This window comes from Eupeodes corollae, chromosome 2 (genome assembly GCF_945859685.1).
Source record: "Eupeodes corollae chromosome 2, idEupCoro1.1, whole genome shotgun sequence".
In the NCBI taxonomy this organism is placed as follows: Eukaryota; Metazoa; Arthropoda; class Insecta; order Diptera; family Syrphidae; genus Eupeodes; species Eupeodes corollae.
In genome coordinates this window covers 20,049,335-20,536,921 of record NC_079148.1, presented here as the reverse complement: position 1 = coordinate 20,536,921, position 487,587 = coordinate 20,049,335, and the positions used below count along the sequence as shown (strand labels likewise).

Sequence of the window (487,587 nt, the reverse complement as noted above, 5' to 3'; positions counted from 1 at the left end):
TGACTACTGCACTCCTACTTTGAGCCTTAGTAAGGGTTTTAAGGTTATTTTCCCATCCAGAGAAGATTGCGAGGATGACATCGTGTGGATAGGTTTCGACACAACCATCTTTACTGACGGCTCAAAGATGGAGTGCGGAGTTGGTTCTGGGATCTTTTCTGAGTCCCTAAATGTAGCCAAATCCTTTAGGCTTCCTGACTTTGCTATCGTTTTTCAGGCTGATCTGCTGGCAATAAGGCAGGCATGTAAGATACTTAAACAAAACCCAAACCAAAACCGAAATGTGGCTATCTTTACAGACAGTCAGGCAGCTGTCAAAGCCATTAACTTGGCCATATCCTCATCTAAATTGGTCTAGCAATGTCGCGATGAGCTTGCGAGACTGAATATTAACCTCGGTGTCACCCTGATCTGGGTTCCGGGCCATAGTGGTATCGTGGGAAATGAACGGGCTGACGAGCTAGCCAGGCAAGGTTCGGCCCTTCATAGCTCACTTGCGGAAATGGTTAACATTCCTCTTGGTGCTATGAAGGGTAAAATCTTTTCTATCTACCAAACTGAATCAAACCGAAGGTGGAGCAATTTACCCAACTGCATTATATCGAGGAAGATATGGCCCAACTATATTAAAACCCGTACAAACGATCTTCTATGCAAGCCAAGGCTAGACATAGCCAGGATTCTTCCGGTTTGTACCGGACATTGGCCTATAGGAGTTCATGCTGAAAAGTTGGGTATCTCTTACAACACCTTTTGCCGTAGTTGTAGTGACCAAAGAGAAAGTAAAACGATAATCCATTTCCTCTGCAAATGTCCTGCTTTGGCAAACACTACAATAAAATACTTTGGAAAAGCATTCTTTCACGAACTTGATGAGCTATCTGAGACAAAGATTAGAGACCTAATCTTTTTTCTCAATGCGACAAAATGGCTCTAACATAATCGCTATGAAGCTTCTCTATAAATGTATCCCTTTCAATCAAAGGTCAAACTAGTTTTTGGTATCAAAACGGCGCACCACAGCGCTAATTGGATCTCAGGCTAGGTTGCCTTGAGATCGCCATTACCTACCAACATATATTTACATTACCGGTCAAGAAATTGCTTATGACAGATAGTGTCGAGACTTTTGAGTTTTAGTTATACTTACTTACTTACTTAAGGTGGCGCTACAGTCCGGGCGGAGCTGGACTCAACCAACATGCGTCTCCAGCCAGCTCGGTCCCTAGCTAGCTGTCTCCAGTTTCGCACGCTAAGTTGGTTGAGGTCCTCTCCCACCTGGGTGCGCCACCTGAGTCGCGGTCTTCCTCCACTGCGCCGCACCGTCCCTCGGGATTGGATTCGAAGACCTTCCGGGCAGTTTTAGTTATAGAAAAATAAAATTTAAAACGAATACGCACTTGAAAACAAATAATAATGAGGCTTTTTTTAAATGTTAAAATTTTTGGAACAAGAAAGTCGAGTAGCTATGATTGTTTTTTTTTTCGAACTGGATCAGTAGTTTTCCAATAAGAATTTACATTTTGATATTAGAAAAAGAGTATCAGTTTTTAAGAAAAAGCTATGGATATGTATTTCTCTATAAATAGATAGGTACCCCCATTATTAATGGAATAGAATATCGGCCAAATGGCCATCACCAAGATCAACTCTCATATTTGCAGTTGTAATCTCTTGATAACATCCCGAATTCAATATTCTTATTCTAATATCTTGACGGTACTGGAGCATTAGTACCGACCTTTTTCTTCTACTTGGCTTCAAAGAAAAATAAATCTAAAGATAATAAATTACAAGATTTCGTTGGTCAATTGTGATCACATCTTGAAGAAAGTCAGGAAAGTTTTTTTGTGAAAATTCGATGGTTTCATTACTGGGGTTGATTTTTTGCAAATTGAAACTGCTAAAATGAGAGAATAGTAAGAAATGGTTTCTTCGGAAACATTTCTGATAAAAGAAATTCAAATTAGTCCACAGTATTAAAATTCTATGGCTATGGCTTTATGAATAATGTCTCAATAAGATGTTTACACTTAAATATCATGTTGCACTAGAAATGATTATTTGACTTTACTCCTAAATGGCTGAAATTACATGTTTCACGGGGCAAAAATATTCAGATTCCTTTATTTATGTCACTTCAACAAATGAATTAGGTGGTGCAACCATCCGTTTAGAACAAGGGCCTAGTGACTTAAAACTCTCAACCATTCCTGTGGTGCGAGTAATGTTGCCAGGGATGGAGGGGACCTACAGTTTTAATTCGAATTCGAACGGCTGATTCGAGAAAGCACTTTTAGATTTTTATTTGATCATATTTCAAAAATTTAACAATATTAGTTCTGTTACCCACGAAGCTTTTGCTTATCTGTAGGTGGTTGAAGTTACAGCTCTTGAAAAATTTGTCAATTCCTCCCTAGAAACAGTACCCGTGAAAATAAACTTTAGATGGCATAGGTAGGATTGAACCCAATACCTCTGGCACTTAAAGTTTTGAAAATTTGGCGGTTTATCAAAACATTAATTAGAAACATAAGCTTCAATATTTTCTTGAAAAAGATTTTCAGATTGCGATATTTAGAAATGCATAGATTTTTTGGAAAAAGATATAAGAGTCGTTTTTAATCCAGAAATTAAAATGTCCATATGTAAATTGTAGATATAAACGTAAATAGTTTTAAAAAAAACTCTCCCCCATTTTTACAAACCGAGTTCGAAGTAAATCAATACATTTTTAATTGCTAAAGAAACAATAAAAATACGAATTTCTAAAAATATACAATACAATAATATTAACTTCTATAGCACAACTTTATTGAAACTAGATATTGAAGTAATAAACTCAACAATTCCACGTGTGTCTTTAGTGTCAATATAAAAACAGATAATAATTATGATTATATGACATAAAAATCCAGACCTATCCTAACAAGTTTCTAGTAACGACTGTTTTCTGAATGAATTTTAAGAGCTTCATTCATACTATAAAACTGGCACGTTGATTTCTAACCCTTATCTTTTTTTTGTACAATTGCACAAAATGATTTTTATTATCAACGATATAATAAAAGAAAGTATACAAAATTTGTGACTTTTGTTTATTTAACAAATATACTCACGAGCATAGTAAAGAACGTTATAAAAACATTTGAAAAAAATGAAAATGTATACAATTAATAAATAAAAATCTCTTAAATCAAACTAGAAAACTCAGCATTTTATCTATATTCAGTATTTTATCTTATTATTATTGTGATTTACAATCACACTTCATAATAATATTTATTTAATAAACTTTCCATGATGAGTGTTATAAAAGATGCAAAAGTGAGTTTTAACGTTTTGACAAAAGAAAAAAAATATTATTTAGAGTCGAGTTGGGTGATTCTCATTATTTCTTAACAACATCCTTTCTGCACATCCTCCAGGTAAAAAGACTTAAAAGTATAAAAGTGGTTAACATTTTTCGTAAATTATAAAGTTCGTTCTAACCTGCAGAGATAAATAACAATCTGTTTTGAAGTATTTTTATTTATATTTAACGAGACGAGACGAAACAAAATAAAAATTAGTTTAAAATTACCCCATTTTACCCTACCTATTGCTATTTTATTTCAAAAACAAGACTTAAAAATAAATCTGTAAATATGGGCGTATGAATATACAAATAGAATTGTTGTAGACGTCATACACGTGCCTATGTTTTTTTTTTTTTTTTTGAAAAATTTGTAAGTAGAAAAATAAAATAATGCTTTGTAAACTAAAACAACACATAAATCTTTATCTTTATCACTTTAGTTATTAAAAAAAAAACATCGTTATAAAATGAAGCGCGTAACAAAACTGACGTACTGAAAATATGTTGTTTAAGAGGATATACTAAATTTGTAATCTTAAGGTGGGTGTCCATTTGAGGCTAAACGTGCTGCGAGTCGCTCTCAAGCTGCTCTCGAAACCGATCTCGCAAGTGGACATAGTCTGGAGAGTAGCTCGTGGAGAGTTGACTAATTACTCTCGACATTCGATCTTTTTGAAAGTCATTCGCAAGTGGACACATGTGTTTACCACTATCCGATATAAGCCCGTGGAATACCAACACAGTTCGTATTTTGCGAGTAGCTGTCGAGAGTAAACATGGCAAGCAGTGGACATTCGAGAAAACCAATCATACCTTACCGGATGCTAAAAATCTAAGTGTTACCAGTATACGCTCGCGTACTGGTATGGCATCCCTTCATTGGGTAAAAAATAAATTGGGTGGCGCAACAGTCCGTTTCAGAACTAGGGCCTAGTGACTGACAACTGTTGCCAGGGATCGAAGGGAACTAGTTTTAAGCCGAATCCGAACGGCAAATTTTGAGAAAGCACTTTTCATGACAAGAATTACTCATGGAGAATTTGTTAATTCCTCGCAAGAGGCAATACCCGTGAAAAAACTTTTAATGGCATAGGCAGGGATCGAACCCAAGACCTCTCGCATGACAGTCCAACGCACTAACCATTATCATTGGGTATATTTTCAAAAATTAAGGGTCCAACGTTTTGTATCAAAAATTCAATTTCAATAACTGACAAACGCCAAAAATTTCGAATTTGTTGAGGATCTTCGATTTGAAGCGCACCTTAATTGGGTACGACGATGAGAGTACCCTCAGCAAGAAAACTCTCCATATTCTAGCAGAAAGCAGGAGATAGCAAAATTTCTAAAATTTGGCTCTCAAATGGACAATCTACCGAGAGCTGCTCTCGAGAGTTAACTGGCAGAAGTATTCTCAAATGGACACGCACCTTTAGTTATAGTTTAGAAAATATCGTCTCAAAGATGATAACTCTCTTAAATAAGAATTCTCAGCACAACAAGGGTAAATGATCGATATCCTTCGACACAGCATAATTTTGTACTGACAAATATTTCTAGTCTCGACATATGTATTTACTTAAGGTGGCGATACACTCTAGGGAGGACCTGGGCTTAAACCAACATGCGTATCCAGCTTGTTCGGCCCATAGCTAGTTGTCTCCAGTTTGGAAAACCATGATAGTTGATGTCCTCTCCCACCTGCGTGCACCATCTGAGTCGCGGTCTTCCAAGATCTCAGGATTAGATTCGAAGTGACATTAGTTTGCTCTACATGGTCAACCATCTAAGTCGTTGGACTTTTATTCTTTTGACTAGATCAGTGTCGCTGTACAGCCCGTATTCGTCATTGTATCTGCTCCTCCACTCTCCATCTATCCAGACGGCACCAAAAATCCTCCAAGAATTTTTCTCACAAATCATCTTAAGACGTTCTCATCTTCCTTTTACAATGTCCAATCCTCAGCACCATATACATATAAGAGCCGGGATGTTAAGTGTCTTACAGACGGTTACTTTGGTTGCTTTAAAAAGCACTTTCCTAGTGAATGCAGCGATTTATTCATGTCTTTAAAACGTTGCCTTGGTAGACAAAGTCCACAACTATTTCAAAGTTATAGCTGTCCATGGCAACATTTTTTCTAAGACGTCGTCGTTCAATGTCCTTTTTGTTGATGGGAGTATAAGCATGGTCTTAACTTCATTGACCAGTAAACCCTTCTTCTCCGCTTCCGACGTAATGCTAACGCACCACTGACATCACAGTTTGATCTTCCAATTATATCAATATCAACTGCGAATCCGAGTAATTGCACGGACCTTTGGAAGATTGTGCCTCTAGTGTTGACGATTATGTATTTCCCAATTATTTCCAGAACAATCTTGAAGAAGTCACATGAAAGTGCAACGCCTTGTCTAAAACCTTTTTTTACACAAAAGCATCCATCCGACCTTGATAGAGCAGCTTGCATTGCATGTCCGTTCATTTGCTCATCTTCATGCTTGTCATGTTTAACAAAATCGTATGTCCACTCTCAGGAAAGAAGTTATTAAGCTTTTCTTTTTTAAAGCATCTCCCCCAAAATTAAAAAAAAAAAGAAGAAGACACCTACCAGGTACAATTATTACTAATGATGATTGGACCAAGTGAATTCGGTTGTCCACCACCCCCTGGAACTGCTTTAGACTGATGCTTTGACTACAACGAGGTAGTGGTCCGAGTCAATGTTGCCCAATATATACTGGAAAAGTGTCGTGCGTCGATCGCAACATGGTCAATCTGGTCGACAATTACCATGTCGGAGGTGGTATCGTGCAGGCTGTATCTCCCGATTGTGCCACCAAAGATGTCTTATCTTCCTTGCGTTAAAATCTCTAACACAATTTTAATGTCATAACCAGGGCACTGCATTGTTTTGTCAAGAGCTCGTAGAATATGCCTTCGGTGTTTTCATCTTCTTCATCTGTCAAGGCAAATTTTGCCTTGATGGGATTATCGTGATGAGTTCGCTCACACTGTTAAAACTGGAGATTGTTTGCCTGCGTCTAGTTCCAACAACAAATCCAAACCCAAATAGCCGCTGCTTTAGTTCTTGGTAGCAGTCGCCGTAGAATACATCGCAGTCTTTTAATTTCCCTCTATCCGATCCATTCCATCGCAATTCAATAGTATTAAATCTGCTTTCACAAATTTTTCGGCTGCACGTGCTCTATTAAGGGACCTCAAAGTCTAGGTCCAGATCCAAAATTCGTTGACTTGAAATCGTTTTAGTCCGTCATCAGTAAATCGGTTCGTATCCGAAGCTTGTTGGTGCTCGCAACGAAATATTTGTACGTGTCGTCGGGAAGCCACCAGAAGTTTACTCAAAACAAAAAAATGTTTTGTTTTATGAAAAAATAACCGTTATTTAAATATTTATAATAATATAACTTTAATTACTCTGTAATACAAAAATTCTACGTTGACAAAAGTATATTCGGTTCGATTGCATGTAAAATACTAAAACCGTTATGTAAAATGCATACTTTCTCCACTCCGCACTCCACGAAAAATTTAGAAAACTGAAAAAAAGAGAATAAACTTTTATAAATGCAAATCCAAGAAAATACTTCTCAAATCATTTTTTTTACCAAAACAGCATTTTCATGAATTGTGCTGACCACAACAACAATTTTACCCTCCAGCATTGCTTCCAAATTAACAATATTCAATGACTCCAATCGTGTATCGCCCAATTGCACTGAGGTAAATGGAATATTTATGCTATTTTCGATGCGTACTCTTGAATATTCTATCACCCCACGCAAATCAATTGTAGCCAATTCGTCTGGCTTATTTAGGAGAAGGTGGGAATAGTCGTTGGCACTGATGCGTGGGCACATTTCGGATTGTAGTTCAATTAATGTAAGTCCAGAGATATCCTAATAAATGAAAAATGAAACAACAAAAAGAACATAGACAAACTCACAACCTAAAACCCAAAGGGAAGACATACAAACTCATGAAGTTTTCCTTCTCTGATCACATGTTGTCGGTGGGTTACGCTCTTTGGCGTTGTTTCATACATTTTTTGTGACTCCACAACACAGTTTTCCATTACGATGTCAGGTAAGTCAGAAAACAGCAGTATACATTCGTTGAATCCAGAACTGAGAAGCGTGCTCTTGAGTTGCTTCAAGATGGAGATACCAATGAAAAGCGGATATGAGTTATCACCTAGCATCAGCTTATCCCAAAGATGCAGGATCTTATGCAATGGAAATACATCTGAGGCAAATATCAAATCAATTATAATAAAAACACAGAAATCAAGGTAATATACGTGAAAACATGGTGAGAAACCAAGGAATTGCAAAGAGCTCTGGAATGAAATTGATAGCACTGAGATGTTTGGCCAGCAGTGGTTCATGAAATGCCGTCAATTGAGAGAATTTACTCAGATACTCTTTTATGATGGCCGAATTATCCTTTAAAAAGAACCATTGCAGGTATTTTGGGATGAATTTGTAAAGGCTTAGGAATGCGAGCTCTGAAAAATTATTACAACTTAAACACGGAAACAAACTAGATTGGTCTAGATTCTAACCTTCTTGATTATAATTGAGATACAAAAACGGAGCTGTAAGCGAATCAAGTCCCTGCCAATAGACATATTGTGGATGGGAGGTAACCCAAGCTTTTAGAAGTCGCTTAAGTTTACTATGACCTTCGGGAGATGATAGAAGTTCGTCGTACTGGTGGCAGCGAGGTATATCCACTTCGATCTAGGAGATGAAAAATGTTTCTTTAAAAAAAAACAAATACAAAAAATCTTCTCTAGAAACTTACCTGTCTATCGGTGGAAGTGGGCGTTACTTTATCGATCTTGTCATAGCTTCCATTGGGAATAACTCCAAGGAGACAAGCCCAAATTGGACCGCGCAGCAGTGGTGGAATATCTACGGCTGCTTCTTTCTCAATCAAATCGGCAGTGAACGGATAGCCCTTTAGAAGTCTTGAAAATAACATAACTCGATAGAACTGGTATTCGGTGTCGCGTTCACGAATTATTAATGGCAGTTGCTCCATTCCGGAACCATAGTTGAAGACGAACTTTGGCGAATGTATCAATGGATAGTAGGCCATAGCAGGAATGCCCTTCAACCGCTCAATCAAGTTATTCAGCTTTAAGATCACCACCCGATCTTCCATGAGATGGCTTTGGCTCCTTTGTGGTCCCACAATTGCTCCGCTCAAACAAACAACTCGTGGAAGTCCCAGAATTGGCGCTTCACTACGAATTAATCCTTCACTTTTCAATTCAGATTGAACATCGCCTCCGGCCAATTGCCACAGATAGTAAATCTGATCGAGAGGGCAACGCAACAGAAGAAGCTTGGGTTTTTCGGGAATTTTAACAGAACAAAGCTCGAGATTCGATTTGAATATGTTGTCTTTTACGAGATCATCGGGAAGAGGGCGATTTCCCACCGTAACAGAGAGGCATTTTTCAACCAACAGCCTAATATCTTTGTCGAGGGCTAAGTATTTGTCGTAGCAGTTGTGCTCGCGGGAAATTTTTTCAAAGACACTATTCGTCTTACAGAATGAGAGTATTTTTCGACTGATATGAGATATCTTCAGATTCGCCCACAGCTGGCATTCTAGCAAGAGTTCAGCAATAATGATTCCTAAACCCCAAATGTCACTTTTAATGTTGTGTTTGGCACCAGCAATGCGCTCCGGAGCCATGTAACGAATGTTTCTAAAATAAAAAAGAACATGTTTTGAAATGAGACCAATATCAAAGCATCTCATTTCTACTCTAAACTAAAGGCCTTGTGTTACTTTATAGTTTTTTTTTTTAAATTGTGATGAGAAATTTTGACCTACCCAATTGGGAATGGGACGTATTCCCCTCCATTTGTCATATCAAACAATCCATAATTGAACAGCTTGACATTGTCCAACTCATCCAGGAGCACATTCTTTGGTTCCAAATTGTGAATCGCAAACTTATTTCGATGGACCTCAGCTATTCCACATGCAATTTGATAGAAAACTCTTAATACTTGTTTGGAATTAAAGGAAACCCGCGATTTGTGTTCCAATGTATCACCAGAGTACTCAGAAACAACAATTGTACGTTCTGCAATAGAAAAACCATTCACCCATGACATTGTTAGCATTTAAAGTAGTTCTATTTGTCCTTTTACCATGTTTGCCTCGGATTATATCCAAGTACTGACACAGATTTGGGTGTTTAATAACTTTTAATCTTTGCGCTCGGCCGAGAATTGCAATTGAATTCGGGGTCAATGGCAGACCGTTGCTGCCACAAACATCTCCGGGATGGGTTTTTGCAAAGAATGTTATTGCACCTAGATGGGTATTTACTTTCGATGAAATACACGGTGACATATTTTGTTGTCTGTTTTTGTTTTTTACTGAGATTTCATATTTCTTTTAATTTTTTAAAAACTATGTACTTTTCTTAAGTGGGAGGATACTCGTCACAAAAACAAAACAAAAGTGCAATATCTCGGTCTGCAAAGTGCAACTGTCAAAGTTTGCAGTTTGGAGAATAAGTGCTGCCAGTCTCCATTTTTGGCTTTTTCAAATAAATTTAAACTTGAGAATCCAATTTCAGGTCGATTTTCTTAAATGAGCCAAATTTATTTATAAGGTTATAACTGACTATCAAAATGTTCACTGTCAAATATGTTTATGATCGAGCTTTTCATCTGTTTAAAGTGGAGTTCACATTTTACAAATATTTGTTCTTGTGAAGGCTTTATCGCAGGGTTTGTCGAAAACAGGCGAAGGATATCAAAATATTTTGATATTTTGCAGGTTTGACAATGATATTTGAGTATATCGTAAGAAAAGAAATAATTTTGAATATTTTAGAAGGACCCATGTCTATGGAGCATTTTTGAGATTATTTATGTTTTCCTGTAGTATTGAAAAATACAAATATGTGGTATATAATTTCTTTATTAAAATATAACTCTTATTTAAAGACTACAAATCTAATTCGACTGGCTTGGGCGCGTCCGTTGAATAGAATAGACGTTAGAATACAAATTTTTATGAGAGCGAGCCAAACAACCTTTTGTCTCGCTTCTATGTCTCAGGTTTCAGAGTTTCGCGCTCAGCGTGCGACATCTAGCTACGAAACTCTGAAACCTAAACATAAGGGGAATTACACATTATTAATGATAGTTGCCTTAATTTTATACTACAACTCGGCCAATCTGACAATTTGATCGCCCACGATTAAATTAAACAAACAAGTCTTAAGTTATAATCATGAGATGGTAGGTGTCGCCCTTAATCAACCGAACCTTCAGAGTCTCGATTCTTCCAAAGTCGAATATTTCGAGACTCGACAATGCCATCATATGGCAGCTGTGTGATTTGACAACCTTCGATATCGCGTATTACGTATCTATCATTAGGTAGAATTTTGTAAACAACGTATGGGCCTCTGAACTTTGGAACCAATTTCTTATTTACACCGGTTGTTGTATCTACATTTTTTATTACTACATAATCACCCTCATCGTATATACGTGCCGGGTTATTATGCTCATTAAAATATTTAATATTATATTCCTGAATCTTAGTGATTGCTTCTGAAGCCTTTTCTCTTGACAATTCAAGATTTCTTTCCAGTTGACTTAATTGTTTATCATCAAGAAATTCTGTTAATTTGTCGATTACTACTCCCCTTTGGTTAATACCAAATAACAATTGACTTGGTGTATTTTGAATAGCGCGATGTATAGTGTTATTTAGTCCGAATTCTATTTGTGTTAAAGTAACAACCCAATCTGAGTGCTCGATTGGTTCCGAAAGCTTAGCAAGCATGCCAGTTAATACCCTATTGACTCGCTCTACTTGACCATTGGCCTGTGGCGAATGAACTGCCACCTTAACATGATCTATATTCTGGTCTATAACAAATGAACTAAACTCTAGTGATGTAAAGCAGGTTCCCCTATCAGTAATTACTCTTGATGGCCTACTGTAATACTCAAAATATTTTCTTAGTGCTGCACATACTTCTTTTGAGCTTGTAGATACAACTGGGTATAATTTAGTGAACTTTGTAAATGCATCTATTACCACTAATATATGTTTTCTCTTTGACTTTATTGAAGGGAGAGGACCAAGATGATCCAAGTGTATTGTATGGAATGGAATGGGCTCCTTAGGAATATTGAACAAATTGCGTATATTAGATCGAACTGGTGCTGAGTGCATTATGCAACGGATACAATTTTTAATGTATTTTTCAACTTTTTCCTGAACATTCGGAAACCAATAGTGACGGCCAATTTGATCAGAGCTTTTTGTTACACCTAAATGCCCAATTTTCTCATGGATCATTCTTATAACATTAGTTTCCATTTCAGATGGGACATAGAATCGAAGTTTACCATTTTTATTTTTTTTGAAGACAATACCATCCTGAACTAAAAACGAATTATTATCTTTTAAATATAGTTTGTTTTTCATTTCCAAAATCTTTACATCTCGATTTTGGGCTGCTCTGAGTTGGAAATCAACATCCTCAGAGTCAATAACGGATATAACATTACATCTGCTTAAGGCATCAACATGATTCATATTGGCACCACTACGATGTTTGACCTTATAATCATAATCCTCCAGCTCTAAGGCCCATCGAGCAATTCTATGATTAACATTCTTTTTGTTCAGTGTCATTGTTAAAGAACTGCAATCAGTTACGATTGTAAAAGGAATACCTTGCAAATAAACACGGAACCGACGTAAAGCTGAAATTATGGCTAAAGTTTCCAATTCAAAACTATGGTATTTGGCCTCTTGATCAGTGGTGCTTTTAGAGAAGAATGCTACCGGATGTAATTTATCATCTTCTTGTCGTTGGAGTAGAACTGCACCATACCCTAATGAACTTGCATCGCAATGCAGTTCTGTTTCTTTCCTTGGACTATAGATTGCCAATACAGGTGGAGATGTTAACCGTTCCTTTAAAGTCTGAAAAACATCTTCGCATTCGGAAGTAAATCTAAAAGGAGTTTCAGCTTTTAATAAATTATAAAGAGGTCTTGCTATTCTTGAAAAGGATTCGACAAACCTGCGAAAGTATGAACAAAGTCCTAAAAATGAATGCAATTTCTTTCTGTCTTTAGGCACAGGATATTGAGCAATCGCTCGAATATGGGAATCACTAGGTTGGATGCCATGTTCCGTTACTTTAAACCCTAAGTAATCAAGTTTCGAATATGCAAAGCGACATTTTGACAAGTTGAGCTCCAACCCATTCTTCGCTACACAACATAAAATTTTAGTAAGTATCTCAAAATGTTCAGTAATAGTTTTACTAGCAATTAATATATCATCTAGGTAGACAACTATATCTCCTCTGTCTATAAATTCACGAAAAATTTGAATTATGAATCTCTGAAAAACACTGGGCGCATTCTTAAGGCCGAAAGGCATTTTAAGAAATTCCCATTGACCGTTCGGGGTTACGAAAGATGTTAATTGTGTTGAATCTGCTGCTACCTTTACCTGGTAAAACCCACTCTTAAGGTCTAATAAGGTCATAACCTTCTTCCCCTCCAGGTATTCAATGCAATCGTCTATCAATGGTATTGGATGAGGATCTCTTACTGTACGTTTGTTCAATGCTCGATAGTCTATACACATTCTGGTTTCACCAGATTTTTTCTTAACTAAAACTATTGGTGCAGCATACGGAGAACTACTTGGCTGAATAATTCGTTTTTCCAATAGGTCTTTTATTATTTCACTCACAGTACCTTTTTCTGAGACTGATAGCCTTCGCGGAGCAAAACAAACAGGAATATCAGATGTAAGTCTAATGTGCATCTCAAAATCCTTTGGTGAAACCATAGTTTTATCAAAATTCAAATAATTTTGAGATACTATATTTTTAATAGTTTTTGAAATGTCTAAACTAAGATTTGAATCAATGTCTATATAATCTTTTCTATCCCATATAATCTCAAAAGCATGGCAGCCAAATAAATCACTATCTACCTCAACATTATTGTATTCTCTCTTCACATCAAGATCGTCTTTAAGCTTAATCCGATCATGATCAAATGTATTCAACTTGTCTTTGAAGCAATCACTAAGTTCTTTAGGTTGTATCTTTAATTCACCGGCTAATACGCTGCTCCCAAAAACATCATTTATGTTGTTCTTATAATGACTACACTCTGAAGGTTCGGTTTTTTCATCAGAATAAGTGCACATATACAATTGGTTAGAAAGAAAAACTTTATTCGAACAAATTTCATTTTGACACTGCTCAGAAGTTATATTAACTTTATTACAGTTCATGTTAAGTTTTATATTAAAGATTTCAAGGAGATCACGACCAATAAGTAAAGGTATAGGAGTTACTTCATCTGGAATAACCATAAGGGAAACAAGATTTAAATTATCTTTTATATTAATATAACAATTAATCGTACCGTACGTAAAGAGTTTAATGTTTCCTAATCCTTTAAATCTTGAATACGTTAATGATTCTTGAACGTTAATTTCTTCAGGCAGAACAGACTTTCGTATGAAACTAATCGGACTACCGGTATCCAAAAGAGAACAACAATCGATAAATTTTGTGCACTTATTCTTATTTGTCATAAAGGCGACACTCACCATCTGAACAGCATCCAAACTCTGAGTCAGCTCCTTGGTGTCATCATGTAGGGCATCCCGGTTCACGGCTCCAACTCTGGTCTTCACAATATAAGGGCAGTTTTTGTAAGTGTGCCCCTCGTCAGCACATTTGAAACAGGATCCAGCTGGTCGTTGCTCCTTTGGACATTTTGCTGCGATGTGCCCATACTTTGAGCAATTAAAACATCTCTTGGACTGCTCGTTGTTTGATGCTGAAGTTGAGGGAACCATATTTCCTCCAGAAGTTGTTGCCCTAGCAACCATAGTCCTCGGAACTCTTCTTTTTTCGTATCGTGGCAAGAGGTTTTTGAGCTCTACTATAGTTTTGGCGGCAAAAAGAATAGAGACATTTGCTGGTGAATCCCTCAAACCATCGATAATGAATTCGATCAACTCTGCCTCATCGATTTCAGCATGTGACCCAAGTTCTTGCATACATATGACATATCGAAGAAGTGGCTCGCCCTGACGACGTACTCTCTCACTCAGTTGACGATAGACCTGCTGTCTGCTCATCTTATGGTCGAATTCTTTGATAAGTATTTGCTTCAAAGAATCCCAGTTGTCAACGTAGACCGTGCGTAACAGCATTTTCGCAGTTCCCTGCATGAGACGGCGTGCAGACAAGTACTTGCATCGGTCATCGCATCCCAGCGAGTCGGTCACATCTTCGTAGTCAACTATCCATTTAGTGATGCTGTATGGATCGTCACCGTTGAATGCAGGAACAGCATTTTCGATGTCTGAGAAGTCCACTGCACGCCATGGTGCAACCGAAGATGTTGTGGGCGCTTCCATCTGGTCCAATTCTTTCCTTAGCTCAAGGATTTTTTTCCGACGCTCAAGTCTGGCCAGCTCTTGTTCTTCTTCCAAGTCTTGGACATCAGAAGCTGTATTACTGTGCCTGTTATCAGAAGCGGCCAGTGTTTCGGAAGTATTCTCTCCATTCGGAGATGCAGAAGGTGGAGTTTCCTCGGTTAGCTCAGCAGAAGGTGGAGTTTTCTCAGTTAACTCACCAGAAGGTTGTTGGGGTGCCACTGTAACTGTACTTTCATACAATGCCCGAAGTTGAGCTAGAGAAGCCGTGTCTGGCACATCTACTCCAGCGCTCTGAAGTGCTTCAACCAATTGTGCTTTGTTGAGTTTTGTCATAGCTGGCTTTAAATCCGCAAAAAGAGGTAATATACACAATAATTTAGTTTTCTTTTGGTGTATTACCCCACATCTGACGTTGTGGTATATAATTTCTTTATTAAAATATAACTCTTATTTAAAGACTACAAATCTAATTCGACTGGCTTGGGCGCGTCCGTTGAATAGAATAGACGTTAGAATACAAATTTTTATGAGAGCGAGCCAAACAACCTTTTGTCTCGCTTCTATGTCTCAGGTTTCAGAGTTTCGCGCTCAGCGTGCGACATCTAGCTACGAAACTCTGAAACCTAAACATAAGGGGAATTACACATTATTAATGATAGTTGCCTTAATTTTATACTACAAATATAAGAATTTGAACTTATTTTAAAATTCCATTGATTTTCGAGCAGGACCTCGTCAGTATAATTTAACTGGAAAGTGTTGTTTGACAGCATGTTAGGTGAAAGTTAACGCAGATCGTTTTAATTCTTTAAATATTCATTAAACCATTTTGGTCAAACATATTTGAGAATGAAAACTCCCCTTAAAATGATTCAACTCAATTAAATTCAATTTATCAATTTTTAATAGCTGTGTTGTGTTCACTGACGCTGTGCTGGACTGTTCTAGACAGAAAAGTACAACTTTTCGCTGTTCATTGAGGTTTTTTCTGTGCTGAACTGTTCTACTTTCCTGTTCATTGACAAACATAGAACAGTTTAAAACATTTCTGTTCTTTCTTTTGAGTCAGATCAGGTTGAACAGACTAGTGAGAAATGTCAAAATCGAAGTTATCATTTTTTTTTACGTTTTGATTTGGCTGTGCTTTGTGTTTTTTTTCCCGTGATTTAAAAAAATTAAAACAAAGTTATTTTGCCAATTTGTTTAATTAAATAATTATACAATAAATTGAAAAAAATGCATCAAGTTAAATTGACATCCGAGGAAGGAAAGACTGTGGTTGTGCAGTGTTCACCAAATACGCGGTTGAATATCGAAAGAGGTTAAAATGAAACAAAATATTTCTATTGTATTAAAATTAATAAGATGTTATAATTTATAGATGAAAATTTTCGAAGCCAGGTGTTTCAAAACTCATTAATAGGTGAGCGAGATTTCGTGCCCATACCGCCAGTCGTTCCCCAAGACAATGATGTTAGAGAGCAGTCAACATCTATGCATGCTTCAGAGGAGCGACAGAGCCAGAAGGCCGTTTGGCTGGATGGAGACTGTCTGCTCCTTATTTCACTTTACAGGGAATTGTACAATGTAAAGGTAATAACATACGTCACACTTTCATTCCAATCATCTGCAGAGGAATCCGACGAAAAATCACTATCGGTTTCTGAACCACCAACATTTTCATTTAGTATTATCTTAGCAATCACTTGATTTTCCATTTCAATATTTTTTAATAATATTTTTCACAGTAAAAACACAAAAAAAAGAAAAAAATAAGCGAGAAACGAAAAACTCACACAATTTGCAATTTGTTTCGTTTTTTGTTGACAACTGACCTTTAACTGACTGTTCTAACTTGATCTGACGTTTCTTACGAAACTGTGCTGTCCTGTGCTGTTCTGATCTAGACAAAACCTCGGTAAACACAACTAATAAGAATCGTAGAAATAATAGTTGTCATAGTGAAATTTTCAATTTTTCAACAATCCATCGACCCATCTGGCCTCATCTGACTCAGATTTTGGATATAAATAATTAAATATCACCTTATCTGGTTCCAGCTCAGATAAATAATTAAATTAAGTTTTTCGTGGAGAATCATTCACGTTTGCCAAATTCAGTCCTATTGTACATGACATATGTCAAGAAATTAGCACTACAAAATTTTCAGTTGCGTGTCTACTCGGCCTTAATAAATAAATTTCGCTCACTGAATTCAAATTCACCTGGCAGCACTAAAATCAAAACTTCCGCCATTTTCGAGTTCGAAATTCCCTTTCCGAAAAATGGCCGTTTTTTGAAGGAAGTTCATGAATTTTTGTTCATCTTCTCGTTCATTCGGTTTTTACCTTTCACCGATATAACTTCATAACAGGTAAGCACTAAACGTATTTTGTTTAAAATTTAAATAAATTGCATTATTAAACAAATAAATTTGTGAAAAAAATTAAGAAATTAAATGTTTAAACTTGAATTTTATGAAATCTGTGAACAAAATTAAAAATTTAAAACTTAAATTCTGTGACCACGTGGACAGATTATTAATTTTCAATTTCAAAATGGCGTCTTCATAGCGTTGGTTCTTCATCTTTTTCACATTTTTATTTCAGTTTTTCATTTAAATGATGAATGTTTTACTTTCCTTTTGCGGTTTCCTCCAGAGGGAATTCTTCATTGAATTCCTAAGGATGGTCAAAGATGTCTGATTCTCTATTAAATTCAATAACTTCCCTTTGCTCGATTAAGTGAGGAATTCGACTTACATTTTCTTGTATTATTGCCTTTTTAGAATGGCGGACGCAGCTCCAGCCCGTGGTGGATTCCGTGGAGGATTTGGTTCTCGTGGTGGTGGTGGCCGTGGACGCGGTCGTGGTCGTGGTCGCGGCAGAGGTCGTGGACGCGGAGGCAAGGAAGATTCCAAGGAATGGGTTCCAGTCACCAAATTGGGACGTTTGGTTCGTGATGCTAAAATTCACAGCCTCGAAGAGATCTACCTCTACTCGTTGCCAATCAAAGAGTTCGAGATCATCGATTTCTTCTTGGGCTCCGCCCTTAAGGATGAAGTTTTGAAGATCATGCCTGTCCAGAAACAAACTCGTGCTGGTCAACGTACCCGTTTCAAGGCCTTCGTCGCTATCGGTGACAACAACGGTCACATTGGTTTGGGAGTTAAGTGCAGCAAGGAAGTTGCCACCGCTATTCGTGGTGCCATCATCTTGGCTAAATTGTCTGTTGTTCCAGTTCGTCGTGGTTACTGGGGTAACAAGATCGGTAAACCCCATACCGTTCCATGCAAGGTAAGTCTTCGAAAAACTTCGTTTTCGTATAAGGAAAATAGAAGAAAATTGTTTTAAAATGATGACACTATTTGTCTTTCCTTTTGCGGTTTCCACCGGAAGCATTGCGCTAGTGACGGTCAAGATGGTCTGATTTTTTTTTTAAACAATAAAATTTTCAGAAACCAAACACTGGGAACTGACTTAACAATGATTTTTCTTTATTTTTAGGTCACCGGAAAGTGTGGTTCAGTATCTGTGCGTCTGATTCCAGCTCCACGTGGTACTGGTATCGTTTCGGCTCCAGTTCCAAAGAAGCTCTTGACCATGGCTGGTATTGAGGATTGTTACACCTCAGCTCGTGGTTCCACCGGAACCTTGGGTAACTTCGCCAAGGCCACTTATGCTGCCATCGCCAAGACCTACGCCTACTTGACCCCAGACTTGTGGAAGGACATGCCACTCGGTGTCAACCCATACCAAGAGTTCGCTGATTTCTTGGCCGACAAACCCGGTGTCAGACACGTGGAGGCTTAAGAAAATTTTCTTACGGTTGAAAATAACAATAAAAAAAACGTTTAATTGGCTCAAAACCAAACAATAACTAAGTTATGAGTTTCTTTATTTTGTTGTTCCTTTAAGTGGTTTCTAAAATTTAGTTGGGAAGTCATCTCTGAGACTGATTTAAAATGGGGAATGAAGTGGTTGGGTTCTTCAAAATTACACAGAAATTGTTTTTAAGCCAAAGAAATTACGGAAGGGAGGATTGCGTACCGAAAGTATTAGATTAGGTTTATGTGGCTGATGGCCAGAAGGAGCCATCGCTTGACCAATAGTTGGTCCCTTCTGAGGTAATAAATGTCGGGACCACTTCGATTTCTTTTATTATAACAGTAGAAGTCTCCTTTAGGTGGAGTCTTTCTGATTGTGTTAAGTTAGGAGCATAAGAAGTGCAAAGCTTTTTATTCCTCAACAATTGTTTTATTTGCAAGAGCAGCATGCCTACTTATTGAGCAGGGTCCTGCTCCTGTGTAGACTCCAATAATGGAGCTAATGTGCAATCCAACAACAAAAACTAGATAAGTTGACAGGCAAGTGGCGGTATTGGTTCAACTGTGGGTTTTTTTTCTTTGGCATGAGCTTTCTAATCCAACTGTGGTTCGATGTTAGATTTGCTCCAAAATAAATTCAGTGACATTTTATCATCATGTGCATACCTACAAAATTAAAATTAAATCCAATATCCAAAAGGAGTTATTACATCAATGTTCTTAAACACAGTGCGAACTTTAGGAAAAATAGGGAAGGAGTTAAAAAGAGATACCGGTGCATATTGTTCTTAAAGTTTTCAGTATCAAATAGGAATGGAAAAACAGAGTTGAATATTCTTGATGTGCAGTTAAGAAAAGAATCTCCAAACATGGCAAACATGAATAAAATTATGAGCATTTCTGAAAGTGCGAGGAGGTATTACGGCTGAGTTTTTGAAGGGGTGAAACGCAATTGGCTAATTCGGCGGAACATTGTTTGTAAAAATATCTATAAAACAACGAAAGGCATGATCTGTCTCTGTAGCATCTATCTATGGCGGGATGGATTACCAAGCCAAAGATGTGGACTAAATCCCTGCCTGTGTTATTTAAAAGTTTTTTTTTCACTGTCTTAAATAAGCCGTTCTTGATATGGCATAATAACTGTAGGTCATCTCCATCCCTGACATTACTCGCACCGAGAAATGGCTGAGTGTTCTAAGCCACTGAGACTTAGCACAAGTTTTTAACTTCACTGTAGAGCGACCAAATTATATTTTTTTTAAGGGTTCTTATAAGTTTTCGATTACGATAGAATTCGCAATTGGGGTGAACAACCAAAAAGAAGTTTTATCTTAACTTAAACTTGTCCAGCATCAATCAAGTGGACCTTTCACTTACCTGCTACCGATAACCAACAAGAACTTAGGTATCTTTTAATTGAAAACCAAGAAAAACTCATGTCCTTTTTCATTCTCTTTTCTTTTATTTGTAAAGGATTAAAAATACTTCTAAAAAAAATATCTCCAATAAAGTCTTATATAGGTGGTCTGGTGTCGAGAGTTCGGTTTTTAGGGTGAACTGGAAATATCATCGCTAGATGACGAGGTCGAAGAAGAAGTTGTGGAATGCCTCTTTTTCTTTCGAGGTAATTTCTTGGTTTTTTTGTGAATCTTTTTCGTCTTGATCTTTTTTTGGGACGACGAAGAACCAGTTTTTTTCTTTTTCTTATCATCGGCAGCAGCGGCGGACGATGATGATGTTGAGTATTCGTCTTCACTGGAATCGGATGAAGATGAATTTGATGGTGACGAGGATGACGACGACGATGATGATGATGAAGAGGAGCTGCTGCTGCTTGAACTCGATTGTTTCTTTCTTTTTTTCTTATCCTTATCCTTTTCCTTGTTGTTGTGTTTTTTCTTCGATTTCTTAGCGACCGATTTGTGTTCTTCCTTTTTGCGTTTTTTCAAAAGTTCCTTTTCCTGTTCTTCTTTGAGTTCTTGCATTCTTAATTCAGTTAAAGGTGTAAGGTAATCAGTTTCAGAATCACTGCTAGTGCTTTCCACATCCAGGAGAATCTCTTTGTTAGGGTCGACCTAAAATATGTAAAGGCGCACATAATAAAATTTGATTTTCTTGTTATTAGTTTTATTTAGGGTTGTTAGGCTTATAATCGGTGGGAGGGGGTGGTTGTTTTAATCGATCATCAAAAAATAAAATAAAAACAAAACTTACTTTAAGAAAATTGCGACATTGATAGGTGAGATGTCCGGCATAGCCGCATTTCTTACATGCTGCTCGTGAGGATTCTTTACCTTGATTATTGAATTCAAAGTTCATTTTAGAATTGTGTTTTTGGGGAACTACTATAAATTGTTTCTTTTTATTATTTTCAAATTTGATTGCAAATGTTTGATAGGAAAAATAGGGATAATACGCTAATTAAAAAAACACCACAAAAGAGGGCATCAAAAAATTTGTTCTTTTGCCATATTATCCCAGTTATGTCATATTTTGTGAAGTCTGTCAAACGAATGCGTTTCAGGTTGAAACAAAAAGTATGAATGGACAAAATATTGAGGATATACGTATAAGACGGTGTTCACATTGGACTAATTTGAGGTTACTTATTTTGACGTCCCATAATTGTAATCCTTTCCCCTGAGGAACAAATTTTTATTTTAAAATAAGTTAAAGCATGATGAAATGATACTCAAATGTAGTCCAATGTGACCACCGTGAGAAACTGGAGCTGACCACTTACAACCGAACCATTTTTAGAAAACACAAAAGCAATACAAAAAGTGGACTTTTCGATTTATTTTTTAACTATGGTAGAAATCAAGGCACATCAAGGCGATCTCAAGGCACATAGTCTGAGATCCAATTAGTGCTGTAGTGCGCCGTTTTGATATTTCTTAAACTACAAAAATTTCCGAAAAATTTGGAGCTCAGTTTATTCTTTTTGAAAAGTACATAACATCGTAAGAAATAAACAAAAAGAAAATGAGTCAGAACTAAATGCTTGTGAATAAATCGTATTTTTATTGGAGCTTTAGCTTATAAAACACATTTTTAGATAGTTTTTAAGAAAGCAGAGTAAAATAACGATAAAAATCAAAGCTATCCAACAATTTCTGCTATATGTGGCTATCTGACAGAACAGGTTGCACGTATGTTGTTTTCCAATAAGGACACGGTAACGCTTGCAGCACTGAATAGTTTTCATAAATTATTGTACCTCCAATTCACACATGTGCTGCTAAATGTCTTTAAACAGGTGTTGATCCATCACGAATCATTAACATATCATCATATTTCATGCGTCCTTAAAGTACAAAACACTAAGCAAACATTGTGACCACCTTTTCGAGAAACAAAATTGCCAGAAATAATTTCTTGCAAAACTGTGAATGCTAATTTTTCACATTTTAACTTCAATTTTTGTGATTTTTTTTAGTTGTTATATGTCATAATATGACAGCTTCCAAACCGACAGCTGCTCAAATAGAGTGTCGCTGTACAGCACGTACAATTAATCGTTATATCTTCTCCTCCATTCTCCATCTATGCGTACGGGACCAAAACTCTCTCGAAGCATCCTAAGACGCTCTCATCTTTCTTTGACAGGGTCCAGGCCTCAGCGCCATAAATGAGAACCGGGATGATGAGTGTCTTATAGATGCTCGAGGGAGGACTTTACTTCTCAATTGCCTTCTAAGTCAAAAGAAGCAGCGATTTGCAAGAGTTATTCTTCGTTTGATTTCAGCGCTGATGTCGTTTTCTGTGTTAATAGCGGTGCCTAGGTAGACAAAGTCCTTAACTACCTCGAGGTTATAGCTGTCCATGGTGACGTTTTGTCCAAGACGTCGTCGTTCAGTGTCCTTTTTTGATGACAGCATATACTTGGTCTTGCCCTCATTGACCACTAAACACATCTTCTTCGCTTCCGTCGCAATGCTCAAAAAACGCTCCACTGACATCACGCTTTGATCTTCCAATTATGTCAATATCATCCGCGTATCCGAGTAGTTGGGTGGACCTTTGGAAGATTGTGCCTCTAGTGTTGACGGTTGAGTTTTGCACAAATCTATTCAGAACGATATTAAAGAAGTCGCATGACAGTGTATCGCCTTGTCTAAAACCTTTTTTGACATCAAATGCATCGATAAGATCATTTCCGACCTTGATAGAGCAGCGTGCATTCTCCATCGTCATTCTGCACAAACGGATAAGTTTGACAGGGATGCCAAAACTAGACATTGCTCTGTAGAGCTCTTCTTTATGGATGTTGTCATACGCGGCTTTAAAATCCATAAAGAGATGGTGGGTATCGATTTAAAGTTGCTGTTTTTTTTTTTAAAGATCTTCCTTAGTGTGAGTATTTGGTCGATAGTGGACTTTCCTGGTCTGAAGCTACACTGATAAGAACCTATCAGGTTGTTGACGAATGGCTTCAGACGTTCACATAATACGGCAGAGAGGATCTTATACGCAATGATAAGAAGACTGATGGCTCTGTAGTTGGGGCAATTTAGAGGGTCTCCTTCTTTATGTATCGGACAAACTATGCTGAAATTCCTCTTATTTGACATGCTTTCTTCCAACCCTATTTTGCAGTTGAGTTGGTGCATGCTCCCTACCAAGTCATTGAGTACTTCTTCAAATAGTTCGGCAGTGATGCCGTCAGCTCCAACAGCTTTGTTTGACTTCAGTTAAGATATAGCTATCTTAACTTCGTCTAGGTTACAGCGGAATTCGGTTCGTTATATAATTTGGAGAAGTGGTCTTTCCATATTCTCAACATCGACCACGGTTCTACTACGGTGTTCCCCTGATCGTCTTTACAGGCTTCGGTTCGTGGCTTGGGAGTTTTTTACCTTTGCGAACCTCATTCCTGTTGTGACATCCCTCTATCTCCTCGATCGCGAGCTTCTCATGCTCTCTTTATTTTCCATCTAAGAAGCCGGTGTTCCTCTCTCCTCTTCTGGTCGTAGAGCTCACGAGCAGCTCAGTCCTTCTGTGCAGCGCCGTTTTGTATGCCTGTTGTTTCCTTGTTTTGGCTTGGACCGGTATATCCGTAGACGTACCTTGGCTACGATGAGATAGTGGTCCGAGTCAATGTTACCCCTCGGAAAGTTTCGATATCCTGTATACTGGAGAAGTGTCGTGCGTAGATCGCAATGTCAATCTAGTTAACAGGTGATTGATCAGGAGATTTCCATATCCCCTTGTGGATGTTAAGATGTGTGAACTCCCGTATTAGCTACCATAACGTTGTCGGAGACCAAAGATGTCTTTTCTTCCTAGCTTGGCGTTTAAATCTCTTAAGATAATTTTAATGTCATAGCCAGGGCACTGCTCATAAGCCTTGTCCAAGAGCTCGAAGAATATGTCTTTGGTGTCTTCATCTTTCTCCCCTGTTGGGGCATGCACGCATATTTGGCTTATGTTGGCAAATTTAGCCTTGATGCGGATTGTCGTGATGCGCTCGCTCACACTGTTGAAGCTCAAGACTTTTTGCCTGAGCCTAGTTCCAACAACAAATCCACACCCAAATAGACGCTGTCTTTGTTCTTGGTAGCAGTCTCCGTAGTATACATCGCAGTCTTTTAGTTTTTGTTGCCCGGTCCATCCCATCGCACTTCTTGGATGGTGGTAATATCTGCCTTGCAACAGTTTACAGCTTCCGCTAATTGTTCGGCTGCACGTGGTCCACGTACAGATCCGAAGTTCGTTGTTCTTATTTCGTTTGCTTGGGTTGTCCACAGTGAATCCGTCCGTATCCGAGGCTTGTTGATGCTTCGCAACTAACGTATTTTTTACGTGGTCAGGAAGTCACCCCGACGGCACAACCCCCAACCTGCAGGGCCAGATCCTAAGTATAACTTCAAGGATGGGGAGCCATATAATCCGCTCCTTATAGTCCTGGGCTCCGAATAAGTCGTAGAAGCCCTATAAGGTGTTCACTAAGTAGTTCAACCTTACTGGAGCTGTAGGCGCCACCGTTGCTTCCATCTCTAGATTTCGTCCGCTGCCGTCTGGATAAGGTGACGTGCCTTATAAAATGTCAAAATGAGTTACCTCAAAAGAGTCCAATGGCTGCGTTCAATCTCCAAAGACTGGATATCTGGATTCTTAGACACCTTATTGAACTATAGGTAGTTGGATTCCTAAATAGAGATAATATAACAATTTCAATGGATAACTTTAATAATTCAATGGACTTTGCACGAACATACAAATTTGAAATGAATTGTCGGGTTCCTTCAAAATTAACCATATGTTGAATTAGCTATTCTGTCAGATACCCAAATATACATATCTACATCGTTACCAGAAAATCTTGGTTTACTTTTTTGAAATCCCAGTTGTTTTAGATCAGCTGCTCCCTTACACATAAAACACTAACAAAATGATATCCGTATAATCTTTCTGCCTTGGATAGATGTACACACAACCCACCAGTGTGATGTGATGACATTTTAGCTCTTCAGAAGAAATGTCATTGGGCAGGTACAGACAACATAGGGTACTTCATTTGCAGCCAAATTCATTCTTTGAACGTAAATTTTGACTAAGGCAACTATAGTTAATTTTTCAAGTGTTATGAATTTCATATTCAGAACTTTACTTACTGCAAATCAATAAAAATGTATCAACGTAGAAAGCGAAATAATTTCCATGTCCATAAAATACAACCTCAAATTATTGAAAATAAACTTTCCACTTTTGAACCTAATCAAAACTCAACGAAATAAAACAATATCTCTTTAATATACAATGAGTTTTCGGTTTTATTATTGACCATTCACATTTCTTCATTTTTTTCTTCTACACATTAACACGATTTACATAATATATCGAACCAAAAACAAAAATTTTTAAAATACAATTATTTATATAAAATATCATTTTTATCGAATATTATTAAATATACATAACTTCAATTTGTAGCTACATTAAAAAAAAAATATCTTTTGCAGCTCCCACTTCCCATAATATTTATGATTGCAAACAAAATATTTCAACAATATTATAATTAAAGTAAAAAATAAAGAAAATAAAATCTGTGCAAAAAATATACAAGTGTTTAAAAATTAAAGTAAAAAAATAATTAACATATGTATAATTAAGTAAACTGTTGATATTTAAATTTAAAAAATCTTACACAAATTATATATGTACTATATTTTAGTTTTTTGTTGTTTTTTTTTCTTATTTTCTTTTCTTTGCATTTAGAATATTGTTTATTTGTAATTACACTAAACGGTTTTTTGTGTTGTATCCGTTTTTGTTTTTTCAAAAATGCTTAGTTTCTTGATAATAATTTATTAATTCTATGATATTTTTTCGTTTGTTGTTAATTATAATTTATTTTATTATTTATATATATATATATAGCTGTGTGTTTCTTTTCTCGATATTTTCCTTAGTTTTTGTTTGTTATTTGTTAACACATCTTAGCACATATGGAAGGAACAAGAAAACTATTTGTTTATGTTTTTAGAGAAATTATTTCTTAGACGAAATAAAGTTTGTTGTTGTTGTTGTTTTTGTTCAAAGGTATAGTTTAGTTTATATCATATATTTTTATGTTTTTGTAAATGTTTTTTTCCTGTTTACAATTTGGCATTATTTTGAATAAAAGTTACGGACTTACATATGAGTAATTAAAAATAGAATTATGTTGAGCTGAAGATGTTATTAATATAAAAAGGTATAAGGAAGGGAAAAACCTGTAGGTGGAAGGTTAATTAATTTATTTTATACCAGTTTAACTGATGTTTTGTGTTTATATAAACATAATCATATTTTTTTTGAAAAATGTATACCAGCTATATAATGCAAAGTATTAAACATTTTAAACATTTAAAAATTGTGCAAGTTATTTCTTTTGTTTTCTTTTTTTTGTTTTATTAAATTTGTTTAATTTTGCAATTTATAAATTTCGCATAAAAATTGGTATAATTAATTTATAGTGGTACAAAATGTTTGTATAAAAAAGATATTTAGGTAGGTATGGTTATAAACGAGTGTATAAGTTTGTTTTTTTGTTTTTAATTTTTGTGATTGATTGGAAGTAATTTAGTTCAAACAAAATGTGGTTGAAGACTTTGAGAAATTTCTCATAAAGGCCTGGTAAAATATGAGATATTTGAATTTATTAAATTGTAAATTTAAAATGTAAAAACAAAATTGCTTACAGTGACATTTGTATTTATATCCACCAACATTGTCCTATAAAATGACGCAATAGTAAAACAGCCATCTACTGGTGAAGGTACTTAACAGTATAAATACAATGAGGGCAGCCATCTACTGGTGAAGGTACTTAACAGTTTAAATACAATAAAGGAATTTAAAATACCATTAAGTTTTATTGGGTTGAAATAATTAAAAATTCAAAAGCAGTAAGCCCTTGAATAGGATTTTATTATAATTCTCCATGTTCTGCAAAGAACATAAAAGTGTCAAATTCTTAACGTCAAAAACGTACATGACTGGATATACGAGTAGGTAAACTTAAAGGTGTTTCCGGATTGTTTTTTAGTCTTCGGAACTTCTTTTCTACTCAAAATCTGTCAGTTTTACAAACATTTTATTGTGGTTCACAGTATAATTATGCGATTATGACGTTTAAGTAAAACAAAATTTAAGTCGGACACACATTCAGAACGAAAAGGTGTTTTACTTTTGTAGGTCTGAACAAATTAAGAAACTGTCAAAAAAAAGAACACGTTTACATCGGAGCTAGGATCGGAAATGCTCGAGTAAATTACTAAGTGAGGACACCTTCTTCTATTTTTTAAGCGATAGAACAAAATAACTGTTCGTTCAAGTGTGCTTCATAATTAAATCAGGTTACTCGGAAGTGATTTCCTTAAAACCAAACAAATTATAAATATGGCTAAATAGAGCCAAACGACTTAGTTCGTTGGAAATAATTTAATTCTAAACTAATTGAAAATCCAAACTTCCCCAAGTGACTCAATAAAGTCAGATAAAAGCTGTCAGATTGGTTCGGTGAGCTATTTGGCTCATTTAGAATGATAATGGGTCAATGAAACAAATTTGTACATAAGAACTTTAAAAAATTTAATACTTTAATGCAAAAAAGCAAAAGTAAACAAAATAATATGTTTTTAGACAGATTTCAGTTAACATTGGACTCTTTGACTTTTCATCCTGATAATTTTAATGTTTATTTCTTTTTAACCAGCATTTAAGAGCGAGATAAAAAGATTTAATGGGAAACTAAGTCCCCTCTCAAAGATTCCTATTTGAACACCATGTTTAAAATAAAATATAAGTACCGGCAATAACAGAATTTCCAAAAACGTTAAATTAAAACATTTCTTTTTCCAACGTCATTTGTAAAATTACAGAGCGAGTTGTTCTAAAAGATTAGCATCCATCAGAATATTAACCAATTTTTTACCAACCATGTAAACAGGGGTGAAATCGGCCAAGGTGATGGTTTATAAATGACAATCAAAATGATCGAATTTGATCTACATAAGGTGATAGTCAAATTGATACCTAAAAAGCTGTCACAAAAAATGTGATAGTCGTTTTCAAAACAAATATGTTTTTTCCGAATAGAGTTATCAAATGCTTACAAAAACGACTGGAAAATTTGTTTAGTTCACTTTGTTTCTTTAAAAAAACACATTCCTGTGGCCGACAAAGCTTACGAAATTCGAAAAAAGCAAAAAAATAAAGAATTTTATTCAAAATCAGCCAATTTGAAATTTTTATTTAGATGTTTTATAAAAATCAATTTGAAATTTCACCAAGCCAACAACATTTCAGATTCAAATTTTGACAATTTAAATCTAAAATTGTTCAATCGAGTTGAATTGAGTATAGCATCTTACACAGACGGAATGAAAATGATAGTCAATTTGAGTCAAGTATCCCCTTAGCCGATTCCACCTCAGAAATTTTAACGTCATCTGTCAATTTTGACAGATACAGAATTGGCAGCCAATCATCGGCCCAGATAGGCAGGCTTCGTTTGAACTCGTCGAAACAACCAATTAATTGGGCTAATGTCCACTATTTGTATATTGGACAATGTTCATGTGAGATGTAGGCTACGCCATTGAGTTGGCCGTCAACTAGTGTCTCATCTTCTAGAAGTTCTTTTAGCCTATTCTGTTTTAAGAAACAAACAAATTTGATATATTTGTAATGTCAATGAAAAGAATTGAGTTCCATAACACACTTCGCCCATTCATTGAAAGAACTCATCAATCAGCTGTTAGCTTGTGGGAAAATCAAGATGGCTACTGAGTGTTTATATCTTCATATAAAATGTTTTTAATAACCATAAAGTCTAAACTAAAATATGGAAAACAAAATTTAATTTTGAATCTAATGCTATCATAAAATTAAATTAATTTGTTAAGAGCCTTGCACATGAGAGCGAACAACGAATGAACGAATGGCCTACAAAGTAATTTTATACATTTCAAAAAGTCAATTTCAAACAAAAACACATTTTAATTATCAGAAACCAGTTCACACTTACGTTATAATGATAAAATTTGCATTTTGTTCTCTATAATAAGACAATTAAAAACAATTTGGTAGTAACGAATTGGTAGTAACGAATTCAGTGTGTTTTCTATGAACTGTCAAACTCTATTCGTGTTCCACATACCATCCACACTGCAACGAATAAATTGTTCGCGCTCAACTTAACCTCAAAATTATACCACTCTTGTTTTGTTTGTTAAAAGGGTAATTACAAATCGTCACGGTCTGCGAATAGAAATAAAGCTCATGTGAAAGAAAAGTCAAAATATACAAACATCCACAGTTCGCAATTCGCAGTTCGTAGCTCATGTGCAAGATGCTTTAAAGCACTATTCACATGAGCACGACCAACGAATGAACGAATATTCGTCGATTTTGACGTTTCTTTCAAAAGAGAGTTTTTAATTCGTCGCGAACGAAGTTTGACAAGGAGCCACAGCCAAATACCATTAACCACCGAAACCAAAACAAGAATGATTTGTTTAGGTTAAGTACGCACGATTATTTAATTCGTTGCGAGTGTGGATAATGTGGAACGCGAATAAAGTTTGATATTTCGTATCAACTACAATTTATTTCGCGACGAATAAATTTGTTTTCTTAAATTTATTAATTAATTTTATTTATTAATTATTTAGCATTTATGTCGAAAAAGTGCTGATTTTTAATGGTTGGGCATTTCGAACTTCAATCTCAAATATTTCGGATCTCCCAAGAGTTATCGACAAAATATTTTTGCAGATATATCCGGCTTAGAACAACCTTTAATTTGATACCAAATTCATTGGTGTACACTCCGGTCCGGATGTCCTTTATAAAATGAGCAATCCTCTTTATTAATATATGATATTGAAAAGTAAAAGTATACATCATAAATCAAAAAGAAACTGTATTGCTATCGTTTTTTTAAGAATTTGTGTGAAAATATGTCTTCAAACGTATATAAACCCACATTTTGTAAATCATTCGTCATTCGTTGGTCGCGCTCATGTGAACACTACTTAACACCTTTAGAGTCAAGTGTGCTCACTCCCTAATGCCTTGTGCTTACGCCTTAGGTTTGTTAAAACAAATTAAATTTGCAAAATATTCAAATCAAAAAACAAATATTTATTTCTAAAGACAACACATCATCATTTTGAACAAATAATTACTTCCGTATAATATTCACAATATAATATGAGCAATTAAATTGAATTATTTTATTTTGTTCTTGGCATTGTTTTTGTTTTTTCTTTATAAAATAATTATTTTTTGTTGCTTATTAGGATTCTAAAATGTACATGTTATTTATTATAATTCTTTTGTTTACATAGTAACGAGTACTATATTGTTTTTTTTTTGTGTAGTAAAATTATTTCGTATTTATTATTTATTATATTAATTTTTTATTTTGTTTCTTTTGCTATTTATACAGATAATTTATATAATTTTATAATTAGTAAAATACACAAGTAATTAATATTTTTTCTTTTTATTTTATAAATTATTACATATACAATTATGATTTTTGTTTTCGTTTAATTTAATTTATATTTAACATACAGTCATAATGTGTTTTAATTTTATACTTAAAATTTATCTATAATATAGGTTTTCATGGCTACAAAAAAAAAAATAATAATAAAACATTAAAATAAAAAAACAAACAAAATTTTAATCAAAACAAAACAGAGATTAGATATAGAAAAATAATATCGACAAGAATTTAAAAAAATTGTGTATAAAATATATATATTATTTATTTATATATCAATATAGTTATAATAATAAAATTAATTAAACAATTTCTTTTTGATTTCGGTTTCTTAGAAGATTTCGATTGTGTGTGTTTATTGTTGTTATTTTTTTTTTCGTTTTTATTTGTTAATATTTTTTTGTTGCTTATTTTCGTATTTTAAAATCAGTGGAATGTTGTTTGGTCAAGAGAGAGAGTGAGAGAGATATATGTATGTATTGTCAAATCACGGATATTTTGTCTATTGCACGTCTGTTTTTAATTTGTATCTGAAGACTAACGGTATAGTGTGTGTATAAATTAAACAAATTATTTAGTATAATTGTTTTGTTTTTGTTGTATAAAGATTTGTTTTATAATGTAAACTGCTTTGTATTATAATTTATTTTACTGTTTTTTGTTTTGTACGTAAATTATGTAATTTTATTACATACAGAAATTTATGTTTTTATATCTATTTTGTATTTATATAGTTTCTCTTAAAATTTTTGAAGGAATTATTTTTTTATTTATTTGTAATTTTTGTCAGTTGTATTATATTATTTATTGTGTTCTTTTTTTAATTTAGTTATATTTTTACATCCCCGATTCCGCAATACCTTCATCATCTGGAAAAATAGAATTCAAAACAGTGTCAAGATTAATTAAAATATTTTTGAAAGAGCAAAGAAAAGAAGCATTGCAAACATTTTTTTTTAGTTATTTACAGAAATGAAAAAAAATAAGTTTTGTTCATTTTTAAATTTCCATAATGTTTAGAGTTAATGTCCCTGATGGCGTTTTCTATTGGTATATTCAGATTTTGATTTTAAATTTAAATTTTTGCACTGCTGAGTGAGATTTTGTTTTTCATTTTTGGGGATATCGTTTTTTGATTATTTTGTGGCGTATGAGCTTTGATCGAAAATTAAAAATTGTTAAGCAAATCAATCAATAAGATCGAAACAAATCAAAGATTGTATTTTTTTTAACCCATTTCCGTCTAATGTTGCGAAAACGCAACGTCTCACGTTTGGTCTCCAGGGACTTAATTGGTACAATTTTTATAGCGTTTTAAAACTAATATTGGACGTTTATTAACTTCCCATAGGAAGTTATTGTAATGGGTCCGATTTGTCAAATTGAAAATTTTGACTTTTCTCGACGTTTCAAGGTCCCTAGAGTCGAAATAAAAGATTTTTAGAAAGATGTCTGTGCGTGCGTGTGTACGGACGTTTGTACGAAGAGATATTGACTTCAAATAAATTTTGTTATATAGATAATAAGGCAGAAAGATGCAGAAAGGGCTCTCAAGAAATTGCGTTTGTGGTTTTATTACCATAGCAGTTTGAAAAAAAGGTGAAAATTTTGGTTTACCCTAAATATCTTACGAATCAAAAACGCTATAGACTTGAGTTAAATTTTATATAATATATTGTAACGTGATATCAAAGAAGTATATTTTTTGAAAAAAATCCATTTAGCTGTTTTTTTTTTATAAATCAAAAAAACTGGAAAAAAAATTTGTCACCTCCAAAATTTTATGACTTAAATATGAGCTCATTTCAAAAACAATTTTGTACAACGAAGAATAATGTTTTGACATCTGATTAAATTTTGAGATAAATCGAATTGAGAGTTTTTTTTATAAAAAATGAAAATCTTAAAAAAACATTACTCAAAGTTAGTAAAAATTGAATATCGACTCAAATATCTTTTCAAAAACTTGAAATTTAGGCTTCAAAATTATTTTAACTTATAAGAAATATTGTTTTTAACATTTTGAAAAATCTTGAGAAAAATCGAATTGACAGTTTTTCTTACAAAAAATAAAAACCTAGAAAAAAATGAATAAAAGTTGGCAAAAATCGATTTTCGACTCAAATATCTTTTTAAAACTTTGAGATATTGGCTTTAATTAACTTTTATCTTTCAAAAAATATTGTTGTCAACATTCAGTAACATTTTGAAAAAAATCGAATTGACAGTTTTTTTACAAAAAATTGAAGCCCGAAAAAAAATAACGAAAGTTGGTAAAAAATGATTTTCAACTCAATTATCTTTTCAAAAAATGTATATAATAGCTTCTGACTAATTTTAACTTATAAGAAATATTGTTTTCAACATTAGGACAAATTTTGAGAAATATCCAATTGACAGTTTTTTACAAAAAATAAAAACCTAAAAAAAAATATATAAAAGTTGGTAAAAATTGATTTTCGACTCAAATATCTCTTCAAAAATTGTAGATATTGGCTTCATTCAGTAATTTTTATATAAAAATCCAAAAGTTCGTTTTTTCATAAAAAAAATAAATCTACATAAAATAGTACGCAAAGTTGGTAAACATTGATACGAGTACATATAGACAAACTTTTAAGCAAGACAAATCGACAGACGGGATGGGAAGTTATCAGTGTGGGTCGCATCCCAGCCTATTTTTAAATCATCTAATCGACTTATTTTTGGATTACAAAAAATTGTCTCTAGAGTTTTTAATATCTTCCAAATTTGAAATTTTGAAAATTTTTAGGTAAACAAGTGTTTTTATAAAAATATCTGTGTTTTAAAGTTTAAAAAACTATTTTGTACCACCAGAGGTTCTTGTCGGTTAAAGAACTAGAATTAATGAATCCTAGTTCAGACGAAGATGATAAATTGAACCAGAAATTAGATAAAGCTATTGAAACAAACTTGATGTTTTTGCCTCCAAAAAATGATGCTTTGAGTGACCATACAAAAATTGATGATAACGTCCAATTATTGGAATTAGAGCTGGAATGCCTATTAGACGATCTACAGTGTGAGCCAAATGATTCAGAAAATGCATGAACATCACAAAATATTGCATCAACTTCTAAAAAGGAATCAATCAATATAAATTACCAAAGTGGTCGAAGAGCCGTCGAGTTGGCTTTCCAAATACTCCAAAAGACGTATCAAGTTAAAAGATTCAAGCGATCTATAACAAAATAGGTAAGTTTAAAATAAAAATCACTCCTAAGTTGAATCCAATCCTTTTTTCTTGTAGGCAGTTTCAACCCTCTTCAAATATTCGAATTATTTCTTGATTATAAGACTATCAATTTCATTGTTGGAAGCACCAAAACGTATGGTAATGCGGATAGAAATAATTCAACATTCAAGACAAATTTCAATAAAATCCGTACATTTATTGGAATAGTGTATTTTTTTTATATCAATTTATTCCGTATGGTGGTGCAAGTGCTGATAATTCCCCTGGATTTGGCTTAAGGGAAAATGTTGTTCTGGGACTTCTTTCTAATATCCATGTTCCAGACCAATACACAATTACTTTTGACAATTTTTTCACGTCGCACAAACTGATTTGTCGTCTTTCAGAATTGGGTTACTTCGCAACAGGTAATTTTAACTTTTCATTTATCTATACTAAAAAACATTTTCTTTTATACCAATCTGCAGGCACTGTTCGTGGAAATAGAACTGGTAAAGCAAAGTTGACAGAACCCAAACAAATGAAGAAACAAAAGAATTGCCACAGTTCGTTGTAACGATAACTCCATTGTGACAGTTCTTTCAAATTATTTGATGAACCAACCAATCACTCAAGCAAAACGGTTTGATCGAAAAAAAGGAAACACGTCAACATTTCCATGCCAAATGCAATCCATAAATATAATTCCACGATGGGAGGAATGGACTTGTTGGATAATGCTATCAGCAATTACCGGATACGGATTCGAGAAAAGAAGTGGTACTGACCACTTTTATCAAATGCATTGGATGCAGCATTGGCAAATGCATGTGAAATTCACGGCATCTGCAAAACGTTTGCAAAGTAAACCCAATGCCACAACTTGAATTTAAGACATATGTTGTAGACTCCTGCTGCGATCATCAAATATTCCGCCAACACATCAAAGGGAAGGAAATCCCAACAAAATGGTTCGATTTGATGTCACAAAACATACAATAATAAAAATGGAAAAGCGTCTTCGATGTCGAAAATGTTCCAGTCAAACAATTTTTTCTTGCAAGAAGTGTAAGATCCCAATTCATCCGAAATGTTTTGATCATTCTTCATAATAATATGTACCATTCTGCTACCCCTTTCGGCTAATGTTACGAAAACGCAACCCGAATTTTCCAGAAAACTAGAAGGTTTTAAACTTTTTTTTCAAGTTTTTAATTTCAGATATAAATAGAAGTATAAGAAATGTCAAGCTTCTAGCTCACCTGGAACTAGAAGCCGCCGGAAATGGGTTAAACTACTGAATCTTTGAAAATATTCCAAATCCAATTGAAGGTACTAGTTAAAGCTATATTTGGTTTTCATCATTGAAACCAACCCTTGGAATTTAGTTAACAAGTTGATTATATGAGTCGCTTTCACTGGAAATTTTTGTCATTGGTTAAATATTTCGTAGCAGTTATACCTATCATTGAAAAAGAAATACGAAACAAATTTTGAATGAATATTTGACTGTGTTGACTTTTTGTTCAACGCTTAAATTATGTACTGATCGATCGGAAATCACTCAAAGATTGATTTCTTCTGTGTCCAAAAGTGAAACGAAGTGTTCCACTGAATTGTAATCCAATTTCGAAAAATTGCAATGACAGATTTCTGTCGGAAAAAAGTGATTACTACCACTTTAAAAAATTTCAATGATTGGTTTCAAAACTGGTCCTCAGAATCTAACATTTGAGATTAGAGTTGATCTTTTAAAGGAAGGGGTTAGTTATAGATATCATTGAAATCAATCCAGACGTTTTTTTGAATGGATGTTTGAGCGTGTTTTCTTTTGAAAAGAAATGAAAATTATATACAGATCGATCGGAAGTCACGCAAAGAATTTGTTTGAGGAAATCAAAGTTAAATTGTGTTATTTTTTATTATTTTTATTTAAAAATGTATTTTTCTATTTTCCGCAATAAAATTATTTTCCTGAACAGCTGATACTTTTTCAACTCAAACAAATCCAATGGCAAATATCTGTCAGTAAATTTTTTTCGGTGGATTTTAATAACGGTCTTTTTTCAAATAATGACATTTTTAATGATCGCTATAAACGACCTGCCAAAAAATTCAAATTATTGGTTTCAATGATGAAAACCAATGAGACCTATAATTGGCCACTAAAACTGACAGGTGTGAATACAAAGAATGAAACGCTTTCAATGGAAAGATTATGTTCCGAAATTTGAAATCAACAATCATTTGTGCATAAAAAAGATTTCATCATTAAGGAAGTTAAAGAAAGGGTTAAATATTTTATTTTCCTTGTAGAAAAATCGAAAGCTTCAAACGCACACTTAACATAACAAATTTGACTTTTTTATTTGTGTTTAAATCTCGAAATTAAATGTTTAATGATAAAAACCAAAGAATAACAATTTAGCCAATAAACGAAAATTCAAATTTCAAACCAATGGAAACTCACATTTATACCTCCAATATAAATTTTTTAAACTACGGGCTGGTTTAAAATCTCTTAGTAAAACCAAAAAAGATCTGCTGAAAAGTTAAGATCTTCTAATTTTATCCAATTTTTCATCGGTTTTTTAATTAAGTTCCTTAATATTTACATAATTGGTGTTTCGATAGAAGGGAATAAAATGAATTGATATTTTTACCAATAGATAGTCCTATTATATCTTCTACAGTTTGCTAAACTTGTTTAACTTAAACAAAGTAAAAGCTAAAGTAATTTGTTTAGAAAAATTCAAATATTTTCGTTGAGAATCAAAAAACATGAAAATATTATTAAGTCAAATCTTTTTAAAATGGCTATTTTAGGAGTTTTCCATTGGATAAATCAATCAATTTATTTTTGATTTTTTTTTCTGGCAAATTTTTTTAATTCTGTCAAAATGCTTATTTTCAACTTTATTGAAATTAAAAGGTTTGGCCTCACAAAACACTCTAATCCTAGTCAGTAGGACTAAAGTGGAAATTGCGCCAAAAATATTTTAATTTGAATTCAAATTTGACAGCTGCATCCACAAAAAATCTATTTCCACCATTTGACAGGAAAAATGCATATTTTTCATAAAAGTTCAATGTTTTTAATTTTAAATCTAAAACATTTGTTCACTAAAATTGTATGCTTTTAAAACTAAAATAAGAATACAAAATATTCTTTGGAGAGTTAAAGAACATTTTTTAAAACCGTGACATTTATTCAAAAACTCTTTTAATTAAGTTAAAAAATGTTTGCAATTTGAAAACCTTAATAAATACGCATTAAAACTGAAAATTAAAATGTTTGTTTGTTAAAAAAAAACAGTTTCTTTTTATTATTCTAAAAACTGTGCAAAAAACTACAAGAAATGTGAAAGAAAACAAAAAATAAACAAAATAAAACAAAAAAAAGGAACTTTGAAAATCAAAGTTTAAAAATTAGATATTAGCTACAAACCCAAAAAAGGATTAGCGTATATGATCCCTTCACCAGTGCTACTGCCATTTTTTATCCTAATGACACCTTCATCCCCAATTATTGTACAATCATCGTCATTCCTTGTCCCCAGCAATTGATCATAACAACTAACATCCGTGCTAATAACATCGATATCCTCCTCATCATCATCGTCGTCATCGTCCTTTTCCAAACTATTCCTATTCGATCCGCCCGAACTCGATTGTATTAAATTCGAATCTTCATAGCTTCCACCACCGCTGTCATCGTTGGCATTATTCACTTCCTCTAAATTAGTCTCGAAGAAATCTTCGTCTTCTTCGTTGTGCGATGAGGATCTTCTGCGCAGGATATCATCTTCGTTAGTACTATTATTCTCCGCTTCCTCTTCGGTGTACGATTTTCGAGGAGCATTATTTGTGATTATATTTCCAACTCCTCCACCTCCCTTACCGAAGGTACTATTCATTAGGACTATTTCGTGACTTAGACTATTCTTGATATCACATGCCGACGAGCTGAACGTTATCATTTGTGACTTCCTGCGCTCGGGCTGCTGTAGCTGATGCTGCTGCTGTTGATGATGCAGCGTTTCCTTGCTGCAAATCATCGAACTAGGCTTATCATCAACCAGAACGATAACCACACTATTGTTGTTATCGTTCTGGTTGAGCTTATGTCATCTGTCCAGGGTTGCCGCTTTCCAATGGCTTGGTGGTGATGGAGCTGAATTATTGATCTCTTGATCGCTGGCAGTGAGTGGTTGATGCTCATCGTGATAAATTATGGCATCGTTTGCAGTGTCAATGTCATCCGCATCGCGTTCGTGGTCAATATGTCCTTCGGCAGTGACAATAATCTCATCACCATTTCCTTCATCTTCGTCGTCCATGTTTTGTTGTTCTATGGATGGTTGATGATTTATGTTTTGTGTTAAGGTGTCGATGGGGTTCATTTTGAAGTAGTGTACCAAAGTGTTCCAAAGGCCGCAGGATAAGGAGAAAAGAAAATATGATGACATGGGGTTAGTTACAATGTAGGCCCAGCACCTTGGTTAAGTTTATGTTTTTTCGGGACTAACAATAAGTTAAATTAAGAATGTTAAGCACATGATAATGAAAGGATAGAAGAAAGGAAATAAGGTATTTTTTTAAAGTCATCATAAGAGAAGCTCAAGTTTGATAGCTCAAAAACGTTTGTTTGCTTATTTTTGTCTTTGAAGAATAAGTTCTTGTAATTAAATTTAGATTTAAAAATTTAAGCTTTACTTTTTCAAGCTTAATTTGTATAAAAAGCTTATAAGAAGGAACTAAGCTAAGGTGATATTTTTTCGAAAAAGACGTGAGACAATGACATCTTAAGCGTGCTTCCAACTTTTCCTTTTGCTAAGTTTCAAGCCCTGGATTGTTGACTCTTTTTTTACGGGTTTCCTTAAAGGTGCTCATCATTTCCATCATTTAAATGCATGCAAACAAACGTTTTTGAAAGCATTTAGATTCCTGTAACATCACCCAACACCAAACATAATTTAAAAAATAAAACCCATAAGATTAGAGAAAACAGTTATACCAAAAAAGTTCTTCAGTAGTTTTTTAAAAACACAAAAACATAATTGGAACTGCAAAAACTCACCCTCATAACCTTCGTTATCATGAATTTCACGAGCCGGTCCAATGATATTCTCCTTACCCTCGAGCACAGCCAAAAGACACTGATGAATGCAAATGTATTGTTGTTCCGTTTGCACCATCCAGACACGTTCTAAAATTCATAGATTTAAATTAAAAAACTTTTCAATTTTAATCATATTTTAGAAAAGTCTTACCTTTTCTCATTGCAAAAACTATTCCAAAGATATCAACATGATCCGAAGTATTGATCTGTTGAAGAATTCTATCTAAAGTTATGAAAGTTCCCGATCGACCAACTCCAGCACTACAATGGACCACAATTGGTCGTTGCTCACTGCCAATACGATCACGGAACGCTCTGACAAACCGTACCAAAGTTTGTGGTGGATTTGGCACTCCAAAATCGGGCCATGTGGTGAAGTGGAAATGACGAAGAATTCGCTGTTCAGCTCCCTGAACAAAGATCAAAAAGTTAAAAAGAAGGCCAAAGTGAATTCATTTATTAGACTTACTCGACAAAGCATGAATTCTGTCATCACCCAATCCGCATAATGGCTGTCGTTCAAAATTTGAACTTTGATATCCCCATAGAACACAGGGACCGTGTCATGTGGCCAATATTGATCACACTTTTCACGACCTTTTTCGAAACACCTCGTCAACATAACTATCGCTCTCGAATTGCTCTCCCAGCACATGCGCCAGAAATCATCTCGCGTCGAATGCAACGGACCCTGAGTGACTATGAACTCCCTTGGGGAATTGTGACCAGGCACATAATTGGCATTGATGTAATCTGATCCTTCATCATCGTCGACGGGCTGAAGCTTAAAGCGGGAATGATCATAGGGAAGAATATTGGTGAATCGATTCTTTGGCCGATTACAAGGCAGATCGGCAAAGGTACAAGGTTGATCTCTGCCGACGTGTTTGAGCTCTTCGAATTCCTCACTAAATCGGAAATCGGAATCGGCTGACATCAACCGGTAGTGTTCGGCAAAGTTTTTAATCAAAATCGGACGGTTGGTTTCGATTACACTGTCCTGCAGTGACATATTGTCATGGGCTCGAGATTCTTTCGTTGTTTTTCGACCACTGCTACGGCGTTTCTTGAAAAAGACTAGGGTTACCAAGAGGATCAAAATGATTGTCATTGGTACTGTGATTGCAACGATCAGCGACGTGTTATCTTGATCTAGAATAAAATTTCATTTAAAAACAACTCACCAAAGAAAACGAAAATAAATGTTTTTTTAAAAAAAAAGGTTAGAAGATTCTTACCCGATGTCAGGAGGCCTTAAAAGTTTACAAAAAAAGCAAGACATAGTTTTTGGGGGGTAAATGAGAGAACAATTAAAGCAAAATGCAGATTTGAAAAAAAACTATTTTTGTTTTGTATTTGAGGGGGAGAAGAGAAAAATCCTGGGGCAACATCAAAAGCTCAAGAACTTACCTTTCAAATCCTTTGAGTGGGCAGACATGCGATGGGAAAGTTAAGGAGGTAGAAGAAATATTGCTTACCTGTTTGAATTGGGAAGCTATAGGCGGTATCTGTGAATTTATCAGGTGCCGTAAAAGCTCTAACTTTAACTCGATAAGTCGTTCCTGACTTTAGAGGACCATTACAGTAGCCACCTTGACGAATGTCACAGTTCTCAGCTCCGATAGTGAAATCTTCTATTGAGCTGTTCTTGAATGGAAAATATGGTTCGATGGCCTGATATGGAAGCCACACGCTGTACGATTGCACGTCCCGCCAACTGGGCATTTCGAGACCAGAAGCATTCTTTGTATCGTCTTCCGCAACAATGATCGTGTACATTATAACCTGAAAAAATAAGACTCGTTAGATTCCAAGGGAAAAGAATTACCTCTTGTCTTTTTACTTACCGCTCCATTTTGATCGGAGAAATAATTCTTCCTAAAGCGAATCTGTATTGTCGAGGAACTTCGATAGACCTCCGTAGGAACAACTTGTGTAGCCGGTTTTGGTGGAGCTAGAATTGGCATTCGCTGTTTCCATTCTTTCTCTGGCCCAAAGCCGATTGAGGTTTTTGCTTGAATTTTGAAGACATACGTCTTTCCAGGGAGAAGATTCTTGATCGTTCCTCTTGTTTCATCGGCTTCGAAATCTTTGGTTTGAGTTTGGGTTGAGCCCTCAAGTCCATAGGCGACTGAGAATTGAGTTATCACCCCGTTGGCTTCGCTTGTTGGAAGTGACCAATCGAAGACTACTTCACTTGGCTGGACATCTATTGGTTCGAATTTCTCAACTCGACCTGGAACTGCCTCGTTTGTGGTAAAACTAGCCGACACAGGTGAACTACTTCGGAGAACCGATGATTCTGTACCACTTCGCACTACAACGGTGAAGGTGTAATTTCGATGCGGTCTCAAATCAGCTATCGTGATCGTGTCCTGAGTGGTCAAGTTTGAGACGTAATTTGAATCAGCGTTTAGATATTGAACTTCGAAGGCGTTATATTCACCCTTCGGGTGATCCCATTTCAGGGAAATTTCAGTATCAGTGATATGAGTTGCATTGATCTGCGTGATGGGTTCGGGATACAGGCGATCTTGTCGCTGAATTGGCAAGCTAGCTACTCCTCCACTGACAGTCCAGACAGTGATGTTATAGAGACGTCCAGGGATCAGGCCGGTGAAAGTGACTTTGCGGTCGGTGTCGTTGGCGAGCTTTTCTTTATTTTCAATAGAAATATCACCCAATGAAAACCGGTAGATGTCAAACTTGGAAGACGATTGAGGGGTTGGTGTATAGGCTAAGGTGATTGTATCGCGTTCCAGAACAATGTTATTATTCACCACAACTACCTCTGACTGAATCAAAGGCATGGTTCGGGTTGACAGATGATTCGTATCACTTGTCAGCCCATAAGAGATGGTATAAATGTCAAACTTGTATTGGGCGCCAGGCATAAGGTCTCCAATTAAGACACGAACTGTTTCCGGATCATCTAGAAGAAAAGATTATTGAATCAATCACATGCAATATTGAAGTATGCTTAAACTTACCACGACTGTCTTCGGAAACGTTCTTTGTGTAGATTTTACTCGGACTATCCGATGGCCACCACTTGAGAACATACTCCTCAATTCTGCCCTCAGGGCGTGGCCATTCCAATGTAATGTTAGTGGAGTCGACTAGAGGAATTATCTCTGAGACAGGATTTGGCCGAACTGTTTGATTAATTTGCAGAGGTGTCGAACTCTCCACACCATAGCTCACTGTGTTGACTTGAATGGTATACCGCTCACCAGGTGTCATTTCAGTGAGATCGGCTTCAGTGCCCTTGACACTAGGCAAACGAGACCACTGCTTGTCGTTGTCTGTCTTATAACGGACAGAGTACTCGGTGAATTCACTGCGCTCTGGAGGTTGCCAACGAATGAAAATCGAGTTGCTTGTTACCTTTTCTATTGTAAGATTTCGTGGAGGATTGGGAACTGCAATAAAAAAGAGATTGAATATTTTTGCCTTTATATGTCTGGGCAGATAACTTACAAACTGCTTGAAAATAGGCATGCGGCTCACTTTTCAACCCATGACTATCGGCGAAAACTTTGACTTGATAACCAGCTCCAGGATAGAGATTCTTAATAACCAACCTAGACTCGGTTGTAAAAACTGTACGAACTTCTGATGTGCCATTTCTTGAATAAAGAACTTCGTATTTCTCCTGACGGGAGTTGACATCACTCTTCCAACTTATATTCAATCCCTCTTTGATACTCTTCAAGTCTTCTATGATCGGAGAGGAGGGTCGGGTCACATCATAAATCGTAGTCTCATTGGACTCCATTTTCTTCGACACTGCTTGAACGGTCAGGGAGTAATTTCTTCCCGGTAGCAGACTCTCCAAATTATACCTAGTTTTATCAGTGAACATTGTGCTGGCATCGCCATTAAAAGTCTCCACTTCATGATAACTGATTCTATACTCCTCCTGTGTACTCTGTGGATCTGGTTCCCAAGTAAGAATCATGTCGTTTGTCTTTTCATCATTATAAGACTTTAAATTCCTCACTGGAAGAGGCCTCAGAGTAACATCGCCCGTTGCAGGCCATGATGTCACTTTTCCCGACACAGTCTTGACTATCACATTGTACGTTTTTCCCGGTTCCAAATTGTCCCGGAATTCTAATGACGCAATTGCATCATTACTTCGCGGCACCATCGATTGTCGCCTCGAAGCAGACAATGATACCTGATACTTGTCAAATTCGCTAACACCCTTCGGTGATTCCCACAAGACTTTAAAAGCATTCGAAGTTATAAAGTCTTTATCGAACGTTACATTTAACGGTCTTAACGGAACAGTACGGTATTGAGCTGTTGTTGGCAAAGAGATTTCATCTTCTGACATTGTTTGAACTGATATGTTATAAGCCCGTCCTGGTACGAGACCTTTGAAGGCAGCTTGAGCTGGACCCGGTGGTTCACCTTCTTTTTCAACATACAGAACACTCTCCAATGCATCCGGTGGTTCGATGGAGACTTTGTAATGTGTGTAAATACCGGCAGGATATGGGGGCTGCCATAGGACCAAAAGAGTAGTTTCATTACGAAACCAAACGATAAATTTCCCGGGAGTATTGGGTTCTAAGCATGTAAAAAAATGTCATCATGTTAATAAGGTTATAAATTTTTTCAAAATAAGGAGATGTGTAAATGTACATAGTTTGACATGCAGAGGGTTAGTAATTTTATGAAATAAATGACATTATTATATTTAATTATTTACACATGCATATTAATAAATGTGATTAACCAAAACTTTGAAGTTTCTACTACTTTATGAATGTAGGAACTTTATAAAATTTATTAGTAAACCGATTCTAAGTTTTATTTAATTTCTTCAAATACTTACCGTTTACATAAGACACTTTCAACAAACCAAAACCTGTTATTAAAGGTTATTGGTAAGCTAACGAAATCAGTTAATAAGTGCGACAAGTGGTCTACACTATCGAACTTGTGTGTCTAACTATTTATATAATAAGAAAATCGGAGTCAGTTAATCAAAAAGTATAGTTATTTGACGGATGGTTCACATGTTGCATAAATTGTGACTGGTTGTCACAATGACATTATTGTGATGTGTCATTTTGATCCATTATTACTGACTCACACTTTTTGTTAAGAGCTATACAAAATAATCTATTGTAGAGTTTATTCTACAGCAGGATACCTATATGACACATTCTTTAGTTAAAATAGTTAAATTATCATAATCAAGTTTTTGAGCACACATAAAAGACAGAACTGTTTTCGGAAATGTGCTTCATTATTTTTGTTTTTAACTATGGTTAGGTTGTAGTAATATCTAGTTTGACAGAAGGACTTGCTTTTTCATTTTATTTTGAGCACTTTTTAATTATCGGTTAAATAAGCGTACCTTAGTTCGACAGTATCAGGCACATGGGACTAAAAACAGGGTGGCAAATTGTACCGCTGCTAATTATCACATGAATAATTGGTATGACAGAGATAGAAAACATATTTTTGACAGAAAGAAAACCATTTTAAACTAAGATTGAAATAAATTTATTTTTTTAAACTGAAAAAAAAGGAAATACTTTTTGTCCAATTAACCGCGAAAAAGTGCGTTTTGAATGATAAATTTCAAAAAACAAATGGACTTTTTACGAATCAAAAAAGTCGTCATTTTAATTTAGAGGAATTTTCGTATTGACTACGTCTTATTTTTTATTCTGTGCTCTTGGAAGAAACCAAAATGCTGCTATGTAATGGTGGAAATTTTTATCATTTTATCTTTTTACACAATTTATTTTTTTTTTATTTATAGAAAGTCTTTTGAATTTTTCACGTGTTTAAATCCAAATGATATTTCTGAAACGTATGTTTTTAAGAAGTTTTAGTATTGGAGCTGTACATATTTGAACTGCGATTGCGAACGCCCCCTAAAAGTAATGGCTAAGCTGTTAATTTCACCAATTTAGTTAAAACAAAATAATTTACTGTTTTTCCTCAAATTCCAAGTAAGTAACGACAGTTAAAAGATCGTGATTGTACAAAACAAAAACAAAAGAATCTAAGTATGAATTCATTTTTAAATTTTTTTGTTTGTTTCAATCTAGTTTTCCAATAGAGACGGGTGGACTTTGACAGCTAATGGCGGCCATATTGTTTCTTTACTTTTTTTTCAAGATATGAGTAACTGAAAACAAGTTACAGTATTGGCCAACACGTGCATAAAACTATATAATTAAATGTCGTCATTCCAAGTCGACTTTGGACCGTTTGGTGTCCAAATTCGAGTCTACCACTACATGGTGAATTTTTCGTCGTGATTTGGGACTGCATCCATAAAAATTCTAACCAACAACAAGGAGCACTTGGTTGATCAAAATTTTGGAAGAAAAATCATTTTTGGAGGTGTGGCTCATTTTTGTATGAAAGGGTACGTGAATAAGCAAAATTGCCGGATTTGGGACGACACCAATCTACGCGAGATTTAGGAGATGCCAATGCATCTAAAAGAAGTAACTGTTTGTGGATTTTAAACAGAATGAGTGATCGGTCCGTACTTCTTCGAAAACGATGATGATCAGGCCACCAGGCGATTGCTGTAAGTCGATGCTCACTAACTTCTACAAATTCATGGCATGGTTATTTCGCGCCGAAACGATTTAAATTCTTGTACGGCTTTCTTAAGTCGCAGATTTGCAAATACGCCGCAAATAACAACATATTCGTTGTAATATCGTTAAAATTTAGACTGACGTATGCACCTGGGACCTTACGAATGCGCGCCACCCAGCAAAGCCTCGACGGCCTTTTAATCGATATTATATTTCACAGATAATGTTATCTATAGGGCCCTAAAAGAAAGATAAGATTTGATATCTCATAGATAAATTATTTTATTCAATTTTGAATTTCGTCCTTAATGCAAGAATCCTTAAGTATGACAAAAAATTGATTTTTATCCATTTTAATAAAATTCCTGACATTAGTTATTTGAAAAAAAAAATGACTCCTTTACATTAAATTTCTTTAAAATTCAGACCTTTTATCCTCAAAGCGCGGAAGGTTTATGAATTGTACACATATATTTTTAACTTCCCATAGAAAGCTATCGCCTATATAATCTTATCTGCCGTAATATGTGAACGTCTAAAGCCCATCGTCAACAACCTGATAGGTCCTTATCAGTGTGGTTTTAGACCAGGAAAGTCCACAGTTGATCAAATATTCACATTACGGCAGATCCTGGAAAAAAACTCAAGAACACCAAATCGACACCCACCATCTTTTCATCGATTTCAAGGCCGCATATGACAGCATCTACAGGGACGAGCTGTATAGAGCCATGTCTAGTTTTGGCATCCCTGCCAAACTCATCCCTTTGTGCAGGATGACCATGGAGAATTCACGCTGCTCCATAAAGGTTGGAAACAACTTAACAGAACCTTTTGATGTCAAAAAAGGCTTTAGACAAGGTGATGCGCTGTCATGCGATTTTTTTAACATCGTGCTTGAAAGAATAGTGCAGAGCTCACACGTCAACACTAGAAGCACTATCTTTCAAAAGTCTGTCCAATTACTGGCATATGCTGAAGACATTGACATAATCGGAAGAACCCATCGTGATGTCAATGGGGCTTTTGTGAGTATTAAGGCAGAAGCGGCAAAAATGGGTTTAACGGTTTATGAGGGCAAAACAAAGTACATGCTGTCGTCTAGAAAGGACATACAACACCGACGTTTTGGTCAAAACGTCACATTCGACAGACGTAACTTTGAGGTAGTCAAGGACTTCGTCTACCTAGGCTCCGCTGTAAACGCAGAAAACAACACCAGCGCTGAGATCAAACGCAGAATAACTCTTGCTAACCGCTGTTTCTTTGGACTAAGAAAGCAATTGAGTGGTAAAGTCCTCTCTCGAGGGACCAAAGTGTTGCTATATAAGACCCTTATCATCCCCGTCCTGCTATACGGTGCAGAAGCATGGACCATGACCAAAGCGGATGAAAGCACCTTGGGTCGCTTCGAGAGAAAAGTTCTTCGTGTGATCTACGGTCCCGTATGCATCGAAGGGGAGTGGAGGAGAAGATGGAACGACGAACTGTACGGGCTGTACAGCTACGTAGACTTAGCAAGAAGGGTAAAAGTCCAACGACTAAGATGGCTGGGTCACGTAGAGCGCATAGAAACCAATGCTCCGGCCCGGAAAGTCTTCGAATCCGCACCCACAGGACAGCGCAGTAGAGGAAGACCGCGGATCAGGTGGCGCGCACAAGTGGAAGGTGACCTCACCCAACTTGGAGTGCGAAACTGGAGACATCTAGCTAGGGACCGAGCTAGATGGAGAAGTTTGTTGGGTGAGGCCCTAGTTCACACAGGACTGTAGCGCCACCTTAAGTAAGTAAGTAAGAAAGCTATTGTAATGAGTCCTATTTGTCAAATCGAAAATTTTGACATTTTTCGACGGTTTACGGTCCCTAGAATCGAAATAAAAGATTTTTAAAAAAGATGTCTGTGCGACGTTTTTTTTGTCGTCTATAGCTCAAGAACCAGAAAAGATATTGACTTCAAAAAAATTATGCTATAAATTATGTTTCATAATAACGCAAAAGGATGCAGAAAGGGCTCTCAAGAAAATTGCGTGGGTGGTTTTTTTTATAACAGCAGTTTAACAAAAAGGTGAACATTTTGGTTAAACTTAAATATCTTACGAGCCAAAAATGCTGGAGACTTGAATTAAATTTTATATAATACATTGTAACGTGATACCACATAAGTATATTTTTTGAAAAAAAATCCAACTAACTGTTATTTTTATAAATCAAAAGAACTGAACAAAAAATTTGTCACCTTGAAAATTTTACGAATACAAGATGATTTAATCTCCAAAACAATTTTGTGAAGCGAAAAATAAGGTTTTAAACATTTGGTAAAATTTTTAGAAAAATCTAATCGACAGTTTTTCTTACAAAAAATAAAAACTAAACAAAAAACTTAATAAAAGTTGGTAAAAATTCATTTTCCAAACAAATATCTTTTCAAAACTTTGAGATGTTGGCTTTAAACTACTTTTTTCTTTTAAAAAATAGTGTTGTTAACATTTAGTAAAATTTTGAGAAAACTCGAATTGACAGTTTTTTTTTACAAAAATTAAAAACCTTAACAAACAAATTATTAAAAGGTGGTAAAAATTGATTTTCGACTCAAATATCTTTTCAAAACTTTGATTACTTTAAAGTAATTTTACTTTTTTTAAAAATATTGTTTTCAACATTCGATAAAAGTTTTAGAAAATTCGAATTGACTTTTCACAAAAAATAAAAACTTAAAAAAATATTAACAAAAGTTGGTAAAAAGTTATTTTGGACTCAAATATCTTTTCAAAACTTTGAGGTATTGGCTTGAAACTAATTTTATCTTATGAGAAATATTGTTGTCAACATTTGGTTAAATTTTGAGAAAAATCGAATGTACAGTTTTTTTTTTACAAAAAAAACAATACTAAAACTTGGTAAAAATTCACTGACTACTCAAATAGTTTTTCAAAAATTAAAAGTATTGTCTTTAAACTTTTTGTATTTCACAGAAAATATTGTTTTTGATTTTCAGTTGATTTTGGATAACAGTCCGTTTTTTCATAAAAAAAAAATAAAATCTAAAAAAAATAGTACGCAAATTTGTTAAAAATTGATATTCGGTTATTGATTCCTCTCAAATTAATTTCATTCATAAAATTTGTCAAAATTTAAGAAATGCTACTAAAATTGGTAAACATTTGTTTTCGACTGGAAATCTATTTAAAAAAAACTAGATTTTCAAACTAAACTATTTCTTTATATGAAAAATATTGTTGGTAATTTTAAAATTTGTAAGAATTATTCAACTAAAAACTTTTTTAACCCAACACGAAAACCTAAAAACTTTTAAGCAAGACAAATCAACAGACGGGATATGAAGTTATCAGTGTGGGTCGCATCCCAGCCTCTTTTTTTTTCAAAAGTATTTGCAGCGAATTCCTATCACATAACAATTTTAGTAGTCCTTAAAGAATTATATTAAATAAAAATTATAAAGCAAAAAAGCATAATTACACAAGCGTCAGACTTATTTTGGAAAAGTGTAACTTTTGTAATATTTATGTAAAAATTCATGCAAATTAAAAAGCACTCAAAAAACACACACAAATTCCTTCATATTTATATCGATTTTATAAAAATTATTATAGAAAAATACACCTTAAAACATGGTTTACCTCTAAGTATTTTAATATCCAATAACTCCTTGTGACGTGTCCTTCTACCTTTTTTGTGTAATTTTTGTTTAAAGGTTAAGCAAAAAAATCATTTTTGTTTTGTTAATTGCATGAAATTTGAGACGATATTATTAATAACAAAAAATCAAAATATTGACGAAGGGTTTGACAAAAAATAAAGTGAAGCGACAAAAATAAAATAACACAAAGTTAGTCTTTTTCTCCACCAACAAAAATAATAAAAACGAAAATTAAAACAATTACAAAAAAATTAAAATAAACCAAAATTATGATAAACCCAACTATCAAATCAATAAAATAAATGTTTATAAGATTTACGTATGATAATAGTTCTTACTTGTTGTAAAATTACGACTTGTATAAGCAACAGATTCCTTATTGTCATAAATTGTATAAGCTTGCACTTGATATGTTGCTCCGGGCGTCAAGTCTCTTATATGATATTGGAATGCATTGTCATCAATTAAAATCGTACGATTCGTATCGTACGCATCCGAGAGTCCTAAGACCTTAATTTTAAAGGACGAATAGTTTCCCTGGAGCGGTGGACTCCATGTTATAGTTGCAGTCTTCCCACTGCGTACAGCTACCGATAGGTTTGAGGGTGGATCAGGAGCTGAAATAAAACGAAAAGGGAGAAAACAAAATTGAGTAAATTGAATCCTTGTTTTTGATGAAGAAGGAGAAAACAAGAAACATGAAAAAGGAAGGATCGATTACCGAAGAACAGGGATTAATTAATTAGTTCCGTCTTAGAGTTGGCAAATTTTTATAGAAAAAGTTGTTTTCTTATGGACTTTATTTAATCCACCCCTATAGAGTATTTCAAAACTCACTGCACAGACCTCACCTCACACTTACCGACATAATTATGGTTTTTCAAGTATATTTTGCTAATGACCATGCAATGATTTACTCGACTCTAAAACTTCTTCTGTTTGTTTTGGGGGATGGGGATTAAGAAAAATGGACATTTCTGTCTGTTCAATCAATTCCCTTTAGGTTTTGTTGCATTTCAGCCACAGGATACTTCGTAATTAGACTCAAACATAAGAAACACAAACTATATAGGAAGTTGTATATAATGTCCTGTGGCATGAAGATGACGTTTTTTTGTTTTGTTATTCGTCCGTTGGTCGGTCATCCTCAATTAGACCCCCAAAATAAATAAATAAAAACCAAGTAAGATTACATTTTCGAGTGGAGAATAAGAGAGGATAGTAAGACTATTGCGCTTGAGGCATTAAAGACTTAGACTTTCGTCCTTGCATAGAGGAGATTTTTGTATTCTGTCGGCCGGCAGTTGTTGTTGTTTTCGTGATTTTCTGCTTCCTTATCCATCTCCTAAAAATAAAAAAATACTCCACTTGTATTTTAATAAAAATCCATTTCCTTAAAGCCCAAGTAGCAATGCTAAATATGTATGTACTTGCATATATATGAATGTAAATGTGTAAAGTAAGGAAAGGACTTAATAAAGTAAAAAAGAAAAAGCTAGAGTGAGTTTCTGGTGTGATGGTAAATAAATCCTTGAATACTTTTTTTCAGCACATTGTTAAGTCGGCTTTTCGTATATAAACGAGTGGAGTATGTATAGTTTCAATTTTGTATTTTTAAGGATTTTATTTTTTATTTTTTAACTGAAGTTTATTTTTATCCTGCAAGACTCAAGTGTCCTTAGGTTTTTATTTTTCTTACTTCTATTCTGCATATAGAAATGGAATTGTGAGCAGAATGTATCCAAACTTTTAAGAGTCACAGTAAAATAGTATATGTATGTATGTGTACATGGTGTTATATGCGTTAGCATAGCGTTTGGTAATTAATTTTAGAAAATGAAACAGAGTCCTTGGCAGGACATTCAAGAAAAAAAGGATATGGTGCTTAGTCAGAAGGATTAAATAAATAGAGTATGATAATGAAAATATATTGATCGAGAGTGCTTCTTCTGCTTTTCTCAAGACGAGAAAGGACGGAATAAGACGAAAGTGGTGTACATTACATACATATGTTGTGTATTATAGGATAAAGGGACATAAATAGCTTTTATTTATGCTCAGTAAGTTGCTATTGTTTTATGTTTATTTTTAGATTTTGTTTTAAGGAATTGAAATATCAAATTGAATTTGACACAAGTGAAAATGTCTCTTTCCAAAATCTGGAGTGAATATTCTAAAAATTAAATATACACTGCCAATCACTAGGATGAGGCCACATATTTTTCAACCGATTTTCGGTCCGATACCTGTTGGAATTTGTTTAACCCGGAAAATTTTACTACATGAGAGTAGGTACATATTTTCATAAAACAAAGTGATACAATTATAGGGTTAATTAGAAAAGACCGTTGGAATTTCCCTACATTAATGAATGAGCTACCTAAAAAGGATATAAAAAAGTGAGTCACTAGGGTGAGGCCATTGCGAATATTTCGTTGTAGAAGTTCAGATCAGCAATTTTTTTCAAAATTTGGGTTACAATATTTAAGAACGTTTTACAAATAACTATTTTTATTAAATTTCAACTACAAATGGGTTCCGGAAAGACGTTGACAGTAGCAGAAAGAGGACAAATCGATGCTTTCAAGGAAATGGGACTCTCAAGCCGAGAAATAGCAAGGAAGCTGAACAGAAGTAAGACAGTTGTAAACAACTATCTTGCTGATCCTCAAAACTATGGAAAAAACCAAAAAGGACGCACAGCCCAAGCAACAACATCCCGAGAAAAGCGGTTAATTTTAAGTATTGCTTCAAATTCTACTCAATCAGCTACTAAAATAAGGTCCAAAAGCGGAGTACCAGCCAGTATTTCGACAGTCCGAAGGATAATAAGAAAAGATGGTACTATCCAGAGAAGAAAACTCAAAAAGAAACCTGTTCTAAAGCAAGTACACAAGGAGCTGCGAATGAACTTTGCAAAAGAAACATGTCTCTTGGAGCAGTCAATGGAAACGCGTCGTCTTTTCGGATGAAAAATGTTTAGCCTTGACGGCCCCGATGGTTACAACTTTTATTTCCATGATTTAAGAAAAGAGGAACTAATTTTGGGAAGACATCACAGCCGTACATCAGGTGTTATGGTGTGGGGAGCTATCACCTACTATGGCAAAATCGAATTGGAGTTTCTTTCTCCAACAATGAACGGAAACAGCTACAAATACTTGTTGGAACGCTCATTTCAGAAGATGAAAAATATTTTTGGACCTCTGCCTTGGATTTTCCAACAAGACAATGCCCCCATCCACACTTCCAGGGTTGTCAAAAGCTGGATTTTATCAGAAAACGTAGAGCTTTTGCCATGGCCACCCTATTCACCGGACTTGAACATAATCGAAAACGTATGGGCATGGCTATCTCGAAAAGTTTATGAAGGCGGTAGACAATTTGAAGACAAGGACTCCTTAATTGAAGCTATCCGTGATGCCTGGGACGAGATTTCACTTGACTATTTAAAAAAACTTTATGATTCCATTCCAAACCGTCTAATAGAGGTCATATCGAAAAATGGGGGCATACTCATTATTAATTGAGAAAAACCTAATAAATAAATATTTGAAAACCAAAAACTGTAAACATTTATTTCATTTTTTTGATATTTTATAAGATTTTTCATGTGGCCTCATCCAAGTGACGCACTTTTTCATACTGTTTTTAAGTAGCTCTTTAATTAATGTAGGGAAATTCCAACTGTTTTTTCTATTTAACCCCTTAATTTTATTACTTTTTTTAAAGAAAATATCTACCTACTCAAATGTAGTAAATTTTTATTGGTACGAAATTTCCAGCAGGTATAAAGAACGAAAATCGGTTGAAAAATATGTGGCCTCATCCTAGTGATTGGCAGTGTATTTTAAATTCTTAACTCTTAAATTAAAAGTTTTTAAGAGCCCTACATTGTATTTATTTAAGTTGTTTTTTTCCAATTTCTAATGTTGAATAGAAGATGCGTTAGGTTTTATTTTTGTAAGAAATAAAAAGTATAAATTGCATCGGCCGGGAATCGAACCCGGGCCGCCCGCGTGGCAGGCGAGCATTCTACCACTGAACCACCGATGCTCATAAATTTTCATCGGTTTGAAACTATTATTATTCAATGAGAAAATTCATGAAACTTTGAATTGAATTTGTTATAAAAGTAACAATTTCAGGGCAGCTAAAAGATTATTATGTATAACGCATAATTTATGAAATATGTTACTTGGTTATAAAAAACCTGCTTTAAAATACACACAAATTAAAGGAATCAAATTGTTTAAAATTCAATAAAATACAAACAAATTAAGTATACGCCTAAGTGTACCATTATGCTGCTTTGTACTTGCTTGACTTCCTGTCCGTCCTGATCTCTACATTCTAAGCTATTTGGTCGATTAAGTTAAAAGTTAGAAACTAACGTTTTAAACAGATTTGCTTTAGGCGTTCAATTATTATTTTAAAATCAAACATAAACGGACATTTTTAACTTCCCATTGGAAGTTATTGTAATGGGTCCGATTTTTCAAATTGAAAATTTTGACATTTCTCAACGTTTCAAGGTCCCTAGAGTCGAAATAAAAGATTTTTAGAAAGATGTCTGTGCGTGCGTGTGTACGTACTTCTGTACGTTCGCGGTGTTTTTCCGTCGTCCATTGCTCAAGAACCAGAAGAGATATCGACTTCAAATAAATTTTGTTATACAGATAATAAGGCAGAAAGATGCAGAAAGGACTCTCGAGAAAATTGCGTTGGTGGTTTTTTTTACCATAGCAGTTAAAAAAAGTTGAACATTTTAGTTAACCCTTAATATCTCGTGAACCAAAAACGCTAGAGACTTGAACTAAATTTTATATATTGTAACGTTATAAAAAACAAGTACATTTTTTGAAAAAAAATCCAGTTCACAGTTTTTTTATAAATCAAAAAAACTGAAAACAAAATTTGTCACCTCAAAAATTTTAAGAATACAAAAGATTTTGTCTCCAAAACAATTTTGTGCAACGAAAAATAAAGTTTTTAACACCTGATAAGATTTTGAGAAAAATGGAATCAACAATTTTTTTATAAAAAATAAAAACCATTAAAAAACGTTACTCAAAGTTGGTAAAAATTGATTTTTGGCTCAAATATCTTTTCAAAACTTTGAGATACTGGCTTGAAACTACTTTTTTCTTTTAAAAACTATTGTTGTCAACACTTAATTAATTTTTGAGTAAAATCTAAATAACAGCTGTTTTAACAAAAAATAAAAACCTATATTCAAATTGTTAGAATTGTACATTCAAGAGGACACAAGCATCCACAAGTTTTTTCTCAAAACCCACCTCTGTCTAGCAACTCCTACTCTCACCTCCCCGTGGTGAAGACTGGGTTCCAACCCCAGTGGAAAGTTGTTAGGGGCAACAAACGAGAGAGGGGGGAGAGGTGTTTCCACTAAGGCACCTCTCCTTATAGAGACGGTAGCGGAGGAATTCCCGAGATGGAATCAACGGTGGCGTCTACAGTTCCAGTAAGGTTGAACAACTTATTGAAGACTTTATAGGGCTTCTACGACTTATTCGGAGCCTAGGCGTATCGAGGTGACTTCCTGGCCATGCAAAAATCTCATAGTTGCGAAGCACCAACAAGCCTCGGATACGGACGGATTTACTGATGACAACCTAGCCAAACGAATTAAGGACAACGAACTTCGGATATGCATGTGGAATGTTAGGTCCCTTAACAGACCACTTGCGGCCAAAGAATTAGCGGAGGCCCTAGACTGCTATAAAAAGACATCACCGACATCCGGGGAATGCGATGGGATGGCCCGGGCAAAAAGAGGATGAAAAACTGCGATATTTACTATGGTGACTGCTACCGTGAAAACCAGCAGCGCTTATTTGGATGCTTTGTAAATGGAACCAGACTTAGGCAAGAAGTGTTGAGCTATAGGTGCATCAATGAGCGCCTCATACGTATCAATAGTAAATTTGCAACATTAGCCTGATATGTGCGCACGCCCCCACAGAAGAGAAAGATGACAACACCAAAGATATGTTTTTCAAGCTCTTAGACAAAACATATGAGCAGTGTCCTAGCTACGATATTAAAACTGTCTTGGCCGATTTTAATGCAAAGGCTAGGAAGGGAAGACATCTTTGGTGCAATAATCGGGAAAAACAGCCTGCGCTACAATACTTCCGACAACGGATTCAGGCTCATAGATTTTGCTGCTGGGCGAAACGTCATGGTAGCCAGTACGCGATTTCCACACCTCCACCTCCACCATTCACAAAGAACTTGGAATTCTTCAGATCAATCTACCGTCAACCAGATTGAATATATTGCAATCGACGCCAGACACGCTTCCAGCATCATCGATGTCTGAACTTTCCGAGGAGCTAACATCGACTCGGACCACTACCTCGTTGTAGCCATGGTAGCGCTTCGGATTTCCAGATCCTAGGCAAAACAAGGAGGTGCTGGGAGAAGGTACAACGTTGAACGGATACAATCGCCAGATATCGCAAAATCCTTTTCCGACTGAGTTACAAGTAACCTCTCTCGAAGTTCTCTGCTGCCAACACAAGTATCAAAAACCAAGATGCCAAGATGCAATCAGAGAAGTCGCCTCTGATGTGCTGGGTTTGAAACAGCCACCAACAAGGAACCCCTGGTTTGATGAGGAATGTCGGCAGGCAAATGCAGCCAAACAACAGGCACGCAAAGTGGCGCTGCATAAAAGGACGAGAGCTGCTCATGAGCTCTATGAGCAGAAGAGGCGAGATGAACACCGGCTTCTCAGAAGGAAAAAGAGAGGGCATGAGAAGTGTGCGGTCGAAGATATTGAGAGGTTTAAAAGCAGGAATGAGGTTCGAAAGTTTTATGAACAGGTGAAACGAAATTCACAGGTACATAAACCTAGAACCGAATGCTGCAAAGACGAAAGTGGAAAAATCATAGTAGAACCGCAGTCAATGCTGAGAATATGGAAGGCCCACTTCTGCAGACTTTATAACGGCGACGACGAACCGAATTCCGTTGTCAGGCAGGATGATCCATTTAACATAGACGACGAAAGCCAACAATCCCCTCCCGACTTAGACGAAGTAAAGGTGGCCATATCTAGCTGAAGTCTAATAAAGCCGCTGTAGCAGATGGCTTGAATGCCGAGTTCTTTAAAGCAGCCGAAGATAAGTTGGTTGGGAGCATGCAGCAACTTATCTGTAAGATATGGTCGGAAGAAAGCATGCCCGATGAATGGAACCTCAGTATTGTTTGCCCGATCCTGAAAAAAGGAGACCCTCTAAACTGCACCAACTATAGAGGAATCAGTCTACTTAACATAGCCTATAAAATATTCTGTGCCGTAATATATGAACGTCTAAGCCCATTGTAAACAACCTGATGGGTCCTTATCAGTGTAGTTTTAGACCAGGAAAATCCACAGTCGATCAAATATTCACATTACGGCAGATCCTGGAAAAAACCCAAGAACACCAAATCGACACCCACCATCTTTTCATCGATTTCAAGGCCGCATATAACAGCATCCACAGAGACGAGCTGTATAGAGCCATGTCTAGTTTTGGCATCCCTGCCAAACTCGTCCGTTTGTTCAGGATGACCATGGAGAATTCACGCTGCTCCATAAAGGTTGGAAACAACTTAACAGAACCTTTCGATGTCAAAAAGGTGATGCACTGCCACATTAATTTTTTTACGGGACCGAATTGGTAGGGTGAAGCAGGACAACCAGTTTTGGTGGCTTCAATCGGCACTTGATAGTGGGTAGTCGAGATGGGGTTTTAAGTCTTGGCCAGCTTACATACTTGTTTTATAGTCTTAGGGTTTAATTTCAAGTAGAATGGGCATGGTGGCACAAAAAAAAAAAATGGGTGGGTCTTGGTGTTGCGTTATAAATGAACGCAACAAGTTCTTTCCACATTTAATTTTAATTAAAAAAAAAATGATGCATTTTGCATCCACTTCCTCACTTGTGTTTTGTTTACAATGTTCGATTTGACAACTGTCATATTCCTTCCACACGAGGATGAGAGAGAGAGGGACGGCCATAGTCCTCCAAGTCTTGTTTCAGGTATCAAAAGAAGGATGGTTTCCATGGAAGTGAAACCAAACCAGATGGACGGTCTGGTCGATACGTAAAGTTTCATGAGAAGTCACTCCAAATGGAGAATTGCCTACGGCCCAACTTTAACTCTTAAGAAAACTTTTTTTTTGTAAATTTATATTCTTTTGTAATTATTTTGTTCATGTTGTTAATCATTTCTAACGTCAAGTACATATATTAAAAAAAAGGAAAGTAAGATTGTAATACGTAAAAGAAGATTTCATAAACTTATGGACGATTAAGTTTCGGGAAACTTAGTTTGGGGTTTAATGAACAGATACCAATTTGTAATTATCTTTTTTTTCCTTTCGCGCGGTTGTTTTAAAGTTAAAGTTAAATTTAAAGTTAAAGTAAAGATTTTTCTCGATCTTGAATTTCGTAGTCGTTGTTCGATATCAAGGTAGAAAGTGAAGCTGGCTGAATGTAGCACCTGGAATCGTCGTGACCTGGAAGTGAATCCAGCGGCGGCGAATTCCAGGATGACTTGCATTTAGCTGTGAGAGAAGAGCGAGTAAGCGGGATCGCGAGAATTTCATCACAAGTTGAGATCAATAAGGCGATCTCCGATTGTCTGTTGATGATGTGATTGAAATCCGCCACTCCATATTGGCTGAAAGCTAAAATGGCGGGAGAGGTAAAGAAGAGATAGGACAGATCTTGAGATCTGGCCGTCAATTCTTGGCAAACTATCAAGGTGTGAAGATTAAAAGAAAAATTTTGATAATTTCGAACAAAGATTTAGAAAAAAAAGATTGAGAAAAATTATAAAAAGTGTCGTGATTGAAGAAAAATAAGGAAGAAAAAAAGAAAGAAATTAGTTGGAAAAAGTGCTAGTTGGGGATTTTCAGAAAAAAAAGATAAGTACAATTTTATTGGTTCTGTGTAAAATCGTTTTGGTAATTCATTTTTTGTATCCCCAATTTATTGATGGGAATTAAAGCCTTAACGGTCCATAGTTTATGAAATCTTTTGCTTAATTGTTGGAAAAGATCTTGAGTTTTCATCCTGCTTTTTGCAAGGTTTCTCAGGCATATTTAAATTAATAAATAATATCTTAAAAGGTATCCATTTTGTTCTTTCTTTTTATTTCTATAGTGGTTTTATTTTTGTGTTGGTGTTTCTTCTTACGTTTGCAATTTCCTTTTTTTTATTTCAGAAAAAAAAATTGCTGGCGCCCTTTTCTTACTTAACGTAAGTACGCCCCTGTGGCAATTTTTCAATCAAAACAATATTTTTGATATCAACGTGATATCATATTTACACGAAACTTAATCAATTCATTTTTTGATTCATCGATTGATTGTTAATTGCTCGAGCTCGTCGTGGTGGCAGCACTTAAATTGCTACCTGTTGCAATTTTTGCCTCGTCGCCTATTCGCCGCTGTTGTTTGACAGTTCGGCTTAATTTACTTTACTTCGTGCAATTGAATATTTCGCGCGCGTGATTTGTTTAATTTGAATTCCTTTTCTTTAACAAACCTAACTTTTTTCACTGGTACTGAAATCGCAAGCGAGAAATTGACAAATCCTCCAAGAGTAATTCTTGTCATGAAGAGTGCTTTCTCAAATAAGCCGTTCGGATATGGCATATAAACTGTAGGTCCCTTCCATCTCTGGTTGAGAGTTGTAAATTACTAGGCCCTGGTTCTCCATGGACAGTTGCGCCACCTAATTTTGTTTATAAAGCCCGCTTAAGATATGTGCAAAGAGAAAAAAATTACTTAAACGGAAACGGAAGTCGCTTTATTGCTGAAAATGAAAAATAAAGAAGTCGATAATTTCGAAATGAAGATATTTGTTTGAGCTTCTTTTGAACATCCTTAAAAGTCATTTCACAATATCATTTTCATAAATGGCTTAGCAAAACAAGGACGAAAAACATTAATTTGTATTTCTATATAACAGATAATAAGTTCTACATTGTAACACTTTCTTCAAAGCTTATCACCTCTTAATCTTTAAGCCATTAGGAGAAAGTTCATCGAACTTTTAAACTTTAAATAACCCCTAAAGTTTGTTAAGTGTGAAAAATGTCGAAACTTTGAATGAAATTAAAGATTTATGATTTGTTAAATTTTTGAGATAAATTAACCTTTTTTCAAGAATTTAATATCTATACGCATAGTAAGTTCCTTTTTCATTGATCCCTACTCCCTATTCCATATTATAACTGCTTCTTGTGATTATCCCTTAAACCAGGAAACTCTATCAAATCAATTTATTTTCCTCAAGAGGTAAATCACAAGCTTAAGGTATCCCCTATTATTCCACTCTAAATATCTACATATATAAAACGAAGTAGGTCGCTGTGGGTTTTTCAGCTAAAGAAGAATCAAGAGCTATAAGATCTAAGAGTTACCTTTAGCTATATTATAGCTTGACTCTATATAGAGGTATACTACACCTAAAGAAAAGGAAATTCTCACTGAAGTGGATTCTTGTCAAGATTTCGTATAATAATTACAATCATCGTCATCATTATTTCTTTTGAAGGACTTTTCCAGTCCTTCAGCGTCGTCGTCATCGTTGACGATAAAGGTTGGGTGGTTGGTTGTTGGGAAAAAAGGCTAAATTTTATTATAGCTTAACATCAATCCTAATCCTTCGCAATAAACGAAACATTATAGAAATATCGTTGGTATAAAGATTGACAAACCCATCAACTGAACCTAACCGAACCGACTCAAGTCTATATTGTTTACTTCTCTCGGCTCTAATGAAAGGTTAAAGAATGTTCATTGTTATACTCAGTCGTAACACGACATCAACTATTTATGAAAATTTCATTAGGGAGCTTCTTATAAGGAGCCTCACTTCTTCCGACTAACTATGTTTTCCTTATAGTTCGTTTGTTGTTGTTAATTTTGATGTTGTTTTAAGGACAAAGAGCGAAAAAAAGTGTCCTGAATTCTTGGAGGCAGAACTGCAGGACGACAACGCACATATTCCAGAAGATTATGCATGTTTAGTATACGACAACAAGACGAGTATGTTAATTTTTGAACAAGCTCTATATGGAGCTGGAAATTACAACATATGTACATAAACTTATATACTATATATGCATACATACTTATAATTATTCCCTATGTGGTATAAGAAATTATAATACGACTACTTTGCTTGCCTGATGGCTGTGGCTTTGGCTTTTGCTGCTTCTGAAAAACTCTCCCTGGGGAGGATTATTCAATTAGAGAGTGTTTTAAATGTAAACGTTCTGGAATGAAGGGCTCTTCGTCCTTTCATGTGGGTAAATATATAAAATTTAAAACAAGAAGGTATTTCCTGTTAGTTGCGAAGGAGGTCAACTATACACACATAAAATATATTGAGGTTTTGTTGTATATTCATAGTTGTTTGTTCTTCGTTTTTGACGGCAATTAGCATCGTTTAAGGGATAAACGCGTAATTTTAAGACGTGATAGTTGGCTTGTTGGTTAAGGCGGAAATAGAGATGATTTTAGATTTTAAAATTGGGACCAATTCGTAACATTAGATAAAGGAAATAGTATAGTATAGTTCAATTTATTATTTCAAGTTGGTAGCTCTGGCATTTGACACCTGTCAAACTCAGCTGTTATTTGAAGTTTCATGACATTTGACAATGTTTTCTATTTACGCTAATGGATCGCCTTTCAATCGATGGTAATGTTATCAAAACTTACTGATGTTGTAATACCTGTTGAAAATATTGAAATGCTACTGATGATCCAACATTAACTCAGGTCTTACAACTGACGATAGAAGACCATGACTTGGACGATATGGGGTTAAAATAAGACGGGACAAGAAGCTATTTATCAGGTCACGTTAGTTTACGTTTTGGCGACGTCAATTGGTCTCTAAGATCATTCAATTTGACACCGTATTCATTACATTATTCAAAATATGGCGACACAAAAACGGATAATTTTTTAGATTTTAGAAAACAATGTTGTAACAAATTTCTATCACATTTTTACTGAACAGTGGGATATTTTACATGGAAATCCGCAAAAAAATATATAGAAACTTATGTACCCAACAAATAAACAATACAAATAAACTCTGCCTACTTCCACGCCCATTTTAATCTTTTTAACTTCCCATAGGAAGTTATTGTAATGGGTCTGATTTGTCAAATTGAAAATGTTGACATTTCTCAACGTTTTAAGGTCCCTAGAGTCAAAATAAAAGATTTTAAGAAAGTGTGTACGTACGTTCGTACGTCCGTACGTTAGCGAGGTTTTTCTATCGCTATCTGTATTTATTTAATCCGTTAATTATCTAATAATATAAACTTATAGCTATTTACATAATTTTTAATTTAAAATTTTAATTAATATAGAAATAAATAAATACTATAACAAATTCAAAAAACTTTCTTTAAATTGTTTACTTTTAACATTGTCATTAACAGATGAAATTAAATTATAAAATTTATTGAAGGCTGAAATCAATTGATTTAAAGGGCTATTCATATAATAGTTAGTTCTGCTAAAGATCGGACATAAAGGTATCTGTCTTCTTATGCTAGTTTGGCTATAGCTAACATTTAGACGATTTAGAGCTGTTGCGGATATAATAGAACCATTAATTAATTTTAAAATAAAACAAAATTGGAGATATTGTCTATGTTGTGAAAGTGTAGGGAGGTTTATTAGCAAAAGTCTCTGAGAATAAGGAGGTGGTGTAAATATTTGGGAAAACGGAAGAAAACGAAGACAAAAACGCATAAATCTTTTTTGGATAGTCTCAAGTCTGTCAATATGGACTGAATAGTATGGTGCCCATATAACACAGCCGTATTCAAGTATTGGCCTTACAAATGATACATAAAGAAGTTTTAAGACGTATGGGTCACGAAAGTCACGAGAAAAACGTTTAATAAAACCTAGAATTTTGTTAGCTTTTTTAATTATAAAGTTATAATGGTCACAGAACGTTAATTTACTGTGCCCAAATAAGGTCAAGAGAACCAATTCGGCTAAACGGCAGGCCAACAAAAAAAAAATGGAGAAGAGGGAAGGTATCACCACGGAGAGTGAATTCTCAGACTACGCCGAGTCTGAGAAAACTGAATATATGTCAGAAGGTGGAGAGGGGCTCTTCAGGTCTCCGAATAAGGATTTAATCCTATCGGAGCCAGAGTCAGTCCCGCAGAAAAGCAAGGCTTCGGAAGTAGCGGCGGACCTCCAAGATGAAAGAGAACTGGTGCAGACCCTGCAAGAAAAACAGGCAGCAATCAGCCAGATCGAGCAAAGCCTCAGTAAGCTCAAGGAGGAAATTAAGCCCCTCCGCAGTCAGCTAAAGCTGAAACAAGAGGCGCGCCGAAAACAAGAGGCAGCCCAAAAACTACAGCAGCAAGTACAACAGCAGCAAAAACAACAGCAACAGCAGCAAAACCAGCCACAACCCAAGCCCGCTCCCAAAAACACAGGAGCGGAGCAAAATAAAAAGAGGCCATCAGTAGTGAAGGGCCCAATGTCCGAGGGCCCATCGACTTCCGCTGAGGCCAAGCAACAGCTACAACCAAGGCAGCAGGAGCAGCAGCAGCAACATAAACAGCAACAACAGCAACAGAAGCAGCAACAGCAGCAGAAACAGCAGCAGCAACACCAGAAACAACCACAGGCCAAGAAAGAAAAAATACCACCAATAAGGACCCATAGAGTTGACCTGGACGACATAAAACAGGTATGTAAGTCGGCCACTAAGGGCAATTTTTTAATTAAACTCTTAAGCGAAAAAGAAAAGAATTATTCGGTCCAGTGCTTCTCACTGGCCGAATACAAGTTAGTAAAAGGGTTGCTAAAAGAGGCCACAGCTGAGTTCTTCAGCTACACACCTAAATGTGAGAAATTTAAGACGGTCCTTCTGAAGGGCATAAGTTCCTGCACGGAACCGGAGCAGCTCATTTACCGACGGAAGCAATTGACATTTACACCACGCTCTTCAACAATGCACTGAATAATGCATATTATCCAGTGCATTGGAAGACCGCTGTGGTTCATCCTCTCCCGAAAAAGGGAAAGGACAACTCCAACCCGTCAAATCTTCGGTCGATAAGTCTTCTTCCGAGCATAAGCAAAGTTTTCGAAAAAATCATTAATAGGGCTCTGACTAAGTGGGCTGCGGACAACATTCCGGATAATCAGTTCGGGTTCAAGGCGGGTCATGACACAATTCATGCTGCGTCTAAACTCGTTTCTGATATCCAATGGAACAAATCAAAACAACAATGCACAGGTGCTGTCCTGGTTGATTTGAAAAGGCCTTTGACACCGTATGGTTAGAGGGTATTTACCTAAAATTGAGCAAGCTTGGCACTAGCAAGCCATTGTTGTATATACTTTATGATATGCTTAACGGTAGAAAGTTTGTTGTCAAAAGTGGCAATGTAACTTCTACCACAACATTCTCAATTAAAAACGGTCTTCAACAGGGAGCGGTGAATTCGCCGATTCTTTTCAGCATTTACACCAGCGATCTGATAGGTAGTCTTACAAAGGCAATTGCGTACGCCGACGATCTAATTGCGTACAGAATGGCCGGAAAGGTTGAGGTTATTAGAATTCTCTTGCAGCGTGATTTCGACAAGATTCAGCGATATTGCGACGACTGGTAACTGAAAATAAATGTCCAGAAGTCAGAGACAATTCTGTTCCGGACTCCGTTGGCTGGGGCCACGAGGGATACGTGTGAGAGTTGGCGCAAGATGGTCATCGTTGATCTTCACGGGCAGCCATTGGCGAACAAAAGTGTAGTGAAGTACCTCGGTATCTGGTTAGATCAGTATTTATATTTCGACAGACATATAAATGCTGCTCTGACCAGGGCCAGAGGAGCCTTCGCTCTGACGAAACGACTGTTTTTTAGCAGTCGGCTTGACCCCAGAGTGAAGGTAATTTGCTACATGGCTCTCATACGGCCAATGATCGTTTATGGTTGTCCTGTGTGGTTCAACGTTGCTTCTTCCCAGATGGAGAAGTTTCGGGTGTTCGAGCGGCAGTGTTTACGAGGCTGTCCCGGCTTATATCGAACAGCCGAGTCTTCTTATGTGCATTATTTTTCCAACGAGGTCCTATACAACGGGGCTCGAATCAACAGAATTGACAATTTCGTGATAAAACTCGTTCGAGGTCACATTGTAAGAGCTATGTCTTGGACCAACAATTTAATTTTCGGGGCGTTCTATCCGAACGACGAGTATTTTGAAAGTGCACGCTTGAGCGGCTTCATTCCACCAGAGGCATTTCTCTTTTAGACAAATGCGGTCTGATACAGGATAGATTGGCAGTCCCGTTAATCTACCACGTCAGACGAAGAACCGTGGATAGGCGACTCCCGTACAATCGGGACGTCATGGCACAAGGTGGAGCAGAGCTCTTTGGTTCGGTAGGGCTGTGTCCGAGCGGGACCGAACTGATAGGGTGAAGCAGGAGAACCAGTTTTGGTGGCTTCAATCGGCACTTGATAGTGGGTAGTCGGGATGGGGTTTTAAGCCTTGGCCAGCTTACATACTTGTTTTATAGTCTTAGGGGTTAGTTTTAAGTAGAATAGGCATAGTGGCACACTAACAAAATACAAAAAAAAAATTAAAATTAAAAAACAGAAACAAAAAAAAACATGTATATAAAAAAAATATAAAAAAAATATAATAAAAAAAAACATAAAAAAGACAATAAAATATAAAAACAAAAAACGTTAGATTTGCTGCTGTGGTTGTTCTAGTTTTAAGTAGTTTATAGGTAGAATAGGTAGTTTAAGTTAGCTTTAAGTTTTATATTAAGGACCTTATTTTAAGTAATTTTTAAGTAAAAATAAAAAAGGACCTTGATATTAGTTTTTTCTCATAATTTTCTAATAAATACAAAATAAATAAAATTGAATTGAAGTTAAAATAGATCTTAAGGCATTAGTAGTCAGTGTTATAGTTTAACTTAGAGTGTCCGTATGGGACCATTAAGTTAGTTGTAAGTTATGGATAATTAGGCTAGTTTTATGAATTTTTGTCTAGCTTTAAGATAGGTTTAAGAATGAATTAATAAAAATTAATAATAAAAAAAAAACACCCGTCCAAGATCCAACTGATCCAGGATCTCAACGTTCATGACCATAGAAAAATCATTTTTAGTGACGGTTCGTATTTTAGGATGAATGGCTGTGTTGACAAGCAAAATGTGTTGACACCAACCCACGCGAGGTTCATCTGGTGATAATGGATCCTCAAAAATTTACCGTTTGGTGTGGATTTTGAGCCGGCGGTAATTGGTCCGTACTTTTTTAAAAACGACGTTAGTGTCAACAGCAAGCGCTATATAAGAATGATAACAAATTTCTTATGGCCCAAATAGAACCATATGGACCTAGACGACATGAGGTTCTGGCAGGTCGGCGGCGCTACGTGCCACACAGCAAACGGCACTATTGAAATTTTGCCCATCTACTCACTCTTATGGAAAAACCCTTTACAACAATAAATTCAATTTAGCAATTTGATTACTTCCAAAGTGGTAACTTTTATGAGGAAAAGCTTGAAGATATTTTGATCGAGGAATGTTTAAGCTTTAAACGAGTTCCTGATATTTTGTCTATAAAAGTTATAGTTCGGAAAAAAGGCTACATTTTTAAAAATATTTCGGGGCTTTTGAACCCCTAGGAAATTGTTTGAAGAGGAATTTTAAGTTTCTGTTCGTTTTTACAGTTTCTTAATTTTCAACTGTATAGCCTTGAAGAAAATAGATAAAAATTCCTAAAAAGCGTTTCGGGGGTCTGTGAACCCCTTAAAAATTGTTACAAGAGATATTTTCAGTTTTTTGGTTTTTGGCAGTTCTTAAAATTTTAACTGTTAAAATCTCTATTAAGTAAAAGAATAAAATTTTTTAAAAGCGTTTCAGGGGTCTTTAAACCCCTAGAAAATGAGTCCATGAGGAATTTCCATAGCCTCTCTAGATATTATTTCTTTTTTTTAAAGAAATTCTAGCAATCAGCCTATTTTCACGTCATTTATCATATGGTTGTCCCCCTTCTTTGGAAGGAATAAAAATCTAGTTTTACACGTTTTCCCTCCTTTTTCATCAAAAGATTTCTGCTTCCGCCTATGGTGACATTTTGTTTTTTGACATATTTTTATGCTGTCAACATTTAATAAATTCTGAAAATATTAAAAAAGTATTTAATTTGTAAATCCCATGGAAATGACGTTATTTCTTGATACTTAAAAGATATGGAGCGGCTTTACATTCTGGATTTCATTTAATTTAAGCATACAAAAACTCCATCACACTCAATTTCCCAATCAATCCCTGTTTGATAAGTTAAAAAAAATAGCATACATACTAAAAGTACTTAATAGCTTTTGATCTTTTAAACGCCAAATATTTGCCATACTCAATCCATCCAATTTACTTCTTTTTTTTTGGAAATTCAACAAGAATAATTAAATGTTAAATCATTCTTTCATGTTTCGTTTTATCGTGTTTTTTTTTTTTTAATAAATTAAAAATGTAACTAAAAGAAAAACTTACCCGTTGTATTGGTCACTGTCCACGTTAGCCAATCGTGATGCGTTGAATTTGTATAGTATAACCAAAAGTTATACGTTGTACCGGGAAGCCCATGGGAAAATTGTATCTCATCGCCAACATCCCTTGATGCGATTGTCGTATTTGCTTCGGGATAGCCAAAGGGAGGACTATAGTCCAAACGGTAGAAAGAGTCCTCCTGTCCCAAATTGCCTGGAATCTCAATCACTAAATCAGCAGCTCGTGCAGTCTGTACGAAAAAAAAAAATGAGAAATCCAATCATACGAAGTTCTGGACAAATCAGGAAGTTAAAAATGGAAACAAAAAATACAAAATAAAAATGAAAAACAGGAAAAAACCATCAACGAGATATCGATTCAAGGATATTATACTGTTTTTTCTTAATTCCAACTATAGCAGTTCCATCTATTGGCAGAAATTCAATGCTACGTCAACGACGACGATGTCGTTTGTCTATATAAAAACTTTACAGACAACGATGACACTTACTTCTCTTTATTTCCTCACTATACCAGCCTTAAAGCCCACCAGCCCCTCCCACTTTTTTGCTACTTCCATTTCCGAACGTTTATTTCATACAGATGCAAAACGAACGCCTCGATAGAGAGGATACACGTCGATTTGAATATCATGAAATATTCATTTTACATTAAGAGACATGCCAAGAGGGGATGGTTTTTCAACAGAGAAATTGTACGGAGGGGGGTTTGAGAAGAAGAGGGGGAGATTGAAGAATTGAAGTAGTAGTTTTATAGGTTTAATGCACACACTCCTTTGCTTTACTTAACTCCAAGAGTGCGAGATCTCTACAGGAGCATCAGAAACCCTTATAAATGGATGGCGCCCAATGCGAGGCACGAAGGAGACTTTAGTAATGGAGTGGATTTTCTTAAAATGATGTGCTTAAGTTTGTATGAAAGATGAGTGCGGCAGCAGTCTGGCAAGCAGGGCATGAGCTAAAAGAAGACTTAGACAGCTAAATGGGTTTTCAATTACCCATGTAGCTTAAAGTGTAATTTTAGTTTTAGTAAGTTTGTAACAAAGTTTAACAAAGTTAACCCCCATCGAATGCCACAAGGACAGCTAATTAAAATAAACAAACTAACCTAACCTGAGAAATATAGAACACTACACCTAAGAGGAAGTGTTAGGTACATATACAAACGTGTGTATACTCGTACCTGTCCTTGTTTTATAATAACGTAAAACAAACTTGTAATCCAATAGCTTTCCTGGTAAATTCCCATTTTCATTCCTCTATTCTGATGACAAAGAGTTCGCGTATATAGTGCAGCGCGTTATTTCGTGACTTGGCATCAGATGACATTTTAGTACGAACTTCACTGCTATCAAATTAATTGCACTTTTCCAGATGACGATGACGGGACGCGATGAAGGGAAACATTATGCGAAATAATAAACAAAAAGGGCATAAAAAAGCAAACAAAAAAGAACGCCTTTAAAAAGCTTTTATTGCATATCGTTTTATGCGCTCTTAAAAAAGTTAAACTTCTTTTTGAATTTTTGCACATTGACTCTGGTGCTGGAATTGGTGATGATGATGGTAATGGTTAAAGGTGGAGGCAGATGGATAACAACGCGATGACGCGAGTGATTTGAATTGGTAAGCGGATTGAATACCCCTACAATATTTACTTGCAGTGCTCTACGCCTATGCCTATAGACAAATCGAATGCAAAAGTCATTTCTACTAATGAATGCAATTAGCATGACAGTTGATTTGTTTTCCTGGACGAGTTGTATGAATGCCAAATGAGTGTATAGCCTTAGTCAGGGACAAGGCAGGTATATAAGGTATACGATGCGGCTACAAATAGGTGGTAGATTTATAGACGGTAAAGTGGGTGTTGAGTTGGTTATACGTTGAAAACAGTATATGATAGGCATATTAAAATATACCCAAGGATGAATATAAACTGAGAGGAGGGAGAGGAGAGGGAGAATACACGGATATACAATTTCCTGAGTCCATTGGCAAAGATATTTCCGTTTGAATTAAAATTTATTAATGATGTTGATGATGATGCAAAAGAGTTGATGTAGGAAGTTTCTTTTGAAAGGTGAGTTAATGGTTAAAACATTAATAATTTGTGTATTTTATTTGAAGATAGAAAACTCTTTTGATGTTTTCAAAACGGAGATGAACGGAACGGAAAAACTGTGAGATCATGCATGAACGTCATACTTGCTTTAAGAAGAAATGTCAACCTTGCAGTTAAGTGTGTTACAATTTAAAGAATTTAAGGCAGTTCCAATAAACATACTGTGGCAACTCCATCAGTGTCGCAAACATTACCAACACATCAACAAGCCACATAAGTAGCAGCGCCAAAAATAAGAAAGAGAAAACAGATTCTGTTGCCGCGACAAATTTATTAGCTCAGTTCAGTGTGCGCCTTCGTAAAGTTTATATTACTTTTCCTTTTAGTAATTTAATAAAAGATATATTATTTATTAGTCTTCGACTAAATCCTAATTGTTTTATTGGTGTAATAGTCATTACACTAAAATACATAAGGTTCGTTTAAAACAAAACAAATAGTTTTTGTTTAAAAAGGAGTGGATGTGCACACACCTTAAATAAATCATTCATACGCAAAGACCAATGTTATCTATTAAAATCTTAAGCTCAAATTTAAGAAAACGATGTAAAAACACAGAATGCGGACATTTTGCATTTCCGCTTTTCTCTCGTCCATTTCTATTACGTCTTTCATCCGAGTCGGTACTAGAAGAATAGGACACAAAGAAACTAACCATTTGTGCTGGTGCAATAAATAACTCCGACCAAAATAATTTGTTGAATAAAGTTTTTTGTATTTTTTTTAAATAAAAAGTTAGTTCTTTTATTGTTATTCGAAGAATTACATTCGAAAAACTACAAACTGTCAAATGTATGTATAGATTTAGCTAATTCATAGAAAAGATGATTAATTCTGAAGCCACATTTACATCATATAAAACTATTCTTCTATTTTAAGTTAACCATTCACGAACAAGGCTTATTTTCTTGTGTGATGACTATTACTACTCCTTTCCGCGTTATTCATTACCTAACTAGTTAAGAAAAGCTTGGCTTAACAAAACCAATTAGAAAAAATCTTGTACCGCACTTCTTAAAAGATTCAAATTTTTGACAGAAAAACATTGTATTTTGACAGGTTTTGTTACGTAAATGTCAAATTTTGATTTTATTTTTTGTTTTACTTTTTATCGACTTTTGTGTAAAAAGTTATGTAATCTTGATATTTCTTGAAATTAACATTCATTGCTAGAAAAAAAAACAATTAATTATTTACTTTCAATTTGTCTATTAGAAACTCCCATTTAACATTGAATTGAATTATAACCAAAAGGGTGTGTTCCATGAAAGTGTTTTTCTTTTATAGTCTTTTATAACCTTTAATTGAAGTAAAGTAAGTTAATAGTAAAAAGATCGTTTTTGTTTAATGTTGTTAAGTTTTTTTCTTTCTTTTATTATGAGTCATTCAAACTCGAATTGAGTTGGAAGTCAATTTTTTTTGCTATCGTAACCAAATGATGGTGCAAACAAAGAGATGAGTCAGTTTTTAAACTAACTTTACTATTTCACATTTAAACAATCAAAACCTTACAAATAAATAAAAAAAGTGTATCTTTTCTGGTTTATTGTTTTAAGAGGTCACACAAACAAACACACAAACTGACAGCTGACAGTTAAGTTTTTAACACATTCTCTAAAAGAATCTAAAACGTTGCATTAAGTATGATTGCATTTTGAGACGACAGCAGAGGTTAAGTGTCGTTTTTATTTTAAGAGTCATTCAAGTGTGTGGTATTACTTTTTGCTGACAGTTGTTAATGTGTCACAAACATTGAAAGTTAAATTTCAAAACCAAAAAGAGAACGATAACAAAAAAGATAGACTGATGAGAAAATATATTGGCTTGATATCATTATACGATTATACAAAAAAGAATTAAATTAATTTGAATTGACAGCAGCGGCATCGTTTTGAGTGTTGCAGCATCAACCCAGTTCCCAATTATTTTGCAGTCTATTTCTACTTAAACGTTTTTGTTTGTGAACTAGCCTATATGTCATGTGACGTACATTTTTATTTTGTTGTTATACCTTTATTGTTGTTATTGCCTGAATGTCGCCATTATGTCTCCGCGTACGGAAACTCACTCATGGTTGATTAACTAAATTGAAAAGAGCTGCTCACACTGGTTTTGTGAAATGATGCGACCAACAACGACTACGACTACGACGTCGACGATGACGACGACGATGGATGATGGGTCTAATGGTGGAAACAAAATGGAAGGTGTGGTGGGGACAGAGAAATACAATATGTCAAACATTAACTTTCACTTAAAAAGAGATAACATGCACACTGCATAGCACATTTATCCAAACAGTGTACAGACATTGCTACTGCACATATTAAGCACTTGTGGTTAAACCCCCATCCACAAGCACTATATGAGTATATACATATGTAGAACATCGAAAATGAGAGAGTGCGGAGAGTGGTTTGGAGAATACTCGTTGATTTTTGAAATTTCAAGTCGATTGGGTCTGGCCTGTCATGTGGAAGAATGAATATTGAATTTAAAAATGTGCTCTGCAAAATGTGAAGTGCCAAGAGTTTTTCTTTTTTAATTTTGTAGTTGATTTTTTCCTCAATTTTATTTTTGTGTTGAATTGTAAACGAAATTAAATTAAACATTCATGTCTGTGGGCTATAAGCACTGATGATGGGTTGCGGGCCGGTGTTTGGTATTTTGAATATGGGTGCGTTCTTTTTCATGTGGAGTGCTGCCACCGCCACCGCGGGTTTGTGCATTTTAGTAGTGCATTCACCCCATTTTCTCTAAATTAAATTAAAAAAAAAATGTTTTGTTTTGATATTGTGTAGTGAGCTCACAGGTGAAAGGCAAAGATAAACAAATATACATGTCTTTTTAGAAAAATAAGGAAACATAGTGTGTTGTTTACTTAAGATGGAAGCAATGCAAATGTGTTCTAGAAAAGAAATATTTTCCGTGTTTTTCAAAAGTGTTTACATTAGAAAATTGATTACAAAATAGTTTTAAGAAAAATGTTGTATTACAAACAAAAAAATTATACGCTAAGCAGATAAGTGTAAACTGGGTGTCATCATAATATAGAATTAAGTAGACCATATATGTAGGGCAACTGTCATAGTAGACGATCATAGCTTGATTCTTATGACCTAATGACATACGAATTTGATTTGACAGCTGACTGCGTTCCAATAAAGTTGTTATTTAAAAGTCTTGGAAGATCTTAAATATTGACATAAGCTTTTGTTCTGACAGATGAATGCATTCACTCAATTTTGAAATATAAACACTTAATTAGAACTCAAAGGACAAAATGGCATCATACACTGATGACAATTATGAACATTTGTTTGGAAGTAACTTGTCTTCAGGTATGACATAGAACGCTAACTCATTTTTTGAAACTCAATTTCGCACTCAATCAATTTAAACATTTGATAACTTAAATAGAGCTTTATGCAAGCTGTTGGCAGGATAAGTTGATTTAAAATGCAGATAAATGTAGATCCTAGTAAAGACATAAAAGGTTTTGATAAATCCTTTACAATGCGCTTGTTTTGACAGTTAAACACGTTTACTAAATTTGAATATAAAGGGTGATTTTTAAAAAGCAATAGAAAAGTTTTTTTTTAAACTAAATAAAATTCAGTAAAATGCGTGAAATCTTTATGTGAATCGATAGCAAGGTCCATATAATTTGATGTTTGAAGATTATTTCATGAAAATGTTGACCTTGACTGCGCCTCAAATCATCTATCCGCTTATTCCAATTTTGGCATACTCTTTCCAACATTTCGGCCAGTATCTCACGAATAGATGCTTCAATGTCGTCTTCCACAAAAAATAGTCTAAATGCGTTATATCGCACGATTTAGGCGGCCATTTGACCGGCACCAAACTCGCCTCTCAATAAGTCCATTGTTGAGCGTGCTGTGTGGCATACGGCACCGTCCTGTTGAAATCACATGTCATGCGAGTCAAGTTCTTGCATTTTGGCAAAAAAAAGTTGGATATCATCTCTTCATCTTTGAAGAAGTAGGGTCCAATGTTGCCACCAGCAAATAAACCGCACCAAACTGTGACTTTTTCTGGATACATTGGTAGCTCTTCCAATGCTTCTGGTTGATATTCACTCCAAACTCGACAATTCTGCTTATTTACGTACCCAATGAGCCAAAAATTAGCTTCGTCGCTAAACACAATTTTTCGGAAAAGAGCGCGATGAACTTTCTTAACAGAGCACGCATTTTGATAATGAAATGCAAGCGTTGTTCGTTTATAAGACGATTCATGGTTAAATTATAAACCAAACTGAATTATTGACAGTAAAACAAAACACGAATCGTACGTCAGCTGTATAAACCAGTGTTACCAAAAAGATAATTCGTCCTATCACAAATTCCATCGTAATAATTCCCCGTACGGACAGCTCCTCCCCGATCTACGACAAACTGCCTTCACAAAATCCGAGTGGATTCAAAACAAGTACTTCCGAGTTGAACGCTTTCATTTTGATTTTTGAAATCAGCTGTTTTTTGTCAAAATGAAATGAAACAAATTACAAATTGAATTCAATTCTTATTACAAAACCGTCTCTATTTTGATTTTCAATAAAGGTAACAAATATATGGTGCTAAAACTCAAAACAAACTTTTTTAGTATATAAATTAACGTAAACTTGATCATATTTCTAACAAAATGGATTCATTGGCATTTGCAATTATTGCTATCACTCAAGAAGTTACATACATTAAGAAAGAAAAAACTAAAAGTTCAAAGAAAAATTTTTAGAGATGCTTGTAATCCATTTGAGTTAAACAATCAAATGTAAGTCAAATATGTGAACCTATTTCAAAGTCAAATTTGAATACCTTACAGATTTCAAAGAAATGTTCGTCTAAATACTAGTAAAGCAGCATTCAAGTATGTTTTGGATCTGTTGAAACAGGAGTATGAACCTGGGGTTTTCTCTTCGTCAATATCCCTGATTTTTCGGCTTGTAGCTGTCCTAAAATTCTTGGGAGTAGGTGGATATCAACTTGGTGTTGGAAATGATTACGAAATTGGTAGGTATGGCACAGTCCATTTTTCTTCATTTGTGGATTTAGTTTGAGATGACCGAGACAGAAAAGCGACAAGCAAAAAGGGAATTATTTTCCAGGGCAAGTTTTTCGGGTGTGATTATGTGTGTTGATGGGACCCAAATCAATATAACCGTAAAGGTCAATTTAGTATAAATGCTATTTTGGTAAACTATTCTAAACAAAGAAAATTGTATACATAGGTTAAGGTATTCCTTTGGTATGTTTTAGATTTGTGACAACAATTTGAAAATAAGGTGCGTTGGCGCGAGGGTTACAATTCGTCCCCATTTTGGGGGATTGCTCCCCTTTAAGACCTAAGGATATGTTTTGTCCCTCAAAACATAAAACGTGGCAGGGGGACATAATGTCCCCCTTTTTTAAACATCGGCAAATTATTTTTATTTTCAAGCAATATTTTTCTATCACAAAAACTTTTTCCACTTTTTTTATTCTTAAATTGAAAAAAAAGTGATTGCTTCCATCATAGTTATTTAAATTTTCACAGCTGAACGCATCCATTCTTTTAACAAAACGTTACCAACTTCACTCGCAAAAAGTTGTTTTCCATCTGTCACTTCGTTTTTCATTTCAAAACAGTTCTATTATTTGTGTTTAAATAAAATTAAATTTGTTAAAATGTCGGACTCAAATGTAATAAGGACTTACTAATGTATTAAACTTAGGTACCTTTAAATTACTGAATGTTAATATGGAAACAACAATACCTGTACTTTATGTTCCTTTTTATTAATTATTTTATTTCGTTTTTATTTCATGTCTAAACATATGGATGTATTTATATATTTTAGATGTTAAAAAAAAACAATAATTGGTTTTGGTTGCTGAATGGAAAAGAGAACAATTTAATGTCTAACTTTTTGTAACCATTGGATTTAAAATTCCGCCCCCGACCCCAAATTAATCAAAATGTTAATCAAATAGTTGACGCTCGATATCCAGGATCAAACCACGATTCCCACAAATGGAATTTGAGCAGCGTAAAACATATTTCCAAGGAAAATATCAGGAATGCAATAGGAATTCTAGGTTTCTTCTAGGTATTTATTTAATTATTTCAAGGTTTCACAAAACCTAAAGCTAAAATTGTAAGTGCTATACTAGGGTGATGCTGGGTACCCTGGAACCTTGGCTCATGACGCCATATGGGTCTGCCGAAGCAGTAAGTGCTAAAAGCAATTACAACCCAAGACACAGCAAAACTCGCAACGCTGTAGAAAGGACTATTGGAGTTTTAAAAAATAGATTTAGGTACATACATCCTGGGTGCACGTCAACTTCATTATAGTCCAAGCAAAGCTGCGCAGATTATAAACGTTGTTTGTGCGTTACATAACATTTGCATTATAAAAAGATTAATCTACCTGAGTACAAACGGAGAAGATACAAATACTCGCCGGAATACAGCACAAATGCTGTAACATTAGTACCCGTGACGTTAGTGCGTTGGACTGTCATGCGAGAGGTTTTGGGTTCGAACCCAACAAAAAAAAAAAAACAGTTCAAAAATCGAATTCAATTACATAAGTAATTTACGCAAATAACAATAAATGAATAGAACTTTTCTTAAACATATTTTTTGCGTGTTTTTTTTGTCAAAATCATTTAGGTTGATACCGAATTTTTGCTCAAGGAGCTTTTCTTGCACTTTATTGTGTCTGATTGTTTCGGCAACTTGTCTCTTTTTGACATCAGAAAACTTATTCATCCTCTGCCAATTTTGATTGGTTTCATAAAACTTTTTAGAAGTTCAATCCGCTGCCTCAAAAGATTTGCCGAATCCTCAACTTTTCGAGGAACGTTTTTCCGATGTACTCCTCCATCGGATGTCATAGAAATATCTATGATCTCGGCCGTATTATCAGGTGTCTCAGGACTTTGCTTCTCTGTTTGTGTATTGGTTTCAACCTCGGGACACTGGCGAGTGATTTCAGCTCCAAAAGAATGAGTGTTCTTGATTCGTACTGTTGACGCTTTTAGTCCCGTGAGCTCTATAACAGCTTCTTCAAGTTTTGAGATGGAATGCTGCCTATACTCCCCACCACCAGATGCTTTTATTTCTTTTTTACGTTATACGTTTTCTTTCAGCGTCCGACACAAATTATTTAACGGGGAAAAAGTTGTTTTCATTCCATTATATTCCATTCCATTCGAATTCAGTGATGCCAATTTATACAAACTACGAAAATCGTAAATGATTTTTTACTACGATAGAATTTGTGATACTTCAATCGGGAAACGTAGCATATTATTTTTGAATTTCAAAAGCTTTTACAAAGTTGGAAAATCCTCAAAATTTGTATGTAGCTGAGTGATCTCGCTGTAAACGTAAATACCTAGGACTCCAAGCTATATGTGTGTTACTAAAAGCACTCAATTAATTGCGCAGTGTCAACTATTTGCTATCCATTATATTATTAATTTAACCACTCAGCCAATTACAATCGTACGTATTTCATGAACCAAACAAAAAAACAGAATTATGATTCCACATATACATATGTCATTTATAATTCAACTATAACTCATTTCGAATATGAAACCACAACTTCCTACACCGCATCCATACTGCAGCTTCATATGCGACCATATATGGAAACCTAATTTTTAGCAGTTCAATATATCCATGTAGATAGTGTCTCTTGGAAAACTCCTTCATCATAACACACAGCATAGAACAAACGGAACTCGATATGTCATTTCCTGTTTTGCGCTCCCTCTGGTGGTGGTCTCTGATCGTCGTCATTGCTGCATATCTATCAAATGCTTGCCGCGAATCCTGACAAAATGTGAACCATGATGGATGATCCAATTATTGTTCGACTGCAGGCACACTGCACTCAAGCCTTCATATTCATGCACTTTTCCATCAACCATCAACCCAATGGGTAAATTGAGGTAGGGAGGGGGTTTGGTTGGTGCCGCAAAATAATAATAATAGTCTGGCCAACCCCCGAAATGTGGTACAATGTCCTTGCTTGCTCGCTTCTACTTCTAGGATATAAAATGAGGGAGAAGCCATAGTAGTACATAAACTTTTGTTGCTCCATAACAGATTAATTGAACGAAATAACTGGATCTATAGAGTTGTGCCGATGAAGCGGGAAAGATGAGATGAGCCACGGCAGAGCAGCGGCGGCGCGGCGGGGCGGGTTGGAATGAAAAATAGCACTAGTAGGTATTTGTAGATTGTTGCTACTTTCCCCATGGAATATTCGAAGGCACTGTGGGGATGTGGATTTATTTTCGTTTTTTAATATTTTTTTTTTTTATTAAAATTGAAAATTTTCCATTCAACTGTAAGAGGACGAGAAGCTTTACTGTATCATCTCTTTTACCCCGGTGTTCAGTCTTTTTTTTTTAACTTTTTATTAAAGCTGAAAGGGGCTCTGTGGCTATAATTTAAATTTAAAAAACATAGTAATGTAATTTACGGCGGCGGCGACACACAATATAAAAGAACAAAGAGGCGCATAATTTTAGTACCATAGCAAAGGAAACTATTCTCTGCTGCACTGGTTTAAAATGTAATAGAATTATAGCCCATAGAGACTCTATGTTATACCTACACTACTTATGTAATGAAAGAAAGAAAGAGAGAAAACGAGCTTTGTGTAATAGCTGTTAAATTGTTGAAGTTCAAAAAGGAGGCTATATAATATTGTTGCCTAGGTTTCGGTTCAGAAATATATAGTTATGCTAAAAAGGGATTGGATTTTGGCGGCGGAAGTCCTTAATGCAGCAAAATGAATTGAAGTTTTATGTTTGGAAAAGTTTTGTGTTGTTTTTCAACAGAAGCATGCTGGGCTATGGGTTGTTTGGTTGGCCGGAGAAGTTTTAGTGAAACTGTATAAATTTATTATTATAAAATTTTGCACAATGTGCTTAGTAAGTTTTATGAAATTTTAACGGTTGTGCTTATGAAATTAATGTGCTTTTTGGTATAGGAATGTAAACGAAGGTGTTGTGGGCAATATTTTAAGCCTTGGACAACTTTGTAAGTGGTTTTGGAAATCGTGAAGTTTTACCTATGGTTTGATTAAAGAGGCTGTGCGTGTAGTAGAGGAGTGAAAATCTATGATTTAATGGACTTTTAAACTTCGACAATAGCCCTTATGTAAAAGGGTGTTTTAAAAAAGACTCTATACCATTTTTAAAGCTGTATGTTAAAAAGCAAAGTTAAAAAATAGCAGGAATTACTACCAAAAAGCCAAAGCATAACAATATACAGCTAATAGTTAATGGTTAGTTGTAAATTAATGTTTCATATTTAAAATTTGGCCAAATTTAAAAACCTAAAGCCTTGTTGGAAAATTGATCTAATTTCTACTGCAGTGAAAAATTCAGCCTACAGTGCATCACTATGTTTGCGATAATCCAGTAACATCGCACTTAAGTCAATGTTTTTTAATCTTGAATAGATTTTGGAGCACCCTTTGTTAGATCTAACTGATAGCTGTCATTTGAATTTAAAAATTCTTTCAAATAAGGGTTTTTTGAATGTTGAAATATGGAGCAAAATATAAGTGAAACACAAATTTGAAAATACTGTCAAATGTTGGTGAGTTGTCAAACGTTAAAATTTTCAATTACCAAGTTTGAAAAATATGAAAATCTGTATTAAATTAGATTTATAGATCAGTTTTTTGTTTCTATCCCATCTGTTATTGGTTGCTCTTGCAATACGGCCGGAATTTTATAATTGTTAAAGCTACTGATGACAGCAAGCTGTCAAACTGTTCGACATATGATTGTTGAGCGGAGAAACAGAACGGCACCACTGGTGGCATCTAGTCTTTAATTTGTTTGTTTATATAACATTAATTGTAAATGTCAAGTTCAAATTTGATAGTCATGATTGATTTTTAGTTGTTGCACTCATCATTATAATATGTGTCAATAATATCCAAGAAAAATAAACACTATTCTTTATAACGTTGAACAAAAAATTTCGATTTTTTATTGTAACTTATCGGCGAAAGATTTGGTCCTTCGAGCCAGATTTGCAGATTTTCCATGTAGAGGCAGACAACAGATTAATGCTTGGCGGAGACAGTGGCCCGTGTTAGCATTTGCGAGTCAGGGATGCGGGTTCATGAGGGATTGGATTAGATACCCCTCTAGAATGACAATGAGAAATATTTGTGCACTAAAATATTCATACATTTTTTGGGTGACAAATTATCTTTTCATGATGAAGGTGCAGTTGAGTACTTTGTTCACGTCGGATAGGAATGTTGAGCTGAGAAACAGAACGCCACTCCTAATGCCAAATATTCTTTAATATGTTTGTTTATTTAATGTTAATCATAAATGTCAAGTTTGGAATTCACTCCCACGAAGTTTTTTCCACAGTCACTGTAGATTTCTGTGCAAACGTATAAGTATCATTTTTATAAATTTGAACTCACTAATGGAGTTATAAGGTCCAGCTAAAGCAATCATTGGTTTTCAAAATTTGATTTTTTTTGTCCAGACCTAAAAGTGGTTAAGAAAGTCAAGTTATTTTACAGAGGAATTCCCGAGATGGAATTAACGGTGGCGTCTACAGTTTCAGTAAGGTTGAACTACTTAGTGAACACCTTAAAGGGCTTCTACGAATTATTCGGAGCCGAGGCCTATAATTAGTGGTTCTATCCGGCTCCCCGTCCTTGGAGTTATACTAAGGATCTGCCCCTCCAGGTTGGGGGCTGTGCCGTCGGGATGACTTCCTGGCCAAAAAAAACTGTGATATTTACTATGATGACTGCTACAGCGAAACCCAACAGCGCTTATTTGGATGCGGCTTTGCCATTGGAGCCAGACTTAAGGAAGAAGTCTTGAACTATAGGTGCATCAATGAGCACCTCATGACCATACGCATCAAGGCTAAATTCGGCAACATTAGCCTGATATGCGCGCATGCTCCCACGGAAGAGAAAGACGACAACACCAAAGATATGTTCTTCGAGATCTTAGGCAAACAGATTAACCGTATTGCGATCGACGCCAGACACGCTTCCAGCATCATGGATGTATGAACTTTCCGAGGAGCTAACATCAACTCGTACCACTACCTCGTTATAGCCAAGGTAGCACTTCGGATTTCCAGACCCAAGGCAAAACAGGGAGTTGCTGGGAGAAGGTACAACGTCGAACGGCTACAATCGCCAGAGATTGTCAAATCCTTTTCCGACCGAGTTACAAATAACCTCTCTCGAAGTTCTCTGCCACCAACACAATGTATCGAAAACCAGTGGCAAAATTGCCAAGGTGCAATCAGAGAAGCCGCCTCTGATGTGCTGGTGTTCAAGCCGCCACTAACAAGGAACCCCTTGTTTGATGAGGAATGTCGGCAGGCAAATGCAGCCAAATAACAGGCACGCAAAGCGGCGCTGCATAAGAAGACGAGAGCTCATGAGCTCATGAGCTCTATGAGCATAAGAGGTGGGAGAAACGCCGACTTCTCAGAAGGAAAAAGAGAGGGCATGAGAAGCGTGCTGTCGAAGATGTTGAGACGCTCGAAAGTTTTATGAACAGATGAAACGAAATTCACAGGTACTTTAACTTAGACCCAAAGGCTGCAAAGACGAAAGTGGAAAGATCATAGCTGAACAGCAGTCAATGCTGAGGATATGGAAGGACCACTTCTGCAGACTGTATAACGGCAACGACGAACTGAATTCCGCTGTCATTCAGGATGATCCATTTAACATAGACGACGGAAGCCAACAATCCAGTTCTCCCAACTTACATGAAGTAAAGATTGCCATATCTAAGCTGAAGTCTAATAAAGCCGCTGGAGCGGATGGCTTGTATGCCAAGCTCTTTAAAGCAGTGGGCTATAAGTTGGTTAGGAGCATGCACCAACTTATCTGTAAGATATGGTCGGAAGAAAACATGCCCGATGAATGGAACCTCAGTATTGTTTGCCCGATCCTGAAATAAAACCCTCTAAACTGCATCAACTATAGAGGAATCAGTCTACTTAACAAAGCCTATGAAATCTTCTCTGCTGTAATATGTGAACGTCTGAAGCCTATCGTCAACAACCTGATAGGTCCTTATCAGTATGGTTTAAGACCAGGAAAATCCACAGTCGATCAAATATTAACATTACGGCAGATCCTGGAAAAACCCAAGAACACCAAATTGACACCCACCGCATATGACAGCATCTACAGGGACGAGCTGTATAGAGTCAATCTAGTTTTGGCATCCCTGCCAAACTCGTTCGTTTGTGCAGGTTGACCATAGAGAATTCACGCTGCTCCATAAAGGTTGGAAACAACTTAACAGAACCTTTCGATGTAAAAAAAGGTTTTAGACAAGGTGATGCGCTGTAATGCGATTTTTTCAACATCGTACTTGAAACAATAGTGCAGAGCTCACACGTCAACACTAGAGGCACTATCTTTCAAAAGTCTGTCCAATTACGAGCATATGCTGATGACATTCACATAATCGGAAGAACTCAGCGTGATGTCAATGGGGCTTTTGTGAGTATTGAGGCAGAGGCGACAAAATTGGGTTTAACGGTTACTGGGGGCAAAACGAAGAACATGCTGTCGTCAAGAAAGGACATACAACACCGACGTCTTGGTCAAAACGTCACTAGCGACAGACGTAACTTTGAGGTAGTCAAGGACTTCGCTCAGCTGTAAACACAAAAAAGAACACCAGCGCTGAGATCAAACGCAGAATAACTCTAAAGTCCTCACTCGAAGGACCAAAGTGTTGCTATATAAGACCCTTATCGTACCCAACTTGGAGCGCGAAACTGGAGACATCTAGCTAGGGACCGAGTAAGATGGAGAAGCTTGTTGGTTGAGGCCCTAGTACACACAGGACTGTAGCGCCACCTTAAGTAAGTAAGTAAGTAATTCCAGACAAAATTGGTCCACTGAAATCGTTCTTTTTTCATTGTTTTCAATCCTGTCAGTGGAACTTTCAATGATTTACTCTTATTTCAATTGCTTGATTTCGGTCAGAAAATGACTGATTCGAATCAGAATTGTTTAAATGACAGAAACGTTTAATGAACCTGTCAGAAAAATTCAATGGTTGTTTTCAATAATAATAAAAACCAATGAATATGAATAGTTTCCAATTAACCTTAACAGAGAGGAAAGAAGGGAACGATTTGAGAAGAAAAATTGGTGCACTTTGGTCTTAAAGTTTTGAATATCAAAATATGACTACAAATTTGGCAAAATCATACAACATTCATAATGTGTCTCAAAAAAATAACTCAGTACTTGACAATACGTCCGGAATTAAAGTTAAGGTTAAAACTAATGGGCGTTCCTAGAACTGCGAGTATTACGAAAAAATTGTTTGAGGGTTGGAATTCAACAATGGTGTTTAAAAACTATATTAAATTCTTTCGTTTGCTATAATAGAGATCTAGAAAGTGGCAATTGAAATAAAATATGACTCAACATTGTTCTGCTTATTTGAAGTAACTGTTTGTTCAGAAATGTTGCATCAGTTATCTTTCCTTTTTCTATCGTTGGCACTTTGTTGAATGATTTGGAATTTCGTTCTATAAAAAAAGATGTTTCTGATAAGGTCATCATTTCTAAAATTTTTAAGATACTTAAGTTGCAAAAATATAACAAGTTCAGAAACCCCCATATAAAAGTGCTCACTAAAATAATTTTCTTTTAAAAGATAAGTGCCACAATTTCATTTATTAAAATCATATTCCTACCTAAGCTGTCATCCTAAAGATAAGAAAAAACTCATCAAAATATTTTATTATGATTATTCTATTTCTGAACAATGTCAAAATGTCGATGCCACGTTAAGTGAGCACGAAGAAAGAAAAATAAAATATGAATTGTACTCGTTTATAAGAGCACCTCTAAAATATTTCCTATTTATGTATAAAAATATGCATTCATAAAGTTTCATTGGCAGTCCTCAAAAAGTCCCTGACTCCACTTTTAATTCTACCACAAACGTTGCTGTTAAAAAAACACCTTCTATTTTAATATCTCAATTATATTCTTGTTTTGTATTCAAATGAAATCATCTCTACAAACGGTCCTTGAGACTTGGAAAGGACAAGAAGAAATCATAATAAAAACATTCATTAAGGGGAACATGGAAATAAAACATAAAAACAAAATGGAAGAAAAAGTCGAAAACGTCGAAATAAAGTGTCCACAGAAACTATTTTAAACTGAAATGAAATGACCATTCCCTCAAGTTCTGTTCGTTATATAATAATAATTGTCCTGTACATAATTACCCATAAAGGATATACCGAGGGAAAATATATAAGGACACCAGCATCAAGCGTACGAGTAGAGGTAAGGTACAAACAAAAATGAAAGAAGAACAAGGATAAAGAAGAAAGAAAACCAGAAAAAATGTTTAATTTCATTTTGACTGCACCGCCAGCTTCCGCACTATCTCTGGGGAAATAAAACAAGGACATCGAGGACGATGACAACGCCGAAGTCGAGGCGTGAAAATATATTAATTTTAAGTTGAAACAAAGACAGTTGTTGGTTGAGTTGAGGTAGAAAAAAAAATGAAAATAATTCTCTTTTCTCTCATTAGGGAAATCCTTTAATATTATTCGAAAGTATTTGTACAAGTTTCTCCTTTTTTTAAATTTGTCTTTAGTTTAAAAAATGTATAGCTTCGTGTTTTAAATGTTTATCAGTTAATTAAAACAGAACAATACAAAAAAAGGATACAAATCACCACAAAGCCATTTCATGAAATTCCTTTATTCACTTTAACTAAGCGGTCAACTAAATTCAAGTCCAAAATGTCTTATTTGTCAAAAGGACTATCATTTTACATATTTAATGTGAGACCACTTAATTCCGACAAGAATAAAAATAAAAAAACCGCAAAATATCAGGCGATGTTTCGTGTTGGAAATTGTTTTCCATCAGTTTTTGAAATGTTCAGGAAATGTTACATCCACAAGAGAAAACAAAAAAAATAGCAATCCTTTACTTTATTTTTTTTCGTCTTGATGTCCTTTCATTGTTTTTGTTGTTATTTGAAGTTAATTGAATTTGACGTCAGAATATATAAAGAGAGAGAGAGAAAAAAAATGTAAAAACTTTATTTGAAGTCCACTAACTCGTTGGTAGCTGTTTAAGTGAAAAGTATAATAATGGCTTCTGTGGCGTATACGTAACTTTTTTTTCTACGAATTTTTTGATAGTGAAGGGATAAAGCAATAAAACACGAAAAGTAAATTGAGATCTTATTGTTAGAGTTTATTATAGCGGAAAATTGAACGTGCAATTATAGTGAACAGATTAGCGAATAATAAGGGAAGTTAAGGTACCTATAAAAATATAAAGTTAAGCGAACTTTGAATAAGTTTTTGCGTGTGCTTTGTCAAGGATAAATTACTTATTTTTTGTGTACTGAAATTTCTGGGTAATCAAAACAATTAGCCATTTAATAACATCATGTAAAAAGATATGTTGGTATTTGGTGTAGGTTAACTCAAATTTTAGGTAAAAGGTTGGTGTTTTGTTTGACATTTGTCATTTTGAAATCTGTTAAAAGAAATTTTACTGACATAACTTTCAACAGTTTTCAATTAAAACAAAAATTACTCCTTTAAGTTATTTAAACTGTTTTTTTTTATTTGTGTCAAATGAAGGTTCATTCAAAAATGTGAAAACATTATTTAGACTTTTTAAACACCTAGGAAAAGAAACTTTGAATTGATTCATCGAAAAGTACGCATTTATTAGAAACTCTCAAAAGAAGTGATAAGGACCTACATTTGGACACTCAAAAAAAGAAATGGTTACATTTAACATACTTGAATCCTTCGAGCTTCTTATTTACTAAAAGTTAAAGTGCTTATGAGTTGAGCTTGAATCACGATTGTAAAATATTGAAAACTTATCCCAAAGTGAGTGTTTTTTTAGAAGTTTTGAAATAAATTCTTGGTTAGCTATTCGACAACACTCACGGTTTCCGTCCCAGTTTTGTGCACATTTAACGAGAATGAGGCTACTCCTACCAATTTTGAGATTGTGAGACTCAATTAAGGATCTTCACCATCGATCTTATAAACGCTCAATACTTTTTGAACAAACTTAAAAAGAGTAAAAGTAACTGGGTAATTGGTGCATTTTTATTTCGGCTGCTACGTTAATTGGAACGTTCCGGTAAAGGGTGGTGGCGGCGGAGGCGTTACAATGCCATATTAACCAACTTTTTAAGTTCTTATAGGAAGTTTTTCTAATGGGTCAGATTTGTCAAGTTGAAAATTTTGACATTTCTGGGCGTTTCAACTTTTAAGGTCACTAGAGTCAAAATAAAAGATTTTCAGAGAAATGTCTGTACGTGCATGTGTACTATGTATGTACGTACCTTTGTACGTTCTCGAGGTTTTTTCGTTGTCCATAGCTCAAGAACCAGAAGAGATATCGACATCAAATAAATTTTGCTAAGAAGATAATAATGCAGAAAGATGTAGAAAGGAATCTCAAAAAAATTAGTGTGTATTTTTTTTTACCATAACAATTTATAAAAAAAGGTTAAAATTTTGGATAACCCTAAATATCTCACGAACTAATAACGCTGAAAGCTTGAATTAAAATTAAAATATATATTGTAAAGTGATACCAAACAGATATATTTTTGAAAAAATCCACCTGGAAAATTTTATAAAAAAATGATTTTATCTCCAAAAAAATTTTGTGCAACGAGGAATAAGGTTTTTGACTTTCGGTAAATTTTTGACAATAATCAAACTTTCAATTTTTAAAAAAAAATTAAAAACCTAAACGAATATTACCAAAAGTTGGTAAAAATTGATTTTCGACAACTTACTTTTATCTACTAAAAAATATTGTTCTCAACATTCAATAAAATTTTGAGAAAAATCGGATTGAAAGTTTTTTAATAAAAAAATAAAAACCTAAAAAGAACGTTACTCAAAGTTGGTAAAAATTGAATTTCAGTTCAAATATCTTTTCAAAAATTTGAGATTATGGCTTCTAGCTTATTTTATTTTATAAGAAATATTCTTTTCAACATTTGAAAAATTTTGAGAAAAATCGAATTGACAGTTTTTTTTACAACAAATAAAAATCTAAACAAAAAAATTAATAAAAGTTGGTAAGAACTGATTTTCGACTCAAATATCTTTTCAAAAACTTGAGACTTTGGCTTTAAACTAATTTTAACTTATAGGAAATATTGTTTTAAAGATTTTGAAAGGTTTTGAAAAAAAATCGAATTGATAGTTTTTTTACAAAAAAATAAAAACCTAAACAAGAAAATTATTAAAAGTTGGTAAAAATTGATTTTCGACTTAAATATCTTTTCAAAACGTTGCGATAGTGGATTTAAACTACTTTTATCTTTTAAAAAATATTGTTTTCAACATTCAGTAAGGTTTTGAGAAAAATCAAATTGATAGCTTTTTTTTAGAAAAAGTAAAAATTAAAAGAAAATTCAACAAAAGTTGGTTTAAAGTCATTTCGACTCAAATATCGTTTCAAAAACTTAGGACTTTGGCTTCCAACTAAGTTTATCTTATAAGAAATATTGTTTTCAATACTTGGAAAAATTTTGAGAAAAATCGAATTGACAGTTTTTTTTACAAAAAATAAAACCTAAAGAAGGAAATTAATAAAAGTCGGTAAACTTGATTTTGGACTCAAACATCTTTTCAAAAATTTGAGATATTACCTTTAAACTTCTTTTATCTATTAAAAAATATTATTGTCAATATTAAGTAAAATTTTGAAAAAAATCGAATTGACAGTTTTCTTACTAAAAATAGAAACTTAAAATTTAACAAAAGTTGGTAAAAATTGATTTTTGACCCAAATATCTTTTCAAAAACTTGGAACTTTGCCTTCCAACTAAATTTTGCTGATAAAAAATATTGTTTTCAATATTTGGTGAAATTTTGAGAAAAATCGAATTGACAGTTTTTTTTACAAAAAATAAAAATTTAAAAGAAAATTTAACAAAAGTTGGTAAAAATTGATTTTTAACTCAAATATCTTTTGAAAACATTGAGCTTTTGGCTTTAAACTAATTTTTTTCTTTTAAAACAAATATTTTTGTCAATATTAAATACAATTTTGAGAAAAATCGAATTAACAGTTTTTTTACAGTAAATAAAAATTTAACAAAAGTTGGTAAAAATTGATTTTCGACTCAAATATCTTTTTAAAACTTTGAGAATTTAGCTTTAGACTAGTTTTATCCTTTAAAAAAATATTGTTGTCAACATTCAGTACAATTTTTAAGAACAATCGAATTGACAGTTTTCTTAAAAAAAAAACTGAATAGAAAAATTAACAAAAGTTGGTAAAAATTGATTTTCGAATCAAATATCTTTTCAAAACTATAAGATTATGGCTTGCACTTAATTTTAAGTTACAAAGAAATTTTGTTTTCAACATTCGGAAAAATTTTGAGAAAAATCGAATTGAAAGTTTTTTTTAAAAAATTAAAACCTAACAAAAAAAAATTAATAAAAGTTGATAAAAACTGATTTTCGACTCAAATATCGTTTCAAAACTTTAAGATATTGGCTTTTAACTTTTTTTATCTTTTAAAAAATATTGTTTTCAACGCTCAGTAAAATTTTGAGGAAAATCTATTTTTTTTACAAAAAATAAAAACCTAACAGAAAACGATACTAAAACTTGGTAAGAAAGCTTTTAAAAATTAAAAATACTGTCTTCACAGAAAATATTGTTTTCGATATTTAGTAGTTTTTTTTTTATAAAATCTAACAGTCCATTTTTCATAAAAAAAAATAAAATTTTAAAAAATAGTAGGTACGCAAATTTGGTAAAAATTGATGTTCTGTTATTGATATCTCTCAAATTAATTCCAATCTAAAAGTTTGTCAAAATTTAAGAAATTTTACTAAAATTGGTAAAAATTTGTTTTCGACTGGAAATCTATTTCAAAAACTAAATTTTCAAACTAAACTATTTCTTTATATGAAAAATATTGTTGGTAATTTTAAAATTTGTAAGAATAATTCAATTGACAACTTTTTTAACCCAACACGAAAACCTACAAACTTTAAGCAAGACGAATAGACGGACGGGATGGGAAGTTAACAGTGTGGGTCGCATCCCAGCCTCTTTTTTTTGTTATTGAAATCGAAGATCTGGATTTGAAAGAAATTTGGTTTGGTTTTTTGGTCTATCTATTGCTAATAAAAGTCCTAAATCATCCTATCATACTGGAGCTCCAATGTCTCTTTTGGATTTTTGTTCTGATGAATCCAACAGTCCGACTAAAAACAATTCAAGCGCTTAAGTCCAATATCATCCAAGCAATGCTTGAGCTATAGCCCAAAAGCATCAATAAAGTCTTGGGATATTGGAGTCATAAAATGCGCTACTACAAAAACAGTTACTTGAATATCGTTGTGCGCCAATAATTTATTAATATGAATGTTGGCTGGTTGTCATTTTATTTATTATTATTTATTTTGGCCCACCCTTTATATATATACGAGAATATGTATTTCAACTTAACATAATTATTTGAGATAATATCAAACAAATTATTATTGTTAATAGGAAGATCATAAATTTAATACTTTAAATAATTAAATTTTATTTTTTATGAGTAGTAAGTAAAATAATTTGTATAACAAAAATATGCATAGCTACAAACTAATTGGCAAAATTTCATGCTTTGCATCTGGTCATGCTTCAGTTATTTAAAATTTCAACAATATTAAAATAATAATGAAAATAAACAAAAAAAAACAATATTGATTCAAATTTATTATTTTAATATTTGTTTTTTATTTGCGTAAATGACGTACAAATAAAATACTCACAAAAAACCTGAAATTGAAATTCAAACTAATGATGAAGTTAAATATACAAAATAAACTTGAATTTATGCTAAAACAATTTGAATTATAGCCAAGGAAATCATATTGCAAACAGACACATTTAAATGTTCAAAATATTCAATGTACAAATATTGATTTGGCAAGTTGTCAAAATTCAAAATGCCAGATATTAAAAACGGCTGCTTAAGTGACCCCATGTTTTTGCAGTGTGACAGTTGACTAAAGAATAAAAATAGATATTACAATATGACATCAATGAGTCATTTTTCGATCTTTTGTATTTATCATTAAAAAACTCAAATAAAAGAAACCGAAGCCGGAATCAAAATGATAGACACTGATATTATCTTAAAGATCATAAAAAAGTTCAGGAGCACTTTTTTCATACAAAGCCAAACTATTTTTAAGAATATGTCATTTGAGGGAAAAGGACAACACGATTTCTTGTGAAGTTTTTAATTCTCAGATTGACATTTAACCGAACTGTGCAGTGGTGTTAAAAGAAATTTCTGAAACCGAATGACAGACTCTCTAAAATGTCATTTTATGAAAGGAACTGTCAAATTTAAATACGATTAATTTTTGTATTGGTATAAGTCTTTTCGTTAATTTAATCTATGTACCGAAATTTCAACGCCAACTCTCTGACTATAACCTTAACACTGCTGTAGCCATGAGCCCACCCTTCTGTGTGTGCGGAGTCTGGACCGGAATTCCCTATTATCATCGCACCCCACCCATTCAGACAGAATTAAACTGAATTTTCCTTTATCAGTATCATGGCACACGAAGCCATGAACGTAAGGGCTCGGTCATACCATTGCCAATGCCAAGGCAGGTGACAGTTTCCGCTTTGATTTAATTTTTATTTCTCTCTGTCATAAATTCTTATCAAGGCATAGTAACCGGCGACGACACAGCGATGCACGAAGGCGGCATTAAGGGGTCTGTTTGAGTATGAATTGTTTGTAGGAATGTCTGGATTTCTGAAGATCGACCAATTATGGTAAAGACATAAAATAATGTATTTTTTTCTTGTTAAGATTTACTGGTTATTAGATATTTTGTATTTAATGGTTTAGGAGTTTGAGAGTTTATCGAAGCAATTTGACAGTAAACAAGACATTAAAAGCAAGCACTAGTTCAATGGTGACAGTTTAGCTGAACTATAAATTGAGATAGACAATATCAATTAGTAGAAGTGTGATGTGTGAGTTGACAGATGTCACTTAAACAATAGAAGGCACTTTAACAATTTATGTATCATAAATATAAATTTACTTAATTTTGAGTGACATTAGTTACTATATATCAATATGAGATACTAAGTGTCAAAATTCAATAAATATTATTGGTTTAAAGTTTATTTGTTGTTTAATAAAAAGAGTGAAAGAAAAATCTTAATAAATTATAGTAGAGCCGAAAATAAGTGGATCGATAACATAGATGTCACTGTATCACAGCCTTTGACAGCAGATGTCAATAAATGATCAAACAAAAAGCAGACATATCACTGAACATAATGGACGAGTTATTGTTAGCAGATAACACCAAATCAAAATCTGACAATTCAAGTCAAATTTAGCAAAACTCTTCACTTAATGACAATCAGCAAACCAATGGCATTAACAGATGACAGTCACAGTCAAGACGTGTGTGTACTGGGAAATAATAGAAACCAAACATATTTATGCATTTTTGATGAAGATGAAGATTTTTGTAAGAACCGACAGAAAAAAATATTATTATGTCAAATCGTATGATCTTGGTGGTCAATAGACGTAATAGTTAGTTGCTTTTAGTTTTTGATTACTGCATGATCAATTTATCGTAAATTGCAAACATTCAACTAATATTATTACATTTAAGTTTGACAGGTGTCAAATGCCAGTGATACCAACCTGAATTACCCTATTGTACTAACATGCAGTCAAAACGTGATTGGACTTCAGTCTAAATCTAAGAACCCAATTTCGCTGTCAAACCAGGATGATCCATACGATATTTTACGGATACGTTGATGCATGCTATTAAACTAATTATCTGTAGCTGCTTTGAAAAGCTCTGCATTAAGGCCGTCTGCTCCAACTTCATACTATACTTAGATACGGCAATATTTACTTTGTCTACGTCAGGAAGACTTACTTTTTAAGCTTTTCAAAGCAGCCGCATATAATTTGCTTAAGAGTATGCATTAACTTATCTGTCAAATATGGTCGGAAAAAAGAATACCCTGTGAATTGAAGCTCAGTCTTTGGCCGATATTGAAAAAGAAGGCCCTCTTAACTGCACAACTATAGGCAATTAAGTCTCTTCAATATCGCTTACAAAATTTTCCCTGCCGTAATATGTGAATGTCTTAAGTCAATCTTCATCAACCTGAAAAATCCTTATCAGTGTTGCTTTTAGCTTCGATCAAATATTCATATTACGACAGATCCTGAGAAATAAAATACCAAGAACATAAAATGAGCATCCACCATCTTTTTATCGATTTAAATTGAATTTTGTATTCATGGGTAAAGCTTGGTGCCTCTATTCTTTTCCCTACATCGGCTCGACATATACATTAGGAATGATGTTGCTCATCAGCTCTTACCACAATATGGTCTTCGCACCAATTCCTTTTTTTATCATATGTGGTTTAAATTCTCCGTAAATAAGCAAATCATTCACTACTGCTTCCTTTACCGAAGAACTAATTTAGACAGTGTACTAACTTCTCGTGAATTTGATGCTTCGTCTGATTCCATCCAAAGAATTGTTTCGTTCTATCCTCACACTGAAATCGTTGTTACGAGCGATTTTAAATTACACAATTCTTCATGGCTTCAACAATCAGGCCAGACAACACCCGATGGAGTGTGTGCAAAAATCTTTGCTGTGTTAAACCACCTAACTTAGCTGGTCAACGAGCCCACCCGAAATAGGACCCGGACATGGAAGGTCGAGCAGAAAACATTTCTGAATTGTTTCTTACCTCTGACCCTGATAAGTACACTGTTATCAACAAATTTCTCGTGTCAAAACTGTCCAGTTAAAGAAAGAGCTCCTAAGAGAACCGTTTGGCAATACGAGAAAGCCAACTGGGACGGTCTCAATAATTACTTCAGGATCTTTAACTGGTCACTATGCTTCCTCGATAGTGACGTTGACGCCAGCGCTGATATGATCACAAGTTTTATTCTCCTGGGAATGAGAACTTTTATACCGAACAGGGTTAAAAAAATATTGCAATTTCCCAAAGGCAGTACAAATGTTTGGTCATTTGTAAAAAATGAGGAATTCATCCTTTTCCTCGGTTCCTACGCTCATTGTCAAAGGCACTCCTTTTGTAAACTAAAGTTTGCCGCCAATTCAACGCTGCCAGTGAGTGTTGTGACTCCCCCTGTACTTGAGCGAATTAGTGATTTTATGGGAACAATCTTTTTTCGCACTCGTACTGTGGCAAGAGTTTTTAGAGATCTAAAGACTTGTTTAGATTTAAAACGGCGAATCTTCCTCACCTCCGAATTATTGACCGATTGCAGTTACGTCCCTTCTTTCTAAGGTCATGGAAACGCTGATTAATTTTATCAGCTTAAGAAATACCTTGAGGAACGAAAGCTTCTTAATGACCTGCAATACGGCTTTCGTAGCAATAGGTCCACTGGTTCTCATGGTTCATCTCACCGAACAGTGGAACAAATCTTTACATAGTTTTGGAAAAAGTAAGATTATAGCACTTGAAATTTCAAAAGCATTTGATAGGGTTTGGCATCAGGCTCTCTTATCGAAAATGCGTGCTATCGGTTTTCTTGAATCTCTGCTTCATTGGATTAGTAATTACCTCTCGAATTGTTCGATACAAGTAGTATTCGATTAATTCAAGTCTGAAAACCACAAAATAAATGCTGATGTGCCCCAGGGCTCTCTACTATCTCCAACACTCTTTCTCATTTTTATTAATGATCTCCTACCTGCAACATCTAATCCAATACACTGTTTCACTGAGGATAGTACTCTTAGCTTTTCGTATTCGTTTTCAGACTCACATCCCTCTTCTTCGGATGTGGAACTGCAACGACAAAATATAATAAGCTCATCATTAAATTCCGACCTTAGTATCATTTTTCACCCTGTTAACGATGATAACTAAAGGTTGATGATCACCAGCACATATTGTGATATGATATGGACACCGAATACATATGGTTTCAAGCAAATGGCGCTATGTACCACAAAGCTCAAGACACAATCACGTGAGCGATTTCATGGCATGGTTGCTTATCTCGCGCCAAAGCGACGTATGAGTTTACCCCCTTAGACTTTTTCTTGTAGAAATTTTTTAAGTGGCAGGTCAAAGACAACAAAATCGATGCCATCGATAAAATTAAGCCTAATTTATGTGCCTTAGCCTTCGAAAACTAGACCTTTTGATTGCTGCACTAATGTCATTAATAGGGCTTTCAAATGAAGATACAAATTTATTGATATCTCATGTATAACTTGTTTTATTCAATTTTAAAATTGCCTTTAATGCAAAACCCTTTTATAAGAAAACTTTTCATCTTTTAGTATCTTGTCCTATATTTTTATAAATATAAAAAAAGCTTGACCAGATCATTTAATCATCAATAATGGGTTGTTTTTTAAAAAGTGCACAATTATTTTGTCACTTGTCAAGTGATTTATAAAGGGTAATTCTTTAAAGGCTATAGGAAAGTTTTTCAAAAAAAAAAAAACCCATACATTTCATTAAATGCATGAAATCTTTATTTGAATCGATAGTACGGTCCATATTACTTAATGTTTGAAGATTATTTCATGCAAATGTTAGCCTTGACTGCGCCTTTAATGGTCCATTCGGTTAGTCCAATTTTGTAAACTCTTTCCATTTCGGCCGGTATCTCACGAATTAATGCTTCAAATGCCCCACAAAAAATAGTCTAAAGGCGTTTAATTGGACGATCTAGGCGGCTGAACGTAAAATAGGAAGTTTACCGAAGTCATCTCTCAAGAAGTCCATTGTTGCGCGCACTGTATGGCATGTGAAACTGTCTTGTGAAAACCACATGTCATTCAAGTCAAGCTCTTTCATTTTGGGAAAAATTGTTGAATATCTTACGGTAGCGCTCACCATTCACAGTTACATTACGATTAGCATCATCTTTGAAGAAGTACGATCCCATGATTCCATAAAACTGTTACTTTGTATGGACGCATTTGTAGCTCTTGCAATGCCTCTGGCAGATATTTACTCCAAAATCAACAATTCTGCTTATTAACGCCCCCAATGAGCTTCGTCGCTGGAAACAATTTTTCGGAAGAAGCACGCCATGAACTTTCTTAACAGAGCACGCATTTTGATATTAAAATGGAATAATTTCAAGCGTTGTTCGTTTGTAAGACGATTCATAATTAAATTATAGACCAAACTGAAGATGTTTGACAATAAAACAAAACACGAAACGTTCATCTGTTTAAACCAGTGTTTCCAAAAAAATTAAGAGCTACAAAAATCACACTTTATTAAGTCACAAAATGCAATTTTCTTGATTGACTTTCACAAAAAATACGCTAAAAGTTTGAATTAAAATAGGAGCAGAGCAACACAAAATTTTCGGTAAATATTTTTTAAATGTCGTACTTTAAGATTTCGTCGAAAACGAAAAATCGATTATTTTGAAAATTCTGACTACTTGATAATGAAGTTACGGACAAAGAACCTTTCCAAAACTTTAAAAGTCGTATGATTTTTCTAAACGCTACCGGTTCTAGTAGTGTTTAAAATCAAATTGACCGATGATGAGGCACAAGGTTTCAAGCTGGAAAAAAACTTCGAAAAAGACATGAAAACATTTGTTTTTATTCTCAAGACTCCATCTTCCATTTCGGTTACATCAATCAACTGTCACAATGCAAATCGCACTTTAACAAAAAAAAAAAAAATAAAAGGCAAATCTCTCTTTTTACAAACATCCCATATGCATCAGGTAAACAACTTCCCTCTATATGATGAAGCACAAAGGATATCCAAACTACAATGCACTATACGTTGCACTCCTGCACATCAGGAGCTCTGTGATTTACGGGTGCAAACAGAACTATGTGTAACTTTACCTACCCATACTACACATAAGCTCCTTTGATACATTTCCTTCACAATAAAACCTCATTTTGTCAAAGCAGCAAATGCACACATCCTTTTCTGAGGGTAACACGTCAATTGCATCAGCACAATGAACTGCTACTGCCAGCTTCAGGTAACAGGTTCCTTCGATATGTGTACAACAAAAAAAGTCGTACACCTTTGAGGTGACATTTTATATAGAACGTCGTCGCTTGTCGTCGTAGACGTTCGAAGGATTTTCATTATGTTTCCTGATGCACATAGAGAAAACTGATGGGTAGGTTTATTGTTGCAAGTTGCAAATACATATAAAAAAAAGTCCTAAGGTGTCAGATGCATACGTTTTTGCAGCAGCACCTGTGGCTATAACTTAAACATTTTCCAAATTCTATTCATCTTGCAAACGGATACGGATACGAAACACAGGCAGGATAAAAGTTTACAACCGACAAACTCTAAGTGCAACGATGGCAATGCCGATGACAGACAAACTAGTTAGAAATTCTTTTTGTACAAGAAACTTTTTCACACTACTTGCGGCGCTTCACTGCTACAGTCACGCCATCTATAAGGAAAATTCAATTCAAATGTGAAAAGTGTGAATTATTGGTCCATGTTGCCGAACGATGGTGTTTTTATTTTGTTTATTTCTGCTTAGAAATTTCAAACCATTTGCCGCAACATCAGTGTCATCTTTTCTGGGGGCTTTTGTAAAATGTGAACATGTACGCAAAAGTTAATATTCCGTCGGCGGCGAGCGACAAGGCGTTATAAATTTTGTATTCAACATAAATTTCTATCAATATGTAAAAGTCGGTAGTTGGTTTTTGTGAGTTTCTTTTATATGCATTTAAAAACAAAACAAACCGAATAAATGGTATTGCAGAGGAATTCCATTTAAAACAAAAGACGCACGTGATTAAAATACTGAATTTTCCAACAATGCAAAACAAACTGACTCTTAAAAATAAAATGTAAACAAACAAAAATAAACTTTTTTTAAATTCCTTAACGGATGTGGAAAAGTACCGATATTATAAGTTTAAAAATAAAATTTTAAATACCTGTGGGAAAAAACGCCTTCAAAATTCTAAGTATGATACAATTAGAATTAATTTATTTAGACGCATGTCAGTTAAAGCTACGATTAAGTGACATTTTATACCTTAGATGGAAGTTCAATCACATTTAACCTGTATGTAAGTTGAATAGGGAAATTCATTTCGTTCTTTCAAGTTGGTAATGCTGGCATTAGACACCTGTCAAACTTAGCTGTCATTTACTTACTTAAGGTGGCGCTTCTCTATCTTACGTTCCTCTACTGCGCTGTACTGTGCGAGTAGATTAGACCCAACCATTTCAGGTGTTTTACTTTTGGTTGAATGTACTTTGCTGTACAGTCCGTTCAGCTCGTCGTTCTATCTTCTACAACACTCACCTTCCATAAGTACGCGACCGAAAATAAGGTGAAGAACTGTTTCCAAACTTTATGGAGCAGCGCGAATTCTCCATGGTCATGCTACACAAACGGGACGAGTTTGAAAGAGTTGCCAAAACAAAACTTATTATGCAGAGGTACAGTGTGAGCACTAGGAAGAGGAGAGAGGGTTTAAAAAGAGATGTCGGTATACATTGGTTTTGAACTCCTGAATATTGCAATGACTAGGAAAGACAGAGTGTGGTAAGGTATTCCACATTCACGTAGTGCGGCTAAAGAACGAATCTCTGTATTTGACAGTACGACCAAAGTTGGGGTCGAGGGTATACTGATGAGCATTTCTAGAAGACCGTTAAAATAACGGTAGAAAAGGTTGAGATAAAAAACATTACGACGATATTCAAGCGAAGAAAATAAAGTTATTATGATATTATCACCTATCAATTTAAATGCTCTACGTTCAATACTATCCAAGAGGCTTAAATAAGTTGGAGAAGCACCAGCCCAGAGATGGTATTGTAGACAACAGGTAGGTCAGAAGGTGTGAAACATTTCTTGCATCGCCTAAGGAAACCTAAACACCATTGGAGACATCGCGTATGTGATCGTTCCACAGAAGGTGATTGGTGATACACATACCGAGAATATCGAGATGTTCAATCTCCTCAAGTGCAAGTGCCATCCATGGGTAATGGCAAGGGGTGTATATCTCGCTTTAACGATACAAGACAGCATTTGTTTTTCGAAGAATTAAATTAAACGCGGTTTTTTAATCCCCATTGTACAATGCTGTTTAAGTCGGAATTTAATGAGCTTATCATATTTTGTTGTTGCAGTTCCACATGCGAAGAAGAGAAATGTGAGTCTGAAAATGAATATGAAAAGCTAAGAGTTTTGGATTAGAAGTTGCAGGTAGGAGATCATTAATAAAAATGAGAAAGAGTGTTGGAGATAGTAGAGAGCCCTGGGGCACACCAGCATTTATTTTGTGGTTTTCAGACTTGAATCCATCCAATACTACTTGTATCGAACAAATCGAGAGGTAATTACTAATCCAATGAAGCATTGATTCAAGAAAACCAAAAGCACGCATTTTCGATAAGAGAGCTTGATGCCAAACCCTATCAAATGCTTTTGAAATACCAAGTGCAATAATCTTACTTTCTCCAAAACTATGTAAAGATTTGTTCCACTGTTCGGTGAGATGGACCATGAGATCAACCTATTGCTACAAAAGCCGTATTGTCGGTCATTTAGAAGCTTTCGATCTTCGAGATATTTCTTGAGCTGATAATTAATCAGCGTTTCCATGACCTTAGAAAGAAGGGATGTTAGTGCAATTGGTCGATAATTAGAGGGTGAGGAAGATTCACCTTTTTTTGGAATGGGCTGGACAAATGCGGTTTTTCATCCTCTTGGAACTAGACCTGTAGAGTAGGATAGATGAAAAAGCTTACGCAGTGGTTTGGCAGCGTTGAAAAACACGTCTTCAGCCCTATTCTCTGAGGACTCTTGCTACTTTAAGAGTGCGAAAAAAGATTGGTTCCATAGAATCACTAACTCGCTCAAGTATATTCAGAGTCACAACACTCACTGGCAGCGATGAATTGACGGCGAACTGCCTAGCTTTCTCTAAAGAGGCCTTTCTGGCTTGTTTGAACTTTTTCCGGCTTTCCTCAGTGCGGTTGGCTTTATAGCAACGGAATACCTCTTTTGCCACTATATCCTTCTTACAGCTAGGATCAAACCATGCGTTTTCCTTAGGTTTGATGCTTTTAAATCTATTCGGGATAAAAGTTCTCATTCCAAGGAGAATCAAACTTGTGATCATATCAGCGCTGGCGTCAACGTCACTATTGACAAAGCATAGTGATCATTTTAAGATCCTATAGTAATTATTGAGACCGTCCCAGTTGGCTTTCTCGTATTGCCCAAACGGTTTTCTTAGGAGCTCTTTCTTTAACTGGACCGTTTTTACACGAGAAATTTGCTGATATAACGCAATGGTTAGAGAGATAATGAGAGATAGAATACTAAAAGTGTACTTATCAGGGTCAGAGGTAAGAAACAAGTCAAGAGTGTTTTCTGCTCGACCTTCCACGTCCGATATTCGGGTGGGCTCGTTGACCACCTGAGTTAGATGGTTCAACTCAGCGAAGACTTCAGCATACACTCCATCGAGGGTTATCTGGTCTGAGGCATCAAATTCACGAGAAGTTGATACTCTGTCTAAATTAGCTCTATGATAAAGGAAGCAAAAGTGAATGATTTAATTATTTACCGAAAAAAGGAAATGAAAACACCAAATAATTGAATTTCATTTTATGATTAAAGTAATATTCGTTAATAATAATTCTATTGATTTTCAATAGAGCGTAAAATTTGTATGAAACGTGCAAAATGTTATTAGGTATTGTGTAACTTCTTAAAGGAAATTAATCGAAAGAAAACAAATTATTATTATTTTTATCATCAATCGCACCTTGATGATGATGACATAATCGACAAAGTAACTAACTATTGGTATATAACATATGAATTGTGTGAAAATCTGATTGATTATTATTTTCATTTTCCATTGAATTAACTATAATTATAGTTTGGGGTTTTCTATTACGAAAAGCCACATTTTCAATTATAATTATAATACGAGTCTATAGAATTGAAGATAGTTATAAAGTTTATTTTATAAAGTTTATTGTTATTAATATGATATTTCAAAAACTCATAAATTCATATTCAATTTAATTAAACAAACAAAAGCCGTCTGGAAAATCATTCTATAGATCCGACAGGTCAGACTTGTGTACATATGAATAAAAAAGGATAAAGGATTGAATGAAAACACTCTATGGGCGGTATTGGCATCCTTTGTCGGGGGTGGGCAAAAAAAAAATAGAATGGTGTAACAAAGTTAACGAGCTGTCAGTGAGCTTAGTTATATAAAGTGTGAAAACATCACAAATATGATGGGAAGGTATAATGAAACATGAAAACGATTTAACACCCCCATCAAACTTAACTAAGTTACAAGCATTTTAACATATTAAAGGTTTAGGTATACATCAGAATTTACTAAGTAAATAAATTCCATTTTTTTTGTGTTAAAACTAAATGCAAAAAAATATGATGAAAAAATGGTACTTTTTTCATGTTCAATTCGTCAGAGTAATATTATTTTAGACGGCTCGCAGGCTACAACATATTTGAAGAGATTGATGTACTATGTTATGTTAAATTCAAATACTTCAGCAGATTGTTATTTTGAATCAGACAGAAAAACACACAAAACTACACATGTAAACATTGTTGTAGATTGTGTTTTTCATATAAAAACCTGGTTGATGATGACTTTTTTCCTTTAATTTTTTTTAAATACATTTTTTGAAACATCGAAAGTGTTAACGTACCTGCAATGAAAAAGAAAGAAAAAAAGGACTTTAATAAGTTTGTACAGTTAAGTTTTTAATATTTAAATTATAATGTAAACATTTTATAAACATTTAATTTACAAAGTGGTTAAGCAAGTCATATATTATAGCTTTGAATGTCAAAATACTTAGTCATAAAAGATAACCTAAAGGCAGCTGGTTCCTAACGTTTATTTACATCTGTAAAATTTTGCACCTCTATTCCATAAAACCTCAATAGAAACAGAAAATGAAAACATTGGTATGCTACACCCAGGCGTATACGCATTTTTTTATTTGGGGAATTTGTACACATGTTTCTATCAGTGGCGAGGCGTGACTTATTTCTAAAGGTAAGTCGGAGAAAAATGAGGGACTTGAAAAAATATCAGAAATGTACTTACTGAAATGTACTTGCTGAAAAAGATGTTATTATAATGGGTCCAATTTGTCAAATTGAAAATGTTGACATTTCTCGACTTTTCAAGGTCCCTAGAGTCGAAATAAAAGATTTTTAAAAAGATGTCTGTGCGTTCGTGTGATCGTACGGTCGTACGTCCGCGACGTTTTTTCGTTGTCAATAGGTCATGAACCAGAAGTGATATCAACTTCAACTGAATTTTGTAATGCAGATAATAATGCAGAAAGATGCAGAAAGGACTCTCAAGAAAATTGCGTGGGTGGTTTTTTTACCATAGCAGTTTTAAAAAATAGTGACCATTTTGGTTAATCTTAAAAATTACTTAACAGACTTGAATTTAATTTTATATTATATATTGTAACGTGTAACAATAGAAATATATTTTTGAAAAAAAATCCAATTAACGTTTTTTTATAATGAAAAAAACTGAAAAAAAATATTTTTCGCCTCGAAAATATAAGAAACAAAAACTTATTTTATTTCTAAAAAAATGTGTTCAACGAAGAATAACGTTTTTAACATCTGATAAAATTTTGAAAAAAATCGAACAAATTTTTCCTCCCTCGACCTTTCCAGTCACACACACATTCATCCAACACAAACATTCGTTTTCGTGATTGTCGGTCACAGCATCACGGCTTCCTGAAAGCTTAACGCTCATCAGGAAAGCCACCGTTGTTGACTCTCAGCGAGACTTTACTTTCTCACACACAATCACGGTTTCGACAAGTTGTTGGATGAGCTTCCCAAACTTGCGCAAATGTAATGGCGAGTTCAGACCCCTTCCCAACTATTCTTATTTTTCGAGAAAGTTCAAAGAAAAACAAAAATCGAGAAGAAGTCTTTTCTAGGCATGTTCCTATTACTACTAATTACGCGCGAGGTTCGAGGTGTGAATTTTGTACCAACCATTACGTTAAATTAAGCGACTTAAAAAACGCGGCATTAAAAACCTGAAAACTGAAATAGCTTTTCAAATATTAAAAATATTGTCTTTAAACTTTTTTTATTTCACAAAAAATATTGTTTTCGATATTCAGTAGTTTTTTTTATAAAAATCCAACAGTCCGTTTTTTTGTAAAAAATAAAATCTACAAAAAATAGTACGCAAATTTGGTAAAAATTGATGTTCGGTTCCTTATATCTCTCAAATCCAATTTGTAAAAATTTAAGAAATGCTACTAAAATTGGTAAAACATTTGTTTTCGCCAAAAATCAATTTAACAAAACTATATTTTTAAACTAAACTTCATATGAAAAAATATTGTTGGTAATTTTAAAATTTTTAAGAATAATTCAACTGACAACTTATTTAACCCATACCGAAAACCTACAAATTTTTAAGCTAGACAAATCGACAGAGAGGATGGGAAGTTATCAGTGTGGGTCGCAGCCAGCCTCATTTTTTGAATACAATTGAAAAAAACACCAAGTTTTGCAAAAAATTCGGAGATAATTATGAGAAAAAAACAAACATCATTGACTATTTTTCTTTAATAAATTGTGTTTCTCAATGTTATTACTTTCATCTAATAGAAAATCTGTCAAACAGCAATCTATTACTATAAGAGCCATTGTGACTTTTGAGTAACTGAAATTTATACAAAAAGCAACCACTTTTCAAAAATCACTTCCAATTCAAACTTTAATTAACTTTTTATCTTTAATTAATAATTTGTTTGTTCACACTTTTATTTATATACCTTGCACTGCAATCTGCTTGTAAACTCTATTTTAGAACAAAATCTTATTTGCCTGGTTAATTTTGTGCGTACTAAAATACAGTAGCTCTTGCCAAAAATTATTCCACTATACAATTTTCTTTAATCGGCAACCCCAACTTCTTAAACTTCATTCGCCGAGAATGAAGCAAAATATCCAATAAGTCCCTAAGAGACGGGTTACGTTTGCCTTTTATCCTATACAGAATGGTTCAATTTTTGTTTACTCTATGAAAATGAATAACAAGTCTAGTGCGTCAACGTACTGCTCTGCTTTGCTTAGACTCAACCTGACATGCGCAATGCGTATTTCTCCCTTAAAACTCAGATACATACAAATTCATCGCATGAAAGTCGGTGATCATCGGGTTATTTCTATGCTTAAGAAAGCGTTGGTTGAATAAAGAAGCACGCGCCTAGCGAGTAGTAGAAGAGGAAACAGGAGAGAAAACAAATTTTGTTCTATTCAGTGAGAAAATAATAACCCGGCATACCTTTAAAGAAGAATATACATGTTGATTGAATATTTGTAAAGTAATGTCGATGTCACACGCGTTGCTGTTGTATGATTTGTTTCTATACATGTTGCGTGAAGTTTTTTTTGTTGATATTGAGATTTACAAAAGGTAAGTCGATGGGAATCGACTTATATGGTGCCTTCGCCACTGGTTTCTATGTATTTTGTTTATTAGACCACCTACCTACTTGAATGTGAAATATAATTAAAATAATTATATTCAAGTGAATGCATATTTATATATTCCATCACCATAACCAGTGATCAAACATTTGAGCATGAATCGAATTAATTAAAATTTTAGTTGATTTACTAAAAGGTGTGTTCGTTGTTTAAATAAGCTGTTTTCATAGTTGTTTTTTTTCATAATGTTTGAAGTTTGTAGACAAGTGGCCTAGATTTTACATAACATGTGTATTCAAGCAAGAATTTTAAAAATTCATTCAATCTTTTCATTTCAAGTCGTATGTTAAAGATATTGTCAATAGGATTAAACTATTTTAAAAACAAAAACCTTGTTTTAAATTTTGATATATTTTTTTGATAATTAGCGAACACTAAAAGGATTTTGTATACCTTTAATATGCCAAAGATACAGTGTGAGCATTGTTTTGAATTCCTGAAAATTGCAATAATAGAGAAATATAGAGCGTGGCAAGGCGTTACACATTCGCGTAGTACGGCTAAAAAATGAATCCCTGCACTTTATAGTGAGGCCGGAGTTGGGAGCAAGGGTAAACTGATGGGCATGGAGGAATACAACTGGCTATTTCACTAGAGCATAGTCCGTTTAAATAACGGTAAAAAAGGGTGAGACAAGAAACCTTGCGTCGATGTTCAAGTGACGTAAACGAGTTGATGATGTTAATGTCACCAATCATTTTTAAAGCTCTTTTTTTAAAAATGCTGTCCAAGAATATTAAATAAGTTACTGGAGCACCAGCCCAGAGATGAGAGTTATATTCAAGTTTCGGACGTACATAGGTTTTGTAGATTGTAACCAGATCAGACGGAGAGAAAAATTTCTTGCAACGTATCAAAAAACCTAGACATCTTGCGGCATTTTTGACAACATCGCTTATGTGATCGCTCCACAAAAGATAGTTGCTGATGCACATTCCAATAATGTAAAGATTTTCCGTTTCGTTGATGCAAGTGCCACCCATAGATAGTGGCAAAGAGGGTTTATCCCGCTTTAACGATACAAAACAGCATTGGGTTTTCGAAGCATTAAAATGCAGTGTAGGTTGGAATTTGATGAGCTAATCATATTTTGCCCCTGCAGCTCCACATCCGAAGAGGAGGATTGTGAGTCTGGAAACGAATATGAAAAGCTTAGAGTGATATCGTCAGCGAAACAATGTATTGGAATAGAAGTAACAGACAGGAGATCATTTAAAAAAATGAGGAAGAGTGTCGGAGACAAAACGGAGCCCTGGGGCACACCAGCATTTATTTTATGAGTTTCAGACTCGAACGGTTCGAAAGAAAATTTTCTAATTAAACGAAGAAGAGATTCTTTGATAACGAAAGCAAGCATTTTCGATAAGAGAGCAAGATGCCAGTTTTAAATCGCTATATTGCAATGTGTTTACAAACTTAACGTTTTAAAGGTAGTCACTTTACTCCTTTTGTGTGCTTTAAATGTTGAAGAAATGTTGAGAAAAGAATCCCTTGGGAGTTAGTTACAAATCGGTTTTGACAATTTCAAATTTTCATTTTCAACTTTTCTCTAACTTTTTCATTCTCTTAACAAAAATTAATATATGAATCTGTGCGGATTTTTTTACCGGGCTGAACGATGCGTTGGAGCCACATCAATTTCCACTACCTTTACCGGAAGAAATTCTTGTAACGTTGCAGGGAGGTAAATATTCTGCAACCATTGATCTGTCAGATGCATACTTACAGGTTAAAGTGAGTGAAGATTCACAACAGCTGTTGACAGTCAATACTCACCAAGGTTTGCTGCAGCACCAGAGACTACCTCTGGGAGTAAAGACCGGACCAGGTACGTTTCGACAAATAACAAGCACAATGTTGACTGGATTGAAGGGTGTAGTGTCATTTATTGATGACATCATCATAGCTGCAGAGTGGGGATTCAAATTGAATTACGAAAAATGTCAATTTTTCCAACCACAGGTGAGGTTTGTGATTGATAACAGCGGACGAAGGTCCGACCGAAAGCGTATATCAGCAATTGCAGACATGCCGGAGCCCAAGGAAACTACAGATCTACGTTCATTTTTGGAAATGCTCAACTTTTATTTGCAGTTCATTGCAAATGTGTGTGAAATACGTGCCCCAATGGATAACCTGCTCAAGAAGGATGTAAAGTTCCGTTGGTCTGATGAATGTCATGCTGCGTTCAACAAAGTTAAAGAAGCGCTTCAATCAGGTTTGGTTTTAGTCCACTTTGATCCAGCAAAGGAAATTATAGTTGCTGGGGATACATCGAAAGACGGCATTGGTGGAGTTATGCTTCATAGATTTCCAGACGGTTCCAAACAGCCAGTGGTACATGTTTCAAGGGCTTTAACTAAAACGGAGCAAAACTATAGCCAGTCCTAAAAAGAAGCACTGGCACTAGTGTTTTGTGTTAAGAAGTTTCACAGATGGATTTATGGGAGGAATTTTTCCTTCAGACGGATCATCAATCGCTCTTGGCTGTTTTTGGATCGAAGAAAGGAGTTCTAGTATACACTGCACATCGATTACAGAGATGGACTCTTACGCTGCTATTGTATGACTTTGAATACCGATGCGTTATTGCGATTGATAAATCGTCAAGCTGTTAAAAAGGAAGAAGATTTCGTAATTGCTGCAATTCAAATTGAAGATGAAGTCAACAAAGTCTTATCAGTTTCAGTCCAAAATTTACCAGTCAAGTTTAATATTCTTCAAAAAGAGACGGATGTAAGCCTATTTTTGTTTTATTTCCATCGGGAAGCTTTAAGCCAAGCAAAAGGTTGTATATTATTACAATATAACATTGTTGTTCCCATTTTATTGCAGAAGCAAGTACTAAAGCAGTTGCATACTGGGCACCCCGGAATTGTTCGCATGAAGGCACTCGCACATAGATAAAGACATCATGCAAATGGTTAAGGAATGTTCTTCATGTGCAAAGGCAGCACCCGCACCTATCAATGACCCATTATCTTCGTGGCCAGTGGGAGCCAAAACGTGGTCACGAATTCATCTTGATTATGCTGGGCCCTTTTAGAATTCCATGTTTCCGATTATTGTGGATTCCTACTCGAAGTGACCGGAAGTTTTTCATATGCAGTCGACTACAACCTATTAGAGTGCTCCGGGAAGGTTTTGCTAGGTTTGGACTTCCCGACATCGTTGTTTCAGACAATGGCACGCAGTTTTCGTCTGGAAGTTTTGTAGAATTTTGCGACAGTGGTGGTATACAGCACATCAGAACGGCACCATTTCACCCGCAGTCAAATGGGCAGGCGGAAAAGTTCGTCGACACATTCAAGCGGACGATGAAAAAGCTCGAAGGGAGCTCAGCTCTCCAGACTTTTCTTCAAAGATATAGGTCTACACCAAACGGTCAACTTCCGAACAATGTCACACCAGCTGAAATTATGCTAGGACGCAAGATGAAAATACAACTCGACCTACTCAAGCTATCGTCTTTTGAAGCTGATTAAAGAAATCACAAGATGGAAAAGCAGTTTAACTTAAAACATCGAGTAAAGTGAAAGGAGTTTCAACCAAACGAATTAATCTTTGCCAAAAACTACGACAAACACCAAAATTCATGGTCACCAGGTGTTATACTTACAAGGATTGGAACAGTTATGTATGCAGTCCAAGTAGGAACAAAAACCTGGAGACGTCATTTGAACCAATTAAAGTCTAGACATTCGGTAATTGAGAAATCTAATTCTAACTTTCTTTTTAATTTTCAGGAATGTGAAAACAAGGCTTCTCAACAAAACCCATTACCAGGAGAAGATAGCTCAAATATTCCTTCTTCAACAACATTAGAGTTAACAAGGCGAAAACATCAAGCCAAGCAGTCCTTCATTTCAGCCCTCACGTACTGAAAAAGATCTAACAACCATTAATGATTTTTTTTTTTTTATTTTTTTATTTTATTATTAATTAACATATAATAAATTACATATTAACTTAATTATTATAAAGCCATAGCCACCAGGCTTTCAGCTAGTTTAAAAAAAAATTAAATAAATGTATCTAGTTGAAGAGAAGTTAGTAGGTTATATATATGTTTAATGTTTAACTCTGAAGGAGATGATAGTATATCACATAAGTTAGTGTCATTGAAAAAGGTTGTTGAAGTTTGTTTAATTTTTGGGCAATCATAAATAAAATGTTGAATTGTAAAAGGCGAGTTATTATGGCAAAATTTGCAGTTCGGTTGGGTTTCTTTACTAATTAGATAGCTGTTTGTAGCCAGAGTGTGTCCAAGTCTGAGTCGAAGAAAGCATTTCACCATTCGGTTTGATACAGTTGTTGGATATATGATGCGTGCACCTCTTGGATTAATTTTTGAATAATGATGAGTATATCCACTCCATTCAACTTCAACTTTATTTCGATGAATGTTTTGTATCCTTCTCTTGATGTCTTCTTTGTTGTTGACTGAGAAAGTAAGAAGAGGTTCGCTTGACGCGATTCGTGCTGCTTTGTCTGCAAATTCATTACCTGGGATTTTTGCGTGCCCAGGAACCCAAACTAGTTTGAGGGTTCTTCTGTTGGCTATATGCTTGTCCCGTATAATTTGTATGGTTGCGTTTTTATTGTCGATGTTTTGAATGGCATTGATTGTGGAAAGGCTATCCGTACAAATGAGAGTTTTTTTACCTTGATGTTGGTTTGCAGCTTGTAAGATTGCTACAGCTTCGGCTCTGTATACAGATGCAAATTCAGGTAATAACCCTTTGGCTTGAATGTCTCCCTTATCATTAACGACAGCAAATGATGTTCCTTTTTCGCTTTTTGATCCATCTGTGTAGATAAAGTTCCAGTGGAAGTAGTCTTCTTGGATTTTCTTGAATATGTGTCTATAAACAGTTGGATTTGTTGTGCTTTTCGGAAATGAAGCGAGTTCAGTGATAATTGATTCTTGTGGTATCAACCATGGAGGAAATTTTATTGATCGTAATCCTTGCCCATTGATTGAAAGTGATATATTCATTTTTTGAGAGGCGGTGACAGCATTTGATAACGTTGAAGGTAGTTTGCTCGTTTTTCTACGGGATAAAATTTTGTTCACATCTAATACTATGGGTGAATTTTGTGATGTTGCAACCTTAGCTATTAAAAGTGACGTCAAATATTCAAACCGATGGGTGATAGCTGGCAGGCCACTTTCTGTGAGGATGTTCTTGATGGGTGTTGTTCTGAACGCCTTAAGACTAATTCTGGCGGCTGCGTGATATGGTGATAAGACTGCTTGCATATTTGACTTAGAACATTTGCCATACACAACTAATCCGTAATCGATTTTGGATAAGATAATAGATCTAGTTACATTTATAAGCGAGTTTATATGACAAAAGCTATTTTTAGATGATAGTACTTTTATAATATTTAATCTGGTGACTAGGTTTTTCATAAGTTCTAGACAATGCGTTTTAAAACTATAATTTGAGTCAAAATACAGACCAAGGATCTTAAGATACTTATTATTAGTTATGTTAGTATTGTTAAAATTAAGATCAATATTTTTTGTACAACTGGTTTTTTTACAAATATGTAATATTGTACTTTTCCCTGAAGAGATCTTAGCACCTGAAGTATTGCACCAAGTGTGTATTTTTTCGAGAACATTTAAGAATAATGTTTTTACTATTTCTAGGTCCTTACATTTAGTGAAAAGTACAAGATCATCAGCTTATAGCGAGTATTTTACAGAATTCATGTTTTTTAAGATATCAGAGATGTCGTTGAAAGCTACATTAAACAATATAACCGATAAAGGGGATACTTGGTTAATTCCGTTTTTCAGTTGTTTGACATTTGAAATAACTCCATTTGCTCTTATTCGAAATTGCCGGTTGCTTAGAAATGATTTTATAGTTTTAAACATGTTAGGACCGATTTTCCATTTTGCCAGCTTATTTAAAATGATATGGATACCTATCCGGTCGAAAGCTTTTTCAAAATCTATTGAAAGAATCGAGATATGGTTTTTGCTTGATAAAGCTGTTGTAACATATTCGTCGATATGCAGCAATGCGTCCATGGTATCTTTATTGTGTTTAAAAGCCACTTGGTTAACATCAAGAACATTTTTCTTTTCTAGGAACCAGGAAAGTCTTTTTGCAATTATTTTTTCAAGAATTTTTCCAGTGCAGGGCAGAAGGGATATTGGACGGTATCCTTGTGTTGAGGTGGGGTCTTTTTTCGGTTTAGGAATTGGAACAACTGTGGCTGTCTTCCAGATTTGAGGTATGATTCCTTTAGTGAAAACTTCATTAAAACAATTTAAAAGCCTTTCTTTAAAAGAAAGTGAAGTATTTTTTAGCATCTGGTAGTTGATTCTGTCAAATCCAGGTGTGTTTCCTTTTGTTGAGCCTAAACTAGAGTTCAGTTCAATCATATTGATGGGAAGGTCAATGCTTTCAGTTATGGAATCTGGAATTTGCAGTGAGTAGTTTGTCTCAGTAGCAGTATTAGTTTTGTTGATTAAAAAATTAGGATGGAATTCAGAGTCGTTTGAATAATCTGACCAAGTTTTGGCAAAATGTTCTGCGATTTGATAAGGACAGGTTAAAATCTGCAAGCCTTCCGATATAGTTTTAATTGTGTGGGGTGTAAAGTTCCCCGTCAATGTTTTTATATCGCCCCAGAGCTTTTTAGTGGAAGTGCTCGGGTTTATGTTGGACGTGAACAGTTCAAAGCATTTTTGCTTTTCGATTCTAGCTGTTCTACGGAAAAGAGCGTTAAGTTTTCGATATGAAATAAGATTTATATCGGTTGGATGTCTTTTAAAGAGGTGAAAAGCTGTTTGTTTCTTGGTTCGAAGTTTTTGAAGTTCTTTAGTCCACGACGGGACTACGGCTTTGTGTTGTGCATTTTTTGTTTGAGGAATACACATATGAGCTGCATATCTTATCGACTTTGTGATTAATGCAGCTTCCTTATTAATATTATTGGATATTGGATGTGAAGTTAAAAATTCATCGTTTTCTTTTTAAATAATTCCCAATTCGCATTGTTGGTTTTAAATTTGGGTTGAAGTTTAATAGGTTTGTGTCTGATATCTATTGGTATTTTTATCATAATTGGAAAATGATTGCTTCCGTGTAAGTTAGGAAGGGTTTCCCAGCAAGCGTTTAATGTAATTTGGGAGGTAAGAAAGGATAGGTCTATATGTGTAAATGTTCGATGTGTAGAAAAATGTGTCGGGGAGCCGTTGTTTTAAATAGACAAATTTGATGTAGATAGGAAATTAATGAATCTTAACGTCCAATGCGAAACCGGGTTCCTCCAAAAAAAAACTTGGACTCGCAAACTAAACATATGTTTAGACATCTTAAAAACGGGAGATGTTGGATATTCACCGCTATCAGGAATATGGACACAGCGTATACAGCTGTCACTTTTTAAACAGATAGCATAGACAATCTGTAAACTATAGAAAATCTGTAAACGGGTCTCTCTTGATTTAGCAGCCAACGAATAAAGACATATATTGAGATTATACGGTTGTTTTCTTTGCTTTTGGATACACAATAGTTTTCAAAACACCATTTAAAGGTAAATTGCTTCGAAACTTCGTTTATTAGCTGTTAAATAGTTGTAAAAGATTGATTTTTACCAAGTTCCGAGCGATTACAAAATGCATTGAAAAACATTCAATTGACATGACTAATGAATAAATTAATGAATTTTTTGTTTAAAATGAAAGTTTAAAAATCGATACAACGAACTTCATCGAATTTTAAGAAAAACATGGAATTGACAAAAGTATTGAAAGTATTTTAAGGAAAAATAAATAAATACTTCCTTTATAATTTTTTTTTTGAAACTCATTCATATGCACTCAAATGAAATCCTTTACAAAAGAAAAACACACTAGAAACGAACAACGTTTTTCGGTTCTAAGTTGAAAGCTGTTTGCTTTTTTTTTGTTAAGAATGATTCAAAAAAATTGCTTCATGAAGTTTGAATTCTTAGAGTAGGTAATATGGGAAATAATTTGCCAGCAAAATGGCTGCCAAATAAAATAAGAAGAAAACTCTTATCAGCATACATTTTTCTTTTTTATCTTTTTTTAAATTGAAGCAACAAATCGTCAAGAAGAGGACACAAAAAAAAAAGGATTGAAAGGATGTTTTTTTCTTTTTTTATATCAATCAAGTTAAAAGGAAGGTATTCTGCAAATAAGTCCTTTTTTATGAAGAAAGCAGGAAAAAGGACAAGAAAATGACCTAAATTGAGACAAAAAATAAATATTTTTTTTTACTTTTATCACATTTCTTTATTTTGGATAAAAATAAAAACCCCTTTAATGTACACTTTCAGACAATTTTGATTGGTATAATATATTTTTCACTTGAAAAAATTATGATTTAGAAAGGTACGAGAGTGAGAGTCCTTGCTGTGAAAATAACATCCCATATTCCCATGTCTGGGTTCATGATATGAAAAATATAAACGAAAGAAAATTAAATTGGCGTTCATATGAAAGGACATAAAGGCAATTTATTAAAAAGAAAAAAGGTACATTTTTTGCACTCAGTTTGCTGTCTAGGAGTAAAATATCCCTTAACTGGCGACAACTTACATATTATATGGCTGTCAAGAAGTATACTTCCTTCCTATATAGCAGCATACATGTATTTATAGGTACGTTTTTGTACTTGTATAAAATATTTCATGTACATTTCTATGCATTGCTATATCCTTGCCAGAGTATACAATACAAAATAAAAGGAAGAATTTTAAGGACTTTATGGAGTTCAGCCAATATGTACTCAGTCGGCAGGTTATTGAAAGAATTTTATATGATTTCATTTCATTATAGGTTTAGGTAGTCGAAGTACGTTACAGAGCTCAAGCTCAAGGAGTGAGAAAAGATGACAACGATAGGAGATTGCAAAGATACCTTTTTTCAACACTGTATGAATGTATATGACTACATAGGAATACGTTCACTGAAGTGACGAGTCCTTATTCTGTCATCCTTTTATTTTCTATATTTCTGCAATGTGCTTGTATTTTGAACATCCTGTGTTGATATTGTAAATAATTTAGAGCAAACTTCTCAAGAATGTTAAGACACTCAGACTCAAAGGACTTTTCTCTGTCTTCAAGTATAGTGATCCTTGAGTATCCTATATTATATTCTATTTTTCCTTTCTTAATTATATAGATATACAAATAGTATATAAGAAAAAGAAGACGCATTTTCTAAAGTGGGATTGTAAAAGTTGTTTCCTTTGAAATTGTTGCTTTTATTTATAGTTCCTTAAGAAACAGAGAGACAGAATTTCTAAGGTTACACGTCCTTATGTTTTAGAACAAATTATTATTAACTCTTTTTCTAAGTATGCACGAAGAGGTGACTTTTTATACGATTCTAAGACATTTGTAAGAAGTTCCTTTGTACACTACACATATTGTATATTGTAGCCAAGCATTTCAATTCTTTGACTTGAAGCTTAACATACGTTGATCCTTTTTCCTACTCAAAATGTTTAAGAATTTTCTATGTGTATTTATTATTTCGTGTCGTTTTATGAGTATTTATTTAAAATTTTGTAGGAAAACCAGAAATTTCGAAATGAAAATTGTGCAATAAATTTTAATCAAGATCATCAAGAAAATTGTTTCATCAGAACCCACGTTAAGTAAAAGCTTCTGTTTCTAGATAATAGATATGACAGTTCGGGACTTATAGAAAATTTAAGTGGGCAGAAAATAAAAGACATTTTAAGCTACCCACAAACAATTCAATTCGAAATAATGCTCACGAAATTGAACTAGAAACAATCATAGTTATTGGAAAATTATGCATCACTACTTGTATCTATTTGAAATTCAGTTGATGAGAGAGGTTCGTTCCTGGAAAAACTTTCATAAAAGTTTTGGCTTGCTTCAAAATTATAGCACTGATTTTCATGAAATATTCATAAGCAGTGTTGTAAGTTGTTAATGTTAATTTTTATATGTTCTGAAATTATATTCAACAGTATTGCGATAGATAAAACAAAAATAGTCAGATGTGGGCTTTAGCAATTTCTTTAATCCATTATTATTCATTATTCATTATTCTGTTGTGCATGTTTGAAATAATAATAATTACTGAACTACGATTACATTCACTAGAATTACATTCACAGGTTTAAAGCCAATGATAAAATGTTCCTAGATAAAACAGATGTCAATTAAATACATAAAAACAAACAATTCCAAAGAATGCAATCAATTGAATGGGACAAAAGATTTCATTCTTTAATTGTCAAACGATTGGGAAATGTCCAGATTAAAGTTCAATTCAAACGAGAATTCTGTTAAATTTAATTATTAAATTCAATTTAAACATTTCAATTGTTAAATTTTAAAGATTCAACAACTGTGTTTCTAAAAAAATTTGGGAACGTGAAAATTCAATTTGTGAAAAATTTCAGTAGTCTAAAAAGAGATTTTTCATTAAAATGTTTGCACCAATTTAATTAAGTTTTTTAAAACTAAAGGGGTTTTCCAAATGTACGGGAAGATGTTGTATGGATTAAGACAAGCTGTGTTTGAGGTATTAACAAAATAATTAGTTTCATTCAAAAGACGCATGTATGTCTCTCGGCTTCTTACGGGAGCGTGGATTCAAGTGGTCCAATTTTCAATGACTCTTCCGCATAGATACGGCTGAATTTGAGCAATAGCCTGGTGATATGTTCACCTTTAGGGCATCGGTTGATTGTGGTGTGTGGTAACCAGAGAGGAAAAAGTCTAGCGGGTCAAATCGCAAGACCTTGGTGGCCCATTCACATCACCTCTGCGAGAGAACCTAACCCTCAAACCATTTATGGAAAATGTCAACCTTGCCGTTTGCTGTGAGGCATATAGCGGCGAGCGTCCTGTTGGAATTACATATCATCTAGGTCCATATGGGAAGGACTAATTTTCACACCAAACGGCAAATTTAGACACCAAACATTGAAGAGTCGACTGTGAAGGGCCACCACATCTATTGTAAAATGGAAGCAACGCGCTCAACGTTTGCGTGAACGAACACTCATTTTGATATTAAAGTTGTATCATTTAAACGTGCTGTTCAATCGTGTGATTGATGATTTGGCATAAACAACTGTAAAACAAACAAAAGATTTGACAGATGTCCCCAAAACAAAATGGCAGCCACGGTGCGCCAAAATCTACCTGAGCCAAATGAAAAGCCATTTATTAATTTCCCATAGGAAGTTATTGTAATGGGTCCGATTTGTCAAATTGAAAATTTTGACATTTCTTGACGTTTCAAGGTCCCTAGAGTCGAAATAAAAGATTTTTAGAAAGATGTCTGTGCGTGCGTGTGTACGTACGTTTGTACGTCCGTACGTCCATACTTTCGCGACGTTTTTTTCGTCCTCCATAGCTCAAGAACCAAAAGAGATATCAACTTCAAATAAATTTTGTTATACAACATTAAATATCTTTTGAAAAGCTATTTGAGTCGAAAGTAAAATTTTACCAACTTTTATACATTTTTTCTTAGGTTTTTATTTTTTATAAAAAAACTGTCCATTAGATTTTTCTCAAAATTTTGTCTAATGTCAAAAAACATTATTCTTCGTTGCACAAAATTGTTTTAGAGATAAAATCATATTTCAGTCGTAAAATTTTGGAGGTGACAAATTTTTTTTTCAGTTTTATTGACTTTTAAAAAAAACCGTTATTTTAATTTTTTTTTTAAAAATATATTTGTTTGGTATCATGTTACAATATAGTATATAAAATTTAGGGTTAACCAAAATTTTCACCTTTTTTTCAAACTGCTATGGTAAAAAAACTACCCAAGCAATTTTCTTGAGAGCCCTTCTGCATCTTTCTGCCTTATTATTTGTATAACAAAATTTATTTGAAGTCGATGTCTCTTCTGGTGCTTGAGCTATGGACTACGAAAAAAACGTCGCGAAAGTATGGACGGTACGTACACACGCACGCACAGACATCTTTCTAAAAATCTTTTATTTCAACTCTAGGGACCTTGAAACGTCGAGAAATGTCAAAATTGTCAATTTGACAAATCGGACCCATTACAATAACTTCCTATGGGAAGTTAAAAAATAGTACGCAAATTTGGTAAAAATTTATGTTCGGTTCCTGATATCTCTCAAATTAATTTCATTCATCCAGTTTGTAAAAATTTAGAATTGCTGCTAGAATTTGTAAAAATTTGTTTTTGACTAAAAATCTATTTAACAAAACGGGATTTTCAAACTAAACTATTTCTTTATATGAAAAATATTGTTGGTAATTTAAAAATTTTTAAGAATAATTCAACTAACAACTTTTTTAACCCAATACGAAAACCTACAAATTTTTAAGCAAGACAAATCGACAGATGGGATGGGAAGCATCGTTTTTTGACTTGATATCCTGTAGACTTTGGAGTCAAATACAAGTTCTATGGAAATGTTTCGCAATCGATTTCAGACAATTTGGGAATGAAATTCGTCAAGTTATCAGGGATATCAGTCACAAATGTGAAAACAAAAATTTCATGAAAAGAACTGATCGAACAGAAGATGGCAACATTATTAAAGATTCGTTGACAGTTTTGAAAGTTGTGTTAACAGTTTTGACATAAAACATTGTTGGAAACACATAATTTAGTAACTAAGGAGTTTCTAAAACCTCTATTTTGGTTTAGAATTCAACAAGGTTGAATCTTCTGACAGGAATATAATTGTAAATAAAGTTGAAGACATTTAAACACATAATTGATTACATTTGATGATAGTAAGGTTCTTCTAAACAATTTGTATAATTTTAGCCCTGGAATTGTTTTGAATTCATAACATTAAAACATATACACAATATTTTGTATTTTAACATAATTCTAATTTCCAAAATTTCTTCACATGCTCGTGCATAACATGAAACCGTTGTGTGCTTCAAAACTTTTTCTTCTTTCTTTAAGAAATATAAAATCCCCTATAAAGACCGCACTCAAAACTTTACCCTTTTAAATAATTAATTATACTTCAACCACCATTGCCTCATTCCCACAGGTAAAATTTTCGACCCCCTTTTATGTAACAGATCTATACTAAATTTGTTTACCCTGCCGTACCGCATATTTAACCAAAACAAAAACCGAAACATATACCTATATGTAACCCCACACCGAATTAACTATTCAACACATGACGAAATCCAATGTGTATCCTGTATTCCTGTGAATATCCTCCCGCAGGAGTGTGTTTGCAATTACAAAGGATTCTCACTCCAATCCATCCGTGCACCAGAAACAAACATAAAATCTTTATTTTAACGCCTGTGTCTATGCATATGTAGGAAAGGGTACTCCCCCCATAAATTCAGAAACTGAAATAAAGATGAGCGACTGTCAAAAAATCTGGAAAGTTTGATATTTTCGTTCATTTTACTTCTTTTTTGGTTTTTGGCAACTCATCTCCCTTTCTCTTTTGTTTGGGGTGTAAATGTGGCAAGATAAATTTCCGACAGACTTATGGACTTTGGGGGAGTGGCAGAGCTCTCATGCTCATATGTACCCCTTTTTGAGAACACGTATGTATAACTGACGTATGTCACTTTCATATGGTTTCTGGCTACAAAAGGTGTATGACTTTGAAGCCCCGCGTCAACACCTGTATGAAGAGTTGATGAATTTCACACGAAGTGCAAAAGTTCATTTAGAAGGGTATTCATATACATTTATATGACATGACATCATCACCCAGGAAAATGTTGCCATGACTTAAGTCTAGATAAGTTCAGTTCGTTCTCCAAAAAACTCTTATAGAATTTCATTATGCACTCGTACACCTGTACAAAAGTGACTTTAGTTTTAGGAACGTGTCTTTCTATATCTTCCTACATGGGACTGATGTGTGCACAGGTTTTAAATTGCATTGTTAAACTCATTTGTATATTTCAATTTTTGTTACCTGGCTTATCTTAAGTTTTAGAGACAAGACCTCTAGAGATATGGGAATGTTTTTGCAAAAATCATTTGGTCATAGAATGAGTTTTCAATTTAATTAAAAGCTTATTTTACTTATTTTTAAATGCAAAGTTTATGAATTTAAAGAATTTGTGCATAAGGCGGGCCGTAGACACTCGAAAACGGCGCGTGTAAACTTAGTTCCAGTAAACCTTGCAAATTGTTAGACCAATTTGCTTGAACTGGAATTTTGTATATACATACTTCATCATAACTGCGCTTCACACTACATAAAGGTTCTAAAACTAAAGTGAGAGAGAGTAATAGTAAACAACTTCGAATAAACTGGAATCAGCCTTCAAACTTCAGAAAATATCAAAATTTATTTGATACTGCTAAAATCAAAAGATTGATTAGAACTATCTACAAAGTTGGTCCTTAAACAAGATCGCTGAAATGGAAACAAATTTTGCGCACCAAGCTTACTCGCGCCATTTTCGGGCGTCAACGGCCAGCTTAAGACGTTGGTGTTCACAATGGAATTTTTTGGACTATTCGTTTCGAAGTTTCATCATATTATCCACTGATACATATTTAATAAACATTTTATTGCATAAAGAAGTTTAGACTTAGCCATGTTAAAATAATCATTTAAATTGATGCCTAAAAGATATTTACAGCATGCGATTATTTTGAGGCATTTTTGAGCCACTTTTTCGTACATTTCAGTTGATATCTCAGCCGTAATTTAAGTAATGTGTGATTTTTAATGCGCCAGACCTCCAGGCGTAGCCAAAAAGAGTATGGGCACTACTTTTTTATTAGGTTTATAGTTTAAAATCAACGGTGTCCAATTGCATGACTTTGGTGACCAACTGACGTCTCCAAACACTGAAATGAGGAAACCACGCAATAAATCCTTGGGTAGGTAGAAATAGAAAGGCAACCTATCCTGAGATCCAATTAGCTCCATTTTGATACTAAAAACTCATTTTACCTTTGATTGAAAGGTATAGATTGATAGAGAAGCTTCATAGCGATTATGTTAGAGCCATTTTGTCGCATTGGGAAAAAGATTAGGTCTCTAATCTTTGTCTCAGATAGTTCATCAAGTTCGTGAAAGAATGCTTTTCCAAAGTATTTCATTCTAATGTTTGCCAAAGCAGGACATTTGCAGTGGAAATGGATTATGGTTTCACTTTCTTTTTGGTTACTACAACTACGGCAAAAGGTGTTGTAGGAGATACCCAACTTCTCTGCATGAGCTCCTATAGGCCAATGTCTGGTACAAACCGCAACAATCCTGGCTATGTCTTGCCTTGGCCTGCATAGAAGATCGTTTGTACGGGTTTTATTATAGGTGGGCCATATCTTTCTAGATATAATGCAGTTGGATAAATTGCTCCACCTTCGGTTTGATTCAGTTTGGTAGATAGAAAAGATTTAACCCTTCATAGCACTAAGAGGAATGTTAAACATTTCCGCAAGTGAGCCATGAAGGGCCGATCTAGCTCGTCAGCCCGTTCATTTCCCACGATACCACCTATGGCGCAGAACAAAGATCAGGGTTACATCGAGGTTAATATTCAGGCTCGCAAGCTAATCGCGACATTGCTGGATGAATTTAGATGGAGATGTGGCCGAATTAATAGCTTTACAGATGCCTGACTGTCTGTAAAGATAGCCGTATTTTGGTTTTGGTTTGGGCTTTGTTAAAGTATCTTACATGAATCCCTTATTGCCAGCAGTTCAGCCTGAAAAACGCTGGAAAAGTCAGGAAGCCTAAAGGATTTGCCTACATTTAGAGATTTAGAAAAGATCCCACAGCCAACTCCGCACTCAATCTTTGAGCCGTCAGTAAAGATGGTTGTGTCGAAACCTATCGACACGATGTCATCCTCCCTATCTTCTCTGGATGGGAAAATAACCTTAAAACCCTTACTAAGGCTCAAAGTTGGAGAGCAGTAGTCGGTCACTAATCACAGAGGTGTACTTTCTTGACACCAATAGCACAAAATCATCCGCATAGGCTACCGCCTTCACTCCACATCTCTCTAATTTAACGAGAATTGTATAAATGACTAGAAGCCATAGAAGAGGTGAAAGGACACCACCCTGGGGTGTTCCCCAACTCACGTATTTTGTTGCGATTGTATTGCCTAGAGTGGCTCGAATCTTCCTACCACTGAGCATGGAAATAACAAATTCTCGAATGAAGTCTTCTACACCAAACTTAACGAGCGATTCTTCTATGGGTTCGGTAAGGACGTTGTTAAAAGCATCTTCTATGTCTAGAAAGGTAATAAGAGTAAATTCTTTATAATTGATTGTTTGTTCTACAGTACACACTACCTCATGGAGGGCAGTCTCCGTAGATTTGCCCTTAAGATAAGCATGCTGAGATCTTTCGAGAGGCCGTCCAAGAAGGATTTCTCTAATATGGTAATCAAGAAAGCGCTATAATGTTTTAAGCACAAAAGATGTTAACCTTATTTTTTCTGAATTTTTTCGGGGAATTCGTGACCTCGCCTACTGACTTTCGGGATAAAAACTACTTTGACCTGTCTCCACGACATGGGCACATGTTTGAGAAGGAGGCATTCTTTGAAAATTTGTTCCAGCCATGGAGCTGCCACATCATACCACCTTTGAAGCATAACTGGCAGTATGCCATCCATGGAATGGGATTTATATGGAGAAAAAGTATTGATGGCCCACAAAATATTTTCTCTGGTTATAACGGAATTGACTTGCCCCACATGAGCTACGTTTAGCTCTGTGGTTTCAAGCGGTTCGGGGTTATTACTCTCGCAACCCGGATAGTGCATCGTCATCAGTAGCTCAAGAAATTCGGCTGGAGAGGCTGTCTAGGTTCCATTAGGCTTTTTTAGAAATAAAGGATTACAATGTTCCTTCCATAAAACTTTGCTGAGTCTTGCGGAGTCCTTTATGTCTTCGATTGATTGACAGTATTCTCTACAGCCTTGTCTTTTGGCTGATGACATGGCTTGCTTGTAAATTTTAAGAGAGTCTTTATACGGTTCTTAAAACTTATGTCTGTGGCAGATATTGAAAGTTGTTCTCGTCATTTTCCTAAGACTGGACAGTTCTTCATTCCACAGAGAAGTAAGGGTTTTACGGCTATATTTAACTGGACAAGAGACTCTAAAAGCTTTACTTATAGAAGTTTCAAAGGTTTTCACCTTTGATTCAAGGTCTCCTATCGATTCAGTGAGATTCGGTAAGTTGCTAAGTTTGAAATTAGCAATTTTATTTCTTCCAGTTAGTTCTTTTGGGATTTCTATAAAGCGAAGGGTTTTTTGACTCGAAATTTATTTGAAAAAGAATCCATTTGTGATCCGAAAACGAATTCAAAGGGGAAACTCTCCAATTCTCCACTAAGAAATTACGGTTATTTACTAAAGTAACATCAAGCACATCCTCCTATCCATCATAATTTTCCGAGCTCGGAAAGACTCTGTTAAAAATGGTCATATTATTTTCAATAATAAAATCAAAAAGTGACTCACCTCGTTCGTTGATCTCCGAACTTCCCCAAAGGGTATGCCGAGGATTTGCGTCGCCTCCGATCAGAAGGCTTGCCTTTTAGATTTTAGCTTCGGTTACGACTTTGCACACCTCCTCTGGAGATGCAATAAATCCTTAAACCGATGATTTTTTATTATAGGAGCTCTTGGAAGAAATTATTTCTACAGAGCGGCCATATGATAGAAAGGCCTTACGACATCGGTATTCAATAACGCCTACACTCCTTTCGATTTCTTCACAATTTGTCGAATGCTTACGTCAAAGTGTCTTTATATGAATCAACATTTTGGTAGTGTTGTTATAATATTAAAGAATCTATTTTTAATAATGGGAAACATTCAACTTACATCATATCACCTTAAAAAATGCTGAGTTTGACAGGTATCTAATGCCAGTGATACCAACATGAAATGAAATCAACACTTTTGTATTGTTTTTGCATTATTAAACAATCCATTATTGAAAATGGAAACAATTCAACCTAAGACATGACACTATACAAAGAAAGTTTGGTTTGACAGGTGTCAAATCAATAACTACCAACTTGAAAACACGAGAAAATGTGAACAGCATCTTAGAAACAAACTGATCTTTGCGGATCTGTTTGTAATTTGATATCAATATCACTTACAAACAGGCTTTAATATATTTCACTCAGCTGTCAAACTTGAATCTAAAGATGAATAGAAAACAAATCAATTTTAAGATTAAAAAAACCAAAGGCAAAACGTTAATATTGACAACAGTAGATTTGAAATAAGAAATTCACATAATTCACTTTGTGAGAAATTTATGGGGAGATTACACTAGGAAAAAAATCGAAACGCAGAGAACTACCGAGTCTGCGAAAAAACTTTATAAGTCAAAACTAATATTGTGAACTGTTTTCTCTTTTTATTTTTAAGTCGAATTGAACATGAATATCTATGTACAGTACATAGTTATTTTTTGAATTAATCTAGAAAATCAATTTGTCAGCATTAAATTCCTGCATTATTGTCTGTCAATTGTGCGCCTCCAATTCAAATTAAAGTCTGATACCATTTTGATTTCATCTCCGCTTTGATGAAGCACATCATATCCTTCGTCGTCATAGTCGTTATCATCGTCATCACCCAGGATGATCAAATAATAACAACCATTCGGGTTCAATTATATCATCAGAGCATCAGAAAGCACTCCTATACAATAATTCCATTCCAGAGCCTAGTCTGGTTCTGCTTCTGGATCTGGATTAGGATATCGTGTTCATGATGTAGTTGTATACTATGAGAAGTAGAATCCTCATTTTCCAAACACTTCCCTTTCTGACTTTATAAATTGTTGATTCCTATTGAACGCCCAGCCATAATGGAGCAATCAACCGCTAGTGGCAATGGTATGTGTGGTTTGCACAGAACCAAAGCGGAATGGAGCAAAGCGGTGCGGTGTGGTTCGGCTTTATATGAGCTTTTATTGTGAATGAAAAGACGACACAGTGGATTTATTTTGTCGCACTAGTGTTTGCTGCTGTTGCTGGAATTTTCCGCAGGGAAAATAATTCCCTTCTTCTTCACCATCTCCACGATCATAGGTACGTCGCTCGTGCAACCACATCCGCCCACTATAATCTATCTAGGAGTACTGTGTCTCATTGTTGTCGCACTCTGTAAAGGGTTCAGGCAACATTCAGAACCGCACAAGCGAAGAAACCTATTATACGACCGACGACGACGTCTGACGCTGCGGAATCCAATTCCAGGACTTGAACAACACGACACCAACTGCAACAACAGAACTGCAGCAGAATACAGTCAATAGACTCGACTGTGCCTACCGGTAATTTATCTAGCTGCCACCAAAGAGTGACGCACTAGAAAAGATGTCTACGACGACGACGACGTTTAATTCATGAAGAGTCAGAGTTAAGCATAAGGGGCGCGAAGGCGGCAAGAGAAGAGTGACAAGAAGGGAGGTAAGCCAAAGACGATATGTTGCATGCAATAGTTTATGCACTATACCCACATAAGCACCTTCTTCGCTTACAAACTCAAGCCAGCCACTGGAAGGTAGTGCAGTGTTGAAGTGTCACCTCGTATTTAATAGGAAACATTTGAGGATACACCAACTATCCAGTGACAGAATACTAATGACGAAGCAGTAGAGTTCTGGTTTGGCGTATGGCACAGAAGACAGAGGTGCAGACGGAGATGGAGACGGAGACGGATACGGAGACAGCGAAAGCGAAGGCGTCAGCAGTGTCAAGTGGCCGGAGACTTGTTGGACTAGTTGTTATGCATGCAGATTTTCGTTCTTATTAATAGCTTTCGATTTGTCTTTAAGCTTGAGTTTTTTCTTTACAAGATTATGCTAACATAGTCGAGTAAGCACACACTTAGCATGCTTCACTGATTTTTGCTTTGGGCAAAACTTCTTCACTTATGAAAAAAAAAAAAAGTTTAAATTGAAGAAGTGAATTAGGAACAACTGCTTTTTCAATAAAGTGAAGACATTTATTGTGAGTTTTTGAAAATTGACATTCATAACTGTTTATCAAATTTTAAGTTTTGTGGACTGAAAATAAGATAAAAAAGACGTGTGATTAAAAATATGAAAACACTTTTTTCGGGGCGTTGGGTCTTTTCAGCCAAAACCATGACCCAGATGCAAAAGGTCATTGCGCCCAAAACCATTTTATGAATCTTTCTTGGGTTTTATGAAATCCCGAATAAAAATATCTTTTCGGCGTTATTGGTCAATTAAATAATGCTGAGATATCAAAAATGTCATATCACGCAAAATGTCATATCGCGCAAAAACTTTTTCAGGAGTAAACAGAACAAACCCCATAATCGACGACATGTTGCCCAAATCAATTTTAAAATACCATAACGTGCAAATTACTATCATTTATCATATCACCCAAGAGATGTCATGTGTTTCGAGTCGTTCTTTGACTTTCAAAGAGAAAACAGGTGTCAATAAGTGGATAGTAAATAATTTTATATTAAAAGTGCATTTGTAGGGCTTTACAATGAAGAAGGCAGTAAGCCACAGAATTAAATTAGTAGTAAATCGGAGCCAGAGCCAGTCCTGCCGCCAAACTAGGCTTTGGAGGTAGAGGCGGACATCCAAGATGAAAGAGAACTGGTGCAGGCCCTGCAAGCCAAACAGGCAACCATCAGCTAGTTAGAGCAAAGCCTCGATAAGCTCAAGGAGGTAATAGAGCCCCTCCTCAGTCAGCTCAAGCTGAAACAAGAGTCGCGCCGAAAGCAGCAAAAACAACAGCAGTAAAAACAACAGCAACAACAAACACAGCAGCAAAAACAACCACAACTCAAGCCCCATAAAACAAGTATGAAAGTCGGACACTAAGGGCAATTTTTTCATAAAAATCCTAAACGAAATAGAAAAGAACTATTCGGTCCAGTGTTTCTTACTGGCCGAAACAACTAGGGTTATTAAAAAAAGCCATAGCTGAGTTCCCCAGCTTCATGTCTAAATGCGAAAAATTTAAGACGGTCCTTCTGAAGGGCACAAGTTCCTGCTCTTAAAAGAGCTCCGTGAAAAAGCCATTGATGATCTCGATTTGATCGGGATCAAGCCCTTGACTACGGTGAAGTCCAGGCGAGTGGGTTATAGGCTGCCAATGTTCCTTATCGCCCCAAAGTAGTTTTGAGAGTGTGAGGAAAATCGACTGCCTCGACTATCACTCCGCACACTGGGATACATTAAAAAGGCAAGACGACATTTTACAATGTTTGAAGTGCCAGAGGTTTGGCCATGACGGAGCAAACTGCAATATGCAGTTGCGCTACGTCAGGTGCTCCGATACCCACATCAAGGGAGAATGCAAGCTGGGGAATGAGCGGGTTTGGGATTTGACCCTGCTCAAGTGTGTCCTTTGTGGAAACCAAGGGCACCCGGCTAACTTTAAGGGTTGCCCTAGGGTCCAACAAATGAAACAAAAACAGGCCAGTCAAAAGCCGAAGGAAGTCGAACAGTTCGACAGGCTCCAACACAAAAACTCGTGGATCCTAAATTCTCTTACGCCTATATGGTGTCAGGGAATGGGAATACGAGACAGGATCCATCAACGGTTGTACCAAAGGCCGCCGTACCTAAGGCAACAGAGGTGCAGCCTGACATTGTAGACTTGTTGTTGAGCATTTAACTTCAACTAACAGGGCTGCAAAGTCAGATAAAGGAGCAAGGCAAAAGGGTAAATCATCTCTAACCTTTGTTGCCTGGCGCAAATTAGACCATAATGGGCGCGCTGCCAGAGACGCACCTAAAAGTCCTAGCTGTGAATGTAAATTCACTGATTGGGATTGAACGAAGAGCCAATGTGTTTTAATTGTTGAAAGATAACAGTCCCTATGTTTTTATGGCTAGCGAAACTAAGCTAAACCACAAACACAAATTAACTCATAAAAATTACAAGCGGTGTCGCTGTTTTTATACGAAAAGGCATTAATTATAAATTCGTATACAACAATGAATTTCGAAAGCTCAAGACGCCAGAAGTTTGCCTTGTATACATCTCTCTAACTCAAAGGAAGCGTATGTATATTATTGCGGCTTATGCGGCTGGAGCTCCTTAGGTTACTTACTTTGCATCAGAACTCGAGATCCTTTTTAGGGAACTTAAACTGAGCTTGGAAGAAAACAATTTCATCTTGGCCGGTGATTTGAACGCAAAACATAAAGATTGGGGATATCAACTGAGTAATCCCAGAGGTAACCATCTTTTTAATTTGATGAATCGTTACAGCGTTGAATATTTCGTCGACCTGCTGGCTACTGAAAAGCCATCGTATCCAAGAAGCGGCTCCTTTCTGGATCTTTTGCTGTACGACAAGACTGACAGTTACAGACAAAGTGGGTAATCACCCTCGAAACTGCTTACAGACAGTCGAGTACGACAGTGAACAAAAAACAGAAACCTGACAAATGCAGGAATTGACTAACATCTTCAACGACGGAACGGACAATACCAAAATACAAAAAAATGGTACCAAATGGACGCCTACAGAAACGCGACTATCGACGCACTACGTAAGCACAAGAGTGGCTTACGGACAAGACTCAAAAACTTGTACAGACGATTTACAGACACACACGACTTGGATGTTAGGACACTGAAGTCATCAATAAAAAATGTCAATCTGTATGCTACCAGTAACTATGAGTTTTTGTCTAGCTTTAAGATAGTTTTAAGAAAAATGAATAAAAATAAATTAAAAAAAAAGATCATGAGTTTCAACATATGGGCATTCGGACAGTTTGAGTTTTTAATTTTATTGTCAAAACGCAAATATTAAACGCAAAAAATGTCAGATCGCCCAAAAACTTGGAACGTCAAGAAAGTGTTACAAATATGTTTGGATTAATTCCATTTTCAAACACCGAAACGGTTTGCTAGCTTAAAAATTTAGCACTATGGCGTATATACAGTGAAATTTTTATGGGGGCCTGTAAACACCCCTGCTTGGGCTCACTACATGATTAAGGGTAGTTGCGATGATATGTGTGTGCATAGTTTCTTTAAATCCAGATTCTTTTAATGTAAAGCAAATTTCAATACACCCAACTTTGAATCTATCAAAAATCCTATAGTGAGCAATAGCCGGGGTTTGCAAGGGGGCAGCATGCCCCCATGCATACCAACCTGTTTATATGCGTCTCATAGCCCAACCACCAAAAACGTTTGCTAAATAAAAAATGTCGAGCCTTACTACATTAAAAAATTGGTTTTGATAATTTTATTTGAGATTTTTGACGTTTTATTTTTGGGCCTTATGTCATTTGGTGATGCTCAAATGTAAGAAATCCCATTTCCTTTATCACAAAACCCAAATTAAAAATTCTTTTGGACAAAATGGCACTTAAAATTTTGGACGTTTCTTTATTTAAATTTTGTTTGGGCGTTACGATATTCGCTTAGGGGTTTTTGGCAATTTTTTTTTTAACTCTTTGGGCTTTGTGACCAATTTTGGGCTTTACGACATTTTAGGATTTTATCATTATGATTTTGGGCAAAAAGACCTAACGACGGCTCACGGTCAAAAAAAAAGTAACTACGACTTAAGATGAAGATCCGTTTTTTAACTTCCCATAGGAAGATATTGTAATGGGTCCTATTAGTCAAATTAAAAATTTTGACAATTCTCGACGTTTCAAGGTCCCTAGAGTCGAAATAAAAGATTTTAGACGAATCCATTTAACAGTTTTTTTATAAATCACAAAAACTGAAAAAAAAAAATGTCACCTCCAAATATTTACGATTAAAATATGATTTCATCTCCAAAACAATTTTGGGCACCGAAGAATAATGTTTTTGACATTTGATTAAATTTTGTGAAAAATCGAATTGACAATTTTTTTTATAAAAAATAAAAATCTAAGAAAGAAGAAAAGAAGAAAAATCTAACATTACTCAAAGTTGGTTAAAATTAAATATCGATTCTTATAAGAAATATTGTTTTCAACATTCTGCAAAATGTTGAGAAAAATCGAATTGACATTTTTTTTTACAATAATAAAAACCTTACAAAATGTATAAAACTTAGTAAAAATTTACTTCCGACTCAAATAGCTTTTCAAAAATTAAAAATAATGGCTTCAAACTTATTTTATTTCACAGAAAATATTGTTTTCGATATTCAGTAATTTTTATACAAAAATCCAATAGTCAGTTTTTTCATAAAAAATAAAATCTACAAAAAATAGTACTCAAGTTTGGTAAAAATTGATACGAGTACATATAGACAAACTTTTAAGCAAGACAAATCGACAGAACTTTTCACTCTTGCAGGATTTGTCAATTGCTTGCAAGTGGCAGTACCCGTGAAAAACTTTTAGATTGCACAACCAGGGATTGAAACCAAGACTTCTGGCATCACAGCCCTACGCACCAACTATTACGCCACGGGTACACCCCTTCGTATCTTGAAATGATGGAGTATCCATGACTCACGGTACAAGCTTCGCTCAAAATAGTTAAGGTAGAGGTTAGCACAAAAATGATATCATATTGGACTGACACTTCTTGGAGTCCACAGAAAGTCCATAGTCTAATTAAAAAATGATGACCAGGAATGTGAATGTGATGGTAATCAGGGCTTATAATAGAAATCTGAGAAAATAGGGAATTTAATTAAAAGAAAGAATAAGAAAAAAAAACATCCTAGTTTCAAGGAAAAAGGAAATTATAAATCCTGGTTTTTTTTTCAAAAGGTTTTCATCAAAACCTGATAAAACCTTCAACATACGTATAAAGTACACCGATCTCAACACACATCTGACTTAGGGATATCATTTTATCCTCAAAAATAAAACTCACCTAAAAAGAACATGTCAAGGACGAAACACAAAAACCAAATCCTGTCAAACCACAAATCAGCAACAAAGAGCCTGACACAATTTTTTAATCACTTTTTTTTTTGTGTTCAAGGTAACCTGCAACATTATCCTAAAATCCTTACCTACATATTCCAAAAGAAATGTTTGTATGTGTGCTTAAAAAATTAGAACACGCAAGTTGAAGTTGAATGTGTTTGTATCTTTTCGTTATCTTAGTCGAGTATATTTTGCTCAAAAAGATTAAATCTCAAATTTAACGAGCATAGAACACACAGAGAAAACACATATAAAATGTATTTAATGTGGTGATGGGGATAAAGCTCTGCTAAATGTATCCTTGAGTTAGATTTTTCCGTTTGAATCTTTTTTGTTGTTTCTTTGATCCCCCATCACATCAGGAAAACATTAGACGACACCTTCAAGGCGATAAATTTCCAATTAAACTAGTCCATAGCTAAATATTGGCTTTCGCCTCGCATCAGGCTGATTTATTTATCCTCTTTCTCAAAGTATACTTTTATGTACTTGACTGTGTAAAAGAATGAAATGTATCTCTCCCCAACCCCCTCAAACCCCCCCTTCAACCCCAACTAAACGATATAACTCTAACCACTGATTCATTTATATAATCCCAATGGAAAATACGTGCAGAGCAATAAATAACAATGCGTTGTGTATATCGATTTTTCACACAGCACAGGATTTCATTTTAAAGGTACATAAAAGGCAATTAGTAAAAGAATACAAATGTCCTGTTTTTGAATGTCCTTGACTTTTATTTTTATTCAACACGTCAATCTAAATATTTATCTTAAAATCATGATAAACGACGAGGAGATAAAAAGGCATTCAAACAAAAATGGCGCCCAAATGAAAACAAATAAAATTTTAATAAATTCAAGGACGATATGACGATATGAGCGAAGATATGCGGTAGCAATTGTCATCAACAACAGCAAAGAGCAATGTTGCCAAATTTTGTTCAATATGAAAAAGTCCTTGAAAGCTCTCCTTCAAAATTCGAAGCACACCATACTCGAATTTCTCTACACCAAAGTATACCTTTGGAAAGAAGAAAGAGAAAACCTTAAATTAGGAAGGATAACAGAGCAGCAGAAGCAGGACCAGAACAGTAGCATCGTCCATCAGCACTGATATTTCCGACTTCCGAACTCATTGAAGTCGAAAAAAGAAGAAAACGAAATACATTCTTATAGATATCCTTTTTTTGTGGCTTTTGTGGGGGTTGTTGAACTTTTTTAAAGCCATTTTGTGCTTGTGCTTTATAACCAACCCGCGTTATATGTGATAATATAAATCTCCGAAACAAGTCATCATCCAACAAAAGATGGAATGCAAATTCCATAAACTACTGTTGCAAAGGAATTTCCATTGAGATATATGAAAAATGCCTTCACATTGTACAAACCCTGAAAAGAGGAGATCCCAGACCCTGGCTAGACACTATATACATTATATTCTACAGGATATGGTATATGTGGCGTTTAACACTTTTAAGATGAATGCATATGAAAAGGATTTTCCTCCTAAGGACACACATTCAATGGATAGTGTTGTTTTGTCTTTGTTGTTGTTGTGTTGCAAAAAGATGGAAAAGATGGTTCAGAAATTTTCCAATTTAACGCGATGTATTCATTTCGAGAAGTGCTGCACTCAGAAAATCGTCCTTTTTTTCTTTATTTATGTATAAGTTTATACATACGTATACGAATATATTCGTTGGTCCTGTTGGAGAACTGTTGCTTATTTGATGCTTGAATTCTGTGTTTCTGCTTCTGTTTCTGAGATAGATATGATGTTGGCTTGGCTGGTTAGGTACATTCTCTCTGACGATGATGATGACGATGATGATGATGGGATATTGTGTATTTCCTTGTTTGTTTTTCTCCTTTTTATAGAGAAAAGAAAAGTTGTTAACCTTACTGTGTTTATGTACGAGGAAGGTATACAAATGTATATAAATAGTTTGTAAAGGATGTTATCGAAACAAAACAACAACAGACGAGTGCATAGCCTATAGCTTTAAAACCTATATGTAAATGGGATTTCTGAAAGAGGGATAGATAATAATGATAAGAACAAAAAAATTGTTTCCTTGGGATAAATATAAAGAAAAGAGGCCTTTTATCATTTTTCGTCCTTAGAGAGTATGTACACACACATATGTATGTCCACATGTGTAGGTATATTGTTGTTATCAGCTTTTGGGAGTACCTAGTGTACTTGATGGCTGTTCTTTAACAAGTTTTAAAAGTGCCTTAGGTTGTCATAGTTTTTTTTTCAAGAAAAAACTGATATTTTGATACAAAAGGATTATTGCGACAGGACGATGAAGACGGCTTTAAATACTTGAAGAAAAGCTGTGCTGGTGAGTAAGTATTACAAAACAAGAAACCATCTGGAACAAAATTGATGAATAGTTTGTTCATATAAATTCTTTGATAAATCCATCATTTTTGAAGGGATCATTAGACTATTAGTTCTTCTACGTTATCGTAGAGGGATAGACGTAAAGTTGAAGAAACAAATGTTTTTAGATATTTCATTTTAGTGTTGTGTTAATATTTAATACCTAACTAATAACTTCTAACGAACCTTCTAGAAATTTAAGAACGTTACGAACAAAAGGGAAGATCTAAAATGAATGCAATTATATAAGGTTTTGAGAAGACTTTATATCTCGATTCCCAACCAATATAGCTTACAAAGAGCTAAATACTCAACTGCTTGATTACAACACTGCATTTCGACGAACATCCAGAATTCTTTGACGTAGAAGAAACTTTACCAAGTCGTAAACGCTTCTTAAGAATGCTCCTATTCAATATTTTAACAATTGATGTTGCTTGATAATTCTAGTAGAACCTCCAGTTATAATGAATTCGGTTAGTAAATCGGCACACCATCGTCGTACAGCTACAGTAACAGATTTTTATGATTTAAGTAGATCCAAGTTTTGGCCCAAGAAATCTCAGAACTTAATGAAGAAATAACGCATTAACCACATTCATCGAGTCTAATTTTGTACAGGAGCTGGTAAAGGTTCTAGACTATTCAGCACTACTGATGTAATTCTTTCAGTCAGTTCAGCTATTTCCTTAACCCTTTTCTTGATTTTAACTTCCCATATGAAGCTATTGTAATCGGTCCGATTTGTCGAATTGAAAATTTTGACATTTCTCGACGTTTCAAGGTCCCTAGAGTCGAAATAAAAGATTTTAAGAAGAAATAAGGTAGACAGATGCAGAAAGGGCTTTCACGTGCGTGGTTTTTTTACCATAGCAGTTTAAAAAAAAGCTGGACAATTTGGTTAACCCAAAATACCTCAAGAACCAAAAACGCTGGAGACTTGATTTAAATTGTATATAATATATTGTAACGTGATACAAAACAAGTATATTTTTTGAAAAAAACACAATTAACAACTTTTTTATAAATAAAAAAAAAATTAACAAAATTTGTCATCTGGAAAATTTTACGAATACAAAATGATTTTATTTCCAAAACAATTTTGTGCAACAAAAACAATTGTTTTTAACATCTGGTAAGATTTTGAGAAAAACCGAATTGACAGTTTTTTTTTATAAAAAAATAAAAACCTAAGAAAAACATTACTCCAAGTTGGTGAATATTGAATTCAAACTCAAATATCTTTTCGAAAATATAAGATTATGTCTTTTAACTAATTTTTGCTTATAAGAAATATTGTTTTCAACATTCTGAAAAATTTTGAGAAAAATCGAATTGAGAGTTTTTTGACAAAAAATAAAAACCTTAAAAGAAAATTTAACAAAAGTTGGTAAAAATTGATTTTCGACTCAAATATCTTTTCAAAAATTTGAGATTATGGATTCCAATTAATTTTTACTTATAAGAAATATTGTTTCAACATTAGGACAAATTTTGAGAAAAGTCGAATTGACAGTTTTTTTACAAAAAATAAAAATCTAAACAAAAAAATTAATAAAAGCTGGTACAAATTTTTTTTCGACTCAAATATCGTTTCAAAACTTTGAGATATTAGATTTGAACTACTTTCATCTTTTAATAAATATTGTCTGAAACATTTAGTAAAATTTTGAGAAAAATCGAATTAACAGTTTTTTTTACAAAAAATAAATACTTAAAAGAAAATGTAACAAAAGTTGGTAAAAATTGATTTTTGACTCAAATATCTTTTTAAAAAAATTGATTATGGCTTCCAACTTAGTTTAACTTATAAGCAATATTATTTTCAACATTTTGGAAAATTTTGAGAAAAATCGAATTTACAGTTTTTTTTCCAACAAAAACAAACCTAAACAAGAAAATTAATAAAATTGATTTTTGACTCAAATATCTTTTCATAACTTTGAGATATTGGCTATAAGCAACTTTTTCTTTTAAAAAATATTGTTTTCAACATTCAGTAAAATTTTTAGAAAAATCGAATTGATAGTTTTTTGACAAGAAATAAAAACCTTAAAAGAAAATTTAACAAAAGTTGGTAAAAATTGATTCTCGACTCAAATATCATTTAAAAAGTTTGAGATTTTGGCTTCCAACTTATTTTAACTTATAAAAAATATACCATTTAAAAAATAATGAGAAAAATTGAATTGACAGTTTTTTTACAAACAATAAAAAACCTAAACGAGAAAATTAATAAAAGTTGATAAAAACTGATTTTCGACTTAAATATATTTTCAAAACTTTAAGATATTGGATTTAAAATACTTTTATCTTTTAAGAAATATTAGTTTTAATATTTAGTAAAATTTTGAGAAAAACCTAGTTCACAGTATTTAAAAAAACAATACTAAAACTACTCATATCGCTTTTCAAAAATTAAATTTATTTTATTTCACAGAAAATATTGTTTTCGAAATTCAGTAAATTTTTTACAAAAATCCAAAAGCCAGTCGGTGTTTTCATAAAAAAAATAAATCTACAAAAAAAACAGTACGAAAAATTGTTAAAAAATGACCATAGAAGATATTTACAAGAAATGCCACCAAAATTGTAAAAATTGGTATTCGGCTAAAAATATCATCTAAAAATTTTGAAATCAAACTATTTCATTATATTCAAAATATTGTTAGTAATTTTAAATTTTTTTAGAACAATTCAACTGACACCTTTTTAACACGAAAACCTACAAACGTTTTAAGTAATACAAATCGAGAACCGGGATAGGCGAAGTTATCAGTGTGGGTTGCATCCCAGCCTCTTTTTTAAAACATTGATTGGAATGATTTCTGCAAATTTCGAATTTGAAGACTGTAGAATAATTGGATTTTGCATGGTTTCAAAAACAAAGGTCCCTTCCACATTTTATTTACTAAACTTTACTTATTTTAAGAACTCTCTCAAAATTTTGATTTAAACAAAAATGGTATTGTTTTTTCCCAAGAACATACTGATATTGACTCTTTCCAATACTTATTTTTTTACATGGAGTTAGGTGGCCTGCTACTATAGCAACCTCTAAGTAGACGTGAACTGAACAAATTTTCTTAGAAATAGCTAGTCACAGGAATAATGAAATGGTCTCATCAATGCTGACTGTAAAGAAATATCAACAAAAACATTATTTCTTCCATCCCTCGAATATACTTAAACCCTGCCATTTTTTTTCTGTACTTCATTTATATTTCAAAAGAGTGCCTGTTGAGAAAGAATTATTTTGAATTATTGAAAAGCAATCAAACCGATTTTGACTACCTTCTTTCTAAATACCTTTAAGTAATATTGCACATAACCTCTAATAGCTCTAACTCCAAATTTCAGCCAATATCAATCCATCCTTTCTTTTTTTTGTCGCTTTCGTCAACTTTTGGAAATTATTGGACTATTAAAAATCTTATGATACAGATAATCATGAATTAATATGTCAGAAACTGCTAAAGATACACAATTTTATATCTAAATGAAAAAAATAGTGGTTGCTGTTAGGACACCTTTCAAAGGTCTTGACTTTCTTTTTATGCGTACCACAGGGCTCACTTTTTTGTCCCACTCTATTTCTTGTGTATGTTAATTCGTTTCCAAAAATCATTCGATACTGTTTTCCGATGATGTTCAACAAAGGCTTGCTTGTATTAATCAAAGTTCGTGCTATCAAGGTTTGAGAATCTTGAAAATATAAATAAATGGTCTAGTGGGTGTGGTCTTCTAAACCCTCAAAAAACTAAATTTTTGGTTATTTCAAAAACACGTCTTGATATCTCTTCACTTCCCTTCTGCTAAAATTACAAATATACAAGTGGAATTTATTGAGACAGCAAAGAATCTTATTGTATGCTGAACAGGACATTAAATTGGAAGAACCATATTAGTCAGGTTGTAGAAGAAGCTTCGTTTGCTTTCGCTTCTTTGCAAAGACTTTCAGTGGAATATCGAACAAAAATTAGACAAATAGAAAGTGGAGGCTCAATTCCTTGAATTTATTACTTTATAAGCAGGTATGTAATTAAGGTAACACTTATGTTACCTTCAGTAAATATTTGTTTACAAAACTACTACAATAGCGTTATTCTCAAGGGAAAGTTGAAAGAAAAAATTTGAGTATCAATGCAAGTTTAAAATTTAAATGCTACTCGAAACACAACTTTTGCATCATTTCCCTATGAAACATTTGAAATTTTTAACTTCAATACTTTGAAATCTAAAGTTTCGCTAAAGTTAAAAAATTCCAAGTGTAGTAAATTTAAAGTTCTTGCGTGCACAAAAATAAGGTCATGAAAGAAAAACTCCAATTTCCAAAAGAATATAACATAAGTAAAATTACCAACTAAAGTTCCACATTATAAACTTTTTGTGCGTAATGGTCTTTTCAAAACTCCTTGCGAAAGTTTCATATGTGTTTTATTATTTTTACACATATATATGCACACAAACAATGCATTTTATACACGGTCCGTATAATAAATTCAAAACCATCAACAGACATGAAGGATACTATCGTCGTACCAACACCCACCAAATCATCAGCGATAAAGATGACGACGAAGACGACTTCGACCGGGAAGCGAAGAAATTGAAGCAGTCGATGGTTACATACAAACAATATCCTGAAATTCCTTTCTACATGGATACATCGTCGTTCATTCTTCTTGTGGAAAATAATATGACTCTTTTGCAGACCAACAAAAAACAAAATAAGAGAAAAACTGGCGCTCTTTCTTGGGTCTTATTGAAATTTTCTCTGTTTATGGTGTGGAGGTATTCTTAACTCCTGATTCATCAGAGGGAACCCATTGTGTGGGGAGTTTTTGAATATTGCTTTTAAAAAAATATTCATACATGCAGGATTCTATTTTATACAGTACTGTGTAGAAAAATAATACCAATAATAATTTTGTTTACTAAATAAATAACTTCCCAAAATATTTAGTGCAGCCTTAGAATTTTTGAAAGGAAATGGCTTCAAACAAGGCTGCTTCTTGGGACCGATACCTTTTCCTTTTTTTCTTAAGTGATGTTTTTTTCGAACTCATTTTAAGATAGAAAGAGAGGCTGGAATGCGACCCACACTGATAACTTCCCATCCCGTTTGTCGATTTGTCTTCCTTAAAAGATTGTAGGTTTTCGTGTTGTGTTAAAAAAGTTGTTAGTTGAATTCTTAAAAATTTTAAAATTACCAACAATATTTTTCATATAAATAAGTTGTGAAATTGGAAATCTAGTTTAACTAAATAGATTTTTAGTCGAAAACAAATTTTAAACAATTTTAGTAACATTTCTTAAATTTTTAAAAATTGGATGAATGATATTAATTTGAGACATATCAAGAACCGAACACCATTTTTTACCAAATTTGCGTACTATTTTTTGTAGATTTAATTTTTTTTTTTTGAAAAACGGACTGTTGGATTTTTATAAAAAAAAACTACTGAATATCGAAAACAATATTTTCTTTTAAGACAACATTTTAAGTTTTTCTAAAGTTATTTGAGTCGTAAGTAATTTTTTACTAAATGTTAGTATTTTTTTCATTTTTTGTAAAAAAACTATCAATTCGATTTTTCTCAATATTTTATTGCATGTTGACAACAATATTTTTTAAAAGATACAAGTAGTTTTCAGCCATAATTTCAAAATTTTGAACAGATATTTGAGTCGAAGATCAATTTTTACCAACTTTGAGTAATGTTTTTTTTAGATTTTTATTTTTTATAAAATAAACTGTCAACTAGATTTTTCTCAAAATTTTACTAGATGTTAAAAACTTTATTTCTTGTTGCACAAAATTATTTTGGAGATATAATCATTTTGTATTCGTGAAATTTTCGAGGTGACAATATTTTTTTTTGAGTTTTTTTATTTATAAAAAAAAGTAAAGGGTTTTTTTTTCAAAAAATACACTTGTATTGTATCACATTTCAATATATTATATAAAATTTAATTCAAGTCTCTAGCGTTTTTGGTTCGTAAGATATTTAGGTTGAAACAAAATGTTCACCTTTTTTTTTAAATATTTTTTTTTATCCCGAAAGTGGGTAGGCGAGGTTACGAATCCGCGAAGGATTTCAGACCAATAAGCTTAACAGCTTTTGTGCTTAAAACCTTGGAGCGCATTCTTGATTACCATATTAGAGAAATCCTAGTTGGACGACCTTTTGAAAGCTCTCAGCATGCTTATCTTAATGGCAAATCTACCGAGACTGCCCTCCATGAGGTAGTGCGTATTGTAGAACAAACAATCCATTATAAGGAATTTACTCTTGCCACCTTCCTAGACATAGAAGGTGCTTTTAACAACGTCTTTACCGAATCCATAAAAGAATGGCTCGTTAAGTTCGGTGTAGAAGACTTCATTCGAGAATGGATTATTTCATGCTCAGTGGTAGGAAGATTCGAGCCACTCTAGGCAATACAATCGCAACAAAACACGTGAGTAGGGGAACATCCCAGGGTGGTGTTCTTTCGCCTCTTCTATGGCTTCTGGTCATGGATACAATTCTCGTTAAATTAGAGAGATGTGGAGTGAAGGTGGTAGCCTACGCGGATGATTTGGTGCTATTGGTGTCAGGAAAGTACACCTCTGTGATTAGTGAAATCACGGAGTCAGCTTTGAAGAAAGTTAGCAACTGGGCCACGAGTTCTGGACTAGGAGTTAACCATAGTAAAACTGAACAGTTGCTCTTTACCACCAAAACTAAAGTACCGCCCTTCACGCTACCTCGACTCAATGGTCGAATCCTATCATTGTCTTCCAGTACAAAATATTTGGGAATTATACTCGACCCTAAACTAAACTGGAAACTAAATATTGAAGTACGGGTTAAGAAGGCCTGTGTTGCCTTCTATGCCTGCAGCAAAACTTTCGGCATAAAGTGGGGACTTCAGTCGAAGATGATTTTATGGACGTACACAGCCGTAGTACGCCCTATCTTAACATACGGTTCGATTGTGTGGTGGCCTGCTCTTAGCAAAGCCTATAACATTAATAAGCTAAAAAAGGTTCAGAGAACAACTTGCGTGGGCACCACAGGGGCCATGCCTACTTGCCCAACGGACGCCTTAAACGTTATTTTGGATCTTCTACCAATCGACCTTTTTATTAAATACATACATAGTTTCCTGCAGCGCTATTAGGCTGAAGGAATCAAACAGCTGGTTGTCAAAACCTTATGGTCACAGCAACACTACGAAATTAATTCCCTCAAATATTATCTCGGTAGACACTGACTACTGCACTCCTACTTTAAACCTTAGTAAGGGTTTTAAGGTTATTTTCCCATTCAGAGAAGATTGAGAGGATGACATCGTGTCGATAGGTTTCGACACAACCATCTCTACTGACGGCTCAAAGATGGAGTGCAGAGTTGGTTCTGGGATCTTTTCTGAGTCCCTAAATGTAGCCAAATCCTTTAGGCTTCCTGACTTTGCTAGCGTTTTTCAGGTTGAACTGCTGGCAATAAGGGAGGCATGTAAGATACTTAAACAAAACCCAAACCAAAACCGAAATGCGGCTATCTTTACAGACAGTCAGGCAGCTGTCAAAGCCATTAATTCATCCACATCCTCATCTAAATTGGTCCAGCAATGTCCCGATGAGCTAGCGAGCCTGAATACTAACCTCGGTGTCACCCTGGTGACATAGTGGTATCGTGGGAAATGTACGGACTGACGAGCTAGCCAGGCAAGGATCGGCCCTTCATAGCTCACTTGCGGAAATGGTTAACATTCCTCTTGGTGCTATGAAGAGTAAAATCTTTTCTATCTACCAAACTGAATTAATCCGAAGGTGGAACACTTTACGCAACTGCTTTATATCTAGGAAGATATGGCCCACCTATAATAAAAACCGTACAAACGATCTTCTATGCAGGCCAATGCAAGTTATGGTTTGTACCAGACATTGGCCTATAGGAGTTCATGCGGAGAAGTTGGGTATCTCCTACAACACCTTTTGCCGTAGTTGTAGTGGCCAAAGAGAAAGTGAAACCATACTCCATTTCCTCTGCAAATGTCCTGCTTTGGCAAACACCAGAATGAAATGCTTTGGAAAAGCATTCTTTCAAGAACTCGATGAGCTATCTGAGACAAAGATTAGAGACCTAATCTTTTTTCTCAATGCGACAAAATGGCTCTAACATAATCGCTATGAAGCTTCTCTATCAATCTATCCCTTTCAATCAAAGGTCAAACGAGTTTTTGGTATCAAAACGGCGCACTACAGCGCTAATTGGATCTCAGGCTATGTTGCCTTGAGATCGCCATTTCTACCTACCTACCATGATAAAAAAAACAAACACTCAATTTTTTTTAAGATCCTTTTTGTATCTTTCTGCATTTTTATCTATATAACAAAGTTTGTTTTAAGTCCATATGTCTACTGGTTCTTGAGGAATGGACGACGAAAAAATCTATCCGAACGTAAGGACGTACGGACTTACGAACGCACGTACACACGCACGCACATAGATCTCTCTAAAAATCTTTTATTTAGACTCTAGAGACATTGAAACTTCGAGAAATGTCAAAATGTTTAATTCAACAAATCGGACCGAAAACAATAACTTCCTATTTGAAGTTAATAAGGATTTTTCAAGGTTTATGAAGAAGCCTGAAAAGCCGATACAAAGTGTACTGTCTTAAGTCCTGAAGTATTCAATAAATTGTAAACAGTCAGTTTTTTTTTGTCAGTACTGTGTAGTGCAGATAGTTACAGCTTTCGAATAGAATCGTCAGCACACACTCAGTGGTTGACTTTTCCTGCACAAAAAGGATATTTCTCTATATTCCATCCATGTTTGAAGTATCTATATGTAGGAGTATATCTGACTCCTGCACAACACACAATAACACAATATACTCATACAGTGAGGTACACACCGGCCGGTAGGAAAAAATAAAGTTTTGGTTTTGATCCTTTATTTGATTCAGTTAAGTGAACACATTATAATGTGTATAAACATATTCATGTGTTGTGAATTCACCACACAACACACACACTCACACACGATATTGTTTAGTGCGTGCTTTGATGGTTTTGATTGTGATTGTATAATAATGTTTTCATCCTTTGTTTGTGTTGGTTAAGGGAGTACAAAAACGTTTTTCTCTGCTCTGACTTCTCGTGCTCTGCTACGCCAAAACGGACGAAACAATTGAATACCATTATTTGTTTACCACACCGACCGAATGTGTCTGCATATTTTATGGCAAGCTTTTGGGAGTTCACATAACCGCCTCGGGAACAAGGATCAAGATTCATGTTAATGGCGTCCTTTGTGTTGCATGGTTTCTATATTGTTACTATAGGTATGTACGTTATATGAAATGGAATTTATAACATGCGTTAGTATGTAAGAGTTTAATGAGGAAAACTGATGGAGGCCACTAGGGTCTTAAAAAGGAAATAGAAGCAATATAGCATAGTAGACGACATTTCAAATCTCTGTATTATGTTGAATGTCCTTTGACAAAAAAGGGTGAATCGTCCATCGTGAATGTATGCTTCAATCCAATAATAATAATAATAATTTTTGTGTGTTTTTTTTTAGTATTTCATAAGGATACTCATTTATTCCGTTTTTTTCCTTCTTTTGCAAATGAAGGATCGACAAAAGGACCTTCTTCAGATTTTTCTTATGCTTGGAACAATAACTTTTCCTTTATTATCCTGCCACAGACAGGCAGGGCGGCAGCTGTTGTGGCGGAAGGAGAAAGACGATTTTCTTGGCGGCCAGGAAGTGTTATGCTAAAGAAAACAGGACACTCACAGACACAAAGGAGAAAGTTTTCTCTGACATTATGAGCGACCGAACGACCGACACGACCAACGCAGCAGAAAACTAGACAAATGGCAATGACTTTTCGACGTGACACTCGCATCTAGGATGAAAAATAGTTTACGGACTGTCTGTTTGTATATAATCTGAGAATGTATTGCATTGTTGGATATATTGAAAGGAGAATTGGATAAGGATATATCTGAATAAGGACATGAAGGTGTTTTATTTTTTCTTAACTTTCTTAAGAGTCTGTTGGGAACATATCCATGGCTGGCGGAATATAAAAGGAAATGATTTTGAATACCAATGAGATAGGATGTGTTGTTGTTTATGTTTGTCTTTATGTTTGGACAGGACTTTAGTGGCATATCGATGTTTTCTGTCTGTGGATTTATTTCTAGAAAATTAGGTTAACGGACCGGACAAGAGGTGCTTTTCCGACAAATGGCTCGGAATGAGGCAATATTTATAATAGTATGCATCTATAGAGAGGATATATGGTAAAATTTCCTCGTCTATTTTAAAGATTTTGTTGTTGTTGTAGTTCAAGAAGTTAAGAATTGTTGTCCGAAGTTGTAAAAGAAATGTTATTTGCTTGGGGAGTGATTTTATGTGCGTAGGTGCCGTCGCGTCGTCGTAGGAATTGATTTGTTAGTTTTGTTTGTAACTTTTTCAAGATTCTTTTCGTTCCTGGTGTGTTAGAAGTTTAGATGGAATAAGCCAAAGTAAAAACTTACAGGTAAACGAAAATAAAACAAATGGAATCTGATTATTGAAGAAATGTTACCTAGAAAGTAAAAGGGTGAGTAGCAAGTTCTGGATAATTTAAGGGCCATTTAAGATGCTTTTAGTAGTCTTCGTTCCTAAAGTAGGGAAACCCTCACACGTTATCACTAAAGATCTACGACCAATCAGCCTATCATCCTTCCTTCTTAAAACCTTGGAAAGATTGATTGAAATTTACATCAGACATAACTTAAAATCATGTCTCATTTCCTCAGCTCAACATGTTTATTCTAAGGAAAAATCAGTAGTATCAGCACTTCACTCGCTGGTACGTATTATTGAACATTCCCTCGAATACAAAGAATATAACTTAGCAGCGTTCCTAGATATTGAAGGAGCTTTTAACATCGTCAATTACCAGGCGATCACAATAGCAATGGATAAGCTGAAATTAGAGAAATCACTCATAGATCTTATAAGTCTCATGCTTAAAAGCAGGACAATAATTTCTAACATGAGAAGTTTTACTACCACCAGATCGGTGAATCGAGGCACTCGCCAAGGTGGGGTCCTTTCGCCTCTTTTTTGGAACATGGTAGTAAACGACCTACTTACATCATTGGAAGCAAAGGGTTTCAAGGTGATTGCATATGCTGACGACGTTGCAATATCCGTATCTGGGAAGCATCCATTAGTTCTCTCGGAACTCCTACAAAATGCCTTAAATAGGCTAACAAAATGGGCTAATCAATGTGGATTGGACATCAATCCAAATAAAACAGAATTTATACTCTTTTCGAGGAGATATAAAATTCTTCAGATAAGCCCACCCAAGATTAGAGGAATACCATTAAGCTTTTCCGACCAAGCTAAATATTTAGGCCTCATTTTATACAAAAAACTAAATTGGAAGGCAAATATTGATGAAAGAGTAAAAACGGCTACTGTAGCGCTTTTTACTTGTAAAAAGGCTTCTCCCCAAAAATAAGCCACTGGCTATACACTTCGGTAATCAGACCGATACTCATTTATGGAGCTGTGGTATGGTGGACCGCACTGGACAAGATGGTAAATCTAAATAAAATCATAAAATTCCAGCGGTCAATGGTATTCGGTAAAAGCTTCCATGTGTCCATCCCTTCAAGATCCTTCTGGGAAGAAGAGAGACCCTGAAAGACGATACGGTACACTTCTATACAGACGGTTCAAAGACCGATTACGGAGTTGGAAGTGGTATCTTTTCGGAACAACTGAATCTCAGTCTATCAATGCAGTGTATTCCAGGCAGAAGTAATGGCGATTCAAGAAGCACTATCCTGGCTTAAAGAAAACGTTATATCTTGTAAGGATATACGAATCTCCTCAGACAGCCAAGCCGCTCTTAAATCTCTCGCGTCTGTCTACACAAACTCTCAAACAGTCCACGATTGTCGATTATGTCTGAATAAGATGACGGAGCAGTTTAACATTCACCTCATTTGGGTGCCGGGCCACAGAGACATTCCGGGAAATTGTAAAGCCCATGAGCTCGCCAAAAACGGAACACTTCTGCCTCATGTTAGACAAAAACATAACATAGGAACACCACTTGCTACATGCAAATATCTTCTCAAGCAATATGCTCTAGAAACAACAAATGCTAGATGGTCACAGAGTGCCACCTGACTAGCAACCAAGCAAATATGGCCAAGCATAGACTTAAAACGGTCAAAAGGCTTGATATCACTGAGCAGACAAAGTAAAAGCTCTACAATTGGAGTAACAATAGGACACCGACTCATAGGAAGACATGCTCTGAGGCTAGGGGTCTACACAAATGACTTCTGTAGAAGCTGCATGGACGAGGAGGAAGAGAAAACAGTCCAACACCTTCTATGTACATGTCCAGCACTCTCCATTAGAATTAATAACTTTCTCGGTAATCCCTTCTTCAATAACACCACTGAACTGGCAACGATTGACACAAAACGTCTCTCTAACTTTATTAAAAGTACAAAATGGTTTGTTTAAGTTCATTACAATGGACCCTTGAGGTCTACGTGTGTCAATGACATCTAGCCAACCTAACCTAACCTAAGATGCTTTTAAGCAGACATATTATTTCTTGAAAGATAACTAATTATGTGTAAAATTTGATGTAGGAGAGTTTCAAACATTGGGTTTCTTTGCCTGTTCGTTTCTTAATTCACTTTAAAATTTAAGTTAGTTTTTTACTTAGGTTTGAAGCTTTATTCAGAATTCTTTCACTTCTTAGAAAGGAAATTCGAATTCCGTGCCTGTAATGTTTATAATACCACAAATCCTTATAAATAATCGGTCTGGCTAACAATTTTTCACGGAGTTTAAGATAATATGGAGTTTGAAGAGGTTTGAAGGAGGATTTAATTTTTTCTCAGATAATAAAATGGCTCATTTTCTAAGAGTACTTGTTAGCTTCTTGTTCGAATTTATCAAAATTGCAGAGGTCTGCGAAAAATCAATAACTTTTATACTGTTGAATTTCTTTAAAACTAGTTTTTCAAACCAAATTTTCCCAGTTTTAAATTATTAAAAAGTTGAATTAAATTACATTGAAATTATTTAAAAACTTACTTTAAATTTGTTTGATAAAACATTTTGAATATAGTTTTTCGGTAAAACTAGTTTGGAACAAACTCAATAAAATGGGTTTAAGAATTTCAAGTAAAAATACAGGGATTTAGAAACAGAAAAATTGATGAGTTATTAGTTAACTTTTACGGTGTTAGAAAATCAGGGAACTCATAATAGAGTTCAATAGCTCGGTCGTCTTGTAACTTTATAATAATGGGATACAGTAGTACCCGTGGCATAATGGGTCTTTTCACAGGTACTGCCTCTTGCGAGGAATTGACAAATTCTCCAAGAGTAACTCTTGTCATGAAAAAGTGCTTTCTCAAATTAGCCGTTTTGATTCGGCACATAAACTGTAGGTCCCCTCCATTTCTGACAACATTTCTAGCACACAGGAATGGTTGAGAGTTGTAAGTCACTAAGCCCTAGTTCTCAACGAACTGTTGCGCCACCCAATTTATTTATTTATTTATATGAGATTTAAGATGCTTGAAACCAGAAAAATTGTTTCTTGAAAGAGAAGTTACTAGGTTCAAAATTTGGTGTTGAAAAGTTTGCAAAATTATGATAACAAATGTGCCTGGAAAGAAGCACTTCTAATTCACTACCTTTCTTGAGGAAGTAAAATATAAATTAATTGCTGTATATGAAGAATCGAAGTTCTTCAATTCTTGGAAAAATGTATTATTATTGACGAATTGGTAATTTGTCCATCGGCTGTTCAATTCTTTGATTTCGTGCAGAATTTATACACGTTTTTCACAGCCACATTCTGGATTGAGAAATTATCGGATAAGAAAAGCGGCCTGTTTTTAGTCTTGAAAAAGCTCAGCGTCACTCGTTGGTCTTGTCAAGCTGAAGCTACGAAAGACTTAGTCAACGGCTATTCGGAAATCGAAGAAGCTCTTACCAGCATATCTTCCAATAAAGATAAAAAAGAAATCGTGAGGAACGCACCTTCTATAGTAGATGAGTGGTCTCGAAACCGCTTTGTTTGCAATATTTTGGAACGATATATCTTGGAGGGATTCAACGCTACAAACAAGATGTTGCAAGACCCGAAAATGATTCTTGAATCCGCAATGCGTGCACTTGAATCATTGAAATTATTCGTGAAATCCAAAAGAAATGATTGATGATGATGAATGAAGCTGTACGATCGAGATTTGGATTCCTGAATCACATCGAGAAGATGGATGCTGAAAATTTACACGCTGCAGCATTGGTATTGGTGAAAGTGTATTCGTATGATTTATAGCTTAGTCTTTGTAATAAGTTTGTTCAATTTGTGTCTTTAATTGCCTTATACAAAAAGGAAAAGAACTATGGAACAGATCTATTGCCGGAACTATTTTACTACCAAATTCTCGAAAATCAAAATTTTAAAGCTACATTCCCGAACCTCGAAATTGCATTGAGAATGTATTTGGTTTTAGGCTTCGAACCACGATGGGACAAAACCATCTATCGAAGAAAGCTTTCTCTGCTGAGCATTGAAAGCGATTTACTCTGAGAACTGGATTTCAACAAAGTCATCAACGATTTTTCGGAGAAAAAAGCTCGAAAGTTTCCATTCTTTAAAACTATTTGGACCTCCGATTCTTTATTGCCCCGAGGCCTCTGCACTTCTCTGGCCTGGTTGAAATAGCAGGGAACTCAAAATAGCTGTCAATAGCTTGGTCACCAGAGGGCATTAATAATAGTGGGATCCAACATTTTAACATTATAAGCTTTTAGAGCTCGCCGGATGAGATTATTTCATGAAAAATTTCTAAAATTATAAAAAAAGGGTGAAATTCGGTTGCATTTCTTCAGGACTCCATTTAAATTTTTTCAAGTGCCAAGAGGCCATAGAAGGTCGTTACTCGTTTTTGAAATTTTGTAGCTTCCTTGCATTAGATTTACAACACTTAATGGAAACACTATATGATTTTTGTTAAAACTAATGATTTATTTCCTTGCAATTCTTGATTTTGAAAATATAATAGTTGCCAAAAGCTGGATAAAAAAGTAGTAGTAAAAGTGGTTCACAACGGACTGTTGCGCCACCCCATTTGATTTGAAAAGCTGGATAAAACAACCTACAGCACTTAGATAAAGTACCAACACTTATTTCTGTCAAAACTGTGTGTGAACAACAAATAATGAACATTACGAAAAAGCTATAGGTCTACATTCAGTTTGATCGTATTGTAGTTAAACAAATTTTCTCCAAAAAATACAGCTGTAGTGTTGGGTTTGGAAAGGCTTTTTTTTATAATAAACACACAATCAAGACGATTTTTGTTGACCTTCTTATGCCAAGACACTGTGTTAACACTCGTGAAAGAAGAGAAGATTTGAAACTAGGTATCGTTAGTTTTTAGTTCCTGAAAATTGAAATGACTGAGAAATAGTGTTGCAAAGCGTTCCACATTCGTATAGTACAGCTAAAGGTATCACGTACATAAATTATAACTATAATTGAATTTAAGCATTCCTGTAGCAACAAAAAAAGGAAAAGACCCAAATTGTTTATCTCAAAAGGATTCCCTTATAAATTATTCGTCCAGCTTCATAAACCTTACTTTGGTTCTTTGAACGTTACCATCATTATCAAAAACAAAGATAAACATTTCAACAATAAAACGAATCGAAAAATACTTTACTATAGTTTAAATGTTATATTTTTTGTTTCTTTCTCAACCCTTAGAAAACTTAAAAAAAAAACCTAAAGAATAGATCCTTTTCAACTTAATGACATTATAGACCGAATAGATTTCCCATTTGTTCTGTTTTATACTATACTTAGGTACCCCCTACTTTTTGCGCTTAGTATTCTAAAAGGACCATAATAAAGACGTTTCAAATGGTATTTTTACTATTTTCAAAAAGTCAAAGTTCTAACCCCCCCACCCCTCACCCTACAATTTCGAAAAATTTATTTTCAAAAGTTTTGATAAAAAGGCACACGATAAAATTGAGAAATGTAACGAATAAAAAAAAGGACTCTTCCTGTTATTTCTCATTTTCCTAATTTGAATTTGAAACGATTACTTTTTCGTTCTCTGTGTTTCAATATCCTATAATGTCCTTTTTTCTACACTCAGACAAGAAGACAGACAGACAAGATGAGATGTACTAAGCTCGATAAAGTTTGTTTGTGTGTGTAAAGTGTGTGTGTGTGTTTTCGAATTGAAATTACTTCCTTATTTTAAGTCGAATAGACAATAAGAACCATTTCAACTAATGTGTTCCTGATGTAGATACATATCATATATTATAGTAGTTTATATATAAAAGGTATAAAAGTTAGAACAACGAGGAAATTATCCAATTGCAATAATACAAAAGGAAAAGGCATCCTTTCGAGAATTTTGCACATTTCTGCCTTTTTTTTATAGTTGGCCTAGTTTTGGGTCACTTGAATGCACAAATACTCCATTATTATTTCAGTAACCTGGCTTTTTGTGCATTTTATAACTTTGTCGGTCGTCGCAATTTACTATAGGCATACACAGTACTGTAGGTATACTACTTATGCTTCTCTGGATAGCTTCAGAGAGGTATCCTTCGTTGGAGATGGGGATAGATGTTCATTATGGTCTGGTGACTGTTCAACATTTTCTATTTCTATCCTAGATGTTGCATTCATAGGAAGCCTGGATACTCTTTTTCCTATATACTATAAAAACACTCTGGATAATGTGCAGTCTAATGTCTGATAAGAAATAGGTACAATAAAATAGGAAAAAATATTACAAATTCCCACTTTGTTTCCTGAAAATTAAGTTGAATTTCACAAGGGATGGTGGTGTAACACAGGGCTCTGTTCTATGGCCGACACTCTTTATCATTTTTATTAATGAAACAACTTCTAATACTCTTACATGCTTTGCTGGCGATAGTAAAAACAGTTTTTCATGTTTGTTCCTAGATCCACAACCCTTCTCTTCAGCTCTGGATCCTCATTAAGTTCATTAAATTTTTAAAGTGAGAGCATTATGAAACGTTTAACGTCTTTTGAACACCGTCGCTCGTGATGGATTATGCTTTTGCAAAAGCATTCCTCCTCTCAAACAATTCAACTGTAACCGCGCTTTCTAGAATGCTCATTAGCATGCCCTTGATCCCAAAATCAGTCGTTTTGTAAGTTAAGAGACGTATTTTTTAACCGTACTACATGAATGCGAAAAATTTTACATATTCTGCCTTTCCCAATCATTGAAATATACGGAAATTAAAGCCAAAAATGTTTCCCCAATTCCTAATATTCAGTTCTTTATATTTGGTATAAAATGGGTACTAAAACTCAGTTGTAATACCCGGGGGTGATAAGTGCGTAGGACTGTCATGTCAGTAGTCTTGGGTTCAATCTCTGCCTAAACCACTTAAAAAATTTGTTCACGGGTACTGCCTTTTGCGAGGACAAATGCTTCGAGTGTTATTCTTCCCATTAAAAATTGCTCTCTTAAATTAGCTTTTTAACTTCCCATAGGAAGTTATTGTAATGGGTCCGATTTGTCAAATTGAAAATTTTGACAATTCTCGACGTTTCGTTCGTGTGTACGTACGTTCGTACGTCCGTAAGTTCGTACGTCCGTACGTTCTCGACGTTTTTTTCGTCGTCCATAGCTCAAGAACCAGAAGAGATATCGATGTCAAATAAATTTTATTATTTTGTTAGAGACATGAATTAAATTTTGTAAAATATATTGTAACGTGATATCGGCGCTGCACAAAAGGACTAGAGCTGCTCACGAGCTCTACGAGCAGAAGAGGAGAGAGGAACACCGGCTTCTTAGATGGAAAAAAAAGAGCATGAGAAACGCGCGATCGAGGAGATAGAGGGATGTCACAACAGAAATGAGGTTTGTAAATTTTACCAAAAGTTAAAAAAAACCTCCCAAAGGTTCCAGCCACGAACCGAAGCCTGTAAAGACGATCAGGGGAACATCCTAGTAGATCCGCAGTCAATGCTGAGAATTTGGAAAGATCACTTCTCCAACTTATATAACGGCGATGACGAACCGAATTGCGCTGTAAAGGACATAGAACCACATAACCTCGGCGACGCAGATCAATAATTCCGCCTACCCGACCTTGACGAAGTGAAGATAGCTATATCTTAACTTAAGTCAAACAAAGCTGCTGGAGCTGACGCCATCGCTGCCGAACTATTCATAGCAGCAAGCGATGACTTGGTACGGAGCATGCACCAACTCATCTGCAAAATATGGTCGGAAGAAAGCATGCCCGATGAGTGGAATCTCAGCATAGTGTGCCCGATACATAAGAAAGGAGACCCTCTAAACTGCGCCAACTACAGAAGCATCAGTCTCCTTAACATTTCGTATAAGATCCTCTCTGCCGTATTATGTGAACGTCTGAAGCCATTCGTCAACAACCTGATTGGTCATTATCAGTGTGGCTTCAGACCAGGAAAGTCCACTATCGACCAAATATTCACACTACGGCAGATCTTGGAAAAAACCCAGGAGCTTCAAATCGATACCCACCATCTCTTTATCGATTTTAAAGCCGCGTATGACAGCATTTATAGGGAAGAGCTCTACCGAGCAATGTCTAGTTTTGGCATCCCTGTCAAACTTATCCGTTTGTGCAGAATGACGATGGAGAATGCACGCTGCTCTATCAAGGTCGGAAAAGATCTTACCGAATCATTTGATGTCAAAAAAGGTTTTAGACAAGGCGATGCACTGTCATGCGACTTCTTCAACATCGTTCTGGAAAGAATTGTGCAAAACTCAACCGTCAACACTAGAGGCACAATCTTCCAAAGATCCATCCAATTACTCGGATACGCAGATGATATTGACATTGGAAGATCAAAGCGTGATGTCAGTGGAGCGTTTTTGAGCATTGCGACGGAAGCGAAGAAGATGTGTTAAGTGGTCAATGAGGGCAAGACAAAGTATATGCTGTCATCAAAAAAGGACATTAAACAACGACGTCTTGGACAAAACGTCACCATGGACAGCTATAACCACGAGGTAGTTAAGGAATTTGTCTACCTAGGCACCGCTATTAACACAGACAACGACACCAGTGCTGAAATCAAACGAAGAATAACTCTTGCAAATCGCTGCTTCTTTGGACTTAGAAGGCAATTGAGAAGTAAAGTCCTCTCTCGAGCATCTAAAATCACCATCTATAAGACACTCATCATCCCGGTTCTCATTTATGGCGCTGAGGCCTGGACCCTGTCAAAGAAATATGAGAGCGTCTTAGGATGCTTCGAGAGAAAAATTCTTCGGGTGATTTTTGGTCCCGTACGCATAGATGGAGAATGGAGGAGAAGATATAACGACGAACTGTACGGGCTGTACAGCGACACTGACCTAGTTAGCAGAATTAAAGTCCAACGGCTTAGATGGCTAGGTCATGTAGAGCGGATGGACATCAACGCTCCATCCCGGAAGGTCTTCGAATCCAATCCCGAGGGACGGCGCAGTAGAGGAAGACCGCTACTCAGGTGGCGCACGCAGGTAGGAGAGGTCCTCAACCAACTTGGCGTGCGAAACTGGAGACAGCTAGCTAGGGACCGAGCTGGCAGGTGACGTATGTTTGTTGAGGCCCAGGTCCGCCCCGGACTGTAGCGCCACCTTAAGTAAGTAAGTAAGATTTCAAAGAAGTTTTTTTTTGAAAAAAAAAACCATTTAACGGTTTTTTTATAAATCAAAAAAACTGAAAAAAATGTGTCACCTCCAAAATTTTACGACTTAAATATGATTTCATCTCCAAAACAATTTTGTGAGACGAAGAATGATGTTTTTGACATCTGATAAAATTTTGCGAAAAATCTAATTGACAGTTTTTTTTTATAAAAAATAAAAATCTAAGAAAAACATTACGCAAAGTTGGTAAAAATTTTATAACGATTCAAATATCTTTTTAAAAACTTGAAATTTAGGCTTTTATCTTATAAGAAATATTGTTTTCAACATTCTGAAAAATGTTGAGAAAAATCGAGTAGACAGTTTTTCTACAAAAAATTAAAAACCTAAAAAAAAATTTAACAAAAGTTGGTAAAAATTGATTTTCGACTCAAATATCTTTCCAAAACTATGAAATAATAGCTTCTATTTTATTTTTACTTATAAGAAATATTGTTTTCAACTTAAAAATTTTGAGAAAAAATCAAATTGAAAAAATAAAAACCTAAAAAAAACGTATAAAAGTTGGTAAAAATTGATTTTCGACTCATATATCTTTTCAAATATTGTAGATCTTGACTTTAAACTACTTTTATCTTTCAAAAATGTTTGTATTAACATTCAGTGAAATTTTGAAAAAAATTGAATTGCCAGTTTTTTTACAAAAAATTAAAAACCTAAAAAAAAAATACTAAAAATTAGTAAAAATTTACTTTCGACTCAAATTAAAAAAAAAAAAAACATTGGCTTCAAACTTATTTTATTTCATAGAAAATATTGTTTTCGATATTCAGTAATTTTTATATAAAAATCCAACAGTCCGTTTTTTCATAAAAAATAGTACGCAAATTTGGTAAAAATTGATACGAGTACATATAGACAAACTTTTAAGCAAGACAAATCGACAGACGGCTTCCCATTCCTATCAGTGTGGGTCGCATCACAGCCTCCCTAAAATGAATCGAATACAAGTATGATTGAAAGTTGTAAGTCACTAGGCCTTGGTCCTCTGACGACTGTGGCACCATCTAATCTATTTATTTATTAAAAAAAAAAAACTTGATACAGAATTTCGATCTCAGAAGTTTTCCTTGTGAAATTCTCATTTTTGAACGAACTCCAACATAAAAGCTCTCGGGTGTGACTAAAGAGAGTAGAAACTTTTATATGGCAAACGTCATGCAGTTAATGGCGCTGCGACTGCAACTGCTAAAGAAACAACAACAATAACAATATATAAAAAAAGGAAAAAAAATATCAACAGCATCCCAACATCATTAAATGGAGTTCTGATCCGGAAGCAGATCCGGCATTGCGATTCCTGGATGAAAGAATGGATAAATATGCGAAGCCTTGTGTTTGTTGTGACAACAAAACGTTAAAGGAGGGAAAAACATCGAAAACTACATCCAACTGGAGAATGGCCAGAAATGAACAGCATAGCACATAACATACAGAGTTCCCATACCCTACCTGCCTGTCATACTACAACCCGTTGTGGTAGGAGTAATAAAAATAATAATAATACAAAAAAAAAAATAAAAGCCCTGAAACTGAAACATCCACAAAGCCAGAAAACTAGATGACAACAGAAGGAGCCAGCAAACAAGCGTGCGGATGACCTAAAAAAACAGGGTTACAATTCACCTTAATCCATGTATACTCTTCACCGACCCTCACCTCACCTCCTATCATCCTCCATCTCTTGCTCCTTCAAACTACCTCATCCCAACCTCCTACACCACCTCTTTTTTTTTAAACCCCAACTATAAAGTTCTGTTTGTTTGCTTCTTCATCTCCTTTCTGTTATTTTTTCAAGAACTCAACTCATCTCATTTCAGGATCCATCGCAGTGAGTGAAGGAATGAGTAACAGATTGAGGCGAAATATTCTATATACTGTTGCTGTATTGCTACCTGGGTGTCCTAGTTTCCTTTCGTCGTCGTCGTTGGTATTATTTATGGCCCGGTACCCTAAATGGTCGTCCGCACTAAACATTTTTATTTGTCCGCTCGTTCAGATGAAAAAACACAAAATCGCTGAATAGAAAGACGATGAAAGCGGGGGGAAGTAAAGTGGGAAAAGGGGGAAACCGAGGGGGGGTGGAATAGGCAAGGATAACTGCCAAAAAGAAACTATTTTGCCAACGGGAATTTTTCTTTCCATCCAACCATATGTAAGTTATATAAGGAAGGTTTCTGTCAAATAGGCTTAAAGAAAACATAATATCCCATCATCATGTTATAACTATACCTACCTTCCTACTTAGTCCTGAGACTAAGCCCATCATCAGGTTAGTTGAGCCTGGGAAAATAAAATATAAACACAACTCAAATGCAAGGTATACAAAATAAAAACATCAAAAAACATCTTTTGTTCGGTTTTTTGATGAGGAATGTTAGCTAGCTCGTTTTTGTACATAAAAGACTCAAAAGAGTTTAAAGAGTCTAGGTTGTGTTGAATCTGCACACACAGAGCATTATATCTATCTATAGACGGTGAGTTTGTACTTTGCCTTGAAGCTAAGAAGAGAAAAAAAAAAAACAAAATATCTAACCATAACAAAATTGCCCGGTTTATACCTCTAACTTATCTATAAGCTAAGTAAATAATGAATTTCAAATTATATGCGATGCGAAAGGAGCTTAGAAATTTATTACAATTTAGAATTCATGAATAAACCGTTATAGGTCACTCTTGAATTTTGTTTTACCTATTTTAATGCATAGAAGGACATTCTTGTATGTTTTAGAGTGAATCAAACTTATTGCATATTTATAGAACTTTCTATTCCCTTAAGCCTGTTTAACTTCAGAAATGTAAATAAGACTTTGGGAATTTATTTCATTTGACTTTTACTGTCCATTATGTATCACTGATGGTCTTCAAAAGGTTCACGGTAATCAGCCCGAACGAGGTTTATGTCTCTTGAGGCAAATACTAAACACAATTTGAACCGCGGACTAAGGTTAAAGCGCATTCTAGCTTTAGAAGATTAACCAAAGTTTAATATGGTTCGAAATATTTTCAATATTGATAATTCCGTGATATTCAATTTTAATCCGAAGACTAAATCGTTTTTACTATTAATGTCCAGTTATGTTTGCTACATCACAAAAACCGGTGATTTAACTCAGGTTTAACATTATCTTTACACTGAAAAGTTGGACCTGAAAGAAAGTTTACAGTTTAAAATTGTATCCGTGCTGCATTAACTCGTCGATTTTGGGGGATTAGCTGGGATTCAAGACTCTTATGCTGCATATAAACTTTAAACCAGGTTTAAAACTTTGTTAACCCACGTTAGTTTTATCGGCCATTTTAAATTTTATTAGTTTTGGTGGATTAGTTGGTATTAAAGACTTTTGCAAGGTCTATGGGAAGCCTTAACCAGGTTTAATTCGCGTTTCAGTAATTTATCGATTTTTGGGGATTAGCTGAGGTGAAAACGAAAATTAAAGAACTTGATCACGTACATAAACTTTAATCCACGTTTGGACCTTAGGTTATCCACTTGGCACTTAGTAGGTGAATTAATTAATAGAGGGTTATTTAATTTTATAGGCGAATGTTGACTTTGAATAAAACACAATTTTTTTTTAGAAAATTGTTGTCATTTTATTTTATTATGATAGTATTGGTATGGTCCAATTATGTTTTTTATAAAATATCGATCAAATGGGATTTTAGTCCTCGGCGGTACATCACCATCCTTACTTACATAAGGTCCATCCGATGTTCGAAATTTTCGATGACGATGAGGCATAGGTTCTTGAAATTGTTGCTGGTTTATCGCCGTGCATTGCATTGGATTTTTGACAATTACTCTTGGATTATCATTGTCTAAATACGGCAATTCATTGACGACACTCGAAATAGTCAAGAGGCTTTAGTTTTTGTGTCAATTGAAAAGTCTTTATGCATAATGTCCATTAACGACAAGCTTAACAGGTGCAGTTGCATGACAAGTTGAGGTCACACTGTCGCAAACAGCAGCAAAATTTTCTTCACGAAGGTGACGCAACAGTTCGTTGAGAACCAGGGCCTAGTGACAGGGATAACAAAAATTGCGTAATATGAATTTTTTTTTCATAATAAGCCTGAATAACTTAAAAGCGTTGTTCGATTGTGTGTTTTTCCATAGTTCAAATTGAACTAGTCTAAAATTGAGAAATGTCAAATGAAATGCAGAAATAAACTTGAAATTAAGGTGTGGTTCACATTTAACAACGGCCCTTAAAACTTAACCACTCATTATTACTGAACAAGGAAGACAAAATTCAATGGAGATAGTAAAATAAGTCGTTGTTTTTCACCGCTGAGTTCACTTATTCGAATTTAACTGAGTTCATTTATTAGATGGAAACGAGAGAGGGGAGGAGAGGTGTTTCCACTAAGGCAGCTCTCCTTATCCAGACGGCAACGGAGGAATTTTCGAGATGGAATTAACGGTGGAGTCTACAGATTCAATAAGTTTGAACTACTAAGTGAACAGCTTACAGGGCTTCTATGAATTATTCGGAGCCTAGGCCTATAAGGATCGTTTTTATCCGGTTCCCTTCCTTGGAGTTATACTTAGGACCTGGCTCTCCATATTGGGGGTTGTGCCGTCGTGGTGACATCCTCGCCATGCAAAAACCTCATAGTTGCGAAACACCAACAAGCCTCGGATACGGAAGGATTTACTGATGACAACCTACCCATACGAATAAAGGACAACGAAATTTGGATATGCACGTGGAATATTAGGTCCCTTAACAGACCACGTGCGGCCGAAGAATTAGCGGAGGCCCTAGACTGCTATAAAGCAGACATCATCGCCATCCAGGAAATACGATCGGATGGGCCGGGCAAAACGAGGATGAAAAACTACGATATTTACTATGGTGACTGCTACCGCGAAAACCAGCAGCGCTGGTCATTGGAGCCAGTCCTAGCCAAGAAGTCTTGAGCTATAGGTGCATCAACGAGCGCCTCATGACCATACGCATCAAGGCTATATTCGGCAACATTAGCCTGATATGCACGCACGCCCCCACGAGCTCTTAGACAAAACATAGGAGCCGTGTTCTCGCTAAGATATTAAAATTTTCCTGGTCGATTTTAATGCCAAGCCAACACTTCCGGCAATGGATTCAGGCTCAAAGACTTTGCTGCGGGGCGAAACGTCATGGTAGCCAGTACGCGACTTCCATACCTCCACCTCCACCATCCACAAAGGAACTTGGAGTTCTCCAGATCAATCTACCGTCAACCGTCATATTGCAATCGACGCCAGACACGCTTCCAGCATCATCGATGTCCGAACTTTCCGAGGAGCTAACATCGACTCGGACCACTACCTCGTTGTAGCCAAGGTAGCACTTCTGATTTCCAGACCCAAGACAAAACAAGGAGGTGCTGGGAGAAGGTACAACGTCGAACGGCTACAATCGCCAGAGACCGCCAAATCCTTTTCCGACCGAGTTACAAGTTACCTCTCTCGAAGTTCTCTGCCGCCTACACAATGTATCGAAAACTAGTGGCAACATTGCCAAGATGCAATCAGAGAAGCTGCCTCTTATGTGCTGGGTTTCAAGAAACCACTAACAAGGAACCCCTGGTTTGATGAGGAATGTCGGCAGGCAAATGCAGCCAAACGACAAGCACGCAAAGCGACGCTGCATAAAAGGACAAGAGCTGGTGATGAGCTCTAAGACCAGACTTCTCAGAAGGAAAAAGAGAGGGCATGAGAAGCGTGCAGTTGAAGATTTCGAGAGGTTTAAAAGCAGGAATGAAGTTCGAAACCCGTCCTTCCGACTTAGACGAAGTAAAGATTGCCATATCTAAGCTGAAGTCTAATAAAGCCACTGAAGTGGATGGCTTGAATGCCGAACTCTTTAAATCAGCTGGAGATGAGTTTGTTAGGAGCATGCACCAATTTATCTGTAAAGTATGGTCGGAAGAAACCATGCCCGATGAATGAAACCTCTGTATTGTTTGCTCAATCCTGAAAAAAGGAGGCCCTCTAAGCTGCACCAACTATAGAGGAATCAGTGTACTTAACATCGCCTATAAAATCTTCTCTGCCGTAATATGTGAACGTCTAAGGCCCATTGTCAACAACCTGATAGGTCCTTATCAGTGTGGTTTTAGACCAGGAAAGTTCACAGTCGATCAAAATTCACATTACGGCAGATCCTGGATAAAGCCCAAGAACACCAAATCTACACCCACCATCTTTTCATCGATTTCAAGGCCGCATATGACAGCATCTAAACGGACGATCTGTATAAAGCCATGTCTAGTTTTGGCATCCCTGCCAAACTCGTCCGTTTGTGCAGAATGACTATGGAGAATTCACGCTGCTCCATAAAGGTTGGAAACAACTTAAAAGAACCTTTCGATTTCAAAAACGGTTTTAGACAAGGTGATGCGCTGCCATGTGATTTTTTTAACATCGTACTGGAAAGAATTGTGCAGAGCTCACACGTCAACACTAGACGCACTTTCTTTCGAAAGTTTGTCCAATTACTAGCATATGCTGCTGAAATTGACATAATCGGCATGATGTCAATGGGGCTTTTGTGAGTATTGAAGCAGAGGCGGAAAAAATGAATTCAACGGTCAATGAGGGAAAAACAAAGTACATGCTGTCATCCAGAAAGGACCTACAACACCGACGTCTTGGTCAAAACGTCACCATCGACAGACGAAACTTTGATGTAGTCAAGGACTTCGTCTACCTAGGCTCCACTATAAACGCAGAAAACAACACCAGTGCTGAAATCAAACGCAGAATAACTCTTGCTAACCGCTGTTCCTTTGGGCTTAGAAGGCAATTGAGTGTTAAAGTCCTCTATCGAGGGACCAGTGTCGCTATATAAGACCCTTATCGTCCCGTTCTGCTATACGGTGCAGAAGCATGGACCATGACAAAAGCGGATGAAAGAACCTTTTGTCGCTTCGAGAGAAAAGTTCTTCGTATGATCTACGGTTCCGTATGCATCGAAGGGGAGTCGAGGAGAAGATGGAACGACGAGCTGTACACCGACGTAGACTTAGCCAGAGAGTAAAAGTCGAACGACTAAGATGGCTGGGTCACTGGAGCGCATGGAAACCAATGCTCCGACTGGAAAGCCTTCGAATCCACACCCATAGGACTGCGCAGTAGAGGAAGACCGTGGATCAGGTGGCCCGCACAAGTGTAAAGTGACCATACCCAACTTGGAGCACGAAATTGGAGACATCTAAGAGCAGCTAGGGACCGAACTAGATGGAGAAGTTTGTAGGGTGAGGTAAAAAACAAAACCAATATGTGTTTGATAAAATGGAAGTTTTTATTTTTACTAACACATGTTTTTCTTAAATTTGTACTTGAAAAGTAACATACAATCACTATTTCAAAGTAAAGTGATACATTTGAAAGAGGTTACTATCAAGCAGGTCTTACTGTATGCATTTTTTAAGTTGATGTGTTAGTGAACAGTCTTTTCAAACTAAAACTGTATAAGAAACTACGACGTTTATTAAAAACAGCTAAGATAAGTTAATCAGATTATTTACTCCCATCTTATTATCATTTCTACTATAAGGACCTTATTTCTTTTCTTCTATCCTTTTGAACCCTTTTCCAAAGAACAACAATTTAAAGGGATAACATAAACCTACACTTTTTCACAAAAGCCTAATCATCACCAATCTGGTGTAGTTTATCCTCACCCTTTGTTTACATAAGCACCAAAGATTAAAACTGATGTTCCACAAGTTACCCTCCTCGGGCCAGTATTTGTTTTTTTGTGTCTCTATAATTCGCCTTTAAGTGTTTTACCCCCACTACACACTACACCTTCCCCTAAAAAAATAAAATTGATTATTCCATCGAAAAATATTTATTTATTTTACTGATGATTCTTTAAATTATGAGCATCTGTTATGGCAGTGTCCTTTGTTTAATTATTTAAGAGCAGCGCAGCACTTTTATACTTATTTTAAACAAAAGTAAAACAAGGGATGATTGCACGATTTATTTATGCATGGTGTTTCGTTTCGTTAGGGAAAAAGGCAATGAAAACCTTATTAAAATAAATGCAAAACAAACTGCAAGTGGATTTCCTGGAGGTTTACCTACGCACTGGTTGCCGTTGTCATTTGCCTGGTGTAGATATGTCATCAGAAGTGGTGAATGTGAATGTGAATGCACTTTGGAGAGACAGAGAGAGTTTTTGCATTGCATTTGCATTTTGATAATAAAACCGCACTGAATGCACTCAAATTCGAACGCGTGTGTCGTGTGTGTCGCTAGTGACACAATGTACGTGACTTTTACCCGGACTTTTCGCATATCCATAAATCGAGTGAGAAAGTGTGTTCGACGCGTTCATTTGCAAATATACAAACATATAGGTAGGTGTATATTATAATATTAACCCTCTTTCACTTCTGACACCCACTTTGAATCAATTTTGATGCATGTAGTGGGAAAGTTGCATAAAAGGGTCTAAAGGCTGTCAATGTAAACGTCATCGTCACGGTCACGTCACGTTTGTTATATCGAAGTGATTACCTTTCATGTGGTCATCTGGATAAAGGGTTGACACCTCACTTCTTCGACTTTGACGAAATCGTGGTCTGCCTCAACGGTAATTGAGTTACAACTAAATTGAGGCTTTATTATTAACTTCCCCCTCCGTTTCTGTTTTCATTGTATTGCGTCTATTATGCGTATTTCGAAGCTAATGAAGTTTTTGGTATATTGAAGGACCTCGCGCATAGAAATCACCAAAGCCACTTAATGTCATCAATCATCCGCCTTATTCATCAAGACTGAGATAACAGAGAGAATGCTGACTGCCTGCACAAGTACTGCTGCTTATGACATCCGGTGGCAGCGTGGCGCGGCGCGGTAGTGATTATTTCAGGATGCTCTTCAGCAGGCCAAAAATAAATAATCACGATTACGACCTTTCTTTCAAAAATAACAACGAACCAAAAATTCACACAGAATGAAGACGAAAAAAAGATAACATCCTTTGAAACGTCTCGGTCTCACCATAACTAAACGAGAGGATGTTTTGGTTTCGGTTCGAAGATATTTTAATTTTTGAAATGCCTTGAAATAACAACAAAGCACATCAGTGACAGTGAAACCTGCAATGCTCATTAGGACCAAAATGCAATGCTCTCTCAGATGTTTATCCTATTTTTGGAAATAAGTAAGTACGCATCTTTTCAAAATGAGGGTGGTACACGGTCACACTGTAACGTAACACAGGCAGACGCTCATTCGTATCCGCGTGACTTCTTTTAGATAAATGACTACAAATATTTCAAGATTGCGATGAGAAGATGTTTATGGAATTTGGCGGGCAACATCGAGTTGTAGCATATTTCCTATCTACATTTTTCGTTTTGTTAGTCTTCATGAGTTCTGACTGAAGTCGTCAGAATTTGAAGATATGAAAATGGAGAGAGATGGTTTTTGAAAATGATTTATAGCCGAAGCAGCTTCTATATCAAGGGTTCGTTGACAGTTGGACATATGACGTTGTTACGGAACTATGAGAGACAAAGACAAACTTAACACAACTTAAATATCTAACACCTAAGGGAGGAGTGCGAGTATTTTGAAAAATTAATAAAAATAAAAGTCTTGACTTTTATTGCATCTATTGGCTTGTTCCATTTAATTCGATTGTGTGATAGTTGTTGAATGGGTGTGTGTTGTGTTTTTCTTGGGGGAAAGACAGACGTATTTTTTTCGGGAAATTAGGGGGCTATTAGTTTAAAATTAGGTTTTTATTCTTTTTAATTTTTGTTCGGTAGATTTAAGTTAAGATTTATTTTATAGTGAATTAGGTATAATTGGTCTATAGAGGGTGACTGTATTTAGGAAATTATGTGTGTTTTAGCTGTTTATGGATCGTTTCATTTAACTTCATCGAAATGCATTTTGTCAGATTACAGTCTTAAAAGGATTAAAATCGTAGTTACATTATTTTTTCACTAGATGTTGTTGGTCAAATGTAATCACTTCTTTGGAAGGTAACACAGGGTCAGTAAAGTTTTCTTGCAAAATTGAGTTTGTTTTGTTGCTTGTGTGACACGCTTGGCACCATTTTGTCAAAAAACAACGTCGTTTAAATCAATATGATTTTTGAACCAAAATGCTACAATTCAGCTTATGAAAGTATCCTTCGAAGTGAAAATTAACTTTATCGTTGAAGATTAATCTTAGACTAAAGTCTGAAAGGACGGAACTTACAAAACTTTGAGACTTTAGTTTTAATGCAAAACACGGTGTTATGTAGATTTTAGAATTCTTTATTCTAAAGATCAATAGGGAATCGACAAAACCTATGTTTTCGTAAACAGTACAGGCTGCGGGAGCAATATTCTCAGTTGGCCTTGACCAACACACTCGGTTTTGATTTTTTAACACCTTGTCTCAACGGACCAACTCAATTTTGTTCACCTATTATATTATTGACGTTCTTACGGTACTTCAATTAGACCATAGTTTTGAAAATCATTGCCATTTTTATAGTAAATTTTTGAAAAATCTCGATTGTTTCTTAAATCGTGTATTGTTCCATTTTTATTAATGGCATAGTCTTTACATTTGAAATTTCAAATCACAGCTGCGACTTATTAAAAATGAAACCTTTTACTAGAATAGAATACATTTTTTGGATTTAAGGTGCCCAGACTAGTTTTTTTCACTTGAAAACGGACCAATTCCGGAGTTTTTGCAGCCTTGGTATCGAAGAAAAGTCATTAGTTTGTGTGCTAAAGTCATCGTACGTCCTTTCTTCTAAAATTAACACACTAGGCTTTCTTATCCTAAATAAAAGGTCTTACAAATTCCGAAATTTAACCGACTTCCTATGGTTAACGACAACACAGATGCATTTAAGATGGGTTTCCATTCCCAAAAGATTGTACTACATAATCTTCAAATAGAGTTTAAACCTCTCTCGAATGTGTTATCGCCATCTATTCGTCAATTTCATAAACTGTTTACATTCAATTAGACTTTGAACGTCATCCTAGCTAAGGCGCCTGAATACACTCATTTCATGTTATATTTTTAAGTTGAAAGCCTGCCAAAACTTCTCTGGCACAATTTTGTAAGTAACCGCCATTTATTGTGACGACGCTTAGCAAGGAGGACGTAAAAAGTGTAAGTAGAATATATATTTTGTATTTAAGTCTATTAATTATAACCATCGCTTCAGGAAATAAAATTATTCTTTATTACACGTCCTCCTTTAAGACGAATTATTAATATTTCGAGTGCTCCGAAAGCGTTGGCGACAGAAGGTATGGAAAGTTTTCTTGAACCTAACCGCAAAATATTTGTAAGATTCATCAATACAAGATAACTTAGTTTGGTAACGATTTTTACTAAAAACTTTCAACGATCTTCTATATTCAAATGACGTTAGACAAAATTTTACATTCTTTGGCTTCACTTAAAGATTATTATTTTGCTGGACCTCCTCTTCTTTGCATATCTTCATTATCTCTAAGCTCAGGTAAATTTCTAACCATACAGAAGAAGGCATTTATTAGACTAGTGCTTAAAATGGGTAACAAGTCTGACATAAGTAATTACAGACTAATCTCTAAACTTTTTTATATTCCCTAGCTTTTTGAACAAGTTGTTTATGATATACACTTAGGTGCACTGTGGCTGCCATTTTGTTTTGGTGACAACTGTCAAATGTATTGTTTATTACTCAGTGGCTCTTTCAAATGATGAGTGTTCGTGAGCGCAAAAGTTCTGCGCATTGCGCCGATTTCACGGTAGACGAGGTGACCCTTCAAAATCGACTCTTCAACGTTTGGGGCCAAATAATCGAATGTTCAAGGATCGCAAGATCGACTGAGAACATCGCAGCGGTCCGTGAAAGTGTACAGCAGAACCCGAAGCAGTCTATTGCTCGTCGTGCACAAGAACTCAACATTTCGTAGACTTTAACTTGGCGAATTTTGCCTAGGGACTTGGGCCTACACCCAACTGACCCAGGAGCTCAAAGGTCATGACCACAGACAACGCCATTAGTTCGCTGACTTAATAAATCATCTTTAGTGACGAGGTGTATTTTTTGATGAATGGTTGAGTTAACAAGCGAAATTGCCGTACGTGGGAGGGCAACAACCTAAGCAAGGTTTAATAGTTGATAGGTTAGGTTGTCCAAGATGGAAACGGACACAATTAGGCCAGTTTAATGGCCCATTGTGAAACCAGATGAATCTTGAGGCTTCCTCTTAAGCTCAATGGAACCAGCTTGACTCCCTTACGAAACGTAATTGGCTGATTATACCGATATGATTTAGATTGTTTAGATCTTTAAAGAAGAATTCTCCTAGGTAATTCTTGCGTTTTCGAGCAACAGCGGGCATGTGCAGAGAAGATGAAGAACCGTTTCTTCCTCTTCCTCTTCCTCGTCCATACAGCTTCTGTAAAAGTCATTTGAGAATACGCCTAGTCTTGTGGCGTGCTTTCCTACTAGACAGTGTCCGGTTATGACACCTATTATCGAGCTTATATGCCTTGAACGTTTTAAATCCAGTGTTGGCCAGATGTTTTTTGTGACTTGACACGTGGTAATGTTGTTCCACCTGGTGCCTGAGTTATGAATCTTCATAAATATATATATATACAATATCAATGTAATCATAACCTTTACTTAATGTTCATTATAAATAATATTATATTTCATTTAAATTTGATTGTCAGCACATAGTTGCTTTATTTTGAATTTGTAAACTAAAACCATTTAAATTCAGGTGTGAGAAGCCTTCTGCATTTCCGTTCTCACACCAAATAATAAATATGTATCTATAGTTTGTTCTCATTGTGAAGGTTATGAATTAAAAATCTTGTGCATTTGATTTTTGGACGTCGACAAATAAAGTTGTTTATTTTTTTAAAAAAAACTTTCGTTGTTAACTTAATTGGCGCAGTCGTGCGGATTTCTTTTTTTCACAAAAAAAACACAACGGTTTATTGTGTAAAACAATACAGTTAATCGTGTTGAATAAAATAGAAAAACACAACGGTTTATTGTGTAAAATCAAAAACACTACTGTTAATAATGAATAATAAAATACGAAAATCACAACGGTTTATTGTGTAAAATCAAAAAAAAAAAAAAATAAAAAAAAAAAAACAGTACTGTTAATAGTGAATAATAAAATAAGAAAATCACAACGGTTTATTGTGGATACTAAAAACAAAAAAGACACCGGTTAACTGTGAATACTGTGAAAAAGACACAAAGAACTTACGCAACAACAGAAGTACAACACCTTCATCAAACCAGGAACCTGCTACAGCAAAGAAGAACTTTACCAGACCGAAATTCAGGATAGGAAACAATGTTCTACTGGATTGTTTTAATGTGAGTTCTGTATTGATGAATATTGTTCATTTCCTTAATCAAATTGCCTTTCTAATTAGATATAAATAAAAAAATAAATTAATTTAAGCCTAGAAAAAAAAAATATATTATAAAGTTGGTTCTAAATAATTCTAAATAATAATTAAGAAAAAAAAAGTAGTAATATTAATAATAATATATATATTTTTTTTAACATATGCCTAAAGATGAAACAAAGTCGTGTATCTAATACAGCTCCCTACGAATCCAAAATAATTTTGGAAGAAAATCATATTAGCACAGAAACTGAAAACCTTCCAAATCTTTCTGCTAGTAACTCAACAATGTCTAACCCAACGATCCCAACAATCCCAACGGCTCCAGACGTACGATCAGAACATCTCAATACTGAAGAACAAAAATCAATTTTTAAATTGTGTAGGAAATATGATGATGTTTTCTTTCTTGAAGGTGAAAAATTGTCCTTCTCAAATACAATTAAACATCGTATTCAAACATCAGACAATATACCGATTTATACAAGATCGTACCGGTATCCAGAAGTGCACAAACAGGAGATAAAATCACAAATCGAAAAACTTTTAAAGCAAGGAATAATAAGACCTAGCTTTTCTCCTTGGAGTAGTCCTATTTGGATTGTTCCAAAGAAACGTGATGCCTCTGGCATACAGAAATGGCGGCTTGTAGTAGACTACCGTAAACTAAACGATAAAACTATAGGCGATCGTTACCCTCTACCGAATATAACAGAAATATTAGATAAACTTGGAAAATCTATGTACTTTTCCACACTTGATCTTGCATCTGGGTTTCACCAGATTGAAGTAGATCCTAGGGATATAGAAAAGACCGCTTTTACTGTTGATCATGGACATTACGAGTATATTCGAATGCCCTTCGGGCTCAAAAATGCCCCATCAACATTTCAAAGAATAATGGATAATATTCTGCGTGAATTAATAGGTAAAGTATGTCTTGTGTATATGGACGATATAATCGTTTATTCAACGTCCTTACAAGAACATATGGAAAACTTAGAAATGGTTTTTTCAAAATTACGATCGGCTAACCTTAAAATTCAATTGGATAAATCAGAATTCCTACGCAAAGAAGTAGAATTTCTTGGTCACTTAGTGACATCTGAAGGTGTGAAACCGAATCCTAATAAGATCCATGCAATTAAAAATTATCCAATCCCATCAACTCAAACTGAAATTAAATCCTTTTTGGGGTTGCTTGGATACTACCGAAAATTTATAAAAGATTTTGCAAATCTTACAAAGCATTTAACAGAATGCTTAAAAAAGGGAAATAAGATAGTTCTTAACGAACGATATATAAAATGTTTCAATCATTGCAAGGACATTCTAAGTAATGATCCTTTATTACAATATCCCGACTTTACTAAAGAATTTAATTTAACAACTGACGCTAGTAATGTCGCCATAGGAGGAGTACTTAGTCAAGGCCCAATAGGATCTGATAGACCAGTTTGCTACGCTTCAAGAACACTCACGAGTTCGGAACAAAATTACAGTACAATCGAAAAAGAGCTTCTAGCTATTGTCTGGTCGACAAAATATTTCCGACCCTATTTATTTGGTCGTAAATTTAAAATCATAACGGACCATAAGCCTCTTAATTGGTTGTTTTCCCTTAAAGAACCCAATTCAAAACTTGTAAGATGGCGTTTGAAATTAGAGGAATTCGACTATGAGATTATGTATAAAAAAGGTAAAGCAAACACAAATGCTGATGCCTTAAGTCGCATAGAAATTCATTTTAACGAATCTAATGGCTCGAACTCTATTTTACAAGCCTCAAATGTATCTGTTCAAAATAATGCAAGTTTATCAGAAAATAATTCTAATATATCAACTGTTCATTCTGCTTCTGAAAATCTAAACGATGGTATATACATCTCTGAAAGACCACTTAATGAGTTTACTGAACAATTAGTTTTGAACAAAACTAACTGTGTAGTGAAACCAAACATGGTTTATAATGTTCTTTTTGAGACCAAACATAGACGCATTTTTAGACAACCTGACCTAGACAAAGAATCTGTTATAATTTCAATCTTAAAAGAATATCTCAACCCTAAAAGACTAACAGCTGTTTATACTGACAATGATACATTCAGACTAGTGCAGCATGTATTTTCAAAATATTTTGCAAGTAATAAAATATTTAAACTTATTAGGTGTACAGAAAAATTAAACGATGTTACGAATTCCGACCAACAAGATGAAATCATAAATAAATACCATGAAGATAGTAATCATCGTGGCATCAATGAAACTTTTAACCATCTCCGAAGAACTTATTACTTTCCCAAAATGAAAGAAAAAATAACCAAAACAATTAATAATTGCGAAAAGTGTAAACTTCTTAAATACGACAGACATTCACCGAAAATTCAATACGAACATTCAGAAATACCTAATAAACCCATGGATATTTTACATATTGATGTTTACAGCATTCATAACGTACAAATTTTAACCATTTTAGACAAATTTTCGAAATTTGCTTCTGCTTTTATTCTTACTGCACGTGACAGTATGTGTATATCCAGTTCATTAAGACAGTTCTTTTCGCAACACGGTACACCAAAGAAAATAGTGTGTGACTCAGCTGCTGAATTTAAATCTAATCTATTCAAAGATTTCTGCACACAATACGATATAAACTTACACATAACGACACCTCAAAATTCTACTGGTAACTCACCGGTCGAACGTTTCCATTCAACTTTGACCGAAATATATCGAATTATTTACGATAAAAACAACAAACAGATTCCGACTGACATATTAAATGAAGCACTAATAACCTACAACAACTGCATACATACTGTGACAAACCTAACACCATTTGAACTAATGACGGGAAGGACACATAAATTCAAGCAATTAACACGTGATGATTCGGAACATGATTATATTAACAAACTAAAAACTTATCAAGACCAATTGTATAGAGATATTAAAAACAAAATCCAAACCCACAATAAATTAAACATAGATAAAATTAATAAAAATAGGGAAACTCCACCTTTATTCCATAAGGATGATATAATCTTCGAACGGAATAACAGAAGGAATAAAATGGCTCCCAGAGCGAAAAAACTTACAGTAATCAAAGACAATAAAATAACAGTACTAACCAAAAACAATAGAAAAGCTCACAAAAATAAATTACTAAAAAAACGAAAATTTCAGGGTAACCCAAGCCATGAGTCAACGCATGGACATACAAGATCTATCCAAGAGTCAAGGCATCCTTCCCATGAAATTAGGTCCGAGTCGAGTGATTGAATCTAACATAAAAATCATCCATATCGTAAATTTAACCGCCTATGAAGAAAATATTAACAACATTAAGAAATCTGTAGAGTTCATTAATAAAAATACAAACCTAGGATTAATGAAAGATGTCACTAATCTCAAATTTAAAGAACTACAAACAAAATTGTTGTCTTTACTTCCCCGATACCGGAAAAGGAGAGGATTAATCAACGGACTAGGTTCCTTGATCAAAACAATTACAGGCAACATGGACAATAATGACGCAGAACAAATAAATAAAGACATACAAAATTTAAAACTCAACGAACATGACATGAATAAAGAATTAAACAGACAAGTACAAATCAATGACAAAATGATCCAAAGATTTGCAAACATAACCAATCACATTAATGCACAGCAAAAAGATTTAGAAGAGTATTTGAGCAAGTATCAATTAGTAATCTCTCAAAAAATTCGAACCGATGAAGACAAATTTCAATACATGCAATATATATATCAGATTAATTATAATATTGAAATTCTTACAAGCCATTTGCAAGAAATAATTGAATCAATTAATTTGGCTAAAGTTAATATAATATCCAAACAAATTTTGAATCCTGGTGAGCTTGATCTGATACATGAACATATGAATTTACAAAATATTAAAATTTCTTCTGACGAACAACTTTATGAGTTTTTATCTCTACAAGCTTATTATAATAATACAAACATAATTTTCAGTATAAAACTACCTATCCTTCTCCCACAACCTTTCAACCTATACCATTTGATAAAACTCCCTATAAACGAAACTCTCAATATAAATTTAAATCAATCCTATGTAATTATGAATGAACATTTCATCCAATACATGAGCAAACCTTGTACATCCATTGAACATACGTTTTACTGCCCAAAAGAAGAGCTAAAGAACTTGACCTCTGAAAAATGCATACCAAAAATCATTCAAAACAAGGAAGCAACCTGTGACGTCATCGAAACCACCATCAACAGTAGTATCACCCAACCAGAAGAAGGATTCATACTATTAATTAATTCCCCGACCACGAAGATGACTTCAACATGTGGAATCGATGACAAATTTATCTCCGGAACCTTGCTTTTACATTATGAAGAATGTGAAATAAAAATTAACAATATTATCTACAAAAACAAATTAACTATGTTTTGGGATCAAATTAAAATTATTCCATCAATTTTTATAAAAATTAATAACTCTCTTCATTTAGACAAATTTAATAGCAGTACATTGGAAGCAACCAAAATAACCAACACCGAAGTTATCACTTTGACCAAAGATATGCCAGACCACCGACCAGAGTTTTTGATTTACATCATCATCATCTTTATCTTAACTGCAACCATACTATACCTTAAACGTCATAGAAACAATAATCCTGAAGAGGAAGCAATGGACCAAGAAGCTCCGAACGATAATGTTACATTATCATGGCCGTCACTTCATACTTAGGCGGGAGGAGTTATGAATCTTCATAAATATATATATATACAATATCAATGTAATCATAACCTTTACTTAATGTTCATTATAAATAATATTATATTTCATTTAAATTTGATTGTCAGCACATAGTTGCTTTATTTTGAATTTGTAAACTAAAACCATTTAAATTCAGGTGTGAGAAGCCTTCTGCATTTCCGTTCTCACACCAAATAATAAATATGTATCTATAGTTTGTTCTCATTGTGAAGGTTATGAATTAAAAATCTTGTGCATTTGATTTTTGGACGTCGACAAATAAAGTTGTTTATTTTTTTAAAAAAAACTTTCGTTGTTAACTTAATTCCTGCCCTCCTCACAGCGTCTTGTATTAGCAGCAGTTTACACGTAGCGATTTCTATGCCAGTACTTGCCAAACGTGGTAGCATGGGCTGTATTGTAACGTTCCTGACGAGTTCGTTTGCCTTACAGTTACCTGGAATGTCTTTATGGCCCAGCACCCAGCAAAGGTGAATATTAAACTGTTGCGCCATCTCCATTAGAGATGATGGGCAGTTATGGACTGTTATAGAGTTTGTAGAGACAGAGTCCAGAGATTTGATAGTGGCCTGGCTATCAGAGAAAATACGGATATCAGATGTTGATACCACGTTTTCTTTGAGCCAAGACAAAACTTCTTTTATCGCCCAAAAGTTCCGCCTGGAACACGCTACAATGATTGAGAAGTCGGAATGAGAGACTTAATTTCAGTCGTTTAGAGTACACACCTTCACCAACTCCTTCTTTTGTGATAAAACATCTTCAAAAAGTTACGGTTTGGAGTGGATTTTGGGCAGGCGGTGTAATTAGTCCGTAATTTTTTGAAAGAGACGTTATTGAAACGGTCACTGTCAACAGCGAGACTTACATAACGATGGTAACTAATTTCTTATACCCCAAATTGAACCATATGAACATAGACGATATGTGATTTCAGCAGGATGGCGCTAGGTGCCACACAGCAAACGCCACGACATCTACACACAACATCTACCCGCCAGTATTGAAAAACCCTATAGTTAAAATTTTACTGGCAATAATATTATATGTGATCAACAACTTGGTTTTATGGGAAAACGTCCGACGATTATTAATCTGCTTAAATTTTAGAATGAGTGAACTCGGTCAAGAGCTTCACTGTATACATGAACATTCTTAAGCTTTTCAACGACTTTCTTTTGATATCATCGCAGGTAAGCTGAAGGTAGTTGGGTTTCACTTATTTTCAAGACAGGTCTTTGCAAGGTCTTTTTTAGAAGTTATTTCCCAAATATTTCATTGCCAAATTTGGAGTTCCCCAGGATAGTCATTTAGGACCTTTACTCTTTATTTTAGCTATAAATGATGTATTTATTGTTGGAGTCGAAGTACGTAATCGAAATAATCTTTTGAAAAAGAGGCGTTGTATCAACTCAAACTCTTCAAAATAGGAGTGACCAAAAATTCGAATACCTCAAGACATGCAAATATTAATAGTTGCTTGGAAAACTCGGTATTTATAAGTTATAAGTCTATGTTTTTATTTGAGAAGAAAGTTGGCCACATTTTGTTGAGAGCTACTTTAGTTCTTTACTCTTACACTGAACATGTTTATTGAAGCTACCATTAGGAGTCAACCCTCCCAGATATTTGAATTCCTGTACTATTTGGTTGTTAAGGAACCACCTTTCTTCTCTCAACCTTCTACAACTGCGTGCCTCAAATACCATTATCTTTGCAGTACGTTTGGACCCTATTGATTTGTAGCTGGAAAGAAGATGGGTTATCCGCTGGCATAACCAAGTCATCCTCGTAAAGAAGTGCTTTAATACGAATATCAGAAGAACAAACTCCACCGGGTAAGTTATCTGAAATATCATCAGTGTAAAGGCAAACAAGATTGGGCTGAGTGTACATCCTTGGGGAACACCTGCAGTCGTTTGAAACCAATTTAAAATATCGGTCCATCCCAAACAGTAGCATAAGTTTTACATACAATTTTTTCGTATAGATATTTCGAAATTTTCTAGATATACCAAGTGAGGCCATTTTGTTAATGAGAACTTGCCGATTGACGGTATCAAATACAGCTTTTAAGTCGACAAAGCAAGCATACATCTTCTTTTTCTTTTGGATTAATTTGTAAGCAATACTCTATTAAGCAAAAATATGGTCAACCGTTGAAAAACCCTCACCAAAACCAGCTTGAAACATACTTCAGCGATTGTTTGATTCTACCCAACTGATAAGTCCTTTGTGTAGGATTTTAGCAAATACTTTTCTAATGGAATTTAATATTGAAATACCTCTGTGATTCTCAGGTAAGCTAGCATCACCTTTTTTAAAATATTGAAAATATAACAGATTTAATAAAACTCAAGGGAACTTTTTTTATTCTAATCTTGATTTCACGAAACTTATTAATTCGACTACGAAAACGTGTTTCAAAATTGCATACTTTCGTCAGTCTGCTTTCAATTAAATTTTAGTCCTATAAATATAAATCCTAAAGGTTCGAAAAACTTTCGCAAATCCAAAATAAAATCAATCAATACGTGTTTATTGCCAAAGTTTTGAACCTAAATCAGAATTTCTTCTTAGATCTTTCGATTATTTCTGCAGCAGTTAGGTAGAGGCAAAGGTACGAGTACCTTACCTATTAAGGCAACATGTGGCATCTGCAGCAGCAGTAGCAATAGCAGGAAAACCAATTCAACCATCTCATTATATAGATTTGAAATTGGTTTTCTCTCATGATTGCTATGGGTTTGCGTTTTTATTTTATTTTCTCCTCAAACATTCACCGAATATGATTGGTAAAATTTGTCACGTTTTTTCCCTTCCGTTCATATTGAACATAAGGATATCTTCATGGTTACTTTCGAAAGTACTTTTGGAGTTTGTTTTTGGAGCTAAATCACACAAAACTACAAACGTAAAATCGAACTTCGTTACGGTAGTTAATAAATTTGAAACGTAGCCATGTCCTTACATACGAATAGATTTTCCTTCGACTTTGCTCCCCTATTTCGTAAATATTTACCAACTCTGCACCTGGAAGGAGTTTCCTTTTTTTTCTTGTATGTGAAACCATTGCACCCGTCAAAGTATGATTATCAACATGAAAAGCAGCCCAAGGAAGATGAAGTGGGCATAGAAGAAGGATACACCCCCCAAACCTACCAAACGTAATATCGATTTTTATTTTCAGTCTATGTTTAGTTATGCGAGTTTCAATTTCCTTTTCCATAGGTTTTTGTGTTGGTTCTTTTTTCATTCTGTTCATCACTTTTCTTCCTGTTTGCTATTATTTTTCCCTAGGTAGTCGTATTTATGTCTGCTGTGGAACGAAAGTTATGGTATGTACGTTTAGATATGGTATACGTTTATCCTTACCAAAAAATAATTTGTTAGAATATGAAGAGCAACATGATGGGTGGAAAGCAATTTACATTAATTTCCAACAAGGACCTTTTGAACGCTGTACCTGTGTTCGTCTATAATATACAATGCATATACCTATGTAACTTTAGGTTTTTGGATAGAAAAATGCTCTTTGCCTTTGCTTTAGCTTTTGCTTTTGCCGTTGCTCTTGGTTGTTGCTGTTTTTGAGAAAGCGAAAGCAGTTATCCTTTCAACTTTGGTTAGGTACGTATTATATAAAAATTCGTTCATTTAAAGGACTCTAAAGATGCTGTTTTGGATTTGTAAATAAAAAAAATACTAATACGTATTTAAACTGTGCACAAAATTTCAATTGTTAAAAGTGTGAATCTCAAAAGTTGTGTAGGCCTTCCCGTTGGGCGCCATTTTGAATTCAAGAATTTTTTTTTTAAATTAAATCAAGTAATTTTTTTAATTTATTCATTAAAAGTTTAAGAATCAACATCAGAACAATACAAAATTTGTATCAGAATTGTTTATGTAAATTAATTAGATGGTTTTCTTTTGTTGAGATAGTTCAAGTTTTTTCGTTCGATGTTTTCTATGTTAAACTTAACTTCTTGTCTTGCGAAATTTTCCATGTTTATTTAAATCATTTGATATTAGCTTATTGAAGTATTTTCCTGAAGAAAACGAGTTTTCAGAATTTGTATGTCAAATAATAAGATGTTTGTTTATTGTTACGTTTGTGTTTTTTTCGTGCGATGTTTTCTATGTTTTTTTTTGTATGGCTTTTTGATGTTTTTAGATTCTGAACAGTAATAATATTTATATTCAATACATCAAACATATAAAAATTAGTACAATTTGATAACGATAAAATAAACTAAGTATATAAAAACAAAAAATCGAATCTCAACTTTCAACAGATTTGTATACTTTTATACCAATAAGAGTACAACAGTTGTTATGTTTTGTAGCAAGGAGTCCTTCGGTTAGAGCATCAGTAGACATCTCTTCAGTTTTCAAATATTCTACTTTTAATTTATTATCTTCTATAAGATCTCGAATGAAATGATGCCTTATATCGATGTGCTTTGAGCGAGCTTGATAAACGTTGTTTTTAGATAATTGCACTCTTGTTATCGCATTGCAATATAAGTTCTTGATTCCAATTAATCAGTTCTCGCAATAAAGATTGAAGCCAAAGTGCTTCTTGAGATGTTGAGGCTAAGGCCATTTGCTCAGCCTCTGTGGTGGAGAGAACGACAGTAGGTTGTTTCTTTGCATTCCACGAAATAGGTCCTCCTTGGTATTTAAAGAGATAACCTGTAGTTGATTTTCTGTCATCTTAGTCACTAACCCAGTCAGCATCCGAAAATCCTTCTAAGCATCCGTCAATGTCTCGAGTGTATTCTAGCTTGTAATCTATTGTTCCTTTATATAACGGAAAAGTCGTTTAACCGCTAGATTTTGTGAGATTTTTAAGGAGTATAATTAAATCTTATCGGCTGCATACAAAGCTTCCAATAGCTTCTTGACATGGAACGGTTTTCATGTAATCAGTTTCGTGTTTGCTTTGTTGATGTGTTTCTTTTATAAGCTTTTGGTTTGGTTTTAAGCTTTTTGGTTGGGTGTGGATACCGGATTACAATCCTCCATGTTGAATTGCTTGAGAATAAGTATGTCCGTTGGTTATTTGCATACTAAGCACAAATTTAGCTTCTCTAAAATTTGATCATTCTTTTTCATCTTTTTTATTTTCAAAAATCAGTTTGTCGTCTACGTAAATAGCGACGAAATTTGTATCTGTGCTGTTTGTCTTGCAATAAATACACGGATCGGTTTTTGATTTTTTGAGTCCAATTTTCTTTAAAGTTTTATCAAATTTCTTATTCCAAAAATTAAGGCAAACAAATACTACAATGTCCCAAAGGTAGTAAACATTTCTTTTCATCTGTAAAAAACGTACGAAACACCACGTCATCCTTGGTTTCAACGCTTGTCCACAAAGACGCTCCCTATGTGAGCTCTATCGATAAAGCCAATTTGCTTGCAGCCCAGTTTGCTGTTAATTCGACGCTACCGGAGAGTGTCATGAGTAATCCTGTTCTTGAGAGAGTAAACGATTCTATGGGATGAATCTTCTTTCGCACTCGTGCAGTTGCAAGAGCACTGAGAGACCTTGACATACACAAATCCGCTAGCCCGGATAGTATTCTCCCAATTGTTCTGAAGAGGTGTGCTTCAACGCTCGCAAAATCACTGGGTAAGCTTTTCCATCTTTCCTACTCTACAGGTCTCTTTTTAAACGGATGGCAAACTGCATTTGTCCAGCCTGTTCCTAAAAAAGGCGAATCCTCCTCCCCCTCTAACTACCTTCCAATAGCACTCACGTCCCTTCTTTCCAAGGTCATGGATTAATTATCAGCTTAAGAAATATCTTGAAGAAAGGAAGCTTCTTAATGACCGGCAGAATGGCTTTCGTAGCAATAGGTCCACTGGTGATCAAGGTTTATCTCACCGAACAGTGAAACAAATCCTTACATATCGTTTTGGAGAAAGTAAGATTATTGCAAATTGCAAAAGCATTTGATAGAGTTTGACACCAAGCTCTCTTAACGAAAATGCATGCTTTTGGTATAGAAGAATCACTTCTTCGTTGGGTTAGAAATTACCTTTCGGACCGTTCAATTCAAGTAGTGTTGGACGGGTTCAAATCTGATATTCACAAAATAAACGCTGGTATGCCCCAGGGCTCCGTTTTGTCTCCGACGCTCTTCCTTATTTTTATAAATGATCTTTTGTCTGAAACTTCTAACCCACTAAATTGTTTCGCTGATAATAGTACCCTCAGCTTTTGTCCTTCGGATGTGGAACTTCAACGGCAGCGTATGATAAGCTCATTAAATTCTGATCTCGATAGCAATGTACAATGGGGAATCAATGCTTCAAAAACTCAATGCTGTCTCCTGTCGTTAAAGAGTAACCCACCCCCGATGCCGCTATCCATGAGCGGCACTTGCATCCAGGAAACTAATCAACTTTTAGTACAGATCACCTCATACGGAATGATCACATATTCGATATTACAAAAAATGCTGCTAGGTGCTTAGGATTTCTCCGACGGGGCAAGAAATTTTGTACCTCTTCTGATCTGGCTATAGCCTTCATTCGTCCAGAACTTGAATATAACTGGCATATTTGGGTAGGTGCCCCTAAAATAAGTTTAAGTATTTTGGACAGAATCCAAAAAAGAGCTTTAAAAATGAAAGGCGATAGAACTATAACCGAAAAAATTACGTCACTTGAACACCGCCGCAATGTTTCATGCCTTTCGTTGTTCTACCGATATTTTTGTAAACAGTGTTCTATCGAATTAGCCAGTTGCATTCCCCCCCTAAAACAATTCAGACGTAATACTCGTATTTCTAGGAATGCACATCAGTTTAACCTTGGGCTTACTTCTTTTACTTTGGCATCGAGTTTCTTTTGGAATGTGAATAACTGCTTGAAAACCGAAAACTTTAAGATGCTGCAGATTCACTCTTCTTCCACTCCAGACTTCTTTGTATGTTTTTTCTTTTGTACCTTTGCAAGTTGTTCTGTTTGTTAAATAAACTAGCGTATTTGCAGCTTTAGCCCAAAAACGTTTGTGTAAACCTAACTCGATGAGAAGACAACGCGCTTTTTCGATTATGGTTCTATTCATTCTTTCTGCCAACCCGTTTTGTTGAGGAGAATATGGAACCGTTGTTTGATGTTGAATGCCTGCATCTGCTAGAATCTTCTTCATCTTAAAATTGCAATACTCCTTTACATTGTCGCTTCTAATGGCCTTTATTTTGTTACCAGCCTGATTTTCTACAAAAATGTTGGACTCTTCCTCTACCTCATTCTTGCTTTTAATGAAAAACCCAAAGACTTTTCTTGAAAAACCATTAACGAATAGAAGCACGAACTCTGAACCTCCAATTGATTTTTGTTCAATCGGACCACAAAGATCTGTGTGTACTAGTTCTAATATTGATTCTGCTTTAGTACCTATCAAATCTCAACTTTCAACACTTTTTTTATTTGATATTATTACTGATTGCAAAACCCCAGAAACTGGTTAAAACTTCTTATACATGGGAATGGAAAATTTAGAATGTTGTTGATATTTTCTATGTTCTTTTTAATCACTTGATATTAACTTATTGAAACACTTTCTTGCAGAAAACGATTAATCAGAATTGTTGTGTCAATTGATTATGAGACATTTGCTTTCTTTGAAATTTAAATTTTGTGTGTGCGATCTTTTCTATGTTTTTTTGGCGATTTGTTTATTTGATATTATTACTAAGTGCAGAACTCCAAAAACAGCTTAAAAACTTCATTGGAATGACAAATTTAAATTATTGCCGTTATCGTTGTCTTTTAATGTTTTCTATGTTATTTTAAATCACTTAAAACTTATCAAGGCAACTTCTTGCAGAAAACGAATTAAAAACTGTATTCCTTAATAATTTTACATTACATACTAAACATTTGATACTATACTAGTTTTTATATTTATTAAAAAAATGTGTACAGAAATATTCTATGTTTTTCAATCTTATTGCTAATTTTGTATTAGCAAAGCAAAACATTCCATCGAAAATGGATGAGAACATTTTAATTTTTTGAACTGATAATTGCTATAAAAATAAACAATTATAAGTCTTGAAGTTGACAAAGCTAAATATAAGTCTTGAAATGGTCAAAGTAAATTGTTATCAATTTCAATTATGGGTTATTTTTTTCGATGTTTTTGTTTTAATGGTCTTCTTTTTTTCTAAAAATTGCTTTTTGTAGGTTAAGAAAATATTTAAAAGATGCTAAATGTGCTAGATGTGCTATGTCTACGATTTAAAGGACACATCATTTTCTGTTTTAAAGGTCAAACATTTACATTTTGTCCCACGATGATTTCTATGTTTCGCGTTTTCGTAATTTCATATTTATCTTTCTAAAAATCTTCAAAAAAATGTGTATAATTCGTAAGTTTATTACTTCTTTATTTGACAGCTATTAAACGTAGCTAAGATATGCATTATTGATCTTTTGTTTTCCAGTTTTATTAATTTCCTTTTTAAAATTTTAGGAATCAAGAAAATAAATCTCTTTATACAAAAATTTCGTATTTTCTATGTTTTTGATTCCTTGTGAATAAACAATAGTATCCACAAATTTTTAATACATATATGACTAGATACAAGTTAAATGGTTTGTTTATTAAAAGTAAATTTTTGACATATTACAAGAAGTTCTTAACAAATTAATTTTAAGCTTGTACTTTGCTAACTTTATACAATGGTATTAATTTTAAAATTTAAGTAATCAAAAAACTAAAGATGGTTTCTAAGTAAAAAGTCTAGGAAGTCAAAATAATTTACTAAGCCCTTGTCTATCCGCCTTTTTATTATTTTAAACCTGATTTTTTGAATATACAAGAAAATAACCGAAAAACTATAAAAATAATTTTGGTAAAACAATTAAACATTTCTATTTTCCTAAATAAGTTAAGAAACATCAGTTCTAAAGAAAAAAGCGTTATAATCAAAGTTGAAGATAATTAAACTTGGAACAACTTTTACTTAAACCATTAACTCGATTTAGTTCAAAACAAGAAAGTTATTTAACAAATACTTATTCTTGTCGAAATCAAAATGGCGCCCAACGCAAGGTCCTAAAGTTAAAAAATACCCTATACCACCTTTCTCTCTATGAATGTGTTATGTGGTAAAAATATACACACGTTTCTAAGTAAATTTGATAAACCTTTGTCCTTCAATAAAGTTTCAAGGAAAATATTTACCAGCAAATCCTCTCAACTTCCTTTTACCCTAAAAGACAAACGAAGAAATAAATGTCTGCACTCTTGTTCCTCTTCTAATCAACACACTCTTCTGCAGAGGTTATTTTTTTATTTTTATTATTCTATATTTTGTTGTTCGTGTGGTTGAAGTCTTTTCCATTTTGTGTGCACCTGTGGGTGGTAGTGGTGGTGGTGCTTTTGTATTCAAGGACTTTTGTTTTTGTTTGGTTTCCTGCTTCACAATCGAATAGGCCACCTGTCTTCCATCACCGTGCGTTTTTCTTTGTTTTTGATGTTTATTTTCGAGGACCGATGATGATGATGATGACGATGCCGATGGTGATGTTGGTTGCAATACCAGAACTCAACATGGTCTCGGTCTGGCTGGTCCTTTTTGTTTTTCTATCTCCCTTTCCTCTTTGCATTTAAAATTGAAAACTGAAGTTCATTCAGTCATTTCAATTCGCTTAATTAACAAGAAAATTTTTATTGAAGAGGAGTTGACATTTATTTCGAGGGTGAATAACAAATTAACAAGGACTAAAACACATTCGGTTCTTCTATATACGTTTTTGTGTTTTTCTAAAACGTTAGCATTTTTTGAAATCAAAATATTTGGCAATTGTTTACCTTTCGTCGTTGAACTGCGACACACACATATGTCCTGCAAGGACATCCTTAAGTTCTCTTTAAAAATATCGAAACAAGGTGTGTGTTTCCGAAAGAAAAGCGCGATTTTTTTTTTCAAACAACATCCTTGAAATGCTATTTTCATTCCGTCCTGAATTCGTACAACAGTATATCCTTTTTTTCTGAGCTGGTTAAGCTTGTTTTTTAAAGCGCACACAGGTGGCTGTGTTCGGTGTGTAACCAACCGACCAGTCTTTCAATCTTAGCCATATCCACCATATTACCCAAGCGCCAAGCTCCAAGCGTACATAGACTCCACCCTTCACATCAGGACTCATGTTTATGCATAATGTATGAAGTGAAGGAGTGCAAGGACCTGCTGCTGTTGTCGTGTCGTGTCGTCTGTTTCTAAATCTTTTCTATTTTCTATTTTTTATTATATTTTTGTTTTGTGTGTCGTGGGGCTTCTGGAGTGTTAATATTTTTGCAACATCTATGTGGGGATGCTGTTGCTACTGCTGCTGCTCCTAGTGCCGGTTGTAGAAGATGAATTTAACGTTCCACTGCTTTGGCTCGGGTTCCCCAGCCGGTATAGCTGTTGCCATCACTGATGCTGCTGCCAGCAGCCACAACTAAAATGAGACGCATTTACATTGCACTCCAGAGAGTTAGCTACATGCCTATGGAAATCTGAATGAAGCTGAAAGCCGAACTAAAGATCCAATGTCTCTGCGAGTCCTTCAACAGCTGCAGCCGGCAAACAACAACAATAACAATGTCAACTTTGCACAATAATGAGTATGCCTACCTCCAACTTACGATGTAAGGACTCTGTGAAGCGTATGTGTTCCTTGGTCTTAGTTGTGGATGATGATGGCGCTGGCTGATGTTGGTGGTGCGGTGATGCCGCTGCCGCTGCCGGCCTCCGCCGCTGTTGCAGCACATGGAACTGAAGAGGTATTTAGCGAGAGGTGATTTTGAAAATTTCTAGATGATGGATGATGAGAATGCAAAAGGATTATGAACCACACTTTACTATATGGGAGAGACTTACGGAGACTGTGTGTTCAGTGACAGGGTGGCAGTGAGATGTGGATGTGGCAGCAGTGTCGAATGCATCACCATGGTTCTGATGGCAACGCCGACCAGGACAACATTTACCAAGTGATTTTGGGAATGAGATTGTGTCTTGATTATGTCGACGAGTATGCAAGAGAAGAGCGACACAAAGTCAAAGCATTAGTATGCACGCGGTGTTGACGAACGAAATTATTCTGCAACGCACTGCACTGCAGTGACTAGAGTGACGACACTGATTAGACAAGGGAATTTAAGTGAATTTGATTGTCAAACTGAAGACTGTTCTCGATGAGAATTTTAGTATTTAAGAATTTGCGAGTTTAAAGTTTCAGCTTTTTAATAGAGTTGTGAATTTTGCAATTGATTTGGAATTTCAAATAACGAAGCTCAAGTATAGGCATGTTTTGGAGATGCATAAAACCCCGCTAAGGACACAAAAAAATAACGTAGATGCAATATTGGACATTGAAAATGTTCGATCCAACATTTTTGTTGCAACATTATCGATGCATTGTTTTACACCGCACATGTTTAATTGAATATTGAACTTGCTCGATACAAAAGTTTTATACAACATAATGATCAAATTTCGAACACATTTGATGCAATATTGTTCGATGCAACATGTTTGATTGAACATTGAACAAGGCGATGCAACATTTCTCATGAAAAAAGGTAAATGCAACATGAAGGAATAAGTCAGGTGAATAAGTTAATTTTTCGTCAATATTTAGGTCCATACAAACATTTTCATCAACATGATGATAAAATTTAGAACACATTTGATGCAATATTGTTCCATGCAACATGATTGGTCGAAAATCGAACAAGTTCGATGCAACATTTTTCATGATAAAAGATAGATGCAACATCAAGGAAAAAGTCAGGTGAATAAGTTAAGTTGTTTGTCAATATTTAGGTCCATACACACATTTTAATCAACATGATGATCAAATTTAGATCACATTTGATGCAGTATTGTTTAATGCAACATGATTGGTCGAAAATCGAACAAGTTCGATGCAACATTTTTCATGAAAAAATATAAATGCAACATGAAGGAAAAAGTCAGTTTAAAAAGTTAATTTGTTGGTCAATATTTAGGTCTATACACACATTTTAATCAACATGATGATCAAATTTAGAACACATTTGATGCAATATTGTTCCATGAAACATGATTGATCGAAAATCGAACAAGTTCGATGCAACATTTTTCATGAAAAAAGGTAAATGCAACATGAAGGAATAAGTCAGGTGAATAAGTTAATTTTTCGTCAATATTTAGGTCCATACAAACATTTTCATCAACATGATGATAAAATTTAGAACACATTTGATGCAATATTGTTCCATGCAACATGATTGGTCGAAAATCGAACAAGTTCGATGCAACATTTTTCATGATAAAAGATAGATGCAACATCAAGGAAAAAGTCAGGTGAATAAGTTAAGTTGTTTGTCAATATTTAGGTCCATACACACATTTTAATCAACATGATGATCAAATTTAGATCACATTTGATGCAGTATTGTTTAATGCAACATGATTGGTCGAAAATCGAACAAGTTCGATGCAACATTTTTCATGAAAAAATATAAATGCAACATGAAGGAAAAAGTCAGTTTAAAAAGTTAATTTGTTGGTCAATATTTAGGTCTATACACACATTTTAATCAACATGATGATCAAATTTAGAACACATTTGATGCAATATTGTTCGTTGCAACATGATTGATCGAAAATCGAACATGTTCGATGCAACATTTTTCATGAAAAAGATAAAGCAACATCAAGGTAAAAGTGAGGTGAATAAGTTAATTTGTTGGTCAATATTTAGGTCCATGCACACATTTTAATCAACATTATGATCAAATTTAGAACACATTTGATGCAATATTGTTCCATGCAACATGATTGATCGAAAATCGAACATGTTTGATGCAACGTTTTTCATGAAAAAACATAAATGCAACATGAAGGAAAAAGTCAGGTGAATAAGTTAATTTTTCGTCAATATTTAGGTCCATACAAACATTTTCATCAACATGATGATAAAATTTAGAACACATTTGATGCAATATTGTTCCATGCAACATGATTGATCGAAAATCGAACATGTTCGATGCAACATTTTTCATGTAAAAAGGTTAATGTAATATGAAGGAATAAGTCAGGTGAATAAGTTAATTTTTCGTCAATATTTAGGTCCATACACACATTTTAATCAACATGGTGATCAAATTTAGATCACATTTGATGCAGTATTGTTTAATGCAACATGATTGGTCGAAAATCGAACAAGTTCGATGCAACATTTTTCATGATAAAAGATAGATGCAACATCAAGGAAAAAGTCAGGTGAATAAGTTAAGTTGTTTGTCAATATTTAGGTCCATACACACATTTTAATCAACATGATGATCAAATTTAGAACACATTTGATGCAATATTGTTCCATGAAACATGATTGATCGAAAATCGAACAAGTTCGATGCAACATTTTTCATGAAAAAAGGTAAATGCAACATGAAGGAATAAGTCAGGTGAATAAGTTAATTTTTCGTCAATATTTAGGTCCATACAAACATTTTCATCAACATGATGATAAAATTTAGAACACATTTGATGCAATATTGTTCCATGCAACATGATTGGTCGAAAATCGAACAAGTTCGATGCAACATTTTTCATGATAAAAGATAGATGCAACATCAAGGAAAAAGTCAGGTGAATAAGTTAAGTTGTTTGTCAATATTTAGGTCCATACACACATTTTAATCAACATGATGATCAAATTTAGATCACATTTGATGCAGTATTGTTTAATGCAACATGATTGGTCGAAAATCGAACAAGTTCGATGCAACATTTTTCATGAAAAAATATAAATGCAACATGAAGGAAAAAGTCAGTTTAAAAAGTTAATTTGTTGGTCAATATTTAGGTCTATACACACATTTTAATCAACATGATGATCAAATTTAGAACACATTTGATGCAATATTGTTCGTTGCAACATGATTGATCGAAAATCGAACATGTTCGATGCAACATTTTTCATGAAAAAGATAAAGCAACATCAAGGTAAAAGTGAGGTGAATAAGTTAATTTGTTGGTCAATATTTAGGTCCATGCACACATTTTAATCAACATTATGATCAAATTTAGAACACATTTGATGCAATATTGTTCCATGCAACATGATTGATCGAAAATCGAACATGTTTGATGCAACGTTTTTCATGAAAAAACATAAATGCAACATGAAGGAAAAAGTCAGGTGAATAAGTTAATTTTTCGTCAATATTTAGGTCCATACAAACATTTTAATCAACATGATGATCAAATTTAGAACACATTTGATGCAATATTGTTCGTTGCAACATGATTGATCGAAAATCGAACATGTTCGATGCAACATTTTTCATGAAAAAGATAAAGCAACATCAAGTAAAAAGTCAGGTGAATAAGTTAATTTTTCGTCAATATTTAGGTCCATACAAACATTTTAATCAACATGATGATCAAATTTAGAACACATTTGATGCAATATTGTTCGATGCAACATGTTTGATCGAAAATCGAACATGTTCGATGCAACATTTTTCATGTAAAAAGGTAAATGCAACATGAAAAAATAAGTAAGGTATATCAGTTAATTTTTCGTCAATATTTAGTTCAATACAAACATTTTATGCAACATGATGATCGAATTTCGAACATATTTGATGCAACATGTTTTATTGAATATCGAACATGTTTGATGCAAAATTTTATATGTAAGGTAAATACAACATGAAGGAAAAAGTCATGTGAATAAGATAATTTGTTCGTTAATATTTAGGTGCAAGAGGTGCAGACTTAAGCTCGTAGACAAAAAAGTAGCCTTTGTTAAGACCTTTCATGTGTTTTATGATGGTCAACAAGTTTTGTAACGAACTAAGAAGACGTAAGGAGAGTACCAGTAATTAGTAAAATAAGAGGCATAAACCTGGTTCAAGTAAGGGAAAGTATAAAAATGTAGCAATTCATAACTTTATTGATCTTTAAAAATTTGAACAGTTGGAAGATTTCAGAATTAAACTTCTTTGATTTTGTAAAACTAGGATCAAATACATACCGAATATTGAACAATGTTTATGAACATACCTGAAACGAAAGAAAAAATTGTATTAGTTTAGTCAAATATTTTTATTTTGTTTTTGTTGTGTGAAAAAATATGTCAGTTATAAAACAAAGAAAAAAATGCTGTGACCCAACCTCTTAAATTTTGAGAAAAAAAACGATCTCTTATTTTGTTTTGAAAAAATTAGTACATTTAAAAACAAAACAAAAACAATAACAATAAAGGAAGAACCAGCTTTCGATATTATAGTGTTTTCAAAATAGTTTAATATTTCTTTCTAAGCAAGAACAAAAACCAAGTTTTTCAAAAATGTTACCTTTTGTCAAAAACTTGATATTTGTAGACGTATTCATTTTTCATAAATAAATATAGATTTAAGGGAATTTGAAACGATGATAATTTTCAAAATTTAGTTGATTTTAATAAGCTTTTAAAAAGAATAAAAATATTGGACATCTTTTATCTTCCCTTGTAAAATTTCTGCCTGTAGAACTTTAATTCTGTCATGTGTTTTGCGGCTACAAAAATATTTAATTTCAAAACTAATCCCAATTTGAATACAAGAAACTAAATTAAAAACTTGAACAGATGTTGAATACAAAAATTCGACATAGCTAAAGTCAACCGCAATAAATTGCTCAATTTACCTTACACTTTATTGATTCCTTCCTGATGATGCTCAGACTCAGAACTAATGGTTGCATAAATTATTATTGCCTTATTCCCTTCGTTCCTATGGTATACCTTCTATAGGATAACTTTTAACACTTTAAACACCATAGTTTAGTTATTCAAGGGAGAGAGAGTGAAAGATAAAGAAGAATGAAAAGACTTTCGTTTCATTAATTAACAAACACTACCGATTCCAAGGCGTGACCATACTATCAACGGATCCAGCAATTTTCACACCACTTCCTCCCCTTTTCCCGCAACTGCCTTAAACCTCTCCTCTACTGCACTGTCATCGTTTAATCGAGGAAAGGTCAAGTGGAAAAATGTGGAAAGAAAAGCTTTTAGTTTTGTATTTTAGCCTGGCTAACGTTTACGTTATTCAACCCCTCATTAGTTTTTTGAAACAAGAAAAACAAGGATTTCAATATTCAAAAAAAGTACAAAATACCAAACCAAACCAAACCATGGTCTATAGTCTCAATTGTAGTATCCTATGGCAACGTCAAGATCAGAGCTTAGGCAAGGAACACAACGATAGGAAAAAAATATAGAAGAAGCAAATAAACATCCTTCATGAATATTCAATGGAACTGATGGAAACAGCAACATAGCAAAAAAAGAAGTCTGATCCGGAGAGATAATTGCCTGTGGCGGGTAGAAAATACCCAACTTCCTCTTCACTATCTCCCCCGCATGTATAGCGTCCGTCATGGAACTAAAACTTTAGATACAATATCCTTTGGACGAATGTATATACTCCACCAGTAAAAGTTTTCGTCCCAAAGCGACATAGACAACCAACCGACCGACCGACCAACGAACGTTATAGTACCTAGGCATCGAATTGAACATAGGTTTAGATAGATACGAGAATATAGCTATAGAAACACTCCTGGTAAAATTTATATCAGGGAAGAATATTGGCCAGCTAGCAAGTCGAGTTGAGCTATAAGCTGCAGGAGCTGAAGCTGAACTGAACTAAACAGAGTCGAGTCAGCCAATCGTTCCTAAATCAATTTCACCATTTCAAATTTCATTGTGTATCTTTGTGTCTTCTGGCGTGGAAGGCACGCCTCTGGAACTGTATACACAATACACATATATCAACAGCACACATGATGGTCTTCCACCATGGATACTATGGATACCAAGGACATACCATCATACAACAGCATAGCACCAGCAGAGGGGATAATTCTTATGGTATATATGCTTGTAGAACTTCAAGCTTCTTGGTGGACTTTGTCATAGATCATTTAAAGGCAACCAGCGATGCAAATATTTAGCTATTTCCTTTGGATTTTGGCAGAGAGACACATGGTTTGGTTATGATGACGATGAGACTTGGGCTTGGAGTTTTTTTTTGTTTTTTCTTCGGAAATCCGCTTTATTCGTGTTCAGATTTTAATGATTAACTATTCCCGGTATAGATAGTGTTGGAAACCTTATATGTCGTTTTTCCTTAAATGTGTTCGGTAGAAGAATATTTAAATCTTTCGGAAATGTATTTATCAGACACGGTGGTGTTTGAGGAGGGATCAGAAGATTGAATTTTTTAAGTTTCTTGTGTTAACTTATATACAAAGTTTAAGACTAGATGAGGTTCAGAAAAATGTGAGAGAAAGTTGAATTGGTATGACTTTTGATCAATTTAAAATGATACCTTTATTTGAGAAGAGTTTGTTAAATTACTTGGCATTTTGGATATTTTCTTAAAGATGTTTTTTTGAACCACTTCAATTCATTATAAATTTTAATTTCGTGAAAATTTGCGAGTATTTCATGAATACAAAAACAGTGATCCGAATAAATCTATAAAAAATAATAGAAACGACTTTATTTATAAACAAAATTCAGTTATACAATAATTACAAGTCTTTAAAGACCTAGTTTTAAAACTGTCATCGGTCATATTGACAGAATATGAATTCTGAAAGCGAAAACAAACAAAAAAATAAACATAAAAAGTGAGATTAAATATATTAATAAAATTAAATTACTGGAAATCACTTTTAAACAAGTTTATATAAAACAATTTTTTTAAATTTCTATGAACAGATATAAGCAAAAAGAAAAAAAGGACATACAAGTTTAAATGCACTGGAAGAATTAAAAGCTCTCTGTAAGAATTCTTTTTCTGTAAGCCAGTGCCCATTGGAGGAATTTGTAAAGTCTTATCCAACTTTTTGCTCCATTAAGAGTTTAGATTACTTCTTCAGCTTCAAACTGGTTCTTCCCAAAAATGTCCAAAGTGTCCGATATTCTCTCTCTCATGGGTGTTGCAGAGTTGGCAGTCGATAGGCAGGTCTGGTCTGTGAGGTATGTAGTTCAGAGAAAGTATCTCACCTCTGGCTCGTAGAATTGAAGAAATCATATCCGTTGAGTTCTTGTCGTTGAAATAGTTTGATTCTCCAAGATTAAATTCCAACTTTCTATAGAAGTCTCTATACTGCGATGCTTTCGCCCGGTTGATAAAATGCTGCCGATATTTCTCATCCAATTTCGCAACAAGTGAGTAAAGACTTCCTTTAAAACCCATTAGATTATCCAAATCTAATTCGATCCTCCCGTCAAATTTGCAAAATCGATCCAAGTTTGTACAAAATCAAGCCGATTTAGGATCGTAAATTTTAATAATCTATTGACCAGCCTTGATGAATCCAATCGGAGTATTTTGACAACGTAATCGAAATGAATCTTGAGCGTGTTGATGAACAACGGTGGCAAACCTGTTTCGCTATGAAGCAAAGACTCGTTTCAAAAATCCCCACACTTAAGAGAAGTAAAGCATAATAGATTTTGCCAGAGCTTAAAACAGTTTATATTTTGTTGAGTGGTGGATGGATATTTTGCAATGCAGTTTTTCCAGGAAACGCAGAGGGCAGCCTTAGCCTCCTGAAGTTTTAACTTGATATGTTTTTTCATACAAAGGTTACTTGTTATGGTAACACCGAGGTATTTAACTTCCTTAACAATTTGAACACCTGATCCCTTCAATTTTTCATAACTAGCGTATCTTCCGTGTCCTTTTCTGAAGATCAATATGTTAGATTTACTAAGCTTAACTGATAAATTCCATGTATCGCAGTATTTTCCAAGTCTGCCGATCATTTATTGTAGTTGGTCTGGGGATTCCGATAAAAGTACGATATCATTAGCATACAATAAGCCCGGCACATTTTCTCCCGCAAAGTTCACCCCTCCTCTCGTGTGCTTTAATAAATCCTCAATAAAAAAATGAGTGAATAATAGAGTACTCAACGCACATCCTTGTTTTAGGCCCATTGAAGAACTGAAATCTTCTGAAAGGCATTCTCCATCCCATACGGCTATTGAATCTTTAGCATAAATAGCTCTTAAAATACTAATAATTTTAGAAGATATGCCAATATTTTAAAGTTTAAAGAAAAGTGCCTGTCGATCAATGCGGTGAAATGCTGCCTTAAAATCTATAAAAAAGGAATACAGTTTTTATCCACGATTTAAATAAACATTTGCAATATTAAGTAGCAGAAACACCTAATCTGTAGTTGAGCACTAAGCTTGGAGTTCACGTTCACCCACGAAGTAAGTCTACTGAATATCATACTCGCAAATATCTTCATAGACGCGTTTGAAAACAATATCACTCGATAATTCTCTGGAACAGATGCATCTCCTTTTTCAAATAATGGGAAAATCACAGAGAACAGAAAACTAGGAAGCATAACTCCAAACTCGAAGATTTCATTATAACAGCAAAGAAGTTGGGCTATTAAATCGTGGGATGCATACTTGAAAATTCAACTGGAATTCGGTGCAATCAATTCTTCTTCCGAAAAGGTTAAATCCAAAAAATTATCTTTGATATATAGCGCAGCAAAGTGGAACTTTGAGGCCTTGCGTACCATTTTGAGCAACAAAGAAAAATTATTCTTTAAATCAGACGCCTTAAGACCGCACCCTATAGTAAGCTCAGCCCCACTTACTAATTTCATTCCTTTCCAAAATTCAGCAGACGATCTTACCATTGACAGAGTGGTGACTACGCTTGTATTATAGTCTAGCTTTTTGTGCAAGCACTTGTTTGACTCTACGTATCATAATTTAAAGTTCTCATTATTAGATGAGCGAAACAATTTTAGGAACGAAAAAGATAGATTTCGAGCCGTTTCACACTAATTATCAAACCAGATGTGCTTGTTTTTTTTTCGAGTTTTAAGCAGGTAAGATTGATGTGGACATGATCTTTTTATAACAGATAGTAATTCTTCCATGGATGGACTTGGAGATACTTCCTTCAGCAAATATAGTTCCCTATTCAAGCATTACCAGTAACTCTGCAAATAGTGATCGTTCCATTTTAATTTTGGGGCAGCTTTAAATTCTTCGTTAAATGTGTGGCAGCTACATTAGTCTCAACTGAAATGACTAAGGGCATATGCTCGGAAAAAGTTTTAGCGCTTACTTTAAAATCCGTTACAATTCTCAACCAATTTCATCCGGCTATACCATAATCTACAACTGAGCGAAATAAAGGTCTAATGAACGTATATTCTCCTGTAGTATCCCCTGCACTTCTACCATTTAAAACTGTTAAGTTGAATGAATCACTAAGCTCTACTAATCTGGATCCTTTACTATCTTTTCGATTATTTTTTAAGACACGGTGCTGATAACACTGGAAGTACATGGGTCACCCAAGCTCGTTTCTAATCCTTCCCAAGGTTGTTGTCCCAGGTATATGAAGTACCATCAATATCAAGACGATCATCTCTAAGGGAAGTTTTAATGCTGGGGGCCTGTCTCTTGATCGTTGCTTTTATTTGCCCAGGAATCTTCTTTTCTGACGGATAGGGAACGGCAGGTCCTTATGTATGAAGATATTCGTTCCCTTCAATTTGTTTGCCTTCTTAAGAACATTTGCAGCTGCAGAGCGATTGAATAGTTGCACAACAATATTAGCCATTTATAAAAATGCAGAACAGAAGAGGGCCTGAAACAGATCCTTGTGGGGCGCCTGTGTTGCCAAGAATTGGATTGGACATTCCAAATTCTGTTTCGACTTGTAAGGAGCAATTTTGTTAATAAAAAACAAAATCGTTAAAGGGCGTAGCTCGAGGATTGTTCTTGCTGAAACCCTGATTGCCATATTGACATTCTATTGTTTCTATTTGTTCTTGTATTATTTCAGCCAATGTTTTTACTAATGCCTTCGACGAAAATGATAGATAAACTGTTGGGCCGAACCCCGAAGGACTTTTTGGGTAAGAGGTTTTTGAGATGGGAATAAGTTTGGCAATTTTTCCATTTTTCTCTTTTTTGGCCTGAACTCCGAAAGACTTTTTGGGTAAGAGGTTTTAGAGATGGGGATAAGTTCGACAATTTTTCCATTTTTCAGGGAACTGACAACTTTAAATTTAATTTTTTAAATATTTCGTTCGATTTGACTATGCGAAGTGCCATCTCAACATCCAAATCGCTTGCACACCTAAATTTAAAACTGTCATCAGAGAAGAATTCGACAAGTTCAAAAAAATATCGGTTCAGATAATTCTGAAAAAAAACAAGACTTCTAGTTTTCAATGGACATAATTTATTTATGTATGATTTTTGATTTGAAAATCTCGAGAATAGATAGAAGGTACTGACTTAATCTTAGATAATGTTCTTAGAAAAATCCAATCGAGATATTAAAATCAAATTTATTAAAATATTGTAATTTATCTTTTGTTAAAGTTTCCGAATAATCGTGAGACTGGCTTAAAATAATATATCTTCGACTCTTCGACTCTGCTATTCTACCGATCATTACTTACGGATTAAAAACAATGAGCTTGACTGAAAAAACACTTCACCAGCTAAGAATATGTCAGACCAAAATGGAAAGAAAAATTTTATTCACATGATCAAGTCAAACGGTACCAAATGAAGATTTTCCCAATAGAACTGGAATTATAAACCTCATAAATAGAACAAGAAGGCTGAAATGGAGCTGGGCAGGTCATGTTTCTAGACTTCAGGATCAAAGATGGAAAAAAAAATAACAACGAAATGGAGACCAGAGAACAAAAGACCTGCAGGACGACCAAATAAAATGACGATCTTACACAAATACTCGTTAGTACAAATTCGTACAACGAATCCAAAAATAGAGACATAGGAGCCTTTGGGTTAGGTTAAGTTAACGTGGCTGCGGATTAGAATCCACACACTTAGGCCAAAAGAAAGGCTAATTGTGATACCACATGAATCCTTTTTAGCTAGTTCACTGGGATTATCAAAAGAGTAGTCACCCAGATGAAGTTTGCGTATGAGTGAAAGAGCAGGGCAAGTGCAGAGGAGGTGAGAGATTGTTTCCTCTTCTTCTTTATCCATACAGCTCCTACAGAAGTCATTTGAGGCTACACTAAGTCGTATTGCGTGTCTGCCTATAAGACAGTGTCCCGTAAGTACACCTATTAGGGAGATAATATGAAGTCTGCTTTGAGATAACAAGTCTTTAGATCGCTTTAGGTCCAGTGAAGAAGTTGTGCAACCTAGAATTTGCTATCGCAAAAGCTTTTTCTTTTAGCATAAGTTTACATGTAGCTATCGGTATACCTATCTTCTCCCTTTCAGGTGAAATAGGCATGACGGTTTCACAACGAGTTCGTCGGCTCTACAATTTCCCGTGATGTCTCTGTGGCCCGGCACCTAACATAGGTGAATGTTAAATTACTGCGCCATCTCCAAAAGAGACGATCGACAATAGAGGGCCGTTTGAGATTTAGTTGAGACACCATCAAGAAATTTAATAGCATCCTGACTGTCAGAGAAGATGCGGATATTAGAAGTTGATATCACGTTTTCTCTTAGCCATGAGAGAACCTCTTTGATCGGTAAAATGTCCGCTTAAAAGACGCTACAATGATTAGGGAGGTGGAATCAGATGCCTTAATTAAGCTTTTCTGAGTACTCACCAACACCAACTCCCTCATTCGTCTTGGATCCATCTGTATAAAAATGAATACTTTTGTTATCCAGGAGTTTTTTGTCTTCCCATTCATCTCTGGAGGGAATGGATACCTTTGGGTTACACAAGAAACCTTTTGACAATGATCAAGCGACGATCAGATTGGGAGATTCTTGCATCGTCTTAAGAATTCCATCCAAACATCTTCCAGCATTTTTGGCGACATTGAGTTTGTGATCGTTCTACAAGAGGTTGTTTGTTGGAAGTTGCAAGCAATTAATAAAAATGAGAGAGAGTGTCGGAGATAAAACGGAACCCTGGGGCACACCAGCATTTATTTTATAGACTTCAGACTAAAAACCATCCAACACCACTCGTATTGAACGGTTAGGAAGGTAGTTTCTAATTCAACGAAGGAGGTTTTCATCTAAACTGAAGGTACACATTTTGATTCGAGCTATAAAGAGGTTATTAGGACCAAACATGTACGAGTAAGTTTCCGGAATTACAAAAGTCAACCCAACTGAGGAAAACCAGAATAAGTTCAAACAAGCTAGAAAGACCTGTAACGGACATATACGACGCATTAAATTTTTGCATGACCAGAAATTACGACAAAAAATACTACAATGTCCCAATAGTAGTAAAAATTTCTGGTCATTCGTAAAAAAGTGTGTAACACTACGTCTCCGTCGGTTCCGGCGCTTGTTTTCAATGACACTCCGTATGTAAGCTCGATTGATAAAGCCATTTTGCTTGCAGCTCATGACTCCGCCTGTACTTGAAAGCGTTAACGATTCTATGGGACGAATCTTCTTTCGCACTCGTTCAGTTACTAGAGTAATTAAAAATCTTGACATTCACAAATCCGCTGGCCCGGAATAGTATCCCCGCAACTGTTCTGAAGAGGTGTTCTTTAACGCTGGCAAAACCACTGCATAAGCTTTTCCATCTGTCCTATTCTACAGGTCTCTTTCCGAGTGGATGGAAAACTGAATTTTTCCAGCCTGTCCCTAAAAAAGGGGAATCCTCCTCACCGTCCAACTATCGTCCAATTGCACTTACATCTCTTCTTTCCAAGGTCATGGAAACGCTGATCAATTTTCAGATTAAGAAATATCTTCAAGAACGAAAGCTTCTTAATGACCGGCAATATGGCTTTCGTTTACATCGTTTTGGAGAAAGTAAGATTATTGCACTTGATATTTCAAAAGCATTTGATAGAGTTTGGCATCAAGCTCTCTTATCGAAAATGCGTGCATTTGGTATTGATGAATCCCTTCTTCGTTGGGTTAGAAATTACCTTTCCAATACCAATTCAAGTAGTATTGGACTGGTTCAAATCTGATATTCATAAAATAAATGCTGGTGTGCCCCAGGGCTCCGTTTTGTCTCCGACGCTCTTCTTAATTTTTATAAATGATCTTTTGTCTGAAACTTCTAACCCACTAAATTGTTTCGCGGATGACGGTACCCTCAGCTTTTCATATTCGTTTTTAGATTCTCATCCTTGTTCTTCGGATGTGGACTACCAACGGCAGCGTATGATAAGCTCATTAAATTCAGATCTTGACAATATTGTTCAATGGGAAATCAAAAACCTCGTAGATGCTTCGAAAACTCAATGCTGTCTCCTGTCGCAAAAGCGTTAAAAATGCCACTATCAATTTCCATATTTGGACAGTTTCTCCTATAACATACTTGAGTCTCTTGGACAGAATTCAAAAGAGAGTTCTAAAAATGATAGGTGACCATCGTCTAACTAAAACTTTTCCATCTCTCGAGCACCGTCGTAAGGTTTCATGTCTCTCATTATTCTATCGCTACTTCCATAAGCAATGCTCTAATGAAATAGCCAGTTGCATTCCTCCCCTCAAACAATTCAACCGTAATACTCGTTCTTTTAGGAATGCCTATCAGTTTACCCTTGAGCCCAATTTCGGTCGTACTGTAAAGTTCAGAGATTCTTTTTTTAGTCGCACTACACGAATGTGGAATGCTTTACCAGACTCAATATTTCCCAATCATTACAATGTGCAGGCATTCAAAACCAATATCCATTGGTATTTCCTTTCAAATCCTATCCTCCCTTCCTAATTACTCGCACTGTGTCATATACCCTTGAGTCCGCGTACAATATAAAAAAAAAAGGGCCTGATGCCAAACCCTATCAAAAGCTTTTGAAATATCAAGCACAGTAATCTTACTTTCTCCTAAACGATGTAAAAAATCACAAGTACACCTAATCCTACAAAAGCCGTACTGCCGGATATTAAGAAGCTTTCGATCTTCGAGGCATTTCTTAAGTAGATAAATTAATCAGCGTTTCCGTGACCTCGGAAAGAAGCGACGTACTCGTAAGTGCAATCGGTCCATAATTAGAAGGCGACTAGGATGCCACAGTTTAAAAAGCTTAATCAGTGGCTTAGCCAACGTTGAAGAACACCTCTTCAGAAAACCTGGTCTAAGAGTTAGACACAAATGAAAAACATATGCAGAAGAGAACTCAAGAATGTCAATTTATTTAAAATCATGGGATTAAAAAATCGATTAATATTTACAGGTGTTAATCTTTTATGTACAAGCAATTAAATTCAACCTCATGCTCTTAACTTGATATGGTTATTCTCAACTTAAATCCAGAATGCTTAACACACAAAAGCTCTACCATACGCAACAGTGTTCTAGAACAAAGCCAATTTTTTGTTTTTTAAACTGAACTTTTTATTCTATTTTTAAAACATTATTTTCTATTATTCAACTCGCATGTACCACCACAATAAAAATAAAAATAAAAACTTTAAATTAATTTTGGTTAAACTATAATTTAAAAACCATTAAATGAATTGTTCTCAAACAATTACCTCGGAAGAAAAATAAAAATAAAATTGAAAAGCTGAAAAACTGAAAACTATTCAATCCCACACAATTATACGACGATAACACTGAGCTGGGTAACCAAGTGTAATTATTATTTTACTGTTTCCTTTTTCACTGCATTTTCTATGTTTTTCATTTTTTTTTTCTCTAAAGTGAAAATGCAATTTGATATTCCAGAAAAGGAGAAAAATAGAAAGAAAAAAAAACGAAAATTAATTCAAGAGAAAAGTGCAAATTATGCATTTTCGCAGTCACTCTAAACCCACCTCTATATATGTGAAGAGGTAACTCTATAGATATTGTAGCTAGTTTGGACTTTGGAGCTGAGTGAGTTGCCATCACAAAAGAATTAAAACTTAAAAAGTTAACACGCTGACTGAGCCATCAAAAACAGAAACAACAATTACAACAAAAACAACAACAACAACAACAACAAAAACAATCATTGTAAAATAGCTTCAGTTTGTCGAGTGGAAAATGATATTTCCTCTGCGCTTTTCCTCTGGTTTATAGGTTGGGTTGGGTTGGGTTTTGTTGGGGGTTCGAGGGGGCTAAGTTCGTACTGTGTCTGTTGTTAATTTGTTGAGGGATTATATCCGGAATTTGTTTCTATGCCATTTGCGTTTAAAATTGTTTTAATTTTTTTATTATTCGTAGTTTTATTTTGCGCTTAATTTTGTTTTTGTTTTTCCAAAACAACAAAACTGCAATTTGAATTTTTATATTTCTGCAACTGATGCATTCGAGTATAATATATCTTCTATACTATATAATTATTACGATACTATGAGTTAAGTTAAGTAGCTGTAGCTCAAGCTAGAGAGGTATGAGGTACACGTAACTTCAGTACAAAGGTAATTTGAGGAGGTGCCATTAGGTGGTGTTTCAATCTGAAGTGGAATCGAAAGGCGGTGGTGCATCATGGCGTGTGTAGCGAAAAATAACAACACTATAAATCTATTGTTGATGCAAGCGGATTTTGATTTTGAATGAATGATTTTTGGTAACGCTTGAATTGCATTTTAGAGTGTTTCTGATTAACACACATTAAATATGAGCTACGAGTAATGGGAGCGAGCACAATTATTCGCCTAAGACAGCCCAATGGGTTAAAAGTTTCTACATCAATTTGATTACTAAAACTTACTATGAGATTCAATATTTATGTGGAGGCCAGTTGAGGGCTATCTATCTATAGTAGGTATATTGACTTTCGAATTTCTCGTGGTTAAAAAAAAACATTGGCTGCGATTCCAAAAATTATGCGCGTATTTTGGAATGTGGTGAATAAAATTGGGTCAGTTACAATATAAAAATAAAGCGTATTACAATAAGAGATTTTATTTTGAATAGCACGCTATTAAGGCAGCTGTAAGCTTCCTATCTCTGTCGGTCCATTGATTTTTCTAAAAAAAAAATAAAGTCTTTGTTTTCATAATAACCAATCTTCTATTTTGTGGTTTTGAAAGTATTGGGCTCTAATTCGATATCTGTCAAACTGATTTGTCAAATCATTTCTTTGTTTTCAGTTGAAAGTCTGACATTTACGAAAATGGATCGCTTACCTGTTGCACAACGCATACAAATTGTTAAAACCTACTAAAAAAATGGTGATTCTGAAACAGCCACTTATCGGAGATTATGGTTTATATAATTGTTCAACTATATAGTCGACGAAAGATGGCAACCTGAACGTACAGAAGTACGAACCTACATACCCAAAGCACACACAGCCAACTGTCTTAAAATCTATAGATTCTAGAGACCTTGAAACGTCTAGAAATGTGAACATTTTCAATTCAACAAATCGGTTCAAATGGTAGACATGTGAATTCAGTAGGACACAAGCGTCCAAATTTTTCTCAATACCCACCTCTGTCTATCAACTCCTACTCGCACTACCCCGTGGTGAACATCGGGTGCCTAGTACCTCAATTGGAAATTGGGTTCAGCGGAAAATTGTTGGGGTAGCAAACCAGAGAGGGGGAGAGGTGTTTCCACTAAGGCACCTCTTCTTATCCAGACGGCAGCGGAGGAATTCCCGAGATGGAATCAACGGTGGCGTCTACAGTTCCAGTAAGCTTGAACTACTTAGTGAATACCTTATAGGGCTTCATCGACTAATTCGGAGACCAAGCCTATAAGGAGCGGTTTTATCCGGCTCCCCATCTTTGGAGTAATACTTAGGATCTGGCCCTCCAGGTTGAGGGTGCCGTCGGATTGACTTCCTGGCCGCGTAAAAACTTCATAGTTGCGAAGCACCAACAAGCCTCTCATACGGAGGGATTTACTGTTGACAACCCACGCAAACGAATAAAGGACAACGAACTTCGGATATGCACGTGGAATGTTAGATCATTTAACAGACCACGTGCGGCCGAAGAATTAGCGGAGGCCATAGACCGCTATAAAGCAGACATCACCGCCATCCAGAAAATAAGATGGGATGGGCCGGGCAAAAAGTGGATGAAAAACTGCGATATTTACTATAGTGACTGCTACCGGCGAAAACCAACAGTGCTTATTTGGGTGCGGCTTTGTCATTGGAACAAGACTAAGACAAGAAGTCTTGAGCTATAGGTGCATCAATGAGCGCCTCAGGACCATACGCATCAAGGCTAAATTCGGCAACATTAGCCGAATGCGTGCACGCCCCCACATAGGAGAAAGACGACAACACCAACGATATGTTCTTCGAGCTCCTAGACAAAACATCATAGTACCCAGTACGCGTTTTCGACACCTCAACATTCACAAAGAAACTTGGAGTTCTCCAGATCAATCTACCGTCAACCAGATTGATCATGTTGCAATCGACGCCAGACACGCTTCCAGCATCATGGATGTCCGAACTTTCCGAGGAGCTAACATCGACTCGGACCACTACCTCGTTGTTGTCAAGGTAGCACTTCGGATTTCCAGACCCAATGCAAAACGGGGAGGTGCTGGGAGAAGGTACAACGTTGAACGGCTACAATCGCCAGAGATCGTCAAATCCTTTTCCGACCGAGTTACAAGTAACCTCTCTCGAAGTTCTCTGCCGCCAACACAATGTATCGAAAACCAGTGTAACATTGATAAGGAGCAATCAGAGAAGCCGCCTCTGATGTGCTGGGTTTCAAGTAGCCACTAACAAGCAACCCCTGGTTTGATGAGGAATGTCGGTAGGCAAATGCAGCAAAACAATAGGCACGCAAAGCAGCGCTGCATAAAATGACGAGAGCTGCTCATGAGCTCTATGAGAAGAAGAGGTGAGAGAAACACTAACTTCTCAGAAGGAAAAAGAGAGGGCATGAGAAGCGTGCGGTCGAAGATGTTAAGAGGATTAAAAGCAGGAATGAAGTTCAAAAGTTTTATGAACAGGTGAAACGATATGCACGGTACTTAGACTAGAACCGAAGGCTGCAAAGACGAATGTGGAAACATCATAGTGGAACCCCAGTCAATGCTGAGAATATGGAAAGACGACTTCTGTAGACTGTATAACGGCAACGATGAACCAAATTCCGCTGTGAGGCAGGATGATCCATTGAACATAGACGACAAAAGCCAACAATCCCGTCCACCCGATTTAAACGAAGTAAAGATTGCCATATCTAAGCTGAAGTCTAATAAAGCCGCTATAGCGGATGGCTTGAATGCCGAGCTCTTTAAAGCAGCTGGAGATAAGTTGGTAAGAAGCATGCACCAACTTATCTGTAAGATATGGTGGGAAAAAACCATGCCCGATGAATAGAACCTCAGTATTGTTTGCCTGATCCTGAAAAAAGGAGACCCTCTAAACTGCACCAACTATGAGGAATCAGTCTACTTACCATCGCCTATAAAATCTTCTCTGCTGTAATATGTGAACGTCTAAAGTCCATCGTTAACAACCTGATAGGTCCTTATCAGTGTGATTTTAGACCAGGAAAGTCCGCAGTCGATCAAATATTCACATTACGGCAGATCCTGGAAAAAACCCAAGAACACCAAATCGACACTCACCATCTTTTCATCGATTTCAAGGCCGCATATGACAGCATCTACAGGGACGAGCTGTATAGAGCCACGTCTAGTTTTGGCATCCCTGCCAAAATCGTCCGTTTGTGCAGGATGACCATGGAGAATTCACGCTGCTCCATAAAGGTTGGCATATGCTGATAACATTGACATAACCGGAAGAACTTAGCGTGATGTCAATGGGGCTTTTGTGAGTATTGAGGCAGAGGCGAATTTTACGGTTAATGAAGGAAAAAACAAAGTACATGCTGTTGTCAAGAAAGGACATACAACACCGACGTCTTGATCAAAACGTCACCATCGACAGACGTAACTTTCAGGTAGTCAGGCCTTCGTCTACCTAGGCTCCGCTGTAAACGCAGAAAACAACACCAGCGCTGAGATCAAACGCAGAATAACTCTTGCTAACCGCTGTTTCTTTGGGCTTAGAAAGCAATTGAGTTGTAAAGTCCTCTATCGAGAGACCAGTGTCGCTATATAAGACCCTTATCATCCCCGTCCTGCTATACGGTGCAGAAGCATGGACTATGACAAAAGCGGATGAAAGCACCTTGGGTCGCTTCGAGAGAAAAGTTCTTCGTGTGATCTGCGGTCCCGTATGATTAGAAGGGGAGTGGAGGAGAAGATGGAACGACGAAGCGACGTAGACTTAGCCAGAAGGGTAAAAGTCCAACGACTTAGATGGCTGGATCACTGGAGTGCATGGAAACCAATGCTCCAGCCCGGAAAGTCTTCGAAGCCACACCCATAGGACAGCGCGGTAGAGGAAGACCGCGGATCAGGTGGCGCGCACAGGTGGAAAGTGATCTCACCCAACTCGGAGCGCGAAATTGGAGACATATAGCTAGGGATCGAGCTAGATAGAGATGTTTATTGGGTGAGGCCCTAGTTCACACAGGACTGTAGCCCCACCTTAAGTAAGTAAATCGGTCCGATTACCAGAACTTCCCGTTGGAAGTGAAAACGCGATATACCAAAGGATTCCGGTCCCCTCATGTCCGGAAAATTAAGCTTAATTTATAGAAACAAAAATCTTGCAAAAAATCTTTCTCTTAATTTCAAAAATTCGCTCCACTGAATATAAATTCCCCTTTAACTTTTCGTAATGAAAATGAACCTCAATATTTCTTAAAATTTAAATCCTCTTCATTAAATCAAAAATGAACAGAACAGAATGAAATTGAAACTTTGCCTTAAAGCTATAAATCTTAGCTCAGTTACACTCAAAAACTCGTGTTTCTTGTTAAGCCTATAGGTACATATAATAAGTTGCCCCAAGGGGTAGCGAAAACGAACAAGACGCCGCGCGCGCCGCGCTATTAAAAATGATGTTATGATGAAGCGTAGGTTTGTTATTTTATTTATATAAAAGAGTATTGAAAACTTCAAAGACAAATCACGTGAAGCAAATTGAAATTAATCCATGTAAATGATGCTTAAAAAACTTCCTTCCCCGGAGATGGTTAACGTTTTAAATCACATCATGTAACCCATGTAATTGCTAAGCAACCCCAAATAAGAAGAAGATATAGCACCAGGCACACTCTTACACACATTTAAAAAAAATAGAGAGCAATAAAATCCTTAATTTAGGATTTTAGAAAAAAAAACTCAACCAAACACAACTCAAAACTCAATTATTTATCTCTAAATTGCTGCTAGCTGTTTATGAAATTGGTTTCACTTTTTTTTTAATGTTACTATCCTGACAACAACAACACACAAAAACTCACCCCTTAAAAAAATGATTTGATGAAAAAAAAAGAAAAAAATCAATTTGTCCCGGGAAAAGATTCAAATGCAAAAAGGGTGAAGATTTATTTACTTCCGGGTTTCCTGCGCACATAGTATGGGTAGGGTCCCTTTATGTGCTAAATATTTCTAAACCTTCGGTCTTTTATATCCTTGCAATATAGAAACCGAAATCAAACTCTCATATACTCAAATGTACATTTATAGATACGTTTATGGAAAAAAACCCTATCTGCATGCAATCAACCCAAAAAAGGAGGATAAAAAACTGTGAAAAAGGACTTGACCTTGATCCTGAGAAGGGATGAATCGAAATTATCTAACTGTAGTAAAAATGCAAGCGCAAATAAGGAAGTTTTTTTTTCTATAGCTATAGCTTGATGTGGATGTGGTAACATGTGTGTGCTGCAGGACGAAATCTGCCAACCACATAAATAGTCAAACGTATCCCTAGAGGACAATAACCCATACTGAAAATGTGAAGGTATAGGTACAATCCGTATGTGAGGTATGGAAATGAAAGTTGCAGTGTCTGGGATAATCTTTGTCTAGAAATCGATGTCAGTTTGTTTTAAGGATTTGCCTGATGGTCTAATGGAATTTTCCTCCATCGCACAGCAAACGCAGCCCATAGGATGAACTCGTAATGGAATTGATCGTAATCCATAATCTCTCTAAGGATATAAATTGTGAGTTTCTTTCTTTTGCTCGTGCATTGGTATTCGTCAGGCATGGTCAATTGTATAGTATAAACGAAGGATTTTTAATACTTTCACTTAGAAATGAGGGGGAAATGAAGAATAAACGCCAAACGAAGTGGATGATTAAAGTACATTTTAAAAAACACAACCAGATGGGGATACCCGTGTTATATAAATTGTACTGGGCATTGGGGGGCGCATTTAACCAACCCTTAGGGTGAGCTATAGATATCCAATTGTTCAAGACCCCATTTTAATTTTTTTTATTACACTTGGGGTTGGAAATACAAAAAAATATAGGGATTTTTTGCACAGCGGAGATAGGACGGCTTTCGTGACTTGGTATGGTGTAGATGTATGGATGGACACGTGACGCAAGAAGGATTTTCTATTTTTTTTTATTCATTTTGTAATAGGCCTTTACTTTTTTCGTTTGTTGATGAATGGAATGTTTTTTTTTTTGTTTAACTAGGTCTTGGAACCTTTTCAAACAACACGATTACGACGACGACGACGTACGGTGTACGGTCGACTCGACGCGTCATCAACGGCTAGACCGTGTCAGCACACGCCCTTTTGTTTCGAAGTGTAAATTGCTTTTTGTCAGGGGTGCAAAATGACAAATAAAACTATATTTGCAATGGGGTTGCATTTTATGTTCTCATTTGTTTTTTTTTTTTCAAAGTTATCTGGACGAAATAGAAATCAATTTTGTCGTGTGAAATTGTTTTAAAGAACTTAAAGATTATCTTAAAGAGGTTGGATCCTGTCAGTCAATTTTTCTAAAACTTTAAAAAAATGTTAATAACAAACTTTTTTGTGACATACAACAAACCTTAAGTCTATCATCATAAAACTTGAGTTAAGAAATATTTAATATCAGTTTTTGTTTGTTTTTATAGATTTTCGTGTTTTGCAAAAAAAAGTTTTCAATTGCAATTTTTCTAAAAAAAATAAAATTAAAAATCTGTCCACAATATTTTATGTATAATAAAATCAGTTTAATTTCAATATCTTATTTTGTTCCTCATATTTTTGGTCGAAAAACAATTTTTATCAATGTTAGCAGCATTTTTTGAAAGTTGTTATTTCTTTCAAAAAAAAAACCAATTGTTTTTTCTATATTCAGATTTGTTTACAAAAAAGACTAATTTTTGGATTTTTGTAAAAAAAAAATAAATGATAAAAACAAAAATGTTTATAATTAGTTTGAAGGCAATGTCTTTAATTTTTAACTTCCCATAGGAAGTTATTGTAATGGGTCCGATTTGTCAACTTAAAAATGTTGACATTTCTCGACGTTTCAAGGTCCCCAGAGGCGAAATAAAAGATTTTTAGAGAGATGTCTGTGCTGCGTGTGTACGTACGTTCGCGACGTTTTTTTGTCGTCCAAAGCTCAAGAACCAGAAGAGATATCGATTTCAAATAAATTTTGTTATACAGATAATAAGGCAAAAAGATGCAAAAAGGGCTCTCAAGAAATTGCGTGAGTGGTTTTTTTACCATAGCAGTTTAAAAAAAAATGTGAACATTTTTATCTTACGAACCAAAAACGCTAGAGACTTGAACTACATTGTGTATTAAATATTGTAACGTGATATCAAAGAAGTGTATTTTTTGAAAAAAAAAAATGCATTTAACGTTTTTTTTATAAATCAAAAACACTGAAAAAAAATTTTGTCATCTCCAAAATTTTACGACTAAAATACAATTTCATCTTCCAAACAATTTTGTGCAACTAAGAAAAATGTTTTTGACTTCTGATAGAATTTTGAGAAAAAATCGAATTGACAGTTTTTTTTTTATAAAAAAATAAAAATCGAAAAAAAAACATTTCTCAAAGTTGGTAAAAATTGAATATCGATTGAAATATCTTTTCAAAAACTTGAAATTTAGGCTTGAAACTTATTTTATCTTATAACAAATATTGTTTTCAACATTCTGAAAAATGTTGAGAAAAATCGAATTGACAGTTTTTTTACAAAAAAATAAAAACCTAAAAAAAAAATTAATAAAAGTTGGTAAAAATTGATTTTCGACTCAAATATCTTTTCAAAACTTTGAGATATTAACTTAAATTTACTTTTATCTTTCAAAAAATATTGTTTTCAACAATCAGTAAAATTTTGAAAAAAATCGAATTGACAGTTTTTGTACAAAAAATTGAAAACCGAAAAAAAATAACAAAAGTTGGTAAAATATGATTTTCGACTCAAATATCTTTTCAAAAATTTGAGATAATAGCTTCAAACTAATTTTCACTTATAAAAAATTATGTTTTCAACCTTAGGACAAATTTTGAGAAAAATCAAGATGAAAGTTTAAAAAAAAAAAAATAAAAACCTAAAAAAAAATTTACAAGAGTTGGTAAAAAATGATTTTCGATTTAAATATCTTTTAAAAAATTTTAAATATTGGCTTCAAACTAATTTTATCTTATAAGAAATATTGTTTTCAACATTCGATCAAATTTTGAAAAAAATCGAATTGACAGTTTTTGTACAAAAAATTAAATACCTAAAAAAAATTTACAAAAGTTGGTAAAAATTTACTTTCGATTCAAATAGCTTTTCAAAAATTAAAAATAATGGCTTCAAACTTATTTTATTTCACAAAAAATATAGTTTTCGATATTCAGTAATTTTTATATAAAAATCCAACCGTTCGTTTTTTCATAAAATTTTGTTAAAAATGGTTACGAGTACATATAGACAAACTTTTAAGCACTACAGACGGGATGGGAAGTATCTTTTTTAAAAGGTATTTGAGTCGAAATTTAATGTTTACAAACTTTTAGTAGTGTATTTTAAAACTTTTGTAAAACAAAAATTGCGCCGATTTTTCTGAAAATCTTAAATTTCGTTTCTAGGGATCTTGGAATGTCGAGAAATGTCAAAATTTTCAATTTTTCAAATCGGAGCCATTACAATAACTTCCTATGGGAAGTTAATAAAGAGGCAAAACAAATTTTGTTGCAATTGGTAGCCCCTTAAGTGTATCTGCTTAAAGCCTTAATTTCCAAGGTTGAAGTCGATCGACCCAATGGTTTAGTAGAAGCTGGGATAGACAGACAGACAGACTAGACTGACGGATTCAGCAGACCCACTTTCTTCGACTTCTCTACCATCGTAATATCATGTTATTTTTTTCAAAGTTCTTTTAATCTTGAAGCTTTTATTTGTATAGAACAACATTTTTTTGAAGTCGATATCTCTATGGGTTGCTCAGTTATGTTTGACGAAAAAAAGTATCACGAAGGTACAGATGTACATGAATAGGAATTTCCGTTCTAGACAGCTTTAAACGTCGAGAAATGTCAAAATTTGGCAAATGGAACCGTTTATAATAACTTCCTATGAGAAGTTTTGGTTCCACGTGTTGTATCATTTTGACTAACCTATCATCAATCTTTCTTAAAAAAGTCTTGTCTATCAAAATCTCTTTATTTAGGATATTTGGAAAAAATTACGGTAGCAAAACAGTATCCGTGACGTGATAGTTAGTGCGTAGGAGTGTCATACCAGAGGTCTTGGTCCCTGCCATGTGCCATCCTCTAAAAAAAATTCTTTTCGTGAAAGGTGCTTTCTCAAGTTAGCTGTCTCTCCCATTTCTGACAACATTACTCGAAGTAAGTCACAGGCCCTGGTTTTCTACGAACTGTTGCGCCTTCTAATGTATGTTTTTTAACCAAAGAGTTATGATGAGTTTCAAAACCTTTGTTTTCGTCTTATTCTGTTTAAATGTTAAGATTTAAACAGCACGATTAACTGCAAATATAATTGCAGGACATTTATTAATAACATTATTAGGAAATACAGGACCTTCTTTATCTTCAATAATTATTATTGTTTTTCTGTTTAAATGTTAAGATTTAGAGTTGTTATAATTCTTATGTGTTTTGACATTAATAAACAACATTTTTGAATATGTTGCAATTTGTTGTAAGCCACACATCCGGTCTGAAATTCAAATGTAATAACGTCAATACATTTAACATTCAATCAATATCCTTTTTCATTTATTATTCCAAATCATTTGATTATCAAAAATGTTCTGTTTTTAAAAACTTGTTTTCCAAAATATTCGAAAAAAAAGTAACAAAACTTTTCAATTATTATAGATGCAGGTTCTACTTATTTGAATAAATAATTTGTTTACGTTTGAAAAAAAAGATCTTAATTAGAAAAACGTTTAATTAGAAAAGATCAGTCAATGGCGTTCTTAACTTTAGGAAGTCAGGCAAAATAAAGTTTTTTTGCAAATGAACTCGAATTTCGTGTTAATATTTTATTGTTTTATGTATAAAAAAAAAAACAATAGTAAAAGATTAAAAAATATAACAAAATTAAAAAAAAAACCGGCTATCGCGATTGTTTTTCAAAAGTTGATTGATTCGAAAAAGAGAAAAAAAAAAACAAACAAACCACAAGACTAATAAAAGAATTCTTAAAAAAGACATTCTTTTGTGTTTCAAAGTGTAAGATTCAACTAAAATTCCATTAGCTCACACATCCAACGATAGATGGCACTATAAATTTATTCTTAAAAGTCAAACTAATAAAATAAATCAACAAATAAAGCTTAGTCATTCTCTGACATATACTATTAATTTCCCTTAATTTTCTTTTTGTATATTTTATGTGAATAAATTGTTTATGTCCGTAAATATGTTCATATATTCATTCAACCAACCAACCAAACCAACAAAAAAAAATAAAATATGTTTATGGTGCTTGTTTATATAAATGGAGTATAGAAAAGAAAAATTTAGAAAGAAGAAAATCAAATTAAATAGCTTCCCGTTTATGTATACAAAATACTCTGCATATCCTCAAGAGACATCATCTATACTTACAACAACTCTCTGAAACTTTCTCTATATATTAAGTGTAGGATATGGTTACCACTTTAGGGTAATTTTGTTAAAATTATAAAAAATCTGAAACATAACAAAAAAAAAAACAAAATCATGTTGTTTTAACTGAATGGTATAAAAAGAGAAAATTCGTTTTTAAAAAAAGTCAAAAAGTATTTTGACTAAATGAAAATTAGTAGCAACGTTCACTTTTTGCCTTTATATTCCTAAAATGTCTCATTTTTTTTAAATTAAATGTGCGTTTTCAAACGATTTTAGTAATTGGTATAAAACAATTAAATGATGTCAACCGCTGATAGCAAATAAAAAACTATAAACACTATAAAATCTTCGAAAGCCAAGGCCTCCAAGACAACCAATCCGACCTCTATTATAAAACCGCAGATCTTGACCAAGGTAATCCCAGAACTTTTATTTAAGCTAAGAAACATTTAAAAGGTTTTTTATGCCCAAACGTTAGCACTCCCGATCTGACAGTTGTCAGATTTGAAGATAAGAATACACAGGGTTTGCTGTTGGACTCTTTTTATTCTGCAGATAATGCACCATCACCTCCGGAGGAGGTGTGCAAAATCATAACCGAAGCTAACATCAAAAAGGCAAACCTTCTGATCGGTGGCGACGCAAATGGTCGGCATACCCTTTGGGGAAGTTCAAAGATCAACGAACGAGGTGAGTCACTTTTTGATTTTATTATTGAACATAATATGACCATTTGTAACAGAGACAATACTCCCACTTTCGTATTTCCGAGCTCGGAAAATTAAGATGGATGGGAGGATGTGCTTGATGGTACTACTACTACTAGTAAACAACCATAACTTATTAGTAGAGAATTGGAGAGTTTTCCCTTTGAATTCGTTTTCGGATCACAAGTGGATCATTTTTCAAATTAATTTTGAGTCGAAAAACCCTCCGCCTTAGAGAAATCCCAAAAGAACTGACTGGAAGAAATTCAGTTAAATTGCTAATTCCAAATTAAGCAACTAACCGAATATCACAGAATCGATAGGAGACCTTTAATCAAAGCTGAAAACCTTTGAAACTTCTATAAAAAAAGCCTTTACAGTCTCTTGCTCAGTTAAATATAGCCGTTAAACCCTTCCTTCTTGGTGGAAAGAAGAACTGCCCTGTCTTAAGAAAATGACGAGGACGATTTTCAATATCTGCCACAAACATAAGTTTTACCAACCGTATAAAGACTCTCTTAAAATTTCCAGGCAAGCCCTGTCATCAGTTAAAAGACAAGGCTGGAGAGAATACTGTTTATAAATCGAAGACATAAAGGACTCCGCAAGGCTCAGCAAAGTTTTATCAAAGGAAAATTGTAATCCTAATGGAACCTAGACAGCCTCTCCAGCCGAATCTCCTGTGCCTGTGCCAGCTTAATTTAAAAAATTAATTTTCGCGGGTACTGCCTCTTGCGAGGAATTGACAAATCCTTCAAGAGTAATTCTTGTCATGAAAAAGTGCTTTCTCAAACTAGCCGTTCGGATTCGGCATTAAATTGTAGGTCCCTTCCATTCCTGACAACAGTACTCGCACACAGGAATGGTTGAGAGTTGTAAGTCACTAGGCCCTGGTTCACAACGGACTGTTGCGCCACCCCATTTGATTTGATGGATGGCATACTGCCAGTTATGCTTCAAAAATTGGAACAAATTTTCAAAGGATGCCTCTTTCACAAACATGTGCCCATGTCGTGGAGACAGGTCAAAGTAGTTTTTATCCTGAAAGTGGGTGGGCGAGGTCACGAATCCGCGAAGGATTTCAGACCAATAAGCTTAACATCTTTTGTGCTTAAAAAACCTTGGAGCGCATTCTTGATTACCATATTAGAGAAATCCTAGTTGGACGACCTTTCGAAAGCTCTCAGCATGCTTATCTTAAGGGCAAATCTACGGAGACTGCCCTCCATGAGGTAGTGCGTACTGTAGAACAAACAATCCATTATAAAAAATTTACTCTTGCCACCTTCCTAGACATAGAAGGTGCTTTTACCAACGTCTTTACCGAATCCATAGAAGAATCGCTCGATAAGTTCGGTGTAGAAGACTTCATTCGAGAATGGAATTTTATTTCCATGCTCAGTGGTAGGATGATTCGAGCCACTCTAGGCAGTACAATCACAATAAAACACGTGAGTAGGGGAACACCCCAGGGTGGTGTCCTTTCGACTCTTCTATGGCTTCTGGGCATGGATACAATTCTCGTTAAATTAGAGAGATGTGGAGTGAAGGCGGTAGCCTACGCGGATGATTTGGTGCTATTGGTTTCAGGAAAGGACACCTCTGTGATTAGTGAAATCACGTAGTCAGCTTTAAAGAAAGTTAGCAGCTGGGCCACGAGTTGTGGACTAGGATTTAAACAAAGTAAAACTGAACTGTTGCTCTTTACCACCAAAACTAAAGTACCACCCTTCACGCTACCTCGACGGACCAATCCAATCATTGTCTTCCAGTGCAAAATATTTGGGAGTTATACTTGATCCTAAACTAAACTGGAAACTAAATATTGAACTACGGGTTAAGAAGGCATGTGTTGCCTTCTACGCCTGCAGCAAAACTTTTGGCAAAAAGTATGGACTTCAGTCGAAGATGATTTTATGGACGTACACAGCAGTAGTACGTCCAATCTTGACATATGGGTCGATTTTGTGGTGGCCTGCTCTTAGCTAAGCCTATAATATTGATAAGCTAAAGAAGTTGAGAACAGCTTGCGTGGGCACTACAGGGGCCATGTGTGCTTGCCCAACGGACGCCTTAAACGTTATTTTAGATCTTCTACCAATCGACCTTTTTATTAAATACATAGTTTCCTGCAGCGCTATTAGGCAGAAGAAATCAAACAGCTGGTTATCAAAACCTTATGGTCACAGCAACACAACGAAATTGATTCCCTCAGATATTATCCCGGTAGACACTGACTACTGAACTAATACTTTGAGCCTTAGTAAGGGTTTTAAGGTTATTTTCCCATCCAGAGAAGATTGGGAGGATGACATCATGTCGATAGGTTTCGACACAACCGTCTTTACTGACGGCTCAAAGATGGAGTGCGGAGTTGGTTCTGGGATCTTTTCTGAGTCCCTAAATGTAGCTAAATCCTTATGCTTTCAGACTTTGCCAGCGTTTTTCAGGCTGAACTGCTGGCAATAAGGGAGGCGTATAAGATACTTAAACAAAGCCCAAACCAAAACCGAAATGCGGCTATCTTTACAGACAGTCAGGCAGCTGTCAAAGCCATTAACTCGGCCACATCCTCATCTAAATTGGTCCAGCAATGTCGCGATGAGCTTGCGAGCCTGAATATTAACCTCGGTGACACACTGATCTGGGTTCCGGATCAAACCTAAGGTGGAGCAATTTACCCAACTGCATTATATCTAGGAAGATATGGCCCACCTATAACAAAACCCGTACAAACGATCTTCTATGCAGGCCAAGGCAAGACATAGCCAGGATTGTTGCGGTTTGTACCGGACATTGGCCTATAGGAGTTCATGCAGAGAAGTTGGGTATCTCTTACACTTTTGCCATAGTTTTAGTGACCAAAGAGAAAGTGAAACGATAATCCATTTCCTCTGCAAATGTCCTGCTTTGGCAAACACCAGAATGAAATACTTTGGAAAAGCATTCTTTCACGAACTTGATGAGCTATCTGAGACAAAGATTAGAGACCTAGTCTTTTTTCCAAATGCGACAAAATGGCCCTAACGTTATCGCTATGAAGCTTCTCTATAAATCTGTCCCTTTCTATCACAGGTCAAACGAGTTTTTGGTATCAAAACGGCGCACTACAGCGCTAATTGGATCTCAGGCTACACCACACTTGACTTATAACTATCAACCAATTCTATACGCTATTAATGTCAGGAGTAGATTGGACCTACGATTGCCAAATCCAAAGGAATGTTTTAAGAAGCACTTTTTAAGAAAAAAATTAGTATTGGATGATTGGTCAATTCACAGTAAGACATACCATCCGTGAAAAAGAAACATTTAAGAGAAACAGCCAGGAATTGAACACTAACCTCTGTTATGACATGTCTACTTAATATGCCCATCAAGTCACGGATACTTCAAAAAAACGTATTAAAAATTGTATCTACAGTGTTTTCTGATTGGTATAATCATGATTAATTTGTTTGTTTGTATTCGGTTTCATGCCCAATAGTAGATTATACCATTTATTTAATTTCACTAAATTCCAAAGTTGGACAATGCCTTTATTTTTGCATTACTTATTAAAAAATTCAATTTAAACTAATTAAATATTTTTAGCCCAATTTCGCAAAACAGTTGTGTACACTTGGTTAGGTTAGCAAATTCCTTATGAGTTTTATGCCTATTAATAGTTTTTGTTAGACTTGCAGTTTCGAATAATATTGTTGAATATTAATCAAAGTAGTAAATTTATACCATTCACAAATATAAGTCATTTTGTAATTCTTTTCAATGATTTTTGTTAGACTTTTCAGTTTCAAATAATAATGTTGAAAATTCTTCAAAGAAGTAAATCTATACCATTCAGGAATAAAAGCCACTATGTATTTTATATCAAATTTGGTATACAATTTGTTTGAAAAACAATATGCATAGAAATGCTTATACGACAAAATTTGATTAGTGGTATAAAAAACCTTAAACTTAATACCAATACCGTAGAGATGTCCACTAGATAAGCTCACTTAATATGCTATTTATACCAATCAATGATTTTTGTTACACTTTGAAGTTTCAAGTAATATTGTTGAATATTATTTTAAAAAATCAAACTTATACCATTCGGGAATGTAAGTCTATTTAGTGATTTCGGTATACAATTTAGTGTACAATTTATTTTTAAATAAATACTCATAGATATGCTCATTTCAACAAATTTGATGAATGGTATAAAATACGTTACACCGAATTCCAATCATATGAAGTATGAGAAATTTATAACACAAATTTTCAAATAAAAATAAGTGGTAACCATAATAGGGTAGATATACAATATCCATTCAGTCAAGAGTACCGATTTACTTTATTTAGATTAATTAGCCGGGGGTAACATGAACGCAAAAGATACACAGATTAACTCTGGAGAAGTAGAGAGAACGCGAGGTGCCAGCTTAAGTATTAAGCATAAGATATATGAAGGTATACTATAAAGATACACCACACTTGGAGCAGCTCTGAAAAAGGGAAACTTGCTTGCAGTAGTATCACATGGCTGGCTGGCTGGAATCTGGAATACTGACTGTGCCACTATACCACAGCTTTATTAAAGAAATATACAAGAAAGTCGACGACGACGACGATGTCGACAACGTGGGCACCTCTGCTTTGGTGTTTAGTGGTATAAAAAAAATAAGATACTGGAGATGGAGATGAAGACACAAAGAGTCAGCAGAGTACCTACTCGTGTATCTTATTATACTTTGGTTAAACTATCTAGATGCATTTTCATGTTTTGTTTTTGTATCTTTTTCTTTTGCTGCAATTGCACCAAAGAAGTTGACGAAGAACTACGAAGTGTGTATGGAAAAGTTGTTTTTTTTTCTTCGCAGCATTGCGCAATGTTGTATACGTTCCGCAAATGTGGGGATATGGGACCCCTGGGGTGACGGCCGTCGCTTTACCGCCGCCGCTGTGCCGTGCCAGTGGCAACGGGCAACCAGTAAATCAGGAAATTCAGTAAGATCACATCGCCTTCTAGACGGATCATCAGTCGGTGCGGTGCGACGTGACGGTAGGCGGTCGGTTTGTCGGTCTGCTATGGTTATAGTAGATTTTCGACGCGATGCAATATACGCACTTATAGCTGTTGGCAATCGGTTAATTCGAGTCTCAGAAGTATCTTTAGATGCTTCGATGTTTTTTTTTGTAAGTTGCTTAAGTTTGCTCTTGTTAGACTGTTGTTTATTTTGTCAAGCGGTAATTTCCCGTTAAAAATCAGATTTTGTTTGCTGTCGTACAGAATTGTTTCTTCTTTTTTTTAAATTTAAGTTCCGATGCTTGCAGCTTACTTGGGATTGTTTTTAAATTAAGTTCCTACCTACGTTTGATATATCTTAAGATACGGGTGCCAAAGGAAAGAGCTATATTGTACGAAATTGTATGACAAACCACACAGACTATATAAGTCGTAGTTTCGTTGTAAAAAATATATATACCTTTAAGGACATCAACCTTTGTCTATCGTAGATATATGAGTCAGAAATGTACACGTAATAAAATTTTGACAACCCAATTCAACTAATTTATATTTTTGGCAGCGAAACAACAACATCGGATCCCCACCAAAAGCAATTGAAATGTCCTTGTATCACGTAACTTTACAACAACAAAAATATTTACCTGAACCTGAACCCTATCTAGCAATAAAAACAATAAATTATAACGAACAAAAACTAGGTATGCAGGACCTGCATTCTTTTGTCCCTTATAAAAATATTCCTTCATAAAACAGAGGGAACGAGAGAAATATAAAATACTTACAACGACGCCGGGAAAATAACAACAACCCCTCCTTAAAATAGTTGATTAAGTTTTCGCTCATTCCCGGAGGACATTTGTGGGCTCTAGCACTCCCACATTTGGGTGAGTTTCATACCACCCTTATAATCTAATCAAAAAAAATAAACCCGCTTCGAAAAGTATCCTTTGGATGAAAATACGTTCCCCATTTTTATATTACGAGTAAGAAGACCACAACGACGATATACCCTGAACTGATATACTCAAACCAAATTTGTTTGAAAGAAGATTCAAATCGAATCAATGTTTTTTTTTTTTGAGTTTTCTTTGCCAAAAGGGTCCTTGTTGTCCTTGATGCAATTTTTTGTTTGTCGGTTGTGATTGTATCCTTATTTGGTTTGTATGTATTTTCGCCCTTTAGTCGTTTGGCAAATTTTCCACTCTGTTGCACTTCAAAGCAAACGAAAGGTAGTACATAGTATCATCGCATCAATCTATCTATGCTCCTTGTCGTACAAAGTAATGATGCAATGTCACATCCTTATTTTGGGTCCCATATCACATCTTGTCCTGTGTGTGTAACACATGATCTAATTCACATTGTAGTTTATTGAGCGGGAAAAGAATTCCTTTCGTTACGGGACACTGATGATAGCACTTTTGCTGTGCCAAATAAAAACATTAAAAATATTCTTAGGTTCTTAGAAAGATCTTTGATGTCAATGTCAACCACCATCACTTTTGCCAGAAGACCGACCACCGACACACTACCGAACCAAGGGGCAAGAATTGTGAAGATAAAATTTTATTATATTTTATGTGGTAGAAGGCTAAGGGTGGAGGAAGTTGATTGCTCAAAAAAGAGAAAAATTGTTATGGTCAAGTGAATTCGCCACTGGATATAATAAAACATTCATGGATATCTTAGTTTCAATAAATTTTGTTGTACAAAAAAAATCATAAGAGGGAACATTTTTATCAAAAGAATGTCCACTTCAAAGTCGTAGACATTTTAGGTAAGTAATATACATGATGTAGGCGGAGGGCATCAGTCTACTTACTGAACTCATAAGTTTAGAGTTCTTATGAGCCCAGTTGAAGGCTACTAACATTTGAAAAGTAAAATATGTATAGTTCGACTTCAAAGACTTTTTGACGGAATTTAATTTGGGTACAAACTCATTTATATTAAGGTTGTTCAAATTTTGAATTGCTACAATCGTTTTTGCTTTAGAATATTTTTTAACTAATTTTTGAAAATATTGCTTTATTTTAAGTTATTCGAAAAAAAATATTAACTAAATGAAGACAAAATTAACAAGTAATAAAGTTTGATATGCTTCTTTCATGTGAAACTCTGTTACCCTACTTATCCACTACTCAAATATTCTAAAAGCTTGACAAGTCTCGAAGTAGTTATACTTTTCTGAAGTCTGCTAATGGTGTGTGTTTTCGAAACAATTGGTATGAATCACTTTTGTTCTTTCATTTTCAAAGTCTTTCCTGGAATGCCGTAGGAATCTATTCATGGACCGTTACTATTTTATTAAAAATTATCATCAGTTTCATCTGACATTTATAATATAAAATAAATTTAGTAGTATGATAGCTTTTCGAGAAAGGACAGGACCTTTAATTATTTATCAAAAGAAGTTTGCTCTTTGTTGAAAAAGAAAGTTAACCTAATACAAAAAAAGAGTCAAGGCAATATTTTGTTCCTCCGGCCCGCAAAGTCTTCGAATCCGCACCCACAGGACAGCGCAGTAGAGGAAGACCGCGGAGCAGATGGCGCGCACAAGTGGAAGGTGACCTCACCCAACTTGGAGCGCGAATGTGGAGACATCTAGCTAGGGACCGAGGTAGATGGAGAAGTTTGTTGGGAGAGGTCCTAGTTCACACAGGACTGTAGCGCCACCTTAAGTTAGTAAGTGAGTAAGAATACGATGTTCATAGGGAGGCTGATCATAAGGATCTTCCCAAGGAAGACCCTTTAGGGCAAAGCGAATGAAATTATGTTGAATTGTTTTAATACGTTTTCTATGAATTTCGTAATAGGGAGTCCATACCTGCGAAGCATATTCAAGATGAGGACGAACATGTCAATTGCACATAGAAAAAGTAAGATAGGGTTTATTGAACCCCTTTGCCCAGCGTTTTATAAAACCAAGCATAGAACTTGCCTTATTAACAATATAATTACTGTGATGTGTAAATTTTGTCTGTCATGCAAGGGGTCTTGGGTTCAATCCCTGCCTGTGCCACCTTAATTTAAAAAAAAATTAATTTTCGCGGCTTGTATACTATCATGGGTAGAATTTATTATTTTAAAAATTCACATCATCAAAAATTCACTGTCTATTAACAACGACGATAAGTCGTTGTTAATAGACAGGATGAACAGAAAAGGACCAAGATGGCTTCCCTGCGGAACACCAGATTCAGCAATAAAAGGTTCTGAATAACAATTTCTAAATTTTGCCTCATAGGATCTGTTTTCAAGGCATGATTTGGTCCAAGCTAAGAAAAATGGTGGGAAACCAAGAGCTCTAAGTTTAAATAAATAATTCCGTGGATAATTTGGTCAAAAGCTTTAGAAAATTCAGTGTATACACAGTGAACTTTATCTAAAGCGTTTGAACAATGTTTGAGAATGTGAGCAGATTTGTATCGGTTGATCTTTTTCACAAAACTGTGAGATGAGTTTCTTACTAAAAAATGCTACACTTTCATAAACAACATCTTGAAACAATTTTGGAATGCATGAAAGCTTTGCAACGGGCCTGTAGTTTGTTATAGCCACCTTGTTACCTTTCTTTAAAATTGGTGTTAGAAATGATTTCTTCCATACAGTGGGAAATTAGAATCTACAAAAAATTAGTAGGAACTGATGTTCGATTCGAATATTTCGAGAATAAATTAGGGTATTGGCTTTAAAAATATTTTAGTCTATGTAGAATTTTGCTGTCAACGTTTAATAAAGAAAAATCCAATTGGTAATTTTTTTCATAAGAAATAAAAACTTTCGAAAAATGCAACTAAAATTTATAAAATCTGGATTGTGAGTAAGAAATGAAAAAAATAAATTAAACTTATTTTATCATAGGCAAAATGTTGTTGCTAACTTTTAATAATTTTTTTAAAGAACTGACAACTTTAAAAAAAACACGAAATAAGAAAAGGTTTTGGACTCAAGTGTTTTGAGAACAAAAAAAAATATATTGACATCAAATATTTTTATCTCATACTAAATATTGTTTTTGATATTTTGTTAAAGATGGGAAGTTATAAGCCTAATTTTTATTTATTATTTTTAAGATTTACAATTTTTAGGATTTCAGATTTTCGGGATACTCAGAATTCATCTCTCTTTTAAAATACCTTTTTACATAATTTAATGTTATTTTCTGGAAACTTAAAGTTATTTGAAATGAAAATCTTCCCACGTTTTTGATAGGAAGTTTTCTCCAAAACCCATGGATCTGGTTTCTTAAATTTAAATTGTGTAGCGCACAACAGTCCGTTTAAAACTAGGGCCTAGTGACTTACAACTCTCAACTATTCCTGTGTGCCAGTACTCGTTGTCAGGGATGGATGGCTAATTTGAGGAACCAAAAAAAAACTTTAGATGACATAGGCAGGTATCGAACTTAAGACTTCGGCATGGTAGTCCAATACACTTTTTTTTATTTTTGTTTATTCATTTATTCTTTAAACTATCTAAAAGTTAGAGAAGAATTAATAAGGCAAGCCTAATTAATCATAACTTACAACTAACTTACTGGTCCCATAATAAAATCTAAGTTAAAATATAACTATTTCGGTCCTATTATTTTTTTTTTGTTTTTAATTTTTGTGTATACATTTTTTTTGTGCCACCGTGAATATTCTGCTTAAACATAAACCCTAAAACTATAAAACAAACAAGTTTGTAAGTCGGCCGAGGCTTAAGACCCCATCCAGACTACCTACTATCAAGTGCCGATTCAAGCCACCAAAATTGGTTTTCCTGCTCCCCCCTATCAGTTCGGTCACGTTCGGACACAGCACTACTGAACCGAAAGAGCTCTACTCGTCGTTCGGAAAGAACGCCCAGAAAATAAAATTCTTGGTCGAAGACCTCGAACGAGTTTTATCACGAAATTATCAATTCTGTTGATTCGAGCCCCGTTGTATAGGACTTCGTTCGAATAGTAATCCAAGTAAAAAGATTCGGCTGTTCGATATAAAACGGTACAGCGTCATAAACACTGACAATATAACACCCGAAACCTCTAGATCTGGGAAGGGGCAACGTTGGACCACACAGGACAACCATAAACGATCATCTACCGTATGAAGGCTATAGAGAAAATTACCTTCACTCTGGGGTTAGGCCGATTGCTAAAAAACAGCCGTTCCGTCAAAACGAAGGCTCCTCTGGCCTTGGTCAGAGCAATAAATGTCTGTCGAAATATGAATACTGATATGACCAGATACCGAGGTACTTCACTACACTTTTGCTCGCTAATGGCTGCCCGTGAAGATCAACGATAACTATCTTACGCCAATTCTTGCACGTATCCCTCGTGGCCTAGACAACGGAGTCCGGAACGGAATTGTCTCTGACTTCTGGACATTTATTTTCAGTTTCCAGTCGTCGCAATATCGCTGAATCTTGTCGAAATCACGCTGCAAGAGAATTCTAATAACCTCAACCTTTCGGGCCGATCTGTACGCAATTAGATCGTCGGCGTATGCAATTGCCTTCGTAAAACTACCTATCAGATCGCTGGTGTAAATGCTGAAGAGAATTGGCGAATTCACCGCTCCCTGTTGAAGACCATTTTTGATTAGGAATTTTGTGGTAGAAGTTACATTGCCACTTTCGGCAACAAACTTTCTACCGTTAAGCATATCATAAAGCATATACAACAATGGCTTGCTTATGCCTAAGCCTGCTCAGTTTTAGGTAAAGACCCATACGGTGTCCAAGGCCTTTTCAAAATCAACCAGAACAGCACCTGTGCATTGTTGTTATAATTTATTCCATTGGATATCAGAAACGAGTTTAGACGCAGCATGAATTGTGTCATGATCCGCCTTAAACTTGAATTTTTTATCCGGAAATATTTTGTTGTCCGCAGCCCAGTCACAGCCCTATTGATGATCTTTTCAAAAACTCTTTGCTGATGCTGGGAAGAAATCTTATCGACCGAAGAGGATGAACCACAGCGTTCTTCCAATGTACTGGATAATATGCAATATTCAGTGCATTATTGATGAGCTGAAGCTCAACCTTCGTCAAAAACAAGGGACTTGGACCCGAATTAACCATCATGCCACGGGAACTACAATCTTGTTTCTAGGGATTTTTAAAAAATCGCAAAACTTTCAATTGAAACAGCTCTTATTATTAATTTCTGCTTTAAGTATTATTTATCACCACAAAAAAACACCCTTTCAATATTTTTAAAAAACCATTGTCAAGTGTAAACAGTTAGCTTTAGCAGTTTGATAAGTACATAAAAGTATTTACTTTTTGACTAAAGGTGGCAATTGAAATTTGGCAAGATTATTTACTTTCTAATTGTTATAAACATTTTGCCAATATCAGACAACCTAATAAATTTATTAAGAGTAAACAAACAAAAAAGTAACTAGATACTATTCTATGTGCAATGTTGTCTATTTTATTTAAACTTTAGAGTTCTGGCATTTTTTTTGAAAAAAAAAAACAAAACAAATCAACTGACAATTTATTTGAACTCCAAAAAAAATATTTTTCATATAACCAAATGGAGGTAAGCAAAACGGAATAAATTCCTCCAAAGACCCAACTGAAATAAGCGAAAGTTCGATGCGTCTTTTGTGCTAAAATTTATTGTAAACAAAAAAAAAAAACTAACGACTTTTTTAGTTTTCATTTTAATGCCAACAAAACTTTTTCTTCTTTTTTTTTTTTGGAAGCATTCCAAGGGTATTTTTTATATTGTATAGTTTGTGAAAATTAATTCAAAAAATATTAACACTTTGTTTTTCTTTTCGTTTTGTTTTTCATAATTTATTAGTTTTTTTTTTTACCAAAGTTATAAAATATGTAGCGTCTAGTGAGAGGTTCCCAAAAGATACTATATGAAGATGTGTATCTTTTTGGTCGTGTTGCTTTGAAGATAATTTGATTGAAATGTATCTTGTTTTTATTTATTGTTTAATATATAATATTTTGTTTAAAGGTCCGGTCGTCACTCGTTGGTTGGCGACAATGTGTATCGTCTTTGGTTTTATAGGACACGCGTGTTAAGCTGATGTCATTCATTCAATATTCAAACAGGTTTTGTTGTTAAATTTTGTTTTCAAACTTTTATTATAAATCTTGATTCAAGTGCTTCTCAGGTAGGTAAGAATAGGTCAAGCAAGTTTAATAGTAAGGAAGGCTCTAGAAAAGGTAAAATTATGAGTGAATGACCTTCTTTCTGTAAAGGAATATTTTTATAAATGACTCAGAGAAATCTAAAAAAAAATTGCAAATATTTTTTAGGTTTTGAACAAGAGACAAATTAGTTTTAATTTTATTCATGAACTTATCGCATAAAGATTATGAGGTTTTCAATTGTCTTATTTCCCTTCCGTCAAATTAAGATTACATTGATAACAATGGATTTTAATAATACGAAAAACAAGTACTACATTAAAATCAACAAAGAAACCGCAAAATTAACTTGTTTATAATTTCAAATAAGATTATGTACTTTTTCTCAATACAATGGAGTCATATTTCTGGTGAAATTTCTAATTCTAAAACGTAATTTAAACTTGAAACGACAAGATACAAAAAAAAAATATGATGTGCTTATTGATCTTAATCAATAAAAATACCCAACAACTCGATTATTATTTTTGTTTAATTTGCAAATTAATTATCATACATATTGTAAATTAAATTCACGTGGTACTTATCTCTTTTTGATTCTGTTTATCAGACAGTTTAACAGCTTTAGATTTCATTATTAAAAACAAAAAATTGATGAGATTTCAAAATTTAAGTGTGATTTGGTTACAATGTAGCAAAAATGTTTAAAATTTTAGGATTATTTAGTTTTTTGTTTTTGCCAAATGTCAAATGTGTAGTTTTATTTGTTTATTACTGCGCAAATCACGCTAAGTTTCTTTTTGTGAAATTGAATTAAAAATTATAATACAATTGATAAAAACATCCGAAAGGGGAATTTTTTGTGGATAATTATATGAACTCACACGATCAATAATTAAAAACTTGAATCGAAATACAAACAAGTTATGACTGCTGAGATTATTCTAGAAATATCGCAAATTCAAAAGGTTCATTAAGAAACAAAACCTTTGTTTAATAATTTTAAAAATATCAATGGCACGAAACAATCAAGGGAAATGTCGCCATCAAAATGGAACTAAGTCCATTAAGGCTCTGAGTTGATACTTAATGAAATGTTCAATGTATGTATGTTCCTGGAAGAAGGTGCACTTTAAAAAAAAAAAGAGGCTGGGATGCGACCCACACTGATAACTTCACATCCCGTCTGTCGATTTGTCTTGCTTAAAAGTTTGTCTAAATGAACTCGTATCAATTTTTACCAAATTTGCGTTCTATTTTTTGTAGATTTTATTTTTTATGAAAAAACAGACTGTTGGATTTTTATATAAAAATATCGAAAACAATATTTTCTGTGAAATAAAATAAGTTTGAAGCCAATATTTTTAATTTTTGAAAAGCTATTTGAGTCGAAAGTAAATTTTTACCAAGTTTAAGTATTGTTTTTTTTTTAGAGTTTAATTTTTTGTTAAAAAACTGTCAATTCGATTTTTTTCGAAATTTTACTGAATGTTAACAATAATATTTTTTGAAAGATAAAGTAGTTTAAGGCCAATATCTACAATTTTTGAAAAGATATTTGAGTCGAAAATCATTTTTTACAATTTTTTGTTAATTTTTTTTTCGATTTTCAATTTCACTGAATGTTGACAAAAATATTTTTTCAAAGATAAAAGTAAATTGAAGCCAATATCTTAAAGTTTTGAAAAGGTATTTGAGTCGAAAATCAATTTTTACCAACTTTTATTAATTTTAGTTTTTTGTAAAAAAAAACTATCAATTCGATTTTTCTCAACATTTTTCAGAATGTTGGAAACAATATTTCTTATAAGATAAAATAAGTTTAAAGCCTAAATTTCAAATTTTTGAAAAGAAATTTGAATCGATATTCAATTTTTCTCAAAATTTTATCAGATGTCAAAAACATTATTTTTCGTTGCACAAAATTGTTTTGGAGATGAAATCATATTTTATTCGTCAAATTTTGGAGGTAACAAACTTTTTTTCAGTATTTTTGATTTATAAAAAAACCGTTAAATGGATTTTTTTCAAAAAATATACTTCTTTGATATCACGTTACAATATATTATATAAAATTTAATTCAAGTCTCTAGCGCTTTTGGTTCGTAAGATATTTAGGGTTAACCAAAATGTTCACCTTTTTTTCAAACTGCTATGGTAAAAAAACTACATACGCAATTTTCTTGAGAACCCTTTTTGCATCTTTCTGCCTTATTATGGGTATAACAAAATTAATTTGAAATCGATATCTCTTCTGGTTCTTGAGCTATGGACGACGAAAAAACGTTGCGAACGTTCGGACGTACGAACCTCTGTCTATCAACTCCTACTCTCATCTCCCCGTGGTGCCTAGTACCTCAAGTGGAGATTGGGTTCCAACCAAAGTGGAAACTTGTTGGGAGCAGAAAACGATAGAGGGGGGAGAGGTGTTACCACTTAGGTACCTCTTCTTATCCAGATGGCAGCGAATGAATTCCCGAGATGGAATCAACGGTGGCGTCTACAGTTCCAGTAAGGTTGAACTACTTAGTGAACACCTTATAGGGCTTCTTCGAATTATTCGGAGCCTAGGCCTATAAGGACCAGTTTAATCTGGCTCCCCATCCTATGGAGTGACTTCCTAGCCACGTAAAAACTTCATGGTTGCGAAGCACCAACAAGCCTCGGATATGGAAGGATTTACTGTTGACAACCTACGCAAAGCAGACCACTTGCAGCCGAAGAATTAGCGGAGGCCCTAGACCGCTATAAAGCAGACATCACCTCCATCCAGGAAATACGATGGGATGGTCCGGCAAAAAGAGGATGAAAAATTGTGATATTTACTATGGTGACTGCTACCACGAAAACCAACAGCGCTTATTTGTATGCGGCTTCGTCATTGGAGCCAGACTTAGGCAAGAAGTCTTGAGCTATAGGTGCATCAATGAGTGCCTCATGACCATACGCATCAAGGCTAAATATGAGCGCACGTTCCCACAGAAGAGAAAGACGACAACTCCAAAGATATGTTCCTCGAGCTCTTAGACAAAATATATGAGCAGTGTCCTAGCTACGATATTAAAATTTTCCTGGGCGATTTAAATGCCAAGCTAGGAAGGGAAGACGAACGGCTACAATCGCCAGAGATCGCCAAATCCTTTTCCGACTGAGTTACAGTTAACCTCTCCCCAAGTTCTCTGCCGCCAACACAATGTATCGAAAACCAGTGGCAACATTGCCAAGATGCAATCAGAGAAGCCGCCTCTGATGTGAAGGGTTTCAAACAGCCACCAACAAGGAACCCCTGGTTTGATGAGGAATGTCGGCAGGCAAATGCAGCCAAACAACAGGCACGCAAAGCGGGGCGCTGTATAAAAGGACGAGAGCTGCTTATGAGCTCAATGAGCACAAGAGGCGAGAGGAACGCCGACTTTTCAGAAGGAATAAGAGAGGGCATGAGAAGCGTGCGGTCGAAGATGTTGAGAGGTATAAAAGCAGGAATGAAGTTCGAAAGTTTTATGAACAGGTGATACGAAATTCACAGGTACATAAACCTAGAGCCGAAGGCTGCAAAGACGAAAGTGGAAACATCATAGCGGAACCGCAGTCAATGCTGAGGATATGGAAAGACCACTTCTGAAGACTGTACAACGGCGACGACGAACTGAATTCCGCTGTCGGGCAGGATGATCCATTCAACACAGACGACGAAAGCCAACAATCCTGTCCTCCCGACCTAGACGTAGTAAAGATTGCCATATTTAAACTGAAGTCTAATAAAGCCGCTGGAGTAGATGGGTTGAATGCCGAGCTATTTAAAGCAGCTGGTTAGGAGCATGCACCAACTTATCTGTAAGATATGGTGAGAAGAAAGCATGCCCAATGAATGGGACCTCAGTGTTGTTTGTCTGATCCTAAAAAAAGGAGTCCCCCTAAACTGCACCAACTATAGAGGGATCAGTCTACTCAACATCGCCTATAAAATTTTCTCTGCCGTAATATGTGAACGTCTAAGGCATGGGCCTTAGACGTTCACATATTATCAACAACCTGATAGGTCCTTATTAGTATGGTCTTAGACCAGGAAAGTCCACAGATCTGACGGCAGATCGAGCTGTATAGAGCAGTGTCTAGTTTTGGCATCCCTGCCAAACTAGTCCGTTTGTGCAGAATGGCCATGGAGAATTCACGATGCTTCATAAAGGTTGGAAACAACTTAAAAGAAAAAAAGGTTTTAGACAAGGTGATGCGCTGCCATGCGATTTTTTTAAAATCGTATACTTGAAAGAATAGTGCAGAGCCTACACGGCAACACTTTAGGCACTATCTTTTAAAAGTCTATTCAATTACTGGCATATGCTGATAACGCAGAATAACTCTTGCTAACCGCTGTTTCTTTGGGCTAAGAAAGCAATTGAGCGGTAAAGTCCTCTCTTGAGGGACCAAAGTGTGACTTTATACGACCCTTATCATCCCCGTCCTGCTATACGGTGCAGAAGCATTGACTATGATAAAAGCGGATGAAAGCACCTTGGGTCGGTTCGAGAGAAAAGTTCTTCGTGTGATCTACTGTCCCGTAAGCATCGAAGGGGAGTGGAGAAGAAGATGGAACGACGAGCTGTACGGGCTGTACAGCGACGTAGACTTAGCCAGAAGAATAAAAGTCAAACGACTAAGATGGCTGGGTCACGTAGAGCGCATGGAAACCACAAGTGGAAGGTGTCCGCACCCAACTTGGAGCGCGAAACTGGAGACATCTAGCTAGGGACCGAGCTAGATAGAGAAGATTGCTGGGTGAGGCCCTAGTTTACGCAGGACTATAGCACCACCTTAAGTAAGACGTAAGTAAGTTATGTCTTTAATATTTCCATCCATGTTTATTATTTCGATCTGTCTACTCATAATTTAGCGATATTTATCTATTTCCTTGTGACTCCATTTGTATTTTGGTAGAGGATTAATCGTAGCATCAGTATTTATCGTTTCATGGGTACTTAATGCAATGGTTGTTACTATAGGTAAATGGTCTGAAAACTTCTGTGATCGCTCGAAATTTTGTATTATGTGGTTCCATTCTCCTCCAGTTAGACTGCCTTGGGCTCCTACAAATATAAATTGGCCTTGTGAATCTCCTTCAGATCATCCATTTTGTATTTTGAGGTCATATTCGCTACAAAAGTCTAATAGTTGAATACCTTTCCTATCTAAAATTTTGTCCTTGGAGTAACGCAGCTGGGGTGGGTCCTCATCACTAGCGGGTTGGGTAGCTTGCTGGGTTCCGGTTCTTACGTTAAAATCTCTTGTTATTAATATATTAGTTTGGTGTTGCAGGTTGTTAATTACATCTTTTATCCTTTGTAAATCTACGACCCATTGTGGTCCTTTGGATCCATTTAGATACACAGGAATGATGTAGTATTTGCAACCTTATGCATGAATTTTAAATATGCTATAGCCAATCGATTCTTGAAATTCAATTTTTACATCACCGATGCTTTTTCTGTATCCATAAAGATAACCTCTGCTTGCTCGCCCTCTTCCGCTATTTCTGACTCCCGATGTCCAACAAAGCACAAAATTAAAAATTTCAGAGATCAGATATTATTAAAATGTCTAATTTTCATATTGAAATTAGCCAAGTTAAAAAATTACCATTTATAAAAAAATCTATGGAGCCGTTTTTGAAAAGATTCGAATTTTCGATTTGTGACAAAAAACAAATATCTGAAGACTTTAGTTGTTTTCGGTCTTAGAACAGTGAAGAAATCCCAAAATCCCAAAACATTAAATTCAAAAAATTTAGTTATCAAAATCTGTAGTAAAATTTTAATTCTCATTTTTTCATAAAAATAAAACTCCACCCAAAATTTTTGTATGATCTCCTTTGAGTTGAAAAACAAAGCAATTCAAAAGGATGAACAGCCTGAACCTCCTAAATTTCAGAAATTAACAAAGTTCTTTTCTAAACTTCTTCAATTTTTAAGGTTATCTTTTCTTTTAAAATAAGGAAATTATTGGTGCCCTTAAGTGTTATTTAAAGAAAAAGTTTTCATAGTACTTTAAAATTCCAATAAAGTATCAATACTGGTTACGGCTTTTGCTTTTTAAATTAATATACCCTTGTTGAATTTAGTCTTTATAAACTTTTCCTTTTATTACAGGTGTACCTTGATAAAACGTTAAAACAAATTCATATGACTTAACTAAAGGTATGTAGGTCTCTATAAAAGAATTCATTACAACTTTTAAAAAGGAAACACTGTCACTTTAAAAAACTTTTAACATTAATTTTTAATTTTTCAAAACCCCCAATATCAAATGAAAACCACTCTCTAAGAAATGTAATTTGTTCCTGCTGCCAGTACATACAATCATGACCAACAAAAAGAAAGAAAAAAAAAACTTTTATAATTAACACCTTAAGTCATTCAACCGTAAGTAGGTACCTTCATTTGTATACCTACCTTTTATAGATGTTTTCGAAACTTTGTTTTCTCATTTTTTAAATTCCCCTATACAGATTCTTTTTATAACAAACCAAAATACCAACCAACTTTATGAACAAATCTATAGCTATACAAGTTACACCTTAAAACAAAACCAAAAGCAACTTTTTTAACGAACGTGTATAGAAGAAAGGAAAATAAGTTTCAAATGTATAGTTTCTCTTCTATTTTCTTTTGTTTTTCTTCTAACAAAATAAAAAAAAAACAGGAAAAACAAAACAAAAAAAGGAAATCCATCAAAACTTGTCTGGAAATTCCAACATTGTGTTTCGGACTCTTTTCCAAAATAAGTAATATCCTACCCTCAAGCCCACTCTGCTCACGGAAAAAAAAAACAAGAAATTCCTTCAAAAGCAACAACCTTTCCATTTAGGATTGTCCATTGTTCCTTCGAATTATTTAACTTGGAGGAATTTCAAAAAAAAAAGGGAGAAAAGTTCCTTACAAACCAATGATCTACGAATTCCATGCGAATGCGATGCCATCAGGTGCCAAGTTCCTTATAAAGGATAATAGCAGCAGCCCTCATGATGATGCATTCTCTACTCATTACTTCCTCAGGTACCTATACCTATACTATCCTCTACACTTGAAAAAGGAACAAGAAACTTTACTATACCATACCCTATAGCAGCCTAAGTACTCGTATTCGTGTACTGAATGGGGCTTTTTTCTAGAGAAAGGAGAGAAGAGAGACAATCTAGCAGAATTGTGTTTTGGAATGTTCTAGGGAGGGAATTGAACAATTTCCATATTCCTATCATACCCCCTATACCTAGTCTATATGGATAGAAGATAGATACCTACGTTAAGTTAAAAACTTGTCAAGGGATGAAAATGGAAATGTCTAATTGCTTTAATGGAAAAAAAGGTTCCTACAGCTTCCATTCCATTCCAGTTAGTGTGTTCAGTATTCAGTGTTGTCGGGAGAGCATCACAGTCACAGCACATTAACCTAACCATGCCAGAATTTTTGTTCCCTTTGTTCTTCCTGTTTGGTTACACCTTCCCTTGTACTGAGCTGAGCTTTATTTTTTTTCTTTCGTTCTCTGTAGGGTCTCCCTCTCTGTGTCCTTTTTTTTGAAACTTTTTCTTGTCTGGCATCAGACACCGGAAGCTTGATTCTGTATGCCTTTTGCCTATGAATTATTTTTTTAAGCTTCTGGTATCCTGCTCACTTTCAGTTTAGTACTTTTTTCATTGTTGTTGTTGTTGCTGCTGGGTGTTCTTTTCTTCAATTGAGGATAAAGGGTATCCTTGTAGAGAAAAACACTCTCTTTTTTCTCATATTGGATCCTTGTTGAAGCATTGTCTGGACTATAGATTACTTTTGTTGAAATTATTCAACTAGTGTTGTTTAAACAAAGGCGTGGTGTAGCTGGGGTATCTTGTGAATGGTGTGAGATGAGGAAGACGTCGAATAAGACACAGTGGCTTTTAGCCGCATAGTAAGAAATTACATTGTAATTTTTTTTTCTTCGAAGACAATAAGGACAAATTTTGCGGTATGTTACAAAAGTTAGTCAGCGCATGGCTTTTTATTTCGTCCTTTTTTTAAAAGTTCAATTGTTCTGTAGGAGAACCGAGAGCAACTCTGACTGTGATGTGGTCCTTTTTGTGGAATGTATTTTTGTTGCGAGAAAGAAATGTTTCAATAACACACACTCAAGGACAAGGATGAATTGAAAACAACAACAACAAAAGAAAACAGAAAACTTCTACTTCCTTCTTTTGATATTATAGATAGGTTGGTAGTTAGATACAAGGTACCTACCATACACACATAATTGAAATTCAAGGGAGTTGTTTTGTTTATGAGAAGATATTAGGCAGAAGGGCGGAAAATAAAAGGTTTCCTTTTAAATTATATACAAAAAAAATGGAAAAAGAAAAACTTTAGAATTGTTTTTTTATCTTTTTTTAATTTTTGTATCTGCCTACGGAATTTTAAGTCTAAACAACATGTGTTTTTATTAGTGAATAAATTTTTTTATAAATTCAAAAGGAGTTCGAGCTTTAAGAGATCGATATATTGTTCAGCTCAAAAAAAAAAAAATAAAACGGAGAAATTTATTAAATATTTTTAAAGAAGCCAGTTTGAAGCCTGTTAACATTTTAACAATTACAATTTTGGTTCTCCTCAATCATACCAAGCTCAAAATATTGATACAAAAATGATACCTTTTACGAAATCTAAGATTTTTGATCAAACTTTATCTCTCATGAAGTCCGTTACCGTGTGATGACTTTCATTTAAATGTAATCGACGAATTTCCTGTATTCCTTCTATTTCTCTTCTGTTACATAAATGACAAATTTCTGAAAGATCAGCTCGATGATCAAGATTTAAAATTTCAATTCGTGTTCTAAAAATATAACTTATAGCTTCGGTCGATAATTCATTATTGAAATAGTTAGCTTCTGATGGTAATTGGTGATTGAGGTTCCTATAGGTGTTCCTGGAGGATGTTGACGATGCTTTAGAGAGATGCTGATTGTAATTTCTTTCATTAATTTTAGCAGTAATATTTGCAAACATAGAGCTCCATTCATCTTCATTTGACTCCAATAGAGATAGTTAGCTGACTCCATTCTTTGATAGTGGTGTCATTAGATTGCAGTAGTCTTATAGCAAGATGATCTTATGAAGACTTCTTTCATCCCTCTTTATTACTCTTATTAGATAATCCGAGTTCATTTTGAGGTTTTGAGTATATTTTGGGGTTACGCCAGACTCCACGTAAATAACATAATTTGGTGTTGAATTTGGTAATCTAAACAAGCGTTTGAGAAAATGTCTTTGAATCGCTTCAAACTCCTCGAGAGCCAAGTATCCAAAAACTTCAGCACCGTACAAGCACATACAAGTTTGACAGTTGCTTGCAAAAGCCGATATTCTGAGACAAGATCGATTTTTGGATTGGCAAGAAATGTTGGCCATAATAAATTCAACGCAAATTTAGCTTCTTTGCTGTTTTGTTTGACATGCTAAGAACTCATAGATATTTAAACTCTGGTACTACTTCAATACGTTCATTATTAAGTGACCAATTCTCTTCCGGCAGACTTCTTTTTTGATATGCTTCAAAAATCAATATTTTCATTTTCTTTGTGTTTACATGCAAGCCCCATCTCTCGCAGAAGGAGTTCAATCTGTTTATTTGTAGCTGCAGACTGAAAGGATTTTAAGCTAGTAGACTAAATCGTACGCGTATAGCAAAACTTTCAGTTTAATATCGGCAAAGAGTATTCCTCCTGGAAGTTCATCACTGATATCGTCGGTAAACAAAGCAAACATTATTGGGCTCAAAATGCAGCCTTGTGGAACACCCGCTGTTGTTTCAAACCAATCGGAAAACTCTGATCCATCCCATACAGAGGCGCTTGATGACTTCAAATTTTCGGGAGATCCCTAGTAATGAGGGCTTCAAAGCCTGTCTGTTGACCTTATCAAATGCTGCTTTGAAATCTACAAAACAAGCATACAATTTATTTTTCTTTTTAATAGACTTTCTGGCAATACTGGTAAGTACAAAAATGTGATCCATCGCTAAAAAGCTTGACCGAAAACCAGCTTAAAACTTGCTTAGCAGTAGCGTTCTCGATCCACATAGTGAGCCTTTCGTAGAGAATTGAAGTTAGAAGCTTCCTCAAAGAGTTAAGAAAGAAATTCCTCTTTAGTTTTCCGCAAGATTTGAATCTGAATGGCAAAAATAACTGCTTTATTAAAGTTTTTGGCACATACGCATCATTTTATGACCTGTCAAAGTACTCTACAATATAGTTTTTGAATTGATCAGTTCTGTTTTTGTTAAACTGGACAGGAATCCCACTTATGCCTGGAGCTTTTTTATTTTTCGAGTTACACAAACTTATTTCCAGATGACTCCAAGATATTGGACTACCTAATTCATAAGGACATGATAAATTCCGAGCCCAGCCAAGTCCTTTGACACAACTAATGCTTTGAAAAAAATAAAAACAACCCATTTTCGAGCGTTTTCTGATTTCAATATTTTCCAGAAATTTTAATTTGTTAAATTAGACAAAGACACTGAATTTAAATTCAATATTAAAATGACGAATTTTGTATGAACCTATGTCTTGTGATACAAACAAATAAATAAATCGAAAAGTTTTGTTTTCCATTTCTTGGAAGAAAATTGAAGAAAATCAATATAACTTTTAGTGAAATAAAAAAAAGAAATATAAAAGAAAAGGAAACAAACTTTGTGGGCGTAGCTTTGGGCTACGTAATAATTATTTGAGTTTACAATATTTTTTTCTTAAATGATTAACTGTTTAAAATATGACTTAATTCTACCTTAAAGACTGAGTTGAAGGAAAAATAGCAACAAAATGTTTTCTTTTTTATAACTTCATAACCCGAGAGCTAAAAATAACACTCTTAAATGAAGAAATAAGATGTTTATAAATGACGCCAATAATTTTGACGTTTCTGTCACTTGCCACTAGGGGAATTTTTGCCTTTACAGAAGTCAAATAATCAAGCTCGAAAAGTACCTACAGAGAGCAGAATGACGAAAGTCTAAAAATATTGTGTTTAATTTTGCAAGCGCCACTATTATTTGTAATCGGTTCGTTTTGTTGAATTGAAAACTTTTGAAATATTTCAACGTTTCAAAGTCCATAAAATCTACGCCAGAAGTCCATACGTTGAGATGCCATTTATAACTAAGAATATATCGAATTCAAATGAATTTTGTTTTATCGATAATAACATCAAAAGATCAGAAGGGACTTTCAAAAATATTGAGTTCGTGTATTTCTTACTAAAACAGTTTAGTTGATTCCAAATATCTCACGAATCAATATCGGTAGTGGCTTTAATTAAATGTTATTTTAAATGATGTGATGTGTTAGGTACCAAATAAGTAAAATTAAACACCTGGTAAAATGTTGAGAAAATTCGAACTGACAATTGTCTTCCAAGAAATAAAAACATAAAAAACCATTACTAACAGTTGGTAAAAATTGATTTTCTACTCAAATATCTTTTCAAAAGTCGAAGATATTGTCTTCTAATTTATTTCATCTTATAAATATTGTTTTTAACATTCAGCAAATTTTTAAGACCAATTCAACAGTCAGTTTGTTTTTATAAAATAATAAATATTGTTACTTATGTTTCTGTTAGTTATTTTAGAAAAAATCAATTGACAACCTTTTTCTTACAAAACCGAAAAAAATTGTAAAGAAAGTTTTTTCGAGCATTATAAGAATAAAGATAGATATTGACTTCAAATTTTTGATATCTCACACAAAATATTATTATTAAATTTTTTTAAGGTTCAAGAAAAATTGACACATGGGGACGGATTGGAAATTGTAAGTGTAGGTCGCATCCCTGCCTCATTTTTAAAATGATTTATCGCCAAAATCTTGACACGTAATTCTAGACATAAGACTGAGTTAAATAGAAAATTTCAACTGCATGTCTTCTTTTTTGTTACTTAATAAAACTAGAGCTAAAAAACTCTTACGCCCAATTTCTTCACATAAGTCCTAAACTGTCCTAGTATCCAGTCTAGGTAGGCCAATTACCACAATTGATATGCAGTCCTAACAAAAAACTAGTACCATTAGATTTTTTAACATTACTGGTAGCCGGTATAATTTCACAACACAGTCCTAGGAAATCATATGTACGTCTAAAACTGGTATAATTTAAATTTTGACATCTAATTATAGCACTTCAAATATTACTTTAATACATATTTGACATTTGCAGCCATACAAAAATGCCAAAATTAGTAAAACAAAATAAAATTTTTTCAGTATCATGTACGAAACAATCAATATTTGAAAAGTAAATAAACGGAAGAAAATAACGAACTGGAAAGAATTGAACAACAATAAAAAAAATATTACCCACTTCTTAAATGAACAGTCGAAAAATTGCCAAATCGAATGAAATGTATTGCTTTGATTCCAGAACGATAGCTTAGTATTTCTGTGTACAAATTAAAAGGTACCGTTTAGAGTACTTGATTCTAAACTAATAGGACTAGGTCTAAGTGCTTCTTTGAAGAAAAGAGTTGTTACCGATTTGAGCACACATATTCTAGGACTAGTAATGGTCCTAACGTAAGATCTCTGTGAAAAAATTGACAATTAAATTAATTTAAAACAGTGTCAAGAAATCAGATGTTTATTAATCGAAGCATTAATTTTGACGGTTCTTCCACAGGCATTGAATTTGAGGTTTTGAACATTTAGTTATCAGACATTGACTATTTAAGATTCAAAAGTGCCTAAATATGATAAAAAGAGAATTTGAATGACTGAAAATTAGAATTTTTAGTTGTCATTCTTTAACAATATTGACAAATAAAAAATATGCTATTATTAAAAACAGATAACAATATGCGCTTAAAAAACGAAGAACGAATTAAAATTGCTAAACTTCATTATAAAAATGGTAAAAGTTTTGCAAAAAAAGTTTCCTGATCTTTCTATTTCTTGATGAGCTGATCACTTAGTTTTTAAGATTCACTTGAAATATACGGTTTATGTCAATTATTCACAATCGATCTTAAATCTTAAAGATAAAAATCGTTAAGTTATCGGTGAAATAAGCTCACAAATGTGTGAATTAATCGTGGAAGGTTTTAAAAAAAGGATATACTGATGCAACTGTAGCCATGGTGCAAATTTGGCTAAAATTGTTTACGAAATATTTAGCTAAAAATATTTTTATTTTAGATATTCTGGTGTTGAGGCACATAATCAGTCGACACATACTTGCAGATAAACATATATGTATATTTAATATAAGCGGGTTGTATTGTATTGCCATACATGTTATAAGAATAGAGCATAATGATAAAAATTAATATTTTCTAACTTCATACTTTCATGAAAAATACTAGTTCGACTTTTCATGCTGAAAATGTTGATACTTTTCGACGTTTCAAGGTTCGTAAAATCTAAATCCATAGTTTTTAGAAAGCTCAAGGAACCGAGAAATCATGTTGCAAGAACAATTAGAGACATCCCCTTAAAAAAATGTAACACAGAAAAATGCAACAAGAACTTTTGGAAACAATTGACAAAAAAATTCACAGAATTTGTATATCTTTCAAAAAAACTCAACTGAAATCAAAATTAGTAAAAACAAATTTAGAATCATTTACGAACAAAATAATTTAATTTTATGAAGAATGAGTTTTCTGAAATTTTGTATAATTTTTAGAGTATAACAATGAACAGTTGAATCCCCTCTAAAAATATGAATTTAAAACATTTCTTACTAAAATTACTTAGCCCACTTATTTTGCAACCATTTTTATCCAATTGGAAAAGCTAGGTAAACTACGACATTAAAAAAATGAAGTTTTAGAGTAATTTCCAAAAATTGTATTTGATCCCTTTTCAGAGTTTTATTTAACTATCGACAGCATTTAAACTCTGCCCCAAAATTCAATTTTGTCTGAGTTTTTTCTTGTTTTTTTATACAATTGACAGTTGTTTCTATAAAAACAAATCCAAAAATACAACTGAATTAATTGAACCTTTCAAATATACCGTAGGAAAAACACCAAAAGCTTAAATTTATTATTGATTCCATGATTTTTGAAGTTGAATGAAAAATTGTCGTACTACAAAACAAAATTTTATCTTAGAGGGAACCAATGGAAATTTATCAGTGCAATACCCGTAGCATGATGGTTAATGTGGTGGACTGCCAAAGGTCTTGGGTTCAATCAATGCCTTTGCCTTTGGAATTAACAACTCTTACAAGGGTAATTCTTGTCATGAAGGTGCTTTCTCAAATAAATCTTAAAACTGTAGGTCCCTTCCATCCCTGACAACAGTACTCACTCGCACACAAGAATGGTTGAGAGTTGTAAGTCACTATAGGCCCTAGTTTTTAAGGGACTGTTGCGTCACCTAGTTTATTTATTTATTCTCCCCAACTTTTGCTTTTTTTAGAAAATTATGTTTTCTAGAGAAAGTAACCAAAAGACCCAAAACCTTTCATTGTTACACTTCTGCGAAATTTTCGTCAGATATTAATAATTACATCCTCAGCAACTTTCATTAATTAAAGATTAATTCCGAAGCTATAAAAATTGAATGGCTATTTTGACAGCACGTCAAGTAATGTAATTGATGGGTTCTTAAAAACCAGATGGATGTTTAAAACCTTCTTCAATACTAATATCATCGATAACTTTTCTCAATGATATGACTATAAAAGTTTTTCCCTCTCAAAGTCTTTTATTTTACTTCAAACTTTCCTATAATCTTGCTATAATCAATGGTTTCAGACATCAGAATACTTTGTCACTTCCACTGATACTTTATGAAGGTATTACATTATTTATAAACGTAATTTTAGAAGTCAAGAACATGCCTCCCATCTAATTCCCAACAATCTATAAGGACATTAAATGCAGCCACATTATTTCTTAGCCGAGGGGATGGTAGTTATTGCCAGATGACTATGAGTAGTGCAGAAATTCACTGCAGCAGAAAAAAGAACTTCTTCCTTTCACCCAATATAAGATTGCATTCCTTTTAATGTGCGGATAAATCGATTTCTTTTCGTCGTTGTCGTCGGTGTATCATTAAAACAGGACGACTGTAACTAATTGATTATGTAAATATACTCTCCCTTAAATTATTTCAAATGCAAAAGTATATAATTACAGTCGAATATGGTAGAGAGAGAGGTATATTTTGATAGGAGCTATAACACAACCAAAACAGAGTTTTCCTTTTTAATTTTCCTATTTCGAAAACTCCTTAGACGGGATAATCTTCTTCTAGATATCATTTCGCCACTACCAACAAACATAGACGTACATATATTTATGTAGGTATAGATGAGGATTATAAATCATCTCATCGCCAGAAATCCATGGGGCGCTGCGCTGGCTGTCTATCTGTCTGTCTGTCCGCCGCATTCCCAATTCTCCCATATTTTACCACTCACAAGGGGTTCCATACCCACTTGGGCGGCAAAAAAAGGATAAAATGTTTAGTCTCTGTCTGTCTGCGAGATTATCCGCCATTCAGACTTTCTGAAGGGATGAAAAACTATACATATATACAAAAATACACATGAATTTATACCTTTTTCGTATTGCCATGGCAACCAGGAAATGTACAGTACATACTTTTCATCTGTCCTGTCAGAAAAACGAACGTACATTCAAGCTGTGTATAGCGTACCTCCGTTTCTGTATAATATCACATTCGGATTCGATACGTGTCCCTGTGTCCTTTTAGCGCAACGTATAACGACACGGCCTGGCATTTTAAATGCTCCATCAGCAGTTTTCTGATACAAAATGTAATTAACGTTGAAGTTTATCCCCGACACATGAGGAAAGAAGAGAAAAGCTCAATAAAAGTTAATTCCACAATCATCAAGGACTAACCGTACCACACTTTTTCCCACTGAAACCCTTTTCCCAAAAAACTAATTTTTGAAAAACTCTTTCCCCTTTAGCAGTGGCTTCGTTGTCCTTTCTGGATGATAATGACGAAGGACATACAAAAAAGACCCAACTCGTGTTTGAGGTGTCAATTAGTTTAAAGTCGGAATGGGTTGATTAAAATATGTGCACGTGATCTGATGGGATATATGATTCCCTGATGATATTCAATTGTTGCCTTGTTGGCTTCAATGTGGCAGACTCATGGGTATACAGAAATGTCTAACCTATACTAAAGATGTAACCATATACCTACGTTAGCCATGACCCAGTCCTAAGCTCCGGCCCAGATGTACATCATATGAAATCATTTGTGGTTAAATGTGGCATGGGAACCAAATATCGTAGCACTATATTCATCCCCTATATTTGCATAAAATTAAGACTCTCAAACTCAACACACTCGACAGCCTTAAACCATTATTAGGTTTAGCTTATTGACACCACCACCGTGCTTTTTGCTTTGAGTTGAGTCGAGTCGTGTCGAGTCGAGTCGAGACCATCAGACTGATTAGATAAATTTTTCTTAATTGGATTGGATGGGGTGAAAATCATACATCCATCAAATGCGGGTCTTTTATAAATATATATGATAAGGCATATATAAAGGCTTTTGAATAAATTAATTGACATGGTTTTTGACACACATTAGCCATGTTAACATTTTTCGTTTCGTCTTTGAGAATAATTATTATTTTTTTTACTTCGTTTTGTTTAATTAAGAACAACAATGGTGGGTTTGATGTTATTTATGAAATGATAATGTTCTTCTCTTCTACATTCACATGAGTCAAAGTCTCGTAATAATGGAAAATATTTTAAGAATGATTCAGAGAATACGAATGAACCGGAACAAAAGAAAAGCTTGTCACTTTGATCTTGAATATAACGTAGGATAAAATGTGGAATGTGGAATAAGACCTTGAACGTGATATTAAAGAAGAAAGAAACTGTTGCTTGCATATGACACATCATTTTGTTTAAAGAAAAATGTCGATGGCACTGTTGACTAAAGGAATGTTAACAATGAATCCTGTCTTTATGCCTGACTGTAAGTATAGTTAAACATAGGTACCAATCATAAGTTGAGCAACAGAATGTCTTTAGGCTGAATACGGGTCTACATGAGACTAAAATTTAATAATGTCAATGGAAGAAGTATCCCCTCAAACTGTAGCTGTTGAGCTCCCTAATTTACCTTGAAACTGGTTCATTCATTCCAAAATGTGTCCCATGCTTAGGTTGAAAAAGAAGGTATCTTTCTCTCAATAGTCTAATCGGGGCATAAATACAAATTATCAATAGAAGGTTAGGACACTGAATATGGTAACATAAAATATCTCGCACAAATATTATATCATGAATAGTTCTTCGAGTGATTTCAGACCCAGAAGAATACGTCGAGCTTGAGAATCTAGACAAAAATTCCAGCAAATTTTACAAAACACATATTTTGTGGAACGATTCTGAACTTTCTCAATTCTATCCGAAAATGTTTGTTGGAAAGGATTCCATATGACATCAGCATTCTCAAGTAATGACCTAACTAGTGAGATATATAGAGATGTAAGCGGATCCGAAAAGTCAATGAAACCAATCATAGAGTTGGCTTTAGCGACAATAGCATCGATGTGCGGAGGAAACGTAAACTTGGAATCAAAGGAGACACCCAAATCCTTTTCTATATCAGTTCTCTGAAGAGGAATACGATCAAGAGGATACGCAAACTCATAAGTTGAAAGTTTCCTAGAGACAGAGATAGCGAAGCATTTCTTGAAATTAAGTTTAAGTTAACCAAACACCAGTTTGATAATTGATCGAGGTCTATTTGGAGATTAAAGCGATCTTAAATGGAATTCACTTTTAAAAATAATTTTAGATCATCAGGATATATGAGATATTGGGTGGACTTTATGTTTTTGCAAATATCATCGATAAAGATTATAAATAAAAGTGGGCCAAGATGACTGCCCTGGGGAACTCCTGAGGAACATTTAATAGATCTCGAGGTTTGAATGTCAAGTTTTACTTTTTGTACCCTATAATTTAAAAAAGATGAAATCCATTGAAGGAGATTAGAGTCAATCCCAAAGTTATGAAGCTTACGAAGCAGTATGTTGTGGCGAAAGAGGAAAAACATGCGTGATTAGTGCCAGTTGATTTACCCGATATAAACCCATGCTGGGCATAACTTACATGTTCTTTTACGACAAAATCCAGTTTGGTCTTTACTAAATTTTCGAGCAATTTAGGAATTGTGGAAATCTTACCTTGCCTCTGTAATTTTCAACATTATTTTTCGAACCGGACTTATAAATTGGGATCAGAAAAGAAGATTTCCATTCGTCCGAAATATTCGGAACCAAGAATGTGATTGGGTTTAAGATTCTGAAAGCCATTTAATACTTCAGATAGTTCTAAATGTATTGAGCCAATATCTACTTCAGGGGTAATATCTGAAAGAAGATCTAAGTTTCCTTGTGAAGTTGAGTAAACTGATTCAAAAAATTGAGCAAAAAGATCAAGAGTTTTATTAATGTCAGAAGAATTATCCCCTCTAAAATTCATCGTAGTTGGAATACCAATTGATTTCCTTTTAGAATTAATAAAACTCCAGAATCGTTTCGGATCACTTTTCAAATTAAGCTCCATATTCGAAATATAATTTCTGTGCAAGAATTTGCTGAGAACCATGAATTCTTTACGAAGTTTACAAAATGAATGTTTGTCATCCAACGCGTTTGACATTTTATACTTAGCAAATGATTTATTTCTTAATTTTTTTTTAAATGAGCAAACCTTTTGTCCTATTAGGAACAAAAAGTTAAAGGATGAGTTGAAATCACCAATAATACAAATTTTATGCTTGAAATTATTAACAAAATCAATGTTAGTAAGATGTTTTTCATACAGTTTAATAGTTCTTTTAGGCGGTATATAACTAACGATGACATACCAGGTTGAAGACTGATGGGAACACACATTTGTTCAATATCGGTGATAGGTAGTAAAATTGATTCACATGACATAGTTGAGCGAACGGCAACAAGTAGCAAACCTCCACGATCTCCAGCAGTAACACAGCGATCTCTCCGGAAGACCATATAAGAGTTAACGTCAAAAATTTCAGATTCAGAAATACCACTCCAAAGCCAAGATTCAACAATAATGATAGCATCGTAGTTGACATTTCTGGTAGCAAGTTAAAGAGCGGGGTTTTTGTACGAATCCCACTAATATTATGTTAATACATCTTCAGGCAATCAGGATTGGATGGAGAAACATTTGAGTTCTTTATTTCTCCATCGACGATAGGTTTTTTGAGATGTAGTCGAATTTACGAATCTTTATTTCGTAAGGCAAAAAAGATGTATTGAAAACAGATTTCACAAATTCAGCAGGAATTTCGATTTTAAAGCAAACATATCTCAAGTTTGTTTCAGATCCATTTTTCCGAAGTTTGTTGCATTTAAAATAAGAACGATTAACATTTAAATTAGACGAAAGGTATTGAATAATTGAATCGCTTGAAGTTAATGGATCGAACTTTGACAGGTGAAATCATTTTAAATTAGAAGTTCACCATTCTGGATATTAGAACCGGAAACAACTCGAGCGCTCTTAAGAAGCTTATCAATATTACCTTGTTCTCCAGCAGCAACGTCGTTTTTACTTGTTGACGCAACAACAACTTCCGTATCATTATAAAAGTATAGGGCTGGAATTCGACATCTGTCAAACTAAGTTTGTCAAACCAATTAATTGTTAGTAGAAAGTCTGAAGTTTATGGAAATGGATCGCTTAACTATCGCACAAGGCATATAAATTGTTAAAAGCCTACTTCAAAAATGGTGATTCTGCCACAGCCAAATATCGTGCTTAAGGAGGAGATTATGGTTTACAAGATAATCGTCCAACTAAGCAAGAAATTGGCAAAATTGTGAAAAAATTAAAAAAGACTGGATTGGTTACAGATATTGTAAGGCCTGTTCATCATTGTTTCGCTAGTACCACTGAAAATATAGCTGATGTAAGTAAAAGTGTTGCCGAAGACCGGAATGTGTCGATTTCTCGTCATTTTCAATTATTAGAACTGTTATACGGCACATTACGGCGTATTTCGCTTTTGGATCTACACTTAGATTCATATAAAGTCAAGCTCATGCAACAACTGAAGCCAGCTGACCATTCATAACGTCAGAGATACGTCGAATAGGTCATGGAACGACTGTCACCATTAATTTGGAGCGTTATGGTCATATGATAACCGACTTTTTTTTGCTCGTATCGTATTTTTGAAGTATACGACTTGAATTATATGTGGTTTCAACAAGACGGTTACACAAGCCCAACAACTCGAACGAATATGGCTTTGTTGCCATTGATATTCTCTGGCCGCGTAATTTATCGTCGTGGCGCCGTATGACTTTTTGTTGGGATGCTTTGCGACAGACCGTGTTTATACAAATAAACCTTTTACTCTTGAGACATTCTAATTATGGCCGCCCAAGATGTGTCAAAAAGTGATCGAATGTAACCATAAACAAATCTATGCTTTGAAGCCAATATTTTTAATTTTTGAAAAGCTATTTTTTTTTTAGAGTTTTATTTTTTGTAAAAAAAACTGTGAATTCGATTTTTTCAAAATTTTATCGAATGTTGAAAACAATATTTCTTATAAGATAAAATTAGTTTGAAGCCAATATTTAAAATTTTTGAAGAGATATTTGAGTCGAAAACCAATTTTTACCAACTTCTGTTAAATTTTTTTAGGTTTTTAATTTTTTGTACAAAAATAGTTAATTCGATTTTTTCAAAATTTTACTGAATGTTAACAACGATATTTTTTGAAAGATATAAGTAGTTTAAAGCCAATTTATCCAATTTTTAAAAAGATATTTGAAACGAAAATCAATTTTTAGCAACTTTTATACATTTTTTTAAAGTTTTTATTTTTTGTAAAAAAACTGTCGATTCGCTTTTTCTCAAAATGTGTACTAATGTTGAAAACAATATTTCTTTTAAGTAAAAATTAGTTAGAAGCTATTATATCAAATTTTTGAAAAGATATTTGAGTCGAAAATCCATTTTTACCAACTTTTATTATTTTTTTTTTTAGGGTTTTATTTTGTGTAAAAAAAACTGTCAATTCGATTTTTCTCAAAGCCTTACTGAATGTTGACAACAAAAATATTTTTTAAAAGATAAAATTAGTTTGAAGCCAATATCTAAAAGTTTCAAAAAGATATCTGTGTCGAAAATCAAAATTTAAAAACTTTTATTAATTTTTTTGTTTAGGTTTTTATTTTTTGTAAAAAACTGCCAATTCGCTTTTTCTTAAAATTTGACCGAATGTTGAAAACAAAATTTCTTATAAGATAAAGCTTTAATCTCAAGTTTAAAAAGATGTTTAAATCGCAAATAAATTTTTACGAACTTTTAGAAATACTGATTTTAAGGTTTTTATTTTTTGTTAAAAAAAAACTTTCAATTCGCTTTTTCTCAAACTTTTGCTCAATTTTGACAATAATATTAAAAAAATAAGTTTTAAGCCAATGTTTCAAAGTATTGAAAAGTTATTTGAGTCGAAAACCAATTTTTACCAACTTTTATTATTTTTTTTTTAGGTTTTTATATTTTGTAAGATATTCTAGTCGAAATTCAATTTTTACCAACTTTGAGAAATGTTGAAAAACTGCCAAACCAGATGTTAAAAATGTTTTTTTTTGGTTGCAAAAAATTGTTTTGGAAATGAAATCGTTTTATATTCGTAAAATTTTCGAGGTGAACATATTTTTTCAGTTTTTCGATTTATAAAAAACCGTTTATTGGATTTTTTACCAAAAGTATACTAGTTTGATATCACGTTACAATATACGATATAAAATTTAATTCAAGTCTCTTGCGTCATTAGTTCGTAAAATATTTAGGTTTAACCAAAATTGTCACCTTTTTTAAAACTATGGTAAAAACCACCCACGCAATTTTCTTGAACGTACGTATACACGAACGCACAGACATTTTTCTAAAAATCTTTTATTTCGACTCTAGGGACCTTGAAACGTCAATAAATGCCAAAATATACAATTTGACAATAACTTTTTAGGAGAAGTTAAAGAGAAATATGATGAAACAAAAAATTTATATTTGTTTTCTTTACGTTTACTTTTGAAACGGGATAAAATGGACAACCCTGTATTTCATTATATGCAAAATTGTGTCGTTAAAATAAGTTAATGTCTTTAGAAAAATTCAATCGGTATATTTTCTTTTAAACGCAATAAAAACCTTCCAAAAATTCAGCTAAAAGTGATAAAAATTGCGTTTCGTCTAAATATATCGGGAACAAAAGCAAATATTGAAACCAAATTAATTTTATCATATGCAAAATATTCTTTCTAATTTTTACAAAATTTTTTAGAAAACATCAATTGAAAACTTTTTTTTTTACAAAACACGAAAATCTATTAGAAAAACTGAAAGCTGATAAGAAATACGTTTTAACTCGAGTGTAATGTGCACAAAGAAGGATATTGACTTCGAATTTTTTGTATCTCACATAAGATATTGTTATTAATAAATATTTTTTTAAAGTTTCCGAAAAATCGACACACGGAAGGGAAGTTATCAGTATTTGTCGCATTAATGTGGAATATGCACTTTTTAAAAACCATGCTTCTTTGTTTTTGATACTCATTCAAAAAATATCAGTGCTTTTCTGAAATTATTATTATGACTTTTTCAATATCTTTTTTAAGCTTTCATTTGAATCAATTTGTGTTCATACTATCAAAAAGATTAGTGTTTAAAACAACGATTTTTAGAAGGTAATATTTAGAATGACAACTTTCGAAATCAAGAATTCTAAGTATGCAAAATTTGCCAGTATTTTGCCATTTTCATATCCGTTAAAATCACAAATTTGCAAATCTGTTGTTTTTCATTAAAACGTTAATTCTGCTCAGTTTAAGGCTTATTTCAGGTCCTTCACAATCTTCAAATGAAGAACAGTTTTTTTGACTTAAACTTATTTGTTTTATTTAGAACAAAGTAACAAAAGCATATCGTGTTTTTTTGTGTTCATTTACAAACTAAGAGATATTTGTATGAGATATTGTAAAGGGTGATTTTTTTGAGGTTAGGATTTTCATGCATTAGTATTTGACAGATCACGCGGGATTTCAGACATGGTGTCAAAGAGAAAGATGCTCAGTATGCTTTGACATTTCATCATGAATAGACTTACTAACGAGCAACGCTTGCAAATCATTGAATTTTATTACCAAAATCAGTGTTCGGTTCGAAATGTGTTTCGCGCTTTACGTCCGATTTATGGTCTACATAATCGACCAAGTGAGCAAACAATTAATGCGATTGTGACCAAGTTTCGCACTCAGTTTACTTTATTGGACATTAAACCAACCACACGAATGCGTACAGTGCGTACAGAAGAGAATATTGCGTCTGTTTCTGAGAGTGTTGCTGAAGACCGTGAAATGTCGATTCGTCGCCGTTCGCAGCAATTGGGTTTGTGTTATTCGACCACATGGAAGATTTTACGCAAAGATCTTGGTGTAAAACCGTATAAAATACAGCTCGTGCAAGAACTGAAGTCGAACGATCTGCCACAACGTCGAATTTTCAGTGAATGGGCCCTAGAAAAGTTGGCAGAAAATCCGCTTTTTTATCGACAAATTTTGTTCAGCGATGAGGCTCATTTCTAGTTGAATGGCTACGTAAATAAGCAAAATTGCCGCATTTGGAGTGAAGAGCAACCAGAAGCCGTTCAAGAACTGCCCATGCATCCCGAAAAATGCACTGTTTGGTGTGGTTTGTACGCTGGTGGAATCATTGGACCGTATTTTTTCAAAAATGCTGTTGGACGCAACGTTACGGTGAATGGCGATCGCTATCGTTCAATGTTAACAAACTTTTTGTTGCCAAAAATGGAAGAACTGAACTTGGTTGACATGTGGTTTCAACAAGATGGCGCTACATGCCACACAGCTCGCGATTCTATGGCCATTTTGAGGGAAAACTTCGGAGAACAATTCATCTCAAGGAATGGACCGGCAAGTTGGCCACCAAGATCATGCGATTTGACGCCTTTAGACTATTTTTTGTGGGGCTACGTCAAGTACACAAATAAGCCAGCAACTATTCCAGCTTTGGAAGACAACATTTCCGAAGAAATTCGGTCTATTCCGGCCGAAATGCTCGAAAAAGTTACCCAAAATTGGACTTTCCGAATGGACCACCTAAGACGCAGCCGCGGTCAACATTTAAATGAAATTATCTTCAAAAAGTAAATTTTATGCGTTTTTTTTTTAAAGTTCTCAAGCTCTTAAAAAATCACCGTTTACATCTCATGCATTACTGACATTTGTGTATGCAAATGTTGACAAATCACTATCAAATCATCTACAACACAAAAAATCCCCCAGTTAAACATTTTTCCACGAAAACCCCGATAACAATGGTTTCCCATAATCTCTGTACAAATTTCCCAAGTGAACAAAAGACAACACACTGATTTCGTTATCATTTTTACACGTTGATGATATTTTTACCTAGGTACCTACTCGTATCTACATATCTTAAAACATAAAGTGGATTTTCGTATCATTAACTAATGCAAAAGTTCGCATCATCATAGGTTTTCAACTTTAAAGAAACAAATTACCTCAATTAATAACGATAAAGAGGAACGATCACCCATCGTGCCAGCTTGGGCAAAAAAAGCTTAACATGTAAACCTGATGATTAATAACCTAGTCACGTATTGAGGCCATTTTACCGCAACAACATGCGGTGGCGTTCGTTCCATAGAGATACATACCTATATACAAAAAAAAACACCCCAAAACGAATTAATCTTCTTATGCAAAATCGTAGCGTACCAGCAGCAGCAGCGCCAGCCAGCGGACGCGAACGATAAAAAACAAAATACAACAACAAAAAATAAAGAACTTCTCGATTAAATTACTTAATTTTAACACGCTTGGGTGGATAGGCGCGTTCGCACTCTTCTTTGTCTTTAGGTCTTTAGTTCGATGCAACGGGCCTACTCTTTGCATTGTTCCTCACCATCACCAAAGCTATCCATAAAAAGTTATAGCCATCATTAATTTTTCAGGAGGTTTTCGTTGTTTTTCAACGCTCGAAAGCTTTATGACCATCTGATAGTCGAAAATGTGTTCGATAATGAATCTGCTCTTCCAAATCGATCGATTACAATCGATTGGTGATGGTAAGATGAGATTTTAGAGATGGGGATGGAGGGGGGTTGGGAGGGATGGAGAATGTAGTGACGCTTGTGCGCACGCACTGACCCCAAGTCATGGAGTTTGAATATCAGAACACCCAATACCTCCTAAAAATTGTATCTATACGTGTTCTACACAGAAATAGATACGTCGTCGTGTATCCTACAGATACTTTTCAAAAGTCTAAAATTACCGCTTGGAACTATATAGTGAACATTCTGTTGGTGTCGAGTCTAGTCGAGTCGATGTTGCTATTTCAAGCCATGGGATAGCCGGCAGCGGTAATGGATCACCATAGGTATGTAGGTAGCTATAGTGTTGCATCCATTCTTAGCACATTTGCATCCGATTCCCAGCTTCAGCTCATTTGTCTCCACCTCAAAACTACCTTTAGGTTCAAAATTTGGATTCGGCTTTGGCTTTGGAAATGCGAGGTTAGCAAAATACCTATACTGGTACATAGTTTCGAAAATGGTTTCTGTTTCATTGGTGTTTTGTGGTTTTTTGTTTTTGCAGATGATGCAAAAGCTATAGATACTCTTTATCAAACAGAAAATGACCCTGTATTCTCGATTCAAATAGAGTCTCAAAACATTCCATTAGGTTTTTCAATTTGATGGTTACTTTAAATTTTTGTTATGCAGCAAAGTTCTTTCGGTTCAAATTGGGTGTGGTAATTTGTATCTGCATTTCAATTGAGTTGGATTCATCTTCTTCAGCTATAACTGTTTTATATTTGCAAACCGGACATTGCACATAGTAAATGATAAATACCTATCTACATTTTATGTGTACTTAAATATTGATTGATTTTTAATTGGAAAAAGGTGAAGGTCTTCATTTTCTGATGGTGAATTATAAATGTTGAGTTATTCGTATGAGAGTTCTTAATTTATTTTTAAAAAAATCCATTATGCAAACGAAATCAAAATTGGACTTCAAAATTTCGTTTTAAAAACATTAAAATTGAATTTGAGATGTTGCTCTTTTTTTAAGTGTTTGGATATCTGAGGTGAGAAGGATATTTCTTTCAAAATGTTCAATTTTTTGCTATCTAGTATCTATACTAATATTGAAAGGCTAAGGAGCATGTTTGTTTGTTTGTTTGTTTGCTTGTTTGTTTGTTTGATCGCTTTAATCTTAGGAACTACTGGTTCGATTTTAAAAAAAGTCCAGTGTTAGACAGCCCATTTATTAAGGAATTCTTTAGTCTATAGAACACCACGATAAGACTTTTACGAGCGGAGCAGTAATATATATTGTTATAAAATCGGTTATTTGTTACCCTTTCAAGAGCTTTTACTGCGTGCGCTGTGAAAACGTATTAAGTTTTTCTAAAACAATTTATAACAAAATTATTCCCCTTTCATATTTCTAAAAAGAAGTCCGCTACTGCTTACGTCTACCTTTCAAAGTTGGATTTTTATAGCCTTTTTAATGATAAACAAGTTTGTTCTAAAATAAATAGTGAAGTGCGGGTGCAAATTAATTTTTTTTTGTAAAACGTGTGAAACTTTCCTAAAGTTGCCAACATTTTGTATCTCAATTATTTTCTCATATATCTTATAAAAAAATTGTGTTACTAATTTGACTTAAGCACGTCGCGTTTCTAATAAATTGCAGCGGTTAAAAACATCTGTTTTCATTTTATTTGCACTGTAGAGGTATTTTTATTTTTGTTTCTTTATGGTCTGGCTGGGTAAATATACCTAAATATATGTATTATTTTATTTCTCATTGACTTAAGCTTAAAATAGGTATAAATTAATGTCTATTTCGATAAATCAAAAGCAAATAAAACTCATTTCTCCTTAGACAGTGTTGTTTAGAGACTTTCAAAAAAATAAACAATAATTTCAATATTTTTATGAATTTGATTGACTTAAATGTTATTATTCTTGTTTAGGAAAAAAAGACTTGGAAATTAAAGACATTAAGAATTAAAAATATAGTTCTGAATTCAGCCCTTTTTCAAAATGTTCCTTTTTTAATGTAAAATGGAGTGTAAAAAAGCCTTAAGTTACAAAATCTTAAGGTCTACAGATTATATTTGACTTAAATTTTTGATTTCGATAAAAGAGTTAAGAAACAAAAGAAGCTTGAATGTTACCCACACTGATAACTTCCCATTTACGTCCGTCTGTTTACTACTTACTTCCTTAGGTCCTCAGACCTGTTAAGTCTGTTGGGAAACCCTTAAGTGGCATAGGGCCTCTAATACGCTGACGCGCCATCGTGTACGGTTTCCGAAGATGTGTTTCAACTTCCTCCAACTCTTGCCTAGTGACGCTGATTCCACCTCGACTGACCTACGCCATGTGCTTCTCGGGCGTCTAGCTCTTCTTCCTTCTTGTGTGAGCAGATTCCACTGCATTGCTTGGCCTGCAATGCAGTCGTAAGCTTTTCGAAGCGTATGTCCAATCCATTGCCATTTACGTCTTCGTATTATAGATTCCATAGGTTCCTTCTATGAAGGACCTTATTTGATATACGGTTTGGCCAGACAATCTTGAGTATGTTACGAAGACATCTATTCACGAAGGTTTGCAGCTTTCTTGTTATGGCTCAAGTAACTTTGTAAGTGCTGCACCCATAAAGAAGCACAGTTTCGACATCTGTGCGAAATAGTCGTACCTTTATTCTTAGACTGATAGAGTTATTCCTTCAAATTTTTGAGAGCATACCGAACGCCAATTTTGCTTTTCCAATGCGGTGGATCACGTTTTGTTCGGTTTCGCCTTCGATGGAAATGATACTTCCAAAGTATTGAAAGCCCTCCACTTTTACCACTGGTTGCGAGAAAATATTTGACGGAATTAATTTTCAGCCCCACAACTTCTGTTTCTCTCTCCTCACTTGTTGTCATTTGCTGGAGATCCATGATTTTATGAGAGGGTAAGAATACATCGTTCGTGTAATTCAAGTGCTTGAAATAGGATGTGAAAGTCCATTACATCCTTCCGCTACCTGACAGAGCTGAGCGCAGTACATCGCTTATCACCAACAAAAACAATGTTGGCGACAGAATGCAGCCCTGTCTTACTCCGCTTCAGATTTCAAAATCATCAAACAACCTACCATCGCATCGTGCAGAACGTGACACTTGGATCCATCGTATGCTGCTTTAATAATAGCAATTAGTTTTTCTGGGATACCTCTCCTCCGCAAAACTTACCAGATATACTCTTTGTTTACGCTATCAAAGGCCTTCTCAAGGTCGATGAAAAACAGGTTTAGTGGTGATCGATATTCAACGCACTGTTCAATAATGATCCGCAGGGAGTTGATATGATCAACACAGAAGGATCCATCTAAGAATCCTGCTTGTTCGGCATCGAGTGTGGCCTCAAGGTGATCTCTGATGCGTTCCAATATGACTTTTGCAACTGTTTTGCCAACGGCAGGTAGAACGAAAATTTCTCTCCAGTTTTCGCACTGTGTAAGATCCCCTTTTTTGGGAGCTTAACGATAATTCACTTCTTCCACTAATGCGGGATTTTTCAATTATTTTTTTTTTTCAAAATCAAAGATAACTCGCTCTAACAAAACCGTTTTTTTTTTTTTAAATTAATTTCTTATGAACAAAATTTTTCAGTTTTGTTTTAAAAATATTTTCCGTATGCAGTTCTTAGTGATTGTAAATATACGCTCTACATTTGAATTTCGTAAAAGAATGTTGACCGGTTTTTGAGATATAAAATTTTGAAAAAAAAAATCCAATATTTTTTTAAAAATCCACACAATAAAAAAATGCACTTTTAATAATCAAATATTGTTTGGCAATATAAGAGTTTATTCATTAAATTAAATTATTGAAATCAGTTCATAAGTTGCTGAGAAAATTAAAAAACGAAATAACGGTTCTATGAGCGGTACCTTTCTTGAGCAATACAAAAACATGTTTTTCTCGCTTAAAGAAGCCAGTTTAAAAAATAAAATTTTAGAGAAAATTAAAAAAAAAATCAAATTTAAAAAAATCAAATTTTCATTTTCGTTTTTTGACCAAAAAAATGTTAGTTTTGATCTTAAAAAAAAATGAAAAAACTCCTAACACCAATCTGCTCAAAACCTTAACTTCCAAGTTTGAACACAATCGACCCAATGGGTTAGGCTGTAGAGCATGGACAGACAGACAAAACCGAACGGACGGAATCGCGGGACCCACTTTTTTCGACTTCTCTATTCTCTCTTCTTTCATTAAAATCTCGAGTTCGAAATTTTGCACGAATGCAAAACTTGCCATATAGTTCCGATATGTCAATATGCAAGTAAAAATAAAAGTGGTACAAAATCTCTGTTTTTATTCAATTTCTTGAAATTTGATGGCGTTGGTTTTTTAAATGCTTTTCAAATCAGATACTGTAAATAATTGTTTTATTATTTACAGTATTTAAAAGCAACTAAATATTTTAAAAATTAATTGAAAATGTCTTTCAAAAGTCTGAAATACTGAGACTTAGACGCTGTGTCGCCATCCACGTTTTTTTCTATATTTATTTATTTCCTATTCAACTAAATAGACAAAATTATTGTCTATAACCTTAAAATATATTCTAATAATGTTTTTTGTTTATTTTTATTGTGTTTATACATTCGATATTAAAATAAAAACCAATTCTTAAATATACTTTTTTTTTCAAATAACCAGAAAAAACACGTTCTGTACAAATAATAAAAAAAAAACAGATGGTTTTATTAATCTTTGCAAGATATCAGAAATACAATAACAACAAAATACGTGCTATTAGTAAAATTATAACACAAAACAACAATATTTACTTATACATGATATACGAATATATTTGTATATAGCAAAAGTTTGTTGTTTTGTATTTTATTTAAATTCAAATTAAGATGAAGTGAAAATAGAGTAGGGTTTTGGCCATTTTGTTACTATATTTTTTAATTTCCCACTGGAAGTGATTGAAATCGTTTTGATTTGTCGTACTGAAATGTTGAAATTTTTTGACATTTTTTGACGTTTCAAGGTCCCTATATGAATAAATGAAAGATTTCCGGATACCATTTTTCGTCGTCCATATCCCAAGAACCATTAGAGATATCGACTTCAAATAAGCTTTGTTTTAAAATTAACTAGCTGACCCGGCTACGCGTTGCTGTGGCCAACGTTTTTTGTCATATTACATTGTTGTAAATTGTATGTTTACCATGTTTTTTTACATAGATGCCAATTGCAAAAAAAAACATGGCGACCTTCATAACTTATTTTTTACAACCGTTAATTCTTATTGCAATGAAATTATTATTTACGAAAAATTTACAAGTTTGACAGGTTTTCCTAGACGTGAACATGCAACATATAGCTGAAAATACCAATCGGAATTTTTTGTTTAAGACCCTGCTAAAAACTCTACTCGACTAAAACTGACGTGAACAAAAAAAATATTGAAATCAAACTTATTTTATCTTATTTTTAGAAAAATTCAATCGACAACATTTTTTTGACAAAACACGAAAACCTACAAAACAACAAAAAAACTGATAAGAAATGTATTTCGACACAAGGATTATTATTATGATATTGACTTCAAATCTGTTTATCTCACTCAAAATATTGTTATACAGCCTTGGCCATAACATTAGCAACTAAAACTATCTCCATGTTTATGTCATTCAAAAATTAAAAAACGCGTTTTATTTCAACCAAAAACAAGCTGGCTACATTAAAATTTGCTCAAACTCACATCAACTGGACCGTTAGAAAATACTCTTTTCGGACGAATGTAAATTCTATTTCAAGGGTATCGATGGTTTTCGTCGTGTTCGCAGACCAGCCAAAAAGGCACTTAAACCACGTCACACCAAAGCTGCTGTAAAACATGGAGGGTGTTACGTAATGGTGTGGGGATATTTTCCAGAGGATGAACTGGAACCGATTCACCAAAAAGATGATAAATGGTATCGTTTTATGTACCTTGACATTTTTTAAAAATGTAATGATGCAACACGCTAACCATCAGTTGCCTTTGAAATGGATATTTCAGCAGGACAGCGACCCAAACCACACGTCCAATACTGTTAAAACCTTATTTAAACAAAAAAAAAAAAAACAGATTTACGTGTTACAAAGGCAGCACAGTCCTCAGATCTCAACCTTATAGAAAATCTATGGGAAATTGTAGATCGACGAACTGTAAGGTCTTATTGCAAAAATAAGAATGAATGGTTTGGGAAAGTATAACAAACAGCCTTATAACAATTTAATTGATTCCATGCCTGGAAGAAATGCTAAAGTGATTAAAAATCATGGGGGACTTAAATGCCAAAATTGGATCTTATAACGTAGGCCTCAAAAGAGTTATGGGTAAGCAAGGCTTAGGGCAACGTAAAGAAAATGGTGATATGCTTTTTGACTTCTGCAACGCTCGTCAACTTGTGATTGGGGGTTCTTTATTTCCGCACAAGACCTGCCACAAAATCACCTGTGAATCTCCTGATGGACGAACGAATCAAATCGATCACTTCATTGTACAGCAGAAATGGAGGAAATCACTAGTAGTGACCATTACTTGCTAATGGGTTTGCTTCGCTTACGAACAGCTGTTATACAGCGTTGCTCAGAGTGTATATCAAGGAGACCAAGGTTCAACACAAGCGTTCTAAATGACCCTAATGTACGTCGTAATTTTGTCAACACTCTCGGTGACAAAGCATCGAACATACAAAATGCTGGCTTATTGGTAGATGCTTTGTGGGGCCAAATAAAGAGCGCTTACATGGAAGCTGGAACTGAAACTATACCCAGACAGACAAAAGAGAAGATTACTGGATATTCCAAGATACCTGGGACAAAATCACATGTCGAAGAACACTCATAATTAAAATCAATTTAGAAAGTGATGCTCAGCGGAAATTGATTCTACGAAACGAGTATAGAACATTTCATAAGACAGTGCAACGGTGTGTGAGACGTGACAAGAGGGCAAGGGTGGACAAACTTGCGGAAAATGCGGAACATGCTGCAGGAAGAGGGGACACAAGGGAGCTGTATAAAATCACTGAGGACATTGTCGGACAGCGTATTAGCACTAACACTAACCATCCCGTGTTAGATTTGAACGGCAACCTTTTAGTGACGATAGAAGATCAGCTGCAAAGATGGAAGGAGCACTTTTGTGCGCTGCTAAATGATGACTATAATGCAGAATTGAATCCACAATTGAACAGCATGTACAGATCTTTAAGGGGTATGGGCACCAGTCCCCCAACAAGTGCAGAGATAAGTAATGCGATACATCTTCAAAAGAAAAACAAAGGAACTGGACTTGATGGTATTCCCGCATAATACCTGAAGCGGTATTTTGCTTAAAATCGTGCATGCTATCTGGGAGAGTGAAACTTACCCAAGGGACTGGAAGGAGTGAGTTATTGTAAAGTTACCAAAGAAAGGAAACCTCAAAAACTGTGATAACTGGCGTGGTATCACAGTTCTGTCGTTTTTTCCGAAGTTAATCGAGAGGATTATTTTTCTCGAGAGGATTAAGTCCAGGATCGATAGGCACCAAGCAGGGTTTCGCAGTGGCCGATCGTGCGATTACCACATCAACACCTTGCAAATCATACTCGAACAATCATCTAAGTACCAATCACCGCTGTACAGAATGTTTGTAGATTTTGAGAAGGCGTTTGATCTGGAGATCGCTTATTGCGCGAGGAATCCCTAAGCAAACTGTCGCTGTTATTAAAGAATCGTACAACAACGCAAGGTGTTTTGTGTTGTACAATAGACAGCTTTCCAACTCCTTCGATGTGCGTCAAGGAATGAGACAAGGAGATGTCTTGTCACCAATTCTGTTTTTGCTGGCGATTGACGATGTCATGACTGCCACGGTGGGTACAAATGAAAGACACGTTATCCAGTGGAGTCTGTTTGACAAGCTTAGCCACATAGATTATGCTGACGGTATATGTCTCATGGCTTACAAAACGGCAGGCTTAAATCAGATGTGTCATTCACTCCAATTAAATGGAGAAAAGGCTGGCTTAAGGAATAACACACATAAGACCAAAGTAATGACCACGAGCCAAAGCACACAAGTTATTCGAGCAGTTTAATTATCTGGGGAGTTTTATAGCTTTCGATGGCGGAACGCACCTGGATGTTAACAGTAGAATAAACAAAGCCCGTAGTGCATTTGTAATCCTTTCTCCTGTGTGGAACTCTAGAAAAATATCGCTACGCTACGCACCAAGTTGAAAGTCTTCGAATCCAACGTCAAATCAGTGCTGTTATATGCTTTTGAAACATGGAAATGCTCTGCCAACATCTCTAGCAGACTACAAGCTTTCGTTAATCGTAGTCTGCTCTCTATTCCGAAGATCCGGTGGCCGCAAACCATTTCTAACGTTGAGCTGATATAGACATCAACGGAAATGGCGCTGGAGAGGCCATACACTGAGAAAACCGGACGACAATATAGCAAAACAATCGGTCCAATGAAATCCCTAGGGTAATAAACGCGTTGGAAGACCAAAGAAAACTTGAAGGTCATCAGTTTTGAAGGAGGCTCGTTCTCAAGGTATTCAATCGTGTCCACAGCTGAGATCAGTTGCGGTGAATCGGGATAGGTGAAAGGATCTTGTTGCTGCCCCATGCTCTAGTAGGAGTTAAAGCGATAATTTCCCCCCGTCTGTCCGTCTGTCGATTTGTCCTGCTTAAAAGTTTGTCTATATGTATTCGTATCAATTTTTACCAAATTTGCGTACTATTTTTTGTAGATTTTATTTTTTATAAAAAAACTGACTGTTGGATTTTTATATACAAATTACTGAATATCGAAAACAATATTTTCTGTGAAATAAAATAAGTTTCAAGCCAATATTTTAAATTATTGAAAATCTATTTGAGCCGGAAGTAAATTTTTACCAAGTTTCAGTATTGTTTTGTTTAGAGTTTTATTTTTTGTAAAAAAAACTGTCAATTCGATTGTCTTAAAAAATTTACCAAATGTTGAAAACAGTATTTCTTATAACATAAAATTAGTTTGAAGCCAATATTTAAAATTTTTGAAGAGATATTTGAGTCGAAAATCAATGTTTACCTACTTTTATACATTTTTTTTTAGGTTTTTATTTTTTGTAAAAAAACTGTCAATTCGATTTTTCTTAAATTTTTATCAAATGTCAAAAACATTATTCTTTGTTGCACAAAATTGTTTTAGAGATGAAATCATATATCTGTATATATCTGTATAATAAAATTTATTTGAAGTCAATATCTCTTCTGGTTCTTGAGCTATGGAGGGCGAAAAAAACGTCGCGGACGTACACACGCACGCACAGACATCTCTCTAAAAATCTTTTATTTCGACTCTAGGGACCTTGAAACGTCGAGAAATGTCAAAATTTTCAATTTGACAAATCGGACCCAATAACTTCCTATGGGAAGTTAAAATACGAGAAAATTCTCAAAATTCCCTTTGATCAATTATCTAAGTGAATTTATTTCATGATCTTGCGTATTTCTAAGAAAGTAGGTAATGTCTTAATTGTATATCCGTTAGCGAATATTTAGAAGAAACTAAAAACACACCACTATTTCAAGTTTCTCACGTTTAAAAATGTTAAAATATGCACTAAGCTGGTTTCTAGACCTTTTTTAAACTATTCATACTTTAACAACCACAAAGCAACAAAAACAAAATAAAAACATTTTCGATTTTTAATAGGAAATCATTTTTTATCTCTTTTTTTTTAGAAAACAGTAGAAAAAAGAAACTTAAACAGTTCAGTCACTCAGTGATGAAGCTAAAGTCGTCTTTAAGTTAGTTGTATCTACCACACATATAATAAAGATCGAACGTTCATTCACTATAACAGCTATAAGTTGATTTGATATAAACATAAACAAAGCTATAGCTACTTATAAGTCTATGCCAAATAAACAAAACGAGTGAACGTGCTAAATTAATGCAGACCTGATTTTCTACCGATCGACCATCACGACCACTCTCCAATTTATGTTGTTGTTTTCAAGTCTTACCATTTACCTACCTACCAGTTTTGTGATGTGTTTGTTTTTGTTTTAAACACAGTGCTGTGCAAAAGAAGAAATATTTTAACCTTTTATTTTCAAATTTATTTTGGAGTGGTTGAATACAATTTTCTAGGCAATACGATATGAAATAAGTCCTAAGTCTCAAAAAAACTTTGATGATTAAGTCACTATAAAATAAAGGGTTTCTAAAATTAACTCATGATAAGAATTTTAGAGTTTTTTAAAATGTGGAAAACACCAAAAAACAATTTGACATTTGAGAGGAAATAAAAATGAAGTATTATAAATATAAATTTTAAAGAATTTCGATATTCAAAAAATTAGTAACTTTTAAGGGAAATCAATGTAACCACAGTTACGGTTACACAATTTGCACATTTGTGCCTGTATGTCCTCAATGACTTCACGAATTTTATCTTTAAAGTCTTCAATCCGCTGTATAGCAATTGCATAGACCTTATCTTTTAATTTCTAAAAAGGGTCTTAAGATGGTAAATTAAAAGACGGAAAAAACACGGCCCGAAAAGTTTTCATGTTCATTTTCATAATTGTATAGTTTTTATTTGAAAAATGAACAGGATGACAGTTTAAAAATTGACAGCTGCCCAAATATTACAAAATTGCAATACAAATATTCACTTAACTTGACAACAGGCGCGTTTAACGTTTCGAAATTTTTTAAAAGTAGATAATGTTGATGGGAATATATTAGGAAAATATCGGAGTATTTAGGAAAACAAAAAGCGATTCACATTCTCTAAGTTCGGTTAAAAAAAGAAAACTTGACTATACGTCCGAAATTGATCTCAAGGGTAAACTGAAGATCATTCCTGGAAGTGCGTGTTTATAAAAATATCGGTAAGGCAAGGAAAGGTATGAAATATTTTACTAGTTATATAAATGTTTTAGACATAGTTTCATAGTCTTTAATTTTCAAAGCCTTTTCTTAGATACTATCCAAGAAATTTAAACTTGTTTTTGGGATACCACATAAGAGATATATGAGTTATATTCAAGCTTTGGACGAATGAAGGCTTGGTAAATTTCAGCCAAATTAGAAGGGGTTAAATATTTCTTGCGCCGTTTTCGGAGGAATACTGAGCACCTAGTAGCATTTTTGGCAATATCGAAATACCGATCATTCCATAAGAGGTGATCAGTGATACATATACCGAGTACTGAAAGTTGATAAGTTTCCTGGATGCAATTTCCACTCATGGATAGTAATATTGGAATTAGGTTACACTTTAATGACAAAAGACGGAATTCAGTTTTTGAAATATGAAAAGCTGAGGGTACTACCGTCAGAGAAACAGTTTTAGAGATTAAAAGTAGCAGACAATAGATTGTTTATGAATATAAGAAAGAGAGTTGGAGACAAAATGGAGCCTTGGAAAATACCAGCATTTATTTTATGAATTTTAAGCTTTGTAACCATCAAAATCAAACAGAGTTACACACTTTAGTACGCACCGTCGAATATTCCCTCCATCATAAAGAGTTCACTATGGTTGCTTTCCTTGACATAGAAGGTGCCTTTAACATCGGCACTAACATCTCTAAATGTAGAGAGTTCACTTCGGGAGTTGATTCATTTAATGCTTACTAGCAGTATAATTAACTCAAAACTGGGCAACCCTTCTGGCAGATGATTTGTAAGTAGAGGGACACCGCAAGGTGCTGTTCTATCCCCTCTCCTCTGGAACATAGTGGTGAATTAAATCCTACCTAGTCTGGATGCGGAGGGTTTCAGAGTGATAGCCTATGCAGACGACGTTGCTAAAGCAGTTGCAGGAAATCCTTTGATAAAAAACTAAATTGGAAACGCAACGTACAGGAAAGAGTATAAAAAGCTACAGTAGCTCTTTTTTCTTGCAAAACAGCTATTGGTAATAAATGGGACTTACAACACAGAATCACGCATTGTCTATAAACATCGGTAATCAGACCAATTTTAATGTACGGTGTGGCAGTATGGTGAAAGCACGACCCCGTCTGCGGCACTAGACACTTTACTCTAACTAATACCTTTTGACATATTTAACAAACAAATAGCTGCAAGCTTTGCTATTCGCCTTAAAGCTTTGTCGCAGTGGACTAACAACGAAATTGGCCACTTCGTAATTCTAAGGTATTTAGAATCAATTCCAAAGCACACAGACTACACCATCCCCCAACTGGAAGTCGACAGAAACTTCCAGATTTCTATACCTCCCAGATCTTTTTGGGAGGATAGAACATTCTTGGATGATAAGTCAATCCATTTTTATACAGATGGGTCAGAAACAAAAGAAGGGGTTGGTGGAGGTGTTAACTTTTGGCAATAAAGGAAGTCTTGTCGTGGCTCAAAGAAAACGTGATATCAACATTTAATATCCGTACTTTCTCAGAAAGCCAGGCCGCTATCAAATCTCTGGAATCTGTCTCTACAAACTCTATAACAGTCCCTAACTGTCGATCATCTCTAATGGAAATGGGGAAACAGTTTAATAACAGTGCCATAGAGACATTCCAGGTAACTGTAAGGCAGATGAACTCGCCAGGAACGGTACAGTACAGCCCATCCTACCACGTTGGGCAAGTACGGGCATTCCAATCGCTACTTGTAAACTGCTGCAAATGTAAGACGCCGTGAGGAGGGCAGGCACCAGGTGGAACAACATCACCACGTGTCAAGTCACAAAAAATATCTGGAGAACACTGGATTTAAATCGTTCAAGGTGCTTGCTCTCTCTAAGCAGATCGCATATAAGCTCGATAATAGGTGTCATAACCGGACACTGTCTAATAGGAAAGCACACCACGAGACTAGGCGTATTCTCAAATGCCTTTTGCAGAAGCTGTATAGACGAGGAAGAGGAAGAAACGGTTCTTCATCTTCTCTGCACATGCCCTGCTCTAGCTCGAAAACGCAAGAATTACCTAGGAGAATTCTTCTTTAAAGATCTAAACAATCTAAATCATATCGATATAATCAGCCCATCACGTTTCGTAAGGGACTCAAGCTGGTTCCATTGAGCTTAGGAGGAAGCCTCAAGATTCATGTGGTATCACAATGGGCCATTAAACTGGCCTAAGTGTGTCCGTTTCCATCTTGGACAGCCACTATAACCTAACCTTACCTATAACCATTAAATACAACTTGTATTGAACGGTTAAAAAAATATGTTAAGAACACGACTTTTTTAAAAGAATAAAAGAAATTATGCACTAAATGGAAAAAACCCAAAATGGGAAATCTTAATTGCTTATAATTCGTTCTGTATCTAGGTTTTGTCAGAAAACAGTGATTTTTCTCTCTTTTTGTATATTTTTTTTTAACGAAGCTTTTGAAATAAGTTGTGTTATGTATATTTATCATTTTCTAAAAATGTTTTCCTTGTGTGTCATTCATTTTGTGGAGTAAGGGAGTTGAAAGGGGTATTTAAAATCAAACTTTAATGTTTTAATGAATAGAGTGGCAACACTGTCATATGTATAATGTTTATTTCGATATTTTTAAAAATGAAATACTTGAATCTACTTTTAAAATAAATCTGTATTTATGCTTTTTTTACACTGTTAAAGTTACACAAGTAATGTCAGAATGCAGAGTGAAAATTTATATTTTGGGACACCCTTTTAAAACTCGAAAAACGAATTTAGCACATCAGTGTCACTATGTTAATAAGAGAATATGCTCTATAACAGATGTAATAAATTTCCCCATCAATAATGGGGAAATGCAGTGCAAAATACAAACAAAACGAAAAATAGAAACTAGTTAAAAGAGAAAAAAACAGAAATAACAGATTGAGAGTGAAACTGCAAAATTTATGGACTGCATTCTGGTTTCTATTACTCTCCTCTCAACAACTTAACTCAAGCCTCTTTACAATGAACGCTCCCACCGAACTCAAGCAAGTACTCAGTGATGATAATGCTGAAGCTGATGATGACGACAACAATCGAACAAGACTGCCTCCGACCAGACCACTACATCCAGTGCCCAGACAAGCCTCTCTAATCGATTGACTTTGTCTAGCCAGCGTTTGTGGAAATGGAAATGGAAACTATCAGCTTTCCATTCCAAAGATTATAATAATGAAAATTGTGTTATTGACGATCGATTGGGATCAGTTATTGCGATGTGAGTTAAGTGTTTACCGATCATCATTTCTATCATCATTTTTGGGGGAGGAGACACGCCTCCTTATACACACGAGAGGTGTATTATTGGTGAGTAAAAGCAGAACTGATATTGTTTGAATTTTACTTAGAAATCTGGAAAAAAAAAACACAAATAACGTGAATTTCTCGAAGAAATCAAAAACAAAATTTAGGCCAATTTATTTGTTTAGTGATGGGAATGATATGCGATAGTGATGGGACGCATGGTGCGATTGAATTGATTTCTAATTAAAATTCCGATAGCGTGTGCGATCGGTTGGATTTTCATTTCGATTGAATTTATTTGTGTAACTTTACTTTATTGTTGAATTTGAATGTGCGTGTTGCAGTGTTGTGTTCTATGCAGCACCCTCACACGCGTCTGCTTAATGTTGAAATGAATGATTTATCTGGATTAAAAAAGGCAATGTGAAGTATTCTGCTACTGGATGAAGTTGATATAGCTGAGATGATGATTCATTGCACTTTCACATAATCCGATTTGGAAAAAGTTGTGATTGTTTATACAACATACACTTTGAGACATGTGAGTTTCGAAAAAAAATATAAATAAATACACACTGAAAGCTGTGATGAAATTTATGTTCCTATTGTTTACCTTCTCATAGCTGAATGACTTTCAAAAAATTGAAAAAATATAATAAATTTATTTAATAAGTAGAAATACATTAATATAAAATAATATAATTCGTTCGAATTATACTTTTCTTATTAATAAGACAGTGAAGGTTATTTTAATCGAATTAGAAAAAAAGTGAAAGATGCTTTAATAATATTGAAAATACATATTTTTATTCCTTTCACTAAGAAAAGTGAAAACTAATTTATATTTTTTTGAAAACAAAATACAACGGGGATATTAGAAAGTCAGAAAATCATCTACCTTTTCTCTTATGTGTATATGAAATGTAAGCCGGGGTTTAATATTCATAGAAATGTTAAAATATTGCTAATTTTCCAATTAACTTTTTAATTCTTTACTTCTTTAATGGAAAGCTGTTTTTGGCATTTGGAAAATCAGATACTAGAAATATGCTTTACCTTCAACAGTGCCATCTTTCATAAAACTTGACAGGTGACATTTTTAAAAACTTGTCACACTTGTCTGACAAATCTGTATTCCAAAAAATATTGACAGGTGATAAATTTGTCAGAAAAATACAATGCAAAATTTGTCATAATTTTGTCATTGTCATTGTCACGCTGACACATTTGACGTAAGAATTTCATTCTATAATTATGAAATGTGCTTTGATCATAAAATGATGATCTATAAAATAAAACCCTAGCCTTTCGTTTCAATCTTCAACGTTTGTGGAACAAGTTTTAAGTCGTTATAAGTAACAGAATGCTAGCACTCTTTCAGTTTTAAAATGAATAACATTCTCAATGTGTAGTACCCGTGGCATAATGGTTAGTGCGTTGAACCGTGTCCGTATAGGACCATTAAGTTAGTTGTAATTTATGGATAATAGCTGGTTTTATGAATTTTTGTCTAGCTATTAGATAGGTTTAAGAATGAACTAATAAAAATGAATAAAAAAAAAAGCGCGTTTAACCGTCGCGTCCTTCCAGATGTCTTGGGTTCGATTCCTGCCTATGCCATCTAAAGTCTTTTCACCGGTACTGCCTCTTGCGAGGAATTGACAAACTCTCCAAGAGTAACTCATGTCATGAGAAAGTGCTTTCTCAAGTTAGCCGTTTGGATTCGGCATATGAACTGTAGGTCCCCTCTATTCCTGACAACATTACTCGCACAGGAATGGTTGAGAGTTGTAAGTCACAAGAATCTAGTTCTCAACGGACTGTTGCTCCACCCAATTTATTTTTTTTAACATTCTCAATATAAGTGTACTAAATTTGCTTTTAGAAAAAAGCTTTATTCGCAAAATCGCTGTCAACTCTTGATCATTGTCAATTAAACACAGTCGAATATAAAATTGATTTTCTTTATTTTATTTCATAAAAGAACTATCAGTACAATTTTGTTGAAAAATTCCTGACAATTATGGGAAAACACTTGACAATTCATTACCATGACAATTTCTTTATGAAATTGGTATTTTCCTAAAATTCTACAGAGCTGTCAAATTGTTTATGGAAAAGATTATGAAAATTTTCAATTGAATAAACAAATTGTCACCTGTCACTTGTCACAAATGTCAACGTTTATAAAATAGGCACCAGGTGTGAAACAACGCCCTATGAAATGTCAAATATTTTAACAGTGGGCTACCTTTGGTTAAGTTGATAAAGCTTTTATTTTAAACTTCCCATAGGAAGTTATTGTAATGGGTCCGATTTGTCAAATTGAAAATTTTGACATTTCTCGAGGTTTTAAGGTCCCTAGAGTCGAAATAAGAGATTTTTAGAAAAATGTCTGTGCGTGTGTGTGTACGTACGTTCGTACGTCGGTACGTTTGTACCTTCGCGACGTATTTTTCGTCTTCCAAAGCTTAAGAACCAGAAGAGATATCGACTAAATAAAAATAAATTTTGTTATACAGATAATAAGGCAGAAAGGGCTCTCAAAATTTTTTGGTTAAACCTAAATATCTCATGAACCACGCTAGAGACTTCAATTAAATTTTATATTATATACTGTAACGTAGTACAAATAAAATATATTTTTGGAAAAAAAATCCAATTAACGGTTTTCTTCTCGGTTTTTTTTATAATTTAAAAAAACTGAAAAAAAAAATTGTCACCTCGAAAATTTTACGACTATAATATGATTTCATCTTTAAAACAATTTTGTGCAACGAAGAATAATGTTTTTGACATCTGATAAAATTTTTAGAAAAATCTAATTGACATTTTTCTTACAAAAAATTAAAAACCGAAAAAAATTTATAAAAGTTGGTAAAACTTGAATTTCGACTCAAATATCTTTTCAAAACTTTGAGATATTGGCTTTGTTTTAAATTCATCTTTCAAAAAATATTGTTGTTAACATTTAGTAAAATTTAAAAAAAAATCTAATTGACAGTTTTTTTTAATAAAAACCTAAAACAAACATTACTCAAAGTTGGTAAAAATTGAATTTCGACTCAAATATCTTTTCAAAACTTTGAGATATTGGCTTTAAACTACTTTTATCTTTCAAAAAATATTGTTGTTAACATTTAATTAAATTTCGAAAAAAATCGAATTGACAGTTTTTTTACAAAAAATTAAAAACCAAAAAAAAACATTACTCAAAATTGGTAAAAACTGAATTTCGGCTCAAATAATTTATAAAAGTTGGTAAAATTGATTTTCGACTCAAATATCTTTTCAAAACTTTAAAATTTTGGGTAGTAGTTGAACTACTTATATTTTTGAAAAAAATACTGTTTTCAACATTTACTCGTAGTTAAATTTTGAGAAAAATCAATCTGACAGTTTTTTTACAAAATATAGAAACCTAAAAAAAAATTAACAATTTTTTTCAGCAGTTTTTTTTATAAAAATCCAAAAGTTCGTTTTTTCATAAGAAAAATTAAATCTTCAAAAAATATTACGCAATATCTCTCAAATTAATTTCATTCATCCAATTTTTAGAAACGCTACTAAAATTGGTAAATATTTGATTTTGACTAAAAATCTATTTAACAAAACTATATTTTCAAACTAAACTATTTCTTTTCTTTTCTTTTTTGGTCCTTTTAAAATTAATTCAACTGACAACTTCTTTAAACCAACACGAAAACCAACAAACTTTTAAGCAAGACAAATCGACAGACGAGATGGGAAGTTATCAGTGTGGGTCGCATCCCAGCCTCTTTTTATTATTTTATTTGTTCATCGATATTTTCTGTGCGATGGGAATACGAAAAAAGTTTTGAAAACTGAAAGTCATTACTTTCTTTATCCAAACGCTTAAATTGTTATCTGGTCACCCTAATGACAAATTTCACACCAAAAAAGAACAAATACTTAACAGATTTTGAAAATGTTGAAGTTGTAAATTAACAAATTGTCACCTGTCACAATTGTCAATGTTTATAAAAGCACTGAGTGTGAAACGACGCCTTATGAAATGTCAAATATTGTGACAGCTGGCTATCTTCGGTAACGTTGATAAGGATATTATTTTTCTTGTTTTATTTGTTTATAAATATTTTCTACGAGAATGGAATACGAAAAAAGTTTTGAAAACCATGCGTCCTTCCTTTCTTCATCGAAACGCCTTAATGACAAATTTCTCACCAAAAAGGAACTTACATGGGATGGTCTATGCCCAATTTTGACGGAAGTCTCTCATTATATTTATGTCAATCTCCACTTCATTCAACATTTTCTTTTAGTCACATGTCAATTATAAAACATACAAATACATTTTTTATGGTTTTATGGTACCTGCCTATTAAATCTGTCACTACTAAAAAACTGAAATGTCAATTTTTGACAAGTCATAGAAAAAAGAGATGTCAACTTTTTGACAGATAAAAATGTTTACAATTTTAAACTTAACAAAAACAAACAGATTGTTTCGTAAGAAAAACATAAAAAGTAATAGATTTCTCGAAAGAATATTAGAATGAATTATGTATAGTTTTGATGTTGTTTTTTCTAGATTGGTTTATGTCACTGTCACCTTTTTTGGCCCTCAATTAATGTATAGTTCAGATATTAGCAAATGTTTTATTTATAATTCTTATTATGCATACGTCATGATGATTTCATATAAAATACAACTTATTTATATAAATGGCCTTAGCTGTCAAATAAAACTAATTTTCGAAAATATTGGTAAAAATAAGTTATATTACATTTTATCTACACATTCATTCAACTCAACAAAATAAACATGTGACATTTTTGTCATTGTTGTCAAAAATAAATAAAAAAAACAAACAAAAATTCTGCGTCAACAAACATTTCAATTTACACATGTCTGACATTTCTTATCAATCGTTGATCTTTTCTATTTTCATAGAATTCTTAAAAAATTGTTTGAGTTACATAAAAAAGGGTGACATATTCATTCATTAATCTTTTACGACCGATCATGAGTGTTGTCATTGTCATTTTGTTCTGGGTGCTGGCAATTTAACAATCAAAGAGTTCAACATTCTTTTAACTAGATACATTTATAAATTAATTTCAAAGACTTCTCCTTTTTCTTCTTGACATACGGAAGTCGAGTCGGTTTTCTAAATACGTTAAAAGAATTCATCACCACAAAATTAAAAAAAAAAAATGATGACATCACATGATCATGTTGTGTGTGGATTAAATAATAAATTACAGCAGTCCCGAATTTTATTATCATGAGAACTTGCGAGATCATTTCTATTTGATCATTTTGTGTTTATTTTCTTTTTTTTTCTGAATTATATTTTCGCTCTGTTTTTCGGGGACACAAACACACTCGGTTGGTTTTGAAACGATGTCATTTCAAACAAATTTGTGCTGCTTTTGTTTAACTAATGGGCAATCAGTCAGTCAGTAGCATTCAGCCACAGCCACAGCCACAGCCACAGCCGCAGCCGCAGTCAGCCAGCCAGCTTTAGCAACAGCTAGCTAGATGTAGATAGGTAGACTCTTTTCTTTGTATCTAGGATGAATCAAATAAAGAACATGACGAAGTTGAAAAAGCTTGCTGATGTTCTTGTAAACAAAAATTATTGTGCGAAAATAAATTGATGGTTTTGTTCTTCAGTTTTCACGCCGAAAATTACTTTTCTACCAGTACCTGAAGGACGGCTCGTCTTGTCTAACTCTTCGACTTGAAGTGCTAACCTTATGACAAATTATAGCTTGTTCATTGATTATGCTATAACTCGACTGTGAATTTACTCGTAGTGTAACTTTTTAAACATTCTTCAAGTTTTGAATATAAAAATAGGGGGGAAATGGTGGTATCGCAGATTGTGACATAGTATTACACATTCTTGATGTGCGGTTACAAAAGCAAGACACATTGATGAGCATCAAAGTAGGTGGTTACTTCGACTTACAGTTTGCATGCTGAATCTCAAATATGTAACTTTGAAATAAGTTCAATATCATGAATATTAGAAAAATGTTCGCTCAGTTTTTTAAAATTACATAAACCGGTCAAAAGTTTAGTGAGGTTGAGTGGAGATCTGCACCTTGGCTTAAATGTGTCCAATATTTTGAAGGATCAACAAATTCGAAATAAATTTCTTAGAAGGTCCAAATCATGTTTGGTAAAAATATATTACGAATGCTAAGTTTTACGTCAAACTTTTGGTATTCTAAATTTGAATTTTAGAACAAAAAGTTTAAAGGAGTTCAGGCGATAAAGTTACTCAAAACTGTAGGTTTTTAAAGAGCAAGCACCTTTAACGTTTTAAATCCAGTGTTGGCCAGATGTTTTTTGTGGCTTGACACGTGGTGATGTTGTTCCACCTGGTGCCTGCCCTCCTCACAGCGTCTTGCATTAGCAAGTGTTTACAAGTAGCGATTGGTATGCCAGTACTTGCCAAACGTGGTAGGATGGGCTGTACTGTACCGTTCCTGGCGAGTTCATCTGCCTTACAGTTACCTGGAATGTCTCTATGGCCCGGCACCCAGCAAAGGTGAATATTAAACTGTTGCGGCATCTCCATTAGGGATGATCTGCAGTTATGGACTGTTATAGAGTTTGTAGAGACAGAGTCCAGAGATTTGATAGCGGCCTGGCTGTCAGAGAAAATACGGATATCAGATGTTGATATCACGTTTTCTTTGAGCCAAGACAAGACTTCCTTAATCGCCAAAAGTTCCACCTGGAACACGCTACAATGATTGGGAAGGCGGAATGAGAGACTTAATTTCAGTCGTTCAGAGTACACACATCCTCCCAAAAAGATCTGGTAGGTATAGCAATCTGGAAATTTCTGTCGAATTGTATTTGGGGGATGGTGTAGTCTGTGTGCTTTGGAATTGATTCTAAGTACCTTAGAATTACGGAATGGCCAATGTTGTTGTTAGTCCACTGCGACGAAGCATTGAGGCGAATAGCAGAGCTTGCAGCTATTTGTTTAATAAATATGTCAAGAGGTGTAAGGTAGAGCAAGGTGTCCAGTGCCGCAGACGGGGTCGTGTGAAGTGATCCGCTTATACATAGGCAGGCTGAACGTTGGACTTTATTTAACTTATCCCCGTTTATACCTTTCTCTAAAGCAGTCCACCATACTGCCACACCGTACGTTAAAATCGGTCTGATTACCGATGTGTATAGCCAATGCGTGATTCTGGGTTGTAAACCCCATTTATTACCAAAAGCTTTTTTGCAAGAAAAGAGAGCTACAGTAGCTTTTTTGACTCTTTCCTGTACGTTGCGTTTCCAATTTAGTTTTTGTCTAAGACAAGACCTAGGTATTTAGCCTCGTCTGTGAATTTTAATTGGATTCCTTTAATGTAAGGAGGGTTGACAAATGGAATTTTGTATCTCCTCGAAAATAAGATTAGATCGGTTTTGTGTGGGTTAACACCCAGTCCACACCGATCAGCCCAAATTATTAGTCTGTCTAAGGCATTTTGTAAGAGTTCTTTTAGGATATTAAGATGCTTTCCTGAAACTGCTATAGCAACGTCGTCGTCTGCATAGGATATCACTCTGAAACCCTCCGCATCCAGACTAGTTAGGATTTCATTCACCAATAGGTTCCAGAGGAGAGGGGATAGAACACCACCTTGCGGTGTCCCTCTACTAACAAATCGTCTGCTAGAAGAGTTGCCCAGTTTTGAGTTAATTATTCTGCTAGTAAGCATTAAATGAATTAACTCCCAAAGCGAACTCTGTACATTTAGAGATGTCATGCAGAAGTGATTGCAGATGTGTCCACGTTGTTAAAGGCACCTTCGATGTCAAGGAAAGCAACCATAGTGAACTCTTTATGATGGAGGGAATATTCGATGGTGCGTACTAAAGTGTGTAACGCTGTTTCCACCGATTTACCCTTACAGTAGGCTTGTTGAGACGAAGACAGAAGTCTTGTATCGATACGTGCCCTTAAATGGATATCAATCAATCTTTCCAGGGTCTTAAGAAGGAATGGTGATAGACTTATATGTCGTAGATCTTTAGGATTGACTTGGGAGCATTTACCTGCTTTAGGTATAAAAACAACTTTAACTTCTCTCCATGCCGAGGTTACATGGACCAGGTAAACACAGCTGGTAAAAATTGCCTCAAGGATTGGTGCAATTATATCAGAAGCTTTTTGTAGTTCGGCTGGTATTATTCTATCTGGTCCTGCAGCTTTAAATGGTTTGATGCTGTTGAGAGCCCATTGTAGCTTATCCTTTGTGATCAGACCTTGTGGATATGTTGTATTTGAACTTGAACGTATGAAACTGTTGCAAGTTTCGGTAAGAGAACTACCAGGAAAGCGAGTGTCCAATAGTAAGTTCAGTGATTCATTACTTGAATTTGTCCAGGAGCCGTCTGTATTTTTCAAGCAGCTTGGCATAGCTAGATTAGTTGAAAGAATTTTCCGTAACGTAGAGGCTTCAGAAGTTTCTTCTATCATGCCATAGAAGGATCGCCAAGAAGATCGCTTGGATTACCTTAGTGCCTTCTTGTAGATTCTTAGGGATTCTTTGTAGGAGTCCCAATGAGAGGCTAGTCTTGCAGCTTTGGCCCGGTTGAAAAGTTTCCTACATTTCTTCCTGAGCGAGCCAAGCTCTGAGGCCCAGCATTGTGGTTTCCTCTTTCCTCTTATGTGTATAAGTGGATAAGCAATTTCTAGCGAGTCATCTTAAACCTACAATTCTTTTAATACTAAGTTTAAAGTTAACATTAGGTATCATACATTTGAAACGGAACGTGACATTTGTAAAGGGGTGAAAAGTGTCGAATTGCCTTTAAGTTTTGAAAACTCTAATTTCCATTTTCATGTAGTTTTCTAGTGTAAGAATTTTTAATACCAAATTGGAGGGGAATTAGAATTATGTGAAGGGTACTACATTCTTGATGTGCAAATAAAAAAAGAATCTCTACGCTGAAAGTTAGTCCGAAATTAAGCTGAAGAGCTTATTACCACAGAAATATTTAATAGGGGATACGCAGCTGGCTATTTCCACTTGAACCTTTGCTTTGGTATCTCAAAACTGTTTTAAATAATTCTCAGGCTTTTTGTAGATCTCTTAAAAAATAAAATAGTGACTCAAAACTCTCAACCATTCATGTGTGTGAGTCATTTCGGGGATGAAGTTGTTTTCGTAATATTTGAGAAAGCATATTCCATGAAAAGAATTTCTCTTGGCGGATTTGGAAATTCCAACCAAGAGGCAACACTTTTAGATAACAGTCATGGATTGAACCTAAGACGTCTGTCATGACAGTCCAAAATTTGGTTTAATTTTTTCGTCTATATTGAAAAGCCATTAAAATTCAAGAAATATTTGAGAGCTTTTAATTATGTTTCATCAAAATCGCCAGGATCGTTCTTAAGATATCATCATTGTTTGTTTTTTCAAAAACTACACCTACATTTTTTGACGTTTAAAGTTAAAAGCAAACCTGACATTTCTCACTTGTGATCTCACCTAAGATCCCTTCTTAAAAAATTGTTAGATTTTTTTAATAAAACCATAGAAAGAGAGAGTCTTTTTCGATCAGAAGTTAAGACTTTTTTCTATGAGTTCACGACTTCACCCCTTATAAGAATTCTCTAGGCAGTTAACTGCGTATTTATAGACGTGGCGGCCTAAGTTCACATACATTATGCGCGCAGGCGGCCATGGCCGTCAGCCATTAAAAAAAAACAGACTGTCGAAACGCATTCAACACCCAACGTTGTCGTTGTCGTTGGCTTTGGCATTCTTCTTCCTACAGAACCTCCTCATTTATAGCAAAAGCCTGAGGCTATTTGCGCCAAAACTAATAATAAATTGCTAAACGCTACGGAAAGTTGGCTTGGGTGTGCTGTAGCTGTGCAGAATAATGTGTATAGAGTGCGTTAATAGTTGGCGGCTTTTAATGAGGGAAGTTTGAGGCAGAAAGTGAAGAGAGAGGAGGTGTAGTGAAAAAATAAAAAAAAAACTACTTCAAGTGTTAATTTATTTATAAAATTTGTATTTTTGCGTCTGTGTTTATATTAAAATGCAATTTTTTTCTTTTTTTGAATAATAAATAAACAAATCATAGTATTTGACATTAGAGGGAGGGAGAAAGGGGAAATGACGATGACCGAAGCTGACGCGACGCGACGACAAGGTAGTAAAAATAAACGTGTCGAAATGAAGGTGTATTTTATTAATGTAACTTATTTGATAAAAATAAAATATTATTAAATTGTGGCACGTACCTACCTACGAGCTACGAGTATGCATATTTGATAGAGTGTCATAGGTGTTTAGGAAAAGAAAATTAATTTATTCAGATAGGTAAAATGTCTAGAGGAAAAGTTTTGATATATTGAAAAAGTTTTTTGTTTTATTTTTATTTATATTTTGAGAAGGCCATCAGGAAAATTTATTGATTTAATGATAATGATATTAATAATAGGAATTTCCTTTGAAAGTATGAGTGCTTTTACTTATAACATTGACTTTTTACTAAAAATATTGTGAAAGTAGCTTTTAAAAATAAAATACTATTAGTTTTCTGACGAATGCGATTAGTAACTTATTTTGGATGTTAAAACTCTTTAACCTACGCGTTATCCATTTTTAACGTCCCTGAATTCAGTATGCAAATAAAATAATGTTATGCAGATAGATTGACATTAAAATAGTGATTAAAAAAAATGAGCTACTCAGTTTACTATGAACTGTCAAAAAAGAGTAAATTAAGAATACTGAACGACCGAGCTTACAATACTAATGGTATTCTGGCAATGTTGAAATTATCAGTTCTAGAAAATAATAAGTTTATGTAAAAGTTTGTGTAAACGCTTTTTTAATTCATTTTGTTAAATTTTGTGCAATTGAATCAGCCATTAGTTAAACGTCAAAAAACGTTTTTGTCTCTTACAAAAATTATTTAATTTTTAGTATACGACTATCTACTGTTTGAAAATGTATTGAAATGTCAAGTTGAAATCAGAATAAATGGTTAATCAGAATTCAATAAAAAAAAGTCATACTTAAGTAACGTGTATTTTTTTAGCCGTGTGTATTGCAATCTGGCAATACTTTTTTCGGAGTTTGTCTTTTTCACAGCTGTCACTTTATTAATGTTATCTTATTTTAACATCAACATTTTGCATAGAATTAAATAATTTTGAAGTCAATATTGAAGTCAATCTGCAAATTTTTGAATCGAGTATCAGTTGTCAAAAATTTTGCGTAATATTTTTTGTGGATTGTTATTTTTTATCAAGCAAAATATCAAAATTTTTCTTTTTTTTATATATTTTCAAATAAAATGTCTTGCAACATAATTTTCTTAATGAGTTTTTTTTATTTTGTACGTTTTATAGAATTAAGAACATCATCTTAAACATAGGTTCTGTTGTGTTTATTTTTAAATCTTTTGTTGAATGTTGTTTTCAAAATTATACAAATTTGAATCACGTAATTTTTTATATTGTAACATTTAATCGAAGTCGCTAGAGTTATTGGTTGGTGAGATATCTGGAGTCAATCAAAATGTTTACATTTTTAAAAAATTGCTAGAGTTAAAAGAAACAAAGTCATTTTTTTAATCCTTTTGGCAACTTTCGATGTTATTACCTGTAAAACAAAATGAATTTAAAGTCAATATCTTCACTGGTTCTTGAGATATGGAAGACGAAAAATGTACGAACGTACGTATATTAACATAGTTGCGAAGCACCAACAAGCCTCGGATACGGAAGGATTTACTGTTGACAACCTATGCAAACGAATTAAGGACAACGAACTTCGGATATGCACGTAGGATGTTGGTCAATTAACAGACCAAGTGCGGCCCTAGACTGCTATAAAGCAGACATCACCACTATCCAGGAAATACGATGGGATGGGCCAAGCAAACACAGGATGAAAAACTGCGATATTTACTATGGTGACTACTACCACGAAAACCAACAGCGCTTATTTGGGTGAAACTTCGTCATTGGAGCCAGACTTAGGCAAGAAGTCTTGAGCTATAGGTGCATCAATGAGCGCCTCATGACCATACGCATCAAGGCTAAATTCGGCAACATTAGCCTGTTATGCGCGCACGCCCCCTCAGAAGAAAAAGACGATAACACCAAAGATATGTTCTTGGAGCTCTTAGACAAAACTTATGAGCAGTGTCCTAGCTACGATATTAAAATTGTCCTGAGCGATTTTAGTGCCAAGCTAGCAAGGGAAAACATCTTTGGTGCAATAATCGGGAAAAACATCCTGCACGTTTGTTCCCGAAAACGGATACAAGCTCATAGATTTTGCTGCGAGGCGAAACGTCATGGTAGACAGTACGCGTTTTCCACAACTGAACATCCACAAAGGAACTTGGACTTCTCCAGATCAATCTATCGTCAACTAGATTGACCATATTGCGATCGACGCCAGACACGCTTCCAGCATCATGGATGTCCGAACTTTTCGAGGAGCTAACATCGACTCGAACCACTACCTCATTGTAGCCAAGGTAGTACTTCGGATTTCCAGTCCCAAGGCAAAACAGAGAGGTGCTGGGAGAACCTCTCTCGAAGTTCTCTGCCGCCAACACAATACATCGAAATCCAGTGACAACATTACCAAGATGCAATCAGAGAAGCCGCCTTTGATGTACTGGGTTTCAAACAGCCACCAACAAGGAACCCCTGGTTTGATAAGGATTGTCGGCATGAGGGCATGAGAAGCGTGTGGTCGAAGATGTTGAGAGGTTTAAAAGCAGGAATGAAGTTCGATAGTTTTATGAACAGGTAAAACGAAATTCACAGTTACATAAACCTAGAACCTAAGGCTGCAAAGACGAAAGTGGAAACATCATAGTGAAACTGCAGTCAATGCCGAGGATATGGAAGGACTACTTCTGCAGACTGTATAACGGCGACGACGAACTGAAATCCGCTGTCAAGCACGACGTTCCATTCATCGATGAACAATCCCGTCCTCCCGACTTAGACTAAGTAAAGATTGCCATATCTAACCTGAAGTCTAATAAAGCCGCTAAAGCGGATGGGTTGAATGCCGAGCTCTATAAAGCAGCTGGAGATAAGTTGGTTAGGAGCATGCACCAACTTATCTATAAGATATGGTCGGAAGAAACTATGCCCGATGAATGAAACCTCTGTATTGTTTGCTCAATCCTGAAAAAAGGAGGCCCTCTAAGCTGCACCAACTATAGAGGAATCAGTCTACTTAACATAGCCTATAAAATCTTCTCTGCCGTAATATGTGAACGTCTAAAGCCCATCGTCAACAACCTAATAAGTGTTTATCAGTGTGGTTTTAGACCAGGAAAGTCCACAGATCTGACGGCAGATCCTGGAAAAACCCAAGAACACCAAATCGACACCCACTATCTTTTCATCGATTTCAAGGCCGCATATGACAGCATCTACAGGGACGATCTGTATAGAGCCATGTATAGTTCTGGCATCCCTGCCAAACTCGTCCGTTTGTGCAGGATGACCATGGAGAATTGACGCTGTTCCATAAAGGTTGGAAACAACTTAACAGAACCTTTCGATGTCAAAAAAGGTTTTAGACAAGGTGATGCGCTGTCATATGATTTTTTAACATCGTGCTTGAAAGAATAGTGCAGAGCTCCCACGTTAATTCTAGAGGCACTATCATTCAAAAGTCTGTCCAATTACTAGCATTTGCTGATGACATTGACATAATCGAAAGAACTCAGCGTAATGTCAATGGGGCTTTTGTGAGTTTTGAGGCAGAGGCGGCGCAAAAATGGGTTTAACGGTTAATGAGGGCACAACAAGGTACATGCTATCGTCGAGAAAGGACTTACAACACCGACGACTTGGTCAAAACGTCACCATCGACAGACGTAACTTTGTGGTAGTCAACGACTTCGTCTACCTAGGCTCCGCTGTAAATGCAGAAAACAGCACCAGCGCTGAGATCAAACGAAAAATAACTCTTGCTAACCGTTGTTTCTTTGGGCTAAGAAAGCAATTGAGTAGCAAAGCCCTCTCTCGAGGGGCCAAAGTATCGCTATATAAGAACCCCATCATCCCCGTCGTGCTATACGGTGCAGAAGCATGGACTATCACAAAAGCGGATGAAACCACCTTGGGTCACTTAGAGCGCATGGAAACCAATGCTCCGGCCCGTAAAGCCTTCGGATTTACACACACAGGACAGCGCAGTATAGAAAGACCGCGGATCAGGTGTCGCGCACAAGTGGAAAGTGACCTCACCCAACTTGGAGCGCGAAACTGGAGACATCTAGCTAGGGACCGAGCTAGATTTTGAAATCAAACTCTTTTATCATATGCAAAATATTGTTGGTAATTTTGAATTTTTTTAAGAACAATTCTGACGATTTTTAAACAAAATTCAATAACCTACAAACCACTTACGCAAAACAAATCGACAGACGGGATTGGAAGTTATCAGTGTGGGTCGCATCCTAGCCTTTTTTCAATTCTTAAAATCGGACCGATTACAATAACTTCTAGGGGAAAGTTCATAAAATGAATACAATTGTTTTTAAATGGCTGCTTTGGGAAGCTCAAGAATTCACAATTAATTAAACTCGAACATTCATTACGAAATAGTATTCCATATTGTCTATTTTCTTAGTATAAGATTTTTCAATAAGTTGAGTAGATGGGCAAAATATCAATCGTGGCGTTTGTTAAGTGGCACGTAGTGCCGTCCTGCCGGAACCAAATGTCGTCTAGGTCCATATGGTTCAATTTGGCCACAAGAAATTAGTTATAATCGTTATGCAGCGCTCGCTGTTGATGTAGTTTTCAAAAAAGTACGTACAAAATATGCGGCTAGCCGAAAATCCACACCAAACTGTAGCTTTTTGAGAATGTATTATCATCTATTAAACCTCGCTTAAGTTGGTGTCGTCCCATTCATCCAAAAATGCGCCTCGTCACTAAAGATGATTTTTCGCCCAAAATTGTGGTCCTCTTCCAAACGATTCAAAGCCCAGTCAGCGAACAAACGGGCATTCTCTCTGGTCAGAACTTTGAGCTCCTTGGTCAGTTGCATCTTGTACGGGTGTAGGCTCAAGTCCCAATGCAAAATTCACTAAGTTGAAGTGCTAAATAAAGGCGGAGTTCCTGTGCACGGCCGACACGGCGAAGAATAGACTGCCTCGGCTTCTGCTGTACACTCTCAAGGACCAGGACGATATTCTTGGCCTAAACGAACGAACACTCATTTTGAAAATAAAGTTTTATGATTTGGCATAAGAAACTGAATAATGAACAAAAGATAAGATTTGACAGATGTCACCAAAACTAAATGGTTGCCACAGGGGGCCAAAATCTAAAAAAAAACCTATATAATGAAATTCAATTTAAGGAATTTGTACTAAAGCATTGACGAAGTAGTTTTGAAATTTTTGTCTATGACCCAACTTGTCAAAAGCTTTACTAAGATCAGTAAATTCGCAGTCGTAATGTACATTTTTTTCAAAACAACTAAGTAATTTCATCAAAATAGAGGATGACTAGTATTAGTATAGTAATAGTATTCAAAATGCCTTCTATTTAATTTGGTTACATTGTTTACGCTTTGTTCTAAAAACCACTATTATCAATTATTTTGAGTTCAAAAGTAGTAACATTTTACTTTAATTATATTGTGGTGTAATAATTGATGGTGCGTTAAATTAAACAACACAGCATATTTGCATCGTGCGTAAATAAACTACTTTCACTATTTTCAGTTCGTACACCTGCGTTGGTACTTCTATCTAAAACTGGTTTCTAAATAAATTTAAAATAAAAATATTTGAAAATATAAACAGTGGGTACTTACTTAACGCTTCAAACTACCTCCATTAATATTATTTAGCATAATTACTATCATTTATTGTTTAACAATTAATTTCAAATGCATAACTATTAAGTCAATAAATTAAAAAAATTCAATTGACTGAATCCTTAATAAAACATAAAAAAAACAGAACACTATTCATTTTAAAATGCACTTAATGTTTGAATTGCATAAAACCTAAATCAATATTAAAAAAAAAACAAAAACTACATAAATATAGATAATTTAATCAGTTGGTAAACAATTGAATTCAACGATTGTGTGTGTTTAACAAATTATTTGTTTACTCACTTGCCTACTTAAATTTACTGATAGAGTTAACCTAGAGATACATATAACTGTAATTTTGCTACCTAACCTATCTACGTACATTTTCCACGTTATGTTACGACTACGAGTATGTTTTTCAAAAGTAGCTTCTGAAGTAAGTACACGTTTTTATTTTGAGATAACAAAACTGACAGCCGAAAAAACATATTCACAGACTTAATGTCTGACACAATACAGGACTGCGGTTAAATGCGAGATAAGGAAAAATTAATGTCGAGTATAATTTAATTCAAAATATATTATGGGGGTCATTATCTCGAGCGCACTATCACATAATAATTATGTGATTTGTGCATTTAAATTGATTTTAATTGACAGATTATAGGATTGATTAAGCTGCTATTAATTCGGATTATGTGGTGATGATTTTGGTCAAAGTTGACAAATCGGCAGGAATTGTAATGAATTAATAGGCTTCTTTTATTTATATCCGCCAAAATTTTCAAAATCACCAAAACGGGAAGCATTCAGCGAAATAATTTAAAGAAGTTTAAATTTGGGTTTGACATTTGCTTCGATATGCATAAAAGTGAAGGTGTTTTCGGTTTGATTTTGTATGCTGAGGATATTTTCTTGAAGATATGATTTGTCCCCATATAAAAAGACATTTTATTGGTGATTGCAATACAGACGGTGGCGCTGCATTCGTTACAGCTGTCAAAATATTGAATGCATGCAAATTTAAAGCCACAAACACAATGGAATCCAACAACAGACATGTTTAAAAAGCGGAAACATTTTCAATTCAATACATTGCAAAGAAAAAGATTATAAGTTTTTTTGAAGCGTTAAATAAGAACATTAAAGCACCGAATGCTGTCATAAATTCAGATTATGGCACATGGTAAATGGTAATTGTGAAGAATTTTATTTAATGCATTAAAGTTGCCGAATTACTAAGTATTGTGAATTTTAATCTTTGCATTAAACACACATATCTATGTACAATGTACATATATTATTATTTGAGTTACTTTTTTTTTTAAATTTTCTAATAAATGAAGAAATAAATAAGATCGAATTGAAGTAAAATAGATTTTAGGGCCGAAAGGCATTAGAATTAAATATTTTAGTTTAACTTAGAGTGTCTGTATGGGACCAGTAAGTTAGTTGTAAGTTATGGTTAATTGGGCTAGTTTTATGAATTTTTGTCTTGCTTTAAGATAGTTTTAAGAATAAATTAATAAAAATGAATTTAAAATATTTTTGTTTACAATTATCGAACATAACTTTTGACAGAAATGCCATTTTAATGTCTTTTCTAAACAATATGGATTCTGAAGACAATAAAATGAAAGACTTATGGAATAACAGTGTTTTTTGAGCAATAATGTATTTTTATAAAAGGTGGTTAAATTTTAGGGGCCGATACTGAATGTGAACAACACCTAAGCGTTAAGTTTTGTATGCATTTCATTTGACATTTCTCAATTTCAGATTGATTAAATTTGAACCATGTTAAATTTATTCAAGCTTATTATCAAAATGCATATCGTTCTCTTAATGATTTTTTCTGTCAATTTAGTCGTCCAGTTGTGCTTACAATCGTAAAAATCGTCCAAAAATGTCTGCAAACCGGGTCTTTGTGTGATGTAAAAACCTCACACTCTCGTTGTTGATGAAAACTAGGCATACAGACTTGCATTTTTTCGCTAACAAGGTGCAATTGGCCCAAGAACTAAAGCCTCTTTGCAAAAAATTGGTAGGGTCGATGATCAGTTTTTGAATAAAATCATCTTCAGTGAATACAGGCCAGTATTAGGGTTCTTGTTAAGAATAGCGAATCGGACGATCGGAATGAAGTGACCTTTGAAGGGCCGATCATTGCCTGGCTAGCTCGTCAGCCCGGTTATTTCCCACGATACCACTATGGCCCGGAACCCAGATCGGGTTGACACCGAGGTTGATATTCAGGCTCGCAAGCTCATCGCGACATTGCTGGACCAATTTTGTTGAGGATGTGGTGGAGTTAATGGCTTTGACAGCTGCCTGAAGATAGCCGCATTTCGGTTTTGGTTTGGGCTTAAGTAAGTATCTTACATGCCTCCCTTATTGCCAGCAGTTCAGCCTGAAAAACGCTAACAAAGTCAGGAAGCCTAAAGGATTTGGCTACATTTAGGGACTCAGAAAAGATCCCAGAACCAACTCCGCACTCCATCTTTGAGCCGTCAGTAAAGACGGTTGTGTCGAAACCTATCGACATGATGTCATCCTCCCAATCTTCTCTGGATGGGAAAATAGCCTTAAAACCCTTACTAAGGCTCAAAGTAGGAGTACAGTAGTCAGTGTCTACTGAGATAATATCTGAGGGAATCAATTTCGTTGTGTTGCTGTGACCATAAGGTTTTGACAACCAGCTGTTTGATTACTTCAGCCCAATAGCGCTGCAGGAACCTATGTATTTAATAAAAAGGTCGATTGGTAGAAGATCCAAATTAACGTTTAAGGCGACCGTTAAGCAAGTACGCATGGCCCCTGTAGTGCCCACGCAAGCTGTTCTCTAAACCTTCTTTAGCTTATCAATATTATAGGCTTTGCTAAGAGCAGGCCACCACACAATCGAACCATATGTTAAGATAGGGCGTACTACGGCTGTGTGCGTCCATAAAATCATCTTCGACTGAAGTCCCCACTTTTTGCCAAAAGTTTTGCTGCAGGCGTAGAAGGCAACACAGGCCTTCTTAACCCGTACTTCAATATTTAGTTTCCAGCTTAGTTTAGGGTCGAGTATAACTCCCAAATATTTTGCACTGGAAGACAATGATAGGATTGGACCGTTGAGTCGAGGTAGCGTGAAGGGCGGTACTTTAGTTTAGGTGTAAGTTTTACTTTGGTTAACTCCTAATCCAAAACTCGTGGCCCAGCTGCTAACTTTCTTCAAAGCTGACTCCGTGATTTCACTAATCACAGAGGTGTACTTTCCTGACACCAATAGCACCAAATCATCCGCGTAGGCTACCGCCTTCACTCCACATCTCTCTAATTTAACGAGAATTGTATCGATGACCAGAAGCCATGGAAGAGGCGAAAGGACACCACCCTGGGGTGTTCCCCTACTCACGTGTTTTGTTGCGATTCTATTGCCTAGAGTGCCTTGAATCTTCCTACCGCTGAGCATGGAAATAATCCATTCTCCATTTCTGACATTTAGCAGTTTTATTTTTAGCGATGAAATCATTTAAAAAAATCCTGATTGAAATCTACCGACAACTTTTTTCTGACAGAAATCTGTCATAACAATTGTATAAAGTTGGAACTCAAAATCAGTGGGACAATGTTTTGACAAAATTGAATCAGCTGGTCAGGAAATTAAGAATTGTGCAAATTTTCAGAAAAAAATCATACAGTAATACTTTTTGGATTTAAGCACATGAGGATTGTGGCCAATCTAAAAATGACAATTCTCCTTATCGGTTATACCTAAGCAAAAAATGGACTTCATCACTAAGATTATTTAACGATAAAAGTACTTTAAAAGTTTTTCGGAAACAGAAAATGAATTCCGAAACAAAATTTCAACGAATTCTTAACGTTATCACAACTGTCAAACGAACGCATTTTATGTGAATGTAATTAGAATGACAGGTAAGTGTGACAGTTATCGTATGACACGATCCCTACCTCTGAAAAAACATCCGTTATATTTTGGGGTCTGCTTAGAACCCAGAAAAAAGGGGTTTTGGTATTTTTGACTTTTGCCTTCGTTGCTTTTTTGTAAACTTCAAAAAAATCTGTTTGCTTCAAGTATTTTTGGATAGAAATGGTTGGCCTTTCAAATTTTGAAGATGGGGATTGGAGATGAAATTTTTTTCAGAGATAGAACGAAACATTTTTTTTTATTAAAATTGTCTCAGTGCGATTTAAACCCAACGCACGACATTTGACAGACCAATAATTTTTGTCCAAAGAAATTTCTTGTTCAGAATTTGACAGTCGGGGAAACTATTAAACTCTCTAGTTGGTGCCCTCTTTGGCCCAAAACTACCAAATTTGTGAAGTATGGAATAGCATTTGGACAACAATTGTTAACAATTAGCAGTTTTTGACAAGGTTGGGAACAGACCTAATTTCATATCGTGGCTTTTATCACGACGACGATAAGTCGACTGTTGTGTCCACTTTTTATCTTTGACAGATATTCTCTTCCAATTTTAGTTCACGACAAAATGTCTGAAGAGAACAAACTTTGAGTATTTCTTATAGGATTGGTCAATGGAATTCCTCCAAGAAGTGTTTTTTTTGTGAATATTTGGTCTGTAGTGGTTTTCTGGCATAATGATTCTCCTGATAAAAACTTAGGGGCGACTTTCCATTACCGTAGCACGAATTTCCTTCTGGCCCTTATTATGAAATACGAAACGAACGGCAGAAAGAACGAAACCCAGAAAAACGAAACTCATGGCGTAGAGCGATTATGAGAAACGAAAATGGAATCAATAAATTGTTGCCACCAAAAATGAAAAATGGTATTTTTTAAAAGCAACTAACTTCACACCTATTTACAAATGTCAAAATGTGAATGTTGGAAAAGTTTTAAGTTTAAATTTGATTTGCATTCGGTTCGATGAAATGTTTTTTCAATGCGATTACTTTCTTGAAAGCGAAGATGAATCTGAATCGGAAGGAGAAATGCGTGTAACAAGGACACTCTTAAGAGATTCATCCGACCCAATGAGCCTTTCAAGTTCCACGTAAGTAAATGAAAATCCTTTTGTTCATGCTGTATTTAAGTAGCTTCCTAAAATATTTTCAAGGTTCAAGCAACTTTTTCGTCTGAACAAGGAAGCGTTTAAATATGAATTGGATGAGATTGATCCACACCTTCCAAGATTTAATTCTACATATACACCAAGGGCCTTACCAATAAACAAATTTAGTGACGACTTAAATATTTAAGTGGACTCTAAATAATGAACCATACCAATAATCAATTTAATAGTCAGCTTAACGCTTAACGTCACTCTAAATTTTAAAGTATAGAAACGCTTGTTTAACTTCGAGATTAAGTGTAAACGTCAAGTGTGTGCTGTCATTCTGACAGTTGGTAGCAAAAGAATGTTTCTTTTATCTGTTGCATAAAAATTAACAAAACTAAAAAAAGGTAATTAAAATAAACAAATAGTTAATTTCTTTTTATTTAAATATATAAGTAACATTTGAATTTATTTCAGAGTAAATTGTTATTCCAATGGCAACAAAGCGAAGTCGGTCCGTTAACTGGACACCAGCAATGAAAGAGTTGCTGGTTGAAGCAGTGAAGTCGTTTTCTATGACAGTGGAGAGTAAACTCAACGATTAAAAAACGCTCAAATCTAAATTTGAAGCTTGGCAGAGCATTCAGGAAATGCCCAATGCCAATGGCTATTGCTTTACAGCCAAACAAATAAGAGAGCAATGAAATCGGCTAAAAACGCAAGCCAGGAGCAAAATAAGTGCGTTCAGTCGGTCTCAGAAGGACACTGTTGGAGTAACACCCCCCAAAGAACATCTGTCTGTTTGGCAACAAATGTAGTAGATAATGTAATAGAGCACAGTTTAGTTTAAGACGTGTTTAATTTAGTTATTGGTTAACACACAAATAAACTCGTCTCTAAAGTTTAATGAGGCGTTTATCTAAACGCTTGTTTAGTCAATAATTATTGGTTACGCCCCAAATGTATTCAAATTAGCTGCAACACTTCGGTTTCTGGGAGAGGGAGGATATCAAAGAGGAACCGGACAGGATTTCCTTGTTAGTATTGCACAACCAACTTTATAGGTCACTCTAGCAAAAATATTGCCAATAATGGAAAATATTCTGTGCCCAAAATTTATATCATTTGCAATGTTTGACACTTGATAGTAACCCGCCAAAATAAAAGCTGAACGCATGTATGGCAACACTGAACAAAAAAACACGGAAGAAATGTCAAGATCAACCATTTTTGCGTGTGTTGTATGTAAAATTGTGAATTTTGAAAATTAATTTAAAATAGAATAAATGTTATTATTAATTTGCACATATCTGTCAAATAAATAAAACCGCGAGTCAAAATTCGTGCTGCTGGTTATGGAAAGTTGAGCCAAAACTTATCGTTCTGATTTTTGACATTAAGCAGAAACGATATTTGAAGCTTTGAAGTATAAAGTCACTAACAAAGTGCAATCTTTTTAAAAAGTACTCATAGCAACCCTATCCGATGAATACCTTACCTTCGCCTAACCACATTTAAATGTAAATACGAAACGAAGCCCAAAATACACAAAAATAAAAACTCACCTGTGCGCATATAAATAATACATATCCAAAAAGCAGCGACAATATCGATTGTGTTCGATGTGTGCGTTGTATCCAAAAATTTATTATTGACATCTTATCCATTATTCAAAAGAAGTCGTCAGTTTTTTGGTGAGTAGATTTATAAAGATTGAAAAACGTGGGGAGGGTGGTCCGACGACGACGGTTCGAAGATTGTTACTTTTTACAACAAAAAAAGGTAAATATTCCACAGGAATTTAATTAAATAAGACACAAAAAAATTGATTTTCTTTTTTTCTTCTTCTTTTCTAAGTATGAGTGTTAAATTCACTCACACACTCAAAATATTTAACACGAAAAAGAACGGTAAACTTATAATCATACACTTAACACAATACACTCAAAATAATAGCACTCTGGTGAATTTTATTATATGCGATGTGTGATGACGATGACGATGACACACCACGATCAGTTGTTGTTGTTGCTGCTTTGCATTTGATGTTGCAGAAAATTAGAGAAACGATTAATCCAAAACTAGACAAGCAGGTGTGGTGAATATGATGCGATCGATGATGACAAAAACCTGTCTCGTTGACAGTGATTTTATATTTCGCCTACTGTGGTGAGTATTATGTTTGCCAAAGCGTACAAATATACAAACAACAACACAAATAAAAACGACGACAGCGACAGCAGCGCGATTGGAAAATAAATAAGACTTAGGTAAAACAAAAAGAAAAGAAAATGGGGACAAAAACTTGTAGATCGTGTTTTGATCTTCGTCGCGTAGAAAGAAGGATTTATTTTTTGTTTTAACTTGATTTTTCTTAATTTCTATTTAATTGCAACCAAACACTTCACCAATCTGAATTTGAACTGTCAAAGGTGGACTGCCAATTTGAAGGAAATTATTTGACAGAAGAAATGGTAATCCAAAGGGTTTGCGTTTATCCGAGGTTAGTTGGTACTTGGTAGTAGACATCTTTCTCGATTGTACATAATTTTAAACATCACCACGTTACATATTTCACTGAAGATTGAATTTCACTGTGTTTACATTTTTATTGCACTCAATTAATTTATATTATATTAACATTTTCACTTCCCCACTTCTCCACTTTGGTAGGTTTGACAGTTGTGACGAAACCGTCAACCAAAATTGGTGGATAGGTATAGGTACCGGAAACGAAGTTTTTCAACACTTTTTTTGACACTTGCGTTCCCGTTTTCTTCTTCTTTTTTATTTTCTTTTTGTTGGGCTGTTGTTTAACTTCGCCCAACAACAACAACAACACAAACACTAGGTATTGGAATTTTTCTTCTTCTTTCTACCTAGAAGCTATATTTTCAAGGTAAACAGAAGCACAAATCACAAGAATTCAACAGAACACCAAAATAAAAAACGAAAGCGGCAGATTGAAGAAATAAAAAAATGAGATATTTTCGTTTGGAGCGTGTCGTTTTATATTTTTCTAGGGAGGTATTCAGAGATACCTTCAAGCCTCAGCGTTTCTCTCTATTTGTTTTGGTATTTTTAATTTAAATTACAATCTAAAATTTTTCTCAACAAATTTTCTTCCGAACCGCAAACGAACGTGGACCAAACGCAACAATGGTCTCTACTCGAATGAATTGGATAAACAAAATCCATGCGGGATGAACTCTCAGAGTTGGATGTATGCGTGCGCATCGGAGAAATTCACCTCGTGCACACACACCACAATAGGTGTATGAAGTGCGGGGGAGGGGAGTATTGAAAAATCAACAGTTTTTTCGTATTGTTTAGTTGTGTGTGGGACTGGTTATGGTTGGATGGTTTGTTTACATTTAACAACCCTGTGTCTGCAAGGTGTTTTGTGCAGAATTCACTTAAACTATGCCAGAGGCCTCTGCTGGGGAGAATTTTAATTTAGTTGGGCCTCTATTCCATTGTGGTTCTTGTCCGGAATGAGGATGGTGTACATGATTTTGACAACTTGCGTAGTTCAATATGTTGCCATAGGTGGCAGAGCGGTCTCATTTAATACAACAACCCGAGCGATGGTTTTGGCGTGTTCTGTTAGATGGTGTCTTAAATAAAACGTTACATTTGAATTTTGAAATGTTGCTGTCCATTTCCACTTATATTTTTAACTTCCTATATATCAAAGATTTTTAGAGAGATGGCTGTGTGCACGTAGGTTTGTATTTCCGTACTTTCGAAATACCATTTCACGGCGTCCATAATTCGAAATCAGTAAATCTAACAATATCGATAATAATATCGAAAGATGCGGAATCGGCTTTTAAAAATATTGAATTATTGTTTTTGTACTATAGCAACTTTCTTTATCATGCTCTCATGAACGGAAACTTTTGGGGTGACCGCATTCCGCATAATTGGCGTTGGTGTCGCGAAGAAGAGAAATTCATGGGAACGAGAGGACAATATTGTTTTCAATCCCATAAACAGCGAGCATATTAAGGAAATGACGGTACACATTTCCTTTTGTCTATTTGATTCCAGTAATTTTCTAACAACAACCAACCAGGAGCGTCGAATGTTATTGAATTAGCTGAGCAACATCTCGAGAATGATTTGGAATTTTATCAAAGAGTAGCTTCGTCAATAAACAAATCGTTGCATCCCGAAAAAATTACGGGTTGGTGTGGCCGTACTTCTTCCCTGATGATAAAGACCGGCACTTTATTGTGAATGGGGGTCGCTACCGTTCAATGACAACCGAATATTTTTGATCCCAATTGGATGATAAGGACTTGGAGGAAACGTGGTTCCAACAGGACGGTGACACAAGCCACACAGCAAATGTCAAAATTAATTTATCGGAAACCAAGCTTAGAGAACGTTCTATCATATCATGAAATGGTCCAGCCGTTTGGTGTCGGTCGTGCGATTTGACGCCGCTGTTAGACTGTTTCCTGTGGAGCTACTTCAAGTCTATGGTCTATGCTAATAAGCCAGTGACGATTGATGAACTTTGTACGAATATCGAACGTGAAATTGCAGCATTATCGACCGACTTATGCTTGAGAACCGTCGAAAATTGGGTTCAATGTCTGGACTTCTGCAAGCGTTCCGGTGGTGGCCTTGCAAAAGAAATCGAGTTCCATACACAATAGCATCAAAAATACTTTCACAGAAACAAGGAATTTCGTTGATATCTAAGACCATTTTTGTTTTATTTTTGATCTTCAGTATATCACGTCACATTATAGCGGGTTATCCATTTTGCGCTTTTGGTATAGGGCTGCAATTCGATATCCGTCAAAATAAGTTATTAAACAAATTTTTATTCAGTCGAAAGTCTGATATTTACGAACATCGATCGCTTAGCTGTAGCACAACGCATACAAATTGTTAAAACCTACTTCAAAAATGGCGATTCTACCATAGCCACATATCGTGCTTTAAGGAGAGATTATGGTTTACATAATCGTCCAACTACGCAAGAAATCGGCAAAATTGTGAAGAAGAGTTTAAAGAGACTGGATTGGTTACAGATATTGTATAAGGCCTTGTAAACTCTGTGGATCATCGTTTCGCTCGTATTAATTATCGTTTCTGTAAGTGAAAGTGTTGCTCAATACCCGAATGTGTCGACTCTCCCACGTTGTTCTCAGTAATCAGGACTGTCATACGCTATTTTATGGCATATTTTTCATTTAGATCTATAACTTACTTACTTACTTAATGTGGCGCTACAGTCCTGTGTGAACTAGGGCCTCACCCAACAAACTTCTCCATCTAGCTCGGTCCCTAGCTAGATTTCTCCAGTTACACGCTCCAAGTTGGGTGAGGTCACCTTCCACTTGTGCGCGCCACCTGATCCGCGGTCTTCCTCTACTGCGCTGTCCTGTGGGTATGGATTCGAAGACTTTCCGAGCCGGAATGGATTCCATGTGGTCTACGTGACCCAGCCATCTTATTCTTTGAACTTTTACCCTTCTGACTAAGTCTACGTCGCTGTAGAGCCCGTACAGCTCGTCGTTCCATCTTTTCCTCCACTCCCCTTCGATGCATACGGGACCGTAGATCACACGAAGAACTTTTCTCTCGAAGCGACCCAAGGTGCTTTCATCCGCTTTTGTGATAGTCCATGCTTCTGCACCGTATAGCAGGACGGGGATGATAAGGGTCTTATATAGCAACTCTTTGGTCCCTCGAGAGAGGGCTTTACCACTCAATTGCTTTCTTTGTCCAAAGAAACAGCGGTTAGCAAGAGTTATTCTGCCTTTGATCTCAGCGCTGGTGTTGTTTTCTGCGTTTACAGCCGAGCCTAGGTAGACGAAGTCCTTGACTACCTCAAAGTTACGTCTGTCAATGGCGACGTTTTTACTAAGACGTCGGTGTTGTATGTCCTTACTTGACGACAGCATGTACTTTCTTTTGCCCTCATTAACCTTTAAACCCATTTTTGCGCCGCCTCTACCTCAATACTCACAAAAGCCCCATTGACATCACGCTGAGTTCTTCCGATTATGTCAATGTCATCAGAATATGCTAGTAATTGGACTGACTTTTGAAGATAGTGCCTCTGGAGTCGACGTGGGAGCTCTGCACTATTCTTTGAAGCACAATGTTAAAAAAATCTCATGACAGCCCATCACCTTGTCTAAAACCTTTTTTTACATCGAAAGGTTCTGTTAAGTTGTTTCCAACCTTTATGAAGCAGCGTGAATTCTTCATGGTCATCCTGCACAAACGGACGAGTTTGGCATGGATGCCAAAACTTGAAATGGCTCTATACAGCTCGCCCCTGTAGATGCTGTCATATGAAAAGATGGTTGGTGTCGATTTGGTGTTCTTGGGATTTTTTTTCCAGGATCTGCCGTACTGTGAATTTTTGATCAACTGTGGACTTTCCTGGTCTAAGACTATACTGATATGGAGCTATCAGGTTGTTGATGGGCTTTAGACGTTATACATATTACGACAGAGAAGATTTTATAGACGATGTTAAGTAGACTGATTGCTCTATAGTTGGTGCAGTTTAGAGGGTCTCCTTTTTTCAGGAACGGTCAAACAATACTGAGGTTCCATTCATGGGGCATGCTTTCTTCCGACCATATCTTACAGATAAGTTGGTGATTTAAAGAGCTCGACATTCAGCCATCTGCTGAAGCGGCTTTATTAGACATCAGCTTAGATATGGCAATCTTTACTTCGTTTAAGTCGGGAAGACGGGATTGTTGGCTTTCGTCGTCTATGTTGAATGGATCATTCCGCCTAACAGCGGAATCAGTTCGTCGTCGCCGTACCAGTCTGCAGAAGTGGTCCTTCCATATCCTCAGGTTTGACCCGGTTCCACTATGATGGTTCCACTTTCTTTTTTCCCTTCTAAGAAGTAGGCGTTCCTCTCGCCTCTTCTGCTCATAGAGCTCATGAGCAGCTCTCGTCCTTTTATGCGTGCCTGTTGTTTGGCTGCATTTGCCTGCCGACATTCCTCATCAAACTAGGGCTATCTTGCTGGTAGTTCTTTGAAACCCAGCACATCAGAGGCGGCTTCTCTGATTGCATCTTGGCAATGTTGCCACTGGTTTTCGATACATTGTGTTGGCTGCAGAGAACTTCGAGAGAGGTTACTTGTAACTCAGTCGGAAAAGGATTTGGCGATCTCTGGCGATTTTAGCCGTTCGTCTTCCCTCCTAGCTTGGCATTAAAATCGCCCAGGACTATTTTAATATCGTAGCTAGGACACTGCTCATATGTTTTGTCTGAGAGCTCGAAGAACATATCTTTGGTGTTGTCGTCTTTCTCTTCTGTGGGGAAGTGCGCGCATATCAGGCTAATGTTGCCTAATTTAGCCTTGATGCGTATGGTCATGAGGCGCTCACTGATGCACCTATAGCTCAAGACTTCTTGCCTAACTTTGGCTCCTTAATTCGTTTGCGTTGGTTGTCAACAGTAAATCCGTCCATATCCGAGGAATGTTGGTGCTTCCAGAAAGTCACCCCGACGGCACAACCCCCAACCTGAAGGGCCAGATCCTAAGTATAACTCCAAGGATGGGGAGCCGGATAAAACCGCTCCTTATAGGCCTGGGCTCCGAATAAGTCAAATAAGCCCTATAAGGTGTTCACTAAGTCGTTCAACCTTACTGGAACTGTAGACGCCACCGTTGATTCCATCTCGGGAATTCCTCCGCTGACGTCTGTATAAGAAGAGGTGCCTTAGTGGAAACACCTCTCCCCCCTCCCTCGTTTGCTCCCCCAACAACACAACAACAAGTCACTGATTGGTCCGGAAAAGTGATTGGACCTTACATCTTCGAGAACGACGAAGAAACTACTGTCACTGTCAATTCCGAGCGTTATGGTCATATGATAACCGACTTTTGTTTTTGCCTGCTATTGAAGAATATGACTTGGAGAATATTCCTGGTCACCAAAATTATGCGATTCGACACCATTGGACTTTTTTTTGTGGGGCTACGTAAGAGACCGTGCAGATAAACCTTTAACTCTTGAGCACTTGAAACCCAACATTCGTCAAGTTATAGCTGAGATACTGCTCAATATGTGTTGAAAAGTGATCAAAAATGACCTCAAAAGAATCGATGCTTGCAACAATTCGCGTGAAGTGTTTCACACATAATGTCAAATTGAAAACGTTTTATTTACGTTTACTTTTGAAACCATTAAATGGATAACCCTGTATTTGAATCGGAAGTCAATTTTATAAATATTTATTAATTCTTTTTTATTGGTTGTTAAAAAACTGTCATTTTGATTTTTTTTAAATGTACCAGATGAAATATAATTTATGTATATATGTTCATGAAATTTCCGAAAATGTCAAACTTAGTTCTTGAGATGAGATATTGCATGAAAAGTGTTTTTCCGGTGAAATGTACAGACTTACGAACGTACAAACAAAGTAACATGAAGTTTTGAAGCTCTAGAATTTCAATGGAACTAATTCTACACGCTATAAAACGTATTTCTAGTAACCTATTTAAGAACTTGACCTTGATATCGAAGAAAGATCAGAGCAAAAATCAATTAAATCCAGACGAAATGGATTTGACGCATTCGCACACATGACACATCGCAGCTCAGTGTCATAATTACTGTCATCATGTACATAATTCCAGGAAGTTCTTTTATTTCTGAAGAATTCTTAGTTGAATTCTTGCAAAACAATTACTTGCCAATAAACAAAGGTGTAGAAAGTTTCAATAATATTAGAAATACTTGAAATACTCTCACAATACTTAAGTTAATTCGTTGTGATGGAAAGACTTTGATTTGAGCATCAACCATGACCTAGCTAAGCTTTCGGTAGTTTCGACATAAATTGCAACATCTCAGAATTCAAGTGACCTATAAATCTTAACAAGACTCTTGACACTCCAGCTCAGTGAACATGATCAGCTAGCCTAATCACTTTGTCACCTCCAGCCTTCCCTCAACATCGTCCATTTTGAAGACAAAAGAAAATGTGCAGACTGGATAATGTACCTCTCTAACTTTCGTCGCGTACGTCAAATTCTGCAAGACTCACTTCACTATGTCAGTAGTTGTCAGTTCACACCTTTTGTTGCGGTGGACGATGTTTGTTGATGTTCTCTCAAAAATGTTGACGCAGGTATTGGCTTCTTGTGGTGTGCTCAATCTAAGTCCATTGAGAAAATATCTCTCCCCAGTCCCAGGGGTACATTCGATTTCAGCAATTACAACCAAATAGGTTAGGTTAGGTTAGGTTAGGTGAAGAAGGTATAACGCTGTTTTCTTCTCCAGCAGACCAGCAACAGAAGGCAACAAGAAGAAACTAATTAAAACGGTTCCAAGGTAACACATCAGCCACAGGTGGTGTGTCCAACAAAGTCAACAAGCAATGTATTCTAGGAAAGAATGACGCGAGTAAGACAAAAAGTTGTACTCCAGCACATTGTTGGATGTTGGAAGAAGAGAAGTCTTAGGCAGAGCAACAGGTTGGTGGTATTAGATCCTGACTGATCTAAAATAAAATTAAATCAAATAAGGTATTGCTTATTGAGGTTTTAATTTGTGTATGCCTGATCTATTTGAGCTATTTGACTGATAGCTGACAAAATATGTTAGAATTATCCAATGGGAAAATATTAACCGTGTAGAATTTAAGCTCAATGCTGTCTCCTGTCGTTTAATCTTCATTCGAATGCTGCTATTCATGAGCTGCACTTTCCTGGAGGATATCAATCATCTTTCAGTACTCTGCCGCTAGGTGCTAGGGATTTTCTGAGGGTGCAAGACATTAAACAAAGCTTTGATTGGTCAAAAATTTTGCTGATAGATGTATAATTCACATGTTGGTTCACTTTAATCTTATTCGTCAGTAGTAGTGCGCTAGGAAAAAAGGTGAGACAGGGATTTTATGGTGTGGATAGATTTTGACGCCCCGTGGCTTCCATTTTGTTTTGTTGACATCTGTCAAATCTTTTGTTAATTATTCAGTTGTTTGTGCCAGGTCATAATGGCAAGTTACAGAATTGATTGCAGCGTGCCCTAATGCAAACGTTGCGTTAAAACGGTAGACGTGGTGGCACTTTACAGTCGACTCTTCAACTTTTGGTGGTCAAATTTTAGACGACCGGTTCAGTAAACAATCAGCCAATACCTGTACGTTCAAGGAACGCAAGATCGGCTGAGAACATCGACGTGGTCCGTGAAAGTGGGCCTACATCCGAACAAGATCCAAACGACTCAGGAGCTCAAAGCTCATGATCATAGACAACGCCGTTTTTTCGCTGACTACGCTTCGAATAGTTTGGAAGAGGAGACGAAGGGCGCATTTTTGGAAGAATGGCTGTGTTAAGGAGCAAAATTGCCGTATATCCTCAAAAAGTTACCATTTGATGTGGATTTGGGGCCGCTGCGTAATTATTCCGTACTATTTTGGTAATGATGACCACAGTTGTCTTGCACGTTGTCAAGATGGAGACCAGCTAAGGTCAGGTTGAATTGCTGAAGTTTCCTCCTCCTTAATAGTAGCAAGCATTAGCAATGCAATTTGACCATAGATACGGGGTCCCTAATTTCAGTGGTGGTGTGAGCGTCTTACATAATCCGTGCCGAAGAATGAAAGGCTGGGGGGCAAACAAGTCGCTAACAAGCTCATTCAGATGCGTTGGCAGGGTCCGTCTTATCTTCTGCCTTACACCGGTATATCGGCTCTGCCGGGGCTAACCTCTTTTTTTCGACCTACTCATGGGACCAACATACAAGAACCTTAAACAAAATGGACGAAATAGACATTACGAACGTAGAACCCTCCACAGACTCTTGGCCTCCAGCCAGGAGACTTTGAAGGGGAGCATATTTAGCGCTGGTAGTTCCAGCACTTGTGAGCAACCCAAAACCAGATTAAGTATAGGCAGTGCTATTCATAGTACTACAAAACCGAAACGCTCGATTAGCAGTGCAACTCAAGGAACCAAAAAACCATTAGAAGGCGCTCTGCTCAGGAACCGCTTCAAAACGACCTCTCACATTCTTGCCAAGATTGCCAAAAATGAAGAGATCGGAGTGATTCATGACAGGGACGCCCAAGAAAAAATAAAGTTGATGAATACAACAATCTTCTTGTTGTTGTTGATGAATACAACAATCTTCTGGCCAGCCGAGAAAAGGCCGTTAAACGAAACAGATCTCAGGTAGAGATCTGCACGTCTCAGAAAAAGAGCAAGCTTAACGACCGGACAAAGCCAGTGAAAGCACCATATTCTGGAGCAGAGGAACGTAGTAGTTGTGGATAAGCTCTCCACAAACAGCAAAGGTCTGCTGAACGTGTGGAACTCTATCGAGAGCAAGCTCTCTGAGATGATGTTTTCATACACTATAACAAACAGTGAGGGCCCCTACCCTAGTTTTGACACTGGCCAGATGCTCAGGGGGCATAGGGTAATTAAGTGTGCGGACAGGTTTTCTAGACAGGATTCTAGATATCGAAGTGATCCCTTGTGAAGCTGCATAATTCTTTCCGTTCTTTATTTGTTAAAACAAGGCCAGATCTTTCTTGTAGTGCCTCAGGTGTCAAGAAGGTTCCACCTTTTATCGGCCTTGATAGTTATTCTTTTTCAGATTACCTGTTTTAAATAACAGGTAAGGGTGCTAACTAGCTGAGCTTGGCTTACGTCAAGCATTGACCCTAATCTTGCTTATTCATCGGCTTTCTCGTTGCCTAGCATATCGCTGTGGCCTGGGTCCCAGCAGAGTCTAATGTTGTGCTGTGCGCCAAGAACCTTAAGCTCTTCGCGGCCAGCATGAAACAAGCTTTGATTTTATCTCAGTTGCAGTAGTCGCTTTTATTGCCGCTTGGCTATCAATGTTAAAGGTGATATCAGCTCGTGGTATCGCCATCATTGATACCTTTTTAGCAGCGGTTGTCACTGCCAGGACTTCCACTTGGAAGACGCTACTGTAGTTTGGAAGCCTAAGCGATTCGGTTAACTTGAGAGCTTCACAATAGAAGCCTGCCCCTACACCAGTGTCCATTTTAGAGCCATCAGTATAGACAGCTATTGACGACTCATTGGAGTATCTATCTATTTCTTCCTGCTTCGGATGGCAGCCTGGAATGGTTTATGAAAATCAAGCTTTATAGTCTGTTGTAGTACTATGACCCATAACCTTATGAGGATTTGGGTATGTCCTATGGAACTGTTTATCCAGACTTTAGTTTGACTAAGTCTCAGGGCACTTTTAGCCGCCGATTCTTGAACATGATGGTCTAGAGGAATTATAGGTTGATCATAACTTCCAGTCCCGCAGTTGGAGTGGATCTCATTGCTCCCGTAATGGCAAACCTTACATAAAGAATGTGAGTAGTTTAAAAGGAGTTAAGGCCGCAAACTTTTTTTCTTCAAAAATATTATGTTTTTCAATACCATAATAAAACCTCTTATTGGAAAGCCCTATACAATTATGACTTATGAATAGAAACTTTAAATCCACATCCACGAACATTTTACGTTGATCACAATACTTGACCTCTTTTTTGTTAAAGAAAACAACAATAAAAAGAAGTCTCTTTTTAAAGGGCTTTCGTTTTGGAACTTCTATTCTTAAGCCAAACTAATTGTTTAAGACCAAATTTTGTAGGTCTTTTCAAATAAAGATGGCTCTGTAAGAGTAACTATATATTACTATATTGATGATGTTTTGATGAAGACTTGCTGCTTGTTATTTTATGATAGCAATTATAATGCCACCACAGGCATTCTCCAGACGCTACACATCTCAAGACTTCTGGAAGTGCAGTGATGTTTTTCGTTTTTTACTAACAATCTTGTGTGGTAGCTTTTAAAGTCTAAACACTGAATGGTGGAATGGTGTGGTGTGTGGTGTGGTGTGGTGAGGACAATAATTTTAATGTGTTTGCATTCTCAGAAATTAACAACAACAACAAGCGACCAACCAGCTGAGAAAGCATCATCATATTAATATGCAACTTATTCTGCAGGCAAAAGTTGTTATATCAGATAGTTAAACAAGAACTTAAGGATGTTGCAAAAGACGCAACCCTCTTTTCAAAAGTCGTTGTGATTTGCCTTGTGTTGCGATGTGCTGTGATGTATAAATTGGACGAATGGGTCGATGGAATTTCTGCTCTTTTAATTGTAAAACTGCAATTAAAAGATCTAATAGGAAGGCGGTTTTGTTGTTTTAATTTTGTTTTTATATTATATCTCCAGGGTTTAATCAACTTTCTGATGTCGCTTTGCGTCGCATAGCGTAGCTTGCGTCGTCCGGCAAAATGGACTAACTTGCCTGCCTGCATTTGGTGAATATTTTTCAAACTTATGCTCATGTTTACACACATTCGAACTCAGCTCATAGACTTTAAGTCCTATAAAATGAAGACAGAAAAATTGAAATAAAAAGGCGTATCAAGACATCAAAGTGAGAAATGAATAACTTACCAAATTGGATGATAAAACTTATTATGGATGTTTAATTAGCAAACAACATTCCGTCCGTTTGGTCGAATACAGATTGATGGTTGAGATAGACTTTGTTGATGAATCGTTGTTGTTGGTATTGTGAGGATAGAAAAGAGGCATCATTATAAAGTTTCCTGGAAGTAAATATTTTTCACTAAAGGTACTTACGAACAAAACCAAGTATAGGTACACATGTACTCGTATTTCGAAGTAACTGTATAACATTGTAAGAGCATACTTTGTAAACTTATCAGTATAAAGTATTTTTTAGAAGTAGAAATTAAAAAAAATCCTGAAAATGGAAGGTTTAAATCAAGGGAGGACTTGACAAATTAAAGCACAAACCAAATGAACGAGTAGAAGAACTATTTCTCCACATTAAGAGGTTCGAAATTTACTATTGTAATTGTTCGAATTTTGGTTTGGAATTATGGTTTTTGAAACTTGGTCTTACCACATACTAATAAAATGTTAGTCTAATATTCTAATAGCTCTTTTTTTATAACAAGCTCACACTCAAGGGGATAACACTACCCTTATTATGTAGACACAGTGTGAGCACTAGGAAAGGGAGAGAGGGGTTAAAAGGTGGTGTCGGTGCACATTGGTTTTGAATTTCTGAATATTGCAATGGCTGAGAAAGACAGAGTGTGGCGAGTGGCATTCCACATTCGCGTAGTACGGCTAAAGAAGGAATCTCTATACTTGACGGTACGACCGAAGTTGGGCTCGAGGGTATACTGATGAGCATTCCTAGAAGCGCGGGTATTTTGTTTGAACTGTTTAAGGGGATAGATGTAGCTGGCTATTTCACGAGAGCATAAACCGTTAAAATAACGATAAAAAAGGGTGAGACAAGAAATATTTCGACGCTGTTCAAGCGACGTAAATGATCTTATGATGATATTATCATCTATCAATTTAAATGCTCTACGTTCAACAGTTTTAAAGAGGCTTAAGTAAGTTGCAGGAGCACCATCCCAAATATTGGAATTGTACTCAAGCTTTGGACGTATAGATAACAGCCAGATTAGAGGGGAAGAAAACACTTCTTGCATCGCCTTAGAACACCAAAACATCTTGAGGCATTTTGGCGACATCGCGTATGTGATCGTTCCATAAAAGGTGGTTTGTGATACACATACCGAGAATATTGAGATGTTCAGTCTCCTCGATGCAAATGCCATCTATGGATAATAGCAAAGGGGGCATATCTCACTTAAACGACACAAGACAGCACGCGGTTTTTTATTCCTCCTTGAACAATGCTGTTTAAGTGGGAATTTAGTGAGCTAATCATATTTTGCCGTTGCAGTTCCACATCCGAAGAAGAGGGATGTAAGTCTAAAAACGAATATGAAAAGCTAAGAGTACTATCGTCAGCGAAACAATGTATTGGATTAGATGTTGCAGACAGGAGATCATTAAAAAAAAGGAGAAAGAGTGTTGGAGATAAAACAGAGCCCTGGGGCACACCAGCATTTATCTTATGGTTTTCAGACATGAATCCATCCAATACAACTTGAATTGAACGGTTCGAAAGATAATTACTAATCCAATGAAGAAGAGATTCATGAAAACCGAAAGCACGCATTTTCAAAATGGTTTTGAAATATCAAGTGTAATAATCTTACTTTCTCCAAAACGATGTGAAGATTTGCTCCACTATTCGGTAAGATGAACCATGAGATCACCAGTGGACCTATTGCTACGAAAGCCGTATTGTCGGTCATTAAGAAGATTTCGATCTTCGAGATATTTCTTCAGCTGATAATTAATCACCGTTTCCATGACCTTGGAAAGAAGGGATGTAAGTGCAATCGGTCGGTAATTAGAGGGTGAGGAGGATTCGCCTTTTTTGGGAATAAGCTGGACAAATGCTGATTTCCATCCGCTCGGAACGAGACCTGAGGAGTAGGACAGATGAAAAAGCTTACGCAGTAGTTTTGCCAGCGTTGAAGAACACCTCTTCAGAACAAAAGCAGGGATACCATCCGGACCAGCGGTTTTAAGTATGTTAAGATCTTTTAGGACTCTCGCCACAATACGAGTGCTAAAAAAGATTGGCCCCATAGAATAACTAACGGGCTCGATGACAGACGGAGCCATAACACTCACTGGCAGCGCTGAATTGGCGGCGAACTGCCTAGCAAAGAGATTAGCTTTCTCTAAAAAGCTAACAAATAGAGTGTCATTGAGAACGAGCGTAGAAAACGAGGAAGAGTTCCTAATATTTTTTTACAAATTACCAAACATTTTTACTGCCTTTGGGACATTGCAATATTTTAGGCCGTAATTTTTGGTCATTTAAAATTTGGTCCGTCGAATATGGCCGTTGCAGGCCTTCCTGGCTTGCTTGAACTTATTCCGGTTTGCCTCAGTTGGATTGGCTTTAAAACTACGAAACTTACCTTCTTAACCCTAATAACCTCTTTACAGCTCGTATCGTACCATGCTTTTTTCTTAGGTATGATGCTTTTAACACTATTCGGGATAAAAGTTCAACTATAACTTTAAATTAACATTAAACAGAAGTGACACTTAGTTGATTAAATATTTGTGTCAACTAAGCAAATTCAGAATTTAATAACAACTAAATTCCACAAGAATTGTTTAACAGCTTAATTTGTTAAATCTTGGATTAAAGACAAAGTTTTGTTTAGTTTAAATGTTGCCTATTAGTCATTTAAAATTGGAAATTCACTGCAAAAATATCCCGACAAACTTTAACTTTGGTCTATAATACTCTTTCAAAAGTACCAGAAATTAAAAGTAGAGCAGACGACTTTAAACTGGAATGAAATGAGTTGGATTTAAGTGTGAAATATAACATAGTTTAAATGATCTCAGCTGTTTCAATGGCTGGCTTGCATTCAAAAGGTTCAGTTTTCAATCATTTTTCTACATAAATTAGTCTGAATTTGACCAATCGCATTGATTATGTCTCTTAGAGCCGCGGTGGTTTGCGGCTAAGTCTGCGGTATCTACATAATCCAATATATAGTGATGGCCTGAGCAGCTTCTTTTTAAAGAAGTACGGTACGATGGAAAATGCAGCCCAAAATAATACGCCAAACAGTAATTCTCGTGGAATACTGCCGTCTCAAATCCGTTAATTTTGGTTATTCGCGTACTCATTCGTCCGAAAATTGGCCTCATCGCTAAAGATGATATTTCGACCAAAATTGGGATCAACTTCGAACACTGCGTATGAAAGTTTGGTTTCAGCTCCTGGATCAGTTGGAAATTGTATAAGAAAAGTCCAAATCACGTCGTATAATTTGCAATGTTGTGGTCTACGAACTGGATGACACGGTGTTGAGTGTTGTCTGATTGTTCACTGGGTCTATGGACTCAAATTTGGCCACCAAATTTTGAATAGTTGACTTGGACAATTTTCTTCATAAAATAGGACCAACGCCCGTACAGTTGCTATTAGAGAACACCCATTTTAATAGTAAACTTTTCCAAGTGTTGTTCGACGCAGTAACTTAAGGGCTTTGCACATGAGTGAGTGATTTTACACACTTTAAAAATTCACTTTCAAACAACAACAAAAAAAAACATTTAAATTATAAGAAACCAATTGACACTAATGTTAGGAAAAAAAATGTGCATTTTGTTCTTTAAAATCAAGAAAGTGTGGTTTCTACGAACTGTCAAACTCTGGCTTCGCGTTCCACATACCATCCACACTTCAACGAATAGATTGCTCGCGCGCAACTTAACCTCAAAATTATAACAATCTTGTTTTGTTTTTTGTCTTTTTACACATGGCTGAGGAAAATATGGAGAAAAGGGTAATTATAAATTGAAAATTCGTCGCTATCTGCGAATAGAAATAAAACTCATGTGAAAGAAAAGTGAAAATATGCGAACATCCTCAGTTCGCATGTGAAAGATGCTTCACCATGATGATCTGTCTTAAATGGCTGATTGAAAGAAATGTTGAAATACAAGTTCAACTTTTGAAACCATCATGAAGAGGCAAAAAGATGACGTTTAATCTTATTGACCTATTTTGGTTTTATCTACGATCGAACTCTGGCTATGTTATCTCAGTCTGTCAAGTCAATTGTTTTGACTTATCAATTACCGAAAAATAAACAGTGTTATTTCTTTTATTTTAAATTGTTTAATAAATAAACAATAAGGCCTTACACCAAACAGAAAGTAAAAGAAACAATATGGCTGCTACGGGCTGTCAAAATAAACTCGTCCCTATTGAAAAAAAAACATTTTTTTTTGGAAAAAATTGATTTATAGAAAATTGAATTTTAATAAAAAACTGTACCGAATTAAAAAAAAAACAATATTTTGTATCAGATTAAAGAAGTTTTGAATCTAATATCTTCAAATGTTGTCAAGATATTCGATTCGAAAATCAATTTTTAGCAAATTTTGTCTTTTCAATTTTTCTTAAAATTTTACCGAATGTCGAAAACGTCATTCTTTAATTCATGCAATTATTTTGGTGGTAAAATCAATTTTTCAATTTTTTCTTATCATTGAAGCCTAGATCGGTATTGATTTGTGATATTTTGGGGGTCAGTTTTTTATAGTAAGAAAACCATCAACAAAATTTTTTTAGAAAGTCCTTTCTGCATTGTTTGAGTTTATAATTTGTAACAAAAAGATGTTTGAAGTCGATTTCTTTGCCGATTCTTGAGATATGGTCGATGAAAAAGGGTATATCGTTCGTACGGACGTATACATTTACATACACACAGACAAATATTTAAAAACATATGATTTCAACTTTAGTGCCTTTTGAAACCCCTAGCAATGCCAGCATTTCTAATTCAACAAATGGATTACAATATTCTGAAAATACATAATCTTGAAAATTTCAAAATTAGCAACAATATTTTGTATATAATGATATAGTTTAATTTCGAAATCTATTTTTGTTAACGAGATTTTCAGTCGAAAACCAATTTTTACCAATTTTAGTAGCATTTCCTTAAAGTTTTTTGTCTAATATAAACAAATTCAAATTTGATGAACTTAATAAATTTGAAGTCAATATCTTCTAATGTTCAATAGATATCGAGAACTGAACATCAATTTGTACCAAATTTGTGTAAAATTTTTGGAGATTTATTTCTTTTTTATAAAAAACGGACTTTTGAATTGTTATACAAAATTTACTGAAAGTCGAAAACAAAATTTCCTGTGAGATAAAGTTTGAAGTAAATATTTTTAATTTTTGAAAAAAAATTTGAGTCGAAAAAAATTTATACCAACGCGTCCTACAGGGTCAAAAGTCGCAACCGAAAGGGCTATTTTTGAACTCTATTATTTCTCGATCTAGACCACCTAGAGGGCTGAAATTTCAGGATTGTGATATCGTCGCCCTAGAAAATTATTGACGTATGTAGCATTTTGTAATAATTGGGAAATCGCAATCAAAGTTTAAAAAATATTATCTTTGAAACGGCTAAACAGAATTGTTTGAAATTTGAACCATTTGTTCAGAACAAATTAAGTTTTATTTTTAAAGCAAAATATAAAGTATGCATCTACTATAACGAAAATTGAAGCCAAATTAGTAAAATATCATTTTGTCGTATGTTACATTTTTACTAAAAACGTTTGTCTTTCACACACACCATTCGACAAATATTTACCCACATAATGAAGTTTCAGCACGTAATAAAACGGACAAAAAAAATGATTTTAGTGGGTTTGAAACAAAAAACTTAAAAAAGAGCCTGGGATGCGACCCACACTGATAACTTCCCATCCCGTCTTTCGATTTGTCTAGCTTAAAAGTTTGTCTATATGTACTCGTATCAATTTTTACCAAATTTGCGTACTATTTTTTATGAAAAAACGGACTGTTGGATTTTTATATAAAAATTACTGAATATCGAAAACAATATTTTTTTGTTAAATAAAATAAGTTTAAAGCCAATATTTTTAATTTTTGAAAAGCTATTTAATCCGAAAATAAATTTTTATCAAGTTTTAGTATTGCTTTTTTTTTTAGTTTTATTTTTTGTAAAAAAAACTGTCAATTCGATTTTTTTCAAAATTTTATCGAATGTTGAAAACAATATTTCTTATAAGATAAAAGAAGTCAAAAGCCAATATCTACAATTTTTGAAAAGATATTTGACTCGAAAATCCATTTTTACCAACTTTTAGTACATTATTTTTAGGTTTTTAATTTTGTGTAAAAAAATTTTCAATTCGATTTTGCTCAACATTTTTCATAATGTTGAAAACAATATTTTTTATAACATAAAATAAGTTTGAAACCTAAGTTTCAAGTTTTTGAAAAGATATTTGAATCGATATGGAATATTTAGCAACTTTGATTAAAGTTTTTTTTAGATTTTAATTTTTTATAAAAAAAAACTGTCAATTCGATTTTTCTCAAAATTTTATCAGATGTCAAAAACATTATTCTTCGTTAAACAAAATTGTTTTGGAGATGAAATCATATTTTAGTCGTAAAATTTTGGAGGTGACAAATATTTTTTTCATTTTTTTTATTTGTAAAAAACCGTTAATTATTGTTTTTTTTTTCAAAATATACTTGTTTGGTATCACGTTACAATAAAAAATTTTAAATGAAATTCAAGTCCCTAGGGTTATTGGTTCGTGAGATATTTCAGGTATGAGATATTTTTGACCTGTTTTTTAAATTGCTATTTTAAAAAAAACCACACACGCAATTTTCTTGAGAACCCTTTCTGCATCTTGCTGCCTTATTATCTGTATAACAAAATTTATTTGAAGTCGATATCTCTTCTGGTTCTTGAGCTATGGACGACGAAAAAAACGTTGTTAACGTACAGACGAACGAACATACGTACGCATGCGCATACAGACATCTTTCTAAAAATCTTTTACTTCGACTCTAGGGACCTTGAAACGTCGAGAAATTTCAACATTTTCAATTCGACAAATTGGACCGATTACAATAACTTCCTATGGGAAGTTTACAATTATAGGCTACAGTGTACAATTGAATATCTTAAATCCGTCATATTTTTGATATTGATGCTTGATTGTCACCCAGATTTTATATAATTAAGGTGACTAAAGTTAATTAAAAATTTGTTCATGAAAGTTCCCAAAACCATGGTTATAAGTGTTTTAAATCGATCGATTTGATGATATCTTTGCTAATGGTAGCCATATGCATCCTTTAAAAGCTAACAATCTAACAACACTTTGTTTTTATACTTAAATTAAAGCTTAATTTCTTCTGCAAGGAATAAAAGAACAAGATATAAATTAATTAAAGTCCATCTTCTTGTAAATACGCATGACTTAGTTTTATGTTTACCCATGATTTGTGTCTTCCATCCGAGCACAAATTAGATATATTTCCAAATCCAGAAAAGTTACACAATCTCACCCCCTTTCCTCCCCACCTATTATCATAGTGAATGGCACGCATCAAGATCTTAATTAATTACTTCTTAGGTAAATTGTTTTGGTCAATTGAATTCAAAACAAATGGACGTATCTTTAACTTGACTTATGGCACGTGTCCTATTCAGCGAATGTCTGTCCATGTTCACTGTCCGTTAAGCTATCATACCTTTTTCAAAAACAAAACAAAGAAGAAAAAAATTCCTCCTTCTAAGGGCACATTATGAATGTACCTATACACATTCGGGAAGTCATCATATTAAGGTCTTCAAGAAGTTCATCGCACCAAATATATTATTACCAGGCATTCGGCAAATTACACATCATCACCAAACACTGACGATGATGATATGATTCTCGAAAGATTTCAAAGAAGTCAATTGACAACCTCCAATTGTAGACATCCTCAAGATAAGTATCAATCAGAGAAGGCTTTTTAGATTAGGTATTCCAGATCACTTCCAGTTCCAGTTCCAACGAGAGCTTCTCCTTTTCCTCAGCAATTCTATATGGGGTTTGTTTGTTTGTACATTTTATGTATGATTTCAAAGTCGATATTATTCTTCACTCTAATTACAGTAATTGACAGTGACAGTTGAAATTATTGCCCTTGCTACTAATGCCATTTATGTTGCTTGTTGCTGTGGCTGGAGGCACTTTGGTCATAGATACATCCATTCCATAGAACCTTACCTAACTTAACTTAACCAAACCAAAAGCCCGTGCTGGTGCATGTGCCCGTGCCCAGTCGTGTGTCGACTCCAAGTGTATGTTTTGTCATTCTTGGTAATGAATTGTCGCGGTTCATTATGGTAAGTCCAGAGACCAGCGACCAAAATAACAACAACAACAATTACGACTTCGTCTATGGCTATGACTATGCGACGATAATAACAACACCGACAAGGACGGAAATGTATAGTAATAGGAGTACAATGCCATGACTAAGGTATTACAGCTCTTGGGCTCGATTTATGTGGACAAATGACTTTAACACGGTTGGTCTTCGATATGTAGTGTATAGGTAACCAGACCAGCTGTAGGTACCACTACCTATAGATTCTAATTCCGAGACGACAAGGGATTCCGCGGGCAGTGGGCTTATAGAGCAAATTATAGTGCGGTATACAATTCTTAGTCGTTTTCGCCGTTGTCGTCGTAGCCGTCGCTGGTCGACCGCGTCTCGTTGCGTCGTTGTAGTTTCGAGCATAAAAGAGTTTGAATTTGTTTTGATTCACAATGTTTACATTTAGGGATTTGGACTTCAATCACCTATGGTGTTGTTATTGTTGCTATATTTTTATTGATTCCAGTTGATTAAGTCGTGTTAAATGTGCAAAAGGCCAATGGACGTTATGACTGTGGAGACTATTGTGGGCTTTGAGAGATTTTATAAACATTAAGATGTTTTGATGAATTGTACGAAGTATTAGAGTAAAGGTTTTAAAATAATCCAACTATGTTAGTCATATGATTGTGGAAAGAGGATTTAGAATACTTTATAAACTTCCCATAGAAAGTTATTGTAATCGGTCCGATTTGTCGAATTGAAAATTTTGACATATCTCGACGTTTCATGGTCCATAGAGTCGAAGCAAAAGATGTTTAGAATAATGTCTGTGCGTGCGTGTGTACGTACGTTCGTACGTCCGAACTTTCGCGACTTTTTTTGTCGTCCATAGCTCAAGAGCCGGAAGAGATATCAGAAAGGTCTCTCAAGAAAATTGTGTGGGCAGTTTTCTTTTACCATATCAGTTTTAAAAAAAAGATGAACATTTTGTTTAACCCTAAATATCTTACGAACCAAAAACGTAACATGATACCAAACAAATATATTTTTTTTTTTAAAAACCCAATTAACTTTTTTTTATAAATTAAAAAAACTGAAAAAAAAAATTTGTCACCTCGAAAATTTTGAAAATACAAACTGATTTTATCTCCAAAACAATTTTGTACAACGAAAAATAACGTTTTTGACATCTGATTAAATTTTGAGAAAAATCGAATTGACAGCTTTTTTTATACAAAACTAGCTGGTTTACCCGGCTTCACCCGGGAGGTATTCAACTATTTTATATAAAAAAATTAGGATGAAAAACTACTATTTTCTTATATTGTACCTTTTTTATTTAATAATTTTTATAAAGTATCTCTTTACATATTTCTATTATGGTTATAATATTTTTTTGTATAAGCATACAGATTTTTTGCCGAGCTGACACGGGAGCAAGCAACATAAAATTGTCCGTGGGTAAAGCAGGGATTTGTGATATAAATGCCTGCAACCCTCAGTGTCCGTGCCTTATTGATAGACATAGCCAAACAAAGCTTTATAGGGCATTCGTTAGTAATCATCAGTATCCTGGGAATGAAAACGCTTTGGCCTTGGGCTGAACAGGAAAGAATTTTAGCTTCAATCGCTTTCCCCTGCATAGTTACTATACGTAATCTAGTACCATTGCATAATTTCTGTGCATTTAATTCCTCATAATTATTATTGGAGCCGCAATTTTCAAGTCTAGTTTATGCGAAGGAAGTTCTAATGTATTCAAAGAATTCAAAAATTCGATTGGAATATCAATAGCATCATCTTGATCATTCAGATTATCAATAGAAAGATAAGTTAATTGATGGGCTTCAAACATTGAAAGAATTTTATGATTTATGCTTGGAACAGAATCGTTTTTAGGTTCTAAAATCACTCGTTCGCGTTACCAGTCATCCGTTTTTTCTGAAATTTGGGCGACGGGTAAACATTAGCTTTTAATAATGTTGGTTCTTTTAGTACTTCACCATCATTATTTAAAATATTTCCATTTCCTATATCCAAAAGAGTTCTTGAAAATTGTGCTGCATTACTATCACCAGCCAAATGTACGCGCATATTTGTGGTCAATCTTAAAAGTTTGACAGAAGTCCACAGAAACGACGATTTTATACCTTTTGACACACCTGCAAACAGTATCACAACATCTCTCATCGGACGTTACTCAGTTCTAAAATTCCTAAGTGTACGATCCAGAGCTTCAGGCTGGTCGCGGCATTATTAATTAAACTTCACTTCACTTTTAATTAAACTTCACTTCATTTCAATCCACTTCTTAATTATTTATTTAATAGAAATAGTTTTAATATTGATTTCTTCCAAATATCAAATTGTCATCCATACGTCATTACATACCTGTCATTTTACGTCAATTACATAGCTGTCATTTGCGTTTTGTTATTCCAAGTCTGATTCTTTTTTGTTATACCACGTTTTATAGTGACTGACGTTTCATGTCAAGTCACACGGGAACGCTGTCGAACGGGATAAAAAGTATCCTATGTCCGTCTCCTGGCTCTAAGTTACCTCCCTACCAATTTTCAGCCAAATCTGTTTTGCCGTTCTTGAGTTATAAGTGGTGTAACTAACACGACTTTCTTTTATATATATAGATAAAAACCTAAAAAAAACATTACCTTTAAACTACTTTTATCTTTTAAAAAATATTGATTTCAGCATTCAGTAGAAGTTGCAGAAAGGAGACCATTAATAAGAATTAGAAGGAGTGTTGGAGATAGAACAGAGCCCTGGGGCACGCCAGCATTTACTTTGTGGTTTTAAGACTTGAATAATCCATCCAATACAATTTGTATTGAACGGTTCGAAAGGTAATTACTAATCCAATGAAGAAGAGATTCATGAAAACCGAAAGCACTCATTTTCGATAAGATAGCCTGATACTAACCCTAGGTTTCGAGAGATCAAGTGAAATAATCTTACTTTCTCCAAAACGATGTAAAGATTTGCTCCACTGTTTAACGAAATGAACCATGAGATCACCAGTGGACCTATTGCTGCGAAAGCCGTATTACAGGTCATTAAGAAGCTTTCAATCTTCGAGATATTTCTTGAGCTGGTAATTAATCAGCGTTTCCATGACCTTGGAAAGAAGGGACGTAAGTGCAATCGGTCGGTAATTAGAGGGTGAGGAGGATTCGCCTTTTTTGGGAATAGGCCGGACAAATGCTGTTTTCTATCCGCTCGGAACGAGACCTGAAGAGTAGTTTTGCCAGCGTGGAAGAACACCTCTTCAGAATAATAGCGGGGATACCATCCGGACCAGTGGATTTAAGTATGTTGAGATCTTTTAGTTGAGATCTCGTCACAGTACGAGTGCGAAGAAAGATTGTTCTCATATAATCACTAACGCGCTCAATTATAGGCGGAGTCATTATACATTCACAGGCAGCGTTGAATTAGCGGCGAACTGCCTAGCAAAATAGCAAAAAGATTATCTTTCTCAAAACAGCTAACAAATGGAATATCATTAACAACTAGCGTGGGAACCGAGAAAAAGGATGAATATCTCATTTCTTTTTCGACTGACAAAATATTTGTCGGTAAAATTTTGAGAAAAATGGAATAAACAGATTTTTTTTGTAAAAATAGAAACCTTAACAAAATATTACTACAAGTTGGTAAAAAATAACTATTTCGTCGGCTCAAATATTAATTCAAAAACTTGAGATATTGTGTTAAATTAGTTTTATCTTTTAAAAATATTGTTGTCAACATTCAGTTATATTTTGAAAAATATCGTATTGATAGTTTTTTTCAAAAAATAAAAAACCTAAAAAAACAATACTAAAAGTTGGTAAAAAATTACTATTCGACTCAAATATTTTTTCAAAAAATTGAGAATATGGCTTCAAACTACTTTTGCCTCATAAAAAAATTGTTTTTAATATTCGACAAAATTTTGAGGAAAATCGAATTAATATTTTTTTACAAAAAATAAAAACCTAACTAAATATTAAACAAAGCTGGTAAAAATTGATTTTCGACTCAAATATTTTTTGAAACATTTAAAATATTGGCTTCAAACTAATTTTATCTTTTAGTGAATATTGTTGTCAACATTCATTAAAATTTTGAGAAAAATTGAATAGACAGTTTTCTTACAAACAAAAACCTGAAAAAATAACCTAAAAAATCTACATAGGTATACTAAAGGCTGGTTAAAAATCTACTTTCGACTCAAATGTCTTTTTAAAATTCAAAAATATTGGCTTAAAATTATTTTCTTTCTCACAGAAAATATTGTTTTCGACATTCAGTAAATTTTTTATAAAAATCTCACGGTCAGTTTTTTTATATAAAATAATTAATTTTTTAACACTATTTCTGTATATGTATATATTTTTGATATATTTTAAAAACTTGATGTGGTATTTTTTTGTAACAAAAACTATAATTACAAATATTTCTGTTTTAAACTTTTTTAGATAATTGTTCAGTGTTTCTTTATGATTTCCGTAAGACCGAAAATTCCATGAAATGCTCTAATATTTAAACTGAATATTAATGATATAAATTTAAGACTCGATTTTTTAAAGATTTTGGATTCTTTTATGAATTTAAGCTATGAAAACCCATTGAATAAAATGTGTTTTATGTATTTGAAACGATAGATCATTGTACACTGAGTTTCTAGAAAAGAGACGAAGTGATACTTTATGATGTGTTGTTATTATTTTGATAATATACCGCTTAATTTTTTCAGAGATATTTGATGCTTCAAAACCTTCGATATCGTCACCAAACAGGGATTGAAGTGTCTCACAGAGTTTAATCAGTTACAGTTACCACTGTTAATGCTTAAACAGTGTGGCATTCGGCGGCGTTTGATGGAGGGTGTTATGGCCGCATACCAAGGCTCACGGTACAGCACGATTAAATTGAATTTCATAGTATAGTATAGGGTATAGTTTTCTTCACTGATAAGTCCAGGTTTTGTAAACGCTCACCAGATAGAGTTTCCGTGCACGGAATAACTGGGCTACGCATAGTGGAATAATTGATGAACTCTTTCTTGTTCCTATATTCAAGGCAGGTTCTAAAGATCTTATAGAAAATTATAGAGGAATCTGCAAGCTCTGAGCCATCCCCAAACTTTTCGAAAGTCTGGTTAAAGATAAAATAGAATTTATTATAAAGGAATGCTTATCTGAGTCACAACTTGGCTTTGTATCAGGTCGGTCTACTGTGACTAATTTGGCTTGTTTCTCTTCATATGTTCTAAATGCAATGGAGAATAAATGTCAAGTAGATGCTATTTACACCGACTTTATTAAAGCTTTTGATTCGGTAGATCATATTATTTTACTGAAACAGCTTCAATATTTTGGTTTTCATTCTGCGATGCTTCAATGGATCTCTTCGTATTTAGAAACCAGAACTCAACGAGTAATTATTGACCACAATGTTTCGAGAAGTATAAAATGTACCTCCGGCGTTCCGCAAGGGAGTCATCTTTGCCCTTTACTTTTCCTAATATATATTAATGATATAGTTGACATAATACAAAATTGTAATTATCTACTATATGCTGATGATTTAAAATTGTACTTTAAAATTAAAACCATTTATGATTGTGTAAGAGTTCAACAAGATTTGGACCATATTTCTACGTGGTGTTCTTTGAACAGTTTGAAACTTAATTTTGGAAAATGCAAAGCTATATCATTTTCTAAATCTGCATTAGCTCTTAATTTTCCATATAAAATCGAATCGAATCTTTTGACTAAAGTTAACAATATCAAAGATCTAGGCGTTATTTTTGATAATACTTTGTCTCAAAAAAAGCATATAGATTTAATTGTGGCTAAGGCGAATACCCTAGTTGGTTTCATTAAAAGAAATGGTAAGGATTTTACGGATCTTTATGTTTTACTAACCCTTTATACCTCACTAGTTAGGACAACAATCGAATATGCTGATGTAATTTGGAACCCATGCTATAGAGTTCATTCTGATAGAATTGAACAAATTTGTGTTCCGTAAAATGCGTTCGAATTTTGGTCCAGACTATAAAGCTAGGTGCCAATTGCTCCGGATAATATCCCTAAAATCTAAAAGAAAAATTCATGATGTAATGTTTGTGAGAGATATACTTTGCTCTCATATAAAAAGTCCGTTTTTGCTTTCTCAGATTTCCATTTATGTACCATCAAGACAGTTAAGAACAAGTTGTTTCCTTTTTGAAAAACTGCATAGAACAAATTATGGAAAAAATGAAACAATATCATGAGCAATTTCCTCGTTCAATGAAGCATGTGTTATTTTTGATTTTCATTTATCTCGAGATAAATTTAAAATTGAATTATTGTATAAGTTTATATTTTAAATAAATAAGTTCAAATTTTTATAATTGCATCTGTTAAGCAAATCGCTTGTAGATAAATAAATAAATAAAAAACTCCAATTATTACATCACCAACATTTTGGAAGAATATGTGGTTGATTTCGCACCATTTATTAGATGAAAAAATGTTGTTGGTGCAAGACAATGCGAGACGGACTACTTGGAAGAAATTGAAATCCCATCGAACATATTTGGGATCTGCTGGAAAAAATGATAAGGAAGTGCCTCGCTTCTCCCCACACAATAAGTGTACTGAGATCTGGTCAGATTGACGAGTGGAATAATTCGGACGACGTGATCGTTAGAAACCTTATTTAAGGCATGGTGAGGGGAATAAAATGTTGATAGATGTTAGAGAAGACAATACCCACTATTCTCAGTGAACAAAAACTCATTTATTTTAGGTTTTATTTAAAAGTTCTTGCCTTTTATTTATATTATACATAAATTAATAATATTAAATATTAAAAATAATAAACAATACTGAGAAAAATCTTTTTTACATATTTGAAATTATTGCTAAATTTCAAGGCCACTTTTTTCGTAACTTAGTGTACCTACTGTATAAAGATGTCAAAATAATTTTTATTTTTCTCTGTTACGTTAAAAACTAACTAATTACCAGAGTTGTTCAAAACATGTGTTTTTAACTTAACATAGGGAGTTATTGTAATGGGTCCGATTTGTCAAATTGACGTCCGTACGTCTTTACGTTCTCGACGTTTTTTTCGTCTTCCATAGCTCAAGAGCCAGAAGAGATATCAACTTCAAATAAGTTTTGTTATACAGATAATAAGGCAGAAAGGTGCAGAAAGGGCTCTCAAAAAAAATTGCGTGGGTGTTTTTTTACCATAGCAATTTGAAAAAAAGGTGAACATTTTTGTTATTCAAAATCAAATTTCTTTTCAAAAACTTAAAATTAAGGTTTTAAACTTATTTTATCTTATAAAAAATATTGATTTCAACATTCTGAAAAGTGTTGAGAAAAAAAAATCGACAGTTTTTTTTACAAAAAATAAAAACCTAAAAAAAGTTGGTAAAAATTGATTTTCGACTCAAATATCTTTTCAAAACTTTGAAATTCAGTATTTTTTATATAAAAATCCAACAATTTTAATTTACTTTTATCTTTCAAAAATGTATGTTGTCAGCATTCAGTAACATTTTGAAAAAAATCGAATGGACAGTTTTTTTTTACAAAAAATAAAAACCTAAAAAAAAATGTTTAAAAGTTGGTAAAAATTGATTTTCGACTTAGATATCTTTTCAAAAGTTGTCGGTATTGGTTTCAAACTAATTTTATCTTGAAAGAAATATTGTTGTCAACATTCAGTAAAATTTTGAAAAAATCGAATTGATAGTTTTTGTACAAAAATTTAAAAACCTAAAAACAAATAACAAAAGTTGTTAAAAATTGACTGTCGACTTAAATATCTTTTCAAAACTTAAAAATATTTCGATATTCAGTACTTTTTATATAAAAATCCAACAATCCGTTTTTTCATAAAATAATAAAATCTACAAAAAATAGTACGCAAATTTGGTAAAAATTGATACGAGTACATATAGACAAACTTTTAAGCAAGACCAATCGACAGACGGGATGGGAAGTTATCAGTGTGGGTCGCATCCCAGCCTCTTTTTAACTTCCCATAGGAAGTTATTGTAATGGGTCCGATTTGTCAAATTGAAAATTTTGACATTTCTCGACGTTTCAAGGTCCCTAGAGTCGAAATAAAAGATTTTTAGAAAGATGTCTGTGCGTGCGTGTGTACGTACGTTCGTACGTTCGCGACGTTTTTTTCGTCGTCCATAGCTCAAGAACCAGAAGAGATATCGACTTCAAATAAATTTTGTTATACAGATAATAAGGCAGAAAGATGCAGAAAGGGCTCTCAAGAAAATTGCGTGGGTGGTTTTTTTACCATAGCAGTTTAAAAAAAAGGTAAAAATTTTGGTTAAACCTAAATATCTTACGAACCAAAAACGCTTGAGACTTGAATTAAATTTTATAAAATAAACTGTAACGTGATCTCAAAGAAGTATATTTTTTGAAAAAAATCTATCTAACGGTTTTTTTTCTAAATCAAAAAAACTGAAGAAAAAAAATGTGTCACCTCCTAAACTTAACGACTAACATATGATTTCATCTCCAAAACAATTTGGAGCAACGGAAAATAATGTTTTTGAAATATGATAAAATTTTGAGAAAAATCGAATTGACAGTTTTTTTTATAAAAAATAAAAATCTAAAAAAAACATTACTCAAAGTTGGTAAAAATTAAATATCGATTCAAATATCTTTTCAAAAACTTAAAATTTAGGCTTCAAACTTATTTTATCTTATAAGAAATATTGTTTTAAGCATTCTGAAAGATTTTGAGAAAAATCGAATTGACAGTTTTTTTTTGTAAAAAATAAAAATCTAAAAAACATTACTCAAATTTGATAAAATTGAATATCGATCCAAATATCTTTTCAAAAACTTGAAATTAAGGCTTCAAATTTAATTTATCTTATAAGAAATATTATTTTCAACATTCTAAAAATGTGGAAAAAAATCGAATTGATAGTTTTTTTTACAAAAAATAAAAACCTAAAGAAAAATTAATAAAGTTGGTAAAAATTGATTTTCGACTTAAATATCTTTTCAAAACTTTGAGATATTGGATTTATTTTAATTTTATCTTTCAAAAAATCTTGTTGTCAACATTCAGTTAAAGTTTGAAAAAAATCGAATTGACAGTTTTAAAAAAAAAAATTAAAACCCGAAAAAATTAACAAAAGTTAGTAAAAAATGCTTTTCGACTCAAATATCTTTTCAAAAATTTGATATAATAACTTCTACCTTATTTTTACTTATAAGAGATATTGTTTTCAACATAAGGACAAATTTTGAGAAAAATCGAATTGACAGTTTTTGTACAAAAAATAAAAACCTAAAAAAATGTATAAAAGTTGGTAAAAATTGATTTTCGACTCAAATAGCTTTTCAAAAATTAAAATTATTGGCTTAAACTTATTTTACTTCACAGAAAATATTGTTTTCGATATTCAGTAATTTTTATATAAAAATCCAACAGTCCGTTTTTCATAAAAGATAAAATCTATATATATAGACAAACTTTTAAGCAAGACAAATCGACAAACGGGATGGGAAGTTATCAGTTTGGGTCGCATCCCAGCCTTTTTTTTTTCGTTACAAAAACTATACATTTACAAATATTTCTGTTTTAAACATTTTTAGATAAATGTTCAGTGTTTCTTTATGATTTTCGTAAGACGGAAAATTCGATGAAATACTCTAATATTTAAACTGAATATTGAAGATATAAATAATGGACTCGGAAAACTACCTCGAACTTTATAAAAGTTACCTGAAGCTATAGAGTGATTTTGAAAAAAAAAATGATCTGAATCAATAAATATTTAAGACCCAGAAAATTCGACACACATTTCAAAAACAAAATTAGACAAAGTCAATTTTTAATCCTCTTACTCCTGAAATATTTTGCCTCACTCGACGTTATAGAAAGTGTTCAGGAAGAATAAACAATGCTCTTCATTTAAGTTCAACTTTGTTAGAAATCTTCCAAGGAAGGTCATTTTTGAATACAATTTTTATGGACTATTTTTCATTAAAAATATAAATTCAGGTATTTAAGTCTCATCCGATTTTTTTTTTCTTTATTGTTGACTGAACTGATAATTTTTTTTAAACGGTCTTTCATTATATCTTTTTGCTGATAGAAGTTAAATCTACATTTCAATAAATCTGTTTTAAAAACAGTCTTTTGAACCCAGTATGAAGTTCTTTGATTTCTGCCGCCAGCAAGTGGCGCTAATAGTTTTGTTTTCTAAATTTATTTCATTCAAATTATTTTTTAACAACATTTAAATTCTAATTAAGTTCATTTGTGGTTAGCAATCTAATTTCAATAATCTTTCTTAAAATAGTTTGGTATTTCTTAAACTTTGTAGCTACTGAAATATAACATGGAATTATGATAATTTTATCGTAATGTCATCATAAATGTCTCAAAAATAAGCTTTCTTTATTATTCTCAAAAAAAAAAAAATAATAATAAGACACAAACATCTGGTTGGGTTCAGTAATCTCGCATAAGAATGAAGTTTTATGATCTGACAATAATTTTGCGCACACTCCAGCCATTATAGCCAATTATTATACTGCCTGACGTTTTTGTTTCTTTTATTTCTTGTTACTTTTGCTCATCAACATCAATTTAATCCTCTTACGCTAAATTAATTTAATGCGATAGAAAATATGGTATTGGATGTATCTGTGTTACCTTATTCGGTTTTAGCAGCCATCAGATGTCGCTTTTTGTATTCTGTATAAGACCGAATTATTTATTTGTAGACGATTTCTTAAGACGGGAAGATTAAGAACTTGAAATAGAAAGAATATAGTGATGATATAAATTCCCCTTAAATACCATTTATATCATTTTTGAAATTAAGGTAAGGTACATCTTTGCTAAACTTTGAATTAAGATACCTACTTCGTTTTTTGAGGGTTTGACAGATTCTTGAGAATATTTGAATTCCACATCGATTATCCAAATATTTCTGTCAACTCCAAAAACTATTTCAAGTTCAAGAATCAAGATCAGATTCAGATTTAGATCCAGAGATTCCATTATGTCAAACCCATGTTTATGTCATTAAATTCGAAGACAGAAAAAAAAGGAAAAACCTAACGACATCACGAACGGACTGATTTATGTTCATATGTACATAATTTTTACTGTCATATTCTGTCTACGACCTTGTTCTGAATAACGTATTTTTATGTAAGGTACCCTATCCTGACCCAAAAAATAAAAGTGAAACAAGATCACAATCTCAAAATAAAAGAGGAAGAGGTTTATGTAATATGTACAGTTGTGGTCATATAATTAGGCCAGTGCAATTGAAGCAATTATTTTTCTTCAAGAATTAAGTATTTATTAGAAAGTTAATATTTTTATTTCATTATTAGTTTCTAAAGGAATAGCTTCAGATTTCAATAAGGAACTTTTGAGATTGTATTCACTTTGCCTTAAATCAAATTTTACAATTAGAATGTTTCGTTAGAAATTATTTTAGTCCTATAATTTCTGCATATGTTTTTACTACATTACCGACAAACGCTGCAAATTGATGAGAAGTCATTATAATATATTCCTTATGGACTGTTCCTTAAAGGGAGTCTTTATTTCACTGTTGTTTATTTGTATTTTCTGTGGGGCATAGATGAGAAATTTGGACAGGTTACTTGGGCTATTATAAAGATGTTTTCTTCGAGCTTTCATTTCGCGTCTTATTAACTTTCCATAGGAAGTTATTGTAATGGGTAATGGGAGCACATCCACATAAAAACGGAATGCATCGGACCAGATTTTAAAATACCGCGAGGTGTAAGACAAGGAGATCCAATTTCACCAGCACTCTTTTCCGCAGCCTTAGAAGGAGTATTTAGAAAGCTAAACTGGGAAGGCAAAAGGATTGAAGAAATGTCTCTCAAACCTCCGATTTGCCGATAACATTATAATTATCGCAAACAGCAGTGAAGAACTTCAAACGATGCTGAACGAACTGTGCTCGGAATGCGGAAATATTGGGTTGTCAACAAATCAACAGAAAACTAAAATTATGACAAATGGTGCTTATGATCCAGTTAGTGTTAATAACAATATATTAGATTACGTTGAAGACTACACAAAGAAAAAAAGGATATAGAGCAGCGAATGACGAACGCTTGGAGGCAGATCTGGAACGTTAAGCATCTTCTTACATTGAATATTTCGAATAAAACAAGGAAATATGTGTTTGACTCAACAGTTCTTCCAGTCCTCACCTATGGGTGCCAAACTTGGCAAGTCACGAAAAACACTGAAATGAAACTTCGATCATGTCAGAGAGCAATGGAGAGAGCTATTTTGAACGTTCATATTGAACAGCAAATTAACCATCAGAATTTAAGAAGTCAAACTAATTTTGAAGACGTTAGACACAGGCTTAAGAAACTGAAATGGGAATGGGCAGGACATGTAATACGTACACCTGATAATCGATGGACAAAATTAGTAACCGAATGAATATCCTTAGAAACCAAAAGAAGGAAGGATGACATCCGAAAAATATGCCCACTTTATTGGAGAGAAGCACTAGATTGAAGAAGATGGAGAAGTCTGGGGGAGGCTTATGCTCAGATAACCTAAAATTATACCTCTCTTTTCAAATAATGTATATATTTCAATTATTTTTAAACCTTGATTAAATTATTTGTTTCTTGTAATTTAATTAATTTTACGTACACATACTTGTTTAAATGTAATGTAAATATATTCAATCAAATGGTAATTATAAAATTATTGTAAATTTTAAAGTATCAATGAGTGAATAAAGCTTTTATTAATAATAATTGTAATGGGTCCGTTTGTCAAATTGAAAATTTTGACATTTAGCGACGTTTTAAGGTCCCTAGAGTCGAAACAAAGGATTTTTAGAAAGATGTCTGTGCGTGCGTGTGTACGTACATTCGTACGTCTGTACGTTCACGACGTTTATTCCGTTGCCCAAAGCTCAAGAACCAGAAGCGATATCGACTTTAAAGTCAAAGTTTTGTTATACAGATAAAAAGGCAGAAAGATGTAGAAAGGGCCCTCAAGAAAATTTTTGGTTAACCCTAAATACATTACGAACCAAAAATTCTAGAGACTTGAATTAAATTTTTATTATACATTGGAACGTGATACCAAACAAATATATTTTTCGAAAAAAATCCAATGAACTATTTTTTTATAAATCAAAAAAATTGAAAAAAAAATTTGTCACCTTGAAAATTTTACGAATACAAAATGATTTTATCACCAAAAAAATTGTTTGCAACGAAAAATAAAGTTTTTAACATCTGGTAAAATCTTAAGAAAAATCGAATTGACAGTTTTTTTTATAAAACATAAAAACCTAAAAAAAATGTATAAAAGTTGGTTAAAATTGATTTCGATTGATTTAAAATATCTTTTCAAAAATTTAAGATGTTGGCTTTAAACTACTTTTATCTTTTAAAATATATTGTTTTCAACATTCAGTCAAATTTTGAAAAAAATCGATATACAGTTTTTGTACAAAATATAAAAAAAACAAAAAATAATAAAAGATGGTAAAAATTTACTTTCGACTCAAATATCTTTTCAATAATTAAAAATATTGTCTTCAAATTTGTTTTATTTCACAGAACATATTGTTTTCGATATTCAGTAGTTTTTTTTTTATAAATTCCAACAGTCCGTTTTTTTCATGAAAATTAAAATCTACAAAAATTAGTAACAAATTTGGTAAAAATTGAGGTTCGGTTCTTGAATGAATTTCATTCATCCAACTTGTGAAAATTTAAGAAATGCTACTAAAAATGGTAAAAAATTATTTTCGACTAAAAGTCTATTTAATAAAACTAGATTTTCGTACTAAAATATTTATTTATATAAAAAATATTGTTGGTAATTTTATAATTTGTAAGAATAATTCAACGGACAACTTTTTTATCAAAACACGAAAACCTACAAACTTTTGAGCAAGACAAATCGACAGACGGGATGAGAAGTTATCAGTGTGAGTTGCATCCCAGCCTCTTATCATTTAATTTGCGGCGCCCGCGGTGTTATTTCCATAATTTATTTTAGAACCAATTTGGTTAGCATAAAAAAGGAAGCCAAGTTTAGAAAGAAACATATATGCTGTGGCGTACTTTTTTTTTTAGAACTATTAAAGGGCAACAATTCTGTAACACATCGTTTTAACAAAACTTTGTCCGTTTCCGTAGCGCACGCATTTTAAGCTATTAAAAATTAAAAATCACCCGTTTGAAACATTCCTGAATAATGTTCCAATCTAAGCGTGATGTTGTCGGCAACGGCCTAGTCACTGATAAAAGCTTTACAGAACGGCCCGAAAGGTTGAGGTTATTAGAATTCTCTTGCAGCGTGATTTCGACAAGATTCAGCGATATTGCGACGACTGGAAACTGAAAATAAATGTCCAAAAGTCGGAGACAATTCTGTTCCGGACTCCGTTGGCTAGGGCCACGAGGGATACGTGCAAGAATTGGCGCAAGATGGTCATCGTTGATCTTCATGGGCAGCCATTGGCGAGCAAAAGTGTAGTGAAGTACCTCGGTATCTGGTTAGATCAGTATTTATATTTCGACAGACATATAAATGCTGCTCTGACCAGGGCCAGAGGAGCCTTCGCTCTGACGAAACGGCTGTTTTTTAGCAGTCGGCTTGACCCCAGAGTGAAGGTAATTTGCTACATGGCCCTCATACGGCCAATGATCGTTTATGGTTGTCCTGTGTGGTTCAACGTTGCCCCTTCCCAGATGGAGAAGTTTCGGGTGTTCGAGCGGCAGTGTTTACGACGCTGTACCGGCTTATATCGAACAGCCGAATCTTCTTATGTGCATTACTATTCCAACGAAGTCCTATACAACGGGGCTCGAATCAACAGAATTGACAATTTCGTGATAAAACTCGTTCGAGGTCACATTGCAAGAGCTATGTCTTCGACCAACAATTTAATTTTCGGGGCGTTCTATCCGAACGACGAGTATTTTGAGAGTGCACGCTTGAGCGGCTTCATTCCACCAGAGGCATTCCTCTTTTTAGACAAATGCGGTCTGATACAGGATAGATTGGCAGTCCCGTTAATCTACCACGTCAGACGAAGAACCGTGGATAGGCGACTCCTGTACAATTGGGACGTCATTTCACAAGGCGGAGCAGAGCTCCTTCGGTTCAGTAGGGCTGTGTCCGAACGGGACCGAACTGATAGGGTGAAGCAGGAGAACCAGTTTTGGTGGCTTCAATCGGCACTTGATAGTGGGTAGTCGGGATGGGGTTTTAAGCCTTGGCCGGCTTACATACTTGTTTTAGAGTTCAAGAGTTTAGTTTTAAGTAGAATAGGCATGGTGGCAAGAAAAGAAATAGAAAAAAAAAGTACAAAAAATACAAAAAAAAAAAAATAATAAAAAAAAAGAACAATAAAAAAAAACATGGATTAAAAAATAAAAAAAAAAAAAAAAAAAAAAAATAGACAACAAAGTATGAAAAACAAAAATGTTAGATAGTTAGATTTGCTGCTGTGGTTGTTCTAGTTTTAAGTAGTTTATAGGTAGAATAGGTAGTTTAAGTTAGTTTTTAAGTTTTATTTAAGGACCTTATTTTAAGTAGTTTGTAAGTAAAAATAAATAAAAAAAGGTTTTTGATATTAGTTTTTTCAAAATTTTCTAATAAAAACAAAACAAATAAAATTTAAATAGAAGTAAAATAGATCTTAAGGCCGAAAGGCATTAGTAATTAGTGTTATAGTTTAGCTTAGAGTGTCCGTATGGGACCATTAAGTTAGTTGTAAGTTATGGATAATTAAGCTAGTTTTATGAATTTTTGTCTAGCTTTAAGATAGGTTTAAGATTGAATAATAAAAATGAATTTGAAAAAAAAAAAAAAAAACTGATAAAAGCTTCGGTTCCCATCGATCACCGAAATCAAGCATCAGTGAGCGTGGTTAGTAGAAAGATGGGGGACCGTCTCGAAACCTACCGCGAGCTGTTGTCATGTGTTCTTTCTTTCTGTTGTTCTTTCTCTTCTGTCCTTCTGTCTTGTATTAAAGACTTGTGTTGTTATCACCTTACATAGCCTTAGTTGCTCAAGGTGCTGTGGTCTCTACTCTGCACATTTATGTGCATAGTAGTGTGAAATGGAATGGAATGGAATGGAATGGAATGGAAGCGTGATGTTTTATAGCATATAGCCTTCCTCAATAGATAAGCATCTTCAAACAAACACACTTTTCAGCTTTATAATATCAGAACAGAAAGCGTATAGTCACTCACGAAAAAAGAAAATTGAGAACAATGATTATAATAATTTCCATTTATTCACTCTTTTTTCTAACCTCAATTTGAGATTGAACGAGACGAAATTGATGTCCCGTACGATAAATGCAAAAGTTTCAATCTTTTTTAAGTTCAAGAAGCTTGTGTCCAAGCTGACCTTGAACTGGAAAGTTTCACTGGAAGGATTGCAGTGGATTCCCAAAGTTTTTATTGTATCTTCCTCCATGACGTCTATTTTCTGTTGGTTTATATTTGTTGAAGCAGTTTTCTGTTGTTAGCAGCCCATTTTCGAAGATGAAAGCCTGCTCCACTTAACATTTTATTTAGTTGCTCTTGAATTAATATCATTGACATAAAAGTCATGTTTTACTATTTCTGCAGCGATAGGGTACTTCTGTTGTTCGTCTTCAGCCAGTTGTTGAAGAGTCTAAATGGCAAGGTATGGAGCAGATGCCGTTCTATAAGTGACAGTAGTTAGTTTATATTCTTTAATGAGTCTATCATTCGAACTAGTTCACAAAATTCTCTGATAGCCTTGGTGGTCTTCGTGTAGTTTGATTTAGCGTTGACATTGATTTAATTGATTTGATGATTTCTCATTGAAATTGTTGTAATGTTGTCTTGTAGTTTTGGACCAACTAACATTAGTTGGTTTAGGCTCACTCCTGTGGTCGATTTTGACGACCTATCGAATACAACTCTTATTTTTGTTGTTGTGCTTGTAGGACATGATGAGGCATTTAGAAAATATTCTCTCGGTTCCGATCGTTAAAGTCAACTTCTTTCATGTGCCCCAGCTCTAGGAACTCATTTATTATTTGTATTGTGTATATTCAAGTTTAAGATTTTGGTTCATGTTCAATTGAGTTTTTAAATGATGGAATCTCGCTATTGCTCGATTTTTGGATTCGCCTAGTTGCATGGTTTGTATTGTTTCTTGGTTGAATGGAATTTTGACAACGTATCTTTCGATAATGTGTTTCCTTGTAAAATTCTTCACATTGTTGTAAAATTGTCTTCATTTTTCTGAATTTTCGTTTGGGAAACTTCTTCTAGCTCCCAAAATTTTTCAAGCTGTTCATATGTTCGTTCGCCCAGATATTAACCAAGCCAACTGTGACTTCTGTGCTATCAGCACCTATTATCATGTTAATCGGTCCAGGAACATTAAAGGTAGGATCAGCGAGTTTTAACTGATATAAATTATAGTTTTGGAAGGAAGTTGTCTCGTAAATTTGGAAAGTACAAGAGCTTCTAGTCCGAGACTAAATTCTGAGGTAAAGTGAGGCCTAATTTTGACATTGACCTTGTTTTTTGCGGTTCCTGCATTTGTTGCACCCAAGCCACTTACTTCAACAGAAAGATTCTGTCTTTTGAGTTTAAGTGTCTGTGGTATTGATTCAGTTATTAATGATGCTTGTGATCCAGGGCCAATCAGTGCACGTATTGTTATACTCCATGTGTAGAAACGAATGATGCTTTTTACTAGTGGTGTCATATTGGTTTTAATATTGAGGATGGGTGGTGTCACCTTTGTAAGATTATTTCTGGATTGTTTCTGTTGTTGTCACAACACTACCTCTAAGCGGTAGCTGTCCATGGTGACGTTCGTTTTGTCCAAGCAGTCATTGCCTAATATCTTGCTCTTTTTTTGACTTAAAAAATATCGGTGATGGATGGTCCAAACAGCTAAGCGATAGCTTAAGATTGTCACACTAAATGTATAAGAGGTATTTAAAAAGAGTAGATAGTTTTCTGGATCGGACAATAAAATCGAATCCTTGAACTCATTCGGTATGATTTTGGTTTCTACGTCACCTCGTCTTAAACCTTTTTTGACATCAAAAATATTGTTAAGATATTGTTAAAATCATCATTCAATTAATTGTTGAGAACTAACTTATGCCTTACATTTGCTTAAAACACCTATTACCTGAAATAATAGACAAGTTATAACTTAATCCGATACAAATATTTCCGATTGTCCACTTGCATTATGAGAGTAAAATGACTTTGTGACTTAATTATATGATCACAACTGTAAGTCTCTTTGAATGCGCAGAGGGGTGCCGATACTACTTGCAGTTTAGGTAAATATACCTTCAGTTTTTGACAGACAATTCAGCCTGAGTTTTGTTGCTGAAGAGAGTCTTAAAGACTATGTTTGCTTTTTAGTATGGAAGAATAATGGAAGACCTGTGTAAACAAACATAGCCAACGTATCGCAACGCCACCGCCCTGTTATGTCACAACTTTTATGTGGAAAATTGAAAACAAACAAACCAACGCCATTGTTATATATTTTGTGCAAAAGTATCTACTATCTACACACAGGTGTAAACATTATCAACATCATCTCCATTATCGTCAACATCATCATCGCCTTCTTCGCAGTCGTATGTCTTTGTTGTTGTTGTTTCTGTATTTTTGTCGTTGCATTGACCGTGGGAGCGCCAGATATAAAAAAGGTACGTTTCCAGCACCCGTGTATCATGTTTTGGTATCTTTTATTTAACCCAGAGGTAGACTTAACACTCCCGGTAGATTTACTCTAGTTTTGTGCCTTCTGCAGTCTTTGGAATCCAAATTCACACACAGAACATGATAGGAAAACAAAATAGAAAAGGTCCTCAAACAACATCAGATTTGACATCGTTTTTAAAATCGATATGAGACTCCTAAAAACGTGTAATTTTTAATGAGAATCAAAACATGGATGATGACACACCCATTTTTAAGGATCTTAACGACAAAAAAACGGTCATATTTTTAATAATTTTTTAAGAAGTGACAAACCGACTTTGAGACAAATTCAAATCACTTTCCAGTTAACATTACTTACAATGACCATTCTTTAAATATCTGTATAGGTTTTGAGACACATTTTTGAGAGCATTAAGCTAATGGCTGATTTTCTATGAATTTTCGCAAGCCAGATGTATTCATATCCCTGTTCAATGGAGTATAGTCCAAGGTATTATTTCCGTATTCCTCTGATAGTATTAAGATAGTATACAAAGCTGCACCCTTACAGCACAATTGGTAGTTTAAGGGCATTAGCAAGCAGCAGTTTCGTTTTGATCGGGATGAAATTTCGAGTGACTTGAAGAAGGCGGAGACTTCCATAGACTTTACCAATGGCTCTATTAAGGTGGTTATCCAAAGTGAGAGTGCGACTGAATATTACTAATAGATTTCTAGTAGTGCTAACATGTTCAACGGTTTCGTCGTCAAGTTTCAACAGGTTTAAACCCGATAGATCAAAGTTCTTGCGGTAAATGGGAAGGGATGTTGATTTGACAGGGTTATGGTGAAGATCGTTCTTTTTTGACCACTGTGAAATACGGAGCAGATCCTTGTTCATTAAAGCTACGGCATCATTTTTAGCCCCAACAGGTCGACTTATCAGGAGCTGCACATCATCATTTATGTAAAGTGAGAAGAGGATTGGTCCAAGGATAGATCCCTGTGGTACTCCACTCGAAACATTGAGAAATGTGGACGAGTACTCATTGGCCACCACGCATTGTTGCCTTCAGTTGAGATACGAAAGAACAAGTTTACAGGACTCTAAAGAAAACCCAAAGTTAATTCGCAGCTTTCTACAAAGAATTGAGTGGTTACCAGTATCAAAAGCCTTTGAATAATCTAACAGTGTTAGCAATGTTACATGATCACTGTCGTTTGCCATTCCTATTTCATCAGTTACAAAAAGTAAGCTGGATTTGCAGCTGCGCTTAGGTCGAAGACCAGACTGACAGGTACCTAACAGGTTGTCGATTATAGGATATTTTTGAATGTGCCCCAGAATAGTTTTTTCAAAAACATTCGAAAGAAACGGAAGAATGGCGATCGGCCAAAATTCTGTTGCAGTACCTGTTTGCTTTTTGGGTATGGGCATAATCTTAGCCTTCTTCCATTCTAAAGGAAACTCGGAAGTAGTCAATATGGTGTTAAATATGTTGGTTATATAGCGCAGTATATATGGAAGCAGAAGTCTCAAGGACTAAGGGTCCATTTGGCCCAGTTTAGTAGCATTAGATTTAATTAATTTTATGGTTAAAATTTTATTTACGAACTGCAACACATATTCTTGAGAAAAAAGATCAACCGCTACAAATCTTCTCACACTCTCAAATAAATGTACAAACTCTTTTGAACAAGGTTATAAAGTAGACCGTGTAAAGTGTACCTATACCCTTCCTTTCCTAAAGCTTTTGATCAACTTAGCCACGCAATTATAATGCTCAAACTGAAATCTCTCAGTTAGGAAACCTGTGAAGTACAAAGGGCTTCAAGCAGCCACCAACAAGGAACACCTGGTTTGATGAGGTATGACGGCAGGCAAAGGCTAATGGCTAATCCAGAAGAGGCTAGAGGGATAAGCGTGCAGGAATGAAGTTCGAAAAGTTTTATGAGCAGGTGAAACGAAATTCACAAGGACATATACCTTCAACCGAAGGCTGCAAGGATTAAAGTGGAAACATCATAGTTTAACCGCACTCAATGCTGAGGATCTGAAAGAACCACTTCTGCATACTGTATAACGGCGACAACGAACCGAATTCTTACGTCAGGCTAGATGATCCATTCAACATTGACGACAAAATCCAACAATACCATCTTCCGGTCTTAGACGAAGTAACAAATGACATATCTAAGCTGAAGTATGACGCTAGATAAGATGGCTTGAATTCCGAAATTTTTAAAGCAGCAGGAGATAATTTGGTTAGGCGTATGAACCTTCTTAATAATAAAATATGGTCGGAAGAAAACATGCCCGATGAATGGAACCTCAGTATTGTTTGCCCGATTCTGAAAAAATTAGACACTCTAAACTGCACCAACTATAGAGGCATCAGTCTATTTAACATCGCTTACAAAATCTTCTCTAATATGTGACCGTCTTAAGCCCATCGTCAACAACCAAAAGTCCTTATCAGTGTGGCCTTAGACCAGGAAAGTCCACGGTCGATACAATATTCACATTACGGCAGATTTTTGAAAAAAGCTCAAGAACATCAAATCAACACCCACCATATTTTCATCGATTTCAAAGACGCATATGACAGTATCTATAGGGACGAGCTGTATAGAGTCATTTCTAGGTTTGGCATCCCTTCCAAACTCGTCCGGAAGGCAAAATGGTTTAATGGTTAATGAACGTAAAACAAAGTACATGCTGTCATCAAGAAAGGACTTACAACACTGACGACGTCTCGGTCAAAACGTCAACGTCGACAGACATAACTTTGAGGTAGTTAGGGACTTGGTCTACTTAGGCTCCATTATGAACACAGAAAACAATACCAGCGCTGTGATGAAACGAAGAATAACTCTTGCTAACCGCTCTTTATTTGGCTAAGAAAGCAATTGAGTAGCAAAGCCCTCTCTCAAGGGACCAAAGTATCGCTTTATAAGACCTCATCATCCCTGTCCTGCTATACGGTGCAGGAGCGGAAGAAAGCACCTTGGGTCACGTAGAGCGCATGGAAACCAATGCTCCAGCCCGGAAAGTCTTCGGATTTATACCCACAGGACGGCGCAGTAGAGGAAGACCGCGGATCAGGTGACTCGCACAAGTGGAAAAAGACCTTACCCAACTTGGAGCGCGAATCTGGAGACATCTAGCTAGGGACCGAGCTAGTTGTGAAATTAGTTGGGTAAGGCTTTAGTTCATACAGGATTGTAGCGGCACCTTAAGTAAGTAGGTAATTCTTGCTATATAGTTCGTATACGTCAGAAGTAAACACCATCAAATAAATTTTTTAAAAGTCCTTTCTACATTTTTCAATGATCTTATCTGTAAAAAAAAATTTAATTGAACTCAAAAAAATTGGTATCAGACAGACATCTTTCTACAAATCTTTGATTTAGGTTCTAGGTACCTTAAACGTCGATAAATGTCAAAACTTTCAATTCGACAGTGCGAAAGTAGCGAAATGCAAGCAATAGGTTGCGTTTATTGACAAAACTTTCTCTCAACATATTTATGCTTATTTTTTTTTTACCAAAAAAGATATTTTCAAAATGAGTACACTACAATCGCTTCTTAACCTTCAAAGCTTATAAACTTTCAAAATCTAACTATATTCAAATGAGGAACTTAATGCAGACCATTGAAAGACCGGCCCTTCCATTTTTATTAATATTTGCTTGAAAACTAAATTCCTGCTTCTTTGAACACATCTTGCCAAAGTGTTTATTTTTTACTTCTAATGAAACATTTAATGAGACTTTGCACTCATAGCCTAGCCCAACAACTATGTACTTTCTTTAATGGTTTTTCTTCCATCCTGTCTCCTCAAACATTATAAGACCCCTTCAAAAACATCAACAACAACAAACCATCAAACAACAGATGCAGTATCTGCATCATGTCCAACTAATTATGCACGGACACATCCCATCACCTTTAAGGCCAATTCCTCAACAAAAAGGAAGTTCAAGTGATTTAGCCTCGTTCAAAGAAACATTTTTGCCACTTCCCACTGCCAATGTTTTCTTTTCCCCATCCAGCCTACGCATTCGTTCAAAGCTGATCTCAAAGTGCAGAAAAATATACCTACCGTATAAATCTATATATCTACATAAAAGTATAGATATTCATGACACTGACACTTTAATTGGCCACCACACCCAAACCCGCCACCATCATCTCAAGACATTTCTGTGCATATGGATTCATAGAATGGAATATTGTGTGCCTCTGCTACATGCGGGTGACGATCATGATCATGATCTTCATCATCATCATCTAACCAACCAACAGCAACTGCTTCAAGGTGTATACTCTTTACGTCATTTGCACGGCCATACTGCACTGCTGCGTGACGGCCTCCTCGAGCCTCAAGCGCATTGTTTTGGTCAGCAGAATTCACCTTGAGGCAGCTACTTGTATGGAACATTATTTGTACACTAATATGGTTGCCTCTTATATGTTGATTAGATTTTTCAAGAGACGCACTCAACTCAATAAACCTACATACCTTCTATAGTCAGAGTCATACTGGGCACGTCACTTCGTCGTCATGGTCGTTTTTGTTTCCAGGGTCTAGAGGGGGGTCATACCTTGAAGGATCGCCCCCAAACCATACACTAAAACAAGACTTAGTGGATAGAGCGTTGTAGTTGTGGTCGACAAAATAGTGACTTGTTGCCCTAGTGCTCTAGAGCACCATAGAGCTCTTGAAAACGGCAACAATAACCGTCATCAGCGCCATCAGCAGCCTACAACAAAGTGCAATTGGCCAGGGCTGAAATTGTGACTACGCCCAGCTTTTGGGCCCCCAAGGAATGAAAAATGTGTCTCTTAGATATGAAACGGAAACTAAGTTTTTGTGAAAACTTTGTTGAAGCAACTTTAAGAGGGTAAACCCAACGTCTTTGTTTTTTAATGCCTTCGGGACTAACATATAAGGGATAGTTTTTTTTCAATTAAGAGGACTGTACAATAAAAACCCTTTATTCTCATTTGAGATTGAAATTACGGAAAACCCTTTTAAAACAAAATCACATATGTAACATACCCTTTTAATACGAACCTTTGGCCAAATGCGACCCTGCTTGATTTATGTGCCCTGGCCTAACCTTGATAGTGTTCTATGCTCTGCACAAAGTCACAGCTACGTTACGTGTGCAAAAATTGCACTTCTATGGGGAGTTGGCAAGGAAGGAAGGGAATGCACGTACCCGAGCGGATCAGTTGCTTGACTGCCCTGACAAGATATGGTTTTTAGGTGTTTTATCTCAGCTTGATTTTTGTCTTTCGTTTTTATTTAGCAGTCTTCGCGCGCAGACGCCTAGACCTGACTCTCTGGCTGACTTGGATGACTGAATAATGCCTGAAATCACTGGGCGCTAACAGCAGCGTACCTATACATAGTGGATAATGCAGCCTTATGTGCTTCAACCATCAGCTAGCTTTACAAATTTTACCTTTTCGTTTCTTCTACTGATGCAGTATGTACTAGAAGCCTTGTGGGGTTTTTCTCGTGAGTCTATGTGCATTGTGCACATTTGGCGTGTTTGCCTGTCATTACACGTGAATTAATGCCAAGTCCAAGATTGCCATAGAAGGCTTTTATTTATTTTTCTTTTCTCGTTGTTGTTGTTTTTTGTCTGCACTAAACGAGCAGCCATCAGGAGTTTGAGTGCATTGACTCTTGTGTTGCGCATCGTTGTCGTATAATATGCTGGCTGATGGTGTGTTCGTACCTTTAAAGTGAGTGAATGGATGCCTGCATCTTAAGTAAGTTCTATTACTTCCATTAGTACTCAAAGTTGCACTGTGAAAAATTAAGTGAAATAAAGTTTATGATATGGGGATGGTGAATTCATTTAGGAAATCATTTTAATGGAGCATGTTTTTTTTTTTTTTTACATAACTTGTCAATTAATGGACTCATTTAAGACACGGAATTGAAGATAAGGTCAGCTTATAGACTGAAGGCATTAAGGGCACTGAGGAAAAACATTACATCATCATTAGAGGAGAGTTAATTTGTTATGATTTCAATGTTCAATTCTCTTAATGTCAAACAACCAATAAATTGACCTTACTGTCATACAACCAACAATTTGACCATACATAAATGTCAAAATTTTATGATTCGATGCTTAAAAGTGAAGTTGATGATTGAAATTTCAGAAGTGAAGAAATAAATAAACTTAATGGCACAACACTCTGTAGAGAACTAGAACCTAGTGACTTACAACTCTCAACCATCCCTGTCATTCCAGTAATGGAGAGGATTCCGAACAGATAATTTAAGAAAGCACTTTTCATGACAAGAATTACTCTTGAAGGATTTGTCAATTCTTCGCAAGCAGTACTCGGAAGAAAGCTTCAGGTTGAACGGGCTGGGATTGAACTAAAGAGCTCCAGCATGACAGCGATATGCTCTAACCATCACGCGACGGGTGCTACGGAAGATCAAAGGCTCAATTTTCATAAAGTTTTTTTATTTTGATCAAACTTACGAGCCTTAGGTCCTCAGTTATCCTTTTTTAGAATATCAGCTATTGTAGTAAAGCATTTAATAAGTTTAAGGTATCTGCACTAACATTATGACTGAAGTTGAACTCGAAGGTATGCTGAAGAACATTCTTGGAGGGGATAGTTTTACGGTTTCTTTGCTTGACAGGTTGGAGGTAAAGGTACTGAAATTTTTGAGTTGTTCAGTTTATTTGATTCAAATTCCATTCTGATCGATTTTTGATTCCCAATTTAACAACGCTGTAAGGTGAAAATTTAATGAGCCTCATCATATATTTCCGTTGAAGATCTGCATACGAAGTTGTAAACCATAAGTGGGTAAGAATTTTCATGCAAAAGATCATAAAACAAACTGAGAAAAAGTGTTGGAGACTAGACAGTGCCCTGGGGACACCAGTATTTATTTAGCAAACTTGTTGCCAACCATTTCAAATCGTATTGAATCGTCAGAATGGTAATTTGCAACCCAACAAAGAAGAGTTTCGTCAAAAGCGAAAGAAAGGATATTCGATAAGTTGTTTAGTTACTTAAGGTTGAGCTATAGTCCGGGACATGGTCATCAATCAACTTGCATCTCCAGCCAGCTTGGTCTCTAGCCAAGTTTTTGATGTCTTCTCCAACCTGCTAGTGCCACCTGAATAGCAGTTTTTCTCTTCTTTGGGTTGTCTCGGAATTGATTTGAAGCGTTCATGTCCATTCTCTCTACATAACTCAGCCATCTAAGTTGTTGAACTTTTATTCTTTTGAATTCTGACATTTTCACTGTACAGCCCGGACAGTTAGTCATTGTATGTCCTCCTTCACTCTTCATATATGCACCTGAGACCATAAATAACCCGAAGAATTATTCACTGAAAGCATATTAAGACGTTCTCTACTTGCCTTGACAAGGGCCACATATGAGAACCAGAATGATGAGTGTCTTATACAGGTTGGCTTTAGCTGCTCGAAAGACTACTTTACTATTCAATTATTTTCTAAGTCCAAAGATTCAGGGAGATGTTCAAATGGTGGACCTGTGCATTCAAGAGGACACAAGCGTCCACAGGTTTTTCTCAAAACCCACCTCTGTCTATCAACTCCTACTCTCACCTCCCCGCGGTGCACATCGGGTGCCTAGTACCTCAACTGGAGATTGGGTTCCAACCCCAGTGGAAAGTTGTTGGGGGCAGCAAACGAGAGGGGGGGAGAAGTGTTTCCACTAAGGCACCTCTCCTTATCCAGGCGGAAACGGCCTCGGATACGGACAGATTCACTGTTGACAACCGACGCAAACAAAATAAAGACAACGAACTTCGGATATGTACGTGGAATGTTAAGTCCCTTAACAGACCACGTGCAGCCGAACAATTAGCGGAAGCCCTAAACTTCTGCAAGGCAGAAATTACAGCCATCCAAGAAGTGCGATGGGATGGACCGGGCAAACGCAAACTAAAAGACTGCGATATCTACTACGGCGACTGCTACCGAAAACAAGGACAGCGTCTATTTGGGTGTGGATTTGTTGTTTTAACTAGGCTCAGGAAAAAATTCTTGAGTTTCAACAGTGTGAGCGAGCGCATCACGACAATCCGCATCGCCAACATAAGCCTTATATGCGCGCATGCCCCAAGAGAGGAGAAAGATGAAGACACCAAAGACATATTCTTCGAGCTCTTGGACAAGACATATGAGCTGAGCAGTGCCCTGGCTATGACATTAAAATTGTCTTAGGAAATTTTAATGCCAAGCTAGGAAGAGAAGACATCTTTGGTGGCACAATCGGTAGATACAGCCTGCACGACACTACCTTCGACAACGGATTCAGGCTGGTCGGTTTCGCTGCGGGGCGAGACGTTCTGGTAGCTAGTACGCAGTTCACGCATCTTAATATCCACAAGGGGACATGGAAATCTCCTGATCAATCAACCGTCAACCAGATTGACCACATTGCGATCGACGCACGACACTTCTCCAGTATCCAGGATATCCGAACATTCCGAGAGGCCAACATTGACTCGGACCACTACCTCGTTGTAGCCAAGGTACGGCTACGGATATCCCGATCTAAGCCAAAACAAGGAAGAACTGCAAGAAGTAAGAGACTGCCATGTTCTTTTCCGATTGAATCTCTAAAACCCTTTTAAGAAGTCCTATGCTGCCTGCATTAACCATTCAAAAGCTGTGGCAACATTGCTTTGCAACCATTAGAGATGCCGCCTCTGAAGTGCTAGGTTTCACACGGCCACCACAGCGAAACCCCTGGTTTGACTACGAATGCCGGCAAGTGCACGCAGCAAAACAAGAGGCATACAAAACGGCGCTGCACAGAAGGACCAGAGCTGCTCTCGCGCTCAAAACAGGTATGAGGTTTATAAATTTTACCAAAAGTTAAAAAAAAAACACTTCCCAAGGGTACCAGTCACGAACCGAAAATCTGTAAGGACGATCAGGAAAACATCGTAGTAGAACCGAAGTCTATTTTGAGAATATGGAAAGACCACTTCTCCTAATTATATAACGGCGATGACGAACCAAATTCCACTTTAAGGAAGATCAACAATTTCCCTCTAAACCCTCTAAACTGCGCCTACTACAGAGCCATCAGTCTTCTCAACATTGCATATAACATCCTCTCTGCTGTATTATGTGAACGTCTGAAGCCGTTCGTCAAAAACCTAATAGGGCCTTTACAGTGTGGCTTCAGACCAGGAAAGTCCACTATTGACCAAAAATTCACATTACGGCATATCTTGAAAAAACCCAGAAACTTCAAATCAATACCCACCCTCTCTTTATCGATGTTAACGCCACGTATGACACCCCACTCAAACTTATCCGTTTGAGCAGAATGACAATGGAGAATGCTCGCTGCTCTATCAAGGACGGAAAAGATCTCACCGATGCATCTGATGTCAAAAAAGGTTTTAGACAAGGCGATGCACTGTCATGCGACTTCTTCAACATCGTTCTGGAAAGAATTGTGCAAAACTCAACCGTCAACACTAGAGGCACAATCTTCCAAAGATCCATCCAATTACTCGGATACGCAGATGATATTGACATAATTGGAAGATCAAAGCGTGATGTCAGTGGAGCGTTTTTGAGCATTGCGACGGAAGCGAAGAAGATGGGTTTAGTGGTCAATGAGGGCAAGACCAGGTATATGCTGTCATCAAAAAAGGATGGACAGCTATAACTTTGAGGTAGAAAAGCACTTTGTCTACCTAGGCACCGCTATTAATGCAGACAACAACACCAGCGCTGAAATCAAACGAAGAATAACTCTTGCAAATCGCTGCTTCTTTGGACTTAGAAGCGATTGAGAAGTAAAGTCTTCTCTCGAGCATGCAAAATCAACATCTATAAGACACTCATCATCCCTGTTCTCATTTATGGCGCTGAGGCCTGGACCCTGTCAAAGAAAGATGAGAGCGTCTTAGGATGCTTCGAGAGAAAAATTCTTCGGGTGATTTTTGGTCCCGTACGCATAGATGGAGAATGGAGGAGAAGATATAACGACGAACTGTACGGGCTGTACAGCGACACTGACCTAGTTAGCAGAATTAAAGTCCAACGGCATAGATGGCTCGGTCATGTAGAACGGATGGACATCAACTTTCCAGCCCGGAAGGCTTTCGAATCCAATCAACGGCGCAGTAGAGGAAGACCGCGACTGAGGTGGCGCACCCAGGTAGGAGAAGACCTCAACCAACTTGGCGTGCGAAACTTGAGACAGCTAGCTAGGGACCGAGCTGGCTGGAGACGCTTGTTGGTTGAGGCTCAGGTCCGCCCCGGACTGTAGCGCTACCTTAAGTAAGTAAAGATTCAGGGATTTTCACGACTTATTCTCCGCTTGATTTTAGCGCTGTTGTGGGCTATCTGATTGTTATATCTGTTATTGGCGACACGCTTCGTCCAAGACGTAGTCGTTCAATGTACTTTCTGTTCATTCATTCTGTCATTGCCATTGGAGTATCTATAATTGTACGGGCCTTTTGAGAATTGTCCCTCTAGTGCTGACGATTGAGTTGTGCAAAATTCTTTCCAGAACGTTGTTGAAGAAGTCGCATGTCGCAATGCGCCACCTTATCTAAAACATTTTTGATCGACTGTGGACTTTCCTGGTCTACAACCACACTGATAAGGAACTATTAAGTTATTTACGATGTCCTTTATACGTTCACATAATACTGCAGAGAAGATTTTGTAGGCGTTGTTAAGGACACTGATAGCTCTGTAGTTGAAACAGTTAGACATTCTTCTTTTTCAGTATCAGACAAACAATACTGAGGTTCCATTCATCGAACAGGCTTTGTTCCAACCCGAATTATCTCAAGCTGCTTTTCAAATCGAATTATCTCAAGCTGCTTTGAAAAGCTTAGCACTAAAGCCTTCTCCTAAGTGACTTTATTAGACTTCTGCTTAGGGCAGTTTTTACTTTGTTTAAGTCTGAAACACGAAATCGTTATTTTTTTGTCGTCGATATTGAATGGATCATCTTACATGACAGCAGAATTCGGTTCGTCGTCGCCGGGATACAGTTTGAAGAAGTGGTCCTTCCATATCCATATCCTCAACATGGACTGCAGTTCTAGTATCATGTTTCAACTTTTGTCTTTACAGCCTTCGGTTAGAAGTGTATGCAATTGTGAATGTTGTTTGACCTGCTCATAAAATTTTCGAACTTCATGGAATTTTAGATTTCTTTGAAATTTTTCTAAGTGTTTCAAAAGTACCTTCAACAACGTCAACAGTTAAATTACGTTCCGGTGTGCATCATGCTTTGATTGCAATATTTCCTCAACCTAAGTACACATATCAGACATTAGTTCCATAACCTAGAGACACATGAACAACCAACTATCTATAAGCATGTTATTATTTATACACCCAAAAGCCTATGAAGCTTGTTTCCTAACCAACTGAAGCGAAAGGTATGTGAATTCTGGATTTTCACCTTAAAACCACGAAGCTTAGGTTATTTTTGATCATCATCTTCATGATATTCAGATGATTAATTAATTGACAAAAGGATAATATTTGTCATGCAATCCCACAGCAGCACCACCAGCAGTTTCGGGCACACTCCAATATTATCTCAGGTCCTCTATAGTCTATGGTATTTCTTGTACGGAGATTAATGATGTCTGACTTTCATTCCAAAGGTAAACAACAGAAGCGCTTATTGCGTATATTCTAAGCTAAAGAATCAGGAAGTTTATAAAGTCATTTAAGTTTAGATGATGGTCAAAGGTCTTATATTAAAAATGTACGCACTTCTTTGAATACAAAACATTTAGATATAGACAAACGGTTTATACCGTCTTGAGGAAGTGCTACGCCAATTATTAACCCAACAACAATCACATCTTCTATGATACAAAACATACCTTTAGCTCTAGCTCAGGGAATTGAATAAACTTTATTTTATGATCATGGAATGGAATCGATCTGCATTATTTCTGTCTGGAAGCAAATGAGATTAAGATTCAAGAATTCCGCACCTTTTTTTTGCATCTTGCATAGGTATGAGATGTGTGACCGACCTGAACCGACCACACCGCACTTTTTAAGATACTTATGGCGTTTTTCTCTTGTTCTTATGGAAGCAAGTTGATAGTGTACGCGTACTCTATGGAGTCTGATCGATTGTGAACCGTTGACCGTTATTTAATAAGGAAATTCAATAATTTCGTCTAGAGATCGGGGAGCGAGGTCTGTTCTCTTGTCTACTGTATAGGGTGCGTATTATGCGAACCGTGTCTGACTTTTATTCTAACGTCTTTTTTTTCGTTTGCTGTTTTTCCTCATCATCAAAACTGAAATTGCAGTTTGACTTGTATAAAAATAATGCCGGCTAGGTTCTTTATTTATAAATGTATGGTCTAAGGTTGTTTATTGCATTTCTACACTACGAAATCGTTGATTGTGCCAGTTTGCTGTTGTTTTCTTAGATTGGGATTTAGAAGGGTTCTTGGGTTATAACTTTTTCAAGCACTAAAAATATAAAACCTTGGAGAATTAAAAAAAATCACAAAACGCTTAGTCTTAAAATGTGCAATTATCTAAACTCATAAAAATGTTTGGTTGATTGTTAAATTTCGATTTTTTGTCAACTATCAATTGATAGTTTTTGTATTTATTCAGCTTAATAGAAGCTATGAAGTACCCTTGGCATGATGTTTAGCGCGTTGGACTCTTACAGCCAGAGGTCTTGGGTTCGATCCCTACCTATGCCATCTAGAGTTTGTTTAAATAGTTCTGACTCTTGCGAGAAGTTAACAAATTCTCCAAGAGTAATTCTTGTCATGAAAAGTGCTTTCTTAAATTGGCCGTTTGGATTCGGCTTAAAACTGTAAGTCCCCTCCAACCCTGACAACAGTACTAGCACACAGGTATGGTTGAGAGTTGTAAGTCACTAGGCCCTTGTTCTCAACGGACTGTTACGCCATCCAATTTATTTTTATAACACAAGCTATAACTTGACTAAACTTAGAACTAGCTTACAAATTTTTTTGTTGATGGTTCTTGTTATCAGTTTTCAACATTAATTCATGTGGGCCCTCAGTCCACAGAATTCGAAATAACAGGGACGAGGAATGCGGATTCAAAAAGGGAAAAAGTAAATTGTAGGTTTCAGATGGGATTTGGAAATGTTAAAGTCGAAGACTAGCATAGCAGTGTTGCAGTGACGAAGAATTCTGGTCATTCAAAGTGCCCGTAATCAGTTCGGTGATGAGGTATATAAAAAAGAGAGACAGATCGAAGGTTCCGAAAGTTATTATAATGTTAGGATGAATTTCACTCAGGAGTGCCGGGGAATCTATATTGTCCATTAACAATTGGCGAGGAAATAATGTATCAGGACAATTTAAGACAGACATCGTTAGAAGATAAAGCGAAGAGTAGGGGGCCAAGGTGACTACCTTGTGGGACTCCAGAAGTGGCATGTATAGGACTGTAGAATGAGTTTTGGAAGAGGACTCTATTAGTTCTATTCGAAAGGTAGGAGCTTATCCAGCCCAAGGCCCTAAGTTTGATATAAATTATGTTATGAAATATTTTATCATAGGCTTTGCTGTAATCAGAGTTTACAACATCAGCTTTATAGCTATTCTCAAAGGCAAACAAAACATTGGATATAAATTCAATTAAGTTAGTCATAGTAGATCTTCCTTTAAAAAAACCATATTGAGTGGGGGAGTATGAGGGCTTGCAATGGAAATAAACGGAATCATAGACTAAGCTTCAAAAAGTTTTGGGATACATGAAAGTTTAGCAATAGGTCTATAATTGTTTATTTCAGTTCTATTGTCTTGAAATATAAATGCATCTTTCCATTTATTTTAAAACACGACTTGGAAAAGGGAGAGTTTAAAGAGTGCAGTTAGAGGCTTTGACAGAGAATGCATACATTTTTTTAGAACAACCGATATGACGCCATCAGGACCAGGGCTAAAGTTTTCTTTGATACTTACGATTTTAGCAAATGCCATTTCATCAGTTATTGTAAAAGATGAAAGAGAGGTTTGAGCTCAACTATCTAAATAACTAAAGTAGTTAGGATCAGGACCATGAAGATATTCAGATAATATTTGTTAAAGTTTTAAGCACATAGATTTGGTATAGTTGTTGGATCTGAGGAGATTATGTTGGAGAAACTCATTGCAGGTAGAAACCCATCAGATTTTCGTTTGACATTTATGAACTTGAAAAATGCCCTTCCATTTGGTTGAAGACTAAGTTATTGGTTGTAAAGGCATCCGATAGTTAGATAGTTGTTGTGGTCGGTATCAAATTTGGACTGCAGGAAATCTTCAAATTCGATGGGGAAGGAGAGAGTAAGGTAGGAGAAGGATGATAATGATCCAAGGTTGAGAGAAGGTGAGGGCTTGCGGAGACGACACAGTTATCGCAATAAGATGAGAAGATGAGACCAAGGTGTCTCCCCATAAGACTACTCCATCTAGTTGAAAAAGACCACAATTAGGCAGACGATCAATGAGCAGCGATTCAGATTCAGAGGAGATGTTAGTTGGAAAGAGAATGTCTGATCATCTGAGGTGGAACAATTGAGATGCAGCAGCTTAATAAGCTTTAATTTATTGGGCTGGTCGAATATAACAACAAAGGACAAAAAGACAAAACCTAGGGAGAGTAACCTTAGCTGGTACACCTTCAAATTCGATTGAAGTAGGAACATGGAGTAGTGAACTTTCAAAAATACTATTGATAGCTAAAAGCACACCACGGCCATGTGTATCACTCGTACATTCCACGACATCCATTTGAGAGATGGAATAGTCGTTTGTGAAGAGTTCAGTACTAAGGATATCGGGTGTGAGCTTGGTTTCGGTAAGGGCACAGATTTCATAACCCTCTTAACAATCTTAATATTCAGCTTTTTCGTGTCAGCTTTTGGTATGTTGTTTTCAAAGCTCCAAAACAAGTTAATGAATAATAGTGGTCATAATCAATGCACCTGGCGTGTATTTCAGTAGAGACCACGATGTACCTTCTGCAGTTTTCAATAATTTGTGCCATGAAATATGCAACTAATCAATGTCCTGCTGTGCGCGACTTGCACGATTAGCGGCATAAACAAGTTTATCTATATAAGTTCTGCCTTAACCAATAAGTAATCTATCAGGAGGTTTTAGGATTCATTCATAGGATTGTGCACTGTGCAGTGCACATATTAACAACTTACACACGAAGAAGGAGTTTCTCACAAGAGTTTATGCGTTTATCCAATATTAATTCACAGTGTTCCTGTTCGTTATATTTTTTTTATAAAAGAAACATGATGCGTCGATGCGTTAACTGCGTGGTAATTAAGAAGGTGCTTGTTAAACCAATTTAATCCATGCACGTTCTACTAAGCCAAACATCAATGCAAATGATGTCACTTTAATATGACATGCGTGTGAAATTTTATACTCTGTGAAGAGAACAGGTCTGTGGAATATAAAAAAGGAATTCTTGACTTTTCTTTGTGCTACTGGGTATTATTTAGATCTTTGTTAATTAGAAACCTTCAGTTAGAGTTAGAAATTTGCAAGGTTTTACGGATTGGGGCAATAGAAGTGGAAAGAAATTTTTATAGAAGACTTCTATCTTTAGCTAATTCATTCAAGTTTTCTTAAGGAAGGACAAGCTCACATGTCACATTTGGTATTTTCTATAACAACACCGAAACTGCAGTTAACATAATGCCAAATAATTTAAGGAAAAATAAAAATACATTGGTTTAAAGTTTTAAATATCAAAATAGTAGGGAAAGTACAGTAAGCTAATTCTTAATGTACGGCTGAAAAATATTATCTACTGGCTATAACGATCTTTCACACTTACGCTTAAGTTCTAAAGAATAAAGACTTTTTCAACAAGATAAGATAGATTAGGTTGGTTTTATTGAAACATACATTTTTAGCAATAATTTGGTAAATACAATCAACATGATGCATGGCATTGCCGTCTGCCCGATTGACAACTAAAAGTATAGCTTTTTTATAGATTAAAAAAAGAAAGTGCAGTTTAGATTAAAACGCTTCATTTAAAATCTGATGTCTATATTTAAGTGATGTTTTGCAAAATGCGTATAACTTTGTGATTTCTGTTTCCTGTGGAAGGCTTATGATTTCAGAATTTGAAGGAAAGTTACTGCCTAGGATAAGTCTTCTTATTTCTCTCAATATCGCACACATCGCACATTAGAGTTCACCTCTTAGCCGGATCATGCACGAAATTTGTTCGATGGTATATTTGTCCAAATAGTTTCTTTCCCGGATTTCGTAGTCTAGTGTACAGTAAATCGTAATGTGCAGTGAGTTTTTGGCTCGCTCCGTGTATTGTTCTCTTAAATCTCCATCCAGAAGAGATATTAAGCGATCTATTTCTATGAGGCAAAGTAACTATAACTATAATTCAGGTCAACATCCATCCATGCTCGGCTAGTTCTATCTAGTCTCACTTCGGGATTGGATTGAACTACTTTCTTTGTAAGACAATAACTTGGCATATGAAGAGCTTTGAGGATGTAATCGACCTGAAGCTTGAGTGTTTTTATGAATGAAGGCGAAGGACCCGTTTCCAACATGATTATGTAGTTAGACGTAATCGAAGAAGGTGAAAAATCGGTTTTATGTTAAATCTGAACAGTTTTTCCACTTATTCATATCTCCGACCTTGCCAAGCTTGCGCCGCATAAAACATAACTGATTCCGATACAGCTTCAAAGAGCCTGAATTTACTGGAATTTACTGGTATTCTTAATTTCCTTATTATTAAGGCATTGATTCCATGCTACGTTTATAGCAAGTTTCTAAGTGAGACGTTTTTCCATGCTCAAGTTCCTAGCAGACTCGAAGGTATTTGTATTCTTTTACCAACTGTATTCTTTCACCATTACAATGCCATTGTTTACTTGCACCCGATCTTCCTGCGCCATTCTTAAAAACCATCACTTTGGAGTTATTTAAATTTACCACTAGGTTCCACCTTTTGCAATATTCAGCAAGCTTATTTATAATTAGGACGAGCAGGACAATGTCGTCAGCGAAAAGAAGAGCTTTAATGTAAACATCTGCGTACTCGATTACTGCTGGTAATGCTTCGACTATATTTTCAATGAAAAGTGCAAACAAGCTTGGACTGAGTCCACAACCCAGTCTAAATTCTGATTTCATTTGGAACTACTGTGATAAGCATTGGCCATTACATACTGATGCTTTGGTAGTCTTGTAAAAATTTTGCAATACTTTACGGAACGTAAGCGACATTCCTATCTGAAAGTACTTGTAAAATAGAGCATTGCTATGCACGGTGTTGATAATCAGTAACAAATGCAAATAGTTTCTTATTTTCCGATAGAAACAATTCAGCAAACAAGCGAAATACAAAAATTTGATCGACAATATCCCGATCTAACCCCAGCTTGGAACTAAAATCGAACAAGAGGATTAATTTGGAGTAGCCCGCTATTTGGCCAGATATCCCTTTTAAATCTCTCAAATTTTGACATTTGACAAATTAAAGCATACCATTTCTAAAAAAAAACAATACACACTTCCAAAACGCACCGAAACTTGTCAAAACTTATTACAAGACTGGTGAACATTTTTTAACTAAAGCTCGAAAAAAAAACAAGTTTTAATAGTCGTGAAGTAGAAATAGTAAGAAATTGTAATATTAAACGGGTTGAGTTAGGAAGAAGCGACAAGAAATTTATATACAAATCTTGTTTGTAGCTTCTTGAGTTTTGCGTCTTATTGATCTATAACAACATGTATCAAGTTTTTTAAGACCATGAGCAAATACTGTGAAAAAAGGGGTAGGAATTTTGGATAAGCTAACGATCTTGGTTCTTAATATTGTTTATCAAAATTAAAAGGTTAGTTAAATCATTAAACATTCTTGTTGTGCGGCTAAAGAAAGCTTCTGCCTATTTGAGGAATAGAACTTGGAAGTAAATAGTTATGACATGTAAGCTTACATTTATTGAACTTCATGTTGATATTAATTTGAAAGCTGGAAAGCACGTACTAAATCATTTGCCCTTCTTCGAGCCCTGCGATCTACGAATAATGATTGTATAAAAAATTGGTACGTTGAAACTAATATATATTAGAAAAACTTGTGTTTTCAAAAAAAATCGAATTTGAAAATCAACAAGCCTTAACATTAGGTCTGTTGAAGACCTGGCAGCACATTTTAGACTTCTTCTCTCCAACGATGATAATTTGACGTTCTTCTATGCTGAACCACTAACTCTTAATGAAATTTAAGACGTTGTCAATTGATGAAATACAATCCGTGATATTTAATGCGAAAAATGGAAAGGCTCCCAGGGGAAGACGGTATCCCATACGAATTCTTCAAAAATGCAACACCTACATTTTGGAATAACCTTCAAATTCTCTTTAACAAAATCTTCTGTACAGCCGAAATACCCTCCTCATTCTAAAAATCTGTGATATTTCTCATACACAAAAAGGGCTCTTTTGACGTTGTGGAAAATTATAGAGGGTTTTCTTTCATGAATGTGATATCAAAAATATTTTGCGGTGTTTTGGTAAAAAGGCTGTATGCAGATGACCTAGTCTAGTTTTTGTACAATCCGGAAGAGTTCACACTGAAAGACAATGGAAGTATGATGGGCATCCTCTGGAATCAGTTAAAGATGTTAAATACTTGGGAGTTGAACTGAACTCATACTTAAATTTCAAACAAAATCTCACTGAAAAAGCCAAAAGCTCTCAAAGTTTGCTCAACTTTTCATGGAAAAATGTGTTTTCAATCAAAAGAATAAGTTTATCTGCGAAATATAAAATATTTGATTCAGTGGTTAAATCAACTCTTTGTTACACTTCAGAAATTTAGGGAGCGTATGAGTATGTAGAAATTGAAAAATTTAATAGGAACTTCATAAAAAAGCTTTTTAACCTGCCCCAAAATACACCTAGTTATGCTATTTACCTAGAAACCGGACGTTCATCAGAATGGCTCGTGAATCTGAAAGCAGGATACTATACAGCCAACTTAGTTTTAACTTGAACAAAAGAAACTACTTTAATGACTCACTAAACTATAGTGAAATATCATTGATATTTAAAGCAAGGTGTGAGGGTCTCTCTTTAAATGGCAACCCTAAAAATGGAAGCTTCAACCAATTTTGTTCCCTTTTTGAAAGTTCAAGAAGATTTAGAAAACATCGTCGCGGTCTGTGAATGTGTACAGCAAAACCCGAGCCAGTCTATTCTTTGCCGTGCACAAGAACTCTTTGGCAGACTTCAACTTGGCGAATTTTGAATCGGGGCTTGGGCCTGCACTCATGCAAGATCTAACTTACCCAGAAGCTCATGGACCATAGACAACGCCGTTTGTTCACTGACTTGGGCTTCGAAACGTTTTGGAAAAGCACCCAATTTTGGCCGAAAAATCATCTTTAGTCACAAGGAACATCTTTAGACGAATGGCTGTGTTACCAAGCAAAATTGCCATATATGGGATGATACCAAACCACGCCAGGTTCACCAGGTGATAATGCATCCTCAAAGATGTATGGTTTGGTGTTGATTTTGGGCCGGCGGCGGCGTAATTAGACCGTGCTTTTTTGGAAACGACGCTACATAACGATGATAACTAATTTCTTAGGCCCCAAGTTGCACTATATGGACCTAAACGACATGTGGTTCCAGCAGGACGGTGTTACGAACCATACAGCAAACGCCACGTTTGACAATTATTTAAAAACCATTTACATTATTTCATATTTAAATAAAGATTTAGGTGTTAACAACAAAATTTAAGCCGACTATGGTTAGATCTCTAAAATTCATCAAAACTATCGAGATTTTGATTGAAAAATCATTTAGAGTGATGAGCCCAAGTCTTACCTCAGAGGAACGTTGAAAAACAGAATTATCGTGTGGGAGTTGGAAGCATTAACGTACCACTGTTTGATGCGGGTTTTGGGTTGACAGTATGATTGGATCTTATACTTATTAACTTCTCGTAGAAAGTTATTAAAATCAGTCCGATTTGTCGAATTTAAAAATTCTCCAGAACCATAAGAAATATTGATTTCAAATAAATGTTGTTTTATTGGTAATGAAATCGAAAGATGCAGTAAGGACTTTCAAAAAATGTAATGGATGATTTTGAACTGTAACAATTTCCAAAAAAGTTAACATTTTTGTTGACTCCATCACCTTAAAAAAATTGTATTTGTAAAAATATCGTTTTATCATTTTGTATAATTCTTAGAAAAATTTCAGTATTTTTGGTAAGAAAAACTTATTCGATTATAAAATATTTCGAGAATAAATGAAGATATTAAATTGAAAATTATTTCATTCCTTGCAAAATCTTAAGACGTGAGATAATTATTATTCAGTCCTTTAAACATGGAATTTGTGACATACAGCCGCAACACACAGTTTTAGCATAACTTAAACTGTTTCTGCAGCAGAAGCTTTCAAAAGTTAAACAAATCAACGATTCAACATTCTTTATTGGTGCTTCTCTCGTACTACTCTTAGCGTGATGTTATATAGCTTTAATGAGAAGTCAACAGAAGACGACATCAGAGCTTCTAAAACTTCAAGTGGTGTTCACACGAGACATGTTTGATTCTAATGCTGTCTGCCATAAAAATAGTTTAATTAAAATTAGAAAAAATGAAAATGCTTTAGAATCTTTTAATTATACAATTCTTTCTTATAATGTTGCAGGATTAACCAATAAGACTTTGTTTGTAGATTTTTATGAATTTGATAATCAATTCGATTTTGTTTTTTTATATGAGATATTTATTATGGAAAATATTTTTACGAATTTTGAAAGTAAATTTAGGAATTTTGAATTTAAATTAGTACCAGGTGTTAGAACACAATCAAGGGGAAGAGCAAGTGGAGGTTGCTTCTTCGGATTAAAAAAAAATCTTAAAAATATGTGTTGCGAATTTAAAGTATATGAAGGCGTTATTTCTGTTGAACTGTTTTACAAAGAAAAATGTTTCCGAATCCTGCCGACTTATATCAACTGCAATCAATGGAATAACGATTTTGAAAAACTAGAAGGTGTAATAACTCGAGGTAAAACATCTAACTTGCTGGTGGTGGGTGATATGAATGCGAGGACAGGAAGACAAGCGGGAAATGAAAATGAGATCCTGGGAATTGAACGAAATTCGAAGGACATTATTGTTAATTAACTGAAGCTTATTGAACTATGCGATACATACGGTTTAAGAATTCAAAATGGAACTAGCTTATCGGATACGAACGGAGAATTTACTTTTGTTGGAGGACAAGGTAGCTCGGTGATTGATTTAAGTTTGGTAGGTAGTGAATGGAATGAACTCATTGTTGATTTGGAAATCCATAATGTACCGTACTCTGACCACTTTCCAATCGCCGTAAACTTCAAACTTATTACCAGAGAAGCACAGGAATCGAGAATTATGAATACCTTACCGAAAATAAAATGGAAATCAAAACACAAGTCAGAGTATCAATTGAGATTAAATAATGCACTGATATGCCAAAGAACTTACGATTTACCTCAGATAGAAGAGATAATCAAAGCCTCTTACTACACAGTAACACCAACACTCAGCGGAACTCTTGGCTGGTTAAGAGCGTATAGGACCTCAAATGAGGACTATTTCAGACACCAATATTTGATGGCTAATAAGGCGTACAAAGAAATATGTAAACAAAAAAAGGCTGTTTTCTAAGAAGCTGAATCGAGACGATGCGCTATGCAAAAACTCAAAAGATTTTTGGAACTTGGCAAGACAGCTGAATGGCAAACGGTTTTCAATCCAAACGAACTTGAGTCCAAACCTTCTGGCAGCTCACTTTGAGAAACTGTTGGATCCAGTACATGAGACACCTTCGGTGGAATACGCTATGCCAGCCTATGAATGTGGTGTTCTTGATGCTACAATTAGTTACCAAGAAGTAATATCAGCTGTAACGAAGCTTAAAAATGAAAAAGCTGCAGGTTCGAATGGCATATCAGCTGAATTTTATAAGTATTGGACACCAGAACTACTAACAAGGCTAACTTTCATATTTAACAATATCATGGAAACCGGGACTATACCACATGAATTCAAGAAATCGATTATTTTTCCGATTCACAAGAAAAGAAACATGGCCGAACCAGCTAATTACAGAGGTATATCGTTCCTAAATGCTTCATACAAGATATTTACACTAATACCACACAAACGATTCAACGAATGGATTGATAGCGACAAACTACTAAAGGAGTACCAGGCAGCATTTAGAAGTGGATATTCAACGATCGATCATATTTTTACCCTTAGATGTATGGCTGAAACATTCCTTCGCAAGAAAAAGAAGCTATATGCCTTCTTCGTGGATTTTAGAGCTGCTTTCGATATGATAAATAGAAAGGCTCTATTTTATAAGTTATATAGTAAAGGTATGTCATGGAAGTTTGGAAGAGTCTCACAGAATCTCTACGACGACACAACAAGTAAAGTATGAAATGGTTAAGCGCTATGGGAAGAATTCAAAACACAATCGGGAGTCAGGCAAGGTTGTACATTGAGCCCAAGCATGTTCACCATGTTCATTGATGATCTGGTTGACATTCTGCCATGTGGAGTAGAGTATACGCGGGGATGATAATAAAACTATTGATGTTTGCAAACGATATTGTTCTGTTGGCAGCCTCTTCTGAATCATTGCAGTTGATAATTAACCGATTATTCGAATACTGACGGGTTTGGAATGTGATAGTTAACCTTGACAAATCCAAGGTTTTAATATTCAAAAGTGGAAGAGACCGCAAATTTGCAAACGAAAAATGGCATTATAATGGAGAAAATATAGAGGTTGTAACGGAATTCAAATATCTAGGAGTTATTTTCACGAAAAATCTGAGTATGGAAAAACATCTGAAGGAAAAATTAATGAAGGCAAAATGCGCAATCAGTGCTACATGGAATAGATGCTTTCATAACAAAAGTATAGCACACAGCAGTAAATTCAAATTATTTGACGTGGGGTACAAGGCAGTACGATACGGTGGAAAAACTTCTACGATATTACTGCAAAAGAATCTTCCAGCTTCCGTGTAGCACACCTAACTACGTTATCATGTTAGAAACAGGAATCTCGCCATTGTTCATTCGAACATTAAAAATGCAAGTGGATTATGTCACGGAAGTCTTGAAGATGGATGATAATCGACTACCTAAAATGGTAGCTCTTGAAGTCATAAGGACAAAGACAAGTTGGTGCGCTGATTGGTTGGAACTTGCTTCAGAATGTGGGATAGTCTTAAACCTGTGCAGTGAAGAATTAGAAACTTCGCTTTATCAACTCATTGCTGCAGTAGACTTAAAACATAAATACGTGATAAATATTTGAATGATGCAACAGGATCTATCTACAGACAACTATATAGCCAATTGAATCATAATCTGGAGGAGAAAAATTATTTTAGGGATGACAATAGTACAGCCGAGATTTCAATGATGGTATAACTGCGGAGCGAAGTTATGCCACTAAACTACATACCTCATAGAGATGATTTACCCATTGTGTGCTTTTTGGGCATCTTAGGTGAAAGAGAAGATAATTTTCACTTTATGGGTAAATGTCTGATTTTAAGTGCATTCAGAAGGGATGTATTCGGAAGTGACATGTTGACACAAAGCCAAATTATACAACTGCTTAAAAATATGGATATACAAAAATTATACAAATACTGCATGCTTGCTCTTCTCTATAGAAACAAAATCATAAATGAAAGCTTTTAAGATAAACTAATCTTTTTTTTTATAAATATATATTGCAAAAATACATACGAATTATTGCTCAACAAAATTTTCATATTATGTGAAATTGTCATGTTTTGTCAACTGGGCAGACGGCAAAATGCCATGCTTTTTTTGTTTTTTTGTAAATTATGAATTTATTCATTGAGAAAATAATAAAACCAATCTAATCTAAATCTATAGCTTTAAACCTCTTCAATAAATAGGTGCATATGAAAGAATTTGTTAAATCTAACTCCAGTAGTTCCTGAGTCTCGCACGTTCAAACAAACAAACAAACAAGCAAACAATCAATGAAACGAACTCTTTAGCATTGTTATAAGCTTTTATATGTATTTTAAAGCCCATGACGTTGAAAATCCGAGTTTTTTCGTGAACTTTTCTGTTTAAAAACTTAAGTTAGGTAAAGGTATAATGAGCACAGCCATAGAAAAGTATGACTAGTAAGAGAAAACCAATTTACCTTCTTTAAGTTGATATTTGAAAAATGTGCATATCATCAGCCGTTCTTCGCAAGTTTTTCGTTCAGATAAAAATTTCAATAAAAAGCAAGTCTTATCCGCTGCATATAAATCACTTATCGAGAAAATTGCGACTGCAATAAGGCACTCAATTGCATACATGTGCCAAATATAATCACAACGTGTCTCTCTTGATCCTTTCCGAATAAGCCTTCATCTCTTATACCTTTTCCTATTTTCTGTTTCTCAGCGAGGCACTATGCTCACAGAGAACATCGCCATAAGGCAAAATTCCACTTTCGGATAAAAATCTAAATCCACCTGCGACCAACCTCAACGCAATAATGGTCAACTTTAAAAAAAATATATACCTGGATATAGGAACTGCACACATATGTCTGTCTATAGCTAAGCTTTGCAATGCCGTAAGCTTCCTGCAATTGCCCAGTAAGACAGTAAGATAGTAAGACAATGGGTCATTACTTCCTTTTGTGCGCATCGTCATGTTTCTTATTTTATTTTTTGCTGTTGTTGTTGTTTTTGCCTGAATCGCTTGCGTTTATGTTGTCAAGTCACGGCTAGAGGATGCGTCCATATCAGCTTAACTGAACTGAACTGAGCATAGGTATAGGTACCTATACCTTCTAAAATGCATGCGCGCAGCACGCAAGCATGACTGTAGTCGGCTCGTCGCCTGATCGTAATCAGAATCATCATCGTCATTACCCTTACCTCTATCCACAGGTACTCGTATTCGTGTCAAAGCTATCTTCCCCTCCAACTATGAAATTCTTTACTTGAAACAATCAGACCAACCTTTTTTGGCTACAGATTATTTTATTGAAACTTGAATAAAAAAAAATACCCGCGCTAATTTCATCGATGCCTAAAAGCAGTTATGTATATTTTATCATCAATTTTATTGAGTTCATCTTGAAGTCCAATATCAGTTCTTAGCCTTTGAGCATTTTTCGGTGAAATAAATTTTAGTTAAGGCCCATTATCGTTTTCACTGCATTGTAAGGCGACGCAATTCACCTGTAACTAAAACTGTATCAGTGGAAAAAATTAAAACAATTCGATCTTACCCATCATAAGACTAACCGTGACGGAAATTCACTGACTACGAAGAACCAAGAATGTTTAATGCGCTAGGCTCTTAAAAGCATCACTTGCGTTCATAAAATTCTGACACTAAACCGTTTTATTTATCACCTTCTCCGTATCAAACTGAAGGTATTCCATATTTCACATGGCTTAAAGTATCTCATATAATATCTAACTTGATGATATTGTAATCTTGGTTCTGACATTGATGTCTAAACTTAAGACAATTTGTTTATTAAAGTTAGGGTACTTAAAAAACATAACATGCGAGGCTTCTGAAGCTAGTTATGGGCTTTCATCGTAGTAATTTGTTTCTCTTATCTGAGTGAATTTTTAATATTCACAGGCTATTTGCATTTTCATTGCTGGAAAGTGCATTAAATGAGCTAATTGGGGGCCCTTTTAATTTGATCTAATAAACCTGGTGGTATATGAAAATGTATTATCGAGTGGCTCGTTGCTTCTGCCTTGAATTCTGTATAGCTAAGCAATTTATTCAGTAAACATTGTTTATTAATTAATTTCCATTGATAAGCGGCCTTTTTATTTTGTAATTAATTTAAATTTGAGTTGAATGCTTTCACTTCTACTTTGAACGTCAAACTTGTAGAGTTATAGAAGGTGAGTAAGGTCAATGATTCTCCACAATTTTCTCCAGATGAGTACTGAAACTTATATCTGTTCCTTCCAACCACCTCTTATTTTTATTGGGTTAGATCTAAGGTGTAAATCTCCCCCGAATTAACTAGCCTTATGTGTATAATGGGAATCTCTGTACAGATGGACTCCTCTTTCTTCGCAACTTGTGGGACCAAGTATGAATATAAACCAAAAAAGAAAAAAATGATGAGACCAGTATATTTCAAGACCTGCGCCAAAGCCTGTTGCCGTATCTCCTGTGGCCAGCACAGAGAAGGGAGTTAAGGCATTTCATGGACCCTTTTCTGCTGTTGGAAGCAACGAGAGTACGAAGGTAGCGATAACTAATTCCAGTAGTGGCACGATTGTGAAGAATGACCCTACCACTACAACTAAAAGCACATCCAGAAATGGAAGAGAGAAGCTCTCAAAAAGCCTCTATAAACAAAGGCGGGAAGCCGGGAGAATCCTGAAGGCTTCTGGTGAATCATTTAAGGCTGCAAGAATACCGCAGCAAACCGCTCACGTTAAATGGGCAAAGAGTGTTTTTGCTGCTGCAAGGACTGGGAAAGATTTCACGTCTAAAAGAGAAAGGTTTCTTGAGGGGGCCATACCGACACCAAACAGCCTCATGTGCACAGCACCAGCACTCTCCTCAATCCCATCAGAAAATATGAAGAAATACTATCGCTTCTAACCTTAATGTCTTAGCCTTTACTACCAAAGTGTAGGAGGGTTAAGGTCTAAAACGTCTGCAGTTCCTTATGAAATCTTTGCCCTAACTGAAACCAACCTCACACCCTTAGTACGGAACTCTTCACTAACGACTATTCCATCTATCAAATGGATGTCGTGAAATGTGCGAGTATTACACATGGCCGTGGTGTGCTTTTAGTTTTCAATTGTATTTTTGAAAGTTCATTACTCCATGTTCCTACTTCTATCGAATTTGAAAGTGTATCAGCTAAGGTTACACTCCCTAGGTTTTGTCTTTCTGTCCTTTGTTGTTATATTCGACCAGCTCAACAAATTAAAGCATACCAAGCTGCTGTTAATGCCATCGACTTTTTGCTTCAACAAGTGCAACCTAATGATTTGATCATCGTTCTTGTCGACTTCAATCTTCTCCATCTCAATTGGTCCAATTCAGATCGCCGGCAATACAACGCTGCCACTTAGTGTTATGACTCCGCCTGTACTTGAGCGAGTTAATGATTCTATTGGGCAAATCTTTTTTCGCACTCGTACTGTAGCGAGAGTCCTAAAAGATCTTAACATACATAGATCTGCTGGTCTGGATGGTATCCCCGCTATTATTCTGAATAGGTGTTCTTCATCGGTGGCAAAACCACTGCGTAAGCTTTTTCATCTGTCCTACTTCTTAGGTCTCGTTACGAGCTTATGGAAAATTGCATTTGTCCAGCCTATTCCCAAAAAAGGCGAATCTTCCTTACCGTCTAATTAGCAACGGATTGCACTTATGTCCCTTCTTTTCAAGGTCATGGAAACGCTGAAATCTTCTTAATGACAGACAATACGGCTTTGGTAGTAATAGTTCCACTGGTGATCTCATGGTTCATCTCACCAAACAGTGCACCAAATCTTTACATCGCTTTGGAGAAAGTAAAATTATTGCACTTGATATTTCAAAACCATTTTATAGGGTTTGTCATCATGCTTTCTTATCAAAAATGCGTACTTTCGGTTTTCACGAATCTCTTCTTCACTGGATAAGTAATTAATTTCCAAACCGTTCATAACAAGTTGTATTGGATGGATTCAAGTCTGAAAACCACAAAATAAATGTTGGTGTGCCTCAGGGCTCTGTTCTATCTCCATCACTCTTTCTCATTATTATTAATGATCTCCTGTCTGCAACTTCTAATCCACAACATTGTTTCATATTCCTTTTTAGATTCACATCCCTCTTCTTCGGACGTGGAACTGCAAGGACAAAATATGATAGGCTCATTAAATTCCGACTTAAACAGCATTCTACAATGGGGAGTAAGAAACCGCGTGTAATTTAATGATTCGAAAACGTAATGCTGCCTTGTATCGTTAAAGTGAAATATACCCCCCTTGCCATTATCCATAAATGGCACATGCATCAAGGAAACTGAACATCTCGATATTCTCGGTATGTGTATCACCAACCACCTTTTGTGGAACGATCACATACGCGATGTCGCCACAAATGCCGCATGATTTTTAGGTTTTCTAAGGCGATGCAAGAAGTTTTTCTCCCCATCTGACAAGACTTATATACGTCTAAAGCGCTCCTGCAACTTACTTAAGCTTCTTGGACAGTATTGAACGTAGGGAATTTAGATTGATTGATCATTTACGTAGCTTGAACATAGTCGAAATGTTTTTTGTCTCACCCTCTTTTGCCTTTATTTTAATGGTTTGGCTAGCTGCATTTCTCTCCTTAAACAGTTCAACCGTAATACTCTTGCTTCTAGGAATGCTCATCAATATACCCTCGAGCCCAACTTCGATCGCACTGTCAAGTACAGAGATTCGTTCTTTAGCCGTACTATGCGAATGTGGAATGCCTTGCCACACTCTGTCTTTCCCAGCTATTGCAATATTCAGGAATTTAAAATCAATGTGGAACTACATTTTCTTTCAACCCCTCTCTCCCTTTCCTAGTGTTCACACTGTGTCTACATAACAAGGGTAGTATATCCCTTTGATTGTGCGCTTATTATAAAAAAAAGTACCATTCTCCCGTAAACAAAAATTTCACCTCTGCTTCCAATTGGTACAACAGAGAGCTCCGTAGCCTCTCCAAGCTTTGGACGATGTTTTTACAGTCCAAATCAGATACCGACCACACCAACTATCTTCTCGCCTATAATTCTTTCTCTGAATTAAGGGAATCAATTTATAACCAATACCTTAACCATATGGAAAATAACCTTCTTTCTGACTTAATACTTTAGCAAATCGTATACTGAACATCTTCATTATCCTGATCCTCGCTACTTTAGTTATTCAGATGGTTGCACTCAAACCTCTCTTTCATCTTTTACACTAACTGAAGAAATGGTACTTGCCAAAATCGTAAGCCTCAAAAAACTTTAGCCCTGTTGCCGATGGCGTTCCATCAGGTGTTCTAAAAAATGTATGCATTCTCTGTCAAAGCCTCTAACTGTACTCTTTAATTCCTCCCTTTCCCAAGGCGTGTTTCCTCATAAATGGAAAGATTAATTTATATTTGAAGGCAATAAAACTGAGATTAACAATTATAGACCTATTGCTAAACTTTCATGTATCCCAAAACTTTTTTAAAGCTTAGTCTATGATTCCGTTTATTTCCATTGCAAGCCCTTATGCTCCCCCGCTCAATATTGTTTTCTTAAAGGAAGATCTACAACGACTAACTTAATTAAATTTATATCCATAGTTTTGTCAGCCTTTTAGTTATTAATTAATAGTTATTAAGTTCATGTTGTAAACACTGATTACAGCAAAGATTTTGATAAAATATCTCATAACATAATTTATCTCAAACTTAGAGCCCTAGGCTTTCCATCCATATTAGTTATCTGGATTAGCTCCTAACTTGCGAATAGAACCTATAAAGTCCTCTTCCGTAACTCAGTCTCCAGTCCCATACATGCCACTTCTGGAGTCCCACAAGGTAGTCACCTTGGCCCCATACTCTTCACTTTATCTTTTAACTATGTCTCTCTTAAATTTAAAAAAAATGTCAGATATTCTAATGTTTGCAGATGATAAGAAAATTTGTAAGATTAACTCAACTCCATGTGATTCCTTGCTTCTACAAAATGATCTTAATATCTCTTTTGTTTGGTGCACGCATAATTTAATTGTATTAAATGAAGGTAAAAGTAAAAAAATACTTTCTTAATGAGGCTGTCAACGTAGGCAATTCTTTTAGAGATCTTGGTATTATGTGTGACAAACACCTGAGTTTCCATTCCCATTTTGACCAATTATTATCAAAATAGATCTCTCTGTTTTATTAAGAGATGGTCAAAAGAATTTTCCAACCCCTATGTAGTCCGTCCTCATCTTGAATATGCATGCCAAGTATGGTCTCCCTTTTGTGAAAACAATTCACTCAGAATTGAAAATGTTCAAAGACGTTTCGTTCCACTTGCCTTAGGTGGCATCCCCTGGGATGATACATCCAACTTGCCTCCTTTCGCCGATGTACTAAAACTGATAGGTTTGCAACCCATATATATATTTAGACGCAAAAAAGCTGATATATTATTTGCTCACCAATTGTTAATGAGCAATATAATATATTCCCCGGCACTCCTGAGTGATATTCATCTTAACACCAACCCTCGAAATCTGCGATCTGTCTCCCTTTTTCATATCCCTCATCACCGCACTAATTACGGGCACTTTGAACTAATGTCCAGAATTCTTCGTCACTGCAACGCTGCTCTGAAGATACCCTTTTTGAGTCCGAATTTCTCGTCTTGTTGAAAAATGATAACAAGAACAAGAAAAAACAAAATTTTTAAGTTAGTGTTAAGTTAAGTTAAAGCTTGTATTAAGCTGAATAAATAAATGGAACTAACCAGTTTCAGCGACTTCACTAAAGGCAAAGTCGTGGTTGTGGTCATTGACAGGACCGATGATGATGGTACAATATCGGCTGATCGTTGGCAGCTGGTCAAGGTAAAGCTCTCGAGTGGGTTTTGTAGCATTTTGAGAGAGCTTCCAGGACCACTTCCTTTCATAACCGATGGGTGCTGGCATCAAGGTTATCTCAAACTCACGGTTTATGGTGATCAGAGGTCTTGTGACTTGTACAACCTTGCTGTCAGCCGGTTAGGTGAAGTTTGTCCAAATTCGAAAGTCGAGGTTTTGCTAAGGAAGACATTCCTAGCAAACCTAGAGCCCGCATTTGGATTCCAATCGAACCTGCTGGTATCGAGGACATTCTCGAAATGATCAAGGTTTTCAATCCATCCTTGCAGACGAATAATTGGAAGATCGCCAAGCTCGATGAGGTGAACGGTCTTTATAGGAGTCCCATTTTGGTACTTAATAAAGAATCTTTAGCTCCTCTAGCCCTGACCAATGCCAAAATAATAAATCTTCGCAAAAACGAAGATAATATATTTAAAAATAAAATGAAAATACTTCAGAAATTAATCAATAAATCAATATAAATAAACCAATATTTTAAATAACAACAAACAAACACTATCTTATCCACCTTCAACCCTGGATGAGGTATACACTTTCAGAAAAAAAAAATACATTTAAGATAAAAAATCCTCAGAAAAAATGTCCTTTCCCTTTTCAAATTATTTTGGCTGCAAGTGACCTCAATAAACTATGACACACTAAATCACTTTCTATTTCATTTTAATTTCGATGCCTATCTCTGAAATTGTCTCCATAACAAAGATAAGGTCATGATGGCACCACATAACCATTTTGAACATATTTTCACCCTGTCTGAATGCAGGAACGTGTGCCCAAGATTGTTCACTCTACACAAATGTTACGTTGCAAAATAATCTCCCATCTAAAAAGGACAAAGGATCACGGCATGACCACCATACAATGGTCACTCCACATCTACCTGTATGTTCATATAAAAGTACTGTATATGTTTTAATCCTATAAATTCATTACTCATCCATTGTCCGTGCAACATGATAACAATAATTATAATAATAGCCATCATCGTTCAGCACAGCACCCAAAAGATAAACGAATAAGTAAGGAAACACACAAATCTGAATCATAATAATCCCGATGTGAGGATTTCATTTTATGGAACAAAAAATTAACTCATGATGATGATGAAGGATAACCAAACAAGCAAACATACAAACACGACAAAAAAGGACTCTCCCTTTTCAAGTGCGGTGTTGAAATCCTCTTTATCCTTAACAAAAAATACAAACGAAAAAGTAAAGGAATAACTCGCTTATAACCTTCCTTTTCAGTTTTGTTTTATTTCCTTTATGAGATTTGTATTCAGGCTTTTTGCACAAAGGTCAGGTATAGAGTAATCAAGGACAACATCATCGTAACACACATAAAAAAAGGATATTCAACATTTCAAAAAAAGATAAAAGTGCGTATGGTATTTTTATATTTTTCGGTAATATACTTATTTTCTGTTTTTTGGTTGTTTGGTTGGAGAACCCCAATTCGCACACAGGATGTGCGTGCATTAAGAGGAGATATGATTTTCTATACAATATGCGTATACGAAGGATATTATAGGAATAAGGAGGAATTTGATATTCCGGAAGGGAACCTATTAAGTCTTTGTTTGAATTTTGATCCTTCATATTCTTCTTCTTCTTATCGTGGGAAACAGAATGAAAGTATTTTTTTTTGTTATGTTTATTTGAATTTTCGCAATAGAAATACAATTCAATCTAAATTACAGATAAAGATAAGAATTTTTCGAAATATTTTTTTTGAATGGATTTAAGGAAGAATCATATCGGAAGTAGATGTTTTTCTGCGTTTCCTTTTATGTAATAACTTGGTGAAAAATTTGGCAAAAAAAAGTTTGTAAAAATTTAGATATAGGTTAAAAATTTGAAGTCAATACCATTCTTTGTTCTCATAACACTTGTGTCGAAAACCATTTTTTAATAATGTTGTTTTTGTAGGTTTTCGAGTTTTGTAAAAATAGATTATAAGTCTAAAAAAATATTTATTAAATAAATTTGATTTGAATTCTGTTTTTTTTTCCCGACATTTTTCATCAAAATCCAAATTTTATCAATTTAAGCAGCGATTTTTGAAAGTTTTAGTTTCTTTTTGCCAAGATATTCAAATCCCAAGTAAATTTTTACCAACTTACGTAATGTTTTAAAAGTTTTCATTGTTTGTAAAAAAACTTTACTTCGATTTTTCTCAAATTCTCTCAAATTTTACTTACTACAGGGTTTTTCAAGAGGGGCTCTACAAAAGAAGAGCGACAGGGACATCAAACGACGCCATATTTCTTGACGCTCTTTTGACATCTTGATGGGAATATATACAAACCAACAACGAGTCGAAATTGTTAAAATTTATTACAGAAATTCGGAGTCAGTGACCATAAAAATAAGTGCACTGCGTCCAATTTATGGTCGTTATAATCGCCCTAGCAGATCAACAGTTTAGAGTCTAGTGGACAAATTTTAATCCATAGGCACAGTAAAAAATGTTACCGTGCCAATCGGACAAAGAAGTGCCCGTAGTTATGAGCATATAAAGATCTTGGCATACATCCTTAAAAGATTAAATTGACGCAACAACTGAAGCCGCTTGACAACAAGAAGCGTCGTATGTTCGCAACAACTTGAAAATGATTCGGATTTTCATCGAAAAATCATCATCAGCAATGATGCTCATTTCTGGCTGAATGGCTTCGCCAATAAACAAAATATGCGATATTGGCCAGGCAACAATCCACACGTACTCTATGATTCAGCATTATTTACTTACTTAAGGTGGCGCTACAGTCCTGTGTGTACCAGGGCCACACCCAACAAACTTCTCCATCTACCTCGGTCCCTAGCTAGATGTCTCCAGTTACGCGCTCCAAGTTGGGTGAGGTCAGCTACCACTTGTGCGCGCCACCTGATTCGCGGTCTTACTCTACTGCCCTGTGTTCTAAAACCACACTGATCAGGTTGCTGACCATGGGCTTTAGGCGTTCACATATTACGGCAGAGAAGATTTTATAGGCGATGTTAAGTAAACTGATTCCTCTATAGTTGATGCAGTTTAAAGAGCCTCTTTTTTTCAGGATCGGGCAAACAATACTGAGGTTCCATTCATCGGGCATGCTTTCTTCCGACCATATCTTACAGATAAGTTGGTGCATGCTCCCAACCAAATTATCTCCAGCTTCTTTAAAGAGCTCGGCTTTCAAGCCATCTGCTCCAGTGGCTTTGTTAGACTTCAGCTTAGATATGACAATCTTTACTTCGTCTAAGTCGGGAGGACGGGGTTGTTGGCTTTCGTCGTCTATGTTGAATGGATCATCCTGCCTAACAGCGGAATTCAGTTCGTCGTCGCCGTTATACAGTCTGCAAAAGTGGTCCTTCCATATCGTCATTGCACCCTTCGGTTCTAGGTTTATGTACCTGTGAACTTCGTTTCACCTGTTCATGAAACTTTCGAACTTCATTCCTGGTTTTAAACCTCTGAACATCTTCGACCGCACGCTTCTCACGCCCTTTCTTTTTCCCTCTGAGAAGTCGGCATTCCTCTCGCCTCTTCTGCTCATAGAGCTCATGAGCAGCTCTTGTCCTTTTATGCAGCGCCGCTTTGCGTGACTGTTGTTTGTCGGTATTTGCCTGCCGACATTCCTCATCAAACCAGGGGTTCCTTGTTGGTGGCTGTTTGAAACACAGCACATCAGAGGCGGCTTCTCTGATTGCATCTTGGCAATGTTGCCACTGGTTTCCGATACATTGTGTTGGCGGCAGAGAACTTCGAGAGAGGTTACTTGTAACTCAGTCGGAAAAGGATTTGGCGATATCTGCCGATTGTAGTAGTTCGACGTTGTACCTTCTTACAGCACCTCCCTGTTTTGCCTTGGTTCTGGACATCCAAAGTGCTACCTTGGCTACAACGAGGTAGTGGTCCGAGTCGATGTTAGCTCCTTGGAAAGTTCGTACATCCATGATGATGGAAGCGTGTCTGGCGTCGATCGCAAGATGGTCAATCTGGTTGACGCTAGATTGATCTGGAGGAGTCCAAGTTCCTTTGTGGATGGTGATGTGTGGAAAACGCGTACTGGCTATCATGACTTTTCGCCCGCAGAAAAATCTATGAGCCTGAATCCGTTGTCGGAAATGTTGTCGTGCAGGCTGTGCTTCCCGATTATTCCACCAAAGATGTCTTCCCTTCCTATCTTGGCATTAAAATCCCCCAGGACTGTTTTAATATCGTAGCTAGGATACTGCACCTATGTTTTGTCTAGGAGCTCGAAGAACATAATATCTTTGATGTTGTCGCAGGCTTATGTTGCTGAATTTAGTATTGATGCGTATGGTCATGAGGCGCTCATTGATGCACCTATAGCTCAAGACTTCTTGCCTAAATCTGGCTCTAATGACGAAGCCGCATCCAAATAAGCGCTGTTGTTTTTCGTGGTAGCACTCACCATAGTAAATATCGCAGTTTTTCATCGTCTCTTTGCCCGGGCCATCCCATCGTTTTTCCTAGATGGTCGTGATGTCTGCTTTATAGCAGTCTAGGGCCTTCGCTTATTCTTCTGCTGCATGTGGTCTGTTAATTGTCCTAACATTCCACGTGCATATCCGAAGTTCGTTGTCCTTAATTCGTTTGCGTTTTTCAACAGTAAATCCGTCCGTATCCGAGGCTTGTTGGTGCTTCGCAACTATAAAAGCTTTTACGTGGCCAAGAACTTGTTGGTTTCCATTTCAGGAATTCCTCCGCTGCTGCCTGGATAAGGAGATGTGCCGTAGTGGAAACACCTCTCTCCCCTTCTCTCATTTCCACTGGTGTTGGAACTCAATCTCCAGTTGAGGTTCTAGGCACCTGAAGTTGACTACGGTGAGGGGAAAGCAGGAGTTGATAGACAGAGGTGGGTTTTGAGGAAAACCTGTGGTCTCTTGTGTCCTCTTGAATGTACATGTCTTCCATTTGCATATCATGATTGAGCATTGTATGCCGAAAAAATTACGGTTTGGTGTGGTTTATAGGCCGGCTGCGTCATTAGCCCGTAATCCTTCTGTGATGATAAAGACTGGTGCTTTACTGTGAATGGGGTTCGCTACCGTTCAATGACAACCGAATTTTTTCTGAACCCAATTGGATGGTATGGTCTTGGAAAACATGCGGTTCCAACAGGACGGCGGCGCCACACTCCACTCAGCGAATGTCACAATTCTATCTCATGAAATGGTCCAGTCGCTTGGCAGCCTCAGTTGTGTTATTTGACACCGCCGTTATACTATTTCCTGTGGGACTTCATGAAGTCTATGGTCTATGCCAATAAGCCAGTGACGATGGATGAACTTCGTACGAATATCGAACGTGAAAGTGCAGCAGTATCAGCCGATGTATGCTTAAAAAACCGTTGAAAATTGATTTCAGTGTCTGAACTTCTGCAAACGTGCCCGCACTGGCCATGCAAAAGAAATCGAGTTCCATGTATAATAGCATCAAAAATACATTCAAAGAAATAAAGAATTTCATGGACATCCAAAAACCGTTTCTGTTTTATTTAAAAAAAAACTTTCGTAACGCTCTTAGTTAAAAAAATGATAGATGTTAAAAACGTTCTTTTTCGGAGCATACAATTATTATGGAGGTAATATTATTTTTTATTCCTAAAATATTGGAACTGACAAATATTTTTTTTGTAATTCGTAAGTATCACACGTCACATTGTAATGGGGTTTGCGGTTTCAAAAGTATAGAGCTGTAATTCGACATCATTAAAACTTATTCGTTAAGCCAATTTTTTTTAGCCGAAGTCTGCAGGAGATTATGGTTTCGTATCGGTATTTCGGTATCGTCCAACTACGCAAAAAATAGGAAAATTGGTGAAGAGATTGGATTGGCTACAGTATTGTAAGACTTTTGCTTCATTATTTCGCTCGTACCACTGAAAATATCACTGCTGTAAGTGAAAGTGTTGCCGAAGACCGCAATGTGTCGAATTCCTGTAATTCTCAGGAATTAGGACTGGTAGGACATTATGGCGTTTTGTGCACTTGGATCTACGCCTATATTCATATTAAGTCCAACCCAAACAACAACTGGAGCCAGTTGATCATTCACAACGTAGTAGATATGTACGTCGAGTGGATGCTTGAACAACAATCGGTTGATATCGATATTTCAAAAACGACAATGGAACGACTGTCACCGACAATTTGGAGCATTTTGGTCATATGATGACTGAATTGTATTACTTGCTATTGAAGAATACGACTTGCGGAATATGTTATTTCAACAAGACGGGGACCATGCCACACAACTCAAACGAATATGTCTTTATTGCAAGAGATATCTCCTGAGGTCGTAATTTCTAGTTTTGGCAATACCAACTGGCCACCAAGATCATACGATTTGACACCTCCGAACTAATTTTTGTCAGGCTACGCAATAAACCGTATTAACGCAGATAAACCATTAAATTTTGAGTACTTAAGAACCAACATTCGTCAAGTTATGGCTGAAATACCGCCGAATATGTGTCAAAAAGTGGTACAAATTACCTCCAAAGAATGGATGCTTGCAACAATTCGCTAGGTAGTCATTTAAATGATGTAGTCACACATAATGTCAACATTTAGACATTATGTTAAAAAAGAAATATTATGAAAAAAAATATTTTAAATGTGTTTTATTTACATTCACTTTTGAAACCGCAAAATGGATGACCCAGTATTTGGGGCCAACCAAATGTCCAAATGTTTAAAATTGTCAAAGTAAGAAACTATATACATATCTCTTCTGGTTCTTGAGATATGGACGACGATAAGTGGTAACCAGAATGTACGGACCTACGAAGGTCCATTGGCATTGGACCGATTACAATAACTTCCTTTTGAAACATCGGTGCCAGAGTAAGTTATGGTCAACGCAAACCGTTTAAGTTTGTTCTATTATAGCAACAAAATAATTTTCTAAGTTGCAGAACGTTTGACAAAAAAATAAAACGGGATACAAAATTTAAAAAACTAAAGTTAAAGACATCATCAGCACTTCAAAAATTTGTACTCAATATTTTGAAGTTTGAAATTTGCCAATATCATTGATAGTTTCTGAGTTCTGCAGAATTAAAAGAACAACAAGCTTCTAATGCAGCGATCTTCAGCCCTACTTAAAGTAATTTGTTTTCTAATAAGCTGAGTTTTTACAAACAAAAATATTTATAGACTCAAACAAATTGTTTAACCATTAATAATTCAATATTCACATTTACAAAGAAATCCAAATAAAGTTTACTACAAAATCTACTTCTTTAAAAATTCGTATTTTAAATATATATATATTCAAACGTGAAGGTACTTTTCTAGAATCATAAAAATGTATTCAAGCCTTCGAATAAATAACAACACTCTTAAGTCCCAAACCAAGAACAAGTGTAGCCCCATTTAGAAATACACAATTTTGCAATCGCGCATAAGTTTGTTTCTATTTAAGTTTCTTTTATTTGAAAATCCAACTCACGTTGCACAGAGAAGAGAGTTCAAGACAATTTGCTCTCGGTCATAGAATCACTCATCCATTCACCCACATTGATTGTCCCGAACATTTCCCCCTGGTGCCTTGTTATCCATCCAATTGAACGCCGAAGAAATAGGGAGTCGGGGACGTTTACTGTGATTGTCAGTGGTGTTGTGTTGAGTTCGGTTTTTGAAGCCAGGATAACCTCGCCACCTACTCCCAGAGGCTATAAGTATTGCATGCATAAAACCCACATCAACTGTTGGTGTCGCCGTTCGCCGCCACCGCCGGCCGTGCGTCGAAGTCGTCGTCGTCGTTGTCGTTGGTTGTCTATCGATCTTGGATTGTCGTCGCGACGTTGATCCCGCATCGACGAAATGTCCCTCTACTATACTCTAACGCTAATCCAAATGTTTTGGCATCAGGCAAATGCAAAAGCGACGTATGTCAGACCGCAGGTGACAGAGTGGTGCTTAAGAACATTCCAGGCAAACATGGGATTTCAATTGCAAATCGATCGTGTGCGCATTTCAAGTTACGCTACACCTCCTACCACCGCTCTCCCACCGCTTGTGGCAACTACCAACCCATATAATGTATAGTGGGGGAGGGATTATCATGCATCAAGCCTCAAAGAGACCCAGAGAAACCAATGAATGTTGTGTTTCTATCAAGCGATATATGTGATGATGTTTTGCATCAGGAATTAGGTCAGACTTAATGGCAGTTCTGTTCAAATATAAATAGGAAAATGAAAAGGGAAGGAGTGAAGAGGGGGGACAGTGAGTAGAGAATCCAAGAAATTATTGTGGACAGAACAAAATTTTCAATGACGATTCTTTTCGAAAATACGAAATAAACAAGAAAGAAAGAAAAACAGCTTGGATATAGAATTTATAAAAATAAACGGAAATCGCTTGTGAATTGAACCTGAATGAAGACTTTTGACAAGAAAGTTGGCACATTCACCAATTCAAAGAGTGTTGAATCAACACAAGAGACCACGTCTTCGTCTTTTAGGTAAGGTACATAGATGATACTTCCGTCGTCGTGTCGCATACAAAAATATATAAAGTTCCATCCATAAACAGATTCTATAATTTGTCTGAAGATTTGCAAATCACGTCATGTCGTGTTGAATGATTTTTTTCTAGAGAATTTGTTGACTTTCTCATAAGAATGTCACCAATATTTGCGATTAGAATGTTTTGGAGGTAAACACTTATGTTAAAGAAGCATCATTGAAGAATACACTTTCAAAAATACGTGTTCCTACAAGGACCAAGTTCATTTGGTACTTTCTAAAAAATTACATCGATATGAAAAAGAAACCTGATACTAATATTTTTCCAAAATAAAACTAAAACAGTCATGTCTTCCATCCTACCTGCTTTACAGGCTTGACAATGTCCCTTTCTTTCGTTCTAGTTCTCGGTTGAAAGTTGATATTTTGGGTTCAGACAGAAGCTGTTGCTTCTCTCCAAAAAGATGTTTCGTAACTTCCTGGCCTTTGAAGTTCAAGGCCTTTTTTCTATTTGCCATTCGACTGACCTTAGTTTTAGATGTAGAAGCAGTTTTTAAAATGTAGACTTTTTATTTGATTTTTTACGCTCCGCTTCCTCTACACTTAATCTACTGCTTGAAGCATTATAGCTAGTCCTGTAATTTTTGGCGCAGAATTTGAGCTTCCAATATTGAGAGTGCAGTATTGTCAGATTCATTATCCGAGTTGTAGGAGTCCGGTATAATGTTAGGCTTGTGCATTTGTTTTCTAGATGTGCTTGGAACACTGTTTTTCAAATTTGGCGGGCATTGTAACTTGAAGAGAGCTGATGGAGCGAATGCTATCTCTGGAATCGCTTCTGGATCAAAAGGATACAATCCTGCCGCTCTAAATCCTGAAGTAATGTTGTCATATGTCATGTATTTTGACCAAACACTTGACAATATAACATTGAAGCTTGTTTTATTAAGAGTAAGTAAGTAAACTTCAATACTTCTTGGTCCCAGTGATGCTCGAAAGATCGGTGCACGGCTTTATCTAGCGGTTAGAGCTTTGGTGTGGTGTTTGATGGAAGACAATAGAGCGTTATTTTATGTTTTTCTGCTTCCTCCACAATACTTTAATCCAAATGACAAGCAGCTTGTCAAAAACTAAAAGGCAGCTTTGAACTTGTTCAAATGAGTTACAAAATCCACAAAAGTTGAGTAGTTCATACAACCTTTTGTGATTATCTTCACTACAGACACGTGTAGAAGATTATACAAAAACTGCGGTTTTTGCCTAATGCATTGAAGATGACCATGGCATGGGTGGAATTATAGTTCCTATGGCATTAAAGCAACCTACAAAGGTGACACTTTCTACATTTTCGTCTGATATTAGGTGCACTCTTGTTGATCCCTTCAGAGCTAAGACGTTTTTTTGGTGATGCAAGTTTATTCTACAGCCTTCTTAATCAATGTTGTAGAGGCATTCGGGTCTGGGCTTTATGCTTAATCTATCTCGTAGGACCTCCAGTTTTGCCATGATTTACTTATTTAGTTTTTAGGCCATAGCGGGGTTCATGAATTGAGGCTTTTTTATTGACAAACTTTGGGTTTCGCTTCATAAACAAGTTCATCCACTTTCTTCCTGACAGATTTCCTGGCCTGCTGAAACTGTTGGCGATGTTTTCTTACCTCATAAAAAAAGCGACTTGATGCCTTACTACTTTTTGGGTAAGCGGCATACCAACTTTAGTCAATCTCACAACTCTGTTACACTAATCCTTTTCCTGTTCGGTGGGTTACCGACCCAATTTTTTTTAATGAACCGTTCTTTATGTGGTTCCTGAGAGTCCTTTTAGGAACATTAAAGCGCGCCGAGGACGAGATTGTATTGCATTTTCCATTCAGTTTCGCTGTGCCATTTTTTAGGAAAACAAGTACAAAAAATAGAATGAACATTTTCATAACCTTAATAAGGCCCATTCAAGACTGTCGTGGGCCGAATTATGTAAACGGAAGACTTTTGTTTAAATTTTAAATTTTCTTAGGCACTGATAAATCGATTTAAATAATTTTATTTATGAACAAGCTTGTTGTTCTTATATGAAATGATCTTATATGAAATATTCAGGAGGCTGATGCCTCTATAGTTGGCGCAGTTTAAAGGGTCTCCTTTCTTATTTATCGGGCAAACTATGCTAAAATTCCACTAATCGGGCATGATTTCTTCCGACCATATTTTGCAGATGAGTTGGTTCATGCTCCCTACCAAGTCATCGCCTGCTGCTTTGAATAGTTCAGCAGCAATGCCGTCAGCTCCAGCAGCTTTGTTTGACTTCAGTTCAGATATAGCTATCTTCACTTCGTCGAGGTCGGGTAGGCGGAATTGTTGATCTGCGTCGAATAGGTTGAGTTGTTCTATCTGTTTCACAGCGGAATTCAGTTCATCATCGCCGTTATATAATTTGGAGAAGAGGTCTTCCCATATTCTCAACATCAATTGCGGTTCTACTACGATGTTCCCCTGATCATCTTTACATGCTTCGGTTCGTGGCTGGTACCCTTGGGAGGTTTATTTTGTCTTATAGTAAAATTTACGAAGCTCATTCCTGTTGTGACATCTCTCTATCTCCTCGATCACTCGCTTCACGTGCTCTCCTTTTTTCCATCCGGTGTTCCTCTCTCCTCTTCTGCTCGTGGAGCTCGCGAGCAGCTATGGTCCTTCTGTACAGCGACGTTTTGTATGCCACTTGTTTCGCTGCGTGTGCTTGCCGGAATTCATCGTCAAACCAGGAGTTTCGCTGTTGTGGCCGTGTGAAACCTAGCACTTCAGAAGCGGCATCTCTTATGGCTGCAAGGCAATTTTGCGAATGGTTTTCAATGCTTATTGCAGGCAGCATAGGACTCCTTAAGAGGCTACTAAAGATTCGATAGGAAAAGGACATGGAAGTCTTTTACGATTGTAGCCGTCTAACTTCGAAACTTCTCACAGTATCCGTAGCCGTACCTTGGCTACAACGAGGTAGTGGTCCGAGTCAATGTTGGCCTCTCGGAATGTTCGGCTATCCTTTATACTGGAGAAGTGTCGTGCGTCGATCGCAATGTGGCCAATCTGGTTGACGGTTGATTGATTAGGAGATTTCCATGTCCCCTTGTGGATATTAAGATGTGTGAACTACGTACTAGCTACCAGAATGTCTCGCCCCACAGTGAAATCGATCAGCCTAAATCCATTGTCGGATGTGGTCTCATGCAGGCTTTATCTCCCGATTGTGCCACCAAAGATGTCTCCTCTTCCTAGCTGGGCGTTAAAATCTCTTATGACAATTTTAATGTCATAGCCAGCGGACTGCCCATATGTGTTGTCGAAGAGCTCGAAGAATATGTTGTAGTGAAATTTTCCACCGTATAACCGACCCGACGGACTGACTATAATTCCGATTGTTTTTAAACAATATTGGATTTCCGAATCCAATATTGTCGAAGATCGAACGCGAATTAAAAAAATGAAAAATGATTTAAAATTAAAAAAAGAAATTGCACACCGCCGATGTGCCGCGAGAGTTATTATGACACTTTACGTCAGTCGATATGACAAACAGGTGGAAGAATTCACCACAGGTAGCAATAAAAGTATTGCCAGCCCAGTAGTTCAGCTTAAGGGGGGGTTTCGATGGGGTGAATATTTTATTAATCAAGGTGATTAATAAAATTGAAATGAAATTGATATCAAAATGATATCGAAATACGACGAGGTGAATTTCTCCAAGTCGTATTGATTATAGTGGGCGCCAGGAAACTTTTTACTGGAAGTTTACCAAAAACCAGTAGCTGAAAAATTAGTCTTCAAACAAAGAATGAAATACAAGAAAGGTTTTGTTTTCCGGATGGGAAATTTAAGTTGTATTTATTTGCCTGGAAAACCTTGGCCGAAGCCGGGATTAAAAACCAGGATCTTTTAAAATAAAAAAAAAGGAAAAGATACAAATTGAAGGATGGAGATTGACAGAAGGTCAATTCTCAATAAATGTATTGCAAACAAGAGAAAGATTATTAATCTATAACCAAAATTGGAAAACAAAAAAAAGACAAACTAAGAAAAATCACTTCAAGAAAATTTTCGAAAACGGTTAAACACTTCCCGTAGTACCGGGAACAAAAAAAACGGATTTTTGACGCGAAGGTCAAAAGGACGAAAAAAAACAATATCTCTCAAAAAAAAACAAAGAAAACACTATACTTAACTTTTCCACTTCCACCACAGCTATCGTAGTCCTTCCTCAAAAAAACTTTTCCCGACAGTCCAACAAAATGTAGGTTTTTTTTTTTATACAAAATCCTTCACACGATTTTTCCTTTGTCTAATCACTTTGGGCGCAGTCCAAAAAGTGGCCATCATCATGGCGAGCATGACCCTTCCGGCTACCTGCCCTTAGGCAATCCTCTCGGATCTTTTGCGTGGTGATCGATCTGTCTCGGTCCCGCAACTGCCTCCATCCATAAGATTGGGGTGTGCGATCGAGAAGCCAGATATCTTTCATCGCACGCGATCTCTTTAAAAGGTGATGCGATCACCCAGTAGCTCAATGAGTGAGTTCAGCTCTTCACTTTCCAACCCATTCCAGCCAAGACTTTCTGGAAAAATCATGTGGAATTCCTCGCATTACCGAGTATTTACACGCGCTAGTTTTTAGTTGAGGAAAGACTACTTATGTGGTGTTAAAGGAAGTCGATAGCCAAGCCTATAATTAAAATAAAAGTTATTAAGATATTCTTGAAGTGATTTTTCTATCGTTAATAATTATGTACTTTATGGTGGGCCCTCGGCCATACTACGTTAAAGTTGGTGTGACTTTTCTACACACATTGTTGGGCATGGGTATCGTCTTCATGCCTTGACGATGTTGTTTATCCAATATGTGGGCCAACCATCGCACAGTTCGTTGGTGTGGAATCCTTTCGCACACTTTGGTAGGACCTGTTAAATTTGCTTTCCCAAAATGCTAGAAGAGCAGGTCACTGGCTGATGGTCCAGGTTTCTACTAAACTCTTCCAGTATTTTGCGGCCGCAGTAAGAAATCATCAAGGGTAGTTAGCAACAAGGGAAGTGAAACTTGTTGTGGTAAAATTTACCGCAACAATGTCTTTGGTGTATTCATCTTTCTCCTCTGTTGGGGCATGCGCGCATATTAGGCATATGTTGTCTCAGTAGCAGTCGCCGTAGTATACATCGCAGTCTTTTAGTTTGCGTTTGCCCATCGTACTTCTTGGATGGCGGTTATATCTGCCTAACAGCAGTTAAGGGCGTCCGCTAATTTTTCGACTACACAAGGTCTTTTAAGGGACCGAACATTCCAGGTACAGGTCCGAAGTTTGTTGGCCTTATTTCGAGGGCGTGGGTTGTCAACAGTGAATCCGTCCGTATCCGAGTCTTGTTGGTGCTTCGCAACTAAGGTATTTTGTACCTGGCCAGGAAGTCACCCCGACGGCACAACCCCCAACCTGGAAGGCCAAGTTCATTGTCCTCTTATGGTTTTCTTCATACCGGGTATAGGAGTTTGTATTTTGCTATGTGACACTGCATCAAAAGCAAATAGGAAATGTAAAAACAAATTATTAACTTCCCATAGGAAGTTATGACATTTCTCAATGTTTTGAGGTCCCTAGAATCAAAATAATTAAAATATTTTGTTTTTAGAAAGATGTGTGTGCGTGCGTGTGTACGTAGGTACGTTCGCGACGTTATGTTCGTCATCCATAGTTTAAGAACCGGTAGAGATTTCGACTCCAAATAAATGTTGTTATACAGATAATAATGCGAAAAGGGCTCTCAAGAAAATTGAGTAGGTGTTTTTTTACCTATTAGTTTAAAAAGTTTTGGTTAAACTAAAATATCTCGCGAACCACTAACGCTAGAGACTTAAATTAAATTGTATATTATGTATTTTAACGTGATACGAAACAAATATATTTTTGTAAAAAAATCCAATAAACGCTCTTTTTTATAAATCAAATAAACTAAAAAAAATTTGTCACCTCAAAATTTTACGAATACAAATTATTTCATCTCCAAAACAATTTTGTGCAACGAAAAATAACGTTTTAAGCATCTGGTAAAATTTTAAAATTTTTTTTACAGTTTTTTTATAAAAAATAAAAACATTACTTAAAGTTGGTAAGACACAAATATCCTTTCAAAAACTTGAGATTATGGCTTCCAACTAATTTTCAATTATAAGAAGTATTGTTTTCAACATTTGAAACAATTATGAGAAAAATCGAATTGACAGATTTCTTACGAAAAATAAAAACCTAAACAAAAAAATTAATAAAAATTGATTTGCGACTCAAATATTTTTTTTTAATTTTGAAATATTGGCCTTAAACTTCTTTTTTCTTTCAAAAATATTGTCGTCAATAAAACTTTGAGAAAAATCGAGTTTACAGTTTTTTAACAAAAAATAAAAATCTAAACAAAAAAATTAATACTCGTAAAATGTTGTAAAAGTTGATTTTCGGCTCAAATATCATTTCAAACCTTTGAGCTACTGGCTTTAAACTACTTTTATCTGTTAAAAAGTATGGTTGGTTGAGAAAAATCTAATTGACATTATTTACAAAAAATAAAACCTAAAAACAAACAAGTAGAAATTCACTTTCGACTCAAATAGCTTTTCAAAAATTGAAAATATTGTCTTTAAACTTTTTTTATTTCACAGAATGTATTGTTTTCGATATTCAGTATTTTTTTAATAAAAAAGCAACAGTTTTTTCATAAAAAATAAAATCTACAAAAATAGTACTCAAATTTGGTAAAAATTGATGTTCGGTTTTTGATATCTCTCAAATTAATTTCATTCATCCAATTTGTAAAAATTTAAAAAATGCTACTGAAATTGGTACAACATTTTTTTTTTCTACTAAAAATCTTTTTAACACAACGAGATTTTCAATCTAAACTATTTCTTTATATGAAAAATATTGTTGGTAATTTTAAAATGTTTACGAATAATTCAACTAACAACTTTTTTAACCCAACACTACAACCTACAAACTTTTAAGCAATACAAATCGACAGACGGAATGGGAAGTTATCAGTTTGGGTCGCATCCCAGGCTCTTTTTTTCTTTGATTTTACATTACTACTTTTTAATTTAATTTTAGAAACTTTTAGTTCATTGATCGTAGTAAAAACTAAAACTAATGGCTGATTTCTCTTCCAATTTGTTTTTTTAAATAAATAAATATGATATGAGAATGTTTTACTCCAAATCTGAAATCCATTTTTTTCTTATATTTTAAGTGACAGTTTAAACACACTAAATATCACAATTTATTTAAATTTACTACATCAAAGACATAAAGTCAATCTATTTACAAACCTGATAACCACATACTTAAAAATAATATTCATTCATTATTTATACACAAAAAAAACTTTTATACAAAAATAAAAATTAAAAATTCCCATAGCGGGTTTGACTTCGAGTTGGTACTTAAAAATAAATAATTTATTAGCCTACATGCCATTTGCATCATTACAGACTCGTTTTCCTACTGAATAGCCATGTTTTCCATCATCATACCTACACACAGAAGCTAGAAGATCCCCATATCCCAGCAATTAGCTGATTTTTTATTGATATAAGAATATTCATTTGAGTGAATTGACCATAATTCTATCCAATAATCATCAAGATTTGATAAGTCGTTCCAGTAGTCGGTAAACTTAAAGTGTGTGTTTGAGTTTAAGTATAAAGACTGTAAAGATCTTTGTGCAGATGTCAGAAACGTCAGAAAATCATCCGTCCTTAAGCTATAAACATAGTCGTATACTCTATACAGCATAGAAGAGCTTATGCCAAGGCTTGGTTAGGCTATCTATAAAATCCCAAATAAATGACTGTCGACGCATTAGAACGGTCCAGCGCAACATCCATCGGTTGTAGTGTGCCACTGTGTGCAGATATTTGCCATCATTCATGCGGCTTATAGCTCCTTGATCTGCATCGGTTGCTAGCTGATGCATCAGCTTAGGACCATAGCCGAAAGGTATAGAATTTATGGCATAATATTTATAATAATTACATTGGGCCACAATGCAATGCTCTCTGCCCATCTACCAACCGACGGCATCACCGCGCTGACTGCTCCTCCGACGGACTGCGCTGGTTGTTTATTAATTTTCACAATTTACCAACTTTATGGTGGCATCTAATCACTTGACCGTGACGATCAAAATGGCAAACACGTTGCAATGCGGCGCGGCGGCCGCGACGACGGACACGATGGCCCGGCTGTTATTTACAGAATTTTGTACAGGGTTGGATTTGGAAGGAATGGTTTAAAGGCTCTATTAAGCTTTTGAGACCTTTTCGTTACCAAATTTTTGTTGCACCTTATATATATAAGCATTGGATTAAAGATTTGTTTATAACTTGTGCACACTTAAAGGGTTTTGTATACCCTTGCATTGCATACACCACAGTTTGAGCATTAGTTTTAACTTCTTGAAAATTGTAATGACAGGGAAGGAAATCTCGTGGTAAGGCATTTCACATTCATGTTGTATGGCCTAAGAACGAATCTCTGAACTCGACAGAACTGAAGCTGAAGTTGCGTTCAAGAGTAAACTAATGGACATTCCCAGAAATAAGATTATTACGGTCAAAGTCCATTAAATCAAAACCATAAAAGTCAAAAAATCAAACCTTAAGTAACTAAAATATAGACCACTTTAAAAATGTTGTTGGTTACCGTAATTTCAGGAATCCGAAACTTCAAACTCCCCTTTCATTGCCAATTTAACAATTCCGGTCCCTGTGATTCCAACTACGGTCCAGGTGGATAGCGTGTAAGCCAAAGCAAATTGAGAATGTATCTCATTGAATAACTTCAAAACTGGGCGGTAAAATGTCCTCGCTTGATGACGACAACGATAATAATGATGACTATAATGATTATTATTTTTATTACGATGATGGTGATGGGTCTTCGTTCATTCGACAATGCTCGATGGTCGGTCATCATTTGATCAGCGAAACGCGTTCTTTTTCTGTGTAAGCTATCTCAGCATAAGTACCTATTGATAAATTTTATATAGTATACCTCACGGGATGTACGATTTATGGGTCTTTGGAGGTTGCGCTAGCTTTTGAAGTTCAAGTCACGACTAAGGTGAACTAAGTTTTCTTTCAATCCGGTCACACATAAACGTACATACATAGTATAAAAATAACAACTATTTCGATTAATATGCATTAAAATAAGCTACTGAAGATTCTTCTTTCAACAACAGTTTTGTTTGTTGTTTTGATACTTGATGGTTCTTCATCATCATCATCATCAGAATTATCGGCATCAGTAACAAAGTATAAACATCCCATTCAAGATCCACAAGTGCACAATTGGCCATCAAGGTGGTTTATATGCATATCTTTCAGATTCGATGGGAACAACAAAACTACTTCTCAAAAACGACAGATCTAACAGATACACATTGGGCGCATGTGGCTTGTGACAGCACAGGCTTGAGAGTGCATTTCGAATAAGGCAAAGGTAGACACCAGGGATGAGAATGCTAAGCACGAAAAGTGAAACATTTTGCCCAAAAAAACGAAGTAGATTTGTAAAATATGTAGCAGATAATGAAAAAAACACAAAATACACCACCTTGTCTTACTAAGACGTAAAATTGTATGTATTTGAAGGTTAAATGCTTCTTGAAATTCACAAAATTCAGTTTGTCGTTTAGAACTGTGAGCAAAATAAAAATAAACATCTTGTAAGTATGTCTCAATTTGAAATTCAATTTTCTTTATTGCCGCTGATGCACATAAATGCAGGGAATGACAGGCACAATAAATCAATTCAACACATCTTAAATGAAATTTTGTGCGTTAGACAAAATTTTTAAACGAAGCGGAAATAAGTTGCTACGTAGCAGATACATACAAATAAATTAATGAAGTAGATCTGCTACATATGAAGTAAATACTCATCTCTGGTAGACACTGCCCGAAGCTGGCATGCCATCGTCATCATCATCATTATCATCATCATCATTGCGAGCGGTGTGGACAAATTTGAAATTGCCTTAACAGGTGTTCGCCACAGGCGACATGCTTTGGCCCATAAATCAATGTGATTGTGATAATAAAGTGGAATGAATTTATCTAGCGTTGAGTTTGAGATTCGGATGTATCTTTTTTTTGATGCGAGAAATTTGCAATGATGGAAATTCTACACAATATTGCATCACGAGAAAAGCGAACGGTACGATGAGTGTTGATCCTTTTTGAAACTCGATATCAGATTGTACGGCATCAGGTTTTGGAAGCAAGTGTAAGTGGTATATGATTTAAGGGAGATATTTTGAGATTTTTGAATCACTTCAATGTTATCTATGGACTAATCCTGAAAATTCTGTCCGCTAGTCTAATTACTAGCAATATTTTTAGTTGCGAAAGCTGCAGGGTTGTCGACAAGAATCAATTAAATTCCACCCCAAAATCTATTTATTATGTCAGGTTTTTGAGATATTACTTTTTAAAGTTCATTCAAAATCAAATATACAATGATTTTAGTTTTCTACGTAAATTCAGTTTTCAGCCACTAGCCAAAAGTTGTCTCAATATGTCGTGATGCCAACAAATACAAATTTTGGAAAAAAAATTGAAAAGTCTTATGACTCCAAAAATCTACGTAGAATAAAAATTAATGTTTCGAACGAAAAAAATAATTTTTTAGTCAGATTATGTTAGAGTTTTTTTTATTAAGAACAATAAAGAACATTTAAACATAAAATCAAATTCAGAACAGCAAACATTTTGAAATATTTTTTTAGAATTAAAACAAGGCATTATTTTCCGAGAATCAATTCTTGTTTTTATACATCCATCACGTCTCATTAGGATACAAACAGCAGCTAAAGCTTCAATTACAATCTGTACGTACCGCTCCTTCGCTTGAGTGTGGCAAGGTTAACCCTTTATTTAAGGAAGAATAATGGCTAAAACACAAACCCGCTTGAGCTTCGGCTTCGCCTGACGTTTACGAGTTCAGCCATAGAAATTCAATGCATGCTTTCACAGTGAAGCTTCGACCTCAAGTTTCATTTGAAAATCGTAAGAAAAGGAACGTAATGTAACTCCAGACGGAAGCTCTAGATCAAATTTTCTGAACATTTGCTATATTTAACAGCTCAGCAGCTGTAAAAAAGTCAACAAACAAAATACATTTGCTTTTGGAGGGATTCCAATTGGTTATTATAGACTGCGTAATTTTTTCGGTTTCAAAACTCATGTTTTGTTTTTATTTTGAGAAAAAATAACAGCTGCTAATGACACAAGTGCCATTTTAGAAATGTCATTTTGGAAGTGTCATTCAATGCAACCTCGGAGCAGGCCCAACGTAACACAGACGAAGCCGAAGCTGAAACGAGTTGCAATCAATTTATGATCTTGAATACAATCACTAATAACTTCAAGATCACACCGAATATGAGGAAGCTTCACTCTGCTGCTTTAATTCTTTTTTAACTCTTCTCAAAGCTTAAACTCGTATTGCATCTCTTTCGTCTGGAATCATTGCAATTCAAATATTTTCCGGATGTCCAAAGTAGCCATTTCTCTGAATAACAGGGTTAACTAATAATTTTAGGTTTTCAGGCAAGTACCTTGTCCATTTTTTGTCTTTTGAAGGTGTCGAGCACCAGTAGAACACTGTGGTCAAATTTTCATTTCAAACCACATTGAGGAATAGATTTTTATAATGAATGCAGATTTTCTGAGGGAGTCAAACTCAAAAGATATAACCTTAAAACTCGATTTTGCTGTTGTTAGCCATCGTGAGTGAACGACTTTATCAGTATTTTTTTTTCTTCCAACTTTCATTACAAAAATCCTGAACTTATAGCTTGACATATTTCAAACAAGTACCATTGGTTATTGCTTATATTCTGATGGTTTCGATACAACTGGAAGGTTATATTCGATTGGCTGAAATAACACTATACTTGGAAGCTCCCAGTCTTTCAACTTATTTCCCAAAGTACCTGTAAAACTACGTGGTCCGGTCGTAGTTCCATCAAGGAACTCAAACAAGTTTCTCAATGTCAGTTCATTTGCATGTAATTGACATATGACATTTGCAATGGTTTTCCTAGCTCTAGTTCCAAGCGACGAATTGCATCTTTCTTGGAACTGATGTTTAAAGCCGAATCCGAAATTTGAGAAATTACTTTTTATGATAAGAATAACTCTCGGAGAATTTGTCTATTCCTGGCAAGAGGCAATTATCGTGAAAAAAACTTTAGATGCGACAGGCAGTCCAACGCACTAACCATCATGCTACGAGTACTTCATCATATAATTCTTTTAATTTTGTACTTATGGTTTCAGCTTTTCCACTTAGATGGGAGAGATGTATCAAGTATTCAGATCGAGGCTCTTTCACTAAACTCAAATGCTCTTCATAAACAACCGTCCTTCTATTATCTGTTATTATGAGAGTTTTATCTTTTTGTCCGTCGAAATAAGTTCCCAATTTCAGCTCTTGGAAAGACATTCGACAAGAAAGATAGAGATTCCATTTTTTTTCGGAAGAACGTCTGATTTTGTGCCGATCTACAACATTGGTAAAATTGTTATTTGAAATCATTCCAACATCTTGAAGAATTGCCAAAATAATTGATGCTGCTGAGTGCTGACCTATATGAAATCCCAAATCTGTCAAGAGTTTTTGCAACTGCCAAAAAGTTATCAACTTTCTGGACAGATTTGAATTTCCGAATCTTATCTAGTTGTCAAAGAAAAGTTTGTAGTTTGATCTGGAAGCGGTAGCTTTTCAACGTCTTGAACTGCAGATGTTAATGACTATGTTGCGATTCTATTGACTTCGGTGACATGTTTTACTAGCGATGCCTCGTATCTTTTTTTTCTGAAGGCTTTCTGTAATCTGCTTTTTCACTTTGACTTGGACATTGCTTATAATCATTTTTCGCCAAGTTTGGTGGTCCATCGCAATTTGTCTCCATCTCACTGGTACTTGGGATTGTTTTTCAAATTGACATAAATTAAAATCATTACATTTGTAAATCGGAATATCAAATAGACATTGAGTTTTCTTAAAAATTTAAATACGATTCTTGTACGACCTTCTACAATTATGTCAATATCATCTGCAAAACCGAGTAATTGGATGGACCTTTGGAATATTGTGCCTCTAGTGTTGAAGGTTGAGTTTTGCACAATCTTTTCAGAACGATGATGAAGAAGTCGCATGACAATGGACCGCCTTATCTTAAACTTTTCTTGACATCAAATGCATCGGTGAGATCTTTTCTGACCTTGATAGAGCAGCGTGCATTCTCCATCGTCATTATCCACAACGGATAAGTTTGACAGGGATGCCAAAACTAGACATTGCTCTGTAGAGCTCTTCCCTATAGATGCTGTCATACGCGGCTTTAAAATCGATATTGAGATGGTGGGTATCGATTTAAAGCTCCCTGGTTGTTTCCAAGTCTTTTCTGGACTTTACTGGTCTGAAGCTCAGATTGTTGACGACGGGCTTCAGACGTTTACATAATACGGCAGAAAGTCTCTTATATGCAATGTTCAGAAGACTGATGCCTCTGTAGTTGGCTCAATTTGAGGGTCTCCTTTTTTATGTATTGTACAAATTATGCTGAGATTCCAGTCATCGGGCATGCTTTCTTCCGACCATATCTTGCAGATGAGTGGGTGCATATTCCCTACCAAGTCATCGCCTGCTGCTTTGAGTATTTCGGCAGCGATGCCGTCAGCGCCAGGAGCTTTGTTTGACTTAAGTTTAGATAGCTACCTTCACTTCGTCAAGGTCTGGTAGGCGGCATTGTTGATCTGCGTCGCCCAGGTTGAGTGGTTCTATCTCCCTTACAGCGGAATTTGGTTTGTCATCGCCGTTATAAAATTTGGAGAAGTGGTCTTTCCATATTTTACAGGCTTCAGTTCTTTTCTGGTACCCTTGGGAGATTTTTTACCTTTTGGTAAATTCCTGTTGTGACATCCCTCTATCTGGTGGACGCTTTTTTTCATCTAATAAGCCAGAGTTCCTCTTCTGCTCGTGGAGCTGGCGAGCAGCTCTGGTCCTTCTGTGCGGCGCTGTTTTGTATGCCTCTTGTTTCGCTGCGTGCGCTCTCCGGCATTCATCGTCAAATCGGGGGTTTCACTTTGGTGGCCGTGTGAAACCTAGCACTTCAGAGGTGGCATCTCTGATGGCTGCAAGGCCATGTTTCCACTGGTTGTTAATGCTCCATTCAGGCAGCATTGGACTCCTTAATAGGTTACTAGAGACTCGATCGGAAAAAGACATGTCAGTCTCTTGCTATTGTAGCCGTCTTACATCGAAAGTTCTCACAGTATCCGTTGCCGTACCTTGGCTACAACGAGGTAGTAGTATGAGTCAAAGTTGGCCCCATGGAAAGTTCGGATATCCTGTATACTGGAGAAGTGTCGTGCGTCGATCGCATTGTGGTCAATCTGGTTGACAGTTGATTGATCCGGAGATTTCCATGTACCCTTGGTGATATCAAGATGTGTTGACCACGTTCTAGCTACCAGAACGTCTCGAATCGCAGTGAAATCGATCAGCCTGAATCCATTGTCGGAGGTATTGTCGAGCGGGCTGTATCTATCGATTGTGCCACCAAAGATGTCTTCTCTTCCTAGCTTGGCATTAAAATCTCCTAAGACAATTTTAATGTCATAGCCAGGGCACTGCTCATATGTCTTGTCCAAGAGCTCGAAGAATATGTCTTTGGTGTCTTCATCTTTCTCCTCTGTTGGGGCATGCGCCCATATTAGGCTTACGTTGGCGAATTAAGCCTTGATGCGGATTGTCGTGATGCACGTTTTGCCTATGTCTAGTCCCAAAACCAAATCCACTCCCAAATAGATGCTGTCTTTGTTCTCGGTAACAGTCGCCGTAGTATACATCGCAGTCTTTCAGTTTGCGTTTGCCCGGTCCATCCCATCGCTCTTCATGAATGGCGGTTATATCTGCATTACAGTAGTTAAGGGCGTCCGCTAATTTTGCGACTACACGTGGTCTCTTAAGGGACCAACATTCAACGTACAGATCCGAAGTTCGTTGTCCTTATTTCATTGGCTTGGGTTGTCAACGATCCTTAAATCCGTCCGTATCCGAGGCTTGTTGATGCTTCGAAACTAAGGTATTTTTTAAGTGGTCAGGAAGTCACCCCGTCCGCACAACTCCCAACCTGGAGGGCCAGATCCTTAGTATTACTTGAAGGACGGGGAGCCGGATAAGTCATAGAAGAACTATAAAGTGTTCACTAAGTAGTTCAACCTTACTGGAACTGTAGACGCCACCTTTAATTCGATCTCGAGAATTCGTCGGCTGCAGTCTGGATAAGGAGAGGTGCCTTAGTTGAAACACTTCATTTTCTACAAATAAACCACATTTTTAATACTTTGTTTTTCGAAAATAGTTTCAAAAGTTTTTTGTTTTTTTATTGTTGTATTTTTTTGTTTTATTGTTCTCCACAAATATATATTTTATAATAAAAGGCTTCTTTTTGAATAGCCCGCTGTTTTGCAGCTGCCTATTTTGAAACTTGTTACTTTTGATATTTGACAAGTAAGAACAAATTTGTAGGTAAAAATAGAACGAAACACGCTCTAAGAGGGCAATGCAAAATTCACTACAAAAATAATGAATGTTTCACAGTCAAAGTTCACTGTTTGCAAGAAAAGATTTCTGATTTTCGAAAGGTATTGTGACAGTTGGTCACAGAGATCCTGTTTTTTTTTTAATTTTTAGACTATTTTCTTTCGAGCCTATCCTTAAGGATAGAATTCGTTAATTAATAAAAGTAGTTGAAAATTCATTAAAAAAGATAGGACCGTGATTTTTGTTTTATTGTTATTTCCGTACTCTTCTTTTTACATTGAAACACAAATCTACGAATTTCTCTTAAAATTGTTTTTTTTTTTTAAATTTAAAAATGAAACCTTTCTTTATAAAACTTTATATTTGAAAAAAGTTCAAGAAATAACTATATTTTAATTTTAAAAATAAAATATTTTACAACCCTTATTATTTATTTAATGGCCATCATCTCGAACTTGTGTCTAATCTAATCACCTTTAATGTTTATTTAACATTCAGAGTTTTGTATAAACCTACAAATCTTTTAAATTTGATTCTATAAATATTTGTATCTTTTCTTTATGGTTCCAATTCTTATGCCATTCTTTGTCGTAAACTTATTTTTAATCCTCAAATAAAACACACATTATTAGTGTCTAATGAACAACATTCTCTACCCTATGCCCCAAGGACACTAAATATTGATAAATTAACTTAAAATACAACAAATTTACCCATAAATTGAGACCAACATCTTTTTTAATGCTAAATACCTTTGACATCATAAGTTCTTAACGGTTGTATAAATACGACGCATATTATGCTTAATTATATTAAACAATATGTCTTCGCACAGATTAGTTATGTTATAAGACTCATAAATATAGCTTTGGAAGAAATAAACCATTAATATCCAATTAACAGGCTCATATTTTGTTTGTTGTTGCTAACATATTATTAACAATTTGGTTGTTTATTGTTCTTAATTTAAACAATAATTGATTAGAAATTCTTGGAATTATTTTGAGCGAATATTAAATTATGATACAAAAACGAATATTTATTTTATTTTATAATTTGGGGTCATTGGACATGGGCTGGGCTGAGCAGGGCATTGCTAAAAGGGTACAGTTACTTGTTTTTTTTTTTTTTTATTCCTTAGAGTATCAAACTAATAAAGATTCTGGCCCCATTGAAGTAGAAATATCACTATATTTCATAGAAATAGGGCAAATTTGTTCAAAAAATTCAAAAACAGCCTTAAATTTATTTTCTATTTTGAGAATCTTTTGGTAGAAAAATTTTTTAATTTAAAAAAGCAACGCGTAGGTTTTCTGACATTTAAAAGAAAATTACCACCCAAAAGTTGGTCCAAAGTTCTTATCTCGACTTAAACACATTACATTAAAAATTAAAATAAATTTAGATATCTATAAGTGTTCAAGCTTGTTTTCAAATCTTCGATTTAAAAATAAATAAATTACTCATCCATTTTCCTAGAGACTGTTCTTAAAGTCTCCCGTATTTTTGTTCTTCTTGTTGCAGAGCTAAAGGAAGAGTTTAAGTGGTTAAGCATCGAAGATAAGAAGATATAAGGGATTGATTTATTACTAATATAATAATGGTTGGAATAAATGAAACATTAAGTTATCTTTTCTTCTTTTTTTTTTAAATTTGAATTTATTGTTTATTGAATTGGCTTTAGGTTAAATGGAACAAAAAGAAAAAACAACGTATCTCTAGACGTTTTGTCCATATATCAATGGATATCCACATCATCATCATCATCCCAGGTCTGAGTTATAGTTTATTTGTTTTATTTGACCTGAAAATCATTCAATAAATTAAACATTAAGACAAATTATTTATGATAAAAAAATATACACACAATTAAAGGGTAGACATATAAATTTAGGAAAAGAAATCAAAAGTGCTGAAACGCTTGCGAGATTTCTTATTTTGTCTTAATATCTTTTGTTTTGTTTTAAGTTATTCATAAAAAAGCAACATATAACAAAAACATGAACCAAAATACATATTTATTTTTTTAACATTAGTTTACGGCATCAAAAAAATAAAATTAAAAAAAGAGGCTAGGATGCCACCCACACTAATAACTTCCCGTACCGTCTGTCGATTTGTCTTGGTTAAAAGTTGGGTTGGGTTAACGAAGTTGATAGTTAAAAAAATTGAAATTAACAACAATAACTTTCCTATAAAGAAATAGTTTAGTTTGAAAATCTAGTTTTGTTAAATAGATTTTTAGCCGAAAACAAATTTTTACCAATTTTAGTAGCATTTCTTAAATTTTTAAAAATTATAAGAATGAAATTAATTTGAGGGATATCAAGAACCGAACATCAATTTTTACCAATTTTGTGTCCTATTTTTTCTAGATTTTATTTTTTATAAACAAAAACGGACTGTTGGATTTTTATAAAAAAAAAATGCGGAATATCGAAAAAAATATTTTCTGTGAAATAAAAAAGTTTGAAGACAATATTTTTAATTTCTGAAAAGCTATTTGAGCCGAAAGTAAATTTTTACCAAGTTTTAGTATTGGTTTTTTTAGGTTTTTATTTTTTGTAAGAAAACTGTCAATTTTTTTTTTTTTGTAATAAAACTGTCTGTGGTGCTTCCACTAAGACACCTCTCTTTATCCAGACGGCAGCGGAGGAATTCCCGATATGAAATAAACGGTGGCGTCTACAGTCAGTTCCAGTAAGGTTGAACTACGTAGTGAACACCTTATAGGACTTCTTCGACTTATTCGGAGCCCAGGCCTATAACGAGCGGTTTTGCGGTTCCCCATCATTGGAGTTATACTTAAGGATCTGGCCCTTCAGGTTTGAGGTTGTGCCGTCGGGCTGACTTCCTGGCCACGTAAAAGTTTTCATAGATCCGAAGCACCAACAAGCCTTGGATTCGGACGGATTTACTATTGGCAACCAACGCAAACGAATTAGGGACAACGAACTTCGGATATGCACGTGGAATGTTAGGTCCCTTAACAGACCACATGAGGCAGAAGAATTAGCAAAGGCCCTAGACTGCTATGAGGCAGACATCACGACCATCCAGGAAATACGATGGGATGGGCCGGGCAAAAAGAGGATGAAAAACTGCGATATTTACTATGGCTACCGCGAAAACCAACAGCGCTTATTTGGATGCGGCTTCGACATTGGAGCCAGACTTAGGCAAGAAGTATTGAGCTATAGGTGCCTCAATGAGCGCCTCATGACCATACACATCCAAGCTAAATTCGGCAACATTAGCCTGATATGCGCGCACGCCCCACAGAAGAGAAAGACGACAACATCAAAGATATGTTCTTCGAGCTCCTAGACAAAACATGTAAGCAGTGTCCTAGCTACGATATTAAAATAGTCCTGGGCGATTTTAATGCCAAGCTAGGATGGGAAGACATCTTTGGTGGAATAACAGCCTGCACGACAATACTTCTGACAACGGATTCAGGCGCATAGATTTTGCTGCGGGGCGAAACGTCATGGTAGCTTCTACGTGTTTTCCACACCTCAACATCCACAAAGGAACTTGGAGTTCTCCAGACCAATCTAGCGTCAACTCGATTGACCATATTGCGATCGACGCCAGGCACGCTTCCAGCATCGTGGATGTCCGAACTTTCCTATCGGAGCTAATATCGACTCGGACCACACTACCTCGTTGTAAGGTAGCACTTCGGATTTCCAGACCCAAGGCCGAACAGGGAGGTGCTGCGAGAAGGTACAACGTCGAACGGCTACAATCGTCAGAGATCGCCAAATCCTTTTCGACTGAGTTACAAGTAACCTCTCTCGAAGTTCTCTGCCGCCAACACAATGTATCGAGAACCAGTGGCAACATTGCCAAGATGCAATCAGAGAAGCCGCTTCTCATGTGCTAAGTTTCAAGCAGCCACCAACAAGAAACCCCTGGTTTGATGAGGAATGTCGGCAGGCAAATGCAGCCAAACAACAGGCACGCAATGCGGCGCTGCATAAAAGGACAAGAGCTGCTCATGAGCTCTATGAGTAGAAGAGGCGAAAGGAACGCCGACTTTTCAGAAGGAAAAAGAGAGGGCATGAGAAGCGTGCGGTCGAAGATGTTGAGAGGTTTAAAAAGTTCAAGAAAGACGTGAAACGAAATTCAGGTACATAAACCTAGAACCGAAGGCTGCAAAGACTAAAGTGGAAACGTCATAGTGGAACAGCAGTCAATGCTGAGGATGTGGAAGGACCACTCCTGCAGACTCTATAACAGCGACGACGAACTGAATTCCGCTGTCAGGCAGGATGATCCATTCAACATAGTCGACGAAAGCCAACAATCACGTCCTCCCGACTTAGACGAAGTAAAGATTACCGTATCTAAGCTGAAGTCTAATAAAGCCGCTGGTGCGGATATCTTGAATGCCAAGCTCTTAAAAGCAGCTGGAGATTAGTTGGTTAGCAGCATGCAGTATTGTTTGCCCGATCCTGAAAAAAAAGTAGACTCTCTAAACTGCACCAACTATAGAGGAATCAGTCTACTTTACATCGGTTACAAAATCTTCTGTGCCCTAATAAGTGAATGTCTAAAGCCCATCGTCAACAACCTGAAAGGTCCTTATCAGTGTGATTTTAGACCACGAGAGTGCACAGGCGATCAAATATTCGCATTATGAAGTTCCTGCAAAAAATTCAAGAACATCAAATCGATACCCACCATCTTTTCATCGATTTCAAAGTCGCATATGACAGCATCTACAGGGACGAGCTGTATAGAGCTATGTCTGGTTTTGGCATCGCTACCAAACTCGTCCGTTTGTGCAGGATGCCCATAGAGAACTCAAACTGCTCCATAACGATTGGAAACAACTTAAGCTGAACTAAACGTTTCGGTGTCAAAAAGGGTTTTAGAGAAGGTGATTCCCTGTCATGCGATTTTTTGAACGTCGTACTTGAAAGAATAGTGCAGAGCTCCCACGTCAATTCTAGAGGCAATACCGTTCAAAAGTCTGTCCAATTACTAGCATTTGCTGATGACATTGACATTATCGTAAGAACTCAGCGTAATGTCAATGGGGCTTTTGTGAATATTGAGGCAGAGGCGGTGGCAAAAATGTTTTAAACGGTTAATGAGGGCAAGTACATGCTGTCGTCAAGAAAGGACTTACAACACCGACGTCACGAGACGTCTCGGTCAAAACATCACCGTCAAGGACTTCGTCTACCTAGGCTTCGCTTTTAACGCAGAAAACATCACCAGCACTGAGATCAATCGAAGGAAAACTCTTGCTAATCGCTATTTCTTTGGGCTAAGAAAGTAAATGAGTAGCAAAGCCCTCTCTCGAGGGACCAAAGTGTCGCTATATAAGACCCTCATAATCCCCATCCTGCTATACGGTACAGAAGCATGGACTGCGACAAAAGCGGATGAAAGCAACTAGGGTCGTTTCGAGAGAAAAGTTCTTCGTATGATCTACGGCTCCGTATTCAACGAAGAAGTGTGGAGGAGAAGATGGATCGACGATATGTACAGGGAGAACAGTGACGTATGCTTAGATGGCGGGTCACGTAGAGCGCATTTAAATCAATGCTCCGTCCTGGAAAGTCTTCGAATCCAAACCAACAGGACAACGCAGTAGAGGAAGACCAAGAAGACAGTAAAGCTGAAGACATCTAGCTAGGGACCGAACTAAATGGAGAAGTTTCTTGGGTGAGGACTGTAGCGCCGTCTTAAGTAAAGGTAAGTATTTAAAAGGAGAAATAGGGTCAGGATTGGATTCAAATAAAGTTATCATGCTGAGATTAAGGTTATGATCAGTACCCAGGAAGAATTCATAATACAGAAAGTAGAAAGAAACACAGGAGATATAAGCGTTAAGGAGGGAAGTAAGTTGGTGACATCAGCCGACTTGTATATAGTGCCTACGTGTGAGATTGTAAGGATTGTGGACGGATAGAGTATATGTGTTCTTTGGTTTCGGGACTCATCTGGAGAAAATTCTAAAGAATAATCAAGCATACCTATAGCTTCTACAAGTTCGACACTTACTTTGACACAAAAATTCGATTTGTCAACTTTAAACAGTGGTGTTGGGATTAAATTAAAGCACAGAGCACAATTTAAAAAATAAATTATCAATTGCTCTCAAGCCTTCATACTTTATACAAAATTCTGTTTTATCATCTTTTGAATCAATTTAAAAACCAACAAAGAACGCCGCTATTAACCTTATTCTCTGGTTAACTTTATTCTTATTTCCTATAAGTAAGAAACATTAATTTTATTCCATATGGGTTCATGTACAAGCCAAAAGCAAACAGAATCCTCATTTATCTTTTTGCATTCTTGGCTTTGAAAAAGTGTAGAAGGGTGGTACCAGTGCTGCCATGGTAAGTGAAAAAAACTATTGTGACCATGATTATAAATGTTTAAAGGAATGTCAATAATACTTTTTTTAATTAACTTTATTTAAAACTAATTTTACAACTGATCATAAAACTTATATTTACGATTGTTAAAATTTTATAATAAAAAAAATATTGAAAATGCAAAACAAATTTCAAAACCCAAACAAATATTTTTGTATTTCCGCATTTCGAATTCTACTTAAGCTTTGCTCAAAATACTTGAAACGGTCTTTGATTTTTTGTAACAACAGTATTTAAAAAAAGGTTTTAATAAGAATTCGTTTAACTTTAGCCAAAATATTATTTTAATACTTTTGTTGGTGTCTTGTGATATTCCAATTGTATCAACCGTAAATTGTCATTTATTAATTATTTATTTTTTTGTGTCTATGAGTTACAAATAATAACAACAAGATACTTAAACCTGATAAAAGAAATGTGGTAACACTAGATGATTTACTCTCAGCTTACGATTATTTTTATTTTCATCCTAAGACTAAAGCAAACTCAAGTAATCAAAATCAGAGAGGAAGAATAATTATAATAATAATTTTATTATAACCTATCTATGCATAAGAAATAAATATGCAGAAGAAAAAAAAAAACAATTGCACATTTGCTTATATTATGAGAACTTTGTAACTTCGTTCTGAAGTTCAAGTTGTCTTTTCGTTCTCACGGAAGTATAAAACAACTTTCATTGGTGTTATTGTTGTGTGATTGGTGAATGGACATCAATTTGTTTGTCCACTATAACAATATTATTGCTATTTGTTTCATTTGTTTTTTGTATTCTATTTAAAACGTTTTTATTGAAACGACACAATACAGCTAATTACAATATTTATTGACCTATAAAAAAAGAGGTAGAACAAGAAGGGAGTTTATAGTGACTCAGATCGTAATTACTTGTGAAGCTTGAATTTTATTGATTTATGAGATTCTACGAGATTCTTGTAAATGAATTGCAACACCTGTGAAAGAAATCACGATATAAGCCAAACAGAAGGTTTTCCGGTAGTAAGTTTCAGTTCGAAATACAAAATATTAAGTATTTCCTAAGAGAAATCATTTGATGTGTAGCAAATTAATCCAGATCCTTCTCATAAAACGTTCCCATGACCAATTTATACATTTGTAGCTGTATTTCCTCCTTCACGTAATTCATCTTAAATTTCTTAAATTGATTGGGGAGCCTTGGCAATGACCTTATCTTTTGGTATGAAACACTATCTAAGGTGTTAGTCCACTAAACCTCAGTGGCTTTTGTATTCATACAATAAGTTAATATGAAAGCTTCTGCATTTTGTTTTTTTATAATTTAGAGGCACTCAAGGGGTTATTAATACCCTACACATGTTTATATTTAAACACAGTGCGAACATTAGAAAATAGCGAAGGATTTAAGAGGAGTTACCGATGCACATTGGTCTTAAAGTTCTGAACATCAAAATATAAGGGGAAAACAGAATCGGCCATAGCATTCCACAAACTTGACAGTAACGCCCGAAATTTTGGTCAAGGGTAAACTGATGAGCATTCCTGGAAGTGCGTTTTAGGAGCACCTGCCCAGATATGTGAATTATATTCAAGCTTTGGACGGATGGAGGCTTTGTAAATTACAACCATATCAGAAGTGAAGTAAAGGGTGAAAAATTTCTTGCACCGTAGAAGAAAGTAAGTTCCACATCTGAAGGACAAGGATGTGAATCTTGAAACGAGTATGAAAAGCTGAGGGTACTGTCGTCAGAGAAACAGTTTAATGGATTAGAAGTGGCAGACAAAAGATCATTTATGAATATATGGAAGAGAGTCGGAGTCAAAACGGAGCCCTGCGGGACACCAGCATTTATTTTATGAATTTCAGATTTAAAAGCTTAAGAGATTCATCAATAACAAAAGCACCCATTTTCGATAAGAGAGCTTGGTGCCAAACTCTATCAAATACTTTTGAAATATCAAGTCCAATGATCTTACTTTCTCTAAAACGATGTAAAGATTTGTTCCACTGTTCGGTGAGATGAACCATGAGCTCACCAGTGGACCTATTGCTACGAAAAACATACTGTCGGTTATTAAGAAGCTTCCGTTCTTCGAGATATTTCTTGAGCTGATAATTAATCAGCGTTTCCATGACCTTGGAAAGAAGCTACGTGAGTGCTATTGGACGTTAGTTAGAGGGAGAAGAGAATTCGCCTTTTTTAGGGACAGGCTTGACGAATGCTATTTTCCATCCGCTCAGAAAGAGACCTGTAGAGTAGAAAAGATGGAAAAGTTTACGCAATGGTTTTGCCAGCGTTGAAGAACATCTCTTTAGAACAATTGCGGAGATACTATCCGAGCCAGCGGATCTGGGTATGTCAAGGTCTTTCAGTACTCTTGCAACTGCACGAGTGCGAAAGAAGTTTCATCACATAGAATTATCAACGCTCTCAAGAACAGGAGGACTCATGACACTTTCCGGTAGCGTCGAATTAACAGCAAACTGTGCTGCAAGCAAATTGCTTTATCAATCGATCTTACATAGGGAGTGTCATTGTGAACGAGCGTTGGAACAGAGGATGACGTGGTATTTCGTACGGTATTTACAAATGACTATAAATTTAGGTTGTCGTGTTGGGTTAAAAAACTTGTTAGTTGAATTATTCTAAAACATTTTAAAATTACCAACAATATTTTTCATACAAAGAAATAGTTTAGTTTAAAAATCTAGTTTTGTTAAATAGATTTTTAGTCGAAACCAAATTTTTACCAATTTATTAAATTAAATTTTTACAAATTTAATGAATGAAGTTAATTTGAGAGATAACAAGAACCGAACATCATTTTTACCAAATTTTCGTACTATTTCTTGTAGATTTATTTTTTTTCGATTTTTATAAAAAAAAAAACTACTGAATAACAAAAACAATATTTTGTGAAATAAAAAAAGTTTGAAGAAAATATTTTTAAGTTTTGAAAAGCTATTTAAGTATTGTTTTTTTGTTAGGTTTTTGTAAAAAAACCTGTTAAATAGATTTTACTCAAAATTTTACTGAATGTTGGCAACAAATTTGTTAAAAGATAAAAGTACTTTTAAGCCAATATCTCAAAGTTTTGAAAAGATATTTGAGTCGAAAAACAATTTTTACCAACTTTAATGAATTTTTTTGTTTAGGTTTTTATTTTTTGTAAGAAAAACTGTCAATACGTTAAAATTAGTTTAAAGCCATAATCTCAAACGTTTGAAAAGATGTTAGTTTCGAAAATCAATTTTGACGAACTTTTGTTGAATTTTCTTTAAAGTTTTTTTTGTATGAAAAACTATGTCCATTCAATTTTTCTCAAAATTTTACTAAACGTGAAAACAATACTTCTGATTAGAGAAAATAAGTTTGAAGCCATAATCTCAAGTAAAAAGATATTTAAATCAAAATTCAATTTTTACCATCTTTGAGTAATGTTTTTCTAGGTTTTTATTTTCTATAAAAAAACTGTCGATTTGACTTTTCTCAACGTTTTACCAGATGTTAAAAACGCCTTTCTTCGTTGCAAAAAATTGTTTTGGAGATGAAATTATTTTGTATTTGTAAAATTTTCGAGGTGACAAATTTTTCTTTCAGTTTTTTCGATTTATACAAAAACCGTTAATTGGAATTTTATTCCACGAAAATACTGGTTTGGTATCACATTACAATTTATTATATAAAATTTAATTCAAGTCTCTAGTGCCATTGGTTTGTGCGATATTTTAGCTTAACCAAAATTCTAACCTTTTTTTTAACTGCTATGGTAAAAAAACCGCTCACCCAATTTTCTTGAGAGCCCTTTTTGCATCTTTTCTCATTATTATCTGTATAACAAAATTTATTGGAACTCAATATCTCTTCTGGTTCTTGAGCTATGGACGACGAACAAAACGTCGCGAACGTACGGACGTACACACTCAAGCTTAGAGATCTCTCTAAAAATCTTTTATTTTGACTCTAGGTAGCTTGAAACTTGAAGAAATGTCAACATTTTCAATTTTACAAATTTGACCGATTACAATAACTTTCTATGGGAAGTTAAAAATGCCTTACGCAAAACCCCTTTAAACTTTAATTTTTTAGTTTGAACTTGAGGGGATCCAATTTTGTATGACTTCTCTACCATCGTTATGACATTTTTGTGTGTCACCTATCATTTTAAAATCTTTTTTTATAATACTATCCAAAACCATAAGTACATTTTTGAAACTCAAGCCCAGAGGCTTGTGCATGAATACATATATTTTGTTAATTTAAGCCAGAACAGAAGAAGAAAAACCTTTCTTGCATTGTTTCAGGAAACATCGTATGTTATCGTTGCACAAGAGGTGGTACATTTTTAGTTTTATTAATCCAAGTGCAACTTACGGATAAATTAAAGACACTTTTGGTACATACATATGTTCCAAGTTACATAAGTTTTCTTGTCAAATTCCAAAAAGTATGAAATCTTTAAATGTAACAGCTTCCCAAAATAGCAGGCTTTTTAAAATGAAACCTCGTATTAGAAAACCCTTAACCCTTAACAAAGCAAATGAGATTAATTTCTGGTAGAACAACAATTTATTGAGATGAAAATCTTTCAAGATGTACGTTGACAATAGGTTCGGTATGACACCAATACATTTAAAGTTGTTTTTGCAAAATTTCTACCCATTACAACCAATTTAACCACAAAGTTGAACGCACGCTTCACCTTCAAATTTGAAATTAGTGCGGCGTAAAATATTAAAAAATAAAATTTACCGCTAATTTTGACAGTCATATAAATTTTCAAAACTTCAAAAGAATTAACAAAAATTATATTAATAATTAAAATTATCAGGCAAGCAACCGCAAACATTGAAAATTTGTTAATGTAAACAAATAATAAATATATTCTAATGGTCTTCAATGTGACAAATATTGGCTTTAAGTTGCTCCGCCCCAAATGGTAGTCGGCCTTTCCCCTATCAGCATTTCTTTCAACAGCTTATATAAAACCTAAGCTTAGGTATATTTGTATATGGTCCTAAATTAAAACACCATACACGCCTCCTTTTTTTTAAATAATAGAATTCATTAATTCCATCTAATAGTCTTAAGTTTATAAGATGTAAATTTTCTTCCCATTTTGATGCTATAAACACACACCGATTTTTAATATATAAGCGATTTAACTAATTGAGTTGTTTATTGTGTGTTGATGGTCCCCACCATCAATTTTTGGATTAAAATATCAAAATATCATTGGAAGGGATTTATTATGTCTCTTTCTCAAAGCCTTAACTATTTACGACTATATTTTTTTTGTATGAAAAAGAAAGCCACCACCACCGTAACATCTTTGTTTTGTGGAGATGGAGCTTAGGTATTTATTTTGGTGTGAAACATTAATTTATACAAAAAGTTTGATATCTTTAAGTTAAACAAAAAAATATATTAATAATAAGATAGTTTAACATTAATCAAAAGAGAGAAATAAATTAATAACTGACACAAGTGGCAGCCAGCCAGCGTGCGATTGTATCTTTCTTAGAGTTAATCAAGTTGTTTGCCCCAGAACAAAGATAAACCAACAAGTTATAGAATGAGCAGTAGAAGACGACGAAGAAGCAGAAGATGTCCTATCGTCATAATTCATATGTTAATTTAAGGCAGCATCATTTTTTAAGATATAGATTATAAATTCTTTTTGAGATGGTTCTGATAGGTGTAACCTAGTTTTAGAAAAGGTGAAAAATTGTCAATTTTATGAAATATCACAAGAAAGATGTAGGAAAAGAAATATATAGACAGAATTTTAATCGATTTTAAAATGGAAAATTAACAAAAAGCTGTATCGGCAGAGCATTCCTAGAAGGGCGAGTATTACGATTGAACTGTTTAAAGGGAGGAATGCAACTGGCTATTTCTCTAGGGCAAAAACCGTTAAAATAACGGTAAAAAAGGGTGGAACAGAAACCTTACGACGATGGTCAAGCGAAGTAAATGAATTTATTGTGATATTTCCACCTATCAATGTAAATGCACTACGTTCAATACTATCCAAGAGGCCTAAGTAAGTTGCAGGAGCATCAGCCCAGAGATGGGAGTTATACTTAAACTTTGGACGTATATAAGTCTTGTAGATAACAGCCAGGTCACAAGGTGTGAAACATTCCTTGCATCGCCTAAGGAAGCCCAAAAACCTTGCGGCATTTTTGGCGACATTGCATATGTGATCGTTCCACAAGAGGTGGTTGGTGACAAACATACCGAGAATATCGAGATGTTTAGTATCATTGATGCAAGTGCCATCCATGGATAATAGCAATGTGGTTATATTTCGCTTTAACGATACAAGACAGCATTAGGTTTTCGAAGCATTAAATTTCACACGGTTTTTTATTCCCCATTGAACAATGCTGTTTAGGTCGGAATTTAATGAGCTTATCATGTTTTGTCGTTGCAGTTCTATATCCGAAGAAGAGGGGTGTGAATCTGAAAACAAATACGAAAAGCTAAGAGTACTATCGTCAGTGAAACAGTGTATTGGATTAGAAGTTGCAGACAGGAGATCATTAATAAAAATGAGAAAGAGTGTTGGAGATAGAACAGAGCCCTGAGGCACACCAGCATTTATTTTGTGGTTTTCAGACTTGAATCCATCCAATACAACTTGTATTGAACGATCCGAAAGGTTATTACAATGAATCAGGGACTGAGGATAACTGAAAGCACGTATTTTCGATAGAAGAGCTTGATGCCAAACCCTATCAAAGCTTTTGAAATATCAAGTGCAATAATCTTACTTTCTCCAAAACGATGTAAAAATTTGTTCCACTGTTCGGTGAGATCACCAGTGGACTTATTGCTTTGAAAGCCGTATTGACGGTCAGTAAGAAGCTTTCGATCTACAATATATTTCTTGAGCTGAAAAGAAGAGACGTAAGTGCAATCGGTAGACAATTAGAGGGTGAGGAATATTCGCCTTTTTTGGGAATGAGCTGGAAAAATGCTGTTTTTCATCCGCTCGGAACGAGACCTGAAAAGTAGGACAGATGAAAAAGCTTACGTGGTTATTTTTCCAGCGTTGAAGAACACATCTTCAGAACAATCGCGGCGATAGCATATGGACCAGCGGGTTTATGAATGTTGGGATCTTTAAGAAATCTTGCCACAGTACGAGTGCGAAAAAAGATTGGTCCCATAGAATCACTCATATCAGCGCTGGCGTCAACGCCACTAACGAGGAAGCATAGTGACCAGTTAAAGATCCTAAAATAATTATTGAGACCGTCCCAGTTGGTTTTCTCGTATTGCCAAACGGTTCTCTTAGGAGCTCTTTCTTTAACTGGAGAGGTTTTACACGAGAAATTTACTGATATTACAGAATGGTCAGATGTGCCTAGAGGAGTTAAAACACTAATAGTGTACTTGCCAGAGTCAGAGGTAAGAAACAAGTCAAGAGTGTTTTATGCTCGTTGACCAGCTGAGTTAGGTGTTTCAACTCAGCAAAGATCTCAGCACACACTCCTTTTGGTGTTGTCTGGCCCGAATGTTGAAGCCACGAAGAATTGTATACATTGAAATCGGCCATAATAACGATTTCAGTGCGAGGATAGGATGAAACAATTCTTTGGATGGAATCAGACAAAGCATCAAATTCACTAGAATTGGGGCTTCGACATTAAATTGTGGCAAAAACTGATAAGCGACACCATTCCTAATGTATATTACAAGACCATGAATTCAGTGGGATCGGAATCCTCACCTACTTGGGTTTCACTTAGAGCCAAAACAGCTGGCCTATTCAAAACAGTATATAAGTACGCTGAAAGAAAATTTGCTCTAAGCCCACGAATATTACATATTTTTTTGGTGTTGAAAAATTCAGATCTGTTTTTTCCGTCGTTCATCTGATTTTAAAAGAAACACAGATAACGAACCTTCTCAATTGTTTATGTGATAGGGTCAGGTCATACAATCTATAGCCTTTTGATTTTTCAGAATAGCATAGAATTTAAAAAACTCTTTATCTTTCGCAGCAAATTTGGAACGTTGTGGTTTGTGGAAATGTTTGACTTCTCACTTGGGTATCATTCAATTTCGAAAAATGATCATTATATTACGAATAAAAACAAAAATTATGCAGCCGGCCATTTCAACTTAGACTCGATTAGCTCTTTCTGCGACACCGTTTTGCTGCGGTAGGCTGATACCATTGCTACTGATGAGAGATTGCGATTGAGAGATATTGTCTTCCGTTATTGCTTTGCAGTACTTTTATTTTGCAACCTGTCTCTAACTCGACTTGGAAGCTTAAAGTTTTTAAAATATTAATGACTTTCTTCTTTGTCATAAGAAAATAAATGTTTGTTTGTCGAGACTTGTAATCAATAAATATTAAAAAATAATGAGCATGAGCAATCTCTGGGATTGCACTCTCATAAGTGCATAAGTTCGTAAGTTCAGGAACGATTTCTTAACTTTGGAGAAGCTTTGCCACTGAATGAAACAAAATACTTATTAGCTAACTGATGCATTTCAACTTCGTATTAATGTGTTCAATTTTTCAGATGAATGTTATAAATATTGATACTACAGGCTATAACTAGGATCAGGATATTGTTGACCTAAAAAAATAAAAAAAAGCATACAAGAAAACACTTAAAAAAGGCAAAGAAAAGGCATTTATTAAGAAATACTAGGAAAATGAACAAAAATACATTTAATTATAGTAGCATTGGATTACCAAGAGTTTTTTTTAAAGTTCCCAGGTAACAATCTTCTTCGGTTGTTCCTTAGTAGGGCTGTGAAGGAGCTTAATGATTTCTCAACTTCAGCTGAAACTAGTGGAAACCATCTAATACTTTCAGCATTATTCACTTTAATGTTTTCTGGAAGTTTGGAATCCAAGTAGCCGTTTCTTACAGAATGTATCTGTTCAATCGTTTTTAGCCTTGTTTTTCCATTGAAAACGGCAGTAAACTTATTCAAGACATCCTCTGCAATGGGAGCTTTTGTTTTCTTTAAATTTTCTTTAATGTCTTACAAAACAGGCAGCCTTTCGTCACTTTATGTTACTTGATGATAATGTTGTTAGCTTAAATTACAAGTAAGTACAGACTCTCAAATATACCAGTTTTTTGTAGGTCTTTGAAAATATATTTTTTTCGGATCGACTAAAAAGCCTAAATTTACTTTAATGTACGCCAGCTGCACTTGCAGTTCTTCATCTTCAATCAATTTTTGTTTGCAAATGCAACACAGCTTGCATCATCCTCGAGACCGCTGACGATTTTTTTTGATCCGAGTAAAGTACTCCGCATAATATGCTGTTCCCTGTAACCAAGTACCCCAACGAGTTAAAACCTAGTTCCAATGTAAATTCCATATCCTTAAAAAAAACAATCTGAGAGTGAAAGTTAGTAAAATCCTGTCCTTATAGAACAAATTAAGTCATGAATTATTGGCAAGGAATGGACTGTTGTTACGAAAGGAAGTATGAGGAATTCATTGGTTTCTGTTCCTTGATCATTCTATAGCTTAAAGCTCTGTGGGATTGATATCAATCAGAAGCTGTCTGGTATCTACATCAAGCCCTACATTTTTTTTTTAATCTGGTTATTTTAACGTTTGACATGACTCAGACCTTTGTAATTAATGGTTGGGTATTAGTTCCAATACCTTCAATTCCTTGGTACTTGACATTTGTATAGCTACCATGAAATCAATTCCTTTTCAAAATATTTTTTTTTGGTTAAGAACCAAAGTTCTTGAAGATTTTAATGGTTCAATCGGAACTGGCGGTCGGTACAGGGTATTGAAATTTTCAAGTACATGTCATTCATTTTGTAGTTAAACATTGCAATTGACAGGTGTTAAACTTATCTGTCATTTGAAGTGTCAAAATTTAAAGTTCGACTCTTTACCATTTATGATAATAAACTTCCTTCAAAAGTGTTGATCCAACCATTGCCTATTTTCTTTTTTCACAAAATGATTATGGGTGTCATAAAACGACCGATTGAAAGCATTGTTGAAATCGTAATGTCAAAGTAGACCGCAGAAGAATAAGTTGAAAATATTGCTGATGATTTGAAGTCATCTGTCACCATTTGAAGCACTTTGATGCGAGTTTATCTATGAAAGCTCACAGCAATTTAACTTGTCACAGATCCCTTTTTTGGGCAACAAGCAGCACAATGAGACTTATTACAACTTAACTCCGTAAAAAGTTTTATGTTTGCGTTATTTTAACATTTGGATTCGTCAATTGGTGACCAAAATCATACGAAAACGCAAAAGACTGTGGTTACATGAAAACACTTTCGAAATTTAGACTCATTTAAAACCCAAGTTTACTGAAGTTATGACCGAGATACCGTCGAAAATTAAGTTAATATTACCTCAAAAAAATAAAGAGTCCTTAAATAAAATCAAAATTTTCTTATATCAAGCTTCACTTTCGAAACATACAAAGATTCTTGAATCTGTACAAGTTCTTTATAAACCTATTTTTCTGATACTTGAAAATTTTCGATTGACTTGATTGAAAACTTGCTTCGAATTTCAAGTTTACGTTAAAAAATAAACGTATATTTGTTTAACATTTCAATCGGATCGAATCCTTATGAAAAGTCGTTAAGCAGGAAAGCCAATTTAACTGTAAGGAAAAGACAAACTAACAGCAAGCTTAAGCATTTCTCCCTGATTAAGCCATTTTAAAAACTCCGGTTAACTCTTAATTTCAATGTTATCTTAGACTGATCTCTGACAACTTGTTCATTTTCTTGTTAATTTTTGTCTTCTTCCAAAAAACTAGACATTGAAATACTTCACATTTAATTAAAAGAAAAACCTAACCCCCCGTTGGAAAAGTGTGTAATAAAAATCAAAGAAAATTATAACACACTCCGGAATACCAATTAGGAACGGTTATTTTTTTCTAATAAGTTTAATCAGCACTTTGTCAAATGCTCTCGTCCAAGCACTCTTCGCCATCACCATCTCCGTCTCAAGCTCCATCCAGCTCCTTGTCTTATTGCGGTGATGACTTGCAAACTCGATTCGTTTGTCATCAATCAATTATTTACCATAAACTATCTAACCATTAGTGTCTGTTTGTTGGTTGTTGGTATATGACAAATGCGGCAAAAAGGACAACAACCACTTTCCTTAGCGTTGCTTGGTTTTGGTTTTGGAATAAATTAATAACTAGTGTCGCCTTAGATATGGCAGCCAATAAATCAATCATTTTGCTGGCTGTGCCTCTTTTATATAAAATGACACCATCCATATAGAACAAACCGTCACGACTTCTTAATCGGGAATATTTAATGATCAGTATTTACTCGACTCGGAATTGTACTAACTGCCATGCCATCAGTCCTTGCCATAGTCCTCAAAGTTGGTATAGGCCAATGACCCTTCCTCGGAACCTATCCAATTCTAAATAAAAGGAAATCAGTGATGCATCAATGGCATTTTCCATTTCTTTGATTGTGTCCGTCTTTGTGGTTGTCGCTGCTGTCTTCGTCTTCCTCGTCGTTAAGTCGCGTCGCGTTCGCGTAGCGTCTCGATGAATTGTTTCCCTTGTGAGTTTAATCTGTCAACCTACGGTAAATCCATATAATCAGTACATATGTATATGAAGCTCTATACAACAACTTCCCAGCCCACATTCAGAATTCAGATATAGAATAAAAGCATAGGAACAGAGCATCACGTCGATCGGCCTAATCAGGGAGAACTGTGCTCCTCAAACCAAAACATGTGTTCCGATCAAAGCAGCAACCTTCTTGTTTGGCCCTCTCATCTCATGCAACGACTTGACATCGCATCGCTCCATTGACAGTGATTACGTTTTAATTCTACAACTGCTTCTTCTCTTCTTCGAAACAAAGCTACTTTTCATACAGAAACAGAAAGACATGGACTGGACATGGATGGCGCGTCTTAATTTGGTTTGGTTATGCGAGAGGACTTCTTGTATGTTACAGCAGCCGCAACAATGGCTTAACCAGCCATCAGCATCAGAATCTCCAGCAAAATGTTACCATTTAGTCAATAAAATAATCATCGAAAGGTATTTTGCTACAATTACGAAAACAACAACAGAACTCCTCGTTCGCATATAAATTGAAGACTGGGGACTAGTTTTATTCTGCCCACAGAAGTTCTACACTGCAATCTTCTGAGATCAGGGAAGTTTGCTTAAGATCATTCGGATGTTCTAAAACTAACATTGCCAGGGTTAAGATATAAATCTTATGTATGGAAATAATGTTTTTTGATTTTACAAAATGTAAGAAGGATACAATGAATGGTTGATAAAAAACATAGAAAACATAGAGTATGAAATTTCAGTACAAAATTTAAAATTCGAATTAACAAAAAATAAATTGGAAGTTACATAAAACTGATGACAAATTATTATTATTATTAATAATTATTATTATTAGAAATAAAAAGTGATTATAAAAAACATAGAAAACATAGAAACATAGAACACACAAATTCCCAGTATATATTGAAATTATTTAGAAAATTAAATAGAAAGACAAATTATTGACTTGTAACCCACTACTTATACATTATTTTTTTATGTTATCGTACTATAGAAAAACATCGAAAACGACGTTTTAAACTAATTACGTATAACTTATTTTAAAGACTTCTTGTCGCTTATTTAGTCAAAGTGTACAAACAAATTAAAAACATTGAAATAATAATATGAAAATTGTAATAAAAACATAGAAAACATCGAACAAACAATTAATTAATTACAAATGATTAAGAAATTAACCATTCAAAAAATTTAGTATTTGGGACGATCTTTTATCAATTTATGTTGAATTAACCAAGAGAAAAAAAACATAGAAATCATCGATTGAAAAAGTACACATTTTAACAATAATGTTGATGCATGTTTTGGGAGGTTCTTAGATAAAAAAAAATAAAATAAAAACAACTTATTGAAGGAAAATCATGTACTTAAGCACTTTTTTAGGTTAGTGGTTTAAATAAAAATAGAATTGGTATCTGGCAATCCTGTTTATATTTTCCAGCTACTATCCTACATTATCTTCTGTTTTATCCTCGTGGATGACATAACAAACACCATTTTATGGTCCCGATGGCATTGTTGGCTTTTAATCGTGTCCGAAGGAAGCAAAAACTTGTCTCTGGCCTGGTTGCAACTTGGAACTTGGAACTATTGTGTGCGGTTACAAGATAATGGTAGACGACGAGTTACAAATAAAATGAACAACCAAAATAACAACAACAACAAATAAAAAACACCAGTAGGTTTCTATATAAGTATATTTTTATATATTATAGAGGACATGATGAAAACATTGCAATCGTACTTATATTCAATTAAATTGGCGATAGTTAAAACAGTTCGTGGTCTTCGTCGAGAGGGGTTTTTTGGGGGAATACATCCCGAAGGGGGATGACAAAAAGAATCCAGTTCAAGATAAATTAAAGATACAAATCAATTTGTGCACATGTAGGCAGAAATATAGGCGCACTATATGTAGATACTCTTTTGTAGCTAGCAAGGTTTGTTCTATATATTTCCTAACGGAGCGGCGCGGGGGGCAGCACGGCACATTAAATTATGTACGAGAGGTTTTCATGTACTGAACTCTTAGGATGATACAATGAGGAAAAACTCGAATGAGTATCCGTTGTATGTTTTTGACTAATGATAACACCAATTCTTTTCTATAAGATCGCAGTGGGCAGATGAGAAATTTGAGATAAGCCCACATCTATAATGGTCATGCTAATTTTCACAAGCTTTAAGTTAGCTCTATGAAAAACTGTCTTTATATTTGTCTTAGATAGGGTGTGCTTTTAAAAATAAACAATCTCAAATATTTTCCGGAAAATTGGCGTTTCTTCATTAAAAAACATCATTATTAAAAAATCTGTCTTAATAAAATTGTTTCTATCTCAAATTGGCTTGTGAATCAGTTATTAATGAGGGATAGTAAATTAAAATAATTAATAGCTTTGTTTTAAATTTACAATTAATATAATTTATTAGGTTGCACAAAGTGAGATTTTTACATTTATCTTGTTAGGAAAGGAGGTCATTTTGAGTTCTCATAAATTGACTGGGTTAACACAGTACTTTGTATGAAATCCTTATATAGGGTTTTTAAATCGGCGAGGGTAAATTTGGCACCACCACGTGGCGGCAAACTTGTTTTAGTGACATCTGTCAAATCTTCTGTTTATCATTCAGTTGTTTATTAATTGCACCCTATTGAAGATCTTCCAAAATCAATAGTTGGAGCTCCCAAAACTGTTAGAGTTTAAGAGAGAAGGAAAGAGGGCTTACTTTAAATTTAACGAACTCGTTGAAAATGGAAAAGTTTGGATACGATCGAATGAAAGCTCACCACCAGAACAACCAAAGAACAAATAAATAAACAGTAATAAGACAAAATTTGTTTTAGTAGGATCAACCGAAATGAACCCCAATAAACAACCGACAAATCCAATAAGAAAATGTCTTACTACAAAAACCGCTAACGAATTTTTAGAAAAATACAATGATCCACAAATCTCTTAACAACAAAACAAAGCATATAACAATAACCAGACGAAATATGAAGACCATGCATCAACATTAAATATCTGACATAACCAAAACCAACATTTAACTATAATACAACAAAAATCCTTCCCAACCCGGTTGATCACCGTGGGAAGAGTAGATCAACACCCTTCATATAAGAACAATGAAACAGAATACTGTACCCACATGAACCAACACGGAACTCTAAAGATGTGTACTTTCAACGTCAGGACACTTTCCTCAGATTAGAAACAGAAAGAATTGAAACAAGCCCTGGAGAAAATTAAATTTGACATTATAGGATTATCAGAAACAAGATTACTAGGACAAAAAAATAATAAATAATGAACATGATATCTTTTGCTACGCAGGAGAAACAAAAGGCCTCTACGGTTTTGGATTCTATATTAAAAAAGAACTTAAAACAAAAATAAGTGACATCAAGCTACATAATGAAAGAATGTGCAGCATACAATTGATACGAAGAGATGCTAAGGTTCAACAACAACTTGTTTTTCAAGAAAAAGGACAACAGAAAATGGACGTGGATATTACCGAATGGTAAAATAAAAAATTAAATAGACCTGATTCTGACAAACAAAATTGAGACAGTCAAAGACATATCCGTACTCAACAACGTAAAGTTCGACAGTGACCACAGATAAGTAAGAACAGAAAACATTATAAGCCATAAGACACTGAACAGAAACCGACAAGTCCATTTCATCCCAAAATGATTCCCAACCAAAAAATAGTAGATTATAACCAAACATTTACAGCAAAGATAAATCAATTATCAACCTGAAATCGTGACATACAAAACACATATGACAAATTAGAAAAAATCATAAAAAACTCTGCAAAACTATCAATTATGGACGCCAAAACATCAAAAGATAAATTATCCAACAATACTCTACGAACTTAAGAAAAACTATCAAACTAGAAATAAACAAAAACATCAACAAGTTCAACGAAACAATATCTAGAAATATGATTAGACAAACAAAATCATTTCTTAACAGTCAACAGGAATGGATTATTAGCTTAAAAAGCCAAAATGCAAGCAACATATCAAATAGAAAAGAGTTAAACAAAAATGCTACTAAGTTCTTCGAAAAACTATTCTCCTCGACCAAGCATTTTACTGAAGAAGAAAATATTGAAAACATAGATATCAATCTCCTAACAACGCCAACTCCCATGTTTAGCAAATAAAATATTGAAAGGACCATAGATGATTTGAAAAAGGACAAACGCACTGGAAATGATGGAATCTCTGCAGAAATCTAAACATTTATGTTTAAAGAAATCATAAGAACTCAGCAAATCCCTAAGCAATGGAGAGAAACAACCATTACACTTATACATAAAAAAGAAAAAAAGACGTTTTGAACAACTACAGTCCTATAAGTAACATTTCGACAATTTATATGGTGTTTTCAAAAACAATCTACAGGAACATCAAACAAGATTTTAACAATAAATAACCAAGGGAACAAGCTGGATTCAGAGATGGTTTCTCAACAACAGACCATCTACAGACGATGAATCAACTAATAGAAAAGTGCAATGAATTTCAACAACCAATATACTTTTTATTCATAGACTTCAGTAAAGCATTATGGACATCTCTAGAAAATCAAAATATGGACCCAAACGTTATAAGGGCTATCAAAAACATTTACAAAAATAATGTGACACAAATAAAAATAGAGAGTACAGGACGTAAATTTAAAATAACAAGAGGCGTCAGACAAGGAGACCCGCTTTCACCACCACTATTTAGTGCAGTCTTAGAGGATATTTTTCAAAAGATGAACTGGAAGACAAAATAGGGTATAAGTATATGTGGACAGTTTTTAAACATCCTAAGATTTGCGGATGATATAGTACTTATATCTATAAAAGCAAGAACTATGGATTACAAATCAACAAATCAAAAACAAAAGTGATGACAAACCACATCAGAGAAGATATAATTCTGGACTATCATAAAATAGAATAAATAGAGGACTACATATACTTGGGACAACTAAAATCTTTTAAGGACCAAGAGAAAAAAGAAATCAACAGACGCATCCAAACAGCTAGAAACAATTCTGGAGCCTCAAACAGATTTTAGAACTGGACCAAAGTGCAGAAACACGAAAATATGTCTTCGACTCCTCTATTTTTCCAGTGCTTACTTATGGACTACACACCCTGAGCTCGACTACGATATCTCTTGACCAGCTAAGGATTTGTCAATCCAAAATACTCGAATAATTGACGTGATAGATAGAACCAAAAGACAAAAATGAAGTTGGGCAGGACATATTTCAAGACTACATGATTAAAGATGAACAAAGTTGGCAATAAAATGGAGACCGGAAAGCAAGAGACGAACAGGCTGACCAAACAAGAGATGGAGCGACGATCTTTGCCAAATAAACGAAAATTGGTACAGTGAGGAGAAAAATCGGGACCTATAGGCTACTTTGGGGGAGGCTTACGCCAAAAAATAATAATAAAAATTGAAAAAAAATAAATAACCAAACTTTTAAATATCAATTATCTTACTTTTCCATTATCTAATTAATAATTCTATATTTGTAATTTGTATCATTCTATCAAATAATTTGTAAAAATTCTAATTACAAAAATTAAAAATTGTATCTATAGATGTGTTTAAAATGAAAAGGCAATAAAAAGGTTATAATAATAATTTACGGTCGACGTGGTGGCCCTTCACAGTCGACTCTTCAACGTTTGGTGACCAAATTTGAGACAACCGGTTCAGTAAACAATTAGCCAACACCGTACGTTCAAGGAACGCAAGATCGGCCGAGAACATCGCCGTGGTCAGTAAAAGTGTAAAGCAGGACCCGATTCAGTCTATTCCTCGTCGTGTACAAGAATTTGGCCTTCCGCAGACTTCAACTTTGGCGTATTTTGCGTCGGGACTTGGGCCTACAAAATTCATGACAATAGACAACGCCATTTGTTCGCTGATTGAGCTTCGAATCTTTAGCGACAAGGCGCATTTTTGGATGAATGGCTGTGTTAAGAAGCAAAAGTTACCGTTTGGAGTAGTTTTTGGGCCGGCGGTGGCGGCCAATTAGGTCCATACTTTTTTGAAAACGACTTTGTGAGGCGATTACCGTCAATAGAAAACGCTACAGACTGATGATAGCCAATTTCTTATGGCTCAAATTGAACCTTATGAATCTAGACGACATGTGGTTTCAGTAGGACTGCGCCACGTGCCACACAGCAAACGCCCGCCCCTACATCTGCACACAACATAAACTCTTCCTTATTGAAGAATCCTATATATAAAATTGAACATTGATAACTTGAATTTTAAAATTTAAAATCTAATGTAAAGTGTACTTTAAAAAATTGCTTAAAAATTTTCTCACTGAAGATCACTTCAAGAAGAAGTTTATATGCTATTGCCACCAAGCATTAAAGAGGTCGAGAAGTCTGGAAAAAGGCTCAAACAAAATAAAGGCCCGGGAACTGATGGAATATTAGAAGAGCTATAAATCAAACAGCTCATGAAATTTTAGTGTACGCTAAAACTTTAATCGACCATTATCAGTGTGTCTTCATTCCAGACGAATAAACAACCCATCTTTAGATTTGTACCCCTAGCAGGCGTTAAAAAAATGTCTATTCCAACTTATCATCCGCTTATAGACTGGTCGCTTTGGAGAGCTGAGCCTGTGTGGAACTTTACAAAACCATGAGAGAAATCTACATCCTAAATAAATTGACATGACTATAGGTTGACCATGACCAATAAAACAAGCAAAGTAAAAATAAACATCTATAATGGGCTCCGAAAAGATGATGGTTTGGCCTGCTTAATTTTTGAACTAGCGTTGTAGAAAGCAAGAGAGACCATTGCCGTCAAGGCCAGTCAGATACTGGCTTACGCAGACGACATCGAAATAATAAAGCATAAGTTGATTCCTTTAACCAGATCGAGCAGACGACACGGCTCTAAATCTGAGGCTTCACATTGGGAAAGGAAAAAGAAAAAAAATGGTGACATCGACTGCAAAAAGAAGAGTTGATCAAACAATCGCATGAATTTGAGGTAGGGAAATCCTTCAAATACCTTGGATCAATAGTAGCAGCAGATAACAACGTAGTAAAAGAAATAGATGAATAACTGCTCAAAGTCAACAGAGCCTACTATAGTCTGTCAAATATTTTAAAATATAGAAACCTTAAAATAACTTCTATACAGGACTATGGTTCTGACAGTATTCAATATTTGATCCATGACCTGGGTGCTTAGTAAAATGTACTTCAATCTTTTAGGGACGTTCTTGAGGAAAATCTGATGAAGAATTATTGGCTCCTTATGTGAGGAAAGGCGATTCCGAAAACCCTACAATCATGAACTGTATGCAATGTACCTCGAAGCAGATATCGTTAAAAAAATTAAACTCGATTTAACTTCGGTGGACTGGACTCCTAACTCGCATGAGTGAAGAGGACCAGGCCCCGAAAACCTGTTGTACATTTTGTGTTGTACTTTATGGTAGGCGTCAGGTTGGAAGACCATGCACTCTCTGGACACATATCGTAAATCAAGACGAGTGAGGGATAAACTTACGGACTTATTGTTATTAATAATAATAATGTATTGGATGTATCGCAAAATAATTCTTGATCTGTTACTTCTTAACATTTTAAATTCTTTTATCTCAATACTAAATTTTTAGGTTAGCTGAATTCATAATACGATTTTGAATTTATCTTTGTAAATACACTTTTTTTTATTTTTATTTCATTTTTTCACTTGCAACGGATGTAGAACATTAAAAAGGACAAGTCATGAAAACGCTGAACAACCGCCATTTTTAAATAAATCGCTTGAGAAAAATTTCCCTAAGCAGTAACTTATTTGTAATCTTGATTTATTTTGCGGTATTTCTGAAAAAAATCCCAAAAAGAAACACTTTTTTTCAGCCTAAAGATTGGCAGAACACCTTAAGGTTTTTGTGAAATAGGTCCATTTCCAAGAAGCAGAGTTGTAAAAACTGCAGTCTTTTTGGGACTGCAGTTAAGTCACGAATAAGACTTTTTTTAATTAGTCTTTTAACTTACAAAAGTACTTTAACTGCAAAAAAACAGTCAGCAGTCAGTACTTACTTTCTGACTTGGCAGTTAAAAAAGCAGTTAATTGACTAAAAGTTAATTAACTGCAGTTCTTTTAACTGGTTTTAGTCTTTTTAGTCAGTACAAATTCTTTTGTACTGGGGTATTAGAATTTTTAGTCAGTAAGTCTTTTAACTGCAGTTAATTAACTTTAAGTCATATAACTTTTTTTAGTTTTTTGACTTCTTTTAGTCGTTTGAAAGTATATTGTAAATCGAAAAACAAAGTAAAGAGATAAATATAAAAGTAAAATATGTACATCTGTATTTCTGTTTTTTCAAAAAGTTTGAATACTGATGCGTTTTGAAAACGCCTCTAAAGTTGTGTTCAGATTTGTCATACATTCATGTATACATAGTATGTTTGATATATTGTTGGAATAATTAAACAATATTTTGGTTTTCCCAAATGATCTGATATCATTGTAATATGCTAATTCAGTCTTAGAAAGAAAAAAACATGAGCAGATGCTTCTATTTCTTGCTTGATTGATATGTTACAGGTGGTCGTTATAAGAAGTTCGTGTTTAATGGGCCTAAATTACCTCCAAATAAAGACATAATTCTTTGATTTTGTTTCAAAATTAAGTTGTAATCAAATAGTTTTTGAAAAATTGATTATCAAATATTTATTCTTTAAAAACTGCCCTTCCCACCAAAGATTGTAAATGGACCCCCTCTCAAAAGGTCTATTCCCAATCTGCATGTGTACCGAATTAGCCTTTATAATATAAAACATTTTTTTTAAATAAACGGCAACAGCGACTATATGAATCTTAAAACTTTTGTGAAAAACAAATAAGAACAATATTACGACACCCTAATGTACTTACAAGAGTCAGAGTTGTGAATTTAATTTAAAGTACAATATATGAGTTAAATAAATACTTATGTAATTAACCAATACATAAAAAAACAATTTAATCTGTAATGTTCAACATACAAGATTTGAACAATTTCACACACAAAAAGAATTACATTTTACATTTTCCTTATTATTTTGTTTCAACAGAATAAACTTAACTTAATTATTGAAAGTATTTATAAATATTTTTCACAATTTTTTTTAAAGAAACGATTAACTGGAAGACACCCAGTGTGCAGTGCATATTACTTATACCTTAGTTTATTGTCTTAAGATTCTCTCAAAAGCCAAATCAAGCTGTTCTATTTTTCTAAATTGTTTAAACATCATTATTAGTCGTGTATAAGAAGTGCAAGTTATTTGGTTGATTGTTTAAAGTAAAAAAAAGTTGTATACCCATTACCATGGATTTTTGTTTGGATGATTCAATGGCAGGTCCATCGTCTGCAAAAACAAACAAGAACGCCAAAAAACGTCATCTATCAAATACTTCTGGGATCGTGCAAAAAAAAAGACGACTGGATTCGATATCTTCGGAAAACATTTCAAAAACGGACACTTCACATTCCGCAGAGCCGTTAAGGTCTACTAGTTTGGAAAGCGAAAATGAGTCGAATGTTATTGTGGTTTGTAACCAAGATTTTAAAATTATTGAAAAGGTAAAAATATTTTCCATATAAAATAAACACTTGGTAGTTCGTTATATTACATTTAAGAATAACGGATTACATATTAATTCTGACACCGTATGTCAGAATTATAATGAATTTTTCACACTACTTAAAAATGTTTGGACTTATAAAGACTAAAAGAAGTCAAAAGACAAAAAAAAAGTTAATTGACTTAAAGTTAATTAACTGTAGTTAAAAGACTTACTGACTAAAAATTCTGATACCCCAGTACAAAAGAATTTGTACTGACTAAAAAGACTAAAACCAGTTAAAAGAACTGCAGTTAATTAACTTTTAGTCAATTAACTGCTTTTTTTAACTGCCAAGTCAGAAAGTAAGTACTGACTGCTGACTGTTTTTTTGCAGTTAAATTTCCCAGTCGCAATATTAACTTACATTCAAAAAATTAGTTAATTAACTGCGACTTGATTGAATGCATTACCCAAAAGACTGCAATCTTTACAACTCTGCCAAGAAGAACATTTTTTAAATAAAATGTCACAGTTTAAATTTTAGGGAATTCACCGAAAACCCCTTTGTAAGTTTTTTTAATATCACCAAGTTAATTTGAATTCGAGTTAACTTAACTCTTAGTAAATATTTGTTTCTTTTCAATTTCAAATTACTTTTTAAATTATGATAAATATGATTTTGTTTTAACAATAAAAAACTTTATTACTTACAATAAATTGATAACCATAGCCTAAAGATTAGCCTAATTAAACAACAATTTAGATATCGAATAATACAAAAATCGCAATTAATTTAACTTATTTTTCTTTTGAACTCTTTAAATACCACTTAATTAATTATTGAAATCCCAAAATATGCAAATAATAGAAATGAAATTTGAAAAATGTCTATTTTTGTAAAAAAAAAACAAAAACATGATATGTCGATGGTTCGATCGGTCAATGATCGAGACGACAGAAAGAATCATAAATATCTTCTCCCTCCCCTAATGGTATTTAATTCAAAATTTCTGACGTCTACCATTTATTACCATGGATATGAATTTTTGAAACAAAACAATTCCCGCGATTTGCCATTAAATCAACTGATACCAATAAATTTTTAAACAAGTTTGCATACACGCAGTGATTATAAGTTTATAATTTTTTGGTAATTTATGGGTTTTTATAGTTATTTTTATTGTTTAGAGATTACTAAAGCCATTTTGTTTGTTAAGAATCAGATATTTCTTTTTGAATTGACCTTGGCTATTGTATTCTGATCTATTGACGTGAAATTCTAACGGATAGTAATTAACTTTTGGCTAAAAACATTAATCACAACATTTTTATAGATTTCTTTTGTTTAGTGAAAAACGGTTCTTAAGTTCTAATGCGAATAGAGATCAATGTAACACCCTATAGGGAATATATTTGAACATAAACATAAACCTTAAATAGGACTAAATTTAAAATTTAACTGTTTTGAAATGAAGGTGTGGTTGTAAGAGGGAATGCCATTTGGTTTCGAATGTGAAAAACGTAAAGACATTTTGCAAATAATTGCTAGCCTTTTCTGAGCATGTATAAAAATCAAATAAAAAGTTGTAAGAGTTAAATATGTTAAAACAATTCTTGCAAGAACAATGCATTTATCAAACATTCTACATCATCAAGCATCTTCCTCTCTGATATTAGCTTCCTTGTTGAAAATCGTCACGCTTTTAAAATTATAATCTATGAATTTTTGCACTGACACACGTTTTTTGTTTAAACAAAAATTATAAAAAAAGAATTGTTATTCAACATGTTTCACAGATCCAACATCAGAGACTTGTCCAGAGCTCATTACCTTTTGACTCCCACACTCTTGTTAGCAACTACCTAGGCAGATACCTACTATAAAACAACATTTAACGATGATGTCATGTTTCATGCCTCTAAATCTCCTCTCGAACAACTTCACATGATTAGCTATTCGAATATCAAAAAATTTGCATTCACGAAAGAGCAGAAATATCAAAGTTCGAGCCCATCCCCTCTTCCAGCATCACAACCCTTTTGCGCTCTAGAAAAATGAAAAGACAGAAGGAATACAACAAATACACCAGCAAAAGAATTAAACGATTCATACTTCAGCGCTATTAATTCTCAACACCGACACACTCGCTGTAGATGCAACAAAAAAATATAAGCAAAAAACAACCAAGCTTGTAAGAAAACATCCATCTACCATGGCGAGGAATAAATAAAACAAACCAGCAACAAAAACAACAACAACTCAAACTCGAACAAAATCCAATCTAAGTCATGCCTAACATTCTAAGTCTCAATTAATTTTATGCATTACACGCTTCCATGACGCGGATGATGATGTTGATCATGCCCATATGATGGCGATGATGATGACGCTGTTCTGTTCATATTTATTCCATACCAACCCCCTTCATATTCTATAGTGAGTGGATCCGTTAGTTGCGCGACTTGAGCGGTATTCCTGTCTTGAATATATACCGAGCTCATACCTACCTATAAGACCTGTGAGATTAATTGATTTAATTAAAAGCATTAGAGTGGTTGTTCATTTTTATTATAGTTTCATAGAACACACCACACCACACACCACCTGCAAAAATCTATTCTACGACACAAAAATATGCAACGTGTTATAAAAGTGCTCCAATATTAACAAGCTAATTACAACACATCTCCGCTGGTGGTGGGGTATAACAGAAACTCCTTCGGGCTGCAAAAGTGTCAGACCAAAAGATAAACAATTTATAATTAAAAGAGATTACTTTTTTTTGTCGATCCCCAGAAGCACGAGCCTTCCGAAGATGAGATCTTGTAAAAGATCCAACCCAACCCAACAGAACATACTCCGAAGACTTGTGCTGCAGTTATAGTGCTGGAGTAGCTGATAATTTTGATGGCTTATAGAAATCCAACAGCCCAAAACGATGTTCGACAGTATCTCGACTAATTTAACATTATTCCCGGACGCATTGTGGCTGATTGTTAGTCTTATCACGAGATAGGAGTCATATAACATCAAAGGCTCATATCTCTGAAAAAATGAATTGAGTAGTTGACGGAGAGAGCCCTCATACCTATAGTAGTGCTATATAAGATGGTTTATCATTTGAAAAAGAACAGCTAAATCAACACACTTGCATAGCCCTTAGGAAAAATTATATATGTGATGATGGTGTAAGACGTTTTATATGTGAGCCAGAGTGTCAAAAGATTGATGATATAGTTGAAGATATTATACACTGAAGAAATTAATTAATCGTTTGTTTAAATATTTTTTGTATACAAACTGATAAAACAACTGTAAAAGACAACATAAAAACATGTGTTCTAGATCATTAACGTTCGTTTTAGTTTTACAAACGAAAGAGCTGTTCTTCGAACTTGATTTTAAATATTATCTTAAATCTTGATTATTTATTTGTATCAATTTAATCGCGTCATTACAAAAAGGAACAAATTGAGAATAGAAACAGATTCAACACAAAGAATAGAATAAAGAGAGATAGAAATCATAGAGACTTTTTGATTGACAGAAAAACAAAAACAAGGTTTTTAAAAGTAAAATCCTGTCGCGTACAAAAACATTTTTTTCTTACAGTGTAAAAAGATCTTGAAAAGCGTGTCAACTTGGATATACATACCTTTAAATGCCAAACACTCATCGAAAGGCAATTTACATTTCTATCTACTACACACAGCGTAACATAACTTAACGTATAGAGGTTTAAAATTAAAGAAGATACGAAATCCAAAGAGCGAGAATAATTGCAATCTTCACGGTGTCTATTTCAGATAGTTGCATTGCTGTACCACCAATAAACCCAATCACATCCGCCAGCTAAAGAAAAGAATAAACTAAACAGAACCCCACGTTTTTGCTATGTTCTTCTCACACGCCCCCTTCCCCCGGACTCCTCTTTTATATATTATGAGAAGAGCTCTTCATGGTGGTGTTTTCTTCTGATGGATCTTTTCGACGACAACGACAAATACGATGTCGACGACGGACGACGTAAAGTGCCACATTGATGATGATGATTACAAAATTGCCAACATTAGTTGAGCGGCAAGACTGTCATTATTGTCGCCACAATATAATAATAATAATGGAAAGACATTCACGGAATGTGTTTTGCTATTTGTTTAAGATTTTTTGATTTTGCACCGCGTTGCTTTGTGTGAAACATGACTGAGCATTAGCACATAGCACATTGTAGAGGCACGAGCGGCGGTCGGTGTTGGGGCTGCGACAGCGTGTGTTATGGTAGAGTGGTATACCATCAGGATCAGTCACGTGGGAAAGAAGTTCCACGAGAGATCTAAGGAAGCGAGGAAGTTACTTGAACAGAACAGAAGCTTTGTTCCATACTTCTAAAAATGAAGAGGAAGACAAGATGTATGTTTTGGAAAACCTGCACGATATGAGTCTCTGTCTACCTACGATCGACGATCGCTGATCACCACCATCAGAAGCGATGTCATTTGGTTTCGTCATTAGCATTAATGTCGTCGTGCGCCTTGGTCTTGAATTGGAAATTAACCTTAAGGCAAAATTGAAGATGATGCAATTTTTATTTACCATCCTCCATCACTGGATGAGCTTCCCTTCCTAATGCTTGTGGTCGTGGTGTTCTGATGAATGTTCTTTCTCTCCTGATGATGATGATGAAATCGATTGTACTCACTCTGTTCACAGGAGCAGCAGTAACTACTCACGGTAGTGGTTATTTCACGACATTAGCCAGCGTTTGGTCAGTCAGCAACAGTCACTATTTTGTTCCCATGATTAAATGAATGTTTGCATATATTGCGCAGAAAAAGAAGTGACTTTCTTTGAAAACTTTTCACATGAATCAGAACATTTTTGTAAAATTTAATGCAAATTCCGTTGATGCTTGAATGATTGTTAGGCATTTATCTTAACAGTTCGGTGGATGGATTTGTCTCAAAGAGTGTCACATGGAATTCTGTATGCACACATTTAATACTGAATAGTTGGCAAATTGTGAGAAACTACATCATTCCCATAATAAATGATTTTTATTACTTGAAAGTGCTTTTTATCAATTAAGTTTAAAATTTAAGAAGCATAGACCATGAGAAAGTTTTTAATTGCTCATATATGTAGTTTAGTTTAAATTGTGTCTTTTCTTTCTTTTTTAAGATGATAGAATTTTAAAAACGTAAAACGTTGAAATTCTTCAGTTTTTGTGGTTTTAAGTTAGGTTCAAGACTAAACGTTTTATTGCAGTATTTTAAACTGATTTATCAAAAGAAAAATTATTCCCATGGAATTATTTAGTTTCGGGAACCACTTTTATTTCCTTAGGACACCGGAAAAAGGCACCTATAGGCTAAATGACTGACACATAATGATGCTTATATTGAATAAACATTGAACAAGACTAAAGAATTGCCACCAAATATTTACATACATTAGTTATAAAGGATTAATAAGGTACCGTTGAACGTCCACAGTGCTTGATCATTCTTCTTCTAGCTAATCGAACTCATCAGCTTAGTACTAGTATATAGGTTAAAAAGTCTCTATGGTTGAATATAGACTCAAATAAGTTGAAATGTTAAATACTTAATAGTTTAAAATAAAAAAAACGGGAAAATTTCAGTAGTTTAATGGTTTATAAAAAAGATCAACATTTTTATTTTTATTTATTTATTGCAATGGGTCCGATTTGTCAAATTGAAAATTTTGACATTTCTTGACGTTTCGACGAGTCGAAAAAAATGCTTTTTAGAAGGATGTCTGTCCGATCGTGTGAACGTACTTTCGTGCGTCCGTATATTCGCGATGTTTTCATTAGCTCAAGAACCAGTAAAGATATTGACATCAAATAAAATTTATTATAAGAAAGGGCTTTAAAGAAAATCGCGTAAGTTTTTTTTTTACTATAGCAGTTTAGATCATTTTGGTTAACCCTAAATATGACTTGAATTGAATTTTATATAATATACTGTAACGTGATGCCCAACAAATATATTTTTTTTTTGAAAAAAGTACAATTAAAAATCCAAAAACTGAAACACCTCGAAAATTTTGCGAACAAAAATGATTTTATCTCCAAAAAATTTTGCGAAACGAAAAATAATGTTTTTAACATCTGGAAAAATTTTAAGAAAAATCGAATTGACAGTTTTTTTATAAAAAATAAAACCCTAAAAAACATTAGTCAAAGTTTTTAAAAATTGTATTTTGACTCAAATGTCTTTTAAGAAATTAGAGAATTTGGCTACCAATTTATTTTATCTTATAAGAAATATTGTTTTCAATATTCAGTAAAATTTTTTTACAAAAAATAAAAATCTAATAATAAAACTTGGTAAAAATTTACTTTCGACTCAAATAGCTTTTCAAAAATTAAAAATATCGTCTTCAAACTTCTTTTTATATCACAGAAAATATTGTTTTCAATATTCATTATTTTTTTTTCTTTTTTAAGTCCAACAGACCGTTTTTTCATAAAAAATAAAATCTACAAGAAATTGTACGCAAATGTTTTAAAAATTGATGTTCGTTTCTTGATATCCCTTAAAATAATTTCATTCATACAATTTATAAAAATTTAAGATATATTTACTTCTAAAATTGGTAAAAATTGTTTTCGACTGAAAATATATTTAACAAAACTAGATTTTCAAACTAAACTGTTTCTTGATATGAAAAATATTGTTGGTAATTTTAATATTCTTATATTATATTATTCTTAAGAAATATTCATCTGACAGCTTTTTTAACGCAACACTAAAACCTACAAACTCTTAAGCAAGACCAATTGATAGACCGGATGGAAAGTTATCAGTATAAGGGTCGCATCCCAGCCTCTTTTTTTTCTTTAAATATGACTTAACAATTTCGAGAGTTTTATTGGTATAGTCAAGCCAACTTGCCTACAAATGCATTTTTATAGGAAAATTCCCTGAAAATATTACTTGGAGACGTGAATCAAACTCTTATAATGTTTGAGTAAATACTCATACAGCAATATCCCACGGCAAACTTTGGTCTTTGAAAGTTAACAGAAAAATAATTACATGAGTCGAATGTTGTGGGAAATCTTATAACAAATAGGTGTCTTTCAGTTCCTGATGGCGGCGGTAGTAAATTTTTTGTGTTCACTTTAGTAAAATTTTAACTTTACGAATAAGCAATAGTAAATCAAAAGTTAGTATGTTTCAAAACTTTTCATTAAAAAAAATTATGGGTACACAAATATTCGTCGTCAAAATGATAGGAACATTTTTGAAAAAATCGCTCTTGTTTGGTTAAAAAAGTTACATTTTTTATTTTCTGCTCAATATGTCCGTCAGGCTGCGAGCTAAAAAGTCTATTAGATCAGTTTAATTTTTACAATAAATCTGCACATAGTACGTGATTGGTAGCTTGCTTTAAGATTTATCGACATAAGAAAATGTCGAAAAAGTAGTTGAGATGCATTAAGTCGCATAAAAGATGAGTTCAGTTAAAAGAACCTGTTCTGGCATTAAAATTGTAACCAAATTGATTGTGTAATAAATGTCTAGTTTATCGAACTGAATGACAAATTGAAATTGATAACTTTTTCGAAGGGGTCTTGACACAACACAATCCAACCCCCTCCCTCCCCGTTAAGATAGTTTGTTTGTTTTTTCGTAGGAATTCGCTTCAATTCAAAACAAATCGTATTGCGTTACTGGAGATGACAATGATTGAAACAACATTTTTATTTTACTTCCTCAAACTTTATTGTCTAAAGTACTACTTTTAACTAAAGACTGAACGAAAGACATAATATGAATCAGAAATTCAGCCCTATTGCAAAAACACAGCAAAAATTCATCAACTTTTGACCAATGGACGATAAAAAGGGGGGTGGGGGTAAGCATATGAGTCAAATAGCTTATACAGTTAAGTTAAATACGTAAGTTATATATCCAAAGATTTGTTAATAATTTAACGAAATTCACTAAAAAGTGGTTTGCTGTCAAAAACAAATTTTTGTTTTCACGAAATTTAGAATTTAGAAAAACTTTTAGTTAGCTTTAAATTATTTTCATAAAATTTGTTTCTTAGAAAAAGAAAAAATATTCAGGTTCTTAAGAAAAAAAACCTTGAATAAGAGATAATTTTATGTTAAGTTGCTTTTAGACGAATAAATCCATTTTTATACAGATGGTTCAAAAATAAAAGAAGGTGTTGGTGGAGGTTTGTAATCTGAACGACTAAAATTAAGTCTGTCATTCCACCTTCCCAATCATTGTAGCGTATTTCAGGCGGAACTTTTTGCGACAAAAGAAGTCTTGGCCTGGCTTATAGAAAACGTGATATCAACATCTGATATCCGTATTTTCTCAGATAGCCAGGCCGCTATCAAATCTATGGACTCTGTCTCTACAAACTCTTTCACAGTCCATAACTGCCCATAATTTCTAATGGTGATGGCACAACAGTTTAATACTCACCTTTTTTGGGTGCCGGCCATAGAGACATTCCAGGTATCTGTAAGGCAGATGAACTCGCCAGGAATGGTACAGTACAACCCATTCTACCAAGTTTGGCACTATTTCTTAAGATGCTATGAAGATTTAAGACGGCACTAGGTGCAACAACATCAGCACTTGTCAGGCCACAAAAAATCATCTGGCCAACACTAGATTTGAAGCGATCAAGGCGTTTGCTGTATCTTAGCAGAGCGCATATAAGCTCAATATTAGGTGTCATAACCGGGCACAGGCTAATAGGAAAGCACGCCTCACGGCTAGGCGTATTCCCAAATGACTTTTACAGAAGCTGTATTAACAAGGAAACACCTTCTCTGTATATGCTCTACCTCAAAAACTCAAGAATTACCTAGGAGAATTCTTCTATAACGATCTAAATGATCTAAATCATATAAGCATAATCAGCCTCTCACGTTTCGTAAGGGACTCAAACTGATTTCATTGAGCTTAGGAGGAAGCCTTAAGATTCATGTGGTATCATAATGGGCCATTAAACTGGCCTAAGTGTGTCCGTTTCCATCATGTACAGCCAATTTAACATAACCCTAACCTGCCATTAAATTAATAAAACTAGACTTCAATTCCGTCTTATTTTTTTTGACGCACATAAATAGTAAACATTGAAATGATTTTTACTTGCGACATATTCACATTATGGGACCTATGTGAAAAGGATTGCATGCGTACAAAATTTCGAACTTGAGCTTTTAATCAAACATGGCATTAAGATGATAGAAAATTCGAAAAAGTGAGTCCTTCGAACCCGTTCGTTTGTCCTGGCCTTTACAGCCCAAATTATATTGTGTCGATTGAAATTAAGCTTTTCAACCGATTAGCGTAAGGCGTTTTTATTTCATTTTTTAATACGAAAAAGAACAGAAGAATTTTTTTTGTTTAAAATCGAAAATTCGATTTTTTTCAAACTTTCTCTTAATTTTTTGTTCTCAGTTTGGCTTCTTTATACCAGAAAAAAATGGGGTATTGATCCAGATGGGTACACCTCACAAAAGCTTTATTTTTTTTTCTCAAAAATATACCGATTTCAATAATCTTCTCTTTCTGTGCAAGCTCTTGTCGATGATCAACTTAATGATGATTTTTGATGATCAAAAATATGCCTTTTTTTTATTTTGATTTTGGAAAAACGTTAATTTTATTTACAAAATTCGATATCTCAGAAAGGGGACAACTTTGTAAACGAAATTTGAACGAAAAAATGTGTATTTCTAAGCACTTTATTTAGTGTTTACCACAAATATTTTTAAAACAAAATTTAAAAATTAAAATGATTTTCCAAAAAAAAATAAATAAGTAATCTTGGTTTTTAGAGAAATAAAATTGCATTTAAATCATTAGGAAAGACTTAATTTTGTAGGTTTACTTTCAAATCTTAAAATATATAAGAAATATTTTTAAACAAACTTTTTGGAAGAAAATGAAACTTAGTCGTGCATTTATTTCTTTCAAAATTGATTTTCTGTTGAATACAAAAACTTTTAAGATCTTAAAAAATTACATAAATCTACTTTTTGAAGTGAATTTGTTTTGCTCTAGAATAATAAAAATGCCCCAAAAACAGCAAAAGTGACACTATTGTTAAAGTAATGACTAATTGAAAATATGATGAACATTTCATATCTATTGATATAAAGGCTTTGAATCTCTTTAGATTTGAAGTGAAAAGAGTTTCTTTAAAGTGTGTGAGAGCCCCATTGAAGTGTCTTCCCAACTTAATTGTTTGTTTTAATTAAATTTTTTGAGGAATTATGTATTTAAATGCTCCTATTTCCTTAAATTCAAGAACCAAACATTTTTCCTTCTACAATTTTTAAGTTTTGTTGACTCCTTTAAGCCGTCTGATGGCAATAGTAATAAGGGCTACCAGAAATTGAAATTTTATTGATAGAAATTGAAACCAGAAAATTATATTTTATTTTTGAAAAAAAAGCTACGATTAAAAACAATTTCTTACATTTTTGCGTGAAATCCACCAAAACTATTGTGTTTAAGCTCTTAAATGTGGCATATTACGGAAACTGCTGGAATCTTGCTGTTGGAAAAACATAGACCATACCTAGCTGGAAAACTGTATTCTAAATAAGCCTTTGAAATGTGAAATGCAAGGTTAATATATAAATTGTGCTATTTAAATTTTCTTAGCCTTCTTTACAAAACATTAAAGAACATTTTTAAGCGGTGAGTAAAAACTAGTCTTTATGGTAAAGTGTGTGACCTCCCAGTGATTAAAAGTCTGGATACGCCCTTGGTCTAGTCTCTGTCTTATCTAAATTAAAAAGAAGAGGCTGGGATGCGACCCACACTGACAACTTCCCATCCCGTCTGCCGACTTGTCTTGCTTAAAAGTTTGTAGGTTGTCGTGTTGGGTTAAAAAAGTTGTCACTTGAATTATTCTTTAAAATTTTAAATTACCAAGAATATTTTTCCTATCAAGAAATAGTTTACTTTGAAAATTTAGTTTTGTTAAATAAATTTTTAGTCGAAAACAAATTTTTACCAATTTTAGTAGCATTTCTAAATTTTTCCAAATTGGATAAATAAAATTGTATATAATATTATATCCGGAACTGCATTTTATTTTTTTTACAAAAAAGCGGGCTGTTGGATTTTTATTAAAATAATTATTGAATATCAAAAACAATATTTACTGTGAAATAAAAAAAGTTTGAAGACAATATTTTTAATTTTTGAAAAGCTATTTGAGTCAAAAGTAAATTTTTACTAAGTTTTAGTATTGTTTTTTTTTTTAGGTTTTTATTTTTTGTAAAAAAAACTGTCAACTCCATTTTGCTCATAATTTTACCAGATGTTAAAAACGTTATTTTTCGTTGCTTAAAATTAGTTTGGAGATAAAATCATTTTTATTCGTTATATTTTCGGGGTGAACTTTTTTGTTTGAGTTTTTTTGATTTATAAAAAAACCGTTAATCGGATCTTTTTTCAAAAATATACTGGTTTGGTATCACATTAGAATATATTATATAAAATTTATTTATGTAATTTATAATTCAAGACTCTAGCGTGTTTGGTTCGACAGATTTTAACCTTTTTTTAAACTGTTTTGGTAAAAAATCCACCTTGGGAATTTTCTTGAGAGTTTTTTCTGCATCTTTCTGTATTATTATCTGTATAACAAAATTTATTTGTAGTCGATATCTCTTCTGGTATAGACGTATAGATAGACGTATGACGACGTACGCACAGACATCTTTCTCAAACTTTTATTTCAACTCTAGGGACTTTTAAATGTCGAGAAATGTCAAAATTTTCAGTTCGACAAATCGGACCCATAACAATAACTTCCTATGAGTTAATAATTCAGCCTCGTCTCGTTGGATCGATGTCGTATACTGAGTCTCTCGGAAGCTTCAAAAGTAGTCTTGGTCTAAAATGACAACTGCTTAAAAAAAAAGAAAGAAAAATTTGTTTGAAATAAAAAGATTAACACGAATATTTGTATGCGAATAAATATCAATCAAATTTATAATTTTATTCCTCAATAAAAATTAGCTATTTAATACAAAAATAAATATGAAACATTAAATTTAATCTTTAATTTTTGTTTAATATAGTTTATCTATAACAAAAAAAGAATTGACCTTTCCATTCAGCATATTTTCATAGACTCTTTGGAGTCTTTATTCTCTTTGATCAGCCTTAATGACGTTCTTAAACATTATCATTAAGTAAATAGTTGATAAAATTACAGTTGTTTGGCTTTTGTCAATACTTCAACAAATGCTTCATTTGTCAAAAATAGCATTTAATTGAAATTCCAACTTTCAATTAAATCAGAGAAAATCTCGCTGGTTAACAATGCTATTCTATTTCGCTATTGACTTCAGCTCAATTAAAACAATCCAATGGCAATAGCAACGGGCCTGGCCAAACCTGTATATGTATATAAAACCATCAGAGATTGCTTACAACTTTTGCAACACGTGTACACTCTTATGTCGAATGTCCCCAATCTAAGATATGCAAAATCAAATGCCAATCACCATGTTAGGTTATCTTCTAACTTTATTTCCAGATTCCAGCTGCCTGGTGACTTTGAAATGCAATTTAACCACCCACAGTCACATCGATCTTTGCGTCCATAGAACAAAATTCCATGGCTTTTCCCAGCTTCAAATTCGAACCAACAACAAAAACAACTTCGACTGACGCGATGACGAAGAAAAAAGAAGCATTCCCATAGCTTGACGAACGGCTAACGACGACGGACGTGACGGATGTGACGACGACGACGGACTGTTGTATGTTTGTTGTCTAATTCTCTATTCACATACAGCCAATCAGCCAAATAAATTGCAACTTAATTAAACTCGACTGACTGACTGTACGCCTTGAAAACTAGTCCCACATAGAGTGAAGTGCTGCTATTTGGTATCAGAACTCGCGCCAGCCAAGTGGAAGAGTGGAAGTGATGTGGCCTCAGGTGTGTGTGGCGTGGCGTGGCGCAGAGACCCGAACCCGATGCTCATGAAACTGATGCCGCTGTAGCACATTAATCTGTGACTGCGCGGCGTTGGCACAACTCATTTGACTCAATTTTGATGAATGACCAAAGTGCTAAGGTGATGATGACGACGGACGACAACAACAGCAAAATGCGGCGGCTGCCATTGCAAAAGCCACACACTTGGCCTTGACCGTTCGCTCATTTGGTTGAGGGCATTTCCATGTTAGTTGGACCTCAGCCTCACTCGCACGGTTCGGCATTACCATCACGGTAAAACATACACCATTTTCCATGTCAAGTTTGGCGAGGTGTTCATAAAGCTGGTCTCACTTCTTGCTTCTCGATTCTTGATTCTTGATTCTGGCTTTTTGCATCTGACAGCTGCCTTATGTTGCCACTTTGAAGGTTGTGTAATATGTTGAGCTATAGCTGAAAGCTTTAATTGCATGTCGTACATGAAATTCTAAGGCATTTCATTACTCGCAAACAACAACACCAACAACCAATAGAATCATGTATGAGTACAGCATTCTTGAGCCGTCAGCTTCAGCGTCAGCGTTAGCAGAGTCGTCGTCGGTCGCTCGTCGATAGAGTTCTGCACTGTAATCTGTCAATCACTGGCTTTTCAAAGGCATTTCGTGGTCGTGATGAAGAGTTGTATGCTGAAGCTGAAGGGAAATTATTATGGTACAGCGAATTCGACAAAGAGTGCTTCAACTTCCCCCTGGGTTTGGGTCTGGGTGATGCATCTTGGAAGGAAGAATGGAAGAGCGATTTGTTTGCACAGTGAATCTTGTGGCAATTGTGGTCTGATTGGCAGATTAATGACTGACAGTGCAGAACGGATGGGGCATTAAATAATTGCTACCGAACGTCTTCGGCAATTGATGGCGCAGGGCGATGCCTGTGCTGTTCCACCGCTGCTGATGTGCCTTTGCCTCAGAGTTGTCGGCCTGGTGTATATTGCTGTATGAATGGTGATCCGGTTTATTATTGGATGATTGTTGATGGGAATTGATGGGATTGGGGATGTTATGGTCCAGTCTTCGTCGTAGCTCGTATAGTACGCCAGCCGGAGTATAATACTCCGGCAGCACGTGCTATACAGAGTGGAAAATTGCTCCTTCAACTACCGTTTTTGTTTAAGCTGTGAGCTGGTTTTAAACGTTCGATGGTTGTTGCTGTTGTTAATACTCTCCAGAGTAAAAAAGAGTGTGATTTGTGGTTTATTGGTGTGGTTAACCAGGTTTAATAATAGTTTAGATGGCTCTTAGAATATAAAATATATGGAAGCATTGTGCAACAACAGGAAAAAATGTTTGACATTTACATTTTTGCAATACTTTGTTGGCATTTCATGTTTTACCAGATGATTATGGTATCATTGATATAATTAATATTGGCAAACTGTATTTTTTTGTTTTAAATTATCTTCTTATTTATTTAAGTGGTCACGACATGATATAGGTGAGTTCGGGAAATGCATTTTGTACGTGGTGTATTCGTAATAATGGACAAAATTAATCCAATTTCTTACGAAGATGTTAGCAGTATTCTCCAAGAAGATAAAACTTTTACTCGGTGTCTTATGAATATAATAATACACGAGGATATTAAGGTTTTGATTAGTACGAAAAGTTACATTTAAATCTTACATTTTTGATATTTTGGAACATGTCTAAAAAATAAAGGTTTTGTTTTGATTTCGTCAAACTTTCATGGTTTTAATGCAAGATTGGACGAGGATTTTCCAGTTTTATAAATTTAGGACAGATATCAACTCTGCTTCATTTATTATCGTTTTTTGAAAATATACAAATCTCAATTGCACGTTACACAAGTAGCGAAATGTCCTCCGGTCGTAAAAATAAGGTCTTTAGTTCAAATTGAGCTGCTCTCCTTATAAAAAGTATTTGAAATTTCGAAGAAGCTCAATTCATCGTTGAAATAATTAAATTCTTTGAAATTATACTCAAACTTTGTGAATCGACGCGATGACCCCTTGGTCTTCTCTTCTTTTCCACTTGTTAGAAATTTAAGTAAAATGAAAAAAAATTTAAAGGCTTAATTTGAAATTTGGAATGATCTTTATGGATTTCTTTTGGTTTTGGAACATTTAAGATGAATCTAAAAATTATAAAAATTCAATCGAATTTGGAAAAAAAGATTTTTGAAAATTACGATAGGAATAGTTGAGTTTTGATTCAACCTTTTTAGCAATAGAGGAGTTTTGAAAAGAAAGTAAACTTTTGTTATCGATTTTATTTTTTATTTAACAGAAAACTTAAAATCTTACAATCTTCACAATCTTGAAAACAAAAAAGTACATGTTTAAAAAAAAAAAACTTTTAATAACTTCACAGCTATGTTTATGAATTATTTAACAATAAAAAAAAACAAAAAAAAAAAAACAATTCAAAATGTTAAAAGTTTCAGTCTTGACCTATTACGGAAGTAATTAAGAAACATAAATGTTAAAAGCTAATAATGCATTTTATATACAGAATTCTTCTTTTCTTCTTGGTCATCACAAATGTGACTTGTGTAAGTTTCATCCATAAATAATGTAAAATAAAAGTCTTTCCAAAATGTAGTATTAGCAGCTTTGCGATATCCCTTTTCTTCATGTTTAATACAAACTCCCATTGGCAGAGTATCTATTTTCATATCAGATATTTTTTTCAGCTTTTAGCACATATTTTGGAGCTCCCACATCCGACTTATAAAAAACTTCACCCTGTATTTGCTACTAGACCCAATTTCATCTTGTGTAGTAAAAAACGCATCGGGCGCGATTTTGCTGGATCCTTTCCTTTTAGTAACTGATATAACTTCGGTTCCCATCGATCACCGAAATCAAGGATCAGTGAGCGTGGTTAGTAGACAGATGGGGGGCCGTCTCGAAACCTACCGCGTGCTGTTGTCATGTGTTCTTTCTGTCTGTTATTCTTTCTCTTCTGTCCTTCTGTCTTGTAATAACGTTTTGTGTTGTTATCACCTTACATAGTCAAGTCACTCAAGGTGCTGTGTTCTCTACTCTGTAAATTTATGTGCTGAGTAGTGTGAAATGTAATGTAATGTAAAAATCAATCTGTCAGTGAGTTTTTGATGATGCGGTTGGCAGAATGCCATTAAAAAGCTGTCCTGCTCGATTTTGGAAATGTTCTTATGAAACATCCGGAAAAAATTGTATGCGCCTGAACGGCCTAATTTGTTTTGGCAGTTAAACTATTTACGTTTACGGTTGCCATGTGGAATATGTGGAAGGTATTTTACCGAATATCTTTGTATAAAAATAGTTAGGGTCATTAATATTGAGATGCAGGATTTTAACGAATACTACTATTTCTTACTTTTTATTCCTTTATTCATCTTTTTTGGCTGAGAAAATGTGAACTTTCTTTCGACCTTTCCCAAACGCAACTTAGTTCACAAATTCAGATGGTTCCATGATCTATTAATACAATGTATTTAATTATGAAATACAAATCTACTTATAAAACATTATTTTATCTGCGAAGTTACCAAAGGTATTTTCTTAACAAGAATTATTGCAACACTAAATAGTTTAACCCATAAATACTCTCAAAACAACAAAGATTCCCGACATTTCAATGTTGTTGGAATACACGAGTTTGAAAGCAGCTACTTTGATTTGCAAAGGAAAAGAAGAGTTTTGGTTGCGGATTTAAATTTGTATGGGAATAAATGAGTTTTGAACTAAACGACTGAGTGGAATAGTGTAGTTTTGAAAAAAAACTTCACTTTTTGAGTACTCAAAAGTATAGAAAGTAACAAGATTTCATAGATTTTAGGTAAATACATAGACGAGGACTCTTCTAAAGAACACAGATTCCAGAGATACACAACAAAAATATATCCTCTTTCAATTTTTTAAACCAGCTGATATTTTTTTGCAAGAATCTTTGGTAGACGGTTGTCATTATATGAAAGAACTTTCATAACGTACTTGAAGTACATTCTTAAAGTAAAGAGATATAAAGGTGGCAGTCTGGTTTCCAGAAGAATCATATAATTGGAAGTTGTCAGTGGTAAGTAAAAAATTTTTTTTAAGGAAAAACAGTTGCAATCTGTCCACCAGATCATACTGTTGATATCCCTATACTTGAGAACCATAAGTCATTATTGACCTTAGAGCAGCTTCAAAAACTTTCAATTTAAAACTTTGTGCAAGTATTTCTGTTTTTTAAAGGAGGATTTCTAAGTTGAATTTTTAGCAGCCATTGATTGTTTAAATTTTAATTGGAAGTGCTTATTGAGGTTTAAATTGGGTGTGATTATCATTCGAAGGTTGTTATATTCATCAATAACTTCTTACTTTTCTCTATTTAAGACCCATCTCTCATTCCTACAATGCCTACCTCTAATTGGTTTGAAAATAATTACCTTAGACTTTCCGTATTTGTCTCCAAATTCCAGCTGTAGGCTTTCGGGTTTGTTAGCAATCAATAATAAGTCGTCGGCATATAACAAACATTTTATTGTTAGTCCTGCAACTCGAATCCCGTTGGCAAGTCATCAACTATATCATTTATGTGTAATGCAAAAAGCAAAGGAGACAATAAGGATCCTTGCTGAGCCCCAATTAAAGTTAAGAATCATCCTGACATTTTCTCGCCATCCCAAACTGCCGACAGAGTATTTTCACACAGATTCAACGAAATATTTAGAACTTTCAATGAAACTCCTAGCATACTTAATTTATAAAAAAGTGATCTCCTATCTATAATATCCAAAGCCGCTTTAAAATTTTGTTCAGTTTTTAAGATAAGAATCAACTATGTTTTAAGCAATAAAGAGGTGAGCATTGTTTAGTAATCTGTTTTCCTCTACCCAGACTCCAAGCCTGTGTAAGAGGATGCCGGAAAATATTTTAGCCTCTATTATTATCGACCCTGTTAATATCACTAATCTTATGTGTTGGAAAGACTACTAATTTTTTAAAACTTTAACTTTAATATGACTCTATAAAGGTATGAAGAGCATTTTTGAAAAACTCGTAAGGAACCCTATCATACCCTGGCCTTATTGTAATTTTTACTTACTTCCTTAAGGTGGCGCTACAGTCCTGTGTGAACTAAGGCCTCACCCAAAAAACGTCTCCATCTAGTTCGGTTTCTAGCTAAATGTTTCCAGTTTCGAACCGGTTCTTCACTGGTACTGCCTCTTGCGAGGAATTGACAATTTCTCCAAGAGTAACTCTTGTTATGAAAAGTGATTTCTTAAATAAGCCATTCGCATTCGGCACATAAACTGTAGGTCCCCTCCATCCCTGAAATTACTAGCACACTGAAATAGTTGGGTAAGTCAATAGGCCCTGGTTCTCTACGGACTGTTGGGCAACCTAATTTATTCTTGTTTTTTACTTTTCCAAAGTTCTTTGTAGTAACTATTGGCTCGAACATAAGATTTCCGGAATAAATCTCCGTTTCGGGTTTTTGTTTTGCAAGCTTTTATCATTTTAAAAGACTTTACTCCAGCAATTAAAATCCTCTGACAACACACATTTTATCAGTTGAGGTAACCGAATATTCAATAGCATTGGTGAAAAGATCAATTTTCTCATTAAGGCTAACTGAACTAAAATCGGTTTGTTGAATAATTTCATCCAGTCTAGGATGATAATTGAGCTTATTTCGTTCTTTTCATAAGAGTTTAAGAAGAAGAATTATTAATTATTTCATTTCCCAACTTTAAAGGGCTTTGCGATGTGCTTTTGATTTCAGAGGATTTAAGCAAAGACGGATCCTTTTTAATCATTGTATAGGACGAGGTATAAATCCATTGAAACTACAGCATTATTTTAGCAACAAACTGCTTTAAAATTGTTTTTCTTTTTTAAACATCTTTTAGAGAAACGAGAGAATGGCAATGGTAGGGAACGCTGTATCATGTTTAGTACAGGAATTAATATGATAATAAATATGTGAGTTATAAACCGAAGAAAATATGGTAGCAATGTTACTCGTCCTTTCTGCAGCAAGAACACTTTTAGCGCATTCAATGCTAGCGGTTTTCTGCGGGCATCCTTCTAGTGCTACACCAGAAGCCTTCAGGATTCTTGCAGATTGTTTGTAAAGGCTTTTTGAGAGTGTGCTTGAACTATCTATGGATTTTTGATAATACTGAAATAAGGTAACGCTACCTTCCTACTCCCGTTGCCTCCAACAATTACTCCCTTTTCTGTGTTAGCCGCAGGATATACGGCAACAGGCTTCAGCGCCAAACTGCCGCCTGCTTTTTCTTCATATTTGGTTCTAAGAGTTGCGAGGAAAGAAAGGTCCGTATGTATAGAGATTCGCATTTGGCTTAATAGCTATAATGGCTTCTACAATATCCTCCTCTTCAATCCTTACAAAGTTGAGAGAACTCTTCATTGATTTCACTTCATTATAGAAAATCGAAAACTTGGATTAAGTTGTGGTAGTAAACTATTTTGTTGAGAGCATTACCATTTATGTCGTCAGTTGATCTTTTACGATTTACATAGAAATTAATCAGAAGCTCTTTAAAATTTAACATGTTTTGAAAACTACCATCAGGTTAACTAAATAAAAGGGTCGAATAATACTTATTCCAATTATCAAAAATGTTGACATTGTTGTCATGTGTTTTTCAAATAGTAAATTTGAATAAAGCTTACATTTTATACCTCGATAGATTAAACTTAACTTATGACTACTATTAAGCTATTTTATCAACTATTTAGTTCCTTTGTTTTTGAGTTTTGATCTTATGCCATACTCATGTATCTTGACAAATTACTTAATTACACACTTAATATCATTGTGATGCATTTAGAATGCACTTTCAATTTTTATTTTTTAAAGGAAGTATCAATTACACCAGTCAACCTCTATGAACGTTCTACTCGCTCCTTTATAGTGACCGTCATATGTCATGAACTATTCTTGGATATCTGTTTAAACATTATAAAAACGAACAAACTTCATACTTCAGCTGCCATGCCAAATCATTCACGATTCATTGATTCATCAACAGATTAAATTCTCACCTATAAATAATAAAAAGTATCTAACATATTAAAACCTATAATTCTACTAACTAAAGTTGTGATTGCGGTACATGACAAGCAATTCAAAATATAACACAACATAAAGCCGACACAATACACAACACATTATATTATACATTACAGCAGCTTGATGGGGTTTTATAAAAATGCTCCCACCAAAGCTAAAGCTAAAGCTTGAAGTTGAAGTCGAAGGCATCACATCGAAAGAGTTAATTAAATTGCAAATTAAATTAATTAAAATAATTTTGCATAATAGCTGTGTAAACAGTTCACGATCAAAGTAATTTTCCACCCTCGTTCATCAAGATGAGGGAGACTTTGTCTTTGTTAGTTTTATACGTTTTTTGTTTGTAGTTGTTGCAAGGAGCGTTTCTATGGGAAGGTGACAGAAGAATAACCATGATTTTTCGTAAATTTTAAGAAAAAACAAATAAATATAAAGTGAAATCTAAGCTCCCTTTTAAGTTCCACATCTTCAATTTAAGGAAAAGTTTGGGGTACAAAGGCCCCAAAGGCTTTTCCATGACAACAGCAGATTTGTAAATTCCTCAAAGTAGTGTCTTAAACTAATGAAAAATTGTAATATAGGGGAGGAGTTTCCACCATACCGACAGTATTTTGCAATTGCCCCTCCCACAGAATATTAAAATCCTAGCTACGCTCCTGGTTGCACTTAAAATCACATCCACATACGACTACCACTAATTCAATCTCCTTCTGATTCAACTTGTTCAATTAAAAAACGATCTCTTTAGTAAAGGCGCTTGCCTAGTGGCAACAGGGGGTCTGCTCCATTATATCTTATGAACCATTCAACTGAATGGAAGCAAATCAAATCGCGTATCCAAGTCCCATTAATCATCTACAAAAGTCCAGATCTGTAGTACGTAGCTAAGGCAGACAGGTAGGTAAGGTACATTATCCAAGAAAGATATTTCTATTCAGCGCATTTGAGCGAGCGACTGACTAAGACAAATTCGCAAGCCAGTAGCAATCCTTTAAGAACGATTTGCTGCACATTTCAAATACTTGCTCTGCGAAGACAGAAGTCAGCATCTTAGGCATCAACATCAACATCAGCTTCAGTATCAGGTTCAGGTTCAACATAAGCATCAGCAACAAGATGGAAGCTATGGAATTTATTTGCAAGTGCGCTCTGGCTGTCACTCTCTGTCATTTAGGTTTTGTATGCTGTGTGAACGTTCACACAAATAGTGATCGACTAATGGCGCGTCATTAAAAGCGATCGTGATGGGCATGTTTATCCATATATTCATTCATTAGATGTCTTGTCAGCCCCAAGTCCGCGGGCGGGTAACTTAACGTATGGAGTAGTCTTTATAGGTGGATGTGTTTAGAGTGTAGGGAACATAGATTTTGCAGTGCACGACTTACAACTAATTAACCCAACCCAAAGCTCTTGTTTTTAATTTTGTTTGCTATTCTCATAGATTGAGTAAGAAAATTATAACAATGAATCCGAAATGTTTAAAGGGAGAAAAAAACAATAATAAATGAATTATTGATTTTTAACAAACAAAAACAAAACATATAGAAGATGCAAAATTCTTGGTTTGACTTGATCCGGTAATAGTTATTAATTTATTTATTTATTTATTTATTTATTTCGATATGGCTATACACATTAAGATATGATATCTTATAAACTAGTGACAACCTATTAAGTTTAAAAATAAAAGCAATAAAATTAAAAAGAGAAGCGAAAAGAAAAATAAAGTTGTAGGCAAAAATTAAAAAAATATTTCTAATAAATTTTAATGATTGTTTGGAAATAAAAGGTGAAAATGAGAGAAAGAAGATACAGGAAGAAAGCAGGAAGATGATTTTTCTGATGATTCTTGAAATGACGTTAAGCGTACTTTTGCATGCAAAGTTACAACTCGAAAAAACTTCGCAGCCATAGGCCAAAATTGGAAGAATTAAACTTTTTGCAAGCATTGCAAGGTGTATAAGCCTGGGAGACCCCAAGCATGCGTAATACTCATCAAATTACGAGTAAAAATGACTCCAAGATTCCGAGCAGAGTCCACATATTCAATAGTTGCATTGTTTAAAATAATTTGTGGGAAGTATGACAAATTCAAAACTCTTTTAGATATAACTAAACACTTATATTTAGATGGATTTCATGTCAGTCCATTAAACTGTGCCCAACCTGATAGTTGTTCAAGGTCCTCATCTAAGCTGTAAGCACCATCTTCAATAAGACCAAGATCGCAGCCGAGATACATCTGTACATCGTCAGCATACATATGTACTGTGCAGTTATAAATTACGGAGGGAATGTTGTTTTATATAAAGAAAAAAATAATGGACCCAAAATAGATCCCTGTGGAACTCCATTAGTGGTTGGAAGAAAGTCAGACAGCATTCTTCCAGATAAATAGGAAGAAATAAGTTTTACTGCATCAGAGGAGAAGTTATAATGCTGGCGAACTTTATTTGCGAGTTTGCTGTGAACCACAGTATCAAATGCCTTCGAAAAATCAAGGAGGGCTAAAAAATTAACTTTATCGCCATCCAATGCTTGACGGAAGTCCTCTATGACATCAAGTAGAGCCGTAACACAGCTATTCATCTCTCGAAAGCCACTCTGTCTTATAGTTAAAAATTGTTCTCCTTAAGGAACTCACCTATTTGATTTTTCAGGATCCTTTCAAAAACTTTTGAAAGAAAAGCTAAAATGGAAAGTGGCCTATATTCGCTACACTTAGCATTTTTGGGTATAGGCATACATTTTACCAATATCCAGCCAGAAGGAAACTCTCCAGTGGTAAGGATAGTATTGAAGATATGAGTGATATACGGTAAAACGACGGGAAGTATAATTTTTAAAAAGGAAGGGTGCATTTCATCGAGACCTGTGGCATTTGACTTTACTGATAGTAGACTTTCAACAACTTCAATACTGCTAACACCGGTGAAGCCAAAGTTGGAGGAAATATTTTGCGCTGATGAAATTTGAACTGGAAGCACAGAGGTAGATAGAGAAGTCGGCAGAGGAGTACAGACGAATTTTCTATTTAAAAAGTTACCGTCAACATTCTCGATATGACTTTGTTTGGATTTACCAAGCCCAACGTAGATTACTCCACAGCTCTCGGTTATTAAAGCCGGCGGTATTAAGTTTACCCGAATAAATCCTAGTCTTGGATGAAGGAATTTCCATCACAACTCTATTGCGAAGTGACTGATATATTTTTCTAAGTTCAGGTAAACGATACATTTTCCAAGAGTTGCACATACATTAAAACCATATTACAAATGTAAAAAAGAGGCTGGGATGCAACCCACACTGATAACTTCCCATCCCGTCTGTCGATTTGTTTTGCTTAAAAGGTTTGTAGATTTTCTTATTTTGTTAAAATACGAATTATTCTAAAAAAAAATTCAAATTGACAACAATATTCTGCATATAATGAAATAGTTTGATTTCAAAATCAATTTTTGTTAACGAGATTTTTATTTGTAAACCAATTTTTACCAAATTTAGAAGCACTTCTTAAAAGTTTAAAGTTTTTATAACAAATACAAATGGGATGAATAAAATAAATTAAAGTCAAAATATTGTTTCATGAGATATCAGAGTCCTAACATCAATTTTTACCAATTTTGCGTACTATTTTTTGTAGATTTTATTTCTTTTCTGAAAAAAAACGAGCTGTTGGGTTTTTATACAAATTTTTCCTGAATGTTGGAAACAATATTTTTTTCTGTGAGTCTATTCTTCTATTGAGTCGAACGTACATTTTTGCTAAGTTTTAGTATTGTTTTTTTTTTTTAGTTTTTATTTTTTTGTTAAAAAAACTGTCAATTCAATTTTCCCAAAATTTTACCGAATATAGAAAACAACATTTTTTATGAAAAAATTAGTTCAAAGTCACAACTTTAATTAGTATTGTTTTTTTTTAGGTTTTTATCTTTTCTCAAAAAAACACTATTTCTCGTTGCATAAAATAATTTTTTGTTTGTAAAATATTCAAGGTGACAAATTTTTTCGTTCAGTTTTTTTGATTTATAAAAAAAACGTTGTTGGCAACCCTGAAAAAAAGCAATTTGACAGGTAACAGTATAGGGTTATTAAAAATGGAGCGTTACACGATGGAACAACGTGTCTTCATTATTATTATATTTCAAAAATAGTGAAAGCTTGGCGGCTGCAGTTCGAAAATTTCATACAAAATATGGTCGGAATAGTGTTTTTACTTCGTCAATTGTGAAGAGATTAATTGAAAAATTCATGGAGACTGGATCCGTTGGAGACGCCAAACACACTGGTCGTCCAAAAACAAGCAGTTCAAATGTGAATGTCGAAGCAGTGCGTGAGAGTGTTGAGGAACCTCAATTCGACGTCGTGGACAAGAATTGCAAATTTCAATAACCTCTCTACAGCGTATACTCACCAAAGATCTGTGTCTTCATGCTTACAAAATTCAATTAACACAACAATTGAAGCCCAATGACCATGGACAGAGAAGAGAGTTCGTTGAATGGATTATTGAACATCAACAAATGGACCCTGATTTTTCGAGCAAAATCATCCTAAGCGATGAAGCACATTTTCATCTTGATGGCTTTGTCAATCGCCAAAATTGACGCATTTGGGGTTCGGAGAACCCACATGTGATTGTCGAAAAACAAATGCATCCACAACGCGTGACTGTATGGAGTGGATTTTGGGCTGGAGGCATAATTGGGCCATATTTTTTTTGAAAATGATGCTGGTCAAGCAGTGACTATTACTAGTGCTCGATATCGCGACATGATTACACAGTTCTTTTTGCCAAAATTGGATGATATTGATGTGTCCAATATGTGGTTTCAACAAGACGGTGCCACATGTCATACAGCCCGTGATCAAAATTGGCCTCCTAGATCGTGTGATTTAACACCATTAGACTTCTTTTTATGGGGTTATTTGAAATCACAAGTCTATGTCAACAAGCCCACAACCACCCTTAATGCACGGGTGGAGGAGATTCAACGCTGCATCAACGAAATTCAGCCACATTTATGCAGAATGGTCATGGAAAATTTCAACAAAAGAGTGCGCATCTGCATGCAAAGCCGTGGAGGCCATTTGTCCGATGTGTTATTCCATACATAACCCTATCCTATGTACTTTACGAGTCAATAAAAATATAACTACCAAAAGACTAAAAACGGCCTTTTCTATTTTGGGACACCCTTTATAATATAAAAATGTATTCAAGTCTCTAGCGTTATTGGGGTTAAACAAAATGTTCACTTTTTTTAAATTACTATGGTAAAAAACCGTCCACGCATTTTTGTGAGGGTCCTGCATCGTTCGATTGAAATCGATATCTTTACTGGTACTCAAGCTACGGACGACAAACAAAACTTTCCTAAAGTACGAAATATCTTTTATTTCGACTCTGGGGAGAAATGTCAACATTTTCAATTCGACAAATCGAACCAATACAATAAGTTAATAATAATTTCAAATAAATCTGTTTTAAAGATCATCTTAACAAAGTAGGTTTTTGAGATTTTATTAAAATGTGTAAACTAATATATTTTTAGTACATATTTATATAAAATTTATTGTAAAATGATTTTTTACTGTAAAAATGCCAAAACGGTTTTTCAAAACTTATGTAGAGTCAATTAAAGACTTATGACTTTAATGAGAATTAAATAAGATATTACTAGAAGTAAGGGGAGAGAGGGTTTGAAAAGAGGTTTTAGTGCACATTGGTTTTAAATTCCATTCCTGAATATTGCAATGACTAGGAGAGACAGAGTGTGGCGAAGCATTCCACATTCGCGTAGTACGGCTTAAGAACAAATCTCTGTTAAACCAAAGTTGGGCTCGAGTGTATACTGATGATGTTTTCTGTAGGCATGAGATTTAAGGTTAAATTGCTTAAGGGGAGACAAGAAACTTTACGACATTGTTCAAGTGACTTAAAAGATTCAACGATGATATCATCACCAATTAATTTAAACTATCAGCGTTTAAGTTGCAGGAGCACCAGCCCATGAGATGCGAGTTAAACTAAAGCTTTGGAAGCATATAAGTCTTATTTATAAATAACAAGTAGATCAGAGCGTGAGAAAAACTTCTTGCACAGAAGACCAATAACCTTACGAGATTTTTGGCGCTATCGAGGGTGTGATCCTTTCACAAGGGTTGGTTGGAGATAAACATGGTCCGGCAAAAAGATTTCCCATATTTAAAAAGATGGTTGTGCACCTTGAAACGAATATGAAGAACTTTTTCGTCAGCAAAATAGGCAAGAAGGAGATCATTAATAAAAATGAAAAAAGTGTTGGAGACAGAACGGAGCCCTGGGGCACACCAGCATTTATTTTGTGTTTCTGAGACTTGAATCTATACCTATACTACTACTACGAGTATACTATACTTCTATAGTTCTCATATTGAACGGTCCAAAGAAAACCTGATGCCAAACTCAAGGAACGTAGTTAAATTTCAACCACACCTAAACGTAAAGTTCTGTTCTGCATTTCTAAATTTAAGATTAATTCAATTTGAAAAATGAAAAGATATACAGGGTCTGGCAAAAAACCCTCCTGTATTTTTAAACGTTTATATTTAAAGCTATTAATAGATAAAATGGTATTCCGGGATTACTACTCATTTCGCATTCGATTTCAACTAAGACGACATGAGAGAAACAATTCAAGTTTGGTTATCATTTCCATTTTTCGGTTACTGTAAATAAATAAATCCGATACTGGGCACCAGAAAACCTGCAAGAAATTCATCAATGCTGTTGCTGAATTTGGTGTATTATTTCCTTATTTTTTCGGTGAAAATGGGCAAAAAGTTACAGTTAATGCGGATCGCTACTGTCACATGACTGAGACCTTCAATTGTTTATTTATTTGTCATTGCTTTTTAAAATATGGAAGATCTTTTTGCCGGACCCTGTACAATCAAGCAACGCTTCAAATTTATTCAAGCTTATTATGACAATGGGCGTTAGTGAATTTTTCGCACAATTGTTTCGTTTAAATATGCGTGTAATCGGAAAATCGTCCAAAAATTTGAACAAATCGGGTCATAGGAGATGTGAACACACTAGTGCAGGCTCCTACTGTACAAAATATTGCTGCTGTTCGCGAGAGTTTGACTGAAGAGCCGTCCACTTCAACTTGTCGTCGTGAACAACAATTGAACCTGTCACGCTTGTCTTTGAGAAACATTATGCTAAAAAGTTGCAATTGGCTCAAGAACAATAGCCTCTTGACCATTTCAAGACTCGTAAATGATCAGAATGGTGACAAGAAATGGAAAGAGTGGTTGATCATTTTTCGAAGTAAATCACAGTCAGTTATGAGGGACATTTTCACCTCGGTGGATAAGTTAATAAGCAGAACTGTTTTATTTGGGCAAATGACAATCCAAACCCCACAGAGAGTGACTGTCCGATGGAGCAGTTACTGTGAGTGGTGTTCGATATCCTGATAACGAATTTTTTAATGCCCGAATCAGAACATATGGATGCAGACAATATGTGGTTTAAACAAGACGGTTCTACTTTCCACACAGCTAACAAAACAATGGTTCTTTTGAGCGACAAATTCAATTGCCGTGTTTTCTCATGTGATGGCTTGTCAATTGGCCACAGAAATTTCGCATTCGTTTAGAAGTAATTAAACAATAGTTTAATCCTGAAGCCAATTACAGCACATAATTATTTCCAAAACATATACCAATTTTATTTAACAAAATTTCTCTTTTTCTAAACTTTCTTTAAATAAAGTCTCATTTTACAAAAAAAAATAGAAAACTTTCTTATCGAACAATAGACATTTAAATGCTATACAACACATTTACTTTCTAATGCACTAAGGACCGTTTTAATTAGAAATGCAACCTGCTCAAAACCAATGTTTGTATTTTTATCTCGAGGTACTTATCAAATTATTCAAACATTAATTTTCGAAAATAAAAATGCAACTTTCTTTATGCATCCAGAGACAATAATAATTATTGTTTCCGGTTCTTTGAATTCAAACTAAATAACTTTTTAAACTATTTTAACAGCATATTATAATTGTCCATGTGCAACCACACAAAGCTCAATAATCGTTCTTAAATTAAACTATTTATCAAAATTTAAAAAAGACTAACAAAACAAAATGACTTTCTTCTGCCTGATGTGCATTTACATAAATCAGATGAAGAATTTTTCCAACTAGCTTTTGATTTAGGTACTTCAACAACAAATTGTTGAATAAAATAAGTATAATTTCAGTCAAAACATTTATTTTAAAATTCTTAAAAGGTTTCCCTTTAACATAATTTTAGAGAGCAACACAAAAACAACAATAATGTTATATGATTGATTGTCGTTTTTCCAACAAAAAGTTGGATTCCATTAACCCCTCACGCTTACATGGAGTCATCTCTTGCAATGCTTAAGAACGCTGTGCCAAGCCAAGCCTCGGAAAATATATCTTTTAAAGTACATAGGCAACGCATTAGCCAAGAGAGTTATGGGCAAGTCGCTTAATTATTATTCAGATAGGGGGCTAAGAGACTTCTAGAAGTTCTAGCGACCAACAGACTATACGATGATGTCCAGTTTAGTGTCCAACCTTCAAAAGAAGGAACGCTATAGACTGACCTACTTTGAAGGTTCGACTTCTAGGGAGCGATCGATACGATGGTGTCTCAAAGAGGCGCATAGAAGAAATCTTAAATTCCATCAGGGCTCCAATCGGGGAGAATATTGAAAAGGAATAGGTAAGGTTTTATAGATCGACGAGTTACGACGAACGAAAATACTCATGGCTGTCGATAACATCGTGCGGTCATTAAAAAAATAGTTATTCGATTGTAACTACCGATTAAGATACAAAATATAGAAATATGTCGCACACAGTGGGGAAAGGAGAACATTTTTAAAGACAAATTTACATAAATAGAACTTTTATAGCAATTTAACAACATACAATCTTTTGATTAAGAAGATTACTGTAGCCGACACGACACGATGCGGCGGCGCTTACAGATATAATACTCGTATCTCTTGATGCCAAAAAGGAATACAAGAATATAGGGATTTTTACGACTTTAAAGGTTTCTATTAATTAAATTCTGTTTTTTTTTTTTCATTAAGCCTATTTTTAGGCCTGACATTAGTACATGAAAATCAGATTGACCTTATTAACCTCAGGAGTTCTTTCTTTTATGTCATTATGCGTTTGTCTTGAAATGACTTCATTAAGAAGCTAACTTTTATAATAAAAAGAAATTGTAAATTGGTACTTAAAACAACTTAATTCGGCTAAAGATGAGGCTTTTTTATTATTAAAGGCTTTTATGACAGTTTTATGTACAAAATCAAGCCTATTTTTATCGCCAAAAAGAGCTACCGAGCTTTAAGGGAAAACAGTTTAGTGAAAATTATAATTAGAATAATTTGTTCGATATTAATGTGTAGAAATGTATTTTAATAGCTGAAGTTAAGCGTTTCGACTAATTTAAAACAAAAAATCAGTTAACAGAGGTGAACAGAAGAAAAACCGATATCGAGTCGTTAGACTTAAAAGAATCTTATCAAAAGATTTTGTTTTATTTCATTGATTTAATCTACGGTGATTATGTAAAAGATTTTGTGAAATGAAAAGTTTATGAATTGTCGACATTTTTACTACCAACTTTTTTATCATTTTATTTTAATGACAAATTTGTTAAAAAGTTTTAAATGTACAAAGCTACTTACAGGTAGCTAAAGTTATAATATTATTTGATTAAGAATTAAGAGTCTTTAGTAATCTTCTTTAAAGATATAAAACTTATTTTATGGAAATATTTTTGTGTAAGCTTTAGTTTTTTAAATCAGCTCATGCAGTTCCTTAATTCGACAGCGCTGACAGTTATTTTTATAGTGATGAAAAGTTTCAATGGATTTGCTTTATATTAAAAAAAAAAAGAAATTAAATATTTTAATAAAACTTTTCTTGAAAGATTAACGGGTGTTACGAGTATCTGAATAGGCATGATACAATTTCGAGTACCAAAGATCTTAACTGTCATAACGGAATAGTGACCAATTTTTAAGAAATAGTATTCCAGCAGTTAGTTTAAGACTCTATCGGTCCATTTCTTGACAGAGATTTGCAATCATATTCGATTGTATGTAGAAATTTTGCAAAATTAAGGAAATAATTTGTATTTAGAATATTTTTTGCATATAATAAACAAAATTTTATTAACTAATAGAAATCTTTTCAAATTCACAAAAGTCAAATTTGATTCAAGTAAAAAGCTGTTTGCAAAGTATGTTAAGGAAAAAAAATAAAATATTACTAATAAGGGTAAAATCAATGTAGATACAATTATGTTCGATCCATACAGGAATTTGTATTGAAAAAAAAGTTATATATAAATCAAAGCTCTTGAAGTACTTGAAATCAAACAAAAAAAAAGGCTGGGATGTCTGTCGTTATGTCTTGCTTAAATTTTTTGTAGGTTTTTCGTGTTTTGTTACAAAAATTGTCAGTTAAATTTTTCTAAAAAATTTAAAAATTGCCAAAAATATTTTGTATATGATAAAACAGTTTGATTTCAAAATCTATTTTAGTTAACGTTTAGTTAGTTCAACCAATCAAATATCATTTAGCTACGCACAACCTTATTATCATGATAGTTTACTTGATGAGCAAATTACGAAAGGCAAAGTAGAAGACGGGATGAGGTCCTTAAAAGATGGAAAAGCGGCGGGCTCCAACGGTATACCGGCTGAGTTTTATAAATATAGTGCTGCATTTTTAAGTAGAAATTATCAGAAGCTCTGAATATAATTTTTAAATTTGGAACTTTACCAGATCATTTCTGTGAAACTTGGATACTACTAATTTTTAAGAAAGCAAATCATATTGCAATATCTTTCTTAACTGCAACTTTAAAAATTTATTCAAATATGTTAAAGCTCACAGGAAATTAAGTTAATTTCAATCAGGATTCAGGAAAGAGTACTCCACTATTCATAATTTATTTGTGCTCAGTTCGATTGCCCGAAATAAAAAACTGAAAAACCTTAAAACCCTCAACATCCACAAAGGAACTTGGAGTTCCACAGATCAATCTACCGTCAACCAGATTGACCATATTGCGATTGACGCCAGACACGCTTCCAGCATTATGGATGTACGAACTTTCCGAGGAGCTAACATCGACTCGGACCACTATCTCGTTCTAGCCAAAGTAGCACTTCGGATTTCCAGACCCAAGGTAAAGCAGGGAGGTGCTGGAAGAAGATACAAAGTCGAACGGCTACAATCGCCAGAGATCACCAAATTCTTTTTCCGACCGAGCTACAAGTAACCTCTCTCGAAGTTCTCTGCCGCCAACACAATGTATCGAAAACCAGTGGCAACATTGCCAAGATGCAATCAGAGAAGCCGCCTCTGATGTGCTGGGTTTCAAACAGCCACCAACAAGGAACCCCTGGTTTGATGAGGAATGTCGGCAGGCAAATGCAGCCAAACAACAGGCACGCAAAGCGGCGCTGCATAAAAGGACGAGAGCTGCTCGTGAGCTCTATGAGCAGAAGAGGCGAGAGGAACGCCGACTTCTCAGAAGGAAAAAGAGAGGGCATGAGAAGCGTGCGGTCGAAGATATTGAGAGGCATAAAAGAAGGAATGAGGTTCGAAAGTTTTATGAACAGGTGAAACGAAATTCACAGCTACATAAACCTAGAACCGAAGGCTGCAAAGACGAAAGTGGAAACATCATAGTGGAACCGCAGTCAATGCTGAGGATATGGAAGGACCACTTCTGCAGACTGTATAACGGCGACGAAGAACTGAATTCCGCTGTCAGGCAGGATGACCCATTCGATATAGACGACGAAAGCCAACAATCCCGTCCTCCCGACTTAGACGAAGTAAAGATTGCCATATCTAAGTTGAAGTCTAATAAAGCCGCTGGAGCAGATGGCTTGAATGCCGAGCTCTTTAAAGCAGCTGGAGATAAGTTGGTTAGGAGCATGCACCAACTTATCTGTAAGATATGGTCGGAAGAAAACATGCCCGATGAATGGAACCTCAGTATTGTTTGCCCGATCCTGAAAAAAGGAGACCCTCTAAACTGCACCAACTATAGAGGAATAAGTCTACTTAACATCGCCTATAAAATCTTCTCTGCCATAATATGTGAACGTCTAAAGCCCATCGTCAACAACGTGATAGGTCCTTATCAGTGTGGTTTTAGACCAGGAAAGTCCACAGTCGATCAAATATTCACATTACGGCAGATCCTGGAAAAAACTCAAGAGCACCAAATCGACACCCACCATCTTTTCATCGATTTCAAGGCCGCATATGACAGCATCTACAGGGACGAGCTGTATAGAGCCATGTCTAGTTTTGGCATCCCTGCCAAACTCGTCCGTTTGTGCAGGATGACCATGGAGAATTCACGCTGCTCCATAAAGGTTGGAAACAACTTAACAGAACCTTTTGATGTCAAAAAAGGTTTTAGACAAGGTGATGCGCTGTCATGCGATTTTTTTAACATCGTGCTTGAAAGAATAGTGCAGAGCTCACACGTCAACACTAGAGGCACTATCTTTCAAAAGTCTGTCCAATTACTGGCATATGCTGATGACATTGACATAATCGGAAGAACTCAGCGTGATGTCAATGGCTCTTTTGTGAGTATTGAGGCAGAGGCGGCAAAAATGGGTTTAACGGTTAATGAGGGCAAAACAAAGTACTAATGTCGTCTAGAAAGGACATACAACACCGACGTTTTGGTCAAAACGTCACAATCGACAGACGTACCTTTGAGGTAGTCAAGGACTTCGTCTACCTAGGCTCCGCTGTAAACGCAGAAAACAACACCAGCGCTGAGATCAAACGCAGAATAACTCTTGCTAACCGCTGTTTCTTTGGACTAAGAAAGCAATTGAGTAGTAATGTCCTCTCTCGAGGGACCTAAGTGTTGCTATATAAGACCCTTATCATCCCCGTCCTGCTATACGGTGCAGAAGCATGGACCATGACAAAAGCGGATGAAAGCACCTTGGGTCGCTTCGAGAGAAAAGTTCTTCGTGTGATCTACGGTCCCGTATGCATCGAAGGGGAGTGGAGGAGAAGATGGAACGACGAACTGTACGGGCTGTACAGCGACGTAGACTTAGCAAGAAGAGTAAAAGTCCAACGACTAAGATGGCTGGGTCACGTAGAGCGAATGGAAACCAATGCTCCGGCCCGGAAAGTCTTCGAATCCGCACCCACAGGACAGCGCAGTAGAGGAAGACCGCGGATCAGGTGGTGCGCACAAGTGGAAGGTGACCTCACCCAACTTGGAGCGCGAAACTGGAGACATCTAGCTAGGGACCGAGCTAGATGGAGAAGTTTGTTGGGTGAGGCCCTAGTTCACACAGGAATGTAGCGCCACCTTAAGTAAGTAAGTACATAACCTAGGAAACGTCATGGTAGCCAGTACCCGTTTTCCACACCTCAACATCCACAAAGGAACTTGGAGTTCCACAGATCAATCTACCATCAACCAGATTGACCATATTGCGATTAACGCCAGACACACTTCCAGCATTATGGATGTACGAACTTTCCGAGGAGCTGACTCGGACCACTATCTCGTTGTAGCCAAAGTAGCACTTCGGATTTCCAGACCCAAGGCAAAGCAGGGAGGTGCTGGAAGAAGGTACAAAGTCGAATGGCTACAATCGCCAGAGATCGCCAAATTCTTTTTCCGACCGAGTTACAAGTAACCTCTCTCGAAGTTCTCTGCCACCAACACAATGTATCGAATACCAGTGGTAACATTGCTAAGATGCAATCAGAGAAGCCACCTCTGATGTGCTGGGTTTCAAACAGCCACCAACAAGGAACCCCTGGTTTGATGAGGAATGTCGGCAGGCAAATGCAGCTAAAGAACCAAACAACAGGCACGCAAGGCGGCGCTGCATAAAAGAACGAGAGCTGCTCATGAGCTCTATGAGCAGAAGAGGCGAGATGAACGCCAACTTCTCAGAAGGAAAAAGAGAGTGCATAAGAAGCGTGCGATCAAAGATGTTGAGAGGTTTATAAGCAGGAATGTAGTTCAAAAGTTATATGAACAGGTGAAACGAATTTCACAGGTACATGAACCTAGAACCGAAGGCTGCAAAGACGAAAGTGGAAACAGCATTGTGGAACCGCAGTCAATGCTGAGCATATGGAGGGACTACTCCTGCAGACTGTATAACGGCGACCACGAACTGAATTCCGCTGTCAAGCAGGATGATCCATTCAACATAGATGACGAAAACCAACAATCCCGTCCTCCCGACTTAGACGAAGTAAAGATTGCCATATCTAAGCTGAAGTCTATTAAAGCCGCTGGAGCGGTTGGCTCGAATATCGGGCTCTTTAAAGCAACTGGAGATAAGTTGGTTAGGAGCATGTACAAACTTATCTGTAAGATATGGTCCGAAGGGAGCATGCCTGATTAATGAAACCTCAGTACTGTTTGCCCGATCCTGAAAAAAGGAGTCCCTCTAAACTGCACCAATTATAGAGGAATCAGTGTACTTAATATCGCCTCTAAAATCTTCTCTGCCCTAATATTTAAACGTCTTTAGCTCATCGTCAACAACGTGATAGGTCCTTATTAGTGTGGTTTTAGACCAGGAAAGTCCACAGTTGATCAAATATTCACATTACGGCAGATCCTGGATGAAACCCAAGAACACCAAATCGACACCCAACATCTTTTCATCGATTTCAAGGCCGCATATGACAGCATCTACAGGGACGAGCTGTATAGAGCCATGTCTAATTTTGGCATCCCTGCCAAATCCTTACGTTTGTGCAGGATTACCGTGGAGAATTCACGCTGCTCCATAAAAGATGGGTCCCGGTTAAAACATCACCATCGACAGACGTAACTTTGAGGTAGTCAAGAACTTTGCCTACCTAGGCTCCGCTGTAAACGCAGAAAACAACACCAGCGCTGAGATCAAACCGCAGAATAACTCTTGCTAACCGCTGTTTCTTTGGACTAAGAAAGCAATTGAGTGTTAAAGTCCTCTCTCGAGGGACCAAAGAGTTGCTATATAAGACCCTTATCATCCCCGTCCTGCTATACGGTGCGGAACCATGGACTATGACAAAAGCGGATGAAAGCACCTTGGGTCGGTTCGAGAGAAAAGTTCTTCGTGTGATCTACGGTCCCGTATGCACAGAAAGGGAGTGGATGAGAAAATCGATCAACGAGCTGTATGGGCTGTACAGCGACGTTTACTTAGCCAGAAAGGTAAAAGTCCAAAGAATAAGATGGCTGGGTCACGAAGAGCGCATGGAAACCCATCTCCGGCTCGGAAAGTCTTCGAATCCACACCCACAGGACAGCGCAGTAGAGGAAGACCGCGGATCAGGTGGCGCGCACAAGTGGAAGGTGACCTTACCCAACTTGGAGCACGAAACTGGTGACATCTACCTAGGGACCGAGCTAGATGGAGAAGTTTGTTGGGTAAGGCCCTAGTTTACACCAGAACTGTAGCGCCACCCTCAGTAAGTAAGTAAGTACATAACCTAGAAGTTTCAACCATTTTTACTCGAGTGATTCAAAAGCTGTATCAAAATACAGAAGCAGGAATTTGCAGGGGAAGTGATGTCTTAGATAAATTTCAGATGCTAAGAGGGGTCAGGCAGGGTTGTAACTTAGGCCCATTGCTGTTTGAACTGTTTCTCGACGATCTAACTGATTGGCTTACTTTCGGAATAAACATTGGAATTTATGATAAAAACAAATATGTATTCGGATGACATAGTAATTTTAGCTGAGTCCCCATCATCACTTTAACTGATGAATCGGGGAGAGTGGCATCTAATGAAAAATGGAAGTAAAACGAGAAAGATCTGGAAGTAGTAAATGGGGGTAATATTCAATTTGAATGTAGATTCGCATCTTAACACAAAATTGAACAAAGCGAAATCAGCGATTTGTGCAAATTGAAGAAGAATCTTAAGTAATAAACTTATATCTGACGACACTAAGAACCGAGTTTTTAATGCAACGGCAAAATCGGTCTTATTTTACGGAGCCCAGGTTTGGGGAATGCATAAATTTGAACCAGTGGAATATCTATTGAGATTTTTTCTTAGAAACATTTTTTATCTGCCAATAAGTACCCCAAAGTATATGTTCTACCTGGAAACAGGATTCCCAACGTTTTTCATTTCAACACGAAATTAAATGCAGATTATTTAAAAATGGAGGACACGAGGCTGCCCAAGCTTATTCTTCAGTATGCAGTTCTTAACAAAAAGCTATTTTGTAAGGATTGGATTAAGTAAGGAGACGATTAATTTCTTAAACATGAATCCTGACAACTGGAAACGGTATTGTACGAAGTAAAATCTCTAACAGACGAAGATGAGAGATACTCATTCACAGAAACGGCGAGATTGTCAACTGAGAGAAAATATATTTTGTAACAAAGAAACCACTAAATTCATAGTTGCTCAAAACTTCGTTAAACCTTAAATGAGGACTCATAACTGATGAGAAATTCCAGAAACTCAGTAAGATAATAAATTGATTTAAACGGAAAATTAAATGCTAAATTTAATTGATTAGGAGAGTTTGTGTGTTTAATTTGGACTCAAAAACACCTTTTTTTGGAATTCTTTTACATTTTCTGTTAAAGGTATAATTTACAACAAAAAAACCTATATATATACAAAAGTTATAAAAACAAGATTTCAATTCAAGACAGCTTAATCTTTACTTTGTTTGTGGCACAGGAAAAAGACTTAATTTTGTTTTTCAGTGATTTCAACAAGTTCACATCTTTAAAGGGTCCAGCTATTTTTAAAAATCAAACGATTTTTGTAACTGATAAAGGGTTTATGTCAGAGGTGTTTCAAAGACATAAACCCTCCACCGAAATTTCATCTTTTGCAATTTTTTTTAGATTGCATAGTATTGAGTGTTCCTAGACCAAAGAAACGATCAACAATTCAGTGGTTCGTCATCTCACTGTAGTGCGTACATTCAGTAGTTTTATTTTATGAGTCCCCAACTTCTAGCTATGCTTAATAAACCGCAAATAAAAATTAAAAACCTCAATTATGAACAATTCGTTTTTTCTTAATGTATCGTTTTTGTTTATACCTTTAATAATCAGGTGCACCTAACGACTTCCATTAGACAGATCTACAATTAAACTTAAATATAACCTGGTTTCTATCAATTATCTAAATGGCATAGCGGCTTTAAACCATATGGACAAGATCTCAAGACCATGTCGACGAAGGCTTTTATAGAAAAAAAATAAAATTTAGGCGTAAATATTTCACAGATGTCTTTTTGTACAAAACATAGCTTAACTGTGCTTAAAAATCTAGGTTATCAACTCGTTTGGACATCGACGAAGACGACGCACGATGAATGACGGCCGTTTGGAAAACCCATTAACTGAATTATGAGATGCCACTTCGTTAAAACATACATCCTGATGCAAGTTCATTAAATGAAAAAAAAAACAAGAATTAAAACAAAAACTTCAAAACCAAACTAAACTTGACGAGTTGAGGACATAATGCCATGATGAAGTTGATGATGATGGTGAGAGAGGCCACATGTCTTATGTCAACAATTGTGAGCCGACAACAGAAATTCCATCCCATCCCTAATGCCAGTGATTATGCAGTAAATCGTTCAACCTGTCCACTGTCCGTCCAATCCGCTCGGTCGGTCTTCCATTGCTGATCGAGCGCAGTTATAGCCGTTTAAACATTCATCAAAACATCGTCCAAGTCCGGGTCCGCCATCTGTTTGTATACAGTAGATAAAGCTTGTCTTCAGTGAGAGAGAGAGACAGAGGCAGCCCAATGTAAATCAGCCAGAGGACATAAAATTATTTAAAGCTCTATAGCATCATGCGGCCTCCAACTTGCCTCTCCAATTGCCCAAGGTTATCTGGTTAATTAAGCGTTAATTGGAGACAGGATCTCAGATGGTTTATAGATGGGGAACTTGCACTGCACCGCCCATCAGGAAGAGTAAACTCGCCGTACTGGTGTGTCTGTCTTCAGATCCGAGCCAAAAGAAAAGAAGATTCCCCCAATCATCGCCCATCGCATCGCATCACATCGCATCCCATCGAAACGGGACTCTGCGGATGAAGAATTCAATCATCGTTATCAAAAAATAATCTTGAAGGGGATGTAGGAGTCACGCATGCGTTGACTTCAAGATGGCTATCTCCCTGATGTCTGTCTATACCTCCTCATCAACCTCCTGAACAAGCTTCTTTAACCGATCTCGTGATCATCACGAGGAAGCGGTGTCACAAGAGACAGGGACTGCAGAAGTGCAGAACAGAGCAGAGCAGAGTGCCCAATGCAAAATGTTTTCCTTTTAATAAACTCTTGAAGTTTTAATAAGTCTCAAACTAGATTGGTGCTTTCCTCATTCTTGTGACTTTTACATGTGTCCAGTGTCCAAGTCCATGTCGCAGTCCACCAGTCTATGGATTGCTTAACAAGCTTCATCATATCACAGAGTCTTATGTCAGAGCAGTTGTTCCTACTTATGCTTGAAGCTATAGCGATACACTAAAGCCTAGGTGTATACAAAAAGACCGAAGTGCTTGAACAAGTGTTTAACGCCTCAGATCTCACAGTTGATGGTGAAGTTAGTTCTGAGATGATGATGATAAAGATGAAGAAGACGATGACTATGACGATCATGATGATGGTGTGGCAAAATTGTTGGCACGCGATGATTAATAATTTTTCTATATTATGGTCTTAATAATTACATAATTTTGTTAACCGTTGCGTTTTGTTACGTTGTTGCTATGGCTTTGCTACTATACCTTAAACTTATATGCCATTCTGTTTCTGATGTTCCTTTACCTTGTGCGATGTGCCGCTCCCGGGAAATGCATTTTTCTATAAAAATACTGGCGAACTGCTAACTGACGTGCGATAAAAACTCCATCGTCTTATTCTTTATAAAAACATATTATTTATGGAGTGGCTTTGATCGATGAATGCTCTATGGAATTTTGATTGGTAATATAAATGTACATATAGGAAGCTTGGAATAGAATGTGTGAGATGTCCATTTTAAAAGTTCATTATATGGTTCAGAATGTTTTGAGTTATATCCTTTTTTGTGCGACCTGCAAAGACGACGATGTAGGTTTTTTCGACCATGTATCACAGAGCATTTTCTCAAGACCATGAGAAGTGATTTGTTGACTTTTTTATAAAAGTGCAAAGTTCAAAAAAACATGATAAAGCTTAGGAGTTTTCGTTTGACGCTTGTTTTTTAAAAGAGCATTTTTAAAACGATTCAATTCCTTCTTTTCCATGGAAATTGTTTTAAGTATGAGATCCAGAATCATTAAAATAAAAACGTTTTAGTTTTTTTTCCCACACGCTAAACTGTTTTTTTATGAATTTAAGCTCTATCTCGAGATATATGTTACTTACAAATATTTTTGGTAAGATTTTCATTTTCATCAGAAGAAATTTATTTGGAGTCGATAATTGTATTTGATTTGAAGATATTGGAGTCTTAAATGAGGTTTTAACAATTTTTAGTAGTATTTTCATAGTTTTCTCATTTGGTAGTAAGAAATCTAAAAAATTTGGTTTGTCAAGAACTACACCAAATTAACAAATATCTTTTTCTACATTGTTCAAAACTATAGAATCCTTTTTATTTAGACTTTTGCCGATAAGAATTTTCTTTTCTTTTACAGGATCGAGCTATTTTGGAGTAAACTTTTTGAATTTTCACGTAGTGAATTTTTAAAAATACCCGGTTAGACTGAAAAAAAAAACACTTAAATGGACCAGAGATTTGTTTGACATTTAGTCACTTCTTTTTAGTGGTTTTAACAGTAACGAAAAGTTTGAAAGCCTATTTTTCTTATAGGTTCTACAACGATTTCCGAATCACATGTTTTAATACTTACTTAATTAAGACGGCGCGCGCTACAGTCCTGTGTGAACTAGGGCCTCAACTAACAAACTTCTCCATCTAGCTCGGTCCCAAATTAGATGTCTCCAGTTTTGAGCTCCAAGTTCCTGATCCGCGGTCTTAATCTACTGCGTTGTCATGTGAATAAGAATTCGACAACTTTCCGGGACGGAGCATTGGTTTTCATGCACTCTACTTAGCCCAGCCATCTTAGTCGTTGGACTTTTACCCTTTTGGTTTAGTAAACGTCGCTGTACAGCCCATTCAGCTTGTTCTTCTATTTTCTCCTCCAACTTCCCTTTTATGCATACGGGACCGTAGATCACACGAAACTCTCAAAACAACTCAAGGTGCTTTCATCCGCTTTTGTCCTAGTATATGCTTCTGCACCGTATAGCAGGACGAGGATAATGAGGGGCTTATATAGCGACACTTTTCTGAGTTCATAGCGGATTCTAAGTAGATGAAGTCCTTAACTACCTCAAAGTTACGTCTATCGATGTTTAGGTTTTGACCGAGACCTCGGTGTTGTAAGTCCATTCTTGACGACTGCATGTACTTTGTTTTGCCCTCTTTAATTGTTTAACCCAATTTTTCCGCCTCTGCCTCAGTACTCATAAAAGCCCCATCTTCCGATTATGTCAATCTCATCAGCATATGCTAGTAATCGGACAGACTTTTGAATGATAGTGCCTCTAGAGTTGACGTGGCAGCTCTGCACTATTCTTTCAAGTACGATCTTAAAAAAATCGCATGAAAGCGAATTGCCTTGTCTTAACCCCTTTTTGACATCAAAAGGTTCAGTTCAGGTTAAGTTTATTCCAACCTTTATGGAGCAGCGTGAATTCTCCATGGTCATGCTGCACAAACGGCCGAGTTTGGCAGGGATGCCAAAACTAGACATGGCTCTATAGAGCTCGTCCCTGTAGATGCTGTCATATGCGGCCTTGAAATCGATGAAAAGATGGTGGGTGTCGATTTGGGGTTCTTGGGTTTTTTTCCAGGATCTTACGTAATGTGAATATTTGATCAACTGTGGACCTTCCTAGTCTAAAACCACACTGATAAGGACCTATCAGGTTGTTGACGATGGGTTTTAGACGTTCACACATTACGGCAGAGAAGATTGTATAGGCTATGTTGAGTAGACTGATTCCTCTATAGTTGGTGCAGTTTAGAGGGTCTCCTTTTTTCAGGATCGGGCAAACAATACTGAGGTTCCATTCATCGGGCATGCTTTTTTCCAACCATATCTTACTCATAAGTTGGTGCTCCTAAGCGACTTATCTTCAGCTGCTTTAAAGAGCTAGGCATTCAAGCCATCCGCTCCAGCGGCTTTATTAGTCTTCAGCTTAGATATGGAAATATTTACCTCGTCTATGTCAGGAGGACGGGATTGTTGACTTTCGTCGAATTCGGTTCGTCGTCGCCGTTATTCAGTCTGCAGAAGTGGTCCTTCCATATCCTCCGCATTGACTGCCGTTTCACTATGATGTTTCCAATTTCGTCTTTGCAGACTTCGGTTCTAGGTTTATGTACCTCTGAATCTCGTTTTACCTGTTCAAAAAGGTTTCGAACCTCATTCCTAGTTTTAAACCTCTCAACATCTTCGACCGCACGCTTCTCATGCCCTCTCTTTTTTCTTCTGAGAAGTCGGTGTTCCTCTCGCCTCTTCTGCTCATAGAGCTCATGAGCAGCTCTCGTCCTTTTACTAAGTGCTGCTTTGCGTGCCTGTTGTTTGGTTGCATTTACCTGCCGACATTCCTCATAAAACAAGGGGTTCCTTGTTGGTGGCTGCTTGAAATCCAGCACATCAGAGGCGGCTTCTCTGATTGCATCTTAGCAATGTTGCTATTGGTTTTCAATACATTGTGTTGGCGGGAGAGAACTTCGAGAGAGGTTACTTGTAACTCATTCGGAAAAGGATTTGGCGATCTCTGGCGATTGTAGTCGTTCGACGTTGTACCTTCGTCCAGCACCTCCCTGCTTTGCCTTGGGTCTGGAAATCCGAAGTGCTACCTTGGCTACAACGAGGTAGTGGTCCGAGTCGATGTTAGCTCCTCGGAAATTGCGTACATCCATGATGCTGGAAGCGTGTCTTGCGTGGATCGCAATATGGTCAATCTAGTTGACGGTAGATTGATCTGGAGAAGTCAAAGTTCCTCTGTGGATGTTGAGGTGTGGAAAACGCGTACTGGCTACCATGACGTTTCGCCCCTCAGCAAAATCGACGAAGCCGCATCCAAATAAGAGTTGTTGGTTTTTGCGGCAGCAGTAAGCTGGTAAATGTCACAGTTTTTCATCCTATTTATTTCCTAGATGTTCGTGATGTCTGTTTTATAGCAGTCTAGGTCCTCCGCCAATTCTTTGGCCGCACGTGGTCTGTTAAGGGACCTAACATTCCACGTGCATATTCGAAGTTCGCTGTCGTTAATTCGTTAGCGTTGGTTGTCAACAGTAAATCCATCCGTATCCGAGGCTTGTTGGTGGTTCGCAACTATGAAAGCTTTTACGTGGCCAGGAGGTCACCCCGACGGCACAACCCCCAACTTGGAGGGCCAGATCCTAAGTATAACTCTAAGGATGGGGAGCCGGATAAAGCCCCCCTCCTTATAGGCCTGGGCTCCGAATAAGTCGAAGAAGACCTATAAGGTGTTTCTAAGTTGTTCAACCTTACTGGAACTGTAGACGCCACCGTTGATTCCATCTCGGGAATTCCTCCGCTGCCGTCTGGATAAGGAGAGGTGCGGTAGTGGAAACACCTCTCCCCACCTCTCTCCTCAGTAAGATGCATTTAAATATTCCAACTCAATCTTAAACTGTCTTGATATGTCGTTTACCATAGAAAATGAAACAAAACCCTTCGTCCATACAAATTAGGTTCGCTGCTCACAGGAGACTGCGTTGCAGGCCAAGCAATGCAGTGGAATCCGCTCACACAAGAATTAAAAAGAGCTGGGTGACCGATAAGCACATGGTGCAGGACAGTCGAGGAGGAATCAGCAAAAGTTGAGGGGTTCCCAGCGGACTCAACAGGTCTTAGAACATAAGCTAGTAATTTAATTCTTTAATCTTAGCCAAAAATGAGTTAATTCAAAAACTTGTCACACAGACTTATTGAACTGAAGACCTCAATATCAAAACAAATATGATTATTCTTTCTGTGTTAAGACTAAATTATTAAGATAATGAGCAGTTGAGCAGATGAGCAGGAAAGATTCCAAATCAAAAACCTGAAATCAATTTCCGGACAATACCTAACGTCAAAAAATTTGTCTGTTTTTATAACATGTGGGTCCAATAAATAACCATTAAACTTTTCTCTCAAACTTTGGATAAAAGGTTAAAGCGAGTACATTAATTTGGACTCAAAAAATTCTCATTCCTTTTAACATCAAAGTGAAACCTTTAATTGGAAAACCCTGCATAAACGAGTCAATTGCTATTTTTATGACTTTTAAATTAACTTAAATTGCAAATTTAAAGCTTCGTTCTGAAATGAGGGGGATTCAAAAAAGATTGGAGTTATTTGTTTTTTTTTGTATGTTCTCTTGGAAATTTTAAAATTTCACCTCAAGACACCAACCATTGGAATATCAAATTTAATTTTAAATTGAAGTTTGATATTATTCCTTAATTTCCACATGATAAATAAAAAAGACCGTCCTATAGTCACGTCCTTCGAATGAATAACTGTCATATAAAAACATTCCGTGTGAAAAATTCATAGCAAAAATTTAAGGTATATCCGGGAAATATAAGCAAAGAAATTGATTTATCGACATGTATGGCTGTGCAGTGCAGCTTCACAGTAAGGAAGATCCTTCTTGGGACATGTATTCCATCTATCGATTATGGATTAGCAAATATTAATTCCACCATCAGTTCAAATAATTTCTATCAAAATAATAGAAAAAAGATATTAAATTTCAAGGACCCTTGCGTTCATGAATCTAAACAACAGGCAACACCACCTGTGTAGGGTTCCCACGATGTGATTCGATGCGATGGTGGTGATGCTCAGTCTCAGTTGGTGCGGTTGGCGCACCCATAAGGTTCGAATAAAGGAACATAGGTGCAAGCAACGTGGCCAGGCCATATCGATCGAACCCCAATCAATCGTTGAGCTGTAGGGATTTCCTTTTGTGTTTTTTCTTCTCTTTTTCAATCCTCACGGAAATTTAAGGAAAAATCACGTTATCCTGTGAGTGTGGAAATTATAAATGGGTGACACTCCTTCTTTTATGTTTGATGACGACAATGACGCTGATGGCGATGGTGATGCTGAGTAGTTCTGTTAGTTTGTTTTTATTTGATGGTTATATCCTGTAACAGGTTTTTGATGAAACGTGGGAAATGCACTGAACTGCACTCTGTATACACTGCACACTGCACACGCACAGTGATGTGGTGAAAAGGGTTTTTCTTTTCTACTTTTTGCTGTTCAAATCGAATTGCATGTTTGTTGTGTTAGTGGAGTTGAATTTATGAACCTGTAAATGAGTGCCACCGCCCTTTTGTTGCATCCTTGATCTAAACATGTTTTTCGTTATTTATAATCAATTTGATCAATGGATAAGATGAAGATGAAGGTTTTATTGGATTTTTCTCATCGTTTTTGAGAGAAGAAAATTCGTAGGAAGGTGCAGTCGATAAAGGACTCCATTGTGATTGTTTATAGTTTTGATTCGCTGCGGTTTCCTTCCGGAACTACCTTTGTTTATATAGAAGGGTTAATTTAAACCAATATTTACTGTTATTCTATTTAGGGTTTTATTAAGAATTTTTTCGTGTGAAAATTTAAATTTTCTCATTAAGAGAAATAAATAATGATCGGAAGTGAGCTCAAACAGGGAAATAGTGGTAAAAATTCATTATTATTTTAAAAATATGTGCATAAAATCAAATCAAAAAGATTTATATTAATAAACTTATATTAGCCATGTTTTTTTGGTATTCCATATATAGTACACTGAGAAATTGCCAAAAACACGATCCGCAGTAGTACGGTTTTCATATTTGAAAGTTCATAGAAGTGAATATTGGCAGGAATAATTAATCAAAAAAATTCAAAAAAAAAATAGCGAAATGCAGACAAGGGGTGAAATCGTTCAAATCAAATAGTTGACTATCAAAATAAAGAAAATACGTCTGTGTAATGTGATAGTCGATTTCAAAGTTTTAACCAAACAATTTGACATAAAATAAAAATTTCAAGAAAGGGGTTTGTTCGTAGACATTACATTACATTAACATGTGGTGTTGTAGCGAGCTTGAAGCTTGCCTAAATTCTTTGTATACTTGAATCAAGTTGTGGTTATATGGTGCTGAACTAACCAATTCTATATTGTTTAACACAAAATAAACTATCGCTCTTGTACTTCATAAGAAACATCGAAACACCTAGAAAGTGCTGTCAAACTTAATCATTTTTAAATCTTCTTGTTCGATGGAAACCCCAAAAAGATTTATTTAATCTAAACTGAGATAAACCTTTGGTGGAAACAAAGCAAAATGTCATTATCTTTTCTATTGTTTTCCAGTCCATTTTCATTAACAAAACTGAAAGAATAATGTTGTAAATTACAATGTAAGACTCATTGTGCAGTCTATCCTGTCATCTGGCAATACCTTTTTTATCTATTGAAGTTCAAGTTATACGTCTCATATTCATATTCACCACATTAAGAAAAAAGAGGCAGTCCGATAGATAACTTAAGATAGTTGAATTATAACCCTATTGCTAAATAAAAGAGAACTTAAAGAAATAATAACACAAAACTAAATCAACAATAATAGATTTATTTTTTTCCCCAATGGAAAACACATGATTCCAAATGCACAACTACTCAACGAACACAGCCATCGAGATACGAATGCAATATCAATCGTTCTAACATTTGAGAACGAAATCACATAAGATCTATTCGAGACTCGTATAAATGTCAAAAGCCCATCCATAGTAAGATTCTACTCTAACTTTTATCAGTGCTATTCATATTATGGATATTGTTTTTGTTATTCGTGTAAAATCCTACTGTACTATGGATAGATTTTCCAAAAAAACACGGGTAGTTTTATATGTGACAGCTGACCAAGTATTTCACAAATTCCAACTAAAAACTCTTAATATATTTGATAAAAACAGGGTTATCCATTTTGCGGTTTCAAAAGTAAACGTAAATGAAACAAATAGAACACTTTTTTTTTGCTTCATATTTCTTTTTTATATTGAGTCCGCCATCTACCGTTTTTTTCCAACTTGTGCTTATTTCGTGAATGATAACGCTTAGCTCATGTCTGATATGACAGATAATTAATTTTATTTTTCCACCTAACGAATATGGTTGTTTATACCCTTGAAGAACGCTGGGAACAACGCTTAGAGAAGATGCCAATATTTCCAAAAAAAATTCATCTTTTCAGATGAAGCGCATTTCGATCTTGGCGGGTATGTAAGCAAGCAAAATTGCCCCATTTATGGCATAGAAAACCCGCAGGCATACTTTGAAAAGCAGATACACCAAAACGAGTCACTGTTTGGTGCGGATTTTGGTACAGAGGCTTAATGGGACCATTTTTCTTCGAAAATGAGCAAGGAGTGGCCGTTATAGCCAATGGCGATTGTTATCGGGCCTGTTGAACGTATTCTATAAATATTTTATATATTATACATATAAAGTCTGAACGTTGACATTAGGTAACCACTTTTTGACACAGTTTGGTTTGTATTTTAGTTGGTTTTTAACTGCTCAAGAGTTAAAGGTTTATATGCATAAACACGGTTTTTCGCGTAGCCCCACAAAAATAAGTCAAGCGGTGTCAAATCTCATGATCTTGTTGGCTAGTTAATATCCCCACGGGAAGAAATTATGTGGCCATCAAATGCCTTTTGCAATAAAGCCATATTCGCTAGTGTTGTGTTTCATGAGGTACCGTTTTGTTGAAACCACATATTTTACAAGCCGTATTAATGAATAGCAAGAGAAAAAAGTCGTTTATCGTGTGAGCATAAAGCTCCAAATTGACGATGACATTCGTTCCATAGTAGTTTTCAGAGAAGTAAGGTCCAATCACTCCTCCGGGCTAAAAACCGCACCAAACAGTGACTTTTTGTGGATATAATTGGATCTCTTTAGAAACTCAAATACGACAACTTTGTTTATTAACATACCCACCAAGTGAAAAATGTGCATCGTCTCTGAAGAATATTTTGTCAGCTGGCTTCAGTTGCTGTGTGATTTGGACTTAATATTGATGTGGGTGTAGAACTGTACTGCAAAATACGCCATAATGAGCCGCAAGACAGTCCTTATTCCTAAGAACGACGAGGAATCTACACATTCGGGTCTTCAGTTCAGAAACACTTCACTTACAGCAGCGATACTTTCAGTGGAACGAAGGAAACAATATCTGTAACCAATACAGTCTCTTTACAATTTTGCCAATTGCTTGAGTAGTTGGCTGATTATGTAAGCCATAAACTCCTCTTAAGGCACGATATGTGCAGAATTACCAATTTGTATGCATTATGCGAGAGTTAAGCGATTCCCTTTTGTAAATGTCTTAGTTTGTCAGATTTAGAATTCTAGCCTTTTCTTTTTGAAACTACGAAATTAATAACGTGTTACAATACATTAACAATACGAAACTCACATAAAAATCAACAGTCAATTATATCTGGTCAACAAAAACCATTCACACCATTTTAAGACAAACACAATATTACCAGAGTATTTTTTAACTTAAGATGACTTCAGACATTAATGGTTTTCTATTGGGGTGATATTTAATTTAATTAATATCGCGTGGTAATTAAACGTTTGTCCATTTGACTGGAGCTGTTGTTCCCTAATCGGCTGAAACTCAGGCGCGTTTGGGTTCACTGTCACTTGTAATGCCTTTGTATTGTTTTGTAATGTCTGAGCAGATGTAATAGCTACAGGCTGTTTTTGTTGTTTGTTAATCTGTTGTGCGATGTAGTGAAGTAAAGAATGATGCCTTTGTTGGCAAAAATATCATGAACTGATTGACAGACAAGATTGAACTAGGTGACCGTAGGATAGGCAATTTTCGCAGACCTAAAGCCTACGAACTGTGTCTTTTTATCCCAAGATGTCCATATTCAAAAACCGTTGGCATTTTCTGAGCGTGTGCTTACCTTGGTTGCACAACTTACATGACAGCTGCTCTGCGGGGTTGGATTTCGCTACTTGCCGATACAGCTGCTTAACAGTTTGCTTAGCGTGTAAGACCTTCGGTTTTGCTGCTGGACCACGTTGCCTTATGTTGAAGGATGGCTCATCTTTGGTCCGATACCCTACTTCAAGTTCCAGCTGATCTGCGACCTTGAGAGTCGGGAATCTAGTTTCCAAAAAGTCGGTAAATTTCTTAAAATTCGGTAAATCTTTCCTATTTCCTAGTTTCTCTTCCCACAGTTTTTGGCCCATATTCGACAGCTTCTAGAAAAGAAACCAAATCAACATCGTATCCCATTCAGAGACTGGTACGTCCATGTTTCAAGTGCAAGGAGACATTCTCTTCTTGTGTATAATAAATCTCGAAGCCCAGAAGCAGTTTCACGAGACAAGGAAGGTTGTCCAAAAAGAATCTGCATTTTGATATGAACAAGTATCCTTTTGTGATCGTATCCTTCCTTCAAAAGATCCCACGCTTTCTCGTAACTGGCAGCCTTAATTGCAAAATTTTGCAAAAATTAAGAAGCATCACCAACTAAGCATGATTACAAAAAATGCAAATCGAGGGCCTTGTTATGGTGAACGAGAGTTTGAAATCTGTCGTGAAAAGCTCGCCAGGTGGTGTATGAACCATCAAACTTCTGTTAATCGATTCGTGGAAGTCGGATTCCCGATGGTGCTGCGACAACAGAATGGGGTGGAACAGCCACGGTTGTTGGAGCCGCAATGATTGGCGCGGATTTCTCTATAGCATCAACCAACTCTGCCCGATATTCCAGGTAAAGTTTGTTAATTTAAACATACAACGCCACTAATTCCTATTGTTTCAGATTCTCTTCAAAGAAATCTGCCCCAATAATAGCTTCGTGATAAGATTTGGAAGTCAATGTCATCTTCTAACTTGCTCAGAAGTCCCGAAGCACATGATTTTCCCTTACGTACTTTTGGAGCTTTCTTAAAGTTGGTAAGATCTCTTATTAATTTGTTTAAAATACCCTTTTGGAGTTCTTCGTATTCGTAGCCTTTTGCTTCAGCCATAATAATTATTATATAATATACTTATTGTACGACAAAAGAACACAAGTTTACAACACGTAAATGAAGACTTACTGAGAAGCCTCCGCTGATGATTTAATTTTTAAGTTATTAATGTTTAAATTTACTAATTTATTTAGGTTAAATTTTAGTAATTTTAAGTTTATATTTTAAGTATTTGTTCAAATTAAAAAGAAACCACTTATTAAATGATAGAATTTTATGTAAATTCAAGTCTCGTGACTATATGTATATATATATACATATATATAAGATCAATTGTAATATCCATCTTTCTTTTTAAATGTTTAAAGTTCAGGCACTCACTGCACACACTTATTGTTTAAATTGTTTTTTAAAGCCGATTCGTAAAAAAGGCTAAAAGGAACAATGTTTCCATATGTAATTATTAAAAATTAATAATTAATTTTGTAAAAATAATAAAATACTTCAATATCGATCTATATGTAAATTAAAATTATTAAGACAAAGGAAAAAACACCACTTCTTTGTTCAATCGATTTCTTTATTATATATTAGAATAACAAGCAATTCTATGACTTTGTCTTGTGGATCGTGTGGAACGCATTTGTAACTCCAAGCTCGAAGGTTTGTTCGTATCTATTTTAGGTTCGCACCGCCGCCGCCGCCGCGCCGACTCCCTGTTTGGCAACCCTGTATGTTCGAACACCCTCTATATGACTTTAAACTTCTTTTTAAACATTTGTATTTGTAAAAACATTTAAGAAATATTCAATAAGCCCATACATAAGAAATTTAAAATACAAAATCTGTTTAAGGACTAAGTTAACGTGAGTGAAGATTTCAATTTTTGTTCGCCAACATGAAGATCAATTATTCGTTTGATCGAAATGTCAACAAGCAGTGTTTATAAGTAAGTACTCTAACTTCAAGTTTCTATGTTTAAATCATTTTTGATTTATTAAGGCTTTGAATCCAGCTGTAAGCTGTCAAATTCCATCTTTAAGAAATCAATTTGATGCAATGTCACGTTCTATTATCCCTGCAATGAACTCGATTTGCATTTCAAATTTTGACAGCTAGCAAGTTTTCTATTTGAAACTAATGATTGGATAGATTGATGTTAATGTTCATAACTTTTACATTACTTTCGCCATATAAATTGTTTATGTTGAAGATCAAGTTTGAACGAAAGTGCACAACTCTAGACTTTCTTACTTGTTAATGCATTCGTCACACATTGTAATTTGGTAATGATTTATCTATCCAATGTTAACAAAGGTTAAAAAAATTGTACCAATGTTTTGAAGGAATCCTTCTTAATTTTAAACTACTAAATTTCTTAGAATATATTTGAAAGAAAATAAAGATTTTGTTTTTATTGACATTTGGTTTTTAGGCCCATGAGTTTTAAATCGCGGTCAAGAAAAAATTGTATTGTGTTGGTCAAATAAAACGTCAATTATGATTTGTAGCTTTTATTTTCTAATTAATCGTAGTGTCACATAACTTAAAAAAAACATATGCCTAAATTTATCACCTGATAAAACTGTGCGTTTCTAATGAAGAGTTAAATTTTATTATTATTGTTAACACCTATAAATCATATTTTTTGAATATTTGTTTAAGAATTAAAAGTGTCAATCTTAACTCTGTGACGTTTCCAAAAAGTTAAGAAAAGGTTATAAAAAAGGCCATCCAAATAGCTGTTGATTATAATACCCTTTTGCTCTTTGAATATGAAACGAATATTTAACACCTGTCTTATATTTATTTATGAAGTGAAAATAAAATAGTATTCTTGTTTTTTAACATTTTGGATAAAATCGTTGAATATTGGTTAAGTTAGGCATATTTTTATATTAATTTTAATGAATATGCAAAAGGTAAATGATATTCCTACGAGTGTTATTATTGGAAACAGTAAAAGATGTAAATTACAAAAAGTATTCACATGGAAGAATATTGACTTCAAACTAATTTTATATTATAAAAACAATGTTTGTTACGTTTATTACAACTTTTAGAATAATCAAAGTCAATTCTTTTTTCTTTAATGCTGCTAAAATTGATAAAATACTGTTTTTGACTAAAGTTTTCGGGAACAAACACAGATATTCTCTAATAAAGTTCTAATAATAAACAATAGATTTAAGAGATTTCACCAAACAAAATGGCCGCCACGAAGCGTCAAAATCTACGAGCACCAGTTAAAAAACAATTTATAAATATATATGGAATGTGATTGAAAACACTAGCGTAATTGGAGATTATTGCGGTCAAATAAAATTTTCGAGATCTTTTCAATTGCTAAAGTAAAATTAAACACCAACTCAATTTTTTTAAAAGTCTTGTCTTCACGAACACAGAAACATTTTTCTAAACGTTTTTTTAGGAGCCTTGAAACGACATTTCTGCAATTCAGTACGAGCGTAAGGAAAAAGGGGTAGAATTTAAGAAGAGATTCCGGTGTAAATTCTTCTTAAGATTCTGAAAATCAAAACGAGAGGGTGAAACAGAATTACTTAAAGTACTTACCATTTCTGATGTGCGGTAAAAAAAAACCATCGCTTTCCTGCAAAGTAAGTCCAAAATTGATTTCAAAGATAAATTGATGGCCATTTTTATAGAAGTTCAAACAAATTTTTAGTTTTATATGGAACAATGAAAGACATACAAAATTGTGGTTGTTCTATTCAAGTTTTGAATGAATGCCGGCTTTGTAAATTACAGCTAGACTAGAATTGACAATACATTTCTTGCTTTGTTTTAAAAGTTTAAAACACTAAGCAGCAATTTCTGATCATGTAAAATACCTGATAATTCCATAAGAGGTGATCTTGGATAAACATACCGCATTCTAAAAATTTACTAATTTATTGTATGCCAACACCGATAATCAAAAGCGGAATTGGGGTAGGGTTGCGCTTACTACCTGTCAAACAACTGTCAGTCCCATTTATTTTTAATTTTACCAGATGTCAAAAACGTTATTTCTCTTTGCATAAATTATTGTTTTGGAGATAAAATCATTTTTTGTTTGTAAAATATTCAAGGCGTCAAATATTTTTTTCAGTTTTTTTGAAAAAAACTGTAAATTGGAATTTTTACAAAAATGTACTTGTTCGGTACTACGTTACAAATTATAATATAAAATTTAATTTAAGTCTCTATCGTTATTGGTTCGTGTTAAAGTTAAAAAAGTCAGAGTTTTGGTCATTCCATTCAATTAGTTTTTCTTAAAAAGCTCACATATTTTAAAACTATTGAGACACTTCAGTTCACAAAACGGTATTATTTTATTTAATACTCTTAGTACTCATATAAACTACTTCTTGGATCCTATTTGAAATGTGCATAACATTAAAAGCTGAAAGTGTGTTTCTATCTACATAGTCATTGAAATGATACGTTTTACATTATAGCATTATTTATGAGATTGTCTTCAAACTAGAATGTCAATTGCTTTTGGTGTCGGTTTTTCTTGACATTCTAATGAGATGAATTTGCCGTAAAGTAGTTTGAAAGAACGACATAAATATAAATCAGGGAATTATTTGAATACTCCGCATGATTATTAACGTTATACCTAATGAAGAAATATAAATCAATCAATCATTAAAAGTTGCCCTTAAGGCTCTCTTCACACTACCAACTTACCACCAACAGAAGCAGTGTTGTTATACAGTTAAGTTTTTAATTTTAATTTTAATTTTTATTTCTTTAATTGGTTTATTTTATTGTTTAAGATTGTATTGATGTACGGACGTTATTATGGGCAGCTGTCACTTTTGAAGCTGTCATTTTTTATGAGTATTTGATTTTTAACTCACAGAAACTACGCTTTAAAACGCTTGAAAAACGCAAATAAATGATTAAAACTCTGAACCAAACAGGTATCATTTCTCGAAGAGTTTGTAGTGATAAAACACTAAACATCTAATCTTTAGGGGAAGATAAGGTGTATTTCAATGTTTAAAAATTGATTCAAGATGTAGAAAGATCAAATTGTTGAAGTTGTCAAGCCGAAAACTAAAATCAAATATACTTCTATTGCTTTTACATAAAAATGCTCAATTTTTTAAATAAGTATAAAAGCAATCATCTTATGTATCTAGAATACTGACCACTCACAATAGTAACGGATTGTCCATTTTGCTGTTTCAAAAATAAAGGGCTAGAATTCGACAACATGTCAAACTAAGTTGCAAAACCAATTTTTTTTGTTCAGTTGAAACTATCACTCAAGGCATAAAAATTATTAAAACCTACTCCAAAATTAGTGATTCTGCTACAGCCACATAATCGTGCTTCAACATAAGATTATGGTTTACATAACCGTCCAACTGGGCAAACAATTGACAAAATTGTGGAGACTGCATTTTTACACATATTTTATCGTTTCAGTGGTACCAGTGAAAATATCGCTGCTGTAAGCGAAAGTGTTGCCGAAGACCTGAACGTGTCGATTCGTCGTCATTCTCAGGGATGAGTTAAGGACTGTGCCGTAAGCACATCATGCCGTATTTTGCACGTGGATCTACACCCATAAAAAGTCCATCTCGAAAAACAACTAAAACCAGCTGACCATTCACAACGTTGTTATTACGTCGAATGGGTGCTTGAACAACAGACGGCAAAATTTTCTTAACCGACGAAACACATTTCTCCAGGGGTGTGATTGGACCGTACTTCTTCCAAAACAATGATGGAACGACTGTCACAGTCAATTCGGAACGTTATGGTCATACGATAACCGGCTTTTTTGCCTGTTATGGAAGGCCACAACTTGGAAAATATGTGGTTTCAACAACACGGTGCCACATGCCACACAACTTAAGTTAATGTGAATTTTTTTGCAAGAGACACTTTTTGGAAGTGTAATTTCTTGTCCTGGCGATATCAACTTCCCACCAAAATCTTGCAATTTGAAACCGCTGTACGTTTATTGTGGGGCTACGCGAAAGACGGTATTTATGCAGATAAACCTTTAACTTTTGAGCATTGTCAAGTTATGTGTCAAAAAGCTGTCGAAAATTGCCCCATGAAAAAATATTTTAAATGTGTTTTATTTACGTTTATTTTTGAAACCACAAAATGGATTACCCTGTATTTTTGTCTTTTCAATATAAATATATAAAGAAGCATTGTTGGTGACTGACCTAATTAGTCAACCGTTACCTTGTTTCAAAAAATGTATAACAACACTGCAGGCACGTGTTCATTAATAAAGTAAACAAATAGCTCGATATGTCAGCAAAATCATGGCATGCAAATGTTAGGAGATAAGTTGATATTTATTTTCTAAAATTGTTGTGGTATATTTAAGTACGATTAAATATTTGTATCGCAATATTTATTTGTATAACTTTATTTTGTCTACAAGTTTATATTCATTTTTTTAACTTTTTCTAACTGTTAAATATTATTCATTTTTTTTTGTTTTCAAAACTTAAAAACAAAATTTAAAATAAACTAAGAATAATTTAAACAGTTCCCAATTTTTAAAAGAAACATCTTAATTTCTATGTCTTTATAAAACATTTGAATATTTCTATGACCTACAACTAAAACTAAAACACTTTGTTCATTAATAAGTCACAAGATAAAGAACTTTTAATCTATAATATATAATTTACCAAATAAACAAATTGTTATCATGTTTATATTTGTTTAAAAAATTGGGTCATAAAATTATGGACATCTGAACATCGCACATTTAAACAGATTTTTTTCATGGTAAGACGATAACCAATTTAAGTAATATCCAATATGTTTATTTCTTTGACGTTCAACTGCGGTCATTTCATTCTTCGTATTACTAAAACCAACAACAACAATTAGAAAAAAATATACAAAGATATAAATTGAAAAATCCCTGAAAAATTATTTATTAAATAAATATTTAGACGCACGACATGAGTGACATTACCATACCTACAGCTTCACTTTTTCGGAATATCTATGGACAGGTTAGATTATTATTATTTATTGATTCAAATGCCTTTACAATTCAAAGAAACTAAAAAACAAAAACATTACAGTGCGGTGTTCATAGATAGAAAATTTAATTGATTCTAATAATGAAATCCACACTTAAAATTCAAACCAAGAAACCTCTAATTACAAAAAAAGACATCAGTTAAAACCTAAAATCTTAAAACAAAAAAAAAAAGAATTCAAATCTACGAAGCCAATATTTATCAAATATCCTGAAAGCTCATAACATTGTAAGTCCCAAAAAATCAAAGTAATGAAATCCAATAATTGCATGAATACAAAAACAAAGAGGCACAAACCTTTACAATCGAAAAAAAACTTTAAATCTCTGAATTTTTCATTCCTACAAATATCCAAAATTCTTAAATCCAGAAAATTCGAAGTGTTTAAAAATCATAATTCCTCAAATCCCGAAACCCATAACCCTGAACGCATAACTTTCGGATATTCAAAATCCAAAAATATGGGAAGTTCCAAATAAATCTAAACTATTTTTTTTTCTCTAAAATGCTTTTTTATGGATAATATGTGGGTTATTGGGATTTACATATCTTGGGCTTTTAGTTTATCGAACTTGAAAATTTAGAAATTTTAAGTTAAGTAAAAATGGGTATGTGGGATATTCAAGCGAATAGTACGTTTTAGTCATTTCTGCTGTTGTTGAGTCTTATACGAGAGATCAAAGTACTAAAAACACCTGAAACTGTTTTATAACATGGGATTTACAATTAAAAAAAATCAATAAATATCTACGATACTTTTGTTCAAGTTTGTGGCGAATGGCCTGGACCCTGTCAAAAAAAGATGAGAACGTCCTAGGACTGTGTCAAAAAAAGATGAGAGCGTCTTAGGATACTTCGAGAGAAAAATTCTTCGGGTAATTTTTGGTCCCGTATGCATAGATGGAGGATGGATGCGAAGATATAACAAAGAACTGTACGCTCTGTATCTGTACACCGACACTGAACTAATTAACAGAATTAATGTCCAACGGCTTAGATGGCTAGGTCATGTAGAGCTAATGAACATCAACCCTCCAGTAATTTGGACATTTTTTTTAAAGAGGTTATTAATGCACTTATAAATTTTCAACTATTTGGAAAATAGGACTTACGAGTAGTTGTTCCTCAGCACCAATTTCCTACAAGCCAATTTGGTATTATTTTCCGAATATCCCACATATGGGGTTTTTACCTTTTTAAATGGGATTTAAACGATATTACAAATTACCCACAGCACTGTTCATCTCAAATGATCATAAGATTATCACGCTTCAGTGTGGGTTATGGAAAAAAGCTACAATCTTTGAGTTTAATAATAAATGTATGTTAATAGATGCGCCATCAATTAGCAAGATGGCAACCAGAAAATGATATTTGTTGGCATAAGATATGCGATGCTAAAGACGATGATGGTGTAACCAATTTAATGCTCAATGAGTACCATACCAATGGATAAGGTAAACATCATATACTCGTCTTACCTTACCTATACTGTGAACCTAACCTATGTAGACTTAAAGCATTGTATAGTTTTGGTGCAAATATTTCAACAACCAAAACATGGCGGAATATTGAAAAGGTCATGTTTGATATTTTGTTTAAACTTCAAATTAAAGGTAAGGTAAGGTATATTACAACATTTAACTTTGACTTAGAAAACAAAAAACTTAAAAGAATAGTTGAACTTAAATAGCTAAACGCTTCTACAAGTCTTTTTCTTTAAGAATCCCCAAAATTTGAAAATTAACCAAACGCAAGTTGGTAGCAAGAAATTAATGTTTTATCATTTCCAAGAATCTCAACTTTGGGATATGAGTGTGTTGAGTATTCTCTTAAATTACTTTTCCAACGAATGGTTCTGATTTGACTTAAATTCTAGTTTTTCCCTTGAGTAAGCTCAATTTGGAAGCAGAGCTCTTTACTTTTATCTTATGGTCTTTTAATAAGATTTTATTTTATAGAAGATTTCAATTACCTTGTGCCATTATCAAAGTAAACAGTTGGACAAAGTGTATTCAAAACTGAAACTTAAAATAATTTTATTTAAATTCTGCTTTTAAATGCTATTTAGGGAAAACATTAATGAGCACATACTCAAGGGGATTTTTAATACCCTCATCGTGTCAAAATTCAGTGTGAGCAATAGGAAAGGCGGGTAGGGCTTAAAATGAATTGTCGGTGCACATTGGTTTAAAATTTCTGAGTATTGCAATGTCTGAGAAATACAGAGTGTGGCAAAGCATTTCACATTCGAGTTGTACGGCTAAAGAACAAATCTCTGTACTTGACAGTAATGACCAACATTGGGATCGAGGGTATACTGATAAGTATTCCTAGAAGTGCGAGTATTGCGGTTGAACTGTTTAAGGGTTGGAATTCAACATGCATTTTCCATATGAGAGCATTAATCTTTCTCTAAACAGTGTAAAGATTTGTTTCACCGTTTGGTGAGATGAGATCACCATTGAATCTATTGCTGTGAAAACAGTTCTGCCTGTCATTAAGAAGATTGCGGTCTTCGAGGTTATCAGCATTTCCACGACGTTCAAAGTATAAAGCTTATGTCTTTGACGACGGACGTAAGACTTGGAGAAATGTCAGAGTCATATTCTGACATTTGCTCTATTCTAAAAAAAACTTTAGAGTCTTCTTCGAATTCTAGAATGGTTGGAAGCTTATGTTAAGTAATAAATAAACTAAAAATTAAAAAAAAAATCAATTTTTTGACTTTTGGTAATAAAAACTTAGGAATTTTTGTATATTTTTCTTTGGTATTGTTCCACTGTCATACAGCTGTGCGTTTGGTTCTGTTGGTTCCTTCGTAAATGATCTTCTACTTCTAGATATAAAACTTCTAGCTGGTATAATTGTTTTAAATTCTTATCTCATTGGGCTGAGCAAAACAATAGAACAAGTAATTAAAAAAAAACTTTTTTGTATCTATTTTCATGTTCATTCTTTTCCTGATCTTTTGTATTTTTGTTAAATGCGCACACGCAGATTTGCTACGGCTGCTGCTCCAACATGAAGCCGTAGCATCACGGTTGAAGTTAAGAATCTTTGTTCTATGTCTGTTGTTTCTGGTTTGTATCTCAAAGATACAACTTCAGTAGATACTCGTAGATACGTTTTTTTTTCTTTTGGTATAATTTAATGATTATAAAAAGCAACAAGAAAAATATAATTAAAATAATGGTAATTATTACTAAATCACTATTACGTCAATCTGATGATTTATGATTTCAGCAAAAATGCGATAAATATCTTTTTCCAAAGAAGAATGGTTAAAGAGCTTTTGTTTAGATTTGATGTCATTGCGCTCTTGTATTTCTGATTAAAGAATGGAATTAAAAGAGGGATTCTTATTTTGAATATCTTTTTCAATCCTCAAGATAACATTATTATATGTAAGCATTAAAATCTCAATATTTTCTTTATTGGTTCATCAGACTTTGATACGAGTTAAAATTTATTCGTAAAGAGCTCAAATAGTTCCAAACGAATGATTGCCTGTAATTCCCTGAAGGTAAATTAATAAAAGAAATGGTTTTCCAATAAGTCGTTAAACTATAGTTTTAAATACATTATTTTTACATTTCCAACTTCAACCCAGTAGAACATAATATAAAAACGCTTAAAAGATCGATATAGAGAAATTAATAGAGTCTAAACTTACTTATCATAGTCATAAGAGAAATAGAAGTAATACAATTCTATAAAAGTATCTATAAAACTCATATGAGTCAGAAACTTTTCTTTGCATTTTTAAACATGCATTATCAATGTTTTAACAGTCGATTAACAATTTCCTTTGATTTTGTTTAAAATTTTGACCATAGCTCAAGAGCTAGTAGAGATATCGACTTCAAATAAATTTTTTAATACAGGTAATAATGCAGAAAAGGCTCTCAAAAAATAATTGCGTGACTGTTTTTTTTAGAATAGCACTTTAAAAAAGGTGAACATAATAACGTTTTAACATCTGCTAAAATATTGAAAAAAAAAAAACAAATTGACACTTTTTTTTTATAAAAAAAAACCTACTCAAAGTTTGTAAAAATTAATTTTCGACTCAAATATCTTCGCAACAATTTGAGATTATGGTGTCTAATAATTTGTAATAACTAATTGTATCTTATGAGAAATATTGTTTTAAACATTTCTAAAAAATTTGAGAAGAATCTAATAGACAGTTTTTTCACAAAAAATTAAAAACCCAACAAATATTAAAAGAAGTTCGTAAAAATTGATTTTCCACTTAAATATCTTTTCGAAAATTTGAGAAATTGGCTTTAAATTAATTTAAATTTAAATTAATTTTTTTTTTTAGAAAATATTGTTTTTCATCATTCCGTTACATTTTAAGAAAAATCGAATTGACAATTTTTTAACAAAAAATTAAAAACGTAAACAAAAATTGACAGAAAATTGTAAAAATTGATTTTCGACTTAAATATCTTTTCAAAACTTTATGATATTGTCTTCCAACTAATTTGATTATTTAAAAAATACTGTTGTCAGGATTAAGTAAAATTTTGAAAAAAATCGAATTGATAGTTCTTTTACAAAAAATAAAACCTAAAAAAATGAATACAAGTTGGTAGAAATTGATTTTTAACTCAAATATCTTTTCAAAAATTAGAAACTTATTTTATCTCAAAAAATTACTGAATGTTAAAATAGAAATAGTACGCAAATGCTAAAAAACATTGGTACGAAAATAGGATTTTGAAATCAAACTTATTTTATCTCAAAAAATTACTGAATGTTAAAATAGAAATAGTACGCAAATGCTAAAAAACATTGGTACGAAAATAGGATTTTGAAATCAAACTTTTTCATCATATGCAAAACATTGCTATTATTTTTTAATTTCTTAGAATAATTTTACTGATAACTTTTTTAACAAAACAGGCAAACCCACAAACCTTGTAAACAAGACAAGTCGACAGACGGAATTAGAAGTAATTAGTGTGGGTCACATTCTAGCCTCTTTTTTTAGTCTTTATTAGTTTTAAAGTTGATAATTAAATAAAAATCGGGTTATTCAAAATGAAACCTCTTATTGGAAAACCAAGTTCAATAACTTTAAGTTAAGTTCAGGACAAGCTATTGGATTTAAAATCGAAATCTTTCTTTATTTGAAAATATGTTACACCTATAGTTTGGACTCAGATAATCGATTATGGAGTCCATTTAACATTCAAATATTCCGAAAAACATTTTTTGTTGAAAAGCAAAAAATTATTCAATGTTAAATCACTTTAAAATTTGTTCATCACCATTTTTCACAAGTGATAAAAAGTAAAATTTAGAATTTATTATCTCACCGACAGCATACGCAATCAATTTTTTATCGTCATTATGAATTCATATAAAGACTTCAACTACTGCGCAATACCTCAATGTTTTCGCATTAATTTACCGTTAGAATCACTTACTTTTATAACGAGAGAATAATAAATTCAAGCAGAAATATATCCACGGAAAAATATGGTAATCTCAGAAAAAAAATTAATGTGAATATGCAAATATCAATCAAAGAAACTGAAGGTATAAGAAACGCGCTTTACTTTCTTCTTAAAATGTTTGTCTTTACTTATTTTTATATTACTATTAATTTTCAATTGAATTGTAATACAATTAACAATAAAAATAAAACATGTTTAAAATAGTAGAATACGAAAAAATATATTCTTAATTATAAAAAGTCCAAACCTAGTTAAATGCGTTTCACAATTTACGCTTTTTGCAACTGAAAGATGAAATAGGGTGATTCATTTTTGAAAGTAAATCTAATAAATGAAAATAAAGGCCAAAAATCACGTCTTACCGACTTAGACGAAGTAAGGAATGCCATATCGGAGCCATATCTAATAAAGTCCCTTGAGCAGATGGCTTGAATGCCGAGCTCTTCAAAGCAGCTGGTAAGGAGCATGCATCACCAACTTATCTGTAAGATATGGTCGGAAGCCCCATGAATGGAACGTCAGTTTTTTTTTTGCCAGATTCTATAGATCCTTGTCAGTTTAGTTCTAGACCAAGAAAGTCCACAGTCGATCAAATATTTACAGTACGGCAGATATTGGAAAACAAAACAAGAACATCAAATCGACACCCACCATATTTTCATCGAATTCAAGGCTGCATATGACAGCATCTACAGGGACGAGCTATATAGAGATATTTACAGTTCTAGCATCCCTGCCAAACCCGTCCGTTTGTGCAGAATGACCACAAAAAATTCACGCTGCTTCATAAAGCTGGAAACAACTTAACAGAACCTTTCGATGCCAAAAAAGGTTTAAGACAAAGTAATGCGCTGTCATGCGATTTTCTTAACATCGTACTTGAAAGAATAAAGCAGAGCTCCCACGTCACGTCCCACGGACTTATAACGCCGAACGTCTATATCAAAACGTCATCATCGACAGACCTAAATTTTTGGCAGCTAACAACTTTGTCTACCTAGGCTCCACTATGGATGCAGAAAACAACACCAAAGCTAAGATAAAACGAAGGACAACTTTTGCTAAGCACAGCTCTCTCTCGAGGGACCAAAGTGTCGCTTTATAAGACCATCATCAATTCCGTCTTGCTATACGGTGCACAGAAGCATGGACTATGACAAAAGCGGATGAAAGCACCTTGGGTCGTTTCGAGAGAAAAGTTCTTCGTGTGATCTACGGTCCCGTATTCAAAGAAGGGGAGTGGAGGAGAATGTGGAACGAGGATCTGTACGGGGTGCACAGAAGGGTAAAAGTCCAACGAATAAGATGGCTGGGTCACGTTGAGCGCATGGAAACCAATGCTCCGGCCCGGAAAGCCTTCGAATTGACACCCATAGGACAGCGCAGTAGAGGCAGACTGCGAATCAGGTGACGCGTACAAGTGGAAGGGACCTCACCCAACTTGAAGCACGAAACTTCAGGAATCTAGATATAGGGACCGAGCTAGATTGAGAAGTTTGTTGGGCGAAAATCAAATTCTATTCTTGGCTGTCCGAATAATTGTGTGTCTAGATTTTGGAATCTTAACCTCTTATTTCAGTTTTGAAAATTATAGTATTATAGTGGCTGAAGATTGCTGCATTACTGTTTTTTGTTTTTAGTTGTAGACCTCGAAAACCTTCAATGAAATTTCAAGCATCAAAATGTTGTGCAAAAACTTTTACTTTTGTCTTCTATTATTTATATAGCTGCGGACCGTGAAAATGTACAGCAGAACCCGGGGCAGTCTAAAACCTTGTGAACGGGAAGTAATTCCACCGGCAGGGGTGATGTGAATTGGCCACCACGGTCATGTGATTTGACTCCACTAGACTTTTTCCTGTAGGGTTTCTTGAAATCGCAGATTCATGCAAATAAACCACAATGGACCGATACCCTTAAGGTTAACATAACACAGGCCATCGCTCAAATTCAGCCGTATCTATGCAGAAGAGTAATCGAAAATTGAACCACTCGGATCCGTGTCACCGTAGAAACCGAGCCGGGAGTTCAAATGTTTTCATTCCACACTCAATGGCATACAAAATAAAATTGCACCTTTCACTCACCAAATTATTATAATTCTGACAGAAAACCACCTCGAATATTTTACGAACAAATAATTTAACAATAAAGTAACGGTTTTTTCTACAAAGCCTACAAAACACTACTTTAAATTGTTAAAAACTGATGTTCCACTCAAATATTTCGAGAATAGATAAAGGCATTGACTTCAAAATTATTTCATTAAAAGCGAAATTTTGTTGTAACGGTAAGACAATATTTCTAGAAAAATCGTATTGGTATTATTTTTAAGAAATAAAAGCGTTCAAAAAATGCTGCTAAAATCGGTAGATTTATTTCATTTAAAAATGTGGGTAACAAAAACAAATATTGAAAACAAACTTGTTTTATCATATGCAAAATATTATTGGTAACTTTTTAGAAAAATTAAATTAACAAAAATAACAAGAACCTGATAAGAAATGATTTTCAAACCAAGTATTATGAGAGCAAAGAGAGATATTGGCTTCATGCTAATTTACCCCAGACAAAATATACGTACAAGTATTAATATTTTGTTGACATTTTAGAATCGATGGATGTAAAGTTATCAGAGTGCGTTTAATTGTTTATTTTAAATTCCCATCACTTCAAATTATATCCCTAAATAAATCATTTCAAAAAACTCTCTACTTTCATGCCCAACTGTTGCACTTAAATCACCACTTCAATTATTGTATTAGGTTATTCTTAACTCGTAATTTTATCTTAAAATAACTTCTAAAAATAAGGTAAGATTCCTCGAAATAATTCACTAACTGCTTGTAAACATAGGTCATATACAAACAAATTAATGCACCCGCCATGTTTCGAGCGGCGGCGTGGTACTGTATACAAATCGTTTGGTTAAAACTCGATACGTATCCAACTCAACATTTACTTTTATTTCTTCCAACTTAGAATCACTTGCCTTTCGTATCTTCGCGTAGTCGATTCGCTCGTCGCTTCGCATTGCCATATACAGAGCGAGAGGTTGCATCCTGCTAATTAGCCAGCAATGCTCGGGATCGCTGCCAGTGCACACACCACATAACTTCACCTTGCAACTAATTGAGCTCAAGCCTGAAGTATTCTTGTTCTCGTCCAGCCAGAACAAACATAGCTACTGCTTGGATGGGAATCTCCGCATTTAAGCATCAGTTCAGAAGTACCATCACCATCAGCACCATCAGCAATCCAGAAGAAAGGTAAAAAAAAGCACAAGCACCCAACCCAAAAGACTTAAAATTGGTCGTGTGCGTAACCAGGAAGCCATCATTGTGGCAAAGAACTGAAAAAGAACTCCCATATCGGTGATGGTGATGGTGCTGACCATCCACATCTAAAGCAGGTGCCATTTAGAGGAAACTCGGTGAGGTGGTGGTAGTTGGCGGTTGTATGTTCTTTTGCTTTGAACCACCAAACCAATCATCAACCATCATTGTCGCCATCCCGCCATCGCACGTATCCGTGAATGGGTTGCCAAAATAAAAACTCAATTATGAGGTGAATACGAATTAGAATTTTATCGAAATACAAAAGACCATCGATACCTCCGAACCGGCCACTGCCCCGCGCCGTGCGTCGTCTCGTCGTCACCATCATAATAGTTGTCTACCACATACACGAGCGACGACGACCGGAAGGATGCAAATTTAGGCCACCAAATTTCAGCAGATTTTGTTTTTCAATTTTATTTTTTGTTTTGATTATTTTGGAATTATTTTTAGTCAACTTCACTTCCACCACCTGTTGGCAGTGTTCGTGGTCTCACATGACAAATAAGGCTGACCTAACAAAAACAATGATGGTCTTTGATGATGATGATGATATCGGTTGGTGGTAACTGCGGTATGCCACATTAACTTATTCGAATTAAGCTTTTTTATGTGTTAATTTGTAACTCAAAACGTATACATTTTTCTATTTCCGTTCCCGGCCGCGGCTGGTCCTATTGTTTTTGGTCAAACCGGAAAGCTCATTTTTGAATTGATATCTAACGAGTTGGCTGATATGTAAATTTGTGTGAAGTAAGCATTTTTATAAAAATAGATAACAACTTTTAGACGAGGTGTGTTGGAAGTCAAAAAAAAAATTATAATATTTTTGATAATTATTGATGCGAAGACATATTTTTGCATGAATTACTAAAAAGATATTCATATGAAGATTTATGAAGTTAATGACCTCTCCAGAAATTCTGTCAGAAGTTTTAATACAAATGTAGGGTTTTGCAATAAGGTGTATAATTTTGGTATTTAAGAAGTCAACGAGTACTAGAAATCAGTAGTTGGATGAATAGTATAGAACGATATCAGCCAAAAAAGACCCCAATGGCTACAAGCGTCCGTATGTCGTCGATAACTTCACGAATTTCATCTTTAAGGTCTTGAATTGACTGATTAGCAGTGCCGTGATGAAGTTATTTATGTGTCACATAATGAACTTCTTTAAAAAATATTAACCGCTTTTTGAGCAACGAATTTTCGTACATATGACTCTTATGACAGACGTCTTGGGTTCAATCTCTGCCTGTGTCATCTAAAGTTGTTTCAAAAGTACTGCGTCTTGCGAGGAATTCACAAATTTTCTAAGAGTAATAACTATCATGAAAAGTTTTTTCTCAAATAAGTCGTTCGTATTCGTCTTAAAACTGTAGGTCCCTTCCATTTCTGACAACATTACTAGCACACAGAAGAATAAGGCTTAGAGTTGTAATTCAATAGGCCCTGGGTCTCAACGGACTGTTGCGGAAACTTATTTATTCATTTATTTTATTTTTGATCATCAACTATTAGTAAGACAATAGAGGGCCCACTTTTTTTGGCTTATCGTTAGGTTTTGCTTTATTAATACATCCAGTACAAACATTTTACGAATGCAATACTTGTTGAATAGGGTTTTTCAATAAGGGCGTGTTGATGTTGTGTGTAGATGTCGTGGAGTTTGTTGTGTGACACATAGCACCATCCTGCTGAAACCACATGCCGTCTTGGCCTATATGGTTCAATTTCGGTCATAAGAAATTAGTTGCCATCGTTATGTAGCGCTTGCTGTTGACAGTGCGTTGACCGCCTCAATAACGTCATTTTAAAAAAAGTAACCAACCAATTACGCCACCGGCCCAAAATCCACACCAAAAGGTAACTTTTTGATAATGAACCTAGCGTGAGTTGCAGCCGTCCCATATGCGGCAATTTTGCTTCTTAACACGGCCATTCATCCATAAATGCGCCTCGCCAATAAAGATGCTTTTTCGGCCAAAATGGGGGTTCTCTTCTTAAGAATTCGAAACTCAGTTAACGAACAAACAGCGTTGTCTATGGTCATGAACTTTGAGCTCCTGGGTCAGTTGGATCTTGTACGGGTGTAGGCCCATGTCCCGACGCAATTGAAGTCTGCGAAAGGCCAAGTTCTTGTGTACTGTGAGGAATAGACTGTCTCGTATTCTGCTGTACACTTTTACGGAACGCGGCGATGTTCTCGGCCGATATTGCATGCCTCGAACCAATGGAAATTCACTGATTGTTTACTGAAGCGGTTGTCTCAAATTTGGCCACCAAACGTTGAAGATTAGACTGTGAATGGCCACCATGTCTACCGTAAAATGGGCGCAATGCACGCAACGTTGGCGTTAACAAACACTCATTTTAATAATAAAGTTTTATCATTTGAACGTGCTGTTCAATCGTGTTACTTGCCATGATGATTTGACATAAGCAACTAAATAATAAACAAAAGATTTGACAGATGTCACGAAAACAAAATGGCCGCCACGTGGCGTCAAAATCTACCCGCGCCAAAAAAACCTCTATATTTAGTTCCTTAATGTCGCAAGTAAAAGCTTACTACCATAGACAAACCATATATATATGGTGTGTCTATGCTTACTACCTACTTACTCAGAATCTCAGACCTATAAAGTCCTCAACTAACCCTGTGAGCCATTGTGTACGGTTTCCAGCGATGTGATTGAGCCCTCCTTAGCTCTTCCCCTATCTCGATGATTTCTTCTCCTCTGTTATTATCCAAGTACTTCTCACTTGTCAGTCTACCGACTCTTCTGCCTTCTATACTGATGTATTTCACTGTATTCCCTGTCCAATAATTCGGGCATTTAATTTTATAAGCGTGTGTGCAATCCATGCCATTTGAGCTATCGTATAATATTGCAGATGGGTTCTTCACCCGTTATAGTTTATAGTTCTTCACTGTATATGCGAATGGGCTAGAAAATCCGCAAGCAATTTCGTAGTAACTTATTAATGAAGGTCTGCTATTTCGTGGTAATCGTTGCTTTTATTTTCCAAGTTTTGCACCTTTTAAACATTAAAGATACTGATTCAAAGTTTAAGCGAAACAGTTGTAGCTTTGTCTAAGCTAAGAGAGTCGTTCCTCCAAATAGTGGAAAACATCCCGTAAAGCCTTCCCGATATGGCTATAGCAACATCTTGTTCAGTAGGGACCATACTAGAAATTGAATACTCTACTTATTGTACTGTTTGTTGAGCAATGTTTACAACAGAGCGTGAGTAGGAGGTTCTGAGTCTTAACATCTTGATTTTTTTCCGTATTGATTTTTAACCCCAAGATTTCCACTTCTTTCTCCTTCTTGGTGACAGTATTCAGTCCTGCCTCACTTCACTTTGGACTTAAAACTGCTCTGATAACCTACTTAAAGACGTCATATTTAGAAACACAATAAGTCACCTTGATATAAATGATGCGCCTACCCGGGATACCTCTCCTTCGAAAGGCAAGCCAAATAAACTCTCTGTTCACGCTGTCAAAATTATTCTCAAAATTGATGAAGATCAGTTGAAGTGATGATCGATATCCAACGTTTTTCGATTCTTTGATACCGGTTCATATCTCTTCTTTACTGCATTGGTGTGCTACATATTTTGAAAATTGTATTATGAGTCAACTTAGAAGATGTCAGTTACAAGTTTTTGTCGAATACATGGTTCAAAATCAAAGCAAAATATTCTTTCAACTGATTTATTTGGTTATCAAGGGTCCTACTGTTTGCCGTAATTGTGCTTATGGCGTCTTATGATACGTTTCATTTTCATACGGAATTAGGATTCTTAAGCGACTGTTATTAAGGAAAGTTCTTATTAGAAAAGTCTATATAAAATATTAACTCAGAACATATTCGTGAAAATTTGTTTCATTGCGAAATTAACACTTCCATAAAAACAAAGAGTTGGACTTTACATAAAACATTATTTTAACAGAGGCCAAAGGTTCTTATAAATATTAAATCTTTTGCACACTTCTTACACAATATCAATATGCAATCATCCTATCAAAGTTTAAAAATTCCTATATTAAACATTTCCTTATAAATTGTCTTTGATACAATTCCCAGAAATCAATTTGTACAAATTTGTCGTTGATTAATCTTAGGCAACATCAAAAAGTAAAAACACCTAAGATTACAAAATCTACCTACGTATAACACTAAAATACTAATTTCGAAAAATTTTCACGAATTATGTTAATTTTATGTTTGAAACAATATTTTATCTTTAACGCACATTAACGTTCTCAAAAGATTGAAATGAATTCATAAGAAAAAAAAACAACAAATCGATGAAACTTAATTAATGAATGTGATGTGATGACAGGTGATTATCATTTAAAACTACCTAAATTCTATTTCAATAGGACAAAATAAAAGAAATGAAATTCATCGATAAATTTACAAAGTATTTTAAAATATGTAGGTGTTTGAAATCGAACCTCGTTGATGGAGGTTCTGGTGGAACATTACTGATTTATAATTATAATCGTTTTTTCTTTGAGTTGACAATCAAATTATATCTTCTTTTGTGTTTCAGATACCGCTACTTAAAACTGTAACTAAAGAAGTCATGTTTAATGAGATAAGTCTTAAGCTCAAGAGTTGATAAGGAGCATTGGAAGTATAGCAACGTTTTTAAGCCTTAATAGGGGAACTTATTTTACTAATTTATGTGATTACCTTAGGGATATAATATAATTCTACCAAAGCGACCGCAACATTTTGAAAAACATTGTAGACAGTGAAAGCGGTATTAATGTTTTAAAGCCTATATTCATCATAGTAGCACCCCCTCAGTCGAAAATATTGCCGCTGCGAGTCCAAGTGATAACGAACCTAACTTATGAAGCTAGTTATCAAGTCTAGCGCAACTCCTTTGTGACCAGCGATTAAAGATCATGACTTGAACTACATAATAAAGGGTGGTTAAATTTTGAAGATTAATGTTGATTTTAAATAAAACTCACATTTTTTAGGAAATATTTTACTATGAAAATATTGATATGGTTCAATTATGCATGGAACAGCATATCGGTCAAATGGCTGCTAGGAACTCGGCGCCACACCTTCATCCGATGGTATAAAGTTTCGATGACGTAAAGGCATAATTAAGGTTGGGTGCCGTTAATTTGCTGAAATATCTAATCATTTAGCACATTAATTGTTCACAGCTTATTGAAGTATAACTCCAAAGAAAGAAGTCCGACGATGTGAAATGACATGATCTTAACGGCCAATTTTAATTTTCACTGCGTGAGAAAACAAGGCCATTGAATTTGTCACGCAAAAGAGGCATTGTTTCGTTTGCTCCATCATCTCACGATAGTGAATGCCATTCACAGAAACTGACTGGCCGGTCACATTTCGGCAAAAATACCGCCCGATCTATAAAGTGCACTCTTTGTGGTTGAATTTGTTTTTTGACAATCGTTCTTGGATTATCCTTTGCCCAAATGAGGCAATTCTGCTTATTGACGAATCCACTGAAGTGTTAATCTGCCTCATCACTGAAGACGATTTTCTTCAAAAAATTATCATCCACTGTTGCTATTTCTTGCTATCATTCTGACCTTTGACGACGCTGAAATTGGTCAAGAAGCTAAACTTCTTGAATCAAATACGTGTCTTTATGCATAGTGTTCATCACCGACAAGTTCACGATGTCTCTTTACTGACACTATTGCGAACAGCATCCATTTTTTTGCAGTACGAGCTGTGCGAGCATAAGCTGGTTTATTCACATCTTCTACATTCCCGGTTTGATCAAATTTTTGCCCGGTTTTTTCGAATGTAGTCACATTTGGAACATTAAATTAAACAAACAAATCACGAAGGGGCATTTTGATTTAAACGCCCATTTTTATAAAAACTGAATAACTTCAAATCGTTGCTCGAATTTTTATCTTTCCATGATTCAAATTTAATGAATTTCAAACTGAGAAATTTTAAATGGAACACAGAAAAAAAACTTGACGTTTAGGCGTGGTTCAAATTCGAAATCAGCCCTTAAAATGTAACCACCCTTTACATGTGTTTGCAACAAGTCGGAGTAACAAGTCGTATCAATAAGCGTAACAAGCAATATGCACAAATACACGACCGATGGAAGCTCGTTCGCCAATTTGCAGGCTTTGGCGACATTAACCGTTAGAAACGATTGTAATATTATAAGAACTGAGACACAATTCATCCAAATTAATTGTGTATTTCATATTTTAGGGGGCCTTGAATTATCAAATGAGGTCTGGAGATTTAAAGATCGGTCTTTAAAAATCATGGGAGATCTTAAAATATCAAGGGAGGTTTGGAAATTTCAAAGGAGTTCTAGACAATTCAAGTGAGGTCCTGAAAAATCAAAGCAGATTTCCAAATACCAAGGTCTGGATATTTATTTGGCAGATCTTGAATTTTAAAAAATCATTCTTCATAAATCTAGATAGTGTTGAAATGTCTGGGGGCCTGTAAATTCTTATAAAGGTATATAATTCCGGAAAAATCAATGGGCTTTTGAAAAGGCAAGGCAGCTCTTAAAATTTTTAGAGAGGTCCTAAGATTTCAAAGGAGTTTTGGAGATTGAAGCGAGGTCCTTGAAAATTCAGATAAATTTATAAAATACGTATTTATAATTGACAACCGTTATAAGGACTAGAGATGTTGTGAATATTCGCATCCCCATCCGCAATTGCGGATTATTCGCAATAATTCCAACATCCGCAACCGCATAAACTTATGCGGAGTTTGTTGCGGATGCGGATGTTTTTTTAACGCTTTTTTTTCAAATTCGAAAAATAGCAACAGCACGGCATACTACATATATCATGTTCAATTAATACGACCCTTTCTCCCTCAGTAAAAATTTTAAATTAAAAAATCTCGGTCAACAACAAGTCATATGCAATGGTCAAAGATTGGAGGCTATTGCTAATTGGCCAGAGGAAATAAACAACTTTAGTTAGAGGAATCTTTGCAAAGGGGAAAAAATGGGATATTAGCAGCAGCAACTCATATAAAATTGACAAACTGATTGGAGAAATGATAGGGCTTCAGAATTTACCATTTAACTTTGTAGACGGACCTGGATTTAGCCATCTTATACAAGAACTAGCAACCAAATATAATTTTAGAGGACGAAACTTTTTGACTGATTTCATTTGCAATTGTGGATTGTGTGACTCACTGGAGTAGCACATACTACATGTTTGAGTGTTTTTCCAAGATAAAAGATTCGTCAAGTCTTTATGCCAATGACAACAATATTGAACCAATTTTTCCAGAAAAGTGGAAAATAATTGAAAGCTGCCTTGAACTACTCAAACCTGTTGAAGAAGCTAATCGTGAAATGAGCAGTTCTCAGGCACTTATATCATCTGTGATTTCTATGATTCAAATGCTTAAGAAAAAACTTGATGAACTTATCAAACCCATCGGACACTGCCATTCGGCTGGCAGCCTTAAATCTGAAAACTCATTTTTCAACAAAATTTGTATCTTTGCAAGACCTCGATTTGTATGCGATTTCAACATACTTAGACCCTCGCTATAAACATACATTTTTCAAACCCATCACAGAGGAAAGAATAAAAGATGTTATTCTAAAGATGATAAATGATCCAGTTCTTCTACATTGTTACCTAATGCAAACAACACAAAAAAGAAGAAAATGGATGAACCTTACATTCGTAACCAGGAAAGTCCGGTTTGAGTTACAAGGCTTGCTTCAGAAGCGATATGGCAATGGTGCTAGATTCATCAACTGAAGACGAAGGTGAAGGAGAATCTGATAACGCTAGTCCCGAAGCACTACTCCGAAGGGAGTTTTACCGAATTAAAAAAGACTAGAATTGGATAATAATCCACTTGATTGGTGGAAAGTCCATCAAACAGACTTTAAAAGGCTCTCCAAAGTTGCACTGAGGTATTTATTACCTCCACCGGCCTGTGTTCCCAGCGAACAACTATCTTTCAAAAAATATTGTTGTCAACATTCTGTAAAATTTTGAACAAAATCGAATTGACAGTTTTTTTTTTATAAGAAAATTAAAAACCGAACAAAAATTAACAAAAGTTGGTAAAAATTGAATATGGATTCAAATATCTTTTCAAAAACTTGAAAGTTAGACTTCAAACTTATTTTATCTTATAAGAAATATTGTTTTAAGCATTTTGAAAGATGTTGAGAAAAATCGAATTGACAGTTTTTTTACAAAAAATAAAAACCTTAAAAAAAATTTATAAAAGTTCGTAAAAATTGATTTCGACTCAAATATCTTTTCAAAAATTGTAGATATTGGCTTTTAACTACTTTTATCTTTCAAAAAATATTGTTGTTAACACTTAGTAAAATTTTGAAAAAAATCGAATTGATAGTTTTTGTACAAAAAATTAAATACCTACAAAAAAATTTAACAAAAGTTGGTAAAAATTGATTTTCGACTCAAATATCTTTTAAAAACTATAAAATATTGGCTTCAAACTAATTATATCTTATAGAAAATATTGTTTTCAACATTCGATAGAATTTTGAAGAAAATGGAATTGACGGTTTTTTTTACAAAAAATAAAACTCTAAAAAAAAACAATACTAAAACTTGGTAAAAATTTACTTTCGACTAAAAACTGTCAATTCGATTGTTTTCAAAATTTGTCTTAATGTTGAAAACAATATTTCTTATAAGAAAAAATTAGTAAGAAGGTATTGTCTCAAAGTTTTGAAAAGATCTTTTAGTCGAAAATCAATTTTTACCAACTTTTATTAATTTTTTTTAGGTTTTTATTTTTTGTAAGAAAACTGTCAATTCAATTCTTCTCAAAATTTTTTCAGATGTCAAAAACATTATTCTTCGTTGCGCAAAATTGTTTTGGAGATGAAATCATATTTAGTCGTACTATTTTGGAGGCGACAAATTTTTTTTATCAGTTTTTTTTTTATAAAAATACCGTTGGATGGAGTTTTTTTAAAAAAAAAATATTTCTTTGATATAACGTTACAATATATTAAATAAAATTTAATTCAAATCTCTAGCGTTTTTGGTTCGTAAGATATTTAGGGTTAAACAAAATTTTCTATGCTATGGTAAAAAAACCACCAACGCAATTTTCTTGAGAGCCCCTTCTGGATCTTTCTGCCTTATTATCTGTACAACAAAATTTATTTGAAATCGATATCTCTTCTGGTTCTTGAGCTATGGGCAACGAAAAAACGTCATGAACGTACGGACGTACGAACGTACATACGTACACACGCACGCTCAGACATCTTTCTAAAAATCTTTTATTTCTACTCTAGGGACCTTGTAACGTCGAGAAATGTCAAAATTTTCAATTTGACAAATCGGACCCATTACAATAACTTCTTATGGGAAGTTAATAACAATATTTTGCGTGTAATTAGTCTGATTTCAAAATCTATTTTTGTTCACGAGATTTTTATTCGTAAACAATTTTTACTAATTTTAGTAGTACTTCTTAAAAGATTTTTTTCTTATATAAACAAATACAAATTGGATAAATTTAATAAATTTATAGTCAATATCTTGTATTGTTCACGATATATCGATAACCGAGCATCAATTTTGCTTTTAATTTCGTATGAAAGAAACGAACTATTGGATTTTTATAAAAATAATTACTCAATTTCAAAAACACATTTTCTAATAGATAAAAATAGTTTGAAGCAAATATCAATTCATTTTTTCTTTAAATGTTACCGAATATTGAAAACAATATATCTCATAAAATAAAATTAGTTTAAAGGCAAAATCTCAAATTTTTGAAAAGACATTTGAGTCAAAAATCAATTTTTACCAACTTTTAATTTTTTGTGTTTAGCTTCTTTATTTTTTTGTAAAACAAACTGTCAATTTGATTTTTCTCAAAATTTTAGCAGATGTCAAAAACGTTATTTCTCGTTGCACAAAATAATTTTGTTTGTTCGTAAAATATTCAAGGTTACAAATATGACAAAGGTGACATTACAATAACTTCCTATGGGAACTTAAAAATATCTTAGTTATACAATCAATGCCATACTCCAAGCTTTATTTATTTTTATGAAACAAATTTCATAGTGTGTATTTCATTAAGCTTCACTTTTAAAATACAATTTAATAAAAGGCCCTCTATAGTATAGCAGAACCCTTGGCGTGATGGTTAGTGCGTAGGATTGTCATGCCAAAGGTCTTTGGTTCAATCCCTGCTGTGCCACGTAATGTTATTCCACGAGTAATGACCTTTGCAAGGAATTGACAAATCCTCCAAGAGTAATTCCTGTCATGAAAAGTGCTTTCTGAAATAAGCCGTTCGGATTTGGCATATAAATTGTTGGTCCCCTCAATCCCTAACACGACTAGCGCACTGAAATTTTCTATACGGACTGTTGCGCCACGTTATTGACATATTTATTAATATCAAAATAAGATCTTATTTATAATTATTCAACTTTAATCTGGAAGCTACATGTTAAGATCCCAAAATACCCGTTTTAAAATTATCACACTGTAACACAAATATAAATATAATATTTAATTGAATTTCATATTTAACTGTTCAAGTTCCAGTATTAATCATATTTTTATCTTAAATCTTTAATTTAAATAGATAAATCAAATGGACCATAGTATTTAATCATATAAGTAAACAGGAACTCTTTTAAATTCATCAACAGCAAAAAAGACTAAATCTTCTAACCTATAACAAGATTCTGCATAGACTCTTCCATTTTTTATATAATATAATTTAATTAATATAACAAGAAGGATCATAACTTTTGCCGAAGAACTTGAAGACAGTAAGAGAGATCCTCTTCCTGAAGATGATGAGCTCATATAATATAAGATTCTATCTTTACATACATTTTTATTTTGTATGCGCCAAACAACGCCCAAGCTTAACGCGGGCTGGCACTTTTTCATCTAAATGGAATCCCTCATAATTTAAATATTCATTAGACAGAAACCTGATTGCCTTCGAGACACACTTTTCTGGTGCTGATGAAAAGACAGGAAGCCTGTCATCCCGTATGTGGTTCTGGTGATGTCGTTCTTATCTTCTTTCTTCGGCTTCACGTCAATGTTTGCCAAAAACAAAGTATAAACAATTTATTTATTTAATATCTATTTTTATTAATAAATATGTAGATGTGGAGATATACGAGTATATATATTTATTTTTAATTAAAATTAAAAATCATTGAAGCATTCCCCTTCTTCCAAGAACATTTTAACGCACCATAGACGTCAAATTGTGTCACGCATGTCATTATTAAATATGCGCGACTTGTCCTAGTTCCACTGCTAGCGAGTTATAAGCCCCCGACCAACTGACGACGACGACGTCGACAACGCTGCTGAGGGACGACTCCGAAGACGACCGACCGACGACAGTGGTGATGTGCCAGCACCAACCACAACGATTACCGTAGTCGTCTTCGTCGTAGGTAGGAAGGTATAGGTATAGATAGGTTAGGTTGGTGTCTTCCCCGATTAGTATATTCGGTCAATGGTCGACTCAACCATAGTTGAGTCCCTCAATGCCAAGTCCAAGACCAAAGAACCAAAGTCTTAGTCTCCGGACTCCATAATATACGTGTCGGTGTGTCGGCTTCTTTAGGTTTTTTGTTCTTTTATTTTGAAAATGTATTTTTGGCCAATTTGTCAATGGACGAACCCCTTCCATATTTCCAGGAGAGGAGCCATCGATCGGATGTCTTGGCTGATGGTGACACTATTCATTTTCAAGCAACAGGTTGGTGTCGGTTTTATATTTAAAATACAAAGAGGGGAGTGTTTTTGTTCTTTTTGTTTTTCAAAGAGTTGAGGGAATTTTCGTAATTAATAATTGTCAGCAGTGTTATCGGGTGATTTTGTCTTCTTAATGGGAAGACTATATAAACTCCAGAGAAGGCAAAGAGCTATTAAGAGGCCACCATAGGCTTAATGAAGCTCAAAAGATACCTCATCGAGTCTTAGTCTGAGTCTTTGACTCCAAGTCAGTTAGCTTATAAATGATTTATTTAAAATACTTGTTATTTATTTTAAAATTAACATTACTTATGTGGAATCAGGTGGAAATTGGAAATATTTTTTAATGATGTGCATTTATAAGAAAATTAAAAAAAAACTTTCATTAAGAAAATTCCAAGATTCTAATGCCTTCTTTAGTTTTATAGATTTTTCATATATGTTAATTAATTCTATTTACCTGGAAAAATTCAATTCATGAATAAATAAAAATTGTATTTAGTTTTAAAAATAAATTATTATATAATTAGAAAACTAGCTTTTTGGAATGTTTTAAAAATGGAAAAACTTTTGAGAGTGGGTTGCGGAAAGTAATAATAATAATTTAAATCTAAAATTTTATGATGATTTCAATCTAATATTTGTACAAAAAGTGGTTCGACAAGGAGCAATAGATGATTTCCAAGGAGGGGTTATCGAACAAAAAGCAAAGAATCCCACTTAAGAAAAATATTCTTGGAACTCCTTGCTGGAAGTCTTTTTTAATTCTTAGTAATTCCCTAAGTTTCAGATTATATATAAGACTGAATAAGCGTTTGTTTTCGTTTAAACAAGTTGGAAGGCCAATTTAAAAATGTAAGCACCTCTTCAATCCCTGCTATACTAAAATTCACTTGTACCCTTGGATTTTTTTGCTGCGTAGGAAATGATTTTGACTTAGGCCTGTCACAATCCTCGGTTTCCTTAGGTAAGGTTAGGTTAAGGTGGCTGCGGATTTAGAATCCACACACTTAGGCCAAAAGAAAGGCCCATTGTGAATCTAGAGAATTACTTCTTACTAGTTAAACCATTTTGAGCTTTTTATAAAGCGAAGAGGATAATTGATATCCTTTTTAGCTAGTTCACTGGGATTATCAAAAGAGTAGTCTCCCAGATGAAATTTGCGCCTTAGTGAAAGAGCATTTGAGGCTACATCAAGTCGTATTGCGTGTCTGCCTATAAGACAGTGTCCCGTAAGGACACCTATTAGGGAGCTTATATGAGATAACAAGTCTTGAGAGCGCTTTAGGTCCAGTGAAGGCCATATAAGTTTTGTGGCTGCACATGTTGGTAAGTTGTGCCACCTTGAATTTGCTATCGCAAAAGCTGTTTCTTTTAGCATAAGTTTAAATGTAGCTATCGGTATGACGTTTCCATTTTTAGCGAGTTCATCGGCTCTACAATTACCTGTTATGTCTCTGTGGCCCGGCACCCAACAGAGGTGAATGTTAAATTGCTGCGCCATCTCCATAAGAGACGATCGACAATGGAGGGCCATTTGAGATTTGGTTGAGACACCGTCAAGAGATTTAATAGCAGCCTGACTGTCAGAGAAGATGCGGATATCAGAAGTTGATAACACGTTTTCTCTTAGCCAGGAGAGGACCTCTTTGATCGCTAAAATTTCCGCTTGGAAGACGCTACAATGATTAGGGAGGCGGAATGAGATGCTTAGATTAAGCTTTTCTGAGTACACACCAACACCAACTCCCTCATTTGTCTTCGATACATCTGTGTGAAAATGAATGCTTTTGCCATCCATGAGTTTTTTGTCTTCCCATTCACCTATGGATGGAATCTGCACCTGGAAGTTTTTACCAAATTGGGGTTTTGGAATACTGTAGCCTATGTGCTTTGGTAAAGAACCAAAGAGGTTCAAAATGATGGAGTGCCCCACATTGTTGTTGGTACAATGCTATACTCGCTGCCACTTGTTTACTGAAGATTTCGAGGGGTGTCAGATGGAGGAGAGTGTCTAACGCTGCTGAGGGTGTGGTTCTCAATGCCCCGCTTATGCAGAGACATGCAGTGCGTTGGACTCTACTGAGTTTATCGTAGTTTGTCACTTTCTAAAGTGCAGTTCAACCTGCAAAGGAAAAGAGCTGGTATAGCTTTTTTAACTCTTTCTTGTATATAGATTTCCAACTTATTTTTTGTCCAATATCAGAACTAGTGGTACACCTTTTATTGAAGGAGGTACAATTACTGGGATCTTGTATTTCCGTGTGAAAAGGACTAGGTCTGTTTTTTGAGGATTAATACTAAGTCCGCAGTGATCAGCCCATCTAGTGAGTATATTGAGTGTATTTTGGAGGAGGTCTCTCAGTGTATGAGGATGTTTCCTGTGACGGCGATAGCGACATCATCAGTATATGCAACCACTCTATGGCCTTCCCTCTCAACTGATATTAGTAGTTCGTTAACCACTTTATTTTACAGGAGAGAGGATAGAACACCACCTTGCGGAGTGCCTCTACTGACAGACCTTTTTGTGCAAAAAACCGCCAACTTAGAGTTGATGATCCTGCTTTTTAGCATTAGATTAATCAACTCACAGATTGAGTATTCGACGTTTAAGGTCGTCATAGCAGAAGTGATAGCGGATGTGTCAACTTTGTTCAAAGCACCCTCAATATCCAGTAAGGCCACCATAGTATATTAATTGTGCTCTAGGGAGTATTCGATAGGAAAGGCTGTTTCTACCGATTTCCCTTTGCAGTAAGCATGCTGAGGCATTGATAGTCTCTTATCAATGCAATTACGTGCATGGATATCAATCAATCGTTCCAGAGTTTTAAGAATGAATTATGATAAGCTAATAGGTCTTAGGTCTTAAGGGTTGACAATGAATGACAATGAAAACTACCTTTACATCTCATCGGTTTCCTTAGAATCAAAAAAGAAGTTGTGTGTGCAATTGAAGACAAATTATGTTGAAAATAGGGATCAGTCTCAAAATTTAATCCGATGAAAAACAAAATGCACGAAACTATTTTTTTCAACGGCCAGGTTACCAAAAGTTATTGGATGTGTTGGCGGAACCCATATAGAAATCGTTGCTCCAATTGAGTTGCGTCATCAATATATTAACAGAAAAGGATATTACAACTAAACCGCAATGATAGTAAGTTTTTTCCTTGAGAACAGCTTTTGGGTTTTAATGCAAGTTTATACAAATTTCTAACACTCACACGTTTATTCATTCAGCTCGCCAATGGTAATAGGCACATATATAAATCTTGCTGTCAGACAGGATGATCCGACAATCCTGCCTCCCCAAATAAGACGAAGTAAAGATTGCAATATCTAAGTTGAACTCCAACAAAGCCGCTGGAGCAGATGACTTAAGCTTTTCAAAACAGCTGGAGATAATTTGGTTAGGAGCATGCAGCTTATTTGTAAAATATGGTTCGAAGAAAGACTACCCAATGAATGGGGCCTCAATATTTTTTGCCCGATACGAAAAAAGGAGACCCTGCAATAATTATAGAGGGTTCAGTCTTCAAAAACCTGAAAGGTTCTTATCAGTGTGTTTTTAAACCAGGAAAGTCGATCAATAATCAAATCAACAACCAAGGCCGCCTATGGCTGCATATACAAAGACGAACTGTGTAGATCCATGTCACGTTTTGGAAATTATGCCGAACCCGACTGTTTGTGCAGGATGACCATGGAGAATTCACGCTGCTTCACGAAGGTTGGAAACAACTTAACAGAAATGTTCGATGTCAAAAAAGGCTTTCGACAAGGTGATGCACTGTCATGTGATTTTTTTAACATCGGACTTGAAAGAATAGCGACGATCGAAATTGTCAACCCTAGAAGAACTACCTTTCAAAAGTCTGTCCAATAACCAGCATATGCTGATGACATTGACATAATCGTATGCAGAAATCAACACCAGCGCTGATATCAAACGAACTACTCTTGCTAACCGCTGTTTCTTTGGGCTTAGTAAGCAATTGAGTAGCAAAGCCCTCTCTAAGGTGCAGAAGTATGGGCCATAACAAAAGCACCATGGGTCGTTTCGAGAGACAAGTTCTTCGCGTGATCTATAGTCCCGTATAGAGGTTGATTGGAGGAGACGATAGGACGACGAACTCTTCGGTCTGTACAGTGACTTAGACTTAGCGGGAAGGATAAAAGGCCAACGACTGAGGTGCTCCGACCCGGAAAGTTTTCGAATCCACGCCAACATTACAGCTTAGTAGTGGAAGACCGCGGATCAGATCACGCGCACAAACGGAAAGCGACCTCACCCAACTTGACTTGAAGTGCGTGGCTGGAGACATCTATCTAAAGACCGAACTAGATGGAGAAGTTTGTTGGGTGAGGCCCTAGTTTTCACAGAATTGTAGAACCTCCTTAAGTTACTTACTTACTTACTTTACGTCAGAAGCGGCTTCACTGATTGCCTCTTAACAATGATGCCACTATTTTTCGATACGTTGTGTTGGTGGCAGGGAACTTGGTAACCACTTTACTTATAACTCAGTCCAAGGAGGATTTCGCGATCTCTAGCGATTGAAACATGGAAACCCGAAGTTCTACTTTTGCTACAACGAGGTGGTGGGTGGTCCGTGTCGATGATAACTCCTTGGAAAGTTTAGACATCTATGATGTTAGAAGTGTGTCTAGCTCCGATCGGAAACTTGTTAATGTTGTTGACGATAGATTGATCTGGAGAACTTCAAGTTCCTTTGCGAATGTTGAAATGCGGAGTGTCTCTCATCAAATTTCGCCAATTGCTTCCGTAGTTGAACGATTATTTAAACCATAATCACTTCTCAAAGCACAATATGTGGCTGTGGAATAATCGCCATTTTGAAGTAGGTCTTAACAATTTTAATGCGTTTTGCTATAGTAAGCGATCCATTTTCGTAAATATCAGACTTTCAATAGAAAACAAAATTTGGTTTAACAACTTAGTTTGATAGATGTGGAATTCCCTTTATTTTTGAAACCGCAAAATCGGATAATTTTTTTTAATAAGAAATAAAAACTTTCAAAAAATTTAACTTAATTTGGTAAAAATTGGTTTTCGACTAAAGAATTCAGCAATTTTGTTTTTGCAAAACCAATTTTTAATCAATTTGTTAAAAATATGCAGTGGACAATTTTTTTAATACAAAACCAAAACCTACAAATACAGAGCTGATAAGAAATGGTTTTCGACTCAATTATCTTGAGAACAAAGAAAGAAATGGTCTTACATTTTTTTTTCTTCCACAAAATTTTGTTTTTATATTTTGTTGAGTCATGCCAGGCTTTTTTATTGTACTCAAAAATAGATGGTTTCAAATTGAAGTCCACAAAGTGTTGCCCACTCTTTAAAGAAAAGTTCTCTATAAAATAAGTTTTCTGCACAAAAGCTGCAAACTAAAATCTTATGAATATTTAAGGACACCCTTTATTTTTGTTCTCCTTGATTGTTCATTTTTTAACATCATAGGGCATTAAGTCTCATTCCAATGTGCCTCGGGCTGGGCCCTTTTCACGTCATCACATCAATTATATTTAGCTCCTGAAACAAGAATCAGAATAAACTGCAACATCAGTCATGCTAATCATTCACTGCAAAAGAATTGAAAAGATCATCATCTTTTTAAACAAAAAGTTATCTTTTGGTTGCAGAACAAAAACAATAAGAACTTTCATATTTTATAACCTGGGCGATTTTATTTAGCGAGCAATTAATTTTCTGGCTTTAATGTTCCCCAGCTGGTGTGGGGCAATTTGTCTGCTTGTCTGTCCGTCTGTCTGTTCCCGATTTTTAAGCCCATCAATCTTTTTTAATTAAGTGTTGTTGTTGTTGTTGTTGTTCTTGAGTTTTGTTTCTTCTTAGACAATATCTTCTACAAGATAGATTTTAAGCCCAAAAAAAATAATAAATGATAGGTATGTAGATATTTTTTGCACAAAAACCGTAAATCACCAATCTACCGCTGCAAACCAATTAATTCCGGCCTTATTAATTAATTTATGACTTTTCATATACAAAGATTGGTTAAAAAAACACTAGAGAAGTAGAGAGGTTATATCAATTGGTGGCAAAAACTATTAGGAGGGTATTAATTAGATGCTTATTGGATTTGTTTTTATATTTTTGTTCATCTATAAATTTAGATTTGAAAAATGTCTTCTTAATAAAAGGATACATTCATTTTTGGTAATACATTTATCTTTTAACCTTTTGGAAGGGGATGCTTAACTCAGAGCGAGATTAAGTGATCCAATGATTTATTTGAAGAGAAAACGATTTTGAAATAGTTTTTAATTTGAATTTTATTGTTTTCAATGTATTTTATTAATTGTGCCTACAAAAACTAGAAACTAGAATAAATTAGCCAAAAATAAAATATATATACAAAGATAGCATCAATCATAAATAAAATAAATCATAAAAACTTGAAATAGCTTTCTTATTCGATGGGAGCGGAGCCTTACTCAACACTTTTTTCAGGAAAGGAAGTTTTTTGTAATTTTTTTGACGAAAATGTATTTTTTAACGCTGTTTCTAAGAGTGAAGCGAGAGTGAGACAAGACTGAGACAAAAGTGAGATGATAGTGAGACAATATTGCTTTCAAAGTTTGCGTCATGATATTTGTTTGGGCAAACATTTGTCTTAAATCTGGGACTAGCATAGATCTTAAAAATTCTAATTTTTGCGGTGAATTTTTTTTGGATGCTCTAGAACTGAGATTTAAACACGAATTTCAAGAATATAAATGTTTCAAAAACAACAAAAGTGGCACTTTCGTTAAACTAATAGTTAATGATTTAATATAAAAGCTTTGAATTTCTCAGAAGCTGATGTGAAAAGTGATTCTATAACGCTTAATTTATGAGTGCCACACGAAAGTTTCTTTCCAACTTATTTATTTGCCCTTATTTATTTTTATTTACTTTTTAGACATATTATGTACTTAAATGCACCAATTTCCAACACTTCCAACCTCTGGTCCTAAAAAATATGCCACAAGTCTATTATCGCCTCTAAGCACATAAGACCATTGTGTCATATCAAATAGTTTCTGCCAAAAAACCCCAATTAAAGAGAAAAACCCTAAATATGAGAAAGCCAACTGGAACGGTCTTAATGACTTCTTTAGGAACTTTAACTTTTCACTATGCTTCCTCGATAGTGACGTGGATTCCAGCGCAGATATGGTTACAAACTTAATTCTTTTAGTAATGAGACAATTTTTCTTGAATAGAGTAACTTCTAACAAACCTTAAGAAAACTCATGGTTTGGTTCGAGCTGTAAAGAGGTTATTAGGGTCAAAGATGTAAGTTTCCGAATTTATAGAGCCAACCCCACCAATGAAAACATGGATGAGGAGCTAGAAAGACCTTCAACGTTCATATTGGACGAACTAAATTCTTACAAATCAAAAATGGCATGTGGCACCGTCTTGTTGAAATCATATGTCATGCAAACCAAGCTCTTGCATTTTGAGCAAAAAAAAGTTGGATATCATCTTACGGTAGCGCTTACCATTCACAGTTACGTTACGATTCGCATCATCTTTGAAGAAGTACGGTCCAATGATGCCACCAGCCCATAAACAGCAAAAAACTGTGACTTTATCTGGATGCATCGGTGACTCTTGTAATGCTTCTGGCTGATATTCACTCCAAAATCGACAGTTCTGCTTATTTTCGTACCCATTGAGACAAAAATGAGCTTTTCAGTAAAAAAAGTGGATCTTTGGCCAACTTTCCAAGAGCCCATTCCAAAATTTTACGTTGCACCAGCTAATACCTTCCGCAAAATTTTTCACGTTTTTGAGTAATAGAGACGAAATTGCTTCGAACGGCCACGAATCGATAATTGATGGTCATCATAATAATGGCCAGTATAGCTGCGATATTTTCTTCAGTTCGCATTCTACGCAATCGTGTAGCTGGTTTAATGTCCAAGAATGCAAATTTGGTGCGAAATTTGGTCACAATAAAAGTCAAAAGCGCGCGATAAACTTTCTTAACAGAGCACGCATTTTGATAATAAAATTTAATGATTTGCAGGCGTTGTTCGTTTTTTAAGACGATTCATCGTTAAATGAACAGTCAAACAAAACACAAAACGTGCGTCAGCTGTTTAAACCAGTGTTGCCAAAGAGATAATAGCTAAAAAATCACTCTTTACAAATTTCTGGTCATTTGTAAAGAATGTGCGCAACACTACGTCATCGTTAGTTCCTACGCTCGTTTCCAATGACACTCCTTTTGTAAGCTCGATTGATAAAGCCAATATGCTGCTGATTCGATGCTACCATTGAGTGACTTAACTCCTCCTGTACTTGAAAGCGTTAAGTATTCTATGAGACAAATGTTCTTTCGCACTCGGATAGTTGCTAGAATACTAAATGATTTTGACATTTACAAAGATGTTGGCCCAGATAGTATCCCCGCTGTTGTTCTGAAGAGGTGTTTTCAACGCTGGCAAACCCACTGCGTAAGCTTTTCCATCTGTCCTATTTCACTGGTCTCTTTCCGAGTGGATGGAACATTACATTTGTCCAGCCTGTAACTAAAAAAGACGAATCTTCCTCCCCCTCTAACTATCGTCCAATTGCACTTACTTCCCTTCTTTCCAAGGTCTTTGATTTATTATCAGCTTGAGAAATATCTTGGCTTACGTTGCAATCTCATGGTTTATCTCGCCAAAGAGTGGAACAAATCTTTACATCGTTTTGGAGAATGTAGGATTATTGCACTTGATATTTTGGAATCAAGCTCTTTAATCGAAAATGCTTGCTTTTGATATTAATGAATCGCTTCTTTGTTGGGTTATAAATTACTTTTGCGACCTTTCAATTCCAGTAGTATTGGACGGGTTCAAATCTGATATTCAAAAAATAAACGCTGGTGTACCCCAGGGCTCTGTTTTATCTCCGACTCTCTTCCTTAGTTTTATAAATGATGTTTAGTCTGAAACTTCTTACCTTTTACATTGTTTCGCTAACGATAATACCCTCAACTTTTTATATTCGTTTTAAGATTCTCATCCTTGTCCTTCGGATGTGGACTACCAACGACAGCGTATGATAAGCTCGTTGAATTCTGACCTTGACAACATTGTCCAATGGGAGAACAAAACCCGTGTAGAATTTAATGCTTCGAAAAATCAATGCTGTTGCAAAAACGTAACCCTCTCCCAATGCAACTATCAATAAGTGGTACTTATATCGAGGGGACTGAACAACGTTCAGTCCTAGTTATGTGCATTAATTACAAATCACTTGTTGTGGAATGATCAAATATTTGACATTGCCAAAATGCTGCTAAGTGCTTAGGTTTTTGCTGACGATGCAAGAAGCTTTTTACCCCTTCTGATCTGGCTATAATTTACAAAGCTTTTATTCGTCCAAAACTCGAGTATAACTCTCATAATTCGGCTGGTGCCCTAATAACGTACTTACGTCCGTCTTCTGCTTGAATTGAAAAAGAGCTCTAAAAATGATAGGGGATCGTTCTCTTACTAATACATTTGCTTTTATTAAACATCGCCGCAAGGTACCATGCCTGTCATTCTTTTATCGGTATTTTTATAAACAATGTTCTACTAAAATAGCAAATTACATTCCTCCACTTAAACAATTCAACCGTAATACCCGTTCTGCTAGGAATACCCATCAGTTTACCCTTGAGTCCGATTTGGACGTACGGTTAAGTACAGAGATTCTTTCTTTAGCCGCACTACGTGAATTTATAATGCTTAACCAGGATCAATATTTCCCACTTATTACAATGTGCAGACATTCAAAACCAATGTGCATCGGTTTTTCCTGTCTAACCCTATCAACCTTTCATACTTGTTCTCACTGTGTTTAATCATTATATGGGTATTTATAAGCCCTTTAGTGCGCCCACAATATAAAAAAAAAATCAGGGACCAAACATTTTTTTCTCTACCGTTTCTAAGTTTTGTTAAACCCCTTAAGATCAAAATATTTTCAAAAGGTTCACGTAAAACAGTAGTTTCTTAGAACTTGGCTTCTAGAACCATCTCCAATCTATGAAATACCGCGAAATGCAATAAGACCTTCTTTCAGTAATTTTTTAAAATTGTATGTTATAAATATACCTACCCTTATAATGATTAAATACAGTTCCAGCAGTCATGAAAGGAAAATAGTATTAAAAATGTCTGAAAATTGCAATGAGCCCTATTTATTGAGCAGCGTTAAGCATAACACATTCGTGAAGCACAGCAAAAAAAGAATCTCTGTGCTTAAAAGTATACCCATACGTCAAACATTCGTTCAAGGGTTAATTCATGAGTATTCGTAGATTAATGATTATTTCCAAAGTGAAGGTAGGACTCTGCATTTAAATTTACATTTAATCAATTCAATTTAAGACCTTTTGAATTTTGTACGAAATCTTACATTTGTATCTAACTTAATTAAGGACTATTTTCCTTATGTTCCTTTCTTCGGAAATATGTTCAAACGAAAAAATATCAAACAAGCCATAATAATCATCTACCTTCTTAATAAATCGCCCATTAAATTATCATTCTCATCCGCTAATAACAATTATGATTTATTTGAATAAATAACCATGGCTCAAACTCTCAGCTAACAGCTAACACTGCTAACTTCTCAAACCGATCCGAACGAATGAACCGCCAACGACCAAATCGCAGCGCAGTTACCATGAAGACTTCAGAGATCTGGTTGGTGCGGATCACTTCCTTTCCTGCTGCACTGGAGTCTGCATTTTTATTTCATATTTTTCTAAGGCAAGTCTTTGTGTTCCGCACACCATAAAGCCCACCAGCATCATCAGGCAAGCCAAGACAACCTTTTTTGCCAAAGTCTGATGCAAGTTCTTCTCTTCTCTGTGATTCTTCCTTTGCAAACGAAAAAAATAAGACCCTGCTTCATGGGGATTGATGTGAATTCAGGTTTTCCAAAGAATCCCCAAGAGCCCCAGC

General features: G+C 35.0%; 4 protein-coding genes, 1 long non-coding RNA gene and 1 other non-coding gene across 8 annotated transcripts; 2 read left to right on the top strand and 4 right to left on the bottom strand.

Moving 5' to 3' along the window:
- Window positions 1–6,761: 6,761 nt before the first annotated feature.
- On the bottom strand, window positions 6,762–9,881 carry LOC129947209 (TBC domain-containing protein kinase-like protein). Its single transcript, XM_056057677.1, has 8 exons — window positions 9,554–9,881; window positions 9,231–9,486; window positions 8,187–9,102; window positions 7,945–8,122; window positions 7,681–7,887; window positions 7,354–7,625; window positions 6,989–7,279; window positions 6,762–6,919 (listed from the first exon to the last, which is right to left on the bottom strand). Exons 1-8 carry the CDS (start codon window positions 9,756–9,758, stop codon window positions 6,815–6,817), a joined length of 2,430 nt encoding a protein of 809 aa, XP_055913652.1. The 5' UTR covers window positions 9,759–9,881; the 3' UTR covers window positions 6,762–6,814.
- Window positions 9,882–10,322: 441 nt separating this feature from the next.
- LOC129946422 (uncharacterized) lies at window positions 10,323–13,335 on the top strand. 2 transcript variants are annotated; one of them, XR_008781578.1, is made up of 3 exons: window positions 10,323–11,432; window positions 11,504–12,678; window positions 12,735–13,335. It is a non-coding gene; the product is annotated as an uncharacterized LOC129946422 (long non-coding RNA). The 2 variants fall into 2 exon arrangements; XR_008781579.1 differs by having other exon boundaries at window positions 11,504–12,905; window positions 12,957–13,335.
- Window positions 13,336–17,076: 3,741 nt separating this feature from the next.
- LOC129947060 (40S ribosomal protein S2) lies at window positions 17,077–18,744 on the top strand. The gene is made up of 3 exons (XM_056057496.1): window positions 17,077–17,235; window positions 17,650–18,157; window positions 18,368–18,744. The coding sequence occupies exons 2-3, from the start codon at window positions 17,651–17,653 to the stop codon at window positions 18,671–18,673; spliced, it is 813 nt and encodes a 270-aa protein (XP_055913471.1). The 5' UTR covers window positions 17,077–17,235; window position 17,650; the 3' UTR covers window positions 18,674–18,744.
- Window positions 18,745–20,124: 1,380 nt separating this feature from the next.
- Window positions 20,125–21,150, bottom strand: LOC129945929 (protein SREK1IP1). Its single transcript, XM_056055905.1, has 2 exons — window positions 20,905–21,150; window positions 20,125–20,765 (listed from the first exon to the last, which is right to left on the bottom strand). Exons 1-2 carry the CDS (start codon window positions 21,007–21,009, stop codon window positions 20,238–20,240), a joined length of 633 nt encoding a protein of 210 aa, XP_055911880.1. The 5' UTR covers window positions 21,010–21,150; the 3' UTR covers window positions 20,125–20,237.
- Window positions 21,151–25,441: 4,291 nt separating this feature from the next.
- On the bottom strand, window positions 25,442–281,052 carry LOC129946647 (tyrosine-protein phosphatase 10D-like). Of its 2 annotated transcripts, none has more exons than XM_056056900.1 (11): window positions 279,448–281,052; window positions 66,847–67,093; window positions 49,587–49,865; window positions 42,490–43,587; window positions 42,000–42,431; window positions 40,857–41,941; window positions 40,488–40,794; window positions 39,479–40,161; window positions 39,161–39,419; window positions 38,968–39,096; window positions 25,442–31,560 (listed from the first exon to the last, which is right to left on the bottom strand). In XM_056056900.1, exons 1-11 carry the CDS (start codon window positions 279,547–279,549, stop codon window positions 31,529–31,531), a joined length of 4,653 nt encoding a protein of 1,550 aa, XP_055912875.1. In that variant the 5' UTR covers window positions 279,550–281,052; the 3' UTR covers window positions 25,442–31,528. The 2 variants fall into 2 exon arrangements, with proteins under 2 accessions (XP_055912875.1, XP_055912874.1); XM_056056899.1 differs by lacking the exon at window positions 25,442–31,560 and adding an exon at window positions 37,898–38,238.
- Trnag-gcc (transfer RNA glycine (anticodon GCC)) lies at window positions 53,234–53,304 on the bottom strand. Its single transcript has one exon. It is a non-coding gene; the product is annotated as a tRNA-Gly (tRNA).
- Window positions 281,053–487,587: the final 206,535 nt, after the last annotated feature.

Excerpts from the sequence above, each read along its gene's own strand:
- LOC129946647 (XM_056056899.1), bottom strand. The coding sequence starts at position 279,549 with ATGGATAAGATGTCAATAATAAATTTTTGGATACAACGCACACATCGA. Across the intron at positions 41,942-41,999 it reads CGTTTCCGAAGACAGTCGTG|ATGATCCGGAAACAGTTCGT; the intron begins GTAAGTTTAAGC and ends CTTTTCTTCTAG. Across the intron at positions 40,795-40,856 it reads TCTCCGATCAAAATGGAGCG|GTTATAATGTACACGATCAT; the intron begins GTAAGTAAAAAG and ends TTATTTTTTCAG.
- LOC129947060 (XM_056057496.1), top strand. The coding sequence starts at position 17,651 with ATGGCGGACGCAGCTCCAGCCCGTGGTGGATTCCGTGGAGGATTTGGT. Across the intron at positions 18,158-18,367 it reads CCCATACCGTTCCATGCAAG|GTCACCGGAAAGTGTGGTTC; the intron begins GTAAGTCTTCGA and ends CTTTATTTTTAG.
- LOC129947209 (XM_056057677.1), bottom strand. The coding sequence starts at position 9,758 with ATGTCACCGTGTATTTCATCGAAAGTAAATACCCATCTAGGTGCAATA. Across the intron at positions 7,888-7,944 it reads TCTCAATTATAATCAAGAAG|AGCTCGCATTCCTAAGCCTT; the intron begins GTTAGAATCTAG and ends ATAATTTTTCAG. Across the intron at positions 7,626-7,680 it reads GTTTCTCACCATGTTTTCAC|ATGTATTTCCATTGCATAAG; the intron begins GTATATTACCTT and ends TATTTGCCTCAG.
- LOC129945929 (XM_056055905.1), bottom strand. The coding sequence starts at position 21,009 with ATGAACTTTGAATTCAATAATCAAGGTAAAGAATCCTCACGAGCAGCA. Across the intron at positions 20,766-20,904 it reads AATGTCGCAATTTTCTTAAA|GTCGACCCTAACAAAGAGAT; the intron begins GTAAGTTTTGTT and ends TACATATTTTAG.